The 576,716-nt window shown below is 37.8% G+C and overlaps 4 protein-coding genes across 9 annotated transcripts; all 4 read left to right on the forward strand.

The window, feature by feature from the left end:
* The first annotated feature begins 117,546 nt into the window (after positions 1 to 117,546).
* Positions 117,547 to 119,518, forward strand: LOC147911909 (spindlin-2). 2 transcript variants are annotated; one of them, XM_087427403.1, is made up of 2 exons: positions 117,547 to 117,970; positions 118,568 to 119,518. In XM_087427403.1, the coding sequence occupies exon 2, from the start codon at positions 118,570 to 118,572 to the stop codon at positions 119,344 to 119,346; it is 777 nt and encodes a 258-aa protein (XP_087283529.1). In that variant the 5' UTR covers positions 117,547 to 117,970; positions 118,568 to 118,569; the 3' UTR covers positions 119,347 to 119,518. The 2 variants fall into 2 exon arrangements, with proteins under 2 accessions (XP_087283529.1, XP_087283530.1); XM_087427404.1 differs by lacking the exon at positions 117,547 to 117,970 and adding an exon at positions 118,019 to 118,116.
* A 9,547-nt stretch (positions 119,519 to 129,065) lies between these two features.
* Positions 129,066 to 130,948, forward strand: LOC101403635 (spindlin-2). Of its 2 annotated transcripts, none has more exons than XM_014797222.2 (2): positions 129,066 to 129,398; positions 129,998 to 130,948. In XM_014797222.2, exon 2 carries the CDS (start codon positions 130,000 to 130,002, stop codon positions 130,774 to 130,776), a length of 777 nt encoding a protein of 258 aa, XP_014652708.1. In that variant the 5' UTR covers positions 129,066 to 129,398; positions 129,998 to 129,999; the 3' UTR covers positions 130,777 to 130,948. The 2 variants fall into 2 exon arrangements, with proteins under 2 accessions (XP_014652708.1, XP_087283639.1); XM_087427513.1 differs by lacking the exon at positions 129,066 to 129,398 and adding an exon at positions 129,447 to 129,544.
* A 176,909-nt stretch (positions 130,949 to 307,857) lies between these two features.
* LOC101403202 (spindlin-2) lies at positions 307,858 to 309,774 on the forward strand. Of its 4 annotated transcripts, none has more exons than XM_004442978.3 (2): positions 307,858 to 308,131; positions 308,804 to 309,774. In XM_004442978.3, exon 2 carries the CDS (start codon positions 308,826 to 308,828, stop codon positions 309,600 to 309,602), a length of 777 nt encoding a protein of 258 aa, XP_004443035.2. In that variant the 5' UTR covers positions 307,858 to 308,131; positions 308,804 to 308,825; the 3' UTR covers positions 309,603 to 309,774. The 4 variants fall into 4 exon arrangements, with proteins under 4 accessions (XP_004443035.2, XP_087283471.1, XP_087283470.1 ...); XM_087427345.1 differs by having other exon boundaries at positions 307,858 to 308,084; positions 308,824 to 309,774; XM_087427344.1 differs by having other exon boundaries at positions 307,859 to 308,131; positions 308,824 to 309,774.
* A 109,449-nt stretch (positions 309,775 to 419,223) lies between these two features.
* LOC101404075 (spindlin-3) lies at positions 419,224 to 428,502 on the forward strand. Its single transcript, XM_087427401.1, has one exon. It carries the CDS (start codon positions 419,817 to 419,819, stop codon positions 420,654 to 420,656), a length of 840 nt encoding a protein of 279 aa, XP_087283527.1. The 5' UTR covers positions 419,224 to 419,816; the 3' UTR covers positions 420,657 to 428,502.
* The last annotated feature ends 148,214 nt before the right edge of the window (positions 428,503 to 576,716 follow it).

A 576,716-nucleotide genomic window follows, 5' to 3' on the forward strand; every position in this document is an offset into this window, starting at 1 on the left:
TAGGTATTGTATTCTTTTGATTTAATTGTAAATGGGATTGTTTTCTTCATTTCTCTTTCTGATAGTTTGTTTAATAACAAACTTTTCACTAATGTGAAAAGAAACATAATTGAATTTTGAGCATTCATTTTGTATCCTGCAACTTTACTGAATCCATTTATTAGTTCTAACAGTTTTTTGATGCAGTTTTTAGGTTTTTCTATATATAATATCATATCATCTGCAAAGAGTGACAGTTTTACTTCTTTTCTAATCTGAATACCTTTTATTTGTGTTTCTTTCCTAATTGCTCTGGCTAGGACTTCTGATACTATGTTACATAGAAGTGACAAGAATCAACATGCTGGTCTTGTTCCTGACCTTAGAGGAAAAGGTTTTAGCTTTTCATCATTGAATATGATGTTAGTTGTGGCCTTGTCATAGATGGCTTATATTATGTTTTTTTCCATTCCCACTATACCTATTTTGTTGAGAGTTTTTATATTAACCTGATGTTGAATTTCATCAAATGCTTTTTCCACATCTATTGAGATAATCATATAATTATTATCCTTTATTTTGTTCAGGTGGTATACCACATTGACTGATTTGTGAATGTTGAACCATCCTTGTATTCCTGAAATAAATCCCATTTGACCATAGTGTATGATTCTTTTAATGTATTATTGATTTCAGTTTGTTAATATTTTGTTGAGGATTTTGATATATAGGTTCACCAAAGATATTGACATATAATTTCTTTTTTTGTCCATGGCATCCTTGTCTGATTTTGGTATCAGTGTAATGATGGCCTTGTAAAATGTGTTTGGAACAATTCTCCCTTCTTTTGTTTTTTGGAAGAGGTTGAAAAGTATAGGTTGAATATTTGCTAGAATTCACCATGAAGCCATCTGGTTTTCACATTTTTTGTTTTTGTTGGGAGGTTTTTGATTACTGATTCCATTTCCTTGCTGGTAATCAGTCTGCTCAGATTTTCTATTTCACCATGATTAGGTCTTGGTAGGCTGTATGTTTCTAGGAATTTATCTATTTCTTCTCGGTTGTCCAATTTGTTGGTGTATAATTGTTCATAGTATTTTCCTATGATCCTTTGTATTTGTTTTATTCTGTCTTTTATTGCACAACATTGGTTTATAACATTGTATAAATTTCAGGTATACATCATTATACTTCTATTACTGCATAGATTACATCATGCTCACCACTCAAATACTAATTAAAATTCATCATCACACACATGTGCCTAATCATCCCTTTCACTCTCCTCCCTCCCTCTTCCTTTCTGTTAACCACCAATCCAATCTTTGTCTCTATGTTTTTTTGTTGATGTTTTTATCTTCTACTTATGAGTGAGATCATACGGTATTTGACCTTCTCTCTCTGACTTATTTCACTTAGCATAATACCCTCAATGTCCATCCATGTTGTTACAAATGGCTGGATTTCATCATTTCTTAAGGCCGAGTAGTATTCCATTGTGTATATATACCACATCTTCTTTATCCATTCATCCCTTGATGGGCACTTAGGTTGCTTCCAAGTCTTGGCTATTGTGAATAACGCTGCAATGAACACAGGGGTGCATGTATCTTTACGCATTGGTGTTTTCAAGTTCTTTGGATAAATACCCAGCAGTGGAATAGCTGGATCCTATGGTAGTTCTATCCTTAACTTTTTGAGGAATCTCTATACTGTTTTTCATAGTGGAAGCACCAGTTTGCACTCCTACCAGGACTGTATGAGAGTTCCCTTCTCTCCACATTCTTTCCAGCACTTGCTGTTTCCTGTGTTGTTAATAATAGTGATTCTGACGGGCGTGAGGTGAAATCTCATTGTAGTTTTGATTTGCATTTCTCTGATAGTTAATGATTTTGAACATCTTTTAATGTGCCTGTTGGCCATCTGTATATCTTCTTTTCAGAAATGTCTGCTCAGATATTTTGCCCATTTTTTAATTGGGTTGTTAGATTTTTTTGTTGCTGAGATGTATGAGTTCTTTATATATTTTGAAGATTAATCCCTTATCAGATATATGGTTTGCAAATATCTTCTCCTCATTGGTAGGTTGTCTTTTCACTTTGTTGATGGTTTCCTTTGCTGTGTAGAAGCTTTTTAGTTTGATGTAGTCCCATGTGTTTATTTTTTCTATTGTTTCTCTTGCCTAGTCAGACACGGTGCTTGAAAATATGTTGCTAAGATCGATGTCAAAGAGCATACTTGCCATGTTTTCTCCTAGAAGTTTCATGGTTTCAGGTCTTACATTCATGTCTTTAATCAACTTTGAGTTAATTTTTGTGTATGGTGCAAGATGATGATCTACTTTCATTTTTTTGCATGTGGCTATCCAGTTTTCCCAACACCATTTGTTGAAGAGACTTTCTTTTCTCCATTGTAGGTTCTTGACTCCTTTGTCAAAGATTAGCTGTCCATAGATGTGTGGGTTTATTTCTGGGCTACCAATTCTCTTCAAATGATCTGTGTGTCTGTTTTGGTGCCAGTACAATGCTCTTTTGGTTACTATAGCTTAGTAGTATATTTTGAAATCAGTGAGTGTGATACCTCCAGCATTGTTCTTTTTCCTCAGGCTACCTTTTGCTATTCAGGGTCTTTTGTTGTTCCATATAAATTTTAGTATTTTTTGTTCTATTTCTGTGAAAAATGTTGTTGGAGCTTTGATAGGGATTGCAGTGAGTCTATAGATGGCTTCAGGAAGCATGGACATCTTAACTATGCTGATTCTTCTAATCCAAGAGCATGGAACATCTTTCCATTTCTTTGTGTCTTCTTCAATTTCTTTCAGCAATCTTTTATATTTTTCAATGTACAGATCTTTTACCTCTGTGGTTAAGTTTATTCCTAGGTATTTTATTCTTTTTGTTGCAAATGGAAATGGGATTGTATTCTTAATGCCTCTTTCTGCTGCTTCATTGTCAGTGTATAGAGATGCAACTGATTTTTGTATGTTGATTTTGTACCCTGCAGATTAACCATGTTAATTTATTACTTCCAAAAGCTTTTTGGTGGATTCTTTAGGGTTTTCTATATTTAAAATCATGTCATCTGCATATAGTGACAGTTTTATTTCTTCCTTTCCAATTTGGATCCCTTTTATTTATTTTTCTTGCCTGATTGCTCTGGCTAGGACTTCCAATACTATGTTAAATAGGAGCGGTGAGAGTGGGCATCCTTGTCTGGTTCTTGTTCTTACAGGGATAGCTTTCAGTTTTTCACCATTTAGGATGATATTATCTGTGGGTTTGTCATATATGGTCTTTGTTATCTTGAGGTACTTTCCTTCTATACGTATTTTATTGAGAGTTTTTATCATAAATGGATGCTGCATCTTGTCAAATGTTTTCTCAGCATCTATTGAGATGATCATGTTATTCTTTTTACTTCTTTTTATTAATGTGGTGTATCATGTTGTTTGATTTGCAGATTTTGAACCATCCCTGCATCCCTGGAATAAATCCCACCTGATCATGGTGTATAATCTTTTTAATGTATTGTTCTATGTCATTTGATAGTATTTTGTTAAGGATTTTTGCATTGATGTTCATGAGTGATATTGGCCTGTACTTTTCTTTTCTTGTGTTGTCCTTGTCTGGTTTTGGTATCAGGTTAATGTTGGCTTCATAGAATGAGCTAGGGAGCTTCCCATCCTCATGAGTTGTTTGGAATAGTTTGAGAAGGATAAGTATTAACTCCTCTTTGAATGTTTGGTTGAATTCACCAGGGAAGCTATCTGGTCCTGGACTTTTAATTTTGAGGACGTTTATGATTATTGTTTCTATCTCCTTACTGGTGATTGGTCTATTCAAATTCTCTATTTCTTCTTGAGTCAGTTTTAGAAGGTTGTATGATTCTAAGAATTTACCCATTTCTTATAGATTATCCAATTTGTTGGCATATGGGTTTTCATAGTATTCTCTTATAATCTTTTGCATTTCTGAGGTGTCCATTGTAATTTCTCCTCTTTTATTAATGATTTTACTTATTTGAGCCTTCTCTCTTTTTTTCTTGGTGAGTTTAGCTAAAGGTTTGTCAATTTTGTTTATCTTTTTGAAGAACCAGCTCTTGGTTTTATTAATTTTTTCTATTGTTTTCTTGGTATCCATTTCATTTATTTCTGCTCTGATTTTTATTATTTCCCTTCTTTTACTGATTGTGGGCTTTATTTGTTCTTCTTTTTCCAGTTCCTTTAGGTGCATTGTTAGATTGTTTATTTGAGATTTTTCTTGTTTGTTGAGATAGGCCTGCATTTCTATAAACTTACCTCTTAGGACCACTTTTGCTGTATCCCATAAATTCTGACATGTTTTATTTTCATTTTCATTTGTCTACAGGTATTTTTTGACTTCTCCTTTGACTTCTTCATTGACCCAGTCCTTGTTCAGTAGCATTTTGTTTAATTTCCACACATTTGTGGCTTTTCTGATTTTCTTCCTATAGTTTATTTCTAGTTTCATACAGTTGTGGTCAGAAAAGATGCTTAGTACTATTTCAATCTTCTTAAATTTATGGAGACTAGTTTTATGGCTTAATATGTGATCAATCCTGGAGAATGTTCCATGTGCATTTGAAAAGAATGTGTATTTTTCTTTTTTTTTTTTTGGTCTGGAAGATTGGCCCTGAGCTACCCTCTGTTGTTAATCCTCCTGTTTTTGTTGAGGAAGATTGGCCCTGAGCTATCCCCAATGCCCATCTTCCTCCACTTTATATATGGGATGCCTGACACAGCATGGCTTGATAAGAGGTGCATACCCATCATCCTCCACTTTATATGTAGGATGCCTGACACAGCATGGCTTGATAAGTCATGAATTATTAAGAAAGCTAAATCTGAACAGACTTTTAACTAGTAAGGGTATTAAATTGTTAATTAAAAACCTCCCAACAGAAAAATCTCTAGATTCCTGGTAGGATTCACTGGTGAATTCTACCAAACATCTCAAGAAGTATCAACAGCAATTTTTCACAATCTCTTCCAAAAAAATTGAAGAGGAGGTAACAGTATCAAACTCATTTTATGAGGACAGCATTACATTAAAATACCATCTTACACCAGTTATGATGGCCCTTATCAAAACAACAAAAAGATACTAAGTGTTGGTGAAAATATTAAAAAATTGGAATCCTTGTACACTGTTAGAGGGAATGTAAAATTGTGCAACCTCTTGAGAAAACAGTCTACACGTTCCTCAAAAAAATTAAAATTTAATTACTATATGATCAAGCAATCCCACTTCTGGATATTTATCCAAAAGAATTAAAATCAGGATCTCAAAAAGATGTACATACCCCCAAGTTAATTGCAACTTTATTCACAATACCCTAGATGTGGAAGCAACCTAAATGCCTGCCCATCAATGGATGTATGGATAACAAATCATGGTATATACAGACAATGAATTATTATTCAGCTATAAATAAAGAAATCTTGCCATATGCTACAACATGGATAAACCATAAGAACTTATATTAACTGGAATAAGCCAGTCAGAGAAAGAAAAATATGGCATGATTCCACATATATGAGTTACCTAAATTTGTCAGATTAATAGAAGCAGAAAATAGAATGATGGTTGCCAGGGATTGGTGGAAGAGGATATGGGGAGTTGCTGTTTAACAAGTATACAGATTCAGGTAGACAAGATGAATATTTTGTAGCAATCTGCTGAAGAACATTGTGCTTATAATTAACAATACTGTAGTATACACTCAAAAATTTGTTAAGAAAGTAAAACTCATGTTATCTGTTCTTACATAAATAAATAAACAAGTAAATAAATAGATAAATAGAAACAAAATAAAACTATAGGCCAATATCCCTGACAAATATAGATACAAAAACCCTTAACAAAAAACTAGCAACACAGATTCAACAACATAGAAAAAGAATTATACAGTGAAAAGGTGGGACTTATCCCTGGGATTCAAGTTTGGCTCAACATATGAAAATCAATTAATGTGGGTGACATCAGCATTATAGCAGTGCAAAATGTCCCTCCACTTGTTCACCTTTTCCAACAATGAATTAAACATACATCTTCAAACAAATCACATTCGTGGGAGTTGTGTGATCCAGCACCACATTCCAAGGGGCCTGGAAGAAACTTTGTCCAATTGTGGATCTGATCATGGGCAGAAAGACCTCATTACAGACTGGGGAACAAGCATCCAGCAAACCAGCCCAGACTCTTCTAGCCACAGTTAGGAAAAAAACCTGGAGAGTGCTGACCTGGGCAGATATCCATTCACGAGAGAGAATTAACAGAAGTCCAGCCTTCCCAAGGAGAGTTTGCAGCACACCATTGAAGGAAAAAATGTTTGGATGCAGCAGAGACAGTAAGAATAGTTTTCTCAATGCTGCCCTTCCCCCAGGCAACACTACAGGAGGTTGAAATATTAGCTGCCCCCACAGGGGAAAAGGAGAATTGTGAGTGACTTCCAGACTACCTCAGTTATGTAGGATGCAGCTGGAGAAATCTGTTTCTTTTCAGCACCACCCAGAGTACTGAGGAAGGGATTCCATGACTGGGAGGAGGGAGAAGATCAAGAAAGAGGCAGATGAGAATATTAAAGGGCATTAAAGTGATGCAGTTCTTGCTGACTTCACTCCGTAATTTAGCAGGAAGTCTGGTACAAGACTCCAGGAGTACCTTACCTGAGGATCTGCCTACCACATCACCAGGCACCCCCAATGTCCTGAGTACTAAACCTAGACCTCTCCCCAACTCTGTGGCTGGCTCCTTGTGACTGTTCCTGCAAATGGTGGCAAGAGCTAGTCCAGAAATGGAGTGCTAATTAGAAAAACATACCAGAATCTGTGGGCAAGAGAGAAACCACAAATTTGAGCTCTAGCTCCACCTTCTGGAAAAAAAGAGGTTTCCAGCTGCCAAGATGATGAGTAGTAAGAACCAATGATGTCATAAAAGCTTACGAATTCTGCAACAATTGGGAACAAGAAGAGGAAAACAGGTGTACCCATACAGAGGCAAAGAAAACCCCAGATAATAACAGCTCCAAGGTACAGAATACCCCATCAGATTGCAACTAGTAAAGATTTAAGGAGGCGTCTGAAACTTCAAAGTGAAAGCAGCAAGATAAAACTACAAGGAACATGAAAAAAGAAGGAGACACGACATCACCAAAAGATAATAATTCTCCAATATTTTTCAATATTATTCACTATTATATCAAATCTCCAATATCCATTTGAGCTCAAAAGCATATAATTTTTCAATCTAGCTAATAAACAATTCAAAATAGCTGTTTTGAAGAAACTCAATGAACTACAAGAAATACCAGAAAGACAATTCAATGAAAACACACACAAAAATATGGTCAAAATGAGATATTTACCAATAACATAGAAATCATCGAAAAGATCCAAACAGAACTTCTGGAGCTGAAGAAATCAATAAGTGAAATGAAAAATGCAATAGAGACATTTACAGTTGAGTAGAACAAATGGAATACAAAATAAAAGAGTTACAGGATAGGAATTTTGAATAATCCAGTTAGAGGTCAACCAAAAAAATGAATAAGAATAAGGAAAGCCTACATGATCTAAAGGCTCTCATAAAAAAAAAAATATCAGAATAATTGGGACTCCAAAAAGAGAAGAGGGAGAAGGAGGCAGACATTATATTTAAAGAAATAATAGCAGATAACTTTCCAAACCCAGAGAAAGAATTGGACATCTAAGTTCACAAAGCTATTATCACCCTGTTATCTCAATGCAGAATGACCTTCTCTAAGACACTTTATATTGAAAATGTCAAAAAATCAAAGATGAAGAGACAATCCTAGAAGTCACAACAGAAAAAAGATTGTAACTTATAAAGGAACCTCTACTAGGTAATCAGTGGATTTCTCAGCAGACACCCTAAAGGCCAGGAGGGAGTAGAATTACATATTAAATGTGTTACCTTAAAATATTAACAGCCAACAATACTTTAATTGACAAAGTTGTCCTTCAGACATCAAAGAGAAATAAAGAGTTTTTCAGGCAAACAAAAGCTGAGGGAGTCCAACACTACTAGACTTGCTTTACAAGAAATGTTGAAAAGAGTTCTTCAAGAATGAAAAAAGGCTAATAATTGAATTGCAAACATACAAAAATATACAACACACTATTAAAGGTAAATATATCTAGGTACTTAGAAAACTCTGTGTAATAAGGTGGTGTGTTAATCACTTAATGGCAGAAACATAAAGAGTATTAAAAATAATTATAGCTACTATTATTTGGAATGAATATACAATGCAAAAAGAGGTAAATAATTGCATCAGAAATATAAAACAGGTGAATAAAAAGTAAAAGTTTGTATGCAATGGACGTTAAGTGGCTATCATCTCAAAATGGACTGTTTTGTTTTGGGGTTTTTCTTAAAATATATTATTGAGGTCATACTGGTTTAATTATGAGATGTTTTATGCAAGCCTCATGGTAACCACAAAGCAAAAACATAGAGTAAATTCACAAAAGATAAGGAAAAGTTAAACAGAACATACCCCAACAGAAAATTATCAATTTACACTGTAGGCAGAAACAGAGGGGGAAAAAGAGTGGAAATACAAAACAATCAGAAAACAATAAGATGGCATAAGTAAGTCCTCACATATAAATAATAACTCTAAATGTAAATAAATTCTATCCAACAATCAAAAAGCACGAAATGTCTAGATGGGTAAGAAAACAAGACCCAGCTATATGCTGCCTACAAGAGACCAACATAAGCTTTAAAGACACACATAAGCTGAAAGTAAAGAGATGGAAAAAGGTATTCCATGCAAGTGGAAACCATAAGTAAGAGGGAGTAGCTATACTTATTTATAAGTATAGACTTTAAGCCAAAAAGTAGACTTCAGGCCAAAAAATGGTAAAAAGAAAACAAGAAGGTCAGTATATCATGGTGAAGGGGTCAATTTATCAAGAAAATATAGTAATTCTACATATATACACACCCAATGTTGCAGAAGCTAAATATATTAAGAAAATACATATTTAAAGGAAAAATGGACAGCAATACACTAATATAGTGGGTTTCAATACCTCACTTTCAGCAATAGATAGATGATCCAGAGAGAAAATCAACAAGGAAATGTTGGACTTGAATCATAATTAGACCACATGGACCTCATAGACATTTATAAAATATGCCATTCAACAGAAGCAGAAAACACATTCTTCTCAAATGCACATGGAACATTCTCCAGGATAGATCATATGATAGGATGCAAAACAAGTCTTAGCAAATTTGAAAAGATTCAAATTATACCAAGTATCGTTTCTGGTCACAGCGATATAAAGCTAGAAATCAAACCAAGAAGAAAGCTGGAAATTCTACAACTATACAGATATTAAATAACACACTACTGATGAACAAATGGGGCAAAGAAGAATCGAAAGTGAAATAAAGAATAATCTCAAAACAAATGAAAATGGAAACACAGTATACCAAAACATATGGGATGCTTTGAAAGCATATCTGAGAGGGAAATTTATAGCGATGAATGCATATATTAAGAAAATAAAAAGATCCCAAATAAACAACCTCACTTAACACCTCAGGGACCTAGTAAAAGAAGAACAAACTTAGCCCAAATTTAGCAGAAAGACGGAAATAACAAAGATCAGAACATAAATAAATGAAATAAAGTTCAGAAAAACAATAGAAAGGGCCAATGAAACTAAGAGCTGGTTTTTCAAAAAGTTAAACAAAATTGAAAATCCTTTACCGAGACTAAGAAAAAAAGAAAGAAGATTCAAATAAAATCAGAAAAAAAGAGGAAACATTATAGCTGATGCTACAGAAATACATAGGATCATAAGAAACTATTATAAACAATTATATGCCAACAAATTGGAACACTTAGAAGAAATCGTTACATTCCTAGAAACTTACCACTTACCTAGATTGTATCAGGAAGAAATACAAGATCTGAACAGATGAATAAAGAGTAATGAGATTGAATCAGTAATCAAAAACCCCCCAACACTGAAACCCCAGGACCAGATGGCTTCACTGGTGATTTTTACTAAACATTTAAGGAAAAATCAACACCAATCCTTCTCAAACTCTTCCAAAAAATTGAAAGATAGTAAACACTTCAAGACTTATTTTACAAGGCTAACATTACCCAAATACCAAAGCCAGATAACGACATGACAAGAAAACTATAGACCAATATCCTTGATGAATATAATGCAAAGATTCTCAAAAAGTAAACTCAATTCAACAACATATTAAAACAAATATACACCATGACAAAGTGAGATTTATCCCTGGGGTGCAAGGATGGTTCAACACACACAACTCCATAAATGGATTACCCTACATTAATATAATGAAAGATAAAAGTCATAAGATCATTTCAATAGATGCAGGAAAAGCATTTGACAAAACATAACATCCTTTCATGATAAAAACCCTCAACAAATTGGGTATAGCAGGATCATACTTCAACATAATAAAGGCTATGTATGATAAACCTGCAGGTAATATCATACTTAACAGTGAAAAACTGTTAGATTTTCATCTAAGATCAGGAGCAAGACAAGCTTGCTCACTTTCACCACTCTTATTCAACATAGCACTGAAAGTCCTAGCTAAAACAATTAGGCAACAGAAAGAAATAAAAGGCTTACAAATCTGAAAGTAAGAAGTAAAATCTCCACTCTTTGCAGATGATACAATCCTAAATTTTGTGTAGAACAACAAAAGAGCCCAAATAGCCAAAGCAATTGTGAAAAAGAAGAACAAAGCAGGAATTATCACACTTTCTGATTTCAAACTATACTACAAAGATATGGTAATTGAAACTTTATGGTTTCAGTATGGTACTGTCAGTGTGACACTGTCATGAAAATAGACACATGGGGGGCTGGCCTGGTGGCACAGCAGTTAAGTGTGCACGCTCCACTGTGGCAGCCTAAGGTCCGCAGATTCGGATCACGGGTGCCCCCTGACACATCGCTTTTCAAGCCATGCTGTCGCGGCATCCCATATAAAGTACAGGAAGATGTGCACTGATGTTATTCCAGGGCCAATCTTCCTCAGCAAAAAGAGGAGGATTGACATCATATGTTAGCTCAGGGCCAGTCTTCCTCACACACACAAAAAAGAAAACAGACACATAGACCAAGGGTACAGAACAGACAGCTCAGATATAAACCTTCTCATATACAGTTGACTTATATTTGACAACGGAACCCATAACATTCAATGGATAGTCTTATCAACAAATAGTGTTGAAAAAACTGGATAACGACATTCAAAACAAAACTGGACACCTATCTTACACCATTCACAGAAATTAACTTGAAATGGATTAAAGACATAAACATAAGATCTGATACCATAAAAATCCTAGAAGAAAACATAGGGAAGAAGCTCTTTGACATTGGTTTGGGTAATGAATTTTGGACATGACATCAAAAGCACAAGTAAAAAAACAAAAATCAACAAATGGTACCACATCAAACTCAAGCATTTCTGCACAACAAAAGAAACAATTGATAAAATTAAAGGCAACTTACAGAAAGAGAGAAAATATTTGTAAACCATATATTGTATAGGGGGTTAATATCCAGAATATATAAAGAACTCATATAACTCAGTAATAAAAAACCAAACAATACTATTAAAAATGGGCAGAGAAACTAAATAGACATTTTTCCAAAGAAGACATCCAAATGGCTGACAGGCAAATGAAAAAAATGTTTAAAATCACTAATCATCACAGAAATACAAATCAAAATCACAGTGAAATATCACCTCACGTTTGTTAGAATGGCTATCATCAATAAGATAAGAGAACACCTGTAGACTCTTGGTGGGAAGTCAAACTGATTTAGCTACTATGGAAAAGAGTGTGGAGGTTCCTCAAAAGATTCAAAATAGATTTGCAATGAGATCCAGTAATTCCACATCTGCATATATATCCAAAGAAATGAAAACAGGATATCAAAGAGATATATGTACTCCCATGTTTATTGCAGCATTATTCAAGATATGGAAACTACATAAGTGTCCATCAACAGATGAATCAATGAAGAAGATGTGGTGTGTATGTGTGTGTGTATATATATATATACACACACTATTCCTCAGCCACAAGAAAGAAGGAAACTGCCATTTGCAACAGCATGGATGGACCTTGAGGGCATCATGCTAAGTGAGATAAGTCAGACAGAGAAAGACAAATACTGTATAATATCATTTTTATGTGGAATATTAAAAAGTCAAACTCATAAAAACTGAGATTAGAATGATGATTACCAGGAGCTGGTGTGTAGTGTAATTAGGGATATCTTGTTTATTGATAAAGGCTTGCAACCAGTAGATAAATAAGTCCTGGAGATTTAACTCACGAGATGATGGTTGTAGACAGCAATACTGTATTATAAACCTTGACATTGCTATGTGACTAGATATTAATTGTTCCCACTACAAAAAATAGATGATAATTATGTGATGTTACAGAGATATTAGCTAACACTATGGTGGTAATCATATTTCTATACATAAATGTATCAAATCAACACACTGTACACCTTAAACTTACACAATGTTGCATGTCAGTTATATCTCAATGAGAAAAAAAAGAAAATCAATCAATGTGACACACTACATTTACAGAACAAAGGATAAAAATCAAGTGATCATATCCATAGATGTAGAAAAAGCATTCAACAAAATTCAATACCTTTTCATGATAAAAAAAAACCTCAACAAACTAGGAATCGAAGGAAAATACCTCAATATAATAAAGGTTCTATATGTCAGCCCACAGCTGACATCATAGCCAATGGTGAAAAATGAAAAGCTTTTCCTCTAACATCATGGACAAAGCAAGGATGCTCAGTCTTGTTACTTCTATTGAACCTAATACTGGAGGTCATATCCAGAGAAATTAGACAAGAAAAAAAAATGGTATCCAAATTATAAAGGAAGAAGTAAAATTAACTCTGTTCACAGATGACATAATCTCATATGAAGAAAACCCTAAAGATTCCAGCAAAAAGAATGTTAAAAGTAATAAACAAATTCAATGCAGTTGCAGGATACAAAATCAACATGCAAAAATCAGTCATCTTCCTATACCCTAACAATGAGCTATCTGAAAAGGAAATTAAGAAAACAACTCAATTTACAATAGCATCAAAAATAATAAAAACTTAGGAAGAAATTTAACCAAGGTGGTGGAAGACTTGTATACTGAAAACTACAAAACATTGCTGAAAGAAATTAAAGAAGACACAAATAAATGGAAAAAGATTCTGTGTTCATGGATTGAAAGACTCAATATCGTTAAAATTGCTATACTACACAAAGCAATCTGCAGATAATGTAATCTCTATCAAAATCACAATTACATTTTTTTATAAAATGGAAAAAGCAGTCTTAATTCAAATGGAGTGACAAAAGTCGCTGAATAGCCAAAACGATCTTAAAATAGAAGAACAGTGCTGAAGACTTCACACATCCTGATATCAAAACATGTTACAAAACTATAGAAATCAAAACAGTATGGTACTGGAATAAATATAGAAATATAAACCAATGTGACAGAATAGAGAGCCCAGAAATATATCCATGCATTTATTGTCAACTGAAACTCAACAAGGGTACAAATAATGCATGATGGGAAAAGGATATTCTCTTTAACAAATAGCATTGGAAAAACTAGACATCCACATACAAAAGAATTAAATTGGACCCTTATTTTACACCATAAACAAAAATAAACTCAAAGTGGATTAAAGACTTAAACATAAGAGTTGACTGTAAAACTCCTAGACATAAACACAGGGGAAAAGTTTCATGACATTTGTCTTGGCAATTATTTCTTGGGTATGACATCAAAAACACAGGCACCAGAGACAAAATAGACATATGTGACTACATAAAACTAAAAAGCTTCTTCACAACAAAAGAAAAAATTAAGAGAGTAAAGATATGACCTACAGAATGGGGCAAATATTTACAAAACATATATTTGATGAGTAATATCCGTAATATATAAGGAGCTACTACAACTCAGTAGCAATATAAAACAAAACAAAAAACCCTATTAAAAATGAGCCAAAGACTTGAATAAACATTTCTCCAAAGATGACATACAAATGGCAAACACACATATGAAAAGATGCTCAACATAACTAATCATTGGGGAAATGCAAATAAATACCACAATGAAATATCATTTCACACCTGATAGAGTGGTGATTATCCAAAAAAAAAAAGAAAAATCAGAAAATAAGAAGTGTTGGTGACGATGTGGAGAAATTGAAACCTTTATTTACTGTGGTGGGAATATAAAATATTGCAGCTACTATGGAAAACAGTATGGCAGTTCCTCAAAAATTTAAAGTAGAACTACCATTTGATCCAGCAATTCCACTTCTGGGTATATAGCCAAAGGAAATGAAATCACTATCTTGAAGAGATATCTGCACCTGCATGTCACTGAAGCTTTATTTATAATAGCCAAGACATGAAACAAATTGAGTGTCCTTTGGCAGATGAATGGATAAAGAAAATGTTGAAATGGAATGTTATTCAGCCACAAAAATGGAATCCTACCATTTGTGACAACATGGATGAATCTTGAGGGCATTTATCCTAAGTGAAATAAGCCAGAGCAAGACAAATAGTGTATGATCTCACGTAAATGCAGAATCTAAAAAAATCTAATTCCTAGAAACAGAGAGTAGATTGGTGATTGCCAGGGGCAGGGCTGGAGGAAATGGTTAAAAGTGGTCAAAGGGTACAAACTTCCAGTTGTAAAATGAATAAGTTCTGGGAATTTAATGTACAGCATAGTAACTATAGTTAACATTCTTGTATTGTATACTTGAAGGTTGCTAAGAAAGTAAATTTGAATAGTCCTCACCACAAAAACAAAGGAAACTATGTGAGGTGGTGGATGTATCAATTAACCTTATTGTGGTAATCATTTCACAATATATACATATATCAAATTATCACATTGTACACCTTAAACTTACACAATGCTATATTTCAATCTTAATTCAATGAAACTAGAAATTTTTTTTAAAAAATCATAAAAAAGTAGCACTACCATATGATTCAGCAATCTCACTTCTGTGTAATTATTGAAAAGAATTGAAACCAGGATCTCAAGGAGATATGTGCATGCCCATGATCATTGCAGCATTTTTCACAATAGTCAAGAGGTGGAAACAATCTAAATATCCACTGACACAAAAATGGATAAATAAAATGTGGCAAATACATAAAATGGAATATTATCCATGAGAAAGAAGGAAATCCTGTCATTTGCTACAACAAGAACATTACGTCAGGTGAAATTAGCCAGTCACAAAAGAACTATAGTGAACAAGACCATTCCTGCCCTCAAGAAGCTTATGTCATTATTTATGTAATTTAAAATTGACAATAATTTCAGGCACTAATAAATGCTAGGAATAAAATATGGAAAGTAATGGAAAGAAACACAGTCTTTTACCTAAGGTGACAGAAAAAGCCTCTCCGACATAAGACTTGAGTTAAGACCTGCATCTTGTGGTAGAAATCTTCAAAAGAGAAGTAGGTAAAAAATATTCCAAGGAAAAAGAAGAGTAAGTACCAAGGTCCCTGGCAGGTAAGCTTAGTGTGTGTGAGGGCCAGAAATAAGGCCAATGTGGATACTGCACGGCTAACAAGGGAGAGAATAGAGAGATAGGTAAGTACTAGAAGATCATGATAAGGAATTTGGATTTTACTAAATATAATAATAGTACATTTTATTAAACATACTATTAGAGGATTTAGTTAAGGAAATGACAATATTATGGGAATTTGGACCATGGCTATAGCAAGGTAGGAGATGATGAATAGTCAAATTCAGGATGTATATCTTCAGGATATAAATAGTCAAGGCAATTACAGATGCAATGTATGTGGGATATGAGATAAAGAAGAATTAAGAATGATTCCTAAGTATTTAGCTTAAGTCCCAAGTGGATGGTGGGACCATTTATTGAGATGGGTCTCATTGTACCTTTTTTTGGGTGGGGGGAATTGGGAGGCAGATTAAAGAGATAAATCAATACTTTAGAATCACTTCCTATTTTTCTACGAATATAAGCCTGAGAAAATATGACTAACCCAGGAGAAAGTTTTTAATATTTTCATACAAATTAATAGTACAATAAATATAATCCAACATTACTTCCTATTATTAAAAAATTCTAATTGACTAAATTTGAAACGGCATTCAAAGAAAGTATCCTTACCTTAAAAATAACACCAATCTTAAAACTTTCTAAGTACATGGTAGAAAATTCCCAATATTTATGCAATTATCTGCCAACTGATAGTGACAAGTGGTAGAATATAACATATATTTAAAACAATATTTTTATCTAGCATTTATTGATGACATTTGCTACACACCTGGCAGTACTAACCTCTTTTCCACACATTATCTCATTTATTCCTCACAATGACACTGTGAAGATAGGTTTTCTAATTATTCCCATTTCACAAATCACTAAACTGTGACTTAGAGAGGTTAAGTGATTTGCCCAAGAGAGATTCAAAACCAAATCCATTGACAAAAAGCACATACTCTAACCATTATACTATAATGCTTCTATAAGATAGGCATTAAACCTCAGATACAGAAAAAAAACTTTTCATATCCTCACACCTAAAAGGTTATAATTATAAAGAGTTGACAGTATACCAAGAGAGAAAGAACAAATAAATCCAAAATAATTTGAGTCAGAACACAGTGACTCATGCTCACATTGGGCAAATTCTATGACATCCATGCCTCAACCCACCTATCTATAAAAGAGCTAACCACACCAGAGCTAACCATTACTCTCCTCCCAGTGGGATGTGAGTGTTACTCAATATTTGTAATATATACACAGACAAGCAGATGAAAAGGAAAAGAAAAACTGTAGCATTATTATTACTTTGGTACTGGAGCAAAGTACCAGAAATTGAGGTAATAAATTATGTACACCAAGAATGTAGGGCTTGGGTACTTTGAAAAGGAACCATATATTATGTATTTTCTGCTTATTTATTTTCCTTTTTGTAATTTAGAAAAGCAATACATACCATACAACCCAGCAATTGCACTGTTGTGCATTTATCCCAGAGAAATGAAAAACTTATGTTCACACAAAACCTTGCACACAAATGTGCATAGCGGCTTTACTTGTGATAACCAAGAACAGGAAAAAACTCAGATGTTCTTCAATGGGCAAATAATTAAACAAACTGTGGTACATCCAAACCCTGAAATACCACTCAGCAATTAAAAATAAAGGAACTATTAACCCTGCAAGATAAACAAAAGTTAAGGGAGTTCGTGGCCACGAGACCCCCACTACAAGAAATACACAAGAAGGCCCTCAGGCCTGAAAAAAAGAAGAGAAAGGGAATACAAAGCTTGGAACAAGGAGAAAAATAGGTAGATAAACTCAGAAAAATAGTAGATCTTTACCGGAATAGGTTAGCAATCACTTAAATACTAAAATCAAAGATCAAAGGAAGGAATTCACCAAAAATAAATTTAACCTCATCACTGTAAACACACAGACACAACACAAGATAGAATAATGTAGAACAAGTACAACTTAGAAGGGGAAGAGAAAAGTGATTGAATTGACTTAGTATAAGGAAATAGGAGGCCATCAGATAATGGAATATCTCATACACAAGATTTTTTATAAAACATCAAGGTAACCACTAAACAAATAAAACAAAATCACATAAGATAAACAAAGAGAAAACTAGAAGAGTCATAAGACAGAACAACCAAACTGAATTGGCAGTCCGAAACAAATGGGACAAGAAACAAAGGAAACGCAAAAGAACCAGAAAATAAGTGACAAAACAGCAACCTTAAGCCCTCATATATCAATAATTACCCTAAATGTAAATGGATTGAACTCTTTAATCAAAAGATACAGAGTGGCAGGATGCATTCAAAAACAAGACCCAACAATATGCTGCCTCCAAGAAACACATTGGAGGTCTAAAGACAAGCATAGGCTCAGAGTGAAAGGATGGAAGACAATACTCCAAGCTAACGGCAAACAAAAGAAAGCAGGTGTTGCCATACTCCTATCAGACAAAGTAGACTTCAAGATAAAACAGGTTAAGAGAAACAAAGAAGGGAAATATACAATGATAAAAGGGACACTCCACCAAGAAGACCTATCACTTATAAATATATATGCACCCAACAAAGGAGCAACAAAGTATGTAAAGCAACTGTTAAGAAACTTAAAGGGAGACATTAACAACAACACAATAATAGTAGGGGATCTTAATACCCCACTTACATCAATGGATAGATCATTCAGACAAAAAGTCAATAAAGAAATAGTGGAGTTAAGTGAAAAACTGGACGAGATGGACCTAGTAGACATATACAGAGCGCTCCATCCAAAAACAGCTGACTACACATTCTTCTCAAGTGCGCATGGAAAATTCTCAAGGACAGACAATATGTTGGGAAACAAAGCAAATCTCAATAAGTTTAAGAAGATTGAAATCATAACAAGCATCTTTTCAGATCACAATGCTATGAAACTGAAAATGAACCATGAAAAAAAAACTGGGAAAGTGACAGACATGTGGAGATTAAACAACATGCTACTGAACAACCAATGGATCATTGACGAAATTAAAGGAGAAATCAAAAACTATCTGGAAACAAATGAAAATGAAAATATGCCATACCAAACCATATGGGATGCAGCAAAAGCAGTCCTGAGAGGGAAACTCATAGCAATACAAGCCCACCTTAACAAACACGAAAAAGCCAAAATAAGAAACCTTAAATTACACCTAATCGAACTAGAAAAAGAAGAACAAACAAAGCCCAAAGTCAGCAGAAGGAGACAAATAATAAAAATTAGAGCAGAAATAAATGAAATTGTGACCAAAAAAACAGTAGAAAAGATTAATGAAACAAAGAGTTGGTTCTTTGAGAAGATCAACAAAATCGACGGACCCTTAGCCAGGCTTACTAAGAAAAAAAGAGAAAAGGCTCAAGGAAATAAAATTAGAAATGAAAGAGGAGAAATTACAACGGATACCACGGAAATACAGAGGATTATAAGAGAATACTATGAGAAATTATATGCCAACGAATTGGACAATCTAGAAGAAATGGATAAATTCTTAGACTCATACCTCCCAAAACTGAACCAAGAAGAATTGGAGACTCTGAATAGACCAATAACAAGTAGAGAGATTGAAATAGTAATCAAAAACCCCCCAAAAAATAAAAGCCCAGGACCAGATGGCTTCTCCAGTGAATTTTACCAAGCATTCAAAGAAGATTTAATACCCATCCTTCTCAAACTATTCCAAAAAATAGAGGAGGATGGAAAACTTCCCAAATCATTCTACGAGGCCAACATCACCCTGATACCAAAGCCAGACAAAGTCAATACAAAGAAAGAAAATTACAGGCCAATATCGCTGATGAATATAGATGCAAAAATCCTCAACAAAATATTGGCAAACTGAATACAGCAATACATTAAAAAGATCATACCCCATGATCAAGTGGGATTTATACCAGGGACACAGGGATGGTTCAACATCCACAAATCAATCAACGTGATACATCACATCAACAAAACAAAGAATAAAATCCACATGGTCATCTCAATAGACGCAGAGAAGGCATTTGACAAGATACAACATCCATTTATGATAAAAACGCTCAACAAAATGGGAATAGAAGGAAAGTGCCTCAACATAATAAAGGCTGTTTATGACAAACCCACAGCCAACATCATACTCAACGGGGAAAGACTGAAAGCCATTCCTCTTAAAACAGGAATGAGGCAGGGCTGCCCACTCTCTCCACTCTTGTTCAACATAGTGCTGGAGGTTTTGGCCAGAGCAATTAGGCAAGAAAAAGGAATAAAAGGAATCCAAATAGGTAACGAAGAAGTGAAACTCTCACTATTTGCAGAAGACATGATTTTATATATAGAAAACCCTAAAGAATCCATTGGAAAACTATTAGAAATAATCAACAACTACAACAAAGTTGCAGGGTACAAAATCAATCTACAAAAATCAGTTGCATTTCTGCATGATAATAATGAACTAATAGAAAGAGAGCTCAAAAAGATAATACCATTTAAAATTGCTTTAATACCATTAAAATATTCTTTTAAAAGAATAAAATACCTAGGAATAAATCTTACCAAGGAGGTGAAGGACCTATACAATGAAAACTACAAGATATTATTGAAAGAAATTCATGATGACATAAAGAAATGGAAAGATATCCCATGCACGTGGATTGGCAGAATAAACATAGTTAAAATGTCTATATTACCTAAAGCAATCTACAGATTCAAGGCAATCACAATCAGAATCCCAATGACATTCTTCATGGAAATAGAAAAAAGGATACTCATATTTATATGGGGCAACAAAAGACCCTGAATAGCTAAAGCAATCCTAAGAAAAAAGAACAAAGCAGGAGGCATCACAATCGCTGACTTCAAAACATACTACAAAGCAATAGTAATCAAAACAGCATGGTAGTGGTACAAAAACAGACACACAGCTCAATGGAACAGAATTGAAAGCCCAGAAATAAAACCACACATATACAGACAGCTAATTTTCGACATAGGTGCTAAGAACATACAATGGAGAAAGGAAATTCTCTTCAGTAAATGGTGTTGGGAAAACTGGACAGCCACATGCAAAAGAATGATAGTGGATCATACGCTGTCTCCATTCACAAAAATTAACTCAAAATGGATCAAAGACCTTAAGGTGAGACCTGAAACTATAAAACTCATAGAAGAAAATATAGGCAACACACTATTTGACATTGGTCATAAAGGAATCTTTTTGGATGACATGCCTACCCAGACGAGGGAAACTAAAGAAAAAATAAACAAGTGGGACTTTATCAGATTAAAGAGATTCTCTAAGAAAAACAACACCAGAATCAAGATAAACAGACAACCCACCAGCTGGGAGATAATATTAGCAAAACTTGCATCTGACAAGAGGTTGATCTCCATAATATATAAATAACACACACAACTGAACAACAAAAAAACAAACAACCCGATCCAAAAATGGGCAGAGGAAATGAACAGACACTTATCCCAAGAAGATATACCAGTGGCCAATAGACACATGAAAAGATGTTCAACATCACTAATCATCAGGGAAATGCAAATCAAAACAACACTAAGATACCACCTCACGCCCGTTAGAATGGCTATAATCACCAAGACAAAAAACAACAAATGTTGGAGAGGATTTGGAGAAACAGGAACCCTCATACATAGCTGGTGGGAATGCAAACTGGTGCAGCCTCTATGGAAAACGGTATGGAGATTCCTCAAAGAATTAAAAATAGAGATGCCCTATGACCCAGGCATCCCACTACTGGGAATCTATCCAACGAACCTGAAATCAACAATCCAACGAGACTTATGCACCCGTATGTTCATTTCAGCATTATTCACCATAGCCAAGAAGTGGAAGCAACCTAAGTGTCCCTCAATTGACGAATGGATTAAGAAAACGTGGTATATATATATACAATGGAATACTACAGCCATAAAAAAAGACAAAATCGTCCCATTTGCAACAACATGGATGGGCCTGGAGGGTATTATGCTAAGTGAAGTAAGCCAAAAGGAGAAAGACAAACACTGTATGATCTCACTCATATGTGGAATATAAACCAACACATGGACAGTGGAAGCTGTATTGTGGTTACCAGGGGCAACGGGGGTGGGGGGTGGGCACAAGGGGTGAAGGGAGTCATATATATGGTGATGGACACACAAAAGTGTACAACCCCAAAATTTCACAATGTTAAAAACTATTGAAACATCAATAAAAAATTAAAAAATAAATAATAAAGGAATTATTGATACATGCAACTTGGATGAATCTGTAAGAAATTATGCTGAATGAGAAAGGCCAATACAAAAGGTTATATACTATGTGATTCTATTTATACAGCATTCTTGAAATATCAAAGGGAGACATATTAGTGGCTTCCAGGGATTATGGATAGGGCTAATATAGTGGGAGTTGGGCCACCTTCCCTTTACTGATGGGCATTCTCCCATGATTCTCTGGACAAAGATTTTATTTTTTTTTTTTGTGAGGAAGATCAGCCCTGAGCTAACATCCATGCTGAATCCTCCTCTTTTTTGCTGAGGAAGGGCAGCTCTGAGCTAACATCTATTGCCAATCCTCCTCCTTTTTGTTCCCCCAAAGCCCCAGTAGATAGTTGTATGTCATAGTTGCACATCCTTCTAGTTGCTGTATGTGGGACGCAGCCTCAGCATTGCCAGAGAAGAGGTGCGTCGGCGCACGCCCGGGATCCAAACCTGGGCCGCCAGTAGCGGAGTTCATGCACTTAACTGCTAAGCCACAAGGTCAGCCCTGGACAAAGCTTTATTGTAACTTTATCCACTGTACTGTCCAATCATTATAATTTGGGGGTGGCTATAAAAGAGCATCCAGGAAAGATACTTGTGGTGATGGAAAGGTTCTAGTATTGATTATGGTGATGGTAGCATAACTCTGAGAATATAGCAAAAGCATTGAATTGTACACCTTAAATGTGTAAATTCTATCATTTGTGAATTATATCTCAATGAAGTTGATGTTTAAAAAGAAAGAATTGTATAGGAATTAGAAAGGAGAAGAGAATTGAAGAATACAGTGTGTTAATACATCAAGGAAGATCAAGTTAAAATCAGGGACATGAGAAAGCAAAATGAGATAGTGCTCATTAGAGGTTAAGGAAAATCAAAATGGATTAAAAATATCTTTAGACGAGGGTGGTCATAGGACCACTATGAAACATAATGAGTGAGTATTTCGCCAGAATGTTAATAGTTCTTTTGCTTAGTTTTCTGTAAAGAGGCTAATAATAACAAGAGAATCAAGAACACTATATCAGAAGTCAGCAATTGAAGCTGATAGTTGAAAAAAATTACAAATATTAGAGTCAATAAATAGATTGAAAAGAAAAAGCATACATATCAAAAAAATGGACTCGTTATCTATGGCGGAAGGGGATTAAGGGTGGAAAATAGACATAACATAAAATAAATACAGAAATACATAAATAAAATGAGAGGGACCTTTCACGGATCAATGATGATATTGTACCATAAAGTGAAGAATGTGATTAACTCAATTCTCTATACCTCAGGTCTAAAGAAAAAATTTCATTGTGCATAGACCAGAATGAACACAAATACCAAGAGTCTCTTCCTGTATACCTGGAGCACATCTAATTACTAAACTCTTCTCATCCCTGGACAGAGCAGGAAGGAAGGGTGGTAACATTTGCTGTTGTATCTGAAATTCTCCAAAACAGTTCTCAAAATTTTAATAGTTTTACAATGGACACCACATAATTTAGGGTTTGGTCATAATAGTAACCCCCCAACATTTCCCAAACCAATGCCATCCACATAGTTTATGGTGAAAAGGCTATGTGCTTCATCTAGTGAGGCCTGATGTTATACTTGTAGGAGTTATGAAACCCTTGGCAGAGACAAGAACTAAAATGTTGGCCCTGGAGATCTAGAGAAATGCTCTGGAATCTGTTAAATATATGTGCTTTGGAAAAGTGGGAGGATTCTCTAGTAATATCTCTTATCATTTGCTGGTAGTCAGCTGTTATTGGTACCAAAGAAATAATAATTAAATTGAATCATTCAAGAAAAATGGGGAGTTTGGCTAAATAAGGACCATATTTACCCTCCTATCTGAAAAAAAATGTATGTAAAACAATTGTTTGCAATACATATTATACTGGACAATAAAGACCCGAGAGAAAGAAAATAAGGAGGGGCAAACAAAGGAGGAAGGAGAGAAAACAGCATGTAGAGGAAACTCTTGAGCATGAATGTGAGGAAACTATCCAAGACCAGGGAAAGAACCACCCCAAAAGACTAAAGAGAACATTCTTTCCACTTAAATGGGTCTAGTAATACTTCCTATTCCAAAAGCAGGATTAAAAAACCTCAATATTCATGAGGCATTGGGTATAGTACATAGAGGAGTCTTGTCACAGTGGTGGGGAATATATAACCTTAAATTGAGCACTATTCTGGTCCCATCTAATAAATTTTAAAAGCAAGACAAAAAAAAATCAAACTATTTCCAAGTAACTTAACTTAACTGAATGGCAGAATAAAGCTACAGAATGTGTATAGAATATAAAAATATTCAGCACCCATTAGATAAAATTCCCAATGTTTTACATTCAGTAAAAATGATGAGACATGCAAATAAGCAGGAAAATATGACCCATAATGAGAAGATAAACCAATCCACTAAAACCAATGCACAATTGGAGACAAAGATGTTAGAATTAGCCAACAAGGACATTAACAGTTATACCTGTATTCCATGTGTTCACAAAATTAAGAGGAGATAAGGAAGATATAAAAAAGTTACAAATTGAACTTATGGAGATAAAAAATACAATATGTAGGATGAAAAATGTAGTAATTGGGAATAAATGCAGATTAGAAAAGGAGCCATCAAACTATGATCTGTTGGCCAAATCAAGCCTGCAGCTTATATTTATATCGACTGTGAGTTAATAATAATTTTTACATAGTTAAATGGAACATAAAAATTATATAAATTCTTATTTCAGTTTTTATAAGTAAAGTTTTATTGAAACAGAGTCCTGTTCATTTTTTTACTTGTCTATAGCTGCTGTCACACTTAAGTGGCAAGTTTAGAAGATGAAACAGAGACCATATGTGCACTCTCATCACTTTGCAATACAACGTGGCACACTACAAATTACAGTGATATAGTTATAACATGACAATTTCAACTACCCCACATATCATTATACCAAGATACTTTATTTTTTATTACTTGAGAGTGATGGTTAATTTTATGTGTCAACTTGTCTAGGCCACAACCCCAGTTATTTGGTGAAACACTTGTCTAGATGTTACTATGAAGGCATTTTTAAGATTACACTAACATAGTAATTGGTAGACTTTAACAAAAGTAGATTACCATCTATAATGTGGGTGGGTCTCATTCAATCTGTTGAAGCCTTAAGAGAAAAAGTTTGAGGTCCCATGAAGAAGAGGAAATCCTGCCTTCGGACTGCCTTCAGACATGAGATACAGCATCAACTCTTCACTGCGTCTCCAACCTGCCAGCCTGCCAGCCTACCCTGAAAATTTTGGACTTACCAGCCTATACAGTCATGTGAGTTGATTTCTTAAAATAAAGTTCTCCATCTATATCTGTATATCTATATCTATATTTTCATATATATAAACATATGCCAATCTTATTGGTTCTGGAGAATCCTAACAGAATTTGGTACAGAAATTGGTTCTAGAGGAACAAAATCTTAAGGATGACTTTTCTGGAATTGGTCCCTAATACAATTAGGTTTAAAGATACTAATGACTCTATTAACAGTAGTAAAGAGAGCACTGATAGTTCATAGTGTGATGTGGCAATGTAGAGATATGCAAAATATCATGACAGGATATTCTTAATCAAATACTCATAAGAAGCAAGGTTCTGTGTCACCGTGTATATGATACCTTTGAAGATTTTTGTCAACCTAATAAGTATGATGAGATGGAATGGTTGCTCCTAATTCTACTGGAAAAAGTGGGGAAAGGAAAGGGTAAGCTCAGGGATTCAAATTCCTAGTCTAAGCATCACATAGATAACCTGAAAGTTTATTTGTCTTCCCTGAAAGAAAGTCTTATCTCTTGTAGCTGCAGACCTGAGATTGCTGAAAACCAAACCTAGAGGCTCTTCCTGCGAGTGCCTGACATACAATGCAAATTAAATTCCAAGCCTCACATAGCATCTGCTGTTAAAATCTGGGCATTGACTGGGAAGAAATGGAATCCCCCAAATTAGAATGAGGACATATGAGAACATCCTGATGAAACTAAGCCCTTAAATTTTGGTGGGATTTCTTTGCCAATAACTGAAGCTGCTGCATCCACATTTGAGGAGAATAAATCTTCTTTGCCTGAGGAAGCTATAATGACTTCCCTGAGGTAGTTACCTTGCAAGACACTGCTGATTATCCTCAAGACTAAGCCTCAATACCGCTCTTTGCTCCTAGACCTATAAGTAGACTCAAGTCTCAGAAGGCCCCAAAAAGTGAGGTGCAAACTGTGACCTATGTGGAAGTGCACTGGACTCCATAAAAAATACATGATTTTTCCAATTTATACACACAGAAATCCAAGGAATATGTGTGGGAATGCTTATTAAATGTGAGTAATAATGGTGGAAAGAAAAGAAACTTGTATTAGGATAAATTTGTTGATATGGGTCCATGAAGCAAAGATTCTGGATTTAATGTTGCAGCTCAGGGGGTTAGAAAGGGCTCTAACAGCTTGTTTATTTGTTTGGCTGAAACATGGACCAAAAAGTGACCTACAATATATAAAATTTTAACACTGGATCTGTGTTGGTATACCATAAAGAAAAGGATTCTAATGCTTAGAAAGAATTGAATTTTAGAGTGGATTTATCTTTTAAGACCTGTTCACCCACACAGGAAGGATCCAGATGGTGTACTTCTCATCATAACAGTGAGAAAGAAATTTATTACGATCCCTAACATCCTTAAAGAGCTCTGTGATCCTTTGTTTCTGTAGGCTAGGCCTTAGAGTGGGAACTGCTGCTACTGAACTGAGAAACCTAAATGCAACGGGGTAAATGGATCCTGGGATGATGGAGGCCAAGGAGTAGCACCTAATCTCCAAAGTCAAGGTGGTTGTGGTTACAGTCATGGAAAGGAGAATCGAAGTAACAATCCGACTATCTTGATTTACACAGATATAAGGCATTGGCTAGTTGAGCATGGTGTTCCTAGATGTGAAATACGTGGGAAGTCCATTAAATTATTACTCGATCTTATAAGCAGAAAAGTTCTAGGCCAAGTGAAGAAAAACCTAACTTCAATTATAAAGATATTTACAGTCCCTCAATAAATTCTCAGGTTTGACTCAGTTTACAGACCCAGAACCTCTTGAATAAAGGAAAGGCCAGGACCCCTGGAGAAGATCCACACTACTCTGCCAAAATTTATGCTGTTAATATCTCTCCAAGCCCTCCCCAAAGGGACCTACAGTCTTTTGCTAGTGATTGCACATTGTGGAAAAGAAAATAATCAGAACTTTTGGACATTATTGGACACAGGCTCTGAAATGGCACTAATTCCAGGAGATCCAAAATATCATTGTGGTTTACCAGTAAGAGTAGAAGCATTTGGAGGTCACATAATCAATGGAGTTTTAGCTCAAGTATGTCTCACAGTTGGCTCATTGGTTCACAGAACCCGTCCTGTGGTTATTTTCCCACTTGCAGAATGTACAATTGGAGTAGACATACTCAGCAACAGACAGATCCCCACATTGGTTCCCCGACCTGTAGAGTGGAGCTATTATGCTGAAAAAGATCAAGTGGAAGCCACTAGAATTGTCTCTAACTAGAATAATAGAAAGCCAAAATCAATACCACATTTTTGGAGGGATTGCTGGGATTGGTACAACCACCAAGGACTTCAAGGATGCAGATGTTGTGATTCCCGCCATATCCTCATTTAACTCACCTATTTGATAGGTGCAGAAACCAAATGGAGCTTAGAGAATGACAGTGGATTATCATAAGCTTAACAAGCTGGTGACTTCAATTGCAGTTTTTTTTACCAGATGTGGTAATTGGCTTGAACAAATTAACACATCTTCTGGGACCTGGTATGCAGCTATTGATCTGGCAAATGATTTTCTCCCCACACTTGTTAGTAAAGACTATCAGAGCAGTTTTCACTCACCTGGCAAGGCCAGTAATACATCTTCACTATCTGACTTCAGGAATATATCAACTCTTCAACCCTATTTCATGATATAGTTTGCAGGGATCTTAACTAGCTAGCCCTTCCCCAAGACATCACAATGGTCCATTACATCAATGACATTAGGCTGATGGGAACTAGTGAGCAAGAAGTAGCAACTACTCTAGACTTATTATAAAGACATTTGCATGTCAACGAGCGGGAAATAAATCTGAAAAACTTCAGGGTTCTTCTATTTCAGTGTAATTTCTAGCTGTCCAGTGTGGGTCATGTTGAGATATCCCTTCTAGAATGAAAGATAGTAGCTGCGTTTGGGTTCTCATACAACAAAAAAGGAGCTAAATGCCTAGTGGATCAAAGAGAAAACAAATTCTTCACATGAATGTACTAATCTGACCCATTTACAGAGTGACCTGGGAAGTTGAGAGTTTTTTATTTTCATTGCTTTTTTAATTTTTGTTTATTTTAGCAACATTGGTTTGTAACATTGTATAAATTTCAAGTGCATATCACTACACTTCCATTTCTGCATGGAACGTATCATGTTCTCATGTTCACCACCCAAATGCTAATTACTATCCATTACCACACGCATGTACCTGATCATCCCTTTTGCCCTCCTCCTGCCCTCCTTCCCCTCTGTTAACCACCAATCCAATCTCTGTCTCTAGGTGTTTGTTTGTTGTTGTTTTTACATTCTACTATGAGTGAGAGCATATGGTATTTAACCTTCTCCCTGTGACATTTCACTTAGCATGACACCCTCAATATCCATTCACGTTATCACAAATGGCTGCATTTCATCATTTCTTATGGCTGAGCAGTATTCCATTGTGTATATATACCACATCTTCTTTATCCATTCGTCCTTTGATGGGGACATAGGTTGCTTCCAAGTCTTGGCTATTGTGAATAATGCTACAATGAACACAGGGGTATGTGTATCTTTACACATTGGTGTTTTCATGTTCTTTAGATAAATACCCAGCAGTGGAATAGCTGGATCATATGGTAGTTCTATCCTTAAATTTTTGAGGAATTTCCATACTGTGTTCCATAGTGGCTGCACCAGTTTGCACTCCCACCAGCAGTGTGTGAGGATTCCCTTCTCTCAACATCCTCTCCAACACTTGTTTTTCCTGTGTTATTAATTATAGCCATTCTGACTGGTGTGAAGTGATATCTCATTGCAGTTTTGATTTGCATTTCCATGATATTAGCGATGTTGAACATATTTCATGTGCCTGTTGGCCATCTGTATATCTTCTTTGGAGAAATATCTGTTCAGGCCTTTTACCCGTTTTTTTAATTGGGTTGTTAGTTTTTTGTTGTTGTTGTTGAGATGTATGAGTCCTTTATATATTTTGGAGATTAACCCCTTATCAGATATATGGTTTGCAAATATCTTCTCCTCATTGGTAGGTTGTCTTTTCATTTTGTTGATAGTTTCCTTTGCTGTGCAGAAGCTTTTTAGTTTGATGTAGTCCCATTTGTTTACTTTTTCTATTTTTTCTCTTGCCTGATCAGACATAGTGTTTGAAAATATGTTGCTAAGACAGATGTCGAAAAGCATACTCCCTATGTTTTCTTCTAGAAGTTTCATGGTTTCAGGTATTACACTAAAATCTTTAATCCATTTGAGTTAATTTTTGTGTATTGTGTAAGATAATTATCTACTTTCATTTTTTTTTAAGTTACAGGATATCAAGAAGAAGAGTGAACATAACCCAAGGACTTTGCATCCTCTTCTGGGGAAAAAATTAGTATATTTTTGGTTGTAGGTAGAATAATTGTATCATGTTAGGTGGAAGTATGACCTTGTTATTGTCTTTGGAGATTAAGTATGGTTTCAGAAAATGTATATGGATGTCAAATTGACAAAAGAATGGACTTGTGATAGGTAATTTTATCTATCAATTTGATTTGCCCATGTTACCCAGTTATTTGGTCAAGCACCATTCTAGTTGCCTTTGTGAAGATATTTTTTTTAGGACAGATTAACATTTAAGTAAGTACACTTTGAATAAGCTGATTACACTCCATAACATAGGTAGGTCTCATCCAACCAGTTGAAATTCTTAAGAGAAAATGACTGAGGTCTCCTGATGAAGAGGGAACTACTTCCTGACTGCTTCAGACTGAGCCTGAGACATCCACTCTTCCCCAGGGCTCCAACCTGCTGGTTTGCCAGTCCCCACAAACACATGTGCCAATTAATTCAACTAAATCTCTAGATAGATAGATAGATAGATAGACAGATAGATAAACAGACACAACCAACTGGTTTTGTTTTTCTAAAGAACCTTGACTAATTCACTGTGTATATTCCTTATAACAAAGCAAGAGAGTAAGAGAAAAGTGAAATGAAATTTAAATGTCAACATTTTTGGATTGAGAAGGCAAGATGGCAGTGTAAGCAGACTCTGAAATCACCTCCTCCCGAGGACACAGCCAATTCACAACTACTCGTGGAAAAATTACCCCTGAGATAGAACTGAAAACTGGATAAGAGGAACTCCCGCAACAAAGGACAATCTTAATTGAGATGGAAGAGGCTGAAATCCCCTTCTGAAGAGAAAAAATGCAGCCTTCACAATTCGCCAGCTTCACGGCGGCTCGGGAGGAGCCCAATGTTAGGCAACCCTCCCTGGAGGCGTGGGGCCCTGAGCCAGGGAGTGCCCCACTGTAGGCATTTTGTGGACCCAGCACAATCAAGATGAGCAGCATAATATCTGACTTTGTCTGCTACTAAAACATTGGGGAGTACCCCCAGAAAAGCTAGTTCACACAGAAATTAACACAGGCTCTTAAAGGGCTCACATGCAAACTCACCCACTTCAGAAAGCATCCTAAAATCACCAGAAAGAAAGGTGTATAGTGCTTTGGTGAAAAGAGACTCACCTGATAGGCCCTGAGTGCATCTCGGTGAGAGGTGAGACCTCTCCAGGGACTGGGACATTGGCGGTGGCCATTGTTGTGGCCTGCTGTGGGCGGGGTGACACAGATGCCATTGGAGTTCTCCCTGGGGCCTTCTAGCCCAGGTCTGATGCACCCACTAGAGCACCGATTTAATCTATCTCAGTCAGGGCAGGCAGCCCACACTAGAGACTGGCCCCACCCAACAACAAGCCCTCAGGCAACTTGTGGGCCTGCATAGATGGGTGACTGGATTCTCTGCAGCCTGGCAAGTGAGCTGACTTTGGCGGGGCAGGGTGTGCACAAGGAGCGTGTGGAGAGTGTGGGACAGTGGTGGAGTGTGTGGGGCTCCCACTGTGGAGAGACTGGGTCTGCTTCAGGATGTCGGGGCATGCACACGGGGCAGGACTGTGTTGACTGTGTGTGTGGACCTGTGGGTGGCAGGGCTTGTCAGCTGCAGAAGACTTGTGCTTCTCAAAGACCCACATGGGGGTTTGCCCCACCTTCCAAAGTCTGAAACAATGGGGTGCACCCATGCCTGAGGAGAGCCACACCCAGCTGTAATCCTCAGAGAGCTGACAAGAAACCTAAAGGCTAGAGGCTTATAGCAATTGTAAGCCCCTGAGCCTAACAATGTGCCATGCTGGGGGTCTACTCACTTAAAAGAAATAATGAAACACAAATGTGGTATTAGAAATTGAAGCCAATGGTGCTGGGGCTTCCCACACCTGCTAAAGACTGAAGGGCCCACAACAACTACAAACAGCTGAGCATTACAACAGCTGACCAGGAGCATAGCTTGGCCTACCTGGGCACATAGAGGGAGAGCAAACAGGCCACAACAGAAGGACACACGAAGCCCACATGGGGTCACCCATGGAACATTGAGAACTGAGGGAAGCACACTGCAGTCCTCCTAAAGCATCACTTATATAAGGTCACCTATCCAAGAGCAGGAGACGTAGCTGACCTATTTAATATGTAGACACAAGCACAGGGAAAGAGGCAAAATGAGGAGGCAAAGGAATACATTCCAAGTTAGGGAACAGGCCAAAACTCCAGAAATGGAACAAAGTGAAACAGAAACGAGCAACGTACCCGACAGAGAGTTCAAACTAAGAGTGTTAAGGATGCTCACTGATCTGGGGAGAAGAATAGATGAACTCAGTGAGAATGTCAACAAAAAAATGGAATATATATAAAAGAACCAATCAGAAATGAAGATTGCGATACTGGAAATGAAAAATTCGTTAGAGGGACTCAAAAGCAGAGTAAAGGATACAGAAGAACGGATCTGCGAGCTGGACGAAAGACTAGAAGAAAATACCCAAGCTGAACAGGTAAAAGGGAAAAGAATTAAAAAGAGTGAGGACTGTCTAAGGGACCTCTAGGACAACATCAAGTGCACTAACATCCGTGTTATAGGTATCCCAGAAGGAGAAGAGCAAGACAAAGGGGCAGAGTGTCTATTTCAAGAAATAATAGATGAAAACTTCCCTAACCTAAGGAAGGAAACAGACATCCAGGTACAGAAAGCACAGAGAACCTCAAATAAGATAAACCCAAAGAGGCCCACACCAAGACACATCATAATCAAAATGTCCAGAATTAAAGAGAAAGAGAGAATCCTAAAAGCCGCCAGGGAAAGACAAGTTACACACAAAGGAAACCCCATAATGTTATCAGCTGATTTCTCAGCAGAAACCTTACAGGCTAGAAGAGAGAGGCACAATATATTTAAAGTGCTAAAAGGAAAAAAATTACAGCCACGAAAACTCTATCCAGCAGGTTATCATTCAAAATGGAAGGAGAGATCAAAAATTTCCCAGACAAGCAAAATTAAAGGAGTTTGTCACCAAGAAACCAGTGCTACAAGAAATGTTAAAGGGACTGATTTAAGGGGAAAAGAGAAGACCACAAATAGGAAAAATTATCTATTTCCATGATAAGAGGGTAACGGATACAAATGCACAAAAAAGAAGTTAGATATGATATCAAAAACATAAAATGAGGGAGGAGGGGAGTTAAAGAGTATAGCTTTCAGACAGAGGTAAAACTAAAGAGACCATCATTTCTGTATAGAAGGAGAAAGGAACAGAGAAGGACTACTAAAACACTGAGAAAAAAAGTTAAAATATGTGAGTACATTCTTATCAATAGCTACTTTAAACGTCAATGGAATAAATGCTCCAATTAAAAGGCATAATGTGGCTGATTGGATAAAACACTAAGACCCATATATATGCTGCATAAAAGAGACACACTTCAGACCTAAAACACTCACAAACTGAAAGTGAAGGGATGGAAAAAGATACTCCATGCAAACGGCAATGAAAAGAAAGCTGGGGTAGCAGTACTCATATCAGACAAAATAGACTTTAAAACAAAAACTCTAAAAAGAGACAAAGAATGGCATTACATAATGATCAAAGGAACAATCCAACAAGAGGTTGTAACACTTACAAATATCTATGCAAATAAACATGTAACAAGGCACGTGAAGAAACTGGAAAAAGAAGAAAAAACAAAGCCAAAATCAGTGGAAGAAGGGAAATAATAAAAATCAGAGCTGAAAGAAATGAAATAGAGACTAAAAAAATAATAGAAAATATTAATAAAACCAAGAGCTGGTTCTTTGAAAAGATCAACAAAATTGACAAACCTTTAGCTAGACTCACCAAGAAAAAAAGAGAGAAGTCACAAATAAGTAAAATCAGAAATGAAAGAGGAGAAATTACAACAGACACCTCAGAAATACAAAAGATTATAAGAGAATAGTATGAAAAGCAATATGCCAACCAATTTGAAAATTTAGAAGAAATGGATAAATTCTTAGAATCATGCAACATTCCAAAGCTGGATCAAGCAGAAGTAGAGAATTTGAATAGACCAATCACCAGTAAGGAGATCGAAACTGCAATCAAAAACGTCCCCCTAAAAAAAAGTCCAGAACCAGACGGCTTCCCTGGTGAATTCTACCAAATATTGAAAGAAAATTTAATACCTATGCTTCTCAAACTCTTCCAAAAAATTGAGGAGGGGGAAAATCCCTAACACATTCTAGGAAGCTGACATTACCCTGATACCAAAACCAGACAAGGACAACCCAAAAAATGAAAATTACAGGCCAATATCACAGATGAACATCGAGGCAAAAATCCTCAACAAAATACTAGCAAATTACATACAACAATACATTAAAAAGATTATACACCATGATCAAATGGGATTTATTCCAAGTAAGCAGGGATGGTTCAACATTAGCAAATCAATGAATGTAATACACCACATTAATAAAATGAAGAAGAAAAATCACATGATCATCTCAATAGATGCAGACAAAGCATTTGACAAGATACAGCATCCATTTATGATAAAAACTCTGAATAAAATGGGTATAGAAGGAAAGTACCTCAATATAATAAAGGCCGTATATGGCAAACCCACAGCTAATATCATCCTCAATGGTGAAAAACTGAAAGCTATCCCTCTAAGAACAGGAACAACACAAGGATGCCCTCTGTCACCGCTCCTATTTAACATAGTACTGGAAGTCCTAGCCAGAGCAATCAGGCAAGAAAAAGATATAAAAGGGATCCAAAATGGAAAGGAAGAAGTGAAAATGTCACTATTTGCAGATGACATGATTTTATATATATTAAATCCTAAAGAATTCACCAGAAAACTTTTGGAAGTAATAAACGAATATGGTAAAGTTGCAGGATACAAAATCAACATACAAAAATCAGTTGCATTTCTATACACTAACAACAAAGTAACAGAAAGAGAAATTCAGAAGACAATCCCATTTACAATTGCAACAAAAAGAAAATAATACATAGGAATAAACTTAACAAAAGAGATGAAAAATCTGTAGACTGAAAACTATAAAACATTGATGCTAGAAATTGAAGAAGACACAAAGAAATGGAAAGATATTCCATGCTCTTGGATTGTAAGAATTAACATAGTTAGGATGTCCATACTTCCTAAAGCAATCTATAGATTCAATGCAATACCTATCAAAGTTCCAATAACATTTTTCACAGAAATAGAACAAAGAATCCTAAAATTTATATGCAACAACAAAAGACCCCAAATAGCTAAAGGAATCCTGAGAAAAAATAACAAAGCTGAAGGTATCACACTGCTTGATTTCAAAATATACTACAAACCTATAGTAACCGAAACAGCATGGTACTGGCACAAAAACAGACACACAGATCAATGGAATAGAATTGAAAGCCCAAAAATAAACCCACACATCTATGGACAGTTAATCTTTGACAAAGAAGCCGAGAAAATACAATGGAGAAAAGAAAGTCTCTTCAACAAATGGCATTGGGAAAACTGGGTAGCCACATGCAACAAAATGAAAGTAAACCCTTACCTTACACCACACAAAAAATTTACTCCAAATGGATTAAAGACTTGAATGTAAGACCTGAAACTATGAAACTTCTAGAAGAAAACATAGGCATTATGCTCTTCGACATCAGTCTTAACAACATATTTTCAAGCTCCATGTCTGACGGGGCAAGAGAAACAATAGAAAAAATAAACAAATGGGACTACATCAAACTAAAAATCTTCTGCACAGCAAAGGAAACCATCAACAAAACGAAATGACAACCTAACAATTGGGAGAAGATATTTGCAAACCATACATCTGATAAGGGGTTAATCTCCAAAATATATAAGGAACACATGCATCTCAACAACAAAAAAACTAACAACCCAATTAAAAAATGGGCAAAAGACCTGAACAGACATTTCTCCAAAGAAGATATACAGATGGCCAGCAGACACATGAAAATATGTTCATCATCATTAACTATCAGGAAAATGCTAATCAAAACTACAATGAAATATCACCTCACGCCTGTCAGAATGGCTATAATTAACAAGACAGGAAACAACATTTGTTGGATAGGAAGTGAAGAGCAGGGAACTCTCATAGACTGCTGGTGGGATTGCAAACTGGTGCAGCCACTATGGACAATAGCAAATTACATACAACAATTTTTTGAGATTCCTCAAAAAATCAAGGATAGAACTGCCATATGATCCAGCTCTTCCACTGCTGGGTATTTATCCAAAGAACTTGAAGACACCAATGCATAAAGATACGTGCACCCCTGTGATCATTGCAGCTTTATTCACAATAGCAAAGTCTTGGAAGCAACCTAAGTGCCCATCAAGGCACGAATGGATAAAGAAGATGTGGTATATATACACAATGGAATACTACTCAGCCATAAGAAATGATGAAATCCAACCATTTGTGACAAGATGCATGGACATTGAGGATATTCTGCAAAGTAAAATAAGTCAGAGGGAGGAGGTCACATACTGTATGATTTCCTTCATTAAGTAGTAGATAATAACAACAATAAACAAACACAGAGAGACAGAAATTGGATTGGTGGTTACCAGAGGGAAAGTGGGGAGGGAGGAGGGCGAAAGGAATAATTCAGCACATGTGTGTGGTGTTGGGTTGTAATTAGTATTTGGGTGGTGAACATGATGTAATCTATGCAGAAATAGAAGTATAATGATGTACACCTGAAATTTATACAATGTTATAAACCAATGCTACTGCAATAAACAAAAAATTAAAAATAAATAAATAAATGTCATCATTTTAAGGCACACTGCAATGTGGATTATTTTATTATTGAATTACCTGGAAAAATATTGTTTTTATTATGCAATGATGCTACAAGTATTCTAAATGGATACAATATAATTTAACGTTACTGGACTAAACATTTATCAAAACATTCCCAACTCACAGCAAAAAGCAGTGATCAGAAAAAATTAAAAACTTATAATGGAATACTTCATGACAGCAGAATTTCTTCATAAAATGAAAATGAAACTGCAAGTTTCCAAGTGACTTATTTGTTAGCCCAGCAAAGAAATACAGTTATCAATAATAAGCTAAGTAAATTGTGTTAAATGTAGCGGCTAAAAGAATGTGTCCAGAGAAATGAACTCTTTAAAAATTATTACCCTATTGTGACATTACTGCTCAAAATTGGGGTTCTCTTGCCTGATGCACACACACAAAAAGGCAATTAATTTTTGTTTAGAACATCAACTTTTAGGCATCAGCTTTTGAGAAAAGAGATCAGCTTCATTATGTAAGATCAATCTGCAGGGAGACAGGGGACATGTGCCCTCAGATCTGTCTCACCAATTCAGAATTGGGGATGAAATTTAACAGGTTTGAGAGAACAGCCTGGTACATGGAAATACTGGTGGGACAGGTTTTTGATTTGTGCACTTCAAACACTTACAGTAATGTTCTAAACATTTATGATGAGGTTCTAAACATTTATGATGAAGCAGAGAAGGAATTTTAACACTGGATCTCCCTGAATGATTGAACTCTTGTTTCTGATAAGAGTTTGACATTTAAGTTCTGTCCTTTGGTTTTGTGGGAAGGAGAATCTTTGGTTCCTTGGTCATTTCAGGTCAAGATTTCTTCTGTGCGTGCTCTGGCTATGTGACTTTGCAATTTCTCTGATAGACAGTTTATTAATTACTCTGTTGATAAGATGGGGTCAGTTGAACTGGTCCTGGAGGGCCAGTTAAGATATATGAATGGTAATGATAATGTATATTATATTCCTTTAGTGGTTACAAATCCCTCCTTTTTGTTGTTCATTCCTCAGTCTTGAGGGATATAGGGTGTTGACTGCTCTAGTTTCTTCCTGCTAATAAGGGGCATAAGTTGTTCTATCTCATTTAACCAGTCTCTTAGTAAGACAGTGATGCAGGTGGGCTCCCAAAGTTAGGCCTATATTGTGTGAGCAACTAACTAGATATTTAATAAGAAGTATTTCCAGGGAAACAGAAATAAAAACAAGGTTAATGATTGGAACAAATTATAAACCAGTTTCTGCACCCAGGGGAAGTCAGTCAAAAAGATTTCTAGATGTTAAGGTTGAAGCATCTTTTGCAGATCAAAACATCTCTGATGATGTCATTGGGTGTTCAGGTATCTTTCTGAGTGGCTTACATAGCAAGAGTCATGAATATCTCTTAAGTTTATATCAAATTGTCCAGTTTGCAGGGCTTCAGGAAAAGCAGTGGTTTCATTTCCCAAAGATTCCAAATGAAAATGATGGAAAACATTGAAAACAATTGTTTGGATATTTTTAGTTAGATATTTCAGGAGACTAGAAGAATTCAGGCTCCAGTCCAGCTTACAGATAGAAAACAAAACCCTCAAAGACTTAACAGAACTAGAATCTAATATCCATGAATTTCCATTGTAGTTTTTATTCAAACACAAAGTTTCTCTTTAAAATCACCTTCATTTTTGCCAAAGATAGCCAAATTAACACTCATTGGTTTGAAAAAAGGTCTAGTTTCAATCAACTTCGCCCAACTATTTACATAAGTACAGCAAGAATAGCAATTTGTCTTTCAAATATGCTTTGCTGGAACTATTTATAAGGAATCTCAGATTGAACTTTAAAGGCCTCTTGAGATCAGGAAAGCCAAGCCAAGGACTTGTCATTAGACTCTGACTGCAACACTTACAGATTTGGGTGAATTATTTTCTTCTCTTGAGGAATATCCCCAAAACATCCTGAGGCTCTTTGCCAGGGAAAGTGACCTTCTTTAGTCATCTGGTGAGGTTGCTGGGAACCTATAAGCAAGGTACCTGGTCAATATTTCCTAGTGGCTTTATTCCATGAAGTCAATCTTTATTCCTTAAAAGCTGTCTGGTCACATCTGAGTCTATGCATGTCTGTCTCAAATATGACATTCCAGTCAAAGTCCTCCTAATATAACCAATGTTTCCAATTGTGTCCTGCTATAATGAGATCAGATTCTTATTGAACTTATGCAAATAACTATATTGCCATGAAAATAAGAATTCTCACTCATCAAGAGTTTCCAAATTCTGGAGGCATCAAGTATGGAGATACAGCTAAATATTTCACTTCTGTTTATAAAGATGTAATTTACCAAATTGCTATAAGTCATAGTTAGCTTAAGAGAAAAGAGAAAAAGTTTTCCTTAAAAGCAAAACATTAAAAATCAGCAATATTTCAAATGAAAAGTCATAAAATTATAATAATCCTCATCAGATCATTCAGTTTCATGTAACCAACTCTTGATCTTTTGTTAGCAGTTTCATAAAGTCATCAGTTTCTCCATTAGAGTTCTAGAATTTTTTACCCAGTTCAGTTTTATGATCTGAAAACGTATCAGAAAACTGTATTCTAGAGTAAGTGTCAGAGTCCTTTCCGTGAATCTTTCTGAACATGAAATACATCTGCAAAAACATCAGAGTAAAACAACAACTATCTGCAAATGACAAAAGACTCAAAAATGGCAATCGACAAAGAAATGTGGCTATTTCTGTGACATAAAACTCTTCAAGATAATAACTAGAATTATGGATGACAACTAGGACAGATTAGAATTTTAGGAATGTTATATAATTTTTAAAACACTTATATCAATAACATTTACCCACATAATATAACCTAAGAAGGTTTATCATTACTTAATTTACAAGGCTTCCCATGTAATTTAACATATCAAATAAGCCTAATTAGTTTAACATCTTCCTTTTTATTGGAAGAGACAACAAATTTATTTGAGTAGCCACCAGGGGCCCTCTGAAAATTCTCAGAGAAATTTTCAAGTCAAAATAGACTTCATTTAGGATTTGAATTTCAGGGATCTTGTCAAAAATATCAAAAGGTTTTAAAACACTTGGTCAAATAAGAAACAACATTCACTGTGAAACAATGTTTTGTTATCCATTTAACCAAAGTGACAACAGAAGATGTTAAGGCAAACAAAGAGAATTACACAAATTTTTAAAAACCTTCATTTTCTTAATAGAGAGACCTCAGATTTGGAACACAGGAAATTATTTTGACAAAACATGGAGTTTCTATCTTTTAGGTAAACTTGCTCAAAGATAAAGAAAAACCCTTTAGAATTTCTTTACAAAGAGCAGACTAAAAATTCAAAAAAAATTATCCTTTTAAGAGTGAGAAAATCAAATTCTAATTTTTGCACAGCTTACTTTTTATATGAAAACTCATTTACTTAATTAAATTCATTTTCATCTTAGCCAACTTGAGCATGCACAAAACTCTTTCCTTAGGGTTCCTCTTCAACAAACCTTCTATAACTTTCTTTTTACGTTCTGAATTTGTTCCATGCCTTCTTTCCTTCTTTAGGACAAATTTATCTTTCTTAACAAAACAAAAATATTTCATTCTTTATACCCTCTTTACTGAAATCATACATCTTACTTTCCTTGAATACAAAGATGTTTCCCTTATTAATTTCCAGTAGCTTTAATCACACATATTACTTAGAATTTTTAACCTTTATAGGCCTTAATTTTTAGTGAAAACTAAGAAGAAAGCAATTATGAACTGCCTTGACTGTCTTTTACATTAGCATTCTCTGGCTTAGCAAATTTATAAAAACTTTTCATAATTTCTAGAAACATGCTACTTCGGAGTACAATTTTTAATAAAATACAAGACGTGTTTACTAATAGACTCAAACATGTTTTTGTTTCTCTGTAATAAGAAGCCAAAAGCAGATAATCTTAGACATGTTTAGCAATAATATTTCAGTATTTTATCTTATTTGAAAATGACCCAGATATTCAATAATTTTTTTTTATCATTTAATTTCACCTAAAAACCTTCAAAGTTTCAAGTTACCAAAGATATTTTGGAAGTTATTTAAATACACATGCCATAACACATAATTATTTTTAAAAAGTTCACCCAACACTTTTATATTTTTCACATCTATTTAGTTTACTTGTTCCCAATAATTATTTAAATTGCCTACAAGACTTCTTGAGACACTAGGCAAAATTAGAGTTTCTGGGGCTTATTTGCCTTATCAGTTTCTAATGTTCCAATATCTGTGAGCATTTTGAGAGAAACAGGGGAGGCTTTGTGAAGGGCAAAAGGGCAAGTGAACTTTGAACCACTTTCTAGAGCCATACCTCCAACCCTGCAGATATTTGCAAGACAAAGATGGCTGTTTCCAGTTCCCCAAAGAACTGGACTATAGTCCGAGTGATAAAAGAAGTTGACCCAACCTTTCAGCTATAATTCCCCAACTGCTTTTTTATATAAGGGAGATTTTTAACTTAAGAGGTGAATTAAAAGATTTTCATGTTATAAAACTTCAGGACAGTGTATCTCACCTTTAAAAAGTCTGCACAAAGTGTTTAATAAAGGCCATCTTTCCAAGTGCACAATTCAACTCTAGAACATTTTACCATGGGGGGGGTCTTTCATTAGCATCTCCAAGACCATGAGAGGAAGATGAGACTCTAAATTTGATTAAGTTCTTAAGATTGGTCACCACACGAGCACTCTAAAAGTTTTTCCACTTTTGATTTTTTTCCAATTTAAAGATCCATTATCTGGCCATTTATGAGTAGGATCTCAATAGTGACTCAGACCCATAAGCCTTTTATGGCTTAACCATGGATGACAGAATTTTCCCCAAAAGAGAGTGCAAAAGACAGAGACCTCACAAGATCCAGAAATTTCACTCCCAAAAATAGTTTAAGAAAGCAAAGGCCTTTGTTGCATAGGCAGTACCACACTAGCAAGCAATGAAGATTGAGATGACAAAGGTCCCTGATGGACTAAGACCACTCCTGACAAATTCCCCTGAGAGTTGATATGGCTGGAGAAAGAGAGTATATCTCAGAACCTCTGTCTATTTGACTGGCCGCCAAGATGTATGCCAGTACATGCATCCTCCAGATGACAGAGACCAAAGAGATCACAAAGCCAAGCTCTCGAGACATGGAACAAGACAAAAGAAAAAACTCATATGCACATTAACAGTTTTAACCAAGCCTTGGGTCTCTGGGAGCCAAACTAATACCTAAGAGGGAGGTGCCATGGGGTTGGGGTTTGTGTGTGTTTTACAGAGTACCTTGTTGCATGGAAACTTTCTTGAGGTTGGCAGGGGACGTGTGTCATTTTATCCTGTTCCATGACCAACTTATCCTATCACAGGAGTCTTCTTAAGATAGCGAGCACCCTAATGGCTCTTAACTGCTCAACCTGTGCCCACCAATATTGCAGCCTTTTTAGCTTCCAAGATGCCCCCTAGCAACTGTTTTCACCTCATGTGCATATTAACCCACAACAAAGTTTACTGCAGGCTGGCGGAGACAACAGTCCCATGGAGATGCCTGCATCTTAACCCACGGTTTCTCCTTTTTATGACAAATAGCACAAAAAACAGAGACAAGGAAAAATAGTGAGCATCTCTGAGAGGAGAAGGATCAATAAATCAATAAGGACTCAAACTAAATTTCCTGGAGTCACCGAATGATCCATCATCTGGCCATTATCTCCAGAGTCTAAAGGATATTGTGGTCATGCAGTGTTATAAAACAATATCACCTTTTCCTGTTTCAAGGGCTTGTAGCTAAAAGTTGCCCAATTTGGGAGAATGCAGTCTAGGGGGCTACAGATGGAGACTGAATTAGTGTTTTCCATTGTTTCAGAATTTAGACATGGCCAGTCAAAATATATTTATGCTGTAGCTAGCACCAGACCTCAAAAATATTGGGTGTCTCCAAAACCAGGACCCTCACAATGAAGACCAAACAAAGTCTTCCTTCTAACGGCCAGTGTAATTCTCCTGATATTGATGGTAGTTTGGTAGGACCCCTAGCCACAAAAGGGTGTGCAACTTGCATTTCTGCCCAACCACCTCTGACAGAAAAATGAAGTGCAACTGCATTTTTGCCCAACCATATTTTTAGGACCTCCAATCTGATGATTATTAAGCCAAGCCCTCGGTACACTAAACAAACTTGGTAAGATTCTGAGGTTCTTTACAAACATTTACAGATTCTGAAACCTTTAGGGTTTGAGCAATTGTGCCAAAACATCCAGCACTTGACTCTTTAAAGATTTTTCCTTGTTTCTTGGTTTGGAGGTTCAAAAAGAGCTCAAAATGGCCACTGTAATTTTAAATTATCTCGAGTTATCTTGCCGGATGTTTATAGTTATTCTCATTTTAGGGGGCTTATCCCAAGGTACCTGCAACAAACAAGGTAATTTCTAAAGAAAGTTTGTTATGGTTACTGGGAAACTAAGTTCCCAAAACAGCCAATTCAATTTAGACAAACATTAACACACAGTACAATTCTACACCTAACACAGACCAGAATACTAGCTAATTTTCAAGCAATAGCTCAGAATCAATGGCAGGAGCTATTCAAAAGCAGATTGCCAAGGGCAGCTCAGAACCAGTGCCAGGAGTTGCCCAGATCCAGAAGCAACTTCATGAGTGAGCATTTTATCCTGCCTCTAATTACCTTGGGTGGTTCAGGCCCAAGGTTTGGGTCTCAGCCTGCCAGGATTCCCCAGAATACAAGCCAAACTTATATTTCCAGGAAATCAAACCAGAGAGACTAGGTAAGGGAAGTAACTTTCTTAAAGTTACTCACCCAGAGTGCAGAGACCTCTTGATCCAGAAGCTGTTTCTTCTCCCAAAAGAAAAAAAAAATTCCTTGGGGCCTGGAGTCTCACAGCAGGAAACAGGTATCTGATCAGTTGAGCCTCTAGACAAAACTGTCTAGGCAGCTGCTTAGGGTTGATGAGAAGACCCTGCACCCTGCTGGGGGTTTCAGAGCCTCGGCTGGGTGATCACAAGACCTTGTCCCTTCACAGCTGCCAAAATTCTTACCTCACAAAAATGGGGTTCTCCTACCTGATGTGCGTAAACAAGCAATTAATTACAGCATCAGCTTTTGCAAAATGAGATCAGCTTTATTCTGTGAGATTGATCCAGAGGGAGACAGAAGGCATGTGCCCTCAGATGTCTCACCAATTCAGGATTTGGGGTGAAATTTAAGACTTTAGGGAAAACAGCCTGGCATGCAGAAATGCTGATGAGACAGGTTTTGATTTGTGGGCTTCAAGCATTTGTGGAAAGTTCTAAACATTTATGATGAGGTGGAGAAGGAATTTTAACACCAGATCTTCCTGAATGACAGATCCCTCACTTCTGATAAGAGCCTGACTGCTAAGCTCCAGTCATGTCCCAGTCCTTTGGTCCTGTGGTGAGGAGAATTTTTGATTTTGAGGTCATTTCATGTCAGGATTTCTTCCTCTGTGCAAGCTCTGGCTACATGACTTTGCAAATTCTCTGAAAGACAATTTGTTAATTACTCTGTTGATAAGATAAGGTCAGTTGAACTGGTCCTGGAGGGCCCGCAGTTACAGTGAGAACAGTTCCTGGAAGTACTGAAGACATTGGGAGTAACAACACTAGTGAATTAAAACAAATGTGAATTCTTTTTAGTGTTTATTCTTGGCTCTTGTGTTGACAGATGCTATCAATACTTCTCAAATGTTATTTATTTGAGCAATCAATCCAGAATTTGAAGTGAGTAAATAATTAGCCTTTGTGAACAGTATACAGGTGAAAACATTTTCAAAGAGGTGAAAAAATGCTAATTTAATAGAGCAATGGAATCTGCTAAGATACATTGCAACTGATGATGGCAAAATTTTTCAGGAAGTAGAAAATATTTTAGAAAATTAAAATTCTTGTGAAAATTTACATTACTTAAAGACAATGATTATTCACTTTATTATTCATCAACAGGTACATAGTGGAAAATATTTAAATTTCTTTCATGTTATTGAACCAGCAGTATCAACAGTAAACTTCTTTTATACTTGCAACTCATCCAATAATCATTAGTTAGTCTAGTAAAGTTTTCTCAGATATAGTAGCCAAATATCTTGATTTGCCCTACCACACATCAGTATGACAAATGAGCAATAGTAAGGTTTTATTGTAATTTTTTGAGCACTTGGATGAGATTGAAATTTTTCTGAATGAAAAGAACTACCCTCAACCGCTGTTATCAAACACTGACTAGCTCTGGAAGTTAGTATTTGTTGCAGACTTGATAAAGTTTTTAAATAAGTTCAAACTAAAATTACATTACAAGACAGCATTCATATATGCAAAACTCACTCTGTTGCAAAGTCATTGAAATGAAAACTAACATTGTTTGAGTCACAAAGAACGTTAAATTGCTTTTTACAGTTCCTGTGATGACAAAAGTTAAAACAAAAAGTGAGATCTCCATTTTCATTTAAATTTGGGGTAGATAAACACTTTTAAGCTCAAATTACAATTTCAGCAGCACTTTTTCATCTCAATAAAACTTTTAAGAAAATTTCCACATTTCAATTCCCATGTAACTGTTCAATTGAGAAGTTTCCACCTAATCTTCAGTTCTTAGTGATTAATCTGAAATATAATAACATACTGACAGGGAAATATCAAGATAGAATTTTATAAATGCTTTTCAAGCAATTCATATGCTCAATTAACCTCATATGCTTGTGAATTGATATCAGTATTTAGCAGTACACATCTGCATGAAAAGAAATTTTTAAAGATAAAAACTTGAGTGATATAAGGAAGATAGAAGACTAGGAAGCTCTAGGCCCTACTTCTCCAAAAAAGACAACAACGACTTAACAACAATATATGGATCAGAAGACCTTTGTGAGAACACTAGAGACCAGCTGAGGAGCTATAGCACCTAAGCTAACAAAAAAACAAGAATGTATTCCAGTTCCACTTTGTGGCATAGTGCAACAAAACCAGAAGGAAACCTTCTATACCAGGGCTCCTTCCTCAGAAAGGAAACAAAAGAGTGAAAACTGCCTCCAACTTTCTTGTTTGTCTAATGGCTTCCCAAGGAACTAGTTTATGTTTACCTTACTTGGAGTATTGACAAAGCTAACAGCATGATTTCGAAGCTGCTGAATACAGAGGCAATTGCCGCAGCACCTTAAAGCTGTAGTTCTGCAGGCAGATGCAAGAAAAGGCAAGATATTGTCAACGCAAATAATCCATAATCAATCTATAAATCAAAATTAGGGTCAGTTTATTATGAGCCAAATTCGAGGACCATATAGCCCAGGTCCTTCCTTCCCCAAGGAAGGAAGGGCACGAAAGAAGTGGGGTATACAGAGCAGTGATATACCATCAAAGAGCATGTATCAGATATGATTGCAATGTCCATTTTACAATAGTCATGAGATTGCCCTGTCAGATTATCCCATCGGCACAGCGATTGATGGACACAGCAGGTATCAGATCTGCTGTCTCCATGGGCATGGCTGGTGACAGGTCTGTTGTCTCGAGTTGGGTGGTCACAGGATAAGCGCAGCAATCAAATCCTAGCCTAGGGAGAAATGCTTATCCTTAAGGAAATGCCAATGTGGGAGAAGTTGCATTCATATCTTAAGAGCATTTTTTCTTGTCTTTGGGACATGTTAATTGCTTAAAGCAGATATATAATGAATGTTCAGAGGCCACAGGCCCCTTTTGGAAAAACAAAGTCAGGTCAAATTAGTTTTACACCAGATGGCTTTCTTATATGTTCCAATATATCCTATTGCTTGCCATTTATTTACCATTTTCCCCCTTTTGACCTATAACCGTCTGATAGAAAGCATTGATGATCAAAATATTGTCCCTTGGCACCAGGGTGGTTGCTGCCTGCCCCGAGTCCATCATGTCCCTCAGTGCCAGGCTTTTACCTCATTTATTTGCCCAGTTGTCCACTGGGGAATTAATCAGATATAGTGGACAAGCAAAGAGTTATATATATTAATAGACGAAGCATTTCGACGGTTCTGGATTAATTTTAGGTTGGTGCACAAACATTGTATATGTGCTTTTTTAATGACTCATTATGTTTACTGTGTTCACAATTATAGAACAAGTACAGTAGCAATGATAATAATTCAATATATTTTGAAAAGATTAGTTTAAAATGAGTTCTTAGGCATAGTCCTTATCAGAAAAGGAAATTTGTCCAGAGTTATAAGATCAATCGACCATCTCAAGTTTCATTACTCCAGCTGACATGCCAGTCTTACAAGACTGAGTAAAGAAAACAGCAATTAGTTTAAATATTATGACTAATACAAGAATTCCAAGAAGTAATAGAAGTAGGAATTCTAATTTGGATCGAAAAAGGGAGCTGATAGTAGGAGGGAGCCAACCAAGCAAATCAAGACCAGGTATAGGATCATTTAAGCTATTCCCCTGCTTTTTCATGTGTTTTAGCAGAGATGACATATTGGAAGACTCATCAGGTATAAAAACACAGAATTCAGTTAGAATGATTTATATATGTACCACCTTGGGACGCAGTTAAAATATCTAAGGCCATTCTATTTTGAAGGATAGTCTTTTTCATTAAAGACATTTTAGTATTTAATAAGGCAATTCCTCCTTGACTGTCATTAAGGGCTTCTGTATGTGACATCTTTTAGCCCCAAAGAAGGAACAAATACAGCTAGCTGCTCAGTGGGCATACCAGTGGAACACTGAATGAACCCATCTTGCCTTAAAGAGAGGAAGGTTGGCAGCAGGTGTCACTGTTAATCCTTCCCTGCATTGAAGGAAAGCTCATGGTGCAGTGTTTTAGCCATCCAGCCAGTAACCCAGGCCAGAGATTTGCTCCATATAACCATTATGTTCCATTAGGAGCCACGCGATGAATGCCTGGCCTTTGAGACCAGTCTGTCCCAAATCAATCACTTTCCTTAAGTATGATAGTATTCGGAAAATCTTAAATGTAACAATTATAAAATAGGTATACAGTTGAAGCATAAAAAAGGTTTAAATGAGGAGATATAAGGTTGGGAATACAGGCTTGGTCCAGAGTCTTGGGACAGCTGTCTAAAACAGATGCCATTTTCTCATCCTGGTTTGGAGATATTTGTATTGGCCAGTTGAAGTCAGGTATCAGATACAGGAACTGAAACCTACTCAGGTGGAGAAGGCTCTTTTTAAAATGAGAAATGTGTACCCGTGTGTCTGTAACTTTTGATTTTGCAGTGCATGAATTGGTTAAGAGTACATGGTATGGTCCTTTCCAACAGGGCTGTAAAGAGATTTTTTGATGCCTTTTCCGATAAATAAATTTTCCAGGTTATAATACATAATGTCTGGGAGCTCTCTATAAAAAGAATTGGCTACCAACCTGTCATCATTTTTTTAAGAGTCTCAATGACACTTTGACAATAATTGAGATATTTCCTCTAAGCAAAGTTGCTTTATACATTTCTTTGTCTAATTGCATAGGCTGTCCAGTTACTATCTCAAAAGGAGACAGCCAATGTTTACCAAAGTGTGTAGATCTAAGATTGAGGAGCACTAGCAGAAGACCTTTTGGCCATGAGAGATTAAATGCTTCAGAAAGCTTTGTCAATTGAGTGTTGATTGTGCCGTTAGTTCTTTCCACCAATCCTGAGGATTGGGGATGGTAAGCGCAGTGGAAGTGCTGCATCATTGGCCAAATATTGCAAATAGATTTAATTATTTGTTTGGTGAAATGAGTTTCCCGGTCACTATGCAACTCAGCAGGAATCCCCCAAACAGGAATTATTCTCTCTAACAGTAATTTGTCTAAAGCCATCACTCTTCTGTAAGGAAAGGCCTCAACCGAATGTGAGAACACACAGATCATTACAAGATATATTTATCCTCGAGATGGTGGCATTTGGACAAAGTCCAATTGCCATACCTCAAAGGGTCCCTTAATAAAGGGAAAGTGGCCTTGTGATTCATGAAGTAGTTTCCCTAGATTATATTTTGGGAATATAACATAATGAATGTAGGCTTTATGAGTGGGAGAAATTTTCCAAAAGCATTGCTTTCCCCACAAAATTATCTTTTCAGGTGCCCAATGGGTTAATTGGTGTATATCCTGGAGCAGTGGCGTTTGTGCTCCAATAGATACTATGAGTTTCTTATTGGGCCCAGACCACATCTGTGAGGGGGTGTTAAAAACTCCCCCTTTTGACTGCTATTTCTGTTTCTCTTCTTCTGTGGTGATTTCTTGAGCCTGTAGAAGGAAGTCTTTTACTGGATTAGCAGAGTTAATAGGAATTATCAGGCATTCTCCAGGCTGGACAGCATATCTAGCTTGATAATGTCTTGCTTATCATTTAAGTAAGACCTATCTGTAAATCAAATTAAATAGAATGTGGTCGTAGTCTTTCATCTTATGATGTTGGAAGCAAGGTAACAGGGTTAAAATAGTGAGTAATATTTACCTAAGCATTATGAGTTAAGAAGGTTTATCATTTACTTGACAATGCTTCCCATGAAATTTAGCATAGCAAAAAAACCTAATTGGTTTAGTATCACCCTCTTTAGAGAAAATAAATTTCTTTGCTAATTCTCAGGGACTTTTGAAAATTCTCAAAGAAAAAAGTCTTAAGAAAGACCTTATTTAGGATACAAATTTTGGAGAGATTGTCAAAAATATGAAAAGGTTTTAAAACACTTGATCAGACAATGTCAAGGGGTTGCTGATCTTGTCAAAGTGAAACCATGTGTAGTTATTCATTCAAAAAGTGACAACAGAAATAGTCAAGGGGAAACAGGATTTAAGCAGTCAAAAAAAAAAGGCCTTAATAGAGAGATGTCAGTCTTTTGAACCCAGGAAATTATGTTAACAAAACATAAATCTCTGTCCTTTAGATAAAATTACTCAAAGGTAAAGAGAAACTTTTTACTTAATAATCTCCTTATCAAGAGCAGACTAAGAGTTTAAGAAAATTATCCTTTTAAAAGAAAGAGAAAACCAAAATTTAATTTTTGGTACCAGCTTACTTCTAATATTATAACTTAGTCCCTTAATCAAATTAATTTAAACTTAGTGAACTTGACCATGTATAAAACTCTTTGCTCAGGGTTCCTCTTCAGAACACCTTCTATAACTTACTTTTTACATTCAGAATTTGTCCCATGCCTTTCTTTTTCCTCCTAGTACTTTAGGACAAATTTATCTTTTTTAACCAAAGAAAAATATTTTCATTCTTCATACCCTTCTTATGAAAACATACATCTTACTCTCCTTGAATACAAACATATTTCCCTTATTAATTTTAGTAGTTTTAATCACATATACTAATTAGAAATTGTAACCCTTAGAAACCTTAATTTCTAAGTAAAAACTAAGTAAGCATTTATAAACTTTATTTTACATAGTATTTCGTGGCTTAACAAATGTATATAAACACTTTTCATAATTTCTGGAAACATGGATTTTTAATAAAATACAAGATATGTTTACCAATAGACCCAAAACACCTTTTTGTTTCTCTGTAATAAGCCAAAAGTAGATAAGGTTATACTTAGCAATCAATGTCTAATATCTTATCTTATTTGGAAATGATCTAGATACTCAATGAATTTTTATCACTTAATTTAACCTAGCAAAACTTTAAGGTTTCATGTTACCTAAGAGATTTTGGAAGCTATTTTTAAGTACATACACCATAACACATAATTATTGTTAAAAGTTTACTTAATACTCATCTTTTTCACATCTATTTAGTTATTTGTTCCCAATAATTATTTAGATTGCCTACAAGACTTCACGAGACATTAGATAATATTAGCCATCATTTAAGTTATTATTTTTGTTAACCAGTTCTGTAATAGAAATAACATAAGCTTATTTGACCAATAAATGTAGAATAAAGGCTGAATGTTTGCACCATCCAATGTTGAAAACCAATAAGCTTAAATAAGCTTTTATTTACCAAAGATTATTTCATATCATGTTAACTTGGAAAATATTTGAGTTAACTGCATTTAGAAATAACTTTTGTAAGTGCTTACTTCAAGTTAATTGACTAGAGCTCTTAATTTTGACCATACCCTCCAGAGATAAAATATCACACATATATTGTCACAAATGGCTGGATTTCATCATTTCTTGTGGCTGAGTAGTATTCCATTGTGTATAAATACCACATCTTCTTTATCCATTCTTCCCTTTATGGAAATTGAGGGTATTATGCAAAGTGAAATAAGTCAGAGGGAGAAGGTCGAATACTGTACCATCTCACTCATTAAGTAGTAGATAACAATAAACAAACACATAGAGACAGAGATTGGATTGGTGGTTATCAGAGGGGAAGAGGGAGGGAGGAGGGTGAAAGGGATAATTAGGCATAAGTGTGTGGTGATGGATTGTAATTAGTATTTGAGTGGTGAACATGAGAACATGATGTAATCCATGCAGAAACAGAAGTATAATGATGTACACCTGAAATTTAAACAATGTTATAAACCAATGTTACAACAATAAAGACCCCCCAAAAAATCACACACATATAACATACATATAGACACATACATGAAGAACAGACAGATGCAACGAATATTTTATAGCCGCTGTTTTAGAAAATTTAGCAGATTTTGTCTGCAAAAGCTTCTTTTCCCATTTATTTTTCTTTCAGTTTTAGTCCCCCTGTTGTTTTAAGAACTTATGCGAGTCTCAGGAGTTCAGAGCGGAGGCTGGCTGCCTTTCAGGAACTGGTCAAGCAAGCTCAATTTCCCACTTTTCTTTTAGTTTTGTTTTGCTATAATGTCTGAACAACATCTAAGGACAGTGTTGTGGCTCAGAAGTGTACTGCTTGTGAGTGTTACTCCCTAAAGAATGGTCGTAGTCATTCTCTTTTATGCCTTGGTTTTTCCTGCCAGCAGTCGAAGACTGCTGTGGTGGTTCTGAGCCTGTGTGACCAACCCTCCTACGTGCGTCCCCAGATGAACCTGTAATTAATTAACGTGAGTGATAGCAGAGTTCCCTATGGTACCCCTGCACATCATGAGGATCGCCTCTGACACTCTTGGTGAGGTTTTTCAGTCACTTGAAAAATGCATTTTGGCCAAGAGGAGCAATGTCCCTTTTCTTCGGAGCTGAGAAAATTCGGTCTCTCATTTCTCTATCAAGTAGCTTTGTTCAGACTATATAAACATAATTCTTTCCAATTTTAAAGCCAAATTAAAAAGATCACCCTGTCCCATTCACTTCAAAAGTTTCCCCTAGGCTCCCCTGGCCTAGGAAATTCCCCCTAGGTTTCTTTTTCTTAGGAAATCCCCCCTAGGTTCTTCTGACCTAAGGTATGTACCAGTACCCTCTTAAGACACCTAGTCTTAAGCCTTGAAACAGTTCATGTAAACTCTGGACCATCAACTTAAAATAAGGAGGTCTGGGTTTCAGGAGAACTCATGGGGGTCACCTGAAGAATGCAGTGATCCAGGGGACTCCGTGGGCCCCTATTGGTACAGAATGCCAGTTCAGTGTAGATTCCAGGTGGTCCCTGCTGGGTTTCTCTGAAATCCTGCCTCGACTACACCAAGAAATGTCATCACAAATAATCCATAATCAATCTATAAATCAAAATTGGGTTGAGTTTATCATGAGCCAAATTTGAGGACCATATAGCCCAGGACCTCCCTTCTCCAAGGAAGGAAGGGCACCAAAGAAGTGGGGTGTACAGAGCAGTTATATACTGTCAAAGAACATATATCACATATGATTACAATGTCCATTTTACAATAGTCACGAGATTTCCCTGTCAGATTACCCTGTTGGCACAGTGATTGATGGACAAGCAGGTGTCAGGTCTTCTGTCTCCATGGATGTGGCTGGTGGCAGGTCTGTTGTCTCGAGTTGGGTAGTCACAGGATGAGCACAGCAATCAAATCCTAGCCTAGGGAGAAATGCTTATGCTTAAGGAAATGCTAATGTGGGGGAAGTTGCATCAATATCTTAAAAGCATTTGTTCTTGTCTTTGGGACATGTTAATTGCTTAAAGCAGATATACAATGAATGTTCAGAGGCCACAGGTCCCTTTTGGAAAAACAAGGTCAGGCTGAATTAGTTTTACACCAAATGGCTTCCTCGTATGTTCCAATATATCCCATTGCTTGCCATTTATTTATCAAGCTCAAACAAAGCTTGATAGGTCCTAGAATCTCTAGCTAGGCTGATTAGTTAAGATGTTTCCCTTTATGAAGCCATTATGCAAAGATTTGGAGAGGTGGTTGTTTTTTCAATTGTCCAAATATCAGAAAAAGATTACAAGGCATAAAAGGAAACAGAGAAACATGGCCTAATCAAAGGAACAAAATAAAACTCCAGAGATAGATGTAAGATCTGACTGACAGAGAATTTATTTTTTTTTTAATTTTTTTGTTTATTGCAGTAACATTGGTTTATAACATTGTAAAAATTTCAGGTGTACATCATTGTACTTCTATTTCTGCATAGATTACATCATGTTCACCACCAAAATACTAATTACAACCCATCACCAACACATGTACCGAATTATCCCTTTCACCCTCCTCCCTCCCCCCTTCCCCTCTGGTAACCACCAATCCAATCTCTGACAGAGAATTTAAAATAACTATCATAAAGATACTCAATGAGCTAAAAAAGAACACAGACAGGCGTGTAAACAAAATCAGGAAAATTATGCATGAACATAATTAGAATTTCAACAGAGAGACACTATAAGACAGTGTAAAACATAAATTCTGGAGCTAAAAAATACAACAATTAAAAAATTCATTTGAGAGGTTCAACAACAGAGTTGATAAGGCAGAAGAATCAGTGACATTGAACAGGCCATTTAAAATCATACAGTCAGAGGAGCAAAACAAAAAGAGAGTAAAGAAAGAGCGATGTCAGCAAAATGGCTGAAAAAGAAGTCCTAGCCTCCATTGTCCCACAAGAAAAAAAACGAATTTAAAAGTCCAGACTCTAGATAAAATATTGCAGTAGCCCAGATGAGCACAAAACCAAGAACAGTTGTGTTGAAATGAGTAAGAACACTTTCACTTTACCCATGTAAACCCCTTCCCCAAACTGGAAGAGCTTAACACTGAGAGAGAATGCCTAAAAGTCTGCAACTTCTCCTTCAAGGGGGAAGAGAGAGTGGAGCATGCCTTCAAAGTCTTGGTCTTTTACTACACTACCTGAGAACCCTACTTCTGTCTTGCCTCACTCAGAATGCTGACAGAACCAGTATTTTTGGATGCCTTGTGGTGGCTAAGAACAAGGAAATTGGGCAGGTGGCTAGCTGCAGTCAGCAGGACTAAGCAAGATTGGGAGAAGCTGGAGGATATGAGGATTCTCCCACAGGATGGAGGGAGAGGAGCAAGAATGTCTCCAGTGTCCTGGCCTTTCAGTGTGCTGCCTGAGCAGCCAGTTTCTGTCTCATGTTACACAGAGTGCTAATGTAACTGGCATAGTGTGGAAGCATGGGGTCAGAAAATAACAAAGGAGAAGAGGCAGATGCCTTGCTGCAGCCAGCATGGCTCTGTGAGCTTAAAAAAAGGTACATAATCTGAGGCTTCTCACCAAGTAGGGTGGAAGAGAAGTGGAGTATACATCCAGCATTCTAGCCTTTAAGTGCACTGCCTATGGGGCCAAATTCTATCTCACCTTATGTGGACCACTGACATAACTGACATAGTTAGCTAAGAACAAAGGAAAAGGAACAGGTGGAATACTATGTCCAGCACAGCACTACAAGATTGGGAGAAGGCACAGAATTTGTGGTTCTTCCACAGAGAAGGAGGAAGAGGAGTAGAGTGTTTCTCCATAGTCCTAGCACACAGTACAGATGTCAGAAAATAGTGGGAGCAAGAGATTATGAGCTCCTGAAAAAAAAAAAAGAGATGAGAAGCTACCTCTCATAAGAAATTTACACACACAAGTCCAAAGAAGGCACACCCATTGGAAAGATTTTAGAGGATCCTGGAATCTCTAACTGGGCTAATTGGTAAAGATTTTTCCCAATCTAAGCTGGCCTGAAAAGAATGAGAGAAGTGGCCACTTCTTCAAAAGTGCAGACAGCAAAACAAAGCTACAAGGAACATGAAGAATCAGGAAAATGTGACATAATCAAAGGAAAAAATACAATCTCCACTAACAGACCATAAAGAAACTGAGATCTATGAACTGCCTGACAAAAAATCAAAAACAATCATCTTAAAGAAGTTCCATGCATTACAAGAAAACATAGATAAACAACTAAATGAAATCAGGCAAAAGAGTCATGAACAATATGAAAATATCAACAAAGAGATAGAAATGATAAGAAAAAACAAGCAGGAACCGGAGCTGAAGAATACAATGGTGACACTGAAAATTTCACTAGACAGCTCAACAGCAGACTTTATGCAGCAGAAGAAAAAATAATCAACAAAATCAAAGAAAAGTCATTTGAAATTGTCGTCAGAGAAGCAAAAAGAAAAAAAGAAGTAAATAATTTAAAAAAAAATCTAAGGGACTTATGCTACATCATCAAACTAAACAACATACATATTATGAAAATCCCAGAAGGTGAAGAGAGATAGATAAAGATGTTTTATGTATACCTCATTGTAATCACAAACAAAATACCTATGAAAATGACAAAAGAAAAAAAGAAAGAATCAAGGCATAGCACAACAAAAAACCCCAACAAATCAAAAGGAAGGCATTAATAAAGAAAAATCACGTCAAAAGAAGTACAACACAGACAAAAAAACAACAAAATGAAAAAAAGTCCTTACGTACCAATAATTACTTTAAATGTAAGTGAATTATATACCCCAATTATAAGACATAGATTGGTAGATCAGATTAAAAGAAAAGTCCATCTATACCTACAAACTCTCACTTTAGGTCTAAGGATACACATAGACTAATGGTGAAAAGACGGAAAAAGATATTTCCTGCAAATAGGAACACAAAGAGAACAGGAGTGGTCATACTTATTTCAGGCAAAATAGACTTTAAGACGAAACAATGTAAAGAGACAAAGACATTATTGAATAATAAAGGAACAAATCACTAGGAAGGCATAACAAACATAAATGTATATACACAGAACGTTAGAGCTCCTAAATACATGGAGCAAAATTGACAAAACTGAAGGGAGAAATAGACAACTCTACAATAATAGTAGGAAAATTCAATACTCCTCTTTCAATAATGGATAGAATATCCAGAAAAACATCAACAAGGAGAAAGAGAACTTAAACATTATAGACAAAGTGGACCTAAAAGGCATACACAGAACATTCCACCAAACATCTGCAGACTATGCATTCTTACAAAAGTACAAGGAACATTCTCCTTAAGTCACAAAATAAGTCTTAAAAATTTTAAAATATCGAAATCATACCAAGTATCTTTTGCATCCACAATGGAATGAAACAAAAAATCATTGAGAAGAAAAATTGGAAAATTCACAAATACATAGAATGTAAACAACAAACTCTTGAACAACTAATGGGCTAACGAGGACAACAAAAGAAAAGTTAGAAAATACCTTGAGACCAATGAAAATAAACATAACATACTAACACTTACGTAATACACCAAAAGCAGTATTAACAAGGAAGTTATAGTGATAAACACATACCTTTTAAAAAATATCCAAAACAGACCTCATTCGATACCTCAAGAAACTAGAAAAAAAACAAAAAACAAAGTAAGCTCAAATTTATCAGAAGGAAGGAAATAAGATAGATTAGAGCAGAAATAAAGAAAATACAGGAGAGATGATGTCACCAAGATGGCAAAATAGGTTATGCCCAACTTCATTCCCCACACAAGCAGAACAACTAACAACTATTCATGGACAAGACACCACTGTGACAATCCTAGAGCACAAGGGTGAGGGCAAAGCATCCAACCTACAGCACATATACTGAGACAAACTGCTTTAGAAGGATAAGAGGAATCGCTGAACTCTGACTATATCACCCTTCCCCCAGACCAGTGGAACACCACATCAAGAGGGTTCCCCTGACCCTATGATTTCTCCAGTGGGAAAAGAGACCACAGTGTGGACATCCAGCTCCCTAAGAATTGTGGTTGGCTTCTTGGGAGGCCCACTGTGGTCTCACCTCACAGGGATCACAGGAAAATCTTTGACACTTGACCACTGGGAATCAGCTTGTGATAGAAAAGGGGAGAAGGGATTGCAGCAACCAGTGCTTGGATCTTGCCAGTCCAACTTCCTACTTGAAGCACCCTAGTAGAAGTCCCAATCAGCAGCTTTGCTTATCTGCAGAGCTAAGACAGTGGCACAGTCTGACCAGAGAACTCAGTGGGGTGCACATCTGCCTGATTTGGGACCTCAAACAAAGAGTCTTATTAGCCCTGGAGCCTTGCCTGTCCCTCTACCAAAGCAGGGGAGCTAAGACATAACCATTTCCACAAGTGATTGTAGCTTCCAGCCCCCCTGACCAGGAATCCTGGCTGGAGCACCTGGAAGACGCTTAGTCCAGCAACACAAGAGCGGGGAGAATAGTAAGCGGTGCTGTCCCTATGTAGAACAAAGCCAGTGGCTCCATTTGACCAGGGAATTTGGGGCATAGTTCAGCTTGATTGAAGACCACAAAGAGCCTTGCTGGCCTTGGAGCCAGTCTTAGTACTCTGCCCCAATGGGGAAACTAATTCATAGCCCCGCCCAGAGCTGAGTGTAGCTCTCAGCCTTGCCTGAACAGGAAGCTTGATGAGAGCACCTGGGAAGCTGATTAGCCCAACAGCAGTTGAGCAGAAAGCATGGCCAGCATCTCAGCCTGTTGGCAGATCCAAACCAGTGACAATCTCACCAGAAATCTTTGTGCACAATTCTGCATGATTAGCTCTACAAATAAGTCTTGCCAGCCTTGGGGGCCTATTCTGCAGCTCTGCCCAAGCAAGAAATACAGTATGCAGCCCTGCTCACTGCTGAACACAGCCTCCAAACCTGCCAACCAGGAGCTTAACTAGAGCTCCCAGGAATCTCAGTAGCCCACCATGCATCCCCAGTTACAGTGGCACTTGAGTGAAAAGCCTAGCCAAGGGCTCTGCATCTCCAGAGAAAATATGGTGGCCTCATCTCTACAGGGAGCTTAGCACATATTTCTGGCTGATTTGATCCACAAACAAAGAGCCTTCCTGCAGTGGAGCCTGTTCAGCAGCCCCAAATTGTCAGGGAACATAATTTAAAGCCCCACCCAAAGTTTAATACAGCCTCCAGCCCAACCTGACCAGAAAACATAGCCAGAGAACCCAGGAATCTATGTAACCCATGTTGCAACTCCAATAACAATGGAACTTGTGAAGAGCACAGCTGGTGACCCTACCCATATGCAGAGGAAGAATAATGAGCTCTCAGACCATGGAACATAGTGCATAGTTCTGCCTAATTTGATCCTCAAACAAGAGCCTTGCTGGACTTGAAGCCTGTACATAAGCCCCACACCAGTGGGGAAACTAATTTGCAGTCCCAGTTACTGTCGGATACAGCTTTCTTCCTGCCCAACTAAAGAACCTAACCGGAGCAGAGGGAAGTTGTGTAGTTTATACTACATAACTGCTTACCATGGTTTTCCCTGTATGCAGAGCAAAACTGGTGGCCCCATTTGGTGTACAATCTTGACTGGTTTGGGTAACAATACAATGTGCTGTGCACACTTTGGAGACCATTATGCTTCTATGCCAGGGTAAAGAAGGTAATTCATAGACCTGCATACAACTGAGTACAGCACCCAGTCCCAACTGTCTGGGAAGCTGGGCCAGAAAACCTAGGCAACCTTGGAGTCCATTCTACAGCTTCACTGGGTCAAGGAAGCAAGCCAAGAGTTCTATCCATCTGTTCTCAGCCAGAAGCAATCCTCTCGACCTTAGAGTTTGAGTAGTGGCCTCCTCCCAAAAAAGACCATGTTAGTAAGTCCCACAAGCCCTAGGATGTTACCAACAAACACATTCAAGTCCTCACGCTGAGCTGATGGGTGAAGGACTGTTTCTGCCAAAGTAAACCTGTAAAATCTGGAAAAGTAGATAACTTACTCAAATGTGCAGATACCAATGTAAAGACTCAAGCATCACAAAAATTCAGGTAAATATGACATCAACAAGGAAACTAATAAAGCTTCAATAACAGACCCTAAAGAAATGGATATCTATGAACTCAGAATAATCCTATTAAATAAGTTTAGTAAACTATAAGAAGACACAGATAACTAAACAAATTAGGGACACAATGCATGAACAAAATAAGAAGTTCAACAAAGAAATAGAAACAATAAAAAAAGAAATCCTAGAGCTGATTTTTAAAAAAAATGTACTAAAAATAACCATAACTACAATAATCTGTTATTGGATACACATTATAAAAAATATGTGAATCATAACAGCAATAAGCTAAAATGTAAGATGAAGGAGAAGTATAAGTGTAACTTTTAGGAATGCAATTGAATTTAAGTTTTTATTAGTTTAAAATAGGGTTTCATAATTTTAAGATACTCATGTAAGCTTTATGGTAATCATAAGGGAAGAAACCTATAGCAATTACACAAAAGAACATGATAAAAAGGTCAAAGCATACTGACAACAAAAGACATTAAAAAGCCCAGCAGAATAAGAAGCAAGGCATAATGGATCTACAAAAAAAAGCCAGAAAACAATAAAAAAAATGGCAACAGTAAGTCCTTATCTATCAATAATTATTTTAATGTAACAGAGCTAAAAGAAGAAATAAAGAGCAATGCAATAATAGCTGGAGACCTTAACACCTCACTCTCAGGAATGGATAGATCACCCGTAGAAGAAATCAATAAAGAAACAGTGAATTTGAACAACACTGTAGACTAAATGAACCTAAAGACATTTACAGAAATTTCTATCTGACAACACCTGAATACACAATCATCTCAAATGCATATCAAACATTTCCTAAGAAATACCATGTGTTAGGCCACAAAACAAGCCTTAGCAAATTCAAGAAGACTGAAATCATACCAATTCTCTTCTCTGACAACAATGGTATGAAACAATACCAAGAGGAAACAATAACAAGAGGAAAATTGGAAAATTCATGAATACTTGGAAATGAAACAACACTGTCTCGAACAACCAAGGGATCAAACAAGAAATTAAAGGGGAAGTAAAAAAAGTATATTGAGACTATTGAAAATGGAAGTACAAAACACCAAAATGCATTGGATACAGCAAAAGCTGTTAAGAGCAGGAAGTTAATAGCAATAATGCCTATGTCGAAACAAGAAAGATCTCAAATAAAACCTGACTCTGTGGCTTAACTAGAACTAGAATAAAAAGAACAAACTAAGTTGAAAGTTAGCAAAAGGAATGATATAATAAGATTAGAGTAGAAATAAATGAAATACAGACCAGAAAAACAATAGAAATAGATTAACAAAACTAAGGTTGTTCTTTGAAAAGATAGACACAATTGACAAAACTTTAGCTAGACTAAATAAGGAAAAAAGATAAATAATTAAAATCAACAAAATTATAAATGAAAAAGGAGACAATACAACTGACAGAACAAAAATAAAAAATATCATAGAGGCTACTATGAGCAGCTATATGCCAAGAAACTGGACAACCTAGAAAAAAATTGAAAAATTCTTTTTTTTTGTTTGTGAGGAAGATCAACCCTTAGCTAACATCCATGTTAATCCTCCTCTTTTCGCTGCTCTGAGCTAACATCTATTGCCAATCCTCCTCTTTTTTTCCCCAAAGCCCCAGTAGATAGTTGCATAACATAGTTGCACATCCTTCTAGTAGCTGTATGTGGGACGTGGCCTCAGCATGGCTGGAGAAGCAGTGCATCAGTGTGCACCCGGGATCCGAACCTGGGCCACCAATAGTGGACTACACGCACTTAACCACTAAGCCACAGGGCCGGCCCTGGAAAAATTCTTAAAAAAATATACAATCTACCAACATTCAATCAGGGCGAAATAGAAAATCTGAATAAACCAATTAATAGTAATGACTCTGAATGAGTAATAAAACATCTCCTAATGAAGAAAAGCCCAGGAATAGATGGCTTTGCTGGTGAATATTACCAAACATTTAAAGAGATATTATCACCAATACTTCTCAAACGTTTACAAAATGTCTAAGAAAGGGAACACTCCCAAACTAATTTTATGAGGCCAGGATTACCCTGATAACAAAGGCAGAAAAGGAAACTGTAAGAATAGAAATCTATGGGTCAATATCCCTGGTGAATATAGATGCAAAAATTCTCAATAAAATACTAGCAAACCAATGGGGCTGGCCTGGTGGTGTAGTGGTTAAGTTCAGTGAACTCCACTTCAGTGGCCCAGGTTCATGGGTTCAGATACTGGGTGCAGACCTACACCTCTCATGAAGCCGTGCTCTGGCAGTGACCTACACACAAAATAGAGGAAGACTGGCACGGATGTCAGCTCAGGACCAATCTTCCTCAAGCAAAAAGTGGAAGATAGGCAGTGGATGTTACCTCAGGGCCAAACATCCTCACAAACACACAAAAAAATACTAGCAAACCAAATTCAGCAGCACATTAAAAAGATTGTTTATCAGGAGTTGGCCCCATGGCCTAGTGGTTAAGTTTGGTGTGCTCCACTTTGGTGGCCTGGGTTCACTGGTTCAGATCCCAGCCACAGACATACACCACTAGTCAACTATGCTGTGGCAGCTACTCACATACAAAATACAGGAAGATTGGCACAGATGTTAGCTCAGAGCAGATCTTCCTCAATCAAAAAGAGAAAGATTGGCAAGAGGTGTCAGCTCAGGGTGAACTTACCTCAGCCAAAAAAAAAAAAAAAAGACTATCATAAACAAGTGGAATTTATCCCTTGGATGCAAGGATGGTTCAACATATACAAATCAATAAATATCATATATCACATTAATAGATTATAAGAAAAAATATGTGATCATCTCAATGGATGTAGAAAAAACGTTTGATAAAATTCAACACCCATTCATGATAAAAATTCTTAATAAATTAGATACAGAAGGAACATACTACAGCATAATAAAGACCATATATGACAAGACCACAGCTAACATCATACTTAATAGTGAAAGTTTGAAACAATTTTCCCTAAGATCAGGAACAAAATAAATGTGCCCACTCTCACCACTTGTAATCATCATAGTACTGGAAGCCCCATCCAGAAAAATCAGGCAAGAAAAAGAAACAGAAGGTGTCAGAATTGGAATGGAAGAGTTAAAATTGTCTCTATTTGCAGATGATATAATTCTACATATATAAAATCCTAAAGACATCAAAAAACACTTATATCTAATCAAAAAATTCAGCAAAGTTGCAGAATAAATAATTAACATACAAAAATCAGTAGTGTTTTGATATACTAACAATGAATTACCTGAAAATAAATAAAGAAAATAATTTACAATAATATAAAAAAATTACTAAAGAGTAAATTTAACCAAAGAGATGAAAGATCCCTACGTTGAAAACTAGAAGACACTGATGAAGGAAGTCAAAGAAAACACAAATAAATCGAAACTTATCCTATGTTCATGGATTAGAGGAATTAGTATTGTTAAATGTCCACACTATCCAAAGCCATCTATAGGTTTAATGCAATCTCTATACAGGTCCGATGACATTTTTTATAGCAGTAGAAAAAAACAATCCTAAAATTTGTATGGAACCACAAAAGACCATGAATATCCCAAGTAATTCTTAGAAAGAAGAACAAAGTGGAAGTCATCACACTACCTGATTTCTAACTATTTATAAAGCTACAGTAATGAAAACAATACATTACTGGTATAAAAATATGCACATAGATTAATAGAACGGAATTGAAAGCCCAGAAATATACCCATTCATATAGGTCACCTAATTTGACAGGAGAGCCAAGAATACTCAAGATAGACATTCAAGAATTGGTCCTGGGAAAATTGGATATTCACATATAAAAGAATGAAACTTAGGGCTGGCCCCATGGCTTAGTGGTTAAGTGCACGCACTCCGCTACTGGCAGCCCGGGTTCCAATCCCAGGCACGCACCGACTCACCGCTTCTCCGGCCATGCTGAGGCTGCGTCCCACATACAGCAACCAGAAGGATCTGCAACTATGACATACAACTATCTACTGGGGCTTTGGAGAAAAAAAAGGAGGAGCATTGGCAATAGATGTTAGCTCAGAACCAGTCTTCCCCAGTGAAAAGAGGAGGAGGATTAGCACGGATGTTAGCTCAGGGCTGATCTTCCTCACAAAAAAAAAAAAAAAGAATGAAACTTAAAAAGAAGATATGCAAATGGCCAACAAGTATATAAAAAGGTGCTCAACATCACTAACACAAATCAAAACCACAATGATTTATTGCTCATTGTCATAAATCAATCCTATAGAGAAAGACAAATACTGTATGATCTTGCTTATATGTGGAATCTAAAAAGAATAAACTCATAAAAAGAGAGATCAGATTTGTGGTTGTCAGAGGCTGTGGGTGGGGGATGGAGGAATTGGATGAAGGTGGTCAAAAGGTAAAAACTTCCATATATAAAAAGAATGAGTGTTGTGGATATAATGTACAATATGTTGACTATAGGTAACATAGCTGTGTGGTATATTTGAGTGTTGCTGGGAATGTGGCTCCTTGGGTTTCTTTACACAAGAAAAGAACAGTTTGCTTTTTTGGAAAATCTATATGAGGTGATGGTTGTTACCTGGACTTGTTCTGGAAATCATTTCACAATATAAGTACAATCATGTTCCATATAATGATGTTTTGGTCAATGACAGACCACATATGTGACAGAGGTTCTGTAAGATTAGCACCATATGGCCTAGGTGTGTAATAGGCTATACCATCTTAGGTTTGTGTAAGTAGTGTAGAGGAGGAAGAAATTTTCCTCCAGCCTTCTAGATTCTTCTGGTTAGTCTAAGAATGAAGTTGACATGAGACAGATTAATAGGAGAAAAACAAACATGTATGCATGGGAAACTCAACAAAACCAAATAACTCACCAAAATAGCTGAAGCCCTCACATTAAATACCATCCTCAGCTAAAGACAAAAGATGTTGGGGGTGGGGAGAGTTAGAGATTTCAAAGGGAAGGAAGGTAATTCACAAATGGGTAAAAAGGAGTAAACATTTGGAAAACAAGTATTTCGCCACACAGCAGCAGAAAAACAAGAGAGGAGCCCAATAAACAGGCTTTTCTAGGTTCCTCTCTGTCTATTACCTAGTTCATGTTATGCTAAGGTGATAGCTGGCTTTCTGAGACAGATTTTTTTTTCATGAGGAAGATCTGACCTGAGTTAACATCTGATGCCAATCTTCCTCATTTTTTTTTTTTTTTTGCTAAGGAAGTTTGGCCCTGGGCTAACATCCGTGCCCGTTTTCCTCTACTATATATGGGATGCCGCCACAGCATGGTTTTACAAGTCGTGCATCTGTGCACGCCCGGGATCCGAACCTTCAAACACCAGGCCTCTGAAGTGGAGCATGCGCGCTTAAACACTGGCCACTGGGCCGGACCCTGAGACAGATATTTTTATCTGAATTCTTTTAGTCAGCTAAAGGGGAGGTAACAAGACAAACTTGCTGAGTCTTTTTTTCTTAAAAATAACCACCCTAAAATAATCGTCATGTTAAAGAGACACATTTTAGGGTTGCAAATATTGTTCCGCTTCATTGTACTTTGTGATGTTCAGACAACAATGAAATCACCAAACAATGTATTTCTCAGAATGTATCCTCATCGGTAAGCAATGCATGACTGTAATTCAAGTCATTATACTGTACATCTTAAATTTACACAGTCCTGTATTGAAATTATATCTCAATAAACCTGAAAGAAAAATAAATAAATAAAATAGAGAATATAAAATCAATAGAAGAAATCAACAAAACTAAGAGTTGATTTATGTAAAACATAAACAAACTGACACATTTAGCAAGACAAACTAAGAAAAAGACTGAGACAAAAATAAATACCAACAAAAATGAAAGAGGAGAATTTATAACTGCTGCCACATAAATAAAAAGGATTGTAAGAGACTACTATGAACAGTAATACACCAACATATTGTATAATCTAGAAGAAATGGATACTTTCCGAGATATACAAGCTACCAAGATTGAATCATGAAGAATGAGAAAATCATAACAGACAAATAACTATAAAGGAGATTGATTCAGTAATGATAAATCTTCCAACAAAGAAAAGCACAGAGCCAGATGGCTTCACGGAGAAATTCGTATGAAAATTTAAAGAAGGATTAATGACATTCCTTCTCAAACTCTTCCAAAAAAGTGAAGAGGAAGGAACACTTCCAAATTTATTCTATGAGACTAGCATTACCCTAATATCAATTATAGACGAAGACACTATAAGAAAACTACAGACCAATATCCCTGATGATTATAGATGCAAAATCCCTCAAAAAATACTAACGAACAGAATTTGACAGCACGTTAAGAGGATCATACATAATGGTGAAGTGGGGTTTTTCCATGGATGCAAAGATGATTCAACCTACACAAATCAATCAATATGATATACCACATGAACAAAATGAAGGGAAATAATCACATGATCATCTCAGTAGATTCAGATAAAACATTTGAGAAAATTCAATACCTTTATATGATAAAAATGCCCAACAACCTAGGTATAGAAGAAATGTACCTCAACATAATAAAGGCCATAAATGACAATCCCACAGCTAAAATCATGCTCAATGCAGAAAAACTAAAAGCTTTTCCTCCAAGATCAGAATCAAGAAAAGAATTTCTGCTCTTCCCACTTCTACTCTACATAGTACTGGAAGTCTTAGCCAAAGAAATTAGGCAAGAAAAAGAAATAAACATCATCCAAATCAGAAAAGAAGTAAAATTATCTCTTTGCAGAAGACATGATATTCTATGTATAAAACACTAAAGAATGAACAAAAAAAGGTTAGAACTAATAAACCATTTCAGTAAAGTATCAAAATAAAAAATTGAAATACAAAAATCTGTTGGATTTTTCTGTACACTATAAACGAACTTTCTGAAAAAGATGTTAAGAAAACAATCTCGTTTATAACAGCATCAAAAATAATAAAATACTTAGGAATAAATGTGGCTAAGGAGGTGAAAGATTTGTACACTGAAAACTTCAAAATATTGCTGAAAGAAGTTAAATAAGACACAAATAAATGGAAAGATATCCCACGTTCAAGGATTAGAAGACTTAATTATGTTAAAGGGGCCACCCTACAACAGGGAGTCTATAGATTCAATGCAATCCCAGTCAAAATCCCAATGGCAATTTTTACAGAAATAGAAAACACTATCTTAAAATCATATGGAACCACAAAAGACCTCGAATAGCCTAAGCATTCTTGAGAATGAAGAATAAACCAAAAGTAATCACACTTCTTGATTTCAAAATATTTTACAAAGCTACAATATAGTACTGGCATAAACATCGCATATAGAACAATAAAACTGAATAGAGAGGTTAGAACTAAACATATGCATATACATTCAATTGATTCACTCAAATAAATTGAGTGAATCAATTGAATACATGATGGCAAATGGATAATCTTTTCACAGATGGTATTGGGAAAATTGGATAGCCACATGCAAAAGAATGAAATTTGACCCTTATCTTACACCATACACAAAAATCAATTCAAAGTGGATTGATGAATTACGCAAAATATCTTTAACTGTAAAACTACTAGAAGTAAGCATGGGGAAAATTTTTATGACATCAGTCTAGGTAATGATTTCCTGGATACAACACCAGAAGCACAAGCAACAAAAGCAAAAATAAAGTGAGACTACATAAAAGCAAAAAGCTTCTGCACAGACAAGGAAACAGTGAACAGAGTGAAAATGCCATATATGGAGTGGAAGAAAAAATTTGCAAAATGTATACCTGATAAACGGTTAATATCAAGAAACATAAAGAATTACTACAATTCAATAGCTAAAAAACAAATATCCCAATTAAAAAATGGCAAAGGCTATTAACAAACATTTCTCCAAAGATAACACATAAATAGCAAGTATATGAAAACATGCTCTACATCAGTAATCATCAGGGAAGTGCAAATACAAAATGCAAAAAGATATCACCTTATACATGTGAGGATAGCTTTCATTAAAAAGTCAAAAGGTAAGTGTTAATAAGGATGTAGATAAATAGCAACCTTTGTAAAGTGTTGGTGGTAATGTCAAATGATGCATTCATAATGGAAAACAGTACTGAAATTCAAAAAATAAAAATAAAAATAGAACTACCATGTAATCTAGCAATTCACTTCTGGTTATGTATTCAAAAGAATTGAAATCTGGATCCTGAAAAGATATCTGAACTTTCATGTTTATTGCAGCATTATTCACAATTATCTATATATGAAACAACCTGTGTACATTTACAGATGATTGGATAAAGAAAATGTGGTATATATACAATGAAATAGTATTCAGCTTTATAAGGAAGGAAATCCTGCCATATGCAAAAACATGGATGAACCCGAAGGTCATTATATTAAGTGAAATAAGCCAGTCACAGAATGACAAATACTGAATGATTTTACTTATATGAGGTATTAAAATAGTCAAACTCATAGAAATTTGGAGTAGAATGTTGTTTTCCATGGGCTGAGGAGAAGCGAAAGTGTGGAGTTGCTCTTTACTGACTATAAAGTTTCAATAATACAAGATGAAAAAGTTCTAGAGATCTGCTGTACAACATTTTGCTTAGTTACAAATACATTTTTCTGCACTTAAAAATTTGTTAAAAGGGGAGTTCTCATGTTAAGTGATCTTGCTGCAATATGAAAAATGGAAAAAGACTAAAGAAAGGTGGAGACAGCTTAAGGGACTTATAATACGCTAACAAGCTGAGAAATATATGTATCATTGAAATACAAGAAAAAGATTAGAGAGATAAAGTGCCAGAGAGCTTATGTGAAGAAATAATGGCTGAAAATTTCCCAAGTCTGAGGCAAGAAATGGACAGATTCAAGAAGCTCAAATAATTCTAACTAGTATAAAACCAAGGAAAACCACACTGAAACACATTATAATCAAATTGTCTAAAGTCAAAGAAAAGAGAGAATCTTGAAAGCAGCAAGAGAAAAGTTACATTACATACAAGAGAGCTTACATAAGATTATCATCAGATTTCTCAGCAGAAATATTACAGACAAGCAGAGGCAGCCCAAGATAGTGCCATAAGATCTTGAACTCATCTCCTCCCACAGACATAACAAATCTACAGCTACATACAGAAAAGTTTCCTCTGAAAACTACCTGAACAAGCTCCTACACAACAAAGGATAAAAGGTCCACAATGAGACAGGTAGGAGAGGTAGCGATGTGGTCTCACAAAAAACCCCACTCCTAGTGTGGTGACCCACATTCTGGAAGGATCTCACAAAAAGAGAAATTCTCCCTGTGAAGTGAGGGGTTTGTGTCTCACATCGAGCACCTCAACTCTTGAGACCTGCACAGGAAAGAGGAGCCCCCCAAAACAACTGGTTGTGAAAACTAATGGGCCTTATGTTAAGGAAACCCTTAGGGATGTAAGGAACAGAGATTCTGTTCTTAAAGGGCTCACATGCAGACCAAGTTACCCCAGGACCCAGCACTGAACAAGCAGTTTGAAAAGTGCCTAGACTAAAAGTAAAAGAGGTTTATTTGCTAATCTTAAAGCATCTATTGGAGGACAGGAGTCTGTTGAGACTCTCTCTTGGGACAAAGATGTTGGTGGGTGCCATTTTTGGCATTCTGCCTCTACCTTGTTAGTTCCTTTGCTGGCAGATGCCATTTTTGCACTCTCCCTCTCACCTGATAGTGCCAGTGGGCATGACGCACCAAAGCCAGCCAGACGAACACCCCACTCCTGCACACCATTACATTGTGTCCCTGTCAAAACCAACCAGTGTATGAAACTCACAGAGGACATGCCCTTAGAACATTTGGCACTGGTGGCCAGTGAGGATTGTGTTTCTGGGCCCTATGGGTCTTAAACAGTTGGATAGACAGTTCTTGGCAGGCTACCAGCTCCAGGGCATCATATAGACAGCAGACTAAACCGCCCCCCATCTTCCTATGAAAAAAGCCTATTTACTTGACCAGGAGCTTCAACCTGAGAGGGAGGCTTCAGGATTACCACACATCTAGTGGCTACAGAAGTGTTCTCAGACAATGTGGGCCAGAGGATATCGCCTTCTGGTTCTCACTTGGCCTTGCTACATGTCGCCAGTAACTCCCAGAAAGAAGCTCACACACTTGTGTGGAGCCCTGAATTTTGAAACTGTCACTAAAGAGATACCTCCAAATCACTTGATCTGGAGGCCAGCAGGGTCTATGATTGTGGTCCCACAAGACTGTATATATTTGCATTACTTAAAAACTGCTGCCTGAGGATCTAGCTTCTAATCAACCTGAAACTACAAGCTGACTGAGATCCCTCCCTCTAGATCACAAATAGGCCTTGACACACTCTCAACAAGTTGGAACTAACAAGGAAAATTCAGACTCCTTAGACAATCATAAAGGTTTAAGAGACAACCAACAACTAGGAAAAGGTAAAACAATACATTTCATCTCCTATATAAGGCCACTCCTGCAAGGCTGGGAGAGATAGCTGTTTTGCCTAATACATAGAAACAAACACAGAGCATCAAACAAAATGAGGAGATAAAGGCATATGTTCCTAATGAGAAAACAAGATAAAAACCCCAGAAAAAAACTTAATGAAATGGAGATAAGTAATTTACCTGATAAAGTGTTCAAAGTAATGGTCATAAAGATGCTCATCTATCTTGATAAAGGATAGATAAATACAGCAAGAACTTCAACAAACAGAAAATATAAGAAAATACCAAACAGAAGTCATACAGCTGAAGAATACAATAACTGAACTGAAAATGCACTAGAGGAGTTCAACACCAGACTAGATGAAGTGGAAGAAAAAAAATCAGTGATCAGGAAGACAGGGCAGAGGAACTCATGCAAACAGAGCAGCAAATAGAAAAAAGATTTTAAAAATAAAGATTAAAAGCCTATGGCTACAAAGAATGTTGATCCATAAATGTCATCTGAAATTGTAAATGATGTTTCATAATCTCTTTTGTAAAATGATCTATGGGAAAACATCAAGAGAAATAACATTCAAATTATAGAGGTCCAAGAAAGAGAAGAGAGAGAGAGAAATGAACAGAAAATGTATTTTAAGAAATAATGACGGAAAACGTTCCTAACCTGGGAAAAGAAAGAACACCCAGATCCAGGAAGCCCAGAGAGTTTCAAACAAGATGAACTCAAAGAAACCCACACCAAGACGCATTATAATAAAAATGTCAGAAGTTAATGATAAAGAGATAATCTTAAAAGCAGAAAGGCAAAAACAACTTGTTATATATAAGGTAGCCCTCATAAGACTATCAGCAGATTTCTCAGAAGAAACTTTGCAGGCCAGAAGGGAGTGCCATGATATGTTCAAAGTGCTTAAAAGAAAAAACTTCTAACCAGGAATACTCTATCTGTCAAGGCTATTATTCAGAATTGAAGGAGAAATAAAGAGCTTTCCATACAAACAAAAGCTAAAGAAGCTCATCAACACTAAACTGGCCTTACAAGAAATGTTAAAGGGACTTTTGTAAGCTGAAAAGAAATGGCAAGAATTAGTACCAAGAAAACATATGAAAGTATAAATCTCACTGGCAAAGGTAATATATATTAAAAACAGTGGATTAATCACTTAAAAGCTAATATGAAAGTTAAAAGACAAAAGTAGTAAAATAACTATAACTGTCATTAGTTAAGGGATACACAAAATAAAAAGACACAAAATGTGACATCAAAAAAGGAAAACATGGAGGAGTAGAAGTCAAGATGGTGGTGTAGGCAGACTCTGAACTCACCTCCTCCCACGGACACAGCCAATTTACAACTACTCTTGGAAAAATTACCCCTGAGAAAGAACTGAAAACTGGATAAGAGGAACTCCTGCAACAAAATAATCTTAATTGAGGTGGAAGAGGCAGAAATTCCCTTGTGGAGAGAAAAAACACCACCTTCACAAGCTTCAGTGCTTCACAGTTGCCTGGGAGCAACACAGATATACAGCCTCCCCTGGAGGAGTAGGGGACCTGAGCTGGGGATAGTGCCTGCTATAGGCATTTTTTGGACCCAGCACAACTGAGACAAGTGGCATAATATCTGACTGTGCTTGCTACTAACAACATTGGGGTATACCCACAGAAAAGCTGGTTCACCAAGAAATTAAAGCCAGCTCTTAAAGGGCCCATGCACAAATTCACCCATTTCAGAAAGCAACCTAAACTCCCCACAAAGAAAGGTGCACAGTCCTTTGGTGAAAAAGACTCACCTGATAGGCTCTGAGTGCATCTCAATGAGACATGAGACCTCTCCCAGGACTGGAGCATTGGCAGTGACCATTGCTGTGACCTGATGTGGGTGTGCTGACACAGACACTGGCAGGTGCCATTGGAGTTCTTCCTCTTGCCTGCTAGCCCAGGGTCTGCCCCACCCACTAGAACACCGATTTAACCCAGCTCAGCCAAGGCAGGCAGCCTACTTTAAGGACTGGTCCCACCTAACAACAAGGTCTTGGGGAACCTGTGGGCCTGCTATATGAACTGCCTGGATTGTCTGCAGAACAGCGAGTGGGTCCAACTATGTGGGGCAGGGTGTGTGCAAGGAGCAGGTGGAGTGTGTGGGGCAGTGGTGGAGTGTGTGGGGCTCCTGCATTGGAGAGACTGGTTCCACTTCAGGAGCTCAGGGCACACGCAGGGTGCAGGACTGTGCTGATTGTGTGTGTGGTCCCATGGGCAGTGGGGCTTGTCAGCTGCAGAAGACTTGTTCTTCTCAAAGAGCCACATAGGGGATTGGACCTACATTCCAAACCCTGAAACAAATGGGTGTTCCCATACCTGAGGCCAGCCCCATCAAGCTGCAATCCTCAGAGAGCTGACAAGAGACTTAAAGGCTGGAGGCTTATAGCAATTGTAAGCTCCTGAGTATAACAACCTGCAAAGTTGCAGGACTACTCACTTAATAGAAATACAGCAACAGGAAAGTGCTATTAGATCTTGCAGCTAACTGTGCTGCGGTTCCCCACATACGATAAGGTGACTGAAGGGCCCACAACAACTACAAGCAGCTGAGCATTACAACAGCTGGCCAGGAGACAGCTCAGCCTCCCTGGGCACCTACAGGAAGAGCAACCCACCAATACAGAAAGACACACAAAGCCCACATAGAGGTCACTCCTGGAACATTCAGAACTGAGGGAAGCACACTGTTGGGCCTCATAAGGCATCACTTATATAAGGTCACCTCTCCGAGAGCAGGAGACACAGCTGACCTACCTAATACATAGACAGAAGCACAGGGAAACAGGAAAAAGGAGGATGCAAAGGAATAGATTCCAAGTAAGAGAAAAGGACAAAAGCCCAGTAAAGGAACTAAATGAAACAGAAATGAGCAACCTACCTGACAGAGAGTTCAAACAAAGAGTGTTAAGGATGCTCACCGATCTGGGGAGAAGAATGGATGGACTCAGTGAGAACATCAACAAATAAATGGAAGATATGAAAAAGAACCAATCAGAAATGAAGAATACAATACTGGAAATGAAAAATTCACTAGAGGGACTCAAAAGCAGAGTAGAGGATACAGAAGAAAAGATATGTGAGCTGGACCAAAGACTAAAAGAAATCACCCAAGCTGAACAGGTAAAAGAGAAAAGAATTAAAAAGAGTGAGGACAGTCTAAGGGACCTGTGGGACAACACCAAGCACACTAACATCCATGTTATAGGTGTCCCAGAAGGAGAAGAGCAAGACAAAGGAGCAGAGAATCTATTTGAAGAGATTATAGCTGAAAACTTCCCTCACCTAAGGAAGGAAACAGACATCCAGCTACAGGAAGCACAGAGAGCACCAAACAAGATAAACCCAAAGAGGACCACAGCAAGACACATCATAATTAAAATGTCCAGAAATAAGGGTAAAGAGAGAATCCTGAAAGCCACAAGAGAAAGAAAAGTTACATACAAAGGAAATCACATAAGGCTATCAGCTGACTTCTCAGCAGAAACCTTACAGGCTAGAAGAGAATGGCACAATATATTTAAAGTGTCAAAAGGAAAATAACTACAGCCAAGGAGACTCTACCCAGCAAGGTTGTCATTCACAGTGGAAGGAGAGATAAATAGTTTCCCAGACAAACAAAAATTAAAGGAGTTTTTCAACAAGAAACCAGTACTACAAGAAATGCTAAAGGGACTTATTTAAGGGTAAAAAAGAAGACCAGAAATAGGAAAACGTATCTATTTCCATAAGAGGGTAATGGATAAAAACACACAAAAAAAAGGTTAGATGTGGTATAAAAAACATAAAATTTGGGAGGAGGGGAATTAAAGAGAAGAGCTTTCTGATAGAGGTCAAACTAAAGAGACCATCAACATACTATAGATTGCTATATACATATGTCACTATATATGAACCCTGACGTAAGCACAAACCAGAAATCTATAATAAATACACAAAAAACTATGAGAAAGTAACCCAAACATAATACTAAAGAAAGCCATCAAATCACAAGGGAAGAGAACAAGAGAAGAAGAAAGGAACAGAGAAGAACTACTAAAACACCAAGAAAAAAACATTTAAAAATGGCAGTAAGTATATACTTATCAATAGCTACTTTATATGTCAATGGACTAAATGTCCAATTAAAAGGTACAGGGTGCCAGACTGGATAAATAAAAAGACCCATATATATGCTGCATACAGAAGACGGACTTCAGATCTAAAGACACTCACAAACTGAAAGTGAAGAGATGGAAAAAGATAATCCATGCAAATGGCAAGGAAAAGAAAGCTTGGGAGGCAACAGTCATATCAGACAAAATAGACTTAAAAACAGTAACAAGAGACAAAGAAGGGGACTACCAACTGATCAAGGGAAGAATCCAACAAGATGATACAACACTTCTAAATATCTATGCGTCCAACGTAGAAGTACCAAAATATATAAAGTAATTATTAACATGGGAAAGGAGAAACAGACAGTAACATAATGATAGCAGGGGACTTTAACACTCCACTTACTCCAACGGATAGATCATCAAAACAGAAGATCAATAAGGAAACATTGGCCTTAAAAGACACACTCAAACAGATGGACCTTGTAGATATATACGGAACATTTCATTCAAAAACCGAAGAATACACATTCTTTTCCAACACACATGGGACATTCTCCAGGATTGATCACATATTAGGCCACAAAACAAGTGTCCATAAATTTTAGAAGATTGAAATAATACCAAGCATCTTTTCTGACCACTATGGTATGAAACTAGAAATCAATTACAGGAAGAAAATCAGAAAAGCCACAAATATGTGGAGTTTAAACAAAATGATAATGAACATCTATTGGGTCAACAAAGAAATCAATGGATAAATAAAAAAATACCTGGAGGCAAAGGAAAATGAAAATATGACATGCAAGAATTTAGGGGATACAGCAAAAACGGTTCCGAGAGGGAAATTTACAGCAATACAGGCCTATATCAACAAACAAGAAAAAGCTCAAGTAAACAATCTAACAATACACCTAAAGGAACTGGAAAAAGAAGAAGAAACAAAACGCAAAATCAGTAGAACAAGGGAAATAATAAAAATCAGAACAGAAATAAAAGAAAGAGAGACTAAAAAAAAATAGAAAAATTAATAAAACCAAGAACTGGTTGTTGGAAAACATAAACTAAATTGACAAACTTCTAGCTAGACTCAACAAGAAAAAAGGAGAAAGCTCAAATAAGTAAAATCAGAAATGAAAGAGGAGAAATTACAATGGAGACCTCAGAAATACAAAAGATTATAAGAGAATACTATGAAAAGCTATATGCCAACAAATTGGACAATCTGGAACAAATGGATAAATTTTTAGAATCAGACAACCTTCCAAAACTGAATCAAGAAGAAATAAACAATTTAAATAGACAAATCACTGGTAAGGATATTGAAGAGTAATCAAAAATCTCCCCAAAAATAAAAGTCCAGGACCAGATGGCTTCCCATGTGAATTCTACCAAACGTTCAAAGAAGACTTAACATCTACCCTTCTCAAACTTTTCCAAAAAACTGAAGAGGAGGGGAAGCTTCCTAACTCATTCTCCAAAGCCAACACTACCCTGATACCAAAACAAGACAAGGATAACACACAAAAAAAGAAAATTACAGGCCAATATTACTGGTGAACGTTGATGCAAAAATCCTCAACAAACTACTAGCAAATCGTATACAACAATACACTAAAAAGATTATACACCATGATCAGGTGGGATTTATTCTAGGGATGCAGGAATGGGTCAACATCTGCAAATCAATCAACGTGATACGCCACATTAATAAAAAGAAGAAAAACAAGTCACATGATCATCTCAATAGATGTGGCGAAAGCATTTCACAAGATACAGCATCCATTTATGATAAAAACTCTGAATAAAATGGGTATAGAAGGAAAGCACCTCAATAAAATAAAGGCCATACATGACAAACCCACAGCTAATATCATCCTCAATGGTGAAAAACTGAAAGCTGTCCCTCTAAGAACGAGAAGCAGATGAGGGTGTCCATTCTCACCATTCCTATTTAAAATAGTATTGGAAGTCCTACCCAGGGCAATCAGGCAAGAAAAAGAAATAAAACAGATCCAAATTGGAAAAGAAGAAGTGAAACTGTCACTATTTGCAGATGACATGATTTTATACACAGAAAACCATTAAGAATACACCAAAAAACTTTTAGAAGTAACAAATGAATACAGTAAAGTTGTAGCATAAAAAATCAACATACATATACCACATCTTCTTTATCCATTCATCCCTTGATGGGCACTTAGGTTGCTTCCAAGTCCTGGCTATTGTGAATAACGCTGCAATGAACAAAATACTACTCAGCCATAAGAAACGATGAAATCCAGCCATTTGTGACAACATGGATGGACATTGAAGGTATTATGCAAAGTGAAATAAGTCAGAGGGAGAAGGTCAAATACCGTATGATTTCCTTCATTAAGTAGTAGATAACAACAACAATAAACAAACACATAGAGACAGAGATTGGGTTGGTGGTTACCAGAGGGGACGGGGGGAGGGAGGAGGGCAAAAGGGAAAATTCAGCACACGTGTGTCGTGATGGGTTGTAATTGGTATTTGAGTGGTGAACATGATGTAATCTATGCAGAAATAGAAGTATAACGATGTACACCTGAAATTTATACAATGTTATAAACCAATGTTATTACAATAAACAAACAAAAAATCAACGTACAAAAATCAGTTCCATTTCTATACACTAACAACAAAGTAGCAGAAAGAGAAATTGAGAATGCAATCCCATTTAAAATTGCAACAAAAAGAATAATATACCTAGGAAAAAACTTAACCAAAGAGGTGAAAGATCTGTAAGCTGGAAACTATAAAACTTTGCTGAAAGAAATTGAAGAAATTAAAGAAATTGAAGAAATGGAAAGATATTCCATGCTCTTGGATTGGAAAAATTAACATAGTTAAGATGTCCATACTTCCTAAAGCAATCTATAGACTCAATGCAATCCCTATCAAAATTCCAACAACATTTTTTCACAGAAATAGACCAAACAATCCTAAAATTTACGTGGAACAATCAATGACCTCAAATAGGCAAAGGAATCCTGAGAAAAAGGAACAAAGCTGGAAGTATCACACTCTTGGATTTCAAAATATACTACAAAGCTATAGTAACCAAAACAGCATGGTACTGGCACAAAAACAGACACAGAGATCAATGGAATAGAATTGAAAGCCCAAAAATAAACCCACACATCTATGGACAGCTAATCTTCAACAAAAGGAACCAAGAATATACAATGGAGAAAGGAAAGTCTCTTCAACAAATGGTGTTGGGAAAACTGGACAACCACATGCAAATAAATGAAAGTAGACCATTATCTTACATCACACAAAAATTAACTCAAATAGATTAAAGACTTGACTGTAAGACTTGAAACCATGAAACTTCTAGAAGAAAACATAGGCAGTACGTTCTTCAACATCGGTCTTAGCAACATATTTTCAAGCGCCATGTCTGAGCCGGCAAGAGAAACAATAGGGAACATAAACAAATGGGACTACATCAAACTAAAAAGCTTCTTCACAGCAAAGGAAACTATCAACAAAATGAAAGACAACCTACCAAGGAGGAGAAGATATTTGCAAACCATATATCTGATAAGGGGTTAATCTCCAAAATATATAAAGAACTCATACACCTCAAGAACAAAAAAAGTAACAACCCAATTGAAAAATGGGCAAAGGACTTGAACAGACATTTCTTCAAACAAGATATACAGATGCCCAACAAGATCATGAAAAGATGTTCAACATCATTAACTATAAGGGAAATGCAAATCAAAACTACAATGAGATATCACCTCATGCCCATCAGAATGGCTACAATTAACAAGACAGGAAACAACAAGTGTTGGAGAGGATGTGGAGAGAAGGGAACACTCATACACTGCTGGTGGGAGTGCAAACTGGTGCAGCCACTATGGAAAACAGTATGGAGATTCCTCAAAAAATTAAGGATAGAACTACCATATGATCCAGCTATTTCACTGCTGGGTATCTATCCAAAGAACCTGAAAACACCGATGCTTAAACATATATGCACCCTTGTGTTCTTTGCAGCATTATTCACAGTAGCCAAGACTTGGAAGTAACCTAAGTGCCCATCAAGGGATGAATGGATAAAGAAGATGTGGTATATATACACAATGGAATACTACTCAGCCATAGGAAACGGTGAAATCCAGCCATTTGTGACAACATGGATGGACATTGAGGGTATTATGCTAAGTTAAATAAGTCAGAGGGAGAAGGTCAATTACTGTATGATCTCACTCGCTAAGTAGTAGATAAAAACAACAACAAACAAACAGAGACAGAGATTGAATTGGCGTTTACCAGAGTGGAAGAGGGGAGGGAGGAGGGTGAAAGGGATAATTAGGCACTTGTGTGTGTTGATGGGCTGTAATTAGTATTTTGGTGGTGAACATGAGAACATGATGTAATCTATACAGAAATAGAATTATAATGATGTACACCTGAAATCTATACAATGTTATAAACCAATGTTACTGCAATTAAAAAAAGAAATTATATATCTTTATAAAACCAAAAAAATAAGTAAATAAAACATGGAAAGAGGTAAAAATGTAGAGTTTTAGAATGTATTCAGACGTAACTTACTATCAACTTAACATAGATTGTTATATATGTGTAGGCTGTTTTATGTGAACCTCATGGTAACCAAAAAGAAAAACCTTATAGTAGATAGACAAAAGATAATGAAAATTGAATCTGAGCACAACACTATAAAAAGTCATCAAACCACAAGGGAAGAAACCAAGAGAAAAAGAAAGGAACAGAGAGGAACTACAAAACCGATTTAAAAATTAGCAAAATGGCAGTAGGTAATTTTTTTTTTTATTTTTGTGAGAAAGATCAGCCCTGAGTTAATCTCCATGCCAATCCTCATCTTTTTGCTGAGAAAGACTGGCCCTGAGCTAACACTCATGCTGATCTTCCTCTACTTTATGTGGGACGCCGCCACAGCATGGCCTGACAAGCGGTGTGTTGGTGCATGCCTGGGATCCTAACCTGGGCTGCCAGCTGCAGAACGTGCTCACCTAACCTCTACACCACTATGGACATTTCTATCAATAATTTAAATGTAAATGAACTAAATTCTCCAATTAAAATACAGAGTGGCTGAATAAAGAAAGAAAATTACACCCATCTATATGTTTCCTCCAAAACACTCACTTCATATGAAAAAACACACACAGACAAAGTGAAAGGTAAGAAAAAGAGGGTTCATGCAATTAGACACCAGGAGAAAGCAGGGGTAGCTATCTTGATATTAGAAAAAATATACTTTAAAAAAAAGAATGTAATAAAAGACAAAGATGGGAATTACATAGTGATAAAGGGGTCAATCCAGCAAGAAAATATAACATTTCTAAATATTTGTGCACCCAACATAGGAGCACCTAAATATATAAAGCAAATACTAATGAACTTGGAGAAATTGGCAGCACTACAGTAATAGTAAGGTACTTTAATACCCCACTTAGATCAATGGATAGATCATCTAGACAGAAAATTAATAAGAAAACATGAACCTTAAATGATACACTAGACCAGATGGACTTTACAGATATCTACCAGGTACCATCCAAAAGCAGCAGAATACACATTCTCCTCAAGTGCGCATGAAACAGTCTCCAGATTAGAACATATATTAGGTCACAAAACAAGTCTCAATAAATTTAAGAAGACTGAGATCGTATCAAGCATGTTTTTTGACGACAATAGTATAAAACTAGAAATAAATTACAAGAAGAAACCTGGAAAAATCACAAAATGTAGAGATTACAATATGCTACTAAACAAACAATCGATCAATGAAGAAATAAAAAAATACCTTGAGACAAGTGATACTAGAAATACAACACACCAAAATGTAATGGATGCAGCAAAAGCATGTTCTAAGAGACAACTTTATAGTGATACAAGCCTACTTCAAAATAAAGAAAAATCTCAAATAAACAATCTAACTTGACACCTAAAGGAACTAGAGAAAGAAGAACCAATGAAGCACAAAGTTAGTAGAAAGAAGGAAATAATAAAAATCAGAGTGGAAATGAATAAAATAGAGTCTAAAATGACAATAGAAAAGATCAACAGAATGAATCACTGGTTCTTTGAAAAGACTACAAAATTGACAAAAATTCAGCTAGACTCATTGGAAAAAAAGAGAGAGGGCTCAAAAAAAATTAAATCAAAAATGAAAGAGAAGGTAAAACTAAAACCAAAAAAATACAAAGGATTATCAGAGACTACTATGAACAATTATACACCAACAAATTGGACAACCTAAAAGAAATGGATAAATTCTTAGAAACATACTTTCTCCAAGACTGAATCATGAAGAAATAGAAAATATGAATAGACTGATTACTAGTGAGGACACTGAATCAGTAATCAAAAAACTTCCAACAAACAGAAGTCCAGGACTAGACAGCTTCACTAGTAAATTCTACCAAACCTTCAAAGAAAATTTAATACCTATCCTTCTCAAACTCTTCCAAAAAATTGAAGAGAGGGAATGCTATCAAGCATATTTTACAAGGCCAGCATTGCCCTGATCCCAAAATAAGACGAGGACACTACATAAAAATAAAATCACAGGTCAATATCCTTGATGAATATGGATGCAAAAATCTTCAACAAAATATTAGTAAGCCAAATTTAACAATACATTAAACGGATCATACACCATGATGAAGTGGGATTTATTCCAGTGATGCAAGGATCATTCGACATTCCAAAATCAATTTAATATACCACATTAACAAAATAAAGCATAAAAGTGATATAATCTTATCAATAGATGCAGAAGAAGCATCTGACAAAATTCAACACCCATTTATGATAAAAATTCTCAACAAAGCGGGTATAGACAGAATGTACCTTAACACAATAAAGATCACATATGTCAAGCCCACAGCTAACATCATATGCAATGGCAAAAATATTAAAGCTTTTCCCTTAAGATAGGAACAAGACAGGATGCCCACTCTTGCTCAGGAACAAGACAAGGATGCCCATTCTTGCCACTTGTAAGCAATGTAGAATTGGAAGACCTAGTCAGAACAATTAGTCAGAAAAAAGAAATAAAAGTCATCTAAATTGGAAATAAAAGAGTAAAACTGTCACTATTTGTGGACTACATGGTTTCATAGAGAGAAACCCCTAAAGACTCCTCTGAAAAACTGTTAGAACTAATAAAACAATTCAGCAAAGTTCAAGGCACAAGATCAATATACAAAAATCTGTTATGTTTCTATAAACTGACAATGAACAAGCAGAAAAAGAAACTAATGAAGCAATACTGTCTACAATTAGATCAAAAAGACTAAAATACCTAGAAATAAATTTAAGCAAGGAAATGAAAGACCCGTACATGGAAAACTGTAAGATATTGATAAAATAAATGGAAGAAAACAAATAAGTGGAAAGATATTCTGTGCTCATGGCATGGAAGATTAATATTGTTAATATGTCCATTGTACCCAAAGCAACCTACAGGTTCAATGCAATCCGTATCAAAATCCCATGGCATTTTTCACAGAAATAGAACAAACAGTCCTAAAATTTGTATGGAACCACAAAAGACCCCAAATACCTAAAGCAATCTTGAGAAAGAAAAACAAAGCCAACAGCATCATGATCCCTGATTTTAAAGTATACTATAAAAGCATAGTAATCAAAATAGTGTAGTATTGGCATAAAAATGGACACGTAGATCAATTGAGCAAAATAGAAAGCCCAGAAATAAACCTACACATACATATTCAATTAATTTACAACAAAGCAAGAGAGTTGAGAATATAAAAATGGGAAAGGACTGTCTCTTCAAAAAATGGTGTTGGGAAAGCTAGACAGCCACATGTAAAAGAATGAAACTGGACCACTATCTTATGCCATACACAAAAATTAACTCAAAATGGATCAAAAACTTGAATATGAAACTAGAAACCATAAAATTCCTAGAGGAAAACATACATGGTAAGCTCTTTGATGTTGGTCTTAGTGATTTTATTTTTTTGGATCTGATTCCAGAAACAATGGCATCAAAAGCAAAAATAATCAAATGGGACTACACCAAACTTAGAAGTTTCTGCATAGTGGATGAAACTATCAACAAAGAAAAAAGGCAAACTACTGAATAGAAGATGATATTTGCAAATCATATACCTGATAAGGGGTTAAGATCCAAAATATATAAAGAATTTATACAATTCAATTACAACAACAAAATCCTGTTAAAAAAATGGGCAGGGGACCTGAATAGACATTTTTCCAAAGAAGACATACAGATAACCAACACGTACATGAAAAGATGTTCAAAGTCATTAATCATCAGGGAGATGCAAATCAAAACCACAATAAAATATCACCTCACACTGGTGAAAATGGCTATTATCAAAAAGACAAGAAATAACAAGTGTTGGAGAGGATGTGGAGAAAAGGAAGCCATCGTGCACTGTTTGTGGGAATGTAAATTGGTGCAGCCATTATTGAAAAGAGTATGTACGTTCCTCCAAAAATTAAAAATAGAACTACCATATGAACCAGCAATTCCATTTCTGGATATTTATTCAAAGAAAGTTAAAACATTAATTCAAAAAAGAATATGCACCCCTATGGCTATTGCAGCACTATTTACAATAGCCAAGATAGGGAAACAACCTAGGTGTCCATTGATGGAAGAATGGATAAAGAAGATGTAGTATACATACATAATGGAATACAGGCATACATTGGAGATATTTCAGGTTCATTTTCAGACAATTGCAATAAAGAAACTATCACAATAAAGCAACTAACATCAATATTTTGGTTTTCCAGTGCATATAAAAGTTATGTTCAGGGGCTTACTTGGGAAGATGGCAGCATAGAGGACTTTGAACTCATCCCTCCCATGGCACAACAAATCTACAACTACTTGTGGGACAATTACCTCTGAGGGAGAACTGCAAAAGAGATTGTAAGAAAAAACCACAACAAAGGACAATACTGGCAGAGGTGGAAGAGGTAGAAATGCCCCTCTGCTGAGGAAAAAACCACATTGTAGCTGTAGTGATTCACGTTTGGGAGCAATCTAAAGGCAGAAATCTTTTCCTGGAGGAGCAGGAGATCTGAGCAGAAGAGCTATGCCACAAGAAGTAGACTTTGAATTCAGCACAACCAAGACAAGTGTCATAATATCTGATTTGCTGGATATTAAAACAAATGGGGAATAACCCCAGAAAAGCTATTGAACGTGAGAGAAAGAAAAGCCCACTTCTAAAGGGCCCACACACAGATTCACCCATTCCGGAAACCAACACAAAATCACCAGAAAGAAAGGTGCATAGTCCTTTGGTAAAAGAGACACCCTTGATAAGCTCTGAGCACATCTCAGAGAGGCAGGAAATGGCTGGGCTCTCCTCCCCAGGGTATGAGACACTGGTAGCAGCAACTATTGTGACCTAACACAGATGTGCTAACACACACACTGGCAGAAACCATGGATTTCTTCTTCTGGCCTGTTAGCACAGGGGTTTGTCCCACCCACTAGAGCTCTGATTTAATCCAGCTCAGCCAGGGAAGGCAGCCTGTCCTAGAGACTGGCCCTGCCTACCAATAAGCACATAGGGAACTGGTGAGCCCAAGTAGGCAGAGTGTGTGGGATCTCTGTAGTGGGGCAAGTGGGTCCACCTGAGTAGGGTAGGGTATATGTGCAGGGCAGGACTCCATTGGCAAGGTGTGGGACCACGGGGAGTGGGGCATGTCAGGTGCAGCAGACTTGTGCTGCTGGTCATCTCAGCCATACAGGGGATCTGTCTGCCCTTCCAACTTCAGAAATGATTGTGTGCTGCCATACCTGGTGCTGGCTCCACCCAGCTGCACTCCTGAGAGAGCTGACAATAGCCTTGCAGGCCAGAGTCCTACAGCAATTGTGAGACCCTGAGCCTAACAACCAGCCATGTTTGGGGCCTGACTCAACAGAAAAAGAGCAAGAGTAGTGTGCTATTAGACTTTGCAAACAGCTGTGCTGGGGCTTCCCCCACTAAATAAAGTGACTAAAGTGTCCATAGCAGCCACACATAGCTGAGACTTACAATTGGTTGGGCCAGGGAGCAGCTTAACCTATCCAGGCACCTGCAGCAAGAGCAATGCCACCACAACAAAAAGGCACACATAGCCAACACAGTGGACACTTCTGGAACATTTGGAACTCATCACAAGAGGGAAGTACATTCATAGGCCCAATAAGACATCTCTCCAAGATCCAGAGATGTAGCTGAGCTACCTAATACATAGGTATAAGCACAGAGAAGTAGGCAAAATGAGGAGACAAAGGAATATGTTCTGAATAAGGGAATGGGACAAATCCACAGGAAAAACCTAAATGAAAAATAGATGAACAATCTACCTGATAAAGAGTACAAATTAATAGTCATAAAGATGCTCACTGACCTTGGGAGAAGCATAGATGAACACAGTGAGAACTTAAAGAATTGGAAAATACAAAAGAGAACCAATCGGAACTGAAGAATACAATAATGGAAATTAAAAAATCACTAGCCAGAATTAACAGCAGAGTAGATGACACAGAATAACAGATCATTGAGCTGCATGAAAGAGTGCAGGAAATCACCCAAGCTGAATAAAAAAAATAAATAAATAAAAATTATAAAGAACAAGGACAGTCTAAGGGAACTCTGAGTCAAATTCAAGTACACTAAAATCCATATTATAGGTGTCCCAGAAGGAGAAGAGAGAGAGAAAGGGGCAGAGGAGAACCTATTTGTAGAAATAATAGCTGAAAAATTCTCTGACCCGAGGAAGGAAACAGACATCCAGGTACAGGAAGCACAGAGAGTACCAAAGAAGATAAACCCAAAGAGGCCCACACCAAGAAGGATTATAAAGAAATTGTCAAGAATTAAGGATAAAGAGTGAATCCTAAAAGCTGCAAGAGAAAAGCAACAGGTTACATAAAAGGAAATCCCATAAGGCTATCCACTGTATTCTCAGCAGAAACCTTACAGGCTAGAAGGGAGTGGCACGATATATTCAAAGTGCTGAAAGGAAAAAACCTACAGCCAAGAATGCTCTACCCAGCAAAGTTATCATTCAGAATGGAAGGAGAGATAAAGAGTTTTGCAGATAAGCAAAACCTAAAAGAGTTAATCACCAATAAATTGGCCTTACAAGAAATGTTAAAGGGACTGATAGAAGTAGAAAAGAAAAGACCACAAATAGGAACAAGAAAATTATCAAAGAAAAAAATCATTGAAAAGGCACATATAGAATAAAGGTTGCAGATTAACCACTTATAATTAATATGAATGTCAAAGACAAAAGTAGTAAAAATATCGACCTCCATGAAAAGAATTTAAGGGATACACACAGATACAAAAAGGTTAAATATGACATCCAAAACATAAAATGTGGGAGAAGGGGAGTAAAAGTGTAGGGCTTTCAGTAAGAGGTCAAAATTAAGAAGCTATTTACATAGGTGATAACACATGACCCTCATGGTAATCACAAACCAGAAATCTATAATAAATATGCAAGAAATTAAGAGAAAGGAACCCAAATATAATACTAAAGAAAGCCATCAAACCACAAGGGAAGAGAGCAAGAGAAGAAGAAAGGAACAGAGAAATACTAAAACACCCAGAAAAAAATTAACAAAATGGCAATAAGTACATACTTATCAATAGCTACTTTAAATGTCAATGCACTAAATGTTCCAATGAAAAGACATAGGATGGCTGGTTGGATAAAAAACCAACACCCATATACATGCTGCATACAAGAGACACACTTCAGACCTAAAGACACTCACAAACTGAAAATGAAGGGATGGAAAAAGATACTCCATGTAAATGGAAATGAAAAGAAAGCTGGGGCAGCAATACTTACATCACACAAAATGGACTTTAAGACAAAAACCGTAATAAGAGACAAAGAAGAGCACTATGTAATGATAAAGGGAACAATCCAACAAAAGGACATAACACATGTAAATGACTATACATCCAACATAGGAACACCTAAATATATACAGCAATTACTAACAGACATAAAGGAGAAATAGTAGCACAATAATAGTAGTGGAATTTAACACTCCACTTACATCAATGGATAGGTCACAACAACAGAAGATCAGTAAAGAAACATTGTCCTTAAATGACACATTAGAGCAGATGGACTTAGTAGATATATACAGAACATCCCATCCAAAAAACTGCAGACTATATTATCTTTTCGAACGCACATGGAACATGCTCCAGGATAGATCACGTATTAGGCCACAAAACAAATTTCAATAAATGGAAGAAGATTGAAATAATACAAAGCATCTTTTCTGACCACAACAGTTTGAAACTAGAAATTAACTACAGAAGAAAGATGGAAAAGCCACAAATATATGGAGATTAAACAAAATGCTACAGAACAACTATTGGTTCAATGAAGAATTCACAGGAGAAATTAAAAAAAATTCCTGGAGACAAATAAAAATGAAAAGAAGACATGCCAACATCTATGAGATACAGCAAAAGCAGTACTAAGAGGGAAGTATATAGCAATACAGCCCTACCTCAAGAAACAAGAAAAATCTTAAATAAACAATCTAACAATGCACTTAAAGGAACTAGAAAAAGAAGAGCAAAGTCCATAATCAGTAGAAGGACAGATGGAAATAACAAAGCTCAGAGGGGAAATAAATAAAATACACTAAAAATATAGAAAAAAATCAAAAAAAAAAAGAGGAAAAGATAAAAAGACATTGACAAACCCTTCATTAGACTAGAAAAGAAAAAAAGAGAGAAAGGTCAAATAAATAAAATTAGTACTGAAAGAGGAGGAATTACAACAGATACCACAGACATACAAGAGATTATAAGAAAATACTATGTAAAACTATATGCCCACAAATTGGAACATAGAAGAAATGGATAAATTCTTAGAATCAGACAACCTCTCAAAATTGAAACAAGAGGAAATAGGGAATCTGAATAGACCAATCACAAGACACAAACAGTAACAAAAAACCTCCCCAAAAACAAAAATCCAGGAAGAAACAGCTTCTCTGGAGAACTGTACCAAACATTCAAAGAAGATTTAATATCTATCCTTCTCAAAGTCTTCTGAAAAATTGAAGAAGATGGAATGCTTCCTTACTCATTCTATGAAAACAACATTACTCTGATACCAAAACCAGGCAAAGACAACACAAAGAAGGAAAACTATAGGCCAATATCATGAGTGAACATAGATGCAAAAATTCTCAACAAAATGTTGGCAAATTGAATATAGCAATACATTAAAAGGATCATACACCACGATCAAGTGGGAAATACCAAGGATACGGGGAGGATTCAACATCTACTAATCAATCAATGTGATACATCACATTAAACACGAGGAATACAAATCACATGATCATCTCAATAGATGCAGAGAAAGCATTTGACAAGATCCAACATCCATCTATGATAAAACTCTCAATAAAATGGGTGTAGAAGGAAAGCACCTCAACATAATAAGGCCATATATGACAAACCCACAGCCAATATCATACTCAATAGTGAAAATCTACCAGCCATCCCCCTGAGAACAGAAACAAGACAAGGGTGCCCACTCTCACCATCCTATGCAACATAGCACTGGAGGTTTTGGCCAGAGAAATTAGGCAAGAAAACGAAATAAAATGTATTCAAATTAGAAAGGAAGAAGTGAGAATCTCATGGTTTGTGGATGACATGATACTACATCTAGAAAACTCTAAAGAATCCACCAGATGGGCCGGCCTCGTGGCTTAGCGGTTAAGTGCGCACGCTCCGCTACTGGCGGTCCGGGTTTGGATCCCAGGCGTGCACTGATGCACCGCTTCTCAGACCATGCTGAGGCCACGTCTCACATACAGCAACTAGAAGGATATGCAACTACGACGTACAACTATCTACTGGGGCTTTGGGGAAAAATTTTAAAAAAGGAGGAGGATTGGCAATAGATGTTAGCTCAGAGCCAGGCTTCCTCAGCAAAAAGAGGAGGATTAGCATGGATGTTAGCTCAGGGCTGATCTTCCTCACACACACACACAAAAAGTACCCACCAGAAATCTGTTAGAAATAATCAACAACTACACCAAAGTTGCAGGGTACAAAATCAACTTACAAAAATCAGTGGTATTTCTATACACTAATAACTACCTAACAGAAAGAGAACTCAAGAATGATATCCCATTTACAATTGCAACAAAAAGAACAAGATATCTAGAAATAAATTTAACCAAAGAGGTGAAAGACTTATCCACTGAAAACTATTAGACATTATTGAAAGAAATCAAACACGACTTAAAGAAATGGAAAGATATTCCATACTCAAGGATTGGAAGAAAATACATAGTTAAAATGTCCATATTACCTAAAGCAATCTGCAGACTCAATGCAATCCCAATCAGAATCCCAATGATATTCTTCACAGAAATAGAACAAAGAATCCTAAAATTTATATGAAATGAAAAAAGACCCTGAATAGCAAAATCAATCCTGAGATAAAAGAGCAAAGCTGGAGGCATCGCAATCCCTGACTTCAAAATATACTACAAAGCTATAGTAATCAAAACAGCATGGTGCTGGGACAAAAACAGAGACATATATCAATGGAACAGAATTGAAAGCGCAGAGGCAAAACCACACTTCTACAGACAGTTAATCTTTGACAAAGGAGCCAAGAAGATACAATGGAGTAAGGAAAGTCTCTTCAATAATTTGTGTCAGGAAAACTGGACAGCCACATGCAAGAGATTGAAAGTAGACCATTATCTTACACCATACACAAAAATTAACTTAAAATCGATTAAATACTTCAATATAGGAACTAAAACTGTAAAATTCCTAGACAAAACATAAGCAGTACACTCTTTGACATAGGTTTTAGGAGTATCTTTTTGAATACTCTGTCTACTCAGGCTAGCAAAACAAAATGAAAAATTAACAAATGGGACTACATCAGACTAAAACGCTTCTGCAAGACAACAGAAACCATGAACAAAATGAAATGACAACCCACCAACTGGGAGAAAATATTTGCAAATCATATGTCTGACAAGGGGTTAATTTCCAAAATATATGGAAAACTTACACAACTCAACAACAAGAAAACAAACAGCCCGACCAAAAAACGGGCAGAGGATATGAATAGACATTTTTCCAAAGAAGATATACAAATGGCTAACAGACTTTTATAAAAAGATGTTCAACATCACTAATTGTTAGGGAAATGCAAATCAAAACTACAATGAGTTACCACCTTACACCTGTCAGAATGGCTATAATTACCAAGACATAAAACAACAAATATTGGGGAGGATGTGGAGAAAAGGGAATCCTCATACACTGCTGATGGGTTGTATACTGGTGCAGCCACTATGGAAAACAGTATGGAGATATCTCAAAAAGCTAAAAATAGAAATACCACATGATCCAGTTATCCTAATACGGAGTATTTATCCAAAAAACTTGAATTCAACTATTCAAAGAGATTTATGCACCCCTTTGTTCATTGCAGCATTATTCACAATAGCCAATACATGGAAGCAACCCAAGTGCCCTTCAACTGATGAATGGATAAAGAAAATGTGGTATATACATACAATGGAATACTACTCAGTTATAAAAAAAGAAAAATTTCGCTATTTGCAACAGCACAGGTGGACTTTGAGTATATGATGTTAAATGAAATAAGCCAGAAAAAGAAAAATAAACACTGCGTGATTTCACTCATATGTGCAAGATAAACACACACATGGATAAAGAGAACATATTAGTGGTTACCAAAGGGGAAAGGGGTTGGGGGCTGGGTGAAAGCAGAAAAGGGGCACATATGTATGGTGATGAATAAAAATTAGACTATTGGTGATGAGCACAGTCTATACAGAAACTGATAAATGATAATGTACATCTGAAATTACACAATGTTATAAACCATTGTGACCTCAATAGAATAATTGGGAAAAAAAAAAGATCATGCACCATGATCAAGTGGGATTTATTCCCAGGATGCAGGAATGGTTCAGCATCCACAAATCAATCAATGTGATACACTACATTAACAAAATGAAGAATAAAAATCACAAGATCATCTCAATAGATGCAAAGAAAGCATTTGAAAAGATACAGCATCCATTTATTATAAAAACTCTGAATAAAATTGGTATAGAAGGTAAGTACCTCAACATAATAAAGGCCATATATGACAAACCCACAGCTAATATCATACCCAACAGTGAAAAATTGAAAACTATCCCTTTAAGAAGAAGAATCAGACAAGGAGGCTCATTTTTGCCACTCTTATTTAACATAGTATTGGAAGTCATATCCACAGTAATTAGGCAAGAAAAAAAATAAAAGTTATCCAAATTGGAAAGGAAAAAGTAAAATTGTCACTTTTTGAAGATGATATGATTTTACATATAGAAAACCCTTAATAATCCACAAAAAATCTATTAGAATTAATAAGTGAATACAGTAAAGTTGCAGGATACAAAATCAACATAAAAAAATCAGTTGCATTTCTATACACTAACAATGAAATAGCAGAGATAGAAATTAAGAATACAAACCCATTTACAACTGCAACAAAGAGAATAAAATACCTAGGAATAAATTTAATCAAAGAGGTGAAATACCTGTACACTGAAAAGTGTAAAACACTGTTGAAAGAAATTGAAGAAAAAACAAAGAAATGGAAAGATATTCCATGCTCATGGATTGGAAGAATTAACATAGTTAAGGTGTCCATACTTCCTAAAGCAATCTACAGATTCAATTCAATCCCTATCAAAGTCCCAAAGATGTTTTTCTCAGAAATAAAACAAAGAATCTTAAAATTTTTGTGGAACAACAAAAGACCCTGAATAGCCAAAAGTATCCTGAGAAAAAAGACCAAAGCTGGGGGTATCACACTCTCTGATTTCAAAATAAAGTACAAAGCTATAGTAATCAAACAGCATGTTACTGGCACAAAAGCAGACATACAGATCAATGGAACAGAATCAAGAGCCCTTAAATAAACCCATACATCTATGGATAGTTAATTTTTGACAAGGCAGTACACTCTTCAACATCGGTCTTAGCAGCATCTTTTTTAATATCATATCTCACCAGGCAAGGGAAACAAAAGAAAAAATAAACAAATGGAACTACATCAATCTTAAAAGCTTCTGCACAGTAAAGGAAACCATCAACAAAATGAAAAGACAGCCTGCAAATTGGGAGAAGATGGTTGCAAACCATATATCTGATAAGGGATTAATATCCAAAATATATAAATGACATACAACTCAACAACTAAGAAACAAACAACCCAATTAAAAAATGGGCAAAGGGGGCCAGCCCATGGTGTAGCAGTTAAGCTCGTACACTCTACTTCAGTGGTCTGGGGTTCACAGGCTAGGATCCCAGGCACAGACGGATGCATGGCTTGTCAAGCCATGCTGTGGCAGCATCCCATATAAAGTAGAAGAAGATGGGCACGGATGTTAGCTCGGGGCCAATCTTCCTCAGCAAAAAAAAAAAAGGGGGGGAGGACTGGCAATGGATGTTAGCTCAGGGCTAATCTTCTTCATAAAAAAAGTTTGGGGGCCGGCCCCGTGGCTTGGTGGTTAAGTGAGCGCGCTCCACTGCTGGCGACCCGGGTTCGGATCCCGGGCTCGCACCGACGTGCTGCTTCTCCGGCCATGCTGAGGCCGCGTCCCACATACAGCAACTAGAAGGATGTGCAGCTATGACACACAACTATCTACTGGGGCTTTGGGGGGAAAAAATAAATAAATAAATAAAATCTTTAAAAAAAAAAAATGGGCAAAGGATCTGAACAAACATTTTTCTAAAGAAGGTATATGGATGGCCAAGAGGCATATGAAAAGATGTTCAACATTACTAATTATTAGGGAAATGCAAATCAAAACTACAATGAGATATCACCTCACACTTGTCAGAATGACTATGATTAACAAGACAAGAAATAACAAGTGTTGGAGAGGATGTGGAGAAAAGGGAACTCTCATACATTGCTGGTGAGAATGTAAACTGGTGCCGTCCCTGTGGAAAACACTATGGAGATTCCTCAAAAAATTAGGAATAGAACTACCATATGATCCAGTTATTCCACTTCTGGGTATTTACGCAAAGAACGTGAGTGTATAAAGATACATACACCCCTGTGTTCATTGTAGCATTATTCACAATAGCCAAGACCTGAAAACAATCTAAGTGCTACCAATGGACGAACGGCTAAAGTTGATATGGTATATACATACAATGGAACACGACTCGGCTATTAAAAAAAAAAAAAGAAGAAATCTTGCCATTTGTGACAACATGGATGGCCCCTAGAGGGCACTATTCTAAGTGAAATAAGTCAGGCAGAGAAAGTCAAATACTTTATGATTTCACTCATACCTAGAAGATAAAAACAACAACAACAAGAACAAACAAACAAATAGATATAGAGATTAAATTGGTGGTTACCAAAAGGGAAGCAGGGATGGTGGAGGGCAAAAGGTTTGATAGGGCACATGTGTATGGTGATGGATAGTAATTAGTCTTTGGGTGGTGAAAATGATGTAGTCTACCTAGAAATTGAAATATAATGATGTACACCTGAAATTTATAATGTTATAAACCAATGTTACTTGAATACAAAAAAATAGAGCAAACTGGAAGAAAATATTAGCAAAAAACAAAAAAGTTATGTTCACACTATACTGTAGTCTATTAAGGGTACGATAGCATTATGTCTAAAAAAACAATGTACATACCTTACTTAAAAATACTGTATTACTAAAAAGTGCTAACCATCATCTGAGTGTTCAGTGAGTTGTAATCTTTTTTCTGGTGGAAAGTCTTGCCTCAATATTCATGACTGCTGACTGATCAGGATGGTGGTTGTTGAAGGCTGGGGTGACTGTGGCAATTTCTTAAAATAAGACAACAATGAAGTTTGCCCTATCAATTGACTCTTCCTTCCGTGAATGATTTCTCTGTTTGGTGCAATGCTGTTTGATAGCATTTTACCTGCAGAACTTCTTTCAAAATTAGAGTCAATCTTCTCAAAATCTGCAGCTGCTTTATCAACTAAGTTTATTTAGTATTCTAAACATTTTGTTGTCATTTCAACAATCTTCACATCATCTTCACCAGGAGTAGTTTCCATCTCAAAAAACCACCTTCTTTGTTTATCCAAAAGAAGTAAATCCTCATCCATTAAAGTTAATCATGAGATTGCAACAATTGACTCACATCTTCAGGCTTCACTTCTAATTCTACTTCTCTTGCTATTTCCACCACATCAGCATTTACTTCATTCACTGAAGTCTTGAACCCCTCAAAGTCACCCATGAAGGTTGTAATCAACTTCTTCCAAACTCCTGTTAATGGTGATATTTTAACCTCTTCCAATGAATCACAATTATTCTTAATAGTAAATCCTTTCCAGGGAGTTTTCAATTTACTTTGCCCAGATCCAACAGAGGAATCAGAATCTATGGCAGCTTCTTAAATAATAAGACTTGAAATTTGAAATTAATCCTTGATCCATGGGCTGCAGAATGGATGTTGTAACACATGTTCATGCAGGCATAAAAACAACATTAATCTCATTGTACATCTCCATCAGAGGTGCATTGTCAATGAGCAGTAATATTTTGAAAGGAATCTATTTTCTGGGCACTACATATCAACAGTAGGATTAAAATACTCAGTAAACCATGTTGTAAACAGATGTGCTGTCATCCAGGCTTTGTTGTTCCCTTTATAGAGGACAAGAAGAGTAGATTTAGCATAATTCTTAAGGGCCCTAGGATTTGGGTAATAGTAAATAAGCATTGCCTTCAACTTAAAGTCACCAGTTGCATTAGCTCCTAGCATAAAAGTTAGGCTGTGCTGTGAATTTTTGAAGCCAGGCATTGATTTCTTTTATCTAGTTATGAAAGTCCTAGATGGCACCTTCTTTCAATATAAGGCTGTTTTGTCTACATTGAAAATCTGCTCTTTAGTGTAGCCACCTTCATTAATTATCTTAGCTAGATCTGGGTAACTTGCAGCAGCTTCTACGTGAGAACTTCCTGCTTCACCTTGCACTTTTATGTTATCAAAATGGCTTCTTTTCCTAAACCTCATGAACCAAGCTTTGTTAGCATCTTCTTCACCTCTCTCAGCCTTCATAGAATTGAAGAGAGCTAGGGCCTTTCTCTGGATTAAGCTTTGGCTTAAGGGAATGTTGTGGCTAGTTTGATCTTCTATCCAAACAACTAAAACTTTCTCCATAATAGCAATAAGGCTGTTTTACCTTATCATTGATGTGTTCACTGGAGTAGAACTATTAATTTCCTTCAGGAAGTTTTCCTTTGCATTCACAACTTGGCTAACAGTTTTGCACAAGGCCTAGCTTTTGACTTATCTTGGCTTTTGACATGCTTTCCTTACTAAGGTTAATCATTTCTAGCTTTTGATTTAAAGTGAGAGATGTGTGACTATTCCTTTCACTTGAACATTTAGAATTCACTGTAGGGTTATTAATTGACCTAGTTTCAATATTGTTGTGTCTCAGGGATTAAGGAGGACTGCAGAGAGGGAGACAGATTTGGGAACAGCCGGTTGGTGGAGCAGTCACACACATTTATCGATTGCCTGCCATCTTATATAGGCACAGTTTGTGGTGCCCCAATAGAAGTACACTAGTAACATCTAAGATCACTGATCACAGATAAGCATAACAAAAATAATAATAATAAAAATATTTGAAATATTATGAGAATTGCCAAAATGCAACTCAGAGACACAAAGAGAGCAAATGCTATTGGTAAAATGGCGCTGATAGACTTGCTTGATGCAGGGTTGCCACAAACCTTTAATTTGTAAAAAAAAAATGCAGTATCTGAGAAGCACAGTAAAATAAGCTATGCCTGTACTACTCAGCCATAAAAAAGAATTAAATCTTATCATTTGAGACAACAGAGATGGATCCAGAGAGTATTATGTTAAGTGAAATAAGTCAGACAGAGAAAGACAAATACCATATGATTTCACTTTAATCTGGAATAGAAAAAACAAAACAAATGAAAAAACAAGACAAAACTAACAAATACAGAGAAAAGATTGGTGGTTTCCAGAAGGGAGGAGAGTTGGAGGTGAGCAAAGTAGGGGAAGGGGATCAAGAGGTACAAATTTCAAGTTATAAAATAAATAAGCCATGGGAATGCAATGTACAGCACAAGGAGCATAGTCAATAATATTGTATTCAAATGTGAAAGTTGTTAATGAAGTAAATCTTAAATGTTCTCATCACAAGAAAAAAATTTTGTAACTTTGTATGGTGACAGATGGTAAATAGAGTTAATGTGGTTATCATTTTGCAATGTACGCAAATGTCAAATCATGATGTTGTATGCCTGATACTAATATAATATTTTACTACAATTAAACTTCAATAAAAAATATTGCAGAAAGGACATGACTGAGATGACATATTCAAGGTGCTGAAAGAAAAAGCTGTCTACCAAGAATGTTGTATTTGGCAAAACTCTCCTTCAAAAATATAGAAGAAATTCAAACTTTCCCATATAAACAAAAGCTGAGGCAGCTCATTACCACTAGACTAGTTCCACAAAAATGCTAAAGGGAGTCCTTCAAATTGAAATTAAAGGACAGTAGAAAACATCACAAAGACATATGAAAGTATAAGGAGCTCTGGTAAGGGTAAATACATGGACAAATGTAATAACCTGTATTAGTGTAATTTTGGTGAATAGAAATATAAATGATGAAAACACAAAATTACAATGAATCTATGTTAATAGGTATACAATATACAAAGATGTAATTTGTGATATAAAGAATGTTAGATGGGGAGAGTGGAGCTGTAAATGAATAGAGTTTTTGTATGCAATTAAAGTTAAACTGTTATCTGTTTAAAATAGAATGTAACTTTAAGACGTTTCATGTTACTACAATGATAAACAGAGAGAAAATATCTGCAGAATAAACACAAAAGAAAATGAGAAAGGAATCAAAGAAATTCACTACAAACACATAGAAAAAGGATGGCAGTAAAAGAGGAAAAGAGGAACAAAAGAACTACAACACATATAGAAAGCAATTAACAAAATGACAATAGTAATTCTTTCCCTATCCATAGTTACTTTAAATGTAAATGGATTGAACTCCCCAATCAAAAAGCATAGATTGAGGACACATCATCATCATGGCCAGTGTAAGAGGATTGCTTTTTCTCTCCACTTAAATCTACAGTGAGTAAAACATCCATGTTCCAACAGAGTCTACATTGCCAAAGACACCAGGATGCTGGAGAGATCCACACATCAGTACATATAAAGGTAGGTGGATTGGAGCATATAGAGGAGGCAAAACAAGGGAAAAAGAGAGGCAGTTGAATGCAACAGATAAGCCAGCCAATCCCAGCCGCAGAGAACTGAGTGGACAGCAGCAGAGGCGTGCATGCAACTCCAGCCAGCCAGTTGCAGAGGCGCTTGAGACCAGAGGAGCTTGAGAAGAACAGCAGCTGAGGCAGATCCTCATGATTCTGGGCCCCCAGCTGCAGATCAGAGTCTGGCAGAAGCAACGGAGCCATGCACATGACTCTGACATCCCAACTGCAGTTGCACCTGTGGCCACAAGGTAATGGGCAAGAGCAGAGGCAGTGCCCCATGAACTTGGTTCCCTCCTCATCTTCCCCTTCCCCATGTCATGATGGCAATAATTCTGAGCCAGGTAATCCTGGATGCAGTGGAGGCTTCAGCCATCCCTGTACACCTGCAGTGGAACCAACTACCACAGCAACACTGGCAACAACAAGTCATCAGTGACTCACAGAGATGTGGGGGTGATGATGAGAATACCAATGACCCTCAGAAGAGAGAGGGTGTAGGGTGGAATATTAGATCCTTTAACATATACAGAGGCAGTTCAGGTAAGAGAAACCAAAAACTAGCATCGTAGTGCCACCTACAGAAAAACAAAAGAAAGTCCCCTAATCTCCAACCAATTGAAAGTTTCAATAAAAACAAAGCTACACCTAAATTTAAAAAAGCTGTTCACTATGACAAATGCACCATCAGAGGGATAACAGCAAACACCACAAAAAGCCATGATAACATGGCATCAGAAAAAGAAAATAACAATTCTCCACAAACCAAATATAAAGTCATGAAAAATTGAGATGTAACTGATAAAGAATTCAAAATAGCTCTCATAAAGAAACTCAACAAGCTACAAGAAAACTCAGAAAAGCAGTTCAATGACCTCAGGAATAAAATCAATGAACAGGAGAAATATTTTACCAAAGAGATTGAAACTCTATAAAAACAAAAAACAAGAAGAAATTCTGGAGCTGAGAAAATCAATAAATGAGATGAATAATGCATTAGAAAGCCTTGCAAATAGAGCAGATCATATGAAAGACAGAATTAGCAAGTTTAAAGATAGAAACCTAGAAATGATGCTGATAGAAGAGGAAAGAAAACTAAGGTTTTTAAAAAAATGTACAAATTCTATGAGAATTATTTGAATCTATTAGAAGGGGCAACATAAGGATAATGGGTATTCTAGGAGGAGAAGAGAGAGAGAAGGGAATGGAGAGCTTATTTAAAGAAATAATAGAACTTCCCAAACCTGGGGAATAAACTAGATATAAAAATCCACAAAACTAATAGAACATCTAATTATCACAATGCAAAAGACGTTTTCCAAGACAAATGATAATAAAACTGTCAAAAGTCAATGACAAAAAATGAATATTAAAGGCAGCCAGGGGAAAAAAAAACAATATTGTAAAAGAGAATGCCCAATAGGCTATCAGTGGATTTCTCGGCATAGAATCTACAGCCCAGTAGAGTAGAATGATATATTCAAAATATAGAAAGGTAAAAACTGTCAGGAAAGAATGCTCTATCCAGTAAATTTATTCTTCAAATATGAAAAAATAAAAGTTTTCCCAGACAAATGAAAGGTGAGGGAGTTCATTGCCACTAGACCCACCTTACAAGAAATATGAAAGGAGCTCTCTTACCTTAAAAAAAAAGGCAAAGGTATACACAGCTTTCAGCAAGGTGAAAAATAGACAGAATCAGAAAATTACAACTCTATATCAGAATAAGTTAGTAAACACAATTATAACACAAGGGGAAAGACAGCATTAAAAATAACAATAACCTCTTCAATTTGGTAATTAGCTCACAATACAAAAAGATATTTTATGACAACAAAAACATAGAAGGGGAAGAGATAGAATCCACCTAGGAAAAGGAAGGTAAGGTGCAATCAGCAGAAAAAGTACTATATTATCAAAGACACCTTTTATACAAACCTCATAGTAACCAGAAAACAAAAATTCAGAGTTCAGAGATAAAATATTTTTAAAAAACGGTAACTTAGAAACACATCATAGAAAAACACCAAACTAAAATGGCAAACAGAAACACAAGAAAAAAAATGAACATATAGAGCAACCAGAAAACAAAAGGAAAAATGACAGTTTTAATTACTCATATATCGATAATCATTCTAAATGTAAATAAATTGAATTAATCAACCAAAAGATACAGAGTGGCTGTATGGATTAACAAACAATACCCAACTGTATGCTGCCTCCAGGAGACCTACTTCAGCTATAAAGACAAACATAGGGGAAGAGAAGTCAAGATGGCGGCATAAGCAGACTCTGAACTGACCTCCTCTCACAGACACAGCCAATTTACAACTACTCATGGAAAAATTACCCATGAGAGAACTGAAAACTGGATAAGAGGAACTCCTGCAACAAAGGACAATCCTATTTGAGGTTGAAGAGGCAGAAACTCCCTTCTGGAGAGGAAAAACATCACCTTCACAAACCGCCAGCTTCACGGCCGCCCAGGAGCAGCCCAAAGGTACACAGCCCTCCCTGGAGGAGTGGCGGCCTGAGCCGAGGAGTGCTCCCACTGTGGGCATATTGTGGACCCAGCACAAATGAGACAAGTGGCATAATATCTGACTTTGCTTGCTACTAAAACATTGGGGATTACCCCCAGAAAAGCTGGTTCATAAAGAAATTAAAACCGACACTTAAAGGGCCCATGTGCAAATTCACCCATTTCAGAAAGCAACATAAATTTAACAGAAAGAAAGGTGCACAGTGCTTTGGTGAAAAGAGACTCACCTGATAGGCTCTGAGTGCATTGCAGTGAGAGGTGAGACCTCTCTAAGACTGTGATATTGGCAGTGGCCATTGTTGTGGCCTGGTGTGGGCATGCTGACACAGACGGCATTGGAATTCTCCCGGGAGCCTGCTAGCCCAGGATCTGCCCCAGCCACTAGAACACCCATTCAATCCAGCTCAGCCAGGGCAGGCAGCCGACCCTAGGGACTGGCCCCACCCAACAACAAGCCCTCAGGCAATGGGTGGTCCTGTATAGATTGGTGACTGGATTCTCTGCAGCGTGGTGACTGAGCCCACTTCAGTTGGGTAGGGAGTGCTCAAAGAGCAGGTGGGGAGTGTGGGGCAGTGGTGGACTGTGTGGGGCCCTCACTGTGGAGAGACTGGGTGCACTTCAGGAGGTTGGGGCACGCACATGGGGCAGGACTGTGTTGACTGTGTGTGTGGACCTGTGGGTGGCAGAGCTTGTCAGCTGCAGAAGAATCGTGCTTCTCAAAGACCCATATAGGGGGTTTGCCCCACGTTCCAAAGCCTGAAACAATTGGCTGCTCCCATGCCTGAGGCCAGCCCCACACAGCTGCAATCCTCAGAGAGCTGACAAGAGATCTAAAGGCAGGAGGCTTATAGCATTTGTAATCTCCTGAGCCTAACAACCTGTCATACTGGGAGCCTATTCACTTAAAAGAAATACTGCAATGCAAATGTGGTATTAGAAGTTGCAGCCAACTGTGCTGGGGCTCTTCACACCTGATAAAGAGACTGAAGAGCCCACAACAACTACAAGCAGCTGAGCATTATAACAGATGGCCAGGAGAATAACTCAGCCTCCCTGGGCACCTACAGGGAGAGCAAACACGCCACAACAGAAGGACACATGTAGCCCACATAGGGGTCAATCTTGGAACATTGAGAACTGAGGGAAGCACACTGCAGACCTCCTAAGGCATCACTTATATAAGGTCACCTATCCAAGAGCAGGAGATACGTCTCCTACCTACCTAATACATAGACACAAGCACAGGGAAAGTGGCAAAATGATGAGGCAAAGGAATACATTCCAAGTAAGGGAAAAGGACAAAACACAAGAAAAAGAACTAAGTGAAACAGAAATCAGCAACCTACCTGACAGAGAGTTCAAATAGAGTGTTAAGGATGCTCACTGATCTGGGGAGAAGAATAGATGAACTCAGTGACAATGTCAACAAAGAAATGGAAGATATAAAAAAGAACAAATCAGAAATGAAGAATACAATACTGGAAATGAAAAATTCACTAGAGGGACTCAAAAGCAGAGTAGAGGATACAGAAGAAAGGATCTGTGAGCTGGACCAAAGACTAGAGGAAATCACACAAGCAGAACAGATAAAAGAGAAAAGAATTAAAAAGAGTGAGGACACTCTAAGGGACCTCTGGGACAACATCAAGTGCACTAATATCCATGTTATAGGTGTCCCAGAAGGAGAAGAGCAAGACAAAGGGGCAGAGAATCTATTTCAAGAAAAAAACAGATGAAAACTTCCCTAACCTAAGAAAGTAAACAGACATCCAGGTACAGGAAGCTCAGAGAGCACCAAACAAGATAAACCCAAAGAAACCCACACAAAGACACATCATAATGAAAATGTCCAGAATTAAAAATAAAGAGAGAATCCTAAAAGCCGCAAGAGAAGACAAGTTAAATACAAAGGAAACTCCATAAGGCCATCAGCTGAGTTATCAGCAGAAACCGTACAGGCTAGAAGAGAGTGGCACAATATATTTAAAGTGCTAAAAGGAAGAAATTTGCAGCCAAGAATACTCTACACGGCAAGGTTATCATTCAAAATGGAAGGAGAGATCAAAATTTTCCCAGATAAGCAAAAATTAAAGGAGTTAGTCACCAAGAAACCAGTGCTAGAAGAAATGTTAAAGGGACTTATTTAAGGGGGAAAGAGAAGACCACAAATAGGAAAAATTATCTATTTCCATGATAAGAGGGTAATGGATACAAAGGCACAAAAAAAGGTTAGATATGATGTCAAAAACTTAAAAGGAGGGAGTAGGGGAGTTAAAGAGTAGAGCTTTCAGACAGAGGTCAAACTAAAGAGACCATCAATTCTGTATAGAAGGAGAAAGGAACAGAGAAGGACTACTAGAAGACTGAGAAAAAAAGTTAAAAAATGGCAGTGAGAACATACTTATCAATAGCTACTTTAAACATCAATGGACTAAATGCTCCAATTAAAAGGCATAGGGTGGCTGATTGGATAGAAAAAACAAGACCCATATATATGCTGCATACAAGAGAAACATTTCAAACCTAAAGACACTCACAAACTGAAAATGAAGGGATGGAAAAAGATACCCCACTCAAATGGAAATGAAAATAAAGCTGGGGTAGCAATACTCATATCAGACAAAATAGACTTTAAAACAAAAACTGTAAAAAGAGACAAAGAAGGGCATTACATAATGATCATGGGAACAATCCAACAAGAGAATATAACACTTGTAAATATCTGCGTACCCAACATAGGAACACCTAAATACATAAGCAATTATTAACAAACATAAAAAGATGAATAGAGTGTAACACAATAATAGTAGAGGACTTTAACACTCCACTTACACCAAAGGATAGATCATCCAAACAGAAGATCAATAAGGAAATATTGACATTAAATGACACATTAGAACAGATGGACCTAGTAGATATATACAGAGCGTTCCATCCAAAACTTAAAGAATACACGTTCTTTTCAAATGCACATGGAACACTCTCCAGGATTGATCACATATTAGGCCAGGAAACAAGTCTCCATAAATTTAAGAAGATTGAAATAATACCAAGCATCATTTTTGACCACAGGGGTATGAAACAAGAAATCAACTATAGGAAGTAGATCAGAAAAGCCACAAATACGTGGAGATTAAACAAAATGCTACTGAACGATTGGGTAATGAAGAAATCAAAGGAGAAATCAAAAAATACTTGGAGACAAATGAAAATGAAAATACGACATGCCAGAATTTATGGGATACAGCAAAAGCGGTTCTAAGAGGGAAGTTTATAGCAATACAGACCTATCTCAACGAATAAGAAAACTCAGGGCCGGCCCTGTGGCTTAGCGGTTAAGTGCGTGCTCTCTGATGCTGGCGGCCCGGGTTCGGATCCCGGGCGCACACCGACGCACCGCTTCTCCGGCCACGCTGAGGCTGCGTCCCACATACGGCAACTAGAAGGCTGTGCAACTATGACATACAACTATCTACTGGGGCTTTGGGGGGAAAATAAATAAATAAATCTTTAAAAAAAAAAAAAAAGAAAACTCAAACAATCTAACAAGGCACCTAAAGGAACTGGAAATAGAAGAACAAACAAAGCCAGAATCAGTAGAAGAAGGGAAATAATAAAAATCAGAGCTGAAAGAAATGAAATACAGACTAAAAAAAATAGAAAAAATTAATAAAACCAAGACCTGGTTCTTTGAAAATATAAACAAAATTGACAAACGTTTAGCTAGAATCACCAAGAAAAAAAGTGAGAAGGCTCAAATAAAGAAAAACAGAAATGAAAGAGGAGAAAATACAACAGACACCTCAGAAATACAAAAGATTATAAGAGAATTATAAGAGAATACTATGAAAATCTATATGCCAACAAATTCAATAAATTCTTAGAATCACACAACCTTCCAAAAATGGATCAAAAAGAAATAGAGAATTTGAATAGACCAATCACCAGTAAGGAGATTGAAACAGTAATTGAAAACCTCCCCAAAAATAAAAGTCCAGGACAAGATGGCTTCCCTGGTGAACTGTACTAAACATTCAAAGAAGACTTTATATCTATCCTTCTCAAACTCTTCCAAAAAATTGAGGAGTATGGGAAGCTCACTAACTCGTTTTACGAAGCCGACATTACCCTGAAACGAAAACCAGACAAGGACAACACAAAAAGAGAGAATTACAGGCCAATATCATTGATGAACATCAATGCAAAAATCCTCAACAAAATACTAGCAAATCGCATACAAGACATTGAAATGGTTATACACCATGATCAAGTGGGATTTATTCCAGGAGTGCAGGGATGGTTCAACATTCACAAAGCAATCAACATAATACACAACATTAATAAAAATGAAGAATAAAATCACATGATCATCTCAATAGATGCAGAGAAAGCATTTGACAAGATACAGCATCCATGTATGATAAAAACTCTGAATAAAATGGGTATAGAAGGAAAGCACCTCAACATAATAAAGGCCATATATGGCAAACTCACAGCTAATGCCATCCTTAATGGTGAAAAACTGAAAGCTCTCCCTCTAAGAGCAGGAATCAGACAAGGATGCCCACTCTCACCACTCCTGTTTAACATTGTACTGGAAGTCCTAGCCAGAGTAATCAGGCAGGAAAGAGAAATAAAAGGGTATCCCAACTGGAAAGGAAGAAGTGACACTCTCACTATTTGCAGATGACATGATTTTATATACAGAAAACCCTCAAGAATGCACCAAAAAATTTTAGAAGTAATAAATGACTACAGGAAAGTTGCAGGATACAAAATGAACATACAAAACTCAATTGCATATCTATACACTAACAACAAAGTAGCAGAAAGAGAAATTAAGAATTCAATCCCATTTACAATTGCAAGAAAAAGAATAAAATACCTAGGAATAAACTTAACCAAAGGCGTGAAAGATCTGTACACTGAAAACTATAAAACATTTCTGAACAAAATTGAAGAAGACACAAAGAAATGGAAAGATATTCCGTGCTCTTTGATTGGAATAATTAACATAGTTAAGATGTTCATACTGCCTAAAGCAATCTATATATTCTATGCAATCCCTATGAAAGTTCCAACAACATTTTTCACAGAAATAGAACAAAGAATCCTAAAACTTATATGGAACGACCAAAGACCTCGAATAGCTAAAGGAATCCTGAGAAAAAAGAACAAAGCTGGAGATATCACTCACTGATTTCAAAATATACTACAAAGCTATAGTAACCAAAACAGCATTGCACTGGCACAAAAACAAACAGAGTTCAATGGAATAGAATCAAAAGCCCAGAAATAAACCCACAAATCTATGGACAGCTAATCTTCAACAAAAGGAGCCAAGAACATACAATTGATAAAAGAAAGTCTCTTCAACAAATGGTGTAGGGAAAACTGGACAGCCACTCGCAAAAAAATGAAAGTAGACCATTACCATACACAATACACAAAAAGTAACTCAAAATGGATTAAAGACTTGAATTTAAGACATGAAATTATGAAACTTCTAGAAAAAAACATAGGCAGTACGCTCTTCGACATCGGTCTTAGCAATATATTTTCAAGCACCATGTCTTACCGGGCAAGAGAAATCATAGAAAAAATAAACAAATGGGTCTACATTAAACTAAAAATCTTCTGCACAGCAAAGGAAGCCATCAACAAAACGAAAAGAGAACCTAACAACTGGGAGAAGATATTTGCAAACCATATATCTGATAATGGGTTAATCTCCAAAATACATAAAGAACACATGCATCTCAACAACAAAAAAACTAACAACCCAATTAAAAAATGGGCAAAAGACATGAACAGACATTTCTCCAAAGAAGATATACAGATGGACAACAGGCACATGAAAAGATTTTCAACATCATTAACTATCAGAGTAATGAAAAGCAAAACTACAATGAGATATCACCTCACGTCCCTCAGAATGGCTATAATTAACAAGACAGGAACAACAAGTGTTGGAGAGGATGTGGAGAGAAGGGAACACTCATACACTGCTTCTGGGAGTGCAAACTGGTGCAGCCACTATGGAAAACAGTATGGAGATTCCTCAAAAAAGCAAGGATAGGACTACCATGTGATCCAGCTATTCGACTGCTGGGTATTTATCCAAAGAACTTGAAAACACCAATGCGTAAAGATACATGCACCACTGTGTTCATTGCAACGTTATTCACAATAGCCAAGAGTTGGAAGCAACCTAAGTGCCCATCAAGGGACGAATGGGTAAAGAAGATGTGGTATATATACACAATGGAATACTACTCAGCCATAAGAAACGATGATATCCAGCCATTTGTGACAGCATGGATGGACATTGAGGGTATAATGTAAAGTGAAATAAGTCAGAGGGAGAAGGTGAAATACCGTATGATTTCCTTCATTAAGTAGTAGATAATAACAACAATAAACAAACACATAGAGACAGAGATTGGATTGGTGGTTACCAGAGGGGAAGGGGTGAGGGAGGAGGGCGAAAGGGATAATTCGGCACATGTGTGTGGTGATGGGTTGTAATTAGTATTTGGGTGGTGAACATGATGTAATGTATGTAGAAATAGAAGTATAATGATGTACACCTGAAATTTATACGTTATAAACCAATATGTTACTGCAATAAACAAAAAATTAAAACAAAAAAAGAAATCAAAGAAGACACAAAGAAATGAAAAGATACTGCATGCTAAACAACAAAATGAAGAGGCAATATACTAAATGGGACAACTGTTTTGCAAATTATGTATCTAATAAGGGATTAATAGCCAAAACATATGAAGTACTCATACAGCACAATAGCAAACAAACCAAACAATCTCATTTTAAAAAAAGGCTATAAAATTTAAATGAGCATTTGTCCAAGGGAGACATACATCTTCCAAAGGAGATGGCCAACAGGCACATGAAAAGATGCTGAACATCACTAATCATCACGGACATGCACATCAAAACAACAATGAGATATCACCTCACACCTATGAAAGCGGCTATTGTCAAAATGACAAGAAATAACAAGTCTTGGCAAGGGTATGGAGAAAAGAAAACTTTCATGCACTGTTTGGGGGAAATGTACATTGGGGCAATCACTATAGAAAACAATACGGAGGTTCCCAAAAAAATTTAAAATGAAATTACCATACGATCTAGCGATTCTACTTCTGGGTAGTTATATGAAGTAAAAAACTCACTAATTTAAAAAATATATGCAGCCTGATGTTCATTGAAGCATTATGTATCATAACCAAGATATGAAAGTAACATAAGTCTCCATCAGTGGATGACTGGATAAAGAAGATGTGGTATATATATACAATGGAATACTACTCAGCCATAAAAAGAATGAAATCTTGCCATGTGCAACAGCATAGACGGATCTCGAGGGCATTATGCCAAGTCAAACAAGTCAGTCAGAGAAAGACAACATATGATCTCAGTTCTATGTAGAATCTAGAAAATAACAAAAACAACAACAACAAAAAGCTCATAGAGACAGAGAACTAATTGGTTGTTGCAAGAGTCGGGGGGTGGGTGATGGGCAAAATAGATAGAAGGCCAAAATGGACAAACCTCTAGATTTAAAATAAATAAGTCGTGGGGGTGTAATCTGTAGCATAGTGACTATAGTTAATAATATTGTATCACATATTTGAAAGGCGCTAAGAGAGTAAATATTAAAAGTTCTCATCACAAATAAATTTTTCGTAGCTATGTTAGGTAACGGATGTTAACTAGACTTATTGTTGTGATGATTTCACAATGTATACAAATATTGAATCATATGATATACACCTGAAAATAAAAACCCTCAGCAAACTAGAAATAGAAGGAAATTACCTCAATATAATAAAGGCCATATATGAAAAGCCCATAGCTAATACAATAATCAATGGTGAAAGACTGAAAGCTTTTCCTCTAAGATTAGGATCAAGGCAAAGATGCCCACTCTCACCACTTCTATTTAACACAGCACTGGATGTCTTAGACAGAACAATTAGAGAAGAAAAATAAATAAAAGACACTCAAATTGGAAAGAAGTAAAATCATCTCCGTTCACAGATGACATAACCTTATACGTAGAAAAGACTAATCATTCCAAAAAACATGTTAGAACTGATATCCTTATTTAGTAAAGTTGGGGGTACAAAACCAACACACAAAAATCAGTTGTGTGTCTATACACTAATAAAGAACAATCCCAAAAATAAATTAAGGAAAATATTATCTTTATAACAGCATCAAAAAGGATAAAGAACTTAGGAATAAACCCATCCTAGGTGAAATATGATTTGTACACTGAAAACTGCAAAAAATTGTTGAAAGAAATTAAATAGACACAAATAAATGGAATTATATCCCATGTTCATGGATTAAACAATTTAATATTTTTAAGATTTCAATACTACTCAAAGTAATCTGCATATTCAACAAAATCCTTATCAAAACCTCAATGGTTCTTTTCGCAGAAATACAAAAATTTATCCTAAAATTTACATGGAATCTCAAGGCACCCCAAATAGCCAAAATAATCTTGAAAAACAAGAACAAATGTAGAGTTCTCACACTTTCCGATTTTAAAACATATTTCAAAGCTACAGTAATCAAAATTGTGTGATACTGACATAAAGCCAGACATATAGACAAAAGGAACCTAATACAGAGCCCAGAAATCCCTCAAGTGTATGGTCAAGTGATCTTCACAATGGATGCCAAGACCACTAAATGGGGAAAGGACAGTCTCTTCAACAAATGATATTGCGAAAAGTGAATATCCACAAGTGAAAAATGAAATTGGATCCTTATATTCCACCATAAAAAAAATTAGCACAACACGGATTAAAAACCTAAATGTAGGACTCAAAAGTATAAAACATCTAAAAGAAAACATAGGGGAAAAGCTTCATGACATTGAAGTTGGCAATGAATTCTTGGCTATAACACCAAATGCACTGGCAACAAAATCAAAACTAGACAAGTGGAAATACTTCAAACTTAAAAATTTATGTGCATCACAGTACACAATTGACTGAGTGAAAAAGCAATCTATGCAATGGGAGAAAATACTTGAAAATTGTGTATCTTATAAGTGACTAATATCCAGAATATACAAAGAACTCCTTCAACTCAACAAAGTAAAAGTAAATAAACTGATTTTTAAAGGTATGTGAAGACATTTTTAATCTTGAATAGACATTTCTCCAAAGATGACATACAAATATCCAACATATATATGAAAAGATGCTCAACATCAAGTATCACAAGAAAGATGCAAATCAAAACCACAATAAGATATCACTTCACACACACTAGGATGGCTACTATCCAAAAAACAGAAAATAACAAATGTCCGTGAGGATGTGGAGATATTGGACCCTTGTGCACAGTTGGTAGGATTGTAAAATGGTGCAACTACTATGGAAAGCAATATGGAGGTTCCTCAAAAACTTAAAAATAGAACTACCATATGATCTAGCAATCTAGGTATATATCTAAAAGAATTGAAAGTAGGTTCTTGAAGAAATATTTGCACAGCCATGTTCATAGCAGCACTATTCATAATAACCAAGAGGATGAAGCAACCCAAACGTCCATCTACAGATGAATGAATTTAAAAAATGTGATCTATTTTTATGATGGAATATTTTTCAGCTTTAAAAAGGAAGTGCTGTCACATGCTATATCATGGATGAATTTTGAGGACATTGTGCTAAGTGAAATAAGCCAGTCACAAAAAAGACAAATACTATATGATTCCACTTACATAATGTGTCTAAAGTAGTCAAATTCGTACAAAAAGTAAAATAGTAGTCACCAGGGCCTGGGCGAAGGTGGAAGGAGGAGTTATTGTTTAATTGGTATGGAGTTTCAGTTTTGCAAGATGAAAAAGTTCTGGAGATGCTTCACAACAATTTGAATATACTTAATACCACTGAAATGTATACTTAAAAATGTTTAAGATGGTAAATTTTATGCTAGGTTTTTTTTACCACAATAAAAAAATGGAATGAGCCACACAAAAATATGGACAAATCTTGAATGCATATTGCTAAGTGGAAGAATCCAATTGGAAAAGGCTACCATAGTACACGAATCCATTTATGACATTCTGGAAAAGGCAAACTCTTGAGTGGGTGTATTCCCTCAGGATTCTTGAGGGAAAAGGAAGCAATAGGATATATATGTGTCCACACAAATTATTAAGGGTAATATACATTTCTCAAAGTCTACTGGTTTAAATGTTAATGACATTTTAAAAATGCTTTCACAGCAGTATCTGGACTGGTGTTTGACATAATAACTGAGTACCATATCCTAGGAAGTTGACATAAAATTAAATCCTCTCAGTGGGTAAATGGAACAGTGGTTGCCAGAGGTTTGAAAAGAAAGCATTGCTGTATACGTGAAGGATAGGTCAATTTTTAGGGTGATAAAACTATTCTGTATGATACTATAATGATAGTGTTATGGGCTGAATTGTGTCCCCCTCAAAATTCATATGTTTAAGTCCTAATCAACAATGTGACTATATTTGGACATATTAAGATTAAATGAGGTCATAAGGGTGGGGACCCAATCCAATAGGACTGATGGTCTAATAAGAAGAGAAAGAGACACCAGAGACTTTGCTCCACACACCCCCCCACCAGGAGTGCACAGAGGAAAGGCCATGTGAGGATATAACAAGCAGGAAGAGAGGTCTCACCAGAAACCAACTCTAACAGGATTTTGATCTCAGATGTCTAGCCTCCAGAACTGTTAAAAAATAAATTTCTGTTTTTTCAGCCCCTCAGTCTATGATATTTTGTTATGGCAGCCTGAGTAGACAAATACAGATGGATAAATGACACTTATGTTTTGTCATAACCATTGGGCTTTATATAGTACAAAGAGCAAACTTTAATATATGAAAATCTAAAAAAATAATTTAGGAGGTGGAGATACCAGGATGTAATGCATACAGTAACACAAGAATCCAATTCTATTACAAATGTATGAAATAATACACTGAAGGGGGGGGGAGGAAAAGCTGCTGACGTAATTAACTTTGGAGATGAGTGGAGCCTGTTAGACTAAAGGCAAATGGAACTATGCATAAGCACTGTCCTCTGGTTGGTAAAGTAGTTTCCTTCAAAAGTTCAAGCTTAAATCTAAAATCAATATATAAGTATATTGGAATTCAACAATTCAGAAATGATTGAGTGGATGTTGGGAGACAAGTTTCTCACTGTTGGAGTGAGAAGTTACAGGCAAGTAAGGGTAGAATAATCCATATGGTAATTGTTTTGAAGATATTAGTATGAATTCATGTTTAGTATTATATAGGTACAGACGGTTACATATAGAAATTCAGCTATGTATATATATACACAAGTTAGTATACATACATATATCTGCTCTCTCTGTCAGCTGGGAGAGTCTAGAAAAAGTGACACTCAAGTAGCAATGAGCAATGAGCACCTTGTTTCTCATGTCATTTTTCAATAAAAGGAACCAGGGCTCCTTTGAGAAATTGGTGATTCCAAGATTGAGGCATATAATATACAAGATAAACCTGCAGCATCTTGTAGTGTCAGAAAGTAATGAATTGCTGAAAAACAAAACCTAAAATGATGGGAGTATGTTAACAGGACACAGGAGCTAACTGAAGAACTCTCGATGGTCAAAGCTACAACTATTAGAGCAACAAAATAAAGTAGTATTGGATTATAACCCAAAGTATAAAATATATATCCATGAATCTATACTGATATAAATAAATGATCAAATAAATAAATGGGGAAGAATAGACAAATCTCCCATGCAGAAGAATTCCAAATAATGTATGTAGATTAATAATCCAAATAATGAATGTAGATCAAGGAGATGGAGCATAATTCCCACTCCTTAAGTGAAGGCTATAGATAGTGACTTTCTTCTAATAAGAGGAGGAAAAGTCTAACTTCACAGCAGAGAAACTGGACAAACACTACCTCAGTCAGGTAATCAAGGTTAACATCAACAGTGATGAGTCTTGTTGATAGTATGTACCCTTGATATGATATAATGAGAATAGGAATTTGCCTTTACGTTTTTGCTACCCAAAACTGATAACCCCAGGTCTAATAATGAGAAAAACATCAGACAAACTACAACTGTGGGACATTCTACAAAATATCTGACAAGTACTCCTCAAAAATTTCAAGGTCATCAAAAGAAAGAAAGTCTAAGAAACTGTCACAGCCATGAGGAGACTAAGGTAACTAAATGTAATGTGGCATCCTGGATGGGATCCTGAAACAGAGAAAGGGCACTAGGTAAAAACAGAAAAGTTGAATAAGTATGGATTTGGTCAGTAATAATGTATCACTATTAGTTCACTAATTGTGACAAACGTACCATACTGGTGCAAAATGTTAATTATAGGGGAAATTGGGTGTGGGGTTTATGGGAACTCTCTGTATAATCTTTGCAATTTTCTGTAAATCTAATGTTATTCTAAAATAGAAGAGCTTATTTTAAAAATACTTCATTAGCATTGAGAAAGCAATTGCCTCTAATAAATGGTAAGAAATACTTTTGCAAGTCAGATGGCTTACAATTAATTGCTTTCAACCAAATCAAAGGAAGCCCTTAAGTTGTCCCACTGATAGATTGTTTAAAAGGTAATTTTTATGAAAGATTACTAAGTGTTTTTTGCCATATAGCTTGGAATTTAGAGAAGTGAGTGATATTGTTATATCAAAACTCCTTCCAGTCCCATCTACTTACTTATGTGAAGAAGTATTCTCTGCACCTACATCTATACAAATGAGAAATAGAGCTGGTATTGATTATGAATTCTGTCTCATTCTAGCAATAAATAATATTCATTAATGGACATATATACTAATTGTGTGGTGAAAAAGAAAAGAAGCACACACTGCATCAAGATGTATTTCCACTAAATTTTGACCCTTTTATGTTTAATAATATATATTTATAATACATTTATGGCATTGTAAGCATTTGTATACTAATGATAATTGTAATAATTCAATCCAGAAGAAAAATTTTAACTCTCAGTGCTTTATGATCACTAGGCAATTTTGAAAACATTTTTTTTTTTTTTTGGTGAGGAAGATTAGCCCTGAGCTAACATCTGTAGCCAATCCTCCTCTTTTTTTTCTGAGGAAGACTGGCCCTGGACTAAAATCCATGCCCATCTTCCTCCACTTTATATGGGATGCCGCCACAGCATGGCTTGACTAGCAGTGCGTCGGTGCGTGCCCGGGATCCAAACCCCAGGCCGCTGCAGCGGAGTGGGTGCACTTAACCGCTACACCACTGGGCTGACCCCTGAAAACTTTTAATTTCAATATGCATTTATGTTTTTGTTGCAAAAAAGTATGAGAGACTGAAAAAATGTTCATGCATAAAAATATATTACATTAGGATAAAATTTTGTGATGAATATAGGATAGAAATTCAAGTTTAAAAAAAAAGGAATTATTTAAAATTTCCAATAGTTAAAGAAGGTTTTGTGCATTTATTTTTTTAAATGAATGACGGCAGATATCAAATAGGTATGGTATTTTTATTTCATTGGATACATTTAAAAGAGCTTTGTAACCATCTCATTTAAAAATTTCAGTATTAGCAGTACAAAGAAAATCACATCCTTTGCAATTACATAAACTTGTAATGAAAACATTTTGATGTCACTCTAAAATGTGTGAGTGGGTGCATTAGTATTTCAGATTACTTCTAGTGGGTACATGAGGCAAAATTTTTGAAGCCCGCTGCTTTAAGATGTTGAATTAGGTAAGACCAATATATTTCAGCTTAAAAAACTTCATTTGTAAATACCCACCACTCCTATGTCTGATGTCCTCAAAGAATATGTGGAAGTTTATAAAATAAAGCATATCAAAACATAACATCCCAGATGTTGGTACAATAGGTAGAGAAAGCCATGTAATAAGCTCTTCTAGAACTAGGTCTTCTTCTCAGATTGAGAAGAGAAAAGCCTCATGGACTGAAGCTCTTTAAGAGACGTTCTACTACAGTTTTGTTTAGGCAAGAAGCTACTTAATGGAAACTCCTTGCTACTCAAAGTGTGGTCTATGCACCAACAGCATGGGCATCACGTGGGGTTTTGTTAGAAATGCAGAATCTCAGGCCCTGCTCCAGACCTACTTAATCAGAATCTGCATTTTAATAAGACCTCCAGGTGATTCATAGGCACATTAAAGTTTGAGTTCTAGGAGGACTTGGGCTATACAGTCTAGAGTCTAGGCCTAGGGCGTTAACTAATTTTTATCACTTGAAGAGACTGTAGTTCAGCTGCAAAGGGAGCCAATCACTTTTAAATATTTTGAATGCGCTTCAACAAGTAATTTAAACTACTTTAAGCAACTATTTCTTATTTTATGATTAATTTGTCAGTTATTTCAATCAGGATCCCAATGTAGGAATTTATTGTATAAGGGCATGTTTTAATCAGAAATATCAATACAAGCAGTTACTGTTGCATTAGCTCAATGAAATATTTTCTAATAATCATTTAAACTCATTACTCTTGTGTATCTGTCAATTCACAATTTAACTTATTTTAAACAATTTGCTACAATAAACAGGCCACATAAAATAATCTCCTAGAATATAATCACCAGAGGAAATTACCAAGATCTTATCTAGGGGCAAAGTGACCCTTAAAGAGATTTTTCAGTGGCTTCAGAATACCAAGGAAGAATAAGCAACTTTTCTAGTTCTTTGAAATTCTGTCTGTTTAGACCTGGATCCCCTTCACCTACTTGCTGCTGACTGACAATACTTGTAGGAAGGTTAGACTCAGTGGCACCCCTAACAGTTGATTGGATATACTCCCATCATTTTCCTGTAGATTCTCTGAGACCACAGCCAAAGTCTGTTGAAATGGATCCATGGGTCCAAGGCCTGTGGGGATCCTCCTCTGGTTGCGATTGTTGTACTACGTATTGATCTTGGACCCCTCCCCAGGAGCTCCTTCAGAGTCTATGGATATAAATACAGGAAGTCCACTCTGGTCTGTTGCCAAATACTTCTGAGTTTGTTTCTCTGAGAAGTTGGTTTCACTGGGCAGAGCTTGTCTCCCAAAGTAGGTGAATGTCCCTATCTCTATACAGTGCCTAGTAGAAATGTCTTTTCTTTTTCTGCTGGAGAATCCAGAAACCCTGAAGCCCTGAGTTCAACTCTGAAGTGTCCCAAGTATTGGGGTGTGGTTACACAAAGCTCACCATCCCAAAATCTTAGACATGGTAGAATGAATCATTTAATTTAGACTTCTAAGGATAAGCTGCAATGCTTAGATTCTCATTGGGCTAAAGCCCTTCTCTGCTGAGAAGACAGAAATCAAAGACAACTGGGTTATCTCCATAGAAATCAAGGGATAGACTACAATTGGGGATAAATAAGGTTTTAATACGCTGAGACTCCCACTCCCACTGCTTCCAACAGTAGGAGTTAGGTACAATTGTGAGTTTAGCAAGGAGTTACAACAGTTAGTGCATGACTTAAATAAATTGGCTGTTTGAAAGGAGGTAAGATCCAGGACAGATGTGTATGCCTGAGAAAGGGGTAGGTGCTGATCTGGGGGGAGAATTTCTCAAGGCTCATTGCAAAGGTTACAACCTATATTAGTCTGCTCAGATTGCCATAACAAAATACCATAGATTAGGTGACTTAAACAACAGAAATTTATTTCTTAAAATTATAGAGGCTGGAAGTCAAAGATCAAGGTGCCAGCCAATGTGGTTCCTGGAGAGAGCTCTCTTCCTGGCTTGCAGGTGGCCACCTTCTTGCTGTATCCTTACATGGTAGAGACAGGGCTCTATTCTGTCTATTCCTCTTCTTATAAGGGCACTAATCCTATCCTGATTACCCCACCCTTGTGACCTCATCTAACCCATATTAATTCCTACAGACCTCATCTCCAATTATCATCACATTTGAAGTTAGGGCCTCAACATATGAATTTTGGGGAGAGGACACAATTCAGTCCATAGCAAAACCCACTGGGATGGTTCAATGTGAGTTAGGATGGAAGAAAAGGTAATATATACACCTGGAATAATGGGACCAATCAGTCCTGGATTTTTCATGCATTACGGTTAAAGAAATATGGTCAGAAACACCCAATTTTGTCTTTCACAGCTTAAAGGTAGAGATATATGTAAAGCACAGCTCTAGAATACCCCCCGCCTCATGGCTCTGTGACTTCTAGACATTGAGTCATTCACTCCAAAAAAGCTAGGGTATTAGAGATCTATGTAATGTCTGTCACATGTATAAATAAAAAGGACTTGATACTGCCTTGGGTAGTACTCTCCTGTCACAGCTTCATGGTGAGAAGTAGCCTTGTAAAGAACTGAACACATGATGAGAAATTCCACAAAAACACAACTGGCTACACATTCTTCCAATGGGACTTCTGAACAGGTTACACAATTATCATATCCAGGCGAGTAATCTCAGCTCAAGTTAGTTTTTAGATGAATAACTCCACTGAGTGTCAGTCATGATGAGGAGTTGCCCTTATTCCCCAGTGCAGTAAACCAAATAAAGTGAGAGACTCAAAATGTTATCTCAAGGCAATGGGAGAGATAGTTGTGGGCATTGACAAACTTCCTTCTTTCTTAAAGATCACTGTAACTGTGTCCCCTAAAAACTTGTGCGCTAGAAGTAGAGCGCTAGTCCAGTGGCCAAAAAAATAGATGTGGAACAGTTATCGCTTTCTTCGACATTGAGTTTGTAGCACAGCTCCATGCAATGCCATTATGTGTACATGCTCAGCTCGAGGAACTGAACTGGAATTTCTTAATAGGTGTACAGTCTAGTTAACACATGGAAAATGAAGAAGGTGCTATGGAGTTCTGAGGATTTCTGGGTGAATCTGAGGTGTAATAACTGTTTTAAAGGAGGGAAGAAAGCCTGAAACTCGTGGGCAATGGGATCTCAAAGGCAAATGGCAAGATGTGGGGGTCACTTTGAGAAAAGGATAAATAAGGCCAAGACAAATGAGAAGATAGCATCTGGGAAATATATCTGACCTTGAAATCTTTGTAGTTTGAACAAGGCACAAGGTGGGATAAGTGAAAACAGTTGGAAAAAGTAGTCCCTCAGTGGTCAGTATTCAAGGGGCTATTCCTGCACACTGCATATTTTCTAGCTGTAGATAGTACTGGGAGGAATACTTTCTAAGACAACATCAAAGTCCTTCCTACAGGTATCCCATGGGCCTATTATCAAATTCTTCCTGCATCACCTTAATTCCCAAGAAGGTACATAGGTTAGGACTCACTGGTTATTCCAGATTCCCTTTGAAGACAGTGGCCCTCAACTAAAGGAGGTCAGCAAGCTGTGTTTCATGAGAGATCTGTGTTGGTTTCTAAGTACAATGTGAGCTTTGATGCCCTGGAACATTTAATGTACTAATCTAACCATATTGCTTACCCTCATGGGGTCAGACAATTCAGAATCATAAATTTGAAAGGATAACTGTAAAGGGTGCTGGTCCAATTCTCTGTGAAAGATTTTCATAAGTAAATCCCAAAGACAGGAGATGTCACAGGAAATGACATAAATATACCAACAAATTGAAAGAATTTAGAAATAAATATTTTGAAAGAGAGTAAATTGTTATGACCTAGTCAAAGAAATATGAACAAATATGCAATTAATTGGCAGGGGCATAGCTAGAAATAGTATCAGAGAAACACAAATTTTAGAAGAATAATAGAAACATTTAGATTGTCTTTCAAAATAATAAACTGGAATTACTGTGAACATTGTTGATTAACTCATCAATATCCATTTCAATCCTCTTTGATTGTGTAGTACATTTTGTTGGGATTGACCCCACCTCCAACTACAGGGGATGCACTTGATTAGCATAAGGCAATTATTCAAATTGATCCACTTTGTTTATGTGATTGTTTCTGAAATAAGTGTATAAAACAGAACTAAAAAAGGTGGGTATAGCATTATTTTTGGCATAATACAAAGGCAGGCAAAAGACCTATGATGGTCCAAATCAATGTAAAGCAAAGTTTTGATCAAAAGTTGCTGTAAAGAGGTTCTCTCTGTCGCTGTATATGAATAAGGAAGCACATACATCCCAAAGTTGCTGATAGCCATATTGTAACATAAGCTTCAGGATGAAACTGACTTGAGAGAGAAAAACAGAAGATAGAACAAAACTAGGCTTTTGGTGACATCACTGAGTGTGTTATTTATTAGGGCTGCAATAAAAAAGTACCACACACTCCGTGGCTTAAACAACACAAATTTATTTTCTCATGAATTGGAGGCTATATGTCCAACATCAGCTGTCAGCAGGGTTGATTTTTTCTGAAGCCTCTCTCCTTGGCATGTAGATGGCCACCTTCTCCCTCTGTCTTCACATGGTCTTTCTTCTATGTATGTCTGTGTTCTAATCTACTCTTAAAAGGACAGCGGTTATATTGGATTAAGGCCCACGTATGTGACCCCATTTTACCTTAATTACCTCTTTAAATGCCTTACATATAAACACTTTCACATGCTGAGGTACTGGGGGCTAGGACTCCAACATATGAATTTGGAGGGGACATGATGCAGCCCATAGCATTGAGGACCTAGATTCAGCCTAATCTGACACCTATTAGATTTTTCAAATAATTGGCTAATAAATTCCTTTTATTTTAAATCTGTTCGAGATTGCTTTCCTCTTGCATGTAACTGATAACATCCTACCTGATATAGCACCATAATAATATTGATATTTTACAGAATTATGGGATATTGTTGGAAAAAATCTAAATAACACAAAAGGATACAAATGATTCAAAATGGATGCCACTTTATGTAAAACTAGATAAGGTTTGTTACAGATTGCAATCACATTCAGGAAAAATTCTCTAAGATTAAAATAAGCCACTATTTCTCCAAAGGTAGGTCTCTAAATCTAAAAGATGGTTACACCTGTGTTGGACAAACTATATGTGTTTCTGTGTATGTGTATACCGAGAATTATGTCTGTGTGTTCTGTGATTGGGAAGAGGTGTGTATTTGAGATTATATATCTGTGGATACGAATATCCGAAAAAATATAGAGAAATGTACATATATATGGACATACATACATTTTTGTATGAATATAAAGGATTTCTGTATCCATACATGTTTTCAGTAAGGTACTTTTGTGTGAATTTGTGTGTAGAAAAAATTTTGAGAAACGTGTGAAAAATAAAAAGCAACTATTGCAGAGGAGATAAGGGGTGGAGCTAGAGAGCCTGAGAGGATGGAGGCAGGAAGGACAGGAAGAGGAAATGACCAGCTACAGGTCCCACAGAACCGAATTTTGGAAAGAATGGAAGCAGCACAGGAGTGGCTCCACGGCAAATTGGGCAGGCTGCGCAGTGTTAAGCAGGAAGGGGAAGCCTCTTCAGTAACAGGAAATTGAAAGCCTAGTTATCTACGGAAAGAGGGAGGAGACTGCGTTGGCGGCAGCGGCTGGTGGGAGACCGGTGTGGCAGAGGGGCCACTGCCGCCCACAGGGAGGCGGAGGGCCGGCGAGCCCAGCGCAGGAGACACCGCCGCCTTCCTCTTCGCCTGCCCCGCCCCCCTCCTAGACACGCTCCTCGCCTACGGATCCTCCCCTCCCAGCTCTTGCAGGCACCCGGCTCGTCTCCTGCTGATCCTCCTTGGCCACAGGCTCAAGGCAGAGGCAGCACAGCAGGGTGTTCGATTTGGGCACGTGAGGGCCGCGATCCGGGGCGCTGGACGCCAGGCAGGGCAAGGCCATTGGTGCGCGCCAGGATGGAGAAGGGGGATGGGGTGGACTCTTGCAGGAGATAAGGGGTGGAGGCGGGCGCCCGGTGAGGTTGGGGTGGAGGAGTGCGATGGGCAATAGTAAAAGGGAGTGGCGTTAGGAGCCAGGCAAGAAACTGAAGGTGAGCACGGGAAGCGAGGACGCTGGGTGCCAGGAAAGCGATTGGGAGTAGGCCGGGGCATGTGGGCAGCAGGCTGGGGCGTTCAGGGCGGGAAGACAGTGAGTGCGTGCGGGTCAAGGCAGTGGAGGGATAGGCGCTTTGCAGGGGATTGAGAGTGGGCGCCAGCGGCGGGTGGTGGAGGCGGTCGGCTCTGAGCGAGGAGGTAGCCCGCCGCCTCCTGCGGAGTTCCTAACCCGGGCCAGCACCGTTGCCGCTGCCGCCCATCCCTGCAGCCTAAAGGAACCTGGGAGGGAGAGCACTTGCAGGCATGCAGCCAGGATTTCCAGCATCGCTGTCAGGCTCATGGGGAAAATTTAGGCGCCGGCGCAGGGCACACAGAGACGTTGCTGTCGGGAGAACTTCACCTTATGGCATATTGAATGCTTCTCTCTTGTCTTCTCTCCTCCCGCAGGCATGAAGACTCCCAACGCACAGGAGGCCGAAGGGCAACAACCCAGGGCAGCTGCCGGACGGGCGACTGGGTCCGCAAACATGACGAAGAAAAAAGCCTCCCAAAAGAAGCCGAGAGGCAGACCTTCGTCCCAGCCCCGCAGGAACATCGTGGGCTGCAGAATTTCACACGGGTGGAAGGAAGGCGATGAGCCCATCACTCAGTGGAAAGGAACCGTTCTGGATCAGGTGCCTATAAATCCCTCTCTTTATCTGGTGAAATATGATGGAATTGACTGTGTCTATGGACTGGAACTTCACAGAGATGAAAGAGTTTTGTCTCTTAAAATTCTTTCCGACAGGGTGGCATCATCTCAGGTCAGTGATGCAAACCTTGCAAATACCATAATTGGTAAAGCTGTGGAACATATGTTTGAGGGTGAGCATGGTTCTAAGGATGAATGGAGGGGGATGGTTTTAGCCCAAGCACCTATCATGAAAGCCTGGTTTTATATTACCTATGAGAAAGATCCTGTCTTGTACATGTACCAGCTTCTAGATGATTATAAAGAAGGAGACCTCCGTATCATGCCAGAGTCCAGTGAGTCTCCTCCAGCAGAGAGGGAGCCAGGAGGAGTTGTAGATGGCCTGATAGGTAAACATGTGGAATATACCAAAGAAGATGGCTCCAAACGGATCGGCATGGTCATTCACCAAGTGGAAGCCAAACCCTCTGTGTATTTCATCAAGTTTGATGATGATTTCCATATCTATGTCTATGATTTGGTGAAAAAGTCCTAACTGTTTGGGTAAACCTTGCCACATTTGTGGAAACAAATGTATACTTTGTAGACATGCAAATTAATGTTGCTTTTCAGTGTATATTGAAAGCTTAAGGGTCCCTGTTAATTCAACATCTTTGCCAGCGTGACTGTTGTTTTGTTCTGAAAAATATAAGTGTATGTGGACATGACATGCTGTGTGTAAGGACTTTGTCATGTTGAAAAGACTGGGTGTGTTTGGTGGATGGGGCATGAAAGGAAGGAACAGCTGTATATTCCGGCTGTGAGTAAGTTCAGCTAGCATCATAATCAGTCATCTAAAAATGGAATAGGACTTAGCTGGTCTGGTCTAGGGAGGGGGGAGGAGAAGGAGCTAGAGATGGACTGTGGGGGAAGGGAGAAGGGAGATGACTGCTTAGGAAGAGGTGGGGAGGGGCCAGAAATGTAGAGGCTCCCTGGGGGGGAGGGGTGACTTAAGAGAGGGAGGCACCCGCCTGGGAGGGGGTGAAGAATAACAGAGGGAGAGTGAGATCTTGGGGCTTAGAGGAAAACAGACAGAATAAATTGAGTAGAGATGGGCACAAAAAAGCTTAGAAGAGGTCCAGAGCAAGGGGGAGAAAGACAGAGTTGGCAGGGATCTGGGGAGAGGCTAAAGGTTCCTCACAGGGAGGGTCTATGCATGAGTGAGGGGCCAGAAGGGGAGGGACACTCGGGAAGGAAGAATTCTGAGAAGACTGACTGACAAAGGGAGTGAGAATACAGAAAAAGAGGTGTGGGGAGTGGGGCCCATGAGAGATAGGAAGGCCCAGGAAAAAGTTGGACTTCTGGCAGTATCCACTATGCCCTCCCTGACTCTGTGCACAAAGGATGTGGCAACTTGCAAGAAGCCATATGGATTGGAGGTTCCCTAGAAGGGCATTTTGACAGGGATGACTCCAGAGTTAAGCCAAGTTTATACCTAAAAGGCTTTTCTTATTTCAGGGAGTTCATGCCACACCTGCCGAACCCCAACCCTCAGCTTAAACACGTTAACATGGCGCCCCATAAGCGCAGGGCTGTGGGTGGCCTTCTCACATTTCCCAGAAGACCCAGTGCAGTAAATCTTGGACCTGAAAGTGTTGGTTCATTTCCCCTACACTGGATAAACAATTCCTGTGGGGAAGGGGCCAGTGGGGCGCTCAGAACTTAAAGAGATGTGCCGCCTTGAGTTTGGAAAGTATTTTATCCAGAAAAATGGAACCTTGCTGACCCCAGGTACAGCAGTCCCCTCACGGTTCTTCCTCCTGCTAGACTGTACCTTGCTCTTCTCTACAGAGGAGGGGCATCAGAGGACTGGGAACAGAATGTTTCTCTCCAGGGCATGGGGAGTACTTGACAGTCCCTGCTTCTCTCAGCAGCTGCCTGAAACCACAGGTGGCTCCACCCAGTGCTACACCAAATGGAGGTATGCTGCCTCCAGAAGCCCCATTCTGGCTATACCCTGACAAAGCCGGGTGGCTACTGACCCTTCACAGGTACCTCCTGGCCAGTCTTGCCCACCCCAAGCACACAGGGAGCTGTGATGGAAGTTTGTGCACATCTGTTTCCAGGTGAGATAGATGGCATGGGGCATTCTGGCTGGGAGTTGTGACTTTGTATAACTAACTCCTTCGGCTGTATAGTGGCACATAGAGGGGTGGTGGTTGGTGGGGAGAGGGTGCGGTAACCCCAATAAAGTCCCTCAGAGATATGGTGTCCCAACACAGGTCTGTGTCCTTCTCTTCCTCTCCTCCTTGCCTTTCCCCAGTCCTGCTGTGGAAGTTCCCTTCAAAACCTTCTCTGGTTTCCCCACCCCACACTTCACTAAAATATACCCTTGCCCTCACAGAAAGAGTCCTAGTGACTTCCCACTGCCCAGGCTCCCCTAACTCCATGAATAGCAGGGGTAGGGGGAGGCAGGGAGCTTTCAGGAGTTGAAAGAAGGTGGTAATTCCAGCTCATTCTCTCCACCCGACATGACCTGAAGCTGTTTGCCTCAAGAATTACAGGGGGCAAGCCCACCTCATCATAGCAAGGATTAGTTTACCTGCATACATCACACAGTTTAGTCTAACAAATACCTGCCACCCATGGGCCAATTTCAGTCAGCCTCATGTTTTGTTTGATCTTTGTGTTTTTATTGTTTTCTGTTTTTAAATTAGCTACTTAGACATTTGGGAGATTTCACATTACAAAAGTCCATATTTCCGGCTCTCCTGAAAAATAACCAAAAAACAAAAACAATAAACTGAGGATTAAGGCCCACATTCCAACAAGGACACAAGCAGCTGGGTCTGAGGCAGGCTCAGCCCATTTTAGACTCAGAATGCTCTCTCAAGTTGGCCATGCCCCCAGCTGGCCTGCTTCACTCTAATAAAATGCCCAGTTGTCCCCTGGAGGCATTTGCTTTTGTAGCTTTGGGGCTAGACCCAGGGAAACTGCCTAGCCCCCCTTTTGGCTTACTTTGACTCCATTTGCTTTTTAATTTATTTGCTTTATCTTCATCCCACCAATACTTTCTTCAGATAGGCTCTCTGCCAGGCAGTCTTCTAGGCACAGGCACTTATGATATGGTAATGAACAAAAGAAGCAAATAAAATAATCTTACCCTCATGGAGCTTTCATTTTTGTGTGAGAGACAGACAATAGCCCAGATAAAATAAGTAAAATATAAAGTATTTTCAAAATGACAAGTGTTGAGAAGGAAAAAGTAAAGCAAGGAATGGGAAATTGAAATTCCCAGAGAGGAGGCTGATATTGGGTAGATAGGGAGGCCAGGGGGTCCTCACGGAGAACATGGCTTTGAGTAAACACCTGAAGGCAATGAGAGAACTAATCTTGTGTCTGTCTGGCAAAAGAGCATTCCAGATAGAGGGACAGCAAGTGCTGACGCCCCAAGGCAGGAGTAGGCCTGGCGTGTTCGAGAATCACTGAGGATACCAGCATGGTTGGAGCTGAGTGAGCAAGGTAGAGAATATCAGGAAGTAAGTTCAGAGAGGTGATGAGGATCCAGGAGAAGCAGAAAGCTCAGAGCCTTGGAGGTCCGAGAATGGAATTTGGCTTTTACACTGAGTGTCATGGGGAGCCATTCGAGTATCTTCAGCAGAGGTGTGACGTGATTTGTCTCATATTTTAACAGGATCACTCTGGCAACTCTGGAGAGTAGTGTGTGTGGACTTCAAGGGTGGAAAAAGAGACATCAATTCAGGACTGTTACAGTAATCCAGATGACAGATAATGGTGGCTAAACCAGTCTGGTGGCAGTGTATGTGATGAGAATTGGTCGAAATTTGGCTATATTTTGAAGCATAACCTCCAAGATTTGCCCTTAATTAACATATCCAGTAGAAAAGAAATATAGGAGGTGTCAATGACAGCACCACATTTCCTGATATCCTTGAACCACACAATCTCCCAAGGGAAACAACAGATGAAGTATTTGGGCTCTTACTCCCTCAAATTGGGTGTATAATGCTGATGAAATGACTCACTATGACATGAGAATCTGTCCAAAAATATCAGTATAAATTCTTACTGTCAGCTTCACACCCCTGGAATTTTCCCTTTCTGTTCTATTGGAACCAGATGAGAACTAAAAGATGCTATCATGGTGTTGGGCAGCAGGTACCCCAAACAGTTTGTCGTGTATTTAAAACAGTTATTACAGGAATTAACATTATTTGCTGTTCAAAAGGAGGCAGGATTCACACAGGCCTTGAACTTGTACCTTGTCTGGATTAAGTACAGATGCCTATACTAATGTACATTGCCAATGTCATATCCCCAACTGATACTTTCCATTTTCCATTCCCCAAGCCCACGTGATATTGTCCTTTCTGACTATAAGTGAGTTAAAATGGAGGTGGCTATGGTATTAGTGATTAGTTGTTAGTGATGGAATAACAATGTCAATCAGTCTTGGTTTGTGCATGCATTACTGTTAAAACAATATGGTCGGAATCTCCCAACCCTTTCCCCCAGTTCATTACTGGAGACAATTGCAAAGTGCCACTTTGGAATGCCATAAGTCTCCTTTCCTGACTTCGAGATGACAATACATCCCCTAATAACCCGTGTCCTGTATTTATCTTAGAGAAGTAATGCTAGATCCTGGCAGACCTGTAATGGTTATTCCTTCCCTTCCAGATTGAAATTGTGCCACAATTCAACATAATGTTTTGGTTGAAGTTTCAGGGGACTAAAAAATAAAACTTTTTTCTCTTTCCATGTTTGTATCAATTTGAGAGACAGGCACAATAATCACACAAATGGAGATCAAAATATTTCTGTTATTATTGATAAAAGCTGGATTGGAGAACATGCTTAGCTATGAGGCTCCAAGGGCTTCCTTATACTTCACCCAGTCATACGCAGAACTAGATAACTGCAGGCTTCCCTGATAGGGACGGGTGTACCCCTGCCCACAAAGCTTACTTTAAGTTTGAGAATAAATGATACTGTTTGTTCTGCCTAAAAGAGATAAATCCAAGAGACAACTCAAAAGGTTTTTCACATGCCCATCTACTCTCAAACTGACAAATTAAAGAAGTCATTGGGAGATATGAACCCAGGGAAATGAGGGTCCTATTTGACAACCACTATACATAGCACTTGGTAGGAGAAACAAAGTGAAATCTCTTTTTATTAGATAATTTTTATTGAGGTATATAATTAACATATAACATTATATTAGTTTCAGATGTACAACATAATGCTTTGATATTTATTTATACATATTTACACACAATGTATATTTATACATAGTTATAAAAATTTTTTTCTTGTGCTGAGAATTTTTAAGATCTACTCTGTTAGCAACTTTCAAATATGCAATACAGTATTATTAACTACAGTCACCATGCTGTACGTTACATCTCCGTAACTTATTTATTTTATAAGTGGAAGTTTGTTCATTTCGACCCCCTTCACCCATTTCACCCATCATTTCTTAACTTTGTGTATTTAATATGTTGCACAACATACTTGAGCATAATTTGCAAAGGATTATTGTTTAGGGGATTAATATTTTCAGTGTGGCTTTAATGTCCTTTTTAAAATCAATTCAAGAGGCTTCTGAGACAAACTGTGAACTACCTAGCTCACTCATTAAAGAAGCAGTGTTAGTTATTGAAGGAGGGTCCTCACAAAATGTGGGCATGACTCCTCTGACTCCCCTATAATCACATGACCTGATGCTTTGGCAGCATGGAAGGAGAAGGTTGTTGTCTCAGTAACTAAGGTTTAGGAAAAAAAATAAGCCCTTAAGCCTGATTAAATAGGGTGTTGAGAACTAAAGTCCCCTTGCCTTCTTTTCAATTCTCCACATAATAGCTGGAGTGATGTTTTTAAGATATAAATGAAGGGCTGGCCCTGTGGCTTAGTGGTTGCATGCCCGTGCTTGGCTACTGGCAGCCGGAGTCCGGATCCCAGGGGTCGCGCACTGATGCACCGCGTGTCAGGCCATGCTGAGGCAGCATCCCACATACAGCAACTACAAGGATGTGCAGCTATGACATACAACTATCTACTGAGGCTTTGGGGAAAAAAAGGAGGAGGATTGACAATGGATGTTAGCTCAGGGCTGGTCTTCCTTGGCAAAAAGGGGAGGATTGGCATGGATGTTAGCTCAGGGCTGATCTTCCTCACAAAATAAATAAATAAAAATAAAAATATAAGTGAGATTATGTCACTCTCCTGCTTAAAACTCTCCAAAGGCTTCGTATTACAGTTGATATACAATCCAGTCTTCTTGCTTTAGCCTAGATCATGCATTCTCAACGAGGATGATATTGCCCCCAAGGGGAAGAAAATTGATCATTGGTGTGGGAGATGAAAAAAATCTTAACTATTACAATGGTTTGTGGCCCTCCAAAGCTCAACTGTATCTGACAAAAATCTTATTCCTTAGAATTTAATTACTCTCGTTGGGTTTTCTTGGGTATCACACGAGCAACACTGATATTGAATTCATGGAACATATAGAAAATGTATGCAAAATCAGTGTTACAAACTATAGCGAATAAATGGCTGTGATTGGAAGACTTTCAATCCATTGTTCATTCCTAAAGTTGTATTGTGAGAAGTGGCTTATGCGTGTTTATTGGCTGCCATTGACCGCCTTTATATTTTGTCCTCTATGCCCTTGTGTGTGACTTGGGCTTTGACAATTAAATAAAAATAGTATATATTTAATTCTACAAAATTTATTCAACCCATCATTTATGTCGTGATGAAAAAATGTCAGTGATATGTGAATGGATATCTAGCAGTTAGTTAAAACTCATTTTCTCATATCAAGCAAAAGTTAAAAGTCAAGTTCACTAAAAGTAAGTCTTAAGAAATTAATTCTTTCAATTGTTTTGCTTTTTCTAAAAAAATAGTTTTTGAATTATTTTTAAAAATTTGATTATAATATGTGTATAAGTTGTTGATTTGCATGTGTAAATTTCATAAATTATAATTTATATAAGTAAATAAATTCCATTAAAAATCACTCAACAAATACAGTTAAGTTCGATGTTAATAGTTTCCTAATTTTTAATTTAACTTCTATCTTCAAATTTTACTTGTTCTTAACCCTACTTAAAGCTTGCTACTTTTATGTATGTATGTATTTTTATGTATAAAGCACAGATATGCATACATTTATTAAACAAACAGGTTGCCATTTAAGATACCTTCAATTGCAAGTAATAGAAAACCCAGACTTAAATTGCTTTTACTATAAAGATATTTCTTATCTTGTGACTTGGAGTCAGAAGTAGGACTCCAGGAATGGCATGATCAGCAGCTAAATGAAATGATCAAAGGGATTTGAGTATTCTCTTCTGCCATCTTCATTATGTTAGTTTTGTCCTCAGGCTGGTTACAGAAATCCCAAGGGTCATATACAGACATAGCAATATCCTAAAAAAGAAAAGGAAACATCATTTCCTGTTTCTCTTAAGAGTAAAGAATTTTTTTCAGAAATCCCTCAGCAGGCATATCATCATGTTTAATTGGCCAGGATTAGATCATATGCCAAATGTTAAACCAAACACTTTCAGAGGAGATGGCATTAACCATGATTAGCTTAGCGTAACCTTTTAGAGTGGGATGAATATTGGGAGATCAGTGGCCATGACCACTTACAGGTACAGTATGTGTTACTAGGACAACAGTCTCCTTCTTTTGCTTAGCTTGGCTCTGATCTCTTCTCTGTGCTGCTTTCATCCTCAGTCTGCAGATGGTGGTAGTGAATAGAGCAGCTTGATCCTCATATCCTCTTATGTTCACTCATGTTCAATGGAAAAGATCATCTACCTGGCAACCAGGAGTTTGTGCAAAATATTATTATGCCTCATTGGTTCTGACTAGGTTGGGTGCCTACTCCTAAAACAATCACTCTAACAGTATTTCAGTGCTCTGAAAGGTCAGACTTAGGTTGTTCTCAAGAGGAAAATAGGGGCATTATTACCAGAAAAAGTGTGATTGAATGCTAGGCTGCAACACAAGTGATGTTACAATTCATCACATTTTGCTGTTCAGCATCTGTGTGAACCCTTCTTGCCATATATACACGTTCAAAAATGTCTCCACAAAAGTGTTCTTTCATCAATTGCTGGTGGAATGTGAATTGTTACCATCTATTTGGAAAATATCCTTGCAAGAATAATTGCTATTTTAACTTTTAAGGCAATAGATTAGTTTGACTATTTTTGAAATTTAAATAAATTGGAAAGAAAAATGTGTGCCTTTTCATTGTCTTCTTTTTTTCAACATATTTGTGAGATTAATTCATATTGTTGCATGTAGTTGTGGTTTGCTCATTCTCACTCCTGTATAATATTCCATTGTATGAATATACCACAACATATCCAGTCTACTATTGATGGAAACTTGGGTGATTTCCAGTTTGGAGCTATTACAAATAACTGAACACATATATTTTATAATAAAGTATAGGGTTTTGGATTTTAATGATAAGAAACTAAGTAATTCAAAACACTTTTCTCATTAAAGCAACAATAAAAGCTGGATGAAATAGTAAAAATAAATCTGCTCAAAGGCATCTGAAAACTAAGATAGGAAATAATCACTCAGCCAAGATATGGGGGAGAATGGTTCGAAGAGACAATGAATTTGGTGGATGTTTTTCCCTTGAGGAAGTTTAAACATTCTAGAATGAACTACTGAAAGGCTTAGAAGCTCAGAAGAGGTTATGACTTCTTATTGAAGCTAAAGATACAGAAATTGGAGTCTAGAGCCCTGGAAAAGCCCCTTCACTTATGGGTGGGACTCCAAGGGTGATATCCCAGGAATAAGGGTTAATCAGAACTATATAAGCCCTCACATGAACTAAAGAACATCAGTAAATTGCTTTCCATAAAAAATTGTATGAACTTTCATTTCCATCAGCACTGGATATACAACTCTTTTCTCATGCTCAATGACATTAATATTTTAATGTTCTTTCATACTTTGTTGAATCAAAATTTTTATTGATCTTATTTTCCCTTTTACGAATTATTTTATTGTTTTAAGCTTAATTCTGGTAACATCCAACCTATTTCCTCATTCAGATACCATAGGTAACTATGAAACATTTATATTGTTTACTGGGTTTTTGGTTTGTTCATTTGATTTTTCGTCTATTTCACTTTGCTTCATTTTACATTTTAATAAGTCAAATATTGATATGAGAATAAATTTAGTGAAAATTTTCCCCCAAATATTTAAAAAATCATTCCAGCATTCTTTAAATACCCAATCTTTCTCAACTGAATTATAAAACCATCATTTTATCAAATTGTTTCTTATAAAGTTATTTTTTCCAAAGCTCTCCTTTCTGATAAATAGGTGACTTTACCAGTCATTGGGGAAACATTATCACAAATATTCAGTAATAGGAGAAAAGATAAATTGTGGTCACTGTAAAATTGAGTTTTATGGTCTAACAGCCAGATATGTAATAGGTGCTCAATAAATATTTATCAAATGAATAAAAGAAATAATGGTTTCAAAAATATGTGATGTTCTTAGAAAATGCTTATTTTAAATGGAAAAGAGTAGGGCATGAAACTGCATATGCAACTGACTCCAGTTTTGTCAGAGCCTAGAAAATGGCAAAAGAAATAATGAGTATTAATATTTCCCTGTGAGCCCGGTGGAATGGGAGCTGGAATTGAAGTTGATTATTTTCTTCATGTCAATTTTCTGAAATTTACACAGTGTTAACATTGTGCAATGAATGTATCTGCAATAGAGTAAAAGCAAGAAAAAAAAAGAAAACGGGGCGGGGGGGAATTCTTAAAAAGCAATGACCAATCAGAAAAACTATGTAGAGATTGGGTCCAGATGGCAGACTGAGCACTAGCACATTTCTATCTTTATACCCCAAATCATGGTAAATGAAAGGAAAGGCAGATTTATTTACAAAGAATAACTACATAAAGTCACTGGAAAAAGGAAAAGACTAATTCCTGGAAGATAGAAAGCAGATGGGGCAGGGGCACTGAAAGGGTGGAGGTGAGCAAAGGAGCCACAAGGCCCTGAAACACAGAGAGAGCAGGGGGCAATGAGTGGGGGGATTGTAGGCCCAGCTGCTCCTGATTTTGGAAAGGGGCGGAGCCGGGGAACAAGGAGCACCTCCCAGGCCCAAGGCAGTGGTGGGCTTAAGAGTTGAGGGGGGCACGCAGTATTTGGCAGGAAGGGGAGGCTTCTCTCCTGGCAGGAAGCTGCGCTACAGAAAGAGGGAGGAGACTGCGTTGGCGGCAGCGGCTGGTGGGAGACCGGTGTGGCAGAGGGGCCACTGCCGCCCACAGGGAGGCGGAGGGCCGGCGAGCCCAGCGCAGGAGACACCGCCGCCTTCCTCTTCGCCTGCCCCGCCCCCCTCCTAGACACGCTCCTCGCCTACGGATCCTCCCCTCCCAGCTCTTGCAGGCACCCGGCTCGTCTCCTGCTGATCCTCCTTGGCCACAGGCTCAAGGCAGAGGCAGCACAGCAGGGTGTTCGATTTGGGCACGTGAGGGCCGCGATCCGGGGCGCTGGACGCCAGGCAGGGCAAGGCCATTGGTGCGCGCCAGGATGGAGAAGGGGGATGGGGTGGACTCTTGCAGGAGATAAGGGGTGGAGGCGGGCGCCCGGTGAGGTTGGGGTGGAGGAGTGCGATGGGCAATAGTAAAAGGGAGTGGCGTTAGGAGCCAGGCAAGAAACTGAAGGTGAGCACGGGGAAGCGAGGACGCTGGGTGCCAGGAAAGCGATTGGGAGTAGGCCGGGGGCATGTGGGCAGCAGGCTGGGGCGTTCAGGGCGGGAAGACAGTGAGTGCGTGCGGGTCAAGGCAGTGGAGGGATAGGCGCTTTGCAGGGGATTGAGAGTGGGCGCCAGCGGCGGGTGGTGGAGGCGGTCGGCTCTGAGCGAGGAGGTAGCCCGCCGCCTCCTGCGGAGTTCCTAACCCGGGCCAGCACCGTTGCCGCTGCCGCCCATCCCTGCAGCCTAAAGGAACCTGGGAGGGAGAGCACTTGCAGGCATGCAGCCAGGATTTCCAGCATCGCTGTCAGGCTCATGGGGAAAATTTAGGCGCCGGCGCAGGGCACACAGAGACGTTGCTGTCGGGAGAACTTCACCTTATGGCATATTGAATGCTTCTCTCTTGTCTTCTCTCCTCCCGCAGGCATGAAGACTCCCAACGCACAGGAGGCCGAAGGGCAACAACCCAGGGCAGCTGCCGGACGGGCGACTGGGTCCGCAAACATGACGAAGAAAAAAGCCTCCCAAAAGAAGCCGAGAGGCAGACCTTCGTCCCAGCCCCGCAGGAACATCGTGGGCTGCAGAATTTCACACGGGTGGAAGGAAGGCGATGAGCCCATCACTCAGTGGAAAGGAACCGTTCTGGATCAGGTGCCTATAAATCCCTCTCTTTATCTGGTGAAATATGATGGAATTGACTGTGTCTATGGACTGGAACTTCACAGAGATGAAAGAGTTTTGTCTCTTAAAATTCTTTCCGACAGGGTGGCATCATCTCAGGTCAGTGATGCAAACCTTGCAAATACCATAATTGGTAAAGCTGTGGAACATATGTTTGAGGGTGAGCATGGTTCTAAGGATGAATGGAGGGGGATGGTTTTAGCCCAAGCACCTATCATGAAAGCCTGGTTTTATATTACCTATGAGAAAGATCCTGTCTTGTACATGTACCAGCTTCTAGATGATTATAAAGAAGGAGACCTCCGTATCATGCCAGAGTCCAGTGAGTCTCCTCCAGCAGAGAGGGAGCCAGGAGGAGTTGTAGATGGCCTGATAGGTAAACATGTGGAATATACCAAAGAAGATGGCTCCAAACGGATCGGCATGGTCATTCACCAAGTGGAAGCCAAACCCTCTGTGTATTTCATCAAGTTTGATGATGATTTCCATATCTATGTCTATGATTTGGTGAAAAAGTCCTAACTGTTTGGGTAAACCTTGCCACATTTGTGGAAACAAATGTATACTTTGTAGACATGCAAATTAATGTTGCTTTTCAGTGTATATTGAAAGCTTAAGGGTCCCTGTTAATTCAACATCTTTGCCAGCGTGACTGTTGTTTTGTTCTGAAAAATATAAGTGTATGTGGACATGACATGCTGTGTGTAAGGACTTTGTCATGTTGAAAAGACTGGGTGTGTTTGGTGGATGGGGCATGAAAGGAAGGAACAGCTGTATATTCCGGCTGTGAGTAAGTTCAGCTAGCATCATAATCAGTCATCTAAAAATGGAATAGGACTTAGCTGGTCTGGTCTAGGGAGGGGGGAGGAGAAGGAGCTAGAGATGGACTGTGGGGGAAGGGAGAAGGGGAGATGACTGCTTAGGAAGAGGTGGGGAGGGGCCAGAAATGGAGAGGCTCCCTGGGGGGGAGGGGTGACTTAAGAGAGGGAGGCACCCGCCTGGGAGGGGGTGAAGAATAACAGAGGGAGAGTGAGATCTTGGGGCTTAGAGGAAAACAGACAGAATAAATTGAGTAGAGATGGGCACAAAAAAGCTTAGAAGAGGTCCAGAGCAAGGGGGAGAAAGACAGAGTTGGCAGGGATCTGGGGAGAGGCTAAAGGTTCCTCACAGGGAGGGTCTATGCATGAGTGAGGGGCCAGAAGGGGAGGGACACTCGGGAAGGAAGAATTCTGAGAAGACTGACTGACAAAGGGAGTGAGAATACAGAAAAAGAGGTGTGGGGAGTGGGGCCCATGAGAGATAGGAAGGCCCAGGAAAAAGTTGGACTTCTGGCAGTATCCACTATGCCCTCCCTGACTCTGTGCACAAAGGATGTGGCAACTTGCAAGAAGCCATATGGATTGGAGGTTCCCTAGAAGGGCATTTTGACAGGGATGACTCCAGAGTTAAGCCAAGTTTATACCTAAAAGGCTTTTCTTATTTCAGGGAGTTCATGCCACACCTGCCGAACCCCAACCCTCAGCTTAAACACGTTAACATGGCGCCCCATAAGCGCAGGGCTGTGGGTGGCCTTCTCACATTTCCCAGAAGACCCAGTGCAGTAAATCTTGGACCTGAAAGTGTTGGTTCATTTCCCCTACACTGGATAAACAATTCCTGTGGGGAAGGGGCCAGTGGGGCGCTCAGAACTTAAAGAGATGTGCCGCCTTGAGTTTGGAAAGTATTTTATCCAGAAAAATGGAACCTTGCTGACCCCAGGTACAGCAGTCCCCTCACGGTTCTTCCTCCTGCTAGACTGTACCTTGCTCTTCTCTACAGAGGAGGGGCATCAGAGGACTGGGAACAGAATGTTTCTCTCCAGGGCATGGGGAGTACTTGACAGTCCCTGCTTCTCTCAGCAGCTGCCTGAAACCACAGGTGGCTCCACCCAGTGCTACACCAAATGGAGGTATGCTGCCTCCAGAAGCCCCATTCTGGCTATACCCTGACAAAGCCGGTGGCTACTGACCCTTCACAGGTACCTCCTGGCCAGTCTTGCCCACCCCAAGCACACAGGGAGCTGTGATGGAAGTTTGTGCACATCTGTTTCCAGGTGAGATAGATGGCATGGGGCATTCTGGCTGGGAGTTGTGACTTTGTATAACTAACTCCTTCGGCTGTATAGTGGCACATAGAGGGGTGGTGGTTGGTGGGGAGAGGGTGCGGTAACCCCAATAAAGTCCCTCAGAGATATGGTGTCCCAACACAGGTCTGTGTCCTTCTCTTCCTCTCCTCCTTGCCTTTCCCCAGTCCTGCTGTGGAAGTTCCCTTCAAAACCTTCTCTGGTTTCCCCACCCCACACTTCACTAAAATATACCCTTGCCCTCACAGAAAGAGTCCTAGTGACTTCCCACTGCCCAGGCTCCCTAACTCCATGAATAGCAGGGGTAGGGGGAGGCAGGGAGCTTTCAGGAGTTGAAAGAAGGTGGTAATTCCAGCTCATTCTCTCCACCCGACATGACCTGAAGCTGTTTGCCTCAAGAATTACAGGGGGCAAGCCCACCTCATCATAGCAAGGATTAGTTTACCTGCATACATCACACAGTTTAGTCTAACAAATACCTGCCACCCATGGGCCAATTTCAGTCAGCCTCATGTTTTGTTTGATCTTTGTGTTTTTATTGTTTTCTGTTTTTAAATTAGCTACTTAGACATTTGGGAGATTTCACATTACAAAAGTCCATATTTCGGCTCTCCTGAAAAATAACCAAAAACAAAAACAATAAACTGAGGATTAAGGCCCACATTCCAACAAGGACACAAGCAGCTGGGTCTGAGGCAGGCTCAGCCCATTTTAGACTCAGAATGCTCTCTCAAGTTGGCCATGCCCCAGCTGGCCTGCTTCACTCTAATAAAATGCCCAGTTGTCCCCTGGAGGCATTTGCTTTTGTAGCTTTGGGGCTAGACCCAGGGAAACTGCCTAGCCCCCCTTTTGGCTTACTTTGACTCCATTTGCTTTTTAATTTATTTGCTTTATCTTCATCCCACCAATACTTTCTTCAGATAGGCTCTCTGCCAGGCAGTCTTCTAGGCACAGGCACTTATGATATGGTAATGAACAAAAGAAGCAAATAAAATAATCTTACCCTCATGGAGCTTTCATTTTTGTGTGAGAGACAGACAATAGCCCAGATAAAATAAGTAAAATATAAAGTATTTTCAAAATGACAAGTGTTGAGAAGGAAAAAGTAAAGCAAGGAATGGGAAATTGAAATTCCCAGAGAGGAGGCTGATATTGGGTAGATAGGGAGGCCAGGGGGTCCTCACGGAGAACATGGCTTTGAGTAAACACCTGAAGGCAATGAGAGAACTAATCTTGTGTCTGTCTGGCAAAAGAGCATTCCAGATAGAGGGACAGCAAGTGCTGACGCCCCAAGGCAGGAGTAGGCCTGGCGTGTTCGAGAATCACTGAGGATACCAGCATGGTTGGAGCTGAGTGAGCAAGGTAGAGAATATCAGGAAGTAAGTTCAGAGAGGTGATGAGGATCCAGGAGAAGCAGAAAGCTCAGAGCCTTGGAGGTCCGAGAATGGAATTTGGCTTTTACACTGAGTGTCATGGGGAGCCATTCGAGTATCTTCAGCAGAGGTGTGACGTGATTTGTCTCATATTTTAACAGGATCACTCTGGCAACTCTGGAGAGTAGTGTGTGTGGGCTTCAAGCGTGGATATAGGGAGGTACAATATACCAGTGAAACAGAGGAGAGACCTAGAAACAGATTTGCATGTAGGAAACTGTAATCATAATAGAGGTGACATTTCGGATGTATGTTGAAAAAACATTTTATTCAATAAATGTTGCTGCATTAATCTATTTTCCTTATGCCAAAAATTAAACTTTAATCTCTTCATCACACCTTACACCAAAATACATTTCAAGTGTCAAAAGTTAATACTTAAATTTGGAAAGTAACATTTAGGTAATTTTTACAATCAAATGAAAGAAAATGTTTATATTTTTTTCCTTTGGAAATTTGATAAACTTCATTTAAAGCTACAAAATGCACAGGTATTGACAGAGAATTTTGAAATTTTATTATATTAAAAGATAAATCTCTCTAATTTCAAAAATCATCCTATTCAAAGTGGAGTACAATAAGATTAGGCTACAAACTTCAATAGTTAAAATGAATTAAATAAAAATGTATTCCATAAAATTAAAATAAGACAGAAAAACTGGCAAAAAATATGAACAGATATTTCACAAAATAATAGATCACCTGGTCAATAAACATGCATTATCTTAATCTGCTCTCATTATCTTACTCTATATATTCCATAACATGTCATCTTCTAACATGCTCTATAATTTGCTTAGTTAATAAGTTTATTGTTTTTTCCCTTGCCACAATATAACCTCCATAAGTGTTTGACTTTCCTTCCTTTTTTTTCGCTAATGTATCCCAGATACTTACAGTAGTATCTGGCACATAGTAGATGCTCAGTAAATATTTCTTGACTTTGTATGTCTCACCAGTAATCAGAAAAATGGAAATTAAAATGACATACAATTTCATATGCATCACATCGGCAACATGTATGAAGTTCAAAAACATGTGTTGTCAACCAAACAAGTGGGAGATCCTATACACCATTGACCGGGGTTCAGTTGGAAATAAATTATACATTATCTACTGAGTTTGAAGATAGCGTATTTCAAGCAATTTACTGTTTTGCATTGTTGGAAGACAATTCTGTATGGATCTCTCATGGTTCTGTACTTTTTGCAAGCTAGGCACTGAATATTTTTTGTTTGCCACTTTCCTTTGAAGGACGTTTAAATAACATCTTTGTAAGATGGGATAGTGGTTCCCTCTGTAGCAATGTGCAAGAATGCTTATAGCAGTATAATAAATACAATGTCTCCTTCCAGAGCCAAAGGAAGGCATGTTAACTGCCCATTATAAAGGATTAGGTTAATTAAACTAATTTCCTTTCCTCTAATGCAATCTACTGTATACATATGTGTCAGGTGCCAATTTCACATCACCTTGTGGTAAGTGGGGCACAGGGATTTAGGGTGAAGTTGCTGATACTCTGACTCTTGCTGTTGCTGTGAATAATAAACTGTTAATGGGGAGGAATTGAGGAAGTATTTGCAGGATGAGTACTAGGAAGTAGATCCAAAGACAGAGGCTGGAATCATGTTTTGTTTGTTGCTAATTCAGCTCCTGGTGAGGCAAATTGCTCCTCAATCTGTTCGTTAACCTCAGGTCCACTCCACTGTAACAAATAGTACTAAGATTGATCCTGGGTAAACAGAAGTTTTTGTCTCCTTTCAGATAACGGTAACAGAGACACACAGTGACACTGAGAGTTAAAGGAAGGAAATCACGAGCACCATGGGCATAAACTAGAGAATCCTTAAAACTTTCACTAGTTGGCTTATGAGATGAGAAGGCTGGGCAAATAATGCCCATCATTCACATGATCATACAAACCTTAGACACATTCAGAGATAACAGCAAATAACTCAAGTTACTTTTTGTTTGTTTGGTTTTTGTAGTGGTTACTGTCTGCTTAAGGGAGTTTTGACCTTCTTGAAGAGATTTTCTAAGACAAACTCCTGTGTACACCATAAATCAGTCATTGAGTAGCATTCGGGCTCTTACTGCCTAAGATTTTACTAATGAAGTTAACCACTAAAAATGAGAAATAGATCCAAAGAAACGTAGATAAATTCTTGTTGATCAATCCCCCCCACCACCCCGGAAAACTCCCTTAACCCTTATGTTGAAAACGTCAGAATTTAAGAGATATGATCTTCCTAATGAAGCAGCCGACACCCTAGGATATGGTGAATTTCTCAAATAAGTTTACTGCTGTGTGAGCCAAGCCAGCCAGAGGGTGTAAAACCCACTATTTTACTGAAAAATAATGTGACTATGGATGCTGAGTCAAGAAGTTATCTAAGACTAAAATAGATGATGTTAGCAATGAGGATTTTGCCACTTGATGGATTCAGCCAAAAACATGATTGCATGAGACACAAGCAGCCACTATGCCACACAGAATTAAAAGTAAATGCAAAGCCTTTCTAATACTAGAGAGCGACTGTTTCCCTCAATGCCCCCTGAACCCTCCCTCTCTAACTCAACCATAGGTGCTATCAGGAGAAAAATGATTAGAGATGAGGCTGGGGACTCTCTGTCCCCAGTGGAGATAAAATGCATATGCATCCATCTGAATAGGCTGGGAAATTTTGCTGAAGGGAGAGAATCAAGGTTTTATGGCTCTGTTAGATATGGATACTCAAGTCACTATTCTACAGGACCCATGGAATAACACAGCATCCAGAATCAGGTACTGGGTTTTAGCCAGGTTTAGAGTAGGGAAAACTTGAATATGACCTTGTGAGAGAAACCTTGTGGGCCAATTCTGTGCAATATTGGTGTTACCTCCACATCTGAATATATATTAGGAATGGATGTTTATATTTCCCTGTCCCATAAGAGCGAGATGAAATTCAGCTGCATATAGAGAAGTGTTAGTGGGAAATATAAATTGCCCTCCTGCCAGCCTCTCTGTCTCATCCTGGGTGGTTTAACACAAAGAGTATAGAATCTCAGAAGGAATAAAGGAAATCACAGCCCTGATTAAATACTTAAAGGAAGCAGGGGAAGTAAGAGATGCAAGATCTCTATAGAATAGCCATGTACGCCCAGTGTAAAAGTCTAAGGGGAGCTGAAGGCTTATAGTGGATTATTGTCAAATAAATTCACTTGTTTCTCCTATAGTCTCAGCTGTTGCAGACAATGTGAATCTAATTGAATTCATTACACACACTAATGGCACATAATACACTGTTTTGAACATTGATGGCACCTTCTTTCTCATACTACTGGCACCTGAGGATCAAGATCTGTTTGCACTTATCTGACAAGGCCTCTGATATGTTTTATATCCTTTGGGTATATATCCTTTAACTCCTTTAGGGTTACCTGAACTCCATTGCTATTTGTGAATACTGGATAGGTCAGAATTTAGTACAAGTGCTTATACACTCTGATTTCCAAAACTTTCACTATATACATGATGTCCTGATGGTCGGTAGTGAAAACTTCAGTCTGAAAAGTGTTGGTTGTGATATTATCACACATCTTCTAAGGAGAGTGGCTGAAATCCTCCAACAAAATTCAGGAGCCTGCTTGCTAAGTAATGTTTCTTGGGACTGTGTAGGCAGATTCACAATACCGAATCCTCAGGCAGTCAAAGAAAAGTTGTCATCTCTTCAGCCCCTAACCGCTGAAAAGGAGGCCTGACACCAAACTGGATCCTTTGGATATTGGAAACAGTTTGTGATTTCTAGGGCATTCTGCTTGGTCCTTTATATCAACTAACCCACAAATTAGCATCTTTTGAATGGGGCAAAAAGCATACTGCTATGGAAAGTGTCCAGCAAGCTGTGTCATGCTCTCTACCTTTAGGGCCCTGTATTCATAATGACCACTTTGAGCTTTAAGTGTCTGTAAACTGATGATTTTCCAGTTGGAGTCTCTGGCAAAAGGAAGCAGTCTCTGCCTGGAGATGTGCCTTGGGGTTTTGGACTTAGCTTCTCCTTGACATGAGTGTTAGATACATCTCTTTTGAAAAGCAGCTATTAGTTTGCTACTGGGCTCTTTTCAAAACTGAACACCTAAACCATGGAGGCCTTGCATCTCTCTAGCCTGATGTTCCCTTTTTGTGATGATCAGTTCCAACTTAACACCTATAATGGTGAGAAAAGATCAACAAGACTTGCTTGCCAAAGGTAAATAGCGCATTTAAAAACTTATCTGGCCTTACCCCGGTGGCATATAGGCTTTACATGAAAAAGTGGGTGTTATACCTTTCAGGAAAACTCTATAAACCACTCTGCCACCTGAAATAAAGTTTCTGGCTAAATGAGGCCTTGACTCATTGAGAGGGTCAACTAAATGCCTGGGCCTGGTTCACTGATGGTTTGAATAAGCTGAAACATGATGGTGTCCACTGCACTGCTACATTTGTTCAATCTAACTGCCAGCTAAGCAGAATTGAAAGCAGATGGTGATTGCTCTCCTCAGTGGCCATTTCCATATGTCTAGGTAATATTCCCCTAAATGAAGTTCGTTGTATTTTTAGTGACTCATGGCATATTTACAATAGCCTAGATGTTTGGTCTACCACATGAAAATCTACAGAATTGCAGACTAAAGACATCCCTCTATGAGGCTTCAAACTATGGAAACAGGACTGCCATCACCAAGATGGCAACATAGATTGTTCCCAACTTCACTCTCCCTCACACACACACACAAAAAAACAACTAACAACTACTCATGGACAAGACACCATAAAAGTGAGACTGAAGCACTGCCCTATACCATAGAGACCACGACAGTCCACATTAGAAAGTTAAGGGGAGTGGCTACATGCTGACTGCATTACCCCTCCCCCAGGCTGATGTGACACCACACTGAGAGGTCTCTCCTAAGCCTATAGTTCCTCCAATGGGAAAAGAGAGCCCAGGGTAGACATCCTGCTTCCCCAGAATTGTGGATTGCTTTCTGGGAGTCCCCACTCCGGTCTTTCATCACAGGGATCATGGAGGAATGTGCAGGGCTTGACCTCTAGAAATCTAGTTGTGAGAGAGAAGGTGGAGGGGCTTGCAACAACTAGCACACAGATCTTAGCAGACCAAGTTCCCACCTGTAGCACCCATGTAGTAGTCTTAATCAGCAGCTTTTCTCATCTGCAGAAAAAAAGGTGGTGGTGTAGTCTGATGAGCAAACTTAGCAGGGTCCAGGTCTGCCTGACTTGGGTCCTCAAACAAAGAGTCTTGCTGGAGCCTGGTGTGCCCACTCTCTACCCAGGCAAGGGAGATAGTCATAGTTCAGTTCATGGCTAAGTGTAGCTCCTGGCCATTCCCTGACCAGAAAGCATGACCAGGAACACCTGGGAGGCTTCTTGGAGCTGGCTTTCCTGCTCTGCCTGGCAGAGGAGCTAATTCATAGCCTTGCACACTGCTGAGTGTAGCTCCCAGCGCCACCTTACTAGAAAGGCTGGCCAGAACACCTGGAGAGCTGGGTATCCCAGCAATGCTAAAGCAGAGAGCCCAGTATGCAGAGCTGATTGTCCACAGAGCAAAGCCATTGGCCCAATTCAGCCAGGGGACTTGGGGCATGGTTCAGCTTGAGTCAAGTCCACAAAGAACCTTGATGGCTTTAGAGCTGATTCTCCCACTCTGCCCAGGCAGGGAAACTAATTCATAGCCCCACCCATTGCTGAATACAGCCTCCAGTCTGCCCAACAAGGAAGGCTAATCAGAGCAGATGGAAAGCTGCCTAGCCCATCCAACAGCCCTGTTTATAGTGGCACTTGAACAGAGAGCACAGCCTGTGGCTTTCTCTATTTGCATGGCAAAACTGGTGGCCATGTCGGCCAGGGAAATTAGTGCAGTCTTGCCTGATTTGGGTCCCCAAACAATGAGCCATGCAGGACTTGGGGCCCATTCAGCTTCCCCACTAGGGCAGGGAATCTAATATATAGCCCTGCCTACTACTGAGTCTAGTACCCAGTCTTGACCATCTAGGAAGCCAGACCAGAGAACCCAGGTAACTGCAGAGCACATCCTACAGCATTGCTTGGACAGTGAACCAAGCCATCAGTCCTATCCAACTCTTCATAACCAGCATCACCCCTCCTTCACCTCAGAGCTTGGGCAGTGGCCTTGCCCAAAAAATAGAGCCTGATAGCAAGCCCCACCTGCCCAAGGACATTACCAGAAAATATATACAGAAACTCAAACTGAACTGACTGGAGAAGAACTGTTTCTGCCAAAAAGAACCTGTAATGTCTAGAAGAGGAAACTGATTACTCAAATGCACAAATGCACAAATACTAACAAGAAAGAAAAGATCACAAACAATCAGAAAAACGTGAAACCACCAAAGGAAACTAATAAAAGTCTAATAACTGACCTAAAGAAATGGAGATTTACAAACTGTCAGACAAAAATTCAGAATAAAGCTCTTAAAGACGTTTACTGAACTACAAGGTTACACAGAAGACAACAAAATTAGGAAAACAATGCAAGAACAAAACAAGAAGTTCAACAAAGAAACAGACACCATTAAAAAAAATCCTGTGAGGGCCGACCTGGTGGCATAGTGGTTAAGTTCACATACTCTGCTTCAGCGGCCAGGGGTTCGCAGGTTTGGATCCTGGATGTGGACCAACACACTGCTTATCAAGCCATGCTATGGCAGCGTCCCATATGAAGTAGAGGAAGAGGGCACAGATGTTAGCCCAGGGCCAATCTTCCTCAGCAAAAAGAGAGGAGGATTGACAACAGATGTTAGCTCAGGGAAATCTTCCTCACACACAAAAATAAATAAATAAATAAAATAAATAAATCCTGTGAGTGACATCAGCATCATGGCACAGTGAGCTCTTCCCTTACTCTCCCCTCTAAGATACAATGGAAAGGACACTCCTAAACCAACAGAGGACATTCACACAACACAATGGACATCTGAGAGATCCACACAGCCATATGCCTGAAGGTAGAGGTGCTGCCCCCCCGGGAGGCAGTAGAAGGTGGTAAGGGGATCTCCTCTCCCTCCTCGAAGAGCAGTGACCTAGGGCATGGGACTGCACACAGCTCTGAGAGGAAAGGGGGTAGGGGACAGCCATCCACAGGAACATCTCTGCTCTTAGAGTTGCCTCCCAGCCCATGGGAAAGCTCCATACCGAGGAGCTTAAGCTACCACAAGGGAAAATTCACAAAGCCGAGCATCCCAGGAGGGCAGACAGTGAGTGCAGAGTGAGAGCATCCCTGGGATCATGCATGCAAAAGAAAGCACTCATTCCCCTGCCAGGTGCACCAGCTTGGCCAGTTGACCAGAGCAAGGGACCCTTGCCAGAGTGCCTACACATACATGTGTGAAGCAGCAGTGGCCAGTGGGCAAATGCAGATAGGCCCTGTTAGCATAGCTTCCAAAGTACAGGTACAGCTGCCAGGGATTGCAGAAGGCTCAGAATACGCAGCTCCTGCCCCCCTCAGTGGCAGCAGGTGGAATCTGTGAACAGATACTACCACTATGTGACAGCACAAGTCCACCCCATCAAATACTATGAAGAAGTATATTAACACTCCAGACCAGAAGGAAAATGACAAGTACCAAAAATCAATCCTGAAGGCACAGAAATTTACACTCTAAAAGACAGAGAATTCAAAATAGCTATCATTAAAAAAGTCAATGACTTACAAGAAAACTCAAAAACACAGTTCAATGAAATCAGAAATAAAATTAATGAACAAAGGGTATTCTTCACAAAAGTGATTGAAATTAAAAAAAATCAGAAGTGTTGGAGATGAAAAACACAATGAATGAGATAAAGAAAAATCTGGAGTACTTAAATAAAAGAGCTGATATTATGAAGGACAGAATTAGCAGTTTAGAGGACAGAAATATAGAAATGCTTCAGATGGAGGAGGAGGGAGAACTAAGACTAAAGAGAAATGAACACATTCTCTGAGAAATATCCAACTCAATTAGGAAATGCAACATAAGGGTTATAAGTATTCCAGAAGGAAAAGAGAGGGAGAAAGGAGCAGAGAGCTCATTCAAAGAAATAATACCTGAGAACTTCCCAAACCTGGGGAAGGAGCTGGAATTACAAGTAAGAGAAGCTAATAGAACTCCTAATTACATCAATGTAAAAATACCTTCTCCAAGGCATGTATTAGTACAACTGGCAAAATTCAATAACAAAGGAAAACTATTAAGGGCAGCAAGGCAGAAGAAAATAACCTACAAAGGAATCCCTATCAGGCTTGTAGCATATTTCTCAGCAAAAAATTTATAGGCTAGGAGAGAGTGGAATGATATATTCAAAATTCTGAAAGACAAAATCTTTCAGCCAAGAATACTCTATCCAGTGAAAATATCCTTCAGACATGATGGAGAAATAAAAACTTTCCCAGATAAACAAAAGCTGAGGGAGTTCATCACCACAAGATCCCCACCCCTCCTACAAGAAATGATCAAGAAGGCCCTTATACCTGAAAAAAAAGGGTTTACAAAGCCTTGAGCAAGTTGATAAATAGGCAGACAAAATCAGAAAATTGCAGCTATCAGAGCAGATTAGCAAATACTTAATTATAACATTAAAGATAAAGGGAAGGAAAACATCAAAAATAACATTAATCACTTCATTTTAACAACAAACTCACAACACAAAACTGAGTAAGTTGTGACAACAATAACTTAGATGGGGAAGAATAAAGTGATGGAAGCTGCTGAGACTAAGAAAATAGGCTATCAGAAAATGGACTATCGCACCTACAAGATCTTTTATACAAACCTCAAGGTAACCACTAAACAAAAAATCAGAACTTAGACACAAATGATAAATAGAGAACTGAGAAAACCATCATAGAGAACCACCAAACAGAATTGGCAGTCTGAAATACACAGGAAGAGAAACAAGGGAAATACAGAACAACCAGAAAACAAATGATAAAATGGCAGGATTAAGCCCTCATAAATCACTCTAAATGATAATAGATTGAATTCTCCAGTCAAAAGACACAGAGTTGCTTGATGCTGGCCTAGTGGCATAGAGGTTAAGTCCATGTGCTCTGCTTCAGAGGCCCAGGGTTCAAGAGTTCTGATCCTGGGTGCAGACCTACACACTGCTTATCAAGCCATACAGTGGCAGTGTCCTACATACAATATAGAGGAAGATTGGTACAGATATTAGCTCAGGGAAACTCTTCCTCAAGCAAAAAGAGGAAGATTGGCAACAGAAGTTATCTAAGGGCCAATCTTGCTCACCAAAAAAAAAAAAAATACAAATGGCTGGATGGATTAAAAAATAAGATCAAATAATATGTTGCGTCCAAAAACCACATCTCACCTCTAAAGGCAAACAGGGGCTCAGAGTGAAGGGATGTGAGATGATACTCCAAGCAAATGGCAAACAAAAGAAAGCAGGTGTTGCCATAATTATATCAGATGGAGACTTCAAGATAAAAAAGGCAATGAGAGACAAAGAGGGGAAGTATACAATGGTAAAAGGGAAACTCCATGAAGAGGACATAACACATAAATATATATGCACCTAACACAGGAGCACCAAAGTACATAAAGCAACTATTAACAGACCTAAAAGGAGATATTAACAGCAAAACAATAATAGTAGGGGATCTTAACACCCCACTTATATCAAGGGATAGATCATCCAGACAGAAAGTCAACAAAGAAATAGTGCAAATAAGTGAAAAACTAGAGCAAATGGACTTAATAGATATATGTAGAACAGTCCAGCCAAAAACAGCAGAATACACATTGTTCACAAGTGCATGTGACACATTCTGAAAGATAAATCATGTGTTGGGAAACAAGTCAAGCTTCAATAAATTTAAGAAGATTGAAATCATATCAGGCATCTTTTCAGACCATAATGCTATGAATCTGGAAATCAACTACAAGAAAAGAGCTGATAAAGGGACAAATATGTGGAAAATAAACAACATGCTACAGAACAACCAATGGATCATTGAAGAAATTAGAGGAGAAATCAAAAAATGAATTAGACCTAAATATAAGAGTTAAAACCATAAAAATCTTATAATAAAACATAAGTATACAACTTCATGACCTAGGATTTGGCAATAGATTCCTAGATATTATATAAAAAGCACAAGCAACAAATAAATAAATAGAACATTATCAAAATTGAAAACTCTTAAGCATCAAAGGACATTATCAAGAAAGTGAAAAGGCAACCTACAGAAAAGGAGAAAATGTTTGCAAATCAAATATCTAATAAATATTTCATATCCTGAATATATAAAGTACTCCTAAAATTCAACAACAAAAAGACAATCAATTAAAAAATGGTCAAAGAACTTGGATCGATATTTCCCTAAAGAACATATATAAATGGCCAATCAATACATGAAAAAATGCTCAACATTATTATTAAAGAAATGTAAATAAAAATCATTATGTGATACCACTTTACATTTACTAAGACAGCTATAATTTAAAAAATTAAAAATAACAACTGCTGGCAAGGATGTGGAGAAATTAGAACTCATACATTGCTGGTGGAAATGTAAAATAGTACAGCTGCTGTGGAAAACAGTCTGGCAATTTCTCAAAAGCTAAACAGAATTACCAGCAATTTTATTCCTAAGTACATACTTAAAATAATCTAAAACAGGAAATCAAAAGATACTTGCACACCAATGCTCATTGCATCATTATTTGTAGTAGCCCAAAGGTAGAAACAACTCAAGTGTCCATCAACAGATGAATGGATAAACAAATTTTAATATATACATACAATGGAATATTATTTAGCCATGTATGGAAATGAAGTTCTGATACTAACTACAAATGGAGAAACCTTGAAAACATAACAGTAAGTGAAATAAGCCAGACAAAAAAGGGGCAAATATTGTATGATTTTCCTTATATGAAATATCTAGAATAGGCAAATTCATAGAGACACAAAGTAAAGTAGAGGATGCCAGGGCCTGGGGCATAGACTATAACGGGAAATTACTGCTTAATGGACATGGAGTTTCTGTTTGGAGTGTTGAAAAAAATTCTGGAAATGGATAGTAGTTATGGGTGCACAACATGTGAATGTAATTAATGCCACTACCTTATACACTTAAAATAATTAAAGTGGTAAATATTACATGAATTTTTTACCACAATAAAAATATAATATACACAGGACGGTTTCTTTGTAGTGAGATTAATTCAAAATAAACATTTCAAAAATTGTTGATTAGTTAAAAACAAATGGTTTAAAAATCATTCCATCAATATAATGCTAGCTTCCCTGAACCAATGCAGTGATTGTCTCAGATATCCACATGCAAATAAACACAGAGTAGTTTATTTGTAGTAGTGAATACATAGCTTCACTTCTTCCAATCTGAAAGATGTAAATAATTTAGTTCTATAGTTCTTGCAAAAGATGCTCTCCCTTTCTTCCTGGATGTAAATAAGGAAGGTTTTAGTCCCTGTGCCTTTGTATACCCATCATATTCTTATGAGATTATGTTGTATGCAGTTGAAGCAGGATGAAGCTGAAATCATGAAAGAACTGAGAGATGAAAAGATATTAGGTCTCTAGTGATATAATTGAATACTAGATCATTTCCTGAAAACTACCTTACTTCTGAACTTTTCAATTACATGGGCCAATATATTCCCTTTGTGTTTTTTTTTTTGTTTTTTTATTTATTTATTTATTTATTTTAATTTTTTGTTTATTGCAGTAACATTGGTTTATAACATTGTAAAAATTTTAGGTGTACATCATTGTACTTCTATTTCTGCATAGATTACATCATGTTCACCACCAAAATACTAATTACAACCCATCACCACACACATGTACCGAATTATCCCTTTCACCCTCCTCCCTCCCCCCTTCCGCTCTGGTAACCACCAATCCAATCTCTGTCCCTATGTGTTTGTTTATTGTTGTTAATTAACAAGACAGGAAACAACATGTGTTGGAGAGGATGTGGAGAGAAGGGAACTCTCATACACTGCTGGTGGGAGTGCAAACTGGTGCAGCCACTATGGAAAACAGTATGGAGATTTCTCAAAAAATCAAGGATAGAACTACCATATGATCCAGCTATTCCACTGTTAGGTATTTATCCAAAGAACTTGAAAACACCATTTTGCAAAGGTACATGCACCCCTGTTTTCATTGCAGCATTATTCACAATAGCCAAGACTTGGAAGCAACCTAAGTGCCCATCAAGGGACGAATGGATAAAGAAGATGTGGTATATATACACAATGGAATACTACTCAGCCATAAGAAACGATGAAATCCAGCCATTTGTGACAACATGGATGGACATTGAGGGTATAATGCAAAGTGAAATAAGTCAGAGGGAGAAGGTCAAATACCGTATGATTTCCCTTTGTTGTTTATGCCAATTATATTAGGGCTTTGTCACTTTAAACCAGAAGCATCATAAGTGATTCACAATTTGATACTTGGTTCAGGGTGTTGTGGTTTACATGTATTAAAACATAAAATAGACCAGAAAAAACTAAACTAGAAAACCAGTATATTTTTTGTGAAATTATACCAATAAAGTGTATGCAAGTTTACTGAGACTGTGCAACACTCAAGTTGTTCCAAGGCTGCCAAATTCACACCCACATTGAGTGGGCTTCCAAAGTGATTTAACTCCTCAAAAAAAGAATTACCTATGATCCCCATGCCATAAAATATGGTCCACTGATCCTTCTTCTCAAGAAGCAGATCTCTAGACTAGCATTCCTTGGGAATTGCTGTTCTAGGCCATCAATGCCAAAATATACATTCTGGAGTAGAGAACTATAAATGCCGTGGAAGAGAGAAAAAATCTAAAATAATTCTTTTTTACATAATATTCTGAGGCGAATATTCCAGGTTAACAGACAGTTTATCGGGAAATATGGGTCTTTCCATTTTTCAGCTCCATCATTCCCAATGGCTTTGTTTTAATGTATAAGGTTAAGTGTGGGTCACCCACACATCAGGGTTCCAGCTGGCTCTAAGCAGGAAGAGAAGGCATATACACTTTCTTGTTTTGGTGGTCCGCTGTTCTTGTTTTGGTGGTCAGCTGATTATCTTCACCATTTTCGGATAAGATTTTCTGTTACTTACAACAAAAGCATCCAGATACACATTGTCAGGGTGCACTTATTACTTCTTTTTTTCCATTTAAAATGTTTTATTTAATATAATAATGAACTGGCAGCAGTAAATCCTGATTCAATTGATTGAAGAAAATACAATGTGGACTGTTTTCTGTATTTAAATGAATGAGCCTTGGTAGTTACTTAAATCAAACTTTTCATCAAACCACAGGGAGGAAGAAACTAACTTCTTGGCTTTGCTTGCCATCTCTTTTTTTGTTACTTTTTATTTTATTGTTAAATAAACAAATAAATAATACATATATGAACTGTATAAAGAATACTAATAAAGTAAATACATGGGCAACTACCACCCAGGGGAAAGAGTAAATCTTTACCACTACCTTAAAAGTTTTTGTGTACCCATTTCCTGATTGCCTCCTCTTCCCTACTCCCCTCAAGGAAATTAGTATCCTGAATATTTTGCAACTCATTTCCTTCTTTTTCCTTACAATTTTATTAATTGTGCATGTATTCCTAAATAATATACAATTTGATTTTACCTATTTTCTAAATTTATATGAATATATTTATGCTGAGTTTATTCTATGAATTTCATATTTCTTTCAACATTATGTTTATGAATTTTATTCACATTGATGTGTGAAGAAGTTGACTTATTTCATTGGTCTATAGCAGTACTCTTGAATAGAAATTTCTATATGTGTGCTGTGTAGTGCAGTAGCCAGATGTGACTATTAACCACTTGAAATATGGCTAGGGTGACTGAAAAACTAAAATTTTAATTGCATCTTATTTTAATTAATTTAATTTGTATTTCCACATGTAGCTAGTAGTAATTGTATTGAACAGTATAGCTCTACTGTATTCTATCTTATGAATACACACAGTAACTCTCCATTTTACTGTTGATTTTATGAATATACAAAATATCTATCCATTTTACTCTTGATGTATATATGGGTGACTTTTGTCATTTTCTGTGACAATCATGCTTTTATAACCATTCTTGGACGTATATTCAGATATACATGTGTTCAAGATTATCGTGAATATAATCTGGGTTATAACATAGGCTTAACTGTTTGTACCAATGTATATACCAAGCACAAGTGAATCAGAATTCCCATTGCTCTACCTCCTTAGAAACACATGGAATTATCTTGCCCTCAAGACAGATGGCTAGGAGGTCCCAAAGCTTGTCTCCTTCACAAAAACAATTATTAAACAATTAAATTACAACTAATTAAATTTTTCATTAAATAATTATTTGTATGCAATGAAATTCACATGATTTAATAAACTTTGATGAATTTATGTAATTGTTTACAGTCGTGTAAATTATAATAGAACCTTTTCCTTAGCATAAAGTTCTTACTTTCCTGTTGCACTGGATCATTGCACCCCATCCCTCTGGCCCCAAGCATCCTCTGATCTGCCTTCAGTCACTATATTTATGCCTTTTCAGAACTGCATGTATTTGGAATCATACAGTACAAAATCTTGTTTTACTTTTCATTTGGCATACTGTTATAAAATTCATCCATGTCGTTATATGTATTAATATTATATTTCTTTTTTTGCTGAGTATTATTTCATAGTATGGCTGTACTATAATTTATCCATTTACCACTTATGGGCATGTATGCTGCTTCCAGATTTTGATTATTATGTATCTGCGTCTTTGTGTGTGCACATGATTTTATTTCTCTTGGATAAATACTTTGGAGTAGAATTACTAGATTATATAGTAAACATATGTTCACCTTTCTGAGATATTGCCATGCTGCTTTCCAAAGTGGCTGTTGTTGTCACATGCCCTCAAGGCAGCTCTGACTCCTAGCAATCCTATGAATGAGTGATGTCCACAGTGGCTGTACCACTTTGCATTTGCTTCACTAATCTACAACGTTCCCAGTAGTTCACATGCTCACCCACAGTTGGTATGTTAGTCCTTAACTGTTCTAGTGGGTTTGTACTTGTATTTCATTATTGTTTTGATTTGCATTTCTCTCAAGTGTTGATGTTGAGCATATTTCCTGCACGTACTGGCCATTAATATATATTTTAATTTGGAAGTATACATTCAAATATGTATTTTAATTTGGAAGTATATGTTCAAATATTTTGGCCATTTTTATCGGGTTCTTTGTCTCCTTATTATTGAGTTGTAGGACTTCTGTATATATTCCAGATGTAGGCCCTTTGTCAGATACATGTTTTTGAAAATTTTCTCCAGTGCACTTGTCTTCTTTCTATTTTAAAAATATCTTCCAATATGTTAAACATTTTAATCTGTTGAATTCCCTTTTATCATTTTTTCTATTGTAGTTTGTGCTTATTTTGTTATCTTTGAAACATATTTAACTCAATATTACAAAGATTTTCTCCTGTATTCTTCAAAATAAGATCTCCTTTACTGCCTATTAGCCTAGACTGATGATCAAAACTAGGATTTATTGTCAGTGTGGGGACTTCATGCTACTTTTCTCTAAATCCAATTCTTTATAATAAAATGTGTTTATTGTGTGTCTACTTCATTTTCCCAGCCAAAAAAAACAAGAAAAAAACCTCTTGAAAAACTCTGGACTACAACAAAGAAGCAGCAGATAACCCGTGGAGTTAAAAAACTGAGGATGGCCTCATAAAAAAGCCTATGAATAATTTTACATTCATCTCTCCATCTCCCAGTCCAGAGCAGCTTGGCACCAGGAGGCATCCCTTTGTAAGGATTTTACCCCACAGGGAAAAGGAGAGCCCCAGCAAGCCTCACCGCTATGGCTGTTTGCAGACTTTGCTTCCAAGGACTTCCACAGTCTTCACCAATGCTGATGCCAGTTGACAGAGCTACCTGGAGTCCTCACTGCAACATCACCTCCCAGGGGCTGGAGCTGTCACTGAGGTGAGACAAGCACCCAGGGGCCCCATTCACTGCTGTGCCATGCTGTCTGCAATCAGGATGCCACAGCATATCACTATCTACAGGAAAAGAGCTGCTCTGCATTCAACCCCAGGTCCCATGGCATGACTTGACTCATTACTGGCACAGCCCTGCTACTACTCTGAACTGCACCTTTTGAGTCTTAACATGTGGCTTTAATGGGCCATCACCAGGGATGTGCTTCTGCTGTTCTGCAGCTGACCTTTGGGGCCAGAGTTGGGATTTTGACCCACCACTCCAGGCCATGCTGCTACTGCCACCTGCCCCTTAGGCCTAAGCCACTGCTGCACCTGTCATTGCAGGGCCCATGCTGTAGCTGCATTTTCCCCTCCCCAGGGCCTAAGTAACTTCTGCAAGACCCAGAGACCCAGAACTCAGTTCTATAGGAGATTTGCACGCATCCATACTTCAGACACTGGCAGCTCTGATGCAGTAGGTGCACCTGTGCCTCACAACCCAAATGCCGTTGTAGCTCCATGTACACTTGATCCCACGACCCTGGCTCCATTGCTACTGAGGGCAAGTGTGCCTAAACTATTGATAAGAGGGACACTCCCAGCTAGAACATCATCCCAAAGGGAAAAAAGGAAAATAGAAATACCACAGCAGCCTTTACTTTCAAAGACCCCAATAGCGTTAGCTATCAACTGCCAACCTCAGGACCTCCACAGTGTTGTCTACAAAAGATCTCTGAGTCTCTGCTGATGTTGACATCACCTAAAGGAATTACATGGAGAATATGCCACTGTGCCATCCCAGGAACCAAAGATGCTACACTCCACTCAGCTAGGCCCCTCACAGCCACATTCAGCTGAAAATCTTTCCACACCAAAGCCAGTCCAAAAAGGCTGGAAGAGGTAACTGTTCTCTCAAATGTGCAGACTTCTGTACAAAGCCATGCAAAACATGAAAAAGTGAGGAAACATGACATCACCAAAAGAACACAACAATTTTCCAGTAACTTACCCAAAAGAAATGAAAATCTGGGAGCTGGCCCGGTGGTGCAGTGGTTGAGTGCGTGCGCTCTGCTGCGGTGGCCCAGGGTTCACAGGTTCGGATCCCGGGCACGCACCGACGCACTGTTTGCTAAGCCATGCTATGGCGGAGTCCCATATAAAGTAGAGGAGGATGGGCACGGATGTTAGCCCAGGGCCAATCTTCCTCAAGAAAAAAGGGTAGGATTGACATTGGATGTTAGCTCAAGGCTAGTCCTCCTCACACACACAAAAAAAGAAATGAAAATCTGTGAGATACCAGAAAAGGAATTCAAAATAATTATTTTTAGGAAGCTCGGCTAGATTCAAGAGAACACAGATTAAACAATTCAATGAATTCAGGAAAAGAATGTATTAATAAAATGAGAAGTTCAACAACATAGAAATCATAAAGAATACCCAAACAGAAATTATGGAGTTGAAGAATACAATGAACAAAATGAAAAATGCAATAGAGATTTTCACCATCAGGATCTTTCTAGGAGAAGAAATAATCTGTGAACTAGAACACAGACCTCTTGATGTTATACAATCAGGAGAGAAAAAAGAAACAAGAATTAAAAAAAGAATGAAGAGAGCCCATGAGAATCATGTGGGAGAACCAGAGAGAGAAGAAAGAGAGAAGGGGAAATAAAAATAATTTAAAGTAGTAATGGCTGAAAACATCACAAATCTGGGGAGAGATATGGCCATTTACACACATGAAGCTAAAAGAACTCCAAACAAATTCAACCCAAAGGGATTTTCACCAAGACAGTATAATCAGGCTCTCAAAATTCAAAGACAACAGGAATTTTAAAATTACTAGAGAAACAAGACTCATCACATACAAGTGAACCTGAATAAGGCTATAAGCATATTTCTCAGCAGAAACTTAGTAGATCAGAGGAGAGTGTGATAATATATTCAAAGTACTTCAAAAAAACCTGCCAACCAAAAATACTTTATCAAGCAAAGTTGTCCTTCAGAGATGAATAGAAAATAAAGACTATCCCAGAGAAACAAAAGCTGAAGGAATTTAACACCACAAGACTTGCCTTAGAATGATTGGTAAAGAGAGTTCTTCAAGTTCAAACAAAAGGAAGCTAATTAGTAACATGAAAATTACTCTTTTTTATTGAAGTAACATTGCTTTATAACATTATATATATTTCAGGTGCACATCCTTATATTTTTATTTCTGTGTATACTACATCATATTCAACACCCGAAGATTAATTACTATCCATCACTGTATATCTGTGCCTTATTACCCCTTCACCCTCCATCCAATCCCCTTCACCTCTGGTAACCACCAATCTAATATCTGTATCTGTGTGTTTGTTTGTTGCTGTAGTTGTTGTTTTTATCTTCCACTTATGAGTGAAATCACATTATATTTGAATTTCTCCATCTGACTTATTTCGCTTAGCATAATACCCTCAAGGTCCATCCATGTTGTCGCAAATGGCAAGATTTCATTTTATTTTTATGGCTGAGTAGTATTCCATGGTGTATATATACCACATCTTCTTTATCCATTCATCCACTGAAGGGCACTTATGTTGTTTCCGAGTCTTGGCTATTGTGAACAATGCTGCAATGTACATAGGGGTGAAGATATCTTTTCAATTTAGTATTTTCATGCTCCTTGGATAAATACCCAGAAGTGGAATAGCTGGATCATATGGTAGTTCTACTCTTAATTTTTTGAGGAATCTCCATACTGTTTTTCAAGGAAGCTACATCAGTTTACATTCCCACCAGCCGTGTATGTGTTCCTTTTCTCTACATCCTTTCCAACACGTGTTATTTCTCGTCTTGTTAATTATACCCATTCTGACAGGCATGAGATGCTATATCATTCTAGTTTTGATTTGCATTTCCCTAATGATTAATGATATTGAACATCTTTTCATGTGTCTGTTGGCCATCTGTATATTTTCTTTGGAAAAATGTCAGTTCAGATCCTTTGCCCATTTTTTAATTTGGTTGTTTTTTGTTGTTATTGAGTTCTTTATGTATTTTGGCTATTAACCCCTCTTCAGACATATGATTTGCAAATATGTTCCCCAACTGGTAGGTTATCTTTTCGTTTTGTTGATGGTTTCCTTTGCTGTGCAGAAGCTTTTTACTTTGATGTAGTCCCATTGGCTTATTTTTTCTTTTGTTTCTCTTGCCTGAGGAGACATGATGTTCAAAAAGATACTGCTAAGGCTGATGCCAAAGAGTGTACTGCCTATGTTTTCTTCTAGGCATGTTATGGTTTCAGGTCTTACATTCAAGTCTTTAAACTATTTTAAGTTATTTTTTGTGCATGGTGTAAGATAATGGTCTGCTTTAATTCTTTTACATGTAGCTGTCAAGTTTTCCTAAAACCATTTATTGAAGAGACTTTCCTTTCTCCATTGTATGTTCTTGGCTCCACTGTTAAAACTTAGCTGTCCATAAATGTGTAGTTTATTTCTGGGCTCTCATTTCTGTTCCATTGATCTGTGTGTCTGTTTTTGTGCCAGTACCATCCTGTTTTGATTATTATAGCTTTGTAGTATACTTGGAATTCAGGGAGTGTGATACTTCCAGCTTTGTTCTTCTTTCTCGGAATTGCTTTGACTATTCAGGGTCTTTTGTTCTTCTATATAAATTATGGGACTTTTTGTTCTATTTCTGTGAAAAATGTCATTGAGACATTGATAGAGATTGCATTCAATCTGTAGGTTGCTTTAGGAAGCATAGATAGTTTACTTATGTTTATTCTTCCAATCCATGAGCACGGAATATCTTTCCATTTCTTTGTGTATTCTCCATTTTCTTTCAACAATGTTTTATAGTTTTCAGTGTACAAGTATTTCACTTCTTTGGTTTAATTTATTCCTAGATATTTTATTCTCTTTTCTGTGATTTTAAATAAGATTGTATTGTTAATTTCTCTTTCTGCTAGTTCATTGTTACTGTATAGAAATGAAAATAATTTTTGTACAATGATTTTGTACCCTGCAACTTTACAGAATTCATTTATTATTTCTATTAGTTTTTTATGCAGATTCTTTAGGGTTTTATATATATAGATTCATGTCATCTGCAAACATTGACAGTTTTATTTATTCTTTTGTATTTAGGATCCATTTTATTTCTTTATCCTTCCTGATTACTCTGACTAGGACTTCCAATACTATGTTAAGTAAGAGTGGTGAAAGTAGGACCCTTGTCTTGTTACAGTTCTTAAAGGGATAGCGTTCAGTCTTTTGCCATTGAATATGATGTTAGCTGTGGGTTTGTCATATATGGCCTTTATTATGTTGAGGTATTTAGCTTCTATACCATTTATTGAGAATTTTTATCATAAATGGATGCAGTATCTCACCAGATGCTTTCTCTGCATCTATTGAGTTGATCTTATGATTTTCATTCTCTGTTTTGTTAATGAGATGTATCACATTGATTGATTTGTGGATGTTGAACCATCCTTGCATCCCTGGAATAAATCCCACTTGATCATGGTGTATGATTTTTTTTAATGTATTGTATTAGATTTGATAATATTTTGTTGAGGATTTTTGCCTCTATTTTCATCAGTGATGTTGGCCTGTAATTTTCGTTTTTTGTTTTGTCCTTGTCTGGTTTAGATATCAAAGTAATTTTAACCTTGTAGAATGAGTTAGCAGCACCTCCTCTTCAATTTTTTTGGAACAGTTTGACAAACATAAGTATTAATTCTTCTTGGAATGTTTGGTAGAATTCACTAGGGAAACTATCTGGTCATGGACTTTTTTGAGGGGGAAGGTTTTTGATTACTGTTTTGCACCCCTTATTAGTGAGCATTCTATTCAGATTCTCTATTTCTTCTTGATTCAGTTTTGGGAGGGTTGAATTATTCTAACAGTTTATCCATTTCTTCTAGGTTATCCAAATTTTTGGTGTATAGCTTTTCGTAGTTTTCTCTTATAATCCTTTGTATTTCTGTGATGACCATTGTAATTTCTCCTCTTTCATTTTTCTATTTCTTTGAGCCTTCACTCTTTTATCCTTGGTGAGTCTAGATAAAGGTTCATCAACTTTGTTTTTCTTTTCAAAGAACTAGCTCATAGTCTCACTGATTTTTTGTATTTTTTTTAGTCTCTATTTCATTTATTTCTGGTCTGATTTTTATTATTTCCTTCCTGCTATTGATTTGGTGCTTTGTTTCTTCTTCTTTTTCTAGCTCCTTTAGTTGTCTTGTTAAACTGTTTATTTGAGATTTTCCTTCTTTTTCATGGTAGACCTTTATTGCTATAAACTTCCCTCTTAGAACTGCTTTTTCTGTACCCCATACATTTTTGTATGTTGTATTTTCATTTTCATTTGTGTCCAGGTTTTTTTTTTTTATTATATTGAGGTCATATTGTCTTCTAACATTGTGTAAATTTCAGGTGTATATTATGATATTACAGTTTCTCTATAAACTGCATCATGTTCACCATCTATAGTCTAGTTTTTATCCATCACCATACATATCTGCCCTTTTACCCTTTTTGATCTCCCCCACACCCTTCCCTTCTTGCAACCACCCATCTATTCTCCCTATCTATATGTTTGTTTATCTTCCATGTATGAGTGAAATAAAATGGTGTTGGTCTTTCTCTGTCTATCTTATTTCGCTTTGCATAATACCCTCAATGTCCATCCATGTTGTCCCAAATGGCACAATTTTGTATTTTTTAATGGCTCAGTAGTATTCCATTATATATATATACCACCGCTTCTTTATCCATTCATCCATTGATGGGCATTTGTGTTTCTTCCACAACTTGGCTATTGTAAATAATATTGTGATGAACATAGGGATGGATTGATCTCTTTGAATTGTTGAGTAAATGTTCTTTGGATAAATACCCATTAGTGGGAGAGCTGGATCATATGGTATTCCTATTTTTAATTTTTTGAGAAGTCTCCATACTGCACCAGTTTGCATTCCCACCAGCAGTATGTGAGGGTTCAATTTTCTCCATATCCTCTCCAACACTTGTTATGTCTTGTCTTGTTAATTATATCCATTCTGAAGTGTGTCGGGTGATATTGTAGTTTTGATTTGCATTTCCCTGATAATTAGTGATGTCGAACATCTTTTCATGTTCCTGTTGGCCATCTGTATAGCTTCTTTGGAAAAATGCCTGTTCATATCCTCTGCCCATTTTTTGATTGGGTTGTTCATTTTTTTATTGTTGAGTTGTATGAGTTATTTATATAGTTTGGAAATTAACCCCTTGTTGGATATATAACTTGAAAATATTTTCTCCGAGTTGGTGAATTGTCTTCTCACTTTGTTGATGGTTTCCTTGCTGTGCAGAAGCTTTGTAGTCTAATGTAGTCTCATTTTTTTTTTGTTTCCCTTGACTGAATAGACATGGTATTCAAAAATTACTGCTAAGACTGATGTCAAGGAATATACTGCTTATATTTTCTTGTAAGAGCTTATGGTTTCAGGTCTTACATTCAAGTCTTTGATCCACTTTGAGTCGATTTTTTTGTGTATGATGCAAGATAACAGTCTGCTTTAATTCTTTTTCATGTGGCTGTCCAGTTTGCCCAACACCATTTATTGAGGACACTTTCCTTTTTCCATTGAATGTTTTTGGCTCCTTTGTCAAAATTTAGCTGACCACATATGTGTGATTTTATTTCTGGGATCTCAATTCTGTTCCATTGACCTGTGTGTCCATTTTTCTGCCAGTACCATGCTGTTTTGATTACTACAAATATGTAGTATATTTTGAAATCAGGGAGTGTGATACCTCCAGCTTTTTTCTTTTTTTCAGGATTTTTTTGGCTATGGCATATAAATTTTAAGATTCTTTGCTCTATTTCTGTGGAGAATGTCATTGGGATTCTGATTGGGATTGCATTGAATCTGTAGATTGCTTTAGATAGTATGGACATTTTAACTATGTCTATTCTTCCAATCTTGAACATGGAATATCTTTCCGTTTCTTTATGTCTTCTTTGATTTCTATCAATTATGTCTTATAGTTTTCAGTGTACAGGTCTTTCACTTCCTTGGTTAAATTTATTCCTATGTATTTTATTCATTTTGTAGTGATTGTAAATGGAATTGTACTCATTATTTCTCTTTGTGCTAGTTCGTTATTAGTGTATAGAAATGCAATTTATTTTTGTATGTTGATATTGTACCCTACATCCCTACTGTATTCATTGATTATTTTAATAGATTTTTAGTGGATTCTTTAGGGTTTTCTATATATAGAATCGTGTCATTGACAAATAGTGAGACTTTTACTTTTTCCTTTCCCATTTGGACCCCTTTTATTTCTCTTTCTTACTTAATTGCTCTGGCTAAGTCTTTCTAGGTAGTTTTTTATTTCTCCTTTGATATCTTTGTTGACCTAGTAGTTGTTCAGTAGCATTTTGTTCAATCTCCACATACTTGTCACTTTTCCAGTTTTCTTCCTGTAGTTGACTTCTAGTTTTATACCTTTGTGATCAGAAAAGATGTTTGGTATTATTTCAATCTTGTTAAATTTATTGAGATTTTCCATGGCCTAATATGTGATCTATCCTGGAGAATGTTGCATGTGCATTCAAAAAAAAATGTGTATTCACTAGTTTTTAGAGGGACTGTTCTGCACATATCTACCAAGTTCATCTGCTCTAATATGTCTTTGAAGGCAAATGTTTCCTTGTTGGTCTTTTCAGGATGATCTATTCATTGATGTAAGTGGAAGGTTAAATTCCCCTACTATTGTTGTGTTGCTGTCAATTTGTCCTTTTATGTCTGTTAATAATTGTTTTATATATTTAAGTGCTCCTATGTTGGGTGCATAGATATTTAGAAGTTTTATGTCCTCTTTTGGATTGTTGCTTTTATCATTATGTAGTGCCATTCTTTGTCTCTTGCTATGGTTTTGGTTTTAAAGTCTATTTTTTCTGACATGATTATTGCTACCTCAGCTTTCTTTTCATTTCCATTTGCATAGAGTATCTTTTTCCTTCCCTTCCATTTCACTTTGTGTCTTTAGATCTGAAGTGTGTCTCTTGTTTGCAGCATATATATGAGTCTTTTATTTTTATCCATTCAACCACCCTATGTCTTTTGATTGGAGCACTTAGTCCATTGGCATTTAAAGTAGCTATTAATAAGTATGTACTTATTGCCATTTTGTTGCTTTTTTTCTGGGTGTTTTAGTAGTTCTTCTCTGTTACTTTCTTCTTCTCTTGTTCACCTCCCTTGTGATTTCATGGCTCCCTTTGGTATTATGTTTGGATTCATTTCTCTTTATTTTTTGTGTATTCATTATATGTTAGTGGTGTGTAATTACCATGAGGTTCATATAAAATAACCTATGTAAAAAACAATCTATATTAAGTTTATGGTCTCTTAAGTTTGACCTCTTACTAAAAGCCCTAAATTTTACTCCCCACACACACAATTTTGTTTTTTTTTTTTTTTTTTTTTTTTAAAGATTTTATTTGTTCAGTTTTTTCCCCCCAAAGCCCCAGTAGATAGTTGTATGTCATAGGTTCACATCCTTCTAGTTGCTGTACGTGGGACTCGGCCTCACGTTGGACAGAGAAGTGGTGCCTCGGGGCGCTCCCGGGATCCGAACCCGGGCCGCCAGCATCAGAGCGCGCGCACTTAACCGCTAAGCCACGGAGCCGGCCCCACAATTTTGTTTTTAATATCATATTTAACCTCTCTTTTGTGTGTGTGTATATACCTTAGCCTCTTATCATGGAGATAGATATTTTTAGTTCATTTGTCTTTTGCTTTCATACTAGATTTGTAGGTGGCTAATCCACTACCTTTACTATATATTTGCCTTTACCAGTGACATTTTTACTTTCATAATTTTCTTATTCCTCTTTGTGGTCTTTTCTTTTCCACTTAAATAAGTCCCTTAACATTTCTTATAAGGCCAGTTTATTGGTGATAATCTCCTTTAGTTTTTGCTTATCTGGAAAACTCTTTATCTCTCCTTCCATTCTGAATGATAATCTTTCTGGGTAGATTACTCTTGGCTGTAGGTTTTTTCCTTTCATCACTTTGAATGTATCATGCCACTCCCTTCTAGCCTGTAAGGTTTCTGCTGAGAAGTCAGCTGATAGGCCCATGGAGTTTCCTGTTTATATAAGTTGTTGCCTGTCTCTTGCAGCTTTTAGGATTCTCTCTTTATCTTTAATTCTTGATATTTTAATTATAATATATCTTGGTGTGGGCCTCTTTGGGTTTATCTTGTTTGGTGCTCTCTATGATTCCTATACTTGGCTGTCTGTTTTCTTCCTCAGGTTAAGGAAATTTTCAACTATTATTTCTTCAAATAGGTGCTCTGCCCCTTTGTCTCTCTCTTCTCCTTCTGGGACACCTAAAATACGAATATCAGGATGATTTATGTTGTCCCACAAGTCCCTTAGACATGTCCTTATTCTTTTAAACTATTTTTTCTTTTTTCTGTTCAGCTTTGGTGATATTCTCTACCCTTTCATCCAGATCACTGATCCATTATTCTGTGTCATCTACTCTGTTCTTGATTTCCTCTAGTGAAGTTTTTATTCCCATTATTGTATTCTACATTTATAATTTGTTCCATTTTATATTTTCCAATTCTTTGTTGAAGTTCTCACTTTGTCCATCTGTTCTTCTCCCAAGATCAGTGAGCATCTTTATAACTATTAGTTTGTACTCTTTATCAAGTAGGTTGTTTATCTCTGCAGCAATTAGTTTTTTCACTGAAGATTTGCCCTGTTACTTTATTTGGAACATATTCCTTTTATTCTCATTTTGCCAATTTCCCTGTGGTTATATCTATATCTTAGATAGGTCAGCTACATCTCCCAATCTTGGAGATTTGGCCTTATGTAAGATATGCATCATGGGGACCAGCAATGTGCTTCCCTATTTTCACCTATTCCACACGTTCCAGGAGTCTCCTCTGTGTAGACTACATGTGCCCTTCTGTTGTCATAACATTGCTCTTGCTGTGGGCACATGGGTAGGCTAGGCTGGTCCCCGGGCTGACTGGTTGTTAAGTCTCAGCCATGTGCGGCTGCTAGGGTCATTTTACTGGGCAAGGCAAGCTCCAGCACAGCTGCCTATGAGTTCTAATAGCACACAACTACTGCTGCTTTGCCATTAAGTGAGTCTGGCCCCCGGTATGGCTGGTTGCTTGGCTCAGGGGCTCACAATTGCTGCAGGCCTCCAGTGTGTCTCTCTGCAGCATGTAGCTGTTTTTGGCTCTCTCTCAGGATCACTGATGGATGAGGCCAGTCCTAGGCATGGCATGCACAACTGTTGCAGGAGTTGGAAGGCAGTGCATATCCCCTGCATGGCCAGTGGCACAAGTCTGCTACAACTGATGTGCCCCCCCCATGACAGGCCCATACACTCTGACAGTGCTGGTCCACCTGCATGCACACTCCACCATGGCAAGGCAGTCCCAACCCACTGCAGAGGTCCCATGCACCATGGCTACATGGGCCCACAAGTCCACCGTGGGTTTGCTGGTGTGTGGGGCCAGTCCCTACAGTGGGCTGTCTGCTCTGGCAGTGCTGAATTAAATTGGTGCTCTAGTGGGTGGTGCAACCCCTGTGATAACAGGCTATAGGAAAGAATGCAATGGCAGCTGCCAGTGTCTGTGTTAACATGACTGAACTAGGTCATAATAGTGGCTGCCACCAGTGTCTTAGTCCCTGGGGGGATGGACCCAGCCACCTCCCACCTCTCTGAGATGTGCTCTGAGCTTAGTAACTGAATCTCTTTTAGCAAGGGGCTATGCACTTTTATTTCTGGTGTTTTTGTGTTGGTATCTAGAATGTGTGAATCTGTGTGTGGTACATTTAAGAACAGGTTTTTCTTTCTCTGAAGTTTGATAGTTTTCCTGGACATATTCCCCATTGGTGTTCAAAGCCAGTAAAACCAGGTATTATGGGATCTCATCTCAGTTGTGCTGAACCTAAAGGCTGGGATGCCTATTGTGGCGTAGATTCCCTCCTCAGATACCCCTGTTCATCCAGTAAAACCTTTTTCACTTTGAAACTGCCCCTGGCTTTGAAGTGCTGTGTCTAGGATGTGTTTTGTTCCTCAGCAGAAGTGTATTTCTGCCTCTTCCACCTCTGTCATTGTTGCCCCTTGTTGTGAGGATTATTTTTATCCAATTTCAAGATCTCAGAGGAAATTGTCCCATGGGTAGTTGTAGACTTGTTGTGTCTGTGGGAGGAAGTGAGTTCATATTCTTCCTATGCTTCCATCTTCCCAGAATCCTCTCACTAACATGAAAACTTTTGTCAAAATAAAATTCACTAGTAAAGGTTAATTTATAGTCAAGTTAAAAATCCTGTAATCTTGCAATGATGTTGGGTAAATCACGTTGAATTTTAGCATACAGGTAAAAGACAAAAGTGTTAACTAAAGTTACAATATGTTGTTAATGAATATACAATATAAAAAGATGAAAGTTGAGACATCAGCAACATAAAATGTAGAGGAGGCAAGTAAATATGTAGAACTTTTTCATGCAATTGAATTTAAGTTGTTAACACCTTAAAAGGCTGTTATAACAATAAGCTGTATTATAAAAGACTCATTGTAATCAGAAAGCAAAAAATCATAACACATATACAAATAAAAAGAGAAAAGGATCAAGACACACCAAGACAAAAAGCATCAATTCACAAAGAAAGCAAGCAAGAGAGGAACAAAGAAACTAAAAAACAATCAGAAAATAATTAACAAAATGGCTATAGTATGACCTTACCCCTAAATAATTACTCTAAATATAAATGAATTAAATTCTGGAATTAAAAAAATAGAGTGACTGAATGGATAATAAAATAAGACCCTACTATATGCTGCCTACAAAAGACTGACTTCAGCTTTAAGGACATTCATACTCTTAAAGAGAAGGAATGATAAAAGCTATTCTATGTAAATGGAAAGCAGGAGAAAGTGGAGGTGTATATACTTGTATCAGACTAAATAGGCTTTAAACCAAAAGATATAACAGGAGACAAATAAAGGTCAATATATAATGACAAAGGGGTGAATTAAACAAGAGGATGTAACAATTTTAAATAAATATGAACCCAATATTGCAACACATAAATATATTAAAAATTATTAGCAAATCGAAAAGCAAAAATACAAAACAATTTAATAATAGTAGAGGATATCAATACCATGTTTTCAACAATGGATAGATCATACAGACAAAATCTATAAGAAAATAATAGAATGGAGCTACACTTTAGATCAAATGAAACTAAGAGACATACAGATCATTCCACCTAACAGCATCAGAATACACATGATTCTCAAACACACGTGAAACTTTCTCTAGGTTAGATCATATGTTAGGTCACAAAACAAACCTAAATAAATTTTAAAAGATTGAAATCATATCAAGTATCCTTTCCAACAATAATGTTATGAAAATAAAAATCAAAGAAAAGCTAGAAAATTCACAAATATGTGGAAATCAAACAACACACTTCTGAATAACCAATGAGCCAAAGAAGAAATCAAAGGGGAAATGAAAATATATATTGAGAAAAACAAAAATGAAACAGAACATACCAAAACTTATGGGATGCAGCAAAAACAATTCTAAGAGGGAAGTTTACACAGATAAATGCCTACATTTAGAGGAAATAAAGATCTCAAACAAACAACCTAATGTTATACTTCAAGGAATTAGAAAAAGAAGAACAAACTAAGCCCAAATAAAGGAAAGACATAATAAAGATTAAAGCAGAAATAAATAAAATAGAGACTAGAAAGATAGTAGAAAGGATCAACAAACATAAAAATTGGCTTTTCTGAAAGATAAACAAAATTAAAAGACCATTAGGTAGACTAACCAAGAAAAAATAGAGAAGACAAGTTAACATAATTTTAAATGAATGAGGAAACATTTACAATGGATGCCACAAAAATAAATAAGAGACAACATAGAAAAAAATATGTCAACAAATTAGATAACTTCTTAGAAGAAATGAAGAGATTCATAGAAACATACAACTTACCAAGACTGAATCATGAATAGAAAACCTGAACAGACCAATAAAGAGTAAGGAGAATGTCAGTAATCAAAAATCTCACAACAAATAAAAGCCTCAGGATAAATGACATCAAGAGTGAATTCCAGAGGTGTGACATTAGCATCATGGAAGAGTGAGTTACTCCTTTTGTCTCTCCCCTCTAAGTTACAACCAATGGGACATCCACTGACCAAGGACTCCCTACACACCACAACAGTATGCCTAAGAGATCTATGCATCTATACATCTGAAGATGGATGGATTGGACCTCCAGGAGACAGTGGAACTAGGGGAACAGATCCTACCACCTGCCCCAGCAGGGGTGATCCATAATGCAGATCCTGTGTGTGTGCCTGGGAAAAGAGTCTGTAGGGGCAAACACAGCATTGTGGCTTAACTCCTGCCCCCCCACAGCAAATCCAGAATATTAACCTATGAACAGAGGCTTCAAGGGCAGACATGGAAGTTGTAGCTTAGCTGCTTCCCCCTCCAACAGTGTCAGGCAGTGCACCTGTCCTGAGGATTCAGGACACAGAGTTGACCCAGTGACCCAGCCCCCTTCCTCTCCTCCAGCAGTAGCTTGGTCTTTCCAACACTAGGGACAGTATACAAAACACACATTTTCCTGGCTAGGGTGGGGTGACCTGACCTGAGTTTTCAAAACACAGTGGTTTGTACCAGTGACCAGAGGCTGCATCAGTGAGAAGCAATGACAATAACAACATTAGCCCCCTGTCCCTCCCACACTGGAGGGTGGAAACTGTAACTTAAGGCTTCAAGAATCACAGCAGAGCCAGTAACTAAGCCCCCACTGGCATCACCCCCAAAACCAGCTCTACCAGCAGTTGGGGTTGCATACAAGTCCCTGGGTCCCCAGGCCCCAAGCAATGAAAGCAACAATCATGAACTCAGCACCTCTGGAAGTAGTGTAGCCAGCACCCCCAGACTACCCAGGAGCAGGAGCACAGCTGGTGCACATGACAGTGGTAGCATCTGAGCCCATGGAAAGACCATGGAGAGCCAGTGGGGAACATGACACCCAGACAACCCCAGAAGCAACAGAAGTACTCACAGCCAGGTGACCCCAGTGATGATACCTGAGACTGAAGTGACATCATAAGCAACAGGGCATCAACAAACTTGGGGGCACAAGGAGGGCACTGACAACACCTCTAACAGAAGCAGTGGAGAGTGGAAAGTGCAAGCTCTCAAATAAAACCAGAAGCAGCTCAGACCAAAGCCTTACCCAAATAAAAAAGGTAGTTACTACCACAATTGTGCCAGTAGAGGATCATCTCACAAAGGACCATGAAGAACTACAGTAACATGGCAGAACAGAAAGAAAATGACAAGTCTCCAAAAACCAAACATGAAGTCACAGAAGATTACAATCTAACTGACAGAGAATTCAAAGTAGTTGCCATGAAGAAACTCAACAAGTTACAAGAAAATTCAATGAATTACAAGAAAATTCAATAAGCTCAGGAATAAAATTAATGAACAGAAGGAATATTTCAGCAAAGAGATTGAAACTCTAAAACCAAAAGAAACAGAAATTTTAGAGATTAAGAGCACAATTAAGGGGATAAAAATAAAATAGAAAGCATTAAATACAAAGCAGAGCATGTAAGAGAGAATTAGTAAGCTTGACGATAGAAACCTAGAAAAGATTCAGGTGGAAAGGAGAGAGAACTAAATTTTTTTAAAAATGGAGAAATTCTATGAGAAATATCTGACTCAATTAGGAAAAGTAACATAAGGATAATAGGTATTCCAGAAAGAGAGAGGAGAGAGCGTATTCAAAGAAAAAAGAGCTGAGAACTTACCAAACCTGGGGAAGAAACTGGACATACAAGTACATAAAGCTAATAGAACTCCTAATTATCTCAATGCAAAAAGTCCTTCTCCAAGGCATATAATATTAAAACTCTCAAAAATCAATGACAAAGAAAGAATATTAAGAGCAGCCAGAGAGAAGAAAATAACTTAAAAAGGAACCCCCATCAGACTATCAGTGAATTTCTCAGCAGAATCTCTACAGACGAGGGGACTGTGGACTGATATATTCAAAATATTGAAAGGCAAAAACTATCAGCCAAGAATACTCTATCCAGCAAAGTTTTCCTTCAGATATGAAGGACAAATAAAAGCTTTCTCAGACAAACAAAAGCTGAGAGAGTTCATTACCTCTATAACTGCTTTACAAGAAATGTTGAAAGGAGCCCTCCTACCTGAAACAAAAAGGCCAAGGTTTACAAGCTTTGAGCAAGGCAATAAACAGAAAGACAAAATCAGAAAATTGCAGCTCTATATCAGAATAGGTTAGTAAACATTTAATTATAACATAAAGGATAAAGTGAAAGAAAACATCGAAAATAACTATAACCACTTCAGCATGGTCACAAACTTACAACACACAAAAAAGAATAATTTGTGATAACAAAAACATAGAATGGGAAGAGGAAAAGGATGGAACCTGCTTAGGCTAATGGAGATAAGATGATATAGGCAGAAAAAAGACCATCTCCTCTATAAGATTTTTTGTACGAAACTCATGATAATCACAAAACAAAAAATCAGAGCAGAGTCACAAATAATAAATAAAGAAGAAACTGAGAAAAACATCACAGAAAACCACCAAAATGAAATGGCAGATAGAAATACAAGGAAAAAGAAACAATGGAAGTATAGAACAAACAGAAAACAAAAAATAAAATAGCAGTATTAAGCCTTCATATGTCAATAATCACTCTAAATGTAAATGGATTGAATTCACCAATCAAGACACAGAGTGAGGCTGGCCCCATGGCATAGTCGTTAAAGTTTGGCACGCTCCACTTTGGTGGCCCAGGTTCATGGGTTTGGATCCCGGGCACAGACCTGCACCACTCATCAGCAATGCTGTGGTGGCCACTCACATACAAAATAGAGGAGATTGGCACAGATGTTAGCTCTGTGCTAATCTTCCTCAAGCAAAAAAAGAGGAAGATTGGCAACAGATGTTAGCACAAGACGAGTCCTCCTCAGCCAAAAAAAATACACAGTGGCTGGATAGATTATAAAGAAGACACAACAATATGCTGCCTCCAGGAGACACATCTCAGCTCTAAAGACAAACATAGCCTCAGAGTGAAAAGATGGAATATGGTACTCCAAGCAAACGACAACCAAAATAAAGCAAGTGTGTCCATACTTACATCAGACAACACAGACTTGAAGACAAAAAAGAGAATAAAAAGACAAAGATGAACATTATGTAATGTTAAAGGAGACATTTCACCAAGAAGATAAAACACACTAATATATATACACCTAACATAGGACCACCAAAGTATATAAAGCAATTATTAGGAGAATTAAAGGGATAAATTGATAGCAACACAAAAATCATAGGGGACTTTAACACTCCACTTACATCAATGAATAGACCATCCAGACAGAAAGTCAACAAGGAAACACTGGCACTAAATGAAACACTAAACAAGCCAGACTTTGTAGATATATAAAACATTCCATCCAAAAGCCGCAGAATACACATTCTTCTCAAGTCCACATGGAACATTCTCAAAGATAGACCATATGATAGGAAACACAAACTTTAACAAATTTAAGAAGATTGAAATCATATTAAGCATCTGTTCCAACCACAATGGTATGAAACTAGAAAGAAGAAAGTTATAAGAACAAAGCTGGAAAAGTCACAAATATGTGGAGAGCAAACTACATGCCACTGAATAACTATTGGATCAATGAAGAAATCAAAGGAGAAATCAAAAAACTACCTGTAGACAAATTAAAATTAACACACAACATACGAAAACTTATGATATACAGAAAAACCAGTACTAAGAGGGAAGTTTATAGCAATACAGGCCTACCTCAACAAACAAGAAAAATATCAGATAAATAAGCTTATACCTAAATGAACTAGAAAAAGAACAAAGTACAAATAAATGAAATAGAGACTAAAGAAACAATAGAAAGGATACATGAAATTAAGACTTTGTTCTTTCAAAAGGTAAACAAAATTGACAATCTCTTAGCCAGACTCACTAAGAAAAAAGAGGGAAGACTCAAGAAAATAAAATCAGAAATTAAAGAGGAGAAATTACAATGGATGCCAGAGAAATACAAAGGATTATAAGAGAATATAGCTATACATCAACAAATTGGTGTAATCTAGAAGAAATAGATAAATTTTTAGAATCATACAAAACTTAATTAAAAGGAAATAGAAAATCTGAATAGACCAATCACAAGTAAAGAGATTGAAACAGTAATCAAAAACCTCCCAAAAAACAGAAGTCCAGGACCAGTCAGCTTCTCTGGTGAATTCTACCAACCAGTCAAAGAAGATTTAATACCTATCCTTCTCAAACTATTCAAAAATATTGAAGAGGACTTGACACTTCCTAACTCATTCTACGTGGCAAACATTACTCTGGTACCAAAAAGAGAAAAGGAGAACACAAACTAGGAAAATTACAGCCAATGTTGCTGATGAACATAGAAGCAAAAATCCTCAATAAAATACTGGTGAATCAAATACAACAATACATAGAAAAAATAATACATCATGATCAAGTGGGCTTTATTCCATGGGTGCAGGGATGGTTTAACATGCACAAATTAATCAATATGATAGAGCATGTTAACCAAAGGAAGGATAAAAATGACATGATCATCTCAATAGAGGTAGGGAAACATTTGACAAGATCCAACATCCATGTGTGATAAAAACGCTCAATAAAATGGGTATAGAAGGAAAGTACCTCAACATATTAAAGGCCATATATGACAAACACACAGCCAATATCATACTCCATGGTGAAAAATTGAAAGCTAGTCCTCTAAGAACAGGAACAAGACAAGGGTGCCCACTACTGCCACTCTTATTCAACATAGTATGGGATATTTTAGCCTGAGCAGTTAGGCAAGAAAAAGAAATAAAAGGAATCCAAATTGGAAAGGCAGAAGTAACAGTCTCACTATTTGTCAATGACATGATTATATATATAGAAAACCCTAAAGAATCCACCAAAAAACTATTAGAAATAATTAACAAATACAGTAAAGTTGCAGGATACAAAATCAACATGGAAAAATCAGTTACATTTCTATATACTAATAATGAACTAGCAAAAAGAGAACTGAAGAATACAATCCCCTTTACAATCACAACAAAAAGAGTAAAATACCTTGGAATAAATTTAACCAAGGAAATGAAAGACCTACACACTGAAAACTTTAAGACATTGTTGAAAGAAATCGAAGAAGGGTTAAAGAAATGGAGAAATATTCCATGATCATGGATTGGAAGAATAAACATAGGTAAAATGTTCATGTTACCTAAAGCAATTAACTAGTTCAACGCAATTCCAATCAGAATCCCAATGACGTTCTTCAGGAAATAGAACAAGGAATTCTAAAATTTATATGGAACAACAAAAAACTCTGAATAGGCAAAACAATCCTGAGAAAAAAGAACAAAGCTGGAGGTATCACGCTGCCTGAATTCAAATTATACTACAAAACTATAATAATCAAACCAGCATGGTGTTGGCACAAAAACAGACACACAGATCAATGGAACAGAATCAAGAGCCCAGAAATAAACCCACATATCTATGGAGACCTAATCTTCAACACAGGAGCCAGGAATATACAATGGAAAAGGAAAGAGACTTCAAAATGGTGTTGGGAAAACTGGACAGCCACATGCAAAAGAATGAAAGTAAACCATTTCTTACATTGTACACAAAAATGAACTCAAAATGGATTAAAGAATTGAATATAAGACCTGAATCCATAAAACTCCTAGAAGAAAACATGGGCAGTATGCTCTTTTTTTTTTTTTTTTTTTTTTTTTTAAAGATTTATTTATTTATTTTCGCCCCAAAGCCCCAGTAGATAGTTGTATGTCATAGTTGCACAGCTTTCTAGTGGGCAGTATGCTCTTTTGCATCGATCTTAGCAGTGTCTTTTTGAATAGCGTATCTTTTCAGGGAAGGAAAACAGAAGAAAAAATAAACAAATGAGACTACATTAAACTAAAAGCTTCTGCTGGCAAAGGAAACCATCAACAAAATGAAAAGACGACTCATCAACTGGGAGAAAATATTTCCAAATCTTATATCTGACAAGAGGTTAATTTCCAAAATATATAAAGAATTCATACAACTCAACAGAAAAAAAATGAAAAACTCGATCAAGGAATGGACAGAGGATATGAACAGAAATTTTTCCAAAGAAGACATACAGATGGCCAACAGGCACATGAAAAGATGTTCAACATCACTAATCATTAGGTAAATGAAAATTAAAACTACAATGATATATCACCTCACATTCGTCAGAATGGCTAGTATTTAGAAAACAAGAAATAACAAGTGTTTAGGAGGATTTGGAGCAAAGGGAACTCTCATACATTGCTGATGGGAATGTAAACTGTTGGAACCACTATGGAAAAGAGTATGGAGATTTCTAAAAAATTAAAAATAAAACTACCATGTGATCCAGCTATCTCACTAGTGTGTGTTTAACTAAAGAACATGAAAGCACTAATTCAAAAAATATATGCACTTCTATGTTCGTTGGAGCATTATTCATAATAGCCAATACTTCGATGTAACACTAGTGTCCATCGACAGATGAATGGACAAAGAAGATGTGATATATATATATATATGTATATATACACAATGGAATACTACTCGATCATAAAAAAGACAAAATTGTGCCATTTGTGACAACATGGATGGACCTGGAGGATATTATGCTAGACAAAATGTCAGAGAAAGACAAATAATGTAGGAGTTCACTCATATGTGGAAGATAAACAAACAAATGCATAGATAAGGAGAACAGATTGCTGGTCACCAGACGATTAGGGGGTGGAGTAAGGGTGAAAGGGGTACCTATGTAAGGAACATACATATGTATGTTACATACATGTTACATACGAAAGGAACACATATGTATGGTGATGGATGGAAAGTAGACTTTTAGTGGTGAATACAATGCAGTCTATACAGAAACTGATATGTAATGATGTACACCTGAAATTTGCACAATGTTATAAACCAATGCACCCTCAATAAAATGATTTTTAAAATAGAGTGAATTCTACCAAATATTTAAGAAGAATTAAGACCAATCCTTCTCAAATTCTTTCAAAAAATGGAAGATGAAGAAACACTTCCAAACTCATTTTACAATGCCAGCATTACCATCATTCTGGAGCCAGACAAGGATGCTACAAGGAAAGAAGAATACAGGCCAATAGCCCTGATGAACATAGATGCAAAAATCCTCAGCAACATACTAGCAAAACCAATTCAATAACACATTAAAAGAATCATACACCATGATCAACTAGGATTCATCCCTGAAATTTATGGATGGTACAACATATATAAATAAATAAATGTGGTACACCACATTAATAGAATGAAGGATAAAATCATAGTAAAATTTCAATAGGTAGAGAAAAAAATTAACATCCTTTCATGATAAAAACCCTTTAAAACTTAGCTATGGAAAGAATGTAATTAGTAAAGTCCATATATGATAAGGCCACAGCTAACATAATACACCACAGTAAAAAGTTAAAATTCTTTCCTTTAATATAAGGTACAAGACAAAGATACCCACTCTCACCATTTCTATTTGAAATACTACTAGAAATCCTAGCCATAGCATTTAGATAAGAAAAAAATAAATAAACATCATCCAAATCAGAAAGATGAAGTAAAATGATCTCTATTTGCAGATTACCTGATCTTATACATAGAAGACCCTAAAGACTCTGTCAAAAAACCTCTTATAAATAATGAATAATTTCAGAAAAGTTTCAGGATACAAAATTAACATAGAAAAATTAGTTATGTTTCCATACACTAACAACAAACTATCTGAAAGAAAAATTAAGAAAGCAATCCCATTTCCAATAACATCAAAAACAGTAAAATACTTTGGAATAAATTTAATCAAGCAGGTAAAATACTTGTACACTGTAAACTATGAGACATTAATGAAAGAATCTGAAGAAGTCACAAATAAATGGAAAAATACCCCATGTTCTTAGATTGGAAGAATTAACATTGTGAAAATGTCCATATTACCCAAAGCAATCTACAGATTCATTGAAATCTCTATCAAAATCCCAATGGCATTTTCCTCAAAAAAGGAAAAATATATCCTAAAATTTGTATGGAACTGCAAAAGACCCCAAATATACAAAGCAATCTTGAGAAAGAAGAACAAAGCTAGAGATATCACACTTCCTGATTTCAAACTATAGTACAAAGCTATTGTAAGCAGAACAGTATGATACTGGCATAAAAACAGATGCATATATCTATGAGACAGAATAGAGAGCCGAGAAATAAACCTATGCATGTACAGCCTACTAATTTTTGAACAGGCTTGCCAAGAACCCATTATGGGGAAAGGATAGCCTCTTCAATAAATGGTGTTTGGAAGACTGGATATCCACATACAAAAGCATAAAACTGGACCCTTATCTTACACCACTCACAAAAATTAACATAAAATGGATTAAAGACTTAAATTTAAGTACAGAAATGGTCAAACTCCTAGAAGGAAACACAGGGAAAAACTCTTTGAATTGGTCTTGGCAATAATTTCTTGAAAAAGACACTAAAAGCACAGGCAATGAAAGCTAAAATAAACAAGTAGAATTACATCAAGCCAAAGAGCTTCTGCACAGCAGGAAAACCAACCAATAAATTGAAAAGGTGAATAAAACACCTACGAATAAATTTAACCAAGGAGGTGAAATACTTGTACAATGAAAACTATAAGACTTTGATGAAAGAAATTGAAGAGCAGAAATAAATGGAAAGATATTCTGTGCTCAAGAATTGAAAGAATTAATATTGTAAACACATCCATACTACCCAAAGCAATCTACAGATTCAATGCAATCTCTATCAAAATTCCAATGGCATTTTTCATAGAAATAGAACAATCTTAAATTTGTATGGAACCACAAAAGGCACCAAATAGCCACGAAGAACAAAACTGGAGGCATCACATTCTCTGGTTTCAAACTGTGTTAGAAGCTATAGTAATCAAGAGAGTATGGTATTAACATAAAAGCAAACACTTAGATCAATGGAACAGAATAGAGAGTCCAGAAAAAAAACCCACACATATATAGTCAACTAATTTATGACAGAAGATCCAAGAATATAGAATATATATTGTCTCTTCAATAAATGGTTTTGGGAAAACTGGAAAGCTACATGCAAAAGAATGAAACTGGGCCACTATCTTACACTACACACAAAAATCAACTCAAAAAGGATTAAAGATTTGAACGTAAGGCTTGAAAACTTAAAACTCCTAGAAGAAAACATAGGCAGTAATCTCCTTGACATTGGTCTTGGTGATGATTTTTTTATCTGACTTGAAAAGGAAAGGCAACAAAAGCAAAAATAAACAAACGGAAGTACATCATACTAAAAGACTTCTGTACAGCAAAGGAAATGATCAACAAAGTAAAAAGGCAACCTACGGAGTGGGAAAAAATATTTGCAAATCATGTATCTGATAACAAGTTAATATCTAAAATATATAAAGAACTCATACAATTGTATTGAAAGAAAACAAACAATCCAATTTGAAAATGGGCAGAGTATTTGAATAGACATTTTCCAAAGAAGACATACAAATAACAAACAGGTACATGAAAAGGTGCTTAATATCACTAATCATCAGAGACATGAAAATCAAAACCACAATGAGATATCACCTCACACCTGTTAGAATGGCTATTATCAAAAAGACAGGAAATAACAAGTGTTGGTGAGGGTATGAAGAAAAGAGAACACTTGTGCACTGTTGGTTGGAATGAAAATTGGTACATCCACTATGGAAAACAATACAGAGGTTTCTCAAAAAATTAAAAATGGAACAACCATGTGATCCAGCAATTTCACTTCTGGGTATTTAACAAAAGGAAACAAATTCACTATGTCAAAAAAATATCTACACCTCCATGTTCATTGCAGTATTATTCACAATAGTGAAGACATAGAAACAACCTAATTGTCCATCAACAGATGAATAGATAAAGAAATATGGTATGAATAATAGAATATTATTCAGCCACATAAAAGAAGGAAGTCTTGCCATTTGTGACAACATGGATGGAATTTGAAGGCTCTATTCTAAATGAAATAAGTAAAACAGAGAAAGACAAATACTATATGATATCACGTACATGTGGAATCTAAAAAAAAAAAAAGCAAACAAGCTCATAGATACAGAGAACAGATTGCTGGTTGCCATGGGTGAGAGACAGAAGGTGGGCAAAATAGGTGAAGGTGGTCAAAAGGTACAAACTTCCAGTTATAAGATAAATTAGTTTCTGGGGATAAAATGTACAGCATGGTGACTAAAGTTAACAATACTGTATTATATCTTTGGAAGTTGCTAGGAGAAAAGATCTTAAAAGTTATCACAAAAAAATCTGTAATTATGTGAGGTGATGGGGTTAGTTAAAGTTATTTTGGTAATTATTTTGAAATATATACATATATCAAATCATCATATTTTACCCCTAAAACTAATACAATGTTATATTTCAATTACAGCTCAATAAAATTGGAAAAAATGGTAATTACTTGAGGTGATGTAGGTTCTAATTACCTCTATTGTGTTAATCCTTTTACAATAATGTGTATCCAATCATCACGTTGTATACCTTACAATTACACAATGTTGTATGTCAATTATATCACAATAAAGCTGGAAATAAATAAAGTCAATGTGTTCAGCCAGGATATTACATTAAAAAAAAGACTTTCTCAAGAAAGTGAAGATAGCCCATAAAATTGGAGAGAATCATATATCTAATAAAATTAAAATTCCAAATACATAAAGAACTCCTATAACTTAACAAAATGAAAAAATCCCAATTCAAAAATAGACAAAGAATTGGAATAGACACTTCTGAAAAAAAGATATAAAAATGGCCAATAAGCACATGAAAAGATGCTTAACATCATTAATCATTAGAGAAATGTAAGTCAAAAGAAAAATGAGATACCACTTCACACTTACTTTGATGGCTATGAGAAGAAAATGGAAAATAACAAGAGGTTGTGAAGATGTGGAGAATTTGGAAGACTTCTGCATTGCTGGTGAAAATGTAAAGTGGTTATGCTGTTGTGGAAATCACTTTAGCGTTGTCTCAAAAAGTTAAACATAAAATTAAAATATGACCCACCAATTCTACTCCTAAGTATATACCCCAAATAATTAAAAACACACTCAAACACATACTTTTACACCAATACTCAATGCAACATTATTCACCATAGCCCAAAGTGGCATCAATCCAAGTAACCATCAAGAGATGAACTGATAAACAAAATGTTACATATACAAAAAAATAAAATAATATTCAGTCATAAAAATGAATTAAGTACTAATACATGCTACACCATGGATAAACCTTGAAAACATTAAGAAGTGAAATCAGACAGATACAAATGAACAAATATTATGTGATTTCCTTTGTACAAATACATAGAATAGCCAAATATGGAGAGACATAAAGTAGATTAGAGGTTACCAGGGACTTGGAAGAGGGAAAATAGGGAGTTATTGCTTAATTGGTATAGAGTTTTGGCTTGGGGTAATGAAAAATTTTGGAAACAGATAGTGATAACTGTTGTCAATTGTAAAGTTCATTAATGCCACTAAATTGTACACTTAAAAATGATGAAAATGAACAGGTTCCAGATCAAGACGGCAACATAAGAAGATTCTGAACTCATCTCCTCCCAAGGACACACCAAATCTACATCTACATATGGAAAAATTTCCTCTTGAAAAAACCCAAAAAAACTACCTGAGTGACTCCTACACATTGAGTGAAGGAGAAAAAAAAAAAAACCATTGAAGCAGGTGGGAAAAGCTGAGACACAATCTTGCCATAAATCCTACACTTGGTGAGGCAATCCACAACCAGGAGGAAACCCAAAACATGGAACTTATCCCTGAGGAGCGAAGGATTTGAATCCCACATTGGGCACTCCAATTTTAAGACCTACATCTGAGAGATAAGCAATGCATCCAGCTTTGAAAGTCAAAAAGTTTACATCCATGGGACCCACAATGCTACAGCAAACTGAGAAACAGCTCTTAAAGAGCTTGCACATGCAGACTCACCCACCCTAATCCCAGAACAAAGGAAGCCAACCCAGACTTTCTGTGAAAGAGGCTTATTTGCTTATCTTAAAACATCAGCCTGAGGAGCAGGCATCTAATTTAATACACATCTGTGGGCCTACTAATGCATCTATGGGCTTATACTCTCCTGGGATGTAGGACTATGGGCGCTATCTTTGCATTCTCCCTCTGCCTCACTAAAGCTCACCATTGTCTCCTGGAAAACAGCTTGTACTTCACTTAGTATCCTGATTTTTGTGTCTGCTACTCAAGGGACACCTCTAGATTGCCTGGCTCTGGTGACCAGTGGAGCTTACACTCACAGGTTCCACAAGACTGTAACTAACAGGAAAAGAGTTCTTAACCAACTACCAACCCCAGGGCACAGCAGAGAGGCAACATACTGAGGCACCCAGTTTATCTCTGAGGCTTGCTGGCTCATCTTCATACCTGCTGCCTGCGTGTCAGCCTTCAATGAAACACACACCTAAGGGCTGATTGTAATCCTCCCCAGAGACCTCAGAGGATGAGTGCTAACGTCTTGTTTTCCATCTGCCATGTGTGCCAGTATCAGCCAGAGTGAAACTTGCACGCAAGCTGGTGTCAAAGTTTTTTTTTTGTGTGTGTGTGAGGAAGACTGGCCCTGAGCTAACATCTGTTGCAAATCTTCTTCGTTTTTGCTGAGAAAGATTGGCCCTGAGCTAACATCTGTGCCCATCTTCCTCTATTGTTTTGTATGTGGGATGCCACCATAGCATGGTTCAATGAGTTGTGCATCGGTCTGCACCCAGGATCCAAACCTGCAAACCCCAGGCTTCCAAAGCTGACTGTGCAAATTTAACCACTATGCCACTGGGCCAGCCCCTGGTGCCAAAGTTTTTATGTCTGGTGCCACAGTTTTTGAGGCTGCTGCCCATGGGAGGCCTCTCGATTGCCTGGCACTGGTGGCCAGTGAGACTACACTTGTGAATCCACAGGATTATATATAGTTGCATACTTTTAAAGCTGCTGCCTGAGGGTTTGGCTTCCAATCAGCCTTAATCTAAGTGCTGACTGAGGTCCTCCCCTTTGGGATACACACAGGTCTTGACATAACTTCAACTACCGTGATCCACTAAAAATAAAATAGCCTGCTTGGACAATCAAAAAGGTTTAAGAGACAACCAAGAGCTAGGGCAGGTTTGAACAATAAGTTTTATCTTCTACATGAGGCCATTCCTTCAAGACTGGAAGAAGTGACTGTTTCATCTAATGCTTAGACACCAACACAGAGTCAAAGAAAAATGAAAAAAGAGAGAAATATGTTCCAAAGGAAGAACAAGATAAAACCTCAAAAAAAGAAAATAATGAAATTAATATAAATGACTTACATCATGAAGAGTTCAAAATAATGGTCATAAAGATGCTCACTGAACTCAGACGAATGGATTAACAAAGTGAAAACATCAAAAAAGAGATAGAGGGGGGCAGCCCGGTGGTGTAACAGTTAAGTTCATGCACTCTGCTTCAGCGGCCCAGGGTTCGCAAGTTCAGGTCCCAGGCGCTGACCAATGCTCTGCTTGTCAAGCCATACTGTGACACCATCCCATATAAAGTAGAGGAAGGTGGGCATGGATGTTAGCCCAGGGCCAATCTTCCTCAGCAAAAAGAGGAGGACTGGCGATGGATAATAGCTTAGAGCTAATCTTCCTCATAAAAAAAAAAGAGATAGAGAATATAAGAAAGTACCAAACAGAATTCACAGAGATGAAGAAAACAATACATGAACTTAAAACTTCAACAGAAAGGTTGAGCAGCAGACAACATGAAGCAGAAGAAAGGCTCAGTGAATGCAAAAGCAGGTAGCGGAACTCACCTAATCAGAGGAGCAAAAGGAAAAAAGAATGAAAAAAGTGAAGATAACTTCAAGGACTTATGGCCTAACATCAAGTAGAACAACATTTGCATTACAAGGGTCCCAGGAGAAGAGACATAAAAAGAGGTAGAAAAAATATTTGAAGAAACAATGGCTGAAAACTTTCCTAACCTGGGCATAGATAAAGAAAACAGATTAGGAAGCCAAGAAATTTCTAAATAAGATGAACCCAAAAGACGCCTACACCAAGCCGCATTATAATGAAAGTGTCAAAAGTTAATGACAAGAAGAGAATCTTAAAAGCAGCAAGAGAAAAAAAACTTTGTTACACACAAGGGAACCTCCATACCACTATCATCAGATATTTTAGCAGAAAATTTGCAGGCCAGAATGGAGTGGTGATACCGGCTCAAGACAAGCTTGACATGAGGGAAGCCATTGTATAAAAGAAACCCTACTGTAACTTTGAGTGACCTCTGACAAACTAAACCAGCCAGATATGCACCTTCCAGGAGATCTAACTGCTGTGTAGATTTTATGACCCCTGCTTGTGCATGTACCTCCCAGCTGTGATAAGATAACTTTGTTCTTTTGAGTCCCTTAGGAATGTGATGACCCCCAGACAGAGAGTCTATGCTGATAGCCATCATCATTGAAAACTGAAAGATCTGGCATGGCACTCCCAGTCTGTAACACCAGAAGGTCAACATTCCTAACCCCCTCCCCTATAACCCACCAGCCTATATAACTGCTGTAAGATTTTGTGCCCCTTAAGATGGTTCTTTTGGACATGAGTTAGCCGTCTTCCCTCTTGCTAGCAAGCTGTAATAAAAAGTCCTTTTTCTCCTACCACCTTGCCTCTTGACTATTGGCATGTCTTGCAGTGGGCAGGTGAACCCACTTTTTGGGCAGTAGCAGTGGCATAATATTTTCAAAGTGCTGAAAGGAAAAAAAATTCCAACCAAGAATACTCTACATGGCAAATTTGTCTTTCAGAATAGAAGGAGAAATAAAGAGCTTTCCAGATAAGCAAAAGCTAAGAGAGTTTATCACCAATAGACCATTCTTGCAAGAAATGTTAAAGGTATTTCTTCAAGCAGAAATGAACTGGCACTAATTAGTAACAGGAAAACATATGCAAGTGTAAATCTTACTGGTAAAGGTAAATATATAGTAAAATTCAGAATAATCTACTGTTGTAAAGGTGGTGAGTTAATCACTTATAAAGCTAGCATGAAGGTTAAAATACAAAAGTAGTAAAAATACCTGTAAATACAATAATTTGTTAAAGGATATACAAGATAAAAAGATGTAAATTGTGACATCAAAAGCATAAAACATAGGGGGGTATAAAACTGCAGAGATTTAGAGTGTGTTCAAACTTAAATTGTTATTGACTTAAAATAGAGTGTTATAAATATAAGTTGTTTTATGTAAGCTTCATGGTAACAACAAGGGAAAACCTATAGCAAATACATGAAAAACAAAGAAGAGGAATTTAAGCATACCACTATAGAAAATCATCACAAAAGAAGAGAGCAAGAAAAGAAGAAAGGAACAGAGGAACTACAAAAGAGCCAGAAAACATTTAACAAAATGGCAATAAGTACCAACCTATCAATAATTTCTTTAAATGGAAATGGACTAAATTTTCCAAACAAAAGACTTAGAGTGGCTGAATGGATTTTAAAAAAGACCCATCTATACGCTGTCTACAAGAGACTCACTTCAGATGTAAGGATACACACAGATTGAAAGTGAGGGAGCGGAAAAGGTATTCCATGCAAATAGAAACCAAATAAAGCTGAGGTAGCTATACTTATATCAGACAAAATAGACTTTAATACAAAGACTGTAATAAGAGATAAAGAATGGCATTACATAATGATAAATAGGTCATTCCAACAAGAAGATATAACATTTGTAAATATTTATGTATCCAACATAAGAGGACTTAAATATATAAAGCAAATATTAACAGACCTAAAGGGAGAAGTACACAGCAATACAATAATGGTAAGGGACTTTAATACCTTACTTTCATCACTAGATAGATGATCCAGACAGAAAATCAGTAAGAAATCATTGGCCTGAAATGACACATTAGACCAGATGGGCTTAACAGACCTAAGCTGAACATTCCATCCAAAAGCAACAGAATAAACATTCTTCTCAAATGCAAATAGAAAATGCTCCAGAATAGATCATATGTTATGCCCCAAAATAAGTCTTAGTAAATTTAAGATCGAAACCACACCAAGCATCTTTTCTCACCACAATGGTATTGAACTAGAAATCAATTACAAGAAGAAAACTAGAAAATTCACAAATATGTGCTGATTAAAACACATGCTACTGAACAACCAATGTGTCAAAGAAGAAATCAAAAGACAAATCAAATGAAAATTTATTATACCTAAGTTTACAAGATGCAGAAAAAGTAGTTCTCAGAAGGAAGTTCATAGCAATAAACGTCTACCTTAAAAAACAAAAAAAATCTCAAAGAGACAATCTACCTTTCCACCTCAAGAAACTAGAAAAAGGAGAACAAACAGCCTAAGTTAGTAGAAGGAAAGAAATAAAGACTTCCGCAAAAATAAATGAAATAGAGCTAAAACACAATAGAAAATATCAATAAAACTGAGAACTAGATTTCTGAAAAGATAAACAAACCTTTAGGTAAACTAACCAAGAAAAAAAGAAAGGATTCCAATGAATAAAATCAGAAATGAAAGGGAAATGTTACAACTGATACTACAACAATATAAAGGAACATAAGAGACTACTATGAATGATAACACACCAACAAATTGGATAATTTACAAGACATGGATAAATTCCTATAAACATACAACCTTCCAAGACTGAATCATGAAGAAATAGAAAATCTGAACATACTGATTACTAGTAAAGAGATTGAATCAATAATTAAAACCTCCCAACAAACAATAGTCCAGGACCAGATGGCTTCATTGGTGAATTCTACCAAATATTCAAAGAAGAATTAGTACCAACCCTTCTCAAACTCTTCCAAAAAATAGAAAAGGAGAGAACATTTCCAAACTCATTTTATGAGGTCAGCATTACCCTGATACCAAAACAAGACAAGGACACCGCAAGAAAAAAATATTACACACCAATATCCCTGATGAACATAGATGTAAAAATCCTCAACAAAATATTAGCAAACCAAATTCAATAATACAATAAAAGGATCATACACCATGATCAAGTGGGATTTATTCTAGGGATGCAAGCATGGTCAACATCAACAAATCAATCAATATGATACACCACATTAACACAATGAAGGATAAAAATCACATGACCATCTCAGTAGATGCAGAAAGAACATTTGGTAAAAAGTCTCAACAAAGTGGGTATAAAGGGTATACCTCAACATAATAAAGTCCATATATGGCAAGCCCACAGCTAACATCATATTCAACTGTGAAAAGCTGGAAGCTTTTCCTCTAAGCTCAGAAACAAGACAAGGAAGCCCATCCTGGACATTTTTATTCAGGATAGTATTAGAAGCCCTAGCCAGAGCAATTAGACAATAAAAAGAAATAAAAATAATCTAAATCAAAAAAGAGGAAGTAAAACTGTCACTATTAGCAGAGAATTATATATAGAAAGCCCTAAAAACTCAACCAAAAAATTGTTAGAACTAATAAATGAATTCAGTAAAGTCACAAGATACAAAATCAATATACAGAAATCTGTTGCATTTCTATACACTAATAATGAGCTATCAGAAAATCAAGAAACCAATCCCATTTACAATTTCATCAAAAGAATAAAAAACCTAGGAATAAATTTCATCAAAGAGATGAAATACCTGTACACTGAAAGCCATAAAACATTGTTGAAAGAAATGGAGAAGACACAAAGAAATGGAAAGATATTCTATGCTCATGGATTGGAAGAATTAATATAGTTAAAATGTCCATATTCCCTAAACCAATTTACAGGTTCAATGCAATCCCTATCAAAATCCCAGCAACATTTTTCACAGAAATAGAAAAAAGAATCCTAAAATTTATGTAGAGCCACAAAAGACACTGAATGGTCAAAGCAATCCTGAGAAAAAAAGAGCAAAGCTGGAGGTTTCACACTCCCTGATTTCAAAGTATACTACAAAACTATAGTAATCAAAACAGCATGGTATTGGCAGAAAAACTGACACAGATCAATGAAACAGAACTGAGAGCCCAGAAATAAAACCACACATGTATGGACAGCTAATCTTCGACAAAGGAACCAAGAACATACAATGGAGAAAGGAAAGTCTCTTCAATGAATGGTGCTGGGAAAACTGGACAGCCACATGCAAAAGAATGAAACTGGACCACTAACATACACTATACAAAAAAATTAACTCAGAATGCATTAAATACTTGAATGTAAGACCTGAAACCATAAAACTCCCAGAAGAAAATATTGGCAGTAAGCTCCTTGACCTTGGCCTTGGCAATGATTTTTTGGATTTGACACCAACAGCAAAGGCTTCAAATGCAAAAATAAACAAGTGGGACATCAAAGTAAAAAGCTTCTGCACAGCAAAGGAATCATCAACAAAATGAAAAGGCAGCCGACTGAATGGTAGGAAATATTTGCAAATGATATATCTGATAAAATGTTAATATCCAAAATATATAAAGAACTCATACAACTCAATAGCAAAATAACAAACAATCCATTTTAAAAATGGGTAGAGGATCTAAATAGACATTTTTCCAAAGAAGACGTACAGGTACATAAATATGTTCAACTTCATTAATCATCAGAGAAATTCAAATCAAAATCACAATGAGATATCACCTCACACTTGTTACAATGGCTATTATCAAAAAGACAAGAAATAACAAGTTTTGGCAAGGAAGTGGAGTAAAGGGAACACTTGAGCACTGTTGGGAATACAATTTGGTGAAACCTCTATAACAGATGGAGATTCATCAAGAAGTTAAAAGTAGAACTACCATATGATCTGGCAATTCCACTTCTGTGTAGTTATTGGAAGAAAATGAAAATGCTAACTTTAAAAGATACATGCACTCCCACATTCATTGCAGTATTATTTTCAATAACCAAGATATGAAAACAACCTAAGTATTCATCAGTGAATGAATATATATATATGCATCAAACACCAGAGCACCTAAATATATAACACAAATATTAACAGATCTGAAAGGCAGAAATAGCAATACAGTATAGTAGGGGACATCAACAACTTACTTTCAACAATGAGTAGATCATCCAGGGAGAAAAATCAATAAAGAAACATTGGACCTGAACTACATATTACACCAAATGGACCTAGTAGATTGTAGTGTACAACCTGACAATTTTTTTCTAATTGCAATGCAAGTACCCGACTTAGGCTTTTGATTAATGAGGCATCCACTTCAAAGGCAGCTATATTGAATAAACACATTACCAGCCACACAATTAAATAGCCACCCCCCAAAAAGAGTTCCCTTTGTTTTAGACATCTCTAGTTGATTTAGATAACTGACCATTTGTCTGCTTATTTTTTCATTCCTGTGCTTTAATTTCCACTCTTATATTTTAAATTCACTAATAAAAAGTGAGCCTGTGTAATCCTAGACCCTCCATCCTCAACCCCAATCAAAGCAGAATCCCAGGCCTCTTCTCTCTCTCTCTCCCTCTCTTTCCCTCTCTCTTTCTCTCTCTGCAGCCTCACTGTGTGGCTCCAGGTGTGACATTTACCCTCTGGGGTAAGTAATAAACATTTATCTTCAAAGTTTCCTGATGGTTATTGCTGAGGGTGTCTCATAATCATAAGAGCCACAAGGGCAAATCCAGCCACAATATTGGTTGTGAAAGGGGAGATGACTGTGGGAGGCTCACTGCAGGTCCAGCTGATTGCCTTCACTTATTTCTAATCAATAGCATCAGTATCAATAGGCTGAGATCAGCACAAAACAAATGACATAGCAGGATTGCATGATGGCCCTTGCAGTTAACTGAGAAGAATGCCCTTTAGCTATGACTGGTTTGCTAACTGACTAATATGAGTGGGTAACACCATCTGGGAAGGAAACACTGCTTGCTGGAGGTCTATCTTGCTGCTATGTGCTTGTGCATATTGCCTCTGTCATGTGTTGCCTACAGTATACATCCCAAATATTAATGCTGCTATAATAATTCAACAATTTCCCCAGAGCAGTGTGATCAAAGCCTTGTGGTCTAAGGAGTCAATTAGACCACTAATTATACAGGCCTTAATTGACTATTACTATACATGAAGTTCCTCCATGCCTTGAGGCCAAGAAGAGCTGAGGAGGGTAGACTGGATGACAAGGCTATTGTCAACACCCAAGGAGAGGCTTTGTGCTAAAGGCATGAACAAAGAATATTTTCATAGGCAAAAAAAGGATGAGAGACCTTCACCTGTGACCAATGAGTCAGTGGGTCATGCCTGGACTATGTGTCCTAACCGAGATGAGTGAAATAGCCTTGCAACAGGAAACCAATGGCACTATGAAAGGGGAAATGCAGCAGAGACCTATGGTCTCTGTGTCACCACTTCATTCACTGCTGTCACTCTTTGTCTCCTGACCCAGTTGGATATTGTGGGTCAAATCCTTGGTGTGATTTGCTAAAAAAATAATGGACAAATATAAGTGTCCTGAACATCTGATGCCAGTGCCTCCTAAGAACTCCAAAGAGGTACACCATCTCCTTGATAAATATAAAACCCCCACAGAAGCTTCCTTGGCATTGCTCAGTTCCACAGCATACCAACATGTCAAGGCTATGGCATTACACTCCATAAGCCCGGGTGCTTCTCCCACAGATCTTGTGCATATCACACTAGTGAAAGCAGACTTCAATCCCGGGGAGGTCAATTGGGACACCTTGGAAAGGAAAGTGACTACCTATGAAGAGAGCTTACAGAGACATCATCCACAAGTTTTTCCAGTAACAAGATGTAAGGTTAAGGCAAGTGGAGAAAATCAGCAAGAAGAAACTGAGACAAGAAACTATATCTTAACTGAAATTCAAACCTTTCTTAAAGACTTTCTGCAGTAGAAAGGAGAGAAGGGACCTAATTAGCTATTGTGGGTTTTAGGAGTGTGTTCTGAATTGTTACTCATGGCTGCCAAAAGGCGTCAACTTGCCAGTATCTCTAAAGACCCTAAAATTCATAAACTTCTTAAAGATCTATCCAGGCTATATGCTCATTTCATCACAGACACCACAGATCCTGAGGCCCTTCAGCTTTCCTCTGACTGTAGCAGAAGCAAAAAATATGTCTGAGGAGGCATCCCTGTCACAAAGGGAAAAGCTGACAGGGTTATCAAAGACTCTAGTGAGGAGGAAGAGGGAGAATGAAAGGAAACGCCCCCTAGAGTCACTGATATTCATACCAGGGCCCTCCCTCTCTTCATTTGGATATTTATTGCCTGGTGCTGTGTGCATACTTCCATCATAGTGATCACTTCTAAGGTCACTGTGAGTGAAAACATTAGATGAGACTCACCTTCTGCAGTGCAAAATTGGCGTGGTCCAATAGGTTTATCACTTTTATGACCATGGTGACCCAAATGACTCTTTCTTTATTTCCAACCCTGAAGAGACCTCATTTGACTCTGAAACCAGAGAATTCTTTTTACAAGGCACTCCCCATAATTACAGTGTGGCATTACTACATTTTACTGGGACTGCTGAAACTATCCAGAAGGCACTGGAAGACATTGATATGATTGTTAGACATGGAGGAGATTACAATCCAGATGCCCAGATACTTCAGACTCATGCCCCTACACTCCCACTGCCTGTAAGCGTGTCTCTTGAACAAATTTCCCTCAGTGGATAATGTTCTCCACTGCATCCTCAATAAAACCCCAATTTAAGATTGTACCTTATGGGAATACTCAGACAAGACTCTACTGGGAGTTAGAAAAAATTGGGGTTCCTGGAATCTTAATCTCTGGACAAACAGTCTCTAAACTCCAGGCCCTGAAATTAGCATTCTCCCAGCTACAGCCCCCTTTTTGCCATTCATCCTCTTGCCACACAGCTGCCCTCTAACTCCTCTGGCCCTGATCCACTCCCTGCTATCCCTCTGTCCTCTTCCTTATCATCTGGGACTGACAGACTCCTAAGCCCCTACCCTAGGAAATTGGAGGCTTCCTGGCATTTGTCCCACCTCCCGGGGACAATCACTCCTATACCACTCTGGTGGTCCATTGGGAAAATAAAAATGCACAGTCCTTTTTGGCCCTATTAGACCATGAGACCAAAGTAACTGTCACTCCAGGTGATCCTTCTAAAGCCCCCAAAGGGAATTCCTTCTACTTACAGGGACTTGCTGATAAAACAACCAAAGATGTACAAACCCATTTTGATGTAACTATTGGGACTCTTCACCTCAAACTGCTTCCTATGGTGGTGGCCCACCTGTCTTTTTCTTTCCCTATTATAGGCATGGATGCACTGAAACGATGCCATACCACCTAGAATAGGCCCAAGCTCTTGGCCTCTATAATGGGACTCGCCAAATGGATCCTGGTGATTGTTCTTCCCCCAATCAAGATGGTAAACACTCCCCAATATCCACTTAAACAGGGCACTGAAAGCCTATGCTTTGTCGTTACAGGTATACTTGAGATAGGAGTTATCAAGCTCACAATATCCTATTTTAACAACCCTATTTGGTCAGTACTTAAGCCAGCCACTAATGAATGGTGCCTCACCATTGACTATCAAAACCTCATGGCTTAGGTTCCCCCAATTAAAGCTCCAATTCCTAATATTATAAAACCGTTTGAGGACATACATACAACAGGCCCAAGGAGAGTCCTTCATGGTAATTGATATAACTAATATGTTCTATTTTGTTCCCATTGTGGAGGAATTTACTTTTATTTTTGAAGGGGCTCCCGACATACATTTTTGGCTCTAACTGGGATATTTAAACAGTCCTGAAAATGTGCATCACCTCTGCTGCCAGAATTTAAATACCTTAGAATTGAAAAAGTGCTGTGTTTGGCATTATATTGATGACATTATGCTGAGGGATCCCTCTGAAGATGTACCAGCAGATTTGCACACTGTCACAGACTGCTTACACCAACATGGCTGGGCAATTGCCCCTCACAAGATCTAAGGCACAGCCTCATCTGTCAAGTTTCTGGGCATCATTTGGACCACTAAGGGCAGAGAAATTTCCCAACAGTCAAACATCAATTATTCACCATTAAATCACCCACCACACTCAGACAGGCACAACACATATTAGGTCTTTTCATGTTCTAGAGGTAACACATCCCTCATCTTTCACTAGCTTTTTGCCTTATATATGTAATCACATGCAAGTCCACCACCTCCCATTGAGGCAAAGACCAATAGTGCACTTTGGAAGCTTCCCATCAAGAAGTCCAGCAAGCCTTGCCTGACTCCACATTCTGAGTCCAGATTTTGACCACACCTGATTATGCCTCCTGGAATCTCTGGACCAAACATGAGTCTATCTAGCTTCCTATGGCATTTTGGACTTAGGACCTAATCCCAGTGACAGACCTATATCCTCTCCTTGATCACCAGCTTTTTGCATCCTTTTGGACTCTTTTACAAACCAAGACTTTAACAGGCCCTCACCCAGTACTGAAGTGGGGACGCTGAGTCAAAAGTCAAAAAAGAGTTGTCAGACACGAGCCACTCGTTCATTCATGCACTTTTATTTTGTGTTTAACATGGGGACAGGACCCATGAGCAGTAAAGAGCAGCATGGGGACAGGACCATGGGCAGTAGAGAGCTGCTGAAGGAGTCTGTACAGGGCTATCATACACAATTTTTAGCTATTATTTTACTATTCTATAGAAATGTCAAAAGAGAAAGTATTAGGTGGTCTTGTTAGCCTCAAAGATTAGGGCATGGGGGCAGATGAATGAGATATGTCCTTGCATTCCAAGGTAAAGTTTTTCTCAAGGGACGCGTAGACAGGAGAGTAAAGTCATTAATCACCTCCTGAGGTAAATTCCTTCGCTCTCAGCCAGAGGTGACTAAGTAAGTAGGGGCATGTGAAACTGAGTGGAGTCTCATGGAAATTGTAAAACAAGTCATAAACAAGGTTTTGACCATGTCAGTACTACTCTGTACATAAGTTCCTATAATGCCCTGGGTTAGAGATCCCTCCCAGCAGAAGCTCAGCACAACCACTCATGTCTCTTGGTAAAATGGAAATGGTACCTTCAGGAGAGGGCTAAATCTGATGTCAAAAGCCTTTCCAAAATATAGGAGAATGTGGCTTTCCCCATGCTCAGCCTCTTGCCTGAGAGTTTTGAGGAAGTTATAACAGCACTCCCACTTTCTCCTCCTCTGGCTACTTGAAGAGCCCCTTGAGACCAATTGTCTGAGATGGATAGGGTGTCAGTGTTCTTCACTGATGACAGCACCACCAGTGTATGCAATGTAGCTGCCTGGAGGGCTGGGGAATTTCACGGGCCTCAGGCACCTCTCCACTTAAAGAAGGCACTCCTGGCTTAGCCCAACTGATGAAACTTGTAGCTCTTCATCTAGCCCTTAAGGAAGCCATAAAACAGGACCTTTTGCAGCTCCATATTTTCACAGATTCCTGGGCTTTTACTAAAGGCCTGGCAGTTTGATCTGGCCAATCATTAATGGACAATTTTCTCATACAAGACAAACCCATCTAGGGTGCCCCAATATGAAAGGAATTAGCATTGTCCCCAATTCCTATAATTGTTACTCACATTTCCACACACAACTAACTGCTCTACACCAGATGCCATTTTCAACAATATGGCAGACTTTCTCACTAAGCCCTCCACACTCTGCCCAGTATAGACTCCTCAGGGAACTAACCCTTCCTATCAGCTCATGAAATGGGCCCATACAATGTTGGATCATCAGAAAATTCATGGCTTAACAACTTGGGATCAAGTAAAGGGACTTCCCCTCTCCTTGGTGGCAGCGAAGGTTGTGACAGAGGAGTGCATTCTGCGTGTTACCACACAAAGTTGGAGTTCTGTTGCCTGATGCACATAAGAATGCAATTATTACTGTATCAGCTTTTGAGAAAAGAAAAGGCTTTATTGTGAGATCAATCTGCAAGGAGAAAGGAGGCATAAGTTCTAAGATCTGTCTCTTTGATTCAGGATTTGGGGAAAATTTTAAGAGGTTAGAGAGAACAGGCTGGTACATGGAAATGCTGGTGGAGCAGGTTTTGATTGGAGGGATTTAAATATTTATGATAAGGCTTTAAACGTTTATGGTAAGGTGTGGAAGGGACTTTAACACTGGATCTTCCTAGATGATGGACCCCTCGCTTCTAAGAGTCCGATTTTCAAGTTCTAATCATGTCACAGTCCTTTGGTTCCATTGGGGAGAGGATCTTTGGTTCTGGGGTCACTTAAGGTCAAGATTTTCTCCTCTGTGCACACTCTGGCTATGTGACTTGCAAATTTCTGGCTTGACCCTGAAAAACCTTTTGTTCATAAGCTTGGGTCAGTTTGAACTGCTTGTAGAGGGCCCATGGTTACATCTGTTCCCAAACCAAACAATGGAGACTATCCAAATGGAAACATATTTCCTGGAGAGACTCACCATATTTCTGCTGACAGATTGATTTTGTCAATGAAAATAATCCATAACCAGTCTATAAATCAAAATTGGTGTGAGTTTATTATGAGCCAGATCTGAGGACCATACAGCCTGGGAGAGTCCTTTCACAAAGGAATGGAGCACTCCACACAAGTGGGGGTGTACAGAGTGGTTATATACCGTCAAAGAGAATGTATCAGGTATGGTTGGGATATCCCTTTTACAATAGTCACGAGATTGTTGTGCTGGCACAGCATTTCTGCAATTCTTTGAACACAGCAGGTCAGCAATCAATCCCTAGCCTGGGGAGCGATGCTCATCCTTAAGGAAATGCAGATATGGGGGAAGTTACATCCTTATCTTTAAGGGCAGTGTTCTTGTCTTTGGGACATAATAAGTACTTAAAGCAGATATACAATGATTCTCAATGGCCACATCAGGCCCTTTTGGAAAAACTAGTTCAGGCCAAATTAGTTTTGCACCAAATGGCTTCCTCATATACTCCAATATATCGTATTGCTTGTCATTTACTTATCAATTTCATCAGCCCACTGCCCCCTTCTTCTGGGGCTCCAGATATGCTGTCACAATCATCAATACTTACACAGGACTCCTTTTGGTGACCCCCAGCCCAAACGCCTCTTCAGAATAGGTAATCTCTTTCCTTACTAAATTTATCTTTCTTCACTTTGATTTACCAGACATTATTGACGCTGATCAGAGTACCCACTTTACCTCTCAGGAGACTGAACAGTGAGTTCTCCAACACAATATTCTTTAGAACTTCCATCTAGGTTTCCGCCCCCAGGTGGCTAGTCTCATTAAACATCACAATGGCCTTATTAAAAAGACACTACTTAAATTACTTTCAGGCAAGTGGTCCCAAAAATGGATGCACGCCTTACCCCAGGCCCTCATCTTGCTTAATTCTCACCCCTGGGTCTTCATATCCCACATACCAATTATTATAAACCCTCCAAAATTCCACTTTTGGTCATCTCTGGCAATACTCAAGCTTTTACCTACCAAGAAAATGTCATTTTTTTTTGTCCTCTTAATCCACTTCCCCCTTCCACTACAATTTTTTTATTATCTCACCATCTGCTTCATGCTGGCAACCTGATTTAGGGTGAATAGTCCAATATGATCCCTGCATTGTTGAATGCATTCCAGGTCAAAAGCCTACCAAGTTAGTGCAAGATAATTTCTTTGGAAACTCTGACATTAGTGAGGACTCTCCAAAAGGAATCACCTCCACACTGGCTACCTTTCCCAAATATGGTGGGTACAAGGGCTGACTAATGAAATTAAATTCTCCCTTTTAATTTACAGGAAGTAGAAATCATTACCCATGGACGAACCAGTAGCACAATTTGGGTGTCTGAAAGAGAGAAAGGAACTATCTTCTTAGTAGACATGAGTCATATTTGTAGATGTGGTACATTCAAAGATATGGTATGGTCATATTGGTAGACATGAGTCATATTCATAGTATGGCAAGAAAGCTACAAGTCACGGCCTTACTCCATGTTAGATGAGGTAACTCACAATTTTTTCTCCAAGAGCCATTAATCAGTATACAAATAGCTCAGCCAGAAGGATCCTGATCAAACTCATTGATAATGTAAATGGCTGTGGCTTTTCTTATTGCTTTGTATGGCCTCCGTGATAGGGTTCCTGGTAGGACCCTTGGACCTAACAATCCCACAGATACTGGAACAAATCTGCTCAGGCTGCAATTGCACCACAGGATGGAAAATCAGGGAATATTGGAAAGCCCTGTTGGAAGGTTGAATTCCTTTATAGGCAATGAGCCCTCTAGAAGTGATGTCTAAATGATATTTGCCCCTCAATTTCTGTACATCAAATATTGCTCCAAGATAAGTGGCTCTATGATTGCCCATACGTTAAACCCATCTGGTTATGGGTACCGTGCTCCTGTAGAGCAGAAAGAAATATTCCTCCTCCCTTTAGGTTCTTCTGGCTAGTCTAAGAATTAAATTGACGTGCAGCAGAATAACAGGACAAAAATCAAACAAATTTAATCACGTATATACATGGGAGAAACCCAGGAAAACTGAGTAACTTGCCAAAATGGCCAAAACCAGCACTTTAAATACCATTTTCAGCTAAATACAAAGGAGAATGTTGGTTTAGTGGTTTAGGACTTCAAAGGGGTGGAAGGAATTTCACATGGAGGTGGAAAACCAAATGTTTGGTAAACAAATATGTGCCATACCTTGCAAAGGAAATGGAACATGGGGAGGACTTTGATCAAATGGACCTTGCTAGGTTCCTCCCTGTCTACCACACCTAGTTTACTGTACTATAGTTATCTATGGTATTAGCTCCTTCCTGAAACAGAGCTTCTATCTTAAGTTATTTTAGGCAGTTAGGGGGAAGGTCAAAGTTCTTTTCTGAGTCTCTTGTTCTTAAAACTAATCAACCCAAAGAGACACATTTGATGGTGGCAAATTCTGACAGCTAAACTCTTATGATTTGTCCATAACTCTGATGGGTCAGTTCCAGGAATACCCAAATAGCATCTATAAGATCTTCTTTAGTCTGGGATATAGATGTGTCCAGAGTCTTTATGTGCTTTGGATGAGCTCCTTGGGGAATGAAAGGGAAGCCACCCATTCTGTTGCTAAATGTGCCCCTGAGGACCCCAGAGAGCTCTTAACAATTTTCTCCACTAGCAGCAGGCATCTGATATGATGCTCAGTCCTCAAGGAAGCCTCCAAGTTATATCAGGCTAGCCTATCGCAAGTTCATGACTAATATCCCAACTGAATAGCAACATGGGAGGATCACCCAACTCCTGGGTGGCCACTACTCTAGACGACATCACCCTAATGTGGGAAGGACTCATCACTGGAGAGGACACCATCTCAAACCACATTACCCTAGTCCAAGAGTTTCCTGCTGGAGATGCCTACACATCCAACACCAGATACGACACCACAGTGACATACCACCACATCAGAGACATTGCCACTCCAGATGGATCCACTCCCAGTTTACAGCGAACTTGGCAGATTGTCTCAATGAGGATAAGACTTTACGGGAACAATGGAATAAATGTACTGCCCTGATGAAATCATGGGATGACCTACTGAAATATTATTTGCAAAACTTGCCTGGTGCTTACCAGCAGCCCCTACACTATATCAAAGGCCTGTCAGACTGTGAATATGTCTCCTGCCAACTGCAGGGCTGCCCTGTATCATATTTCCCTATTGTGGCAGGTCAAAATGTGTATTCAGAACCGGACAGCTTCCAATCTGCACACACTTCCCGTTTAGGCTGTTTTCCCACCTGCTTCTTTTGCCTTCCAATTTTGTGTGCTTACATGGAAATTCCCAACCATGACTTCTATTTGCTATGGCAAGCCCTCACCATGATTTTCCCCAAACACTGTTATGATCTTTTACACAATTCCCCTCAACACTGCTATGACCTTTTCCATTGAACTTCCCCCTATATCTTCCACAACACTGGCAAGATGGCTCACAAGCACCACAAACATTTTTATCCAGTGGGCTGAGGAGGCTACCTAAATCTTGGGAATCAGAAATTTCTGGACATGACATTTGGTCTCCAATAACCTGAACCCTACCTTAAATGCTTAGTCTGTTGATGTATTCAATTTCAGTCCACTACAGCTCCAACTAACAAGAGCATCATTACTCTAGGCTTCCCTTCACTTAAATAACCTACTTGTTTTCCACATCACTTGCTCCTCAAGGAGTCATTTTAGAGTAGTCTTCAAGGCTACCTTGGTCATTCTGTGCCCAGACACAAAGAGTTCTTGGCCCATAGACCCCTTTTAATGTACCACCAGGACTCATATAGCAGAGATAGCCAATAAACGGGTACAAATTCCTTGTTTTCTGGCCAGAGGCTCTGATGAATATTTTACACTGGGAACTTCCACTTTGGGATTTTATTGTGGGCCCAGATTACAAGGCTCTCACCTAGTGCATTATTCTGATTAGCTTCCCCCAGGCCACATATTACAATACATCATTGTATCCCTTGACCTGCCACTGCAGGAGATTTATCCTGCAGGTTATAAACCTCTCGCACTTGTTACTTTGACTGACTACCACCAACCTGGAAGGGCCATTTTTATTCTTTTGGTCCTGGGCATTTCAGTTCTACTAGGACTTACTGGACTGGGCACTGGCGCAATGGGCCTAGCCATCCAGAATCAAATTATTGAGGCCAACTAATAATTATTGATCACCTTAACCCAATAAGTACAATGACTCCGTAAAACCCTGTTCCTTGTGCAAGAGTCCCATGAGTTTCTTGATCAAATGGTTTTAGACAACCACTTTGCACTAGATTATATACTGGTCAAAGAAGGAAGGGTTTATGCCCTCCCCAGGGCCAGTTGCTGCAGGTACATCAACTCAACATAGGTTCAAATCTACTTATAGCAGATGGCCCAAGATGTTGAAATATTCCACAAGAATGTCGAAAACTTGGAACAAATTCCCAGGACCCCCAAGATCACTGACTTATTTTCATGGCTGGAACCCTCAAGTTTGAGACAATGGCTATGGACTATATTTCTGACTATTGCCTTTATAATTATTATAGGATTTGTTAATATAACCCTATTTAGATGTGTATTTTTTGGTTACAGCTTGCCTTATCCCTGGCTTTTAACATATCTGCTACCCAGGCTGTTAAAGTCCTTTTCAATAACTCTGATGCCTCAACATCACAGAGGGGATTTTAGTGTAAATTCTTGATAGATACTTTTATTGTAATGCAAGTGTCTGACTTAAACTTTTGATTGTGGAGGCATACATTTCAAAGATAGTTATCTTGAACAAACACATTGCCAACCACACAACTTAATAAAGAGCCAGGCCACTCCCCTCTCCCCTTGAGGTTTGCTTTGTTTTAGAGATCTCTGGTTTACTTAGATAACTGATTAATTGGCTGCTCATTTTCCCATTTCTGAGCTTTGACTCTCACTCCTCTGATTTAAATTTGCCAATAAAGAGTGAACACACAAAACCTAGGCCCCCAACCCTCTACCCCAATAAAAGAATAACCTGAGGTCCATGCTCTTTCTCTACCTGCAAACTTGTGGTGTGGCCCCAGACATGTTGTGCATAGTCAAACTTTATTTTACAAAGTTTTCTGATGGTTGTTACTGAGAGTATCTTGCAATCATAATAAGAACCACAAGGGCCAGTCCAGCCACAACAATGGACCAAAAAGAGGAGACGATTGTGCAGGAACAGGTTAGTGCCCCCAGATGTCTCTAGCCAGTAGCACCACTATCAACAGTGTGAGACCAGCACAAAACATAGATATATACAGAACATTTAATTTCTTCTCAAGGGCATATGGAACATTCTCTAATATAGAACACGTTAGCACACAAAAAAGTGATGAATAAATGAAAAACAATAGAATATATTGGAGTATATGAGGAAGCCATTTGATTTAAAACTAATTCAGCCTGACCTTGTTTTCCAGAAAGATTTGACGTGGCCTGTTGACTATGCATTGTACAGCTGTTTTAAACAATTACAATGTCCCAAAGCCAAAAATTATACCCTTAAAGATAGGGATGTTGCCTCTCCCATATCAGCATTTCTTTAAAGATAAGCATTTAATCCTAAAAACTAAGGATTAATTACTGACCTGCTTTAACTCATCTCGTGACCACTGACATGTGCTCACCATGCGACCACTGATCTGCTGCGCTATCCAAAGCATCTCATGACTGTTGTAAAAAGGATATTCCTGTCATATGTGATGTATATTCTTTGTTCCAAGATGGTATATAACCACTATGAACACTCTATCTCTTCAGAGAGCTTCCTTCCTTGGTGGAAAAGTTCTCCCAGGCTATCGTCCTCAAACTGGCTCATATAATAGACTTACTCCAATTTTGATTTGTAGATTGATTATGGATTATATGCATTAACATTTCTTGGCATAGTCATAGCAGGATTTCAGAGAATTCCATCAGAGACCACCTGAAATCTACATTGAACCAGCATTCAGTACCAATAGGGATCCATTGAGGCTCCCCCCAGATCACTGCATTCTACAGGTGACCCCAATGCGTTCTCCTGAAACCTGGACATCTTTATATTACCTCAGTGGTCCAGAGTTTTATATGAGCTGTTTTAAGCCTTAAGACTAGTTGTCTTAAGGGGATACTGGTACATACCCGAGGTAAGAGGAATCTAGGGGGAATTTCCTATGCCAAGGGAGCATAGTGGGAACTTTGGAATGAATGGGGCAAGCTGACATTTTAATTTGACTTTAAATTGGAAATAATTGTGTTTATCAAGTCTGTGCAAACTTCTTGATAGAGAAATGACAGATTGAAACTCTCAGCTCCAAAGAGAAAGGACACCAGCTCCTTCCAGCTGAAAGGCATTCTCAGGTCACTGAGAACCTTGTGGAAATGTTGGAGAATCAATCCTTGTGACACGTAGTGGTCCCATAGAGAACTCCACTATTATTCACATTAATTAATTAAAGGCTTATCTGGGAATGTGCACAAGGAGTGGTCTTCCAGCACTCTGAGCCCTCACGGAAGTTTTAGATTGCCGGCAGGTGAAACCAAGGCATGTAAGAGAATGTTTACAACCTTTCTTTAGGAAGTAACACTCAGAAGCAGCACATTTCTGACCCACTACAGTGTCCCTAGAAATTGCTCAGACTTTATAGTAAAATTAAACTAAAAGAAAAATGGGAAATAGTGCTTCTAAAAGCAGACCAATTCTCGAATGGGCAATCCCCCCTTGGAATCCTGGCTGGCTTCATGCTGACACTTGCAAGTGCATAACTAAATGGGGATAATTGTAAATGGCTGGCAAGATAACCTGGGATAGTTTAGAGTAAGAGCGAAGGAACAGAGAAATCTTTAAAGAGTCAAGCACACCACCTTCCAGTACAATTACTCAAAATCTAAACATTCCAGAAGCTGTAAATATTTGCAAAGAACAGCAAAATCTTACTAAACTTATTTTGTGTCCTGAGGGCTTGGCTTGATAATAGTCAGATTGGATGTCCCAAAATATGGTTGGACAAAAATGCAGTTGAACTCCATTTTGTGGTCAGAGATGGTTGGACAGAAATGTGGGTTGTACTCCCTTTGTAGCTAAGGCTCCTACCAAACTGCTGCCAGCCTCAGGGGAATTACATTGGCTATTATAAAGAAAGTTCTGATTAGATAAGATCACTTAAAAAGTGCACTTAAAAGCAAATACTTCAAAATTGTGAGATAGCATTATTGTAAATTTTGTTGCAAAAAGCTACTAGAAAATTAAGTTATAAAAGGTACCTAAAAGAAAAGTATATTAGATCATGGCTTTACACACACTGCCATAATATGCCTTCAAAGGATGGCCCAATATGAGCTTCTTCCAGAGTTAACAAGGCTCAGAGATTTTCTGGAAACTGTACACTTAAGATTAACGGAGTTGTTCAATACTAGCAGCTATAATTACTGTTTGTCCTGGTTGAAAACTGACTAGATATTTGAAAGGGTTTAGCAACTTATGATGAGAAATTTGGCCAAACTGGAAGCTGATATTCAAAGCCTGATTATAATTATTTTTAGGTCTTCTTCCCTAAGTTAAAATAAAACTAATCATCCAGAGGGAAAGAAGCAAATTAGGATGACATAGTTGAACAGATATTATAGTTGAACATTATAGGTCAAACTATAATGACATTTAGGGTAGAATCCAATTTCTGAGGAATTGAGAGCAACTGTGCTCAACTTACAAATCTTTGTAAAACTGGAAATGTAGCTCTAAAGGCAGTTTAGATTTCACCCATTTCCTTTATCTCAAAAAGCTTGTAAGCTCTCCAGGAACTGTTATTGAGCCCATCATCAATTCCTAAGACTGAAGAAAAAACAGGGAAAAGGGAAATAAAAAATGGCTATAAGAATTTCCTTGCTCCAAATCTAGCTTCTTGAGTGTCTTCTCCAAAAATATTAGTAGAAAAAGCTTAAAACAAAATTTGGAATCAATTATTCTTTCATAACTAATGTGCTTTGTATTACTGTACCTGATTCATGGCAGTAATGTTAAAATAATAGCTATGGAGTCTGTGTGCCTATATATATATTTTTTATATGTGAGTTTTTTGTTTTTTTTTTTTACCTCTGGATGTTATAATTTCTAAAAGAGCTTTATTTAAGTGGCTTAAATCAAGCACTTATATAAGTACTGGAAACTAACCCAAATGTCTTTCAAGTTAACGTGATATAAAACATTCTTTGATAAGTGAAAGCTTATTTAAGTTTGTTGGTTTGATTAAAATAAACATGTTTTCAAAGTTATTAGCATTAGATATGATACAGACATTTTATCCCTGTTACAAAATTTGTCAGCAGAAAAATAACTCAAAATAATAGCTTATTTTGCCTAATGTCTCATGAAGTTTTGTAAGTAATCTAAATAACTGTTGGAAACAAGTAAACTAAATAGATGTGAAAAAGATAAAAGTTTCGGGTGAAATTGAATAATTGTCAAGTAAATGATGAAAAACCTTCTTAGATTATATTGCATAGGCAAATATTATTCACTATCTTAACTGTGCTACCTTGCTTCCAACATTACAGGAGGAAAATGACCACAATTGCATTTCATTATTTAAGTTGGTTTACAGGTGGGTCTTACTTAGAAGATGAGCAGGGATATTACCAGGCTAGATATCCTGTCCAGCCTAGCTAATGCCCACTACTTCCTAGTAACTCTGCTAACCTAATAAAAGATTTCCTTCTACAGGCTCAAGAAATCACCACAGAAGGGAAAAATGTGGCAAGTAAAAGTGGGTACTTTTGACACCATCACAAAGACGTGGTTCAGGCCCAAAAAAATCAGTAGTGCCTATTGGATCACAATCACCACTGCTCCAGTATATGCATCAATCAACCCATTGGGCACCTGAAATGATGACTTTATGGAGAAAACAATACTTTTGGAAACTTTCTCAACAGTGGCTCATAAAGCCTATGGTCCTGGTACTCAATGTCTCAATGATACATTGACAATAATGTAAGATATCTCCCTTACATTAGTAACGTAAGATATCTCCTTACATCTCAAGGATATAAATATATCTTGGTAATGATCTGTGTGTTCTCACATTGAGTTGAGCCTTTCCTTGCAGAAGAGCAATCACTTTAGCAGTAGGTAAATTACTATTGGAAAGGAGAATTCCTTCTGTGGAGTTCCTACTGAGTTACACAGTGATAGGAGAACTCATTTCACTGGACAAACAATTAAATCTACTTGTGACATTTGGCCAATAATGCAACATTTTAACTAATGGCACAATCAAAACTCAACTGGCAAGGCTTTCAAAAGCATTTAATCTCTCGTGGCCAAAAGCTCTTCCACTAGTGCCCCTCAAACTTAGGTCTACACACTCTGGTAAACATCAGCTGTCTCCTTTTCAAATAATAACTGGATTGCCTATACAATTAGATGAAGGAATGTATGAACCAACTTTGTTTAAAGGAGATATCTTACAATATTGTCAATGTCTCATTAAGACACTTAAAAGAAATGAGAGTTTGGTACCTGGTTCTTTTCCCAGTGAGCTCCTGGGAGATGAAGACCTTAAGGATCATGGACTACAACCTGGAGATTTTATTTTTTGGAAAAGATACCAGATAAAAAACTCTTTGCAACCCCAGTGGAAAAGACCATACTAGATACTCTTAACCAATTCATATACTGCAGAATCAAAAGGCATAGACTCACGGATTCACATTTCTCATTTAAAAAAGACTTCACCTGAGTGGGTTTCAGTTATGATATCCGACTTCAACTGACAAATACCAATATCTCCAAACCAGGATGAGAAGAAGATGGCATTTGTTGTAGACAGAAGTCCCAAGACTCCAGACTAGGCCTGTGTTCCCAAACTTATGTCTTTTCATTTAAACACTTGTAATGCTTAAACCATATACCCATTTTATAATTATTTCGTTTAAGGTTTTCAGAGTACTATCATGCCTAAAGAGGGTGATTGGTTTAGAACAGACATGTCTCAAAGGCCAGGCATTTATTGGGTGGCTCCTAGTGGAACTCAACTGTTATGTGGAACAAACCTCTCACCTTGGCTATTGCCCAAATGGCTAGGATGCTGCATCCTGCGTTTCCCTGGGATGCAGGGAAGGATTCACCCTGAGCTAACATCTGTTGCCTATCTTCCTCTCCTTAAATCCAGATGGCCTTGTTCAGTGTCCCACAGGTATAACCGCCCAGCATCTATATTTGTTCCTTCCTTGGGGCTAGAAGATATCATATCACATATAGAAGCTCTGACTAAATTTACTCAACAAGCACTTAATGATAGCCAAGAAGGAATAGCCTTATTAAATATTGAAATGTCTTTAACGAGAAAGGCTGTTCTTCAAAATAGAATGGCTTAGATGTTCTAACTACATCCCAAGTTGGTACACGTGCAATCACATGTACAATCAAACTGAATGCTGCGTTTTTATACCTGATGAATCTTCCAATGTGTCATCTCTGCTAAAGCACATGAAAAAGCAGGTGAATGCTTTAAGTGATCCTACACCCTGTCTTGATTTGTTTGGTTGGCTCACTTCAGGAAGTAGTTCCCTTTTGTGATCCAGATTGCAATTTCTATTGCTATTACTCCTCGGAATTCTTTTATTAGTCATAATATTCAAACAAATGACAATTTTCTTTACTCAGTGTTGTAAGACTGGCATGCAGGCTAGAGTAATGATTGCTCAGAGACTTGAGATGGTCGATTAATCTTACAACTCTGCACAATTTTCCTTTTCTCATAAAGAAATGCCTAAGAACTCATTTTAAAAGTAATCTTTTCAAATATTGAGTTGTCATCACTGTTACTCTACCAATTCTATAACTGTAAACAATGTAAGCATAAGGAGTCATATAAAAACACATGTATAATGTTTGTGCAACAAGCTAAAATTAACTGAAAAAACTATGAAATGCTCCTTGTGATAATATATATCTCTATGCTTGTCCACTATATCTATTTCCCCCCAATGTAGATAACTGGGCAAATCAATGAAATAAAAGCCTAGCACTGAGGGACATGATGGGCCCAGGGTAGGCAGCAACCACCCTGGCACTGAGAGACAATGTTTTGATCATCAATGCTTTCTATTGAAAGATTATCAATCAAAAGGGGGAAAATGATAAATAAATGAAAAACAAAAGGATATGTTGGAGTATATGAGGAAGCCATTTGGTTTCAAACTAGTTCAGCATGATCTTATTTATCCAGAAAGGCTTGATGTGGTCCATTGAGCATGCACTGTACATCTGCCTTAAACATTTACCATGTCTCAAAGCCAATAATGATGCCCTTAAAGATAGAGATGTTGCCTCTCCCATATCAGCATTTCTTTAAAGATAAGCATTTCATTACAAAAACTAAGGATTAATTACTGACCTGCTTTAACTCATCTCATGACCACTGACTTGCTGACCATTGACTTGCTGTATTCACCTTGTGAACACTGACCTGCTATGCTAGCAAAAGCATATTCCTGTCATATGTGATATATGCTCATTGTTCCAAGATGGTATATAACCACTCTATACACCCTGCTTCTTCAGAGAACTTCCTTCCTTGGTGGAAAAGTTCCCCCAAGCTATAGTACTCAAACTGGCTCATAGAATAAGCTCACCCTCATTTTGATTTATAGATTGATTATGAATTATTTGCATCAACAAAAATCTTAACAAAATTAGGAGATAAAAATCACACCAAGTATATTTTCCAAACACACTAGTATGAAACAAGACATCAATAACAAGTGGAAATCTGGACATTCATAAATATCTGGGGATTGAAGAACATGCACCTGAAGAATTGAAGCAACAAAGCAAATATCAAAAGAGAAATCAAAAAATACCTTGAGGCAAACAAAAATAAAAACACAAAATACAAAAAATTATGAGTAACAACAAAGATAGTTCTAGAAGGGAAGTCTATAGCAAGAAATACCTACATTAAGAAAAAACAAAGACTCAAATAATAAACCAAACTTTACACCTCAAATAACTAGAAAAAGTGGAACAATCTAAGCTCAAGTTAGTAGAAGGAAGAAAATAACAGTAATCACAGCAGAAATATAAAAATGCAGGTTTGAAAGACAATAGAAAGGATCAATGATACTAACAGATAATTTTTTAAAAGGCAAACCAAATTGACAAAATTTAAGCTAGAATAAGATAAAAGAGAAGACTCAAATAAACACAATAAAAATAGAGGAGACTACAGCTGATACCACAAAATTACAAAAAATCATAGAACTCTACCATGAACAATTGTACATCAATATATAGGATAACTTGGAAGCATTGGATACATTTCTAGAAACATGAAACCTACCAACACTGTTACAAAGAAATAGAAAATTTGAACAGAGAAATAAGAGCTAGGAGATTGAATCAGTAATTAAAAAACTCCCAACCAAGTAGATTTAGCCCAGGATCAGACGCTTCATGGTGAATTTGATTAAATATTTAAAAAAAATTAACATCACTGTTTCTCAAACTATTCCAAAAATTTGAAGAGAATGGGACAATTCCAAAATCATTTTACAAGGCCAGCATTACCCTGATGCCAAAGTCAGAAGAGGATACTACAATAAAAGAAAACTACAGACCAACATGCCCAGTACATATATTTGCAAAAATTCTTAACAAAGTACTAGCAAACTGAATTCAACAACATATTAGCAAGATAATACACTATGATCCAGTGGAATTTATCACTGTGATACAATGATGGTTCAACATACACATTGATAGAATGAAAGATAGAAATCACATGATTATTTCAATGGATGAAGTGAGAAGTCTCACCAAATTGTGCATCAGGTAATAAGTAGACTGACCTCATTATGGGCTGTAAAACCAACAGAAGCTGACAAACCAGCAACAGCTCCTCTCGGCTCAGTTAGGGAAACCAGGAGAGTGCTGACTTAAGCAGAATCCCATAGACAAGAGAACTATTGTGGAAATACAGTCTTCCCGAGAAAGGTTTGAGCACTCTGTTGGAGCCAAAAAAAATACTAGTTTTAACACAATGGAGAGAGTAAGAGGAACTTTGACAGCACCACCACCCCACCCAAGGCAGCACAGCACAAGGGGGAACTAGGCGGTGGCAACTTTTTCTGCAAAGAAAAGGGAGAGCAGTGAGTAAAGGGCCTGGCTATGTCAGTTCTATGGGACACTGCAGGAGAAACCTATTTCTTGTCTGCAGCACGCAGAGTGTTGAGGCAGGACCTCCATGACTGGAGGGAGGGAGGATATTGGGGAAAAGGCAGATAAAAATATCAAAGAGTGTTAAAGAGATACAGTTACTGTTGACTGCCTTCAAGACTCCAGCAGGAGGCCTGCCCAAGATCCTCTGGAATAACCTCACCTGAACATGTCCCCAACTGGCATACTCAATGGCCCAAATGCTAAACCCACAACTCCTCCCATTGTGTGGCCAGCTCTCTGTGCACTTTCAAGTGTGGTGGTGAGAGGGAGCTCCTATAAACTGGGAGTGCCCTCAGAAAATAGGACAGAGTCTGTGGGCCAGGGAGAAATTACAACCTTGAGCTATAGGATCACCTTCTGGAAAACAAAAGAGAGATTTCTAGCAGCCAGCCTGTTGAGTTGTAAAAACCAGAGAAGTCATATAATCTTAAGAATTCTGTGATGAGAGAGCAAGAAGGGTGGAGCAGGTGTATTCATGCATGGTTGGAGAAAGTCTAAGATAAGCAGGACCAAAGAAAAACAGCTCCCACTCAAACACAACTAGAAAAGATTTCAGCAGATGACTGCTACTTGAAATGTGAAATAACAAATGCAAAACCCCAAGAAATATGAAGAATCAAAGCCACGTCATTCACCAAAAGATAACAATAATCTTCCAATAAATGAAATCAAAGGCACAGAATTTTGTGATGTAGCAGGTAAATAATTAAAAATAGCTGTTTTCAGGAAACTCATGGAGTTAAAAGAAAACACAGAGAGACAATGCAACAATATCATAAAAAGAACACACGAAGAAAATAAGAAGTATAATAAAGAGAAATAAAACAAACAAAAAGAATCAAATAGAAATTCTGGAGTAGAAGAATTCAATAAATGAAATAAAAAATGCAATAGAGAGCATATACAGCATAGTAGACCAAGCAGAAAATAAAATTAATGATCTTAGAATAGAAAATTTTAAATAACCCTGTAGGAAGAGAACAAAGAAGAAAGTGATAAAAAGTGAAGACAGCCTAGCTGATCTATGGGAAACAATCAAATGTACAAATACTAGAATAAATCGAGTTCCAGAAGGAGAAGAGAGGGAGAAGCAGGCAGAAAGACTGCTTAAAGTAATAATGATGAGAATTTCCCAAACCTGAAGAGAAACATCTACTTTCAAGTTCACAAAGCTAATAGATATCTCAGTGCAAAACGACCTTCTCTAAGACACATTATAATAAAAATGTCAAAAATCAGAGACAGAAATGATCCTAAAAGCAGCAAGAGAAAAAAGATTATAACCTACTAAGGACCACCAAAATAGGGTATCAGTGGATTACTCAATGGAAATCCTACAGACTAGGAGAGAGTGGAGTGATATATTGAAAGTGTTGAAAGAAGACAATGTCCAGCCAAGAATACTCTACCTGGTGAAGATATCCTTCAGATGTGAAGGAGAAATAAAGACTTTCCCAAATGAATAAAAGTTAACGAAGTTCATTGCCACTAGATGTGCCCTGCAAGAAATGCTGAAAGAAGTTATTGAAGCAGAAGTAAAAAGATTATAATTAGTAACATGAAAACATATGGAAATATACAAAACATTGATAAAGGTAAATATACACTCAGATTTAGAAAACTCTAATTCTGTATTAGGATGGTGTGTTAACCATTTAACTATATGAAAGTTAAAGGAAAAGATTAATAAAAATAACTATAGCTGCTATAACTTGTTAATGAATACACAATATAAAAATATGTAAATTGTGACAAAAACATAAAAGGGGGTAGTAAAAGCATAGAGCTTTCGTATGAAATTGAAGTTGAGTTGCTTAAAATGGACTCTTCACTATAAGATGTTTTACATAAGCTTCATGGTAATCAAAAAGCAAAAACTTACAGTAGATTCACAAAAGATAAAAAAGGGAATCAAAGCATAGCACCATGGAAAATCACCAATTCACAATGGTAGGCAGAAACAGAGGAAAAAAGAAATAAGGGAACTAAAAAACAGCCAGAAAGCAACTAATAAGATGGCATTAGTAAGTCCTTACATACGAATAATTACTCTAAATGTAAATGGACTGAATTCTCCAATCAAAAGGCACAGAGTGGCTAGTTAAAAAAAGTAAGGCTCAAATATAAGCTGCCTACAAGAGACCCATTTGAGCTTTAAGAACATACATGGGATCAAAATGAAATGATGGAAAAATATATTCCAGGTAGTGGAACCAAAGAAAGGGGGGATAGCTATACTTACTTTGAACAGACTTTAACCCAAAAATAGTAACAGGGACAAAGGTTTCTACATAAGGATAAAGGAGTCAATTCATCAAAAACATATAACATTTGTAAATATATACACATCCAAGATCAGGGCACCTAAATATTTAAGCCAATACTAACAACTAGGAAAGGAGAAATAGACAGCAATACAATAATAGAAAGTAACTCAATACTTGACTTTCAGCAATGGATAGATCATCCAGACAGAAAATCAACAAGGAAGTGTTGGACTTGAACCATACATTAGAACAAATGTACCTAACAGAACTATATAGAACATTCCATTCAACAGCAGCAGAATACACATTCTTCTTAAGGGCACACAGAACATTACCCAGGAGAGATCACATGATAGGACACAAAACCGGTCTTAGCAAATTTAAAAAAATTGAAATTATAATTGTGTCTCTTCTTATCACAATGGTATAAAACTGTAATCATCAACAAGAGGAAAGTTGAAAAATTTACAAACATGTGGAAACTGAACAATACACTCCTGAACAATCAATGGGTCAAAAAAGAAATCAAAAGAGAAACCAAGAAATATCTCAAACGAATAAAAATGAAAATACACACACCAAAATCTATGGGATGCTGTAAGAGAAGCTCTTGGAGAGAGGTAAATAGGATAAATGCATATAAAAAATAGACAAATCTCAAATAAACAACCTATATTTAGACCTCAAGCAACTAGAAAAAGAGAAACAAAAAAAGCTCAAATTTAGTAGAAGGAAAGGAATAACAAATATGAGAGTGAGCAAAAAAATGAAATAGAAGAACAGAGAAAACAATAGAAAATATCAACAAAAACAAGAGGTATTTTTAAAAAAATAAACAAAATTGACAAAACTTTATCTAGACAAATTAAAAAAAATAAGTCAGAGGGAGAAGGTCAAATACTGTATGATTTCCTTCATTAAGTAGTAGATAATAACAACAATAAACAAACACATAGGGACAGAGATTGGATTGGTGGTTACCAGAGGGGAAGGGGGGAGGGAGGAGGATGAAAGGGATAATTTGGTACATGTGTGTGGTGAAGGGTTGTAATTAGTATTTGGGTGGTGAACATGATGCAATCTATGCAGAAATAGAAGTACAATGATGTACACCTGAAATTTTTACAATGTTATAAACCAATGTTACTGCAATAAACAAAAAATAAATGTTAAAAAAAAAGAGAGAAGATTCAAGAAAATAAAATCAGAAATGAAAGAGAAGACATTACAACTGATGCCATAGAGATAAATAGGATCATAAGAAACTGTTATGAACAATTATATGCCAACAAATTGGATATCCAAGAAGAAATGGAAAAATTCATAGAAAAACACAACCCATCAAGACTGAATCACAAAGAAATAAATTTTTTGAACAAACTAATAATGAGTAAGAAGGCTGAATCTGTAATCAACAAAGTTCCCAGCACAGAAAAACCCAGGACCAGATGGATTCACTAGTGAATTCTAACAAATATTAAAAAAAATTTAATGCAAATACTTCTCAAACTTGTCCAAAAAATTAAAGAGAAGGGAATACTCCTAATCTTATTATATGAGGCCAGAATTATCCTGATACCAAAGCCAGATAAGGACACTACAGTAAAAGGAAACTATAGACCAATATCCCTGACAAATATAAACACAAAATAACTTCAATAAAATATTAGCACATCAAATTTAAGTACACATTAAAAAGATCATACTCCATGTACAAGTGGGATTTATCCCTGGTTTGGAAGGATGGTTTGACAAACACAAATCAATATATATGTTATGCAAAATTAATAGAATGAAAGATAAAAATTATATCATTATCTCAATAGATGCAGAAAAAACATTTGATAAAATATAACATCCTTTCATGATAAAAACCTTCAATAAATTGGGTATAGACGGTACATAACTCAACTAAATAAAAACCACAGACAACAAGACCACAGGTAACAACATACTCAATGGTGAAAGAGTGAAAGCTTTTCCTTTAAGATCTGGAAAAAGGCAAGGATGCCCACTCTCACAACTTTTACTCAACATAATACTGGAAGTCCTACCTAGAGCAACCAGACAAGATAAACTAATAAAAGACATCCAAATCAGAAAGGAAGAAGTAAAATTCTTGTTATTTGCAGATGATGTGATTTTATATATAGAAAATATTAAAGACTTAACCAAAAAATTGTTGGAAATAATCAATGAATTCACTAAAGTAGCAAGATATAAAATCAGCATAAAAATGATGCTTCTATAACTAACAACAAAATATCTGAAAAAGAAAAAACAAATCTATAAATTCATAATAAAATCTAAAATAATAAAATATTAAGGATTAAGTTAAACAAAGAAATGAAAGATCTATACGATAAAAACAACAGGATTTTGAAGAAAGGAATTTAAGAAGTCAAAAACAGAGTGAGATGTCCCCTTTGTCTCTCCTTTCTACATTACAACCAAACAGACATCCACTGACCAACAGAGGATTCCTTACACATCACAACAGGACACCTAAGAGATCTATGCAGCTATATATCTGAAGGTGGGTGTACTGGACCCCTGAGAAGCAGTGAAACTAGGGGAATAGCCCCCTCCCTCTCCCTCAGCGGCAGTGATCTAGGGTGCAGATCCTCACACAGTGTCCCATATGACTGAGTGGAGGCAAGTGTGGCCTGGTCCTGCACACATAAACACCCTTGGAGTGGTGGCAGCCATTGGCAGCACTGCTCACATGGGTGCCCATGAAGTGGTTGGAGCTGGTGGTGGCCCTGCCTGCATTATCACCTGCAGAGTGGTGGCTAAGGTGTGGTAGCAGCCCTACCCATATGACCGACAGTGAAGTGGTGGCAACAGCAGTGGCCCAAACCACACAACTGTGAGCAGATGGGACGGGAGCAGGAAAAAAACAGCCATTGCCCCCCTTGGCAGTGGCAGGTAGAATCTCTGATGAGAAGCATCAGGAACATCAACATAACTGGTGACCCAGCCCCCAGTGGTGGCAATCCCAACACCAGCTCCACCAGAAATGGGTGCTGCATACAAGTTCCCAGACCCCAAACCTCCAAGAGCAACAGTTACATCCATGAAGCCAAAACCCTGGAAGTGGTAAAATGCAGCACCCCCAGACAACTCAGGAAGAGGAGCACAGGTGGTTCATGGGAAAACAGCATCTGAGCCTTCAGGCAGCCAGTGGAGGATCATGAGACCCAGGTGACCCCATAAGCAGCAGAAGTGCTCATAGCCTGGTGACCTGGTGGCATCACTTGAGGTTGCACTCATGTCTAAGCAGCAAGAGACCAGTAACCTCAGATACACTAGCAGTTCAAAGAGGGCAATGACAGGGTATATAGCAGAAGTAGTGGAGAGTGGAAAGGGAAGGCTTCAAATACAATCAGAAGCAGCACAGAACCAAATTAAACAAAGATAAAGCCAAATAAGAAAAGATGATTACTATCACAAATACACCAGCAGAGAATCAATTCATTAAACACCATGAACAACCACAGTAACATGGCAGAACAGAAGGAAAATTACAACCCTCCAGAAACCAAACCTGAAGTAAAAGAAGAATACAATCTAACTGACAGAGAATTCAAAATAGCTGTTATAAAGAAACTCAATGATTTACAAGAAAACTCAGAAAGACACGAGCTCAGGAATAAAATTAATAAACAGAAGGAATACTACACCAAATACATCAAAGTACTAAAAAAACCCCAGAAATTCTGGATATGAAGAACACAATTAATGAGATAAAAAATAATCTAGAAAGCATTAAAAATAGAGTAGACATTATACAGGAGAGAATTAGTAAGTTCAAAGATAAAAATTATTCAGGTGGAAGAGAAGACAGAACTAATATTTTTAAGAAATTAAGACATTCTTTGAAAAATATTTGACTCAAGAAAATAACATAAGGATTATAGGCATTCCAGACAGAGAAAAGAGGGAGAAAGGAGAAGAGAGGTTGTTCAAACAAATAATAAATTAGAACTTCCCAAACCTAGGGAAGGAATCAGAAATGCAGGTACATGAAGCTAATAGAACACCTAATTACCTCAATGCAAAAAGATCTTCTCCAAGGCATATAATATTAAAACTGGCAAAAGTCAATGACAAAGAAAAAATATTAAGGGCAGCAAGACAGAAGAAAATAACTTACACAGAACTCCCGCCAGGCTTCAGCAGAAACCATACAGGCTAGGAGAGAGTGGAATGATATATTCAAATAACTGAAAGACAAAAACTATCAGCCACTAATATTTTATCCAGCAAAATTATACTTCAGGTATGATGGAGAAATAAAAGCTTTCCCAGACAAACAAAAACTGAGAGAGTTCATCACCACTAGAGCTGCATTACAAGAAATGCTGAAGGAAGCCCTCCTACTGGAAACAAAAAAGCAAAGGTTTAGAAAGCTCCAAGAAAGGGGATAAATAGACAGAATCAGAAAATTACAGCTTTATATCAGAATATGCTAGCAAACAATTATAAGGTTAAGGATAAAGGGAAAAAAGCATCAAACGTAAGTATATACACTTCAATTTGGTCCCAAACTCACAACACAAGAATAATTTGAAACAACAAAAGCATAGAAGGTGAAGAGGAAGGGGCGGAGCCTACATAGGCTAAGGGAGATAAGATGAAACAGGTAGAAAAAGGACTACTTCCTTTATGAGATCTTTTATACAAACCTCATGAAACCACAAAAAAATCAGAGAAGAGTCACAAATAATAAATAAAGAAAAAACTTAGAAAAAATCAAAAAATGACCAAACTGAAATGACACACAGAAATACAAAGAAAAAGAAACAATGGAAATATATAACAACCAATAAATGAAAAATAAAATGGCAATATTAAGCCTTCATATATCAATAATCACTCTGAATGTAAATGGATTGAATTCACCAATCAAAAGACACAGAGTGGGGAAGTCAAGAGGATGGCATAGGCAGACTCTGAGCTCACCTCCTCCCGCAGACACAGCCAATTTACAACTACTCATGGAAAAATTACTCCTGAGACAGAACTGAAAACTGGATAAGAGGAACTTCTGCAACAACGGACAATCCTAACTGAGGTAAAAGAGGCAGAAACTCCCATCTGGAGAGTAAAAACACTGCCTTCACAAGCCGCAGCACCTCACGGCCACCCAGGAGCAACCCACAGGTACGCAGCCTTCCCTGGAGGCATGGGGCCCTGAGCCAGGGAGCGCCCCAGCTGTGGACATTTTGTGGACCTAGCACAATCGAGACGAGTGGCATAATATCTGATTTTGCCTGCTACTAAAACATTGGGGAGTACCCCCAGAAAAGCTGGTTCACAAAATTATTAAAACCGGCTCTTAAAGGGCCCACACACAAACTCACCTGTTTCAGAAATCAACCTAAAATCACCAGAAAGAAATGTGCACAGAGCTTTGGTGAAAAGAGACTCACCTAATAGGCCGTGTGTGCATCTCGGTGAGAGGTGAGACCTCTCCAGTGACTGGGACATTGGCGGTGGCAATTGTTATGGCCTCGTGTGGGCGTGCTGACAGAGATGTCATTGGAGTTCTCTCTGGGGCCTGCTAGCCCAGTTCTGCCCCACCCGCTACAGCACTGATTTAATCCAGGTCAACCAGGGCGAGCAGCCCACCCTAGAGACTGGCCCCACCCAACAACAAGCCCTCAGGCAACTTGTGGGCCTGCATAGATTGGTGACTGGATTCTCTGCAGCCTGGCAACTGAGCCAACTTCAGTGGGGCAGGGCTTGCACAAGGAGTGTGTGGAGAGTGTGGGGCAGTGGTGGAACATGTGGGGCTCCTGCCGTGGAGAGACTGGGTCCGCTTTGGGAGGTTGGGGCATTCACACGGGGCAGGATTGTGTTGACTGTGTGTGGACCTGGGGCAGCAGGGCTTGTCAGCTGCAGAAGACTTCTGCTTCTCAAAAACCCACATAGGGGGTTTGCCCCACCTTCCAAAGCCTGAAACAATTGGGTGCTCCCATGCCTGAGGCCACCTCCACCCAGCTGCAATCCTCAGAGAGCTGACAAGATACTTAAAGGCTGGAGGCTTATAGCAATTGTAAGGCCCTGAGCCTAACAACCTGCGACGCTGGGGACCTACTTACTTAAAATAAAAACTGCAACACAAATGTGGTATTAGATCTTGCAGCCAACTGTGCTAGGGCTCCCCACACCTGATAAAGAGACTGAAGGGGCCACAACAGCTACAAGTAGCTGAGCATTACAACAGCTGGCCAGGAGCATAACTCGGCCTCCCTGAGTGCCTACAGGGAGAGCAAACAGGCCACAACAGAAGGACACACGTAGCCCACATAGGCATCACCCCTGGAACATTGAGAACAGAGGGAAGCACACTGCAGGCCTCCTAAACCATCACTTACATAAGGTCACCTATCCAAGAGCAGGAGACGTAGCTGACCTACCTAATACGTAGTCAGAAGCACAGGGTAAGAGGCAAAATGAGGAGGCAAAGGAATACATTCCAAGTAAGACAACAGGACAAAACCCCAGAAAAGGAACTAAGTGAAGCAGAAATGAGCAACCTACCTGACAGAGAGTTCAAATAAAGAGTGTTAAGGATGCTCACTGATCTGGGGAGAAGAATAGACGAACTCAGTAAGAATGTCAACAAAGAAATGGAAGATGTAAAAAAGAACCAATCAGAAATGAAGAATACAATACTGGAAATGAAAAGTTCATTAGAGGGACTCAAAAGCAGAGTAGAGGATACAGAAGAGCGGATCTGAGATATGGACAAAAAACTAGAAGAAATTACCCAAGGTGAACAGGTAAAAGAGAAAAGAATTAAAAAGAGTGAGGACAGTCTAAGGGAAATCTGGGACAACATCAAGCGCACTAACATCCATGTTATAGGTGTCCCGGAAGGAGAAGAGTGAGACAAAGGGACAGAGAATCTATTTCAAGGAATAATAGATGAAAACTTCCCTAACTTAAGGAAGGAAACAGACATCCAGGTACAGGAAGCACAGAGAGCCCCAAACAAGATAAACCCAAAGAGGCCCACACCAAGACACATCATAATCAAAATGTCCAGAATTAAAGAGAAAGAGAGAATCCTAAAAGCCATAGGAGAAAGTCAAGTTACATACAAAGGATCCCCATAAGGCTATCAGCTCACTTCTCAGCAGAAAACTTACAAGATAGAAGAGAATGTTATGATATATTTAAAGTGCTAAAAGGAAAAATTTTACATCCAAGAATTCTCTACTCAGCAAGGTTATCATTCAAAACGGAAGGAGAGATCAAACATTTCCCAGACGAGCAAAAATTAAAGGAGTTTGTCACCAAGAAACCAGTACTACAAGAAATGTTAAAGGGACTGATTTAAGGGGAAAATAGAAGACCATAAATAGGAAAAATTACCTATTTCCATGATAAGAGGGTAACGGATAGAAATGCACAAAAAAGAGGTTAGCTATGATATCAAAAACATAAAAGGAAGGAGGAGGGGAGTGAAAGAGTAGAGCTTTCAGACAGAGGTCAAACTAAAGAGACCATCAATTCTGTATAGAAGCAGAAAGGAACAGAGGATGACTACTAAAACAGTAAGAAAAAATAAGTTACAAAATGGCAGTAAGTACATACTTATCAATGGCTACTTTAAACGTCAATGGACTAAATGCTCCAATTAAAAGGCATAGGGTGGCTGATTGGATAAAAAAACAAGACCCATATATATGCTGCATACAAGAGACACACTAGAGACCTAAAGACACTCACAAACTGAAAGTGAAGGGATGGAAAAAGAAACTCCATGTAAATGGCAATGAAAAGAAAGCTAGGGTAGCAGTATTCATATCAGACAAAATAGACTTTAAAACAAAAACTGTAAAAAGAGACAAAGAAGGGCATTACATAATGATCAAGGGAACAATCCAACAAGAGGATATGACACTTGTAACTATGTACACACCCAATATAGGTGCACCTAAATATATAAAGCAATTATTAACAGACATAAAAACAGAAATAGACAGTAACACAATAATAGCAGGGGACTTTAACACTCCACTTACACCAACGGATAGATCATCCAAAGAGAAGATCAATAAGGAAACATGGGCCTTAAATGACATACTAGAACAGATGGACCTAGTAGATATGTACAGAGCATTCCATCCAAAAACCGAAGAATACACGTTCTTTTCAAATACACATGAAACATTCTCCAGGATTGATCACATATTAGGCAACAAAACAAGTCTCCATAAATATAAGAAGATTGAAATAATACCAAGCATCCTTTCTGACCACAACGGTATAAAACTAGAAATCAACTATAGGAAGAAAATCAGAAAATCCACAAATACGTGGAGATTAAACAAAATGCTACTGAAAAACGACTAGGTCAACGAAGAAATCAAAGAAGAAATCAAAAAATACCTGGAGACAAATGAAAATGAAAATACGACATGCCAGAATTTATGGGATACAGCAAAAGTGGTTCTAAGAGGGAAGTTTATAGCAATACAGGCCTATCTCGACAAACAAGAAAAATCTCAAATAAACAATCTAACAATGCACCTAAAGTAATGAAAAAGAACAACAAACCAACCCCAAAATCATTAGAAGAAGGGAAATAATAAAAATCAGAGCAGAAATAAATGAAATAGAGACCAAAAAGGCAATAGAAAAAATTAAGAAAACCAAGAGCTGGTTCTTTGAAAAGATCAACAAAATTGACAGACCTTTAGCTAGACTCACCAAGAAAAAAAGAGAAGGCACAAATATTTAAAATCAGAAATGAAAGAGGAGGGCCGGCCCCGTGGCTTGGTGGTTAAGTGAGCGCGCTCCACTGCTGGTGACCCCGCTTCGGATCCCGGGCTCGCACCGACGCGCTGCTTCTCCGGCCATGCTGACGCCGCGTCCCACATACAGCAACTAGAAGGATGTGCAGCTATGACACACAACTATCTACTGGGGCTTTGGGGGGAAAAAATAAATAAATAAAATCTTTAAAAAAAAAAAAAAAGAAATGAAAGAGGAGAAATTATAACAGACACCTCAGAAATACAAAAGATTATAAGAGAATACTATGAAAAGCTGTATGCCAACCAATTGGACAATCTGGAAGAAATGGATAAATTCGTAGAATCATGCAACCTTCCAAAACTGGATCAAGAAGAATTAGAGAATTTGACTAGACCAATCAGCAGTAAGGAGATTGAAACAGTAATCAAAAACCTCCCCAAAAATAAAAGTCCAGGACCAGACGGCTTACCTGGTCAATTCTACCAAACAATCAAGGAAGATTTAATACCTTTCCTTCTCAAACTCTTCCAAAAAATTGAGGAGGGGGGAAAACTCCCTAACTCATTCTATGAAGCCGACATTACCCTGATACCAAAACCAGACAAGGAGAACATAAAAAATGAAAACTACAGGCCAATATCACTGATAAACATCGATGCAAAAATCCTCAACAAAATACTAGCAAGTCGCATACAAGAATACGTTAAAAAGTTTATAAACCACGATCATGTGGAAATTATTCCAGGTATGCAGGGATGGTTTAACATTCGCAAATCAATCAACGTGATACACCACATTAATAAAATGAAGAATAAAGATCACATGATCATCTCAATAGATGCAGAGAAAACATTTGAGAAGATACAGCATCCATTTATGACAAAAGCTCTGAATAAAATGGGTACAGAAGGAAAGAACCTCAACATAATAAAGACCATATATGAGAATCCCACAGCTAATATCATCCTCAATGGTGAAAAACTGAAAGCTATCCCTCTAAGAACAGGAACCAGACAAGGATGCCCACTATCACCACTCCTATTTAACATAGTACTGGGAGTCCTAACCAGAGCCATCAGGCAAGAGAAAGAGATAAAAGGGATCCAAATTGGAATGGAAGAATTGAGACTGTCATTATTTGCAGATGACATGATTTTATATATAGAAAACCCTAAAGAATCCACCAGAAAACTTTTAGAAGTAATAAACGAATATGGTAAAGTTGCAGGATACAAAATCAACATACAAAAATCAGTTGCATTTCTATACACTAACAACGAAGTAGCAGAAAGAGAAACTAAGAATACCATCGCATTTACAATTGCAACAAAAAGAATAAAATACCTAGGAATAAACTTAAACAAAGAGGTGAAAGATCTGTACACCAAAAGCTATAAACATTACTGAAAGAAATTGAAGAAGACACCAAGAAATGGAAAGATATTCTGTGCACTTGGATTGGAAGAATTAACATAGTTAAGATGTCCATACTTCCTAAAGAATCCTATAGATTTAATGCAATCCCTATCAAAGTTCTAACAACATTATTCACAGGAATAGAACAAAGAAACCTAAAATGTGTGTGGAAATACAAAAGACCCCGAATAGCTACAGGAATCCTGAGAAAAAAGAACAAAGCGGGAGGAATCACACTCCCAATTTCAAATTATACTACAAAGCTCTAGTAACCAAAACAGCATAGTACTGGCACAAAAGCAGACACACAGATCAATGGAATAGAATCGAAAGCCCAGAAATAAACCCACACATCTATGGACAGCTAATCTTTGACAAAGGAGCCAAGAACGTACAATGGAGAAAAGATAGTCTATTCAACAAATGGTTTTGGGAAAACTGGATAGCCATATGTAAAAAAAATAAAAGTAGACCCTTACCTTATACCATACACAAAAATTAACTCCAAATGGATTAAAGACTTGAATGTAAGACCTGAAACTATGAAACTTCCAGAGGAAAACCTAAGTAGTACGCTCTTCTACATCGTTCTTAGGAACATATTTTCAAGTACCATGTCTGACCAGGCAAGAGAAACAAAAGAAAAAATAAACAAATGGGACTACATCAAACTAAATGGCTTCTGCACAGCAAAGGAAACCATCAACAAAACGAAAGGCAACCTAACAATTGGGAGAAGATATTTGCAAACCATACATCTGATAAGGTGTTAATCTCCAAAATATTTAAGGAACGCATGCATCTCAACAACAACAAAACTAACAACCCAATTAAAGAATGGGCAAAAGACCTGAACAGACACTTCTCCAAAGAAGATATACAGATGGCCAACAGGCACATGAAAAGATGTTCAACAGCATTATCTATCAGGGAAATGCAAATCAAAACTACAATGAGATATCACCTCACGCCCATCAGCATGGCTATAATTAACAAGACAGGAAACAACATATGTTGGAGACAATGTACAGAGAAGGGAAGTCTCATACACTGCTGGTGGGAGTGCCAACTGGTGCATCCACTATGGAAAACAGTATGGAGATTCCTCAAAAAATCAAGGGTAGAACTACCATATGATCCAGCTATTCCACTGCTTGGTATTTATCCAAAGAAATTGAAAACACCAATGCATAAAGATACACGCACCCCTGTGTTCATTGCAGCGTTATTCACAAAAGCCAAGACTTGGAAGCAACCTAAGTGCCCATCAAGGGACGAATGGATAAAGTAGATGTGGTATATATATACAATGGAATACTACTCAGCCATAAGAAATGATGAAATCCAGCTATTTGTGACAACATGGATGGACATTAAGGGTATTATGCAAAGTGAAACAAGTCAGAGGGAGAAGGTCAAATACCGTATGATTTCCTTCATTAAGTAGTAGATAACAACAACAATAAACAAACACATAGGGACAGAGATTGGATTGGTGGTTACCAGAGGGGAAGAGGGGAGGGAGGAGGGTGTAAGGGATAATTCGGCACATGTGTGTGGTGATTGGTTGTAATTAGTATTTGGGTGGTGAATATGATGCAATCTATGCAGAAATAGAAGTATAATGATGTACACCTGAAATTTATACAATGTTATAAACCAACGTTACTGCAATAAACAAAAAGTTTAAGAAAAAAAGCAGTGGAGCCTGAAGATGTGACTGAATTGCTACCATCTCATGACAAAATTTAGTGGATGAGGAGTTGTGCTTATGCATGAGCAGAGAAAGTGGAATCTTGAGATGAAATCTATTCCTGGTGAAGTTGCTGTGAAGATTGTTGAAATGACAACAGAGGATTTAGAATATTACAGAAACTTAGTTAATAAAGCAGTGGCAGGGTTGGAGAGGATTGCCTCTGATTTTGAAACAAGTACTAGTGTGGGTAAAATGCTATCAAACTGCATCACATGCTACAGAGATATCATTCATGAAAGGAAGAATCAACCAATGCAGTAAATTTCATTGTGATCTTATTTTAAGAAATTGCTACGGCCACACAACCTTCAGCCACCACCACCCTGATCATCAGTAGCCATCAACATCGAGGCAAGACCCTCCAAGTAAAAAGATTACAACTCATTGAAGGCTCAGATAATGGTTAGCATTTTTTAGTAATAAAATATTTTTTAATTAAAAAAATGACACAGAGTGGCTGATTGGGTTAAAAACCAAGACCCAGCAATATGCTGCCTCCAGGAAACACATCTGAACTCTAGTCACAAATATAGGCTCAGAGTGAAGAGGTGGAAGATGAAACTCCAAGCAAATAGCAAGCAAAAGAAAATAGGTGTTGTCGTACTTATACCACACAAAGCATATTTCAAGATAAAAAAGATAATTAAAGACAAAGATAGGATTTATTTAATGATAAAAGGGACATACCACCAAGAAGACATAACACTTAACATATATACACCTAACACAGGAGCACCAAAATTATATAAAGCAATTATTAACAGACTTAAGGGGAGAAATTGACAGCAACACAATAATAGTAGGGGAAGTGAACACCACACGCATGTCAATGGAAAGATCCTCCAGACAGAAAGCCAACAAGGAAACAGTGGCCTTAAATGAAACACTAGATCAGATGGACATAATAATTATATACTGAACATTCCATACAAAAACAGCAGAATACACATTCTTCTCAAGTACACATGGAACATTCTCAAAGATAGACCACGTGTTGGGAAACAAGACAAGCCTCAATAAACTTAAAAAGATTGAAATCATACAAGCATATTTTCTGGCAACAGTGCTATGAAACTAGAAATCAACTACAATAAAAAAGCTAGGAAAGACACAAATATGTGTATAGTAAACAATGTGCTATTGAACAACCATTAGATCAATGAATAAATCAAAGGAGAGACAGAAAAATACCTGGACAGAGAGGAAAACGAAAACACAATATACCAAAACCAAAGACATGCAGCAAAAATGATACTAAAGGGGGAAATTTATAGCAATACAGGCCTATTTCAAAAAACAAGAAATATCTCAAGTGAACAAGCTTACACTATACCTAAAAGAACTAGAAAAAGGAGAACAAACAAATCTCAGAGTAAGAAAAAAGGAAATCATAAAAATCAGAGGAGAAATAAATTAAAATAGACTAAGAAAACAATAGAGATGATCAACAAAATTAACACCTGGTTCTTTGAGAAGATAAACAAAATTGACAAACTCTTAGCCAGACTCACTAAGAAAAAAAGAGACCAGACTCAAATAAATGAAAATTGAAAGAGGGGAAGTTACAATGGACAACACAGAAATACAAAGGATAATAAGAGAATACTACAAAAAGCCAAATGCCAACTACCTTGATAACCTAGAAGAAATGGATAAATTCTTAGAATCATACAACCTCCCAAACTGAATCAAGAAGAAATAGAGAATCTGAATAGAACAATCACAAGCAAAAGGATTGAAAAAGCAGTCAAAACTCTACCAAAAAACAAAAATCAGCGACCAGGCAGTTTCTCTGGTGAATTCTTCCAAACATTCGAAGAAGATTTACTTCCTATCCTTCTCAAAAAATTGAAAAGGACAGGATGCTTCCTAACTCATTTTATGAGGTCAACATTACCTTGACACCAAAACCAGAGAACAACACAAAAGTGGAAAATTACAGGCCAATTTTATTGCTGATGAACATCGACACAAAAATCCTGACCAAATTAGCAGCAAATAGAATACAAAAATACATTAAAAGTATCATACACCATGATCAAGTAGGATTTATTCTAGGGATACAGAAAGAATTCAACATCTGTAAATCAATCAATGTAATAAACCACAGTAACAAATTGAAGAATAAAAATAACATGATCATCTCAGTAGATTAAGAGAAAACATTTAACAATATCCAATATCCAGTTATGATAAAAACTCTCAATAAAATTGGTATAGAAGGAAAGTACCTCAACATAATGAAAGCCTTATATGACAAACCCACAGCCAACATCATAGTCAAGTGTGAAAACCTGAAAGCCATTCGTCTAAGAATGAGAACAAGACAAGGGTAACCATTCTTGCCATTGTTATTCAACATAGTAATGGAAGTTTTACCCTGCGTAATTAGGAAAGAAAAAGAAAAAAAAAGGGATCCAAATAGGACAAGAAGAAGTAAAACTGTCACAATTTGTGGATGACATAATTCTATATACAAAAACCCTAAATAATCCACCAAAAAATACTTAGAAATAATCAACAAATACAGCAAAATTGCAGGGTAGAAAATCAACATAAAAAATCAGTTGTATTTCTATACACTAATAGCAAACTAGCAGAAAAAGAAGATAAGAATATAATCCTATTTACAATCATAACAAAAATAATAAAATACCTGGGAATAAATTTAACGAAGGAGATGAAAGACCTATACACTGAAAACTATAAGATGTTATTGAAAGAAATTGAAGAAGATATATCGAAATTGAAAGATATTCCATGCTCCTGGATGGAAAAATAAACAAAGTTAAAATGTTCATATTACCTAAAGAAAGCAACAAGTTCAATGTAATTCCAATCAGAATCCCAATGACATTCTTCAAGAAATGGAACAAAGAATCCTAAAATTTATATGGAACAACAAAAGACCCTGAATAGCTAAAACACTTCTGAGAAAAAAAGAGCAAAGTTGGAAGTACCGTACTCCCTGACTTCAAAATATACTACAAACCATAGTAATCAAAACAGGATGGCTCTTTTAGAAAAACAGACACACAGATCAATGGGACAGAATTGAGAGCCCAAACATAAACCCACACATCTATGGACAACTAATTTGCAACAAAGGAGCCAAGAATATACAATGGAGAAAGGAAAGTCTCTTCAATAAATGGTGTTGGGAAAACTAGAGAGCCACATTCAAAAGAATGAATGTAGACCATTATCTTAAACCATACACAAAAATTAACCCAAAATGGGTTAAAGACTTGATTCTAAGACCTGAAACCATAAAACATTTAGACAAAAATATAGGCAGTACACCCTTTGACATCAGTCTTAACAGTATCTTTTCAAATACCGTGTCTACTCATGCAAAGGAAAGAAAAAGAAAAAAGAAACAAATGGGACTACATCAGATTAAAAAGCTTCTGTATGGCAAAGGAAACCATTGACAAAATGAAAAGACCACTCCTAAGTTGGGAGAAAATATTTGCAAACCATGTATCTGACAAGGGGTTAATTTCCAAAATATATAAAGAACTCACACAACTCAACAACACAAAAATGAATAACTCGATCAAAAAATGGGCAGAGGATATGAATAGACATTTTTTCCAAGAAAGATACACAGTAGGCCAACAGGCACATGAAAAGATGTTCAATGTCACTAATTATTAGGGAAATGAAAATCAAAACTACAGTGACATACCACCTCACACTCGTCAGAGTGGATATAATTAACAAGACAAGAAATAACAAGTGTTGGAGAGGATGTGAAGAAAAGGAAACCATCATGCACTGCTGGTGTGAATGCAAACTATTGTAGACACTATGGAAAACAGTATGGAGATTTCCCAAAAATTCAAAAATAGAAATACCATATGATCCAGCTATCCCACTACTATTTATCCAAAGAAAATGAACTCAATAATTCAAAGAGATTTATGCATCCCTATGTTCATCACAACATTATTCACAATAGCCAATCTGTGGAAGCAAACCATGTGCCCATCAATGGATGAATGGATAAAGAAGATGCAGAATATATATACAATGGAATACTACTAAGTCATAACAAATAAAAAGTCATGCCATCTGAAACAACATGAATAGACCTTGAGGGTATTATGCTAACTGAAATAAGTCAGACAGAGGCAGACAAAGACAATATGATTTCACTCATATGTGGAAGATAAAGTAACAGATAGATGAGGAGTACAGATTAGTGGTTACCAGAGTGGAAGGAGGTGGGGGTAGAGCAAAAGGGGTAAAGGAGCACATATGTATGGTGACAGATAGAAAGGAGACTATTGGTGGTGAATATGATGTGGTCTTTAGAGAATCTTAAATATAATACTGTACGCCTGAAATGTACACAGTGTTATAAGCCAATATAACCTCAATAAAATAATAAAAAATGAAGTTCCACACAAATGGAAAGATATCCTCTGTTGCAAAGAATAATATTGTTAAAAAATCCATACATAGATTCAGTGCAATCACCAACAATATTCCAATAGCATTTTTCACAGAAATAGGACAAACAAAACTGAAATTTACTTAGAATCACAAAAGACCCCAGATAGCCAAAGCAATCAACAGAAAGAAGAAAAAGTCTTGAACATCACACTTACTAATTTCAAACTATACTACAAAACTATTTTAATTAAAACGGTATGGTCCTGGCACACAGTAGACACATAGAGCAATGAAATAGAACACAGAGCCAAGAATAAACCCTCACAGTCAACTAATATATGACAAATGAGACAAGGATAATCATGAATAAAAGTCTATTCAACAAATGGTGTTGGAAAAAGTAGATCATCACATGTGAAAAAATAAATTTGGACCTCCTACCCTATACCTCTCACAAAAACCAAGTTGAAATGTGTTAAAGACTTTAACATAAGACTTGATACCCTGAAATAATATCAAGCATATTTTCTGACCACAATGACACGAAATCAGTTACAATAAGAAAACTAGAAGAGGTACAAATACATGGAGATTTAACAACATATTACTGAACAACTACTGGGTTACTGAAGTAATCAAAGGAAAAATATTAAAATACCCATAGACAAGTGAAAACAGAAAAATGACATGCCAAAATGTATGCAAAGTAGTAAAAGTAATTCTAAGTGGGAAGTTCCTAGCAACACCAATCTATCTCAAGCAACAGGAGCAACCTCAAATAAGCAATTTAACTTTAAACCAAAAGAAACTTTAAAAAGGAAGAGCAAATGAACCCCAAAGCTAGTAGAAGAAGGAAAATAATAAAGATGAGTGGAAATAACGAAAATGAAGACTAAAAGACAATAGAAAAGATCAATGAAATTAAGAGCTAGTACTTTGAAAAGATAAACAGAATTGACAAACTCACCAGTTTAGCTAGATTCACTAAGAAAAAAAGAGAAGACTCAAATAAATAAAATCAAAAATGAAAGAAGAGAATTTAAAACTGATACTACAGAAGTATCAAAGGATCATAAGAGACTACTGGGAACAATTATATGCCAACAAATTTGGAAAACGTAGAAGAAGTAGATAAATTCCCCCAAATTTGCAATCTTCCAAACTGAATAATGAAGAAATAGAAAATCTAATAGACCAATTAGTAGTAAAGAGATTGAATCAGTAATCAAAAAGCTCCCAAAAAACAAAAGCCCAGGACAAGATGACTTTGCAGGTGAATTCTACTCAATATTCAAAGATTTAATACCTTTCTTTCTGAAACTCTTTCAGAAAATTGAAGAGGAGGGAATGATCCCTAACTCATTTTATGAGGCCAGCATTACTCTGATACCAAAATAAGCAAAAACACAACAAAAGAAGAAAGCTACAGGACAATATCCCTCATGAACAAAAATCTTCAGCAAAATATTAGCAAATCAAATTTAACAATACTTTAAAAGAATCATACACCATGATTAAGTGGTATTTATTGGGATGCCAGGATGTTTCATTATCTGCAAATCAATCAAAGTGATACACCACATTAACAAAATGAAGAATAAAACTCAAATGATCATTTCAATAGGTGCATAAAAAGCATTTGACAAAATTCAACTTCGATTTTTGATAAAAATTCTCAACAAAATTGGTATAACAGAAATATACCTCAACATAATAAAGGCCATATATGACAAACCCACAGGTAACATCATACACAATGGTGAAAATCTCAAAGGTTTTCTTCTGAGATCTGGAACAAGACAAGGATGCCAACTCTTGCCCTTTTTATTCAACATAGTATTGTAAGTCCAGCCACAGCAATTAGGCAAGAAAACATAACATATAAACAAAACACATCCACATCAAAAAGTAAGAAGTAAAACTCACTATTTGCAGATGACAGAACATTATATATAGAAAACCATAAAAACTCCACCAAAAACCTGCTAGAACTAATAAGTGAATTCAGTCAAGTTGCAGGATACAAAATCAATATATAGAAATCTGTGGCGTGTCTGTACAGTAACAATGAAATATCAGAAAGGGAAACTAAGAAAACAAGCCCATTTACAAGTGCATCAAAAGAATAAAATAACTAGGAATAAATTTAACCAAGAGGGTGAAAGACCTACACACTGAAAACTATAGGACATTGCGGAAATAAATTGAAGATACAAATAAATGGAAAAATATTTTGTGTTCATGGATTGCAAGAATTAAAATTGTTAAACTGTCCATACTATCCAAAGCAATCTACATGTTTGGTGCAATCCCTATCAAAACTCTAATGACATTTTTCACAGAACTAGAACAAATAATTCTAAAATTTGTATGGAACCACAAAAGGCCTTGAATAGTCAAAGTAATCATGAGAAAGAGGAACAAATTTGTAGGTATCATGCTCTCTGATTTCAAACTATACTACATAGTTTGATATTGGCATAAAAAGACACACATATCAATGAAGGAGAAGTGAAAGCCCAGAAATGAACCCTCACATATATGGGCAATTAATTTATGACAAAGGAGTCAAGAACATACAATGGAGAGATGATAGTCTCTTCAGTACATGGTATTGGGAAAACTGTTCAGCCACATGCAAAAGAACGAAACTATACCACATCTAACACCATACACAAAAATTAACTCAAGATGATATAAAGACCATAAAATTCCTAGAAGAAAACATAGGCAGTAAGTTTCTTGACATAGTGGTTAGTGGTGTTTTTGTGGATCTGGCTCCAAAGGCAAAGGAACAAAAAGCAAAAATAAACAAATAGGACTATATAAAACTAAAAAACCTTCTGCACAGAGAAGGAAACCATTATCAAAATGAAAAATCAACATACTGAATAGGAGAAGATGTTTGCAAATCATATATCTGACAAGGGGTTAATATTAAACATATATAAAGAACTCATAGCTCAACAACAAAATATCAAACAGCTCTATTAAAAAATGGGCAGAGGAACAAAATAGACACTGTTCCAAGGAATACATACAGATGGCCAACAGGCACAGGAAAAGATGTTCATCATCAATCATCAAGGATATGCAAATCAAAATCAAAATGAGATATTACCTAATATGTTTTAGAACAGCTATTGTCAAAAAAATAAGAAATAACAAGTGTTGGAGAGGATATGGAGAAAAAGTAACTCTTGTGCACTGTTTGTGGGAATGTAAATTGGTACAGCCACTATAGAAAACAGAATGGAGATTCTAGAAAAAAATTAAGAATACAACTACCCTATTTTTGAGCTATTCCATTTCTGGATATTTATCCAAATAATACAAAAACACTAACCCAAAAAGATATATGCACTCCTATGTTCATTGCAGCATTATCTACGAAAGCCAAGATATAAAAACAATCTAAGTGTTCACTGATAGAAGAATAAATAAAGAAGATGTGGTATGTATATATACAATGGAATACTACTTAATTATAAAATAGGACAAAATCCTGCCATTTGTGACAAGATGGGTAGACCTTAAGAGTATTATGCTAAGTGAAATGTCAGAAAAAGAAAGAGAAATATTTTGTAATTTCATTCATACATGGAATCTAAAAAAACAAACAAAGAAAACAAAAGCAAACTCATAGTTACAGAGCATGTGCTGGTGGTTACCAGAGGGGAAGGGGTTTAGGGGGTGGGCAAAATGGGTGAAGGGGGTCAATTGTGTGGTGATGGATGATAACTAAACTTTTGGTGATGATCACTTTAATGGGGTATACAGATGTCAAAATATAATGTTGTAACCTAAAACTTATGTTTTGTTATACATCAATTTTACTTCAAAAAACAAAAAGAAAAACTTGATACCATAAAACACTTGGAAGAAAACATAAGGAAGAAGCTCCTTGCCATTGGTCTTTGCAGTAATTATATGGACATGACAACAAAAGAGCCATAAATAAAAGCAAAAATCAAACATTAAGATTATATCAATATAAAAAGCTTCTGTACAGCAAAGGAAATAATCAACAAAATGAAAAGGCAACATATGGAATGAAGAGAAAATATTTACAAGCCATACATTGGATAAAAAGTTAATATCCCACAAACACATAGAGACAGAGATTGGATTGGTGGTTACCAGAGGGGAAGCGGGGAGGGAGGAGGGCAAAAGAGATAATTCAGCACATGTGTGTGGTGATGGGTTGTAATTAGTATTTGGGTGGTGAACATGATGTAATCTATGCAGAAATAGAAGTATAATGATGTACACCTGAAATTTATACAATGTTATACACCAATGTTACTGCAATAAGCAAAAAATTTAAAAAGAAAAGTTAATATCCCAGAGTGACATCAGTGTCATGGTGGAGTGAGCTTTCCTGTAAACTCTTCCCCCAATAAGATACAACAAAAGGAACAGTCACAGACCAACAAGAGACTCCTAGACAGCAAAAAGGAAGATCAGAAAGATCCACACTGCCGCACATCTGAGAGTGGACATGCTAGGGCCTCTGAGGAAGTGGGAAGGGGTAAGGAGAAATCCTCTCCCTCGCCATCAGATCAGCGATGAGGGTCCATGCGGATCCTGGGTGGGGAGAAGCCCTCTGTGGGGAAATAGTAGCTTTTTGGGCCCTCTTAGCCTGTGGGAAACTCCTACACAATGGACTCAGAACTGCTGCAGGGGTGCCATCAACATCTGAGCACCCCAGGAGAGCAGATAATGAGGTGCAAGCAAGAAGCCCCACATGCTAGGGACACAGCAGGCAAAAGAGAGAGCTCACCCCACCCCACATGCCCATCACTGCTGCTCAGCCGACCAGACCAGATCAAGCGGCTGGCCGATAGCAGCGAGCAGCTGGGGCAGAGCACAGGGAGCTCACATTACACAGCCCTTAACCCCCACATGGTGGTGGCAGGTGGAAATTTCAACCAGATATTTCCAGGATGAGGAAAAACAAAGCCAACACAGGAACCACAATGCAAAGGTACATGAAATCACCAGACCAGAAGGAAAATGACAAGCACCCAGAAACCAACCCCAAAGACACAGAAATCCATAACCTAAATGACACAGACTTCAAAATAGCTATCATAAAAAAACTCAATGAAATACAAGATAACACAGACAAACAGTTCAATGAGACAGGGAGTTTCTTCACAAAAGAGATTGAAATCATAAAGAAAAACCAATCAGTGCTGATGGAGATGAAAAACACAATGGAGGAGATAAAGGAGAATCTGGAATCTTTAAAGAAGAGAGCTGACAATATGGAGGAAAGAATTAGCATTATAGAGGATAAGAAAACAGATATGTTGCAGAGGGAAGAGGAGAGAGAACTAAGACTAAAAAGAAATGACGAAAGGCACCGAGAAATATCTGACTCTATTAGGAAATGTAACACAAGAATTATAGGTACTCCTGAGGGAGAAGAGAGGGAAAGAGGAACAGAGAGCCTATTCAAGTAAATAATAGCTGAGAACTTCCCAAATCTGGGGAAGGAAAAGGAAATACCAGTAAGTGAAGCCAATAGGTTGCCTAAATACGTCAACAGGCAAAAGCCCACTCCACGACATATAGTGGTAAGACTGGCCAAAGTTAATGACAAAGAAACCATACTAAGGGCAGCTAGACAACAACAAAAAATAAGGTACAAAGGAACTCCCATCAGGCTCTCAGCAGATTTCTCAACAGAAACTTTATAGGCTAGAAGAGACAGTAATGATATATTCAAAATACTGAAAGACAATAACTTTCAGCCAAGAATACTCTATTCAGAAAAAATATCCTTCAAATGTGATAGAGAAATAGTTACATTCTCAGATAAACAAAAGCTAAGGAAGTTCATGGCCAGGAGACACCCACTACAAGAAATAGTCAAGAAAGCCCTCAGACCAGAAACAGAGAAGAGAAAGGGAATACAAAGATTGGAGCAAGGAGAAAAATAGGTAGACAAAATCAGGAAAATAGATCTTTACCAGAATATGTTAGAAACCACTTAAATACCAAAATCAAATATCAAAGGAAGGAAATCACCAAAAATAAATATAACCTCATCACATTAAAGACACACCCACAACACAAGATATAATAAGGTATAACAAGAACGACTTAGAAGGTGAAGAGGAAAGAGATTGAATTGACTTAGTATAAGGAAATAAGAGGCCATCAGATAATGGACTATCTCATATGCAAGATTTTTTATACAAACCTCAAGGTAACCACTAAACAAATAATCAAAACAAAATAATATATGATAAACAAAGAGAAAACTAGAAGAGTCATAAGACAGAACAACCAAACTGAATTGGCAGTCCGAAACAAATGGGACAAGAAACAAAGGCAATGCAAATGAACCAGAAAATAAGTGACAAAACAGCAACATTAAGCCCTCATATATCAATAATTACCTTAAATGTAAATGGATTGAACTCTCCAATCAAAATATTCGGAGTGGCAGGATGGATTAAAACTCAAGACCCAACAATATGCTACCTCCAAGAAACACATCTCATCTCTAAAGACAAGCACAGGCTAAGAGTGAAAGGAAGGAAGACAATACTCCAAGCTAATGGCAAACAAAAGAAAGCAGGTGATGCCATACTCAGATAAGACAAAGTACACTTCATGATAAAACAGGTTAAGAAAGACAAAGAAGGGAAATTATAATGATAAAAAGGACACTCCACCAAGAAGACATATCAATTGTAAATATATATGCACCCAACATAGGAGCACCAAAGTACATAAAGCAACTATTAACAAACCTAAAAGGAGACATTAACAACAACACAATAATAGTAGGAGGTCTTAATACCCCATTTACACCAATTGATAGATGATCCAGACAAAAAGTCAATAAAGAAACAGTGGACTTAAAAATTGGACGAGATGGACCTAGTAGACATATACAGAGCACAACATCCAAAAACAACTGACTATTAAGAATACCATCCCATTTACAATTGCAACAAAAAGAATAAAATACCTAGGAATAAATTTAACCAAAGAGGTGAAAGATCTGTACACCGAAAACTATAAAACATTTCTGAAAGAAATTGAAGAAGACACAAAGAAATGGAAAGATATTCCGTGCTCTTGGATTGGAAGAATTAACATAGTTAAGATGTCCATACTTCCTAAAGCCATCTATAGATTCAATGCAATCCCTATCAAAGTTCCAACAACATTTTTCACAGAAATAGAACAAAGAATCCTAAAATTCATATGGAACAACAAAAGACCCCGAATAGCTAAAGGAATCCTGAGAAAAAAGAACAAAGCTGGAGGTATCACACTCCCTGATATCAAAATATACTACAAAGCTATAGTAACTAAAACAGCATGGTACTGGCACAAAAACAGACACACAGATCAATGGAATAGAATCGAAAGCCCTGAAATAAACCCACACATCTATGGACAGCTAATCTTTGACAAAGGAGCCAAGAACATACAATGGGGAAAAGAAAGTCTCTTCAACAAATGGTGTTGGGAAAACTGGATAGCCATATGCAAAAAAATGAAAGTAGATCCTTACCTTACACCATACACAAAAATTAACTCCAAATGGATTAAAGACTTGAATGTAAGACCTGAAACTGTGAAAGTTCTAGAAGAAAACATAGGCAGTATGCTCTTCGACATCGGTCTTAGCAACATCTTTTCAAACACCACATCTGACCGCGCAAGACAAAAAATAAGAAAAATAAACAAATGGGACTACATCAAACTAAAAAGCTTCTGCACAGCAAAGGAAACCATCAACAAAACGAAAAGACAACCTAACAATTGGGAGAAGATATTTGCAAACCATACATCTGATAAGGGCTTAATCTCCAAAATATATAAAGAACTCATGCATCTCAACAACAAAAAAACTACCAACCCAATTAAAAAATGGGCAAAAGACCTGAACAGACATTTCTCCAAAGAAGATATACAGATGGCCAACAGACACATGAAAAGATGTTCAAAATCACTAACTATCAGGGAAATGCAAATCAAAACTACAATGAGATATCACCTGAAGCCCGTCAGAATGGCTATAATTAACAAGACAGGAAACAACATGTGTTGGAGAGGATGTGGAGAGAAGGGAACTCTCATACACTGCTGGTGGGAGTGCAAACTGGTGCAGCCACTATGGAAAACAGTATGGAGATTCCTCAAAAACTCAAGGATAGAACTACCATATGATCCAGCTATTCCACTGTTGGGTATTTATCCAAAGAACTTGAAAACACCAATTTGCAAAGGTACATGCACCCCTGTGTTCATTGCAGCCTTATTCACAATAGCCAAGACTTGGAAGCAACCTAAGTGCCCATCAAGGGACGAATGGATAAAGAAGCTGTGGTATATATACACAATGGAATACTACTCAGCCATAAGAAACGACGAAATCCAGCCATTTGTGACAACATGGATAGACATTGAGGGTATAATGCAAAGTGAAATAAGTCAGAGGGAGAAGGCCAAATACCGTATGATTTCCTTCATTAAGTAGTAGATAATAACAACAATAAACAAACACATAGGGACAGAGATTGGATTGGTGGTTACCAGAGGGGAAGGGGGGAGGGTGGAGGGTGAAAGGGATAATTCGGTACATGTGTGTGGTGATGGGTTGTAATTAGTATTTTGGTGGTGAACATGATGTAGTCCATGCAGAAATAGAAGTACAATGATGTACACCTGAAATTTTTGCAATGTTATAAACCAATGTTACTGCAATAAAAAAAATAAAATAACAAAAACAACTGACTACACATTCTTCGCAAGCACGCATAGAACATTCTCAATGATAGATCATATGTTGGGAAACAAAGCAAGCCTCAATAAATGTAAGAAGATTGAAATCATAACAAGCACCTTTTCAGACCATAAGGCTATGAAACTGGAAATGAACAACGAAAGAAACCTGGGAAAGTGATAAAAATGTGGAGATTAAACAACATGCTACTGAACAACCAATGGATCATTGATGAAATTAAAGAAGAAATCAAAAACTATCTGGTAACAAACGAAAATGAATATATGCCGTACAAAATCATACAGGATGCAGCAAAAGCGGTCCTGAGAGGGAAACTCATAGCAATACAAGCCCATCTTAACAAACAATAAAAAACCCAAATAAGAAAACTTAAATTACACCTAACAGAACTAGAAAAAGAAGAACAAACAAAGCCCAAAGCCAGCAGAAGGAGAGAAGTAATAAAAATCAGAGCAGAAATAAATGAAATTGCAACCAAAAAAACAGTAGAAAGGATTAATGAAACAAAGAGTTGGTGCTTTGAGAAGATAAACAAAATTGACAAACCCTTAGCCAGACTTACCAAGAAAAAAAGAGAAAAGGCTCAAACAAATAAAATTAGAAATGAAAGAGGAGAAATTGCAATGGATACCATGGAAATACAAAGGATTATAAGAGAATACTATGAGAAATTATATGCCAACAAATTGGACAATCTAGAAGAAATGGATAAATTCTTAGACTCATACAACCTCCCAAAACTGAACCAAGATGAAATGGAGAATCTGAATAGACCAATCACAAGTAAAGAGATTGAAATAGTAATCAAAAATCTCCCAAAATATAAAAGTCCAGGACCAGATGGCTTCGCCCATGAATTTTGCCAAACATTCAAAGAAGATATTAATGCCCATCCATCTCAAACTATTCCTAAAAATAGAGGAAGATGGAACACTTCCTAAATCTTTCTACGAGGCCAACATCACCCTGATACCAAAGCCAGACAAAGACAATACAAAGAAGAAAAGTTACAGGCCAATATCACTGATGAACATAGATGCAAAAATCCTCAACAAAATATTGGTAAACCGAATACAGCAATACGTTAAAAAGAACATACACCATGATCAAGTGGGATTCATACCAGGGATGCAGGGATGGTTCAACATCCACAAATCAATCAACATGATACACCACATCAACAAAACAAAGAATAAAAACCACATCGTCATCTCAATAGATGCAGAGAAGGCATTTAACAAGATACAACATCCATTTATGATAAAAACTCTCAACAAAATGGGTATAGAAGGAAAGTACCTCAACATAATAAAGGTTATTTATGACAAAGCCACAGGCAATATCATACTCAACGGGCAAATGCTGAAAGCCATTCCTCTGAGAACAGGAACGAGACAAGGCTGCCCCCTCTCACCACTCTTATTCAACATAGTATTGGAGGTTTTGGCCAGAGCAATTAGGCAAGAAAAAGGAATAAAAAGAATCCAAATAGGCAACGAAGAAGTGAAACTCTCACTGTTTGCAGATGACATGATTTTATATACAGAAAATCCTAAAGAGTCCATTGGAAAACTATTAGAAATAATCAACAACTACAGCAAAGTCACAGGGTACAAAATCAAGCTACAAAAATCATTTGCATTTCTGTATGCTGATTCTGAACTAACAGAAAGAGAGCTCAAAAAGATAATACCATTTAAAATTGCATAAAAAAGAATAAAATATCTAAGAATAAATCATACCAAGGAGGTGAAAGACCTATACAATGAAATCTACAAGACATTATTGAAAGAAATCGATGATGATATAAAGAAATGGAAAGACATCTCATGCACATGGATTGGAAGAATAAACATAGTTAAAATGTCTATATTACCTAAAGCAATCTACAGATTCAGTGCAATCCCAATCAGAATCCCAATGACATTCTTCACGGAAATAAAAAAAAGAATACTAAAATTCATATGGGGCAACAAAAGACCCCGAATAGCTAAAGCAATCCTAAGAAAAAAGAACAAAGCAGGAGACATCACAATCCCTGACTTCAAAACATACTACTAAGCAATAGTAATCAAAACAGCATGGTACTGGTACAAAAACAGACACACAGATTAGTGGAACAGAATTGAAAGCCCAGAAATAAAACCACACATATACAGACAGCTAATTTTCGACAAAGGAGCTAAGAACATACAATGGAGGAAGGAAAGTCTCTTCAATAAATGGTGTTGGGAAAACTGGACAGCCAGATGCAAAAGAATGAAAGTGGACCATGTGCTATCGCCATTCACAAAAATTAACTCAAAATGGATAAAAGAACTGAAGGTGAGACCTGAAACTCTGAAACTCATAGAAGAAAATATAGACAACATACTATTTGACATCGGTCATAAAGGAATCTTTCCAGTTGACATGCCTACCAAGACTAGGGAAACTAAAGAAAAAATAAGCAAGTGGGACTTTATCAGATTAAAGAGCTTCTACAGGACAAAGGACACCAGAATCAAGATGAACAGACAACCCACCAGCTGGGGAAAAATATTTGCAAAACATATATCTGACAAGGGGTTAATCTCCATAATATATAAAGAACTCACACAACTGAGCAACAAAAAACAAACAACCAGATCAAAAAATGGGCAGAGGAAATGAACAGACACTTCTCCAAAGAAGATATACCAATGGCCAATAGGCACATGAAAAGATGTTCAACATCACTAATCATCAGGGAAATGCAAATCAAAACAACACTAAGATATCACCTCATGCCCGTTAGAATGGCTATAATCACCAAGACAAAAAACAACAAATGTTGGAGATGATGTGGAGAAACAGGAATCCTCATACACAGCTGGTGTGAATGCAAACTGGTGCAGCCTCAATGGAAAATGGTATGGAGATTCCTCAAAAAATTAAAAATAGAAGTACCCTATGACCCAGCTATCCCACTACTGGGAATCTATCCCACAAACCTGAAATCAACAATCCAAAGAGGCTTATGCATCCTTATGTTCATTGCAGCATTATTCACCATAGCCAAGAAGTGGAAGCAACCCAAGTGTCCCCCGACTGATGATTGAATCAAGAACACGTGTTATATGTATACAATGGAATACTACTCAGCCATAAAAAAAGACAAAATCGTCCCATTTCCAACAACACGGATGGGCCTGGAGGGTATTATGTTAAGTGAAATAAGCCAGAAAGAGAAAGAGAAACAGTGTATGATCTCACTCATGTGTGGAATATAAACCAACACAGGGACAGAGAAAACTGTATTGTTGTTACTAGGGGCAATGGGGGTAGGGGGTGGGCACAAGGGGTGAAGGGAAACATGCATATGGTGATGGACAAACAAAAATGTACAACCAAAAATTTCACAATGTTATAAACTGTTAAAACATCAATAAAAAATCAATAAATTTAGAAAAGTTAATGTCCCAAAAATATAAAGATATATAAAACTCGATAACAATAAGACAAACTATCAGTTTAAAAATGGGCCAAGAAAAAGTACCAATGGACAACAGGTACATGAAAAGATGCTCAATGTCACTAATCATCAGGTTAAATCAAAATCACAATGAGATAGCACCTGACATCTCTTTGAATGGTTATCATTAAAAATGCAAGAGATAACAAATATTCGTCAGGATGTGGAGAAAAGGGAACCCTTGTGCATTGTAGGTGGGTGTGTAAATTGGTTTAGCCACTATGGAAAACAGTACGGATGTTTTCAAAATATTAACAGTAGTACTATCATATGATCTGGTAATTCCCCATCTGAATATATATCCAAAGGAAATAAAAATAGGATGTAATAACACATCTCCACTCTCATATTCATTACAGCTTTATTCACAATAGCGAAGATACTGAAACAACCTAAGTGTCTGTTAATGGATGAATGGATAAAAAAGATGTGGTGTATATATACAGTAGAATATTATGCAGCCATGAGAAAGAAAGAAGTCCTGCCATTTGCAACAACATGGGTGGACCTTCAAGGCATTATGGTAAGTGAGATAAGTCAGACAAAGAAACACAGTTACTGTATGATATCATTTATAAGTGGAATCCAAAAAAGTCTAACTCATCGATACAGAATGTAGGATGGTGGTTACTAGGGGCTGGATATTAGGGGTATTTTGGAGATGTTGTTTAAATGTACTAACTTGCAACCAGAAGATGAATAAATTCTGGACATCTAATGCACAGCATAGTGATTATAGTCAACAATATTGTATTATAAATTTCAAAGTTACTAAGAGACTAAATCTTAATTGTTCTCATCATGAGAAAGAAATGATAATTATTTGATGTAATAGGGTTATTACCTAATGCCATGACGGTAATGATATTGCAATATATAAATGTAACAAATCAACACATTATACTCCTTAAACTTACACAATGTTTTATGTCAATTGTATCTCAATAAAAATAAAATTAAATATAATAAAATAAATAATAAAAATTAGAAATTATAAATACTATATATGATATATACATAAACATGCAAACCTAAATTCTAACACACACTCCTTTTATTTAACCAAAGTTTTATCTGATAACTACTAGCGTGAAAAGAACTGACAAAAGAAGGACACAGTAAATGCATATATGTCTTCTGGAATGCAAATCTGATTTGTAAACGTGGGAAATTCAAGGAGGATATATGCATCTTAAACTACCAAGCCAAATGTAAACAAGCAAAAATTGTGCACAAATAGTAAGAAATTAAAATTTTCTTGGAAAGAATATCAAGTTCTTTTCCTGATACAATTTAAAGATAAGAAATTCAAACAATAAAGGTAGAGTCATTTAGAAAGAAAGAAGAAAAAATCTCATTTGAATAACATCCAAAACAATAAAATACATAGTAATAAATTTAACCAAAGAGGTGCTCTCACCTATACATCTCATCTATACATTGAAACAATAATACATTGATGAAATAATCTGAAGACACAAAGAAATGAAGAGATATCCTGTGTTTACAAAAGGGAAGAGTTAATATTGTTAACACGTCCACACTACCTAAAGGTATCTATAGATTCAGTGCAACCTCTATCAAAATTCCAATTGTGTTTTTCACAGAAGTAGGAAAGACAATCTTAAAATTAATATGGAACCACAAAATACCCCAAAGAGCCAAAGCAATTTTAAGAAAAACAAAGCTGGAGGCATCACACTTCGTCACTTCAAATTACATTACAAAGCTATAGTAATCAAAATAATATGACACTGGCATAAAAAACAGACACATAGAACAATGGAACAGTACCAAGGGCCCGGAAGTAAATCATAGATATATGGTCACCTAATATTGAACAAGAGAGTCAAGAATATGCAATGGGGAAAGGATGACTTCTTCCATAAATGGTGTAGGAAAACTGGATATCCACATGCAAAAGAATGAAATTGGATTTTTATTTTACACCACTCTCAAAATTAACTCAAAATGGATTAAGGACTTAAACATAAACCATAAACTACTAGAAGAAAACATAGTGGAAAAGCAGCTTGACATTTGTCATGGCAATGATTTTATTGGTATGACACTGAAAGCACAAGCAATAAAAGCCTAAGTGAATGAGTGAGACTACATCAAGCTAAAAAGCTTCTGCACAATAACATTAACAATTAACAAAATAAAAAGGCAACCTACAGAATAGGAGAAAATATTTGCAAGCTATATATCTTATATGGAGTTTATATCCCAAATATATAAATAACTCACACATCTCAATAGCAAAAAAAAATCCCAACAATTTCACTAAAAAATGAGCAAATGACTTACAAAGACAATTATCCCAAGAAGACATCCAAATGGCCAAGAGGTATATGAAAACGTATTCCAGAGCGCTAATCATTTAAGAGAATTACCGTGATCTGAGGGTGGAATTTTCAGCTCCTTGACATCAAAAGATCAACTATTGCTCATCCACTCAGGCCTAGTTGATGAGTTGGTGGTCTCAACCAGCCTGAACTGGAGAAGGAGTTGACTCTCAGTCCCTGAAAAACTTAAGCATCCCATCTGTTACCATGGTGACCAAAGTGTCAGTGATCTTATCTATAGGGTGGGCTTTAGTAATGCATTACCTACATACTTTTGCAAACAGACAACTAACTGATTTAAAACAAGTTGGCCTCTGGTATTACATACTGCCAGTTATAAGATGAGTAAGTTCTAGTGATAAAATGTAAAACATAGTTACTATAGTTAACAATTCTGTAATGTATAATTGAAAGTTACTGAGAGTAAATTTTAAATAGTCTTTCCACAACACCAAAAATAATGTTAATTGTGTGAGGTTAAATATGTATTAATTAACATTTTTGTGGAAATCATTTCACTATATATACGTTTATCGAATTACCATGTTGTACACTTTAAACGTTCACAATGTTATATGTAAATTGTATCTCAATAGAGCTGTGGGAAACAAGGAAAAGAAAACAATGATTTTATCAAACAAAAACTGAAAGACTTTTTGCCAATAGACATGTTAGAAGGAAACATTAAAAGTTTTCCAGAAAGAAAAGTTATATAGACAGAAACTCAGATATACATAAAGAAAAGAAGCACATTCGAGAAGAAATAAAGGTAAAATAAAACCTTTTATTTCTCTTATTCTTAAATAATGTAATAGATAAGAGTTTGTTAAGTATAATAGTAGGAGAAATATATTGGATTATGATAACTCATGAATAATGGAAAAACTATCAGCACTGTTATAAGGAAAGGGTTGAATAATTTGGGAATACTTTGCTGTAAGTTAACTACACTGCACATGAAGCAATATTCTGTTATTTGAAAATTACATTAGTTGTAATTGTATATTGCTAAGCCACAGACAAAAACTGAATTAAGTTAAAAAATATAAATAGAATTGATATGCTAAAGGAGGAGAGAATATGGAATCAAATAAAATACTCAATTAAAACAATAGGAGGCAGAAAATGAGAAGACAAGAAAATAAACAAAAAACATGGACAATCTACTTTAAATATAATGATATACATAGATTAAAAGTAAATTGAGAGGCTGGCCCAGTGGTGTAGTGGTTAAGTTCACGCAATCTGCTTCTGCAGGCCAGGGTTATGGGTTCAGATCCTGGGTGCAGACCTACACACCACTCATCATGTCATGCTGTGGCAGCATCCCACATACAAAATAGAGGAAGATTGGCACAGATGTTAGCTCAGGGACAATCTTCTTCACCAAAAGAAAAAAAATAAATTGATAGAGAAAATATATCATGATAAACAAATCAAAAGTTTATATATGCATTTGAAGGTAAGTTCTTATCAGCATTAAATATACTATTATAACTATAAGATGATTTATGTAAGACTCCTGGTAACAACAATGAAAAAAATCTCCCCTAGTTACACAAAAGATAAAGAGAAAGGAATCAAAGCGCACCATTGCAAAATATCAACAAACGTAATAGGAAGACATCAAGATAGGAAGAAAGGCACAAAGGAAGTAGGAAACAGTCAGAAAATAACAAAATAGCAAGAGTGAGTTCTCATCTATCAATACTTATTTAAATGTAAATGGTTTTATTTCTCCATCAAAAGACACAGAGAGATGGAGGGGTGATGTCAGCAAGAAGGAGAGCTAAGAGGTCTCAATGTTCTTTAAATATACAAGAAAAAAAAACAAGAACAATAAACAACTACAAACTAAAGAAAACAGCTTAGGGAGAGCTGTAGACAACAGAGAAGAAGAAGCAAATACCTAGCGGAGACCCAAAACTGAGCATGGCAGCATAGAAAACTACAGAAAGCATGTTGCTTGCATCACCTCATTCCCAAGTTGGGAGCTGCTTGGCACCAGGAGGAATCCCCTTGGAGGAAGTTTACCACAAGGGGAGGAGGAGAGCAGGAGAATCCCAGGAAGCCTCACCGTTGTGACGTTTGCAGCTTTTGCTACAGAGGTCTAACACAGTTTTCGCTGATGCTGATTCCAACTGATGGAGTAACCCGGAGTGACCTCTCTGCATTTACTCCCAGAGGTTGGAGCTGTTATGTAAATGAGATTTGCCCTGAAGGTCCCAGTTTTCTGCTATCCCCACTCTTAGGGATTGGGCTCCACAGCACCTCACCGTATATGAGATAAGAGCTGCCACTGTGCTTTGCTCACCCCTGGCCCCAGGTCAGGGCTTTGTCCCACAATTACTAGAATAATCTCCACTGCCTTGATCCCTACCCCCTGAGTCACGTCATGTTTAGACCACCATTATTAGGGCCTTGCTGCTGCTACCCTTGGCCCCACCTACTGAGTTCCAGGTCACAGCTCTGGATCTTCATTGCAAAGGGTGCTGCTGCTGCCCTGGATCCTACCCCCATCCGAGATCAAGTCTATGAATCATCATTGCTGAGATGGCTTTTGCTGACCTAAACTATGTCCCCTGGGTTCCAGGTTGTGGGTCTGAACTATCATTGCCGGTGGTGCTAATAGGAATCTGAGTCCCACTCCCCATGGCAAGACAAGGCTCTGACATATCATTGTTATGACTGGGCTGCCTCTACCACAGGCTCCACCCTCAGTTCCAGGTTGAGGCTCTGAACCAATATTGCTGGAGGTGCTAACACTGACTTGAGCTCTGCCCCTTGGGTTTCAGGTTGGGGCACTAACCCATCATAGCTGGGACCACGCTACCACTCCCCTGAGCCACATCCTCTGGGTCTCAGGTTGTGGCATTGAACTGTCATTGCAAGGTCCATGCTGCCACTGCTCTATGCCCAGCTCCCTGGGTCCTGACTCAAAGCTTTAACAGACCACCACCAAAGTGATGTACCTGCTATCCTGTAACTGCCCACTGGGGTCAGAATTAAGACTGACCCACAAATCCCAAGCTGTGCTACTACTGCACCCAGCCTCCTGGGCCCAAGCTACGGCTACACCTTGTCATCCAAGGTCCCATGCCATTGCTGCATGCTCCTTCACCAAATGGAGTTACAGTGGTGAGCCCCTGAGACTCAGGTACCAGTTTCATGGGATATCTGCATGCGGCCACTCCCTACACACCAGTGCCACGGCCAGAGCAAGTGCATCTGTGCCCCAGGACCCAGGTGCTGTGGTATTTCTATACATGCGTGATTCTAGGACCCTGATTCCAATACTACTTTGAGGGCTCTGAGTGTCAGCATTCCAGACAAGCACCAAAAATGATCCATTCAGCTAGAACTTCCTCCAACAGGCAAAAGAAGGCAGGAGGACAACAAGACCCAAGCAGCCTTAGCCTCTGATAATCCCAGTATCCCTACCAACCACTGCCACCTGTAGGTTCTCTGCAGCCTTGGCCACAGAAGAACCCCACAGTCTGGCATACATCATTATCCAATGGAGTGACATTAAGACTACACTACCATATCTTTCCAGGAACCAAGGATGTTGCATCCCACTCAGCTGACACACTTATAGCCATCTCCAGATGAAAGTCTCTCCCTACTGAAGCAAGTCCAAAAGAGAAGAGGTAACAGTGTTCTCAAATGTGCAGACATCAATACAAACTTATCAGAAACACACAAAAAAGTAAAAATGACACCACCAAAGGAATACAGCAATTTTCCAGTAATGACCCCAGAGAGATCTGTGAGCTATCTGAAAAAGAATTCAAAATAATCATTCTAAGCAAGCTCAGCAAGATTCAAGAGAACACAGATAGACAAAAAATGAACTCAGGAAAACAATACATGAACAAAACAAAAAATTCAACAAAGAAACAGAAATCATAAAAACGAACCAAACAGAAATTCTGGAGATCAAGAATAAAATGAATGAAATAAAAAATGCAATATATAGCATTAATAGTATGCTCAATCAGGCAGAAGAAAGAATTTGTGAGCTTGAAGATAATTCCCTTGATATTATCCAGTCAGAGGAGAATAAAGAAACTTGAGAGAAGAAAATATACATGAATTGTGGAACATCATCAAAAGAAACACATCTGCATTATAGAAGCGCCAGAAGGAGAAGTAAAACAGAAATAGACGGAAAACTTATTTAAAGAAATAAGGGCATAAACTTCCCAAATATGGGGAGATTTGTGACCATCCAGGTACAGGAAGCACAAAGATCTCCACACAGATTCAACCCAAAGAAATCCTCATTGAGACACATTACAATCAAGGTCTCAAAAATCAAAGACAAAGGGAGAATCTTGAAAGTAGCAAGAGAAAAAAGAATCACTACATACAAGGGAATCTTGGTAAGCCTATCAGCAGACTTCTCAGCAGGAACCTTGCAGGCCAGGAGAGAGTGGGATACTATATTCAACATTCTTAAGGAAAAAAACTGTCAACCAAGAAAACTTTATCCAGCAAAACTGTCATTTAAAAGTGAAGGAGACATAAAGACTTTCCCAGAAAAAAAAAACAAGTCAAGGGAATTTATAATCACTAGACCTACTCTATGAGAAATGCTAGAACAAGTTCTTCAAGTTGAAATAAAAAGATACTAATTAGTAAAATGAAAACATTTTAGAGTATAAAATCCACTGGTAAAAGTGAATATACAGTCAAATTAAAAATACTCTTATACTGCAATGGTGGTGTGTAAATAACTTTGAAATTTAGCATACAGGTTAAGAAACAAAAGTTGTGAAAATAGCAATAACAACAATATTGTATTCACGGACACAAAATATAAAAAGATGAAAATTGGAACATAAAAGTAAATAGGGAGGAGGGCATGTAAATGGGTAAAACTTTCCAATGCAATTGAAGTTAAGATGTTATCAGCTTAAAATAGATGATCATAACTAACAGATGAATTATGAAAGCCTCATGGCAACCACAGAGCAAAAACCTACAATAGGTACCCAAACAATGAAAAGAAAAGAATCAAAGCAAACCACTAAAAAATATCAATTCACAAAGAATGACAGCAAGACAGGAAGAAAGAACCTGAGGAAATGCAAAACAATCAGAAAGCAATTAACAAAATGGTGATAGTTCATATCTATCAATAATTACTTTAAACGTAAATGGTTTAAATTCTTCAATTAAAAGGCACAGAGTAGGAGCTGGCCCGGTGGTGCAAGCGGTTAAGTGCACACGCTCCACTGCAGTGGCCTGGGGTTCGCCAGTTCGGATCTCGGGCGCACACCAACCCACCGCTTGGCAAGCCATGCTGTGGTGGCATCTCATATAAAGTGGAGGAAGATAGGCATGGATGTTAGCCCAGGGCCAGTCTTCCTCAGCATAAAAAGAGGAGGATTGGTAGATGTTATCACAGGGCTGATCTCCCTCACACACACACAAAAAAGGCACAAAGTAGTTGAATAGATAAAAAAATAAGATCAATCTATATGCTGCCTACAAGAGACTCACTTAAACATTAAGGACACTCACAAGCAGAAAGTAAAGGGATGGAAAAAGATATTTTGAGCAAAGAGAAAACAAAAGAGAGCAGAGGTAGCTACACTTCTATAGACAAAATGTACTTTAAATCAAAAACTATACCAAGAAACAAAGAAGGTAATTAATGATAAAGGGGTTAATTTATTAGGAGGATATAACAATTGTAAACACATACACACTAATATTGGAGCACCTAAATGTATTAAACAATTACTAACAGATCTAAAGAGAAAAGCAGACAACAATGCAATAATAGTAGGGGAATTCAATACCACACTTTCAACAATAGATACATGATCCAGAGAGAAAATCAATAAGAAAATAATGGATTTGAATAAAATTTTAGACCAAGTGGACCTAACAGACATATATAGAACATTCAATTCAACAGCAACAAAAATCACATTCTTCTCAAGCACAACTGGAACATTCCCCAGGATACATCACATGATAGGTCACAAAACATGTCATAGCAAATGTAAGAAATCATACCAAGTATCTTTTATAACCATAATAGCATGTAACAGCAAATCAATAACAGGAGGAAAGCTGGAAAATTCAAATATATGGAGATTAGAAAACACGCCCCTGAACAACCAAAGGATCAAAGAAGATTTCAAAAGGAAAATCAAGAAATGTCTTGAAACAAACAAAAATGGAAGCACAACATGTCAAAACCTTTGAAATGCTGCAAAAGCAGTTCTAAGAGGGAAGTTTACAGTGACAAATGCCTACGTTAGGAAACAAGAAAGATCTCAAATAAAAGATCTCATTTTACATCTCAAGGGACTAGAGAAAGAAGAACACACTAAACCTCAAGTTAGCAGAAGGGATGAAATAACAAAGACCAGAGCAAAATTAAATGAAGACCAGAAAAATAATAGAAAATATCAACAAAACTAAGAGCTGCTTCTTTGAAGAGATAAATGAAATTGACAAACCTTTAGTGAAATTACTGAGAAAAGGAGAAGACTCAACTAAATAAAATCAAAAAGGAAAGAGGAGATAACACAACTAATACCACAGATACACAAAGAAATATGAGAAACTACTATGAAAAATTATACCTCCACAAACTGGATAACATAGAAGAAATAGTTAAATTCTTATAAAGACATGACCTACCAAGACTGAAAAATGAAGAAATAGAGAAACTAAACAAACCAATGACCAGTGAGGAGATTAAATTAGTAATCAAAAAACTACCAACACAGAACAACCCAGGATCAGAGGATTTCACTGGTGAATTTTACCAAACATTTAAAGAAGATTAATGCCAATCTTTCTCAAATTCTTCCAAAACATTGAAGAGGAGAGAACACACCTGAACTCATTTTATGAGGCTAGCATTACCCTAATATTGAAACCAGATAAAGATACTGCATGAAAAGAAAAGTACAGAATATCGTTAATAAACATAGATGAAAAATTCAAAAGAAAATATTAGCGAACTAAATTCAACAGCACATTAAAAGGATCATTCACCATGATCGTGATTTATCCCCGTGATACAAGGGTGGTTCAACATACACATATCAATAAATATAATATATCATATTAATAGAATAAAAGGTAAAAATTATATGATCATCTTTTTAGATGTAAAAAGTATTTTACAAACTACATTTTTTATGTTAAATATCAAAAAATTGGGTGTAGAAGAAATGTTCCTCAGAATAATAAAGGCCAGATGTGATCAGCCCACAACTAACATCATACTCAATAGTGAAAAGTTAAAATCCTTACCTCTATGATCGGGAAGAAGAAAGTGATGCCCACTCTCACCATTTCTATTCAACATAGTACTGGAAGCCCTTGTCAGAGCAATTAGGCAAGAAAAAGAAATAAAAGTCATACATATTGGAAAGGAAGATGTAAAATTGTCTCTATTTACAGGTGACATGATCTTATATATAGAAAAACCTAAACACTCCACTAAAAAACAGTTAGAACTAATACACAGATTCAGTAAAGATGCAGGATATGAAATCAACATATAGAAATCAGTTACATTTCTATATACTAACATGAATTATCTGAAGATAAATTAAGAAAGCAATCCCATTTACAGTAGCATTGAAAACAACAAAATACTTAGGAAAAAATTTAATGAAGGAGGTGAAAGATCCATGCACTGAAATCTATAAAATGTTGACAAAAGAGTTTGAAAAGGACATAAATATATCGAAAGATACCTTGTGTTCCTGGACTGGAAAAATTAATATGTAAAAATGTCTATACTACCAAAAACAATCTAGAAAATCGATACAATCATGATCAAAATTGCAATGACATTTTCCACAGAAATAGAAAAAAAAATTATACTGAAGTTTGTTTGGAATTACAAAATTTCCCAAATAGCCAAAATAATTGTGAAAAAGAAGGACAAAGTTGGAGGCATCACAATACCTAATTTTAAGCAATTTTACAAAGCTATAGTAATAAAAATACTATTGTCCTGGCATAAAAACATGCACATAGATCAGTGGAACCAAATAGAGAACCTAAACATAACCTCCCACATATGCAGTCAACTAATTTTTGACAAGGGTGCCAAGAATACAATGGAGAAAGGACAGTCTCTTCAATAAATAGTGTTCTAAAAACTGTATATCCACATGCAAAAGAATGAAACTGAAATCCTACCTTATATTTCACACAAAAATTAACTCAAAATGGATCAAAGATTTAAACGTGGTTTTGATTTTCATTTCCCTATTGAACAGTCATGTTGAGCATCTTTCCATGTATTTGTTAGCCATTTGTATATCTTCTTTGGAAAAATATCTAGTCAGGTCCTATGCTCATATCTTAATTAGGTTATCTGGGTTTTTTTGCTATTGAGTTATACGAGTTTCCTGTATATTTTGGTTATTAACCCTTTATCAGGTATATAGTTTGCAAACATTTTTTCTCATTCCATAGATTTTCTTTTTCATTTTATTCATTGTTTGTTTGGTTGAACAAAAGATTTTTAGTTTGATATAGTTCCGTTTGTTTATTTTTTATGTTGTTTCTTGTGCTTCAGGTGTCATATAAAAAAAAATTGCCAAGAGCCATGACAATGAGCTTTTTTTTTTCCTTTTCTTCTAGGCGTTTTATGGTTTCAAGTCTTAAATTTAAGTCTCTAATCCATTTTCTGTTATTTTTGTGAGTGGTGTAATACAGGGGTCATTTTTTATTATCTAATTTTTCCTGAAACATTTATTTAAGAGACCATCTTTTTTCTATTGAGAATTCTTGGCTCTCTCATCAAATATTAGTTGATTGTATATGCTTAAATTTATTTCTGGGCTCTCAGTTCGGCTCCATTGGTCTGTGTTTCTATTTTTATGCCAGTACTATAGTGTTTTGATTACTATAGTTTTAGAATATAGCTTGAAATCAGGAAGTGTGATTCCTTCCATTTTGTTATTCTTTCTCAGGATTCCTTTAGCTATTCAGGGTCTTTTGTGGTTCCATGTAAATTTTAGGACTTCTCTTTACATTTGTAAAAAATGTCACCAAAATCTTGATATGGGTTGCATTAAACGGATAGATAGTCATTGGTAATATTGACTTTCACAGAATTAATTCTTCCAATCCATAAACACGGGATACTTTTCCATTTATTTGTGTATTCTTCAAAGTTCTCTAACATGAAAACTACAAGATATTAATGTTATGGTAAATAGGATCATTTTCTTTATTTCTTTTTCAAAATACTAATTGTTAATGTATAGAAACACTACTAATTGTTGTATGTTAATTGTGTATCCTGCAACTTTTTTGAATCTACTGACTAGATTGAGCAGATTTACCAAAAATTTTAAAATATTTCATGGAGTCTTTTGGACTTTCTCAAGCCAGCCCTGATGTCCTAGAGGTTAAAGTTCTGTGTGCTCTGCTTCAGCGGCCTGGGTTCAGTTCCTGGGCATAGAACCACAGCACTCATCTGTCAGTAGTCACGGGGTGGTGGTGGCTCACATGGAAGAACCAGAAGAACATACAACTATACACAACTAACTACTGAGGCTTTGGGAGGGGAAGATAAAAAAGCAGGAAGATTGGCAACAGATCTTATCTTAGGGTGAATTTTCCCCTGCAAACAAAAAAACAAAAAACAAATAACTTCCAACCAAGAATACTCTCCCTGGCAACATTATCATTCAGAATTGAAGGAGAAATTAAAAGCATTCCACACAAATAAAAGTTAAAGGATGCATCACCACTAAACCAGCCTTACAATAAATGTTAAAAGGACTTCTGTACACTGAAAAGAAAGGGCAATAATTAGAAACAAGAAAACATATGAAAGTAAAAATATGACAGGTAAAGGTAAATATACAATAAAGGTAGTGGATTAATTCATTATAAAGCTAGTATAAATATTAAAAGACAAAAGTAGTGAAAACAACTATAACTATAATAATTATTTAAGGGATACACAAAATAAAAAGATGTAAAATATGACATAAAAAAACAAAATGTGGAGAGGAAGTAAAAATGCAGTTTTAGAACATGTAAAAAAACTTGTTATCAACTTAAAGTAAACTTTTATATATATAGGCTCTTATCTGTGAGCCTCATAGTAACCACAAAGCAAAAATATATAGTAGATACACAAAATATAATGAGAAAGGAACCTAAGCATAAAACTATTAAAAGTCATCAAACCACAAGGGAAAAAAGCAGCAGAAGTAAAGAGGAATGGAACTACTAAACAACAAGAAAACAATTACCAATATAGCAATAAGTACATATATATCAATAATTTAAATGTAAATTGTCCAATCAAGACAGAGTAGCTGGGGGCCACCAGGTGGCGCAAGTGGTTAAGTGCACTAGCTCCGTTGCTGTGGCCCGGGGTTCACCAGTTTGGATCCTGGGCACGCACTGACGCACCACTTGGCAAGCCATGCTGTGATGGGGTCCCATATAAAGTGGAGGAAGATGGGCATGGATGTTAGCCCAGGGCCAGTCTTCCTCAGAAAAAGAGGAGGATTGGCAGATGTTAGCCCAGGGCCGATCTTCCTCCAAAAAAAAAAAAATACAGAGTAATTGAATGGATAAAAACAATTGGACCAATCTATATGCTTCCTACAAGAGACTCACATCAGATGTAAGGATACACAGAGACTGAAAGTGAAGGGATAGGAAAAGATATGTCGTACAAATGGAAACCAAAAGAAAGGTGGGATAGCTATACATATATCAGAAAAAAATAGACTTTAAAACAAAGACTGTAATAAAAGACAAATATGGGCATTACATAATGATAAAGGGAACAATTCAGCAAGAAGATATAATGTTTGTAAACATTTATGCACCCAACATTGGAGCACATAAATAAATAAATCAAATATTAACAGATCTAAAAGGAAAAATTGACTTTGATATATTAATAGTATGGAATCAATACCCCACTTGCATAAATGGCTGGATCATCCAGACAGAAAATCAATAAGAAAACATTGGCAAGATTGCTGGGAACGTAGTGGCATAGGAGGATTCTGAACTCACCTCCTCCCACAGACACAAGAAATCTACAACTATCTGTGGAAAAATTTCCTCTGAGAGAGAACTGGAAACTGGATAAAAAGAACACCCTCAACAAAGGACAACATTGACAGAGGTGGAAGAGGAAGAAATAACCCTCTGCTGAGGAAAAAAAAACATATTCTAGCTGTGATACTTCATGGCCGGGAACAATCTTAAAGTATGAAGGTTTTCTTGGAGGAGCAGGGTATCTGAGCAGGAGATCTATGCCACAATATGCAGCATTTGAATACAGCACAACCAAGATGATTGTCATAAAACCTGGTTTTGCTGGCTATTAAAACCAAGGAGGAATATCCCCAGAAAAGCTAGTGAACATAAAAGAAAGAAAATCCTGCCCTTAAAGGGCCCATTCACAGATTCACCCTTTCTGGAAAGCAACAAAAAACCAGAAAGAAAGGTACATAGACTTTTCATAAAAGAGATTCAGTTGAAAAGCTCTGAGCGCATCTCAGAGGGGCATGAGTTACCTTGGCCAACTCTGCCAGGGACTGAGACACTGCTTGCAACTATTGTTGTGACCTAATACAGCCTTGCTGACACAGATGCTGGCAGATGCCATTGGATTTCTTCCTTTGGCCTGTTAGCACAGGGGTTTGCCTCACCCACTAGAGGGCCAATTTAATCTAGCTCAGCCAGGGCAGGCAGGGTGCCAAGGGACTGGCCTAACCCACAAGCAAGCCCATGGGGAATTAGTAGGCCTATGTAAGTGGGCTGTATGGGACCTTCGCAGCAGGGTGAATGGGTCACCCTCAGTGGGGCAGGGCATGTGTGTGGGACAGGACTGCATTGGTGGGTTGTATGGGCCCACAGGCAGGGGGCTTGTCACTTGTAGCAGACTTGTGCTGCTGGCCTTCTCAAACAACTACACAGGGCCTCTGCCACACCTATCAAAGCCTGAAGTGATTCTGTGCTGCTACACTTGGGGCCAGCCCCACTCAGCTTTACTCCTGACAGAGCTAGCAATAGCCTCACAAACTAGAGGTTTATAGCAATTGTGAGCTCCTGAGGCTAGCAACCAGGAACACTGGGGGCCTGACTCACTTAACAGCAAAAGAGTGGCAGGTGTGTGCTATTACACTTTGCAGCTGTGCTAGGGCTTACCCTGCCCAAGAAAGTGACTAACATGATCATAGAAGCCACACATAGCTGAGCCTTACAATCAGCTGGCCCAGGTGTCAACCTAGCCTACTCATGTGCCAGCAGCAAGTGTGAACCAAGCGTGACAGAGGGCACACACAGCAGACACAGGGAATGTGCCTGGAATATTTGGAACTGGAGATGAGAGGGAAGCACATTGCTGGGCCACATAAGGTATCTCTTATATAAGGCCACATCTCCAAGATCAAGAGATGTAGCTGAGACACCTAATACATAGACATAAGCACAGAGAAGTAGGAAAAATGGGGAGACAAAGGAATACATTCTGAAGAAGGAAAGAGGACAAATTTTCAGAAAAAGAATTAAACAAAACAGACATAAAGGGTCTACCTGATAAAAAGTACAAACTAATAGTCATGAGGATGCTCACTGATATTTGGAAAACAATAGAAAAAAACAGTGAGAACTTCCAAAAAGAATTGGAAAATCTAAAACCAAACCAAGCAGAACTGAAGAATACAGCAATGGAAATGAAAAATTCCATAGAGGGAATCAAGAGCAGAGGAGATGACACAGAAGAATAGACAAAGAAAAAAGAGTTAAAAAGCATGAGGATAAATACCCAGCAGTGGAATAGATGGATCATATGGTAGTTCTATCCTTGATTTTTTCAGGAATCTCCATACTATTTTCCATAATGGCTGCACCAGTTTGCACTCCCACCAGCAGTGTATGAGAGTTCCCTTCTCTCCACATCCTCTCCAACACTTGTTGTTTCCTGTCTTGTTAATTATAGCCATTCTGACGGGCGTGAGGTGATATCTCATCAATTTGTAAAGGTACATGCACCCCTGTGTTCATTGCAACGTTATTCACAATAGCCAAGACTTGGAAGCAACCTAAGTGCCCATCAAGGGACGAATGGATAAAGAAGATGTGGTATATATACACAATGGAATACTACTCAGCCATAAGAAACGATGAAATCCAGCCATTTGTGACAACATGGATGGACATTGAGGGTATAATGCAAAGTGAAATAAGTCAGAGGGAGAAGGTCAAATACCATATGATTTCCTTCATTAAGTAGTAGATAATAACAACAATAAACAAACACATAGAGACAGAGATTGGATTGGTGGTTACCAGAGGGGAAGGGGGGAGGGAGGAAGGTGAAAGGGATAATTCGGTACATGTGTGTGGTGATGGGTTGTAATTAGTATTAGGGTGGTGAACATGATGTAATCTATGCAGAAATAGAAGTATAATGATGTACACCTGAAATTTTTACAATGTTACTGCAATAAACAAAAAATTAAAAATAAAAAAGAATGAGGAGAGTCTAAGGGACTTCTGGGACAACATGAAGCATACTGATGTCCACATTATAATGCTCCAGAAGGAGAAGAGAGAGAAAAAGGTGCAAAGAAACTATTTGAAGAAATAATAGCTGAAAACTTCCCTAACTTGGGGAAGGAAACAGACATCCAGGTACAGGAAGTACAGAGAGCACCAAACAAGATGAACTCAAAGAGGCCCACACCAAGACACATTATAATTAAAATGTCAAGAATTAAATAGATAAAGAGAGAATTCTAAAAGCTGCAAGAGAAAAGCAATAAGTTGCATACAAAGGAAACCACACAGGGCCATCAGTTGACTTCTCAGCAGAAATCTTACAGGTTAGCAGGGAGTGGTATCATATATTCAACGTGCTAAAAGGAAAAAACCTACAGCCAAGAATACTCTACCTGGTAAGGTTATCATTCAGAATGAAAGAAGAGATAAATTGTTTTCCAGACAAGCAAAAACTAAACTAATTCATCATCACTAAACTGGCCTTATAAGATGTGTTAAATAAACTTTGTTAAGTGGAAAAGAAAAGGTCACATATAGAAATGAGAAAAAATATCACTGGTGAGGTCAAATATATAGTAAAGTTAGGGGATCAATCACTTATAAAGTTTATATGAAGGTCAAAAGACAAAGGTACTAAAAATGTCTATCTCCATGATAAGAGGTTAAGGGATACACACACACGAAAAAGAAGTTAAGTACAATGTCAAAAACAAAATAAATGTGGAGGAAGGGGAGTAAAAATGTAGGGCTTTTAGTAGGAGGGCAACCTTAAGGGAACATCAACTTAATACAGATTGCTATTTATATAGGACTTTATATACGAACCTCATGGTAATCACAAACCAGAAATCTACAATAAATACACAAAAAAAATAAAGAGAAATTAACCCAAATATAGTACTACAGAAAGCCATCAAATGACAAGGGACGAGAGCAAGGGAAGAAGAGAGCTACAAGGAAGAACTACTAAAACACCCAGAAGAAAAGTAAAAAAAAGGCAATAAGTACATACTTTGCAATAACTACTTTGAATGTCAATGGACTAAATGCTCCAATCAAATGACATAGAGTGGCTGAATGTATGAAAAAACAAGACCCATATATATGCTGCATACAAGAGACATGCTTCTGACCTGAAGACACTCAAAAGCTAAAACTGAAGGGATAGAGAAAGATGCTCCATGCAAAGGCAATGAAAAGAAAACTGGAGTAGAAATACTTATAGCAGACAAAATAGACTAAAAACTGTAACAAGAGATGAAGAAGGGCACCTCATAATGATCAAGGGAACAATCCAACAAGAGGATATAACGCTTGTAAATATCTATGTATACAACATCAGAGCACGTAAATATATAAAGCACTTATTCATAGATATAAAAGGAAAATAGACAATAACACAATCATAGTAAGGGATTTTAACATTCCACTTAAATCAGTGGATAGATCATCTAAACAGAAGAAAGATCAATAAGGAAACATCGGCCTTAAATGAAACATTAGAGCAGATGGGCTTAGCAGATATACACAGAACATTCCATCCAAAACCACAGAATACACATTATTTTCAAAAAACATGCAACATTCTCCAGGATAGACCACATATTAGTCCACAAAACAAGTTTCAATAAATGTAAGAAGATTGAAAGAACATCAAGAAACTTTTCTGATCACAAATATATAAAACTAGAAATCAACTACAAGAAGAATGCTGGAATGGCCACAAATATGTGGAGATAAAACAAAATGCTACTGAATAACTATTGGGTCAATGAAGAAATCAAAGGAGAAATCCAAAAATACCTGGAGACAAAAGAAAATGAAAATATGGCATGCCAAAATTTATGGGATACTGCAAAAGCAATAATAAGATGGAAGTTTATAGCTATACATGTCTATCTTAAATAACAAGAAAAATCTTAAATAAAAAATCTAACAGTGCCCCTACAGAAACTAGAAAAAAAGGAACAAAGGATAAAATCAATAGATGGAAGGCAAAAATAAAAATCAGAGCAGAAATAAATGAATTACAGACCAAAAGAACAATGGAAAAAATAATGAAACTGGTTCTTTGAAAAGATAAAATTGATAGATGTTTAGCTAGACTGACAGAGAATACAAAACAAAAGCTCAAACAAATAAAATCAGAAATGAAAGAGGAGAAATTACAACAGAGGGTTCAGAAATACAAAGAATTATAAAAGAGTACCGCAAAAAGGTATATGCCAACAAATTAGATAATCTAGAAGAAATGGATAAATTCTTAGAATCACACAACCTTACAAAACTGAATCAAGAAGAAGAAATAGAGAATCTGAATAGATCAATCACAAGTAAGGAGATTAAAACAGTAATCAGAAATATCCAAAAAAACAAAAGTCCAGGACCAGATGGCTTCCCTGGTAAATTCTACCAAACATTCAAAGAGTACTTAATACCTATCCTTCTCAGACTCTTCCAAAAGAATTGAAGAGGAGGGGAAGCTTCCTAACTCATTCTATAAGGCCCATTATCCTGATACCATGACCAGATAAGGACAACACTAAAAAAGAAAATTACAAGCCAATATCATTGATGAACAAAGATGCAAAACCCTCAATAAAATACTGGCAAATTGAATACAACAATACATTAAAAAGATCAGAGAGTTCAGTCAAAATGGTGGCGTAGGTGGATTCTGAACTCACCTCCTCCCATTGACACAGAAAATTTACAACTACCCTTGGAACAATTAAACCTGAGAGAGAACAGAAAACTGGATAAAAAGAAGACCCACAACAAGGGGCAGTGCTGACAGTGGTGGAAGAGACAGAAATTCCTTTCTGGAGAGAAAAAAAAAAGCCACGTTCATGAGCTGCAGCAATTCATGGGCAGCCAGGAGCAATCCTAAGTTACACAGCATTTCCTGGAGGAGAGGGGGATCTGAGCATGGGATCATTACCACTATAAGCCAGTTTTGGATTCAGCAAAACCAAGACCAGTGTCATAATATCTGTCTTTGCTGCCTATTAACTACAACAGGGAATACCCCCCTAAAAGCTATTGGCCATAAGGGAAAAAAATGCCTGCTCTTAAAGGAACCACAGAGAAATTCACCCCTTTTGGAAAGCAACATAAAATCACCAGAAATAAAGATGCGCCAGTACTTTGGTGAAAAGAGACTCACCTGATAGGCTCTGGGGGCACCTCAGTGAGAGGTGAGACATCTCCAGGGATTGAGACATTGGCGATAGCCATTATTGTGACCTAGTGCAGCTATGCTTACACAGATGCTGGCAGACACTATTGCACTACTTAACTTGGTCTGTTAGCCCAGGGGTCTGCCCCACTCACTAGAGCATGGATTTAATCCAGCTCAGCCAGAGCAGCCAAACTGCACTAGGGACTGACCCCATCCAACAGCAAGCCTTCAGGCATCTTGTGGGCTCACATAGGTGGGGTGCCTGGAACCTCTGCAGTGGGGTTACTAAGTCCACTTCAGTGGGTCAGGCTGCATGCACGGGACAGGACTGTGTTGATAAGGTGTGTGGCTCTGAGGACAGTGGTGTTTGTCAGCTGCAGCAGACTTGTGCTTCTCAAACAGCCACATAGGGCATCAGCCCCACCTTCCAAAGCCTGAAACAATTGGGTGCTCCCATGCCTGGGGCCAGCCCCACTCAACTGCAATCCTGAGACAGCTGAAAACAGCCTTGTAGGTTGGAGGCCTACAGCAATTGTAAACCCCTGATCCTAGCAACCAGCATGGTGGGGGCCTACTCACTTAACAGAAAAACTGCAACATGTATGTGAGATTAGACCTTGCAGCCAATGCTGGGGCTCCCCATGCCTGATAAAGTGACTGAAGGGACCATAGCAGCCACATGCAGCTGGACATTGCAACCAGACAGACGGACAGCCTAGCCACCCCGGGCACCTGCAGCAACAGCAACCCTGTCACAACCTGCCACAGGTAGCCCACATAGGTGAGACTCCTGGAACATTTGGAACTGGTGACAAGAGGGAAGCACACTGCTGGGCCTCATAAGACATCTCTTGCATAAGGCCACCTGTCCAAGATCGGGAGTCATAGATGACCTACCTAATACATAGGTATAAGCACAGAGAAAGGAGCAAAGTGAGGAGACAAAGGAATATGTTCTAAGTAAGGGAACAGGACGAAACCCTAGAAAGACAACTAAATGAAACAGAAATAAACAAGCTACCTGACAAAGACTTCAAACAAAAAGTAACAACCATGCTCACTGATCTTGGGAGAAGAATGGATGAACTCATTGAGAACTTCAACAAAGATTTGGAAAATATTAAAAAAAATAGAAATGAAAAATACAGTACTGGAAATGAAAAAGTCACTAGACGGACTCGATAGCAGAGTAGATAATACAGAGGAACAGATTAGCAAGCTGGTCAAAACACTAGAGGAAATCACTCAAGCTGATTGGATATAAGAAAAAAGAATTAAAAAGAATGAAGAGAGCCTAAAGGACCTCTGTGACAACAGCAAGCACGCTAACATTCTTATTATAGATGTCACAGAAGGAGAAGAGAGAGACTAAAATTATCTATTTCCATGATAAGAAGGTAACAGATGCACACAAACAAAAAGGTTAGATATGATATCAAAATCATAAAATGTTACAGGAGGGGAGTAAAAGTGGAGAGCTTTTAGAAAGATGCCTAACTAAAGAGACCATTAATTTAATATAGATTTCTATATACTTACTATATATGAATGTCATGGTAATCACAAACAAGAAACCTATAATAAATAGACAAAAAATTAAGAGAAAGGAACCCAAACATAATACTAAAGAAAGCCATGAGGCCACAAGGGACGAGAGCAAGAGAAGAAGAAAGGAACAGAGAAGAGCTACTAAAACACCCAGAAAAAAAGGAACAAAGTGGCAAAAAGTACATTCTTATCAATAACTACTTTAAATATCAGTAGACTAAATGCTCCCATCAAAAGGCATGGGTTTGCCTATTGGATTAAAAAACAAGACCCTTATATGCTGCATACAAGAAACACACATCAGACATAACAACACTCACAAACTGAAAGTGCAGGGATGGAAAAACTCACTTCATGCAAATGGCAATTAAATGAAAGCTGAGGTAGCAATGCTTATAGAGACAAACTGGACTTTAAAACAAAAACTACAACAAGAGACAAAGAAGGGCACTACATAATGATCAAGGGAACAATCCAAGAAAAGGATAGAACATCTGTAAATATCTATGCACCTATCATTGGAGCACCTAAATATATAAAGCAATTATTAATAGACATAAAAGGAAAATAGACAGTAACACAATAATATTAGGAGACTTGAACACTGCAATTACACCAATGGATAGATCATCCAAACAGAGGATCAATAAGGAAACATTGGGCTTAAATGACACATTAGACCAGATCGACTTAGGAGATGTATACAGAACATACCATGCAAAAACCACGAAATACAAAATCTTTATGAATGCACATGGAACATTCCACAAGATAGAGCACATATTTGGCTACAAAACAAGTCTCAATAAATTTAAGAAGATTGAAATAATACCAAGAATCTTTTCTGACCACCATGGTATGAAATTAGAAATCAACTACAGGAATAAAATCAGAAAAGCCACAAATATGTGGAGATTAAACAAAATGATACTGAGTAACAATTGGGTCAATGAAGAAATAAAGGAGAAATCAAAAAATACCTCGACACAAATGAAAATGAAAATACAGCATGCCAAAATTTATGGATACAGCACAAGTGGCTCTAAGAGCAAAGTTTATAGCAATACAGGCCTACCTCAACAAACAAGGAAAATCTCAAATAAACAATCTAACAGTGCACCTGAAGGAATGGGAAAAAGAAGAACAAAGCCCAAAATCAGTAGAAGGAAGGAAATAATAAAAATCAGAGCAGAAATACATGAAATAAAGATTTTTTTAAAAAAGTAGGAAAAATCAATGAAACAAAGAGATGGTTCTTTGAGAAGATAAATAAAATTGACAAACCTTTAGCTAGACTCACCAAGAAAAAAAGAGAGAAGGCTCAAGTAAGCATAATCAGAAATAAAAGAGGAGAAATTACAAGGGACACCTCAGAAACACCAAAGATTATAAAACAGTACTACAAAATGCTATACGCCAACAAATTGGATAATATAGAAGTGGATAAATTCTTTGAATCATACTCCCTTCCAACACTGAATCAGTAAGAAATAGAGAATTTGAGTAGACCAATAACCAGCAAGGAGATCAAAACAGTAATCAGAAACCTCCCAAAAATAAAAGTCCAGGACCAGACGCCTTCGCTGGTGTATTCTATCAAACAATCAAAGAAGAATTAATACCAATCCTTCTCAAACATTTCCAAAAAATTGAAGAAAAGAGAAAGCTTCCTAACTCATTCTACAAAGCCAACATTACCCTGATACCAGAACCAGACAAGGACCATGCAAAAAAGAAAATTACAGGCCAATGTCACTGATGAACATTGATGCAAAAATCTTCAACAAATGAGTGACATAAGCATCATGACAGAGTGAGCTTCCCGCATTGAACTCTCCCTCTCTAAGACACAACAAAAATGACATTCATATTCCAACAGAAGCTATTCACACAACAGAGGGGACTTCTGAGGCACCCAGGCAGCCATACACCTGAGGACTGAGGTGCTGGAATTCCCAGAGTAAGTGGAAGGAAGTAAGAGGAGCTCCTTTCTTTCCTCAAGGACTGTGACCCAGATACTGAGAACATGCGGCTCTTGGGGGAGGAGGGGCAGCTTGTGGCATGAAAACTGCCACTCTCCAAGACCCCTCACAGCCCATGGGGATCCCCCTACGAAGGGAGCAGAACTGTTGTGAAGGGACTTTCAACAAGCTAGCCCTCAGGAGAGCAGAGAGTGATAGCGAGGCGAGAAACCTCTGAGATTTGGGAGGTGAAAGTAAGCCCCCCTCCCCGACTCAGCCCACCTGACTGGCGCTTCAGCACAGTGGCACTTCAGTTCAGCCCCATCCCCAAAGGCAGCAGTCCCCAGGCGTCCACGCCTCACCAGTAGGGGCAGTGTGACCATGACCCACCCCCACAGGCGGCAGCCTCCAGGTGCCCGGGCCCAACCAGCAGCAGGGCGAGCCTGTGTCCGCACACCAGAGGCAGGTGCTGCTCAGGCTACACCACACCACAGTCTCAGCTGCTCTGGCTGGACCAAGCCACAGGCCCAGGTGCCCCAGCTCCACAATGCCACGGCCCCAGTTCCTTTAGCTTGACTGTGCCCCAGCCCCAGCTCCTTCGGTTTGACCACACCCCCCCACCCTGGCACCAGCTGCTTTGGCTTGGCCTGTGCTCAGTCTCCAGCTGACTTGATGCCAGCAACTTTGGCACACCACACTCCAATTCCAGCTCCTTCAGCACAGCAACACTCCAGCTTGAGCTTCTTTGGCCCAGCAGCACTCCAACATCTTCTTCTCTGGACCAGTGGCACTCCAGCTCCTCCTTCTTTGGCCCAGCAGTGTTCCAGCTCCTCCTTCTTCAGCCCACTGCACTCCAGTTCCAGCTTCTTTGGTCCAACGGCACCACAGCTTCAGCTGCTTCAACCCATCCAAACCTAAGCCCCTGTTGCTTCAGCTTAGCTGTGCTCCAGTCCCAGCTGTTCCCATGCTTCACCCCCAGAAGCATTGACTCAGCCATGCCTCAGATAAGCCAGGGGCTGATGAGAGTGCCCGTGCATTGAGGCAGGCCAGAATACAGAGCCCTTGACCCCCACCCAGTGTCAGCAAGAGGAAACTGTGACCATATATTTTCATTTTGAGGAAAAGTAAGCCAACACTGACAGGCACTGTGCAAAAATATATTAAATCTCCAGAGCAAAAGGAAAATTATGAGCAACAGAAGTCAACTCGGAAAGCACAAAAATGTATAACCACAATGACAGAGAAGTCAAAATAGCCACCATAAAAATGCTTAATGAAATACAAGGAAACACAGACGGACAATTCAATGAAATCGGGAGTTTCTTCACAAAAGAGATTGAAATTATAAAAAAAATCAATCAGAAATCTTAGAGATGAAAAACACAATAAAGGAGATAAAGACAAATCTGGAAGCCTTAAGCATCAGCACTGACAATAGGGAGGAAGGAATTAGCCATACTGAGGACAGCAATGCAGACATGCTCCAGATGGAGGGTGAAAGAGAACTAAGACTAAAAAGAAATGAAGAAACTCTCTGAGAAATAGCCGACTCAATTAGGAAATCCAACATAAAGATTATAGGCATTGCAGAGGGAGAAGAGAGGGTAAAAGGAGCAGAGAACTTGTTCAAGGAAATAATAGCTGAGAACTTCCCAAACTTGGGGAAGGAGCTGGAAATACTGGTGAATTAAGTAAATAGATCTCCTAAATGTATCAACATGAAAAAGACCCTGTTCAAGGCATATAGTAGTAAAGCTAGCAAAAGTCAATGACAAAGAAAAAATATTGAGGGCAGCTAGACAAAAAGAAATAACATAGAAAGTATTTCCTATCAGGCTATCAGCCAATTTCTCGACAGAACATTTACAGGCTAGGAGAGAGTGGAACGATATATTCAAAATTCTGAAAGACAAAAACTTTCAGCCAAGAATACTCTATCCAGCAAAAATATCCTTCAGATATGATGGCAAAATAATAACTATCCCAGATAAACAAAAGCTGAGGAAGTTCGTTGCCAACAGACACCCACTACAAGAAGTGCTCAAGAAGGCTCTCATCCCTGAGGAAAAAAAGAGAAAAGGGATTCAAACTTTTGAACAAGGAGGGAAATAAGTCGACAAAACCAGAAAAATTGCAGTCGTCTATCAAAATAGATTAGCAAACACTTGATTATAAAACCAAAGATCAAGGGAAGGTAAGCACCAAGAGTAAATATAACCTCATCATGTTAAACCCAAACTCACAACACAAGAAGGAATAAGATGTGCCAACAATAACTTAGAAGGGGAAGAAGAAAGGGATCGAATTGACTTAATCTAAAGGGATAAGAGGCCATCAAAAAATGGACTATCATATCCACGAGATTTTTTATTCAAGCCTCATGGTAACCATTAAACAAGCAATCAGAACAGACTCACACACGATGAAGAAAGAAAAAACTAAGAGAACCCACATACAGAACTACCAAACTGAATTGGTAGTCCGAAACACATGGGACGAGAAGCAAAAGAAATGAAAAAGAACCGGAAAAAGAGTGAAAAAATAACAACAAGCCCCTATATATCAATAATTACCCTCAATGTAAATGGACTAAACTCTCCAATCCAAAGACACAGAGTGGTGGGATGGATTGAAAATAAGACCCAGGGCCAGCCCGGTGGCACAAGCGGTTGAGTGCACGTGCTCCGCTGTGGTGGCCCGGGGTTCACCGGTTTGGATCCCGAGCATGCACCAACGCACCGCTTGTTAAGCCATGCTGTGGCGGCATCCCTTATAAAGTAGAGGAAGATGAGCATGGATGTTAGCCCGGGGCCAGTCTTCCTCCGCAAAGAAGAGGAGGATTGGCATTGGATGTTAGCTCAGGGAGGGTCCTCCTCACACACACAAAAAAATTACCCAGCAATATGCTGCCTCCAAGAAACACATCTCAGCACTAAAGACAAACACAGGCTCAGAGTGAAAAGATGGAAGAAAATACTCCAAGCTAATGGCAAACAAAAGAAATCAGGTGTTGCCATACTTGTATTAGACAAAGCTGACTTCAAGGTAAAACAGGTAATGAGAGACAAAGAGGGTCAATATATAATTATAGAAGAGACACTCCACCAAGAAGACATATCACTTTTAAATATATATGCATCCAATATAGGAGCACCAAAGTACACAAAGCAACTATTAAGAAACCTAAAAGGAGATACTAACAACAACACAATAATAGTAGGGAATCTTAACACCCCACTCTCATCAATGGACAGATCATCCAGACAGAAAATCAATAAGGAAATAATGGACTTAAACAAAAAACTTGATGAGATGGACTTAATAGATATATGGAGAGCACTCCATCCAAACACAGCAGATTACACATTCTTCTCAAGCACCCATGGAACATTCTCAAGACTAGAACATATGTTGGGAAGCAAGGCATGTCTATATAAATTTAAGAAGATTGAAATCATAACAAGCATCTTTTCCTACCATAATTCCATGAAGCTAGAAATCAACTACAAGAAAAAAACCGGGAAAGTGACAAAGTTATGGAGACTCAACAACATGCTACTAAACAACCAATGGATCACTGATGAAATTAAAGGAGAAATAAAATCATATCTGGAGAGAAATGAAAATGAAAATACATTGTACCAACTCATATGGGATGCAACAAAAGCAGTCCTGAGAGTGAAACTCATAGCAATACAGGCCCACCTTAACAAACAAGAAAAAGCCCAAATAAGCAACCTCAAACTACACCTAACATATTTAGAAAAATAAGAATAAGCAAAGCCTAAAGTCAGCAGAAGGAGGGAAATAATAAAAATCAGAGCAGAAATAAATGAAATTTAAATTAAAAAAACAGTAGAAAGGATCAATGAAACAAAGAGTTGGTTGTTTGAGAGGATAAACAAAATTGAAAAACGCTTAGCCAGACTCACCAAGAAAAAAGGAGAGAAGGCAACAATAAATAGAATTAGAAATGAAAAAGAAGAAATTACTACAGATACCACAGAAATACAAAAGATTATGAGAGATTACTATGAAAAACGATATGCCAACAAATTGCACAATCTAGAAGAAATGGATAAATTCTTAGACTCATACAACCTCCAGAAACTGAATCAAGAAGAAATAGAGGACCTGAATAGAACAATCACAAGTAAAGAGACTGAAACAGTAATCAAAAATCTCGCAAAAAATAAGTCTGGGACCAGCTGGCTTCTCTGGAGAATTTTACCAAACATTCAAAGAAGACTTACTATCTATCTTTCTCAAACTATTCCAAAAAAATAGAGGAAGATGGAACACTTCCCAACACATTCTATGAGGCCAATATCACCCTGATACGAAAGCCAGAAAAAGAGAATACAAAGAAGGAAAATTATAGGCCAATATCACTGATAAACATAGATGCAAATATTCTCAATAAAATATCAGCAAACCTAATACAGCAATACATTAAAAAGATCACACACCATGAGCAAGAGGGATTTATACCATGGACCTGGGGATGGTTCAACATCCACAAATCAAACAATGTGATACACCACATTAACAAAACGAGTACTAAAAATCATATGAGCATCTCAGTAGATGCAGAGAAGGATTTTGACAAGATCCAATATCCATTTACGATAAAAACTCTCAACAAAATGGGTATAGAAGGAAAGTACCTTAACATAATAGGGCCATATATGACAAACCCACAGCCAACATCATACTCAATGGGGAAAAACCGAAAGCCATCCCTCTGAAATGAGGAACAAGACTAATGTGCCCACTCTCGCCACTCTTATTCAACACAGTACTGAAAGTTCTTGCCAGAGCAATTAGGCAAGAAAAAGGAATAAATGGAAATAGACAACAAAGAAGTGAAACTCTCGCTGTTTGCAGATGACATGATCTTATATGTAGAAAACCTAAAGAATCCATTGGAAAACTATTAGAAATGATCAACAACTACAGCCAAGTAGCAGGGTACAAAATCAACTTACAGAAATCAGTTGCATTTCTACATACCAACAATGAACTAACAGAAAGAGAACTCAAGAAGACAATCTCATTTACAATTACAACAAAAAGAATAAAATATCTAGGAATAAATTCAACCAAGGAAGTGAAAGACCTATACAATGAAAACTGTAAGACATTATTAAGTGAAATCAATGATGACATAAAGAAATGGAAAAATATTCCATGCACATGGATTGCAGGAATAAATATAGTTAAAATGTCCATACTACCTAAAGCAATCTACAGATTCAATGCAATCCTAATCAGAATCCCAATGACATTCTTCACAGAAATAGAAAAAAGAATACTAAAATTTATATGGGGCAACAAAAGACCCCGAATAGCTAAAGCAATCCTAAGAAAAAAGAACAAAGCAGGAGGCATCACAATCCCTGACTTCAAAACATACTACAAAGCAATAATAATCAAAACAGCATGGTACTGCTACAAAAACAGACACACAGATCAATGGAACAGAAATGAAAGCCCAGAAATAAAACCACACATATACAGAGAGCTAATTTTCGACAAAGGTGCTAAGAACATAGAATGCAGAAAGGAAAGTCTCTTCAATAAATGGTGTTGGGAAAACTGGACAGCCACATGCAAAAGAATGAAAGTGGACCATGTGCTATCGCCATTCACAAAAATTAACTCAAAATGGATCAAAGACCTGAAGGTGAGACCTGAAACTATAAAAGTCACAGAAGAAAATATAGGCAACACACTATTTGACATTGGTCATAAAGAAATCTTTTCAGATGACATGCCTACCCAGACTAGGGAAACTAAAGAAAAAATAAACAAGTGGGACTTTATCAGATTAAAGAGCTTCTATAACACAAAGGAAACCAGAATCAAGATGAACAGACGACCCACCAGCTGGGAGAGAATATTTGCAAAATATACACCTGACAAGGGGTTAATCTCCATAATATATAAAGAACTCACACAAGTGAACAGGAAAAAAACAAACAACCCAATCAAAAAATGGGCAGAGGAAATGAACAGACACTTCTCCAAAGAAGATATACAGATGGTCAATAGGCACATGAAAAGATGTTCAACATCATTAATAATCAGGGAAATGCAAATCAAAACAACACTAAGATATCACCTCAAGCCCGTTAGAATGGCTATAATCACCAAGACAAAAAACAACAAATGTTGGAGAGGATGTGGAGAAACAGGAACACTCAAACACAGCTGGTGGGAATGCAAACTGGTACAGCCTCTATGGAAAACGGTATGGAGATTCCTCAAAGTATTAAAAATAGAGATGCCCTATGATCCAGCCATCCCACTACTGGGAATCTATCCAACGAACCTGAAATCAACAATCCAAAGAGGCTTATGCATCCTTATGTTCATTGCAGCATTATTCACCATAGCCAAGAAGTGGAAGCAACCTAAGTGTCCCTCGACTGACGATTGGATCAAGAAAATGTGGTATATATATACAATGGAATACTACTCAGCTATTAAAAAAGACACAATTGTCCCATTTGCAACAACTTGGATGGGCCTGGAGGGTATTATGTTAAGTGAATTAAGCCAGAAGGCAAAAGACAAACACTGTATGATCACTCATATGTGGAATATAAACCAACACATGGACAGAGAAAACTGTATTGTGGTTACCAGGGGCTATGGGGGTGGGCGTTGGGGGTAGGCACAAGGGGTGAAGGGAGACATATATATGGTGATGGACAAACAAAAATATACAACCCAAAATTTCACAATGTTAAAAACTCTGAAAACATCAATAAAAAAATAAAAGAAATGGGTATAGAAGGAAGGCTCCTTCACATAATAAAGACTATATAAGACAAACCCACAGCCAATATCATAGTCAACAGGGAAAAAATTAAAGCTACCCCTCTAAGAACAGGAACAACACAAGGGTGCTCACTCTCGCTGTTCTTATTCAACACAGAATCAGAAGTGTTTGCCAGAGCAGTTAGGAAAGAAAAAGAAATAAAAGGGATCCAAATTGGAAAGGAAGAAATAAAACTGTCACTATTTGTGGATGTTGTAATTTTATATATAGAAAACTCTAAAATATCCATGAAAAAACTATTAGAATTAATAAGTGAATGCAGTAAGTTGCAGGATACAAAATCAACATACAAAAATCAGTTGCATTTCTATACATTAATAATAAAATAGCAGAAAGAGAAATTAAGAATACAATCCCATTTGCAATTGCATCAAAATGAATAAACTACCTAGGAATAAATTTAACCAAAGAGATGAAAGACCTGCACACTGAACACTATAAAATATTGTTGAAAGAGATTGAAGAACACACAGAGAAATGGAAAGATATTCCATGCTCATAGATTGAAAGAATTAACATAGTTAAAATGTACATACTTCCTCAAGCAATATACATATTCAATGCAATACTTATCAAAGTACCAACAATATTTTTCATAGGAATAGAACAAAGAATCCTAAAATTTATATGGAACAACAAAACGCCTCGAAAAGCCAAAGGAATCCTGAGAAAAAAGAATAAACCTGGAGGTATCACACTCCCTGATTTCAACCTATACTACAAGCTATAGTCATCAAAACAGCATGGTATTGGCACAAAAACAGAGACAGATCAATGGAACAGAATTGAGACCCCTGAAATACACCGACACATCTTTGGACAGCTAATTTTCAAGAAAGGAGCCAGGAACATAAAATGGAGAAAGGAAAGTCTCTTAAATAAATGGTGTTGTGAAAATTGGACAGCCACATGCAAAAGAATGGAAATACATCATTATCTTACACCACACACAATTCACTCAAAATGGATTATAGATTTGAGTGTAAGACCAGAAACAATAAAACATCTGAAAGAAAACATAGGCAGTACGCTATTTAAAATCGGTCTTAGCAGCATCTTTTTGAATACCATGTCTCACCAGGCAAGGGAAACAGAGCAAAAGTAAACAAATGAGACTATATCAAACTTAAATGCTTCTACACAGCAAAGGAAACCATCAATAAAATGAAAAAACCCCAACCTAATAATTGAGAGAAGATATTTACAGATCATACATCTGGTAAAGGTTAATATCCAAAGTATGTCAAGTATTCATACAACTCAACAACAAGAAAATAAACAACACAATTAAAAAATGGAAAGAGGATATAAACAGACATGTTTTCCAAAGAAGATATACAGATGGCCAACAAGCACATGAAAAGATGTTCAGCATCATTAATTATCAGGGAAATGCAAATCAAAACTACAATGAGATGTCACCTCATGCCCCTCAGAATGGCTATAATTAACAACACAGGAAACAACAAGTGTTGGAGAAGATGTGGAGAAAAGGGAACTCTCATACACTGCTGGTGGGAGTGCAATCTGGTGCAGCCACTATGGAAAACAGTATGGAGATTCCTCAAAAAATTAAGGATAGAACTACCATGCAATCCAGCTGTTCCACTGCTGGGTATTTATCCAAAAAACGTGAAAATGCCAATGTATAAAGATACATGCACCCCTGTGTTCATTGCAGTGTTATTCACAATAGCCAAGATGTGGAAGCAACCTAAGTGCCCATCAAGGGATGAATGGATAAAGAAGATGTGGTATTTATACACAATGGAATACTACTCAGCCATAAGAAACAATGAAATCCAGCCATTTGTGACAACATGGATGGACATTGAGGGTATTATGCAAAGTGAAATAAGTCAGAGGGAGAAGGTCAAATACCGTATGAGTGACGTTAAGTAATAGATAATAACAACAAACAAAGGCATAGAGACAGAGATTGGATTGGTGGTTACCAGAGGGGAAGGGGGGAGGGAGGAGGGTCAAAGGGATAATTAGGCACATGTGTGTGTGGTGATGGATTGTAATTAGTAGTTGGGTGGTGAACATGAGAACATGATGTTGTGGGAGATCAGGATTTGGCCATCCTGAAATCTATCTCTTTACCTCGGTTGTTTTCTCTAGGGACATTTGACCTCCCCCACTAACTGCCTAAAGAATTTGACATGGTGGCTCCTTCCTGGAACAGATCTATCATGATGGCTGTAAAGATAACGTAGGGTAAATGTTACAATAAGAAAGGCACCAACAAGCCCCTCTTATCAGAAGTTCTGTCTCTCTGGCCACATTCTCTGGATGACCCTGTGAAGAGTTGCCAGACAATCATTTACATTTATAAGGGAAATCTCCATTTGTAAAGGTATCTCCCTCTCTGTTTGGAGAAGAGAGGGGGATGAGCTCATTTCTAGTGACTTATCAATGTGGAAGGTGAGGCCTTGAGCTACATAATAAACCTTACTCTTGTTTACTGTGCTTTAGTGGTAATCTCCTGTAACTGACTCCCCCCACCCCCAAAATCCTCCTTTGTCATTGGCTGAAAATGATATTTAAGATGAGAATTTCTGCTATTGTGTTGAGAAACGCAGTGTCCCTGTTTTCTCCCATGTATACATGTTATTAACTTGGTATTATTTTCTCCTGCTAACCTGTCTTGTTGATTATTTGGCCAGCCAGAAGAACCTTAAGGGAAAGGGTAGAGGGAGAGTCTCCCTCTTCCCCTGACAATGTAGTCGATGCAGAAATAGAAGTATAATGATGTACACCTGAAATTTATACAATGTTATAAACCAATGTGACCACCATAAACCAGAAAACAAAAAGGTAAATTTATATATTACACACTACAAAAAGAATTTCTCAAGTCAATGATCCAATATTCCAACATAAGAAAATAGGAAAACAAATTTCAATTAAACCCAAATCAAATATGAGTAAAGGAATAATGTAAAAAGAAGACAAACCGATAAAAATAAAAACATAAATATAGCTAAAAGAAGGAAAACAAAATGGATTCAACTAAAGTACAAAGACAGATAAATGACTGGAAACACTTACCCCAAAAGAGAGAAAAAACACAATTTACCAATATCAGGTATAAAGCAGGGATATCACTACAGACCACAGAGACATTGAAATGATAATTATAAGATGTAAAACTTGATGGACATAAATTTGAAAACTTCAATGAAATGGACTAGTTTCATGAAAGATACAAACTACTAAAGTTCACTCAAGAAAACAACATATAACCTGAATAATCATAGACCAATTAACTCTATCTAATTCGTAGATAAAAACCTTCAAAGAAAATTGTCCAGGATCAAATGACTTCACTGGCATGTTCTAATAAATATTTTAAGGAAGAAGTAATACCAATTCTACACAAACTCCTCCAAAAAATAGAAGAGGGAACACCTTCCAAGTTATATTGTGAATCCAGCATTACTGATATCAAAACTTGACAAAAATGCTACAGGAAGGGAAGGCTACAAATCAATACTTCCCATGAACATAGACACAAAAATCCTAAACAAAATATCATCAAATCTAATCCAGAAATAATAATGATCAAGTAGAGTACAATTCAGGAAAGCAAAGATGTTTTAAAATTCAGAAATCAATCAATGTAGAAGTACTTCCAGAATGACAAATAAGGACCTTCAAAAATCCAATTATTCATAAAAGTAATAACACTGACAAACATTGTGAAAATAAATCGTTTTATAACTGGGAAAATTAAGAAAGGCATGAAACAACCCAAAGAGTGTTCATTGAAGAAAAAAATGGTTGAATTTCAGTAAGAACAGATTGCTTTGTGGAAATTAAACTTTCCCTGTTCCCAACCACCTTCCAGCTCTATGGTATCCTTGAAAACCAACAATGTCACAGCAAGATCAGAAGTATAAATCAGTAACCTAGAAGCCTCTGGAGGGGATAGAATGAGCTTGGAACTCTCCAAAAGCCTCATCTCCAGAGACTACAAATTATATAGCTCTCTGTCAGCTTCTGAAAAAGCGTAATTCTCAGGATATTAATTTATTTGACCTGACAGAGTTCTTTCTAGGAATAGGACTATCCACAGTGGTATAGCAACAAAAAAATCAACAAGAATTGTTTAACATTGCAGCTGTCTAAGGCAGAGATAGCAGTTGGGGGTAACAGGCTAACAAAAAAAGAACCTAAAAAGAAAAAGTGAGAAAAGAGATGTCATTAGGGTGCTTTGAAAAATTCTGACATGTTCCTGGGAATGTAAAATGCTACATACATGTGCAGAGCTATCTGTATGCCCAGGAAGGACCTAAGAAGGCCCTAGGCTCTCCACTTGGCCTGACCTTGAGGCTCTGCATAAGTAAAAAGTGAAGGCTAGGGAAGAGTTATAAACAGTCTGCTGGAACACTGAAGACATAGCCCAACACACACGGAGAACCTCTCTACAAAGACTGGAAGACTTACTAGAGGAAGGTTGTGGTGCTTAATTTTATGTGTCAACTTCAATAGGCCACAAGGAAACCAGATATTCAGAAAAACATTATTCTGGGTGTTTCTGTGGGAATGACCTTTAATGAGATGAAAATGTAAATCAGTAGACTAAGGGAAGTAGATTGCCCTCTCTAATAGGGATAGGCCTCATCCAATCAGTTTAAGGCCCCAGTAGAACAGAAAGGCTAACCTTCCTTTTTTTTTTTCTAGCTTCTATTTTTTTTATATGAAATGTTTTTCCTTCACAGAATATAAGATATCCACTCATTTATTTATCTCTTTTGCTTTTTTTATTCATGTAACTTTGGTTTATAACATTATCTGAATTTCAGGTGTATATCACTACATTTTGAGTTCTGTGTAGACTACATAATTTTCACTGCCCCAAGACTAACTACCATCTGTCACCATAAACAGGTGTCCTATAAGTCCTTTCACACTTCTCCCTCCCCTCTTACCCTCTAGTAACCACCAATGTAATCTCTGTATCTATGTATTTGTATGCTGTTGTAGTTGTTGTTGTATTATCTTCCACTTATGCGTGAAATCGTACAGTATTTGGCTTTGTCCGTCTGACTTATTTCGCTTAGCATAATACCCTCAAGGTCCACCCATGTTGTTTCATGTGGCCAGATTTAATCTTTTTTATGGCTGAGTAGAATTCCAGTATGTGTATATACTAAATCTTCTTTGTCCATTCATCCACTGATGGGCACTTAGGTGGCTTTCAAGTCTTGGCTATTGTAAATAAGGCTGCAATAAACACAGCGGTGCAAATATCTTTTCCCATTAGTGTTTTTGTGTTCTTTGGATAAATACCCAGAAATGGAATAGCTGGATCATACGGTAGTTCTATTTTTAATTTTTTGAGGAACCTCCATACTGTTTTCCATAGTGCCTGAACCAGTTTATATTCCCACCAGCAGTGTATGAGGGTTCCCTTTTCTTCACATCCTCTCCAACACTTGTTATTTTTTGTCTTGTTAGTTATAGCCATTCTGACGGGCTTGAGGTGATATCTCATTGTAGTTTTAATTTGCATTTCCCTGATAATTAGTGATGTTGAACATCTTTTCATGTGCCTGTTGGCCATCTGTATATCTTCTTTGGAAAACATGTCTGTTCAGGTCCTCTGCCCATCTTATAATTGGGTTGTTTTTTTCTTTGCTGTTAAGTTGTATGAGTTCTTGATATATTTTGGATATTAGTCTCTTATCAGATATATGATTTGCAAATATATCCTCTCAATTGTTAGGTTGTTTTTTTCATTTTATTGATGATTTTCTTTGCTGTGTAGAAGCATTCAAGTTTAATATACTCCCATTTGTTTATTTTTGCTTTTGTTTCCCATGCATGATGAGACATGGTATTCAAAAAGATACTGCTAAGACCCATGTCACAGAGTGTACTGCTTATATTTTCTACTATGTGTTTTATGGTTTCGTCTTACATTCAAATCTTCAATCCATTTTGAGCGGATTTTTGTGTAGAGTGTAAGATAATGGTCTATTTCTATTCTTTTGCATGTGGCTGTCCAGTTTTCCCAATACCATTTATTGAAGATACTTCCTTTTCTCCATTGTTTTCTTGGCTCCATTGTCTAAAATAAGCTGTCCATATATGTTTGGGTTTATTTCTGGGCTCTCAATTCTGTTCCACTGATCTATCTCTGTTTTTGTGCCAGTACCATGCTGTTTTGTTTACCAGCTTTGTAGTGTATTTTGAAATCAGGGAGTGTGATACCTCCAGCTTTATTCATTTTTCTCAGGATTCTTTTGGCTATTGAAGGTTTTTTGTTATTCCATATAAATTTTAGGATTCTTTGTTCTATTCCCATGAAAAATATTGTTGTGACTTTGATAGGTATTGCATTGAATATGTAGATTGCTTGAGGAAGTATGGAAATTTTAACTATGTTAATTCTTCCAGTCCACGAGAATGGAATATCTTTCCATTTTTTTATGTGTTCTTTGATTTCTTTCAACAAGGTTTTATAGTTTTCAGCTTACAGATCACTCATCTCTTTGGTTAAATTTATTCCTAGGTACTTTATTGGTTTTCTTGTGATTGTAAATGTGATTGTATTCTTAATTTCTCTTTCTGTTATTTCGTTGTTAGTGTGTAGAAATGCAACTGATTTTTTATATTGATTTTGTATCTTGAAACATTACTGTCTTCATTTATTAATTCTAACAGCTTTTTTGGTGGATAATAAACTCTAAATTTTTTATTTATGTTTTAGTATATATAAAAAAATGTCATCTGCAAAGAGTGACAATTTTACTTCTTCCTTTCAAGTTTGGATCCCTTTTATTTCTACATTGCCTGATTACTCTGCCTAGGACTTCCAGAACTATGTTGAATAAGAGTGGTGAACCTGGCCCTTGTTCCTGTTCTTACAGGGGTATCTTTCATTTTTTTCACCATTGAGTATGATAATAGTTGCGGGTTTGTCATATATAGCCTTTATTACATTGAGGTACTCTCCTTCTATACCCATTTTATTCAGAGTTTTTTTTTTTTATCATAAATGGATGCTATATCTTGCCAAATGCTTTCTCTGCATCTATTGAGATGATCATGTGATTTTTATTCTTCATTTTCTTAATGAGGTGTATCACATTGATTTGCAGATGTTGAACCATCCCTGCATCCCTGGAATGAATCCCACTTGACCATGGTGTATGTTCTTTTAAATGTATTGTTGTATTCAATTTGCTAGTATTTTGTTGAGAATTTTTGGATCAATGTTCATCAGTGATACTGGCCTGTAATTTTCTTTTTCTGTGTTGTCCCTGTCTGGTTTTGGTATCAAGGTAATGTTAGCTTCATAGCATGAGTTAGGTAGCTTCCCGTCCTCTACAATTTTTTGGAAGAGTTTGAGAAGAATAGGTATTAAGACTTCTTTGTTTGGTAGAATTCACCAGGGAAGCCGTCTGGCCCTGGACTTGTATTTTTTGTGAGGTTCTTGATTATTGTTTCAATCTCCTTCCTGGTGGTTGGTCTATTCAAATTCTCCATTTTTTTCTTGATTCAGTTTTGGAAAGTTGTATGATTCTAAGAATATATCAATTTCTTATAGATTATACAATTTGTTTGTGTATACATTTTGTAGTATTCTGTTATAATCCTTTGGTTTTCTGTGCTGTCTATTGTAATCTTTTCTTTCTGATTTTATTTATTTGAACCTTCTCTCATTTTTCTTGGTGAGTCTACCTAAAGGTTTGCCAATTTTTCTTATATTTTTAAAGAACCAACTCTTAGTTTCATTAATTTTACTATTGTTTTTAATCTCTATTTCATTTATTTCTGCTTTGATTTTTATTATTTTTTCCTCCTACTGAATTTGGGCTTTGTTTTTTCTTCTATTTCTCGTTGATTTAGGTGCACTGGTAGATTGCTTATTTCAGATTTTTTTATTTCTTGATGTAGGCCTGTATTGCTATAAACTTCCTTCTTTGTACTGCTTTTGCTGTATCTCATAAATTTTGGCATGTGGTATTTTCATTTTCATTTGTCTCCAGGTATTTTTTGATTTCCTCTTTGATTTCTTCATTGACCCAAACGTTGTTCAATAGCATTTTGTTTAATCTCCACATGTTTGTGGCTCTTTCAGTTTTATTCTTGTAGTTGATTTCTAGTTACATACTGTTCTGGTCAGAAAAGATGCTTAATATTATTCCAATCTTCTTAAATTTATCAAGACTTGTTTTGTGTCTTAATATGTGATCTCTCCTAGAGAATGTTCCATGTGCATTCAAAAAAGAATGTATATTTGGCAATTTTTGGATGGAATATTCTGCATATGTCTATTAAGTCCCTCTGGTCTCATTTGTAATTTAAGTCCAATGTTTTCTTATTGATCTTCTGTTTGTATGATCTATCCATTGATGTAAGTGGAGTGTTAAAGTTCCCTATTATTATTGTGATGCTGTCTATTTCTCCTTTTATGTTTGTTAATAATTGCTTTATATATTTAGGTGCTCCTATGTTGGGTGCATAGATATTTATAAGTGTTATGTCCTCTTGTTGGATTGTTCCCTTGATCACTATGTAGTGCCCTTCTTTGTCTCTTCTTACAGCTTTTGTTTTAAAGTCTATTTTGTCTGATATAAGTATTGCTACCACAGCCATCTTTTCATTTCCACATGCATTGAGTATACTTTTTCACCCCATCGCTTTCAGTTTGTGAGTGTCTTTAGGTCTGAAGTGTTTTTCTTGTATGTACTATATATATGTGTCTTGACATTCTTATCCATTCAGCCACCCCATGTCTTTCGATTAGAGTATTTAGTCCATTGATGTTTAAAGTAGCTATTGATAAGTATTTACTTATTGCCATTTTTTTTTCATTTTTTTCTGGGTGTTTTAGTAGTTCTTCTCTGTTGCTTTCTTCTTCCCTTGCGCTCTTCCTTTGTCATTTGATGGCTTTCTGTAGTATTATCTTTGGGTTAATTTCTCTTTATTTTTTGTGTATTTATTGTAGGTTTCTGGTTTGTGATTACCATGAGATTCATATATAATAACCTATGGAAATAGCAATCTATACTAAGTTGATGTTCCCTTAAGATTGATCTCTTACTAAAAGCCCTACACTTTTACTCCCCTACCTCCAAATTTGTTATGTTTTTGATATCGTACTTAACCTCTTTTTCACATGTGTGTATCCTTAACCTCTTGTCATGAAGATAGATATTTTTAGTACTATCATCTTTTGACCTTCATAATAGCTTTATAGGTGGTTCATCCACTACCTTGAATATATGTTTGGCTTTACCAGTGATATTTTTTCTTTGATAATTTTCTCATTTCTATTTGTGACATTTTCCACTTAATGAAAGTCCTTTAACATTTCTTGTAAGACCAGTTTAGTGGAGATAAATTGCTTTAGTTTTCGCTTGTCTGGAAAACACTTTATCTCTCCTCCCATTCTGAATGATAACCTTGCCAGGTAGAGTATTCTTGACTATAGATTTTTCCCTTTCAGGATTTTGAATATATCGTGCCACTCTCTTCTAGTCTGTAATGTTTATGCTTAGAAGTCAGCTGATAGCCCTGTGAGGTTTCCCTTTGCAACTTGCTGCTTTTCTCTTGCAGTTTTTAGGATTCCCTCTTTATCTTTAATTCTTGACATTTTAATTATAATGTGTCTTGGTGTGGGCCTCTTTGAGTTCATCTTGTTTGGTGCTCTCTATGCTTCCTGTATCTGGATGTCTGTTTCCTTCCTCAGGTTAGGGAATTTTTCAGCTATTATTTCTTCAAATAAGTTCTCTGCAACTTTGTCTCCCTCTTCTCCTTCTGAGAGACTATAATGTGGATGTTAGTATGCTTGATGTTGTCCCAGAGGTCGCTTAAACTCTCCTCATTCTTTTTAATTATTTTTTCTTTGTCTGTTCTTCTGTGTCATCTCCTCTGCTGTTGATTCCTTCTAGTGAATTTTTCATTTCCATTATTGTATTCTTAAGTTATGATTGGTTCATTTTTATATTTTCCAATTCTTTTTTTAAGTTCTCTCTGTTTTCATCTATTCTTTTTCCCAATATCAGAGAGCATACTTATGACTATTAGTTTGACTCTTCATCAGTTAGATTGTTTCACTCAGTTCTTTTTCTTAGGATTTGTCCTGATTCCTTATTTGGAAAATATTCCTTTTTCTCCTCATTTTGCATACTTCTCTGTGCTTATGTCTATGTATTAGGTAGCTTAGTTACATCTCTCGATCTTGGAGATGTGGCTTTATGTAAGAGATGTTTTATGGGACCCAGCATAGTGCTTCCTTCTTGTCATCAGTTCCAAATGCTCCAGGAGTGTCCCCTGTGTGTGCAGCATGTGCCCTTCTGTTGTCATGGAGTTGCTATTGCTGTGGGTGCATGGTTAGGCCAGGCTGGTCCCTGGCTGTCTGGTTGTAAGGCTTAGCCATGTGTAGCTGCTATAGTCACTTTATGGGTTGGGGCAATCCCCAGCAAGCCTGGCCGTGATGTCTTATAGCTGACAACTACTGCTGTTTTGCTGTTAAGTGAATCAGGCCCCCAGTGTGGCTGCTTGCTAGGCTAGGGGCTCACAACTGCTGCAGGCCTCTGTTGTGGCCCCCTGCCTTGTGTCACTGTTGTTGGCTCTCTCAAGAGTGCCTATGGGTGGGGCCAGCCCCTGGCATGGCAGCACACAATCTTTTCAGACATTTGAAGGCACGGTAGGTCCCCTGTGTAGCTGTTTGTGATGGTCAGTGGCACAAGTCTGCCAAAGCCAACACACCCCACTGCCTGTGGGCCCGTGCACACCACCAACACAGGCCTACCTTGCTCACATGCCCTGTCAATGTGGACCCGCATGCCCTGATGCAAAGGTCCCACACATCCTGTCTAATTTTCCAAGGGCTTGCTGGTGGGCACAGCCTGTCCCTGGGTTAGGCTGACTGCCCTGGCTGTGCTAGATTAAATTAGTGCTCTAGTGAGTAAGGCAAACCCTTGTGCTAACAGGCTAGAGTAAAGAATCCAATGGTGTGTGCCAGCATCTGTGTCAGTACAACTGAACTTGGTCACAATACTGGCTGCCATCAGGGTCTCAGTCTCTGGGCACATGGGCTCAGCTTCCTCCTGCCTCTCTGAAATGTGCTCAGAGCTTAGTGAGTTTCTTTTACCAATGGACTATGCAGATTTCTTTCTGGTGTTTTTGTGCTGTTTTCTGGAATTGGTAAATCTCCTTGTGGGCCTTTAAGAGCAAGTTTTTCTTCTCTGAAGTTCAATAGCTTTTCTGAGGGTATTCCCTGCTGGTTTTCAAAGACAGAGAAGCCAGGTATTATGGGATCTTGTCTCAATTGTGCTGAATTTAAAGGCTAGAGTGCTTATTATGACATAGATCACCCACTTAGATACTCCTGCTCCTCTGGGAAAAGCTTCATAGCTTTAAATTGCTCTTGGCCATGAAGCACCATGGCTAAGATGTGTCTTTGTCCTCAGCGGAGGTGTATTTCTGTCTCTTCCATCCCTGTCAGTGTTTTCCCTTGTTGTGGTAATGCTTTTTATACAGTTTCCAGTTCTCTCTCAAAAGAAATTGTTCCACAGGTAGTTGTAGATTTGTTGTACCCATGGGAGGAGGTGAGTTTAGAGTCCTAAATTGCCATCTTCCCAGAATCCTTAATCTTCCTTTGAATAAGAGAGAGTTCCTCCTACGTGACTGCCTTTGAAATAGAACATCAGGTATTTTTTCCTGCCTTCAGACTTGAATTTAAATATCAAGTCTTCATGAATCTTGAACTTGCTGGTCTTTGCACTAGAAATACACCATCAGCTCTTTTGGTTCTTAGGCATTTGAACGTGGACTAGAATGAAACTGTTGGGTTTCCTAGGTGTCCTGCTTGCTGACTCAACCTGCTGATTTTGAGACTTGCTGGCCTCCATAATCACATAAGCCCTGTGATTTGAATCCCCAGATCAAACACTGCATAAATGACCTGAGAGCTTCTATATGCGCCTGAAGGAGATCCTTATTTCCTGTAGCTGCAGAGCTAAAATTGCTGAAAATCAAACCCAGAATCTCATCTTGTGACTGGCCAAATGACCATACAAGTTGAACTCTCAGCTTCACAGAGTGTCTGCTCTTAAAGTGAGGTATTGATTGGGAATGAATGGGATCCCGAAAGCTGGAGTGGGGACATGTGGGAAGACTCTAATGAAATTGGGGACATTAAACTGCTAATTCTTATGATTATTCTTTGCCAGTGGAAGCAGCCTCCCCAACTACCAATGGAAGAAGCCTCTTCATTGCACTGAAACAGCATCCACACCCCCAGTCTAAGTGGCCTCTCCATGCCCAGACAAACTATACCCACCTGAGGGGATTATTCCTGCATTGACTGAGAAAACTGTAATGGCCTTCCATAAGGCAGTTGCCTTGCAAAACAATACTGATTCTCTTTAAGACCCACCAACACAACCCCTCTTTCCTTTTAGACCTGTAACTAGACTACAGAACCAGCAGGCCCTTAAGGGTGAGGTACAAAGTGTGACACATGAGCAAGTATGCTATACTTCAGAAGAACTACTTAAATTTTCTAATTTATACAGCCAGAAATCTGGGGAACATGTGTGGGAATGAATATTAAGGTTGTGGGATAATGGTGGAAGGAACAAATTTGGATCACACTAAATTTATGGATATGGCATCACTAAGCAGAGATTGTGTATGTTGCAGCTCAGAGAACTAGAAAGAACTTTAACAGTTTGGTTGATTGACCAAAACATGCGCCACCAGATGGCCCACAGTGAATGAGTTAAAAATGCTAGTCCTGCCTTTGTTTAATGTATAGGAAGGGATTCAAATCTTAGGGTGACTCAAATTTTAGAATGAATTTGTCACTTAAGACATGCTCACCAACCTGGAGAAGGTCCAGAAGACATACTTTTCAACATGACTGTGAGAAATAAATTTTTGAAAGCCCTGACATCCTTGAATAGGTCTATGATCGATCTTCTCTGTGGGCCAGAATTTACAGTGGGAACTACATCACTGAATTTGGAAACCTAAATGCAATGGGAGTAATTGATTACCAAGACGGCAGGAGCAAAGTGGCAGCAAGAACTGTCAAAAGCAAGGTGGATGTGGTTACCAAAATGAATAGCAGAGTCAAAGCAGCAATCAGAATAGTCTGACTCACAGAGATTTATGGCATTGGTTAGTTGATCATGGTGTTCCTAGAAGTGAAATAGGTAACAAACCTACTAAATATTCACTTGATCTGTATAAGCAGAAAACTTCTAGGTTAAGTAAACAAAAATTTAAACTGAATCATGGGCGTCACAAACCCTCAATTATTCCCAGACTTGAGCCAGTTTACAAAGCCAAACCCATTCAATGAAAGGGTAGCTGGAACTGCTCGTAGAAGAAATTTGGTCCAGAAATTTATACTGGTAATCTTTCTCTCAGCCTTTCCTAATGTGATCTATGACCATTCACCAGAGAAATTGTACATTGGAGGGAAAACATTGAATCTTTTGAAGACTACGAGACACTGGCTCTGAATTGACATTAATTCCAGGAGACCCAAAATGCCACTGTGGTCCACCAGTTTGAATAGGGACTTATGGACCTCAGGTGATCAATGGAGTTTTAGCTCAGACCCATCTCATAGTGGGGTCTCATACCTATCCTGTGGTTATTTCCCCAATTCTGAAATGCGTAATTGGCATAAACATATTCAGTAGCTGGCAGAATCCCCACATTGGTTTCCTGACCTGTGCAATGAGGGTTACTATGGTGTAAAAGTCCAAATGGAAGCCACTAGAATTGCCTCTACTTAGGAAAATAGTAAGACAAAAGTAATAACACATTCCTGGAGGGATTTCAGAGGTTAGTACCACCATGAAGGACTTGAAAGATGGAGGACTGGTGATCCCCACCACATCCCCATTTAACTTGCCTATTTGATGGGTGCATAAGACAGATGGATCCTGGAGAATAACAGGGAATTATCGTAAGCTTAACCAGGAGATGATTCCAATTACAGCTGCTATATCAGATGTGATTTCATTCCTTAAGCAAATTGACACATCCACTAGTACATAGTATGCAGTTAATGATCTGGAAAATGATTCTTTTTTCTCCATACCTGTCAATGAACTACACTAGATGCAGTTTTACTTCATGTGACAAGGCCAGCAACGCAACTTTACTGTCCTACCTGAGGGATATATCAACTCTCCAGCCCTATGTTATAATTTAGTTCACAGGAGCCTGGATCACCATTTTCTTCCACAAGATTTTATACTGGTCCATTACATTGATAGGAACTAGTAAGCAAGAAGTAGCAACTACTCTAGACTTATTGGTAAGACATTTGTTTGTCACAGTGTGGGAAATAAATCTCACACCAATTCAGGAACTTTCTAACTCAATGAAATTTCTAGGGTTCCAGTGGCATCAAAAAAGATGCAAAACACTTAGTGGGCCTTTTTGCACTTTGAAGGCCATTGTTCATTTGGATGTGCTACTCTGGCCCATTTACCAAGTGACACAAAAAGCTGTTAATTTTGAGTGGGGCCCAGAACAACGGAAAGCTAAGCAACAGGTCTATGCTGTTGTGATTAAAGAATCAGTGGCAGATAAGGATGCTGTTTGGAACCCGTGGCAGGCTACTATAGTTGAACCACAACACACGCCTTTAGGATATTGGAGCAAAGCCCTGCCATCTTCTGCAGATAACTACTCACAATAACTACTCTCCTTTTGAAATACAGCTTTTCACCTGCTACTTGGCCTGAGTAGAGATTGAACACTTAACCATGGGCCACCAAGTTACCATGTGGCCTGAGCTACCCATCACTAAAGAATCTTGAAAGAAGCAAGAGAAAAGTGACTGTTTACATATATGGATCCCAATAATATTAGGAACAGTCTTATCATCAAAACTATGAAGGCAAGAAGGCAGTAGAATGACATGTTCAAAGTGCTGAAAGAAAAAGACTACCAAGCAAGAATTCTGGCATAAGTATTGACATAAAGGTCAATGCAATAGAATTAAGAATATAAAAATAACCCTTAAAAATACAGTCACTTTGTTCTTGACAAAGTTGTCTAAAAACATTCAATAGGGAAAGAATAATCTTTTCAAAAAATAGGGTTGGGACAACTCAATATTCACATGCAAAATAATTAATTTGGACCCCTAACTTATGACACATAAAAATTAATTCCAAATATATCAAAGAGAAAAATTGAAGAAATATAAGAGCAAAAACTATAAAACTCATAAAAGAAATCATAGGAGTCAAACTTTGTGACTTTGGATTAGGCAGTGGTTTCTTAGATATGTCACCAAAAGCACAAATAACAAAAGAAAAACTAGATTAGATATCCATAAATTTTAAAATTTTGAATAAACTAAAAAGGTACCCCTATCAGGCTTTCAGCAGATTTCTCAGCAGAAACCTTACAGAAGAGGAGAGAATGGAATGATATATTCAAAATACTGAAAGACAAAAACTTTCAGCCAAGAATATTCTATATAGCTAAAATACACTTCAGATACAATGGAAAAATAAAAGCTTTCCCAGATAAACAGAAGTTGAGGGAGTTCATTGCCACTAGACCACCCCTACAAGAAATGATCAAGGATGCTCTCATACCTGAAACAAAAATGCAAAGGTCTATAAAGTTTTGAGCGAGGAGAATCAGAAAACTGCAGCTCTTGGGGCCGGCCTGGTGGCATGGTGGTTAAGTTCGCCCGTTCCACAATGGCAGCCCGGGGTTCACTGGTTTGTATCCTAGGCACAGACCTACATGCTGCCCATCAAGCCATGCTCAGGCAGTGTCCCACGTACAAGAGCTACAATTCTACAACTATGATACGCAACTATGTACTGAGGCTTTGGGCAAAAGAAAAAAGAAAAAAATGAAGATTGACAACAGATGTTAGCACAGGGCCAATCTTCATCAAAAAAAAGAAGGAAAAATGCAGCTCTCTTTCAGAACAGGGTAGCAAATACTTAATTATAACAAAACATAAAGGGAAAGAAAGCATCAAAAGAAACTATAAACTTCAACTTAGTTGCAAACTCACAAAACAAAACAGAATAATTTATGGCAACAATAAATCAGAAGAGGAAGAGGAAAGGGATGGAACCAGCTTAGGTTAATGGAGATAAGAAGCTATCAAAAACTAGACTATCTCATCTATGAGATTTTATTTATTGATGTCATAACAGTTTGTAACTGTGAACTTTTAGTTGTGCATTATTGTTTGTCAGTCATCATATAAATTCATCCTTTCACCCCTTGTGCCCACCACAAGACCCCCTCATCTATTAGATATTTTTTAAAAACCTCATAGTAACCACCAAATAAAAATAAGAGCCACAATTCATAAAAATAAGAGAAACCTGAGAAAACCACCAAAGAAAACCTCCAAAATGAAATGAAAGTCAAAAATATAAAGGAAGAGAAACAATTGAAACATAGAACAACAGGAAAACAAGCGATAAAATGGTAGTATTAAGCCCTCATATGTCAACAATCACTCTAAATGTAAACGGATTGAATTCTCCAATCAAAAGACACAGGGTAGCTTGACGGATTAAAAAACAAGACCCACCAATATGCTGCCTCCAGGAAACACATCTCAGCTCTAAAGACAAACATAGGCTCAGAGTGAAGGGATGGAAGATGATAGTCCAAGCAAGTAGTGAGCAAAAGAAAGCAGGTGTTGCCATAATTAAATTAGACAAAGCAGACTTCAAAATAAAAAAGACAATGAGAGACAAAGAAGGGCAGTATATAATGATAAAAGGGACTTTCCACCAAGAGGACATAACATTTATGAATATATATGTACCCAACACGGGAGCCCCAAAGTATAAAGCTGCTATTAACAGACCTAAAAGGAGAAATTAACAGTGACACAATACAGTAGGGAACATCAACACTCCACTTACATAAATGGATAGATCATCCAGACAGAAAGTCAATGAGGAAATAGTGCATTTAAATGAAACACTTGATGAGATGGACTTAATAGATACATAAAGAGAGCATGCCTCCAAAAAGAATGGAATACAAATTCTTCCCAAGTGCACATGGAATAAGGAACACCATATGATGGGAAACAAGGCAACCCTCAATAAATTTAAGAAGATTGAAATTATATCAGGAATCTTTTCAAACCACCATGTTATGGAACTAGAAATCAACTACAGGAAAAAAACCTAGGAAAGTCAGAAAAATGTGGAGAGGAAAAACACGCTACTGAACAACCATTGGAACAATGAAGAAATCAAAGGAGAAATTAAAAAATACATGGAGAGAAATGAAAATGAAAATACAACATATCAACTCTTATGGGATGCAGCAAAAGCAGTTATAAGAGGGAAATTTATGGTAATAAAGGCCCACCTAAACACAAAGGAAGAATCTCAAATAACTAATCTTAAACTACAGCTAACAGAACTAGAAAAACCAGAGGGAGGACGTCAAGATGGCGGCACAGGCAGACTCTGAACTCACCTCCTCCCACGGACACAGCCAATTTACAACTACTCATGGAAAAAGTACCCTTGAGACAGAACTGAAAACTGGATAAGAGGAACTCCTACAACAACAGACAATCCTAATTGAGGTGGAAGAGGCAGAAACTCCCTTCCAGAGAGGAAAAACACTGCCTTCACAAGCCGCAGTGCTTCACGGCTGCCCGGGAACAGTGCACAGGTACGCAGCCCTCCCTAGAGGCATGGGTCCTTGAGCCAGGGAGCGCCCCAGCTGGGGGCATTTTGTGGACCCAGCACAATCAAGACAAGTGGCATAATATCTGACTTTGCCTGCTACTAAAACATTGAGGAGTACCCCCAGAAAAGCTGATTCACAAAGAAATTAAAACTGGCTCTTAAAGGGCCCACATGCAAACGTAACCATTTCAGAAAGCAACCTAAAATCACCAGAAAGAAAGGTGCAGAGTGCTGTGGTGAAAAGAGACTCACCTAATAGGCCCTGAGTGCATCTTGGTGAGGGGTGAGACCACTCCAGGGACTGGGACATTGACGGTGGCCATGGTTGTGTCCTGGTGTGGGCGTGCTGACACAGATGCCATTGGAGTTCTCCCTGGGGCCTGCTAGCCAAGGGTCTGCCCCACTCACTAGAGCACTGATTTAATCCAGTTCAGCCAGGGCAGGCAGCCCACTCTAAACACTGGCCCAACCAAACAACAAGCCCTCAGGCAACTTGTGGGCCTGCATAAGATTGGTGACTGGATTCTCTGCAGCCTGACAACTGAGCTGACTTCAGCGGGGCAGGACATGCACAAGGAGCAGGTGGAGAGTATGAGGTAGTAGTGAAGTGTGTGGGGTTCCCGCCATGGAGAGACTGGGTCCGCTTCAGGAGGTCAGGGCACCCCACATGGGGCAGGACTGTGTTGACTGTGTGTGTGGACCTGTGGGCAGCAGGGCTTGTCAGCTGCAGAAGACTTGTGCTTCTCAAAGACCTACACAGGGGGTTTGCCCCACCTTCCAAAGACTGAAACAATTGGGTGCTCCTGTGCCTGAGGCCAGCCCCACACAGCTGCAATCCTCAGAGAGCTGACAAGAAACCTAAAGGCTGGAGGCTTACAGCAATTATAAGGCCCTGAGCCTAACAACCTGCCACACTGGGGGCCTACTCACTTAAAAGAAATACTGCAACACAAATGTGGTATTAGAACTTGCACCCAACTATGCTGGAGCTCCCCACACCTGATAAAGAGACTGAAGGGCCCACAACAACTACAAGCAGCTGAGCATTACAACAGCAAGCCAGGAGCATAACTCGGTCTCCCTGGGAACCTACAGGGAGAGCAAACAGGCCACAACAGAAGGACACACGTAGCCCACATAGGGGTCACCCCTGGAACATTGAGAACTGAGGGAAGCACACTGCAGGCCTCCTAAGCCATCACTTAATAAGGTCACCTATCCAAGAGCAGGAGACATACTTGACCTACCTAATACGTAGACATGAGCACAGGGAAAGAGGCAAAATGAGGAGACAAACGAATACATTCCAAGTAAGGGAACAGGACAAAAACCCAGAAAAGAAACTAAGTGAAAGAGAAATGAGCAATCTACCTGACAGAGAGTTCAAAAAAAGCAGGTTAAGAATGCTTACTGATGTGGGGAGAAGAATAGATGAACTCAGTGAGAATGTCAACAAAGAAATGGAAGATATAAAAAGGAACCAATCAGAAATGAAGAATACAATACGGGAAATGAAAAATTCACTAGAGGGACTCAAAAGCAGAGTAGAGGATACGGAAGAATGGGTCTGCGAGCTGGACGAAAGACTAGAAGAAATTACCCAAGGTGAACAGGAAAAAGAGAAAAGAATTAAAAAGAGTGAGGACAGTCTAAGGGACCTCTGGGACAACATCAAGTGGACTAACAGCCATGTTATAGGTGTCCCAGAAGGAGAAGAGCAAGACAAAGGAGCAGAGAATCTATTCCAAGAAATAATAGACGAAAACTTCCCTAACCTAAGGAAGGAAACAGACATCCAGGTACAGGAAGCACAGAGAGCCTCAAACAAGATAAACCCAAAGAGGCTCACACCAAGTCACATCATAAGAAAAAATGTCCAGAATTAAAGATAAGGAGAGAATCCTAAAAGCTGCAAGAGAAAGTCAAGTTACATACAAAGGAAACCCCATAATGCTATCAGCTGACTTCTCAGCAGAAAGCTTACAGGCTAGAAGAGAGTGGCACGATATATTTAAAGTGCTAAAAGAAAAAAACTTACAGCCAAGAATACTCTTCCCAGCAAGGTAATCATTCAAAATGGAAGGAGAGATCAAAAATTTCCAAGACAAGGAAAAATTAAAGGAGTTTGTCAACAAGAAACCAGTGCTACAAGAAATGTTAAAGGGACTGATTTAGGGGAAAAAGAGAAGACCACAAATAGGAAAAATTATCTATTTCCATGATAAGAACGTAATGGATACAAATGCACAAAAAAGAGGTTAGATATGATATCAAAAACATAAAAGGTGGGAGGAGGTGAGTTAAAAAGTAGAGCTTTCAGACAGAGGTTAAACTAAAGAGATCATCAATTCTGTATAGAAGAAGAAAGGAACAGAGAAGGGCTACTAAAATACTGAGGAAAAAAAGGTAAAAAATAGCAGTAAGTATATACTTATCAATAGCTACTTTAAATGTCAATGGACTAAATGCTCCAATTAAAAGGCATAGGGTGGCTGAATGGAAAAAAAGAAGACCCATATATATGCTGCATAGAAGAGAAACACTTCAGACCTAAAGACAGTCACAAATTGAAAGTGAAGGGATGGAAAAAGATACTCCACGCAAATGGCAATGAAAAGAAAGCTGGGGTAGCAGTACTCAAATCAGACAAAATAGACTTTAAAACAAAAACTGTAAAAAGAGACAAAAAAGGGCATTACATAATGATCAAGGGAACAATCCAACAAGAGGATATAACACTTATAAATATCTACGCACCCAATGTAGGTGCACCCAAATATATAAAGCAATTATTAACAGACATAAAAACAGAAATAGACAGTAACACAGTAATAGTACAGGAGTTTAACACTCAACTTACACCAACGGATAGATCATCCAAACAGAAGATTAATAAGGAAACATTGGCCTTAAATGACACAATAGAACAGATGGTCCTATTAGATATATACAGAGCATTCCATCCAAAATCCGAAGAATACACATTCTTTTCAAATGCACTTGTAACATTCTCCAGGATTGATCACATATTAGGCCACAAAACAAGTCTCCATAAATTTAAGAAGATTGAAATAATACCAAGTATCTTTTCTGACCACAACGGTATGAAACTAGAAATCAACTATAGGAAGAAAATCAGAAAATCCACAAATACGTGGAGATTAAACAAAATGCTACGGAACATTGACTGGGTCAACGAAGAAAAAAAGAAGAAATCAAAAAATACCTGGAGACAAATGAAAGTGAAAATACGACACTCCAGAATTTATGGGATACAGAAAACGCGGTTCTAAGAGGGAAGTTAATAGCAATACAGGCCTATCTCAACAAACAAGAAAAATCTCAAAGAAACAATCTAAAAATGCACCTAAATGAATTGGAAAAATAAGAACAAATAAAGCCAAAAAACAATAGAAGAAGGGAAAACCTAAAAATCAGAGCAGAAATAAATGAAATAGACACCAAAAAAAAATAGAAAAAATTAATAAAACCAAGAGATGATTCTTTGAAAAGATCAACAAAATTGACAAACCTTTAGGTAGACTAACTAAGAAAAAAGGAGAGAAGGCACATATAAGTAAAATCAAAAATGAAAGAGGAGAAATTACAACAGACACCGCAGAAATACAAAAGATTATAAGGGAATACTATGAAAAGCTATATGCCAACCAATTCGACAATCTGGAAGAAATGGATAAATTCTTAGAATCATACAACCTTCTGGGGCCGGCCCTGTGGCGCAGCGGTTAAGTGCGCACGCTCTGCTGCGGCGGCCCGGGGTTCGCTGGTTCGGATCCCGGGCGCGCACCGACACACTGCTTGGCAAGCCATGCTGTGGCGGTGTCCCATATAAAGTGGAGGAAGATGGGCACAGATGTTAGCCCAGGGCTATCTTCCTCAGCAAAAAAAGAGGAGGATTGGCGGATGTTAGCACAGGGCAGATCTCCTCACAAAAAAAAAAAAAAAAGAATCATACAACCTTCCAAACTGGATCAAGAAGAAGTAGATAATTTGAATAGACCAATCACCAGTAAGGAGTTCGAAACAGTAATCAAAAACCTCCCCCAAAATAAAAGGCCAGGACCAGACGGCTTCCCTGGTGAATTCTACCAAACATTCAAAGAAGACTTAATGCCTAACCTTCTCAAGCTCTTCCAAAAAATTGAGGAGGGAGGATGTTCCCTAACTCATTCTACGAAGCTAACATTACCCTGACACCAAAACCAGACAAGGACAACACAAAAAAAGAAAATTACAGGACAATATCACTGATGAACATCGATACAAAAATCCTCAACAAAATGCTAGCAAATTGCATATAACAATACGTTAAAAAGATTATACACCATGATCATGTGGGATTTGTTGCAGGTAAGCAGGGGTGGTTATCATTCGCAAATCAATCAACGTACTACACCACATTAATAAAATGAAGAATGAAAATCACATGATCATCTCAATAGATGCAGAGAAAGCATTTGACAAGATACAGCATCCATTTATGATAAAAACCCTGAATAAAATGGGGATAGAAGGAAAGTACCTCAACATAATAAAGACCATATATGACAAACCCACAGCTAATATTATCCTCAATGGTGAAAATCTGAAAGCTATCCCTCTAAGAACAGGAACCAGACAAGGATGCCCACTGTCACCACTCCTATTTAACATAGTATTGGAAGTCCTAGCCAGAGCAATCAGGCAAGAGAAAGAAATAAAAGGGATCCAAATTGGAAAGGAAGAAGTGAAACTGTCACTATTTGCAGTTTACATGATTTTATATATAGAAAACCCTAAAGAATCCATCAGAAAACTTTTAGAAGTAATAAACGAATATGGTAAAGTTGCAGGATACAAAATCAACATACAAAAATCAGTTGCATTTCTATACACTAACAACGAAGTAGCAGAAAGAGAAATTAAGAATACCATCCCATTTACAATTGCAACAAAAAGAATAAAATACCTAGGAATAAACTTAACCAAAGAGGTGAAAGATCTGTACACCGAAAACTATAAAACATTTCTGAAAGAAATTGAAGAAGACACAAAGAAATGGAAAGATATTCCATGCTCTTGGATTGGAAAAATTAACATAGTTGAGATGTCCATACTTCCTAAAGCCATCTATAGATTCAATGCAATCCCTATCAAAGTTCCAACAACATTTTTCACAGAAATAGAAGAAAGAATCCTAAAATTCATATGGAACAACAAAAGACCCCGAATAGCTAAAGGAATCCTGAGAAAAAAGAACAAAGCTGGAGGTATCACACTCCCTGATTTCAAAATATACTACAAAGCTATAGTAACCAAAACAGCATGGTACTGGCACAAAAACAGACACACAGATCAATGGAATAGAATCGAAAGCCCAGAAATAAACCCACACATCTATGGACAGCTAATCTTTGACAAAGGAGCCAAGAACATACAATGGGGAAAAGAAAGTCTCTTCAACAAATGGTGTTGGGAAAACTGGATAGCCATATGCAAAAAAATGAAAGTAGATCCTTACCTTACACCAATCACAAAAATTAACTCCAAATGGATTAAAGACTTGAATGTAAGACCTGAAACTGTGAAAGTTCTAGAAGAAAACATAGGCAATATGCTCTTTGACATCAGTCTTAGCAACATCTTTTCAAACACCACATCTGACCGGGCAAGAGAAACAATAGAAAAAATAAACAAATGGGACTACATCAAACTAAAAGCTTCTGCACAGCAAAAGAAACCATCAACAAAACGAAAAGACAACCTAACAATTGGGAGAAGATATTTGCAAACCATACATCTGATAAGGGCTTAATCTCCAAAATATATAAAGAACTCATGCATCTCAACAACAAAAAAACTACCAACCCAATTCAAATATGGGTAAAAGACCTGAACAGACATTTCTCCAAAGAAGATATACAGATGGCCAACACACACATGAAAAGATGTTCAAAATCACTAACTATCAGGGAAATGCAAATCAAAACTACAATGAGATTTCACCTCACGCCCGTCAGAATGGCTATAATTAACAAGACAGGAAACAACATGTGTTGGAGAGGATGTGGAGAGAAGGGAACTCTCATACACTGCTGGTGGGAGTGCAAACTGGTGCAGCCACTATGGAAAACTGTATGGTGATTCCTCAAAAAATCAAGGATAGAACTACCATATGATCCAGCTATTCCACTGTTGGGTATTTATCCAAAGAACTTGAAAACACAAGTGCATAAAGATACCAGCACCCCTGTGTTCATTGCAGTGTTATTCACAATATCCAAGACTTGGAAGCAACCTAAGTGCCCATCAAGGGACGAATGGATAAAGAAGATGTGGTCTATATACACAATGGAATACTACTCAGCCATAAGAAATCATGAAATCCAGCGATTTGTGACAACATGGATGGACATTGAGGGTATTATGGAAAGCGAAATAAGTCAGAGGGAGAAGGTCAAATACCGTATGATTTCCTTCATTATTAGTAGATAATAACAACAATAAACAAACACATAGAGACAGAGATTGGATTGGTGGTTACCATAGGGGAAGGTGGGGGAAGGGCGAAATGGATAATTCGGCACATGTGTGTGGTGATGGATTATAATTAGTAGTAGGGTGGTGAACATGATGTGATCTATGGAGAAATAGAAGTATAACGATGTACACCTGAATTTTATACAATGTTATCAACCAATGTTACTGCAATAAATAAAAAATTAAAAAAAAAGAGAACTAGAAAAACCAGAACAAATAAAGGCCAAAGTCAACATGATGAGAGAAATAATAAAAACTAGAACAGAAATAAATGAAATAGACACTGAAAAAACAGTGGAAATGATCAATGAAACCGAGACCTGGTCTTTTGAAAAGATAAAAGAAATTGACAAACCCTTAGCCAGAATCACTAAGAAAAGAAGGTAGAAGCCTCAAATAAATAAAATTAGAAATGAAAGAGGAGAAATTACAATGGATATTGCAAAAATACAAAGGATTATAAGAGAACACTATGAAAAACTGTAGGCCCACAAATTGGAAAAGCTAGAAAATACGGATAAATTACTAGACTCATACAACCTCTCAAAACTGAATCAAGAGGAAATGAGAGTCTATATAGACCAATGACAAGTCAAGAAATTGAAACAGTAACCAAAAACTTCCCAAAAAACAAAAGGCCAGGACCAGATGGCTTCTTTGGAGAATTCTACCAAACACTCAAAGAAGATTTAACATCTATCTTTCTCCAACTATTCCAAAAAATTGAGGAAGATGGCACGCTTCTTAACTCATTTTATGACACCACCATTATCCTGATACCAAACGCAGGCAAGGACAGCATAAAGAAGGGAAATTACAGACCAATATCGCTGATGAACGTAGATGCAAAAATCCTCAACAAAATATTGGCAAAGAGAATCCAGCAATTCATTGAAAGGATCATACACCATGATCAAGTCAGATTTTTACCAGGGACACAGGGATGGTTCAACATCTACAAATCAATCTTATATACCACATTAAGAAAATGAGGAATAAAAATCAGATGATTGTCTAAATACATGCAAAGAAAGCATTTGACAAGATCTAACATCCATTTATATTAAAAACACTCCATAAAATGGGTATAGAAGGAAAGTACCTCAACATAATAAAGGCCATATATGACAAACCCATAGCCAACATCCTACTTAATGTTGAAAAACTAACATCCATCCCTATGAGAACAGGAACAAGACAAGGGGGCCCACTCTCGCCTCTCCTATTCAACATAGTACTGGAGGTTTTGGCCAAAGAAATTAGGAAAGAAAAGAAATAAAAGGAATCCAAATTGGATAGGAAGAAACGAAACTCTCACTGTTTGCAGATGACATGATTCTGTATATAGAAAATCCTAAAGAATCCATCAGGAAACTACCAGAAATAATCAACAACCACAGCAAAGTTGCAGGGTAAAAAATCAACTTACAAAAATCACTTGCATTTCTATATACTAATAATGAACTAGCAGAAAGAGAAGTCAGGAATACAATCCCATTTCCTATCACAGCAAAAATAATAAAATATCTGGGAATAAATTTAAGCAAGGGGTTGAAAGACCTACACACTAAAAACTATAAGAAATTATTGAAAGAAATTGAAGAAGATATAAAGAAATAGAAGGATATTCTGTGCTCATGGGTTGGAAGAATAAACATAGTTAAAATGTCCATATTACCTAAAGCAAACTACAGATTCAGTGCATTCTCAACCAGAATCCTAATGACATTCTTCATGGAAATAGAACAAAGAATCTTCGAAGAGCCAAAACAATCCTGAGAAAAAAGAGCAAAGCTGGAGGCATCACAATCCCTGACTTTAAAATATACTACAAAGTTTTAGTAATCAAAACAGCATGGTACTGGTGGAAAAACAGACACACAGATCAATGAAACAGAATTGAAAGCCTAGAAATAAAACCATACATTTATGTACAGTTAATCTTTGCCAACGGAGCCAAGAACATACAATGGAGAAAGGAAAGTCTCTTCAATAAATGGTGTTGTAAAACCTGGACAGCCGGGTGCAAAAGAATGAAAGTAGAATGAAAGATAGGGGGCATTATCTTGCCCCATACACAAAAATTAACTCAAAATGGATTAAAGACTTGAATGTAAGACCTGAAACCATAAAACTCCTAGAGGAAAATTTAGGCAGTACACTCTTTGACCTCGGTCTTAGCAGTATCTTTTCGAATGCCACGTCTACTCCAGCAAGGTAAACAAAAGAAAAAATTAACAAATAGGACTACATCAGAGTAAGGTGAAGGAAACCAGGAACAAAATGAAAAGACAACCCACTAATTGGGAGAAAATATTTTCAAATCATATATTTGACAAGGCGTTAATTTCCAAGATGTATAAAGAACTCATACAACTCAACAAGAGAAAAACAAACAACCTGATCAAAAAATGGGCAGAAGGTCCGGCCCCGTTGCTTAGCAGTTAACTCCGCATGCTCCACTACTGGTGGCCCGGGTTCGGAACCTGGGCGCTCACTGACGCACCGCTTCTCCGGCCGTGCTGAGGATGCGTTCCACATACAGCAACTAGAAGGATGTGCAACTATGACATACAACTATCTACTGGGGCTTTGGGGGGAAAAAAAGGAGGAGGATTGGCAATAGATGTTAGCTAAGATCCAGTCTTCCTCAGCAAAAAGAGGAGGATTAGCATGGGTGTTAGCTCAGGGCTGATCTTCATCACAAAAAAAAAGGAAAGAAAAAAATGGGCAGAAGGTATGAACAGATGTTTCCTCAAAGAAGATATACAGATGGCCAACAGGCAAGTGAAAAGATGTTCAACCTCACTAATTATTAGGGAAATGCAAATCAAAACTATAATGAGAATGTAATTTATACATATTAATGGGTGACTCTGTTCTAACATGCTTGGGCCTTAATCACACTGTACTTCTAATGACAAGTTCTAAGTGAACCCTTTAATAGTATGACTGTGACTACAAATAGAAGCTGGCCTAGTAAATGAGACTCTTTTCATTATAGTTTTAAAGAATGAAAAGCATTCATGAAAGACAGAAAAAAAACTCTTTAGCTGAGAGATGGATTATTTGTGTGTTGCTGAAAGTGCATAATAAATACCATATGCTTGTGTGCTATTTCATAGCTCACAATGTTTTTATATATATAATTTAATTCTTAAATGGTTGTGGGGTACACATTATGCCCAATTTTTAAAATAAATTTGCAATTATTAAAAAAAACACAATGAGAAATCACTTTACACCTCTCAGAATGGCTATAATTACCAAGAAAAAAAATAACAAATATTGGAGAATGTGGAGAAAAGGGAACCCTCATACGCTACTGGGGGGAGTTCAAACTGGTGAAGCCACAATGGAAAACAGTGTGGAAATTTCTCAAAAAATTAAAAATAGAAATACCATATGATCCAGCTATCCCACTGCTGGGTATTTATCCAAAGAATTTGAAATCAACAATTCAAAGAGATTATTCACCACTTTGTTCATTGCAGCATTATTCACAATAGCCAAGACATGGAAGCAACCCATGTGCCCTTCTACAGATGAATGGATAAAGAAGATGTGGCATACATATACAATGGAATAGTACTCACCCATAAAAAAAAGACAAAATCGTCACATTTGCAACAACATGGACGGACCTTGAGGGCATGATGTTAAGCAAAATAAGCCAGACAAAGACAAATACTGCATGTTTTCACTCATATGTGGAAGATAAACAAACATATGGGTAAAGAGAAGAGATTAGTGGTTACCAGAGGGCAAGGGGGCTCAGGGGTGGGCAAAGGGGTAAAGGAGCACATATGTATGGTGACAGATAAAAATTAGAATATAAGTGGTGACCACAATGCACCTGTACATAAATTGATAAATAATAATGTACACCTGAAAGCACACAATGTTATATACCATTATGATCTCAATAAAATAATTGAAAAAATATTAATTTTGTGCCCCAAAAGATCCTATCAAGAAAGCAAAAGACAGCCTACAAAATGAGAGAACATATTTGCAAATCATTAATCTAATAAGGGACATATCTGGAGTATATAAAATACTTATAACCTACAATATATATACTTATAACTCAAAAATAAAAAGAAAACTATTATTAAAAATGGGCAAAGGCTCTGAATAGACGCTTCTCCAAAGAAGATATACAAATCGGTGTTAAGCACATGAAAAGATGCTCAACATCATTAGTCATTAGAGAAATGCAAATCAAAACCACAATGAGATACTAATTCACACCTACTAGGATGGTTATAATAAAAATAGATAGATAAAATAAGGGTTAGTGGAGAAATTGGAACCCTCATACATTTTTGATGGAAAGGTAAAATAGTTCAGCCTCTTTGGAAAACAATCTGGGGTTTTCTTAAAATGTTAAACATTAAGTTACTGTATTATTTTCCTAGGTTTATACCCAAGATAATTAAAAATATATGTCTACAGAAATACTTGCACATGAGTGTTCATAGCAACACTATTCACAATAGCCAAAAGGAGGAAACAACCCAATTGTCCATCAATCGATGAATTAATAAATAATATGGGATATCCATATAATGGGTCTTTATTTAGAAATAAAATAAAGTACTAACACACGCCACAAAATGAATAAAGCTTGAAAAATGTTATTCCAAGTGAAAAAAGTCAGACATGAAAGACCACATATTGTATGATTAATCTATATGAAATATCCAGAATAGGCAAAACTTTAGACACAGAAAGTAGATTGTCGTTGCCTAGGGCTGAGGGCTCTGCTGAGAAATGGGCAGTGACTACTAATGAGTACAGGGTTTCTTTTAGGGTAATAGAAATGTTCTTAAACTAAGTGTAGTGATGGTTGACCAATCCTGTGAAATACTAAAAGCCATTGAATTGTACAATTTAAAAAGGTGAATTTTATAGTATATGAATTATATCTCAATAAAGCTGTTATAAAAATCAATCAAATCAATTCTCTTTACATAGAAAAGAAAAAATATATTATCATAATATTGTCATCTCAATAAATGGATAAAAAGCATTTGACATAATTCAACATGTATTTGCAATAAGATCTTTCAGCAGACAACAAATAGAATGGAACCTCCTTAACCTGATAAGAGACATCCATAAATAATCTATAACTACCATCATAATCAATGGTGAAAGACTCAATATTTTGAAAATAGGAAAAATGCCCTTTCTCACATCTCCATTTCAGCATCATACTGGAAGTCCAAGCCAGGTCAATAACAGAGAAAAGAAAGAAAGATCCAAAGTGTAGAGAGAGAGAAGCAGGGATAAAAAATGAAGGCAATGATGATGGTGGAGATGAGGAAGATGGTGACGATGATGTGAGAAGAAGCAGAGAGAGAGCAGGAGCAAGAGGTGTTGCCTGACATTTCTTAGATTCTCCACCTTCTAGACTTGTTTCCTGCATCGGGTTCTGGATTGAAGGACAGCTGGATGCCCATAACTTTGTCTCATGGCAGCCCTGCTAAGTGACAGTGGTAGGAAATAGCTCAAGAAAGATCAAGTTCCCATGGTCAGACAGTGGCAGGCTGGGCCTCAATGGAGGCCTTATGCCTCCTGGGCCAGGTGATTTTGTTTTGAAGAAAGGAAGATTTCTAACTAACTTGTCCATGGTCATTAGCTCCACCTGTCAATGGACATGGCTAGAAACTGGCTGAGGAAGGAGGTGACACCCCAGGGAGGAACAAGGCTTGACAGCTTGACCTCTGAGGTCCTGTCCAATTCCAAGACAAACATATGCAAAACAATGAACTTCAACACATACCTCACACCTTAAACAAAAGTAAACTCAAATGGGTCATAGACCTAAATGTGAAATGTAAAACTCTAAAACTTGTAGAAGAAAACATTGGAGAAAATCCACATTGGTTTGGCAAAGAGTTTTGGATATGAACCAAAAGCACAATCTATTTTTAAACAAATTGATTGGACTTTATCACAATTAAAACTTTTGTTCTGTGAAGAACACTGATAAGAGACTACAAGGACAAGCCACAGACAGAAAGAAAAATATTTACAAATCACATAGATAAAAACTCTCAAAACTCAACAATAAGAAAACACAAACCCCGTTTTTAGAAAAGGCAAATGTTCAGACAAAATGCTTTACCAAAGAAAATATACAGATGACATATAAGAGCATGTAAAGATGTTCGGCATCATTAATCATTAGGGGAATACAAATGAAAGTGACAATGCAACTGGTCACTGCACACCTATGAGTGTGGCTAAAATGAGAAATTCTGACAATACCAAATGCTGATGAGGATACAGAGCAAACAAAACTTGTACATAGCTGGTAGAAATGCAAAATGATAAAGCTACTGTGGAAAACTTTATAAGCAGTTTCTTATAGTTAAGCATACACTCACCATACAACCCAACAATCCCACTCTTATCTATTTACCCAAGTAAATTAAAACTTATGTTCACAAAAAACCTGCACTCAAATGTTTATAACAGCTTTATTCCTCATTGTCAACAACTGACAAAAACTCAAATGTCCATCGAAATGAATAATCAAATTGTGATACACCCGTAAAACGGAATACTACTTAGAAGTAAAAGGAATGAACTATTCATTCACATACATCATGGATGATTCTTAAATATATTTTGCTAAGTGAAAGAACCCAGACCCCAAATACTACATATGTATGATCCCATTTACAATTACATCATGGACAAGGTAAAAATATAGAGATGGACAGAGATGAGTGGTTGCCAGTGATTGGGAGTGGGAGAAAGTGCTGATTACAAAGAGGCAATATGAAGGAACTTTTAAACATGATGGAACTGTTCTGTATGGTGCTATGGTAGTGGACATATAATTTCAAGCATTTGTCGAACCCATAGAATTGTACACCAAAAAGAGTGAATTTTACTATATCCAAACTAAAAAAAAATATGAACTAGAATATCAGTAGAACCAAATAAACACAGTGATGAATCCAAATCTATTACAATGCTATAAGCACACCGAAAGGGGTGGGGAAGAAAAGTAACTTTTAACTAAGTGACTTTGGAAAACAGTATCTTGTCTGACTACTGTGTGGCTAGAGACAAAAAGAACTGTGCACTAACACCAGTATCTATTCAAATTGGTAAACTGGGAAATTTGTTTCTTACATGGGTACAGGTTAGCAACTCTGACACTATTAACATGCCCATAGGTTGAACAGTTAGGTAAATATATTGCAGATAACAGGACCTAGGTTTCTCTTTTTTTTTTTTAATTTTTTTTATTGCAGTAACATTGGTTTATAACGTTGTATAAATTTCAGGTGTACATCATTATACTTCTATTTCTGCATAGATTACATCATGTTCACCACCCAAATACTAATTACAACCCATCACCACACACATGTGCCGAATTATCCCTTTCGTCCTCCCCCCTCCCCCCTTCCCCTCTGGTAACCACCAATCCAATCTCTGTCTCTATGTGTTTGTTTATTGTTGTTATTATCTACTACTTAATGAAGGAAATCATACGGTATTTGACCTTCTTCCTCTGACTTCTTTCACTTTGCATAATACCCTCAATGTCCATCCATGTTGTCACAAATGGCTGGATCTCATCGTTTCTTATGGCTGAGTAGTATTCCATTGTGTATATATACCACATCTTCTTTATCCATTCATCCCTTGATGGGCACTTAGGTTGCTTCCAAGTCTTGGCTATTGTGAATAACGTTGCAATGAACACAGGGGTGCATGTATCTTTATGCATTGGTGTTTTCAAGTTCTTTGGATAAATACCCAGCAGTGGAATAGCTGGATCATACGGCAGTTCTATCCTTGATTTTATGAGGAATCTCCATACTGTTTTCCATAGTGGTTGCACCAGTTTGCAATCCCAGCAGCAATGTATGAGAGTTCCCTTCTCTCCACATCCTCTCCAACATATGGTGTTTCCTGTCTTGTTAATTATAGCCATTCTGACAAGCGTGAGGTAATATCTCATTGTAGTATTGATTTGCATTTCCCTGTTAATGATTTTGAACATTTTTTCATGTGTGTGTTGGCCATCTGTATATCTTCTTTGGAGAAATGTCTGTTCAGGTATTTTGCCCATTTTTTAATTGGGTTGGTAGTTTTTTTGTTGTTGAGATGCATGAGTTCTTTATATATTTTGGAGATTAAGGCCTTATCAGATGTATGGTTTGCAAATATCTTCTCCCAATTGTTAGGTTGTCTTTTCATTTTGTTGATGGTTTCCTTTGCTGTGCAGAAGCTTTTTAGTTTGATGTACTCCCATTCGTTTATTTTGTCTATTGTTTCTCTTGCCCGGTCAGACATGGTGCTTGAAAAGATGTTGCTAAGACTGATGTCGAAGAGCATACTGCCTATGTTTTCTTCTAGAAGTTTCATAATTTCAGGTCTTACATTCAAGTCTTTAATCCATTTGGAGTTAATTTTAGTGTATGGTGTAAGGCAAGGGTCTACTTTCATTTTTTTGCATGTGGCTATCCAGTTTTCCAACACCATTTGTTGAAGAGAATTTCTTCTCTCCATTTTATGTTCTTGGTTCCTTTGTCAAAGATTAGCTGTTCATAGATGTGTGGGTTTATTTCTGGGCTTTCGATTCTATTCCATTGATCTGTGTGTCTGTTTTTGTGCCAGTACCATGCTGTTTTGGTTACTATAGCTTTGTAGTGCATTTTGAAATCAGGGAATGTGATACCTTCAGCTTTGTTCTTTTTTCTCAGGATTCCATTAGGTATTCGGGGTCTTTTGTTGTTCCATATAAATTTTAGGATTTTTTGTTCTATTTCTGTGAAAATTGTTGTTGGAACATTGATAGGGATTGCATTGAATCTATAGATTGCTTTAGGAAGTATGGACATCTCAACTATGTTAATTCTTCCAATCCAAGAGCACGGAATATCTTTCCATTTCTTTGTGTCTTCTTCAATTTCTTTCAGCAATGTTTTATAGTTTTCCGCGTATAGCTCTTTTACCTCTTTGGTTAAGTTTATTCCTAGGTATTTTATTCTCTCTCTTGCAATTGTAAATTGGATGGTATTCTTAATTTCTCTTTCTGCTACTTCGTTGTTAGTGTATACAAATGCAATTGATTTTTGATAATTTTATTTATTTATTTATTTTTCCCCCAAAGCCCCAGTAGATAGTTGTATGTCATAGCTGCACATCCTTCTAGTTGCTGTATGTGGGACACAGCCTCAGCATACCCGGAGAAGCGCTGCGTCGGTGCACGCCCGGGATCCGAACCAGGTCAGCCAGCAGTGGAGCACACGCACTTAACTGCTAAGCCATGGGGCCGGCCCGCAACTGATTTTTGTATCTTGATATTGTATCCTGCAACTTTACCGTTTTCGTTTATTACTTCTAAAAGTTTTCTGGTGGATTCTTTAGGGTATTCTATATATAAAACCATGTCATCTGCACATAGTGACAGTTTCAGTTCTTCCTTTCAACTTTGGATCCCTTTTATTTCTTTCTCTTGCCTGATTGCTCTGGCTAGGACTTCCAGTACTATGCTACATAGGAGTGGTGACAGTGGGCATCCTTGTCTGGTTCCTGTTTTTAGAGGGATAGCTTTCAGTTTTTCACCATTGAGGATGATATTAGCTGCGGGTTTGTCATATATGGCCTTTATTATGTTGAGTTGCTTTCCTTCTATACCCATTTTATTTAGAGTTTTTATCATAAATGGATGCTATATCTTGTCAAATGCTTTCTCTGCATCTATTGAGATGATCATGTGATTTTTACTCTTCATTTTCTTAATGTGGTGTATCACATTGATTTCCAGATGTTGAACCATCCCTGCATACCTGGAATGAATCCCACTTGATCATGATGTATGTTCTTTTAAATGTATTGTTGTATTCAATTTGCTAGTATTTTGTTGAGAATTTTTGCATCAATGTTCATCAGTGATACTGGCCAGTAATTTTCTTTTTCTGTGTTGTCCCTGTCTGGTTTTGGTATCAAGGTAATGTTGGCTTCATAGCATGATTTAGGTAGCTTCCCCTCCTCTTCAATTTTTTGGAAGAGTTTGAGAAGGATAGGTATTAAGACTTCTTTGTTTGGTAGAATTCACCAGGGAAGCTGTCTGGTTCTGGACTTTTATTTTTGGGGAGGTATTTGATTACTGTTTCGATCTCCTTACTGGTGATTGGTCTATTCAAATTCTCTAAATCTTCTCGATCCAGTTTTAGAAGGTTGTATGATTCTAAGAAATTATCCATTTCTTCCAGATTGTCAAATTGGTTGACATATAGCTTTTCATAATATTCTCTTATAATCTTTTGTATTTCTGAGGTGTCTGTTGTAATTTCTCCTCTTTCATTTCTGATTTTACTTATTTGTGCATTCTCTCTTTTTTTCTTGGTGAGTCTAGCTAAAGGTTTGTCAATTTTGTTGATCTTTTCAAAGAATCAGCTCTTGGTTTTCTTGATTGTTTCTATTGTTTTTTTGTTCTCTATTTCATTTATTTCTGCTCAGAGTTTTATTATTTCCCTTCTTCTACTTATTTGGGGCTTTGTTTATTCTTTTTTCCAGTTCTTTTAGGTGCATTGTTAGATTGTTTATTTGAGATTTATCTTGTTTGTTGAGATAGGCCTGTATTGCTATAAACTTCCCTCTTAGAACCGCTTTTGCTGTATCCCATAAATTCTGGCATGTTGTATTTTCATTTTCATTTGTCTCCAGGTATTTTTTAATTTCTTCTTTGATTTCTTTGTTGACCCAGTAGTTGTTCAGTAGCATTTTGTTTAATCTCCACGTATTTGTGGCTTTTCTGATTTTCTTCCTATAGTGGGCTTCTAGTTTCATACCGTTGTGGTCAGAAAAGATGTTTGGTATTATTTCAATCTTCTTAAATTTATGGAGACTTGTTTTGTGGCCTACTACGTGATCAATCCTGGAGAATGTTCCATGTGCATTTGAAAAGAATGTGTATTCTTCGGTTTTTGGATGGAATGCTCTGTACATATCTACTAGTTCCATCTATTCTAGTGTGTCATTTAAGGCCAATGTTTCCTTATTGATCTTCTGTTTGGAATATCTATCCGTTGGTGTAAGTGGAGCGTTAAAGTTCCCTACTATTATTGTGTTACTGTCTATTTCTCTTTTTATGTCTGCTAATAATTGCTTTATATATTTAGGTGCACCTACATTGGGTTCATAGATATTTACAAGTGTTATATCCTTTTGTTCGATTGTTCCCTTGATCATTATGTAATGCCTTTCTTTGTCTCTTTTTACAGTTTTTGTTTTAAAGTCTATTTTGTCTGATATGAGTACTGCTACCTCAGCTTTCTTTTCATTGCCATTTGCGTGGAGTATCTTTTTCCATCCCTTCACTTTCAGTTTGTTAGTGTTTTTAGGTCTGAACTGTGTCTCTTGTATGCAGCATATATATGGGTCTTGTTGTTTTATCCAATCAGCCTCCCTATGTCTTTTAATTGGAGCATTTAGTCCATTGACATTTAAAGTAGCTATTGATAAGTATGTACTTACTGCCATTTTTTACCTTTTTTTTCTCAATGTTTTAGTAGTCCTTCTCTGTTCCTTTCTTCTTCTATACAGAATTGATGGTCTCTTTAGTTTTACCTCTGTCTGAAAGCTCTACTGTTTAACTCACTTCCTCCCTCCTTTTATGTTTTTGATATCATATCTAACCTCTCTTTTGTGCATTTGTATCGATTACCCTCTTATCATGGAAATCGATAATTTTTCCTATTTGTGGTCTTCTCTTTTCCCCTTAAATCAGTCCCTTTAACATTTCTTGTAGCACTGGTTTCTTGGTGACAAACTCCTTTAATTTTTGCTTGTCTTGGAAATTTTTGATCTCTCCTTACATTTTGAATGATAACCTTGCTGGGTAGAGTATTCTTGGCTGTAAGTTTTTTCCTTTTAGCACTTTAAATATATCGTGCCATTCTCTTCCAGCCTGTAAGGTTTCTGCTGAGAAGTCAGCTCATACCCTTATGGGGTTTTCTTTGTATGTAACTTGACTTTCTCTTGCAGCTTTTAGGATTCTCTCCTTATCTTTAATTCTGGACATTTTGATTATGATGTGTCTGGGTAGGGCCTCTTTGGGTTTATCTTGTTTGGGGCTCTCTGTGCTTTCTGTACCTGGATGTCTATTTCCTTCCTTACGTTAAGGAAGTTTTCATCTATTATTCCTTGAAATAGATTCTCTGCCCCTTTGTCTCGCTCTTCTCCTTCCGGGACATATATAACACGGATGTTAGTCCACTTGGTGTAGTCCCAGAGCTCCCTTAGACTGTCCTCACTCTTTTTAATTCTTTTCTCTTTTACCTCTTTAGCTTGAGTAATTTCTTCTAGTCTTGTGTCCAGCTCACATATCCCTTCTTCTGTATCCTCTGCTCTGCTTTTTAGTCCCTGTAGTGAATTTTTCATTTCCAGTTTTGTATTCTTCATTTCTGATTGGTTCTTTTTTATATCTTCCATTTCTTTGTTTACATTCTCACTGAGTTCATCTATTATTCTCCCCAGATCAGTGAGCATCCTTAACACTCTTTGTTTGAACTCTCTGTCAGGTAGGTTGCTAATTTTTGTTTCACTTATTTCCTTTTCTGGGGTTTTGTCCTGTTTCCTTACTTTGAATGTATTCCTTTGTCTCCTCATTTTGCCTCTTTCCCTGTGCTTGTGTCTACGTATTAGGTAGGTCAGCTACGTCTCCTGCTCTTGGATAGGTGACCTTATGTAAGTGATGCCTTAGGAGGCCCGCAGTGTGCTTCCCTCAGTTCTCAATGTTCCAGGGGTGACCCCTATGTGGGCTACGTGTGTCCTTCTGTTGTGACCTGTTTGTTCTCCCTGTAGGTGCCCAGGGAGGCTGAGTTATGCTCCTGGCCTGCTGTTGTAATGCTCAGCTGCTTGTAGTTGTTGTGGGCCCTTCAGTCTCTTTATCAGGTGTGGGGAGCCCTAGCACAGTTGGCTGCAAGTTCTAATACCACATTTGTGTTGCTATATTTCTTTTAAGTGAATATGCCCCCAGCATGGCAGGTTGTTAGGCTCAGGGCCTTACAATTGCTGTAAGCCTCCAGCCTTTAGGTCTCTTGTCAGCTCTCTGAGGATTGCAGCTGTGTGGGGCTGGCCTCAGGCACAGGAGCACCCAATTGTTTCAGGCTTTGGAAGGTGGGGCAAACACCCTATGTGGGTCTTTGAGAAGCACAATTCTTCTGCAGCTGACAAGCCCTGCCGCTCATAGGTCCACACACACAGTCAACACAGTCCTGCCCTTTGTGCATGCCCCGACCACCTGATGCAGACCCAGTCTCTCCATGGCAGGAGCCTCATACTCACCACCACCGCCCCACATTCTCCACCTACTCCTTGTGCACGCCCTGCCCTACTGAAGTCGGCTCAGTTGCCAGGCTGCAGAGAATCCAGTCACCAATCTCTGCAGGCCCACAAGTTGCCTCAGGGCTTGTTGTCTGGTGGGGCCAGTCTCTATGGCTGAGCTGGATTAAATCCGTGCTCTAGTGGGTGGGGCAGACCCTGGGCTAGCAGGCCTCAGGGAGAACTCCAATGGCGTCTGTGTCAGCAAGCCAACACCAGGCCACAACAATGGCCGCCGCCAATGTCCCAGTCCCTGGAGAAGTCTCACCTCTCACCGAGATGCACTCAGGGCCTATCAGGTGAGTCTATTTTCACCAAAGCACTGTGCACCTTTCTTTCTGGTGATTTTAGTTTGCTTTCTGGAATGGGTGTGTTTGCGCATGGGCCCTTTAAGAACTGGTTTTAATTTCTTTGTGAACCAGCTTTTCTGGGGGTACTCCCCAATGTTTTTGTTGCAGGCAGTCAGATATCATGCCACTCACCTCGATTGTGCTAGGTCCACAAAATACCCACAGCAGGGGCCTCCCCAGCTCAGGGCCCCGGTCTTCCCACTGTGTATCTGTGGGCTGCTCCTGGGCAGCCCTGAGGTGCTGCAGCTTGTGAAGGCAGCGTTTTTCCTCTCCAGAAGGGAGTTTCTGCCTCTTCTACCTCAATTAGGATTGTCCGTTGTTGCAGGAGTTCCTCGTATCCAGTTTTCAATTCTGTCTCAGGGGTAATTTTTCCACAAGTAGTTGTAAATTGGATGTGTCTGAAGGAGGTGAGTTCAGAGTCTGCCTACGCCGCCATCTTGACTTCCTCTCGAACCTAGGTTTCTCACTGCTGGATAAAGAAGTTACAAATAAGCAAATGAGGAATAACGGAATAAATTCTATCATCAAAAGAACACAAGAACCAACCTCAACTTGTTCACAATTGTCACAGTGGGAGTAATTTGAGCAATAAAATAAATATGATATTTGATTATTACCCAGAGAATTTAATAAATATCTATGAGTCCATACTGATGTTAATAAATGTTTGAATAAGTAAATAAATGAGAGAGAAAGAACACCTCTGCCAAGAACCATGAAGGGTTCAATATTTTACCCTACTTAGTATTGTGGCAGAGATTGTTATGCTCACCAATGTTGTTTTTTCTCTTCTTTTCCTGAAGTAATCAGCTAATTTGAATTTTCTAGCTCTCCTCCAGTTAGATTGGGACTTTGTGTCTGAGTTCTGGCCAGATGGAATTTTGGTAGAAATGATAGGTACCATTTAAGGGCCTACGCCATAAAATGTCTAGAGCTATGCCTACTAATATGGTTGCCTCTAGCCACATATAGCTATTAAGCATTTGAAAGGTGGCTAGTCTGAATTGAGATGTGTTGTAAGTGTAGAATACTAGATTCTGAAAACTTTGTATGAAAAATTACCTTTAAATATCTCATTAATAATCTTTATATTGATTGTATGCTGAAGTTATAATATTTTGGGTATGTTGGGTTAAATACATTATTGAAATTAATTTTGTTTTTTTTTTTGCTTTTTAATGTGATTAAGTTACACATGTGACTCATCTTTTGTCCACTTTTGAGATATTCACACATAATATTGTATAAATTTAGAGTGTACAATGTAGTGATTTTATATATGTACATACTGCAAACTGATTACCACAATAAGGTTGGTTAACACATCCATCACCTCACATAGTTACATTTTTTTAATGTGTTTTGTGAGAACTTTTAAAATCTACTGACCTAGCAACTTTAAAATAAATAATACGGTATTGTTAACTATAGCCAGGCCTGGTGGTATAGTGGTTAAGAATTGCTTCTGTCACTGCCATGTCCCAGGCTTGTTTCTTAATCAGGGGACCACACCATGCATCTGTTGGTTGTCATACTATGGTTGTTTTATCTTGCTGTGATGCTGAAAGCTATGCCACCAGTATTATAAGTACCAGCAGAGTCACCCATGGTGGACAGGTTTCAGCAGAGCTTCCAGAATAAGACAGACTGGGAAGAAAGACCTGGCTGGCCACTCACTTTCAAAAAAATCAGCCATGAAAACCCTATGAATAGCAACATAGCATTGTCTGAAAGAGTGCCAGCAGGTGAGAGGATGGTGCAAAAAGACCAGGTAGGGTTCGGCTCTGCTGTACACATAATTGCTAAGAGTCAGAATCAACTTGATGGCACTAACAACAAATTGTTAACTATAGTCACCATGCTGTACATTACATCCTGAGAACTTATTCATATTATTACTGGAAGTTTTTGCCCTTTGACAACCTTCACCCATTTCCCTCACCCCTTACTCCACACCCCTGGCAACCACCAATCTGTTCTCTGTTTCTATGAGTTTGGGTTTCTTAGATTCCACATATAAGTTAAATCGTACAATACTTGTCTTTCTTTGTCTGACATATCACTTAGCATAATGCCCTCAAATTCCATCCATGTTGCAGCAAATGGTAGGATTTCCTTCTTTTTTATGGCTTAAATAAATATATCTCACATCTTCTTTATCCCTTCAGCCATCATTGGACTCTTAGGTTGTTTCCATGTCTTGGTAACTGTAAATAATGCTGCAATGAACATAGGGGTGCAGATATATTTTTGAGAGAGTGATTTTATTTCCTTTGGATATATGCCCAGAAGTGGGATTGCTCAACCAAATGGTTCTATTTTTAATTTTTTTTCAGAACCTCCATACTATTTTCAATAGTGGCTGTACTAATTTATACTCTCACCAATGATGTACAGTGGTTCCCCTTTCGCCATATCCTCACCAGCACTTATCTCTTGTCTTTTTGATAATAGCCATTCAAACAGGTGTGAGGTGATATCTCATTGTGGTTTTGATATGCATTTCCTTGATAATTGGTGATGTTGAGAAGCTTTGCATGTACCCATTGGACATTTGAATATCTTATTTGTGAAAATGTCTATTCAGTTTTTTTGCCCATTTTTTAATTGGATTTTTTGTTTTTTTACTATTGAGTTGTATGAGTTCCTTATATACTTTGGAGATTAACCCCTTACCAGATATGTTGTTTGCAAATATTTTCTCTCATTCTGTAGGTTGACTTTTATTTTGTTGATTGTTAATTTTGCTGTGCAGAAGCTTTTTAGTTTGATTTAGTCCCACTTGTTGATTTTTTGCTTTTGTTGTTTGTGTTTTAGGTGTCATAGCCATAAAATCATTGCAAAAACTGATGTCAAGGAGTTTTTTCACTGTGTTTTCTTCCAGGAATTTTATGTTTTCAGGTCTCACCTTTAAGTCTTTTACCCATTTCAAGTTAATTTTTATAAATGATGTAAGATAGGGGTCCAGTTTTATTCTTCTGCGTGTGAACATCCAGTTTTGCCAGCACCATTTATTGAAGAGACTGTCTTTTCTCCATTGAATATTCTTGGATCCCTTGCACCTATGACTCATCTTAATATTTCTATTAGATAGCATTGCTCTAGAAAACTCCTCCTATCTCTCTCTTTTTTCAATTATTTGCCAGTTGTATGGAGAGGATCTGGTCGAGGACCATGAAGTCACAAAAAATGGCTGAGGTTTGATGAGATCGAGGTGACTCCTTCCATGAATTACAATTCTAGGAAATCTGCCCACTGACCAGAAACACCTGCATTGAACTGTTTTGTGTATGAGAAATATCTTTTTTTGTTTTACACTACTAAGATTTGGATGGTATTTGTAAAAGAAGTAAGCATATACTGATTAATTACAAGTAATGTGGGTAAGAGTTGAGCAAGATAAAGCAGACTGGGAGCATTGAGGTAGTGATTTTAAATGAGGTCCCCAAGATAGCCCTCATCATGAATATGAGAAGCAGAAAACTGAAGGTAGTGAATAAGAACATTCAATAAGAAAGAATGCAAGTGCAAAGGCCTGGAAGTGGAAGAAGACGTTGCTTATTCAAGGAGCACCAACAATGCCAGTGTGGAAGGAGCACAATTAGATGATAGGTTGAGCCATCTGGAACGCTGATATTCTACTTATTATGACATATGAACACAGAAATCTTATATACTTCAATGTTATGAGTGAGAGTAGTAGATGATGATATCAGAAAGATAACAGAGTAGGGGCAAAAGGGCTAGATCATGTACAGTCTTGTAAGAAACTCTGAGTACATTGGCTTTTTCTTTGAGTGAAATGGGGAAACATTGTAGGTTTTGACTTATATATGAGATCAGACTATAAAGGAACAAGAGTGCAAGCAATCAGTCTAGTAAAGAGGCCTTTGCCATAAACTAGTTATGGAATGAGGATGGCTCAAATTAGGGTGGTAGTAGTGGAAGTGATGAATATGGTCAGATTTTGGGCCAAATTTTGAAAGCAGAGGCAACATAATGATGATAAATTAGATGTAGGCTGTGAAAAAGAATGACACTAAGTTTATAGCCTGAGCAAATGGAAAAATGGAGTTGCCATTTACTGTGATGGGGAGGTAGGTCTGTGGGTGAAGCAGGTTTTAGGGGAAATATAAGAATCTCAGTTCTAATATACTGACTTTGTTAGACAGGCCCATGGAGATGTAAAGTAGGTAACTGGAGTTACAAGTCTGAAGTATAGAGAGAAATCAGCCAAGAGACACAAATTTGAGACTTTTGAACTTATAGATGACATTTAAAGCCATGAGCCTGGATGAGATTACAAGGGAGAGTGTAGAGAAGACGTCTACCAACTAAGCCCCGGGACATAACAACATTAGGAGATGGGAGTGATAGAGAGGAATGAATAAAAAAGATTAAGAAGTAGCTGATGAATTACTAGAAAAACCGGGAAAGTGTGGGATCCTGAATGTAGACTAGAGAAGTCTTTTAAGGAAGATGAGATGATCCAAGGCTGCTGATAGATAAAGTTAGATGGAGATTAATAAATGAAAATTGGAGATCACTGATGACCTTAACAAGAGCAGTTTTCATGGAGTGGTGGGGGAGTGGGCAGGGGAGCCAGACTGGAGTAGGAGTAGGTTTTAGAGACAATGGAAGGAAAAACTTGAAGACAATGGACAGGCAATTCTTTCAAGGAGCTTTGCTGCAAAAGGGAGTAGAAAAACGAGGTGGTAGCTGAAAAAGTAAGTGGAAACAGAAGAGGGTATTTTCAAGATGGAAAAACTAACGACATGTTTTTATGCTGATATAACCCAAAAACATACTGCTCGATGCAAAAATAAGCAAGTTGTAGAAAATAGAAACATGACACAACTTATGCTTAAAAAGTTCACTAATAATACCATACTTCATCTAATATAAGACAAAATTTTTAAATATTTTTTAGAGAAAAAAGTAGCATTCTACTATACCCATTTGCTTTCCCTATATTTTTCTCTTTTTCCTTTTTCACATTTTAACATCTCTAAACACGGTGTATGTCTTAGTATTCATGGCTTATCATAGTTTAATTGGTGGTAATTTTTTAAATTAGTATACAAAATAAAAGTGTGTCTCAAAATTAATAGTATGTTACACACACTGGTATGCAAAATATATTTTCTATGGTTACATAAGTAGAGAAGGCAAAACAGCAAATTCATATCAAGGATAACAATCAGGGGAGTAAACAACTGTGATTGTGAATGCCCGTAAATATTTATTTGCAATATTCTAATCATTTAAAAAGGGAATGGATGCCAATATTTTGTGTGTAAATAAAAAAATTTATATAGAATATGTGAAACTGGCTAACGTTAGAGTCAACAATGTATAAATGAATGAAAAAAATATAAATAATTTAAAAAATATGTGAAGAGAAACTCACACAATAGGAATACTGAATAGCCAAAAAACACAGGAAAATAAGTTGAAACTCAGTAATAATCAGAAAAATGTAAACTAAAACAATGAGCTGCCATTCCTCACTCACTAGTTTGGCATACACTAAAAATATGAAACTATCAAGAGTTAACTAGGATGTGGAGAAGATGGAATACCTACAGTGCTGATTATACCATAATTTGGCACAGTGAAATAATGTAGCAATTTGGCACTACTGGGAACTTTGAAGTGCTTATACATACAATTCAATATTTCTTCTTCTAGTGTATACACTGCAGAAACTCTAGAATAAGTACAGGAAGATATTCACTGCAGCATTGTTTGTAATAATGAAATTTGAAATGAACTAAAATGATCATCAAGAGCAGAATGGATGTTTGAATATATTGTTCGATGGATGACAAAAATGTCATACATGTATACTCTGCAATAGAATTTGAAGATAAGAAGGAATGTTAGAGATATAATAGAGATCTAAAAATCAAAATATTCAGTAACAAAAGCAAGATGCAGAAAAATAGCATACATGTGATAAAACATTTAAAATAAAGCTCAGCCAAATTATATTATGAGACATGTCAGAGTTCTATTTCAAGTTTGCTGACAATATAAGAATGAAGAGAAAACAAAACATTATCTTGAATATCTGTGAGTGGATTTATATAGTTAAAAAAAGTGCTAAATAAGATTGTTTGATGAAGTACATAATTGGTTAGTTTCATAAAGTGTAGAGATGTCATATTCTTGTTGTCATAATGATCCAGGGCCATCTCCCAGAAATGTCAAGTGTGGGCCATTGAAAGAGAATTATTCTTTTTTCCTCCACAGTATGGAGTAATTATACTTCATAACGTACATTTAAAAATAAATATGAGATACAAAATGCATAGTATACGTATGTAAATATAAATATTATATGAATAAATATTTATATATAAAAAGATTGCTAGGATACACAAAAATTGAATGATTGTTATCATTAGAGAGGGGGAAGGAAATAGGATCAGAGCTAGAGGAAAAAATAATTACATTTTATTAACATTTTATTTCTACTTTTATTTTTTTGGCTAGGAAGATTGAACGACGAACACCAGGCTGACCCCAGCAGTCAAAGCAGAGTGCGAGAACTTAAACTACTACGCCACCTGGCTGGCCCCCTAATTTCTACTCTTAAATGCGTCAATAAAGTTAAGTAAAATTAATTTTGAACAGAGAGTATTTAGTACTTCTAATATTGCTATTTACACTGTATTTTCAAAATATAAAAATGATTTTACAAAAAATTTTCAACCACTGAATTTGCAAAATGATGTCCGATTTCTAAGAGATTAGAAAAAAGGCAAAGGAAATAATGAGTGTTAATACTTTGCCGCAAGCCCTGGGGAATAAGAAGTGGATTTACAATGGATTATTATTTTTTTTTAATTTTTTGTTTATTGCAGTAACATTGGTTTGTAACATTGTAAAAATTTCAGGTGTACATCATTATACTTCTATTTCTGCATAGATTACATCATGTTCACCACCAAACTACTAATTACAACCCATCACCACACACATACCGAATTATCCCTTTCACCCTCCTCCCTCCCCCCTTCCCCTCTGGTAACCACCAATCCAATCTCTGTCCCTATGTGTTTGTTTATTGTTGTTATTATCTACTACTTAATGAAGCAAATCATACGGTATTTGACCTTCTCCCTCTGACTTATTTCACTTTGCATTATACCCTCAATGTCCATTACAATGGATTATTTTCTTAAAGTGAATTTTCTAAATTTCACAGTGTCCACATTGTGCATGCAATTCTTTTGCAATCGGCGAAAAAGAAAAAAAGAGGAAAAAGAGAAAATTATCTTTAAGAGGTAAAGTTTGAGAATGACTAGACAGTAAAAATTACCTAGAGATTGGGTCAAGATGGCAGACTGAGCGCTAGCGCATTTCTCTCATCCTACCTCAAATCCCCTTAAATGACAGGAAAGGCAGGGTTCTCTATATAAAGAATAACTCCAGAGGGGCACGGGGGAAAGGAAAGGGCAAATTCTTGGAAGATGGAAAGCAGATGGGGCAGGGGCACTGAGGTGCAGGTCGGGGTAGGGAGCCCAGGGGCCCTGAACTGGGGAGGGGATGCTAGGTGGTTGGGGAGAAGGGTTGTGGGCCGGGCTGCTTCTGAGTTTGGAAAGAGGCGGGGCGGGGTCGGGAGCTAAGGAGCGCCTTCCAGGCCCAAGGCAGTGGTGGGCGTGCCAGTTGGGGAAAGGGTGGGCCGCACTCTGTTTGGCAGGAAGGGGAGGCCTCTCTCCTGGCAGGAAGCTGCGCTACGGAAAGAGGGAGGAGACTGCGGCGGCGGTAGCGGCTGGTGGGAGCCCGATGTGGCAGAGGGGCCGCCGCCCACGGGGAGGCGGAGGGCACGTGAGCCGAGTACTGGAGACACCGCCGCCATCCTCTTCGCCTGCCCCGCCGCCGTCCTAGACACGCTCCTCTCCTCCAGATCCTCCCTTCCCAGGTCTTACAAGCACCCAACTCGTCTGCTGCTGATCCTCTTTCGCCACAGGCTCACAGCGGAGGCAGCGGCGAGGTGTCTGATTTGGGCACGTGAGGCCCGCGATCCCTGGCCGTGGGGAGGTGGGCGCTGGACTAGAGAACCGGAGAGTGGGGGTCGGTGGGGGCCAGGCGGGGAAATTGGGGTCAGTGCCGGATGGGAGATAAGGAAGACTGAGGAGGGTGATTTGTGGACTGGAAAGGGAGGAGCCAAAGAGCACCTGGATGGTGTACAAAGAAAGGTGGCCAGAAAGGGAAATAGGTTTGTTGTGGGCGCCCAGCGGGAAAATGGGGATGACCAGGAAGAGATATTAAGGAGAGGTGAACACCAGGCAGAAGACATGTGGATGGGAGGCGAGAGGGATGAAGAGCAGATGGCAATGTTCAGTGGACAAAGGGATTACATTATCAGAAGTGGAGAGATGGGTGAGGAGTAAGAAATGGTATATATTTATGTTTGGTATCGGGATGCTAGGATGACACCAGAGGATCAGGCATTATGCAAAGGACCCTGCTCCCTCTTGCTGGGGTCTCAACCACCACGACCACCACAACCACCTCCTTTCTAACCCTACAGCACAGCCAAAGGAGCCTGGAGGGAGGGCACTTCGGGCAAGCATCCAGTAGTGTCTTGATATCCAGCATTCCTGTTGGACAAATCTGAATAACTTGGGTGGCAAAGTACCTGGTCCCTAGGGACTTTGCAATACAGAGAAAAAAATCTCACACTATAATACGCTAAATGTTTCTCGCTAGCCTGTTTCCTCCCACGGCAGGTATGAAGACCCCTCACAAAAAGACAGCTACGGGGCAGCCAACCAGGGAAGCTGTCAGTCGTCACCCCAGATCTGCAAATATGAGGAAGAAAAAGATCTCTCAAAAGAAGCAGAGGGGCAGACCTTCATCCCAGGCCGGCAGGAACATAGTGGGCTGCAGAATTTCACACGGGTGGAAGGAAGGCGATGAGCTCATCACCCAGTGGAAAGGAACCGTTCTGGATCAGGTGCCTATAAATCCCTCTCTTTATCTGGTGAAATATGATGGAATTGACTGTGTCTATGGACTGGAACTTCACAGAGATGAAAGGATTTTAAAGCTTAGAATCCTTCCTGATAAGGTGCCATTTTCTCGAGTTAGAGATATACACCTTGCAAATACCATAATTGGTAAAGCTGTGGAACATATGTTTGAGGGTGAGCATGGTTCTAAGGATGAATGGAGGGGGATGGTTTTAGCCCAAGCACCTATCATGAAAGCCTGGTTTTATATTACCTATGAGAAAGATCCTGTCTTGTACATGTACCAGCTTCTAGATGATTATAAAGAAGGAGACCTCCGTATCATGCCAGAGTCCAGTGAGTCTCCTCCAGCAGAGAGGGAGCCGGGAGGAGTTATAGATGGCCTAATAGGTAAACATGTGGAATATACCAAAGAAGATGGCTCAAAAAGGACAGGCAAAGTCATTCACCAAGTAGAAGCGAAACCCTCTGTGTATTTCATCAAGTTTGATGATGATTTCCATATCTATGTCTATGATTTGGTGAAAAAGTCCTAACTGTTTGGGTAAACCTTGCCACATTTGTGGAAACAAATGTATACTTTGTAGACATACAAATTAATGATGCTTTTCAGTGTATATTGAAAGCTTAAGGGTCCTTGTTAATTCAACATCTTTGCCAGTGTGACTGTTGTTTTGTTCTGAAAAATATAAGTGTATGTGCACATGACATGCTGTGTGTAAGGACTTTGTTATGTTGAAAAGACTGGGTGTGTTTGGTGGATGGGGCATGAAAGGAAGGAACAGCTGTATATTCAGGCTGTGAGTAAGTTCAGCTAGCATCATAATCAGTCATCTAAAAATGAAATAGGACTTAGCTGGTCTGGTCTAGGGAGGGGGGAGGAGAAGGAGCTAGAGATGGACTGTGGGGGAAGGAAGAAGGGGAGATGACTGCTTAGGAAGAGGTGGGGAGGGGCCAGAAATGGAGAGGCTCCCTGGGGGGAGGGATGACTTAAGAGAGGGAGGCACCCGCCTGGGAGGGGGTGAAGAATAACAGAGGGAGAGTGAGATCTTGGGGCTTAGAGGAAAGCAGACAGAATAAATTGAGTAGAGATGGGCACAAAAAAGCTTAGAAGAGGTCCAGAGCAAGGGGGAGAAAGACAGAGTTGGCAGGGATCTGGGGAGAGGCTAAAGGTTCCTCACAGGGAGGGTCTATGCATGAGTGAGGGGCCAGAAGGGGAGGGACACTCGGGAAGGAAGAATTCTGAGAAGACTGACTGACAAAGGGAGTGAGAATACAGAAAAAGAGGTGTGGGGAGTGGGGCCCATGAGAGATAGGAAGGCCCAGGAAAAAGTTGGACTTCTGGCAGTATCCACTATGCCCTCCCTGACTCTGTGCACAAAGGATGTGGCAACTTGCAAGAAGCCATATGGATTGGAGGTTCCCTAGAAGGGCATTTTGACAGGGATGACTCCAGTGTTAAGCCAAATTTATACCTAAAAGGCTTTTCTTATTTCAGGGAGTTCATGCCACACCTGCCGAACCCCAACCCTCAGCCTAAACACGTTAACATGGCGTCCCATAAGCGCAGGGCTGTGGGTGGCCTTCTCACATTTCCCAGAAGACCCAGTGCAGTAAATCTTGGACCTGAAAGTGTTGGTTCATTTCCCCTACACTGGATAAACAATTCCTGTGGGGAAGGGGCCAGTGGGGCGCTCAGAACTTAAAGAGATGTGCCGCCTTGAGTTTGGAAAGTATTTTATCCAGAAAAATGGAACCTTGCTGACCCCAGGTACAGCAGTCCCCTCACGGTTCTTCCTCCTGCTAGACTGTACCTTGCTCTTCTCTACAGAGGAGGGGCATCAGAGGACTGGGAACAGAATGTTTCTCTCCAGGGCATGGGGAGTACTTGACAGTCCCTGCTTCTCTCAGCAGCTGCCTGAAACCACAGGTGGCTCCACCCAGTGCTACACCAAATGGAGGTATGCTGCCTCCAGAAGCCCCATTCTGGCTATACCCTGACAAAGCCGGTGGCTACTGACCCTTCACAGGTACCTCCTGGCCAGTCTTGCCCACCCCAAGCACACAGGGAGCTGTGATGGAAGTTTGTGCACATCTGTTTCCAGGTGAGATAGATGGCATGGGGCATTCTGGCTGGGAGTTGTGACCTTGTATAACTAACTCCTTCGGCTGTATAGTGGCACATAGAGGGGTGGTGGTTGGTGGGGAGAGGGTGCGGTAACCCCAATAAAGTCCCTCAGAGATATGGTGTCCCAACACAGGTCTGTGTCCTTCTCTTCCTCTCCTCCTTGCCTTTCCCCAGTCCTGCTGTGGAAGTTCCCTTCAAAACCTTCTCTGGTTTCCCCACCCCACACTTCACTAAAATATACCCTTGCCCTCACAGAAAGAGTCCTAGTGACTTCCCACTGCCCAGGCACCCCTAACTCCATGAATAGCAGGGGTAGGGGGAGGCAGGGAGCTTTCAGCAGTTGAAAGAAGGTGGTAATTCCAGCTCATTCTCTCCACCCGACATGACCTGAAGCTGTTTGCCTCAAGAATTACACGGGGCAAGCCCACCTCATCATAGCAAGGATTAGTTTACCTGCATACATCACACAGTTTAGTCTAACAAATACCTGCCACCCATGGGCCAATTTCAGCCAGCCTCACGTTTTGTTTGATCTTTGTGTTTTTATTGTTTTCTGTTTTTAAATTAGCTACTTAGACATTTGGGAGATTTCACATTACAAAAGTCCATATTTCCGGCTCTCCTGAAAAATAACCAAAAAACAAAAACAATAAACTGAGGATTAAGGCCCACATTCCAACAAGGACACAAGCAGCTGGGTCTGAGGCAGGCTCAGCCCATTTTAGACTCAGAATGCTCTCTCAAGTTGGCCATGCCCCCAGCTGGCCTGCTTCACTCTAATAAAATGCCCAGTTGTCCCCTGGAGGCATTTGCTTTTGTAGCTTTGGGGCTAGACCCAGGGAAACTGCCTAGCCCCCCTTTTGGCTTACTTTGACCCCATTTGCTTTTTAATTTATTTGCTTTATCTTCATCCCACCAATACTTTCTTCAGATAGGCTCTCTGCCAGGCAGTCTTCTAGGCACAGGCACTTATGATATGGTAATGAACAAAAGAAGCAAATAAAATAATCTTACCCTCATGGAGCTCTCATTTTTGTGTGAGAGACAGAAAATAGCCCAGATAAAATAAGTAAAATATAAAGTATTTTCAAAATGACAAGTGTTGAGAAGGAAAAAGTAAAGCAAGGAATGGGAAATTGAAATTCCCAGAGAGGAGGCTGATATTGGGTAGATAGGGAGGCCAGGGGGTCCTCACGGAGAACATGGCTTTGAGTAAACACCTGAAGGCAATGAGAGAACTAATCTTGTGTCTGTCTGGCAAAAGAGCATTCCAGATAGAGGGACAGCAAGTGCTGAGGCCCCAAGGCAGGAGTAGGCCTGGCGTGTTCGAGAATCACTGAGGATACCAGCATGATTGGAGCTGAGTGAGCAAGGTAGAGAATATCAGGAAGTAAGTTCAGAGAGGTGATAAGGATCCAGGAGAAGCAGATAGCTCAGAGCCTTAGAGGTCTGAGAATGGAGTTTGGCTTTTACACTGAGTGTGATGGGGAGCCATTCGAGTATCTTCAGCAGAGGTGTGACGTGATTTGTCTCATATTTTAACAGGATCACTCTGGCAACTCTGGAGAGTAGTGTGTGTGGGCTTCAAGGGTGGATATAGGGAGGTACAATATACCAGTGAAACAGAGGAGAGACCTAGAAACAAATTTGCATGTAGGAAACTGGAATCATAATGGGGTGACATTTCAGATGACTGATGAAAAATCATTTTATTCAATAATAGATGTTGGAGTAATCTCTTTTTATATGACCTTACACACAAAGTAAATTCCAAGTGAAAAAAAGTTAGTACTTAAATTTGGAAAGTAACATTTATAAAACATTTAGAATAAAATGGAAGAGAATGTTTGTTTTTTTTATGGAAATGGGGAGGACTTTGTTTAAAGGAAAAAAAATGCACAGGTAATGAACGTAATGTTTGATAAACTTGATTATATTAAAATATGTAAGCCCCTAATTTCAAAAATCATCATTTACAGGTGGAATAAAATAAGATCAGGCTACAAACTTCGATAGTTAAAATGAATGAAATAAAAATATATTCGATGTGAAAAAAACAAACAGTCCATAGAAAACTTGGCAAAAAATATGAACAAGCAATTCACAAATAGATCACCTGGCCAATAAACATACATTACCTTAATCTCTTCCCCATTACTTTACTGTATCTTTTCTATAACATATACCATCTTCCCGTGTACTATATAATTTACTTAGTTAATATGTTTATTGTTGTTTCCCTGAAAGTGTATGATTTTTCTTCCTTTACACTCACTAATGTATCCCAAGTCCTTATAAGAGTACCTGGCATATAATAGGTATTTAATAAATATTTGTTAACTATATGTATCTCATCAGTAAGAAAATAGAAATTAATATAACATGATTTCACACACGTCAGATCAGCAACACATGTGAACTTTGAAAGTATGTAGTGACCGGTTAAACAAGTGGGAGATCCTATACACTGTAGGTGAGAGTTGAAGTCAGGAATTTGCCATTATCTACTGAGTTTGAAGATGGCATATTTCCAGCAATTTCACTCATATGTTGTTGGAAGGCAATTCTGCATGTGTCTCACACGTTTCTCTATAGCTTGCAAGCAAGACGCTGACTATTCTTTCTTTTGAACTATCTTTTGAAAGATGTTTGAATGGCAAACAGCTTTGGAAGATAGAGACGGTAGGTATCTGTCTCTGAAGTAAAGAGCAGGTTTGCTTAGAGTCTTTAGAAAATAGAAAGTGATTCCTTGTGGAGCAAAGGGCAGGAATGCATGTTCCAATATAATAAAGGTAATGTCTCCTTCAAGAGCAAAGGGATGGGATGCTTACTGCCCATTATAAAAGTTTTAGGCTCCCAAACTGAGATTTTCTCTCTTGTAATGCAAACCTACTTTACATGTAAATGTCATGTGATCATTTTGCATCACCCTGTGGGAAGTAGGACTCAGGCTTCTAGGGTAAAAATGCTGATATTTGGGCTATTGCTGTTACTGTGAATAATAAACTATCCTCTATCTCTGACCTAGAAGTCTCGTGTATTCTACTGGCACCCAAAAAACTGTGGCAGGCTACCCTGTTAGCTCAAAAATATGACAAATTTAATAATTTTCACAGTTCTTGATACTTGTAGCAATGAGGATAGGATGCTGACAGAGACATGGCTTTCTGTAAGAGGAAGAATGTGGACCTCACTGGCCAATTAATGGAATTTGTGGGTAATTTATGAGACTTGGTGGTGAATGTACAGACCAACTATGTAATAAATAGTCTTGCCTCTTTTAATAAGGAGGAAGTGGAGAAGTGGTTGCAGGATGAGAGCTGAGAACCCTTTGTCCCCAAGGGAGATCAAAGTTCATGTGGACCTGTCTGAATATGCTGGGGAATTTTGGCAAGGGGAGAGAATTAAACTTTTATGGCCTTATTAGATATGGATGCTGAAGTCACTATTGTACCCAGGCCTATGGACGAAAATGACATCAAGAATGAGCTAATGGAGTTTGGGCTGGATTTACAGTGGGGAAAGGAAGCTAATATGGCCTTGTGAGTGAAACCTTTTGTGCCAGTTCTGTGCACTCTGTGTGTGAATATATAAATCTGAATATATAGTAGGAACAGATGCTTGTATTTCCCTGCCCAAAAAGTGCCAGATGAGATTCAGCCACATGTAGAGAAGTACTAGTGGAACACATAAATTGCTCTCCCACCAGCCTCCGTGCCACCTTTGGAGTGTATAGAATCCCAGGAGGATAAAAGCAAATCACATCCCAGATTAAAGACTAAAAGGAAGCACAGGTAGTAAAAGGTTCAAGGACAGCCATGTGCAGAAGTGTAAGGGGAGCTGAAGACTTACAGTGGATTATTGTCAAATAAATTCAGTTGTTTCTCCTATAGTCTCAGTTGTTGCAGACAATGTGACTCTAACTGTCCATTAAACACACTAATGACACATGGTACACTATTTTAGACATTGACAACACCTTCTTTCCCATACTACTGGCACTTGGGAATCAAGATCTTTTTGCATTCATGCGAAAAGATCTCCAATATATGTTTCTCATACTTCTTCAGGGTTATCTAAACTCCACTGCCATTTGCCAAAATTGGATAGGTCTCTTTTCTAAAACTTTCACTATATTCATACATGATATCCTGATGGTTGGCAGTCAGAAGCCTCAGTCTCAACAGCCCAGTCTGTGGTGTCACGCATCCTCCAGGAAGAGTGGCCAAAAATCTCCAAAAAATTTCAGAAGCCTGCCTGCCAAGTAATGTTTTTCATTACTATATAGGCAGATTTACAATACTCAGTCTTTCAGGCAGTCAAAGAAAAATTGTCTCTTCATCCCCCACCACTAAAAAAGAGGCCCAGCACCTAACTGGATACTTTAGATACTAGAAATTGTGATTGCTTGGGAATTCTGCTTGGTCCTTTATATCAGATACCCATAAATCAGCATCTTTTGAGTGGGGCCCAAAACAATATTCTGCTATGGAAACTGTCCAGCAAGCTGTGTCATGCTCTCTACCTTTGGGGTCCCACAGCTGTAATGACTTCTTTAAGCTATAAGGCTATGGAACTCATGACTATCCAATTGGAATCTCTGGCAAAGGGAAGCCGTCTCTGCCTGGATGCAGATAGCTAACATTAATAAAATTTTTAAAACATTCAAGACAATGCTATCTTTTTTGTAGATACAACCATATACTAAAAGTGTAATAACATACATAGGAAAGAAAAATAATCAACCTAGAAAAAGAATGTCACCAGAACCCAACCATGCTGGCACCCATGTCTCAGACTACCAGTCTTCAGAACTTTTGAAAAATAAATTTATTTTGTTTATAAGACACATTTTATAATTTCTTATAGTAGCCTGAATTGATTAAAACATATAATATAAACATATAATGGAATATTACTCAGAAAAGGGAATGAAGTTCTGATCCATTCTGTAACGTTGATGAACCATGAAAAAATTGTGCCAAGTGAAATAAGCCAAACACAGAAGAACAAATATTGTATGATTTCACTTATAGGGAATATGGCAAATTCAGAGAGAGAGTAAGTTAACAATGATTAAAAGGCAAATTTTATGTTATATATTTAATCACAATAAAAAAAAAGTTTAATAGTGGAGGCATCCATGAAAATAGCAGAGTAAAGACCTCCAAATGTTTGCCACTACCTAAAAGGATTGTAGGCAAAAGTTGTCAGAATCAACATTTTGAGAACTCTGGAAATTAATCAAAGGCTTGCAGCAACCCAGGGACTATTAAGTCAAGAAAAATGAATGAATCTCAGTAAGAACAGTGAGCTTTGTGGTATTGTAACTAATCCTAGTACCATCTCCCACTCTCTAGCCCTCAGTTGCTTGAACAGTAAGAGTACACATTCTGAGTACTGGAGAGAGCAGAATGGGGCTGAAGTTCTTTCAAAGCCTTGTTCCCAAAGAAGAGACATAATATGACTTGTTTGGTAGCTCCCTGGAAGATGCCAATCAAAAGGCTTGTCTTTATTTGACCTCACTCAAACTTACCCAACACTAACAGCTTCTTGGGGGGAGGAGGGGCATTTGTTCAGTGTTTTAACATGACAGCTGCCTAAGGCAATGGATAACAGTTGGGGGCAAACAGTAGACTAAATAGCTTAAAACAAATGAACAATAAAGTGTCTGTAGGGGCTTTGAAAATATCTGACATATTCCTGGGAGTATGGAAGGCCACCTGCATGTGTAGGGCTGTATGCATGCTCAGGAAAGATATTAGAAGGCCCTAAATTCTCACTTATGGTGGATCTTTAAGCTCTCTGAAAGCAGTAAATAAAAGCTAAGGCAGAGTGGTAAACTGCCTGGTAGGGTGTTAGAGGTATGCCCCAACACACACAAAGAGACTGGGAGACTTATTGGTCCCATGTGATTAAGGAAATCACTGACAGATTATTTGTTGGCTGCTAAACTGATTGAATTTGGGACCTCGATCGCCACACATGAAAAAGCACAAATATTACAGGATTAGTTCAGAAAAGTATGAAACAAACAAACAAAAAACACAACTACTGTAACAAACAGCAACAAAACAAACCTTGGGGAGGGAGGAGAAACTTAACTCCAAAGTTGCCACATCATGTTATATGAAATGTCCAGTTTTCAAAAAAAATTGTGAAACATGCAAGAAACACGAAAGAATATACTATATGCTAGATAAAAGAGTAATCAATACGAACTGTCCCTGAGGAAGTGTAGAGGTTGGACTTAGTTAAAGACATAAATCAGCTATTTTTAAAATGTTCAAATAGCAAAAGGGTATTATGTCTCAAAAAGTAAAAGAGGTATGAGAACAATAACAAATTAGAGAATATAAATAAAGTGATATAAGTTATTAAGAAAGAAACAAATTGAAATTCTAGAGATGAAAAGTACAATAACTGAGGTGGAAAATTTACTAAAGGGGTTCAGTATTAGGTTGGAGCAGAAAAAAGGAAAAAAACAGCACACTTGGAAATAGGTGAATTAAGATTTTCAAGTCAAAAAAACAGAAAGAAAGGGACCAGCCCGGTGGTGTAGCGGTTAAGTGCATGTGCTCTGCTGTGGTGGCCCGGGTTTCGGATCCCGGGCACGCACTGACACACTGCTTGTCAAGCCATGCTGTGGCGGCATCCCATATAAAGTGGGGGAAGATGGGCACAGATGTTAGCCCAGTGCCAGTCTCCCTCAGCAACAAGAGGAGGATTCGCGACAGATGTTAGCTCAGGGCTGATCTTCCTCACAAAAAAAAAAAAAGAAACAGAAAAAAAAAGAATGAAGAATGAAAAGAACACCAGAAACCTATAAAAACAAACATACCAACATATGCATAAAGAGAGTCCCAGAGTGAGAGGGGAAAGACAAAAGGGCAAAAAGAGAGTGTGAAAAAATAATGGCCAAAAAATTCCCAAATTTTATGAAAAACTTTGGATATGTATATCCAAGAAGCTCAACAAACTTGAAGTAGGGTAAATTCAGAGATCCACATTTAGACAAGCAGAAATCAGACTGTTGAAAGACAAGACCAAAGAGAAAATGTTGAAAGCAACAAGAGTAAGGGCTTATCATATACAAGAGATCTTCAATAAGATTAATTACTGATTTCCCATCAGAAACCATAGAGGCCAGGAGGCAGTGGGATGACATAGTCAAAATGCTGAAAGAAAAGAAAGCTGTGAAGGAATAATTCTATTATGAGTAAAATTATCCTTCAGGGGCTGGCCTGGTGGCATAGTTATTAAGTTTGCTTGTTCCGCTTTGATGGCCCAGGGTTTGCCGGTTCAGATCCTGGGCGTGGGCTTACTCACCACTCATTGAGCCATGCTGAGGTGGCATCCCACATAGAAGATCTAGAAGGACCTACAACTAGTATATACAACTATATACTTGGGCTTTGGGGAGAAAAAAACAGAGAGAAAGAGGAAGATTGGCAACAGATGTTAGCTCAGGGCCAATCTTCCTCAAAAAAAAATTATCCTTCAAAAATGGAGAGGAGAGTGACATCAACAAAATGGCAGGCTATGAAGCATCCAGCTCTCATTCTCCCACAGAAACATCAAGAGAAAACAATAAAAAGCTGTATGAACCAAGGTTTACAGCAACCAAACAATAGCACAATCAAGAAAATGTCATCTTTAAAATGCTAAGAAGGTTTTGTGCTATTTTTATATGCCCTCACCCCACCCTGACCCAGTGGCAGTGAACAAGATCTTCAGCAGGGAGCAGCTTGGTTCCCAGTACTATTCTTGAATATGAGTGGCAGAAGTCATCCCTGAAAAAAAAAACAAGCAAATTGTTTTATCCTATTTGAAAATTATTGTGTCTGTCTGTTCTAACCAGTCTGAGGAATGTCGGAAGGTTTTATGCAAGGTGCTTTTTCAGAATAACTCAAAATGGAAGCAGAAAAAACAGTGGGCAATGTTTGTAAAAAAGCCACAAGGCAGAGTACAAACCTACAGGTGGCTGGAGTAAGAGATTATAGATAGAGATACACAAAGACCATCAAAGGCCTGGAGGAGAAGCTAGGGTAACACTCTGGAAAATTAGATAATTCAAAAGCAACTTTGATTGAGGAGGAATTTGAAAAGCCACACACATGCCCAGGAAAGACACATGTTCAGGAAAGACTTTAGAAAACCTTTAGCTTTTAACTCAGTCTGGTCCTTAAGGCATAGAGCAAGCCTTGCTAATCAGTGAAGGACTACCCCATAACAGCATTATTCTGCAAATACTGACGGATGCTCCATTTTTTTTTTTTTTGGTGTTTTCTGTTTGTTTGGAAGTTTGCTCCAGCTCCTGGCATATAAGGAAATATCTGCCAATATATTAACTGAACACAAGCTAAAGGCAAACTGCAGTGATCACACATGACAAGCAATAGTTTTTGCAAATACAGTTATAGAAAAGTCTGATTTCCACAGCTTTCACATTATAATAGTCAAATATCCAATTTTCAACAAAAGATGACAAAGCTTACAAAGAAATATGAAAACAGTGCCCATTCCAAGGAAGAAAATAAAGTGGCAGAAGTCATCCCTGAAGAAAAACTAGCCTCAGATTTAAGAGACAAAGACCTTATTTTTTATTTATTTTATTTATTTATTATTTTATAGAGGTCACATTGGTCTGGAACATGCACAATAGCCAAGACTTGGACTCAACCCAAGTGCCCATCAACAGATGAATGGATAAAGAAGGTGTGGTATATATATACAATGAAATACTACTCAGCCACAAAGAAAGACAAATCATGACACTTATGACAACATGGATGGACCTTGAAGGTGTTGTGCTAAGCAAAATAAGTCAGAAGAAGACTTTAAAATAAATCTTAAATATAGAGCAAAGGGAAAATATGAACAAAGAACTAAAGTAAATTAGGAAAATGATATAGAATGAAAACAAGAATATCAACAAATGATATATATTAAACAAATGAACCAAACAGAAATTCTAGAGATCAAATGTACAATATATTAAATGAAAAAATACTAGAAGAGATCAACATCAGATTTGGACTTGCAGAAGATAGAATTAGTGAACATGAAGATAGAATAATTGAAATTGTTGAGTCTAAGGAGCAGGAAGAATAAAGAATGGAGTGAATACAGCTTAAGGGACTGTGGGAAACCACCAAGAGGACAAGCCTACACATTACAGGGTCCCCTGAAGGAGAAGAGCCAAAGAAAGGCGCAGAAAAATTATTTGCAGAAATAATGGCTGACAACTAACAAATTTAATAAATTACTTGAATCTACAAATCCAAGAAGCTCAATAAATTTGAAATATGAAAAACCCAAAGAGATTGACATAAGACACATTATAATCAAACTGTTGAAAGACAAAGATAGAATTTTGAAAGCAGCAAGAGAAAAGTAACTTGTCATGTAAAAGGGAAACCTCTACAAGATTATCAGTGGATTTTTCAGCAGCAATCTTGCAGGCCAGAAGGTAGTGAGATGGGATATATAAAGTGCATAAAGAAAAAAAAACTGTCAACTGAGAATACTATATCCATCAAAATTGTCCTTCAAAAATGAGAGAGGAATTAAGACATTCCTAGATAAACAAAATCTGAGCTAGTTCATTACCATTAGACCTGTCCTACAAGAAATGATAAAGGGAGTCCTTAAAGTTGGAATGAAAAGATGCTGTATTACTGTGCTAGGGCTGCCATAACTAATACCATAGACTGGGTGGCTTAAACAGCAGAAATTTATTTTCTCACCATTCTGCAGATTGGAACTCTGAGATCAGGTAGCCAACATGGTCAGTTTCTGGTGAGAACTGTCCTCTTGCATTGCAGATAGCTGCCTTCTTGCTGTGTGCTCACATAACCTCTTCTTTGTGTGAGCATGTGAGCATGGGGAGAGAGAGAGACAGAGCAAGTCTCTGGTGTCGGTGATTATAAAGGCTCTAATCCCATCACAAGGGCTCCACCTTCATGACCTCATCTTACCTTAATTACCTCCTAAAGACCCCATGTCCAAATATCATCATATTAGAGGCTAGGGCTTTAATATATAAATTTGGCAGGGAGGGACACAAACATTCAGTTCATAACAGATGCTAGAGAGTAACTTGAAGCCATGCAAAAATATAAATCTCTGATAAAGGTAAGTATATGGAAAAATATAAAGCCTATATTATTGTAATTTTGGTTTATAAACTACTTTTTTTTTTCACAGGGTTAAAAAACAACTTCATAAAAAGTAATTATAAATCTACATTATCAAGCACACAATGTATAAAGATGTAATTTGTGACATCAATAACATGAAGGTGGAGTGGGAGATGGAGTTGTACTGAAATAGAGTATTTGTATGTAGTTAAAGTTAAGTTGGTATGATTCAAATTAGATTGTTATATATTTAGAATGTTATATTAAATCCACATGGTAACCGTGAAGAAAATATGAATAGAATATATACAAACGTAAATGAGAAGGGAATCAAAATGTGTCACTACAAAAAATCATCTAAACAGAAAAGAAGACAATAATGGAGGGACAAAAAAAGCTCTAAGACACACAGAACAAAAGAAAAATGGCAGAAGTAAGTCCTTGTTTTGTGCTGGTCTCAGCCTATTGCTAGTAGGGCTATCAGCTAGAAAATGCCTAGGAGTAGTCACGGGGGCCCAGGTGAGTGCCTCCAGGCATTTCTGGCTGAGAGCATTAATACTCATAGGATGAGACTGGTGAAAAACAATTGACATAGTCAGCAGAATTGCATGATTGTCTTTGCAATTAATTGAGGGAAATGCCATTTAGCTGCAACTAGCTTACTAACCATCTAACTCAGGTGGGTATCACCATCTGGGAAAGGAGCACCACTTGCTGGGTGTTTGGGGGGCTGCTATGTGCTTTCTCATATTGCTTCTGTTGTGTGTTGCCTATGGTATCCAACCCAAAATGACATCGCTGCTCTAATAGTCCAATGACCTCCCCAGAGTAGTGTGATCATGACCATCTGGTCTAACAAGACCATTAAACCACTAATTGTAAGGGCTTTAATTGACTATTAATGTGTGTAAGAGGTCCTCCATGCCTCAAGGCCAAGAAGAGTTAAGGAGGGTGAAGTGGATCGCAGGGCTATAGTCACTGCCCAAGGAGAGGCTCTAGGCTAAAGGCACTCAGAAAAGCTTCCCTTAGGTGAGGAGAACAGGAGACCTCCACCTGCAACCACTGAGTTGGTGGGTTGTGCCTGGACTATGTGTCCCAACCCAGAAGAGTGAAATTGCTTTGCAAACAGAAACCAACGGCACCATGAAAAGGGGAAATGCAACAGAGTTGTATGGTCTCTGTGTCACTGCTTCACTTGCTTCTATTGCTCTTTGACCCCTGACCCAATGGGATATCGTGGGTCCAACCTTGGTGTAATGTTGCTAAAAAATTAATTGACAACTATGTGTCTTGAACATCTAATGCCAGCATCTCCTAAGAACCCTGAGAAAGTATGCCAGCTTCTTGATAAATGTAAAACCCCTAAGAAAGCCACTGGGCATTGCTCAGTGCTCTGGCATACCAACATACCATGGCTCTGGCATTACACTCCAGAGGCATGGGGGCTTCTCCCACAGACCCTGTGCATATTGTGATAGTGGAGGAAGATGCCAATCCTGGAGAGGTTTATTGGGACATCCTGGAGAGGAAAGCAGCTGCCTACAAAGAGGTCTCACAGGGATATCATCCACAAATACTTCTGAGAACAACATGTAAGATTAAGGTACTGAGAGAAAATCAAGAAGTAGAAACTGATATCAGAAACTACCTTAACTGAAATTCAAACTTCTCTTAAAGATTTTGCGCAGCAGGAAGGAGAGAGGGGAGCAGATTGGCTATTGCGAGTTTTTGGAATGGGCACTGAATTGTTACTCATGGCTGCCAAAATGTGTCAACTGGCCAGTTATCTCTAAAAACCTTGATATTTATAACCTTCTTAAAGATCCATCTGGGCTATATGCTTATTGTCTCTGGGATACCACAGATCCTGAGTCCCTTCAGCTTTCCCCTGACTGGGGCAGAACCAAGAAACACACCTCACAAGATGTCCCAGCCACAAAGGGAAAAATGGACAGAGTTATTGAATCCTCTAGTGAGGAGGAAGAGGGAGAAGGTGTTACCAAACACAAACATAGGTTCATTTACCCTATGTAGAGCAAAAGCCAGTCACCAAAACATCATAATTGTAGCAAGGAAAGAGGTTAATTATCGAAAGGCAGTCAGATGAGGAGATGAAAGTTAAAACTCAAATCCACCTCCTCATAGGGAAAAAGGTAGGGGTTTTTATCCGGGGTTTTAAGTGCGGGGGGGAGCATGTGCTAGGGTTTTAGGTAGGGGAGGGGGATCATGTGGCCTTGCTGGTTGGTGCTTTCCCACCAGCCTGCATTTGGCCTTGTAAGATTGAATCGCTTTTTTCCTTGACTGTCTGGACTTTTCTGGTTAATTTTCATCTTCAGCCTGCATTTGGCCCTGTGAGGCTGAATCTCCTTTCTTCTTGACCGTCTGGATCTTGACTTTCTGGGGAAAACAAATCAGAGAGAAAGATCTGGTTAGTTTTAGCTGATTATGAACAGCTGCAGTTAGAAGAGCTTATCTCAATTTTTTCTCTCTTTTTTTTTTCCAGCCCAGGGAAGATTTCAACTCATGCATTCTTGGTTTCAAAGGGAAGACAAAGGCCTCTAGAGGCACTGACATTTATACCAGGGCCCTCTCCTCTCCTCACATGGATATTTATTGCTTGGTGCCATGCTCATCCTTCCATCACAGTAATTACTGCTAAGGCTTATAATGAATGGAAATCATTAGGAGAGACCCATCTCCTGCTGCTCCAACGTGTCTATCATTTCCATGACTGGTGTGAGCCAAATGACCCTCTCTTCATTCTAACCCTGAAGAGGCCCCATTTAACCCAGAGTCCAGAGAATTCTTTTTACAAGATGTTCCCCCAAATTACAGGACAGCACCACTACATTTTACTGGGACTGCCAAAACCATCCAAAAGGTACTGGAGGGCATTGACATGGTTGATAGACATGGAAGTGATTCCCACCTAGATGCCCAGATACTTCAGACTTGTGCCCCTCTGCTCCTGCTGCCCTAGAAGGGTCTATCTCAAACAAATTTCTCACAACATAAAGGGTCTCCACTCCTTCCCCAATAAACCCATGACCTAATTTTTCCCTTCAGGAGAGTACACAGGCAAACCTCTACTGGGAATTAGGACAACGTGGTGTTCCTAGCCACTTTGTCTCTGGAAAGCCAGTTTCTAAACTCCAGGCCCTAAAACTAACGTTCTCCCAGCTACATACCCCTTATACCAGCCATCCTTTTGCCACACAGCCACCCTCTAACCCCTCTGGCTACAACCCAGTCCTTGCTACTCCCTCTGACCCCTTCCCTAACCTCCAGGACTAGCAGCTACCTAAGCCCTACTCTAGGAAACTGGCAGTTACCCAGAGCTTGTCCCTCCTCCCAGAGACAATCGCCCCTATACTACCATGGCAGTCCATTGGGACAATATAAATGCACAGTCCTTCTTAGCCTTATTAGACACTGGGGCCTAAGTCACTATCATTCCAAGCAATCCTTTTAAATTACCAAAAGGGAAGTCCTTCTACCTACAAGGCATTGCTGGTAAAACAATCAAAGGTGTACAGACCCATTCAGGTGTAACTATTGGGACCATTCGCCTCAAACTGCTTCTTTCTTCCTGCCTGTCTTCCCTCCTTCCTTCCTTCCTTCCTTCCTTCCTTCCTTCCTTCCTTCTTTCCTTCCTTCCTCTATTAGGGGGTTGGATGCACTAACACGACCCCATGCCACATGGAATAAACCCAAGCTTTTGGCCTTCCTGGTGAAACTCAGCAAATGGATGCCGGTGACTCTTCCTCCACCAATCAAAACTGTAAACACTCCTCAATATCCACTTAAACAGGGCACTGAGGACCTACACTCTGTCTTTAAAGATATGCTGGAGAGTAAGACCTGATAAATGTTTGAGAGGATGTGGAGAAAAGGGACCCCTCATACACTGCTGGCGGGAATGCTAGCTGGTTCAGCCACTATGGAATGCAGTATGGAGATCTCTCAAAAAATTAAAAATAGAAGTACCATATGATCCAGCTATCCCACTTCTGGGTATTTATCCAAAGAACATGAAATCAATAATTCAAAAAGATTTATACATCCCTATGTTTGTCACAGCATTATTCACAATAGCCAATATGTGGAAGCAACCCAAGTGCTCACCAACTGATGCACGGATAAAAAAGATGTGGTATATATATACAATGGAATACTGCTCATGAGGTGTTCCACTATCCATAAAAAAGGACAAAATTGTCCCATTTGAAACAATATGGATGGACCTTGAGGGCATTATGTTAAGTGAAATAAGCCAAAGACAAACACCATATGATTTCACTCATATGTGGAAGACAAACAAACACATGGATAAGGAGAAAAAATTAGTGGTTACCAGAGGGGAAGAGAGGTGGAGGGTGAAAGGGGTAAATGGGCACATATGTATGGTAACAGATAAAAACTAGACTATTGGTGGTGAGCACAATGCAGTCTATATAGAAACTGTACACCTGAAATTATATAATGTTATAAACCAATATGACCTCAATAAAATAATAAAAAAAGAAATGCTGGAGAGGGGAATCATTAGGCCCACAATCTCCCCTTTCAGTAGCCCCTTCTGTCTGATAATTTTAAGTCAGCCGGTAATGTATTGCATCACACCATTGACTGTTGGAACCTCAATGCTCAGGTTCCCCTGATTAAGGCTCCAATTCCTAATATTATAGAACTGATAGAGGCCATACAACAGACCCAAGGAGAGTCCTTCTCAGTCATTGATCAAGCTAATATGTTATATTCTATTCCTATCACAGAGCAAACCAAAGCTCAATTTGCTGTCACTTTTGAAGGGGCTCAATATACATTTGTGCAGCTCCCAATGAGATATTTAAACAGCCCTGCAATTGCACGTAACCTCTGGCACCAAGATTTTAAAAGATTATAATTGGAAAGGTGCTGTTTGGGGCATTATATTGATGGTAGTATGCTAAAGTGTTCCTCTGAGGAAGCGGTATGGGCAGATTTGCACACCCTCACAGACCACCTACACCAAGGTGGCTGGGTGATCACCCCTCACAGGATCCAAGGCACTGCCTCATCTGTCAAGTTTCCAGGCATCATCTGGTCCTCTTGTCACTGACTAATTGCCCTGAGGAACTGAAGGGTGAGTTTGGAAGCATTTAACTCTTTTTCCAAATTGTTTTCTTTCTCTCTTGTTATCTTAAGGAGATAAAATCACCAGCCACCCTGAACCAGACCAAGCCTCACCACAAGAGTTGCGCCTATGAACTTTGCCTTATTTTTAACGATAAGATCTCTCCAGGAGGAGTTTAGGCCTTGTTACCATAACCTGCAGTGTATGTGGAAGCATGCTTTCCAACTGAGCCTGTGCAAGTGAATACTCAGCTCTGCCTTTTGAACATTCATTCTGCATCTGAAATAAAAGGTCCCTGCTTCCCTTTGTTCAGGGAGCCATGACTTTGGAAATGATTCCACATGGTCTCCTATTTGCTGCAAATATACTTTACTTTGTGTGACAACTACTTCTGGTTGAGAGTCTGATTTAACTCACCAGGAGGCAAACCCACTTTGGTTTTTGGTTACACTCTCAGGGCTGAGAAATTACCTCAACAGTCAAACATCAATTACTCATCATTATACCACCTACTACACTTAGGCACAATACATACTATATCTTTTCATGTTCTAGAGACAATTCATCCCTCATCTCTCACTAATTCCTCACCCAATATATGCAATCACACACAAGTCAGCCACCTTCCATTAGGGTGAAACACAACAGTGTGCTTTGGAAGCTTCCTAGCAGGCAGTCTAACAAGCCTTACCTTTGGTCCTGGCTCTACATTCCAAGTTGAGTCCTTGGCCACATCTGATGATGCCTCCTGGAGTCACTGGACCAAACATGAGTCTACCTGGTTTCCTATGGTGTTTTGGACTGAGGGCCTACCCCCAGCAGCAGGCTGACACACTCCCCTTGAGTGCCTCATTTGGCATCTTATTGGTTTCTTTTAGAAACCAAGGCCCTAACCAGCCCCCACCCAATACTACTCTGTACACAAGTTCCTATAATGCCCTGGGTTAGAGAGGCCTCCCAGCAGAAGCTTGGCACAGTCACTGATGTCTCTTTGATGAATTGGAAGTGGTAACTTCAGGAGAGGGCTAAACCTGACCAAAGGCCTTTCCAAATTACAGAAGGATGTGGCTTTCACCATATGCAGCCCCTTGCCCTAGAGCCCTGAGGAAGTGATAGCAGCACCCCCCCTCCTCCCCGTCTAGCTACTTGAGGAGCCCCTTGGGACCAACTGCCTGAGATAGACAAGGAATCAGTGTTCTTAACTGATGGCAGTGCCACTGCTGTACACAATGCATCTCACTGGAGGGCTGAGGCATTCCACCAGGCCTTAGTCACCTCCCCAGTCAAGGAGGGCACTCCTGGCTCAGCTCAGTTGGTGGAACTTGTAGCTGTTCACTTAGCTGTGAAGGAAGCCATAAAATGGGGACTTTTGCAGCTTCACATTATAACAGATTCCTGGGCTGCTGATAATGGTCTGGCAGTTTGGTTGGCCAATAGCTAAAGGACAATTTTCTTATACAAGGTAAGCCCATCTAGGGTGCCCAGATAGGGAAGAAGTTAGCAGAGTCCCCAATTCCTATCATGTTACTCATGTTTCCACACACACTAACCACTCTACACTAGAAGCTATTTCTAACAATATTGCAGACTTCTTCACTAAGCCCTCCTTATTATGTGTGGTACAGATGCCTCAGGTTACCAACTGTTACCACCAGCTCATGAAATGGGCCCATACAATCTTGGGTCATCAGAAAATTTATGCCTTAACAACTTGGGCTCAAGTGAAGGGACTTCGCCTCTCCTCAGCAGCAGCCAAAATTGTGATAGATGAGTGCATTCTCTGTTCCTAAACCAAACATTGGAAGCTATCCAGATGGGGACATATTCCCCAGGGAGACCAACCATACTTCCCCTGGCAGACTGATTTCATTGGCCCACTGCCCCCCTCTGCTGGGGCTTCCAGATACCACCACAATCATCATTACTTACACAGGACTCCTCTTGGTGACTCCTACTCAGAATTCCTCCTCAAAACAGGCAATCTCTTTCCTTACTAAATTTATTCTTCTTCCTTTTGGATCACCAGACATTATTGACTTTGACCAAGGCACCTGCTTTACTTCCCAAGAGACTCAACAATGGGCTTTCCATCATAATATTCTTTGGAACTTCCATCTAGGCTACTGCCTCCAGGTGGCTGGCCTCATTGAGCAGCATAATAGCCTTCTTAAAGAGACAATACTTAAATTAATTTCAGGCAAATGGTCCCTGAAATGGATTGAACTCTTGCCACAGTCCCTCATCTTACTTAATTTTCACCCCTGGGCTCTCATACCCCACATATCAATGATTATACACCTCTCAAACTTCCACTTTTGATCATTTCTGGCAATTCTCAAACTTTTACCCTCCAAGATGATGTCCTTTTTATTTTGTCCTCTAACTCCACCTCCCACTTCCACTATGAATTTTTGATCATCTCACCATCTGCTTCACACTGACCAGATTCTGGTTGGACAATCCAGTATGATCCTCTCATCATTGAGTGCCCACTGGCCAAAAGCCCACCAAGTTAAGGCGAGATCATTTCTTTGAGAACACTGACAATGTTGAGGACTCTCCAAAAGGAGCCACCTCCATGCTGGCTGCTCTCTCTAAATATAGTGCCTAACAGGGCTGGCTAATAAAATTAAATTTCACTCCTAATTTATAGGAGGTAGAAATCATCACTCTGAGACCAACCAGTGGCACAGTTTGGGTGTCTGAAAGTGGAAAAGAAGTTCTCTGCTTTGTAGATGTGAGCCATGTTCAGAGATGAGAGTATGGTGAAAAAGCTACAAATTGTGCATTTACCCCACACTAGATGAGGTAACACATGATTTCCTCACTGAGAACAACCACCTTCAGCCATTAATCAATATACAAATAGCTCAGCCAGAAAGAACTCAACCCAAGCTCATCCAATGTTGATGTTCTGTATGGCTATAGCTATTCTTATTGCTTTATGTGACCTGGGTGATAGAGTTACTAGTAGACACTTTGGGACTAACCATCAGACAGAAACAATGTTGGAACAATACTACTCCAGCCCACAATCACATCACAGGGTAGAAAAGCAGGGAATGTTGGAGAGCCCTGTGGGAGGGACACAGGCCAGCATGCCAATGAGTCTGAGTGACAAAGGGATTGAATCCTTTTACAGAAAATGGGCCCTCTAGAAGCAATGTTTACAGGACACTCACCCTCCGATTTCTGTACATCAAATATTGACACAAGCTAACTGGAAATCTGGTTACGAGGACTATGCTCCCATGATTTGTCCATTGTGCTCATGGGTTAGTCCCAAGAATGCCTAAATAGCATCCATAAGATCTCCCTTAGCCTCAGATATAAATGTGCCCAGAAGTCTTATGTGCTTTGGATGAACTCCTCAGGGAATGAAAATGCAGCCACCCATTCCATTGCTAAATGTGTCCCTAATGACACCTGAGAACTCTTAACAATGCATTCTGCTAACAGTAGTCATCAGATATGAAGCTCAATCCTCAATGAAGCCTCCAAATTATACCAAACTAGCCTACCTCCAGCCCATGAGCAATATCCCAACTAAATAGTGACATAGGAGGATCACCCACCCCCTGGGTGGCCACCATTCCAGAGGACTTCACCCCTGAGGGAGACAGAATAATTGCTGGAGAGGACACCATTTCAGATGACACTGCCCCAACCCAAGAACTTGCCACTGGAGATGACACCTCAGAGACATATCACCACATTGGAGACTGTGCCACTCACCCAGATCGCCCCACTTCCCAATTTACAGCAAACTCAGCAGAACACTACATTGGGGACTAAGACTTTCTAGGAACAATGGACTAGATGTATTGCCCTGATAGAATCAGGGAATGATCCATTGGAATATTATTTTCAGTATTTGCCTGGTGCTTGCCGGGTGACCCTACCCTATAGCAAGAAGACTATGAGATTATGAGTATGTCCCCTGCTGACTTCAGGGAAGCATTGTATCATATTTCTTCATTGTGGCAGGCCAAAATATGCATTCAGAACCAGATAGCTCCCCTGCCTACCATACTGCCCATTTAGACTGTTTGCCCTCACCGGCTCCCCTTGACCTTCCAATTCTATGTGCTTACATGGGAATTCCTGATCATGGCTTCTGCTGGCCAGAGCAAGCCCTAACCATGATTTACTCCAACACTATTATGATCTCTTCCATGATTACCGCAATGCCACTATGTCCTCTTTCACCACATTTCCCTCTATACCTTCCATGACACTGGCGAGATGCTTTACAAACACCTCAAACATTTTTATCTAATGGCCTGAGAAGGCTACATACACCTTGGAGTCAGAAATTGCTAGACTTGTCATTTGGTCTCCAATCACCGGTATCTCACCTTAAATGCTTACTTGGCTGATACATTCAATTTCAGCCAACTCCAACTAACAATATCATTGTCCCAGACTTCCCTTCAATGAGATGCTCCACGCAATTTCTGCTCCAGTTGCTCCTCAAGGAGTCATTTTGGAGTAGCCTTTGAGGCCATCTTGTTAATTCTGTGCCCAAGCACAAGCAGCTCTTGGCCCATAGACCCCTTTTACTGCACCACCAGGACTCATACAGCAGAGATAGTTAATGAATGGGTACAAGTTCTTGGGTTTCTTGCTCTAAAGAATACTTTACATTGGGAGCTTCCACTTTTGGATTTTATTGAGGGCTCACATTACAAGGCTCTCAGTGCATAATTCTCTTTCTCAGGCCTCTGATCAGCTTCCCCCAGGCCACATATGATAATGCACCATTGTCTCCCTTGGCTTGCTGCTGGAAGTTTATCCTGCAGGTTACAAAACCCTTGCATTTGTTACTCTGGCTGGCTACCACCTACCCAAAAGAGCTACTTTCATTCTCTTTGTCCTGGGTATTTTGGTTCTACTAGGACTAACTGGACTGGGCACAGGTGCAATGGCACTAGCCACACAGAATCAGGTAATTGAGGCCAACCAACAATTATTGGCCACTTTAACCCAACATGTAAAATGACTCCAGAAAACACTGTCCCTTGTACAAAACTGTCTTATAAATTTGCTTAAATGGTTTTAGATACTGTTTGGCCCTAGATTTTCTATTGGCCAAGGAAGGAGGAGTTTGTGCCCTCCCTGAGACCACTTACTACATGTTTATCAACAACTCAGGACAGGTTCAAACCTACTTACATCAGATAGCCCAAGAAGTTAAAATACTCCACAATATTAACCAAATCTTTGAACAGATTCCCAGGGCCCCCAAGATCACTGACCTATTTTCATGGTTGGACCTTTCAAGTTTTGGATAATGGCTATGGACTGGATTTCAGATTATTGATGATGTAATTATTATATAATTCGCTACTATAATTTTATTTAGATGTATACTTTCTGGGTTACAATGCATCATACCCCTGACTTTTAGCATATCTATTACCCAGGTTGTTAATGTTCTCACTATTGACTCTGAAGCCTCAGCATCACAGGGTGGATTGTAGTGTAAGCCCTGACAGTTGGCTTTTCTTTTTGTAATGCAAGTGCCTGATTTAACCTTTGGTTGCCAAGGCATCCATCTCAAAGAGGCATCCACTCCAACAAAGGCTATATCAAATAAACACATTGCCAGTCATATCACTAGATAAAGAGCCAGGATATGCACTCTTATCCCCACCATAAAGCAACTTTGTTTTAGAAATCCTTGTTGTTTTACACAACTGGCAATTTGGGATGCTTTTTTTTCTTTTTCTTTCTGAACATACTTTAAATTCCTGCTCTTGTATTTTAAATTGGCCAATAAAGAGTGAGCCTGTGAAACCTTAGACTCCTATCCCTAATCCCAATAAAAGCGGAACCTCAGGCCCACTCTCTCTCTCTCCCCCTCTCTACCTACAACTTTGCTGTGTGGCCCCAGGTGTGCCTTGTATGCTTCAGGGTCTGTAGGTAATATAAACTCTTTTTTACTTCAAAGTTTCCTAATGGTTATGCTGAAGGACATCTTGCAATCATAATGAGAAGCAAAAGGGTGGGTCCAGTAGTAACAATAGTTTGGAAAAGGGAGATGTTTGTGGGGAGCTCACCAGGGCCTAGATGAGTGCCGTCAGGCATTTCTAGCCAATAGCATTACTATCAATAGGCTGATACTGACACAAAACATTCCTCCACAGCAGTAATTACTTAAAATGTAAATGAATTGAACTCTTCAATCAAAAGGCTCAGATAGGAAGAATTAGTTTTCAATTACCCTAGTCCAATTATACATTGTATACAAGAGACTTACTTTAGATTTAAAGACACAGGTTAAAAGTGAAAGGATAGAATAAAATATTCTCTGCAAATAATAGAGCAAAATGATCTGAGATGACTAGACTAACATCAGAAAAAAAGGATTTTAAGTCAAAATGGTTAAAAGAGACAAAGAATGACATTATGTATTGATGAGTCAATTCATCAAGAAGATATAACAGTTATAAACATATATGCACCCAACAACATGATGAATATATGAAGCAAATATTAAAATAATTGAAGGGGAAATACACAGTTCTAGAAAAATAATTGGAGACTTCAATATCACACTTCAAATAATGAATACAACAGCCAGACAATCAATAAGGACATAATAGACTTAAAGAATACTCTAAACCAATTGGACCTAACAGCCATATACAGAACATTCCATCCAACAAAAGCAGAATACACATTTTTCTCAGTGTACATGGAACATTCTCCAGGATAGACCAAAATAATAGGTCCAAAAATAAGTATTAATAAATTTAAAAAATTGAAATCATACAAGTATATTCCAATCACAGTGAAATGAAACTAGAAATCAATAACAAAATAATTAGAAAATTCACAGATATGTGAAAAATAAATAACACTCTTAAACAATGAGTCAAAGAAGAAATCACAAGGAAAATTAGAAAATACCTTGGAACAAATGAAAATACAAAGCAAAACATACTAACATTTATAGAACGCAAAGAAAATCGTCTAAGAGGGAAATTTACAGCTGCAAATGTGTGCATTTAAAAAGCTGACAGATCACAAAAGAACCTAACTTTCAACCTTAATGAATTAGAAAAAGAAGAGCCAACAAAACTCAAAGGTAGCAGAAGGAAGGAAATAATAAAGAATAGAGTGGTGATAAATAAAACAGAGACTAAAAAATTGAGAAAATAAACAAAACCAAAAGTTGGTCATTGGAAAAATCAACAAAATTGAAAAGACTATAGCTAATATGACAAAGAAAAGAAGAGAGAAGATTCAAATCATAAAATCAAAAATTTAGGAGGTTCCAAATCAAGATGGCAGTGTAAGCAGACTCAGGACTCACCTCCTCCCACGGACACAGCCAATTTACAACTACTCGTGGAAAAATTAACCCTGAGACACAACTGAAAACTTGATAACAGGAACTCCTGCAACAAAGCAAAATCCTAATCGAGATGGAAGAGGCAGAAACTCCCTTCTGGAGAGAAAAAACACCAGCTTCACAAGCCACAAGCTTCACAGCAGCCTGGGAGCAGCCCAAAGGTATGCAGCCCTCTCTGGAGGAGCGGGGCCCTGAGCCGGGGAGGGCTCCCACTGTGGGCATTTTGTGGACCCAGCACAATCAAGACAAGTGGCATAATATCTGACTTTGCCTGCTGCTAAAACATTTAGTAGTACCCCCCAGAAAAGCTGGTTCACAAAGAAATTAAAACCAGCTCTTAAAGGGCCCATGCACAAACTCACCCGGTTCAGAAAGCAACCTAAAATCACCAGAAAGAAATGAGCACAGTGCTTTGGTGAAAAGAGACTCACCTGATAGGCTCTGAGTGCATCACAGTGAGAGGTGAGACCTCTCCAGGGACGGGGACATTGGCAGTGGCCATTGTTGTGGCCTGGTGTGGGTGTGTTGACACAGACGCCATTGGAGATCTCCCTGGGGCCTGCTAGCCCAGATCTGCCCCACCCACTAGAGCACCGATTTAATCCAGCTCAGCCAGGGCAGGCAGCCCACCCTAGAGACTGGCCCCACCCAACAACAAGCCCTCAGGCAACATGTGGGCCTGCATAAATTGGTGACTGGATTCTCTGCAGCCTGGCAACTGAGCTGACTTCAGTGGGGCAGGTTATGCACAAGGAGTGGGTGGAGAGTGTGGGGCAGTGGTGAAGTGTGTGGGGCTCCCGCCCTGGAGAGACTGGGTCCGCTTCAGGAGGTCGGGGTGTGCACATGGGGCAGGACTGTGTTGACTGTGTGTGTGGATCTGTGGGCGGCAGGGCTTGTCAGCTGCAGAAGACTTGTGCTTCTCAAAGACCTACATAGGGGATTTCCCCCACCTTCCAAAACCTGAAATAATTGGGTGCTCCCGTGCCTGAGGTCAGCCCCACCCAGCTGCAATCCTCAGAGAGCTGACAAGAGACCAAAAGGCTGGAGGCTTATAGCAATTGTAAGGCCCTGAGCCTAACAACCTGACACACTGGGGGTCTACTCACTTAAAAGAAATACTGCAACACAAACGTTGTATTAGAACTTGCAGTCAACTGTGTTAGGGCTCCCCACACCTGATAAAGAGACTGAAGGGCCCACAACAGCTACAAGCAACTGAGAATTACAACAGCTGCCCAGGAGCATAACTCAGCCTCCCTGAGCGCCTACAGGGAGAGCACACAGGCCACAACAGAAGGACACACATAGACCACATAGGGGTCATCCCTGGAACACTGAGACCTGAGGGAAGCACACTGCAGGCCTCCTAAGGCATCACTTATATAAGGTCACCTACCCAAGAGCAGGAGAAATAGTTGACCTACCTAATACGTAGACACAAGCACAGGGAAAGAGGCAAAACGAGGAGGCAAAGGAATACATTCCAAGTAAGGGAACAGGACAAAAGCCCAGAAAAGGAACTAAGTGAAACAGAAATGAGCAACGTACCCAACAGAGAGTTCAAACAGAGAGTTCAAACAAAGAGTGTTAAGGATGCTCACTGATGTGGGGAGAAGAATAGATGAACTCAGTGAGAATGTCAACAAAGAAATGGAAGATATAAAAAAGAACCAATCAGAAATGAAGCATACAATACTGGAAATGAAAAATTCACTAGAGAGACTCAAAAACAGAGTAGAGGATACAGAAGAACGGATCTGCGAGTTGGACGAAAGAATAGAAGAAATTGCCCAAGCTGAACAAGTAAAAGAGAAAAGAATTAAAAAGAGTGAGGACAATCTAAGGGACCTCTGGAACAACATCAAGCACACTAACATCCAATTCGACAATCTGGAAGAAATGGATAAATTCTTAGAATCATACAACCTTCCAAAACTGAATCAAGAAGAAATAAAGAATTTGTATAGACCAATCACCAGTAATGAGATTGAAACAGTAATCAAAAACCTCCCCAAAAATAACAGTCCAGGACCAGATGGCTTCCCTGGTGAATTCTACCAAACATTTAAAGAGGAATCAAAACCAATAGCATCAAACAGATTAAAATATGTAGAAATAAACTTAACCAGGGAGATAAAAGACCTGTACACTAAAAAATGCAAAGTGTTGCTGAAAGAAATTAAAGAATAAAAAATAAGTAAAAAGACATCCTGTGTATTAAGAACTAAAACTATAAAACTCTTAGAAGAAAACAAAGGTAAAACACTTTATGACATTGGATTTGGCAATGATTTGTTGAATATGACATCAAAAGTGAAGGCAACAAAAGTAAAAATAGATAAATTTGAGGACATCAGAATTAAAATTTCTGTGTATCAAATAACACAATCAAGAGCGTGGAAAACAACCTATAGAATGGGAGAGAATATTTTCAATTTATATGTCTGAGAAGTAGTTAATATCCACAATATATAAAGAATTCCTACAACTCAACAGCAAAAAACAACTCAATTAGAAATGGGCAAAGTTCTTGCATAGAGATTACTTCAAAGAAGGTATACAAATGGCAAACAGGTATATAGAAAGATACTCAACATCACTAATCATCAGGGAAATGTAAATTAAAACAACAATAAGGTATCACCTCATATTCATTAGTATGGCTACTATAAAAAAAACCCAGAAAAAAAAAGTGTTGATGAGAATGTGGAGAAACTGGAACCATTGTGCATAGTTGATAGGAATGTAAAATGGTGGAGTGACTATTAAAAAAGGCAAGGCAATTCCTCAAAAAAATTATAAATAGAATTTATATATAATCCAGTAATTCTATTTCTGGGTATATATCCAAAACAATAAAAGCAGGATGTTGAAGAGATATGTACACCCATGCTCATATCAGCATTATTCACAATAGCCAAAAGGTGGAAGTAATCCAAATGTCCATCAGTAGATGAATGGATAAACAAAATGTGGCATATATATACAATGTAATATTACTCAACCTTAAAAAGGAAGAAAATTCTGGTACATACAAAATGGATGGAACTTAAAGATATCATGCTGAGATAAACCAGACACAAAAGGACAAATATTGTATGATTCCACTTACATAAGTTACCTGTAATATTCAAATTAATAGAAACAAGAAGTAGAATGGTGGTTGACAGGGGCTGGGGGAAAGAGGAGAATAAGGATTACTTTTAATGGGTATGGAGTTTCAGATTGGGCAGATGAAAAGTTCTGATGATAGATGGTAGTGGTAGTTGCACAACATTATGATTGTATTTAATGCCACTACACTGTACATTTAAAATTGGGTAAAATGGTAAATTTTATGTTATGTTTATTTTACACAGCAAATAAGTAATTTTAAATATATATTATCTCTGCTGACATCACCAAGATAGCCAGATAGGAGTCTCCTGATTTTTCATCCTCCCATGGATACAATAAATATACAGCTATACATGGATCAATTTTCTCTGAGAAAAATCCAGAAACTAGTTGACTGAATCCTACACATTGTGCACCTGAGAAAATACCTACAATGAAATTGTTAAGAAAGGCTAAGCCATACTGTCACCATGAAGCACATTCCTGGCACAGTGTCTTACAATAAAGAGGAAGCCCTCAATTCCCAGCTTCTCCCTAAGCAGTGAAGGGTTTAGACGACACATCTAGCACCCCAACTTTTAAAGCTGCCACTGAAGGATGGGCCCCTGTATCACCTAGTTCTAATTGACAAGAAGGCTTGCATTCATGAGTCCCACAGGACTACAGCAAAAAAAGGAGTTTATAAACGTGTGTGAGCACTCCCAAAACTATACCCCCAGGCTCAGTGCAGAGGGAACAGGCAAAACTATCCATCTCTCAGTTACTTCCTAGAAGGGATTTAACTGTACTTTCCCAGCTGCTACCTGAGAACCTGGCTTCTAATCAGCCTAAATGTGGGAACAGACCGGATTCTCCTAGGAACCTAAAAGAGCTTATTGACACATACCCCATTGTCTCTTTCTAGCTTGCTTGAATGTAAAACCAAGTCTCCAGCTTCTACCTAGCAAAAACCTGTCCACACAACTATCACCCCAACTTTTATGGCTGCCACCTGAGGAATAGTGTCCCAAATCACCTAGATCTGAGAGCTGATGGAGCTTGGCACTCATGAGTCCCTTGAGACCACACAAAACAAAGAGATGGTTCTGTTTGGGTGCACAAGCACTCCCAGTGACTATTTCCTCTGGCTCAGCACAGAGTAGGTAAAATCATCCAGCTCCTGGTTTCTCCATGATAGGGGCTAGACTGCATATCTAATGTTCTGACTTTCCCAACTACCTCTTGAAGGTCAGCTTTCAATTAGCTTATATTGAGGAACTGAAGTACCAGGCAATTAGTAGTCTTCTGGGAGTCTAAACAGGTATTTGGGCATTTCCCATGAATTTGGGACAGTGATGGGCTGTGGCACACACTAATCTACTGGGAGCAACTAAGAAAAAAGATAGCAGCTTGGACAATCACAAAGGTTTAAGAGGAACCAGGAGCTCAAGCTGGGCTAATTGATGAAGTTCTTCTCGTACATGAGGCAAGTCTGTTTTATCTAATGTACAGACCAACACAGAGAGTCAAGAAAAACAACGAAACAAAGGTATGTGTTCTAAACAAAAGAACAACATAAATTTCCAGTAACCAACCCTAATGAAAGGGAGATAAGTGACTTACCAAACAAACAGTTCAAGACAATGGTCATAAAGATGCTCACTGAGGTCAGGAGATTAATGTATAAAAAAGTGAAAATTTCAAAAAAGAGATATAAAATATTTTTTAATTACCAAACAAAAACCACTGAGCTGAAAAATACAATAAATGAACTGAAAAATTCAATATAGGGGTTCAACAGCACACAAGATTAAGCAGAAGAAAAGATTAGCAAACTTGAACACAGGGCAGTGGAAATAATCTAATCAGAGAAGTAAAAAGAGAAAAAGGAATAAAAAAGATGGGAGATAGCTAAAGGGACTTATGGTAAACCATCAAATGGATCAATATATGCATTATAGGTATCACAGAAAGAGAAGAGAGAGAGAAAAGGGCAAAAGCTTTTTCAAAGTAATAAGAGCTGAAAACTTTCCAAACCCAGGGAAAGAACTGGACATTGAGATCCAGGAAATCCAAAGAATACCAAATAAAATGAAGCCAAAGAGACAAACATGAAGACACATTTTAGTTAAATTGTAAAAAGTTAAAGAAAAACAGAATTTTAAAAGAAGCAAGAGAAAAGAATCTTGTTACATACAAGGGAACTCTCATAAAGCAATCAGTGGATTTTTCAGCAGAAATCTTGCAACCCAGAAGGGAATGGGATGATAAATTCAAAGTACTAAAAGAAAAATACTTCCAACCAAGAATACTCTACCCAGAAAAATTGTTCTTTAGAACTGAAGAGAGATAAAAATTTCCCTGATAAACAAAAGGTGAAAGAGTACATCATCACTAGACTGGCCTTATGAAAAATGATAAAGGGAGTTCTTCAAGCAGAAACAAAAGGGTACTAGTTAGTGACATGAAAATGTATGACAGTATGAAACTTACTGGTAAAGGTAAATATATAGTTAAACTAAGAATATTCTGATATTGTAATGGTGGTGCATAAATAACAACTTTAGTATAAAGGTTAAAAGCCAAAAGTATTAAAATAACTTTTTCTACAATAATTTGTTAATGGATACACAAGATAAACTGATATAAATTGTGAATCAAAAACACAAGAAGAGAGTTGGAGAATAATAATGCAAAGCTTTTGTGTGTGTTTGAAGTTAAGTTGTTAGGAGCTTAAAATAGACATTTATAACTGTAAGATGTTTTCTGTAAGCCTCATAGTAACTACAGAAAAACAAAAACCTATAGTACACACAATTGAAAAGAGAAAGGAATCAAAGCATACTACTACAGAAAATCATCAAATCACAAAGGAAGAGAGGAAGAAAGAAACACAGGAACTACAAAACAGCCATAAAAAAATTAACAAAATGACAATAGTAAGTCTTTACCTATCAGTAATTACTTTAAATATAAATGGAATAAATTCTCAAACCAAAAAACATAGAGGCTGGGGCCGGCCTCGTGGCTTAGCAGTTAAGTGCACGTGCTCTGCTACTGGCGGATGGGGTTTGGATCCCGGGCGCGCACCGATGCACAGCTTCTCTGGCCATGCTGAGGCCGCGTCCCACATACAACAAGTAGAAGGATGTGCAACTATGACATACAACTATCTACTGGGTCTTTGGGGGAAAAAATGGAGGAAGATTAACAATAGATGTTAGCTCAGAGCCGGTCTTCCTCAGCAAAATGAGGAGGATTAGCATGGATGTTAGCTCAGGCCTGATCTTCATCACACAGACAAAAAAAAAAACGAGTGGATGAATGGATTAAAAAAAGACTCAACTATGTGCTGCCTATGAGACTCACATCAACTTTAAGGACACACAGACTGAAATTAAAAGGATGGAAAAGATATTCTATGCAAATGGAAACCAAAAGAGAGGATGAGTAGCGACACTTGTATCAAACAAAATAGACTTTAAGCCAAAAATTATAAGAAGAGAATATGAATGTCATTATATAATATTTCAGTTCATCAAAAAGATATAACAATTGTAAATATTTATGTACTCAACACTGGAACACCTAAATATATTTAGATAACACTAACAGCTTGGAAAGGAGAAATATGCAGCATTAAAATAATCGTAAGGGACTTAATTTATAATAATATATAGTATATACTATATACCCCACTTGTATCAATGGATAGGTCATCACTTAAATTAAACTACATGTTGGACCAGAGGAACCTGAGACATATACGGAACATTCATCCAACAGCAATGGAATACACATAATTCACAACTGCACATGGAACACTCTCCAGGATAGATCATATGTTAGTCCACAAAAGAAGTTTTAAGAAATTTAAGATGATTAAAATCATATCAAGCATCTTTTCCAACAATGGTATGAAACTAGAAATCAATGACAAGAGGAACACTAGAAAATTCATAAATATGTGGAGATGAAACAACATGCTGCTGAACAACCAATGGGTCAAAGAAGAAATCAAAAGCAAAATAAAAAAAAAAAACTGGAAACAAATGAAAATGGAAATACAACATATCAAACTTCAGGGATGCAGCAAAAGCAGTTCTAAGAAAAAAGTTTATAGCAATGAACATGTATACTAAGCAAAAAGAAAGATCTCAAAAAAACAAAAAAACTAACTTTAAACTATAAGGGACTAGAAAAAGAAGAACAAATGAAGCCTAAAGTTAGCATAAGGAAGGAAATAACAGATCATAGCAGAAAGAAATTAAATGGAAACAATAGAAAAGAGCAATAAAACTAAGAGCTATTTTTTTAAAAGATAAACAAAATTGACAAAACTTTAGGTAGACTAAGAAAATAGATGTCTCGTATATAAAATCATAAGTGAAACAGCAGACATTACAACTGACAACAAAGTAATACCAAGTATTATAGGAAGCTACTATGAACAATTACAGGCCAACAAATTAGATAACCTAGAAGAAATAGATAAAATCCTAGAAACTGCAGCCTACCAGGACAGAATCAAGAAGAAATAGACAATTTGAAGAGATCAATCACCAGTAAGGAGATCGAAAGAGTAATCAAAAATCTCCCAATATGGAAAAGTCCAGGACTAGAAGGCTTCACCAGGGAATTCTACCAAACATTTAAAGAATTAATACCAATGCTTCTCAAATTCTTCCAAATAATAGAATAGGAAGAAACACTTCCAAACTCATTTTATGAGGCCAGGATTACCCTGATTCCAAAGCCAGACAAGGACATTACAAGAAAATACAGGCCAATATTCCTGATGAACAGAGATGCAAAAATCCTCAATAAAATATTAGGAAACTGAATTCAACAGCACATTAAAATTGTCATACACCACGATCAAGTGGGATTTAACCCTGAGATGCAAGGATGGTTCAACATATACAAATCAATAAATGTGATATAACACATTAACAAAATGTAGGATAAAAATTATATCATCATCTCAATAGAGGCAGAAAAAGTATTTAACAAAATTTATCATCTTTTCATGATAAAGACTCTCGACAAATTAAGTTTAGATAAAATGTAGCTCAACATGATGAATGCTATATATGACAAGCCCACAGCTAACATCATACTCAATGGTGAAAAGATGAAAGGTTTTTCTCTAAGATCAGGAATGATATAAGGATACCAACACTTGCTACTTCTATTCAACATAGTAGTGGAAGTCCTAGCCAAAACAATTAGGTGGAAAAAGAAATAAGAACCATCCAAATTGGAAAGGAAGAAGTAAAATTATCTGTTTATAGATGACAAGATATTACATATAGAAAACCCTAAAGAATCTACTAAAAAACTGTTAGAACTAATAAATTCAGTAACGATGAGGATATAAAATCAACATACAAAATTCAGGTGCATTTCTATACACTAAGAATGAACTAATGGAAAGAGAAATTAAGAAAATTTCATTTACCATAACATCAAACAGAATAAGATAATTAGGAATAAGTTTAAACAAGGAGGTGAAAGATTTGTACACTGAAAACTATAAAACATTGATGAAAAACTGAAGAAGACACAAATAAGTGGACAGATATTCAGTTTACTTGGATTGGAAGAATTAATATTGTTAAAATGTCCCTACTACCCAAAGTTATCTACATATTCAATGCAATCTCTATCAAAATTCCAATGGCATTTTTCACAGATAAAAGAAAAACAACCCTAAAATTCATATGTAAGCACAAAAGATTCCAAATAGCCAAAGCATATTGAGAAAAACGAACAAAGCTGGAGGTATCATGCTTCTGAATGATTTCAAACTATAGTACAAAGCTATAATAATCAAAACAATATTGTATTGACATAAAAAGATAAATAGATCAATGGAACAGAATATGAAGCCCAGAAATAAACCCAGGCATTAATGGTCAATTAATTTTTGACAAGGCACCACAAATACACAATAGGGCAAGTACAGTTTGTTCAATAAATGGTGTTGGGAAAATTGGATGCCCACAGAAAAGGGACAATTATGTCCTTATATTACACCGTACACAAAAGTCAACTCTAAAGAGATTCAAGTCTTAAATATAAGACCTGAAACCATAAAAATCCTAGCAGAAAATATAGGGAAAAAGCTCTTTCACATTGGTCTTGTCAACAATTTTTTGAATATAATACCAAAAGCACAGGCAACAAAAGCAAAAATAAGCAAGTGGGACTATATCAAACTAAAAAGCTTCTGTATAGCAATGGAAACCATCAACAGAATGAATATATAACTGATGGAATGGAATAAAATATTTGCAAACCATACATCTGATAAGGAGTTAATATCCAAAGTATAAAGGATTCAGACAAGTCTATCAAAAAACACAAATATTCCAGTTTTAAAAATGGGCAGAGGAACTGAATAGACATTTTTCCAAAGAAGATATACAAATGGCTAACAAGTAAATGAAAAATGCTCAATATCACTAATAATCAGGGAAATGCAAATCATTTCCACAATGAGATGTTACCTCACACCCTTAAAAAAGGCTATCATCAAGAAGACAAGCAATAATAAGCTATGGCAAGGATGTGGATAAAAGGGAACACTTGTTCATTGTTGGTGGGAATGTAAATTGGTATAACCACTATGGAAAACAGTATGATAGTTCCTTAAGAAATTAAAAATAGAACTACCATATGATCCAGCAATCCTACTTCTAGGTATATACCCAAAGGAAATGAAAACAGGATCTTGAATAGACATCTGAACTCCAATGTTTATTGTAGCATTATTCACAACAGTCATGATATGGAAAAAACCTAAGTGTCCATCAACAGATGAATAGATAAAGAAGTGGTATATAGGTACACAATGGAATATTATTAAGTCATGAAAGAGAAAGAAATCCTACCATTTGAGACAACATGGATGAATGTAGAGGGCATTCCGCTAAGTGCTAAGTGAAATAAGTGCGACAAAGAAAGACAAATACTGCATGGTATCACTTGCACATGGAAAAAAAAAAAGATTGCACTCACAGAAAGAGAGTAGGATGGTGGTTGCCAGGGGCTGGGGGTGGGGAAATGGGGAGAGGTTGATAAAAGGGTATAAGCTTTCAGTTATAAGATGAATATGTTCTGAAGATCTAAAGCATAGCATGGTGACTTCAGTTGATAATACTTATCGTATAATTGAAACTTGCGGAGGAAGGAGTCAAGATGGCGGCGTAGGCAGACTCGGAACTCACCTCCTCCCGTGGACACAGCCAATATACAACTACTCGTGGAAAAATTACCCCTGAGACAGAACTGAAAACTGGATGAGAGGAACTCCTGCAACAACGGACAGTCCTAACTGAGGTGGAAGAGGCAGAGACTCCCTTCTGGAGAGAAAAACACCGCCTTCACAAGCCGCCAGCTTCACTGCCGCCGGGAGCAGCTCACAGGTACGCAGCCCTCCCTGGAGGCACGGGGCCCTGAGCCGGGAGCGCCCCTGCTGTGGGCATTTTGTGGACCCAGTACAATCGAGACCAGCGGCATAATATCTGACTGTGCCTGCTACTAAAACACTGGGGAGCACCCCCAGAAAACCCGGTTCACTAAGAAACTAAAACTGGCTCTTAAAGGGCCCGCACGCAAACTCACCCGTTTCAGGAAGCACCCTAAAATCACCAGAAAGAAAGGTGTACAGTGCTTTGGTGACAAGAGACTCACCTAATAGGCCCTGAGTGCATCTCGGTGAGGGGTGAGACCTCTCCAGGGACTGGGACATCGGCGGCGGCCATTGTTGTGGCCTGGTGTGGGCGTGCTGACACAGACGCCATTGGAGTTCTCCCTGAGGCCTGCTAGCCCAGGGTCTGCCCCACCCGCTAGAGCACCGATTTAATCCAGCTCAGCCAGGGCAGGCAGCCCACCCTAGAGACTGGCCCCACCCAACAACAAGCCCTCAGGCAACTTGTGGGCCTGCATAGATTGGTGACTGGATTCTCTGCAGCCTGGCAACTGAGCCGAATTGAGCAGGGCAGGGTGTGCACAAGGAGCGGGTGGAGAGTGTGGGGCGGTGGCAGAGTGTGTGGGGCTCCCGCCGTGGAGAGACTGGGTCCACTTGGGGAGGTCGGGGCACTCACACGGGGCAGGACTGTGTTGACTGTGTGTGTGGACCCATGGGCGGCAGGGCTTCTCAGCCGCAGAAGACTTGTACTTCTCAAAGACCCACATAGGAGGTTTGCTCCACCTTCCAAAACCTGAAACAATTGGGTGCTCCTGTGCCTGAGGCCAGCCCCACCCAGCTGCAATCCTCAGAGAGCTGACAAGAGACCTAATAGGCTAGAGGCTTACAGCAATTGTAAGGCCCTGAGCCTAACAACCTGCCACGGTGGGGGCCTACTCACTTAAAAGAAATACTGCAACACAAATGTGGTATTAGAACTTGCAGCCAGCTGTGCTGGGGCTCCCCACACCTGATAAAGAGACTGAAGGGCCCACAACAACTAAAAGCAGCTGAGCATTACAACAGCTGGCCAGGAGCATAACTCAGCCTCCCTGGGGGCCTACAGGGAGAGCAAACAGGCCACAGCAGAAGGATACATGTAGCCCACATAGGGGTCACCCCTGGAACATTGAGAACTGAGGGAAGCACACTGGAAACCTCCTAAGCCATCACTTACATAAGGTCACCTATCCAAGAGCAGGAGACGTAGCTGACCTACCTAATACGTAGACACAAGCACAGGGAAAGAGGCAAAATGAAGAGGCAAAAGAATACATTCCAAGTAAGGGAACAGGACAAAACCCCAGAAAAGGAACTAAGTGAAACAGAAATGAGCAACCTCCCCGACAGAGAGTTCAAACTAAGAGTGTTAAGGATGCTCACTGATCTGGGGAGAAGAATAGATGAACTCAGTGAGAATGTCAACAAAGAAATGGAAGATATAAAAAAGAACCAATCAGAAATGAAGAATACAATACTGGAAATGAAAAATTCATTAGAGGGACTCAAAAGCAGAGTAGAGGATACAGAAGAACGGATCTGTGAGCTGGACGAAAGACTAGAAGAAATTACCCGAGGTGAACAGGTAAAAGAGAAAAGAATTAAAAAGACTGAGGACAGTCTAAGGGACCTCTGGGACAACATCAAGCGCAGTAACTTCCGTGTTATAGGTGTCCCGGAAGGAGAAGAGCAAGACAAGGGGGCAGAGAATCTATTTCAAGAAATAATAGATGAAAACTTCCCTAACCTAAGGAAGGAAACAGACATCCAGGTACAGGAAGCACAGAGAGCCCCAAACAAGATAAACCCAAAGAGGCCCACACCAAGACACATCATAATCAAAATGTCCAGAATTAAAGATAAAGAGAGAATCCTAAAAGCAGCAAGTGAATGTCAAGTTACGTACAAAGGAAACCCATAAGGCTATCAGCAGACTTCTCTGCAGAATGCTTACAGGCTAGAAGAGAATGGCACGATATATTTAAAGTGCTAAAAGGAAAAAACTTACAGCCAAGAATACTCTACCCAGCAAGGTTATCATTCAAAATGGAAGGAGAGATCAAAAATTTCCAAGACAAGGAAAAATTAAAGGAGTTTGTCACCAAGAAACCAGTGCTACAAGAAATGTTAAAGGGACTGATTTAAGGGGAAAAGAGAAAACCACAAATAGGAAGAATTATCTATTTCCATGATTAGAACGTAATGGATACAAATGCACAACAAAGAGGTTAGATATGATATTAAAAACATGAGGGAAGAGGGGAGTTAAAGAGTACAGCTTTCAGACAGAGGTCAAACTAAAGTGACCATCAATTCTGTATAGAAGAAGAAAGGAACAGAGAAGGACTACTAAAACACTGGGAAAAAAAAAAGTTAAAAAATGGCAGTAAGTACATACTTATCAATAGCTACTTTAAACGTCAATGGACTAAATGCTCCAATTGAAAGGCATAGGGTGGCTGACTGGATAAAAAAACAAAACCCATATATATGCTGCATACAAGAGACACACTTCAGACCTAAAGACACTCACAAACTGAAAGTGAAGGGATGGAAAAAGATACTCCACGCAAATGGCAATGAAAAGAAAGCTGGGGTAGCAGTACTCATATCAGACAAAATAGACTTTAAAACAAAAACTGTAAAAAGAGACAAAGAAGGGCATTACATAATGATCAAGGGAACAATCCAACAAGAGGATATAACACTTGTAAATATCTACGCACCCAATGTAGGTGCACCTAAATATATACAGCAATTATTAACAGACATAAAAAGAGAAATAGACAGTAACACAATAATAGTAGGGGACTTTAACACTCCACTTACACCAACAGATAGATCATCCAAACAGAAGATCAATAAGGAAACATTGGCCTTAAATGACACACTGGAACAGATGGACCTAGTGGATATATACAGAGCATTCCATCCAAAAACCGAAGAATACACGTTCTTTTCAAAGGCACATGGAACATTCTCCAGGAATGATCACATATTAGGCCACAAAACAAGTCTCCATAAATTTAAGAAGATTGAAATAATACCAAGCATCTTTTCTGACCACAACGGTATGAAACTAGAAGTCCACTATAGGAAGAAAATCAGAAAAGCCACAAATACGTGGAGATTAAACAAAATGCTACTGAACAACGACTGGGTTAACGAAGAAATCAAAGAAGAAATCAAAAAATACCTGGAGACAAATGAAAATGAAAATACGACATGCCAGAATTTATGGGACACAGCAAAAGCGGTTCTAAGAGGGAAGTTTATAGCGATACAGGCCTATCTCAACAACAAGAAAAATCTCAAATAAACAATCTAACAATGCACCAGAAGGAACTGGAAAAAGAAGAACAAACAAAGCCCAAAATCAGTAGAAGAAGGGAAATAATAAAAATCAGAGCAGAAATAAATGAAATAGAGACCAAAAAAACAATAGAAAAAATTAATAAAACCAAGAGCTGGTTCTTTGAAAAGATCAACAAAATTGACAAACCTTTAGCTAGACTCACCAAGAAAAAAAGAGAGAAGGCACAAATAAGTAAAATCAGAAATGAAAGAGGAGAGGTTACAACAGACACCTCAGAAATACAAAAGATTATAAGAGAATACTATGAAAAGCTATATGCCAACCAATTCGACAATCTGGAAGAAATGGATAAATTCTTAGAATCATACAACCTTCCAAAACTGGATCAAGAAGAAGTAGAGAATTTGAATAGACCAATCACCAGTAAGGAGATCGAAAGAGTAATCACAAACCTCCCCAAAAATAAAAGTCCAGGACCAGACAGCTTCCCAGGTGAATTCTACCAAACATTCAAAGAAGACTTAATACCTATCCTTCTCAAACTCTTCCAAAAAATTGAGGAGGGGGGAAGCTCCCTAACTCATTCTACGAAGCTGACATTAACCTGATACCAAAACCAGACAAGGACAACACAAAAAAAGAAAATTACAGGCCAATATCACTGATGAACATTGATGCAAAAATCCTCAATAAAATACTAGCAAATCGCATACAACAATACGTTAAAAAGATTATACACCATGATCAAGTGGGATTTATTCCAGGGATGCAGGGATGGTTTAACATTTGCAAATCAATCAACGTAATACACCACATTAATAAAATGAAGAATAAAAATCACATGATCATCTCAATAGATGCAGAGAAAGCATTTGACAAGATACAGCATCCATTTATGATAAAAACTCTGAATAAAATGGGTATAGAAGGAAAGTACCTCAACATAATAAAGACCATATATGAGAAACCCACAGCTAAGATCATCCTCAATGGTGAAAAACTAAAAGCTATCCCTCTAAGAACAGGAACCAGACAAGGATGCCCACTGTCACCACTCCTATTTAACATAGTACTGGAAGTCCTAGCCAGAGCAATCAGGCAAGAGAAAGAAATAAAAGGGATGCAAATTGGAAAGGAAGAAGTGAAACTGTCACTATTTGCAGATCACATGATTTTATATATAGAAAACCCTAAAGAATCCATCAGAAAACTTTTAGAAGTCATAAACGAATATGGTAAAGTTGCAGGATACAAAATCAACATACAAAAATCAGTTGCATTTCTGTACACTAACAACGAAGTAGCAGAAAGAGAAATTAAGAATACCATCCCATTTACAATTGCAACAAAAAGAATAAAATACCTAGGAATAAACTTAACCAAAGAGGTGAAAGATCTGTACACCGAAAACTATAAAACATTTTTGAAAGAAATTAAAGAAGACACAAAGAAATGGAAAGATATTCCGTGCTCTTGGATTGGAAGAATTAACATAGTTAAGATGTCCATACTTCCTAAAGCCATCTATAGATTCAAGGCAATCCCTATCAAAGTTCCAACAACATTTTTCACAGAAATAGAACAAAGAATCCTAAAATTTATATGGAACAACAAAAGACCCCGAATAGCTAAAGGAATCCTGAGAAAAAAGAACAAAGCTGGAGGTATCACACTCCCTGATTTCAAAATATACTACAAAGCTGTAGTAACCAAAACAGCATGGTACTGGCACAAAAACAGACACACAGATCAATGGAATAGAATCGAAAGCCCTGAAATAAACCCACACATCTATGGACAGCTAATCTTTGACAAAGAAGCCAAGAACATACAATGGGGAAAAGAATGTATCTTCAACAAATGGTGTTGGGAAAACTGGATAGCCATATGCAAAAAAATGAAAGTAGACCCTTACCTTACACCATACACAAAAATTAACTCCAAATGGATTAAAGACTTGAATGTAAGACCTGAAACTGTGAAAGTTCTAGAAGAAAACATAGGCAGTATGCTCTTTGACATCAGTCTTAGCAACATCTTCTCAAACACCACGTCTGACCGGGCAAGAGAAACAATAGAAAAAATAAACAAATGGGACTACATCAAACTAAAAATCTTCTGCACAGCAAAGGAAACCATCAACAAAACGAAAAGACAACCTAACAATTGGGAGAAGATATTTGCAAACCATAATTCTGATAAGGGCTTAATCTCCAAAATATATAAAGAACTCATGCATCTTACCAACAAAAAAACTACCAACCCAATTAAAAAATGGGCAAAGGACCTGAACAGACATTTCTCCAAAGAAGATATACAGATGGCTAACAGACACATGAAAAGATGTTCAAAATCATTAACTATCAGGGAAATGCAAATCAAAACTACAATGAGATATCACCTGATGCCCGTCAGAATGGCTATAATTAACAAGACAGGAAACAACATGTGTTGGAGAGGATGTGGAGAGAAGGGACCTCTCATACACTGCTGGTGGGAGTGCAAACTGGTGCAGCCACTATGGAAAACAGTATGGAGATTCCTCAAAAAATCAAGGATAGAACTACCATATGATCCAGCCATCCCACTGCTGGGTATTTATCCAAAGAACTTGAAAACACCAATTTGTACAGGTACATGCACCCATGTGTTCATTGCAGCGTTATTCACAATAGCCAAGACTTGGAAGCTACCTAAGTGCCCATCAAGGGACGAATGGATAAAGAAGCTGTGGTATATATACACAATGGAATACTACTCAGCCATAAGAAATGATGAAATCCAGCCATTTGTGACAACATATATGGACATTGAGGGTATAATGCAAAGTGAAATAAGTCAGAGGGAGAAGGTCAAATACCACATGATTTCCTTCATTAAGTAGTAGATAATAACAACAATAAACAAACACATAGGGACAGAGATTGGATTGGTTGTTACCAGAGGGGAAGGGGGGAGGGAGGAGGGTGAAAGGGGTAATTCGGTACATGTGTGTGGTGATGGGTTGTAATTAGTATTTTGGTGGTGAACATGATGTAATCTATGCAGATATAGAAGTACAGTGATGTACACCTGAAATTTTTACAATGTTATAAACCAATGTTACTGCAATAAACCAATGTTACTGCAAAAAAAAAAAAAGAAAAAAAAAAAAAAGAACTTGAAAACACCAATTTGTAAAGGTACATGCACCCCTGTGTTCATTGCAGCGTTATTCACAATAGCCAAGACTTGGAAGCAACCTAAGTGCCCATCAAGGGACGAATGGATAAAGAAGATGTGGTATATATACACAATGGAATACTACTCAGCCATAAGAAACGATGAAATCCAGCCATTTGTGATAACATGGATGGACATTGAGGGTATAATGCAAAGTGAAATAAGTCAGAGGGAGAAGGTCAAATACCGTATGATTTCCTTCATTAAGTAGTAGATAATAACAACAATAAACAAACACATAGAGACAGAGATTGGATTGGTGGTTACCAGAGGGGAAGGGGGGAGGGAGGAGGGTGAACGGGATAATTCGGTACATGTGTGTGGTGATGGGTTGTAATTAGTATTTTGGTGGTGAACATGATGTAATCTATGCGGAAATAGAAGTACAATGATGTACACCTGAAATTTTTACAATGTCATAAACCAATGTTACGACGATAAACAAAAAATTAAAAAAAAAAAAAAGAAACTTGCTAAGAGAGTAGATCTTAAATGTTCTCAACAAAATAGAAGTAACTATGTGCAATGTTGGATCTGTTAATTAACTTGATTGTGGGAATCCTTTCACTGTGTATATATATATATATATCAAATCATCACATTGTACACTTTAAATATATTACAAGTTTGTTTGTCAATTATACCTCAATAAAGTTGCAAAAAATAAAAATGAAAGGTATTATCACCAGGGGAAGCTGGGTAAAACAAACAGAACTGTGTACAATTTTGCAAGTTACTGTGAGTCAAACTATTTATTATAAAATTATGTTTTATGTGATAGATTTATAGCCACTTATCTGGGTGGGGAGTGACAAAGATAACGTACTCCTAAGTAAAGTAAATTTCATAATAATAGATATAATATGAAAACAGCCCTATTGCGTGTGTATGTATGTGAACAGGGGAAAGACGTGGAAGTGTACAAATCAGACTGTGGTGTATATAATTTAATTTTAATATATGAAGAGTAATTTAATGAAAATTCAGTCTTATCTTGGAATGTTTATTCCTTTTTTTCCTTCTCTCTCTCTCTGTCTCTCTATCTCTCTCCAGTATCAGGATCATCTTCTGTCTTCAAAAATATATTTATGAAGTAAATTGAGATGGCTATTCAAGTAGAGATACAAAAGATGGGAAATCACTTTCTTCCTGGGAAGGAACAGCAGATAGATGTAGATCCAGTGCTATGATGAATATCATTCCTTTGAGGAGGTATTGTCTCTTATCTTTGTATTTTTCCTCTAGATTGATATGTTGTCTTTTACCACTTACCTGTTCTTCAAATATCTTCTTGGTGCTTGTCATCAATTAGACCCCTAGTTTTCTGAGCTTAGGAGATCATGTTCTATTTTCTAGGGTTGAAACAGCAGTGTGAAGCTTTTAGACATGTAAAAGTATCAACCATGGAAGCAGATTGATATTTTTTTTCATTCAAGGGAGGGAGTATTTTGCACATAGTTTGAGGGGATTTTGGTCTGGTGCAGGTAGATCAGAAGTCTTGGGAGCCACCTGACTCAAGACAGTATTCTGAGGGCCCTAGCTTTCCCTTCCCTCAGAAGGTCTCTCTTGTTTTTTGTGGAGTCCCTCTCGGCCCCTCCTTTTGCACTTCATAAGGAAGGCCTTAACCTGACTAAATCATACATTATAAAATATCTTCCATAATCCTAGCTCTCCCTCTGCTGTGTGTATGTGTGTGTGTGCACATATTTCCCAGGTATTGAGAAGACAATAATGTCTCAGGCTCTGTGCCAGGTATTGAGGAAACACAGGTTAGTAGGAAGTGGTCATTGCCTTCTAAGAGCTCATAATTTTTTGCGATAAGGGCCACCTATACAACCCAATATAGTACAGTGACAACTGCTGTTAAACTGGGGTATGACTATCAAATACCAGAGAGAGGAATAAAGAGAACTTACAATCTATTACAGTAAACAATAAAACTGTACAAGTAATAGAAGAAAACATGGGTAATTCTTTAACCATATAGTAGGAAAAAGATTTCTATGACTCAAATCCAGAGACAATAAAATAAAGATTGATAAATTTTATACTAAAAAGACTTTGCCAAAAATACCCCTACCATAAACAATGCCAAAAGACAACCAGCAAAACTGGAAAAAATATTTGCAATATATATCACAGACAAAGAGTTATTATCCATAATATATGAAGAACTCTTAAAATTGAGAAAGGAAGGACCAAAACTATGATAGAAAAATGAAGGAAAGATGGGAACAGACAAGTAACAAAAAAAGATGTATAAATGACCCTTAAACTCACCAATAATTAGAAAAATGCAATTTGAAACAACACTGAGATGTCATTTCTCACCTATCACATTGGCAAAAACTAAAAATTACACTAAAAGCACACTCTCTTGCTGAGGCTATAAAGAGAATACACTCTCATGCATGGCTGATGGAAATATAAACTGGAACAACAATTCTGGAGCAGAATTTAGTAATACCTAACAAAACTACATATACACTTGGCTAGGATGAACTTTGTGGTGTTAGATTGGAATTGGAGGTATCATGACCAAATATGGTCATGTTCACAGGGGCTGGGAGTTAGGACTTATATCTTTTGGGGGGACATAATCCTACCCATTCCACTGATAAAATAAATTATGATTGGTATTGTATTATAACTCAGAGAATGAACTAAATATCTACTAGTTCATACTGATGAAAATAAATAATTTAATGAATTATTAAACACCACAATAATCATTTTTACAGGCAAGATTCACCAAAAAATGCTATAATTGGTGGGCAAAAGTTGGAAGAGAAACAGGATATTTTAAAGATTTAAAGTATCTCCTCCAAGATATGTATTAATTACAAAGAGAAAAATGGTAAATTTACAGTGGAGAAAACCTTAACCAAGTGATCAAGTTTATAACCAATGATAAGTCATAGCAGTATCACGTACTCCCTAATATGATGCACAGAGGAGGCTAGAACATATGTTCTGTGGTATTCTTGCCAAAACTGCATGACCTCCACCTACTTGAGAGGAAACACCAGAAAACACAATTGAAGCCTATTTTACTTCAAAAGTATTGGGGTCATGAAATAAAAAGGAAAATTGAAGAACTGCTATAGATTGGAGAAGATTAAGAAGACATGCCAACTAAATGAAATGTGGTATCTTATACTCCGTAACATAAAATATTAATGGAAAATGGGTGACATTCTAATAAGGGCTACAATTAGTTAATAGTGTTGTACCAATGTTAATTGCCTAGTGTTTATAATTGAGCTATGGTTATGTAATATGTTAACCTTAGGGGAAACTAGATGAAAATACATGGGAATGTGCTATACTAGTTTCAAAATTTTTCTATAAGTCATAAAATATTTAAGAAAAAAAATTAAAGAGAAAAAATAGGAGTATGATCAAAATAGGGATATATGGGTTCATAGAGGAAGGAGCAATTAATTATTCATTGTGGATTCTTGAAAAGCTTCAGAAAGGGGACAATATTTTACCTGAAATTCCAAGAAAAAGTAGAACTTTGCCAGGTGAGAACAGGGCTGGAGGGATAGCATTCCAGGCATGGATTTTGTGGATGATTTACACTATATGCGTCTAATTTCACTGTTAAATAAAATTTTATTCTTCCTGGACTCCATTTCTGCCAGTGACACTTAGATTTAGAGGCTTGTTTTTTTCTTCTTTGGTTTCATTTTTGCTAACAAATAAAATTCAGAGACTGGTTTTAATAATGAAAGTCTTCATAATCCACAAAAATTCTCAAAAAGAAATAAAGGAGATCTCTTTCTCCTGCAGCGGTAAAGGGAAAGAGATTGTTCTGCAGCAACTCACGCAGTTCAAATAGACTTACTTGATGTTAAGTTGAGAAAATTTACGAGTACCAATGTTATTTTTTCCTACACAACATAGAAACTTCTGTTAATATTCATGGATTTACCAATTTATTCTGTTCTCTGTTACTAGCACTCTGGCCTTGGACGTATAATTTGAATAAAAGATTGTATAAGAATGTCTAAGTTTTAAGAAATTGTTGCCATGTTCAGCAAAAGTGTCCTTCATAAATGAACTTGTAATTCTCATTGATTGTCATACTTCACAATTTTTCTCTGGTAAAAATGTTTTAATTGATATCTCTGTGTTCTTAAAGAAAGTAAATATTTGTAAAATTGTTCTATCAAATCAGAAAATGGCCATTGATATATTCCTCTTCTCCTACATGCATGATAGAGGAAAAGTTGATGAATCTACTAAATTTCTTATTTTAACAAAGATATGGTATTATTTTATTTAAATATTGGCTCCAGGAAAGCCTTTTATGCTTAAAATTACATGCTCTGTTTTGAATATGGTGGCTAGTACAATATGGCTAAAGAATATGATCGGTTGAAAGGAGTCACAGGAGATGAAATTGGAAAAGTAGGTTGAAGCTTAATTGTGAAAGGCTTTGGATGCTGGAGTTTAGAAATAGCTTTATGCGTGTATCTCATTTTTAGTTACTCTCTTTGGATAGAATATTAGAAAATTTTCCCATTTCCAGCATTTTTTCACTTGGAAAAATGGAGAACTGAGAGCTCCTTAGAAATTCTTTTCTACTCGTTGTTAAATGACATAATAACAAGTCATTGAAATTTCCAGGCTGTCTGTCCTGGTTTCATATGCTCCCAAAGGAATCCCATCTCTTTCTCATAATAAAGGAATTCTACTAAACCAATCAATGAAATGTGAAGGAAAAGAATAAAAGACTCTATAACCCTGCAGTGGGTAGTGTGGTGTTCTCTGAAACATCTATTCTCCCGTCCCCCCTTGTGGATCAGCCACATTCCACATTCTTTGGTTAAGTTCTAATTAATATGTTTCTCATGTTAATCTAATTTTCTTTATCAATGTAAATTATTACATTAACCCAGGTCTAATTTCAAAGATACATCTAGAATCACCAAATAACAATACTCTAGTTCAGTGGTTGTGGAAAGAAATCTTCTTTCTTTCCATGATAAGACAGCATGTAACTTGGTTTGCCACTGCTATAAGAGAAATCAGACTGAGGATCAAGTCAATATATAGAGGAAGGAAGAGTTAAGAGAAGACTAGACAAAAAACATGAGTGCTTTGATAAAACCACGTCTGACCAAACTTGAGATATTTTATTACATGAAAAAATAAATTGATTCACTATGCAATCCATTTTGAGTTGGGTTTCTGTGGTTTGCCTCCGGAACTACTTTAACTGATACAGTCACTTTGCTGCATTGTAAGAAAACTTTGCTGAATCTTTATATCAAGCAAAGATTCAATAAATACCTCTCTTGTACTTCTCACATTTTTTTTACCATGACCATTGAGTACTTTTATGTTAAAAAGTGATAAACCCTATACCAAACATATATACACAAATATATTAAACACACACAAATACATATTCAATATTTCTACAACATTGGGATTACAGGTAAATATGTGTTATGTGCTACTCTTTCTATTTTCTGTTACAGGTTTTATGTGATACTGTTTAACATACTATATTTTAAGCATTTCAAGTCATTCAATAATCTTTGAAATGTTACATACATAGTGGGACATACTAATATATGGGTGTGCCATCATGTAATCATTGCATATCACTGGGGATTTATACTGTTTCCAATTAATTGCACACATCTTTTTAAAAAGTGAATGCCAGACTGGCCTGGTGGTGTAGCGGTTAGGTGCACGCACTCTGCTTCGGCAGCCCGGGGTTCACCGGTTTGGATCCCAGATGCGCACTGATGCACCGCTTCTCAAGCCACGCTATGGTGGCGTCCCATATAAAGTAGAGGAAGATGGGCACAGATGTTAGCCCAGGGCCAATCTTTCTCAGCAAAACAGAGGAGGATTGGCATCAGATGTTAGCTCAGGGCTGATCTTCCTCACCAAAAAAAATAAAATGCCCTCTACATTAAGTCACTTATTATACCTCTGATTATTTCTTATGAAAAATCTTAATGGTAGAATTATTTGCTCAGGTAATGGTCATTTTTATAGCTTATAAATTGTGCAAACTGCTTTCTGGAGACTTTTACCAATTTTACATTCTCTGAAGCTATATATTTGTGCCTTTTACCTCACACTTGTCAGCACAGAGTAAATTATTATGTCTTAAAAATACATTAGTGGAGGGGCCGGCCCTGTGGCTTGGCAGTTGGGTGCGTGTGCTCCACTGCTGGTGGCGGGTTCGGATCCTGGGCGTGCACTGATGCACCACTTCTCTGGCCATGCTGAGGCCGCGTCCCACGTGCAGCAGCTGGAGGGATGTGCAACTATGACGTACGGCTATCTGCTGGGGCTTTGGGGGGAAAAAATAAATAAAATTAAAAAAAATACATTAGTGGAATCTGCTGCCCTTGGATCTTCCTGGCCTGAGGACCCACCAGGGGATTCATCCTAATACCTGAAGTGAGTGTGTTCATGGTCCATAAGGACTTTTAGTTCTGGCCAAGATGGACTAGCCTCACTACTCCCAGGTCCTCCCCATTACAAGTAAAAATCCCTGGACATAACACTATAAACAAAGGCATTCTCTGAAAGGTGGAAAGAAGGTAAACTAGGGACCTTTGGTCTTGAGGAGTGACATAATGGTGAGTTCTCTGTGGTTTTTTTATTGCCTCCCATATATCCCAGACAGGGTATTGCAGAGACCTCCAACCCACTACTGCCAACAAGCACAGACAAAAAGGCTCCAAGAAAAGCCTGTTCCCTCTAGCCAGAACGCTGAGAAAAGTGTGGCCTAATAGAATAGAAAAACATTTTGGCAATACCTGCCCTACCCTAGCCAAGTACAAAGAGAAAAACACATCCAGCTTCAATTTCAGTGGGACAGAGTGGAGAGTTGATCTTTTTCCCCAGGTCCTATCTCTTGGAAGTAGGGAGCAGAGCACCAGTTGCTCCACCAGGGTAATATTGGTAGGGAAAAATGGGGAGATGATTTACCTCCAATTCAGCAGAAACAAGATATTATCCAATTACTTGCCAGGGTCATGTTGGCATGGTTGGACAGGCAGCTGAACTTCCCACCTCCACCCAGTGGAATCAGGTAATGCTCCAACTCCCCCCCGGGGTAGTTTCAGTGGACCTGAGCAGAGAGGTTGTTTTTCATCCCATGTCTGGAAAAAGTAGCTAGCACTCCAATTCCTAGCCAGAGTGGTGGCAGCAGGGGACAGCAGGGAAACTGAGCCTCCACTTTCACCTGGCATCAATGAGGCAGAATAAAGCAATGAGAGGTTGGTCTAGTCAGCTCTCCTCTTCTCACTCATCCCGGTGTCAGCAGGGCCCAGTGGGGAGATGAGTTTCCACCCCAATGATGTAGTAATATTCAGCCCTCCACTTTCCACTTCCTTGGTGATAGCAGGGCTTAGAAGAAATCTGAACATCCTCCAGAACCAGGAATTGCAGGCAACACCTAAACAGGGTGACTATCTGCAAAAAAGGAAGATTAAACAGGATTATAACTCTCACAATATAGTACACAAAATGCCCAGGATACAGATGAAAATTACATATTATACCAAGAACCAGGAAAATCACAACTTGAAGAAGAAAAGATAGTCAACAAACATCAACACTGAGAGGGCTCAGATGTTGGAATTAACTGCCAAGGATTATAAGAAAAATCATAAAATCCTTCAATGAGCAATTACTAGCACTCTTAAAACGAAAGAGTAGAAAACAATAGGTCAGATATAAAAATGAGAAAAAGGGCTAAAGGGAATTTTTATAACTGAAAAATATAATAACAGAAATAAAAATTTTACTGAATGAGTACAATAAATGATTGAAGAATACAGTGAACCACCCCAAAAGAGCAATAGAAATTATCTAATCTGAACAGCAGAGAGAAAATAAACTAAAAGGGGGCAGGAAGTACAGAGCCTCAGGAACCTGTGGAACAATAACAAAACATCCAATTTTTGTATCATCAGAGTCCCAGAAGAAGAAGAGAAAAAGTGTGGGTCTGAAAAAAAATATTTGAAAAAAGACTGGCTGAAAATTTCCCACATGTGGTGAAAGGCATAAACTTACAGATTCAAGAAGGTAGTGAACCTCAAACAAAGTAAATGAATTGCACAGCAAAACACATCATAATCAAACTTCTGAAACCTACAGCAAATGAAAAAATTATTAGAGAGCCTAGAGAGAGATGGTATATTGTCTAATAAGATATCATCAATATGAATGACAGCAGAATTCTCATCTAAAATCATGGATTGTAGAAAGAAGAGGCATCCTATTTTGCAAATGCTAAAAGAAAATAAATATCAATTAAGAATTTTATATCTGGTAAAAATATGCTTCAGAACGAAGGTGACACAAAACATTATTAGAAAAGGAAACCTAAGAGAATTTGTTGCTCCCACATCACCCTTAAAGAATTGCTAAAGAAAGTTCTCCATAATAACAGAAGAAGTCTTGGAACCTCAGAAAGGAAAGGATATTGAAATGGGTAAAAATATAGGTAAAGATAATACATTAAAATTCCCCTCATGAGTTGTTTAAATCATATTTCATGGTTAAAGTATAAATTATAACAGCTGATGTGGTGCTCACTGCATGCAGATAGAATATTTAAGACAATTATATTAAAAAAGTGGGGAGGGAAAAGGGACTTAAATGGAAGTAAGGTTTCCACACTTCAATCAAAATGGTAAAGGGTCAAAAACAGTAGACTGTGATAAGTTACACATGTATATTGTAATAAGAGCAACTATTAAGAAAATTACACAAAGTGATGTACTAAAAAACTCTATAAGTAAATCAAAAAGGATTTTAAAAAATGTTTAAAGTAACTCACAGAAATGAAAAAAAGGGAGAAATATAGGAAGAAGAAACGGATGAAGTGAATAGAAAAAAATTAAAAGTGGCAAATTGAAGCCCTAACATATCAATAACTACTTTTAATATAAATTATCTAAATACACTAATTACAAGATAGATTTGCCAAGTGGATTAAAAAAATGACCAATAAGGAGGTTAAAAGTAAATGAATGGAAAAAGATATCTATCATGTAAACCTTGATTTAAAAAGAGCAATCATGGTCATAATAGTATCAGGAAAAAAGAGATAACACAGCAAAGAACAATATAAGGATAAAAGAGGAACTTTACATAATGATAAAAGGACCAATCACCAAGAAACCATGCTGATCCTAAATGGGTATGTATCAAACTGCAGAGATTCCAATTACATGAAGCAAAAAATGACCCAGCTGAAGGAGATACAAATTCACAATTATAGCTGAGGACTTCGACATCTCACGATTAGCAATTGATAGAATGACAAGACAAGAAAATTTTAAAAAGATATAGAAGAATGAAACAACACCATCAACCACGAGGATGTCATTGACATATATAGAACACTCCACTCAACAGGAACATAATACACTTTTTTTTTCCAGTGACCATGAAGGCATTCTCCAAGAAAGACCATATCCTGGACCACAAAACAAACCTCAACATTCAAAAGAATTGAAATCATATAAAGTATGATCTCTGACCACAACGGAATCAAACTAGAAATCAATAAAATAAAGGCAAAAGGAAAATCTTTAAACACTTAGAAATTAAACAATACACTTTTAAATAATCCATGATGGAAAAGGAAGTATCAAAAGAAATTTTAAAATACATAAGAGTTCTGGTTCAAGATGGTGATGTAGGAGGATCTTACCTCCTCCCATAGACATACCGAATCTACAGCTACATACAGATGATGAATAAATGAAAAGCCATGGGATATGTTGGAGTATATGAGGAAGCCATTTGGCTTAAGTCTTATTGGGCCTGATTTTGTTTTCCAGAAAGGCCTGACGTGGCCTGTTGAGCATGCATTGTACACTGGCTTTAAACATTGACAATATCCCAAAGCCAAGAATGATGCCCTTAAAAATAGGGATGTTTCCTCTCCTATATCAGCATTTCTTTAAGGATTAACATTTCTTCCCCAAAACTAAGGATTAATTACCGACCTGTTTTAACTCATCTCGTGACCACTGACCTACTGACCACCAACTTGCTGTGCTCACCTTGTGACCACTGACCTGCAGTACTAGCTAAGCATCTCATGACAGTAGTAAAAGAGATATTTCTGTCACATGTGATGTATGCTCTTTGTTCCAAGATGGTACCTAAGCACTCTGTACACTCCACTTCTTCAGAGAGCTTCCTTCCTTGGTGGAAAAGTTCTCATGGGCTATAGTACTCAAGTGGGTTCATAAGAAACTCACCCAAATTTTGATTTACAGATTGATTATGGATTATTTGCTTCAACACAGGCCAATTTCCTCTGAAAGAAACCCCAAAACTAGCTGAGTGACTCCTACACATCAGGCGAATGAGAAAAATCCCACATCAAAGCAAGTAGAAAAGGCTCAAACACAACCTCATCATAAACCCCACCACTGATGCAGCAACCCACATTCAGGAGGGAATGAACAACTTTAAGCTTCTCCCTGAGGAGGGAAAGGTTTGAATCCCCCGTCTGGAAGCCAATTTTTAAAGAACTGCTCCTGGGAGATGAGCCCTCCAAAACATCTATCTTTGAAAGTCAATGGGACTTGCATCCATGAGGCACACAGGCTATAGTGAACTGAGAAACAGTTCTTAAAGGGCTCACATGGACTCACATGCCCCAGGGCTCAGCACAGAGGAAGCTGACTGTATTGAATGCAGTCTTTCTGTGAAAGAGATCTATTAGCTTAACTTCATAGCTGTGGCCTGAAGGACAGACTTATAATTGAACCCACATCTAGGGGCTGACTAAAATCCTCTCCAGAGACCAGGGATGCTGGTTGGTGCCATCTTCACCTTCTCCCTCTCGCCCACACTTGGTTGCCAGTGTCTCTGAGAAAGCAGCTGGTGCACAGGTCTGGCATACTAGCTTTTGTGGCTGCTTCCCAGGGGACACATCCCTTGACAGCCTGACTCTGGTGGTCAGCAGGGCTTGTATTCATGGGTTCAATGGGATGATAGCAAGCAAAGAAACACTTCATAGCTGACTATCACCAAAGGCCTCAGTGCAAAGGGAGCAGACTGAAATTCCCATTTCCAACTTTTCCCCTGAAAGAGGTAAAAGTTGCCTCTTGAGTTTCTAGCTTCCAATCAGCCTGAATCTAGATGCTGACTGAGATTCCTCCCTTTGAGACACCAGCAGGTCTTGGCACACCATCAACTACTGTGAGCCACTAAGAACAAAGTAGGCTAATGAGACAATCACAAAGGGTTGAGAGACAACCAAGAGGTAGGGCAAGGTTGAACAATAATGTTTATTCCTACATGAGGCCACTCCTTTAAGACTGGGAGCAGAGGCTGTTTTATCTAATGCATAGAAACCAACACAGAGAGCCATGAAAAATGAAGAAACATAGGAATATGTTACAAATGAAAGAGCAAGACCTCAGAAAAAGACCTGAATAAAACAGAGATAAGTGTTTTACTTGATAAAGAGTTCAAAATAATAATGATAAAGATGCTCACCAAGGTCAGGAGAAGAATGAATTAACAAAGTAAGAATTTCAACAGAGAGAAAATGTAAGAAAGTATCAAAAGAAATCACAGAGCTGAAGAATAAAATAACTAAACTGAAGAACACAATAGAGGGGTTCAGCAACAAACTAGATGAAGCAGAAGAAAGGATTGGCAAACTTGAAGACAGGGCAATGGAACTCACTGAATCAGAGCTGCAAAAAGAAAAAAAGAATAAAAAAGAGTGAGGATAGCTAAAGAGACTTACGGAACAACATCAAGCAGATCAATATTCACAGTATAGGGGTTCCAAGAAGGTGAAAGACCTGTACACTGAAAATTATAAGACAGAAAATAAGAAATCGAATAAGAGACAAATAAATTGAAAGATATTCCACAATCATGGATTGAGAGTTAATGAAGTGAAAATGTCCATACTACCCAAAGTAATGTACAGATTCAATGTACAATCCAAGTTCCAGTGCCATTTTTCATAAAAATACAACAAACAAGTCTAAAATTTGTATGGAACCACTAGACCCTGAATAGCCAAAGCAATCTTGAGAAAGAAGAACAAAGATGGAGGCATCACATTTCCTGATTTCCTACTATATTACAAAGGTCTAGTAATCAAAACAGTATGGTATTGGAATAAAAACAGACACAGATCAATGGAAAGGAATAGAGAGCCGAGAAAAAGACCCATGCATATATGGTCAGTTAATTTATGATAAAGGAGTCTAGAATATACAATAGGGCAAGGACAGTTTTTTCAATAAAGGGTGTAAGGAAAACTGGACAGTCACATTCAAAATAATGAAACTGGACTGCTCTCTTACACCATACATAAAAATCAACAAAAAATGGATTAAATGTTGAACATATGACCAGAAACCATAAAATTCCTAGAAGAAAACATAGTCAGTAAGCTCTTTGACATTGGTCTTGGCAAACTGAAAAGGCAATCTACCAAATCTACTAAGTGGGAGAAAATATTTGCAAATCATATATCTGATAAGGAGTTAATATCCAAAATATATAAAGAACTCACAACTCAATAGCAAAAATTAAATAACAATCTGATTAAAGAATGAGCAAAGAAACTAAATAGACATTTTGCCAAAGAATGCATCCAAATGGTAAACAGGTACATGAAAAGATGCTCAATGTCACTAATTATCAGGAAAATGCAAATCAAAATTGCAAAAATGAGATATCACTTCACACCTGCTCGAATGGCTATTATCAAAAAGACAAGTAATAGCAAGTGTTGGCAAGGATGTGGAGAAAAGGAAACCCTTGTGCTGTGCATTGTTGGTGGGAATGTAAATTGGTGCAGCCACTATGGAAAGCAGTATGGAGGTTCCTCAAAATATTGAAAATACAACTACCATACGATCTAGTAATTCCACTCCCAGAGTCTAACCAAAGGAAATGAGAACTCAAAAAGATATCAGCACTCTCATGTTCATGACAGCACTATTTACAATAGCCAAGACATGGAAACAAACGAAGTGTCCATCAGCAGATGAATGGATAAAATTATATACACACACACACAATGGAATATTATTCAGGACAAAAACATATATATATATATATGTATCACACCTTCATTATCAGTTCAGCCACCAATGGGCACTTAGGTTGTTTTCATGTCTTGGCTATTGTACCTAATGCTGCTATGAACATGGCAGTGCAGATATCTCTTTTTTATAGTGTTTTTGTTTCCTCTGAATATATTCCCTGAAATGGAATAGCTGGTTCATATGGTAGTTCTATTTTTAATTGTTTGAGGAACCTCCATACTGTTTTTCATAGTGGCTGTACTAATTTACAATCTCACCAACAGTGTACAAGTGTTCCTTTTTCTCCACATCTTCACAAGAATTTATCTCTTGTTTTTTATATGATAGATACTCTAACAGGCATATAGTAATATCTCATTGTGCTTTTGATTTGCCTTTCTCTCTCAATTAGTAATGTTGAGCACTTTTTCATGAACCTGTTAACCACTTGTATATCTTCTTTGGAAAAATGTCTATTCAAGTCTTTGCCCATTTTTTAAATGGATTTTTTCATTTTTGCTATTGAATTATATGATTGCTTTATATATTTTGGATATTAACCCCTTATCAGACATGGTATGTAAATATTTTTTTCCATTTCATCAATTGTCTTTTCATTTTCTTGATCATTTCTTTTGCTGTGTAGAAGCTTTTTAGACCAATGTGTCTCACTTGTTTATTTTGATTTTGTTTCTTGTGCTTTAGATATCATATCCAAAAATCATTGTCAAGACCCATGTCAAAAAGTTTTTGTCCTATGTTTACTTCCTTTTAATGTACTGTAGAATTCATCTTGCTAGTGTTTTATTGAGAATTTTTGCATCTCTATTTATCAGAAATATTGGCTTGTGTTTTTTTTTTATAGTATCCTTTTATGATTTTGGTATCAGGGTAATTCTGGCCTTGAAAACTGAGTTCAGAAGTGTTCCCTATTCTATGACTTTTTGGAAGAGTTTCAGAAGAATTGGTGCTATTGCTTCTTTAAATGTTTGGGAAAATTGACCATTGAAACTATCTGGTCCTGGGCTTTTTGTCATTGTGAAATTTTTGATAATTGATTTAATCTCCTTACTAGAAATTGTCCTGTTCCAATTTTCTATATCTTCCTCACTCAGTCTTGGTGGGTTGTATGTTTCTAAGAATTTTTCTTTTCTTCTAGGTTGTCCAGTTTGTTGGAATATAGTTGTTCATAGTAGCTTCTTATAATACTTTGTATTTCTGTGGTGTCTGTTGTAAGAGAGTAGATCTTAAAAGTTCACATCAAAAAAAATTATAACTATGTGTGGTGATGAATGTTAAGGAGACTTACAATATACATATTTAGAATCAGTATGTTGTATACCTAAAACTAATACAATGGCATATGTTAATTACATCTCAATTTAAAAAAACTGGAAAGAACCTAGATGTCCTTCAACAGGTGACTGGATAAAAAAATTGTAGTATGTTCCTAAAATAAAATACTATTCAAAAATAAAAAGGAGCAAACTACATTCATACAAATATGGATAAATTTTAGCATGTTTTTCTAAGTAAATAAGCCAGATGAATAATGTTTACATATTGTATGACTTTATTTATATGACATTCCAGAAAATGAAAAACTATATGAACAGAAAACAGATTAGTGGTTGCTAGGAATTGGGCTATGTGAAAAAGAGGGCACTCAGAGCTTTCTTAAGGTGAAGGAACAGTTCTGTATGGCACTGGAATGGTGGATACATGACCCCAGGCATTCATGAAACCCATAGAACTGTACAGCACAAATAGTGAATTTTAATGTGTACCAATTTTTTAAATATCAATATCAATCGGTATGTGAGGAGAACACTAGAAAGAATGTAAATTGTGATAGATGTATATAACTATTAAAGTGCATGACATAACCTCACAGAAGGTGTGAAAATTAACATTTCCTGAATTACTTTGAAAAATAGGGTTTTTATTTGATACTCTACATCTAAAGACAAAAAGAACTGTACATAAATACAGTGTGATAGTTGGCAAATTATTTCTTATAAGAGTACAGAAGAAAAATTTTGAAAAATCTGCCTATGTATACCAGGGTTGAAAAAAATCAGTAAATATATTGTCAATAATGACAGAGATTTTCCTCACTGTAGGAGAAAGCATTTACATATTAAAAAAATGAGAATGTCAGAATGAAAATGTGGTGCCAGATTGAAGTACCCATATGAATTCATGTTTATTTAAATAAATAGACAAATAAATTGATATATTAAAAAAAAGGGATCCAAATTGAAAAGAAAGAAGTAAAACTCTCACTGTTTTCAGATGACATAATTATACATATATAAAACCTTAAAGAACGTACCAACAAATATTAGAAATAATTAATAAATACAGTAAACTTTCAGGGTACAAAATCAACATAAAAAATCAGTTACACTTCTATACACTAACAACAAACTAGCAGAAAGAGATATCAAGAATACAATCCCATTTACAATCATGACAAATAGAATAAAATATCTAGGAATAAATTTAACCAAAGAGGAAAAAGACCTATACACTGAAAACTATAGGACATTATTGAAAGAAATTGAAGAAGATGTAAAGAAATGGAAAGATATTCTGTACTCAGGGGTTGGAATAATAAACAGAGTTAAAATGTCCATATACCTAAAGCAATCTACAAATTCAATGCAATCCCGATCAGAATCAGAACAAAATTATACATGGAAAGAGATCAAAGAATCCTAAAATTTATAACGAACAACAAAAGGTCCCTAATAGCAAAAGCAATCCTGAGAAAAAAGAATGAAGTGGAAGTATCACATCCTCTGAATTCCAAATATACTATAGTAAACAAAAAGCTATGGTAATCAAAACAACATGGGTACTGGCAGAAAAAGAGACACACAGATTGATGGAACAGATTTGAGAGCCCAGAAATAAACCCACACGTCTATGGACAGATAATTTTCAACAAAGGAACCAAGAACATTCATGGAGAAAGGAAAGTCTCTTCAATAAACGGTGCTGGGGGCCGGCCCCATGGCTTAGTGGTTAAGTGCGCGGGCTCCGCCACTGGCGGCCCGGGTTCCGATCTTGGGCGCACACCGACGCACTGCTTATCTGGCCATGCTGAGGCCACGTCCCACATACAGCAACTAGAAGGATGCGCAACTATGACATACAACTACCTACTGGGCCTTTGGGGGAAGAAAAAGGAGGAGGATTGGCAGTGGATGTTAGCTCAGGGCTGATCTTCCTCATAAAAAAAATAAAAATAAAAAAACGGTGCTGGGAAAAGTGGACAGCCACTTGCAAAAAAATGAAAGCAGACCATTATCTTAAAAAATACACAAAAATTCACTCAAAATGGATTAAAGACTTGAATGTAAGACCTGAAACCATAAAATTCCTAGAAGAAAATATAGGTAGTACATATTTGGTATCAGTCTTAACAGTATCTTTTTGAATATCGTGTATCCTCAGGCAAGAGAAACAAAATAAAAAATAAACAAATGAGATTACATCAAAGTAAAAAGCTTACACACAACAAAGGAAACCGTCAACAAAATGAAAAGCTAACGCACCAACTGAAAGAAAATATTTGCAAATCATATATCTGATAACTGACTAATATCCAAAATATATACAGAACTCATACCAATAACAAAAAAATGAACTCAATCCAAAAATGGTCAATCGAAAAGACATTTTTTCCAAAGAAGATATACAGATGGCCAACAGGTACATGAAAAGATGTTCAACATCACTAAGTGTTAGGGAAATGCAAATCAAAACTATAATGAGATATCACCTCACACCCATCAGAATGGCTATTATTAGAAAGTCAAGAATAACAAGTATTGGAGAGGATGTGGAGAAAAGAAACCCTCATGTACTTCTGGTGGGAATGTAAAGTAGTATAACCACTATGGAAAACAGTATGGAAGTTTCTCAAAAAATTAAAAATAGAACTACTATATGATGCAGCTATTCCATTTCTGGGTATTTATCCAAAGAACATAAAAGCACTAATTTGAAAAGATATATGCACCCCCGTGTTCTTTGCAGCATTGTTCATAATAGCCAGGACTTGGAAGTAACCCAAGTGCCCATCAATGAATGAACAGATAAAGAAGATGTGGTTTATATACACAATGGAATACTACTCAGCCATAAAATCATGAGATCTTGCCATTTGTGACAACATGGATTGGCCTTGAGGGTATTATGCTAAGTGAAATATCAGACGGAGAAAGAAAATTACCATATGACTTCACTCATATGTGAAAGATAGATAAATGACTACATAGACACAGAGAACAGATTGGTGGTTACCAGAGATGAAGAGGGAGGGGGAGGGTGAAAGAGATAAAAGGGCACATTTGTATGGTGACAGATGGCAATTAGCATCTGAGTCGTGAACACAATGTAGTCTATACAAAAATTGAAATATAATGATGTACACCCGAAATTTATATAATGTTATAAACCAATGATACCTAAATAAAAAGAAAAAAACAAAAAAGAAATAAATATAGATATATGCCTATGGATGGGTTAGCAAACCTATAACATTCCCTAGCTCTAGCTACTGAAAGGACTGAAAAGCAGTAACATTTCAGTAGCAATGAGCACACCTAACTCCCAGGTATTGGTTTTTAAATACCATTGTCCAAAAAAAGGAACCAGTGTTTTTAGAAAAATGGTCAACTCTAGCATTGGGACAGGAAAGAAACGAGATGCACCTACAGCCAAACTAGAAGAGCTCTTCATAGCAAAAGCTGAAACAATATGAGCAATGACATAAATAAAGTAATATTGGATTATTTCTCAAAGAATAAAATAAATATCCAAGATGCCCTATTAAAATATAAATGATTGGAATAATAAGCAAATGACAAGAAGGGACAACTGTTCCTTACAAAAGCATTCCAATTAATAAATCTAGAAGAAACAAGGGAAATAAAAAATCACCATGAGACTAGAACAATAATAATTGCTTTCGGCAACATTCATTGCTGAATGTCAAAATTAGTGGGAGAAACTTTAGGAAGAAAGAGAATATTTGTAATAGCCTCAAAGTATCTCCTCCAAAATATTTATTAATTACTATGATGATTATAACTTATGTTAAATCCTTTGACATTCCTCCCTCAAGAGATAGAGTTTAATGCCCCACCCCTTAAGTATGGCTTGACTTAGGGACTCTCTTATAATGAAAAGAGCAGAGATCAGCTAATTTTTACATATTTTACATATTTACGTATTGTCTATACCTGCTTTCCTGATACTTAGGCAGAGTTAAGTCATGTGACAGAGACCATGTGGCCCAGAAAGCAGAAAATATTTGCTATCATCTTTTTAAAGAAAAAATTTGCAGATCTCTGGAGGAGAGTATGGAAAAAGGAGAAAATTCAAGTTGATATCATGGTCCTTCTGATATGAGGATTCTTCTGTTGAAGTCTGTAGTTGACAATTCTTCCTTTAATTGACCTCTAGTGGTGAGAGCTTTCCCTCTGGTCTCCCGACACAACTCAGTTGTTAACCTTAAAAATAAAGCAGCCAGTTATTTTACCAGCAAGATGCGTTTATTTGGCTGTAGTAGAGGAATTTCAATTAGAGCAAGCAAGTTATTGCAAAATTTCAAACAAGCTATAGCCAAAGCCACAGGCAAGTCCAGCAAGCAAAGGAGAAGAACTTCACTTTATAGAGAAAAAGGAGGAAGTTGGGAGAATCCTGGCAGGCACCACCTTACAAGCGCCAACAGGAAAATATGTATGTTGCATCTCATACAAGAAATCCACTACACCAGCAACTCAGCCAATGAGAAAACCTCACATCACTTCTCTGCTATCTTTCCTCCAAATCCATAGCCCATAGTCTTCAAAAGTGTCAAGGTCATGAAAGACAAGGAAGTATGAAGAAACTATCACAGATTGGGGGAAACAAAAAAAAATGATGATTAAATGTAATGTGGGATCCTTGATTGGATTCTGGAACACAATGGAAAAACTTGTAAATGAGTAAAAACTATATTTAGTTGAAAAAATACATAAGGCATCCAAATTGGAAAGGAAAAAGTAAAATTATCTTTATTTGCAGATAATATGATTTTACTGGTAGAAAATCCTAAAGAATCAACTATGAAACTGTTAGAACTAATCAACAAATTCAGTAAAGTTGCAGGTTATAAAATCAACGTATAGAAAGAAATCAGTTGTTTCTTTTTTTTTTTTTTGTGAGGAAGATCAACCCTGAGCTAACATCCGTACTAATCCTCCTCTTTTTGCTGAGGAAGACCGGCTCTGAGCTAACATCTATTGCCAAGTTTCCTCCTTTTTTTCCCCAAAGCCCCAGTAGATAGTTGCATGTCCTAGTTGCACATCTTTCTGGTTGCTGTATGTGGGACACGGCCTCAGCATGGCCAGAGAAGCGGTGTGTCGGTGCACTCCCAGGATCCGAACCCGGACTGCCAGTAGCGGAACGCACACACTTAACCGCTAAGCCATGGGGCCGGCCCTAGTTACGTTTCTATACACTAACAACGAAACATCTGAAAAAGAAATAAAGAAAATACTTTCATTCAAAATAGCATCAAAAACAATAAGATATTTAGGAATAAATTTAACCAAGGAAGTAAAAAGCTTGTACATTGAAAACTGTAAAACATAGGTGAAAGAAATTGAAGAAGCAAATAAATGGAAAGATATTCCATGTGCATGGATGGGAAAATTTGATATTGTTTAAATGTCCATACTACCCAAAGTGATCTACAGACTCAATGCAATCTCCATCAAAATTCAAATGGTATTTTTCACAGAAATAGAAAAAACAATCCTAAAATTTGTTTGGAAGCACGAAAGACCATGGATAGCCAAAGTAATCCTGAGAAAGAAGAACAAAGCTGGAGGCATCAGAACTTCTGATTTCAAATTATACTACGAAGCTATAGCAATCAAATCAGTGTGGTACTGGCATAAAAATAGACACATGATCGAATGGAACAGAGTCAATAACCCAGAAATAAAACCCTGCATATATGACCAATCAATATTTGACAAGGCAGCCAAGAATACTCAATAGGAAAAGCATAGTTTCTTCAAGAAATGGGGTAGGCAAACTGGATACCCACATTCAAATGAGTGAAATGGGACCACTATCTTACATCACTCACAAAAAGTAACTCAAAATTGATTAAAGCCTAAAACATAAGACTGAAATTGTAAAAATGTAAAAGGAAAACAGGGAAAAAGCTCCTTGACATTGGTCTTAGCAACAATTTTTTAGATATAACACTAAAAGCACAAGAAACAAAGGCAAAAATAAATGTGTGACAACATTAAACTAAAAAGCTCCTGCACAGAAAAAAATCAACAAAATGAAAATGTAATCTACAGAATGAGAGAAAATATTTGCAAACCATATATCTGATAAGGCTTAATAACCAAAACATATAAAGAACACATACAAGTCTAATAAAAAAACACAAACAATACGATTTAAAAATGGGCAGAGAAACTAAATAGACATTTTCCTAAAGACATGCAAATAATTTAAAAGTATATGAAAAAATGCTCAACATCATTAATCATCAGGGAAATACAAATCAAAACCACAATGAGATATCACCTCACACCTGTGAGAATGGCTATCATCAAAATGACAAGAGATAAGTTACGGCAAGGATGAGTAGAAAAAAGAAATTCTGTGCATTATTGGTGGGATTGTAAATTGGTATAATCACTATGGAAAAGAGTATAGAGGTAGCTCAAGATTTTAAAAATATAACTACTATATGATCCAGCAATCCCACTTCTGGGTATACATCCATAAAAATGAAAACAGGATCTTGAGATATCTGAACTCCCATGTTCATTGCAGCACTATTTACAGTAGCCAAGAAGACATGGAAACAACGTAAGTGTCCACTGATAGAAGAATGGATAAAGAAAATGAAGTCTATAATGGAACATTATTCAGCCATTAAAAGGAAGGAAATCCTGCCATTCGTGACAACATAGATGACCCTTGAGGGCATTATGCTAAGTGAAATAAGCCACACATAGAAAGACAAATACTGTATGATCTCACATATATGTGGAAACTAAAAAAGCCAAACTTGTAGAAACAGAGACTGGAATGGTTGTTACCCGGGGCTGGGTTATGGGGGAAATTGGGAAATGTTGATCAAAGAGTACAAACTTCCAGTTATAAAATAAATAAGTTCTGAGGATTTAATGTACAGCATTGTGATTATAGTTAGTAATATTGTATTATATACTTGAAAGTTGCTAAGGGAGTAGCCCTTAAAGGTTCTTACCACAAAAAAAGAAATGGTAATCTTGTGACATGATGGAGGTGTTAGCTAATGCCACAATGTTAATCATATTGCAATATGTGTGTATAAAATCAACACATTGTATATCTTAAACTTATACAATGTGATATGTTAATTATATTCAATATAGCTGGAAAAGATAATTACATATTGGAATTGGGTACCCAAATGGAAAAACAATGAAACTTCACTCCTACCTAACACTATACACAAACAATTAATTCAAGAGAAATCATAGGGCCAGCCCCGTGGCTTAGTGGTTAAGTGTGCATGCTCCAATGCGGGCGGCCTGGGTTCGGATCCCAGGCGCGCACCGACGCACCACTTCTCCAGCCATGCTGTGGCCACGTCCCACATACAGCAACTAGAAGGATGTGCAGCTATGACATACAACTATCTACTGGGGCTTTGGGGGAAATAAATAAATAAATAAATAAATAAATAAATAAAATTAAAAAAAGAGAAATCATAGACATAGATGTAAAAGTGAAAACTATAAAGCTTCTGGAAGAAAATATAGAAGAATATCTTCACAACTTGGGTATGCAAAGATTTCTTAGACAGGAAACAAAAAGCAAGAACCACTTAAAAATTAATAAATTTGATTACACCAAAACTTAAAACTTTTGCCCACAAAAAGACAGTGTTAATGAAATACAGGAGTAATCTGCAGACTGAGACAAAATATTTGCAAAACATATATCTCAGAAAGAATTAGTATCTAGAAAATATAAAGAACTCCTATAACTCAAAAAATTTTTATAAACTCATTTTGGATTGACTTGAACAAGGCAATTCACATACAAAGATACTTAAATGGACCATAAGCAGATTATAAGATGCTCAGTATCATTAATCATCAGTAATATACAAATTAAACCACCATGAGATACTACTACCCACTTGAATAGCTAAAATTAAAAAAAAAAAAGACTGACAACACTAAATGTTGATAGAATGTAGAACAACATGAACTCTCATACACTGTTGATAGTATAATTACTTTGGGAAAATATCTGACAGTCTCTTATGAAACTAAACATATAACTACCCAATAACCTAGTAATTCCACTTTTAGGTATATAGCCAAGAGTTATGAAAGCATTTCCACAAAGATTCTTGCACAAAAGCATTCATAGCAGCTTTAATTGCTAAACAAAACTGATGTACACTAATGCAATGGAATACTAATCAGCAATATAAAGAAACAAATTCGGATATTATGAGTGTGGATGAATCTTTAAAATATTATGCTGAGTGAAAGAAGATATATAAAAAAGTACACACTGTGTGATTCCATTTATATGACGTTCTAAAACAGACAAAACTAATCTATGCTGACAAAAAAATTCAGAACAGTAGTTGCCTCTGAAGTTGTGGAGATGAAAGAAGGGACATGAGGGAACTGCTGGAATGATGGTAATATTCTGTATTCTGATAAGGATTTGTGTTACACAAATATATCGATTTATCCAAAAAATTTTGAAAAGTACACTTTTAAAAAATAAAAACTATATAAATACATAGAATTGAATACTATTAAAAGTACACCATATCACAATTTGTGGGATGAAGTTAAAGCTGTGATATGAGGAAAATTTATAGCACTTAATGCTTACATGAGAAAATGGGAAAGGCCTTGAAACAATAATCTATGTACCTAATTCAAGAAACTGGAACAAGAAGAGTAAATTATTCCCAAAGAAAGCATAAAAGAAAATAATAATAAAGATAAGAGCAAAAATTGATGGAATTGAAAACAAAACATTATAAAAAGTCAATGAAACAAAAAGTTTATTCTTCAAAATTATCAATAAAATTGATAAACATGTAGCAAGCTAAGATGGACAGAGATGCAAAGAGGGAAGACACAAATCACCAAGATTAGGAATGCAACAGGGGATATCACTACAGTTCCTACAGCTATTTAAATGGAAACAAGGAAATTCTATAAATGACTTTATACTCATTAATTTGACAATTTAGAAGGAATGTACCAAATCCTCACAAGTATCAAAGTATAAAAATAAACCAAGATAAAATAATCTAAAAAGTCCTATAACAATGAAAAAAGTTGAGGGGAGTGATGTCAGCGTCACAGTGGAGTGAGTTATTCCTTTTGTCAGTCCCGTCTGATTTACAACCAATCAGACATCCATTCACCAACAGAGGATCCCCTACAGAGCACAACAGGATGTCTAAGAGATTCATATATCTATACATGTGAAGGTGGGTGGACTAGAACCCGAGGAGGGAGTGGAACTAGGGGATCAGGTCCCTGCTCCTCCCCCAACAATAGCAATCCAGGGCATGGATCCTCACACCAACATGTGTGCCTGAGAGTGGACATTGCAGGAACAGATACAAAAGACATCCCAATCTGTCCCTTAGCATACCTGGCCTGCACATCTGTGAGTGGATGCTGCAGGGGCAGAAAAAACAATTGACACTTGCTCCCTACCTGTCCCCCAGTGGACCCAGTGTGTGCACCTATGAATAGAGACTATAGGAGCCAATACAGCAGGCACCGCTTGGTCCCTACTCCTCCCCCAGTGGATTCAGCTCATGTAACTCTTAGTGGATACCGCAGGAGCAAAAACAATAGGCAGACTGCGTGCTTGCAAGTAAGCACTGCAAGGTAAGGAAAAAACTACGTGGCTTGCTCCCTGCCCATCCCCAGACAGATCCAGCATGTGTGCCCCCCTCCCTCCCTGGCAGTGGTTGGGTCTCTCCAACAGTAGGGACAGTATACAAAACTCAAATTACCCTGGCTGGAGTGGGGTGCCCTGACCTGAGTTTTCAACACACACTATCTAGCACCAGAAACCAGAGGCTGCATGAGCAAGCAGCAACAATAACCTCTCCCTACTTAGCACCTGCTCTCCCCCAGCTGTGGGAAGTGGAACCTGTGACCAGAGGTGTCAGGAAGCACAGAAGAACCAGTGATCCAGTGTGCAGTGGTGGCACCCCTGACACTGGCTTCAACAGCAAGGGGGCTGCATAAAACTCCCTGGGTCCCTGGGCCTCTGGCAGAGACAGCAACACCCATGACAGCACTTACACAACCCAAGAGCAGCAGGACAGGTGATCCATGGACAGCGGCATATCAGCCCACAGACAACCTGCAGAGAGCCAGTGGAGGAACATGAGACCCAGGCAACCTCAGAAGCAGTAGCAGTGCTCACAGCCTAGTGACCCCAGTGGCAACACTTGAGATTGCAGAGACATTGTAAGATGCAAGGCACAGCAACCTCAGAAGCACAAGTGGCACAAGGAGGGCACTCACAATGCCTCTAGAAGAAGCAGAGGATATTGGAAAGTGCAGGCTCTCAAATAAAACTAGAAGCACCTCAGAACCAAATCAGCCAAATCTGTGCCTAAATAAGAAAGGTGGTTACTACCACAAATGTGCTGGCAGAGGATCAGTTCATCAAATATCATTAAAAAAACAGTAACACAGAATAACAGAAGGAGAATGACAACTCTCCAGAAACAAAATTTGAAGACACAGATTATAATCTAACAGACAGATAATTCAAAATAGATGTCACAAAGAAACTCAGTGAGTTGGAAGAAAACTCAGAAAAGACAGCTCAATGAACTTAGGAATAAAATTAATGAACAGAAGGAGAACTTCACCAGAGAGACTGAAACTCTAAAAAAAAAAAAAAAAAGAAGTTCTCTAGATGAAGACTACAATTAATCTGATGAAAAATAATGTAGAAAGAGTTAAAAACAGAGCAGACCATATGGAGGAGAGAATTAGTGAGCTCAAAGATAGAAATATAGAAAAGATGCAGGTGGAGGAGGAGAGAGAACTAATTTTATTTAAAAAATGAGGAAATTATTTGAGAAATAACTGACTTAATTAGGAAAAGAAACATAACAGTAATAGGTATCCCAGAACGAGAAGAGAGGGGGAAAAGGAAGAGAGAGACTGTTCAAAGAAATAATAGCTGAGAACTTCCCAAACCTGGGGAAGGAACTGGACATACAAGTACATGAAGCTAATAGAACTCCTACTTACATTAATGCAAAAAAGATCTTTTCTGTGGCATATAGTATTAAAACTGTCAAAAGTCAGTGACCAAAAAAAAAGTATTAAGGGCAGCAAGAGAGAAGAATATAACCTACAAAGGAATCCCCATCAGGCTTTCAGTGGATTTGTCATCAGAATATCTAAAGGCTAGGAGAAAGTGGAATGAAATATTCAAAACATTGAAAGACAAAATCTATAAGCCAAGAATCCTCTATCTAGTGAAAATATTCTTCAGATATGATGGAGAAATAAGTTTTCCCAGACAAACGAAAAGCTGAGAGAGTTCATCCCCAATAGAATTGCCTTACAAGAAATGTTTAAAGGATCTCTCCTACTTGAAACAAAAAGGCAAAGGTTTAGAAAGCTTTGAGCAAGGAGATAAATAGACAGAATCAGAAAATTGCAGTCCTATATCAGAATGGGTTAGTAAACGCTTAATTATAACATAAAGGATAAAGGGAAAGAAAACATCAAAAATAACTAGAACAAATTCAATTTGGTCACAAACTCAGAACACAGAAAAGAATAATTTGTGACAACAAAAACATAAAAGGGGCAGAGACAAAGGAGAGAATTGCGTAGGCTAATGGAGATAGGATACTTTCAAAAAAAGGACTATTTCATATATGAGATCTTTTATACAAACAGCATGGTAATCACAAAAGAAAAAATATCAGAGCAGAGTCACAAATCACAAATAAAGAAGAAATAGAGAAAAAAGTCACAGAAAACCACCAAACTGAAATGATAGACAGAACTACAAGGAAAAAGAAACAATGGAAATATAGAAAAACCAGAAAACAAAAGACAAAAAGGGCACTATTAAGAACTCATATATCAATAATAACTTTAAATGTAAATGGACTGAATTCATCAACCAGAAGACACAGAGTGCTGAGTGGATTAAAAAACAAGAATCAATGATACCCTGCCTCCAGAAAACACAACTCAGCTCTAAATAAAACAGTCTCAGTGGGAAGTGGTGGAAGATGACATTCCAAGCAAATGGCAAGCAAAATAGTGTGGGCACAGCTATAATTATATCATACAAAAAAGACATCAAGACAAAAGTGATAAAGATAAAGATGGGCATTATATAATGATAAAAAGGGCACTCCACCAAGAAGACATAATACTATTTAACATATATGCACCTAACACAGGACCACCAAAGTATATAAAGCAACTATTAACAGACCTAAAGAGAGAAATTGACAGCAACACAAAAATAGTAGGGGGCTTTTTTAACAACCAACTTACATCAATGGATAGATCTTCCTGACAGAAAGTCAACAAGGTAACAGTGGCCTTAAATGAAACATCAGACGAGATGGATTGTAAAGATATCTATAGCACACTGCATCCAAAAACAGCAGAATACACATACTGCTCAAATGTACACGGAATATTCTCAAAGAGAGACCACATCTTGGGAAAGAAAACAATATTCAAAAAATTTAAGAAGAGTGAAATCATATCAAGCACCTTTTCCAACCACAATGGTATGAAACTAGAAATCAACTCAAAGAAAAAAGCTGGAAACTCACAAATATGTGGAGACTAAACAATATGCTACTTAACAATTATGGAATCAATGAAGAAAACAAAGGAGAAATTTAAAGTAGCTATTGATAAGAATGTACTTGTTGTCATTTTGCTACTATTTTTCTGGGTGTTTTAGTAGTCCTTCCCTGTTCCTTTCTTCTTCCCTGGCCCTCTTGCCTTGTAGTCTGATGGCTTTCTTTAGTATTATTTTTAATGAATCATGCCTTTAGTGCTGTGTCTAAAAATTCATCATCAGACCCAAGGTCATCTTGGTTTACTCCTATATAATCTTCTAAGAGTTGTACAGTTTTGCATTTTACATTTAGTTCTGTGATCTGTTCTGAGTTAATATTTGTGAAGGGTGTAATGTCTGTGTCTAGAATCATTTTTTTTGTATACGGATGTCCATTTTCTCTGACACCATTTGTTGAAGAGACTGTCTTATTCCATTGTATTGTCTTTGCTCCTTTGTCAATTATCACTTGACTATATTTATGTGGGTCTATTTATTGCCTGTCTATTCTGTTCCACTGATTTATCTGTTCTTTTGCCAATAGCACATTGTTTTGATTACTGTGGCTATATAGGAAGTCTTGAAATTGGGTAGCATCAGTGTTCCAACATTGTTCTTCATCATTGTGTTGGCTATTCTGTGTCTTTTGCTTTTCCACTTATACTTTAGAATCAGTTTGTTTATATCTACAAAATAACTTGCTGGGATTTTGATTGGGATTTCATTTAATCTATAGACTAAGTTGGGAAGAACTGACATCTTGAAAATATTATGTTTTCCTATCCATAAGCATGGAATATCTCTCTATTTATTTAGATTTTGCTCCATTTATTTAGATTTATTTCTTTGATTTTGCTTATCAGAGTTCCGTAGTTTTCCTCATTTGATCTTGTACTTATTTTGTTACATTTATACCTAGGTATTTCATGTTTTGAGCTATGTATATGGTATTGTGTTTTTAATTTAAAATTCCACTTGTTCATAGCTGATATATAGGGCTAGGAGAGAATACAATGATATATTCAAAATACTGAAAGACAAAAACTTGCAGCCAAGAATACTCTATCCAGTGAAACTTTCCTTCAGACGCGATGGAGAAATAAAAGCTTTCCCAGATAAACAGAACCACAGGCAGTTCATCACCATGAGACCTTCCCTATGAGAAATAAAGGTTCCCTCACACTGCAAACAAAAAGGCAAAGGCCTACAAAGCTTTGAGCAGGGAGATGATATATAGGAAAGGAAGTAACTTTTTATTATTGATGTTTTAATGGTTTCTAACATTGTGAAATTTTGGGTTGTACATTTTTGTTTGTCCATCACCATATATATGACTCCCTTCACCCCTTGTGCCAACCCCCCACCTCCACTGCCCCTGGTAACCACAGTCCAGTTTTCTCTGTCCATGTGTTGGTTTATATTCCACATATGAGTGAGATCATACAGTGGTTGTCTTTCTCTTTCTGGCTTATTTCACCTAACATGATACGCTGCAGGCCCATCCATGTTGTTGCAAATTGGACGATTTTGTCTTTTTTTATGGCTGAGTAGTATTCCATTATATATATATACCACATTTTCTTAATCCAATCGTCAGTCGAGGGACACTTAGGTTGCTTCCACTTCAAGGCTATGGTGAATAATGCTGCAATGAACATAGGGGTGCATAAGCCTCTTTGGATTGTTGATTTCAGGTGCGTTGAGTAGATTCCCAGTAGTGGGATGGCTGGATCATAGGGCATCTCTATTTTTAATTCTTTGAGGAATCTCCATACTGTTTTCCATAGAGGCTGCACCAATTTGCATTCCCACCAGCTGTGTATGAGTGTTCCTGTTTCTCCACATCCTCTCCAACATTTGTTGTTTTTTGTCTTGGTGATTATAGCCAATCTAACGGGCGTAAGGTGGTATCTTAGTGTTGTTTTGATTTGCATGTCCCTGATGATTAGTGATGTTGAGCATCTTTTCATGTGCCTATTGGCCATCTGTATATCTTCCTTGGAGAAGTGTCTCTTCATTTCCTCTGCCCATTTTTTGATCGGGTTGTTTATTTGTTGTTCAGTTGTGTGAGTTCTTTATATATTATGGAGATCAACCCCTTGTCAGATGTATGCTTTGCAAATATTCTCTCCCAGCTGGGTGGTTGTCTGTTCATCTTGATTCTGGTTTCATTTGTCTTATAAAAGCTCTTTAATCTGATAAAGTCCCACTTGTTTATTTTTTCTTTAGTTTCCCTAGTCTGGGTAGGCATGTCATCCGAAAAGATTCCTTTAAAACCAATGTCAAATAGTGTGTTGCCTATATTCTCTTCTATGAGCTTTATAGTTTCAGGTCTCACCTTCAGGTCTTTGATCCATTTTGAGTTAATTTTTGTGAATGGCGATAGCACATGGTCCACTTTCATTCTTTTGCATGTGGCTGTCCAGTTTTCCCAACACCATTTATTGAAGAGACTTTCCTTTCTCCATTGCATGTTCTTAGCACCTTTGTCGAAAATTAGCTGTCCGTATATGTGTGGTTTTATTTCTGGGCTTTCAATTCTGTTCCATTGATCTGTGTGTCTGTTTTTGTACCAGTACCATGCTGTTTTGATTACTATTGCTTTGTAGTATGTTTTGAAGTCAGAGATTGTGATGCCTCCTGCTTTGTTCTTTTTTCTTAGGATTTCTTTAGCTATTTGGGGTCTTTTGTTGCCCCATATAAATTTTAGTATTCTTTTTTCTATTTCTGTGAAGAATGTCATTGGGATGCTGATTAGGATTGCATTGAATCTGTAGATTGCTTTAGGTAATATAGACATTTTAACTATGTTTATTCTTGCAATCCACGTGCATGGGATATCTTTCCATTTCTTTATGTCATCATGGATTTTTTTCAATAATGTCTTGTAGTTCTCATTGTATAGGTCCTTCAACTCCTTGGTAAGATTTATTCCTAGGTATTTTATTCTTTTTGATGCAATTGTAAATGATATTATCTTTTTGAGCTCTCTTTCTGTTAGTTCATTATTAGCATACAGAAACGCAACTGATTTTTGTAGATTGATTTTGTACCCTGCAACTTTGCTGTAGTTGTTGATTGTTTCTAATAGTTTTCCAACAGATTCTTTAGGTTTTTCTATATACACAATCATGTCATCTGCAAATAGTGAGAGTTTCACTTCTTCGTTACCTATTTGGATTCCTTTTATTCCTTTTTCTTGCCTAATTGCTCTGGCCAAAACCTCCAGTACTATGTTGAACAGGAGTGGTGAGAGTGGGCAGCCCTGCCTCTTTCCTGTTCTCAGAGGAATGGCTTTCAGTCTTTCACCGTTGAGTATGATGTTGGCTGTGGGTTTGTCATATATGGCCTTTATTATGTTGAGGTACTTTCCTTCTCTTCCAATTTTATTGAGAGTTTTTATCATAAATGGATGTTGTATCTTGTCAAATGCCGTCTCTGTGTCTACTGAGATGATCATGTGGTTTTTATTCTTTGTTTTGTTGATGTGATGTATCACGTTGATTGATTTGCGGATGTTGAAACATCCATGTCTCCCTGGTATAAATCCCACTTGATCATGGTGTATGATCTTTTGAATGTACTGTTGTATTCGGTTTGCCAATATTTTGTTGAGGATTTTTGCATCAATGTTCATCAGCGATATTGGCCTGTAATTTTCTTTCTTTGTATTGTCTTTGTCTGGTTTTGGTATCAGGGTGATGTTGGCCTCATAGAATGATTTCGGAAGAGTTCCATCTTCCTCTATTTTTTGGAATAGTTTGAGAAGGATGGGTATTAAATCTTCTTTGAATGTTTGGTAAAATTCACTGGAGAAGCCATCTGGTCCTGGACTTTTATTTGTTGGGAGGTTTTTGATTACTATTTCAATCTCTTTACTTGTTATTGGTCTATTCAGATTCTCCATTTCTTCTTGGTTCAATTTTGGGAGGTTGTATAAGTCTAAGAATTTATCCATTTCTTCTAGATTGTCCAATTTATTGGCATATAATTTCTCATAGTATTCTCTATAATCCTCTGTATTTCCATGGTATCCATTGTAATTTTTCCTCTTTCACTTCTAATTTTATTTACTTGAGCCTTTTCTCTTTTTTTCTTAGTAAGCCTGGCTAAGGGTTTGTCTATTTTTTTTAACTTCTCGAAGAACCAACTCTTTGTTTCATTAATCCTTTCTACTGTTTTTTTGGTCTCAATTTCATTTATTTCTGCTCTGATTTTTATTATTCTCTCATTCTGCTGGCTTTGGCCTTTGTTTCTTCTTCTTTTTCTAGTTGTGTAAGGTGTAATTTAAGGTTGCCTATTTGGGCTTTTTCTTGTTTGTTAAGGTGGGCTTGTATCACTATGAGTTTCCCTCTCAGGACCGTTTTTGCTGCATCCCATATGGTTTGATATGGCATATTATCATTTTCGTTTGTTTCCAGATAGTTTTTGATTTCTCCTTTAATTTCATCAATGATCCATTGGTTGTTCAGGAGCATGTTGTTTAATCTCCACATTTTTGTCACTTTCCCAGTTTTTTTTTCATGGTTCATTTCCAGTTTCATAGCCTTATGGTCTGAAAAGATGCTGGTTATGATTTCAATCTTCTTTTTTTGTGTATGTGTGTGTGTATTTCAGTCAACTTTATTGAGGTATAATTTTTTCTTCCATATGGATATCCAGTTTCTCCACCATAATTTATTAAAAACAGTAACTTTACCTTATTGAATTATTTGACCCCTTTATAAAAAATCGACCACATATGTGTCTCTTTCTGGACATTCTATTCTGTTCTGTTGACTATATATCTATCCATCCTTATGCCAAAATAAAATGGTCTTAATTACTATTGCTTTATGGTAATTCTGAAGTGAGGTAGTAAGAGTGCTCCAACCTGGTACATTTTCCAAATTGTTTTGGCTACAATAGGTCTTTTGTATTCCTTTGTACATTTAGAGTCAGCCTGTAAATTTCTACCAAAAAATATATTGTTAGGATTTCTATTGAAATTGAGTTGAATCTATAGATAAATTTGGAGAGACTTGGCATCTTAAAAATATTGAATGTTCTCATCCATGAACATGGTTTATCTCTCCAATTATTATTTTTTATTTTTTTTTATTGGTTTATAACATTGTAAAAATTTCAGGTGTACATCATTGTACTTCTATTTCTGCATAGATTACATCATGTTCACCACCAAAATACTAATTACAACCCATCACCAACACATGTACCGAATTATCCCTTTCACCCTCCTCCCTCCCCCCTTCCCCTCTGGTAACCACCAATCCAATCTCTGTCCCTATGTGTTTGTTTATTGTTGTTATTATCTATTACTTAATGAAGGAAATCATACGGTATTTGACCTTCTCCCTCTGACTTATTTCACTTTGCATTATACCCTCAATGTCCATCCATGTTGTCACAAATGGCTGGATTTCATCGTTTCTTATGGCTGAGTAGTATTCCATTGTGTATATATACCACATCTTCTTTATCCATTCATCCCTTGATGGGCACTTAGGTTGCTTCCAAGTCTTGGCTATTGTGAATAACGCTGCAATGAACACAGGGGTGCATGCACCATTGCAAATTGGTGTTTTCAAGTTCTTTGGATAAATACCCAACAGTGGAATAGCTATTCCACTGTTGGGTATTTATCAATCTTCTTAAATTTATTGAGGCTTGCTTTGTTTCCCAACATATGGTCTATCCTAGAGAATGTTCCATGCGTGCTTGAGAAGAATGTGTAGTCAGCTGTTTTTGGATGGAGTGCTCTGTATATGTCTACTAGGTCCATCTCGTCCAGTTTTTCATTTAAGTCTACTATTTCTTTACTGACTTTTTGTCTGGATGATCTATCCATTGTTGTAAGTGGGGTGTTAAGATCCCATACTATTATTGTGTTGTTGTTGATGTCTCCTTTTAGGTTTGTTAATAGTTGCTTTATGTACATTGGTGCTCCTATGTTGTGTGCATATATATTTATAAGTGATATGTCTTCTTGATGGAGTCTCCCTTTTATCATTATATATTTCCCTTCTTTGTCTTTCTTAACCTGTTTTATCTTGAAGTCTACTTTGTCTGATATGAGTATGGCAACACCTGCTTTCTTTTGTTTGCCATTAGCTTGGAGTATTTTCTTCTATCCTTTCACTCTGAGCCTGTGTTTGTCTTTAAAGGTGAGATATGTTTCCTGGAGGCAGCATATTGTTGGGTCTTGCTTTTTAATCCATCCTGCCACTCTGTATCTTTTGATTGGAGAGTTCAATCCACTTACATTTAGGGTAATTATTGATATATGAGGGCTTAATGTTGCTGTTTTGTCACTTATTTTCTGGTTCTTTTGCATTTCCTTTGTTTTTTGTCCCATTTGTTTTGGACTGCCGATACAGTTTGGTTGTTCTGTCTTATGATTCTTCTAGTTTTCTCTTTGTTTATCATATGTGGTTTTGTTTTGATTATTTGTTTAGTGGTTACCTTGAGGTTTGGGTAAAAAATCTTGTGTATGAGACAGTCCATTATCTGATGGTCTCCTATTTCCTCATACTAAGTCAATTCAATCACTTTCCTCTTCCCCTTCTAAGTTGTTCTTGTTATACCTTATTCTATCTTGTGTTGTAGCTGTGTGATTACAGTGATGAGGTTAAATTTATTTTTGGTGAGTTTCTTGCTTTGATCTTTGAATTTATTATTTAAGTGGTTGCTAACTTATTCCGGTAAAGATCTACTATTTTTCTGAGTTTGTCTACTTACTTTTCTCCTTGCTCCAAGCTTTGTGTTCCCTTTCTCTTCTTTTTTTTCAGGCCTGAGTGCCTTCATGAGTATTTCTTTTAGTGGGGGTCTCGTGGCCATGAACTCCCTTAGATTTTGTTTATCTGGGAGAGTTACTATTTCTCCATCGTATTTGAAGGATATTTTTGCTGGATAGAGTATTCTTCGCTGAAAGTTTTTGTCTTTCAGTATTTTGAATATATCATTCCAGTCTCTCCTAGCCTGTAAAGTTTCTGTTGAGAAATCTGCTGAGAGACTGATGGGAGTTCCTTTGTATGTTATTTTTTGTTTTTGTCTAGCTGCTCTTAATATTGTTTCTTTGTCATTGACCCTGGCTAGCCTTACCACTAGGTGTCGTGGTGAATGCCTTTGTCTGTTAATATATATAGGTGTCCTGTTGGCTTCGCTTACCGGTATTTCCTGCTCCTTCCCCAGATTTGGGAAATTCTCAGTTATTATTTCCTTGAATAGGCTCTCTGTTCCTCTTTCCCTCTCTTCTCCCTCAGGAATACCTATAATTCTTGTATTACATTTTCTAATAGAGTCAGATATTTCTCGGAGTCTTTCTTCATTTCTTTTTAGTCTTAGTTCTCTCTCTTCTTCCATCTGGAGTATATCTGTATTCCTATCCTCTAAAGTGCTAATCCTTTCCTCCATATTGTCAGCTCTGTTCTTTAAAGATTCCAGATTCTCCTTTATCTCCTCCATTGTGTTCTTCATCTCCATCAGCACTGATTGGTTTTTCTTTATGATTTCAATCTCTTTTGTGAAGAAACTCCTAATCTCATTGAATTGTTTGTCTGTGTTGTCTCGTATTTCATTGAGTGTTTTTATGATAGCTATTTTGAAATCTCTGTCATTTAGATTATGGATTTCTGTGTCTTTGGGGTTCATTTCTGGGTGCTTGTCATTTTGTTTCTAGTCTAGTGATTTCATATATTTTTGCATTGTGATTCCTGTGTTGGTTTTGTTTTTCCTCATCCTGGAAATCTCTGGTTGCAATTTCCACCTGCCGCCACTGTCTGATGGTAAAGGGCTGTGTACTCTAAGCCCCCTGCACTCTGCCCCAGTTTTTCTGCTGTGATCTGCAGTTTTGTTTTTTGTTTTTTTTCCTGCTGCGATCCACAGGTCCGGTCATTTGATCAGGTCTGCCGTGGATCGCTTGGTCTGGTCTGTCGCGGATCTCTTGGTCTGGTCTGCCGCGGATTGCTAGGTGTGGTCTGGTCGGTTGAGCTGCAGGGTCCGGTTTGTGGGGAGGGGGGAGCTCTCTCTTTTGCCCTCTGGGCCCCTGACGTGGGAGGCTTCTCGTTTGCCCCTCTTTATCCGCTCTCTGGGGTGCTCAGATGTTGATGGTAGCCCTGTGGCTCTTCTGAGTCCTCTGTGTGGGAGTTTCCCACTGGCTGAGAGAGTCCGAAGAGCTATGGTTTCCCCGCCGAAGGCCGCCCCTCCCCCCTCTCTGGGAGCCATGCAGACCGGGATCGCTGATCTGATGAGGAGGGAGAGGAGTTCTCTTTACCTCTCCCCACTGCCTCTGAGGCCCAGCATGTTCCGCTCTCAGATGTGTGGCAGTGTGAATCTTTCCGCTCTAGCTTTTCACTGTCTGGGATTCCGTTGTTGGTCTGTGACTGTTCCTTTTGTTGTATCTTGTTGGGGGAAGAGTTCACTGGAAAGCTCACTCCGCCATGATGCTGACGTCAATCCTGCAATTGACTTTTATATACATAACCTGCAACCTTGCTATAATTACTTATTAGTTACAGGTGGGGTTTTTTTGGTAAATTCTTTCAGATTTTCTGCATAGATTATCATGTCATCTCCAAAGACAGTTTTATGTATTCATTCCAAATCTATGTACTTTTTATTTCCTTTTTTTGTCTTATTGCATTAGCTAGTACTTCTAGTACCATGTTGGAAACAAGTGGTGAGAGAAGATATCCCTTGCCTTGTTCCTGATACTAGTGGGAAAGCTTTGAATTTCTCACCATTATGATGTTAGCTGTCCATTTTTTTTTGGTAAATATTCTTAGCAAGTTGAGTAAGTTCCCCTCTATTTCTAGTTTATTAAGAATGTTTATCATGAATGGGCATTAGATTTTTTCAAGTGACTTTTTTCTATACTATTGTCACAATCGTATAGTTTTTTCCTTTAGTATGTTGATGTAATAGATTACATTAATTGATTTTTGAATGTCGAACCACCTTGCATATCTGGGATAAATCTCACTTGAGCCTGGTGTACAATTCTTTTTATACATTGTAGGATTTTATTTGCTAACATTTTGTTCAAGATTTTTGGATCTATAGTTACAAGAGGTATTAAGGTCTAGTTTTTTTCTTTTTTTTTTCTTATGTCATTGTTTGCTTTAGGTATTAGGGTAATGCTGGCCTCATAGAGTGAGTTAGGATGTATTTGGTTTTGTTCTTTGAAAGAGGTTGTAGAGAAATGGTAAAATATCTTCCTTAATCATTTAGTAATATTTACCAGTGAACCCATCTGGGCCTGGCACTTTCTCTTTTAGAAAATTATTAATTATTCTTTCAATTTCTTTAACTAATATAGGCCTATTCAGATTGTCTATTTTTTTGTTTGTGAGTTTTGGGAAATAGTATCTTGCAAGGAATTGGTGTATGTCATTTAGTTTATCAAATTTGTGAGCTTAGAGTTGTTCATAGTTCCTTTATAATCCCTTTAATGTCTGTGGGATCTGTAGTGATTTATTCTTTTTCAGTTCTGATAGTAATTTGTGTCCTCTCTCTTCTAGCTAATTAAGCTTGGCTAGAGGCTTATCAATTTTATAGATGTCTTCAAAGAAACAGCTTTTTAAAATTTATTTTTTAGTTTTTTTCCCAGCATTATTGAAGTAGAAATGACAAATAAAAATTGTATATGTTTATGGTGTACAATGTAATTATTTAATAGATATGTATACATTGTGATATGATTACCACAATCAAATTAATTAACATCCATCGCCTTACATAGTTGCATTATTTTTTATTGTGATAAAATACTCATAACATAAAACTATCTTGACCATTAAAAAGTGTACAGCTCAATGTTATTACATAATTCATATTGTGCACCCATCATCATTATCCATCTCTAGAACACTTTTCATCCTGCAAAGCTGAAACTCTATACTCATTCAAAAATAACTCTTCATGATCCCCTCTGACTAGACTCAGACAACCACCATTCTACATTCTTTTTTTTTAATCTTTTCCTTTCCCTTACTACTCAGCTTCTGAAAAGCAATAGTCTACTCTCTCTTACTATCATCTTGGAGATATATATTCCTCTCCACAGATAAATGAGATCATGCAATATTTGTCCTTCTATCACTTGGCGTAATGTCCTCCAGATTCTTCCATGTTGTTGCAAATGGCAGATTTTGTTCTTTCTCATGGATGAATAATACTCTACTGTGTATGTATGTGTATATATTATATATGTAATATATAATATATTAGCAAATAAACAATATAATGTAATATAATATATTATATTATATACATATACACTACAATGTATACATATAATAAAATTTTAAAACATATAACATATCCATATTATATATATAATACATAATACATATATGTGTATATAATGTAATATAATATATATATATCACGTGTTCTTTATTCATTCATCCATCAATGGACATATAGGTTGTTTCCACATCTTGGCTAATGTGAATATTACTGCAATGAACGTGCTAGTGCAGATATTACTTCAAGATAGTGATTTTATTTCCTTTGTATATATACCCAGAAGTATGACTACTGGATCATAGGGTAGTTTTATTTTTAGTTTTGAGGAATCTGGATACCATTTTCCAAAACAGCTGAACCAGTATACGTTCCCATCAGCAGTGTACAAGGGTTCTGTCTTCTACACAATTTCACGAATATTTGTTATCTTTTGTCTTTTTTTTAACAGCCGTCCTATCAGGTGTGAGGTGATATCTCATTGTGCTTTTGATTTGTAGCCCCCATGATTAGTGATGTTGAACATCTTTTTATATTCATGCTGGTCATTTATATGTCGTCTTTCGAAAAATATCTGTTCAGGTACTTTGCCCATTTTTAATTGGATTATTTGTTTATTTGCTATTGAGTTTTAAGAGTTTCTTATAATTTTGGATGTTAATACTTCATTGGATATATGGTTTGCAAATTTTTTCTCCCATTTTGTGGGTTTTCTTTTCATTGTATTGTTTCCTTTGCTGGGCACAAACTTTTTAAATTGATATACTTCCACTTGGTTTCTGTTTTTGTTGCCTGTTCTTTTGATATCTTATCCAAAAAATCATTGCCAAGACTATGTCAAGGAGATTTTCCACTACGTTTTCTTCTAGGAATTTTATGATTTCAGGTCTTAAGTTTAAGTTTTTTTGTTTGTTTGTTTATCATTTTATTGAGGTCATAATAGTTTATAACATTGTGACATTTCAGGTGTACATTATTATTTCTCAGTAACCATTTATATGTGCCCCTTTAACCCTTATGCCCACCCCCAACCCCCTTACCTTCTGGTAACCACAAATCTGTTCTCTTTATCCCTGTGTTTATTTATCTTCTACATATGAGTGAAATCATGTGGTGTTTGTCTTTGTCTGGCTTATTTTGCTTAACATAATACACTCAAGGTCCATCCATGTTGTTGCAAATGGGACGATTTTGTCCTTTTTTATGGCTGAGTAGTATTTCATTGTATATATATACCACATTTTCTTTATCCATTCATCAGTTTATGGACACTTGGGTTGCTTCCATGTCTTGGCTATTGTGAATGCTGCAATGCACATAGGGGTGCATAAGTCTCTTTGAATTGTTGATTTCATGTTCTTTGGATAAATACCCAGTACTGGGAAAGCTGGGTCACATAGTATTTCTACTTTTAACTTTTTGATAAATCTCCATACTGTTTTCCATACTGGCTGCACTAATTTGCATTCCCATCAGCAGTGTATGAGGGTTCCCTTTTCTCCACAACCTCTCCAACATTTATTTTTTGTCTTGATAATTATAGCCAAGACAGTTGGTTAGGTAATTACAGCCTTAACAGGTTTAAGGTGATATCTCATTGTAGTTTTGATTTGCATTTCTCAAATGATTAGTGATGTTGAACATCCTTTCATGTGCCTATTGGCCATCAGTGTATCTTCTTTGGAAAAATGTCTGTTCACACCCTCTGCGCATTTTTTGATCAGGTGGTTTATTTTTTTGTTTAGTTGTATGAGTTCTTTATATATTTTGGAAATTAATCCCTTGTCAGACATATGAACTGCAAATATTTTCTCCCCGTTGGTGGGTTGTCTTTTCATTTTCTTCCTGGTTTCCTTTACCTTGCAGAAGCTCTCTAGGTTGATGTAATCCCATTCGTTTATTTTTTCTTTTGTTTCCATTGCCTGAGTAGAGATTATATTTGAAAAGATTCTTCTAAGATCGATGCCAAAGAGTATACTGCTTATATTTTCTTCTAAGTGTTTTATGATTTCACATGTTATACTCAAGTCTTTAATCCATTTTGAGATGATTTTTGTGTATGGTGTAAGATAATGGTCTACTTTCATCCTTTTTTTTTTCAGTGAGTAAGATTGGTCCTGAACTAACATCTGTTGCCAATCTTCCGCTTTTTGCTTGAGGAAGATTGTCCCTGAGCTAACATCCGTGTCAATCTTCTTCTATTTTGTATGTGGGACACTGCCACAGCGTGGGTTGATGATCGGTGTGAAGGTCCGTGCCCAGGCTCTGAACACCTGGGCCCCAGGCCGCTGAAGCAGAGTGTGTGAACTTAATCACTACACCACCAGGCTGGCCACCACTTTCATTCTTTTGCATGTAGCTGTCCAGTTTTCCCAACACCATTTATTGAAGATACTTGTCTTTCTCTTTTGTATGGTCTTGGCTCCTTTGTTGAAGATTAGCTGTCTGTGGATGTGTGGTTTTATTTCTGGGCTTTCAATTCTGTTCCATTGATCTGTGTGTCTATTTTTGTACCAGTACCATGCTGTTTTGATTACTATCCCTTTGTAGTATATTTTGAGGTCAGGGATTGTGATGCCTTCAGCTTTGTTCTTTTTTTTCAGGATTGCTTTATCTATTCGGGGTCTTTTTTGCACCACATGGATTTCAGGATTCTTTGTTCTATTGCTGTGAAGAATGTCATTTGGATTTTGATTGAGATTGCATTGAATCTGTAGATTGCTTTTGGTAGTATGGATATTTTAACAATGTTTATTCTTCCAATCCATGTGCATGGAACACCTTTCCACTTCTTTATGTCATCATCAATTTCTTTCAATAGTGCTATAAAGATTGCATTGTATAGGTCTTTCACCTCCTTGGTTAAATTTATTCCTAGATTAATTTTCTTTTTGTTGCGATTACAATGGGATTGTATTCTTCAGTTCTCTTTCTGTTAGTTCGTTGTTAGATATAGACATGCGACTAAATTTTTTATTGATGTCATAATAGTTTATACCATTGTGAGATTCCAGTTGTACATTATTATTTGTCAGTCACCATATAAATGCGCCCCTTCACCCCTTGTGCCCACCACCCAACTCCCTTCCCCCTGGTAACCACCAAACTGTTCTCTCTGTCCATGTGTTACTTTATATTCCACACATGAGTGAGGTCATACAGGAAATGAAACTAATTTTTGTCAGTTGATTTTGTACCCTGCAACTTTGCTGTAGTTGTTGATTACATCTAATAGTTTTCTGATGGATTTTTTAGGGTTCTCTATATAGAATCATGTCACCTGCAAACAGCGAGAGTTTCACATCCTCCTTGTCAATTTGGATATCTTTTGTTTCTTTTTCTGGCCTGATTGCTCTGGCCAAAATCTCCAGTATTATGATGAATAAGAGTGGTGAGAGTCGGCATCCTTGTCTTGTTCCTGTTCTCAGATGGAGGCTTTTAGTGTTTCTCCATTCAGTATGATGTTGGCTGTGGGTTTGTCATATACAGCGTTTATTATGTAGAGGTACTTTCCTTCTATACCCATTTTGTTGAAGTTTTTAGCATAAATGGATGTTGGATCTTTTTTTTTTTTTTAATTTTTTGTTTATTGCAGTAACATTGGTTTATAACATTGTAAAAATTTCAGGTGTACATCATTGTACTTCTATTTCTGCATAGATTACATCATGTTCACCACCAAGATACTAATTACAACCCATCACCACACACATGTACCCAATTATCCCTTTCACCCTCCTCCCTCCCCCCTTCCCCTCTGGTAACCACCAATCCAATCTCTGTCCCTATGTGTTTGTTTATTGTTGTTATTGTCTACTACTTAATGAAGGAAATCATACGGTATTTGACCTTCTCCCTCTGACTTATTTCACTTTGCATCATGCCCTCAATGTCCATCCATGTTGTCAAAAATGGCTGGATTTCATCATTTCTTATGGCTGAGTAGTATTCCATTGTGTACATATACCACAGCTTTTTTATCCATTCGTCCCTTGATGGGCACTTAGGTTGCTTCCAAGTCTTGGCTATCGTGAATAAGGCTGCAATGAACACAGGGGTGCATGTACCTTTGCAAATTGGTGTTTTCAAGTTCTTTGGATAAATACCCAACAGTGGAATAGCTGGATCATATGGTAGTTCTATCCTTGATTTTTTGAGGAATCTCCATACTGTTTTCCATAGTGGCTGCACCAGTTTGCACTCCCACCAGCAGTGTATGAGAGTTCCCTTCTCTCCACAACCTCTCCAACACATGTTGTTTCCTGTCTTGTTAATTATAGCCATTCTGACGGGCGTGAGGTGATATCTCATTGTAGTTTTGATTTGCATTTCCCTGATAGTTAGTGATTTTGAACATCTTTTCATGTGTCTGTTGGCCATCTGTACATCTTCTTTGGAGAAATGTCTGTTCAGGTCTTTTGCCCATTTTTTAATTGGATTGGTAGTATTTTTGTTGTTGAGATGCATGAGTTCTTTATATATTTTGGAGACTAACCCCTTATCAGATGTATGGTTTGCAAATATCTTCTCCCAATTGTTAGGTTGTCTTTTCGTTTTGTTGATGGTTTCCTTTGCTGTGCAGAAGCTTTTTAGTGTGATGTAGTCCCATTTGTTTATTTTTTCTATTGTTTCTCTTGCCCGGTCAGATGTGGTGTTTGAAAAGATGTTGCTAAGACTGATGTCGAAGAGCGTACTGCCTATGTTTTCTTCTAGAAGTTTCACAGTTTCAGGTCTTACATTCAAGTCTTTAATCCATTTGGAGTTAATATTTGTGTATGGTGTAAGGTAAGAGTCTACTTTCATTTTTTTGCATATGGCTATCCAGTTTTCCCAACACCATTTGTTGAAGAGACTTTCTTTTCCCCATTGTATGTTCTTGGCTCCTTTGTCAAAGATTAGCTGTCCATAGATGTGTGGGTTTATTTCTGGGCTTTCGATTCTATTCCATTGATCTGTGTGTCTGTTTTTGTGCCAGTACCATGCTGTTTTGGTTACTATAGCTTTGTAGTATATTTTGAAATCAGGGAGTGTGATACCTCCAGCTTTGTTCTTTTTTCTCAGGATTCCTTTAGCTATTCGGGGTCTTTTGTTGTTCCATATAAATTCTAGGATTCTTTGTTCTATTTCTGTGAAAAATGTTGTTGGAACTTTGATAGGGATTACATTGAATCTATAGATGGCTTTAGGAAGTATGGACATCTTAACTATGTTAATTCTTCCAATCCAAGAGCACGGAATATCTTTCCATTTCTTTGTGTCTTCTTCAATTTCTTTCAGAAATGTTTTATAGTTTTCGTGTACAGATCTTTCACCTCTTTGGTTAAGTTTATTCCTAGGTATTTTATTCTTTTGTTGCAATTGTAAATGGGATGGTATTCTTAATTTCTCTTTCTGCTACTTCGTTGTTAGTGTACAGAAATGCAACTGATTTTTGTATGTTGATTTTGTATCCTGCAACTTTACCATATTCGTTTATTACTTCTAAAAGTTTTCTGGTGGATTCTTTAGGGTTTTCTATATATAAAATCATGTGATCTGCAAATAGTGACAGTTTCACTTCTTCCTTTCCAATTTGGATCCCTTTTATTTCTTTCTCTTGCCTGATTGCTCTGGCTAGGACTTCCAGTACTATGTTAAATAGGAGTGGTGACAGTGGGCATCCTTGTCTGGTTCCTGTTCTTAGAGGGATAGCTTTTAGTTTTTCACCATTGAGGATGATCTTAGCTGTGGGTTTCTCATATATGGTCTTTATTGTGTTGAGGTACTTTCATTCTATACCCATTTTATTCAGAGTTTTTATCATAAATGGATGCTGGATCTTGTCAAATGCTTTCTCTGCATCTATTGAGATGATCATGTGATTTTTGTTCTTAATTTTATTAATGTGTTGTATTACGTTGATTGATTTGCGAATGTTAAACCATCCCTGCATCCCTGGAATAAATCCCACTTGATCATGGTGTATAATCTTTTTAACGTATTGTTGTATGCGATTTGCTAGTATTTTGTTGAGGATTTTCGCATCGATGTTCATCAGTGATATTGGCCTGTAATTTTCTTTTTTTGTGTTGTCCTTGTCTGGTTTTGGTATCAGGGTAATGTCAGCTTCGTAGAATGAGTTAGGAGCTTCCCCCTCCTCAATTTTTGGAAGAGTTTGAGAAGGATAGGTATTAAGTCTTCTTTGAATGTTTGGTAGAATTCACCAGGAAGCCGTCTGGTCCTGGACTTTTATTTTTGGGGAGGTGTTTGATTACTGTTTCGATCTCCTTACTGGTGATTGGTCTATTCAAATTCTCTACTTCTTCTTGATCCAGTTTTGGAAGGTTGTATGATTCTAAGAATTTATCCATTTCTTCCAGATTGTCGAATTGGTTGGCATATAGTTTTTCATAGTATTCTCTTATAATCTTTTGTATTTCTGAGGTGTCTGTTGTAACCTCTCCTCTTTCATTTCTGATTTTACTTATTTGTGCCTTCTTTTTTTTTTTCTTGGTGAGTCTAGCTAAAGGTTTGTCTATTTTGTTGATCTTTTCAAAGAACCAGCTCTTGGTTTTATTAATTTTTTCTATTGTTTTTTTGGTCTCTATTTCATTTATTTCTGCTCTGATTTTTATTATTTCCCTTCTTCTACTGATTTTGGGCTTTGTTTGTTCTTCTTTTTCCAGTTCCTTTAGGTGCATTGTTAGACTGTTTATTTGAGATTTTTCTTGTTTGTTGAGATAGGCCTGTATTGCTATAAACTTCCCTCTTAGAACCGCTTTTGCTGTATCCCATAAATTCTGGCATGTCGTATTTTCATTTTCATTTGTCTCCAGGTATTTTTGATTTCTTCTTTGATTTCTTCATTAACCCAGTCGTTGTTCAGTAGCATTTTGTTTAATCTCCATGTATTTGTGGCTTTTCTGATTTTCTTCCTATAGTTGATTTCTAGTTTCATACCTTTGTGGTCAGAAAAGATGCTTGGTATTATTTCAATCTTCTTAAATTTATGGAGACTTGTTTTGTGGCCTAATATGTGATCAATCCTGGAGAACGTTCCATGTGCATTTGAAAAGAACGTGTATTCTTCGGTTTTTGGATGGAATGCTCTGTATATATCTACTAGATCCATCTGTTCTAGTGTGTCGTTTAAGGCCAATGTTTCCTTATTGATCTTCTGTTTGGATGATCTATCCGTTGGTGTAAGTGGAGAGTTAAAGTCCCCTACTATTATTGTGTTACTGTCTATTTCTCTTTTTATGTCTGTTAATATTTGCTTTATATATTTAGGTGCACCTACATTGGGTGCGTAGATATTTACAAGTGTTATATCCTCTTGTTGGATTGTTCCCTTGATCATTATGTAATGCCCTTCTTTGTCTCGTTTTACAGTTTTTGTTTTAAAGTGTATTTTGTCTGATATGAGTACTGCTACCCCAGCTTTCTTTTCATTGCCATTTGCGTGGAGTATCTTTTTCCATCCCTTCACTTTCAGTTTGTGAGTGTCTTTAGGTCTGAAGTGTGTCTCTTGTATGCAGCATATATATGGGTCTTGTTTTTTTATCCAGTCAGCCACCCTATGCCTTTTAATTGGAGCATTTACTCCATTGACGTTTAAAGTAGCTATTGATAAGTATGTACTTACTGCCATTTTTTAACTTTTTTTTTTTCCCTCATTGTTTTAGTAGTCCTTCTCTGTTCCTTACTTCTTCTATACAGAATTGATGGTCACTTTAGTTTGACCTCTGTCTGAAAGCTGTACTCTTTAACTACCCTCCTCCCTCCTTTTATGTTTTTGATATCATATCACTCTTCTTTTTTGTGCATTTGTATCCATTACGTTCTAATCGGGAAATAGATAATTTTTCCTATTTGTGGTCTTCTCTTTTCCCCTTAAATCAGTCCCTTTAACATTTCTTGTAACACTGGTTTCTTGGTGACAAACTCCTTTAATTTTTGCTTATCTGGGAAAATTTTGATCTCTCCTTCCATTTTGAACGATAACCTTGCTGGGTAGAGTATTGTTGGCTGTAAGTTTTTTCCTTTTAGCACTTTAAATATATCGTGCCATTCTCTTCTAGCCTGTAAGGTTTCTGCTGAGAAGTCAGCTGATAGCCTTATGGGGTTTCCTTTGTATGTAACTTGACATTCTCTTGCGGCTTTTAGGATTCTCTATCTTTAATTCTGGACATTTTGATTATGATGTGTCTTGGTGTGGGCCTCTTTGGGTTTATCTTGTTTGGGGCTCTCTGTGCCTCCTGTACCTGGATGTCTGTTTCCTTCCTTAGGTTACGGAAGTTTTCATCTATTATTTCTTGAAATAGATTCTCTACCCCTTGTCTCGCTCTTCTCCTTCCGGGACACCTATAACACGGATGTTAGTGCACTTGATGTTGTCCCAGAGGTCCCTTAGACTGTCCTCAGTCTTTTTAATTCTTTTCTCTTTTACCTGTTCACCTTGGGTAATTTCTTCTAGTCTTTCTTCCAGCTCACAGATCCGTTCTTCTGTATCCTCTACTCTGCTTTTGAGTCCCTCTAATGAGTCTTTCATTTCCAGTATTGTATTCTTCATTTCTGATTGGTTCTTTTTTATATCTTCCATTTGTTTGTTGACATTCTCACTGAGTCCATCTATTCTTCTCCCCAGATCAGTGAGCATCCTTAACACTCTTAGTTTGAACTCTCTGTCAGGTAGGTTGCTCATTTCTGTTTCACTAAGTTCCTTTTCTGGGGTTTTGTCCTGTTCCCTTACTTGGAATGTATTCTTTTGCCTCTTCATTTTGCCTCTTTCCCTGTGCTTGTGTCTACGTATTAGGTAGGTCAGCTACGTCTCCTGCTCTTGCATAGGTGAGCTTATGTAAGTGATGGCTTAGGAGGCTTCCAGTGTGCTTCCCTCAGTTCTCAATGTTCCAGGGGTGACCCCTATGTGGGCTACGTGTATCCTTCTGCTGTGGCCTGTTTGCTTTCCCTGTAGGCGCCCAGGGAGGCTGAGTTATGCTCCTGGCCAGCTGTTGTAATGCTCAGCTGCTTGTAGTTGTTGTGGGCCCTTCAGTCTCTTTATCAGGTGTGGGGAGCCCCAGCACAGTTGGCTGCAAGTTCTAATACCACATTTGTGTTGCAGTATTTCTTTTAAGTGAGTAGGCCCCCACTGTGGCAGGTTGTTAGGCTCAGGGCCTTACAATTGCTGTAAGCCTCTAGCCTATTAGGTCTCTTGTCAGCTCTCTGAGGATTGCAGCTGGGTGGGGCTGGCCTCAGGCACAGGAGCACCCAATTGTTTCAGGTTTTGGAAGGTGGAGCAAACCTCCTATGTGGGTCTTTGAGAAGTACAAGTCTTCTGCGGCTGAGAAGCCCTGCCGCCCATGGGTCCACACACACAGTCAACACAGTCCTGCCCCGTGTGAGTGCCCCGACCTCCCCAAGTGGACCCAGTCTCTCCACGGCGGGAGCCCCACACACTCTGCCACCGCCCCACACTCTCCACCCACTCCTTGTGCACACCCTGCCCCGCTCAAGTCAGCTCAGTTGCCAGGCTGCAGAGAATCCAGTCACCAATCTATGCAGGCCCACACGTTGCCTGAGGGCTTGTTGTTGGGTGGGGCCAGTCTCTAGGGTGGGCTGCCTGCCCTGGCTGAGCTGGATTAAATCGGTGCTCTAGCGGGTGGAGCAGACCCTGGGCTAGCAGGTCTCAGGGAGAACTCCAATGGCGTCTGTGTCAGCACGCTCACACCAGGCCACAACAATGGCCGCCGCCAATGTCCCAGTCCCTGGAGAGGTCCCACCCCTCACCGAGATGCACCCAGGGCCTATCAGGTGAGTCTCTTGTCACCGAAGCACTGTGCACCTTTCTTTCTGGTGATTTTAGGATGCTTTCTGGAACGGGTGAGTTTGTGCGTGGGCCCTTTAAGAGCCAGTTTTAGTTTCTTTGTGAACCGGGTTTTCTGGGGGTACTCCCCAATGCTTTAGTAGCAGGCAAAGTCAGATATTATGCTGCTGGTCTCAATTGTGCTGGGTCCACAAAATGCCCACAGCGGGGGCGCTCCCCGGCTCAGGGCCCCGCGCCTCCAGGGAGGCTGCGTACCTGTGAGCTGCTCCCGGCGGCCGTGAAGCTGGCGGCTTATGAAGGTGGCGTTTTTCCTCTCCAGAAGGGAGTCTCTGCCTCTTCTACCTCAGTTAGGATTGTCCGTTGTTGCAGGAGTTCCTCTTATCCAGTTTTCAGTTCTGTCTCAGGGGTAATTTTTCCACGAGTAGTTGTAAATTGGCTGTGTCCATGGGAGGAGGTGAGTTCAGAGTCTGCCTACGCCGCCATCTTGACTCCGCCCCCTGGATGTTGGATCTTGTCAAATGATTTCTCTGCATCTATTGAGATGATCCTGTGATTTTTATTCCTCATTTTGTTGGTGTGGTGTATCACATTGATCTGCAGATTTGAACCATCCCTACTTCCCTGGTATAAATAACACTTGATCATAGTCTATGATCCTTTTAATGTATTGCTGTATTCAGTTTGCCAATATTTTGTTCAGGATTTTTGCATCTATGTTCATCAGCGATAGTTGCCTGAAATTTTCCTTCTTTGTGTTGTTCTTGTCTGGCTGTGGGATCAGGGTGATTTTGGACTCACAAAATGAGTTAGGATGTGTTCCATCTTCTTCAAATTTGGAATAGTTTGAGAAGGATAGAAATTAAATCTTTGAACGTTTGGTAGAATTCTCCAGAGAAGCCAACTGAACTGGCTTTTTGTTTCTTGGGAGGTTTTTGATTACTGTTTCAATCTCTTGACTTGTGATTGGTGTATTCACATTCTCCATTTCTTCTTGATTCAGTTTTAGGAGGTTGTCAGAGTCTAAGAATCTATCCATTTTTTCTAGATTGTAAAATTTGTTGGCATATACTTTTTCATAGTATTCTGTTATAATCCTTTGTATTTCTGTGGTCTCCATTGTAATTTCTCCAGTTTCATTTCTAATTTTACTTATTTGAGCCTTCCATCCTTTTTTTCTTGGAGAGTCTGGCTAAGGGTCTGTCAACTTTGTTTATCTTCTCAAAGAACCAGCTTTTAGTTTCATTGATCCTTTCTGCCTTTTTTTTTTTTTTTTTTGGTTTCTATTCCATTTATTTCTTCTCTAATTTTTATTATTTCCCTCCATCAGCTGACTTTGGTCTTTGTTTATACTTATTTTTCTAATTCTGTTAGGTATATTTTAAGATTACTTATTTAAGATTTTTCCTGTTTGTTAAGGTGGGCCTGTATTGCTATGAATTTACCTCTTAGGACTGTTTTGGCAGCATCCCATATGAGCTGCTATGATATATTTTCATTTTCACTCATCTCCAGATAGTTTTTTATTTCTCATTTAATTTTTTTGCTGATCCAATGGCTGTTCTCTTGCATGTTGTTTAGCATCCACATATTTGTCACTTTCCCTCCTTTTTTCTTGCAGTTGATTTCTAGTTTCATAGCATTCTCGTTGGAGAAGATGCTTGTTATTATTTCAATCTTCTAAAATTTATTGAGGATTGCTTTGTTTCCCCACATATTTTCTATTTTTGAGAATGTTCCATGTTTACTTGAGAGGAATCTGTATTCTGTTGTTTTGGATAGAGTGTTCTATATATGTATGTGTGTGTGTGTGTGTGAGTGTGTGTGTGTGTGTTAAGTCCATCTTGTCTAGTTTTTCATTTAGGCACCTTTGTGCACTTTTTCATTGTTGACTTTCTGTCTGGATAATCTAGCCATTGATGTAAGTGGGGTGGTGAGATCTACTATTTTTGCCTTGCTATTAATTTCTCCTTTTAGGTCTGTTCATAGTTGCTTTATATGCTTTGGTGCACCTGTGTTCTGTGCTTATATATTTATAAGTGTTTGTTCACTTGGTGGAGGTTGCCTTATTATCATTATATACTGCCCATATTTGTCTCTGATTGCCTTTTTTACTTTGAAGTCTATTTTTTCTGATATAAGTATGGCAACACCTGCTTTCTTTTCTTTGCCATTAGCTTGGAGTATCATCTTCCATCCCTTCACTCTGAGCTTGTGTTTGTCTTTAGGGCTGATATATGTTTCCTGAAGGCAGCATATTGTTGGGTCCTGCTTTTTAATGCATCCAACCACTCTGTGTCTTTTGATTGGAGAATTCAATCCATTTACATTTTGAGTGATTATTGATATATGAGGGCTTAATACTGCCATTTTATCAGTTGTTTTCCAGTTGTTCTGTATTTCCCTGTCTCGTCCCATGAATATCTGACTGCTGATTCAGTTTGAGGATTCTCTATGGTGCTTTTCTCAGTTTTCTATTTATTTATCATTTGTGTCTCTGTTCTGATTTTTTTTGTGGTAGATATTATATGGCTTGTATAAAAGATCCTGTAGATGAGATAGTCTATTTTATGAATAGCCTATTTTCTTAGTCTAAGCAGGTACCATCCCTTACCCTCTTCCCCTTCTAAGTTATTGTTGTCACAAATTATTCAGTTTTGTGTTGTGACTTTGTGATTAAAATGAAATGTTTATAGTTATTTTTGATGCTTTCCTTCCCTTTATCTTTTATTTTATAATTGTTTGTTAGCCTGTTCTGATAGAGAGCTTCAACTTTTTGATTTTTTCTATTTATCTGCTTGCTCAAGGCTTTGTAAACTCTTTCCTCTTTTTCAAGTATGAGGGCCTTCTTGATCATTTCTTGTAGGGGGTTCTTGTGACACTGAACTCCTTCAGCTTTTGTTAATCCAGGAAAGTTGTTATTTCTCCATCATATCTGAAGGATAGTTTCTTTGGATAGGATATTCTTCGCTGGAAGTTTTTGTCTTTCAGTGTTTTGAATGTATCATTCCACTCTCTCCTAGCCTGTAAGCTTTCTGCTGAGATATCCACTGAAAGCTTGGTAAGACTTCCTTTGTAGGTTATTTTCTTCTACCTTGCTGTCATTATTCTTTGTTTGCCATTTAATTTTGCCAATTATGCTAATATTTACCTTTGAGAAGGTCTTTTTACATTTATGTAATTGGCAGTCCTATTAGCTTCACTTACATGTAATTCCACCTCCTTCCCCAGGTTTGGGAAATTCTCAGCTATTATTTCTTTGAACAATCTCTCTGCTCCTTTCTCCCTTTCTTCTGTCTCTGGAGTCTATAATCCTTATGTTGCATTTCCTAATTTAGTCGGATATTACTCAGAGAATTTCTTCATTTCATTTTAGTCTTAGTTCTCTCTCCTCCTCGACTTGAAGCATTTCTATATTTCTGTTCCTTAAATTACTAATTGTTTCCTCCATAATGTCAGCTTTGTTTTACAAGGATTCCAGACTTTTAAATCTCATTCATTGTGTTTATCTCCAACATTTCTGACTTTTTTAAAATAATTTCAATATTTTGGGGGAGGAATTCTCTCTGCTCATTAATTTTATTCTTGAGTTTATTGAACTGTCTTTCTGAGTTTTCTTGTAACTCGTTGAGTTTCTTATAATAAGTATTTTGAATTCTCTCTCATTTTGATTGTAAATTTCTGTGTCTTCAAGATTACTTTCTGGGTACTTGTCATTTTCCTTCTGGTCTGGAGTGTTAATATATTTCTTCATAATGTTTGGTGGGGTGGACTTTTGCCTTCACATAGTGGTAGTATCTGGTTGCAGTTTGCACCTGCCACCACTAAAGGGGAAGAAGCTGTGCTTTCTGAGCCTGCCCCCACCCCTGGCAGTTGTTCCTGTCCATTGGAAGTTATGCCACTTTCGCTCTCTGCATCTGGCCACCGCTGCTTTTCACATGTAGTTGCAGGCACTCTGGTGGGGCTCCCATGCCCTGGATGACTGGCCGAGCTGGTCAGCCTGGTGGGATGGCAGGAAGAGGCACCTTCTTTCCCTCATGCATGTTCCCACTCTGCACTCACTTTCTTCCCACCTGGGCTGCTCAGCTTGGTGGTAATGGCCCTGCAGTTTCTTAGCTGCATGGTTGTTGAGCATTTCTGCGGGCTTGCAGGCAGCTCTGAGAGCAAAATCGTTACCACAGAGGGCTTCCTTTTCCCCCTTTTCCTCTCAGAGTCATGTTCAAGCCACTGCAGGATGTCCTGTGCCCTAGATTGCTGCCCGATGCCACTGGGGAGGAAGATGACATCCATTTACCTCCTTCAACTGCCTCCTGGGTGGCCTAGCATACCATCCTTCAGACTTATGGCTGCGTGGAGCTCTCAGATGTCTATTGTGTTTTTTGAATATGCTCTGTTGGTTTATGAATGTCCTTTTCATTGTATCTCAGTGGGGAAAGAATAAGGGAAGAGCTCACTCCTCCATGATGCTGACATCACCCGGATGCTTATGTTTAAGTTTGTAATCAATTGTGAGTTGATTTTTTAATTGATGTTTTAATAGCTTATAACATTGTGAAATTTGGGGTTGTACATTTTTGTTTGTCCATCACCATATATATGTCTCCCTTCACCCCTTGTGCCCACCCCCCACCCCCATTGCCCTTGGTAACCACAATACAGTTTTCTCTGTCCATGTGTTGGTTTATATTCCACATATGAGTGAGATCATACAGTGTTTGTCTTTCTTGTTCTGGCTTACTTAATTGTGAGTTGATTTTTGTGTATAGTGTAAGATAGGAGTCCAATTTCATTCTCTTGTATGTGGATATCCAGTGTTTTCAACACCATTTATTGAAGAGAGTATCCTTTCCCATTCTGTGTTCTTGGCGCCTTTGTCAAAAATTAATTGACTATATATGTGTGAGTTTATTTTTGGGCTTTCTATTCTTTTTCATCTGCCTATGTGTCTGTTTTTATGCCAATACCATACCATTTTGATTACTATAGCTTTGTAATACTGTTAAAAGTCAGGAAATATAATGCCTGTAGCTTTGCTCTTCTTTCTTAAGATTGTTTTAGATATTTGGGGTCTTTTATGGTTCCATATGAATTTTAAGATTCTTCTACTTCTGTGAAAAATGCCGTTGAAATTTTGATAGAGATTGCAATGAATCTGTAAGTCACTTTGAGTAGTGTGGACATTTTAACAATATTAATTCTTGCAATCTAAGAATATGGGATACTTTTCTATTTTTCTTCTTCAATTTCTTTCTTCACTGTTTTATAGTTTCCAGTGTACCAATCTTTTCCTTCCTTGGTAACATGTATTCTTAAATTTTTTTTTTTTGATGCTATTTTAGATGAGCTTGTGTTCTTAATTTTTTTTTTCTTTTCTTTTTAATTGAATTATTATTGATGTACAGCATTTTGTTAGTTTCAGGTGTACAACATAGTCATTCAATATTTATAAACATTATGAAATGATCATCATGATAAGTCTAGTTAAAATCTGTCCCCATATAAAGTTGTTACAATATTATTGACTATATTCCCTATCCTATATATTACATCCCTATGACTTACTTATTTTATAACTGGAAATTTGTACCTTTTAATCCCCTTTACATATTTCACGCAACCCCTATCCTCCTCCTCTCTAGCAACCCCAAGTTTGTTCTCTGTATCTATGACTCTGTTTCTGGTTTGTTATATTTTCATTTTTTTTCATTTTTCATTTGTTTATTGGTTTTCATTGTTAGTTTTCATTTTTAGATTTCACATATAAGTGAAATCATATGGTATTTGTCTTTCTCTGTCTGACTCATTTCGCTTAGCACTATACCTTCTAAGTCCATCCATCTCATTGCAAATGGCAAGATTTTGTTATTTTTTATGGCTGAGTAATATTCCATTGTATATATATACCACATCTTCTTTATCCATTCTATCAATGGACAGTTAGGTTGCTTCCATATCTTAGCTATTGATAACCATTCTTAATTTCTGTGTTGGATAAATTGTTGTTAGTGTATAGAAATACAAGTGAGTTTTATATAATATTAGTGTGTTGGTTTTGTATTCTGCAGTTTTACTGAATTTGTTTATTAGGTATAAAAGTTTCTTTAGTGGGGTCTTTAGGATATTCTACACATAAAGTCATGTCACCTGCAAATAGGGACAATTTTATTTCTTCCATTCCAATTTGGATGTGTTTTAATTTTTTCTTGCTTAATTCCTGTAGCTAGGACTTCCAGTACTATGTTGAATAAAAGTGGTGAGAGTGGCACCCTTGTCTTGTTTCTGATCTTAGAGGAAAATCTTTCAGCTTTTCACCATTGAGTATGATATTAACTATGGAGTTGTTATGTACGTCCTCGATTAGGTTGAGTTACATTCCTTCTATACCGAGTTTGTTGAGAGTTTTTATCATAAAAAGATGTTGAATTGTGTTAAATGCTTTTTCTGCATTAATTGAGATGATCATATGATTTGTATCTTTCACATTGTTATTGTGGCATATCACATTTATTGCTTGTGTATGTTGCACCATCTTTGCATACCGGAGACAAATGTCAACTGATCATGATGTATGATCCTTTTAATGAGCAGTTGAATTTGGCTTGCTAATATTTTGTTGAGGATTTTTGTATCTATGTTCATCAGGGATATTAGTCTGTAATTTTCTTTTCTGACAGTATCTTTGCATGGCTTTGGTATTAAGATAATGCTGGGGGCCGGCTCCGTGGCTTAGCGGTTAAGTGCGCGCGCTCTGATGCTGGCGGCCCGGGTTTGGATCCCAGGCGCACCCCGAGGCACCACTTCTCCGTCCAGCGCGAGGCCGAGTCCCACGTACAGCAACTAGAAGGATGTGAACCTATGACATACAACTATCTGCTGGGGCTTTGGGGGGAAAAAATGAATAAATAAAATCTTTAAAAAAAAAAAAAAAAAAAAAAAAAAAAAAAGATAATGCTGGCTTCATAAAATGAATTTGGAAGTGTTTCTTCTTCAACTTTTTGTAAAAGTTTAAGAAGGATAGGCAGTAATTCTTTAATTTTTTGATAGATTTCTCTGTGAAGCCATCAGATCTTGCATTTTTCTTTGTTGGGAGGTTTTTGATTATTGATTCAATCTCCTTATTTGTTATTGGTCTCTTCAGAGTCTCTATTTCATTGTGATTTAGCATTGGAAGGTTTTAAGTTTCTAGGAATTTATCCATTTCTTCTAGGTTATCAAACTTGTTGGTGTATAATTGTTCATAGTATTCTCTTATGACCCTGTATTTCTGCAGTATCAATTGTACTGTCTCCTCTTTCGCTTCTGATTTTATTTGAGTCTTAACTCTTTTTTCTTAGTCAGTCTAGCAAAACACTGTCATTTTTTTTTTATCATTTGAGAAATCCAAGTCTAGTTTTGTTGATCTCTCTATTGTTTTTCTAGGCTCTATTTCATTTATTTCTGCTCTAATATTTATAACTTCCTTCCTTCTGCTTATTTTGATTTAATTTGAGTTTATTATTATTATTTTTTGTTTTTTAGTTCTTTGAGGTGTAAGGTTAGGATGCTTCTTTGAGATCTTATTTTATTACATGATAAAAATTTTATTATATTTTTATTGCAGTAACATTGGTTTATAACAGTAAATAAATTTTAGGTGGGCATCTTTATATTTCAATTTCTGTATAGATTACCTTCTGTTCAGCACCCAAAGACTAATCATAATCCATCACCACACATAAGTGCCTAATCATCTGCTCGCACTCGTCCCTCCCTAATAAGCCTCTTGTAAACACCAATTGAATCTTTGTCTCTGTGAGTGTTTGTTGTTATTTTTATCTTCTACTTATGACTGAGATCATATGGTATTTGACGTTATCACTGTGACTTAATTTGCTTAGCATAATACCCTCAATGTCCATATATGATGTCACAAATCGTTGCATTTCATCATTTCTTATGGCTGAGTAGTATTCCATTGTGTACATATACCACATCTTCTTCTTCCATTCCTCCCTTGATGGGCACTTAGGGTGTTTCCAAGTCTTTGCTATTGTGAATAATGCTGCAATGAACACAGTGGTGTATGTATCTATACGCATTGGTGTTTTCATGTTCTTTTGGTAAATACCCAGCAGTGGAATAGCTGGATTGCATGATAGTTCTATCCTTAAATTTTGAGGAATCTTCCTACTGTTTTCCATAGTGGCTGCACCAGTTTGCACTCCCACCAACAGTGTATGAGAGTTCCCTTCTCTCCACACCCTCTCAACACTTGTTGTTTCCTGTCTTGTTAATTATAGCCATTCTGATGGGAATGAGGTGATATCACATTGTAGTTTTGAATTGCATTTCACTGATAGTTAGTGATGTTGAACATCTTTTCGTGCGCCTGTTGGCCATTGGTAGATCTTCTTTGGAGAAATGTATGTTCAGGTCTTTGCCCATTTTTTCATTGGGTTGGTAGTTTTCTTGTTGTTGAGATGTATGAGTTCTTTATATATTTTGGATATTAACCCTTTATCAAATATATGGTTTCAAATTTCTCCTCCCAATTGTTAGGTTGTCTTTTCATTTTGTTGATGATTTCCTTTGCTGTGCAGAAGCTTTTTAGTTTGATGTAGTCCCACTTGTTTATTTTTTCTATTGTTTCCCTTGCCTGGTAATACACGGTACTTAAAAATATGCTGCTTAGACTGCTGTTGAAGAGCGTACTGCCTATGTTTTCTTCTAGAAGTTTCATGGTTTCAGGTCTTATATTCAAGTATTTAATCCATTTCAAGTTAAGTTCTGTGTATGGCATAAGATAAGGTCTACTTTCATTTTTTTGCATGTGGCTGTCCAGTTTTCCCAACACCATGTATTGAAGAGACTTTCCTTTGTCCATTGTATGTACTTGGCTCCCTTGTCAAAAATTACCTGTCCAGGGATGTGTGGGTTTATTTCTGCACTCTTGATTCTGTTCCAGTGATCTGTGAGTCTGTTTCTATGCCAGTACCATGCTGTTTTGGTCACTATCGCTTTCTAGTATATTTTGAAATCAAGGAGTGTGAAACTTCCAGCTTTGTTTTTTTTCTCAGGCTATTCGGGGTCTTTTGTTCTTCCATATAAATTTTAGGATTTTTTGTTCTACTTCTGTGAAAAATGTTGCTGGAACTTTGACAGGAATAGCATTGAATCTGTAGATAGCATTAATAAGTATGGACATTTTAACTATGTTAATTCTTCTAATCCAAGAATAAGGAATATCTTTCCATTTCTTTGTGTCTTCTTCAATTTCTTTCAATAATGTTTTATAGTTTTCAGTGTACAGATATTTTACCTCTTTGACACATAAAATTAACCATCACAGAAATGCAAAGGGAAACAAAATGCAACACCAGAAAAAATCAATTGAACAATAGGCAGGTATTAATGGCGAAACTGAGGAATAAGAAAGGTATAATGTATGTAGAAAACAAATAGCAAAAGGCAGAAGTAGCTCCTTATCAGTAACTATTTTAAATATAAATAAATTACACTTTCCAGTTAAAAGACAGGGCAGATTGGCAAAATTGATTTAAAAGAAAAGTGATCTTACTATATGCCACCTGCAGAAGACTTACGTTAGATCCCAAGAAACAACTAGGTAGAGATTGAAAGGATGGGGGGAAAACAATTCCATGCAAATAGTAACCAAAAGTGGTGTGTGGTTGCTATACTAATATCAGACAAAATAGACTTTAAGTCAAAAATTGTTTTAAGAGACAAAGACATTATATATTCATAAAAGGATCAATCCATAAAGAAGATATAGCAATTAACAATATAACAAAGGTATACACGCCTATGTACAGATTCCCAAATATGTGAAGCCAAAATCGAAAGAATTGAAGGGGAAAATGTAGGGAGAAATAGTTCTACAATAATAGTTGGAGACTTTAATACCTCACTACCAACAGTGGATTAGAACAACTAGACAGACTATCGATAAAGAAAAGAGGACTTGAACAGCAAGATAAAGCAAATCAAGCTGATAGACGTATGTAGAACACCCCACCAAACAAGATCAGAATACACATTCTTCTCCAGGATAAACAATATGTTTGGCCACAAAACAATTCTCAATAAATTTAAAAAGACTAAAATCATACAAACTATCTTCTGTGACAAAAATGAATGAAAGTAGAAATCAATGTTAGAAGGAAAACTGGAAAATTCACCAATATGTAGAAATTAAATAACACAGAAATATCCAGGGAGTCAAAGAAAAAATTACAAAGGAAATTAGAAAACACTTATCAATGAGAACAAAAACACAACATACAAAAATGTATGGGATGCAGTGAAAGCAGTAGTTAGAAAGAAAATTTTAGCTGTAAACACTTCCATTAAAAAAGAAGAAACCATTTCTGAGGGGAAATGAGACAGAGAAGTGAAGTTCCCCATGTATAGTCAGTCCTATCTCGTGGTTCCATCTTCTTCTTGTATCTCTATCTCTTGAGATTCTGACCCTCAGTGGCCCCTCTTCTCCAGCCTTCTATAACTCTCACTATCTGCTCAGGTCACTCTTCTTGCTATTCCCAGTGGGTGCTTCCAGCAGGCCTGTTCTCCCAGGGATTCATGCCACCCAGGGTCCCACTGCCCTACCCAAGGCCCTCATGCTCACCCCCTGTGTCCCCTTATTCCTCCAGCTCCCACAATTCAGCTCCTCCCTCCTTTCTGGCCCCCCTGGAAGACAGTGCAGTGTTTTGGCTTCCAGCTCAGTCCTCCTATGAGGGAGGGGAGCAAAGAAGAGAGAACCTGGAAGGCTCCTTCTTCTGCTTCTGTCACTCCCTGGCAGACTAGGGCATGAGGGTCAATGGATTAGTGAACCTAATACATCTGATTTTCACCGAGCACTTACTGAGTGCCAGGTGCCTTCCATACATCATCTCATGTCATCCTCACCAGAAACTTGAAAGAGCCCAGGGAGAACAGTCCCCAGCAGAGAGCCATCCAGTCAGAAGCCTGCCATTGAGATCTGTCTGCTCACCAGGCTCACAATATAGACTCAGGTGACCCCAGATATGCATATCTGGGGAGGTCAATCAACCCTCACTACACACAGCCACTCCCCACTAAAGTCGGCCTCAACTTCTGGTTTGCTCTATGTTTTCGAGAAATCAAGAGAGGACATCCAGTCTCCCAGGCTTTCCCGTGGTGGACCTGAAGTCCCAGAGCTTGGGACAGTGGTGTGTGAATTCTTTGGGAGTCCTCGATTTATGAGACACAGTCAGAGCTCAGCTTCTCCTCTCTGATGAACTTTAGGGAGAACTCCCTGTCCTGTCTGGCTTTCTGACACACTCTCCCACCATTCTTCCCATGTCTCCACATGTAGATGCAAACTTGGCAGGGTGGGAAAGGGAGACCAGTGTGGGGGAAAGGGAGGCCACTTCCAGTGTCACACACTGTGCCATAGTCATTTTCCTCCTTGCATTAAACAATATTCTCTCTTTCATTCAGCTCATATTGTGGAGGCCTTGCACTGAGTTGGGGGTTTGGGCTGCCAAAATACACAGGCTGTTAGCTGGTGAAATTCCCAGTTTAGTCGGGTAAACAAAGTTTTAAGTTGTCATGCAATACGATGATTGCAGTACCAGAAGCATATCCAAAATATAGTGTTAGCCCAGACAAGGGGGTGATTAACTTTGGGGGCGGATGCCAAGTCAGGGGACTCTAGGAAGATAGTTTTAAGCAGGATGTGACCTCTGAGCACAGGCCAAAGTTGGCCTCCTCTCTGAAGCCTGATCTGGCCATTCCCACCATTCCTGGTCTCCCCTGCTCAGGATGCAAATAGCATGTCTTCCTGTATATCACAGTTGCTCTCTTAATTCTGTTTTGTTTGCAATAGGTTTTTGTCTATGGCCTCCTCCCTTAATTGGATTTTAAGTTCTTTGAAAAAAGGGACTCTTTCTGGTATTTTCTCTCCCCTAGAGGACCAAGACAGTGTTGAGCATACTGGAATCGTTAATAAACTCTTATTGAGTTAGTGACTGAAAGGTGATTGGAGGGCTCAGACCTCTGAATTTGACTGCCAGTTCCAGGCAAGGTATGGAAACTCAAATGAGTGCAAAATTAAGGAGGGGGAGAAGTATTGCTGCAATTGATACTTTTCATCAGAGAAACAGTAAGGCAAACCTATAACCTGGAGGAGGAAGAAGGGAGGAAAGGTGGACAGCTTTTAAATTTTCCACAAACTGGCTTTTCACAATATAATTTATGGCCTATGTGAAGTCAAATAAAATGTAAAATTAACTTCAAAGTCAAATATTGGGTTGAGAATTATGTGCCATTTAGGGTGATTAAAACTACTGCTCCAGTATCTTTTTGAATATGTCTCCTCAGGCAAGGAAAACAAAAGCAAAAATAAACAAATGGGACTACATCAAACTAAAAAGCTTCTGCACAGTGATGGAAAAGATCGACAAAATGAAAAGACGACCTACCAATTGGGAGAAGATATTTGCATATCATAATCCAATAAGGGGTTAATATCCAAAATATATAAAGAACTTATATAAGTCAAAAAAAAAACTTGATTAAAAAATGGGCAGAGGATCTGAACAGACATTTTTCCAAAGGAGATATGCAGATGGCCACCAGGCACATGAAAAGTTGTTCAACATCACTAATTATTAGGGAAATGCAAATCAAAACCACAATGAGATATCACTTCACACCTGTCAGAATAGTTATTATTAAAAAGACAAGAAATAACAAGTGTTGGAGAAGCTGTGGAGAAAAGGGAACCCTCATACACTGCTGGTGGAAGTGTAAATTGGTGCAGCCACTATGGAAAACAGTATGGAGCTTTCTCAGAAAACTGAAAATAGAACTAGCGTATGATCCAGCTATTCCACTTCTGGGTGTTTATTCGAAAATACAAAAACACTAATTTAAAAAGATATATGCACCCTTATGTTCATTGCAGAATTATTTACAACAGTGAAGACATGGAAACAACCTAAGCGCCCACTGATGGATGAATGGATAAAGAAGCTGTGGTATATATACACAATCGCATACTACTCAGTCGTAAAAAATGATGAAATTTTCCATTTGCGACAAAATGGGTGGAACTTGAGGGTATTTTGCTAAGTGAAATAAGTCATACAAAGGAAGATAAATACTGTATGACTTTACTCATATTTGGAAGATTAAAAACAACAACAACAATGAAACACATAGATGCAGAGAACAGATTGGTGGTTACCAGAGGGGACGGGGGATGAGGGGAGGGCACAATGGGTAAAGGGGGTCATTTTTTATGGTGATTGAAGGCAACTAGACTTTTGGTGGTGAACACAATGTAGTCTGTACAGCAGTCAAGTTATAATGCTGTATGCCTGAAAACTATCTAATGCTATAAACAGATATTACCCCAGTTAAAAACAAAACAAAACAAAACAAAAAAAACTACTGCCCTGTTCTATAATAATGGAAAAGAGGAAAGAATAAGACAACATATATTCTGTTCAAAGATGAAAAGAGACAAGAGGTAATATTTTCCCAGCCTAAGTTCTAGTTTGATGATGGTGGGGGGGAAGCAAGTAAATAAGCTTAAATGAAAATTACCTTTTAATATTAATTTTGATCAGGGTAATAAGTATACCTTTTTAAAATGACAAAAGGAACTACAGGCTTATAATAAAAAATAGAGAGAGATTCCCTTACCTCACCCTGTTGCTTCTCTTGAGCCCCACTTTTCAGAGGCAAGCACTTTCAATTATTTCAGACATTTTTCTGGTATTTTCCTCCATAGTTTTAAGTAATATATTTCTTGATTCTTTTCACTTTAGACATGTATTTACTTCCTACTATGGAAGAGGAGACTTTAGCTTTTACATTTTATACATACCTGTTCACATTAATAATCATTCTTTTTGGATAAGTTAACACTTAGAATTTACGTTTCTATGCCTTTGTAAATATTGTTAAATATTGCTCATACTTAAGCGTCAGAGTTTACTATATTACATTTTCTTTCATGTAAAAAAAAAGATCTTAAATAAATAACCTAACTTTCAACTTTAGGAACTAGAAAAAAGAGCACGTTAAACCAAAGCTAGAAGAAGAAAGGAAATAAAAATTAGAATGGACATACATGAAATATAAAATAGAAAACAATAGAGAGAATCAATGAAACCAAATTCAGTTCTTTGAAAATACCAACAAAATTGACAAACCTTTAGTTAGACTGATCAGAAAAATAAATAGAAGACTCAGACTACTAAAATCAAAAACGAAAGTTGGGACATTACTACCAAGCTTACAGAAATAAAAAAGGATTATAAAAGAATACTATGAACAATGTATTTGTATGCCACAAATTAGATAACCTCATAAAATGGAAAACAATCTAGTAACACACAAAATGCCAAAATTCATTAAAAAAGAAATAGAAAATCTAAACAGTTCTATAACAAATAAAGAGATTGAATCAGTAATCAGAAATCTTCCAACAATAAAAGCCTAGGAACAGATAGCTCCACTGGTGAATTCTACAAAACACTTAAAAGAGAATTAACACCAATCCTTCTCAAACTCTTGCAAAAAGTTGAAGAGGAGGGAATACTTTCTAACTCATTCTATGAGGCTACAATACTCTGATACCAAACCAGACAAAGACATCGCAAAAAAAGTGCAAACCCATATCCCTATGAATATGTATGCAAAAGTCCTCAACAGTGTCTTACTAAACCAAATCCCATAGCACATTAAGAGGATTATACAATGTAACCATGAGGGATTCATCTGAAGAATGCAAAGGTGTCGCAATATACAAAAAGCAATCTGCATAGGAGTGATGTCAACAAAATTGCAGACCAGGAAGCTCCAAGCCCTCATTCCCCCAAGGAAACATTTTTTAAAAAACCACTCAGAAACTGGCTAAAATAACCTTCTAAGAGCTCTGGAAAACAGTCAAAGGTCTACAGCAACCAAGCAAATACCCAATAAAGAAAAGACCATATTCAAAATGGTAAGAAATTTTGTGGCATATTTACACACACTTGCCTTAACCCTTCCCCAGCATAGTGAGGTCTTGGTCTGGAGGAGGTGGCAGCCCAGTTCCAAATTCCCTCCCTCGAACTGGAGGGAACATAGAAGATCTTATTTGTGATCTTATTTGCAATTTTCTATCCTGTCAGGGGTGGGGGGAGGCTGTCTGAATGAGTGATCTCTGTTTTGCCTAACTCAATTTCAGGTGGAGAGAAGCAGTGGGTGCCACTAATGAAAACTGCAAGAGTCTAGAGATCCACAGACATCTGGGGCAAAAGATTAGACATAGAGACATACAACAGCCAATTTAAGGCCCCAAAGAGAAGCTGAGGTGAGAAACGTTGATAAATGAAGATATTCAAAAGCAGCCATGCATATAGGAGAACTGAAAAGGCCACACACGGGTCCAGACAAAATATATGCTCAGAAAAGAGCTGAGAAAACACTAAGCTTTCAACTTGGGCTCATCCCTAGGCTCAGATCATGCCTATCTAGTGAAGGACTGCCCCCACACAGAGCCAGTCTGCAAAGACTAGAGAGGTGCCTGTTTTTTGAAATGGCCAATTTTCAACAAAAAATCACAAGGCATACAAAAAAACAGGAAAACATGGCCCATTCAAAGGGAAAAAAAAAAGAAACTGTCAGAAATCATCCCTGAGGAAGTACAAGCATCGAACTTACTAGGCAAAGACTTTAAAACAAATGCCTTAAATATGCTCAAAGAGCTAAACAATAACACAAAGAACTAAAGGAATCAAGAAAAAAATATATGAACAAAATGAGAATATCAACCAAAAATAGAAATTATAAAAAGAAACAAAACATATTCTGGAGATTAAAATCAATAATTGAATTGAAAAACTCACTAGTGGGGTTCAACAGCAGATTTGAACAGGTAGAACAAGAATCAGTGAACTTGAAGATAGGAATTAGAAATTATCAAGTCAAAGGAACAGAAAGAAAAAAGTGAAGAAAAGGTGAACAGAGCTTGAGGGACTTATGGATCACCATCAAACAGACTAATATATACATTATGGGAGTCCCAGAAGGAGGAGAGAGAAAGGGGCAGAGATTATTCGAATAAATAATGGCTGACAACTTCCCAAATTTGATGAGAAGCATGAATCTACAAATTCTAGAATCTCAACAAACTCCAAATAGGATACACACAAATAGATCCACATCAAGATGCAACATTATAATCAAAATGTCAAAAGACAAAGACAAAGACAGAATCTTAAAAGCAGCAATAGAGAAGTGACTTATCATGTGTAAGGGATCTTCAAAAAGATTTTCAGTTGATTTCATCAGCATAAACCTTAGAGTCCAGAAGCCAGTGAGATAATATATTTTAAAAAGTGCTGAAATCAAAAATGAACTTCAACTGAAAATTCTATATCGGCAAAAAATCCTTCCAAAATGAAGGTGAAATAAAGATATTTTCAGATAAACAAAAACCAAGAGAGTTCATTTCCACTAGACCTGCCCTACAAGAAATGCTAAAAGTAGTCCTTCAGGATGACAGTACTACTGAGAGCTATCTACAGATTCAATGCAATCTCTATCAGAATCCCAATGATGTTTTTGCAGTAATACAAAAACACATCCTGAAATTCATATGGAACCTCAGCGACCCTGATAGGCAAAAGAATCTTGAAAAAGAAGAACAAAGTTGGAAGACTCAAACTTACTACAAAGCTACAGTAATCAAAACAGTGTGGTACTGGCATGAAGACAGATCTATAGATCAATAGAACGGAATAGAAAGTCCAGAAATACATCCTTGCATACATGTGTCAAATGATTTTTGACAAGGGTGCCATAACCATTAAATGAGGGAAAGAAAGTCTTTTCAACAATCATTTTTGGGAAAATTAGATATCCACATGCAAAAGAATAAAGCTGGACTCATCTTACACCATACACAAAAATGGACTCAAAGTGAATCAAAGTTATAAATATAAGAGCTAAAACTATAAAACTCTTAGAAGAAAATGTAGAGGAAAACCTTCATGATATTAGATTTGGCAATTATTTCTGGGATATGAAACAAAAAGCACAGACAACAAAAGAAAAAATAGTTAAGCTGGACTATATCAAAATTAAAAACTTTTGTGCATCAAAGGACACTATAAACAGAGTGAAAAGGCAACCCAAAAAATGGGAGAATATATTTGCAAATCACATATCCAATAAGGGATTAATATCCAGAATATATAAGGAATTCCTACAACTCAAAAATAAAAAACAAACAATCCAATAAAAAATGGGCAAATGAACAGATATTTCTCCAAAGAATATATACAAATGGCCAATAAGAATATGAAAAGATTTTCAGCATCACTAATCATTAGGAAAATGCAAATGAAAAGCACAATGAGATACCATTTCATACCCAATAGAATGGCTATTACAAAAAAATAACAACTGTGGACGAGGATGTGGAGAAATTGGAACTTTGTGCATTGTCAATGGGAATGTAAAATGGTGCAGCCACTGTGGAAAAACATTTGGCAGTCACTCAAAAGGTTAAACACAAATTACCATATGATCCAGCAATTCCACTACTTAGTATATACCAAAAAAATTGAAAGCAGGAATTCGAACAGATACTTGTACACCAACTTTCATAGCGTAATTATTCACATCAGCCAAAATGTGAAAACAATCTTAATGTCCACCAACAGATGAATTGACAAACAAAATGTGGTATATACGTGCAATAGAATATTATACAGACTTAAAAAGGAATCAAATCCTGATACATGCTATAACATGGATGAACCTTGAAAACATTATGCTAAGTTAAAAGACAGAAAAGAACAAATATTTTATGATTCCACTCATATGAAGTGGAATCATAATCAAGAATAGGCGAATTCATAGAGACAGAAAGGACAAAAGAGTTTATCAGGGGCTGAGGGAGAGAGCAATAGGAAATTATTTTTTCATGGGTACATATTTTCTGTTTGGGATAATGAAAAAGTTCTGAAAATGGATTGTGGTGGTGGTGGTACAACAATGTGAATGCAATGTATACCACTGACTTGTACACTGAAAAATTGTGAAAATGGTAAATTTTATGTTATGTATATTTTACCCCAATTTAAAAAATCTAGAAAAAAATCAATGAATGTAATACATCTAACAGCATGAAGAAAAAAACCACATGCACCCCCCTCACACTCACACACACATACATGGGTAACTATGTAGATGTGACTGTTATTTAGCTTGATCATGGTGATCTTTTCACAATGTGTGTGTGTGCATATATATCAAAGACAAAGACAAAGAGTATATATATATATATATATATATTTATATTTATATTTAAACATACATATGTAAACACCAAGTTGTACACCTTAAATATATACAATGTCAAAGATATCTCAATAAAGTTGTTAAAAATCACATGATCATCTCAATTGACAAAGAAAAGGCATTTGACAAAATCCAACTTCTTTCATGATAAAAAGCAGTCAACAAACTAGGAATAGAAGGGAATTTCCTCAACAAGATAAAAGACACATATGAAAAATGCAGAGCTAACCTCATATTCAATAGTGAAATATTTAATCTTCCCCTAAGATTAAGAGGAGAACAATATTTCCTCTCACCATTTCTATTCAACATTGTACCATAGGTTCTAGCCAGGGAAACTAGGCAAGAAAAATAAATAAAAGGCATCCAGATTAGAAAGGAACATGCAAAACTATCTCTATTTGCAGATGACACAATCTTATATATAGATAATCCTAAAGGAACCATGGAAAACTATTAGAACTAGAAAAGAATTCAGCCAAGTTTCAGGATACAATATCGGTGCACAAAAATCAGTCGTATTTCTATACACTGCCAGTGAACAATCCAAAAAGGAAATTGAGAAAACAATTCCATTTACGATAGCATCAAAAAGAATAAAATAACTTAGAAATACACTTAACCAAAACTACAAAACATTGCTGAAAGGATTTAAAGAAGACCTACATAAATTGAAAGATACTGCATGTTCATGAAACACCCTATATTCATGGATTAGAAGACTTCATATTGTTGAAATGGCTATTCTTCCTAAATCAATCTACAGATTCAGCACAAAACTCTTATCAAAATGACAATGGGCCCCCCTTTTTTTTTTTTCAGAAAAGGAAAAGTCAATCCTAAAATTCGTACGGAATTGAAAGGGAACCAAGATCTGCCAAAACAACTTAAAAAGTAACATTTTTGGAGAACTCTCACTTCCCGATTTCAAAACGTACTACACAGCTAGAGTAATCAAAAAAGTGTGATATTGGCATAAGGATAGACATATGCAGATGAGTGGAATAGAATTGAGAGTCCAGAAATAAACCCATATATCTATGGTCGATTGATTTTCAACAAGGGTGCCAAGACAATTAAAAGGGCTAAGAATTGTCTCTTCAACAAATGGTTCTGGGACAACTGGATACCCATGGGCAACATAATGAATTTGGTCCCCTTCATCACACCAAACATAATAATTAACTCAAAATAGATCAAAGACATAAATATGAGAGCTTAAAACTAAATATTTATAAGAATACATAGGGATACATCTTCATGACCTTGGATTTGGCAATGTTTTCTTAGCAATGACATCAAAAATACAAGCAATAGGGGGCCGGTCCGGTGACGCAAGCGGTTAAGTGCACCTGCTCTGCTGCGGCGGCCCAGGGTTCGCAAGTTCGGATCTCAGGGGGTCACCGACTCACCGCTTGCTAAGCCATGCTGTGGCGGCGTCCCATATAAAGCAGAGGAAGATGGGCATGGATGTTAGCCCAGGACCAGTCTTCCTCAAGAAAAAAGGGGAGGATTGGCATCGGATGTTAGCTCAGGGCTGGTCCTCCTCACACACACACAGAAAATACAAGCAACAAACAAAAAATATATAATTGGATTTCATCAAAATGTAAAACTTTTGTGCATCAAAAACACTATCAAGAAAGTGAAAAGATAATCCTCAGAAAAGGAGAAAATATTTTCAAATCATATACTTGATAAGGATCTCATATCCAGAATTTATAAACACTTATAAACACAACAACAAAAAAGACAAACAATCCAATTTGAAAAAGAACAAAGAACTTGAATAGACATTTCTCCAAAGAAGATATACAAATGTCAAGCAAACATATGAAAAGATGTTCATCATCATTAGTCATTAGAGAAATGTAAATTACAACCACAATGAGATACTACTTCACACTCACTAGGATGGTTGTAATGGAAAAAATGGTTGAAACAATTCTAAAATAAGTCATTATAGATTTATGATCTCACAGTGTTGAAATACTAAATGCCTATTATAATTATGGGAATTGTTTTGATTATAGGTTTATGTCTAGATTATTCTGTTCAAGAGAACAGATTACTACTTGTGTGCAAGTATCATTTATAAGCATTTTTCTAAAAAAACTAAACATCTGAAGGTCAGAGGGAATGGTTAAATTATGAAAATATTCTTCTGCTGATTTTAATGAAGCTACTACAAAACCTGTTTCAGAAATATCTAATAACCTAAGCAAACGCTTACTCTATATGGAAAAGGGCACACCATGAAAATGCATATGCAAAACTTTCCCAGCTTTGTAAGAGGTTATTAAAAAGGCAATGGAAAGTGTTGATATTTTGCTATGAGCCCTGGGAAATGGGAGGTGGGCTTACAGTTGATTATTTTCTTCTTCGTGTCAATTTTCTGAATTTTACACCGTGCCCACATTGTCCATACAATTCATTTGCAATTGGTGACAAAGAAAACAGGAAAACGAACAAAAGTATGTCCTCAAGAAGTAAAATCCGGGACTGACAGTCAGTAAAAATTACCTAGAGATTGAGTCAAGATGGCAGACTGAGCGCTAGCGCATTTCTCTCATCCTACCTCAAATCCCCTTAAATGACAGGAAAGGCAGGGTTCTCTATATAAAGAATAACTCCAGAGGGGCACGGGGGAAAGGAAAGGGCAAATTCTTGGAAGATGAAAAGCAGATGGGGCAGTGGCACTGAGGTGTAGGTCGGGGTAGGGAGCCCGGGGGCCCTGAACTGGGGAGGGGATGCTAGATGGTTAGGGAGAAGGGTTGTGGGCCGGGCTGCTTCTGATTTTGGAAAGAGGCGGGGCGGGGTCGGGAGCTAAGGAGCGCCTTCCAGGCCCAAGGCAGTGGTGGGCGTGCCAGTTGGGGAAAGGGTGGGCCGCACTCTGTTTGGCAGGAAGGGGAGGCCTCTCACCTGGCAGGAAGCTGCGCTACGGAAAGAGGGAGGAGACTGCGGCGGCGGTAGCGGCTGGTGGGAGCCCGATGTGGCAGAGGGGCCGCCGCCCACGGGGAGGCGGAGGGCACGTGAGCCGAGTACTGGAGACACCGCCGCCATCCTCTTCGCCTGCCCCGCCGCCCTCCTAGACACGCTGCTCGCCTACGGATCCGTCCCTTACGAGGTCTTGCAAGCACCCAGCTCGTCGCCTGCTGATCCTCCTTGGCCACAGGCTCACAGTGGAGGCAGCGGCGAAGTGTCCGATTTGGGCATGTGAGGCCCGCGATTCTCGGCCTTGAGGAGTCTGTGCCCCTTGGCCTGGACAATGTTGGATGCTAGGCGGGAGGAATAGAGGACTGCCCTCTATTTCTTTGACCCTAACCGCAGCTCCTTCGCTCTAGCGAGGCGGAACGAGCTGGGGAAGAAGGTTACTGCAGGCACGCAGCCAGGATGCCTTGATTTCAAGCTTTCCTGTGTAGCTTTCGGGAAAAACAGGCGCGGGTGCACGGAGCGCACTAATTAGGAGAAAAAGCTCACCGTGTCATGCATTGAACTTTTTTCTTAGTTTCCTTTCTTGGCCCGCCTTGCTACTGTGCTTCTCACAGGCATGAAGACCCCGTTTGGAAAGGCGGATACAGGGCAGCGGTCCAAAACAGGCGCAGGACATGCAAGCGTGTCTGTTACCGTGATGAAGAGAAAGGTTGCACACAAGAAGCATAGGAGCAGACCCACCTCCCAGCCTCTGAGGAACGTCGTGGGCTGCAGAATTCAGCATGGATGGAAAGATGGAGATGAACCTCTAAAACAGTGGAAGGGAACCGTTTTGGATCAGGTACCTGTAAATGCCTCTCTGTATCTTATCAAATATGATGGATTTGACTGTGTTTATGGATTGGAACTTCACAGAGATGAAAGAGTGTCCTCACTTGAAGTCCTTCCTAACAGAGTAGCATCATCTAGAATTAGTGATACACACTTAACAGAGATTATGATTGGCAAAGCAGTGGAACATATTTTTGAGACAGAGGAATGTTCCAAAAATGAATGGAAGGGGATGGTCTTAGCTCAGGCACCTATCATGAACACATGGTTTTACATTACCTATGAGAAAGATCCTGTATTATATATGTACCAGCTCTTAGATGATTATAAAGACGGTGACCTATGCATTCTTCCAGATTTCAATGATTCTCCTCCCGCAGAGAGGGAGCCAGGAGAAGTCATAGACAGCCTTGTAGGCAAACAGGTAGAATATGCCAAAGATGATGGCTCCAAGAGAACTGGCATGGTGGTTATTCATCAGGTAGAAGCAAAACCGTCTGTGTACTTCATCAAATTTGATGATGATTTCCATATCTATGTCTATATCTATGATCTTACAGATCATCTTGAACTTTGCCAAATATGTGAGACTATTTGTAAAATCTGTGCACATAGAAAGTCTTGATTGCTTTCCAATTTTTAAGAACCATCTTCTCCCTTTTTGCATGCTTTTGCCTGGCAAAAATTTGGAACTTCCACCCTCTCAGACATTTTTGGAAGAAACCTTTTGCCCTTCTCTCCAACCTTTTTACTGGTTCTTCCCCACAGGAGAATGTTGGATTTATCTAATTAGTGAGAAGGGTAAAGTCTGACATCCATTGGCTCATATTTTTATCTTGGGTGGTGTTAAAGGTAGCTGAACACTTCTTGCCTCATTCTTTTGGGCACTTGGACTCTCTGCACTTATTGAAGTCTGAAGCTTCCTGAGATAGTCAATGTGACTAGCTAGGTAAGTGTCTTTGCAACCTCACCTCTCCCCCCATGTGGCTTCAAAAGTCTAATTTGGGGAGGAGTGGGAAGCCCATTTGGTCTCCTGTCCAAGTTGCATATTCAGTTCCAACTGTACTAAAAGTAAGGCTACCATTTTGCTCCCTTTCTGATTCTTGCGTCTGTTGCTCAACTTGGTTCAAAATCAAGAGGGTGATTACTTTGCATTTTAATACATAAGCATAGGCTAAGAAACCTTACAAAATTGATAAGAGGGCAAGCATTCGGGAACCAACCTCCAAGTGGAGAAATCAAGATTGGTCATCAATGACATTAGCGTCTCTGTTGTCTGCAATAGCTCTGCCTGGTACCTGCAGACATGGAGTGGTCTTTTACAGACACAGGCTGTGCAGACAGACTTGAGCACAAGTGGGCTTTGCCAGCCCAGTGGAGCATTAAGCCAGTCTCTAGCTAGAGTCCTCAGTCACAAGGTAAAGGCTGGGTTTAGCAAGGGTTGGCAGGTCTGTCCAGGAGCTCAAAATGAAAGAGCAAACATTTGGAACCAGACAGATACAAATTTCTTTCCTATACCAAGAGAACTCTTTGAGAAATTTTATATTAGGTTTTATATTTGATTCTTAGGGGACTTCCAAGTTCCAGCATATGAGGTGGGCAAGGCACTTGCTAGAACTAGGAAAGGCTGAAAATAGGCTTTGCTCCCTTGTAGAAACTGGTGGGCTCATCTATTATGGTGTCCTAGCAGGACTGTAGAACATGTGGATTAGAATCAGTGCTGGAAACTAGAAAGATGTGCAGCTATGATATACAACTATCTACTGGGGCTTTGGAGGGAAAAGAATAAATAAATATATACATTAAAAAAAAATAAGAATCAGTGCTGGATGATCAATAGCCTTAATGATGTTTTAAGTGCTGGCATTGGTAGATAGAAATCTAATAGATATTTGTTAGTGTTTTGTTTCAACTTTATCTTGTTTGTTGGCTGGCCCTAAGAAACTCACGTGCAGATAAGGGTGAGCCCTACTGCAGCAGAAAAATAAGAAATGGAATGGGCCTTGTACCTCCCATTATTGAAGGCTTTAGTGAAGGTTAACCAAAGCTTAGGAAAGGTTGAAAAGTAAGCAAGGTTTTGGAGAGAAACACCTGGCCAAAGCCAATGCTTTCTCATTGAGTTTCTGTTAGAAATTGATTAGCAGTAACAGAGAGGCCTGGGACTTCTGCAAATTTGGAGCTGTGACTCATGGCAGTTACAATCAACCACTTGGGAAATATCTTCCAAATTAGTTTCAACCACTTGGGAAATATCTTCCAGATTAGTTTAAGTTCACAGGTCGTGAAGTCCGGACTACCAGCCCAGACAGACGAGCATCCTGCTGAGGATGAAACGAAGAAGATATTCTCTTTTCTCCCATGTTTTCTCTGTCTACTTCTCTTCCCTTTGATGCCACTAAGTCTCTGCTCAGATATTTGACTGACAACAGCAATGTGCATCTGTATTACCCAATGTACTAAGTCCTGGGGACATAAATTTGCTTGGAATATCTGTTCTAGTGACTGGATATTAGTATGCTTTCTAAGTTTTTGGATGTGAGGCTGATACTGTGATAATCATATGTCTTATTGACCCTGTGGACTCTTAAAAATGTATGAAATGCAGTTGTAGGGTTACATTAATTCAGCTCCTGAAGATATCAATCAAGAGGATATCAATCAAGAGGAAGACAGCCCAGGCCGGAGCTGCCAAAGGAACCCCGTATCTGTCCAGACATCTTTGTGAGATGTGTATGGCTGAAATGAGAAAAGCAAGAAATTGGGAAAGGCAGACTTTTGGACTTTAAAATAGAAATTTAATTTGGGGCATTTATTTCTCCCTTGGAGTTTAAGAGTTGGTATGGATTTCATATACTTCAAATTAAGGCATTTTTATATTGTTGTTGACATTGTATTATTTGCAGTATTTTAATGCTGCCTTTGAGACTCATTATATAATCTTTGTAAGCTAATGTCAGATAATGTGGCTGGACATAATTGTAAATTGGGGATAAAATAGTGAATTTTCAGCCTGAGGTGTAATGTAACCTTGGAGTTAATTACTGTTCTTTTCTGACTTATTTCAGAGCTTTCTAGGGGCAAAAGCAGAACTGCTCACCAGTCTTACACAGATGTGAGCAGGACATGCTTAAGATACTGCTGGTCTTCCTCAAGGGGGCAGCCAAGCCCAGTTTGTTAACCATAGTCTTGGGTGTTGACCACTGTGGCTTAAGAGAATAAAAATGTCCAAGAGTATGATGGGATCTATCTTCTGCCTTTCTCCATGTTCCTAACTCAAGAAACCAAAAGGATTTGAACCTCTCAAAAATATTTGGAAGAAAATTTCTACCCATCTCTACTTGCTACTCATTCAGTCTTCCATATGGGAGGAGGAATAACTTGATGAAATTGGGGAAAGGGTTATTATAGATATGAAGCCTAGGCCCCTGTTGGCTTTTGAGCTAATTCCCCATGGCAAGGTATGGGAAAGACTGCAGTCCTTCACTACATGGCTGGGTAAATGTCCACTCTGTAGACCCCTCTCTCCCTCTGGGGTGAGGGATCTCATTGTCTTTAGACTTGGGGTAGAAGTTCATTTCAGGCTCAAGTCCAAACGGTGTTCTCCAGTCCAGATCTATCAGCAATAAAGCTGGTATCTGTTTTTATTCTTTTGTAAATTTTAATATATATATGTATTGTTTTTGAAAAAAATACATGCCTCTGGTAAAAATCAAACAATACAAAAGGGTATACAGTAAGAAGTAAGTATCCATTCTTCCTTCCTACTTCTGACCTCAGTCTCCCAGGCCCACTTTCCAAAGGAAACCACTGTTACCAGTTACTGTGTATGTATCCTTCCAGAGATAATCCATGTATTTACAAGCATATTATGTAGGTGTGTGTATCAGTTTAGTACAAATGGTGGCATACTATACATGCTATTCTGAATTTTGCTTTTTCACTTAACAATATGTTAACGCTGATATTTTAATCCCTCTTTGATTCCTGTGTGTATTTTTTAGTTGGTTCAGAATCTAGAAGGAAAAGAGATGTTATTAATTCAAACCTTCAAACCCCAACCTAGTTTAGTGAAAACTTACATGTCCCTGCAAACCCATCATTTCTGACAGTCAAATTTTTCTGACTAGTAGAATGTGAAATGTATGTGAATGTGATTGATTTTGTGGGAGGAACTCCTTTAGAGAGGCCAGTTTATTTTTATTGAGAGAAGTTAAAGCGAGAATCAACTACAAATTGAAGCTGTGAGAAAAGTTAAGGTAATAGAATCAGCAATCCAAAAAGGAACAATTATGTATTTATTCCAGCTTACACTCACATCTACTCCCATATGCAAATTTATGCCAATAGTTTTTGTTTTTGCTAAGGAAGAGTCGCCCTGAGCTAACATCTGTTGCCAATCTTCCTCTTTTTGTATGTGAGCCGCCACCATAGCATGGCCACTGACAGACAAGTGGTGTAGGTCCACGCCCAGGAAGTGAACCCAGGCCTCCAAAGCAGAGCAGGCCAAACTTAACCACTAGGCCACCGGGGCTGGCCCAAATGCTGATAGTTTTTATTTGCCTTATCTAACAGAATGCTTCTCCTGCTTGTGACAGGAAAACCATTTTAAACAGGTTTAAACAGTTACCAAGCATCATTAATTCATGTAACTAAAATAATCCAGAGGTTAGATGGGCTTCAGGCACAGTTTGGTTGGGGCTCAGGCTCAGTGTCTGTGATTCTTTAGAATTTTCCCTCTTTTGTATGTCAGTTTCATCCTCAGGCTGCCTTTCCTCATGGTAGAAAAATTTGACTGGCAGTTCCAGGCTACAGCAGTTCTAGTCTAGAGAAAAGTAACCTATGTCCTGTGATGCATTCTGAATTGGCTTAGGTCACATACCTGGACCAGTCACTGAAGTCTCAGGATAAAATGCACTGATTGGCTTAGCCAGGGCATGTGTTCCATCCCTGAACCCTAGGATGTATCTTCCTAAAACCAAGTGGATTCCTAGTAAAATCAGTGACATGAGGAGTGAATGCCCTGAACCAATCACACATGTTTAGTATAGCTTCTTCCTTTGGGTAGTGAGCATCCATGGACACCTTTCTTCCCACATATCCACTTTCAAAAATGCTCACACCTACATGTAGTGAATTTCTGTCCTCAGAGGAGAAAAAACCTAAAGTCTTATCCAGCTACGGCATTTAGCATTAAGTTTTAGGATCTCTAGTTGATATGAAGCCATCTTCAGATCTGTCATCCTAGCAATCTCAGCAACTGTAGTTAAATTACAAACTACCCTTCACCCCCACATAACCAATATGCAATTGTGGAGAAATAACCAAAGAAATATAATAAAAACTACCATTTGTAAAAGGGAGGAAATGGGAAACAATACACAGTAGTTTCTGGTTCAAAGCATATATCATAACCTGTTAGACCAAGACTCTCTGCCCTGGCAGTAGATGGAGTTCTCTGGTCAGCCAGCCTTTTTGTTCTCTGAGAAGTTCTCTCTTGGAGACATATCTTGAGTGGATTCACTATAGGGGAATGAACAGCTTTACCGGTCTACTTCATCTTACACCATTTCTTGTGCCTGGGAGTTGTCTGGGGTTAAACAGTCAGTTTTTGTTGTGGTTGGCCAGGATTGGAGTTTCTATAATATAGTAGTTCTCCAACTTTAGCACATATTAGAATCACCTGGAGAACTTGTTAAACTACAGATTACTGGGGCCCACCAACAGAGATTCTGATTCAGTAGGTCTAAGGTGGAGTCCAAGGATTTATATTTCTAACAAGTTCTCACAGGAGACTGATGCGGCTGGTCCTGGGACCCCACATTGAGAATCATTGACTTGTAGCTGGCAATTGAGTGAAGCCAGAGTTATTATTTCCTTAACTTACCTGATAATAAATTTACCTGGAGTGCTTGCTAAAATATAAATTCCAGAGCCCCACCTTAGAATTAATGTATCAAAATTTCTTGGCAGGATAGTGGGGTGACCTGGAACCCCAGACATCCCAGGTGATTCTTATCATCATCATCAATACTAATTGGGAAACACTGGTCTAGGAAATTAGGCTTTTCTTGCCCTTAATCTTATTTCCTGATAAGTCTCCCAACCCCTTGCCCTTGCCCTCATAAAGCTTAGTTTGGGGTAAAGAATGTGGCTTTTCCAATCCTAAAAGGTTCCAAATTACCCAGACCTCTTGCAACTAGGATGTTAGGAAACCAGTAACTAAGCTAGCAAAGCTCTATTTTTTGCCCTCACTATTTTCAGATAGACAAGTTTCAACTATGGAGATAGTATGCTTGATGTCGGCCTTCTTAGGATACTAAGCAGCATAGATAGGTCTGAGGGCCGCATGCTCCCCAAAAGAGCATAGAACAGGAGAGACAATGAGGTCAGTAGAATGGGCATTAATTCCAGTCTCCACTAGCTCTGTGATTTTGGGCAAGTGACCTAATCTTCCTAAGCCTATTATTGTGGGTAATAATCCTTATTTTACTCAGTTCTGTTGAAAACTAAACGAGAAACTATATCCTTGCATGTAACATAGTGCAGTGCAGGTACTTAATAAAGATGAATTCCGTTTAGTTCCCAAGAGGGTAGAGCCCAGGTCTGTTTGGTAAACCTTTATATTTAAGAATGCTTCAGTGACATGTAACTAGGGAATACAGTACAGAAATTCTTATTACTGAAATGTGACTTTAAATAATTCTTTGGATGTACATAGCTTCTTCCTTTCCTACTAAAAACTTCCCCAGAGAGCTCATTAATTTTCATAACATTCCTGGGTGGTTAGGAGGGCAGGGTGTATCCTATTTTGTAGATTCAGTCATTCATTTATTCAACTACTCTTTGATGGACTTGGGCCAATCGTGATGAAGGAGATAGATAAGGTCCATACGTTTAGGGAGCTTGGATTCTCATAGAGGGGAAAAAAACCAACAAAGATGTAGATAAATAACCTATATAATTTTGGAGAATGACAAGTTGTATGAAAAAAACAAAGCAAAGCAATGGGATAGAGAGTAACTGAAATAAGGGAGCTACTTCACCTAGGGCTTTTCAAAAAAATGCCTAACCGAGTGAATATTAGAGCAGGTAACTGAATGATGAGAAGCCAGCCCATGCTGGCTTTGAAGGAGGAGGAGGAGTGATCTAGAAAGAAAAACAAGTTAAAAGGCTGGGACAGCTGAAATTATTTATCCATGGTTATTAATTCAGTCATGTGTTTAATACTGACACCTGTAGCTCATGATTCTTCTCTACTGTTCTGTACTGCTGACTCACTATGTCACTGTTGTTTTCTGGGGTGTTTTGTTAGAGATCAAAGGACATTACAGACAACATGTTTGTGCATTTTTTCAATTGTTACTCTGATCCTGGAGATGGAATGAAGGGGCTAAGAAGTCACTGATTAAATAGAAATGGGGCAGATTTATTCCCCTACCCCAAACTCATGAAACAGGGACACAGCACAGAGTTAAAGCTGAAGCCCATAGGTAATGTAATGAATGTGTATACCTATTTTTTTTATTGATGTTTTAATGGTTTCTAACATTGTGAAATTTTGGGTTGTACATTTTTGTTTGTCCATCACCACATATATGACTCCCTTCACCCCTTGTGCCCAACCCCACCCCCACTGCCCTGGTAACCACAGTCCAGTTTTCTCTGTCCATGTGTTGGTTTATATTCCACATATGAGTGAGATCATACAGTGGTTGTCTGTCTCTTTCTGGCTTATTTCACCTAACATGATACGCTGCAGGCCCATCCATGTTGTTGCAAATGGGACGATTTTGTCTTTTTTATGGCTGAGTAGTATTCCATTGTATATATATATACCACATTTTCTTAATCCAGTCGTCAGTCGAGGGACACTTAGGTTGCTTCCACTTCTTGGCTATGGTGAATAATGCTGCAATGAACATAGGGGTGCATAAGCCTCTTTGGATTGTTGATTTCAGGTGCGTTGGATAGATTCCCAGTAGTGGGATGGCTGGATCATAGGGCATCTCTATTTTTAATTCTTGAGGAATCTCCATACCGTTTTCCATAGAGGCTGCACCAATTTGCATTCCCAACAGCTGTGTATGAGGGTTCCTGTTTCGCCACATCCTCTCCAACATTTGTTGTTTTTTGTCTTGTTGATTATAGCCATTCTAACAGGCATGAGGTGGTATCTTAGTGTTGTTTTGATTTGCATTTCCCTGATGATTAGTGATGTTGAGCATCTTTTCATGTGCCTATTGGCCATCTGTATATCTTCCTTGGAGAAGTGTCTGTTCGTTTCCTCTGCCCATTTTTTGATTGGGTTGTTTGTTTTTTTGTTGTTCAATTGTGTGAGTTCTTTATATATTATGGAGATCAACCCCTTGTCAGATGTATGTTTTGCAAATATTCTCTCCCAGCTGGTTGGTTGTTTGTTCATCTTGATTCTGGTTTCATTTGTCTTATAAAAGCTCTTTAATCTGATAAAGTCCCACTTGTTTATTTTTTCTTTAGTTTCCCTAGTCTGGGTAGGCATGTCATCCGAAAAGATTCCTTTAAAACCAATGTCAAATAGTGTGTTGCCTATATTCTCTTCTATGAGCTTTATAGTTTCAGGTCTCACCTTCAGGTCTTTGATCCATTTTGAGTTAATTTTTGTGAATGGCGATAGTACATGGTCCACTTTCATTCTTTTGCATGTGGCTGTCCAGTTTTCCCAACACCATTTATTGAAGAGACTTTCCTTTCTCCATTGCATGTTCTTAGCACCTTTGTCGAAAATTAGCTGTCCGCATATGTGTGGTTTTATTTCTGGGCTTTCAATTCTGTTCCATTGATCTGTGTGTCTGTTTTTGTACCAGTACCATGCTGTTTTGATTACTATTGCTTTGTAGTATGTTTTGAAGTCAGGGATTGTGATGCCTCCTGCTTTGTTCTTTTTTCTTAGGATTTCTTTAGCTATTCGGGGTCTTTTGTTGCCCCATATAAATTTTAGTATTCTTTTTCTATTTCTGTGAAGAATGTCATTGGGATTCTGATTGGGATTGCATTGAATCTGTAGATTGCTTTAGGTAATATAGACATTTTAACTATGTTTATTCTTCCAATCCACGTGCATGGGATATCTTTCCATTTCTTTATGTCATCGTGGATTTCCCTCAATAATGTCTTGTAGTTCTCATTGTATAGGTCCTTCACCTCCTTGGTAAGATTTATTCCTAGGTATTTTATTCTTTTTGATGCAATTGTAAATGGTATTATCTTTTTGAGCTCTCTTTCTGTTAGTTCATTATTAGCATATAGAAATGCAACTGATTTTTGTAGATTGATTTTGTACCCTGCAACTTTGCTGTAGTTGTTAATGGTTTCTAATAGTTTTCCAACAGATTCTTTAGGGTTTTCTATGTATACAATCATGTCTTCTGCAAATAGTGAGAGATTCACTTCTTCGTTACCTATTTGGATTCCTTTTATTCCTTTTTCTTGCCTAATTGCTCTGGCCAAAACCTCCAGTACTATGTTGAACAGGAGTGGTGAGAGTGGGCAGCCCTGCCTCGTTCCTGTTCTCAGAGGAATGGCTTTCAGTCTTTCCCCGTTGAGTATGATGTTAGCTGTGGGTTTGTCATATATGGCCTTTATTATGTTGAGGTACTTTCCTTCTATTCCCATTTTATTGAGAGTTTTTATCATAAATGGATGTTGTATCTTGTCAAATGCCTTCTCTGCGTCTATTGAGATGATCATGTGGTTTTTATTCTTTGTTTTGTTGATGTGATGTATCACGTTGATTGATTTGTGGATGTTGAACCATCAATGCGTCCCTGGTATAAATCCCACTTGATCATGGTGTATGATCTTTTTAATGTATTGTTGTATTCGGTTTGCCAATATTTTGTTGAGGATTTTTGCATCAATGTTCATCAGCGATATTGGCCTGTAATTTTCTTTCTTTGTATTGTCTTTGTCTGGTTTTTGTATCAGGGTGATGTTGGCCTCATAGAATGATTTAGGAAGTGTTCCATCTTCCTCTATTTTTTGGAATAGTTTGAGGAGGATGGGTATTAAATCTTCTTTGAATGTTTGGTAAAATTCACTGGAGAAGCCATCTGGTCCTGGACTTTTATTTTTTGGGAGGTTTTTGATTACTATTTCAATCTCTTTACTTGTTATTGGTCTATTCAGATTCTCCATTTCTTCTTGGTTCAATTTTGGGAGGTTGTATAAGTCTAAGAATTTATCCATTTCTTCTAGATTGTCCAATTTGTTGGCATATAATTTCTCATAGTATTCTCTTATAATCCTCTGTATTTCCATGGTATCCGTTGTAATTTCTCCTCTTTCATTTCTAATTTTATTTACTTGAGCCTTTTCTCTTTTTATCTTTGTAAGCCTGGCTAAGGGTTTGTCGATTTTGTTTATCTTCTCGAAGAACCAACTCTTTGTTTCATTAATCCTTTCTACTGTTTTTTTGGTCTCAATATCATTTATTTCTGCTCTGATTTTTATTATTTCTCTCCTTCTGCTGGCTTTGGGCTTTGTTTGTTCTTCTTTTTCTAGTTCTTTTAGGTGTAATTTAAGGTTGCCTATTAGGGCTTTTTCTTGTTTGTTAAGGTGGGCTTGTATCGCTATGAGTTTCCCTCTCAGGACCGCTTTTGCTGCATCCCATATGGTTTGATATGGTATGTTATCATTTTCGTTTGTTTCAGATAGTTTTTGATTTCTCCTTTAATTTCATCAATGATCCATTGGTTGTTCGGTAGCATGTTGTTTAATCTCCACATTTTTGTCACTTTCCCAGTTTTTTCCTGGTTCATTTCCAGTTTCATAGCCTTATGGTCTGAAAAGATGCTTGTTATGATTTCAATCTTCTTAAAGTTATTGAGGCTTGCTTTGTTTCCCAACATATGGTCTATCCTAGAGAATGTTCCATGCGCGCTTGAGAAGAATGGGTAGTCAGCTGTTTTTGGGTGGAGTGCTCTGTATATGTCTCCTAGGTCCATCTCGTCCAGTTTTTCATTTAAGTCTACTATTTCTTTATTAACTTTTTGTCTGGATGATCTATCCATTGCTGTAAGTGGGGTGTTAAGATCCCCTACTATTATTGTGTTGTTGTTGATTTCTCCTTTTAGGTTTGTTAATAGTTGCTTTATGTACATTGGTGCTCCTATGTTGGGTGCATATATATTTATAAGTGATATGTCTTCTTGATGTAGTGTCCCTTTTATCATTATATATTTCCCTTCTTTGTCTTTCTTAACCTGTTTCATCTTGAAGTCTACTTTGTCTGATATGAGTATGGCAACACCTGCTTTCTTTTGTTTGCCATTAGCTTGGAGTATTGTCTTCCATCCTTTCACTCTGAGCCTGTGCTTGTCTTTAGTGCTAAGATGTGTTTCCTGAAGGCAGCATATTGTTGGGTCTTGCTTTTTAATCCATCCTGCCACTCTGTATCTTTTGATTGGAGAGTTCAATCCATTTACATTTAGGGTAATTATTGAAATATGAGGGCTTAATGTTGCTGTTTTGTCACTTAGTTTCTGGTTCTTTTGCATTTCCTTTGTTTCTTGTCCCATTTGTTTTGGACTGCCAATTCAGTTTGGTTGTTCTGTCTTATGATTCTTCTAGTTTTCTCTTTGTTTATCATATGTGGTTTTGCTTTGATTATTTGTTTAGTGGTTACCTTGAGGTTTGGGCAAAAAATTTTGTGTATGAGATAGTCCATGATCTGATAGCCTCCTATTTCCTTATACTAAGTCAATTCAGTCACTTTCCTCTTCCCCTTCTAAGTTGCTCTTGTTATACCTTATTCTATCTTGTGTTGTGGCTGTGTGTTTACAGGGATGAGGTTGAATTTATTTTTGGTGAATTTCTTCCTTTGATCTTTGAGTTTAGTATTTAAGTGGTTGCTAACCTATTCCGGTAAAGATCTACTATTTCTCTGATTTTGTCTACCTACTTTTCTCCTTCCTCCAAGCTTTGTGTTCCCTTTCTCTTCTTTTTTTCAGGCCTGAGGGCCTTCTTGAGTATTTCTTGTAGTGGGGGTCTCGTGGCCATGAACTCCCTTAGCTTTTGTTTATCTGGGAGAGTTACTATTTCTCCATCATATTTGAAGGATATTTTTGCTGGATAGAGTATTCTTGGCTGAAAGTTTTTGTCTTTCAGTATTTTGAATATATCATTCCAGTCTCTTCTAGCCTGAAAAGTTTCTGTTGAGAAATCCGCTGAGAGCCTGATGGGAGTTCCTTTGTACGTTATTTTTTGTTTTTGTCTAGCTGCCCTTAATATTGTTTCTTTGTTGTTGACCCTGGCTAGCCTTACCACTAGGTGTCGTGGTGAAGGCCTTTGTCTGTTAATATATATAGGTGTCCTGTTGGCTTCGCTTACTGGTATTTCCTGCTCCTTCCCCAGATTTGGGAAATTCTCAGCTATTATTGCCTTGAATAGGCTCTCTGTTCCTCTTTCCCTCTCCTCTCCCTCAGGAATACCTATAATTCTTATGTTACATTTTCTAATAGAGTCAGATATTTCTCGGAGTCTTTCTTCATTTCTTTTTAGTCTTAGTTCTCTCTCTTCTTCCATCTGGAGTATATCTGTATTCCTATCCTCTAAAGTGCTAATTCTTTCCTCCATATTGTCAGCTCTGTTCTTTAGAGATTCCAGATTCTCCTTTATCTCCTCCATTGTGTTCTTCATCTCCATCAGCACTGATTGGTTTTTCTTTATGATTTCAATCTCTTTTGTGAAGAAACTCCTAATCTCATTGAATTGTTTGTCTGTGTTGTCTCGTATTTCGTTGAGTGTTTTTATGATAGCTATTTTGAAATCTCTGTCATTTAGTTTATGGATTTCTGTGTCTTCGGGGTTGATTTCTGGGTGCTTGTCATTTTGTTTCTGGTCTGGTGATTTCATATATTTTTGCATTGTGGTTCCTGTGTTGGTTTTGTTTTTCCTCATCCTGGAAGTCTCTGGTTGCAATTTCCACCTGCCGCCACTGTCTGGTGGTAAAGGGCTGTGTACTCTAAGCCCCCTGTGCTCTGCCCCGGTTTTTCTGCTGCGATCCGCAGTTTTGCTTTTTTTTTTTTCCCACTGGGATCCACGGATCCAGTCCAGTTTGATCAGGTCTGCCTCTGATCGCTAGGTCTGGTCTAGTCGAGCTGCAGACTCCGGGTTGCGGGGAGGGCGGAGCTCTCTCTTTTGCCCTCTGCGTCCCTGACGTGGGAGGCTTCTCATTTGCCCATCTTTATCTGCTCTCTGGGGTGCTCAGATGTTGATGGTAGCCCTGTGGCTCCTCTGAGTCCTCTTTGCGGGAGATTCCCACTGGCTGAGAGAGTCCGAAGAGCCACGGTTTCCCCGCCAAGGGCCGCCCCTCCCCACTCTCTGGGAGCTGAGCGGACCGGGATCGCTGATCTGATGGGGAGGGAGAGGAGTTCTCCTTACCTCTCCCCACTTCCTCCGGGGGCCCAGCACGTTCCGCTCTCAGATGTGCGGCAGTGTGGATCCCTCCGCTCTAGGTTTTCACTGTCTGGGATTCCGTTGTTGGTCTGTGGCTGTTGCTTTTGTTGTATCTTGTGGGGAAGAGTTCACGGGAAAGCTCACTCCGCCATGATGCTGATGTCACTCTTCTTCTGCACAGTTTTTTTTAAGGGCTTCAATCTCTTTTGTGAAGAATTCCCTCTGTTCATTAATTTTATTCCTGAGCTCATTGAACTGTCTTTCTGAGATTTTTTGTAACACATTTTCTTTATGACCACTATTTTAAATTCTCTGTCATTTAGATTATAAATTTCTGTGACTTCGGGATTGATTTCTGGGACTTTTCATTTTCCTTCTGCTGTGAAGTGTTACTGTAGTTTTTCATGGTGTTGGATGAACTTATCCTTTGCCGGTGCATTTGTGGTAATATCAGATCACAGATTGCCTCTGCCACCACTGGAGGGGAGCAGGAGCTGTGTTTCTACTCCTGCCCCATCTGCTGGAGGTTGTGCATGTACACCTGCCCTGTGTTTGCACAGGTTGGCCACAGCCACCCGGCAGGTCACTCTCGTAGGTGTGGGGCCTCTGTGATCAGTGGGTGAGTTGTGCAGGCTCACGCTGGCCCTGCGCTCATGGGTGATTTGGCTGAGCTGCTGTGCTTGGGGGGTGGGGCTCCTTCACAAGGTCTCAGCTGCTGCCACTCAGTGGGGAGCATTCCCATGGGCAGCGCTGCTGTGGGGTGGTGGGCACTCCCACAGGCTGGGCTCGACCTCCAAAAGCATTCGCTCACACACTGGGCACCCCCACCTCCTCTTACAGTTACTCTGGCTGCTGTTTTTGGTGGGTGGGTCTCCTTCACAGAGGCTGAGCTGCCACCACTTGGTGGGGAGCGTTCCCATGGGTGGGGCTGCCACAGGATGGTGGGCACTCCTGCAGGCTGGGCTACCCCCCCGAAGGCATTCACGTGCTCACTGGGCTGCACCCACCTCCTCTTACAGTTGCTCCCGGCCACTGTGTGAGGCTCTGTGACCTGGCTCACTGCTGCTGGAAAGGGAGAAGAGTATGCTCCCCTAGTTCCACTGCTTCCTGGAGATCCAGTCAACCCACCTTCAGATGTATAGCTGTGTGGATCTCTCAGGCATCCTGTTGTGCCATGTGGGAATCCTATGTTGGTTATTGAATGTCCGTCTAGTTGTAACTTTAGGGGCGGGGGGAGACAAATGGAACAGCTCCCTCTGCCAGATGCTGACGTCACTCTCTCATGGATATTCTTGTATAGTGATAAGAAAGCCTGCAAAATGTCTTAATATTCTATAACAGATTTGGCAAGCTTTAAAAAACAATCAAATAGTAAATATTTTAAGCTTTTCGGTCCATATGGTCTCAATCACAACTACTCAGCTTTGTATCCAAAGTAGCTATAGAAAATATGTAAATGAAGGTAAGTGGCTGTGTCCCAATAAAACTTTATGTACAAAAACAGCTGGTATGCTGGATTTGGTTCCCTGGTCATAGTTTCCTGCTCCCTGTCAATACAATGTTTTCTAAAGCACAAAGACTATATATGATGTGTGTTTGATTATTATAAGGCAGGAGAGGTGGCGAACGGAAAAATGATTAAGAGGAGCATAAAAGTGATATTGATGTAGCATCATTAAAAGAAATATATTTAATCAAAACACAGATTTGATATCCGCTCATGTTTTAAACAGTTACATTTTGAGGAAAAAACAATGCTTTCCTCAAATTCTAAAATAAAACTGAATGCATATACGGATGGATTTTCACATGCACTGGCATACCAAATACTGATTTTACATAAGTTCAGCATATCCAATGGGACAAATGTGAAAGAATGCATTCTAATTACTTCATTATATCCTAAACACAAGAGCAGACAGGACAACGGATCTAAGACAAAAAGAAATGCAAGTTATCACTGACTGGTCCTATAAAATTATTAGGAAAATAGAAGAAGGAGCAAAGCAGGCCCAGGTCAGTTTTAAAATACATATAAGCCAGGTGCTGTGATAACTGTTAAAGAATAAATATTCAATGACACTTGTTAAAGATGGTAAGGCAGACTTTATTCACAATGATCAAGATAGGTATGAACACTGTAATGGGATTTTACAGTTGGGGAGAGAAATTGGTCTCAACTCCAAACACAGGATGGAAAAGTGGGGATTTATAATCAAGGAGCAGTTAGTGGATGGAAAATTACTATGAGGAAACACCAGGGGTAAGGAGGTATTACACATCACTTGGGGCATGGTACAGGATGAGGAACAGGATCAGAAATTGAAAGTCATTGTATATTGAATGTGGGGGTTCTGGTTAAACTGACTTAGCAGGGTTCTTGCTAAAATTAGATTTTACAAAAAAGTGCACAGATGGGCCTAGGAGAAGTTTCATGAGACTAATTAAAGTTTTGTGAAGCAAAGAATATTTGTCAGTGCCCCCTCTTGTTCAAGGAAAGAAGAGACATTCTTATTTCCTCTGAAAAATATAAAAGTCCATTTTCCCATTCAGTTGCCTTTTGTTCATTAAGGACCAGCTGAACCTTCTGTTGGGACCTGGTAGTAAAAGATATTTGCTGGATGGTGCTAGCAGTCAAGCATTTAATGGGTGGAGCTTCTATGAAAATAAAAGATAACATTAACAGTTAGAAACCTCCCTGTTTTTTTTTTTAGTCCACAGGGCAGCCAGACAAGATTTTTAGACTTGAACTTGAAGCATATTTAGATAGTAGACTTGAGGATGGCAGTGGCCATCTGATGAATTTTACTGGTTTGTGGTTTGAATGTCTCTGGTGATGACATTGGGTGTTCTGGTGAACTTTCTGAGTGGTCCATAGTACAGTAGGCACAAAGGTTGTCTATAAACGATTTGTTGTTGCAATTATTTAAGTTTATATCAAGTCATCCAGTTTCAGCTTGCAGGACTTTGGGGAAAGGGCAGTTTCAGTTCTCAATGATTCCAAGTCAGGGTAGAAAAAAATGGAAACATTAATTTGGAGAGTTGTAGTAGGATATTGAAGGAAACTAGAAGAATTCAGAATTTGGTAAGGACTGACAAAATGTGTAAGATGGAGTTCACAAGGGTGCACTACAGTTTTCTATTGAAACAAAAAAAGTTTCTGTCTGCAGTCACCGCATTTCTATCAATGATAATAAAAGTAAGACTAATTTGCAAAATAAGTCTAGTTTCATTAAACTTGGCCTGATTATTTACATAAGTGTAGCAAGAATAGTGACTGACCACATAGGCCCTTTTTTTGACTTTGCTTTGCTGGAACTTGACATAAGGAATCTCAGATTGGGCTTTTAAAAGCCTCTTAAGGCTAGGAAGCCAAGCCAAGAACTCTCCACCAGATTTCACCTGCAATACCTATAGATTTGGGTGAATTTCCCTCTTCTCAAAGTCTCCAAAATATCCTGAGGTTCCTGGACCTGCCAGGAAATCACCTTTCTTACTCACCTGTAATGCAGGGAGCCCTACAGATCAGGTATAGATGGTTTTTCTAAGGGGAGCTTTATAAGCACTGGCTCCTTAAAGTCAACCTTAGTTCCTTAAAGGTGTCTGGTCATATCTGATTTGATGGACATTATTCTAAAATATAACATTAGAGTCAAAGCCTTGGTAATATAACCAATGTTTCCAATTGTATCCTGTCACAAGGAGAACAGATTCTTATTGAACTTATGCATACAACTATATTGCCATAAAAATAAGACTGTTCACTTAGAGTTTCCAAATTTTGGAGGGATCGGGTGAGGAGAAAAGATAAATGCTTCAATTCTGTTTACAAAGGTATAATTTACCAAATTGCTGTAAGTTATAGATAGCTTAAGAGAAAAGAAAAAGGTTTCTTTAAATCTGGAAAATAAAACATCAAAGAACCAACAATGTTTCAAACAAAAAGTTATTTTAAAAATTATAATCATCCTCATCAGTTCATTCAGTCCCATGTGATTAATTCTTGTTCTGCTTGATCTTGGGTTAGCATCTTTATGAATCCATAAGTTTCTTCATTAGTTCTGGAAATTCTTATTCAGTCCACTGGCATAGTCTCAAAGTTATTGAAGTGATGCCATCATAGAGCATTCTCATTTGTAGGTCATTATAAATGCTTCCAACAGAGAATTAGAGTAAAACAATAACTGTGAATGACAGAAGACTTAAAATGCCCATGGTTAAAGATCTGATAAGAGTACATTTGCTAAGGGAATTTAGTTCTTGCTGTGGCATACAAAATTTATTTTATTTTTTAAAGAACCATGTATTTATTTATTTTTTAATTTTATTTATTTATTTTTCCCCCAAAGTCCCAGTAGATAGTTGTATGTCATAGCTGCACATCCTTCTAGTTGCTGTATGTGGGATGTGGCCTCAGCATGGCCGGAGAAGCGGTGCATCGGTGCACGCCCAGGATCCGAACCTGGGCTGCCAGCAGCGGAGCGTGCGCACTTAACGGCTAAGCCACGGGGCCAGCCCGCAAATTTTAAGATAATAATTGGATGAGGGTATCAACAAATTTCTATGAACTTCATATAAATTCTGAAATACCTAGATTAATGACATATATCCATACACACATAACATAAGAAGGTTTATCATCACCTCTTATTTGATAATGCTTCCCACATAACTTAACATACCAAATAAACCTAATTAGTTTAACATCTCTCTTTCACAAGGTAAGAGCCAAATCCTTTGAGATTTTCCAGGGGCTCTCTGAGAAATCTCAAAGTTAGTTTGATGACAAAAAGATTCCATTTAGAATTTGATTTTGAGACGTTCCAAAAATGTCAAAAGGATGGAATACTTTACTAAACAGGATCACAGGTCACTGTGAAACACTAGTTATCCATTTAACAAAAGTGACAATAAATAATTGCAAAGATAAATATATAAGGTTACATGACTGTAAAAACAAAACAAAACAGAAAACAAACCTTAGCTCTCTTAATATTGAGAAGACTCAATTTCCTTAAGTAATCAGAGACCCAATAAAGACAACATGAAGCACAGGAAATCATTCTGCTAAGACATAAAGTCGTGATTTCTCAGGCAAAAATGCCTGATTTCTCAGGCAAATTACTAAAAGATGAAGAAAAATACTTTTTACAATTTCTAATTAGGACCAAATCAATAATCTAAGAAAACTTTATCATTTTCACAGAGAGAAGAACAAATTCTAGTTTTGTATCACTGCGCTATTAATACTAAGGCTAATTAAAAAAAAAAACTTAAAAATAAATCCATCCAATCTTAGCCAGCTTTGACCACACAAGAAAAGATTTCTGTTCCATAAAACTTTAAAAAAAAAATACTTTTTTATATCCATTCAGTTTTTGTCCTACTATTTTTATTCTTTCTCATTCTGGAATGACTAGTTATTCTATTTTAGAACAAAATTACTCTCTTTTTCCCTTAACAAAAACAAGTCCTTCATATCTTTCCTTATCAAAAGCACATCTTAATTTCTTTGCACACAGAGTGTTTTTTCCTTTACCTTCATTATTCCTAGTAATTTCATTTACATATTTATTTGAATTTTTAACCATTAGTATCCCTAATTTTCAGTGAAAACTAGGAAGCAGGGAATTATGAACTATCTGCCTCATGCTATCATTCTGTCACAAATTTATGAATATATTATTTCATAATTATCTAGAGGCATATGCCTTTTTCATAGTACAACTTCTCATGTTTATTAACAGACTCAAATATATTTAGATTTTCTATACCATATAAAAATAAGAATCCAAAAGTAGATAAACTTAAACTTACGTCCAGCAATTGATGTTGCAAAATTTTATCTTATTTGGAAATGTTCTAGATATTCAATGACTATCCATCATTTAATTTAACTTGTTATAATTTTGAGGTTTCAAGTTACCAAAAATATTTTTCCACTATTTTTAAGTACACGTTATAAAACATAATTATTGCTGAAAGGGTTATTTATAAACTTCTATCCCACTTACATCTATTTAATTCATTTTGTTCTTAACAATTATGCTTGAATTGATCATGAAAATTTCATGAGACATTAAACAAAGATAGCCATCGCCTTAAGTTTCTTTTCTTCTTGACAAATCAGGCGAATTTCAAAAAAATAATCACAGAATCAAAGAACCTAAAAAGTTAAAGGTATGCTTCTTCCATCTTTTTTCTTCCACACTTGATATTCATGAAGCAATTAATTTTCATTGTACATTTTGTTCTTAGGTTGGATTTATAGTTTTATAATTTTTAACATCTAGTATAGCTAACATAAGCTTGTTTGACTAGTTAGTAAGCCTAGGTAGAAATATTTGTACATTTATATTATATTTAATGCTGACAACTATGAATACATACCTGTTTTTATTTTATCAGCAATTTTAAAACTAACTTTATTTTCCAAAGATTATCTCAGACCATGTGAACATTAAAAACAAAACAAAACAAAACAAAAAACTCGAGTTACTTTCTATCTTTCTGACAGTTTAGGAAAACTTAATTTATATAGTGCTCATTTACCTCTAAACAAATTTAAATACAAATCCTTTAAGGGATTTTATAAATTAACTTGGTAATACCATCCAGATACAGAAAAATATCACAAATATATAACATACATATATACATATACATAAACATACAGACAGATGCAAACTGAGATCTTACAGCTTTCATTATAAAATTTTAGTCATGAGTCAATAAAACATAGTATTACAAACTCACTGGTTTATCTCTACTTTACATTTTTATTTAAATTGCGTTTCCAGCAAGTAAGATAAGTTAAGGCTACCTGTTTACTAATGTTTGTGGAGGAGACGTTAAGATTTTCTTTTCCCATGATATGTAATCTTATGGAAGCTGTGAACTAAATCTTAGGAAAGTGACGGGGACATATTTACCAGCTGTCTGGATGTCTCCAAAGCACATATGAGTGAACAAACCATCCAGTTCTGTTTCCAAGTAGCCTTTTTTCCTCTTTTCAGCCTCAGGTGGTTGCCTTCAGGGGTCCCTGAATCCCTTGAGAGCCCCCAGTGTGTGTGGGGGGGGGTATGGGACCTAAAATTCAAGTGATTCAAGGAGCTGAGCACCTGAAGTGGAAAGGGAAAAGTATGGTGGGGGATAGAGGGATAGAGGGACAGAGGAAGTAAGGATTTGAAGGGGGACATATCAAAGGTTTCAAGGGAATTGGAGGGAAAATTGAAGGTGATAAGAGGAGAAAGGAGGAGCAGAAACAATGGGAAAAGAGAGGTCTTGGAAGAGACAGTTTGGAGAGATTACAAGTTTCCCAAGAGAGGCCAAAAATCTTCCAAATTATTCTCAGCAAAATCATGCCAACAAGAAAGGAAGAAGAGTTCCTATTGCATGTAGTCAGTAGGGGTTCAAGAACAGAGTTTCAGCCAACTGAGAAATGCCCACGGGAAAAGCAGGATCCATTACAGAGAACTGAGAGTTCTCATAAAGAGCAAGGAAGAAAAGGCTTCTAGCCCAGGGAGACAGGGAATAATCACCACTGAGGATGGACAAGAAGCCAGGAAGAAGACGTTCCAGCCCCAGAGGTACTTTCAAAAGAAGCCTGGAACTCTAACCCAGCTTCAGAGAGTATATACAAAGTCTTAAGAATCAAAATCTGTCCTTACCAGCTTCAACAGATGTTTGTCCAGAGCAATGGTTCAGGAGTCAGGAGTCAGACTCACCAATGGATGCCCAACCAATCAGTCAAGAGTGAAGACAAAGGCTTCATAGGTGCACACTTAGGGTCCTGGGTGAGAGGTCTGGGGGTCCAGTGATGAATCTGATCCTATCTGAGTCGTGGCACCATAACTGTTATAGAACAAATTATTCATGACCCTTGTTAAAGATGGTAAGAGTGACTTCATTCAAGGGTGAACTATTGTGATAATTATAGGGCCACTGCAATGGGGTCTTGCAGCAGGGGAGAGAGATCAGGCTCAACTCTGAATACAAGAAAAAATGGGAATTTTTAGCTAAGGAGCAGGGTAGTGGTGGTGGGGGTCAGTGGATGGAAAATTACTCAGAGGAAACATCAGGGGTAAGGGGGGGGGATTCTGGCTAAACTGACCTAACAGGATTCTTGTTGAAGGCATCATCTAGGGGATGAGGAACTCAATTAAATAGTGAGGGTGGTCAGATATCAAGAATGGGGGATTCTGACTAAATGTATTAGCAGGATTCTTGCCAACATTGACAACGCAGAGACAAATATGGAAGCCAAAAAGTCAGGGCCTAGCAGAGAAGTGAGTTTAAAAGAGCCTGAGTAGAGTTTGGTCAAGTAGAGAATCTTTGTCAGAAGGTCGAGAGTGTCATGTTAAAGATGAAGCTACAGGTAGAATTTCCTTGTCAAAAGTATGAAAGAGGAAAAGTCTATTAACTAGAGATAAATGCCACTCTGTTGGCACCACATTTAACCCATGTGAAGTGTAGTATAATGGTTCCTAAACTGCAGTACCAATGGTAGAATGTTAGATGATCTAAGGCATAAGGTATCTCAAATATATCAGAGCACTTGCCCATATGCCACTAGATGGCGCATTATTCTGGGAAATAATTTAATCACTAAATGGATCTTCTCAAGAAATAAACTACAGCATAGGTAGTATAAGAGGGTGGAAAAATCACAAAAGTGGTACATGAATGAATTAGGGATGAGAAACAGTGTTGTATCAGAAAAAGCACTATTATATACATTTTGGGGATACATATATAATGAAATTATAAACATTAGTAGGAAGGACACACACCAACCTTAGTTCAGGGTCAAAGAGAAAAGATGGGGAAGGGACACAATAAGGGCTACAAATATATCTCAAACATTTTATTTCCTTTTTAAAAAATGAAGGTGAAAAGGAGAAGCAGTAGCAGCTTGGCCCAGGAATCAGGAAATACTGGTTTAAGGCCTGACTCTTACAGGACATGACTATGTTACTTCAAATTCTTTCCTCTCTCTGTACCTGTTTCATACTCGGTACAAATGAGGAGGTGGGCTATATAATCTCAAAGGGTCCTTGTTTGCATATGCTTATGCCTTAATTTCCATGTACCCAGTTAGTAATCTTCTATGTATCTAATTAACAAATTGACGTTTTATCTACTGGTTCAGGATGAGGCAGGGAATTAAAGAGAAAACAAAAAGGAAATATATTATTGAAATATAAACATTGAAACAACTTGGAATGCTGAGGGAGATAACCTGCAGCATGAGGAGCAGGAAACAGTGGTAGACAGTGCAAGAGTAGTAAATATTGAAGCTAGAAGGGGAAAAAGGACCCAGGTCACGAAGGGCCTTGGATGCCAGGCTGAGAAGGTGGTCTTCATTCAAGAGGGGGGCATTTTACGAGTGTCCTGCAGGTCAGCATCCTCCTGGGGCACACTCCCACCTAGAAACTTTGAATTCACACACTGCACTATCTCTTTTCTCTGTTTTGTGATGGCATCAATTATTAGAAGCCGTATCGATAGAGTGCAAGCTTTTGCGGAGGGCACTACCACAATGAATATACTGATGAATTTTCAGATGTACTGGCATACTAAAAACCGGTTTTATACAAGTTCAGCATATCCAGTTGGACAAATGTGAACGAATGTGTTCTAACTACTTCCTTATATCCTAATCACAAGAGCAGACAGGACAATGCATCTAAGACAAAAGGAAATGCAAATTATCACTGGCTTGCCCTATAAAATTATGAGGACAATAGAGGAAGGAAAGTTTTAAAGTACCATGTAAGCCAGGTGCATCGAAAACAATCACAGGCTTTGTCCCAGTAAGGCCCTCTAGGGAATTCTATCTTAAAAAACAAAAGGAAAAGCAAAACACTCTGAAATACACAGCAGGTTCTTGCCCGAATATATTCCTCACAGTTACTCAGAAAAATCCTGCCTTGGTATAGCTCAGCATGAAGGAAGCCGCTAGGTAACCCAAGATATATCCATGTGATGGAATGGCACGTGGACGTGGTAAATCCCAACCGCAGTGAGTTCTGAATACCTTGAGGGGAAAGCCAATGGCTATAATGTGGAAAAGGGACAGCCCTGGGGTATTCGTTGGATTCAAGAATGAGGTATCCTGATGCGCTATCCTTTTAAACATGCCTTTCCTCCACAAAGACTGTACAGAAGCCACTTGCCTCCCCCTGGTTGCTCTGCTCTTCCTCCACGGGTTTGGCGGGCCCTGCGGTCCTCTCTTCCTATAGGCCCTTCCCTCTGCCGGACACAATGGGTAAAACTGATGCAGCAGTGCTTGGATGGTGGCCTCCTGCACCCCTTTACTGGTGAATCTGAACCTGGGTGAAGTTTGGGCCTCCAAGCGGGGGAGGTCACAAAACATCCTTGCCAAAGGTGGAGCAGAATGGTGTGAATGGGCGCTTTTCAAGGGATAAGGTCCACGCTTTCCCTGGATGTTTTAAAGGAGCTCTTACTCCCAAACAGTTAGAAAAAATTAAAAGAATATATTTTCCCTAGAACAAACAGAGCAGAGGTTGGGATAGTGGAAGAGGGAAGAGGACTAATAAACTCGCTCTGATTCTGACCTTTCTCAGCTTTGTTCCACTTCGGAATCACTGGAAGGTATGGACATCGACATGGCCCCTAGACTCGCTCCCTTCCCAGGGCTGAGCTATTGACCTTGGGAAATAGGCCCTCAGCTGGTGGGCATGCACACGTGGGCTCTATTGTGTTGTAAATCCCCCAGGTTAGGGGAAAAGGCCAGATGGTGACCCTCAGAGAGACACAATCTGATTGGCCGAGCTGCAGCATGTGCAGATGTTTGGTCTGCTCCAGAGTTTGAGCCCTGGGGGGAGGGCGGGGGCAGACGAGCGTGTGTGTGAGTGTGTGTGTTTGTGTCTGTCTGTCTGTCTGTAGGTGGGGGTGGGAGTTTTGTTTTTTATGGCCAAAGATGGCCTCAGGAATGAAAGCCCTGGGAAGTGCTGGCCACAAGGGTGCACCAAGGTTGGGATGACTAGCCCTAGGCAGTTTTCTCTGGAAGATTCCCCCTGTGATGGGCACTGAAGGGTCAGAAGAGCCAGGTTATTGCGTATTCACATTTTCCCCGTTCTGTTGATGACCGTTCGTGTGTACGTGTTTGTATTGTGTGTGTGTTAATCTAATATCTGCGAGGAGTGAGGAAAGGGTTTGGCTTATGGTCGCTTGCCTTTCCTGTATAGGGAGAGTAAAAGGGAGGTGAGAGTAATTACACAGAGGTGTATACTACTCTGATAGAATGAATATTGTGTCCCACGCTAAGTGTTTAATGGCTTGACTCAAGAATGTGAGGTTATTTTAGGGGATAAAGCATCTTGGTGGATAGTATATATAAGGTGGGAATCATAGGATTGATGGAATTTTGATAAGAACACCATACAACATTTGGAAAGGAAATTCAGTGGAGAGCAGAGAACCAAATGATAAGTTGGGGAAGATTTTATCTGAATAGGCCTTAATAAACTGTAAAGGACTATGCAATGATGCCTATTTACCTTTGTTTACTCTGTAGGACTAGTTTAGCTTTGGGAAAATCATGCAAACTGATTTTCTAAAATGCCATTTGAGCCCTTGAACAAAACATTTCAGAAGGGCAAAGAGAAAAATATATTTGTAAGACATAGTGTCAGTCCCAGTGTAAAACAGGTCACTGATTATATGACTGTAGGTAGTCACTTCCTCTCTTTCTACTTGTACAAAAAAGGATTATTCCCTTTCCTCCCAGCCACCCAGAAATAGCGTGAAGATTAATGAGATCACATCAGGGATAACACTTGAGTTTTACAAAGGATGGATAAAGCTAAGGAAATAATAGCCATACTTCAGTGATAGTCTGGGTTCTATATACATTGAGCATCTAGTAAGGCATAGCAGGTTCCTAGTTGGGGCACAAAAATCAACCAAAATACACTGATACTACCCTCTAAAGGTGGGAAATAAGCCTTTATTGAGGTTCCTCTTTGCCCAAGGCTGTGTGTTGGTACTTTGGATACATTTTCTTTCTTATCCTACATCTGATGAAGATTATTATTCTGGGTGATAGGTACAAGGACATTTGTATTGTTAATCTTTATACTCTTCACATTGTTAGAAACCTATTTTTGCATGAATTAAAATGTTATTTAAAACACTCTAACTTTTATAAAAATGTACATATATAAGAAGAAGAAAAAAGATTTCATCCCATTGCAATTTCTCTCAGAAAATTAAAAAACTGATGTCAAAACACAAGGCTGAGACACAAAGAATTCTAAAAGTTAATGTCCTATTGATCAAAGAAGAGGGCAACCTGAGTTAGGTAGAGAAATAAAAAACAATTGTGAGTTGCTCTGGCAACTAAGATAAACTTTGATAATAGTAAAGAAACAAACGTCATGAGAGACATAAGCATTCTGTTGCTATAAGCGTTAAATTTTACCAGCCACTGAAATTCATGCTCTAAAGAGAAAGGAAGACTTTGCCATTTCTTTTGAGGAAGGCAGCTACTTAGATATTTAGTTCTGAGTATAGGCATGGCCCAGGGCCATTCCAGTAGAATGAATTTGAAATAGACTTTGAACTCAAATAAATGAACCAAAATAATTTTGTAAGTATAGATTTAGTTAAATATGGTTGGTCACCAATGATTATAGGAATAAAAAGTACCACATTGTACTTTGTAATTATTTTGTAATTATTTTGTTCATTTAAAACACTACTTTAAGTGAGCTGAGTGGAGCTGTTCTACATTCCCATATTTTTTCTCTTTGAAACAAACAAAAAAATCTAACCACTCCAGCCATCTACAATAAAATCGGAGAATCACACGTCTCCTTAACAGAGATTATAAAGGATCTATGAAATCCTTTGAAAGATTAAAAAGGATCTTTCATACTACAGTGAAACTGGGAGCACATCAAAGGAGGATGTTGAGCTCCAATGTATATCTCCCATAAACTCAAGCTGAGTCTACAACTCAAAAAGCTCTACCCACAATATTTTACTTGGAAAGATAACTATGGATTTGAATTAATAACCTCCCTATTGAAATTCTTGTGTAATTGCACAAAGATATGTGTACAAGAATGTTCTTTGTGGCATTGTTCATAATAACCAAATTTTGTAAACTATCTAAATGTGTATCAACAAGGATTTGTTAAAGAAATTATGCTTTATCCATACCATGGAATGCTAAATCAGGAGGTAACCCTACATAAAATAACCAATAAACATGTCTAAGTTGTATTGTGGGGGGGAAAGCAAGTTACAGAAGATATATACTATAGTTCCATTTTTGTAAATTTGTATATGTATACATACATACATAGATGCATTTGATGTACAGGTGTATATATGTGTTCTCTGTCTTTCTCTCTGTCTACACACACAAACACACACACACACACACACACACCAAACAAAGGAACCATGAGCGAGACTGAACCTCCAGAGTTTAGATCCTTAATGTCTATAAATGGACTTGGACTTGCCTTAGCCCCACCTTAATCAAACTGTTGATGGCCTACATGTGAGGTAGGAAATTTATTGACTATTGTGTGATTGTCCTTTTTACCACAAAGCTAGACCACACTACTGCAGGTGACGACGGCATAAAGTTGTCATTTGTCAGTCTTCCTGGGTAAAGGCTAAGAGGTTAATGTATAAATAGGAAATAATGACCCAAGCGGCAACCCTTGTACTTAAGTGAGGAAAAAATTCTCCTTCTTGTATCTTGGATTACTGAAAAACTTGGCTCTGACCTAGAGGTATGGAGATGCTGTGAACAACATCCAGTGGTTGGAGAGTGAGCTGTCTTAAACCAAGTGGAAACAGGAAGAAAGCAGGACAGAGAGTCAATCTGCTAAGAGACTCTAGGATGGGTCTGTGCCTGAACGGTTGTTGTACTTATTCAATATAGCATTTTCCTTCTAATACTCCCAAACCTTCAGTAAAATTTCATGAAAGCTTACATTGTGCCCACACTCAGGATTAAATAGAAAAGAGGCCATAGTGTTGGTTTCACAACAGTTACCCATGGAGGACAGCTGTTCCTAGCAGAGAGATGATGTTCCAAGAATCAGCACTACCAGAAGCAGGCACGTGCTACCACGACAAGAAGACTGGAGCTGAGAAGCCTGCCCTTGAGCCCATGGAGGGGAGTGAGTAATAATATTAAGGGTAAATAATCTGAAAGCTTAAAAGTGAAACCCTTTAAGTTATCATTATTTACCCAAGGACAAGAGTCAGAGAGGTCCATACGATTTTATGTGTAGTCTTGTAATAGATTTGTCTCCCAGCCTCCAAACACTCCAGCCCTGTCAATCCTTCATAATGCCTCTGGACCTTTTAAAACACGATCCTGATGTTTTCTGATCCTATTGCCACTCTGCTGAAAATCATCAATAATTTCCCTTCTTTCTGTAGAATAGATTGCAAACTCCTTAAGTGTTCATTGAAAGGCCATTGTAATCGAAGACAAACATATATTTCCAGCATCAACAACTTCCACCGTTCTTTTCCTTATCTTCAGGTATATGGGAGTCTTAACCATTCTATAAAACTTAGTGAACTTTTGCAAACAATTATAATTGCAGCTTTTTTCCAGTTTGGTCTTGCTGTTTGTTTTTTTAATTGAGATATAATTCACTTACAACATTGTGTAAGTTTAAGATATCAAACGTATAGATTTGATATGTTTATAATGCAATATGATTGCCATTGTAGTGATAATTAGCATCTTTATCTTATCACATAATTATCATTTCTTCTAGTGATGGGAACAATCAAGATCTTAGCAAGTTTAATGTTTACAATACAGTTTTGTTGTCTATAATCACTGTATGAAGCATTAGATCTCAAAGACCTATTTATATACTAGTTGCAATTATGTACCCTTAACATCTCTCTCATTCTCTCACCAGCCAGCCCCTAGTAATCACCATTCCACTCTGTTTTCTTCAAGTTTTTTTTTTTTTTTTTTTAGATTCCCATATAAAGGATATCATACAGTAATAGTTAGTTTTTGTCTGACTTCTCTCACTTGGCATAATGTCCTCAAGGTCCATACATTTTGTCACAAATGGCAGGATTTCCTTTCTTTCTCACGGCTGAATAGTATTCCATTGAAAAATATATATATATAACATCTTTGTTATACATTCATCCATTGATGGACACTTAGGTTGTTTCCATTATTTGGCTATTGTAGAATTGTAGAATAATACTACAATAAAGACAGGAGTGATACATCTCTTCGACAACTTGTTTCCTTTCTGTTGGATATATACCCAGAAGTGAGATGGCTAGAGTGTAAGACAGTTCTATTTTAATTTTTTTAAGGAACCTGCATACTGTTCTCCATAGTGGCTGAACCAGTTTACATTCACACCAACAATATACAAGGATTCTCTTTTTCCACATCCTTCCCAATACTTCTTCTCATTTGTCTTTTTTTTTAAGTTTATTTTTTTTATTGTGGTAACATTGGTTTATAGCATTATATACATTTCAAGTGTACATCATTATATTTCGCTTTCTGTGTAAACTATATCATGTTCACCACCAAAGACTAATTACTATCCATCACCATACACAAGTGCCCTTTTACTCCTTTCACCACTCCTCTTCCCCCCTTCCCCTCGGGTAACCGCTAATCTAGAGATCTAATCTCTATATCTATATGTTCATTTGTTGTTGTTGTTTTTATCTTCAACACATGAATGATAAAATACAATATTTGGCTTTCTCCATCCGACTTATTTCACTTAGCATAATACCCTCAAGGTTCATCCATGTAGCAAATGACAAGATTTCATCTTTTTTTACGGCTGAGTAGTACTCCATTGTGTATATATACCACATGTTCTTTATCCACTCATCCATTGATGGACACTTAGGTTGTTTCCAAGTCTTTGCTAATGTGAATAATGCTGCAGTGAACATAGGGGTGCAAATATCTTCTCAAATTAGTGTTTTTGTATTCTTTGGATAAATACCCAGAAGTGGAATAGCTGGATTATATGATACTTTTATTGTTAATTTTTTGAGGAATCTCTGTACTGTTTCCCATAGTGTCTGAACCAGTTTACATCCCGACAAGCAGTGTATGAGGGTCCCCTTTTCTCCACATCCTCTCCAATGCTTGTTATTTTTCGTCTTTTTAGTAATAGCCATTCTGATGGGTATGAGGTGATATCTCATTGTGATTTTTATTTCCTTAGCAATTAGTGACGTTGAACATCTTTTCATGTGCCTGTTGGCCATGTGTAAGTCTTCTTTGGAAAAATGCCTGTTCAGATACTTTGTCCATTTCTTTAACTAGGTTATTTGTATTTTTGTTGTTCAGCTGTATGGGTCCTTTATATATTTTGGATATTAACCACTTATCAGATTTATAATTTGCAAATATCTTCTCCCAATTGTTAGGTTGTCTTTTCATTTTGTTGATGGTTTTGCCATACAGAAGGTGTTTAGTCTGATGTAGTCCCATTTGTTTATTTTTTCTTTTCTTTCCCTTGCCTGGGGAGGCATGATATTCAAAAAGATAGTGCTAAGACTGATGTCGAAGAGTGTATGGCCTATGTTTTCTCTAGGAGTTTTATGGTTTCAGGTCTTACATTCAAGGCTTTAATCCACTTTGAGTTAATTTTTGTGTATGCGGCAAGATAGTGGTCTACTGTCATTCTTTTGCTCATGGCTGTCCAGTTTTCCCAATACTATATATTGAAGAGATTTTCCTTTCTCCATTGTATGTTCTTGGCTCCTTTGTCAAAAATGAGCTATCCATAGATGTGTGGGCTTATTTCTGGGCTCTCGATTCTTTTCCATTGATCTGTATGGCTGTTTTTGTGCCAGTACCCATGCTGTTTTGATTACAATAGCTTTGTAGTAAATTTTGAAATCAGGAGGTGTGATACTTCCAACTTTGTTCTTTTTTTCTCAGAATTCCCTTGGCGATTAGGGGTCTTTCGTTGTTCTATACAAACTTTATGATTTTTTATTCTATTTCTATAGAAAATGTCATTGGGACTTTGATAGAGATTGTGTTGAATCTGTAGATTGCTTTAGGAAGTATGGGCATTTTAACTATGTTAATTCTTCCAATCCATGAGCATGGAATATCTTTCCAGTTCTTTGTGTCTTCTTTGAGTTCTTTCAACAATGTTTTATAGTTTTCAGTGTACAGGTCTTTCACCTCTTTGGTTTAATTTATTCCTAGATATTTTATTCTCTTTGCTATGATTATAAATGAGATTGTACTATTAATTTCTCTCTCTGTTAGTTCATTGTTAGTGTACAGAAGTGCAAATGATTTTCATATGTTGATTTTTGTACCCTGCAACTTTACTGTATTTGTTAATTATTTCCAATAGTTTTTTGGTGGATTCTTTAGGGGTTTCTACATATAGAATCATGTCATCCACAAATAGTAACAGTTTTAGTTCATCCATTCCAATTTGGATTCCTTATATTTCTTTTTCTTGCCTAATTGCTCTGGCTAGGACTTCCAATAGCATGTTAAATATGAGTGGCGAGAGTGGGCATCCTTGTCTTTTCCTGTTCTTAGTGGAATAGCTTTCAGTTTTTCACCATTGAGTATGATGTAAGCTGTGGGTTTGTCATGTTTGGCTTTTATTATGTTGAAGTACTTTCCTTCTATACCCATTTTATTCAGAGTTTTTATCATAAATGGAAGCTGTATCTTGTCAAATGCTTTCTCTGCATCTGTTGAGATGATCGTGTGACTTTTATCCTTCATTTTGTTAATGTGGTGTATCACGATGATGATTTGCGGATGTTGAACCACCCTTGCATCCCTGGAATAAATCTCACTTTGTCGTGGTGTAGGATCCTTTCAATGTATTGTTATATTTGATTTACTAGTATTTTGTTGAGGATTTTTGTGTTTAAGTTCATCAGTGATATTGGCCTGAGAGTTTTTTGTGTTGTCCTTGTCTGGTTTTGGTATGAGGGTAACGCTGGACTCAACGAATGAGTTAGGAAGTGCCCCCTTCTCCTAAATTTTTTGGAAGAGTTTGAGATGGATAGATATTAAATCCTCATTAAATGTTTGGTAGAATTTACCAGGGAAGCCTTCTGGGCCTGGACATTCTATTGGGGGGGGGGATGTTTTTTATTACTGTTTTGACCTCCTTACTAGTGATTGGTCTATTCAGATTCTCTGTTTCTTCATGATTCCGTTTTGGAAGGTTGTATGATTCTAAGAATTTATCCACTTCTAGATTATCCAATTTGTGGGTGTACCGCTTTGATAGTATTCTCTTACAGTCTTTTGTATTTCTGTGGTATCTGTTGTAATTTCTCCTCTTTCATTTCTGATTTCATTTATTTGAGCCTTCTCTCTTTTATTCTTGGTGAATCTAGTTTGTCAATTTTGTTTATCTTTTTAAAGATCAAGTTCTTAGTTTCATTGATCTTTTCTATTTTCCTTTTTCTCTCTATTTCATTCATTTCCACTTGGATTTGTATTATTTCTTTCCTTCTACTGATTGTGGGCTTTGTTTGTTCTTCTTTTTCTAGTTCCTTTAGGTGTTTTGTTAGATTGTTTATTTGAGATTTTTCTTGTTTCCTCAGGTAGGCCTGTATTGCTATAAACTTCCTTCTTAGTAATGCTTTTGCTGTATGCCATAAATTTTAGTATGTCACATTTATTTTCATTTGTCTGTAGGTATATTTGATTTATCCTTTGATTTCTTCATTGTCCCAATAGTTATTCAGTAGCATTTTGTTTAATCTCCACATATTTGTGACTTCTCCAGTTTTCTTCTTGTAGTTGATTTCTAGTTTCATACCATTGTGATCAGAAAAGATGCTTGGTATTATTTCAATCTTAAATTTATTGAGACTTGTTTTGTGACCTAATATGTGATCTCTCCTGGAGAATGTTCCATGTCCATTCATAAAGAGTGTGTATTCTGAAGTTTTTGGATGGAATGTTCTGTGTACATCTACTAAGTCCAACTGGTATAATGTGTCATTTGAAGCCAATGTTTCCTTTGACCTTCTGTCTGAATGATCCATCTGTTGATGTAAGTGGAGTGTTAAAGTCCCTGACTATTATTGTATTACTGTCAATTTCTCCTTTTTATGCCTGTTAATAATTGCTTTATATATTTGGGTGCTCCTACGTTAGGATATATATATAGATATTTACAAGGGTTATGTCCTCCTGTTCAATGGCTCCCTTTATCATTATGCAATGCCCTTCTGTGTCTCTTGTTACAGTTGTGTTTTAAAGTCTATTTTGTCTGATATGAGTACTGCTACCCCAGCTTTCTGTTCATTTCCATTTGCATGGGGTATCTTTTTCTATCTCTTCACTTTCAGTTTGTGAGTGTCTTTAGGTCTGAAGCGTGTCTGTTGTATGCAGCATATATGTGGGTTTTGCTTTTTATCCATTCAGCCAACCTATGTCTTTTAATTGGAGCATTTAATCTATTTAAATTTAAAATAAATATTGATAAGTATGTACTTATTGCCATTTTGTTACTATTTTTCTGGGTGTTTAAGTAGTTCTTCACTGTTCCTTTCTTTTTCTCTTGCTCTCTTCCCTTGTGGTTTCATGGCTTTCTTTAATGTTATGTTTGGGTTCCTTTCTCTTTATTTTTTGTGTATTTATCATAGGTTTTTGGTTTGTGATTACCATGAGGTTCATACATAATAACCTATGTAAACAGCAATCTATATTATGTTGGTGGTCTATTAAGTTTGACCTCTTATTAAACGCCCTACACTTTTACTCCCACACTGATATATTATGTTTTTGATATCATATTTTACCCATTTTATTTTTGTATATTCCTTAACCTGTCATAGAATTAGATAATTTTAGTACTTTTGTCTTTTGATCTTCATACTAGCTTTATAGGTGGTTGATCTACTACCTTTACTGCATATTTGCCTTTACTGGTAACATTTTTTCTTTGACAATTTTTCTCATTTCTATTTGTGGCCTTTTCTTTTCCACTTTAATAAGTCCTTTTAACAGGTCTCATAAGGCCCATTTAGTGGTGATGAACTCCTTTAGTTTTTGCTTGGGTGAAAAACTCTTTATCTCTCCTTCCATTCTGTATGATAACCTTGCCAGGTAGAGTATTCTTAGCTGTAGGTTTTTTCCTTTTAGCACTTTAAATATATCGTGCCTCTCTCTTCTAGCCTGTAAAGTTTCTGCTGAGAAGTCAGCTGATAGCCTTATGGGGTTTCCTTTGTATGTAACTTGTCTTTCTCTTGCAGCTTTTAGGATTCTCTCTTTATCTTTAATTCTGGACATTTTAATTATGATGTGTCTTGGTGTGGGCCTCTTTGGGTTTATCTTGTTTGGTGCTCTCTGTGCTTCCTGTACCTGGATATCTGTTTCCTTCCTTAAGTTAGGGAAGTTTTCATCTATTATTTTATCAAAAAGATTCTCTGCACCTTTGTCTCTCTCTTCTCCTTCTAGGACACCTACAATATGGATGTTAGGACACTTGATATTGTCCCAGAAGTCCCTTAGACTATCCTCTTTCTTTTTAATTCTTTTTTCCTTCTTTCTGTTCAGCTGCGTGATTTCCTCTACTCTTTCCTCCAGCTCAGTGATCAGATCTTCTGTCATCTACTCTGCTGTTGATTCCCTCTAGTGAATTTTCCATTCCATTATTGTATTCTTCAGTTCTGATTAGTTCTTGTTTATAGTTTCCAATTCTTTGTTGAAGTTCTCACTGTGTTCATCTATTCTTCTCCCAAGATCAGTGAGCATACTTATGACTATTAGTTTATGCTCTTTATCAGGTAGATTGTTTATCTCTGTTTCGTTTAGTTCTTTTTCTGAAGATTTGTCCTGTTCTCTTATTTGGAACAGATATCTTTATCTCCTCATTCTGCCTACTTCTCTGTGCTTACCTCTATGTATTAGGGATATCAGCTATGTCTCCTAATGTTGGAGAAGTGGCCTTATGTAAGAGATACCTTATGGAGCCCAGCAATGTGCTTCCCTCTCATGATCAGTTCCAAATGTTCCAGGAGTGTCCCCTATGTCGGCTGCATGTGCCCTTCTGTTGTGGTGGGGTTGCTCTTGCTGTGGGCTCATGGGTAGGCTAGCCTGGCCCCTGGGCCAGCTGGTTGTGTGACTTGGCTCTGTGAAGCTGTACAGTCACTTCATTGGCAGGGCAAGGCTCTGGCATGGCTGGCTGTGAGTTCTCATAGCACACAATTATTATTCCTTGCTAGCAAGTGAGTCTGTCCCCTAGTGTGGCTGGTTGCTAAGCTGTGGTGCTCACAATTGCTGCAGGCCTCTGGTGCAGCTACCTGTGTTGTGCTGCTGTCATCAGCCTCTGGCACATTCTGGCTATGCTGCCCTGCACTGCTAGTTGTTTCAGGAGTGCAGATGGGTGGGGCAGCCTCAGGTGCACTGCACACAACTGTTTTATGCATTAGAAGGTGGGACAGATCCCCTGTGTGGCTCTTTGCGATGGCCAGTGGCACAAGTCTGCTGTGTGCCCACATGCTCCACTGCCACGGGCCCACACAGCCCACTGCTGTGGGCCCAAGGGTCAGCTGTGGGCTTGCTGGTGGGCGGGGCTGGTCCCTGGGGTGGGCTGTCTGCTGCGTTGCTGCATCTGACTGCCTTGGGTGCTCTAGTAGGCAGGGAGGACCCCTGCACTAACAGGCTAGAGGAAGGATTCCAATGGTGTCTGCCAACATCTGTGTCAGCACAAGTGAACTGGGTCACAATAATGGCTGCTGCTACTGTCTGAGTCCCTGGGGAGCATGGGCCTAGCCACCTCCTGTCTCTCCAGGATGTGCTCTAAGTTTAGTAAATAATTCTCTTTTACCAATGGACTATGTACTTTTCTATCTGGTGTTTCTATGTTGGTTTCCGGGTAGAGTGAGTCTTTGCATGGGCCCTTTAAGACCAGGTTTTTCTTTCTCTGAAGTTCTACAGTTTTCGTAGGTGTATTCCCCATTGGTTTTCAAAACCAGCAAAGCCAGGTATTAAGGGATCTTGTCTCTTTTGTGCTGGGTCTAAGTGCTGAGTGTCCAACGTGGAGCTCAGATCCCCTGATCCCATGGGAAAAGCTCTGTACTTTTGAGATTGCTCCCAGCCATGAAGCACCACACCTAGGGTGTGTTTTATTTCTCCCTCAGTGGGGCTGTATTTCTGCCTCTTCCACCCATCCATGTTGTCTCTTGTTGTAGATGTTCCTTATATCCAGCTTCCAGATCTCTCTCAGAGGAAATTGTTTCACAGGTAGTTGTAGATTTTTTGTGTCTGTGGGAGGAGATGGGTTCAGGATCCTCCTATGCCACCATCTTCCAAACTCTTCTATCTTCATTTCTTTTCTTTTTTTTTTTTTTTGCTGAGGAAGATTCACCCTGAGCTAACATCTGTCACAAATCCTCCTCTATTTGGTATGTGAGCTGCTGCCACAGCATAGCCATTGAATGGTATAAGTCCATGTCCAGGAACCTAACCTAGGCTTACCAAAGCAGAGTGCACCAAACCTAACCACTAGGCCATGGGGGCTAGCCCTCAAACTCCTGTATTTTTGCTGATTCTATAGGAAAGAGATACTGCTAGAAACAAATTTATAGGAAGAGTTGATGATTTATCCAGTATCTGCCTATAATTATTGTGGACTGAGATGTACAAGCCCTGACTTAATACTGCCCCTCATGATTCATGGCATGGCACTGCTGACAACTTTACAGATGTTTCCCCACTCTTATTCTGCCTGGATCCTCACCAAACTCTGTGAGGTACTTAGGGCAGATATTGGTTCCACCTGACACTTAAGGCTTAATTTCCATGTACCCAGTTATCAATATTCTATGTATCTAATTAACAAATTGGCATTTCACCTACTGGTACAGAATGTGGCAGGGAATTGAAGAAAAAAAACGGAATATAGTGAGTGACATCAGCATCATGGTATCTTAAGATGTTCCTCTTTTCTATCTGCCTTTTAAAACAATGAATTAGACATCGATCCAAGAATGAAAGTGCCTTTGTGGGTGTTGTGGGTTTTAGCGCCATATGTCAAGAGACCCAGGAGGAGTCTTTCTCATCTGTGCATCTGGTAACAGACCTCATTATGGGCTGCAGAACCAGTAGAGTCAGTGAACCTACCCAAACCCCTCTCACCACGATAGGGAATAAACATGGGGAGTGCTGACTTGGGCAGATACCCATGAGTGAGAGATAATTCGCAGAAGTCCAGCCTTCTTGAGGGGAGAGTACAGCACACCACTGAAGCAAAAATAAATAAATAAATAAAATACAACTTTGGTTGCAGCAGAGATGGTGGTAAAAGAAACTTTCCCACACCACCCCTCTCCTCCAAGGAAACACTGCATGGGGTTGATCAACTCAATGGTGGTGATTACTCCCTTGAGGAAAACAAGAGCCACGAGTGACTGCCCAATTATACCAGTTGTGCAGGACACAGCTGGAAAAACCCATTTCTCTCCAGCAGCACCCAGAGTATAGAGGTGAAACCTCCATGACTGGAGGGAGAGGGAGGTTGGGAAATAGGCAGATAAGAATTTCAAATGGCATTAAAGGGCTTGTGCTCATCAGCAAGTCCACCCTCAAGCCTCTGGGAGTACCACACTCAGGGAATACCCTACTGGGTCCATGGGCACCCCCAAAGCCCCAAGTTCTAGACCCACACCTCCCTTTGCCCTGAAACCTTCTCCTTGTGCACACCTTCACATACAGCAGTGAGAGACAGCTCTGGTAGACAGAGATTGTGCTCAGAAAACAGGCCACTGTCTGTGGGCAAGGAAAAAGCCTCAAACACATAGCATCACCTTCCGGAAAACAATAGAGAGGTTTCCAGTACACAGCTTGGTGAATTGTAAGAACCAAAGCATACATAAAAGCCTAAGAATTCTGACACAGCAGGGAGAAAGAAGAGTGGAAGAGATGTACCCATACAAAGACAGAGAAAATCCCATATAAGAACAATGCTACCAAAGAGACTACCCCATCTCAAGGCAACTAGCAAAGATTCAAAGAGGTGTGTGCTACTTCAAATGTGAAAGCAGCAATGCAAAACTACAAGGAACATGAAAAATCAAGTATACATGTCATCACAAAAAGAAAATAATAATTCTCCAATCATTGAGCTTAAAGGCACCGAATTTAGTAAACTAGCTGATAAAGAATTCAAAATGGCTGTTTTGAAGAAATTAAACGAGCTACAAGGAAACTCAGAAAGATAAATCAATGAAGTCTCAAAAAGATACATGATCAAAGTGAGATTTTTTCTAAAGAGATAGAAATCATTAAAAAAGAACCAAACAGAAATTCTGGAGCTGAGGAACTCAATGAATGAGATGAAAAATGCAGTAGAGAGCATCTGAAGTAGAGTAGGGGAAATGGAAGATAGAATAAGTAAGTTAGAGGATAAGAATGTTGAAATAACCCAGTTAGGATAGAACAAAGAAAAAAGAATGAAAAAGATTGAAGACAGCTTATGTGATCTATGGGATCTCATAAAAAGAACAAATATTAGAATGAATGGGCTTCCAGAAGGAGAAGAGAGGGAGAAGGGAGCAGAAAATCTATTTAAAGAAATAATGGCTGAGAACTTCCCAAACGTGGGAGAGACTTAGACATCCAAGTTCACATAGCTTAAGATCACCCTATTATCTCAATGAAAAAGACCTTCCTCAAGACACATTATAATGATACTTTCAAAAATCAAGGATAAAGAAAGATTTTTAAAAGCAGCTAGGCAAAAATGATTGTAACCTACAAAGGAACCCCCATTAGGCTATTACCAGATTTCTCAGCAGATACCCTGTAAGCCAGGACAGAGTAGAATGACATATTCAAAATTTTGAAAGAAAGACATTGCCAGCCAAGAAGACTCTATCCAGCAAAGTTATCCTTTAGATGTTCCATAGACAAACAAAAGTTTGGTGTGTTCATCACCACTAGGCCTGCCTTGCAAGTAATGCTGAAGGGAGTTCTTCAAGCTGAAATGAAAAGATGCTGATATATGCCATGAAAACATATGAAAGTATACAACTCAGTGGTAAAGGTAAAAATACAGTCAAGCTTAGAAAACTCTAAATCCATAATAGAATGGTGTGTTAACTAATTAACTATAGTATAAAGGTCAAAAGAAAAGTGTATTAAAATATCATAGTTACTGTAATAGGGGAAACTGTTAGAGCTTGGGTTATATGAGAAATCTCTGTCCTGTCTGCTCGGTTTTTCTGCAAATCTACAACTGTTCTAAAAAATACTGTTTATTAATTTAAAGAAAAAATAATTATGGTTATTATATGTTAATTAATACACAATATAAAAAGAAGTAAATAATAACATCAAAAATATAAAATAGGGGAAGTAATATTTTTATGTGATCGAAATGAAGTTCTCAGCTCAAAATGGATTATTCTATCTATGAGATGTCTTATGCAAGGCTTATGGTAATAACAGAGTGAAACTTAAAGCATATGCACAATAGATAAAGAAAGGGGAAACAGAGCATACTACCATGGAAAATCATCAATTTACAAAGGTAGGCAGAAACAGAGGGAAAGAGACACAATGGAAATAGAATACAGTAAGATGGCATTAGTAAGTTTCACATATCAGTAATAACTCTAAATGTAAATGGATTGAATTCACCAATCAAAAGGCACAGAGTGGCTGGATGGTTAAAAAAAACAAGAACCAACTACGTGCTGCCTACCAATAACTCACTCTAACTTTAAGGACACACACGGGCTCAAATGAAGGGATGGAAAAAGACATTCCATGCAAATGGAAACCAAAAGAATACAGGGATAGCTATACTTATATCAGACAAAATAGACTTTAGGCCAAAAATGGTAACAAGATACAAAGAATGTCATTATATAATGATAAAGGGGTCATTTATCAAGAAGCTATAACAATCATAAATATATAAGCACACAACTTGGGAGCACCTGAATATATTAAGCAATACTAACTGATATGAAGGGAGAAATACACAACAACACAATAATAGTAGGGGACTTTAATACTCAACTTTCAGCAATGCATAGATCACCTAGACAAAAAATCAACAAGGAAACCATGGACTTGAACCATACATTAGACCAAATACACTTAAACAACATTTATAGAACATTCTATCCAACATAAGAATACACGTTCTTCTCAAGTGCACATGGAACATTCTCCAGAATAAACCATATGATAGGACACAAAACAAGTCTTAGCAAATTTATGAAAACTGAAATCAGACCAGCTACCTTTTCTGATCATAATGGTACAAAATTAGAAATTAACTAAAAGAAGGCTGGAAAATCTACAAATACGTGGAAATTAAACAATACACTGCTGAACAACCAATGGGTTGAAGAAAAATTAAAAGTGAAATCAAACAACATCTTGAAGCAAAAGAAAACGGAAACACAACATACCAAATGTAAGGGATGCTGCAAAAGCGATTTTGAGAGAGAAATTTATAGTGAACTAGAAAAAGAAGAACAAACTAAGCCCAATATTGAAGGAAGGAAATAACGAAGATCAGAGAAGAAATAAATGAAATAGAGACCAGAAAAACAATAGAAAAGATCAAGGAAACTAAGAGCTGGTTCTTTTTTTTTTTTTTGAAAAAGTACAGGAAATTGACAAACCTTTAGTGAGAATGGAGCAAGAGGTTTAGGGTCTGGTGCCAGGAGCCTAGAGTTGGAGTTCCATTGCTGATTGGCTATGAAATCTGGGAGGCCTGCCTCTTCCCTTCTCAGTTTACTCTTGTTGAAAAAGGCAGGCAAACTTCGGTCCTCATAGAGGCACTGGCAGTATCATCTGAGAGAATGGCCATAAGATTGTTACTGTCATTTCAGTTCTCTCCTTCTGCAGTGTGTCTATGGATCATCGTGGAAAATCTCTTTCTTCCTATTTTTAGAAGAAAAGACCCAGAGCTAGTATTGCCTCTCTCAGCCAGCCAGTTAGCCCCAAAACACCTCCTGATGCTCCAGAAGGAACTTTTGCTGTGTTGGGAAATGTCTAGGATATGAAAAGGAAACAGACCACAGAGGTCTTGCCCCTGAAAAGCTCACAGAGATGTCATTCTGGGGGGACAAGAGGTTGTGGTAAATACTGTAAAAGAGGGATGGAGGCTATGTGAGTCTAAAAGACGGAGCAACTGACTATGCAGGTGCATTAAGAAATAAGATGTTTAAGTAAGTCCTGAATAATTGAGCATATTTTCACCCAGAAAACGCAGCGGGATAAAGAATATTCCAGGCAGGAGGAACAGCAAGTGCAAAAGCCAAGAGACTTGAACAACTTGGAATGTTGAGGGAAATGGCCTGGAGCATAAGGAGCAGGAAATAGTAGTGAATATTGCAAGAGTAGTAAATAGTGAAGCCTGAAAGGGAAAAAGGAACCAGGTCATGAAGGGCCTTGGAAGTCAGGCTAAAAAGGTGGTCTTCATTCCAGGTGCATTATGTAGCATCATTATGCAATTCAGTGGCCCCATTTGCCATGCAAATTACAAACTGCATTTCTTCCATCCTGTGAAACTATTTACTTTATGAGGCATTATCAATTTCAGATGGAATAGTGATCTATTAAAATTCATCCAAATGCCCTCCTTTCCTTATCCAGGGTGATAATTTTCAACATAGTCAACCTTGGGACAACTGTTCTTCTCCTGCCCTGCAGCTGGTGGTACTCATGTGTGCAGGACACTAACATTTTAGTAAATGAGGGGAAGAAGGATGGCAAGAGAAAAGAGACATGAGGATTAGAAAACTGGGAGGCTCTCTCCTCTTTCCCACAGCCACCCTGCTATTCCTCAATTCCTCCCTCTCCTTATACGTAAAACGGAATCTCATAAAGAACAGCCACAATCTCACTCAGGGGAAGTGATGCTATCCCAAGTATATGAGGTTTTAGAAAGGAGTGGGTCAAGAACGATATGAATTTTTATATGACTGGCTGAGTCTGACAGTGTGTGCACAATGATTTGTCTACTTAAGCATTTAAGCAAGGGAGATCCTATAGCCAAGGAATATATCCACAAGAATCAACAAATATCCAGTAAACAACAAACCAACATATATCCATGGGAACAAATCAAATATCCATGGGAATCAACAGCCTGAGTAGACCTGGGTGGGTGGGATGGGTGAAGGCTCTGTAAGGTCAGTACCACACCAGTGTGTGAGGTGACTACTGAGGACTACTGAGTACTCTGCTGAGGCCATCTGCACCAGAAATTTTCTATGTTCCATAACTAAATACTGGTAGGAAGAGCCAAATTGCTGAATTATAGCATCAGGGTAGGGCTTGGCTGTGTGTATAAAGCACAAAGGACTAATATAATAGAGTCTCAGATGAACAAATGCTCTCTCTCATTGGCGCTGACCTCCTTCTTTGTGCTTAGTCAACTGAATTTTGAGCTAGGCTTTGGTGGCCCACCTCCCCTCTCTCCCTTTGCCTAAGACACTGTTCTCTGACAGTTACCCCATCTACTCCATTTGCTTTATGCTGTGTTGTGGGGTAAAAAGAGATTTAAAAAATAAACCTCTTAACTTCTAGGTGTTTGCTGACAGTCTGCTGGTCTCATTCACAACATTAGTCTGGGTTGAGGGAAACCACATTGTCCCTCAAAATCTTTCCAGCTTTAGAGGTATCTGAGGAAGGAATTAGTTGAGGGTACTAAGACTGGTGGACACATTACTTTGATACAATGAAAACTATGTCACGTATGGGTTCTTGGTGGTGGGTAGTTTTATTCAAAGGAGGTGAAAAGCAAATAAAAGCATCTTGGGGATGAAATTTGAGATGGGATGTAAATAATTTGTCAAAAAGAGATTTAGGGGGGCAGGTGGGTGGCTAAGAAGGAAGGACTTCCAGGATACCACAACTTTTGTTTAACTCCTTCCTCACTGGTCATGACTTCTTGGTCTCTTTCACTTGTCTCCTTTTCTCCCTGATCTCTTTGTGACCCAGGGCTCTGTTCATGGTCATATGCTCTTCTCTATATACACTCATTCCCTAGGATGATCTCAGATAGTCCCATGGCCTTAAATACCATTTATGTACAGAAACCCCCAAATTTATGTATCCAGCTCAGTCAGACTTCTCCTCTGAACTGCAGTCTCATATATTCAATAACTGTTCAACATCTCCACTTAGATGTTTTAAAAACACCTCAAACTCAACTTGTCCAAAACTGAATTCGTGATTTCCCCTCGACACCCACCCAAACCATAGCCTTCTTCATCTCTGTTGATGGCAACACTACCATTCCAGTTGTTTAGTCCAAAAATCTTGGAGCCATCCATGACGACTCTATTTCTCTCACATTCCACTTCCAATTTGTGAGAAAATCCTGCTGGCTCTTCCTTCAAAATATATCCAAAACCTAAATTCTCACCCCCTCCATTGTTATCTCTCAGATATCATCTCACACCTGGGTTCCTACAACATCTTAACTAGTTTCCCTGGTTCCACACTTTTCCCTCTTTAGCCTGTGCTCAAAACTTCAGAGAGATCTTTTAAAAACATAAGTCAGGTCAATTATCTGCTCAAAACCTGCAATGGCTCTGTGGACATGGAGATGCAACACCCAGGTTCCCTTTCATTGACAGACTTATTAACCCAGCTTCATTCCATTAAGGATTGCCTCAGCTGCAGATAGCAGCCTTGTCCAAACTCACATCCTTTCCCAGGGCAGCCTACATCCAATGATTGATCAGTGTATGAGTTTGTGGCTGACACTGTCATTGAGTCTTTATTAGAGCTTGACTTCTCCCTTGGTGCTCCTGCTTCTTTCTCATTTCTCCCAGGTATTGACTCCAAAGGCATTGCTTAATAAATTTTCTGAAGGATTAACTTGGTTTCAGAGTTTGTTTCCTGGGGAACCCAACCTGTGACAGGCTCCTCATTTCATACAGAGTCCCTACAATGTCTTACAAGGCCTTATATGATTTGGTCCTTTATTACCTCTCTGACTTCTCCTATGTCTCTCTCCCTCACTTATGTAGCTCCAGACAAAAGTACCCTCCTTGCTGGTCTTTGAACATGCCAAGAACACATCTACCTTAGGGCCTTTCCTTTAGCAGTTCCTTTTGCCTGGAACACTCTTTCTCTAGATATATGCTTGACTAATTCCCTTCTTTCTTTCATTTCTTTGCTCAACATCACCTTTTCCATGAAGTCTACCCTAATCTTCCTATTTTATATTGTAACCCACCACTTCCCTTACCTCTTATCCTGCTCTAATTTTCTTTTTGCTCACAGCAGAAGAAAATGTTCGTAATGTCACTTTCTGACATCCCATATAATTTATTTACTTATCATGTTTATTGTTTATTTTCAGCCTGCTCTTGTTTGCATGTAAGCTCCAAGAAGACAGGGATCACTGACTGTTTTGTTCAGCAAAATATCCCAAGTGCCTAGTTACAGTGCCTGGAACAAAGTAGGTACTAAATAAATTTGTTGAATAAATAAATGAATAAAGTAGATTTAACAGTATGAACAAAGTGTGTATTGAGAGAGGGTGATAGAGATGGAAGAATAGGAAAACCATAGCTGTAAATCACTTTTACTTCTTGGTTGGCGCTCTTGCTTCTTGCCCATTTCTTTATGAAAATGTTAGCAAAAATAATAATTAGAATAGCACTGGGCATCGGGAGAACTAGGCTCATGTCCGGCGCTCTTACTAGCTTTGTGACCCTGGTTTTGTTTTTCTCTTTAAGCTTGATTTCCTTATCTGTAAAATGGAGGTAGTAACACTTAGCTCCCAGTATCCTGTGAAGATTAAGAAGATGTGCCTAGCACATACTAGGTGTTCAATAAATACTTATTGCCATCCCATCGCCCTCCAGAGATGAATGATATAAACTAAATGGTGCAAATGTCTTGTAGTGTGTGCCTGAAACTGTAAGCACAAAAATAGGTATACAGGAGAGTGACGTCAGCATCATGGCGGAGTGAGCTTTCCCGTGAATTCTTCCCCCACAAGATACAACAAAAGCAACAGTCACAGACGAACAACGGAATTCCAGACAGTGAAAACCTAGAGCGGAGGGATCCACACTGCCGCACATCTGAGAGCGAAACGTGCTGGGCCCCCGGAGGAAGTGGGGAGAGGCAAGGAGAACTACGCTCCCTCCCCATCAGATCACCAATCCCGGTCCCCGCAGCTCCCAGAGAGGGGGGAGGGCCGGCCCTTGGCGGGGAAACCGTGGCTCTTTGGACTCTCTCAGCCAGTGGGAAACTACCGCACAGAGGACTCAGAGGAGCCACAGGGCTACCATCAACATCTGAGCACCCCAGAGAGCAGATAAAGAGGGGCAATTGAGAAGCCTCCCACATCAGGGACCCAGAGGGCAAAAGAGAGAGCTCCCCCCTCCCCGCAACCCGGAGTCTGCAGCTCGACCAGACCAGACATAGCGATCCGAGGCAGACCTGATCAAACGGGACTGGACCCGTGGATCGCAGCGGGAAAAAGAAAAAAAAAAACAAAACTGCGGATCGCAGCAGAAAAACTGGGGCAGAGTGCAGGGAGCTTAGACTACACAGCCCTTTACCACCAGACAGTGGCGGCAGGTGGAAATTGGAACCAGAGACTTCCAGGATGAGGAAAAACAAAACCAACACAGGAACCACAATGCAAAAATATATGAAATCACCAGACCAGAAACAAAATGACAAGCACCCAGAAATCAACCCCGAAGACACAGAAATCCATAAACTAAATTACAGAGATTTCAAAATAGCTATCATAAAAACACTCAACGAAATACGAGACAACACAGACAAACAATTCAATGAGATTAGGAGTTTCTTCACAAAAGAGATTGAAATCATAAAGAAAAACCAATCAGTGCTGATGGAGATGAAGAACACAATGGAGGAGATAAAGGAGAATCTGGAATCTCTAAAGAACAGAGCTGACAATATGGAGGAAAGAATTAGCACTTTAGAGGATAGGAATACAGATATACTCCAGATGGAAGAAGAGAGAGAACTAAGACTAAAAAGAAATGAAGAAAGACTCCGAGAAATATCTGACTCTATTAGAAAATGTAACATAAGAATTATAGGTATTCCTGAGGGAGAGGAGAGGGAAAGAGGAACAGAGAGCCTATTCAAGGCAATAATAGCTGAGAATTTCCCAAATCTGGGGAAGGAGCAGGAAATACCAGTAAGCGAAGCCAACAGGACACCTATATATATTAACAGACAAAGGCCTTCACCACGACACCTAGTGGTAAGGCTAGCCAGGGTCAACAACAAAGAAACAATATTAAGGGCAGCTAGACAAAAACAAAAAATAACGTACAAAGGAACTCCCATCAGGCTCTCAGCGGATTTCTCAACAGAAACTTTTTCAGGCTAGAAGAGACTGGAATGATATATTCAAAATACTGAAAGACAAAAACTTTCAGCCAAGAATACTCTATCCAGCAAAAATATCCTTCAAATATGATGGAGAAATAGTAACTCTCCCAGATAAACAAAAGCTAAGGGAGTTCATGGCCACGAGACCCCACTACAAGAAATACTCAAGAAGGCCCTCAGGCCTGAAAAAAAGAAGAGAAAGGGAACACAAAGCTTGGAGGAAGGAGAAAAGTAGGTAGACAAAATCAGAGAAATAGTAGATCTTTACCGGAATAGGTTAGCAACCACTTAAATACTAAACTCAAAGATCAAAGGAAGAAATTCACCAAAAATAAATTCAACCTCATCCCTGTAAACACACAGCCACAACACAAGATAGAATAAGGTATAACAAGAGCAACTTAGAAGGGGAAGAGGAAAGTGACTGAATTGACTTAGTATAAGGAAATAGGAGGCTATCAGATCATGGACTATCTCATACACAAAATTTTTTGCCCAAACCTCAAGGTAACCACTAAACAAATAATCAAAGCAAAACCACATATGATAAACAAAGAGAAAACTAGAAGAATCATAAGACAGAACAACCAAACTGAATTGGCAGTCCAAAACAAATGGGACAAGAAACAAAGGAAATGCAAAAGAACCAGAAACTAAGTGACAAAACAGCAACATTAAGCCCTCATATTTCAATAATTACCCTAAATGTAAATGGATTGAACTCTCCAATCAAAAGCTACAGAGTGGCAGGATGGATTAAGAAGCAAGACCCAACAATATGCTGCCTTCAGGAAACACATCTTAGCACTAAAGACAAGCACAGGCTCAGAGTGAAAGGATGGAAGACAATACTCCAAGCTAATGGCAAACAAAAGAAAGCAGGTGTTGCCATACTCATATCAGACAAAGTAGACTTCAAGATGAAACAGGTTAAGAAAGACAAAGAAGGGAAATATATAATGATAAAAGGGACACTACATCAAGAAGACATATCACTTATAAATATATATGCACCCAACATAGGAGCACCAATGTACATAAAGCAACTATTAACAAACCTAAAAGGAGAAATCAACAACAACACAATAATAGTAGGGGATCTTAACACCCCACTTACAGCAATGGATAGATCATCCAGACAAAAAGTTAATAAAGAAATAGTAGACTTAAATGAAAAACTGGACGAGATGGACCTAGGAGACATATACAGAGCACTCCACCCAAAAACAGCTGACTACCCATTCTTCTCAAGCGCGCATGGAACATTCTCTAGGATAGACCATATGTTGGGAAACAAAGCAAGCCTCAATAACTTTAAGAAGATTGAAATCATAACAAGCATCTTTTCAGACCATAAGGCTATGAAACTGGAAATGAACCAGGAAAAAAAAACTGGGAAAGTGACAAAAATGTGGAGATTAAACAACATGCTACCGAACAACCAATGGATCATTGATGAAATTAAAGGAGAAATCAAAAACTATCTGGAAACAAACGAAAATGATAACATACCATATCAAACCATATGGGATGCAGCAAAAGCGGTCCTGAGAGGGAAACTCATAGCGATACAAGCCCACCTTAACAAACAAGAAAAAGCCCTAATAGGCAACCTTAAATTACACCTAAAAGAACTAGAAAAAGAAGAACAAACAAAGCCCAAAGCCAGCAGAAGGAGAGAAATAATAAAAATCAGAGCAGAAATAAATGATATTGAGACCAAAAAAACAGTAGAAAGGATTAATGAAACAAAGAGTTGGTTCTTCGAGAAGATAAACAAAATCGACAAACCCTTAGCCAGGCTTACTAAGATAAAAAGAGAAAAGGCTCAAGTAAATAAAATTAGAAATGAAAGAGGAGAAATTACAACGGATACCATGGAAATACAGAGGATTATAAGAGAATACTATGAGAAATTATATGCCAACAAATTGGACAATCTAGAAGAAATGGATAAATTCTTAGACTTATACAACCTCCCAAAATTGAACCAAGAAGAAATGGGGAATCTGAATAGACCAATAACAAGTAAAGAGATTGAAATAGTAATCAAAAACCTCCCAAAAAATAAAAGTCCAGGACCAGATGGCTTCTCCAGTGAATTTTACCAAACATTCAAAGAAGATTTAATACCCATCCTCCTCAAACTATTCCAAAAAATAGAGGAAGATGGAACACTTCCTAAATCATTCTATGAGGCCAACATCACCCTGATACCAAAACCAGACAAAGAAAATACAAAGAAAAAAAATTACAGGCCAATATCGCTGATGAACATTGATGCAAAAATCCTCAACAAAATATTGGCAAACCGAATACAACAATACATTAAAAAGATCATACACCATGATCAAGTGGGATTTATAGCAGGGACACAGGGATGGTTCAACATCCGCAAATCAATCAACGTGATACATCACATCAACAAAACAAAGAATAAAAACCACATGATCATCTCAATAGACGCAGAGAAAGCATTTGACAAGATACAACATCCATTTATGATAAAAACTCTCAATAAAATGGGAATAGAAGGAAAGTACCTCAACATAATAAAGGCCATATATGACAAACCCACAGCTAACATCATACTCAACGGGGAAAGAGTGAAAGCCATTCCTCTGAGAACAGGAACGAGGCAGGGCTGCCCACTCTCACCACTCCTGTTCAACATAGTACTGGAGGTTTTGGCCAGAGCAATTAGGCAAGAAAAAGGAATAAAAGGAATCCAAATAGGTAACGAAGAAGTGAAACTCTCACTATTTGCAGAAGACATGATTGTATATATAGAAAACCCTAAAGAATCTGTTGGAAAACTATTAGAAACAATTAACAACTACAGCAAAGTTGCAGGGTACAAAATCAATCTACAAAAATCAGTTGCATTTCTATATGCTAATAAGGAACTAACAGAAAGAGAGCTCAAAAAGATAATACCATTTACAATTGCATCAAAAAGAATAAAATACCTAGGAATAAATCTTACCAAGGAGGTGAAGGACCTATACAATGAGAACTACAAGACATTATTGAGGGAAATCCACGATGACATAAAGAAATGGAAAGATATCCCATGCACGTGGATTGGAAGAATAAACATAGTTAAAATGTCTATATTACCTAAAGCAATCTACAGATTCAATGCAATCCCAATCAGAATCCCAATGACATTCTTCACAGAAATAGAAAAAAGAATACTAAAATTTATATGGGGCAACAAAAGACCCCGAATATCTAAAGAAATACTTAGAAAAAAGAACAAAGCAGGAGGCATCACAATCCCTGACTTCAAAACATACTACAAAGCAATAGTAATCAAAACAGCATGGTACTGGTACAAAAACAGACACACAAATCAATGGAACAGAATTGAAAGCCCAGAAATAAAACCACACATATACGGACAGCTAATTTTCGACAAAGGTGCTAAGAACATGCAATGGAGAAAGGAAAGTCTCTTCAATAAATGGTGTTGGGAAAACTGGACAGCCACACACAAAAGAATGAAAGTGGACCATGTGCTATCGCCATTCACAAAAATTAACTCAAAATGCATCAAAGACCTGAAGGTGAGACCTGAAACTATAAAGCTCATAGAAGAGAATATAGGCAACACACTATTTGACATTGGTTTTAAAGGAATCTTTTCGGATGACATGCCTACCCAGACTAGGGAAACTAAAGAAAAAATAAACAAGTGGGACTTTATCAGATTAAAGAGCTTTTATAAGACAAATGAAACCAGAATCAAGATGAACAAACAACCAACCAGCTGGGAGAGAATATTTGCAAAACATACATCTGACAAGGGGTTGATCTCCATAATATATAAAGAACTCACACAATTGAACAACAAAAAAACAAACAACCCGATCAAAAAATGGGCAGAGGAAATGAACAGACACTTCTCCAAGGAAGATATACAGATGGCCAATAGGCACATGAAAAGATGCTCAACATCACTAATCATCAGGGAAATGCAAATCAAAACAACACTAAGATACCACCTCACACCCGTTAGAATGGCTATCATCACCAAGAAAAAAACAACAAATGTTGGAGAGGATGTGGAGAAACAGGAACACTCATACACAGCTGGTGGGAATGCAAATTGGTGCAGCCTCTATGGAAAACGGTATGGAGATTCCTCAAAGAATTAAAAATAGAGATGCCCTATGATCCAGCCATCCCACTACTGGGAATCTATCCAATGCACCTGAAATCAACAATCCAAAGAGGCTTATGCACCCCTATGTTCATTGCAGCATTATTCACCATAGCCAAGATGTGGAAGCAACCTAAGTGTCCCTCGACTGACAACTGGATTAAGAAAATGTGGTATATATATACAATGGAATACTACTCAGCCATTAAAAAAGACAAAATCGTCCCATTTGCAACAACATGGATGGGCCTGGAGCGTATTATGTTAAGTGAAATAAGCCAGAAAGAGAAAGACAAACACTGTATGATCTCACTCATATGTGGAATATAAACCAACACATGGACAGAGAAAACTGGACTGTGGTTACCAGGGCAGTGGGGGTGGGGTGTGGGCACAAGGGGTGAAGGGAGTCATATATGTGGTGATGGACTAACAAAAATGTACAACCCAAAATTTCACATCGTTAGAAACCATTAAAACATCAATAAAAAAAATCTTCTGCACAGCAAAAGAAACCATCAACAAAACGAAAGGACAACCTAACAATTGGGAGAAGATATTTGCAAACAATACATCTGAAAAGGGCTTAATCTCCAAAATATATAAAGAACTCATGCTTCTCGACAACAAAAAAACTACCATCCCAATTCAAAAATGGGGAAAAGACCTGAACAGACGTTTCTCCAAAGAAGATATACAGATGGCCCACAGACACATGAAAAGATGTTCAAAATCATTAACAATCGGGAAAATGCAGATCAAAACTACAATGATATGTCACCTCACGCCCGTCAGAATGGCTATAATTAACAAGACAGGAAACAACATATGTTGGAGAGGATGTGGAGAGAAGGGAACTCTCATACACTACTGGTGAGCGTGCAAACTGGTGCAACCACTATGGAAAACAGTATGGAGATTCCTCAAAAAAATCAAGGATAGAACTACCATATGATCCCTCTGTTCCACTGCTGGGTATTTATCCAAAGAACTTGAAAACACCAATGCATAAAGATACATGCACCCCGGTGTTCATTGCAGCATTATTCACAATAGCCAAGACTTGGAAGCAACCTATGTGCTCATCAAGGGACGAATGGATAAAGAAGATGTGGTATATATACACAATGGAATACTACTCAACCATAAGAAAGAATGAAATCCAGCCATTTGTGACAATATGCATGGACATTGAGGGTATTTTGCAATGTGAAATAATTCTGAGGGAGAAGCTCAAATACCGTATGATTTCCTTCGTTAAGTAGTAGATAATAACAACAATAAACAAACACATAGAGACAGAGATTGGATTGGTGGTTACCAGAGGGGAAGGGGGGAGGGAGGAGTGCGAAAGGGATAATTTGACACATGTGTGTGGTGATGGGTTGTAATTAGTATTTGGGTGGTGAACATGATGTAATCTATGCAGAAATAGAAGTATAATGATGCACACCTGAAATTTATACAATGTTATAAACCAATGTTACTGCAATAAACAAAAAATTATAAAAAAAATAAAATAAATACTACTTTCTAATTATGAGAAAAAAAAAAAAGAGGCAGCAGCAGATCTCCAAACCAGGGTGAGCACATTCCCTGCCCACGTGAGTGCCCATAGAACTGCTGCACCCCAAAAGTGGGAATGCACCTTGGGGATACTGAACATAGAGGTGGCAGAAGCCCTTAGCTCACTTTTTTCTGCTTTCCTGGTGGTAGGAGAGGCCCACATGGTGCTCCGGCCCCAAGGAGTGGCCCAGGCTTGGACCTCACAAGGAAACCCCACAAAGCTACCAAGCACATTCTACACATGCCCCCAAATGCTCTCCAGGCAGGTGTAAGTGCCCGTAGTACCCCCACAACTTCCAGTCGACAAAGTGGGATCAGAAACTCACCTCCTGTTAGCCCCTATTGGTAGCAGGTGGAATCTGTGACATAATACTACCACAAATGCACGAACAAAAGACTAGTTCTTCAAACACCATAAGAATCTACAGCAACAATTCAGACCAGAAGGAAAATGATAATTCTCCAGAAACCAACACTGAAGACACAGAAATTTACAATCTAAATGAGATAATTCAAACTAACTGTCATAAAGAAACTCAGCAAGTTATAAGAAAACTCAGAAAGACCATTCAATGACCTCAGGAGTAAAATTAATGAGAATAAGGAATACTTCACCCAAGAGATTGAAACTATAGAAAAAAAAAGCAGAAATGATAGATATGAAGAGAATAATTAATGAAATAAAAAATAATCTGGAATCCTTAAAAAATAGAGCTGATATTATGGAGGAAAGAATTAGTGATTTATAGGATAAAAATATAGAAGTGCTACAGGTAGAGGAGGAGAAAGAACTAAGAATTTTTTTAAATTAAGGAATTATTTGAAAAATATCCACCTCAATTAGGAAAAGCAACATAAGGATTATAGGCATTCCAGAGGGAGAAGAGAGGGAAAAACGAGCAGAGAGCTTGTTCAACGAAATAATAGCTGAGAACTTCCCAAACCTGTGGAAGGAACCGGATTTAGAAATACATGAAGCTAATAGAATGCCTAATTATATCAATGCTGAAAGACCTTCTCCAAGACATAAAATAGTAAAACTGGCAAAAGACAATGACAAGAAAAAATATTAAGGATGGCAATGCAGAAGAAAATAACCTACAAAGGAACCCCTATCAGGGGTCCAGCAGATTTCTCAGAAGAAACCATACAGGCTAGGAGAGAATGGAATGATATATTCAAAATACTGGAAGACAAAAACTTTCAGCCAAGAATACTCTATCCAGTGAAACTTTCCTTCAGATATGATGGAGAAATAAAAGCTTTCCCAGATAAACAAAAGCTGAGGGACTTCATCGGCACTAGAACTCCCATACAAGAAATGGTTAAAGACGCCCTCACACCAGAAACAAAAAGACAAAGGTGTACAAAGCATTGAACAAGGAGATAAATAGACAGACAAAATCAGAAAACTGCAGCTCTCCATCAGAACAGGGAAGCAAATACTCAATTATAACTTAAAAGACAAAGGGAAGGAAAGCATCAAAAGTAACTATAAACACTTCAACTTAGTCACAAACTCACAACACAAAACAGAATAATTTGTGAAAACAATAACTCAGAATGGGGAAGAGGTAAATGATGGAACGTGCTTAGGCTAATGGAGATAAGAGGCTATGAGAAAATGGACTTTCTCATCTATGAGATCTTATATACAAACCTCATGGTAACCACTAAACAAAAAATCTGAGCAGGGCCACAATATGTGAAAAGAGAGAAAGCTGAGAAAACCATCACTGAAAACCACCAAAATGAAAAGGCAGTGAGAAATACAAAGGAAGACAAAAAATGGAAAAATAGAACTGGAAAACAAGAGATAAAATGGTAGTATTAAGCCCTCATATGTCAATAATCACTCTAAATGCAAATGGATTGAATTTTCCAATCAAAAGACACAGAGTAGCTGGATGGAGTAAAAAAAAAAAAAATCCACCGATACGCTGCCTCCAGGAAACACATCTCAGCTCTAAAGACAAACATAGGCTTAGAGTGAGGGGATGGAAGATGATACTCCAAGAAAATGGCAAACCAAAGAAAGCAGGTGTTACCATACTTACAACAGACACAGCAGACTTCAAGATACAAAAAGACAATGAGAGACAAAGAGAGGCAGTATATAATAATAAAAGGGACACTCCACCAAGAGGACATAACACTTATGAGTGTACATGCACCTAACACAGGGGCACCAAAGTACATAACAACTATTATAGACCTAAAAGGAGAAATTAACAACAACACAATAATAGTAGGGGACCTCAACACCCCACTTACATCAATGGAGAGATCATCTAGACAGAAAGTCAACAAGAAATCTTAGATTTAAATGAAGCACTTGATCAGATGGACTTAATAGGTATCTATAGAGCATTCCATCCAAAACCTGCAGAATACACGTTCTTGTCAAGTGCACAAGGATCATTATCAAAGATAGACCATATGTTGGGGAACAAGGCAAGCCTAATAAATGGAAGAAGATGGAAATCATCTCAAGCATCATTTCCGACCACAATGCTCTGAAACTAGAAATCAGCTACAAGAAAAAAAGCTGAGAAAGTGACAAATATGTGGAGACTAAACAACATGCTACTGAACAACCACTGGATCAATGAAGAAATCAAAGTAGAAACTAAAAAATACCTGGAGCCAAGTGAAAATGAAAATGCAACATACAAACTCTTATGGGATGCAGCAAAAGTGGTTATAAGAGGGAAATTGACAGTAATACAGGCCCACCTAAACAAACAGGAAAAATCTCAAAAAACTAATCTTAAACAGCACCTAACAAAACTAGAAAAAGAAGAACAAAGCCCCAAGTCAGCAGAAGGAGGGAAATAATAAAAACTAGAGCAGAAATAAATGAAATAGAGACTAAAATGACAGTAGACAGGATCAATGAAACTAAGAGCTGGTTCCTTGAGAAGATAAACAAAATTGACAAAGCCTTAGTGGAACTCACCAAGAAAAAAAGAGAGAAGGCTCAAATAAATAAAATTAGAAATGAAAGAGGAGAAATTACAATGAATACTGCAGAAATACAAAGGATTATAAGGGAATACTATGGAAAACTATATGCCTGCAAATTGGATAACCAAGAAGATATGGATAAATTCTTAGACTCATACAACCTCCCAAAACTGAATCAAGAAGAAATAGAGAATCTGAATAGACCAATCACAAATCAAGAGATTGAAACAGTAATCAAAAACCTCCCCCAAAACAAAAAGCCAGTACCAGTTGGCTTCTCTGGAGAATTCTACCAAACGTTCAAAGAAGATTTAATACCTATCCTTCTCAAACTATTCCAAAAACTTGAGGAAGATGGCACACTTCCTAACTCCTTCTGTGAGGTCGAAATTACCCTGACACCAAAACCAGACAAGGACAACAAAAAGAAGGAAAATTACAGAGGCCAATATCGCTGATGAACATCGATGCAAAAATCCTCAACAAAATACGAGCAAACCAAATACAGCAATACGTTAAAAGGATCATACCCCATGATCAAGTGGGATTTATTCCAGGGATGCAGAGATGGTTCAACATCCACAAATAAATCAATGTGATACACCACATTAACAAAATGAAGAATAAAGAGCATTTGACAAGATCCAGCATCCGTTTATGATAAAAAATCTCAATATAATGAGTATAGAAGGAAAGTACCTCAACCTAATAAAGGCCATATATGACGAACCGACAGCCAACAACATACTCAAGCATGAAAAACTGAAAGCCACCCCTCTGAGAGCAGGAACAAGACCAGGGTGCCCACTCTCACCACTTCTATTCAACATAGTACTGGATGTTTGGGCCAGAGCAATTAGGCAAGAAAAAGGAATAAAATGAATCTAAATTGGAAAGGAAGAAATGAAATTCTTGCTGTTTGCAGATGATATGATTCTGTATACAGAAAACTCTAAAGAATCCATCAGAAAACTATTAGAAATAATCAACAACTACAGCAAAGTTTCAGGGTACAAAATCAACTCACAAAAATCAGTTGCATCTCTATAGACTAACAATGAACTAGCAGAAAGAGAAGTCAAGAAAAAAAAAACCCAATTACAATCACAATAAAAAGAATGAAATATCTTGGAATGAACTTAACCCAAGAGGTGAAAGACCTATACACTGAAAACTATAAGACATTATTGAAAGAAATTGAAGAAGACATAAACAAATGGAAAGCTATTCCATGCTCCTGAGCTGGAAGAATAAACATACTTAAAATGTAAATGCTACCAAAAGCAATCTACAGATTCAGTGCAATCCCAGTCAGAATCCCAATGACATTCTTCATGGAAATAGAACAAAGAATCCTAAAATTTATATGGAACAAGAAAAGACCCAGAATAGCCAATACAATCCTGAGAAAAACAAAGCTGGAGGCATCACAATCCCTGACTTCAAAACTACTACAAAGCTATAGCAGTCAAAACAGCATGGTATTGGCACAAAAAACAGACACTAGATCAATGGAACACAATTGAAAGCCCAGAAATAAAACCAACATCTACGGAAAGTTAATCTTTGACAAAGGAGCCAAGAACATACAATGGAGAAAGGAAATTCTCTTTGATAAATGGTGTTGGGAAACTGGACAGCCACATGCGAAGCAATGAAAGTAGACCATTATCTTATGCCACCTACAAAACTCATCTCAAAATGGATTAAAGCCTTGAAGTCTCTTAGAAGAAAATATAAGCAGCACACTCTTTGACATTGGTCTTAGCAGCATCTTTTTGAATACCATGTGTACTCAGGCAAGGGAAACAAAAGAAAAAATTAGCAAATTGGACTAGGTCAGACTAAAAAGCTTCTGCAAGGCAAAGGAAACCATGAACAAAATGAAATGACAACTCCCCCAACGGGGAGAAAATATTTGCAAATCGTATATTCGACAAGTAGTTTAATTCTAAAATATATGAAGAACTCATACAACTCGACAACAAAAATCAAACAACCCGATCAAAAAATGGGCAGAGGACATGAATAGACATTTTTTTCAAAGAAGATATGCAAATGGCCAACAGATACATGAAAAGATGTTCAACATCACTATTTATTGGGGAAATGCAAATCAAAACTACAATGAGATATCTCCTTACACTGATCAGAATGGCTATAATTAGCAAGACAAAAAAACCGAAATGTTGGAGAGGATGTGGAGAAAAGGGAACCCTCATGCACTGCTGATGGGAATTGGGAATGCAAACTGGTGCAGCCACTATGGAAAACAGTATGGAGATTTCTCAAAATATTAAAAATAGAAATACCATACAATCCAGCTATCTCACTACTGGGCATTTATCCAAACAACTTGAAATCAGTGATCCAAAGAGATTTATGCTGCCCTATGTTCACTGCAGCATTATTCACAATAGCCAAGATGTCGAAGCAACCCAGGTGCCCTTCTATGGATGAATGGATAAAGAAGATGTGGTATATACATACAATGGAATACCACTCAGCCATAAAAAAAAGACAAAATCACCCCATTTGCAACAACATGAATGGTCCTTGAGGGTATGATGTTAAGCGAAAGAAGCCAGACAGGGAAAGACAAATACTGCATGATGTCACTCATATGTGGAAGATAAACAAATACATGGATAAAGAGATTAGTGGTTACCAGAGGGGAAGGGGGCTAGGGGTGGGAAAAAGGGGTAAAGGGGCACATATGTATGGTGACAGACAAAAATTAGACTACTAGTGTTGAGCACAATGAAGTCTATTCAGAAACTGATAAATAAAATGTACACTTGAAATTTACGCAGTGTTATAAACCATTGTGATCTCAATAAAGTAGCTGAAGAAAAAGAAAAGAAGAGAACAGATTAGTGGTTATCAGAGGGGAAGGGGTGGAGATTGGGCAAAAGGGGTAAAGGGGCACTTAGGTATGGTGATGGGTAAAAATTAGACTATTGGTGGTGAGCACGATGCAATCTATACAGAAACTGATATAAAATAATGTACTCCTGAAATTACACAGTGCTATAAACCAATATGACCTCAATAAGATAAGTGAAAAAAGATGAGATGAAATACAGGGAAAAAATATCCTTTATAGATGATTTTTATGTTGCATAATTTTATTAAGCTTCTTACTTTCCCTTTGTAAATTTAGCGGAACATCACTAGGCAAGAAAAAAACTAGAAGAATTAAACTTTAAGAGCTATGATAATACATACCCAGGATTATTTTAAGAATTAAAGATAAATGAATGTGAAATGTCTAGAGCATAAAGGTTAAGATTATCATGAATCTAGAGATAAAATCAGTTCTTCCACAGGAGAGGAATTTGTATTGTAAATGAGAGAGTAAATCACCCTTGTGGGATCCCTAGGGGCCACTCCAACCTGGTTGCAGAAATTAAACTGAGAGGCATATGAAAATAAAGGATTTATTACACTCACAGGTCTTAGAAGAGGGAGGCATGGCACGTCACACAGGATGTGGGAGGAGTGGCAAGGGAGTGAACTCAACCAAGCAGGTGGGGAGCCAGGAGAGAGTAAAGACTGGTGAGCAAGTGCTTTTATTTGGGGGTCAGGGTGGAGTATACAAGCAGAAGTCACAAAGGGATTTCACTGGTGCATTTGAATGTCCCTAGGTCACAGTTAGGACAGGGCAAGAAGGGGAGTTTGTGGCAAAGACCAGCTTTGTCGTGGCTGGACGTCTAGAAGAGGTGCTCACAGCCTGATGTTGAGGAATCAGGATAATATGAAGTTTTAAAAATTTACAATATGGAGCTGCACATTGGATAAATAAATAATTTCACAGTAGGAAAGAAACTCAGAAACGCCCACCTACACCAGTTTTTCTTTGCAATGTGGCTGGGAGGTGAAAGAGGATGGGTAATATCAAAGAAAAAACTATTTATTCAAGACACTTGTTAAAGACAGGAAGGCCGACTATTCAGGACCATCAAGATACATATAGGGACCACTGCAATGGGGTCTTGCAGTGGGAGAGAGAGATCAGACTGAACCGTGAATACAACAAGGAAAAATGGGAATTTTTAGCCAAGGAGCAAGATGCTGGTGGGGGGGGGGACGAGTCAGTGGACAGAAAATTACTAAGAGGAAACATCAGGGGTAAGGGGGGTATTCTGGCTAAACTGACCTGACAGGATTCTTGTTGAAGGCAGGCCATGGTGATCAGACATCATCTAGGGGATAGTGCAGGATGAGGAACTCAATTAAATAGTGAGGGTGGTCAGATATCAAGGATGGGGGATTCTGGCTAAACTAACTTAGCAGGATTCTTGCTAACACTGACAATGCAGACACAAATATGGAAGCCCAAATGTCAGGGCCTAGTTGAGAAGAGAGTTCAAAAGAACCTGAGCAGACTTTGGTCAAGAAGAAAATCTTTGTCAGTCCCTCCTCTTGTTCAAGGAAAGAATAGACATTCTTCTTTCCCCTGAACAATATAAGTCCATTTCTTATACAGTTGCCTTTTGTTTATTAAGGACCAGCTGAATTATTAGTTGTGACTTCGTAGTAGAGGATATTTACTGGATGGTTCAAGCAGTCAGGCATTTAATGAGGGGAACTTCTGTGAAAATAAAAGAAAAACAGAGATTAATATTTGGAAACACAGTTGCTGAGTCCAGAGGGCAGCCAGCAGACAAGATTTCTGTACTTGAGCTGGAAGGATCTTTAGATGATGGAGTTAAGGATGGCAGTGGAAATCTGATAAATTTCTTGATTTGCAGTTTGAATATCCTCGGTGATGGCATAGACATCAGTGTCACAGTCATGGTTATTTCTAGGAGTAGAGTATGGAAATATCAAGCTTCAGCTCACATGGGCTTCTTTAGATAGTCCCAATAAGGATCTGGGCAGGCAGGTTTTAGTTATCAGGGGTACTAAATCAAAAGGGTGAGAGAAAAGCTGTAAATGTTCCTTTGGAAAGTTGTAGCCAGATATTGGAGGTAACTAGAAGAATTGAGAACCCACAAGGGTGTGCTATAGTTTTATAGTGAAACAAAATTTCTCTCTACAGTCATGCCACACACACTTTTGGTTTGGCCTGATTATTTGCATAAGTGTGGCGAGGGTAGTAATTGACCACTCAGGCCTTTTGGGTTTAAGTTACTGGAACCTTTATAAAGATTATCAGACTAGACTTTTTAAAAGCCTCTTGAGCCTAGGAAGCCAAGCCAAGAACTCTCCACCAGATTTTTCCTTCAATACCTATAGATTTGGGTGAATTCTCTCTTCTCAAGGTTCCCAAGTTGTCTTAAGGTTCCTATGCCTTCCGTGAAGTGATCTTCTTTCCTCACCCATAAGGCTGGGGACACTATAAGTCAGGTACCCAGCCAGTTTTCCAAGAGGCATTGGCTCCATAATGTCAACCTCAAGCTGTCTGGTCATATCTAATTCTATTCATGATTTTCAAATATGACATTCCAGTCAAAGCTTTGGTAATATAAACAATGTCTCCAATTATGTCCTGTTACAAGATGAACAGGTTCTTATTGAACTTATGCAGATAAACATATTACCATGAAAATAAGAATGCTCAATATGAGTTTCCAAATTCCGGAGTGACTCGGTAGGGAGAAAAGATAAATGTTTCATTTTTATTTGCAAGCACTTTCAGGAAAGCATCAGAGCAAAACAAAAACTATCTGCGGATGACACCAAAACATTATAAGAAATATCTGTGATCAAATATCTAATGAGAGTTACTTAGACAAGAAACTTTAGTTATTTTTGTAACACATCATTTTAGGATAAAAACTGGAATCATGAGAGTGACGTCAGCATTATGGCAGAGTGAGCTTTCCTGTGAACTCTTCCCCCGACAAGATACAACAAAAGGAACAGTCACAGAACAACAATGGAATCCCAGACAGTGAAAAGCTAGAGCGGAACATATGGGCCCCCGGAGGACGTGGAGAGAGGTAAGGAGATCTCCTCTCCCTCCCCATCAGATCAGTGATCCCGGTCCACGCGGATCCCAGAGAGGGGGAGGGGCGGCCCTCGGCGGGGAAACCGTACCACTTCGGATTCTCTCAGCCAGTGGGAAACTCCCACACAGAGGACTCAGAAGAGCCACGGGGCTACCATCAACATCTGGGCACCCCAGAGAGCGGATAAAGAGGGTCAAATGAGAAGCCTCCCACGTCAGGGACCCAGAGGGCAAAAGAGAGAGCTCCCCCCTCCCCGCAAACCAGACCCTGCAGCTCAAACAACAAGACAACACCTAGCGATCCGAGGCAAAACAGACAAAGAGATTCGTGACAGACCAGACCAAGTGATCTGCGGCAGACCTGATCAAACGACCGGACCCGTGGATTGCAGATGGAAAAACTGGGGCAGAGTGCAGGGGACTTAGAGTACACAGCCCTTTACCACCAGACAGTGGCGGCAGGTGGAAATTGCAACCAGAGATTTCCAGGATGAGGAAAAACAAAACCAACACAGGAACCACAATGCAAAAATATATGAAATCACCAGACCACAAACAAAATGACAAGCACCCAGAAATCAACCCCGAAGACACAGAAATCCATAAACTAAATGACAGAGATTTCAAAATAGCTATCATAAAAACACTCAACGAAATACGAGACAACACAGACAAACAATTCAATGAGATTAGGAGTTTCTTCACAAAAGAGATTGAAATCATAAAGAAAAACCAATCAGTGCTGATGGAGATGAAGAACACAATGGAGGAGATAAAGGAGAATCTGGAATCTCTAAAGAACAGAGCTGACAATATGGAGGAAAGAATTAGCACTTTAGAGGATAGGAATACAGATATACTCCAGATGGAAGAGGAGAGAGAACTAAGACTAAAAAGAAATGAAGAATGACTCCGAGAAATATCTGACTCTATTAGAAAATGTAACATAAGAATTATAGGTATTCCTGAGGGAGAAGAGAGGGAAAGAGGAACAGAGAGCCTATTCAAGGCAATAATAGCTGAGAATTTCCCAAATCTGGGGAAGGAGCAGGAAATACCAGTAAGCGAAGCCAACAGGACACCTATATATATTAACGGAAAAGGCATTACCATGACACCTAGCGGTAAGGCTAGCCAGGGTCAATGACAAAGAAACAATATTAAAAGCAGCTAGACAAAAACAAAAAATAACGTACAAAGGAACTCCCATCAGGCTCTCAGCGGATTTCTCAACAGAAACATTACAGGCTAGGAGAGACTGGAATGATATATTCAAAATATTGAAAGACAAAAACTTTCAGCCAAGAATACTCTATCCAGCAAAAATATCCTTCAAATACGATGGAGAAAAGTAACTCTCCCAGATAAACAAAAGCTAAGGGAGTTAATGGCCACGAGACCCCCAGTACAAGAAATACTCATGAAGGCCCTCAGGCCTGAAAAAAAAGAAGAGAAAGGGAACACAAAGCTTGGAGCAAGGAGAAAAGTAAGTAGACAAACTCAGAAAAATAGTACATCTTTACCGGAATAGGTTAGCAACCACTTAAATAATAAATTCAAAAATCAAAGCAAGAAACTCACCAAAAATAAATTTAACCTCATCACTGTAATCACACAGCCACAACACAAGATAGAATAAGGTATACCAAGAACAACTTAGAAGGGGAAGAGGAAAGTGATTGAATTGACTTAGTATAAGGAAATAGGAGACCATCAGATCATGGACTATATCATACACAAGATTTTTTACCCAAACCTCAAGGTAACCACTAAACAAATAATCAAAACAAAACCACATATGATAAACAAAGAGAAAACTAGAAGAATCATAAGACAGAACAACAAAACTGAATCGGCAGTCCAAAACAAATGGGACAAAAAACAAAGGAAATGCAAAAGAACCAGAAAATAAGTGACAAAACAGCAACATTAAGCCCTCATATATCAATAATTACCCTAAATGTAAATGGATTGAACTCTCCAATCAAAAGATACAGAGTGGTAGGATGGATTAAAAGGCAAGACCCAACAATATGCTGCCTCCAGGAAACATGTCTCAGCTGTAAAGACAAACACAGGCTCAGAGTGAAAGGATAGAAGAAAATACTCCAAGCTAATGGCAAACAAAAGAAAGCAGGTGTTGCCATACTCATATCAGACAAAGTAGACTTCAAGATAAAACAGGTTAAGAAAGACAAAGAAGGGAAATATATAATGATAAAAGGGAGACTCCATCAAGAAGACATATCACTTATAAATATATATGCACACAACATAGGAGCACCAATGTACATAAAGCAACTATTAACAAACCTAAAAGGAGACATCAACAACAACACAATAATAGTATGGGATCTTAACACCCCACTTACAACAATGGATAGATCATCCAGACAAAAAGTCAGTAAAGAAATAGTAGACTTAAATGAAAAACTGGACGAGATGGACCTAGTAGACATATACAGAGCACTCCACCCAAAAACAGCTGACTACACATTCTTCTCAAGCACGCATGGAACATTCTCTAGGATAGACCATATGTTGGGAAACAAAGCAAGCCTCAATAAATTTAAGATGATTGATAAATACCCAACAGTGGAATAGCTATTCCACTGTTGGGTATTTATCCAAAGAACTTGAAAACACCAATTTGCAATGGTACATGCACCACTGTGTTCATTGCAGCGTTATTCACAATAGCCAAGACTTGGAAGCAACCTAAGTGCCCATCAAGGGATGAATGGATAAAGAAGATGTGGTATATATACACAATGGAATACTACTCAGCCATAAGAAACGATGAAATCCAGCCATTTGTGACAACATGGATGGACATTGAGGGTATAATGCAAAGTGAAATAAGTCAGAGGGAGAAGGTCAAATACCGTATGATTTCCTTCATTAATTAATAGATAATAACAACAATACACAAACACATAGGGACAGAGATTGGATTGGTGGTTACCAGAGGGGAAGGGGGGAGGGAGGAGGGTGAAAGGGATAATTCGGTACATGTGTTGGTGATGGGTTGTAATTAGTATTTTGGTGGTGAACATGATGTAATCTATGCAGAAATAGAAGTACAATGATGTACACCTGAAATTTTTACAATGTTATAAACCAATAAAAAAAATAAAAAATAATAATTGGAGAGATAAACCATGTTCATGGATGAGAACATTCAATATTTTTAAGATGCCAAGTCTCTCCAAATTTATCTATAGATTCAACTCAATTTCAATAGAAATCCTAACAAGATATTTTTTGGTAGAAATTTACAAGCTGACTCTAAATGTACAAAGGAATACAAAAGACCTATTGTAGCCAAAACAATTTGGAAAATGTACCAAGTTGGAGCACTCATACTACCTCACTTCAGAATTACCATAAAGCAATAGTAATTAAGACCATTTTATTTTGGCATAAGGATGGATAGATATATAGTCAACAGAACAGAATAGAATGTCCAGAAAGAGACACACATGTGGTCGATTTTTTATAAAGGGGTCAAATAATTCAACAAGGTAAAGTTACTGTTTTTAATAAATGATGGTGGAGAAACTGGATATCCATATGGAAGAAAAAATTATACCTCAATAAAGTTGACTGAAAAACACACACACACACACACAAAAAAAAGAAGATTGAAATCATAACAAGCATCTTTTCAGACCATAAGGCTATGAAACTGGAAATGAACCATGAAAAAAAAACTGGGAAAGTGACAAAAATGTGGAGATTAAACAACATGCTACTGAACAACCAATGGATCATTGATGAAATTAAAGGAGAAATCAAAAACTATCTGGAAACAAACGAAAATGATAAAATGCCATATCAAACCATATGGGATGCAGCAAAAACGGTCCTGAGAGGGAAACTCATAGTGATACAAGCCCACCTTAACAAACAAGAAAAAGCCCAAATAGGCAACCTTAAATTACACCTAACAGAACTAGAAAAAGAAGAAGAAACAAAGCCCAAAGCCAGCAGAAGTAGAGAAATAATAAAAATCAGAGCAGAAATAAATGATATTGAGACCAAAAAAACAGTAGAAAGGATTAATGACACAAAGAGTTGGTTCTTCGAGAACATAAACAAAATAGACAAACCCTTAGCCAGGCTTACTAAGAAAAAAAGAGAAAAGGCTCAAGTAAATAAAATTAGAAATGAAAGAGGAAAAATTACAATGGATACCATGGAAATACAGAGGATTATAGAGAATACTATGAGAAATTATATGCCAACAAATTGGACAATCTAGAAGAAATGGATAAATTCTTAGACTTATACAACCTCCCAAAATTGAACCAAGAAGAAATGGAGAATCTGAATAGACCAATAACAAGTAAAGAGATTGAAATAGTAATCAAAAACCTCCTAAAAAATAAAAGTCCAGGACCAGATGGCTTCTCCAGTGAATTTTACCAAACATTCAAAGAAGATTTAATACCCATCCTTCTCAAACTATTCCAAAAAATAGAGGAAGATGGAACTCTTCCGAAATCATTCTATGAGGCCAACATCACCCTGATACCAAAACCAGACAAAGACAATACAAAGAAAGAAAATTACAGGCCAATATCGCTGATGAACATTGATGCAAAAATCCTCAACAAAATATTGGCAAACCAAATACAACAGTACATTAAAAAGATCATACACCATGATCAAGTGGGATTTATACCAGGGAGACATGGATGTTTCAACATCCGCAAATCAATCAATGTGATACATCACATCAACAAAACAAAGAATAAAAACCACATGATCATCTCAGTAGACGCAGAGATGGCATTTGACAAGATACAACATCCATTTATGATAAAAACTCTCAATAAAATGGGAAGAGAAGGAAAGTACCTCAACATAATAAAGGCCATATATGACAAACCCACAGCTAACATCATACTCAACGGGGAAAGACTGAAAACCATTCCTCTGAGAACAGGAACGAGGCAGGGCTGCCCACTCTCACCACTCCTGTTCAACATAGTACTGAAGGTTTTGACCAGAGCAATTAGGCAAGAAAAAGGAATAAAAGGAATCCAAATAGGTAACGAAGAAGTGAAACTCTCACTATTTGCAGATGACATGATTGTATATATAGAAAACCCTAAAGAATCTGTTGGAAAACTATTAGAAACAATCAACAACTACAGCAAAGTTGCAGGGTACAAAATCAATCTACAAAAATCAGTTGCGTTTCTGTATGCTAATAATGAACTAACAGAAAGAGAGCTCAAAAAGATAATACCATTTACAATTGCATCAAAAAGAATAAAATACCTAGGAATAAATCTTACCAAGGAGGTGAAGGACCTATACAATGAGAACTACAAGACATTATTGAAAGAAATCCATGATGAGATAAAGAAATGGAAAGATATCCCATGCACGTGGATTGGAAGAATAAACATAGTTAAAATGTCTATATTACCTAAAGCAATCTACAGATTCAATGCAATCCCAATCAGAATCCCAATGACATTCTTCACAGAAATAGAAAAAAAGAATACTAAAATTTATATGGGGCAACAGAAGACCCCAAATAGCTAAAGAAATCCTAAGAAAAAAGAACAAAGCAGGAGGCATCACAATCCCTGACTTCAAAACATACTACAAAGCAATAGTTAACAAAACAGCATGGTACTGGTACAAAAACAGACACACAGATCAATGGAACAGAATTGTAAGCCCAGAAATAAAACCACACATATACGGACAGCTAATTTTCGACAAATGTGCTAAGAACATGCAATGGAGAAAGGAAAGTCTCTTCAATAAATGGTGTTGGGAAAACTGGACAGCCACATGCAAAAGAATGAAAGTAGACCATGTGCTATCGCCATTCACAAAAATTAACTCAAAATGGATCAAAGACCTGAAGGTGAGACCTGAAACTATAAAGCTCATAGAAGAAAACATAGGCAACACACTATTTGACATTGGTTTTAAAGGAATCTTTTCGGATGACATGCCTACCCAGACTAGGGAAACTAAAGAAAAAATAAACAAGTGGGACTTTATCAGATTAAAGAGCTTTTATAAGACAAATGAAACCAGAATCAAGATGAACAGACAACCACCCATCTGGGAGAAATATTTGCAAAGCATACATCTGACAAGGGGTTGATCTCCATAATATATAAAGAACTCACACAACTGAACAACAAAAAAACAAACAACCCGATCAAAAAATGGGCAGAGGAAATGAAGAGACACTTCTCCAAGGAAGATATACAGATGGCCAATAGGCACATGAAAAGATGCTCAACATCACTAATCATCAGGGAAATGCAAATCAAAACAACACTAAGATACCACCTCACACCCGTTAGAATGGCTATCATCACCAAGACAAAAAACAACAAATGTTGGAGAGGATGTGGAGAAACAGGAACACTCATACACAGCTGGTGGGAATGCAAATTGGTGCAGCCTCTATGGAAAACGGTATGGAGATTCCTCAAAGAATTAAAAATAGAGATGCCCTATGATCCAGCCATCCCACTACTGGGAATCTATCCAACGCACCTCAAATCAACAATCCAAAGAGGCTTATGCACCCCTATGTTCATTGCAGCATTATTCACCATAGCCTAGAAGTGGAAGCAACCTAAGTGTCCCTCGACTGACGATTGGATTAAGAAAATGTGGTATATATATACAATGGAATACTACTCAGCCATAAAAAAAGACAAAAACGTCCCATTTGCAACAACGTGGATGGACCTGGAGCGTATTATGTTAAGTGAAATAAGCCAGAAAGAGACAGACAACCACTGTATGATCTCACTCATATGTGGAATATAAACCAACACATGGACAGAGAAAACTGGACTGTGGTTACCAGGGGCAGTGGGGGTGGGGGGTTGGCACAAGGGGTGAAGGGAGTCATATATGTGGTGATGGACAAACAAAAATGTACAACCCAAAATTTCACAATGTTAGAAACCATTAAAACATCAATTAAAAAAAAACTGGAATCATTACTGAAAACATTATATGAGAACATGCCATAGATAGGAAGGGTATTGACATATTTCTATGAACTTCATACAATTTCTGAAATATTTATATTAATAACATTTACTATATGATATAACCTAGGAAAGTTTAAGTATCTCTTCTTCTTTGACAATGCTTTTCATTCAATTTAGTATATCAAATAAACCCAATTATTTCTCAAAATTTCTCTTTACAAGGTAAAAGAACAAATCCTTTGAGATTTTCCAGGGTCCCTCTGGGAAATCAAAAAGTCAGTTTGAGAATAAGGAATTTTCATTTCACATTTGATTTTCTGAGGTTGTCAAAAAAGCCAAAAGGTTTGAACACCTGATTAATTTAGTTCACAGATCACCATGAAACAATACTTAGGTTCTATTTTTAAAAACTAGAAAATGGTAAAGATTAACATAAAGTTCAGAAAATTATTCTGATAAAACTCATTTTCTAGGCACATTACTTAGAAAGTAAAGAAAAATCTTCTACAATCTCTTATTAAGAAAAGGCCAGGGGCAGGCCCGGTGGCATAGCGGTTAAGTTTACACACTCTGCCTTGGTGGCCTGGGGTTCACCGGTTCGGATCCTGGGCACGGACCTACACACCACTCATCAAGCCATGTTGAGGCAGTGTCCCACATAGAGCAACTAGAAGGATGCACAACTATGATGTACAACTATCTACTGGGGCTTTGGGGAGAAAAAAAAAGGAAAAAAGGAGGAAGATTGGCAACAGAGGTTAGCTCAGGGCCAATCTTCCTCAAAAAAAATAATTAAAAAATAAAGGCAAATAATCCAAGAAAACTTTGTTCTTCTAGATTTTCATCACTACACTTTTTTTATTGATGTCATAATAGCTTATAATATTGTGAAATTTTAGTTGTACATTATTGTTTGTCAGTCGCCATATAAATGCATCCCTGCACCTCTTGTGCCCACCCCCAGACCCCTTCTCCCTGGTAAACACCAAACTCTTCCCTCTGTCTGTGTGTTAGTTTATCTTCCAAATATGAGTGAAGTCATGCCGTGTTTGTCTTTCTCTCTGTCTGGCTTATTTTGCTTAACATAATACCCTCCAGGTCCATCCGTGTTGCTGCAAATGGGACGCTTTTGTCTTTTTTTATGGCTGAGTAGTATTCCATTATATATATATATATATATATATATATATACACATTATATACATACACCACATCTTTATCCAATCATCAGTCGAGGGACACTTGGGTTCCTTCCACTTCTTGGCTATAGTGAATAATGCTGCAATGAACATAGGGGTGCATAAGCGCCTTTGGATTGTTGATTTCAGGTTCTTTGGATAAATACCCAGTAGTGCATCACTACACTTTTGATGTTAAGCTTCATTTTTTAAAAACTTAGAAATCAATCCATTCAAATCTTTTTTTAAAATTTTATTTTATTGAGGTCATGGTATTGTATAACGTTGTGAAACTTCAGGTGTACATTATTATTTCTCAATCACCATACATATCTGCCCCTTTACCCCTTATGCCCACCCACCAACCCCCTTCCTCTCTGGTAACCACTCATCTGTTCTCTTTGTCCATGTGTTTCTCTTCCACATATGGGTGAAATCATGTGGTATTTGTCTTTCTCTCTCTGACTTGTTTAGCTTAAAATAATACCCTTAAGGTCCATCCATGTTGTTGCAAATGGGACAATTTTGTCTTTTTTGATGGCTGAGTAGTATTCCATTGTACCTATGTAGCACATCTTCTTTATCCATTCATCAGTTGATAGGTATTTGGGTTGCTTCCATGTCTTGGGAATTATGAATAATGCTGCAATGAACATGGGGTGCATAAGTCTCTTTCAATTGTTGGCTTCAAATTGTTTGGATAAATACCCAGTAGTGGCATAGCTGGGTGGTATGGTATTTCTATTTTTAATTTTTTGAGAAATCTCGATACTGTTTTTCACATTGACTGGGCCAGTTTGCATTCCCATCAGCCATGTATGAGGATTCACTTTTCTCCACATCCTCTCCAACACTTGTTATTTTTGTCTTGGTAATTATAGCCATTATAACAGGTGTAAGGTGATATCTCATTGTAGTTTGCATTTGCATTTCCCTAATTATTAGTGATGTTGAACATCTTTTAATGTGCCTATTGGCCATCTGTATATCTTCTTTGGGAAAAATATCTGTTCATATCTTCTGCCCATTTTTTGATCGGGTTATTTCTTTTCTTGTTTTTTAGTTGTATGAGTTCCTTATATATTTTGGAGATTAACCCCTTGTCAGATATATGATTTGCAAATATTTACTCCCAGCTGGTGAGTTGTCTTTTCGTTTTGTTCCTGGTTTCCTTTGCCTTGCAGAAGTTTTTTAGTCTGATCTAGTCCCATTTGTTAATTTTTTCCTTTATTTCCCTTGCCTGAGTAGACATGGTATTCGAAAACATACTGCTAACACCAATGTCAAAGAGTGTGCTGCCTATATTTTCTTCTAGGAGTTTTATGGTCTCACATCTTAGCTTCAAGGCTTTAATCCATTTTGAGATGATTTTTGTAGGTGGCATAGGATGATGATCTACTTTCATTCTTTTGCATGTGGCTGTCCAGTTTTCCCAACACCATTTATTGAAGAGACTTTCCTTTCTCCCTTGTGTGTTCTTGGCTCCTTTGTCAAAGATTAGCTGTCCATAGATGTGTGGTTTTATTTCTGGGCTTTCAACTCCGTTCCATTGATCTGTGTGTCTGTTTTTGTGCCAGTACCATACTGTTTTGACTACTATAGCTTAGTAGTATATTTTGAAGTCAGAGATTGTGCTGCTTCCATCTTTCTTTTATTTCCTCAGAATTGATTTGGCTATTTGGAATCTTTTCTTGCTCCATATGTATTTTAGGATTCTTTGTTCTATTTCCATGAAGAATGTCATTGGAATTCTGATTGGGATTGCGTTGAATCTGTAGATTGCTTTTGATAGTATGGACATTTTAACTACACGTATTCTTCCAACCCATGAGCATGGAATATCTTTCCATTTCTTTATGTCTTCTTCAATTTCTTTCAATAATATCTTATAGTTTTCAATGCATAGGTCTTTCACCTCTTGGGTTAAGTTTATTCCAAGATATTTTATTCCTTTTTGCTGCGATTGTAAATGGGATTGTCTTCTTGACTTCTCTTTCTGCTGGTTCATTGTTAGTCTATAGAAATTCCACTGATTTCTGCAAGTTGATTTTGTACCCTGCAACTTTGCTGTCGTTGTTGATTATTTACAATAGTTTTTGATGGATTCTTTAGGGTTTTCTATATATAGAATCATATCATCTGCAAATAGTGACAGTTTCACTTCCTCCTTGTCCATTTGGATACCTTTTAATTCCTTTCCTTAACTATTTGCTCTGGCCAAGAACCTCCAGTACTATGTTAAATAAGAGTGGCGAAGTGGACATCCTTGTCTTTTTCCTGTTCTCAGAGGGATGGCTTTCAGTTTTTTTCACCACTAAGTATGATGTTGGCTGTGCGTTCGGCACATATGGCCTTCATTATGTTGAGATACTTTCCTTCTATACCCATTTTATTCAGAGTTTTTATCATAAATGGATGTTGGATCTTGTGAAATGCTTTCTCTGCATCCATTGAGATGATCACGTGATTTTTATTCCTCATTTTTTAATGTGGTGTGTCACATTGATTGATTTGCAGTTGTTGAACCATCCTTGCGCCCTTGGTATAAATCTCACTTGATCATGGTGTATGATCCTTTTAATGTACTGTTGTACTCGGGTTGCCAATGTTTTGTTGAGGATTTTTGCATTGATGTTCATCGGCGATAGTAGCCTGTAATTTTTCTTCTTCGTGTTGTCCTTGTCTGATTTGGGATCAGGATGATGTCAGCCTCATAGAATGAGATAGGAATTGTTCCATCTTCTTCAATTTTTTGGAATAGTTTGAGGATAGGTATTAAATCTTCTTTGAATGTTTGGCAGAACTCTCCCGAGAAGCTATCTGGTCCCGGACTTTTATTTTTTGCGAGGTTTTTGACGACTGTTTCGATCTCTTTATTTGTATTTTCTCTGTTCAGATTCTCTATTTCTTCTTGATTCAGTATTGGAGGGTTGCATGAGTCTAAGAATTTATCCGTTTCTTCTTGGTTATCCAATTTGTGGGCATATAGTTTTCATAGTGTTCTGTTATAATCCTTTGTATTTCTGTGGTATCCGTTGTAACTTCTCTTCCTTCATTTCTAATTTTATTTATTTGAGCCCTCTCTCTTTTTTTCTTAGTGAATCGGGCTAAGGGTTTCTCAATTTTGTTTGTCTTACAAAAGAACCAACTCTTAGTGTCATTTTGATCCTTTCTACTGCTTTTTGTTTGTTTGTTTCTATTTTATTTATTTCTGCTCTAATTTTTATTATTTTCCTCCTGTTGATTTGGGGCTTTGTTTGTTCATCTTTCTCTAGTTCTTTCAGGTATAGTTTAAGATTATTTATTTGAGATTTTCTTGTTTGTTTAGGTGGGCCTGTATTGCTATAAATTTCCCTCTTAGGACCGCTTTTGCTGTATCCCATATGAGTTGGTATGATGCACTTTCATTTCACTTGTCTCCAGAAATTTATTGATTTCTCCTTTAATGTCTTCATTTATCCAATGGTTGTTCAGTAGCTTGTTGTTTAGTCTCCACGTATGTGTGACATATCCAGCATTTTTCTTGTAGTTGATTTCTAGTTTCATACCACTGTGGTTGGAAAAGATGCTTGGTATGATTTCAATCTTCTTAAATTTTTTTGAAGGTTGTTTTGTTTCCCCACATATGCTCTATCTTTGAGAATGTTCCATGTGCACTTGAGAAGAATGTATGTTCTGCTGTTTTGGGATGGAGCGTTCTATATATATTTACTGAGTCCATCTGGTCTAGTTTTTCATTTACTTGCACTATTTCTGTGTTCACTTTCTGCCTGGATGACCTATCCATTTGATGTAAGTGCAGTGTTGAGGTCCCCTACTATTATTGTGCTGTTGTAAATTTCTCCTTTTAGGTCTGCTAATAGTTTCTTTATGTAGTTTGGTGCCCCTGTGTTAGCTGCATATACATTTATAAGTGTTATGCCCTCTTGGTGGAGTGTCCCTTTTCTCATTACGTACTGCCCCTCTTAGTCTCTCATTATCTTTTTTATCTTGAAGTCTACTTTGTCTGATATAAGTATGTTGACATCTGCTTTCTTTTGTTTGCCATTAGCTTGGAGTATCATCTTCCATCCGTTCACTGTGAGCCTGTGTTTGTCTTTAGAGCTGAGCTGTGTTTCCTGGAGGCAGCACATTGGTGGGTCTCTCTGTTTAATCCTCCAAGCGACTCTGTGTCTTTTGATTAGAGAATTCAATCCATTTACATTTAGAATGATTATTGATAGATGAGGGCTTAATATTGCCATATTTTCTCTTGTTTTCTGGTTGTTCTCTATTTCCCTTCTTTCTCGTTCCACATAATTCCAACTGCCAAATCAGTTTGGTGACTTTCTATGATGGTTTTCTTATTATTTATCATTTGTTTCTCTGTTCTGATTTTTTATTTAGTGGTTACTGTGAGGTTTGCATAAAAAAAACGTGTAGATGAGATAGTCCATTTTCTGATAGCCTTTTATCTCCTTAGCCTAAGCAAGTTCCATCCTTTTCCTCTTCCCCTTCTGAGTTACTGTTGTCACAGTTTATTCCATTTTGTGTTGTGAGGTTTGTGATTAAAACAAATTGATTATAGTTATTTTTGATGCTTCCTTCCCTATATCTTCAACGTTATAATTAAGTGTTTGTTGACCTGTTCTCATAGAGAGCTGAATTTTTCTGCTTTTGTCTGTCTATTTTTCTCCTTACTCAAGGCTTTGTAAACCCTTTTTTTTGTCAGGTGTGAGTGCCTTCTTGATCATTTCTTGTAGGAGGGGTCATGTGGTGATGAAATCCCTCAGCTTTTGTTTATCTGGGAAAGTTTTTATTTCTGCATCATATCTGAAGGGTACTTTTGCTGGATAGAGTATTCTTGGCTGAAAGTTTATGTCTTTCAGTATTTTGAATATAGCATTCCGTTCTCTCCTAGCCTGTAAGGTTTATTCTGAGAAATCTGCTGAAAGCCTGATAGGGTTTCCTTTGTATGTTATTTTCTTCTGCATTGCTGCCCCTAATATTTTTTTCTTTGTCATTGACTTTTGCCAGTTTACTCACATATGCCTTGGAGAAGGTCTTTTTACATTGAAGTAATTAGGAGTTCTATTAGCCTATTTACATGTAATTCCAGCTCCTTCCCCAGGTTTGGGAAGTTCTCAGCTATTATTTCTTTGAACAAGCTCTCTGCTCCTTTCTCCCTCCCTTCTCCCTCTGGAATACCTATAATCTTTATGTTGCATTTCCTAATTGAGTCGGATATTTCTCAGAAAATTTTTTCATTTCTTTTTAGTCTTAGTTCTCTCTCCTCCTCCACGTGAAGCATTTCTACATCTCTGTCCTCTAAATGACTAATTCTTTCCGCCATAATATCAGCTCTGTTTTTGAAGGATTCTAAATATTTTTATCCCATTCATTGTGTTCTTCATCTCCAGCATTTCAGTTTTTTTATAGTTTCAATCTCTTTTGTGAAGAATTCCCTCTGCTCATTAATTACTTTCCCAAGTTCATTGAACTGTCTTTCTGAGTTTTCTTGTAACTTGTGGAGTTTCTTTATAATAACTATTTTTGAATTCTCTGTCATTTAGGTTGTAAATTTCTGTGTCTTCAGGATTGGTTTCTGGATAGCTGTCATTTTCTTTTGTTCTGGAAGGTTACTGTATTTCTTCATGCTGTTTGATGGGGTGGACTTTTGCTGTTGCATAGTGGTAGTATTTGGTCACAGATTCCACCTGCCACCATTGGGGGGGCAGGACCTGTGTTTTCTGAACCCGTTGTGACCTCTGGCTGTTGTACTCATTCGTTGGAAGTTGTGCCAATAGGACTCCCTGTGTCTGGCCTCCACTGTTTCACATATGCAGGTGCAGGCACTCTGGCAGTGATCCCTTGCCCTCTCCAACTGGCCAATGTGATGTTCCAGGTGGGAAGGGGGAGGAGGTGCCTGTTTTCCCACCCATGCTCCCACTCTGCACTCACTGGCAGCCGACCTGGGCTGCTCTGCTTGGTGGGGGTGCCCCCATGGTGTCTTAGATGCCTCAGTGTGGAGCATTCCCATGGGCTGGGAAGCAACTCTGAGAGCAAATGCATTCCCATGGAGGGCTGCCTTTTCCCCTTTCTCCTCTCAGAGTCATGTGCTGGCCACCACGTGAGGTCCCATGCCCTAAATCACTGCCACTGGGGAGGAGGAGAAGATCTGCTTACCTCCTTCTACTGCCTCCTGGGGTGTCCAGCACTCCCACATTCAGACGTATGGCTGCATGGATCTCTCCGACGTCTATTGTGTTCTGTGCATCTCCTCTGTTGTTTAATGAATTTCCTTTTTGCTGCATCTTAGCAGGGAGAGCCTAGGGAAACAGCTCATCTCCATGATGCTCTTGTCACTCCATTCGAATCTTTGAATTACCTGACCACACATAATATTGTTTCTAAGATTCCTTTTCCACAAACCTTGTATGACATTTCTTATAGCCATTGAGTTTTTTCCCCTATATTTTCCTCTTTTTCATTCTGGAAGACCAGTCATTCTACTTAAAAATAAAATTACATTCTTTTCCACTTGACAAAAACAAATTCTTCATATTTTCTATACTTTCCCTTGTCAAAAACACATCCTACTTTTGTTGAATACTTTTCATGAAATATTGTTTCCTTTCACCCTTATTATTTCTAGCAGTTTAATTACATATATTGATTATAATTTTTAACCATTAGTAATTGTTTTTTTGCAGAGAAGTCTAGGAAGTAAATAACTGTGAATTGTCTGTCACATACTACAATTCTTTACTTGAAAACTAGCAAATGCTATGGTATACCACCTCAAAGTTTTAGAGAGATATGTCTCTTTATAGTACAATTTTCTCCAGATTTTTTGAGATATGATTGCCCTATAACATTGTGTAAGTTTAAGGTGTGCAACATGTTGATTTGATACACTTTTATATTGCAAAATGATTAGCACCATAGTGTTAACTAACACCTCCATCACATCACATAACTACCATTTCCTTTTTAAAGTGAGAGCATTTGAGATATGCAGTACTCTCTTAGAAACTTTCAAGTTTATTCTACAGTATTATAAACTATAATCACCATGCTGTGCCTTAGATCCCCATAACTTATTCATCTTCAAACTGGAAGTTTGCACTCTATGACCAACATCTCCCTATTTCTCCCACCCCTCAGCCCCTGGTTACCACCATTCTAGTCTCTGTTTATATGAGTTCTGCTTTTTCAGATCCACATATAGGTGAGATAATGCAGTATTTGTCTTTCTATTTCTGACTTCTTTCACTTAGCAAAACGCCCACAAGGTCTAGCCATGTCGTTGCAAATGGCAGAATGTCATTCTTTCTCATGGCTGAATAGTTATTCCATTGAATCTCTCTCTCTCTCTTTTAATTGAAATATATTTGACATATAACATTGTGTCAATTAAGGTGTACAACACGTTAATTTCATACATTTATGTATTATAATATGATTTCCATTGTAGCAATAATTATCACACCTATCACATCACATAATAATCATTTCCTTTTAGTGGTTGGAGTAATTAAGTTCTAGCCTTTTATTTAGCATTTTTGATGATTATAATGCAATATTTTTGTCTATATTCACTACACTTTGCATTAGGTTCTAGGATTTATTTAACTCATAGCAAATTTGTACCTTTAAACAAAATCTGCCCTATCCACCTACCCCATCCCCTGATAACCACTATTTTGTTCTCTGTTTTTATGAGTTTTGTTTTCTAGATTCCATATATGAGATATCATATATTATTTGTCTTTGTCTGTTATCTCACTTAGCATAATGTCCTTAAGGTCCATCCATGATATGATATGATATGATGTGATATGATACGGGTCCGGTTTCATTCTATTCTATGTCGCTGCCCAGTTTTTCTGACACCATTTGTTGAAGTAATTATCCTTTGCCCAGTGTATATTCTTTGCTCTGATGTCATAAATTAATTCACCATATATGTGTGGGTTTATTTTGGGGCTGTCTACTCTGTCTCATTGATCTATGTCCTTATTTTTATGCCAATACCACACTGTTTTCATTACTATATCTTTGGAATATAATTTGAAACCAGAAAGTGTAGTGTCTCCAGATTTGTTCTTTCTCAAGATTGCTTTGGCTATTCAGGGTCTCTTGTGGCTCCCTACAAATTTTAAGATTGTTTTTGTCTATTTCTGTGAAGAATGCCATTGGAATTTTGATAGGAATTGAATTGAATCTGTAGATCACTTTGGCTAGTATGGACATTTTAACAATGTCAAGTCTTCCCATCCATGAGCACAGAATATCTTTCCATTTATTTGTGTCTTCTTCAATTTCTTTCATCGATGTCTTGTAGTTTTTGGTGTACAGATACTTTATCTCCTGGGTTAAATTTATTCCTAGGTGTTTTCTTCTTTTTGATATTGTAAATGAGATTGTTTTTTACTTTCTCTTTCTGATATATCATTATCAGTGTATGGAAACATAGCTTTTTTTTTTATATTAACTTTGTATCCTGCAACATTACTGAATTCATTTATTAGTTCTAACATTTTTGGTGCAGTCTTTAGGGTTTTTCATATATAATATGTCATCTGCAAATAGAAACAATTTTATTTATTCCTTTTAGATTTGTATGCCTTTTATTTCTTTTTCTTGCCTAGTTGCTCTGGCTGGGACTTCTAGTACTATGTTGAATAAAAGTAGTGGCATGAGTGGGCATTTTTGTCTTGTTCCTGATCTTAGAGGAAAAACTTTCAGTATGAAGCATTATACTCATCACGTAAGTATCATGTTAGCTGTGGGTTTGTCATATATGGCACTTATAATGTTGAAGTATGTTCCCTCTAGACTCCAGTTTGTTAAGAGTTTTTTTTATCATGGAAGGAGTTGAAATTACCAAATGTTTTTTCTGCATCTATTGAGATGATCATATGATTTTTATCTTTCATTTTGTTAATGTGGTGTATTATACATTGATTTGCATATGTTACACCAATGTTGCATTCCAGGGATAAATACCACTTGATCGTACTGTATGATCCTTTTAATGTGCTGTTGAATTTGGTTTGCTAGTATTTTCTTGAGAGGTTTTGCATCTATATTCATTAGTGTTATTGGCCTGTATTTTTCTTGTAGTATCCTTATCTGGCTGTATTATCAGGGTAATGCTGGCCTCATAAAATGAGTTTAGCTGTTACAACTAATAAATCAATTCAGTAAAGTTGCAGAACACAAAATCAGTGTACAGAAATCTGTTGCATTCCTATACACTAACAAAAAACTATCAGAAAGAGAAACTAAGAAAACAATCCCATTTACAATTGCATCAAAAAGAATATAATACCTAGGAATAAATTTAACCCAGGAAGTGAATGACCTCTACACTGAAAACTATAAGACGTTGATGAAATAAAATGAAGACGACACAAATAAATGGAAAGATGTTCCATGCTCATGGATTGGAAGAATTAACATTGTTAAAATGTCCATACTACCCAAAGCAATCTACAGATTCAATGAAATCCCTATCAAAATTACAATGACATTTTTTTCACAGAAACCAGAACAAAGAATTTTAAATTTTGTACAGAAGGATAAAAGACCCTAAATAGCCAAAGCAATCTTGAGAAAGAAGAAGAAAGTTGGAGGCATCATGCTTCCTGATTTCAAACTATGTTACAAAGTTATAGTAATCAAAACAATGTGGTATTAGCATAAAAACAGACACACAGGTCAATGGAACAGAAAAGAGCCGAGAAATAAACCCCCGCATATATAGTCAATTAATTTACGACAAAGAAGGCAAGAATATACAATGGGGAAAGGACAGCCTCTTCAATAAATGGTGTTGAAAAATCTAGACCTTCATAATAGCTTTATACGTTGTTGATCCACTACCTTTACTGTATATTTTTCTTTTCCAATGATACTTTTGCTTTCATAATTATCTTATTTCTATTGTGGCATTTTCTTTCCCACTTACATCCCTTTAACTTTTCTTGTAAGGCTGATTTAGTGGTGATGAACTCCTTTAGTGTTTTCTTGTCTGAAAACTCTTCATTTCTCCTTCCATTATGAATGATAAACATTCCAGGTAGAGTATTCTTGGTTGTAGCCTTTTTCCTTTCATCACTGTGAATATATCATGCCACTCTCTTCTAGCTTGTAAAATTTCTGTTGAGAAGTCAGCTGATATCTTTATGGGGTTTCCCTTCTACATAACTTGTTTCTTTTCTCTTGCAGCTTTTAGGATTCTCTATCTTTAATTCTTTTTTTTTAATTGTTTTTGTGAGGAGGATCGGCCCTGAGCTAACTTGTGCCAATCCTCCTCTTTTGCTGAGGAAGACTGGCCCTGGGCTAACATCCATGCCCATCTTCCTCCACTTTATACGGGACGCCACCACAGCATGGCTCGACAAGCAGTGCATTTGTGCGCACCCGGGATCTGTACCGGCGAACCCTGGGCTGCCACGCAGAGTGCACACTTAACTGCTTGCGCCACCAGACTGGCCCCTATCTTTAATTCTTGACATTTTAATTATAATGTGTCTTGCTGTGGGCATCTTTGGGCTCATCTTGTTTGGTACTCTCTGTGCTTCCTGTACCCGGAGGTCTGTTTCCTTCCCCAGGGTAGGGAAGTTTTCGGTTATTATTTCTTCAATTAAGTTCTCTGACCCTTTGTCTCTCTTTTTTCCTCCTTCTGGGACACCTATAATACAAATGTTAGTACACTCGATGTTGTCCTAGAGGTCCCTTAATCTGTCCTTATTCTTTTAAAAATTTTTTTCTGTTCACCCTGGGTGATTTCTTCTACTTTGTGATCCAGATCGCTGATCTGTTCTTCTGTGTCATCTACTCTGCTCTTGTTTCCCCATAGTGAATTTTTCATTTCCATTATTGTATTATTCAGCTCTGTTTAGTTCTTTTTTATGTTTTATAATTCTTTTTTGGAGTTCTCACTGTGTTCATCTCTTCTCCTGAGTTCAGTAAGCATCATTATGACCATTACTTGTACTCTTTTTGGGTAGATTGATTATCTTTGCTTTGTTTAGTTCTTTTTCTGAGGATTTTTCGTGTTCTTTTATTTGGAACATATGCCTTTGCCTCCTCATTTTGCCTACTTTGTCCTTATTTCTATGTATTAGGTAGATCCACCACATCTCCCTATCTTGGAAATGTAGCCTTAGGTAAGAGATGTCTTATGGGGTCCAGCTGTTTTCTCCCCTCTTGTCATACATGCCAAATGATCCAAGGGTGTCCCCTATGTGGGCTCCATGAGCCCTTCTGTTGTGTTTGGGCTGATATTGCTGCTGGCATGCAGGTAGGCTCCACTGGCCCCCAGGCTAGCTCCTTGTGAGGCCAGCCATGTACATCTGCCAAGAGCATGTTATTGGGCAGGGCCAGCCCCCAGCACATCTGGATGTAAGGCCTCATAGCACACAACAACTGTGGGTTTGCTGGTGAGTGGGTTAGGCCCCTGGTGTGCCTGGTGGCATGCAGCTATTACTAGTTTGTTGGTGGGTGGGGCAGGCCTCCAGCATGTGCTGGCTATGTCCTAGCTGTGTCCTAGTAGTGCACAGCTCTGTTGGGCAAGCTTATGTGTATGGCAGGCCCCCATTTTGCCTGGGTATGTGGCCTGGCATCATAGCTCTTGCTAGCTTGTTCTTGGTTGGGGCAGGCCTCCTGTGTAGGCTATCTATGCATCCCAGTCTGCACAACTGCATTGGGTGTGCTCCTGGATGATCAGGGCCCTGGTGTGGACTGGCTGTGTTGCCTGGGCCATGCAGTTGCCTCAGGTGTGCTGGTGGGCAATGTCAGGCCCCAAGAAAAGCAGTGTGCAACTGTTTCTGAGGCTCTGTGGGTGAGGCAGATCCCCTGTGTGGCTGGTCATGAGGCCCATTGGTTCAAGTCTGCTGCAGGCTCGCTGGTGGGTGAGGCAGCTCCTGGGGCCAGCTGCCTGCACTGTCTGGCTGTGCTTCATTGCCTCGGGTGCTTAGTGAGTGAGGCAGGCTGCTGTGCTAACAGGCTAGAGGAAGGAGTCCAAGTGGTGCCTGCCAGTGTCTGTGTCAGCACAGCTGAACTAGATCACGATAATGGCTGCTGCCGGTGTCTCCACTCCTGGAAGGGTGCCTGAGCCACCTCCTACCTCTCTGGGGTGTGCTCTGAACTTAGTGAGTCTATTTTACCAAGGGACTATGCAATTTTCTGTCTGGTGTTTTGTGCTGATTTCTGGGTTGAGTGAATCTGCATGGACCCTTTAAGAGCAGGTTTATCTTGCCCTGAAGTTCCATAGTTTTCCTGGGGTTATTTCCCATTGGTTTTCAAAGCCAGATGTTTTGGGGTCTTGTCTCTCTTGTGCTGGATCCAAGGGCATAGGTGGCTAATGTGGAGCTCAAATCCTCTGCTCCTCCAGGAAAAGCTCTTTGAGATTTCTCCCAACTGTGAAGTGCTGCAACTAGGGGTTTTATTTTTTATTATTTTTTTTGAAGTCATAACAGTTTATAGCATTGTGAAATTTCAGTTGTACATTATTATTTGTCAGTCACCATACAGATGTGCCCCTTTACCCCTTAAGGTGTATTTTTTCCTCAGCAGGACTTTATCTCTATCTCTTCCACCCCTCTCTGTGTTGTCCCTTGTTGTGGAGGTTCTCTTCATCCAGTTTCCCCTTCTTTCAGAGCAAATGGTTCCACAGGTACATGTAGGTTTGTTGTGTCCCTGTGAGGAGGAAAGCTCAGGATCCTGTTACACTGCCATCTTCCAAACTCCTCGTCTAGGATTCTTTGTTTGAAAGATACCTACCTGGATGGAAGTCTTTCTTCTTGATTCATTGTCTTTATTGGGGATTATTCTCTGACGTTCTAGGCTGGAAGTTCCTCTGGCTCCTTGTTTTGATTGGGGTTTATTCTCTGACTCCTGAATTGGAAAATTTTTTTCTAGCTCCTTGTTTTTGAGTAGAGTCAACTCCCTAACTCCTGGGCTAGAAAAAATTTTTTTCCTGGCTTTTTTTGTGAAGCTTCTCTGTTCTCTCTATTTGATCCTGGATTTCCAATTGGAGCTTCTCAGTTTATTGAAATCCCCTCTTGAACCCTTGCTGACTATATGTTCTGCAACTATATCCACCTCCTTCTTGTTGGCATTATTTTGCCAAGGGTAATTTGAAACTTTTTGGCCTCCTGGGAACCTTGCAATCTCCCCAAGCTGGTTCTTCCAAGACTTCTCCATTCCCATTGCTTCCACTCCTCCCTCCTTTGTTTACTACCTTCAATCTTTTCTTCACCACTTTAATCTTTTGATATATCCCCCTTCAAATTACTACCCTCTCCATCCCTCTGTCTATTTCTTCCAGACTGTTTCCCTTCTAACATCAGCCCCTCAGGTCCCTACAGTCACTCGAACTTTAGACTCTTTGCCCCTGTTGGGGCCTGTCAAGGGACTCAGGGTCCACCAAAAGCAACTACCTGAGGCTGAAAAGGGAAAGGAAAGAATTAATTGCAAATAGAGTGAATAGTTAATCCACTCAGATAAATTTGGAGACATTCAGACAGCTGCTAGGTATCTCTTCAGCCTAAGAAATAGTCTACAGCCTCCATAAGATTATGTATCACCACCAAATAAAATCTTAGAAGTCTTCTCCACAAATATGAGTAAAAAGCATTAGTCCTATTAGTTACATATTAAACAGATAAACTTAACTCATCCTATTTCAGCCAGAAATATAATTCAGATAAAAACATATAGTGGAGTAAGATGAGAGTCAACTATCTTATACGAAACACTGGCTTTTGTGTTACTGTGTTGCCTGATTCATGGTTAAAATTTTATAATGAAAGCTAAAAGATCTCTGTTTGCATATGTCTGTCTGTATGTATTTATATTAAGTATATGTGATATTTTTCTACCTGCAGATGATTTTACCAAAGTAATTTATAAGATCCCTTAAAAGAGTCCTATTCAAATTGACTTAAAGATAAATAAGAGTTTCAATAAATTAAATATTCCTAAAACTACCAGGAATGTAGGAACAAACCCAAATACTTTTCAAGTGAACATGAGTTGGGAAAGTTTTTGGTAAATAAGACTATTTTAATACTGTTGGCTTAATAAATACAGCTGTGTCTTCTGAGTTATCAGCATTAAGTACAATGCCAGCATACATTTTTATTCTACCTGGGTTTCCTAGAAAAATAAGATTAAAAACAGATAATAGAAAAATAACTTGAGATGATGGCTAGCTTTGATGTCTGTTATAGTGTGTCTGTCTAAAAACAGTTTCCAAAATATTTTTGCTCACTTGCAACCCTAAAATTATGCTAAGTTAAGTAATTGATATTCATTAAATGTCTGGGACATTTAATGAAACACTAATTACTGAATCTAAAACTAAGTTTATATCCTTTTGTCATCTTGTTTTTATATGGCATAGAGAAGCTAAATATATTTGGGTCCATGAATAAACATGAAAAATTGTATTATGCACAGAACATCACCAAGATGGCAGTGTAGAAGACCCCAGCCTTCATCCCCTCACAAAGGTCAACAATTAGACAGCTATCCATGAACAAAACCAGCTATGAGACAGCTCTGGAGTCCACTTAAGAAAATTTAGCAACACAATGGCACACAACACATGAGAATAACCGCACAAAAAAGAAAGGAAGAACAGCTTCATTTTGCCTGCATCCTCCCATCACCCAAGCCAACATTGCTTATCACCATGAGAGACCTCCCCAGCTAGAAAGAGTTCCCCTGGTGGGAAAAGGGAGAGGGGAGTGAACAAACAGCTTCCCCAGCCTTTGAGAGCACTGCAAGAAGATGGCAATGCTGAGCCATATAAAGATGGCTAGGAACAAAGAAAAGCAGAATCTACCAGTATCAGCTTTGCAGTAGGAATGACCATAGTGCCCAGTACCCTGCCCTGCAGAAGACCCCTTCAGTGGCTTTTGCCACTGAAGAAACCAATGGCCAGGACAGCCACCACAGACACCCTGCAAATTTTACTAGTTTTTGCCCCACACGTATTCACATTTGCAGATGCCAGCCACCTGAGTCCTTCTTTGCTCCCTTCCCCCCATGCCAGAGCCTGGAACCCGCACCAGCAGCCATCCAAAACCTCTGCTACTGCACAAGTGCACAACACTAGCCTGGACTCCTTCAGCTGACCCCTACCACCATGCACATGCTTGTGGCTAGCCCCCCCAGATGTGCACCTGCATGCTAACAGCCTTACACACATCATTATCCTCCATTGCTGTGTGCATACCTGTGGGAAGATCTTGCAGCCATGAAAGTGAATGCCAACAGCCAAGGCCCCCACAACTACTTGTGGGCCCAGATTGGTTCCATCTCCTGTCACTGGCTTGCACCATTGTGCTCACCTGCAGCTAGCCCCATCAACTGTGCACCTGCATGCCCCTGGTCTGACTTCCTATATTGACCTCTGCTGCCATGTGCCTATGGCAAAGCCTAACAGCCACAGTACTGCATGGCAACAGCTAGGGCCCCAGAAACTGCCAGTGCACCTGCATTTGGCCCCAGACCTTGCTACTTGTCCTGCCCACCCACTACATGTGTGTCTGCACCAGCACCTGCTGTGACACAGGCAAATTTAGCTGGTCCCTGCAGCTGAATGTGTGCATACCACTGGCTCTGGCCACCAGTGATGTCTTACCTGGTCCTTAGCTGCTGGACTTGGAGTCATTGCTGAGGACCCCAACAGCCCTTGCAGCTTCTGTGAATGCTTCACTGTCCTTGACAAGGAAGAGGCAGTTGTTGATTCTATGGAACCCCACAAGCTAAACTGAAAAGACTTCATGCCACCCTGGACCTGCAGCTGGCACACCGTCTGCACTTGGCACCCTGAACCACTAGGCCAGAGGTCACAGTAAGCTGCAAGCTCCAGGGTGTCTCCACCTGCAGGTGAAGGTCTTTCTTTCCCAAATTCAGTCCATAAAATCTGAAAGAAATGACTATTTCTTCAAATGTGCATACACCTATGCAAGATTACATGGATCATGATGAATCAGGGAAACATGACACCACCAAAGAGACACAGTAAACTTCACAAGGAAATGGAGATACAGGGTTTTTCAAAAAAGAATTAAAAATAATTGTTCTAAAGATGCTTGGAAAGCTAAAAGAGAACACAGATGAACAATGTAACAAAATCAGGAAAAGAACAGAATAACAAAATGAGCACTTCAACAATGATATAGAAAACATGAAACAAAACAAAACAGAAATTATGGAGCTGAAAAATACAATGATTGCAATGAAAAATTTAATAGAGAGCTTCCACAGCAGACTGGAAAAGGAGAAGAAAGAATCAGTGAATTGGAACACAAATCATTTGAAATTATTCAGTCAGAGGAGCAAAATGAAAAGAAAAATGAAGGAAAAAGTCCCAAGGGACTTATGGAACACAATTAAGAGAAATAACCTACACATCAGTGGAGTCCCAGAAGGAGAAGAGTTGTCAAAAGGTGTAGAAAGCTTATTTAAATAAAATATGTCTTAGAACTTGCCCAAACAGGAAAGATTTGGGCATTCAAGTTCATGAAGATAATACGTCACCCTAAGATGTCAATCCAAAATGATCTCCATCAACACACATTATTTAAAAACTATCTAAAATCAAAGCCAAAGAGAGAATTTTAATAGTAGCAAAAGAAAAAAAAATCTCATATACAAGGGAATCTCCATAAGCCTATCATCAGATTTCTCAGACGAGAGCTTGGAGTAAAGGAGAGAGTAGGATAATACATTGAAAGTGCCAAAAATAACCTGCCAACCAAGAATACTGTATCCAGCAAAGTTGTCTTTGAGAAATGAAGGAGAAATAAAGAATTACCCATACAAACAAAAGCCGAAGTAGTTCATCACCACTAGATCTGCATTATAAGAAATACGGAAAGAAGTTCCTCAAACTGAAATGAAATGATGCTAATTTAGTAAATGAAAACATATGAAAATATACAACAAACTGGTAAAACAAACTGGTATATAATCAGATGCAGAATACTCTAATACGATAATATGGTGGAATATTAACCATTTAACTCCTATAAAGGTTAAAGGTCAACAGTATTTAAAATAGCTACACTACAAAAATTTGTTAAGAGATATACAATATAAAAAGATGAAAAGTGGGGCATCAAAAACAAGATGTGGAGGGGTGAAAATATAATAAGTTTTTGTATGCAATTGAAGTTGTAGTTATAAGCTTAAAATATACTGTTATATTCAAAAGATGTTTAAGTAAGCCCCAGCATAACCACAAGACAAAAACCAATAATACATATAGACAAAATAAAGAGAAGGGAATCAAAGTATAACACTATGGAAAATCATTAATTCTCAAAGAAAGACAAGAAGAAGGGAAGAAAGGCACAAAGGAACTAAAACACAGCTAAAAACAATCAACAAGGTAGCAATCGTAAGTCCTTACCTATCAATAATTACTTTATTATTTTGTTTGGGTGGCTCAAACAATAAAAATTTATTTTTCACAGTTCTGGAAGCTGAACCTCCAAAATCAGGGTGTTGGCAGGTTTGGCTTTTCCTGAGGCCTCTCTCTTTGGCTTGCAGATGGCCTTCCTCTTGCTGTGTCCACATATGGTCTTTCCCCTGTGCATGCAAACCTCTGGTGTCTCTTCTTCTTCTTATAAGGACACCAATCCTATTGGATTAGGGACCCAGCCTTGTTATCTCATTTAAATCTAATTACTATTTTTTTGGCGGCAACATTAGTTTATCACATTATATAAATTTCAGGTGTACATCATTATACTTCTATTTCTGCATAGATTACATCATGTTCACCACCCAAATACTAATTACAACCCATCACAACACACATGTGCCTAATCATCCCTTTCACCTTGCTCCCTCCCTCTTTCCCCTCTGGTAACCACCAATCCAATCTCTGTCTCTATGTGTTTGTTTGTTGTTGTTGTTATCTTCTAATTCTCATTGAGATCACATGGTATTTGACCTTCTCCCTCTGACTTATTTTGCTTAGCATAATACCCTCAATGTCCATCCACGTTGTCACAAATGGCTGGACTCCATCAATTCTTATGGCTGAGTAGTATTCCATTGTGTATATATACCACAGATTCTTTCTCCATTTGTCCCTTGTTGAGCACTTAGGTTGCTTCCAAGTCTTGGCTATTGTGAATAATGCAGCAATGAGCACAGGCGTGCATGTATCTTGATGCATTGGTGTTTTCATGTTCTTTGAATAAATACCCAGCAGTGGAATAGCTGAATCATATGGTAGTTCTATCCTTAAATTTTGAGGAATCTCCATACTGGTTTCCATAGTGAGTGCACCAGTTTGCACTCCCACCAGCAGTGTACAAGAGTTCCCTTCTCTCCACATCCTCTCCAACACTTGTTGTTTCCTGTCTTGTTAATTATAGCCATTCTGATGGGAGTGAGGTAATATCTCATTGTAGTTTTGATTTGCATTTCCCTGATAGTTAGTGATGTTGAACATCCTTTCATGTGCCTGTTGGCCATCTGTATATCTTCTTTGGAGAAATATCTGTTCAGATCCTTTACCCATTTTTTAATTGTGTTGTTAATTTTTTTATGTGTTGAGATGTATGAGTTCTTTATATATTTGGGATATTAAATCCTTATCAGATCATTTGCAAATATCTTCTCCCAATTGTTAGGTTGTATTTTTGTTTTTGTTTATGGTCTCCTTTGCTGTGCAGAAGGTTTTTAGTTTGATGTAGTCCCCTGTGTTTATTTTTTTCTATTGTTTGGCTTGCCCGATCATACGTGGTACTTAAAATACGCTGCTAAGACTGATGTTGAAGAGTGTACTGCCTATGTTTTCTTCTAGAAGTTTATAGTGTCAGGTATTACATTCAAGTCTTTAATCCATTTTGAGTTAATTTTTGTGTATGGTGTAAGATAATGGCCTACTTTCATTTTTTTGGATGTGGTTGTCCAATTTTCCCTGCACCATATATTGAAGAGATTTTTCTCTCTCCATTGTATCTTCTTGGCTCCCTCATTGAAAATTAGCTGTCCATATATATGTGAGTTTATTTCTGGACTCTCAACTCTGTTTCAGTGATCTTTGTGTCTGTTTTTGTGCCAGTACCATGCTGTTTTGGTTACAATCGCTTTGTAGTATACTTTGAAATCAGGGAGTGTGATACCTCCAGCTTTGTTTTTTTCTTAGGATTCCTTTGGCTATTGGGGCTCTTTTGTTGTTCCATATAAATTTTAGGATTCTTTGTTCTATTTCTGTGAAAAATGTTGTTGGGACTTTGATAGGGATTGCATTGAATCTATAGATCGCTTTAGGAAGTAGAGGCATTTACCCAAGAGCACAGAATATCTTTCCGTTTCTTTGTCTCTCCTTCAGTTTGTTTCAACAATGTTTTATAGTTTTTAGTGTACAGATTTTTCACCTCTTTGGTTAATTTTATTCCTAGGTATTTTATTATTTTTGTTGCAATTGTATATTGGGTTGTATTCTGCATTTCTCTTTCTGCTACTTACTTTAGTGTATAGAAACGCAACTGTTATTTGTATGTTGATTTTGTATCCTGAAACTTTACCCTATTCATTTATTATTTCTAAAAGTTTTTTGGTGATTCTTTACCATTTTCTATATATAAAGTCATGTCATCTACAAATAGTGACAGTTTCATGTCTTCCTTTCCAATTTGGATCCTTTTTATTTCTTTTTCTTGCCTGATTTGCTCTGCCTAGGACTTCTAATATTATGTTAAATAGGAGTGGTGTAAATGGGCATCCTTGTCTGGTTCCTGTTCTTAGAGGGATAGATTTCAGTTTTTCACCATTGAGGATGACATTAGCTGTGGGTTTGTCACATATGGCCTTTATTATGTTGAGGTACTTTCCTTCTATACCCATTTTGTTCAGAGTTTTTATCATAAATGGATGCTGTATCTTCTCAAATACTTTGTCTGTATCTATTGAGATGATCATGTAATTTTGATTCTTCATTTTGTTAATGTGGTGTATCATGTTGATTTATTTGCAGATGTTGAACCATCCCTGCATCCCTGGAATAAATCTCACTTTCTCATGGTGTATGATCTTTTTTTTTTTTTTTAAGATTTTTTTTTTTATTTATTCACTTTTTTCCCCCCAAAGCCCCAGCAGATAGTTGTATGTCATAGGTTCACATCCTTCTAGTTGCTGTACGTGGGACTCGGCCTCGCGCTGGACGGAGAAGCGGTGCCTTGGGGCGCGCCCGGGATCCGAACCCGGGCCGCCAGCATCAGAGCGCGCGCACTTAACCGCTAAGCCACAGAGCCGGCCCGTGTATGATCTTTTTAATGTATTCTTCTATTCAATTTGCTGGTATTTTGTTGAGTATTTTGGCATCGAGATTCATCAGTGATATTGGCCTGTCATTTTCTTTTTGAAAATCATCTCTTTGTCTGATTTTGGTATCAGGGCATTGTTGGCTTTGTAGAATGAGTGATGAAGGTTCCCCTCATCTTCCATGTTTCAGAAGACTTTGAGAAGGATAACTATTAAGTTTTCTTTGAATCTCTGGTAGAATTCACCAGGGAAGTGGTCTAGTCCTGGATTTTTATTCTTTGGGAGGATTTTGCTCATTGTTTTGATCTCCTTCCTGGTGATTTGTCTATTCAGATTCTCTACTTCTTGATTTAGTTTTGGAAGGTTGTATGATTCTAAGAATCTATCCGTTTCTTCTAGATGATGCAATTTGTTGGCTTATATCTTTTCATAGTATTCTCTTATAATCTTTTGTATTTCTGAGGTGTCTGTTGTAATTTCTCCTCTTTCATTTCTGATTTTATTTGAGACTTCTCTCCTTTTTTCTTGGTGAGTCTTGTTAAAGGTTTGCCAATTTTGTTTACCTTTTCAAGGAACCAGCTCTTGGTTTCATTAATTTTTTCTCTCCCTATATATTTTTGGTTTCTATTTCACTTGTTTCTGCTCTGATTGTTATTTCCTTCCTTCTACCAATTTTAGGCTGTTTTTTCTTCTTTTTCAAGTTCCTTTAGGTGCACTGTTGGATTGTTCATTTGAGATTTTTCTTGTTTATTGAGGTAGGCCTGTATTGCTATAATTTCCTTCTTAGAACTGCGTTTCCTCTTTCCCATAAAATTTGGCATGTCGTATTTTCATTTTCACTTGTCTCTAGGTCTTTTTTTTATTTCTCCTTTGATTTGTTCATTGACACAATCGTTGTTCAGTAACATTTTGTTTAGTCTCCACATATTAGTGGCTTTTCTGATTTTCTTCCTCTAGTTGATTTCTGGTTTCATACCGTTGTGTTCAAAAAAGATGCTTGGTATTATTTCCAAGTTTTTAAATTTATTGAGGCTTGTTTTGTGGCCTAATATGTGATCAATCCTGGAGAATGATCCATGTGCATTTGAAAATAACGTGTATTCTGTGGTTTTGGATGGAATGTTCTGTATATATCTACTAAATCCATCTGGTCTAATGTGTTGTTTAAGGCCAATGTTTCCTTATTGATCTTCTGTTTGGATGATCTATCCATTGGTGTATGTAGAGTGTTAAAGTCCCCTACTATTATTGTGTTACTGTCTATATTTTGTTTTATGTCTGTTAATAATAGCTTTGTATATTTAGGTGCTAATAATTTGGCTGCATAGATATTTTCAAATGTTATATCCGCTTGCTGGATAGTTCCCTTGATCATTAGGTAGTGCCCTTCTTTATCTCTTGTTATAATTTTTGTTTTAAAGTCTATTTTGTCTGATATGAGTATTGTTACCCCAGCTTTCTTTTCATTGCGATTTACACGGGGTATCTTTTTCCATCCCTTCCGTATCGGTTTGTGAGTGTCTTTAGTTCTGAAGTGTGTCTCTTGTATACAGCATATATTTGGGACTTCTTTTTTGTATCCAATCAGCCCCACTATGCCTTTTGATTGGAGCACTTAGTTCATTGACATTTAAAGTAACTATTGGTAAGTATGTATTTATTGCCATTTTGTTACACTCTTTTTTATAGTAGTTCTTCTCTGTTCCTTTTTTCTTCTCCTACTCTCTTCCCTTGTGGTTTAATGGCTTTCTTTTTTATTTATTTATTTATTTACTTTATTATTATTTATTTATTTTTTGTGAGGAAGATCAGCCCTGAGCTAACATCCATGTTAATCTTCCTCTTTTTGCTGAGGAAGACCGGCTCTGAGCTAACATCTATTGCCAATCCTCCTCTTTGTTTTCCCCAAAGCCCCAGTAGATAGTTGTATGTCATAGTTGCATATCCTTCTAGTTGCTGTATGTGGGATGCAGCCTCAGCATGGCCAGAAAAGCGGTGCGTCGGTGCACGCCTGGGATCCGAACCAGGGCCGCCAGTAGCAGAGCGTGCGCACTTAACCACTAAGCCACAGCGCCGGCCCAGCTTTCTTTTTTATTATGTTTGGGTTCCTTTCTCTTAGTTTTTTTTGTGTATTTATTATAGGTTTCTGGTTTGTGATTACCATGAGTATCATATATAATAACCTACCTATATAGCAGTTTATATTAAGTTGATAGTCTCTTTGGTTTGACCTCTTTCTAAAAGGTTTACTCTTTTACTGCCCTCCTCCCACATTTCTTGTTTTTGATATCATATCTAACCTCTTTGTGTGTGTGTGTGTGTGTATCCATTGCCCTCTTATCATGGAAATAGGTAATTTTAATATTTTTTTCTTTTGACCATCATATTGTCTTCATAGGTGTTTAATCTGCTGCCTTTACCGTATTTTTCCTTTTCCAGTGATTTTATTGCTTTTTTTTTTATAATGTTGTTATTCTTATTTGTGGTCTTTTCTTTCCCACTTAAATAAGTCCCTTTAGCATTTCTTGTAAGACTGGTTTCTTGGTGATAAACTCCTTTAATTTTTGCTTGTCTGGGAAACTTTATCTCTCCTTCCCTGCTGAATGATAACCTTGCTGGGTAGAGTATTCTTGCCTGTAGGTTTTTTGCTTTCAGCACTTTAAATATATCATGCCACTCCCTTCTCACCTGTAAAGTGTCTGCTGAGAAATGAGCTGACAACCTTATAGGGTTTCCTTTTTAGGTAACTTGTTGCCTTTCTCTTGTGAGTTTTAGGATTCTCTCTTTATCTTTAATTCTGGACATTTTAACTATATTGTGTCTTCATATGGGCCTCTTCAGGTTTATCTTGTTTGGTGCTCTCTGTGCTTCCTGTACCTGGATGTCTGTTTCCTTCCTTTGGTTAGGAAAGTTTTCAGCTGTTATTTCTTCAAATAGATTCTCTGCCCCTCTGTCTCTCTGTTCTCCTTCTGAGACACCTATGAAATGGATGTTAGTGTGCTTGCTGTTGTCCCAGAGGTCCCTTAGACAGTGCTTGTTCTTTTTAATTCTTTTTTCTTTTTTATGTTCAGCTTGGGTCATTTCCTCTAGTCTTTCATCCAGCTCGCTGATCCGTTCTTCTGTATTATCTACTCTGCTATTGAGTCCCTCTAGTGAATTTTTCGTTTCCTGTGTTGTATTCTTCATTCTGATTGGTTCTTTCTTATATTATCCAATTCTTTGTTGACATTCTCACTGAGTTCATCCATTCTGCTGTATCTACTAATGGGTAAGTTGCTAGGGCTTGTACCCCAACTTCTTGATTGACTAGGGGTGTCAATGCCTTATGAGCCAGGACATAGAAGACAGTGAGGATTGCCTCAGGCTCTTGCAGTTGAACTCAAATGCCCCTTCACACATCCTGACCCCACAACGGTCCCCTCATGAATCATCCACCCCTCAACGTCTCATTTTCCAAGCCATAGGGTTAATCTCTTTAAAACAGCCTAACTGTCAGTGCAAAGGGTTAACAGCCAGGGTTCATGAGTGATCACCAGGTAAAGGCTCTGAGTTCAGCCCACTGGCTGCTGTGGTTCATTCTTCCTGAGAGACTCCACATGGAGGAATGCTGTGTATAATGCTACGAATTGTTGCTCTATGGAGGTATATCTGGTTTCTGTCCCCTTTCAGAGCAGAGACCAAAATCCTAGGGCACTCTCCCCTTCTCTTGTCTCTGCCACAGTTCCTGGCCTATAACTTTCAGAGTCACAGACACATCTAACTCAAATGGTAGCGCTGCTTGGGAGATGCCCAGAACTTTAACCAGCTTCACTAGAATTTTGACCTTCTCAAAGTTAGTTTGCTGCTCTGCTACCCAGTCCCACTTTTGCCCTTTATTTACAGGTGATATATGGGATGGAGACACTATGCAAAGTGGGAAATAAAACTCCTCTAAAACTCCCAAATCCCAACAAAGGCTTTCATCTCCTTTACATTCTTAGGGGTTGGATAGGTTTGTATCTTATGAAACACAGCTTCTGGGACAACAGGCAAATTGTAAACTCCCAAATGACTCCCAAAACCTTACAACAGTGCCTGGGCCTTGAATTTTCTGTGGGTTCATTGCCTATCTTCTCCTTTACATATGTTCCAGCTGTCGGGGGAAGAGGGAGAATCTCCCACTGCCCTTTCCCTTAAGGTTCTTCTGGCTGGCCAAATAATCGACAGACAGGTTAGCAGGAGAAAATAATACCAAGTTTAATAACATGTATACATGGCAGAAAGCAGGGACACTGCGTTTCTCAACACAATAGCAGAAATTCTCGTCTTAAATATCATTTTCAGCCAATGACAAAGGAGGATTTTGGGGGTGGGGGGAGTCAGTTACAGGAGATTACCACTAAAGCACAGTAAACAAGAGTAAGGTTTATTATACAGCCCCAAGGCCTCATCTTCCACATTGATAAGTTACTAGAAATGAGCTCACCCCCCCCTTTTCCCAATACAGAGAGGGAGATACATTTACAAATGGAGACTTCCCTTGTAAATGATTGTCTGACAACTCCTCGCAGGGCCATCCAAAGAATGTGGCCAGAGAGACAGAACTCCCGATAAGATGGGCTTGTTGGTGCCTTTTCTATTGTAACCTCTATCCTAAATTATCTTTTATAGCAGTCATGATAATAACCCCTTCCTAAAACAGATTTTTTGGTTTTAAATTCTTTAGGCAGTTTGGGAGGGGAAACTCAAATATTTTTCTTGAGCTCTCTGAGTCCTTATTGTCTTCAGCTCGAAATAATCTGCATACCAGAGTGGTGCTTCCTGGGGCAGCTTGCCCTGAGCACCATCAGTTCCCTCCTCTGAAACTTCCCTAGAAGTTTCACATATTAAAAGCTGAGCTGGTGACTGTGGAGAGAGAAATCGTGTTAGTACCCGAGTGATAAGAAGTCTGCAAAGAGAGAAAAGAACATAGATTAGAATGAGGATAAACAAGCAGAAAAGAACAAATCGGAGCACATTTTCTCACACTCCATTAAACCAGTCCCCCAATCCTGGAAATAAGTCAGTCCAATAAAATGTGTGAGCTTCGTTTATCTGATGAAAAATGTCAATCTTCTCTTTTAATAGATTTAAGTTAGATATTACTTGACCTGTTTGATTTACATAAAAGCAACATTTTTCTCCAATGTTTGCACATGCTCCTCCTTGCTGGGCAGTGAGTACGTCTAGAGCACGTCGATTTTGGAGCACCACAGATGCTAGGCTGTTAATCTCTGACTGGAGTATGTTCAAGGTTTGCATGGTGGTGTTGAACTCTTGTTCCATTACCATAGAGAGATTTAATATTGCTTTCTCCAACTCATAATCTCTAAAGCCGGGGAATAGGACTCTCAAGGCTGAAAAGAACTTGGAGTTGTGATACACAAGTGGATTTTCCACGATTTCTCGACTGGCACGTTTATGTGGCACAATCTTATGAACAAACGAACCCAAGTTTGTAATTTGGCTAGCATTTAAGGTGGAGTGTTTGGTGACAGAAGGAGCCAGGTATCCAAGTCCGCATCGTCCTGACCAATTAGGTGGGAATCCTTTATACACTTTGTTGCCGCATAAAATGAAAAGACCAATGTAGTTTAAAGACAAGGCTAGAATTGAGTCTGTAGTTCCCAGGATCTGGACTATTTCATGATCTGTGCCACTTGCACTGTTACTACCTAAACATCTCCATTTCCCATGAACTCCTGTCAGTCTGCGAGAACAGAATAGATTGCGGAATAGCTGGTACAGGAGGCCTGCAGTCTGATTCTGACAGCTATAAAGCCTGGTCTTGTCACCTGACCAGGTGAGTCCAGATTTTTGATCCACCCATATATAGTCTGTGGCATTGGACAGCTTAACCATGCGGATAGCTGCTATACCCCAAGTTGCACACGGGTGGCTCGTAAGCCATCCAGAGCACTTGGTGATTTGGCAAATGTTTGTGCCAGAGGGAGTAGTGATAGAGTCACTTATAATTTCCTTGAGAGTTCTGAAGATGCCACCAGGAGAAGAAGCAGAGTGAAGTTTCCCTTGTTGCGGATACCATACTCTGTTACTCATCCATTTTCCGTATTTAGTCCACCAGGTGTTCACATCAGCAGGAACAAAGACGAGTTCAGGTTCTTTTGCACTATCTAGCTGTTGACATAACCAACAGTCAGATTAATTAGTTAACGTGGCTAGGGCTTGGTAAACTGGCACAAGGGGGTGTTTGGTCTGTGCCCGACCTGTTGAAAAGGAGAGGGTTAGTAAAAGCAAGACACAGATCGGAAAAGAGCCCATAGCGGAGACTTAGAGAGGGAAGAGGGACAGATAGAGACCAGCACTCTCCAGTCAGCTTTCTAATAAATGATTAATATATATATATATATATATATCCACTAATAGATTGTGTGTGTGAGTGTGTATATATATATATAGGGAATTTTAAAGCAAGGGGGAGGAAATGGGTCAAAGTAGGTTTTCTTGATCCGTGATCTTGGGAAAAGCTGTCTACTTTGTGATGTCGGCTGCTTCTGGGGCCTGGGTTTTGGCCCTCGAAATCCTTAATTTAAGGTCACCTGTGGGGATTATCTCCCAGTTGTCTTGAGAGCGATGTTCTGGGTCTATTTTGGCGTGGCTCGCATGGATCCAGGAAGATTTTTCCTTTATTTTGATGGCAGTGCAAGTCGTCAGTAAGACTTCATAAGGTCCTTCCCAGCGAGGTGACAGTGCGTGTTTTCTTCTAAAGACCTTGATGTACACCCGGTCTCCTGGTCGAAAGGGATGGCAAGGCTTGTCAGAAGGTGGTGGCCATGCCTCTTTTACCTGTTGACGATATGTTTCAAGTATACTAGTTAATTTTTGTATATAACAAGTCATAGCATCAAATTGTTCACTTAAGTTCCCATAATATTCATTTAATCCAGGAATTGAAGGTTTAGAGACACCAGTAGGCATCGGACGTCCAAAAACTATTTCAAAAGGAGTCAATCCATGCCTTCTATTTGGAGTATTTTGAATCTTCATAAGGGCCAAGGGCAGAGCTTCTGGCCATTTAAGTCCAGTTTCTTGACAGATTTTTCCTAGAGTTCTTTTTATATCTAGATTTTTACGTTCCACTTGCCCTGATGACTGAGGGTGATATGGGGTATGAAATTTTAATGAATACCCCAGAGTTTTTGCAAGCAAGTGGTTTATCTCTGCTGTAAAATGAGTTCCTTGGTCTGATTCAATCCATAAAGGAATGCCAAAACGAGGAATAACTTCAGTTATTAATTTTTTTACCACTGTTGTGGCATCTGCATGTCTGGTCGGATAGCATTCAGTCCATCCACTAAACATGCAGACAATAACCAAACAGTGAGAGTAACCTAAAGCTGAAGGCAAGTCTATAAAATCCATTTGGAGTGCCGCAAAAGGCAGCGTGGGCCTGGGAGGACTTCCTGGATCACACTGATTTTTCCCAGAGACTTGGTAAGATTTGCAAGTTGTGCACTGGGAGGTGATTTGGTCAGAAATTTTATGGATGCCAGGGCAAAACCAATTGTCTTTCAGTTCCTTAACTATCCCCCGTTTGCACATATGTCCCATTTGGTGGGAGATAAGTGTAAGCCAAAAAGTCAAAAGAAAAGGAGCTACTGGAAGTCTATTTGGTCCAATGTATAATCCATCTGATAATTGTTTGGCACCCTTTTGTATCTAATTGTCTTTTTTAGATTGTGGGGCATTTGCCTGATAGTTAATAACATCAGTCAGGGATAAAGGCAGGTTTAAAAATTGGGTGGAAAACGGATAAGGGGGTCCATAGTGAGCTGCATGTTCAGCAGCTCTGTCAGCCCTGTCATTTCTTAAAGATATGACATCAGTCTCCTTAGTATGGGCTGAACAATGAACAATGGCAATTTTTGAAGGAAGGTGAATAGCTTGTAATAAGGCTGCAATTAAGTGTCCATTAGCAATAGGAGTTCCTGTAGAAGTTAAGAATCCACGGGATTTCCAAATTGTGCCAACAGCATGGCAGACTCCAAAAGCATATTTGGAGTCTGTGTAAATAGTGGCAGTTTTTCTTTTTGCTAATGTGCAGGACCTAGTAAGAGCTATGAGTTTAGCAGCTTGGGCTGATTTTATGGTGGGCAAAGAATAAGCTTTAAGAGTTTCATGTGGGGAAACTATGGCATAACCAGTTACTATGCTTTTCCGGGAATTTCGTTTACAGGAGCCGTCACAAAACAGAAGTAAGTCTGGATTGTCTAAAGGGATATCTGAAAGATCCTCTCGTGGCTTTGATACCATTTCTATAGTTGCAAGGCAATCATGTGGAATGGAGTGGGGCTCTCCATCATCAGGAAGGGGCAGTAAAGTAGCTGGATTTAAAGTGTTGCAACTATGTAAGATGATGGAAGGGTTAGTTAAAAGAGCCTGTTCATAGGTGGTCTGTCGCCGTGTAGAGAGGTGTTGCGTCCTATGAACTTGCAAAATAGCTGATATAGAATGTGGGACATAGAGGTGAATGGGAGAGTCTAATGTAAGAGTACTGGCCTTATCAATCAGAGTGGCAGCTGCAGCCACCGCACGTAAGCAGGGGGCATGCCTGATGCCACAGGGTCTAGTTGGCATGAGAAATATGCTATAGGACGTATTTGAGAGACAAAAGATTGCCCTAGAATGCCTGCAGCAATTCCATTATTTTTATGACAGTATAGATGAAAAGGCTTGTCAAAATTAGGTAAGCCAAGAGCCAGAGGCATGGACAAAACTATTTTTAAGACCTCAAAGGAGTTTAATGACTCTGAGGGCCAGGAAATAGGCTCTGGGACAATATCTGGGAGAAGAGAATACAGAGGTTTAGCAAGGGCTGCAAAATTAGGAATCCATTGGCGGCAGTAACCAGCAGCTCCTAGAAATTTACGTAGCTGTTTCTTTGTTTTGGGGAGAGGGATGGATAAAATTGACTCAAGGCGTTTAGGGGTTAGCTTTTGAATGCCTTGAGATATCTCATGTCCTAAGTAGGTAACAGTCATTTGCACCCACTGAAGTTTAGACCTGGAGGCTTTATGGCCTCGTTCAGCTAGGGCTTTCAGGAGAATGAGAGAATCTGTAAGAGCCCCCTGCTTAGTTGGATTACAGAGTAAAAGGTCATCAACATATTGAACAAGAGTGGAGCCTTGAGTAAAGACTACAGAATCCAAGTCAGCTTTAAGGACCTGGGAAAATATTGAGGGGGACTCACAATATCCCTGAGGTATTCGAGTCCATGTTAATTGTCTCCCTTTAAATGTAAATGCGAAAAGAAATTGTGAGTCAAGTGTAATGGGATTGAAAAGAAAAGCTGAGCAGAGGTCAACTACTGTAAATTAGGCTGCATCAGCAGGTATTGAGGTCAGGATGACAGCTGGATTAGGGACCACAGGATGCCGAGGAATTACAAAAGAGTTTATGGCTCTGAGGTCTTCTACAAATCTATAGATTTGGTTTCCGTCTGAGTCAAATTTGCCTTCTTTTTTTACTGGTAAGATTGGCGTGTTACAGGGCGAGGAAGTAAAAACTAGTACACCCTGTTGCAAAAGGGAGTCTATTATGAGTTTAATTCTTCGCTCAGCATCTCTGGAGAGTGGGTATTGGGCTACTGATGGAAACGGTTTATTTTTTTTCCAAGTAAAGTGTATGGGCTCAGCACTAAGCAACAATCCTACCTCATTTGCATGTGTAGCCCAAAGACTGGTTGGGATATTCTTTAAAGACTCATCTTCTTCAGAAGGATTTAAATCAGGACAAGTTTCCATCATGGAAAGTAGGAGACTTGGGGCTTGGTCAGAAGGTAAGGAGATAAAAACTCTTTTTTTATTACAATTTATAGTGTCATTAAATTTATATAGCAAATCTCGGCCAAAGAGGTTTGCTGGTGAACAATCAGAAACTAAAAAGGCATGATGAGTGTTAAGGGGGCCTAAAGATATTGGAGTGGGCTTAGATATGGGCAGTGAAATAGGCTGTCCAGAGACTCCAACAGCTTGAATAGAATCAGAGGTAACAAGTAGAGATATATCCTTTGAACGGATAGTAGAGAATGTCGCACCAGTGTCAATTAAGAAATCCAGTTCCCGATCTTCTATTTTAAGCTTAACTGTAGGCTCAGGGGTGCGACTGAGGATCGGCTGACCCCATCACTTGAGGGAGAAATGCCCCTCAGGTGGAGAAAAATGAGCCTTTTGGTGGTGCTGGGGCCAAGCGGGAACATTTTTTAAGCTTTCCCTTCTCTTAAGAGTGGGACATGCCCTTTTCCAATGCCCTGGTTTCTTGCAATACCTACAATTGTCGTCTGAAGGCAAATAGGGAGACCTCTGAGTGGGCTTTAGTTTACTTTCAGGGTTGAATCTTTGCTTTTCAAAAGATTCAATTTGCAAAGCAAGAAGAGTTGTCTTTAACTCTTTTTTTTTTTTTTGCTTTCTTGCTGACAATTTTCAAAGAATTGTGTAGCAGCCTCCATTATTACACTTAATGGTTGCCCTGACCAACCAACCACACTGTTTTGAATTTGTTTTTTTATATCAGGAAGAAAATTTCCAACTAAAGCAGAAATTAAGAGATTTCTATGTTCTGGGGCTTCCGGATTCAATGCAGTGTGTCTTTGGAAAGTCTGAATAAACCGTTCAACAAAAGCTTTAGGATGTTCTCCCTCGTTCTGAGTGCATAATTCAATTTTTGACCAAATAACTTTAGGAGGAAACGCCTCTAGAATCGCTCCTATTAAACCTTGAATATCAGCCTCTAGCTGTGCCACTTCCTGGTCATCTGCAGGAGGGCCTGGGAGAGGGTCTGGCCATCTATTTCTTCTATGAGGGGGGTTTTCTCCAGGGGGCCGTCTGGCCTGTCTGATAACTACAGTGTAGTCATGGGATGGAAGAACGCCCCTTAGCAGCCAGTCAAGGTCTCGGTGGGTGGGGCTATGAATAGCCACTAATCTTTCTAATTCTTCTCTAAATTTAGTAAGGTCTTCTGACAATGGAGGCAGGAGAGTTTTATAATTTAATAGATCAGCTGCTGTCCAGGGGACATGAATTTTTTGCAGCGGAGGTCCAGGATACATCCGCAATGGACACTGCATAGGAATGTCTGAAGCTGGCAGAGCCTGATTATAGAGCCCTGGAAAGTAGGAGGAGTTGTAAGACACAGCAAAACGAACCTTCCTGCCTTTTCTGGGTGTTTCTACTAAATTTACTTCTTGGTTTTCAGCATTTATACAAGTAACCTGTATGCCCCTTGCTTGGAGGTCAGGCCTAAGCGCCCCCTGTAAGTCCTCAACAGCGAGAGAAGTTAAAACAGGCAGCGGAATGCCCTTCGGAGATGTTGGAGTCCTGGGACTTAAGGGAACTGGCTGAGGAGGTGGCTGAGGAGCTAAGTCTTGAGGGGGAGGATTTGGGCCAGGGGCCCAGAGATCCAAAAGATCTTCTGGAGAGTCAGGGACAGGGAGTTGGGGATATAAGGGAGTGTAGGAGGGAGGAGGAAGGGAATTTTCAGTAACTTTGACTTTCAATCTTTGTTCTAACTCTGACTTTTGTTTTTTTACTTTATTAAGAGATTCCCTAAGGCTAGCCGTTATACTTTTCTGGGTTTTCTTTTCAATTTGATCTTCCCATAAATACCAATAAGGCAGCTGCTTGGGATGAGAGCTCTCTAAAATATTTTTCAAATATAGAAGTTTTTCCAATTCAAAGGATCCATCGTCTGGCCATTGACGAGTAGGATCTTCATTTGTATATTTATTCCAATAGTGACTCAATCCAATAAGCCTTTTTAAGGAAAGACCCGGAGGTAACTTTCCACGCTTAGAATAAATCTTTACCATGGACGCAAGAGGCGTCCCTGGTGAGGGCGCAGATGATGTAGCCCCCATGATCTACAGAATTCACTCCCAAAGATATTCAGAGACAGTAAAGACATTCGTTGCACAGGCGGTAAGGATGGTGTAGCGAAAACGGTGTCTCCGGTCTCCCACAATAGTGTGGGACGCCTCCAGTCACAGACCCGCTAATCTGTGACACCGGGCAGGCAATACTGGAATGGGATTTTTCCAGCACTAACAAGCAACGAAGGTAAAGACGACAAAAGCCCTTATGGACTGGGCCTTTTATGACAAACTCCCCTGAGAACTTGGCACAGCCGGACAAAGAGACAGTTCGGAACCCCAGTCTACTCGACTGGCCACCAAGGTGCACCCCGGTAAATGCACCTTCTGTATGGTGGAGACCAAGGAGAATATTCTCACTGGTCACAAAGCCAAGTTTTCTCAGGACACAGAACAAGACAGAAGGAAAAACCTCATCCGGTTTTTTTTTTTTCTGTGCACAATGACAGCTTTAGCCAAGCCTTAGGTCTCTTGGAGCCAGAATAATACCTAGAGGGGGAGGTGCCGTGGGGTTGGGGACTGTGTGCTTTACAGAGTACCTCGTCCTTGCACGGACAGTTTCTTGCAGTTGGCGGGGGACCTGTGTCATCTACCCCGTTCTGTGACCCAACTTATCCTGACACGGGAGTCTTTTGAAAGTGGCGAGCGCCCTAATGGCTCTTAACTGCTCGACCCGCGCCCACCAAATTTGCGGCCTTTTTGGCTTCCAAGATGCCCTTGGCAATGACCTTCACTTCATGTGCATAATAACCCACAGCAAAGTTTGTAGATGCCGGTCTGGTGAGACCCGCAAACTCACCAGTCTGTGGGGCTGGCCCGGACAGCAGGCTTATAGGGCCTATGCCTGCATCCTACCTTATGGTATTTCCTTCTTATGACAAAAGACGCAGACAAAAGAGAAAAACAGAGACTACCTCTGGGAGGAAAAGGGATCAAGATCAAAACCAAGAGTACTCTACCAAATTTAAACCAAGAGTCACTAAAAGCCCAAGAAACTAGTTTCCCAAATATTTTCTCCTGCCAATCTAAATTTAGAAAGAGAAAAAAATTCTCACCACTTCCTTCCACCGGACTCTGCAGATAGAGATTCCGGGAGGCTGACGTGGTAAGATATCTTACCTTTTGCTGGCTTTCGTCAGGCGTTCCTGTATCTCATCATCCGCAGTAGTCTAGGGAGAAGGCAGGTCTTCCAGCCAGAGAAGGCAACTTGCCAGCCAGTGCTTCTCCTGGCTGGCTCGCCAAAACTGTCGGGGGAAGAGGGAGAATCTCCCACTGCCCTTTCCCTTAAGGTTCTTCTGGCTGGCCGAATAATCAACAGACAGGTTAGCAGGAGAAAATAATACCAAGTTTAATAACATGTATACATGGGAGAAAGCAGGGACACTGCGTTTCTCAACACAATAGCAGAAATTCTCGTCTTAAATATCATTTTCAGCCAATGACAAAGGAGGATTTTGGGGGTGGGGGGAGTCAGTTACAGGAGATTACCACTAAAGCACAGTAAACAAGAGTAAGGTTTATTATACAGCCCCAAGGCCTCATCTTCCACATTGATAAGTTACTAGAAATGAGCTCACCCCCCCCTTTTCCCAATACAGAGAGGGAGATACATTTACAAATGGAGACTTCCCTTGTAAATGATTGTCTGACAACTCCTCGCAGGGCCATCCAAAGAATGTGGCCAGAGAGACAGAACTCCCGATAAGATGGGCTTGTTGGTGCCTTTTCTATTGTAACCTCTATCCTAAATTATCTTTTATAGCAGTCATGATAATAACCCCTTCCTAAAACAGATTTTTTGGTTTTAAATTCTTTAGGCAGTTTGGGAGGGGAAACTCAAATATTTTTCCTGAGCTCTCTGAGTCCTTATTGTCTTCAGCTCAAAATAATCCGCATACCAGAGTGGTGCTTCCTGGGGCAGCTTGCCCTGAGCACCATCACAGCAAAGCCTGCAGAGTACCCTGAAGCAGAGGCAAGTCTTCACATGTTAACATTATATCATCAATGTAATGGGCCTGTTTTACAGATGTGGATAAGGAGAACAGGGACAGGTCTCAGTCAACCATCCCATGACACATTGTGGGGCTATGCAGGTAGTCTTGGGAAGGCACTTGAAATGTTCATTGTTGTCCCTCCCACATGAAGGCAAATTGATCTTAGTTATCAGAAACCTGTACTTGTTAAAGTCTTTTCCATGAATCTCCTTGAAAATGAAGCACATTTGCAGGTACAACTTTTGCCAAAGCATCAGAGTAAAACAATAACTGTCTGCAAATGACAAAAGACTTAAACACGGCCATAGATAAAGATCTGATGAGAGTTCCTTATAATGCAATTGACAAGGGAATTTGGTTATTTCTGTGACATACATTTTAGAATTATGACCAATAAGATTATACCAGGATGTATCATATATTTAGGAATTTCACACAAATGTACCCTAAAGAAAATTTGGCATCACTTCTTATATGACAATGATTCCCAAGAAATCTAACATACACAAAAAGTTACATAGTTGTAAAAAATTTAGCTCTTTTAATAGAGAAGGCTCAGTTTTCTTAAGTAATCAAAGACCTAATGAAGAGGAAACACAGAATCTTTGTTTTCTAGGTAGATTACATTAAAGGTAAAGAAAAACCTTTGTTCATAATTTACTATTAAGAGCAGACCAGTAATCAAAAAGAACCTTTGTTCTTTTAACAGAGAGAAAAGCAAATTCTAATTTTGTACCAGTATATTTTTGATGCTAAACTCTTTTTTTCTTTTTAACTTAAATAAATCCATTCCAATCTTAGCTTGATTACACACAAATTTTCTGTATTAATATTCCTTTTCACAAACCTTCTGTAACTTTTTATATCCATTCAGCTTTTGTCCTATTTTTTTATCTCGAAGCAACCATTTTACTTTAAGACAAAAAGTACATTTTTTCCCTTTACCCCCTCAAATATCCCAAACCCTTGATACCTTTCCTTATCCAAAAACAAAAAACAAAAAAAAATCACCTTCTATTTTCCTTACCTACTCTTTATATACAGTCATTTTCTTTCACTCTTATTATTTATAGTAATTTCATTAAAAAAAAAACCTTAGATCTTTTACAAATCAATTTTGGCAACACACTCTGGAGATAGAAAAACATCACATATACTCAACATACACCCATAGACACACATAAACATACAGACAGACACAAACAGAAACCCCATAACTTTCATTCCAAAACTTTAGCCATGAGTCAGGTACCCATTCACATGGATAAAGATTTTTACTGATATTTATGATCTTATGGAGGCCATTGACTATATTTTTGGGCAAGGGAACTTCTACTGCAATCTGTATTATAAAAGCCTCTTTTCCTCTTTTTTTTTCTTCAGTCTCTGAGGGCAATGTTTTGGTTATCTCCTGGAGTATTTACATTTCAAAGACATGATAAGATTTACAAGTTCAAGGGACAGAGAAAGAATGTAAATTTTCTCTTAGGCATTTTGAGGTAATGGCTGTTTAAAACTTTTGAATTGTGGTTGCATGGCATCGGGCATTTTATCTGTTTCCTCATCAATCACCACAACACCTCCTCTTTATTCTCATCACTTTCCCAGAAATTCCATCTCTTAGCATCCTAGTCAGGACCTTAATCCATGGCAGCCTGTGCCCTTCTAGCTTTACAAAACAACACACTAAGCTCTCCAACTTATTATCCTGCTCTTGAACTTTTTCTTCCAGCCACAAACCTAGCAGAGTAGTGGACAACTTCATGTCCTTCTCTACTCTCAGCTCTTCTTCCAACTTTCTAACTTGAGTTTCAGCATCTAGTTTGGCATCAGTATACAGCCAAACTGCCCACAGTAGAGGCCAGCTCACTGTAGCAACCATTCATTTCACTTCTTAGCCACAGTGCAATATGCACAGTTCTTTAAACAAGCACATCAAATCAGCTGGCATTTTCAAGTTGTCCCCATACTCATGCAGTAATCCACAATCATCTAACATATAGGCCACCCCTCTCCACCTACAGGTCAGTAGTCAATGCAGGATTTTTGCCATGGATGCCTCTTTTCCAAGGCTAGGGAACTTATGTAAGGGGATTCAAGAAAATGTGGTATATATATACAATGGAATACTACTCAGCCATAAAAAAAAGACAAAATCGTCCCATTTGCAACAACATGGATGGGCCTGCAGCGTATCATGTTAGGTGAAATAAGCCAGAAAGAGAAAGACAACCACTGTATGATCTCACTCATATGTGGAATATAAACCAACACATGGACAGAGAAAACTGGACTGTGGTTACCAGGGGCAGTGGAGGTGGGGGGTTGGCACAAGGGGTGAAGGGAGTCATATATATGGTGATGGACAAACAAAAATGTACAACCCAAAATTTCACAATGTTAGAAACCATTAAAACATCAATAAAAAAAAAGTCAATTCCTTTCCTATATATCATCTCCCTGCTCAAAGCTTTGTAGGCCTTTGCCTTTTTGTTTGCAGTGCGAGGGAACCTTTATTTCTCATAGGGAAGGTCTCATGGTGATGAACTGCCTGTGGTTCTGTTTATCTCGGAAAGCTTTTATTTCTCCATCGCGTCTGAAGGAAAGTTTCACTGGATAGAGTATTCTTGGCTGCAAGTTTTTGTCTTTCAGTATTTTGAATATATCATTGCATTCTGTCCTAGCCCTATATATCAGCTATGAACAAGTGGAATTTTAAATTAAAAACACAATACCATATACATAGCACAAAACATGAAATACCTAGGTATAAATGTAACAAAATAAGTACAAGATCAAATGAGGAAAACTACAGAACTCTGATAAGCAAAATCAAAGAAATAAATCTAAATAAATGGAGCAAAATCTAAATAAATAGAGAGATATTCCATGCTTATGGATAGGAAAACATAATATTTTCAAGATGTCAGTTCTTCCCAACTTAGTCTATAGATTAAATGAAATCCCAATCAAAATCCCAGCAAGTTATTTTGTAGATATAAACAAACTGATTCTAAAATATAAGTGGAAAAGCAAAAGACACAGAATAGCCAACACAATGATGAAGAACAATGTTGGAACACTGATGCTACCCAATTTCAAGACTTCCTATAAAGCCACAGTAATCAAAACAATGTGGTATTGGCAAAAGAACAGATAAATCAGTGGAACAGAATAGACAGGCAATAAATAGACCCACATAAATATAGTCAAGTGATATTTGACAAAGGAGCAAAGACAATACAATGGAATAAGAAAGTCTCTTCAACAAATGGTGTCAGAGAAAATGCACATCCGAATACAAAAAAATGATTCTAGACACAGACATTGCACCCTTCACAAATATTTACTCAGAACAGATCACAGAACTAAATGTAAAATGCAAAACTGTACAACTCTTAGAAGATTATATAGGAGTAAACCAAGATGACCTTGGGTCTGATGATGAATTTTTAGACACAGCACCAAAGGCGTGATTCATTAAAAAAATAATAATTGATAAGCTGGACTTCATTAAAATTAAAATCTTATCCTCTGTAAAGACAAGCGGCGCACTGGGGAGAAAATATTTATAAAATACACATCTGATAAAGGACTGTTATTCAAAATATACAAAGAATTCTTTAAACTCAACAATAAGAAAACAAACAACCTGATTAAAAAATGAGCCAAAGACATTAACAGACATGTCACCAAAGATGATTTACATATGGGAAAGAAGAGTATGAAAGACTGCTCCATATTATATATCATCAGGGAAATACAAATTCAAGCAACAATGTAGTACCACTACACCCCTATTAGAACGACCTTAATCCAAAACACTGACGGTAGCTAATGCTGGCTAGGATATGGAACAATAGGAACTCACATTCATTGCTAGTTGGAATGCAGAATGGTACAACCACTTTGGAAGACAATTGGTGATTTCTTACAAAACCAAACCAACTCTTACCCTATGGTCCACCAATTGTGCTCCTTGGTATTTACCCAAAAGATTTGAAAATTTGTGTCCTCACAAAAGTCTGTGCACAGATGTTTTAAGTAGCTTTATTTATAAATGTCAAAACTTGTAAGCAACCAAGATGTTCTTCAGTAGGTGAACAGATTTGTAAACTATGGTACATCCAGATAATGAAATATTATTCAGCACTGAAAATAAATGAGCTATCAAGCCATGAAAAGACATGGAGGAAACTGAAATGTATATTACTAAATGAAAGAATCCAATCTGAATAGGCTACATATTATATGATTCCGACTATGATATTTAGGGAAAGGCAAATCTATGAAGACATTAAAATGATCAGCGGTTGCAAGGAGTTTCGGGTGGCGAGAGGAGAAATGGATAGGCAGCACACAGAGAATTTTTAGTACAAGTGAAAATACTCTGTACAATACTATAATGACATATACATGTCATTATACATTTGTCCAAACCCATAGAATGTAAAATATCGAGTGAATCTTAATGTAATCTCTGGAGTTTGGGTGATTACGATGGGTCAATGTAGGTTCATCAATTGTAACAAATGTACCACGTTGATGGGTCATGTTGATGATGGGGGAGTCTATGCATGTGTGGAGGCAGGGGACATATGGAAACTCTGTACTTTACATTCAATTTTTCTGTGAACCTAAAGCTGATCTAAAAAATAGTCTTTAAATAAAAAGAATATTAAAATGAGGAACAAAATCTTCTTATGCTACAACATGGATGAATTTTGAGGATGTTATGCTAAGTGAAATAAGCTATACACAAAAAGACAAATATTGTCTGATTCCATTAATATGAGGTACTTAGAGTACTTCAATTCATAAAACAGAAAGTAGAATGGTGGTGTTCAGGGACTGGGGGGAGGGAGAAATGAGGAATTATTGCTTAATGAGTACAGAGTTTCAGTTTGAGAAGATGAAGAAGTTCTAGAGATGGATGGTGGTGGTGGTTGCACATTAAGAATATGTGAATGTACACTTAAAATCGGTTGAAGTGGTAAATTTTATATTATGTATATTTTAGTGCAATAAAAAAAACTTTGCTATAAAGTCTAAATTCTGTAATACAATTTACATATCTCCTCATGATCTCTTCTAGCTCTCTGTCCTGCCTGATTTCTCACCACTCCATCTACTTTCTATTTTACCTAAATTGTCTTTTAATTTGTCAAATAGGAAATATTTTCTCACCTTTGGGATTCCACATTGTTGTTCTCTCTGATTGACACAACTTTCCCTCTTCTTTCTGTTTCTCTAATTACTATTCATCATTTATAGTAGATATATGGTATTTTTTAATCTCCCCTGTGTCCCTTCCTTTGGGGAATTGTCTCTCCTTGATTCAGTATGACTCTGGTGAGACTATCAATCAAGAAAGCTCACCTTCCTCTCCATAGTTGTGGTCATATAATCTTAGAATGGCCAATCAGAGCACCCAGTCGGGTGGATAGTGATTACTCCATAAATTGGTATGTGATCCAAGCAGGGTCAAACTGAGGATTTTTGGAGCTATTGATATGAGCAGTTGGAAAAGAGACTACTTCTCCTTCTGAGTGTGTGAGCTTAATGTAATGTAATCCTGAAGGTGCTAGGGTGCCATATTTCTCAATATGAAGAGACAGCCTGGCTGAAAATGAAGAAAGCAAAGGGAAGCTGAAGTGAGAGATGAGGAGAGATCCCTGAAGGAAACTTGAGTACATGAATCCAGCCATGCCTTATAACTTATTTAATTATCTGCCCTCCCTGTTAGATTGTAAGCTATCTTACTGCTATCTTACTCACAATTATGTTCCCAGTACTTGGTATAACACTTATCATAAGTATTTCATCAATACGCTTTGAAAGATTGGATTATTATTGTCTATTGAATTATGCCCATTCCACAGTAACATAGAGTCATACCACCATACCCAGGGGTTCTTCAACCACGGATTCAACTAACTGCAGACCAAAAGGCCTATGATGGTTCTGTCTGTACTGAACATGTACAGACATTTTTCCTTGTCATTATTCTCTACAGTATAACAACTATTTACATGGTATTTACATCGTATTAGGTATTATAAGTAATCTACAGATTATTTAAAATACACAGGAGAGAGGAGAGAAGTCAAAATGGTGGTACAGGCGGACTCTGAACTCACCTCCTCCCACAGACACAGCCAATGTACAACTGCTCTTGGAAAAATTACCCCGCAGAGACAAATGAAAACTGGATAAGAGGAACTCCTGCAACAAATGACAATCCTAATTGAGATGGAAGAGGCAGAAATTCCCTTCTGGAGAGAAAAAACATCACCTTCACAAGCTGCAGGACTTCACGGCTGCCTCAGAGCAGCCCAAAGGTACACAGCCTTCCCTGGAGGAGTGGGGACCTGAGCTGGGGAGTGCCCCTGCTATAGGCATTTTTTGGACCCAGCACAATCGAGATGAGTGGCATAATATCTGACTTTGCTTAATACTAAAACATTGGGGAGTAGCCCTAGAAAAGCTGATCCACAAAGAAATTAAAGCCAGCTCTTAAAGGGCACATGCACAAATTCACCCGTTCTGAAAGCAGGCTAAAATCACCAGAAAGAAAGGTGCACAGTCCTTTGGTGAAAAGAGACTCATCTGATAGGCTCTCAGTGTATCTCGGTGAGAGGTGACACCTTTCCAGGGACTGGGGTATTGGCGGCAGCCATTGTTGTCACCAGGTGTGGGTGTGCTGACACAGATGCTGGCAGATGCCATTGAGGTTCACCCTGGGGCCTGCTAACCCAGGGTCTGCCCCACCCACTAAAGCACCGATTTAATCCAGCTGCCAAGGGCAGGCAGCTGAGCTAGGGTCTGGCCCCACCCAACAACAAAACTTTGGGCAAATTGTGGGCCTGCTAAGTGAGCTGTCTGGATTCACTGCAGCCTGGCAAGTGGGCCCACCTCTGTGTGGCAGGACATGAGCAAGGGGTGGCAGGAGAGTGTGGGGCAATGGCAGATTGTGTGAGGCTCCCGCCTTGGAGAGACTGGGTCCACTTCAGGGGGTTGGGGCACACATGTGGGGCAGGACTGTGTTGACTGTGTGTGAGATCCTGTGAGTTGTGGGGCTTGTCAACTGCAGAAGACTTGTGCTTCTCAACGAGTCACATAGGGGGTTGGCTCCAACTTCCAAAGCCTGAAACAATTGGGTGCTCCCAGGCTTGAGGCCAGCAAAAGACAGCTGCAATCCTCAGAGAGCTGACAAGAGACCTAAAGCCTGAAGGCTTATAGCAATTGTCAGCCCTTGAGCCTGACAATCTGCCATGCTGGTGGCCTACTCACTTAATAGAAATACTGCAATAGGAATGTGCTATTAGAACTTGCAGCCAACTGTGCTGGGGCTCCCCACACCTGATAAAGAGATTGAAGGGCCCACGACAACTACAAGGAGCTGAGAATTACAACAGCTGGCCAGGGGCATAGCTCAGCCTCCCTGAGCACCTACAGGAAGAGCAACCACGCCACAACAGAACACTCGTAGCCCACATAGGAGTCACTCCTGGAACATTGAGAACTGAGGGAAACACACTGCCAGACCTCATGAGGGATCACTTATGTAAGGTCACCTCTCTAAGACCAGGAGACATAGCTGAGCTACCTAATACATAGACACAAACACAGGGAAAGAGGGAAAATGTGGAGGCAAAGGAATACATTCCAAGTAAGGGAACAGGACAAAAACCCAGAAACGGAACTGAGTGAAACAGAAATGAGCAAGCTACCCAACAGAAAACTCAAACGAAGAGTGTTAAGGATGCTCACTGATCTGGTGAGAAGAATAGACGACCTCAGTGAGAATGTCAACAAAGAAATGGAAGATATAAAAAAGAACCAAGCAGAAATGAAGAATAAAATACTGGAAATGAAAAATTCACTAGAGAGACTCAAAAGCAGAGTAGAGGATACAGAAGAATGCATCTGTGAGCTGGACGAAAGACTAGAAGAAATTACCCAAGCTGAACAGGTAAAAGAGAAAAAATTAAAAAGAGTGAGGACAGTCTAAGGGACCTTTGGGACAATATCAAGTGCATTAACATCCGTGTTATAGGTGTTGCAGAAGGAGAAGAGCGAGACAAGGGGGCAGAGAATTTATTTCAAGAAATAATAGATGAAAACTTCCCTAACCTAAGGGAGGAAACACAGAGAGCCCCAAACAAGATAAACCCAAAGAGGCCCACACCAAGACACATCATAATCAAAATGTCCAGAATTAAAGATAAAGCAAGAATCCTAAAAGCTGCAAGAGAATGTCAAGTTACATACAAAGGAAACCCCATAAGGCTATCAGCTGACTTCTCAGCAGAAACCTTACAGGCTAGAAGAGACTGGCATGATATATTTAAAGTGCTAAAAGGAAAAAACTTATGGCCAAGAATACTCTACCCAGCAAGGTTATCATTCAAAATGGAAGGAGAGATCAAAAATTTCCAAGACAAGCAAAAATTAAGGGAGGTTGTCACCAAGAAACCAGTGCTACAAGAAATGTTAAAGGGACTGATTTAAGGGGAAAAGAGAAGACCACAAATAGGAAAAATTACCTATATCCATGATAAGAGGGTAAAAAGAGGTTAGATATGATATCAAAAACATAAAATGAGGGAGGAGGGGAGTTAAAGGGTAGACCTTTCAGACAGAGGTCAAACTAAAGACACCATCAATTCTCTATAGAAGAAGAAAGGAACAGAGATGGACTACTAAAACACTGAGAAAAAAAGTTAAAAATGGCAGTAAGTACATACTTATCAATAGCTACTTTAAACGTCAATGGACTAAATGCTCCAAGTAAAAGGCATAGGTGGCTGATTGGATAAAACAACAAGACCCATATATATGTTGCATACAAGAGACACACTTCAGACCTAAAAACACTCACAAACTGAAAGTGAAGGGATGGAAAAAGATACTCCACGCAAATGGCAATGAAAAGAAAGCTGGGGAGAGTACGTCAGCATCATGGCGGAGTGAGCTTTCCCGTGAACTCTTCCCCACAAGATACAACAAAAGCAACAGCCACAGACCAACAACGGAATCCCAGACAGTGAAAACCTAGAGCGGAGGGATCCACACTGCCGCACATCTGAGAGTGGAACGTTCTAGGCTCCCGGAGGAAGTGGGGAGAGGTAAGGAGAACTCCGCTCCCTCCCCATCAGATCAGCGATCCAGGTCCCCGCGGCTCCCAGAGAGGGGGGAGGGGCGGCCCTCGGCGGGGAAACCGTGGCTCTTCGGACTCTCTCAGCCAGTGGGAAACTCCCGCACAGAGGACTCAGAGGAGCCACAGGGCTACCATCAACATCTGAGCACCCCAGAGAGCGGATAAAGAGGGGCAAACGAGAAGCCTCCCACGTCAGGGACTCAGAGGGCAAAAGAGAGAGCTCCCCCCTCCCCACAACCAGGAGTCTGCAGCTCGACCAGACCAGACCTAGCGATCCGAGGCAGACCTGATCAAACTGGACTGGACCCGTGGAACGCAGCGGGCAAAAAAAAAAAAAAAAAAACAAACTGCGTATCACAGCAGAAAAACCGAGGCAGAGCGCAGGGGGCTTCGACTACACAGCCCTTTACCACCAGACAGTGGCGGCAGGTGGAAATTGCAACCAGAGACTTCCAGGATGAGGAAAAACAAAACCAACACAGGAACCACAATGCAAAAATATATGAAATCACCAGACCAGAAACAAAATGACAAGCACCCAGAAATCAACCCCGAAGACACAGAAATCCATAAACTAAATGACAGAGATTTCAAAATAGCTATCATAAAAACACTCAATGAAATACGAGACAACACAGACAAACAATTCAATGAGATTAGGAGTTTCTTCACAAAAGAGATTGAAATCATAAAGAAAAACCAATCAGTGCTGATGGAGATGAAGAACACAATGGAGGAGATAAAGGAGAATCTGGAATCTCTAAAGAACAGAGCTGACAATATGGAGGAAAGAATTAGCACTTTAGAGGATAGGAATACAGATATACTCCAGATGGAAGAAGAGAGAGAACTAAGACTAAAAAGAAATGAAGAAAGACTCCGAGAAATATCTGACTCTATTAGAAAATGTAACATAAGAATTATAGGTATTCCTGAGGGAGAGGAGAGGGAAAGAGGAACAGAGAGCCTATTCAAGGCAATAATAGCTGAGAATTTCCCAAATCTGGGGAAGGAGCAGGAAATACCAGTAAGCGAAGCCAACAGGACACCTATATATATTAACAGACAAAGGCCTTCACCATGACACCTAGTGGTAAGGCTAGCCAGGGTCAACGACAAAGAAACAATATTAAGGGCAGCTAGACAAAAACAAAAAATAACGTACAAAGGAACTCCCATCAGGCTCTCAGCGGATTTCTCAACAGAAATTTTTCAGGCTAGAAGAGACTGGAATGATATATTCAAAATACTGAAAGACAAAAACTTTCAGCCAAGAATACTCTATCCAGCAAAAATATCCTTCAAATATGATGGAGAAATAGTAACTCTCCCAGATAAACAAAAGCTAAGGGAGTTCATGGCCACGAGACCCCCACTACAAGAAATACTCAAGAAGGCCCTCAGGCCTGAAAAAAAGAAGAGAAAGGGAACACAAAGCTTGGAGGAAGGAGAAAAGTAGGTAGACAAAATCAGAGAAATAGTAGATCTTTACCGGAATAGGTTAGCAACCACTTAAATACTAAACTCAAAGATCAAAGGAAGAAATTCACCAAAAATAAATTCAACCTCATCACTGTAAACACACAGCCACAACACAAGATAGAATAAGGTATAACAAGAGCAACTTAGAAGGGGAAGAGGAAAGTGACTGAATTGACTTAGTATAAGGAAATAAGACGCTATCAGATAATGGACTATCTCATACACAAGATTTTTTGCCCAAACCTCAAGGTAACCACTAAACAAATAATCAAAGCAAAACCACATGTGATAAACAAAGACAAAACTAGAAGAATCATAAGACAGAACAACCAAACTGAATTGGCAGTCCAAAACAAATGGGACAAGAAACAAAGGAAATGCAAAAGAACCAGAAACTAAGTGACAATACAGCAACATTAAGCCCTCATATTTCAATAATTACCCTAAATGTAAATGGATTGAACTCTCCAATCAAAAGATACAGAGTGGCAGGATGGATTAAAAAGCAAGACCCAACAATATGCTGCCTTCAGGAAACACATCTTAGCACTAAAGACAAGCACAGGCTCAGAGTGAAAGGATGGAAGACAATACTCCAAGCAAATGGCAAACAAAAGAAAGCAGGTATTGCCATAATCATATCAGACAAAGTAGACTTCAAGATAAAACAGGTTAAGAAAGACAAAGAAGGGAAATATATAATGATAAAAGGGACACTACATCAAGAAGACATATCACTTATAAATATATATGCACCCAACATAGGAGCACCAATGTACATAAAGCAACTATTAAGAAACCTAAAAGGAGAAATCAACAACAACACAATAATAGTAGGGGATCTTAACACCCCACTTACAGCAATGGATAGATCAGACAAAAAGTTAATAAAGAAATATTAGACTTAAATGAAAAACTGGACGAGATGGACCTAGTAGACAAATACAGAGCACTCCACCCAAAAACAGCTGACTACACATTCTTCTCAAGCACGCATGGAACATTCTCTAGGATAGACCATATGTTGGGAAACAAAGCAAGCCTCAATAACTTTAAGAAGATTGAAATCATAACAAGCATCTTTTGAGACCATAAGGCTATGAAACTGGAAATGAACCAGGAAAAAAAAACTGGGAAAGTGACAAAAATGTGGAGATTAAACAACATGCTACTGAGCAACCAATGGATCATTGATGAAATTAAAGGAGAAATCAAAAACTATCTGGAAACAAACGAAAATGATCACATACCATATCAAACCATATGGGATGCAGCAAAAGCGGTCCTGAGAGGGAAACTCATAGCGATACAAGCCCACCTTAACAAACAAGAAAAAGCCCTAATAAGCAACCTTAAATTACACCTAACAGAACTAGAAAAAGAAGAACAAACAAAGCCCAAAGCCAGCAGAAGGAGAGAAATAATAAAAATCAGAGCAGAAATAAATGATATTGAGACCAAGAAAACAGTAGAAAGGATTAATGAAACAAAGACTTGGTTCTTCGAGAAGATAAACAAAATCGACAAACCCTTAGCCAGGCTTACAAAGATAAAAAGAGAAAAGGCTCAAGTAAATAAAATTAGAAATGAAAGAGGAGAAATTACAATGGATACCATGGAAATACAGAGGATTATAAGAGAATACTATGAGAAATTATATGCCAACAAATTGGACAATCTAGAAGAAATGGATAAATTCTTAGACTTATACAACCTCCCAAAATTGAACCAAGAAGAAATGGAGAATCTGAATAGACCAATAACAAGTAAAGAGATTGAAAGAGTAATCAAAAACCTCCCAAAAAATAAAAGTCCAGGACCAGATGGCTTCTCCAGTGAATTTTACCAAACATTCAAAGAAGATTTAATACCCATCCGCCTCAAACTATTCCAAAAAATAGAGGAAGATGGAACACTTCCTAAATCATTCTATGAGGCCAACATCACCCTGATACAAAAACCAGACAAAGACAATACAAAGAAAGAAAATTACAGGCCAATATCGCTGATGAACATTGATGCAAAAATCCTCAACAAAATATTGGCAAACCGAATACAACAATACATTAAAAAGATCATACACCATGATCAAGTGGGATTTATACCAGGGACGCAGGGATGGTTCAACATCCGCAAATCAATCAACGTGATACATCACATCAACAAAACAAAGAATAAAAACACATGATCATCTCAATAGACGCAGAGTAGGCATTTGACAAGATACAACATCCATTTATGATAAAAACTCTCAATAAAATGGGAATAGAAGGAAAGTACCTCAACATAATAAAGGCCATATATGACAAACCCACAGCTAACATCATACTCAACGGGGAAAGACTGAAAGCCATTCCTCTGAGAACAGGAACGAGGCAGGGCTGCCTACTCTCACCACTCCTGTTCAACATAGTACTGGAGGTTTTGGCCAGAGCAATTAGGCAAGAAAAATGAATAAAAGGAATCCAAATAGGTAACGAAGAAGTGAAACTCTCACTATTTGCAGAAGACATGATTGTATATATAGAAAACCCTAAAGAATCTGATGGAAAACTATTAGAAACAATTAACAACTACAGCAAAGTTGCAGGGTACAAAATCAATCTACAAAAATCAGTTGCATTTCTATATGCTAATAATGAACTAACAGAAAGAGAGCTCAAAAAGATAATATCATTTACAATTGCATCAAAAAGAATAAAATACCTAGGAATAAATCTTACCAAGGAGGTGAAGGACCTATACAATGAGAACTACAAGATATTGTTGAGGGAAATCCACGATGACATAAAGAAATGGAAAGATATCCCATGCACGTGGATTGGAAGAATAAACATAGTTAAAATGTCTATATTACCTAAAGCAATCTACAGATTCAATGCAATCCCAATCAGAATCCCAATGACATTCTTCACAGAAATAGAAAAAAGAATACTAAAATTTATATGGGGCAACAAAAGACCCCGAATAGTTAAAGAAATCCTAAGAAAAAAGAACAAAGCAGGAGGCATCACAATCCCTGACTTCAAAACATACTACAAAGCAATAGTAATCAAAACAGCATGGTACTGGTACAAAAACAGACACACAGATCAATGGAACAGAATTGAAAGCCCAGAAATAAAACCACGCATATACGGACAGCTAATTTTCGACAAAGGTGCTAAGAACATGCAATGGAGAAAGGAAAGTCTCTTCAATAAATGGTGTTGGGAAAACTGGACAGCCACACGCAAAAGAATGAAAGTGGACCATGTGCTATCGCCATTCACAAAAATGAACTCAAAATGGATCAAAGACCTGAAGGTGAGACCTGAAACTATAAAGCTCATAGAAGAAAATATAGGCAACACACTATTTGACATTGGTTTTAAAGGAATCTTTTCGGATGACATGCCTACCCAGACTAGGGAAAGTAAAGAAAAAATAAACAAGTGGGACTTTATCAGATTAAAGAGCTTTTATAAGACAAATGAAACCAGAATCAAGATGAAACACTTTTATTTTTTTTTTATTTTACCTTGTCAACAGTGAATCATATTGTTTTTTTTTTTTTTTGTTTATTGCAGTAACATTGGTTTATAACATTGTAAAAATTTCAGGTGTACATCATTGTACTTCTATTTCTGCATGGACTACATCATGTTCACCACCAAAATACTAATTACAACCCATCACCACACACATGTACCGAATTATCCCTTTCACCCTCTTCCCTCCCCCCTTCCCCTCTGGTAACCACCAAACCAATCTCTGTCCCTATGTGTTTGTTTATTGTTGTTATTATCTACTACTTAATGAAGGAAATCATACGGTATTTGACCTTCTCCCTCTGACTTATTTCACTTTGCATTATACCCTCAATGTCCATCCATGTCCATCCATGTTGTCGAAATCCAGCCATTTGTGACAGAATCAAGATGAACAGACAACCAACCAGCTGGGAGAGAATATTTGCAGAACATACATCTGACAAGGGGTTGATCTCCATAATATATAAAGAACTCACACAATTGAACAACAAAAAAACAAACAACCCGATCAAAAAATGGGCAGAGGAAATGAACAGACACTTCTCCAAGGAAGATATACAGATGGCCAATAGGCACATGAAAAGATGCTCAACATCACTAATCATCAGGGAAATGCAAATCAAAACAACACTAAGATACCACCTCACGCCCGTTAGAATGGCTATCATCACCAAGACAAAAAACAACAAATGTTGGAGAGGATGTGGAGAAACAGGAACACTCATACACAGCTGGTGGGAATGCAAATTGGTGCAGCCTCTATGGAAAACGGTATGGAGATTCCTCAAAGAATTAAAAATAGAGATGCCCTATGATCCAGCCATCCCACTACTGGGAATCTATCCAATGCACCTCAAATCAACAATCCAAAGAGGCTTATGCACCCCTATGTTCATTGCAGCATTATTCACCATAGCCAAGAAGTGGAATCAACCTAAGTGTCCCTCGACTGACGACTGGATTAAGAAAATGTGGTATATATATATACAATGGAATACTACTCAGCCATAAAAAAAGACAAAATCGTCCCATTTGCAACAACATGGATGGGCCTGGAGCGTATTATGTTAAGTGAAATAAGCCGGAAAGAGAAAGACAAACACTGTATGATCTCACCCATATGTGGAATAAAAACCAACACATGGACAGAGAAAACTGAACTGTGGTTTCCAGGGCAGTGGGGGTGGGGGGTGGGCACAAGGGGTGAAGGGAGTCATATATGTGGTGATGGACAAACAAAAATGTACAACCCAAAATTTCACAATGTTAGAAACCATTAAAACATCAATAAAAAAAAAAAAGAAAGCTGGGGTAGCAGTACTCATATCAGACAAAATAGACTTTAAAACAAAAACTGTAAAGAGAGACAAGGAAGGGCATTACATAATGATAAAGGAAACAATCCAACACAGGATATAACACTTGTAAATATCTATGCACCCCATGTAGGTGCACTTAAATATATAAAGCAATTATTAACAGACATAAAAACAGAAATAGACAGTAACACAATAATAGTAGCAGGCTTGAACACTCCACTTACACCAACGGATAGATCATCCAAACAGAAGATCAATAAGGAAACATTGGCCTTAAGTGATGCACTAGAACAGATGGACCTAGTAGTTATATACAGAGCATTCCATCCCAACACCGAAGAATACACGTTCTTTTGAAATTCACATGGAACATTCTCCAGGAATGATCACATATTAGGCCACAAAACTAGTCTCCATAAATTTAAGAAGGATGAAATAATACCAAGTATCGTTTCTGACCACAACGGTATGAAACTAGAAAACAACTATAGGAAGAAAATCAGAAAAGCCACAAATACGTGGAGATTAAACAAAATGCTACTGAACAATGACTGAGTCAATGAACAAATCAAAGAAGAAATCAATAAATACCTGGAGACAAATGAAATAGAAAATACGACATGCCAGAATTTATGGGATACAGCAAAAGCCGTTCTAAGAGGGAAGTTTATAGCAATACAGGCCTATCTCAACAAACAGGAAAGATCTCAAATAAACAGTCTATCAATGCACCTAAAGGAAATGGAAAAAGAAGAACAAGCAAAGCCCAAAATCAGTAGAAGAAGGGAAATAATAAATATCCGAGGGGAAGTGAATGAAATAGAGACTAAAAAAATTAGAAAAAATTAATAAAACCAAGAGCTGGTTCTTTGAAAAGATAAACAAAGTTGACAAACCTTTAGCTAGCCTCACCAAGAAAAAAAGAGAGAAATCACAAATAAGTAAAATCAGAAATGAAAGAGAAGAGGTTACAACAGACACCTTGGAAATACAAAAGAATATAAGAGAATACTATGAAAAGCTATATGCCAACAAATTCGACAATCTGGAAAAAATGGATAAATTCTTAGAATCATACAACCTTCCAAAACTGGATCAAGAAGTAGTAGAGAATTTGAATAGACCAATCACCAGTAAGGAGATCGAAACAGTAATCACAAACCTCCCCAAAAATAAAAGTCCAGGACCAGACGGCTTCCCTGGTGAATTCTACCAAACATTCAAAGAAGACTTAATACCTATTCTTCTCAAACTCTTCCAAAATATTGAGGAGAGGAGGAAGCTCCCTAACTCATTTTATGAAGCTGACATTACCCTGATACCAAAACCAGAGAAGGACAACACAAAAAAAGAAAATTACAGGCCAATATCACTGATGAACATCGATGCAAAATTCCTCAACAAACTACTAGCAAATCGCATACAACAATATGTTAAAAAGATTATACACCATGATCAAGTGGGATTTATTCCAGGGATGCAGGGATGGTTTAACATTCGCAAATCAATCAACGTAATACACCACATCAATAAAATGAAGAATAAAAATCATATGATCATCTCAATAGATGCAGAGAAAGCATTTGACAAGATACAGCATCCATTTATGATAAAAACTCTGAATAAAATGGGTCTAGAAGGAAAGTATCTCAACATAATAAAGACAATATATGAGAAACCCACAGCTAATATCATCCTCAATGGTGAAAAACTGAAATCCATCCCTCTAAGAACAGGAACCAGAAAAGGATGCCCACTGTCACCACTCCTATTTAACATAGTACTGGAAGTCCTAGCCAGAGCAATCAGGCAAGAGAAAGAAATAAAAGGGATCCAAATTGGATAGGAAGAAGTGAAACTGTCACTATTTGCAGATCACATGATTTTATATATAGAAAACCCTAAAGAATCCACCAGAAAACTTTTAGAAGTAATAAACGAATCCGGTAAAGTTGCAGGATACAAAATCAACCTACAAAAATCAGTTGCTTTTCTAAACACTAACAATGAAGTAGCAGAAGAGAAATTAAGAATACTATCCCATTTACAATTGCAACAAAAAGAATAAAATACCTAGGAATAAACTTATCCCAAGAGGTGAAAGAGCTACACAAGGAAAACTATAAAACATTGCTGAAAGAAATTGAAGAAGACACAAAGTAATGGAAAGATATTCCGTGCTCTTGGATTGGGAGAATTAACATAGTTAAGATGTCCATAGTTGCTAAAGCCATCTATAGATTCAATGTAATCCCTATCAAAGTTCCAACAACATTTTTCACAGAAATAAAACAAAGAATCCTAAAATGTATATGGAACAACAAAAGACCCTGAATAGCTAAAGGAATCCTGAGAAAAAAGAACAAAGCTGGAGGTATCACACTCCCTGCTTTCAAAATATACTACAAAGCTATAGTAACCAAAACAGCATGGTACTGGCACAAAAACAGACACACAGATCAATGGAATAGAATCGAAACGCTAGAGATAAACCCACACATCTATAGACAGCTAATCTTTGACAAAGAAGCCAAGAACATACAATGGAGAAAAGAAAGTCTCTTCAACAAATTGTGTTGGGAAAACTGGATAGCCACATGCAAAAGAATGATAGTAGACCCTTACCTTACACCATACACAAAAATTAACTCCAAATGGATTAAAGACTTGAACGTAAGACCTGAAACTATGAAACTTCTAGAAGAAAACATAGGCAGTACGCTGTTTGACATTGGTCTTAGCAACATATTTTCAAGCACCATGTCTGACCGGGCAAGAGAAACAAACAAACAAAAATAAACAAATGGGACTACATCAAACTAAAAAGCTTCTGCACAGCAAAGCAAACCATCAACAAAACGAAAAGATAACCTAACAATTGGGAGAATATATTTGCAAACCATACATCTGATAAGGGCTTAATCTCCAAAATATATGGGCTTAATCTCCAAAATATATAAAGAACTCATGCATCTCAACAACAAAAAAACTACCAACCCAGTTAAAAAATGGGCAAAAGACCTGAACAGACATTTCTCCAAAGAAGATATACAGATGGCCAACAGGCACATGAAAAGATGTTGAAAATCATTAACTATCAGGGAAATGCAAATCAAAACTACAATGAGATATCACCTCACGCCTGTCAGAATGGCTATAATTAACAAGACAGGAAACAACATGTGTTGGAGAGGATGTGGAGAGAATGGAACTCTCATACACTGCTGGTGGGAGTGCAAACTGGTGCAGCCACTATGTAAAACAGTATGGAGATTCCTCAAAAAATCAAGGGTATAACTACCATGCGATCCAGCTATTCCACTGTTGGGTATTTATCCAAAGAACTTGAAAACACAAGTGAATAAAGATACATGCACTCCTGTGTTCATCGCAGCGTTATTCACAATAGCCAAGACTTGGAAGCAACCTAAGTGCCCATCAAGGGACGAATGGATAAAGAAGCTGTGGTATATATACACAATGGAATACTACTCAGCCATAAGAAAAGATGAAATCCAGCCATTTGTGACTACATGTTTGGATGTTGAGGGTATTATGCAAAGTGAAATAAGTCAGAGGGAGAAAGTCAAATACCATATGATTTCCTTCATTAAGTAGTAGATAATAACAACAATAAACAAACACATAGAGACAGAGATTTGATTGGTGGTTACCAGAGGGGAGGGTTGGAGGGAGTAGGGTGAAAGGGATAATTTGACACCTGTGTGGTGATGGGTTGTAATTAGTATTTGGGTCGTGAACATGATGTAATCTATGCACAAATAGAAGTATAATGATGTACACCTGAAACAAAATAATAATTATTTAGAGCCATGGAAATAAAACAAAAAACCTGTGTCCATTTCTGGGTTTTATATCCTGTTACACTGACTTGTGGACATATTCCTATGCCAGTGATACATTTTGTAATTATTATAATTTTGTTATTTAATGCATGTAAAGATCTCCCAAAAATTAATTTTAATTTTTTCTCTAATTTCTGATCAGTTCATGAGCGATGTGAAATATTGAAATATTCAGACTGAAGTTTTCTCATTCTTTTTGCATTTTTTTTTTTGTTAGGAAGATCAGCCCTGAGCTAACATTCGTGCTAATCCTCCTCTTTTTGCTGAGGAAGGCCAGCTCTGAGCTAACAACTATTACCAATCCTCCTCCTTTTTTTTTCCCCAAAGCCCCAGTAGATATTTGTATGTCATAATTACACATCCTTCTAGTTGCTGTATGTGGGACGTGGCCTCAGCATGGCCGGAGAAGTGGTGCGACTGTGCATGCCCAGGATCGGAACCTGAGCTGCCAGTAGCGGAGCGCGCGCACTTAACTGCTAAGCCACGGGGCTGGCCCTGCATTTTTCATCATAATTTATATAAATTCTTTGAATTAAGATATCCTATTTATTTAAAACTCAGTATTTTAGAAGTAACCTGTAAAATTACAAATAACATGCACACCAACCATTTTGACCAGGAAAATAGTTGAGATGTAGAAGAAAAAGGGATACTATAAAAGAGATAGAAAGATACCATAGAAAAATTGACAATAAAGTGAACAGAATGTGCCAGGAACTTAATCTTTTCCAGATTTTACCCCTTACCTCCCAACACTTTCCTGATATTTTCACACTACAAAGAATGAGTGTATGGCCATTTGTCAGAGGAAGGTGCCTATTTTAGTAATATTTAATATTTGGAGTTATTATGAAACATGCTGAAAATTCACAGTTTACTAGATTGTAGTTATATAGAACTAATACATCAATGAGAGGCAAAGTTTATTGGGACATTAATGCATTTATAGGAATTCAAAGTTACACAGCAATGACAGGGTGTCACCAAAAGAGAGTACTGATTGTCTGCTGTAGGACTATCTCACAGGAGGTATTTGCTTTGGTGAGTTCACCACGTTTCAGGCCACAGCCTTCAATCTTAGAGGTCTACAACCTGATCTGAGTCATGTTCCAGAATTCATCCAAATTCAGGAGGGAAATTATGCTGATTATATCATAAGACTGAAAGATATAAAAAGAGAAGAACAATTTATTATTTTATGTTGAAAAATGCTATTATCATATAGATCAGATATGTCTGTTGAGAAGATAACACCCCTTTCCCTTCTAAGCAAGATTATAAGGGAAGAAAAATTATTAGAGTGCCTCTTCATAAACATTAAATCAAAGGCACAGGATGCTGATAACTGGCATCTAGCTTTATACTTGATGTATTTGCCCACTTAATGAAGATTTACATCATGTAGACCAGATGTTTCCATCCCCCTAAGCATTTTTCCCTGAGAAAAGTACTGGGATGTGTATCTCTGTGTTTTTTTTGTTTTTTCTAGGCTTCCATAATTAATCCACTCGCCCCATTTGGCCCTTAGTACCCCTCAACACATTTTTATATTCTTTAGAAAATCTATATTCATTTACTTTCACAAACAATATGTTAATATAATTAACTGTATATAATCTAATCAATACAGACAAAATTACTCTTCCATCAAATTTCTCCCTTTCTTCAGTACTCTTATCTCCATAAGATAACACAAGTATCAGTTGTTTTCTAGACATTTTTCTATGCATAGTAATGTACACACAGATAGTACTTACAGTAATATAGTTTTAGATAAGAGATTTTGAATATAAATTAGATTATACCATACATATTATTCTGTAATCTGTTTTAATCTACTTAATAAAATGTCTTAATTAGTTTCCATTTCGAGATAGATCTATGTCAATATTTCAACAGCCTCGTGATATTGCAATGTATGACAGAATAATTTATTTAGTTGTTCCTCTGTTAAAATGCATTTAGTATCCTTGCAACTTTTCTGCATTACAAACAACAAAGCATATTTGTTCACATATAGAAGTATTCCCATAAATTCCATAAATGAAATATGCATCAGAGCACACATTTTAAAGTTTTGATACTGCTAAAATACTATAAAAATTTACACTCTAATAGACAGTGTACATTTCACCACATCATTCCTAAAATTAAAGTTTATGCAGACATTTGATAGTTGCAAACATGATGGGCTAAAAATGGTATCTTATATTGAATTATAGTTCCATGAATAATAATGAACTCAACTTAATTTATAATTATAATACTATTTTTATTAAGGTAACATTATTTATAATATTATACAAATTTCAGTTATATATCATTATATTTTGACTTCTCTATAGACTGCATCACGTTCACCACCGAAAGTCTAGTTGCCATCCATGACCATAAACATGTGCTCTTTTACCCACTTTGCTCTACTTCTGTGCTGTTCCCCTCTGATATCCACCAATCTGTTCTCTCTCTGTGTTTGTTTCTCTTCTACATATGAGTGAAGTCATATGATAATTGTCTTTCTTTGCCTGGCTTATTTCACTTTTCATAACACCCTCAATATATCCTCAACCATCCATGTTTTCACAAATGGCAAGATTTTTTCTTTTTTTATGGCTGATGGTATTTCATTATATATGTATATATGTTTGTGTGTGTGTGTATCACATCTCCTTTATTCATTCGTCTTTTGATGGGCACTTATGTTGCTTCCAAGTCTTGGATATTGTGAATAATGCTACAATAAACATAGGAGTGCATATATCCTTTTGAATTAGTGTTTTTGTGTTCTTTGGATAAATACTCAGAAGTAGAATAGCAGAACTGTAAGGTATTTCTATTTTTAATTTTTAGAGAAACCTCCATACTGTTTTCCACAGTGGCTGTACCAGGTTACATTCCCACCAAGAGTTCAAAAGCGTTCTATTTTCTCCACATACTCTCCAACACTTAATTCCTTTATTTTAAGAACAGCCGTTTTAACTATGTGAGTTGATATCTCATTGCAGTTTTGATTTTAATTTCCCTAATAAATAGTGATATTGAACATCTTTTCATGTGCCTGTTGGCCATCTGTATATCTTCTTTAGAAAAATGTCTGTTCGTATCTTCTGCCCATTTTTTGATCAGGTTGCTTGTTTTTTGTTTTTGAGTTGCATGAGTTCTTTATATATTTTGGAAATTAACTCCTTGTTGGCTATATGATTTGCAAATATTTTCTCCCAGCTGGTGGGTTCTTTTTGTTTTGTTCATGGTTCCCTATGCCATGCAGAAGCTTTTTATTTTAAAGTAGTCCCTTTTCTTTATTTTTTCTTTTGTATCCATTACCTAAAGAGACATGATATTCAAAAGATACTGCTAAGTGTGACGCCAAGGAGCATACCGCTTATGTTTTCTTCTTGAAGATTTATGGTTTCAGGTCTTACCTTCAAGTCTTTAATCCATTTTGAGTGAATTTTTGTGTATGGTGAAAGATAGTGATGTATTTTCATTCTTTTGCATGTGGCTATCCACTTTCCCAAACGCCATTTATTGAGGACACTTTCCTTTCCCCATTGTATGTTCTTGGCTCCTTTTTTGAAAATTAGCTGTGCATAGATGTGTGGGTGTATTTCTGGGGTCTCAATTCTGTTCCATTGATCTGTGTCTGTTTTTCTGCCAGTACCATGCTGTTTTGATTACTATAGGTTTGTAGTGTATTTTGAAATCAGTGAGTGTGATACTTACAAATTTGTTTTTTTCTCAGGATTGCTTTGGCTATTTGGGGTCATATGGTTATTCCATAAAAATTTTAGGATTCTTTACTCTATTTCCATGAAGAATGTCACTGGGATTCTGATTGGGATTGCATTGAATCTGTAGATTGCTTTAGTTAATATGGACATTTTAACTATCTTAATTCTTCCAATCTATTAGCACAGTATATCTTTGTATTACTTTCTGTTTTCTTTGATTTGTTTCAATAATGTCTTATAGTTTTTGATGTATAGGTTTTTTTCACCTGCTTGGTTAAATTTACTCCTAGGTATTTTATTATTTTTGTTGCAATTGTAAATAGAATTTTATTCTTGATTTGTCTTTCAGCTAATTTGTTGTTAGTGTTTACACATGCAACAGATTTTTGGATGTTGATTTTGTATCCTGCAACTTTATTCATTAATAAATTCTAACAGTTTTTTGGTGGATTGTTTATGGTTTTATATATATAAAATAATGTCATCCACAAATAGTGACAGTTTTACTTCTTCCTTTTGGATTTGGATCCCTTTTCTTTCTTTCTTTTTTTTTTTTTTTTGCCTAATTACTCTGGAAAGGACTTCCAATTCTATGTTGAATGAGAATAGCAAGAGTGGACATCCTTGTCTTCTTCCTCTAATTAGAGGAATAGCTTTCAGTTTTTCCTCATTGAGTATGATCTTGGCTCTGGGTTTGTCATTTATTGCCTGTATTATGTTAAGATACTTGCCTTCTTTAACCATTTTTTGACAATTTTTATCATAAATGGATGTTGAATCTTGTCAAATGCTTACTGTGCACCTGTTGAGACGATCATGTGATTTTTATTCTTCATTTTGTTAACATGCTGTATCACATTGATTGATTCGTGCATGTTGAACTATCCCTACGTCCCTAGAATAAACTCCACTTGATCACTATGTTTGATCCCTTTAATGTATTGTTGTATTTGATTTACTAATAGGTTGTTGAGGATTTTCCATCTATGTTCATAAGAAATATTGGCTTGTAATTTTCCTATTTTGTGGTGTCCTTGTCTGGTTTTGCTGTCAGGGTAATGTTGGCCTAGCAAAATGAGTTAGGAAGTGTCCTCAACTCTTCAATTTTTTGGAAGTTTGAGAAGGGTAGTTATTAAATCTTTGAATGTTTGGTATAATTAACCAGAGAAGCTGTCTGGTCCTTGACATTTGTTGGGAGGTTTTTGATTACTGCTTTAATCTTTTTACTTGTCATTGGTCCATTCAGATTCTCTATTTGCTCTTGATTCGGTTTTGGGAGGTTGTACGATTTTAAGAATTTATCCATTTCTTCTAGGTATCCAATTTGTTGTTATCTAGTTTTCATAGTAATCCTTTATAATCCTTTGTCTTTCTGCAGTATTTCTCCTGTTTTCTCCTCTTTCATTTCTGATTTTATTTACTTGAGCCTTCTTTCATTTATTTATAGTAAGTCTAGATAAGATTTTGTCAATTTTGTTTAACTTTTCAAAGAACTAGCTCTTAGTTTCATTGATCCTGTCTATTGTCTCTTTACTCTTTGTTTCATTTATTTCCATTCTGATTTTTATTATTTCCTTCCTTCTACTGACTTTGGGCTTCATTTGTCATTCTTTTTCTCGTTCTTTTAGGTGTAGTATTAGATTATGTATTTGAGATTTTTCTTTTTTCCTCAGGTGGGCCCATATTACTCTATACTTTCCTCTTAGTACTACTTTCGCTGCATCCTGTAGATTTTGGTATGTTGTGCTTTAATTTTTATTTGTCTCCAAGTAGTTTTTGATTCCTCTTTTTATTTCTTCATTGATCCAATAGTTGTTCAGGACAAATGTGTTTAGTCTCCCCATATTTGTGACTTTTCCAGCTTTCTTCTTGTGGTTGATTTTTAGGTTCATATCATTCTGATCAGAAAAGATGCTTGATGTGATTTCAATCTTCTTAAATTCATTAAGACTTGTTTTGTTTCTGAACATATGGTCTACCTTTAAGATTTTTAAAATCTTTAGTGCTCCTATGATAGGTGCATATATACTAATAAATGTTATGTCTTATTAGTGGAATGTCCCTTTTATAGTTATCTAATGTGCATCTGTGTCCTCTGTTACCTTTTTTGGTTCAAAGTCTATTTTGTCTGAAATAAATATGGCTACACCCACTTTCTTTTGGTTGCCATTTGCTTTGAGTATCATCTTCCAGTCTTTCATTCTGAGCCTATCTTTGTCTTTAGAGCTGAGCAGGTTTCCTCCATATTATTGGGTCTTGTTTTTTAATCCATCCAGCCACTCTGTGTCTTTTGATTGGTGAATTCAATCCATTTACACTTAATGTGATTATTGATATGTGAGGGCTTAATACTGCCATTTTATCGTTTTTTTTCTTAATGTTGAATATTTCCATTATTTCTTTTTGCTTGTGTTTCTATCAGCTGTTTCAGTATGACGGTTGTCTGCAATGTGTTTCTCAGTTTCCTCTTTTATTATGTTTTGTGACTCTGCTCTGATCTTTTGTTTTGCGATTGCCATGAAGTTTGTATCAAAGATTTTATATAGGTGAGATAGTCCTTTTTCTGCACATCACATTTTATCTCAATTTGTCTATGCAGGTTCTGTCATTTTCCTCTTCCTCTTCTATATTTTTCTTGTCATAAATTATCCCTTTTTGTATTGTGAGTTTGCTACCAGATGGAAGTGTTTATAGTTATTTTTTATGCTTTCTTTCCTTTTATCTTTTATGTTATAATTAAGCATTTGCTAACATATTCTGATACATAACTGCATTTTTCTGATTTTGTCTGTCTATTTATCACATTGCTCAAAGATTTGTGTATGTTTTCCTTTTTGTTTTAGGTAGGAGGGCTCCTTTCAACACTTCTTGTAGTCTAGGTCTAGTGGTGATGAACTCCCTCAGATTTTCCTTGTCTGAGAAAGCCTTTATTTCTCCTTCATATCTGAAGGATAACATTGCTGGAAAGTATTCGTGGCTGATTGATAGTTTTTATCTTTCAGTATTTTGAACAAATCATTCCACTCTATCCTAGCTCATAGAGTGTCTGCTGAGACATCCACTGATAGCCTGATGTTGGTTCCTTTGTAAGTTATTTTCTCCTCTCTGGCAGAACTTAATATTTTTTCATTGTCATTACCTTTTGACAGTTTTAATATAATGTACCTTGGAGAAGGTCTTTTTACATTGAGATTATTAGGTGTTCTATTAGCTTCATGTACTTGTATATCCAGTTCCTTCCCTGTGTTTGAGAAATTCTCAGCTATTATTTCTTTAAATATACTCTCTGTTCCTTTCTCCCTCTCTTCTCCTTCTGGGATACTTAGTATCCTTATGTTGCTTTTCTTAATAAGTCAGATACTTCTTGTAGAATTTCTCCATTTTTTAAAAATCATAGTTCTCTCTCCTCTTCCATCTGAGTTATTTCTAGATTTCTATCTTCGAGCTTGCTAATTCTCTCTTCCATATGGTCTGTTCTATTTCCAATGCTTTCTACTTTATTTTTTATCTCATTAATTGTGTTCTTCATATCCAGAATTTCTGGGTTTTATTTTTAGAGTTTCAGTCTCTTTGGTGAAGTACTCCTTCTGTTCATTAATTTTATTCCTGAGATCATTGAACTATATTTCTGAATTTTATTGTAACTCATTGAGTTCCTTCATGGTAGCTATTTTGAATTCTTTATCAGTTAGATCACAATCTTCCATGATTTCAAGATTGGCTTCTGAAGAGTTGTCATTTTCTTTCTGTGCTACCATGTTACTGTAGTTCTTCATTTGGCTTGATGAGTTGTTCCTCTGCCAGCACTTTTGTGGTAGTAAATACTCTATGATTTGCTTAAGGCTTTGGTTAATTTGGTTCTGAGCGACTTCTGGTTGTATTTGAGAGCCTGCCCTTTCCCCCTCCACTGCCTCTGCCAGAAGCATGGTCAGGGCTTCCTTGTGCTGCTTGTGCCTATGAGATTGCTGTCCCCTTGCTGCTTACAATGTCACTGCCATTGCAGGGATTGCCACTGGGCTAACCACTCTGCAAGCACTTCTGCTGCTTCCCAGGTCTCCTGGGTTTCATGTTCCCCCACTCCATGGGCTGGGGTGCAGCTGATATGTGTACCACCTATGCCACTGCTCTTGGGTTATCTAGGTGTTGGGGGCACTGGGTTCACAGGTGTCACCACTGTTGCCAGGTGCCTAGCGTCTTATACATAACCCCTGCTGCTGTTAGGGCTGGTGCTGTGGATGCCACCACTGGTGGCTGGGTCATGAGTACTTTTGTGGCTCCTGAAACCTCAGGCCACAGGTAACACATGCCACTGCTGGGGGAGGACAAGGGGATAAGCGATGAGTGCTGCGGCATTTTCTGAAACCTCAGGTCATGGTTGCCATCTTTGACTGCTGAGAATGGGGTAGGGGCTGAGCTGTAGAGTGCTTCTGCTTCTCCTGCAGCTTCTAGTCTCTGGTGCTGGTGCACTCTTTTAAACTTCATGTCACAGGCACCACCACATCTAACAGGGTTATTCATATCTTATGTGCAGCCCCCCACTGCTGGAAGGTCCAGTGTTAGAGTCCCTACCACTGAGGGAGGAGGAGGGTGCTGGGTCATAGGTTTCTTGTAGTTCCAAGAGTCTCCAGTCATGGGCCCACAGTGATTCCTGGCATCACCAGGAGTGTGAGCTGCTTGGATTCCTGGGGCCTCCATTCATGGGTATTACCTCAGTTTCTGGGGCCTCTGTTCACAGGCATAAGCATAGATCCTAGAACTTCTAGTATCAAGAACTGCCACAGCTGGTCCCCTAGTTCCACCACCTCCAGGAGGTCCAGCTTATCAACCTTCAGATGTATAGATGTATCAATCTCTCAAGCATTCTGGTGTGCTGGGCAGAGAGTCCTTTTTTGGTCAATGGATGTCCTACTGGTTGTAACTTAGAAAGGAGAGACAAAGAGAACAACTCACTCTGCCATGATGCTGACATCACCAGTCCTTAAATTATCATCTTTATTGGACATTTATATTTTGTCTTCTAAGAACTCTTTGTTCTTTGACCACTTTTCTATCAGGTTGTGTTTTGTATTACTATATAAGAGTGCTTTATATATGCTGGACACTAATATTTTATCCATTATATGTCTTAAATGTTATCACACTGTATATCAATTTTCTTCCTAGTTTGTTTATATCTTTCATCATAAAGAAGATTGAATGTTTCATATAAATTATTTTATTTGCAAAGGTAATAGATAGACATTGAAACAAAGAAAACAATATAAAATGTATAAAGATTAATATTTCCTAACAAACTCCATGCCCAAACTCCTGAGGTTAACAGATGTTAATAGCCTGAGGTATTAGTGACATCACCAAGATGCTGGTCTAAGAGTTTCCAGTGCTCCTCCCCTTGAAAGAATATCAAATTTAACAGCTGCCCATACACAAAAATACCTTCCAAAGAGCTAAAAATTTCAGGTGAGGGATTAAAGCACCTAAGTGGAGCTCAGAAATAAGAAAAGATGCACTAAAGAGGTAATTATGAGTTTCACATTACCCTTGTTATCCTTCCCACAAGTCCTGGTACCCCAGCTCAGAGAGAGGCAGTCCTCCCATGGAGGATGGAGAGTTAAGGGAGTACCCAACTTCACCTCTGGAAGTCACACTAGATCCCAGGAGTAGTCCTATATAAGTGTCAGCCAACTCCTATGACCTCAGGCCCCAGGCCTCAGGCAAGATTGCAAAAACTAGCCCACCTCAGTGCCTAACAAGCCCCTGAGACCACAGGTATCAAACAAGCACCTACAGATGCAGACTTCTGGCCCAACCCAGCATCTGACCAGCACCCGTGGTTCCAGCATACAGATAAGCACCTGCAAGTGCAACCTCTAGAACTGCTCCTGCAGCACTTGGTGCCCAGCTTGCTCTAGTTCCAGATAAGCTCCAATAGACCTAGGCCCCTGACTCTCCCCAGTGTTAGGCCAGTCCCAAGAAACCCAGCCTCAAAACCAGCCCAAGAGCCAGGGTGGCCCCCACAAAACCAGCTCCCTGACTGAATCCTTTGGATCTTGACCCTCAACTCTCCCTAGCAATAGGCCAGCACCAGCAGACCCAACCTCCAGACCAGCTCTTACAGACTCTGGTTCCTAGCCAGCCCCAGCACCAGACCAGCCCCTTCAGACCAAGCTCTGCATCCATAGACACCTACCTGACTCCACAGCTCCAGGCTAACTTCAGGACCAGGCTGGCCCCAGCAGACCTAGGTTCCAGGCCAGCTTCCAGAGACCCAGGCTCATGACCCATGCCAGCATCAGGCCAAAGACCACAGACCCAGCGTCCCAGCTGACATCTGTGGACCAAGGGTCCTAGCTGACTCCCACAGACACAGTGACAAAGCCTATCACTGTGGATTCTGCCACCAGGACCATCCTTCATACCCCAGCACCAGTCCCACCTCCAGAGACACAAGCTCCAGGTCAACCACTGTGGACCCAAGCATGCAGCCTGCTACCTGTTAGCCTAGGAATCAGACTTGCCTGCTGGAGAACTCCAGGGGCAAAATGGCCCACAGACTCCACCAGAAAGTCCCACCAAAATCTCTAGAAAGGCTGTCTGGTGAAGGGATTTCCCTGCAAAAGGAAGTATGTAAATATTGGAGAAGGTGCTTACTTCAAATATGCAGACACCAATGCAAGGCCATGTGACTCACAAATCATTAAGTAAACGTGGAACCATTAAAGGAAACTAATAAAGCTCCTATAATTGACTCTAAAGAACTGGAGATCTATGAACTCCCTGACAAAGAATTCAGAAAAATCCTCTTAATGAAATTCACTGAACTACAACTAAACAAATTTAGGAAAATAGTACATGAAAAAAACGAGAACTTCAGAGTGACATCAGCATGGTGGCAGAGTGAGCTCTTACCTTAGACTTCCCCCCCATATACAATGAAAAGGACACTCATAAACCAATAGACAACATTCACACAACACAATAGACATCTGAGAAATATATACAACCATACGTCTGAAGGAGGGAGTGCTAGATACCCTGGGAGTGGAAGGAGGTAAGGGCATCTCTTCGCCCTCCCTGAAAGGCAGTGACCTAGGGCATGGGAACATGTGAGGCTCTGAGAGGAGAGAGTGGATGGGGCAGCCCTCCATGGGAATGCCCTCACACTCAGAGTTGCCTCTCAGCCCATGGGAAAGCTCCACACTGATGAGGTTAAGCAACCATGGGTGTGTAGCCACCAAACCAAGCAGCCCAGGAGGGCAGAGAGTGAGTGCAGAGCAGGAGTGCCCATGGGATTGGATCTTGCATATGAATGGAAGTGTCCCTCCCCCAGCCTGGCACACAAGCTCAGCTGATCAGCCAGAACAAGTGACCCCTACCAGAGTTTCTGTGCATACATGTGTAAAGCAGTGGTGGCCAGCGTGCAAATGAAGATGTGCCCTGTCAGAATAGCTTCCAAAGGACAGGCCCAGCTGCCAAGGATCATAGTGGGCTCAGAATACACAGCTCTTGCAACACACCCAGTGGCAGCAGGTGGAATCTGTACTCAGATACTACACTAGGCAAAGATAAAAATCTATCTCATCAAATAGTATGAAGAGGTATATTAACACTCCAGACCAGAAGGAAAATGACAAACACCCAGACATCAATCCTGAAGGCACAGAAATTTACAATCTAAATGACAGAGAATTCAAAATAGATATTGTAAGAAAACTCAATGAGTTACAAGAAAATTCAGAAAGGCAGTTCAATGAAATCAGGAATAAAATTAATGAACAGAGGGAATTCTTCACAAAAGAGATTCAAACTATGAAAAAAATTAGAAATGTTGGAGATGAAAAACATAATGATGTGATAAAGAAAAATCTGGAGACCTTAAAAACACAGAGCCCATATCATGGAGGACAGAAATAGAAATTTAGAGGACAGAAATGCTTCAGATGGAGGAAGAGAGAGAATTAACACTAAAAAGAAATGAAGAAATTCTCTGAAAAATATCTGACTCAATTAGGAAATGTAACATAAGGATTATAGGTATGCCAGATGTAGAAGAGAAGAAGAAAGGAAAAGAGAGCTTCTTCAAAGAAATAATAGGTGAGAACGTCCCAAAGCTGGGGATGGAATTGGAATTACAAGGAAAAGAAGTTAATAGAACTGCTAATTACATCAATGTAAAAAGGCCTTCTCTAAGGCATGTATTAGTAAAACTGGCAGAAGTCAAGGGTAAAGAAAAAATATTAAGGAGAGAAAGGCAGAAGGAAATAAACTACAAAGAACCTCCTATCCAGCTTTCAGTGGATTTCTCAGTGGAAACCTTACAGGGTAGCAGACAGTGGAATGGTATATTCAAAATACTGAAAGACAAAACTTTAAGGTAAGAATACTCTATCCAATGAAAATATCCTTCAGATATAATGGAGAAATAAAAACTTTCCCAGACTAACAAAAGCTGAGGGATTTCATTGCCACAAGACCCCTAGTAAAAGAAATGATCAAGAAGTTCCTCCTAACTGAAAAAAGGAGTTTACAAATCCTTGAACAATGAGATAAATAGGCAAACAAAATCTGAAAATTGCAGCTCTCTATTGGAACAGATTAGCAAATAATTATAACATTAAAGATAAAGGGAAGGAAAACATCAAAAATAACTATAATAAATTCCTTTTAACCAGAAACTCACAACACAAAACTGAATAGGTTGTGACAACAATAACTTGAATGGGGAAACGAAAAGGGATGGAACTGACTTAGACTAAGGTAATAAGAGGCTTTCAGAAAATGGACCATCTCATCTATGAGATCTTTTATACAAACCTCATGGTAGCCACTAAACAAAATGTCAGAACAGAGATGAAAAGATAAATGAAGGGAAAACTGGAAAAAAAAAATCATATAGGACTACCAAACTGAATTGGAAGTTTGAAATACATGGGAGAAGAAAAAAAAGGAAATGAACAACTGGAAAGTAAGTGATAAAATGGCAGCATCAAGCCATCATGTATCAATAATCACTTGAAATGTAAATGGATTGAATTCTCCAACTAAAAGACACAGAGTCGCTGGATAGATTAAAAAACAAGACCAAAAATATGCTGCCTCCATGAAACACATCTCACCTCTAAAGAAAAACACAGGATCAGAGTGAAGCAATGTAAGATGATACTCCAAGCTAATGACAAACAAAAGAAAGCAGATGTTGCCATACTTATAACAAAAAAAAAAATAGATATCAAGGAAAAAAAGGCCATGAGAGACAAAGAGATGCAGTATATAATGATGATAAGAGAGACTCCACCAAGAAGACATAACACTTATAAGTATAAATGCACCCAACACAGGAGCATGAAAGTATATAAAGCAACTCTTAACAGACCTAGAAGGAGATATAAACAGCAACACAATAATTGTAGAGGACCTTAACACCCCACTTACATCAATAGATAGATCAATGAAACAGAAAGTCAACAAGGAAATAGTGGAATTAAATGAAAAATTAGAACAGATGGGCTTAATAGATATACATAGAACATTCCATTCCAAAACAGCAGAGTAAACAATCTTCTAAAGTGTACATGGAACATTCTCAAAGATAGAACATATGTTTGGAAATGAAGCAAGCCTCCATAGATTTAAGAAGATAGAAATCAAATCAAGCATCATTTCACACCAGAATGCTATGAAAGTAGAACTCAACTACAAGAAAGACCCTAGGAAAGTCACAAATATATGGAAACTAAACAACATACTATGGCACATTCAATGAATCATTGAAGAAATTAAAGGAGAAATAAAATATATCTGGAGGAAAATGAAAATACACCATACCAACTCATATGAGATGCAGGAAAAGCAATCCTAAGAGGGAAATTCATAGCAATACAAGCCCACCAAAACAAGAAAATTGTCATATAAGCAATCTTAAACTACAGCTAACAGAACTAGAAAAAAAAGAACAAACAAAGCCCAAAGTTAGCATACGGAGGGATATAATAATGATGACAGCAGAAATAAATGAAATCAAAAGAAAAAATGTAGAAAGGATAAATGAAACTAAGAGCTGGTTATTTGAGAAGATAAACAATATTCACAAACCCATAGCCAGACTCACTAAGAAAAAAAGAGAGAAGGATCAAATAAATAAAATTAAGAAAATAAAAGGAGAAATTACAATGGATACCACAGAAATACAAAGGATAAGACAATACTATGAAAAACTATATGCTCACAAATTGTACAATTCAGAAGGAATGGATAAATACTTAGACTCTTACTGCATCCCAAAACTGAATCAAGAAGAAATAGAGAATCTGAATAGACCAACACAAGTTAATAGACTGAAAGAGTAATCAAGAACCTCCAAAAAAATAAAAGTACAGGAACAGATCGATTCTCTGGAGAACTCTAACAAACATTCAAAGAAGATTTAATACCTATCGTTCTCAAACGATTCAAAATACTAAAGAAGACGGGACACTTCCCAATGCATTTCATGAAGCCAACATCATCCTAATCTCAAATCAGACAAGGACAAGGCAAAGAAAGAAAATTACATGCTAATATTGCTGATGAACATAGATGCAAAAATCCTCCACAAAATATTGGCAAACCAAATACAGAAATACATTAAAAGGATGATACTCCATGATCAAGTGGAATTTATACCAGGGACCCAAGGATGGTACAACATTCACAGATCAATCAATGTGATACACCACATTAACAAAATGAGGAATAAAAACCACAATATCATCTCAATAGATGAAGAGGAAGCATTTGACAACATCCAACATCCATTTATAATAAAAACTCTCATAAAATGGCTGTAGAAGGAAACTACATCAACATAATAAAGGCCATATATGGCAAACCCACAGCCAACATCTTACTCAATGGAGAAAAACTGAAAGCCATCCCTCTGAGAACAGGAACAAGATGAGAGTGCCCACTCTCACCACTCATATTCTACATAGTACAGGAGGTTTTTTCCAAAGAAATTAGGCAAGAAAAGGAAATAAAAGGAATCCAAATTGAAAATGAAAAAGTGAAATTCATGCTTATGCAGACGACATGATCTTATATATAAAAAAAATCCCTAAAGAATCCATCAGAAAACTATTAGAAATAATCAACAACGACAGCAAAATTGCAGGGTACAAAATCAACTGACAAAAATCAGTTGCATTTCTATATCTAAAAACTAACTAACAGAAAGAGAACTCGAGAATACTATCCGATTTAAAATTGCAACACAACAATAAAATATCTAGGAATAAATTTAACCAAGGAATTGAAAGCCTGATATAATGAAAGCTATAACACATTATTTAAAGAAATCTATGATGACATAAAAAAATGGAAAGAAATTCCATGCAGATGGAAGGGAAGAATAAAGAAAATTAAAATGCTCATACTACCAAAAGCAATCTACAGATTCAATGCAATCCCAATCAGAATCCGAATGACATTCTTCACAGCAATAGAACAAAGAATCCTAAAATTTATATGGCTCAACAAAAGACCCCAAATAGCTAAAGCAATCCTGAGAAAAAAGAACAAAGCTGGAGACACCACAATCCCAGACTTCAAAATATACTACAAAGCTATTGTAATGAAAACAGCATGGTACGGGTAGAAAAACAGACACACAGATCCATGGAACAGAAATGAAATCTCAGAAATAAAACCACACATTTACAGACAGCTAATCTTTGACAAAAGAGCTAAGAACATACAATGGAAAGAGGAAATTCTCTTCAATAAATGATGTTGGGAAAACTGGGCAGCCATATGCAAAAGAAATAAAGTAGACCATATCTTTTGCCATACACAAAAATTAACTCAAAATGGATTAATGACTTGAAGTTAAGATGTGAAACTATAACACTTCTAGAATATTGGCAGTACATCTTTGACATCAGTCTTAGAAGGATATTTTCAAACACCATGTTTACTCAGGCAAGGGAAACAAAAGAAAAAATAAACAAATGGGACTTTATCAGACTAAAAAGCTTCTGCAAGTCAAAGGAAATCAGGAACAAAATGAAAGGACAACCCAACAGCTGGGAGAAAATATTTGCAATTCATATAACCAAGAAGGGTATAATCTCCAAAATATATAAAGAACTCATAAACTCAATAATAAAAAGTCAAACAACATAGTCAAAAATGGGTAGAGGATATGAACACTTTTCCAAAGAAGATATACAGATAGCCGATAGGCACATGAGAAGATATTCAAATTCCCTAACCATCAGGGAAATGCAAATCAAAACTACAATGAGATATCACCTTACACCTATTAGAATGGCTATAATTACCAAGACAAAAAACAGCAATTTTGGAGAGGATGTGGGAAAAAAGAAACCCTCATACGCTGTTGGTGGGAATGTGAACTGGTGCATCCACTATGGGGAACAGTATGTAGTTCATTGAAAATATTCCAAATAGAAGTGGTAATACCAACCAGCTTCCCCACTACTGGGTATATATCCAAAGACTCTTGAAATCAAGAATTCAAGGAGACTGATGCACCCCTGTGTTCATTGTAGCAGTATTTACAATAGCCAAGATGTGGAACTGAGTCAAGTGCTCATCAACTGATGAATGGATAAAGAAGAAGTGGTATATCTATACAATGGAATACTACTCAGCCATAAAAAAGAAAAATGGTCCCATTTGCAACAACAGGAATGCATCTTGAGGGTATTATGTTAAGCAAAATAAGCCAGACAGAGAAAGGTAAACAGTGCATGATTTCACTCATACATGGAAGATAAACACATGGACGAAGAGAACAGATTAGTGGTTACCAGAGGGGAGGGGCATTGGGGACTGAGCATAAGGGTTAAAGAGGGACATATATATGGCGACTGACAAATAATAATGTACAACTGAAATCTCACAATGTTATAAACTTATGACCTCAATAACATTTTTAAAAAATGAGAACTTCAAAAAATAAATAGAAACCATTAAAAAAAAAAGGAATCCTAGAGTTGAAGAATGAAATGACTGAAGTGAAGAATTCAATAGAGAGCTGCAAAAGTGGACTCAACAAATAAAAGAAGAAACCAATGAACTCGAAGATAGGATATTTGAAATTACCCAGTGAGAGGAGCAACAAAGAAAAAACGAAAAAAAATGAAGAAAATCTATGAATTATGAGATACTATTAAGAGAAATAATCTTATTATTTGAGTTCCAGGATAAGAAGAGAATGAGAAAAGGAAATAAAGCTTGTTTAAAGATGTAATGGCTGAAAACTTCCCAAATCTGGGGAGAGATTTGGACATCAAAGTTTATGAAGCTCATAGGGCTCCAAAAGATCTTCCTCAAAACACATTATAGTAAAACTCTAAAATCAAAGACGAAGAGAATTTTAAAAACAGCAACAGAAAAAATTCCTCACATGAAAGGGAACTACTATAACATTATCAGCAGATTTCTCAGCAGAAGCCTTGCAGGCCAGGAGAGAGTGAGATAATATATTCAAAATGCTGAAAGAAAAAACTGACAACCAAGAATACTTTACCCAGCAAAACTGTCTTTCAGAAATGAAGTAGAGATAAACACTTTCTCAGATAAAGAAAAGATATGAGAGTTCATTATCACTAAACCTGCCCTACAAAAGATGCTAAAGGGAGTTAAGTTGAAGAGAAAGTATACTAATAACGTGAAACATGTGAAAGTATGAAACCCACTGTAAACGTAAAAATCAAATTCACAGAGTATTGTGAAATAGTGGTATACAAATCACTTTTAACTCTGGTATAAAAGGTAAAAGAAGAAAGGATTAAAAATAATTACAGCTACAGTAATATGTTATTGAATATACCACATATAAAAGATGTAAATTGTGACATTAATAACACAAAATGTGGGGGGAGGAGAATTTAATGTAGAGTTTTTATATTGTTGAAGTTTAGTTGTTATCACCTTAAAATAGACTATTATATCTATAAGATGTTTTATGTAAACCCCATGGTAACCACAACTATAAAAAACTGTAGTAGAGGGCCGACCTAACATCTTAGAGGTTAAGTTCACATGCTCTGCTTTGGCAGCCCGGGGTTCACAGGTTCAGATCCCAGCTGCAGACCAATGCATCACTTATCAAGCCATGCTGTGACAGGTGTCCCACATATAAAGTAGAGGAAGATGGGCACAGATGTTAACCCAGGGCCAATCTTCCTCAGCACAAAGAGGAGGATTGGCAACAGATATTAGCTCAGGGCTAATCTTCCTCACCAGACAAGCAAACAAAAAAACTGTAGTAGATACAAAAAAGATAAAGAGAAGGGAAAGTATACCACTACAAAAAAAATAGTCAAACCACAAATGAAGAGAGCATGAGAGGAAGAAAGAAAAAAAGAACTATAAAATAGTGAGAAAACAATTTTCTAATGGCTATAGTAAATCCTTACCTATAAATAATTAGTCTAAATGTAAATGAATTAGATTTGGGGAGAGACATCAGCACCACTGTGGCAGAAGATGTCCCTCATTTTTCTCCTACCACTCCAAAAACCTTCTGCATCTATCCAGGGACAAAAGTTCTTTTGAGGGAGCTCTTGATTCCAGTACCTTACACCTAAGGACACAGGAGGAGTGTTGCCCACCTGTGCATCTGTTAACAAGCAGACAACTTAAGTCCTAGCTGTGGACCCTGCAGTAATCTTTGAACTGGCTCCACCTCTCTTGGCCATCACCCGAAGCCCTGGACAACACTGACTTAGACAATCACACACGGATGAGAGATCCTTTGTGGAAGTCCAAGTATCAAGAGAAGTTCTAGCACACCATTAGAAAAAAAACTACAAGTTTGGATCCCCTGGAGTGGACAAGAAAAACAGTTCTATTTACCCATGTCTCCCTTCCCCCAAGATAGCACAGCTTAGGGAAAAGAGAGATCTTCATCAGCCTGTGAAAGAGAGCTTGTGAATGAGCACCCAGCTTCCCTAGCTATGAAGGACACTGCTAAAGGGTATAATTTCTTTCTAAACTTGTCCAGAGTACAGAATCAATAGCTACATAAATGGGGTGGGACAGGAAGAGGCAAGGAGAGCAGCAGACAGGACTCTTGGAGACAGTAACATGATGTGGATCCTACTAACTGCATTGAAGAGTCCATGAAGAAGCCTGCCCATGAGCTGGTAGGAACTTCCACCTACAGATTCCCCCAACTGGCCCATGAGCACCCCAATGACCCATGTGTCTCACCGAAACATCCCTCTCCACCCCAGGGCTGGCTCCCTCTGTATGCTCCTGAAGGCATGGTGAGAACATGCTTTGGCAGATGACTAGTGAACACAGGCAGAAAGCTGGTTAAATCTGTGGGCCCAGGAGAGATGACAAACTTAATCCTTAAACACCAACTTTGGGAAAACAAAAGACAGGCTGTCAGCATTCAGCCTAGTGTGTTGCATAATCCAAAGAAAACAAATAAACTTAAGAAATATGTCACTATAGGGAACAAGAACCATGAAACAAATGTACCAAGAGAAGGTCTGAGATAGCCTTAGAATCTCTAGCAGGGCTGAGAGAAAGTGACTCTCTCTTGAAGGCAACAGTAAAGACTAGAGGAGGTGACTGTGACTTCAAATGCACAGACAGCAATACAAAACCGCAAAGAACATAAAAAGTCAAGGTAACATGACGGCACAAAAGAATCAAAATGATAATCTGGGAACTGAAACCAAAGACATAAAGATCTACGAATTACAAGAAAAATAATTCAGCATAGTGTTTTTTTGTTGTTGGGGTTATATTGGCTTATAACATTGTGTAAATTTCAGGTGTACATTATTAGAGTTTAGTTTCAGTATAGACTGTACGGTGTTTTTGCACCAATAGTCTAGTTTTTGTCCATCAACATACAAGCGTGTCCCTTTATCCCTTTCACACTCCCCCATCCCCTTTTACTCTAGTAATTACTCCACTAATCTGTTCTCCTTATCGATGAGTATGTTTATCTTCCATGTATGAGTGAAATCATATGGTATTTGACTCTCTGTCTGACTTACTTTGACATAATACTCTCAAGGTCCATGACCATTGTTCCAAATGACATGATTTTGTCTCTTTTTATGGCTGAGTGGTATTCCATTCTATATATATACCAAAACGTCTTTATCCATTCATCCATTGATGGGCACTTGCGTTCCTTCCACATCTTAGCTATTGTGAATAATGCTGTGATGAACACAGGGATGCACAAATCCCTTTAAATTGATGATTTCATCTTCTTTGGATAAGTACCCAGTAGTGGGGTACCTGGATAGTATGGTATTTTACTTTTTAATTATTTGAGAAATCTTCATACTGTTTTCTATAGTGGCTGCAGCAGTTTGCACTCCTACCAGCAGTGTATGAGGGTTCCCTATGCCCACATGCTCTCCAACAGTTGTTATTCCTTGCCTTGTTAATTATAGCCAATTGGAGGGGTGTGAGGTGATATCTCATTGTAGTTTTGATTTGCATTTCCTTAATAATTAGTAATGTTGAACACCTTTTCATGTGCCTATTGGCCATCTGTATATCTTCTTTGGAAAAATGACTGTTCATATTCTCTCCCTATTTTTTGATCGGGTTGTTCATTGTTTTTTTATTGAGTTGTATGCATTCTTTATATATTTTGGAAATTAACTTTTTGTAGGACATGTTATTGGCAAATATTTTGTCCCAGTTGATAGTTGGCTTTTTATTTTGTTCAACATTTCCTTTGCCTTGCAGAAGCTCTTTATTCTGATGTAGTCACATTTGTTTACTTTTTATTTTGTTTCGTTTGCCTGAAAAGACATGGTATTCAAAAATATTATGCTAAGGCTGATGTCAAAGAGTCTACTGCTTATATTTTCTTCTAAGAGTTTTAAAGATTTTGTTTCTTGATCATATCTGAAGGATATTTTTTCTGGGTAGAGTATTCTCAGCTGATAGTTTTTGTCTTTCAGTATTTTGAATATGTCATTCCATTCTCTCCTAGCCTGTAAGGTTTCTGGTGAGAAATCCACTGAAAGCCTGACAGGGGTTCCTTTATAGGTTATTTTTTTCTCTCTTGCTGTCCTTAATATTTTTTTCTTTGTCATTTATTTTTAACAGTTTTAATATTATTTGCCTTTGAGAAGCTCTTTTTGCATTATTGTAATCAAGAGTTCTAGTGGCTTTATGTACATGTATGTCCAGTTCCTTCCCCAGATTTGGAAAGTTCTCAGTTATTATTTGTTTGAACAAGTTATCTGCTCCTTTCTCCCTCTTTACTCCCTCTGGGATACTATTAATCCCTATGTTAATGCTACTAATTGAATCAGATATTTCTCTAAGAATTTCTTCATTTTCTAAAAATTTTACTTCTCTTCCATCCTCCACCTGAAGCATTTCTAGGCAGCTATCTTAAAGCTCACTACTTCTTTCCTCCATAAGGTCTGCTCTATTTTTTATGCTTTCTACATTATTTTTTATCTCACTAATTGTGTTCTTAATATCCAGAATTTCTGTTTGTTTTTTTTCCTTAGAGCTTCAATGTCTTTAGTGAAGTATTCCTTCTGTTCATTAATTTTATTCCTGAGATCATTAAACTGTCTTTTTGAGTTTTCTTGTAACTCTTTGAGTTTCTGTACGACAACTATATTGTAATCTTCCATGACTTCAGATTGTTGTTTCTGGCGCATTGTAATTTTCCTTCTTTTCTGCCATGTTACTGTAGTTCTTCATGATTTTTGATGAATTTTTCCTCTGCTGGTGCATTTGAGGTAGTAATCACCTTTTCTTATTTGGGTACAGCTTTGGTTACTTTGGTTCTGGTCACCTAGATCTCCTGTTCCTCCACTGGCTCTCCATGGTTTAGATGCTGCACTGCTATTCCCAGGTTGTCTTGAGGTGTGAGAGATGCTGGTTTCATGGGTGTCACTGTTGCTGGCATGGGATTGGGGACCCAGGGACTTGTATGCAGCCCCTGCTGCGGGTGCAGCTGGTGTCAGAGTTGCCACCACTGTTGTGCTGGGTCACTTGATCTGCTGTAGTTCCTGATGCTTCTGGTCACAGATTCCCACTGCCACCACTGTGAGGGGACAATGACTGGTTTCTCTCTTTCTGCCCCATCTACTCATAGTTGTGCTGTTCAGGCCACTCTGCATTCATGTAGGCTGGGCCACCACTGCCAGGTGGGTTATGTCCATGTGGGTGGGGCCTCCACCTCTTGTTATGTCACAATCTCATGCTTAGGAATATTTCCCAGCAAGGCTCCTTCACATGGGCAGTGCCACTGCTGCTCTGGAGGTCATGCCCATGCAGGCATGGCCACCACCTCTTGGCAAGTCATGCTCACATGGGTGAGGTTGCCACTTGGTGTGTGTCTTTGTATGGTCAAGGCTGCTACAACTTCCTAGAATCTCCTGTGGGCCAGGCTACAGCTGCTTCACAAGGATTTGCATGTGAGTTGGGCTCCCCTTTCCTCCCCTCACAGTCACACTGGCCACTACATGAAGATCTGTGTCCTGGATTGCTGCTGCAGGGAATGGGGTGCTGCTCCCCTAGTTCCACTGCTTTCCAAGAGGCCAGTCCACCCACGTTCAGCTGTATAGCTGCATATATCTCTCAGGTGTCCTGTTGTGCTGTGTAGGGAATCCTCTGTTGGTTAATAGATGTCTATTTATTTGTAACTTAGAGGGGAGTGAAAAAAGGAAGAACTCACTCTAACATGATGTTGACATCACTCAAAACCAGTTTTAAGGAAACTAAATGAGCTACAAGAAAATACAAAAAGACAATGACATCCTGAAAACAATACATGACCAAAAAGGGAAGTTGAACAAAAACATAAAAATCATAAAAAAAGAACCAGACAGAAATTCTGCAGCTGAGGAATACAATGAATGAGATAAAAAAAAAATGCAATGCAAAGCAGAACATCAACAACAGACTTGATTAAGCAGAATAAAGACTCTGTGATATTGAAGAAAGGATCTTTGAAATTACCAGTCCAAAGGGAACTAAGAAAAAAGAAGTAAAAATTTAATAAAGCACATGTGATCTATGAGATACAATTAAAAAGGCCACTTTCAAATTATTAGAGTTTCAGAAGGAGAAGTATGGAGGAGGGGCAGAAAGTATATGCAATTAAATAATGGCTATGAATTTCTCAAATCTCAGATGAGATTTGTATATCTGACTTCATAAAGCTAAAAGGTTACCAAACACAGCCAACTGGAAGAGATCCTCCCCAAACAACCTTTACTAATACTTTCAAAAATCAAAGACAAAGAGAGAATCTTAGGAGTAGCAAGGCAAAAGAAGCATGTAACTTACAAGGGAGCTCCCATAAGACTATCAATGAATTACTCGGCAGAAAATTTACAGGTCAGGAGAAAGTTGGATGATATATTTTAAAGTGCTGAAAGAAAACAAAACTATTATTGGCATGACTGTGGGAAGGGGCTGCAGCAGCCCTGGGCCGGTGCATAAATGCTTTACCAGCTGGTTGGAGAGCCCACAATGCTGCTACAGGCACAACAATTAGCATATGCTCAGATCCCATGAAGAAGCCCTGCCCACAAACCACAGCAGCCTACACAACCATAAGAAGAGGCAGTGACAGATATTCACATGCACATGAATGCTTACCCCGCCAGTGTGAGGGCCTATGGTAGCACTGCAGCCCCACAGTTGTAATGAACTTCAGCGTGACAGTGGGAAGAGGCAGTGGCAGCCCTGGGCCCATGCCCAGCTGTTTTCATGACTGGTACAAAAGCCCACCCTGCTGTGGTCCCAAAGGGTTTCCTAGGCTCAGACACCATGAAGAAGCCCGACCTCCCAAGTACAGTGGCTAGGGAGACCATAAGAAGAGGTGGTGGTAAATATTCAGTCACACATGAAAGCTTTCCTGACCAGCCTGAGTACACAAAGTATTACTGCAGCCCAACAAATGAGAACATGCCTTGGAGCAGCAGCAGCCCTGACCCCACATGTGAACACTTTCCTGGCCAGTAGGAGCAGCCATAATACCCAAAGAACTTCCAGCAGACAGGTTGCAATAAGAAACACAGCTCCTACTTCCCACCAGAGGTAGCAGGTGGAATCTCCGAACTGATACTACCACAAATGTGCCAGTGAAAGATTAGTTCATCACACCATGACACTCTACAGTGACAATTCAGAGCAAAAGGAAAATGACAAATCTCCATAAACGAACTTGGAACTCATAGAAATTTACAGTCTAAATGAGAGAATTCAAACTAGCTGTCATAAAGAAACTCAAAGAGTTACAAGAAAACTCAGAAAGACAGTTCAATGACATCAGAAATAAAACTGAGAAGAAGGAAAACTTCACTAAAGATATTGAAACTATAAAAACAAAATGAAGCAGAAATTCTGGATATGAACAACAAGATTAATGAGATAAAAAATAACCTAGAATCCTTAAAAAATAGATCTGATATTATGGAGGAAAGAATTAGTGATTTACAGGATAAAAATATAGAAATGCTTCAGGTGCAGGAGGAGAAAGAAACAAGATGGTAAAAATGAAGGAATTCGTCAAGGAATATCTGACTCAACTAGAAAAAGCAGCATGAGGATTATAGGTATTCCAGAGGGAGAAGAGAGAGAGAAAGGATCACAGAGCATGTTCAAAGAAATAATAGCTGAGAACTTCCCAAGCCTAGTAAAAGAACTGGACTAAACAATTACATGAAGCCAAGAGAACTCCTAGTTATATTGATGCAAAAAGACCTTCTCCAAGGCGCATAATATTAAAAACAACAAAAGTCAATGACAAAGAAAATAACATTAACAGTAGCAAGGCAGAAGAAAGTAACCAACAAGGACTCCCTATCAGGCTTTCAGCCGATTTCTCAGCAGAAACCTTACAGGCTAGAAGAGAATGGAAGGATATATTAAAAATACTGAAAGACAGAGCATCATAGCTGAGTGAGCTTTCCCGTAAATTCTTCCCTGAATAAGATACAACATAAGGAACAGTCACAGACCAACAACAGAATCCTAGACAGCGAAAAGCAAGATCAGAAAGATCCACACGGCCAGACATCTGAGAGAGGAAAGTGTTGGGCCCCCAGAGGAAGTGGGGAGAGGTAAGGAGAACTCCTCTCCCTCCCCATCAGATCAGCTACACCGATACACACAGATCCCGGACGGGGGGGCGGCCCAATGCAGGTAAACCGTAGATCTTCGGGCTCTCTCAGTCAGTGGGAAACTCCCACACAGAGGACTCAGAACAGCTACAGGGTACCATCAACATCTGAACACCCCAGGAAAGCAGATAACGAGGGGAGAACAAGAAGCCCCCATGTCAGGGACACAATGGGCAAAAGAGAGAGCCCCCCCCCACAAACTGGACGCTGCAGCTCAGCCGACCAGACCAGACCAGACCAAGCGACCTGTGGATCACAAGGAACAGCTGTGACAGAGTGCAGGGGGCTCAGATTACACAGTCCTTTACCCCCACACAGTGGCGGCAGGCAGAAATTGCAACCAGAGATTTCCAGGAGGAGGAAAAACAAAGCCAATACAGGAACCACAATGCAAAGGTATATGAAATCACCAGACCAGAAGGAAAATGACAAGCACTCAAAAACCAACCCTGAAGACACAGAAATCCATAACCTAAATGACAGATTTCAAAATAGCTATCATAGAAAGTGAAGGGATGGAAAAAGATACTCTACGCAAATGACAATGAAAAGAAAGCTGGGGTAGCAGTACTCATATCAGACAAAATAGACTTTAAAACAAAAACTGTAAAAAGAGACAAAGAAGGGCATTGCATAATGATCAAGGGAACAATCCAACAAGAGGATATAACACTTCTAAATATCTACACACCCAATGTAGGTGCACCTAAATATATAAATCAATTATTAACAGACATAAAAACAGAAATAGACAGTAACACAATAATAGTAGGGGACTTTAACACTCCACTTACACCAACGGATAGATCATCCAAACAGAAGATCAATAAGGAAACATTGGCCTTAAACGACACACTAGAACAGATGCACCTAGTAGATATATACAGAGCATTCCATCCAAAAACTGAAGAATACACGTTCTTTTCAAGTGTACATGGAACATTCTCCAGGATTGATCACATATTAGGCCACAAAACAAGTCTCCATAAATTTAAGAAGATTGAAATAATACCAAGCATCTTTACGGACAACAACAGTATGAAACTAGAAATCAACTATAGGAAGAAAATCAGAAAAGCCACAAATACGTGGAGATTAAACAAAATGCGACTGAAAAACGACTGGGTCAACCAAGAAATGAAATAAGAAATCAAAACATACCTGGAGACAAATACAAATGAAAATACGTTATGCCAGAGATTATGGGATACAGCAAAAGCAGTTCTAAGAGGGAAGTTTACAGCAATACAGGCCTATCTCAACAAACAAGACAAATCTCAAATAAACAATCTAACAATGTACCTAAAGGAACTGGAAAAAGAAGAACAAGCAAAGGCCAAAACCAGTAGAAGAAGGGAAATAATAAAAATCAGAGCAGAAATAAATGAAATAGAGACCAAAAAAAACAAGAGAAAAAATTAATAAGACCAAGAGCTGGTTCTTTGAAAAGATAAACAAAATTGGCAAACCTTTAGCTAGACTCACCAAGAAAAAAAAGAGAGAAGGCCCAAATAAGTAAAATCAGAAATGAAAGAGGAGAAATTAAAACAGACACCTCAGAAATACAAAAGATTATAAGAGAATAATATGAAAAGCTATATGTCAAAAAATTCAACAATCTGGAAGAAATCGATAAATTCTTAGAATCATACAACCTTCCAACACTGGATCAAGAAATAGAGAATTTGAATAGACCAGACACCAGTAAGGAGATCGAAGCAGTAATCAAAAATCTCCCCAAAAATAAAAGTGCAGGACCAGACGGCTTCCCTGGTGAATTCTACCAAACATTCAAAGAAGACTTAATACATGTCCTTCACAAACTCTTCCAAAAAATTGAGGAGGGGGGAAGCTCCCTAAATCATTCTATGAAGCCGACATTACCCTGATACCAAAACAAGGACAACACAAAAAAAGAAAATTACAGGCCAATATCACTGATGAACATCGATGCAAAAATCCTCAACAAAATACTAGCAAATAGCATACAAAACGTTAAAAAGACTATACACCATGATCAAGTGGGATTTATTCCAGGCATGCAGGGATGGTTTAACATTCACAAATCAATCAACGTGATACACCACATAAATAAAATGAAGAACAAAAATCACATGATCATCTCAATAGATGCAGATAAAGCATTTGAGAAGATACAGCATCCGTTTATGATAACAACTGTGAATAAAATGGGTATAGAAGGAAAGTACCTCAAAATAATAAAGACCATATATGAGAAACCCACAGCTAATATCATCCTCAATGGTGAAAAACTGAAAGCTATCCCGCTAAGAACAGGAACCAGACAAAGATGCCCACTCTCACCACTCCTATTTAATATAGTACTGGAAGTCCTAGCCAGAGCAATCAGGCAAGAGAAAGAAATAAAAGGGATCCAAATTGGAAAGGAAGAAGTGAAATTGTCACTATTTGCAGATGACATGATTTTATATATAGAAAACCCTAAAGAATCCACCAGAAAACTTTTAGAAGTAATAAACGAATATGGTAAAGTTGCAGGATACAAAATCAACATACAAAAATCAGTTGCATTTCTGTACACTAACAACGAATTAGCAGAAATAGAAATTCAGAATACCATCCCATTTACAATTGCAACAAAAAGAATAAAATACCTAGGAATAAACTTAACCAAAGAGGTGAAAGAGCTGTACACGGAAAACTGTAAAACATTGCTGAAAGATATTGAAGAAGACACAAAGAAATGGAAAGATATTCCGTGCTCTTGGATTGGAAGAATTAACATAGTTAAGATGTCCATACTTCCTAAAGCCATCTATAGATTCAATGCCATCCCTATCAAAGTTCCAACAACACTTTTCACAGAAATAGAACAAGGAATCCTAAAATTTATGTGGAACAGCAGAAGACCCCGAATAGGTAAAGGAATCCTGTGAAAAAATAACAAAACTGGAGGTATCAGACTCCCTGATTTCAAAATATACTACAAAGCTATAGTAACCAAAACAGCATGGTACTGGCACAAATACAGACATACAGATCAATGGAATAGAATCAAAATCCCAGAAATAAACCCACACATCTATGGACAGCTAAACTCTGACAAAGGAGCCAAGAACATACAATGGAGAAAAGAAAGTCTCTTCAACAAATGGTGTTGGGAAAACTGGATAGCCACATGCAAAAAACTGAAAGTAGACCCTTACCTTACACCATACACAAAAATTAACTCCAAATGGGTTAAAGACTTGAATGTAAGACCTGAAACTATGAAACTTCTAGAAGAAAACATAGGCAGTACACTCTTCCACATTGGTCTTAGCAACATATTTTCTTTATTTTTTTTAATTTTATTTTATTTATTTTTCCCCTTAAGCCCCAGTAGATAGTTGTATGTCTTAGCTGCACCTCTTTCTTGCTGCTGTATGTGAGACACGCCCTCAGCATGACCGGAGAAGCAGTGCATCGGTGCGCGCCCAGGATCCGAACCTGGGCTGACAGCTGCAGAGCGTGCGCACTTAATGGCTAAGCCACGGGGCCGGCCCATAGCAACATATTTTCAAGCACCATGTCTGACCGGGCAAGAGAAACCATAGAAAAAAATAAACAAATTGGACTACATCAAACTAGAAAGCTTCTGCACAGCAAAGGAAAGCATCAACAAAACGAAAAGGCAACCTAACAATTGGGAGAAGATATTTGCAAACCATACATCTGATAAGGGCTTAATCTCCAAAATATATAAAGAACTCATGCATCTCAACAACAACAAAACTAACAACTCAATTAAAAAACGGGCGATAGACTTGAACAGACATTTCTCCAAAGAAGATATACAGATGGCCAACAGACACATGAAAAGATGTTCAAAATCATTAACTATCAGGGAAATGCAAATAAAAACTACAATGAGATATCACCTCACGCCCGTCAGAATGGCTATAATTAACAAGACAGGAAACAACAAGTGTTGGAGAGGGTGTGGAGAGAAGGGAACTCCTATACACTGCTGGTGGGAGTGCAAACTGGTGCAGCCACCATGGAAAACAGCATGGAGATTCCTCAAAAAATCAAGGATAGAACTACCATACGATCCAGCTATTCCACTGCTGGGTATTTATCCAAAAACTTGAAAACGCAAGTGAATAAAGACAGAGGCACCCCTGTGTTCATTGCAGCGTTATTCACAATAGCCAAGACTTGGAAGCAACCTAAGTTCCCATCAAGGGACGAATGGATAAGGAAGATGTGGTATATATACACAATGGAATAGTACTCAGCCATAAGAAACGATGAAATCCAGCCATTTGTGACAACATGGATGGACATTGAGGCTATTATGCAAAGTGAAATAAGTCAGAGGGAGAAGGTCAAATACCGTATGATTTCCTTCATTAAGTAGTATATAATAACAACAATAAGCAAACACATAGAGACAGAGATTGGATTGGTGGTTACCGGAGGGGAAGTGGGGAGGGAGGAGGGCGAAAGGGATAATTCGGTACATGTGTGGTGATGGGTTGTAATTAGTATTTGGTTGGTGAACATGATGTAATCTATGCAGAAATATAAGTATAATGGTTTACACCTGAAACTTATACAATGTTATAAACCAATGTTACTGCAATAAACAAAAAATTTAAAAAAAACTGAATCAAGAAGAAATGGAGAATTAGAATACACCTATCAGCAGTCAGAAGGTCGAAACAGTAATCGAAAACCTCCCCAAAAATAAAAGTCCAGGACCAGATGGCTTGCCCGGTGAATTCTACCAAACATTCCAAGAAGACTTAACAGCTATAATTCTCAAACTCTTCCAAAAAATTGAAGAGGAAGGGAAGCTTCCTTACTCATTCTATGAAGCCAGCCTTACCCTGATACCAAAACCAGACAAGGACCACACAAAAAAGGAAAATCTAGACTAGGAAAGCACAAAGAATGAAAATTCCAGGACAACACTACTGATGAACATAAATGCAAAATTCCTCAACAAAATATTGGCAAATTGAGCACAGAAATACATTAAAAGGATAATACACCGTCATCAAGTGGAATTCATACCATGGATGCAGGGATGGTTCAACATCTGCAAATCAATCAATGTGATACACCACAGTAAGAAAATGAGGAATTAAAGTCACATGATCATCTCAATAGATGCAAAGAAAGCATTTGACGAAATCTAATATCCTTTATGATAAAAACTCTCAGTAAAAAGGAAATAGAAGGAAAGTAGCTCAACATAATAAAGGCCATATATGACAAACCCGCAGCCAACATCATCCTCAATTGTGAAAAAGTGAAATCCCTCTCTCTGAGATCAGGAACAGTACAAGTGTTCCCACTCTCACTACTCTTACTTCACATAATACTGGAGGTTTTGGCCAGAGCAATTAGGCAAGAAAAAGAAACAAAGGAATTCAAATTAGAAAGGAAGAAATGAAACTCTGTCTGTTTGCAGATGACATAATTCTATATTTAAAAAACCCTAAATAATGCACCAAAAAACTATTAGAAATAATCAACAAGTTGAGGAAAGTTGCAGGGTACAAAATAATTTACAGAAATCAATTGCATTTCCATACACTAATAACAAATGTGCAGTAAAGGAAATCAAGAATACAATCTAATTTAAAATTGCAACAAAAAAGAATAAAATATCTAGGAATAAAATTAACCAAGGAATTGAAAGACTTATACGCTGAAAAGTAAAAGACATTATTGAAATATATCGAAGAAAATACAAGGAAATGGAATTATTTTTCAAGCTCATGGATTGGAAGAATAACATAGTTAAAATTTGCAGAGCTCCTAAAGCAATCTACAGATTAAATGCAATCCCAATCAGAATCCCAAAGAGATTTTTCATAGAAATAGAACAAAGAATCTGAAAGGTTTGGGGATCAACAAAAGACCTTGAAAAGCCAAAGCAATCCTGAGAAAAAAGAACAAAGTTGGGTTTATAACAATCCCAGACTTCAAAACATACTACAAAGCAATAGTAATCAAACAGGATGATTCTGGCACAAAAACAGATATACAGATCAATGGAGCAGAACTGAAAGCCCAGAAAATCGACCACACATCTATAGTCAGCTAATCTTTGACAGAAGAGCCAGGAACATAAAAAGGAGATAGGAAAGTCTCTTCAATAAATGGATTGGGAAAACTGGACAGCCATATACAAGAGAATGAAAATACAGCATTACTTTGCACTACACACAGAAATTAACTCAAAATGGATTCAAACCTTGAATGTAAGACGTGAAACCATAAAAATTCTAAAAGAAAATATAAGCAATACACTCTTTGACATCATTCCTAGCAGCAGCTTTACAAATACTATGTCTACTCAGGCAAGAGAAACAAAATAACAATTAACAAATGGGACTACACCAGTCTAAAAAGCCTCTGCAAGGCAAAGGAAACCATGAACAAAATGAAAATACAACCCACCAAGTGGGAGAAAATATTTGCAAATCAATAAAATTTCCAAAATATATAAAGAACTCATACACTCAAAAACAAACAAACAAACAAAACAAGAAACCTGATTTAAAAAACTGGTCAGAGCAAATGAAACTAGAATCAAAATGAAGAGACAACCCACCAGCTGGGAGAAAATATTTCCAAAACCTATATCTGACAAGGGGTTAATCTTCATAATATATAAAGAACTCACACAACTGAACAACAAAAAAAACAAACAACCCAGTCAAAAAATGGGCAGAGGAAACGAACAGACACTTCTCCAAGGAAGATATACAGATGGCCAATAGGCACATGAAAAGATGTTCAACATCATTAATCATCAGGGAAATGCAAATCCAAACAACACTAAGATATCATCTCACATCCATTAGACTGGCTATAATCACCAAGACAAAAAACAACAAATGTTGAAGAGGATGTGGAGAAACAGGAACCCTCATACACAGCTGGTGGGAATGCAAACTGGTGCAGCCTCTATGGAACACAGTATGGAGATTCCTCAAAAAATTAAAAATAGAAAGACACTGTGATCCAGCTATCCCACTACTGGGAATCTATCCAACGAACCTGAGATCAACAATCCAAAGACGCTTATGCACCCCTATGTTCATTGCAGCATTATTCACTATAACCAAGAAGTGGAAGCAACCTAAGTGTCCCTTGACTGATGATTGGATCAAGAAGATATGGTATATATATATATACAATGAAATACTACTCATCCATTAAAAAATACAAAATTGTCCCATTTGCAACAACATGGATGGACCTGGAGGGTAATATGTTAAGTGAAATAAGCCAGAAAGAGAAAGAAAAACACCATATGATCTCACTCGTGTGGAATATAAACCAACACATGGGCAGAGAAAACTGTATTGTGGTTACCAGGGGCAATGGAGGTAGGTGGTGGGCACAAGGGGTGAAGGGAGACATGTATATGGTGATGGACAAACAAAAATATACAGCCAAAAATTTCACAATGTTATAAACTATTAAAATATCAATTAAAAAAAAACTGGTCATAGGATATGAACAGACATTTCTCCAAAGAAGGTATACAGATAACCAATAGACACATGACAAGATGTTCAACATCACTAATCATCAGGAAAATGCAAATCAAATCTACAATGAGATATTACCATATACATGTCAGATAGGATACAATTAAAAAGGCAAAAAACAAACGTTGGAGAGGATTTGGAGAAAAGGGAACCCTCATTCATTGCTGGTGGGAATGCAAACCGGTGCAGCCATAATGAAATTAGTATGGATATTTGTCAAAAAATTAAAAAATAGAAATATCATATGATCCGCTTATCCCACTACTGGGTATTTATCCAAAGAACTTGAAATCAAGAATATAATTCGATTTATGCTCCCCTTTGCTCCTGGTAGAATTATTCACAATAGCAGAGACGTGGAAGCACCCCAAGTGCCCTGCTATAGATGAATGGATAAAGAAGATGTGATATATATATATATATACAATGTAATACTACTCAGCCATAGAAAAGACAAAATCATCCCATTGGCAACAACATGGATGGGCCTTGATGTATGATGTTAAGCAAAATAAGCCAGAGAAAGACAAAACACACATGATTTCAGTCATATGTTCAAGATTAACAAACACATGGATAAAAAGAACAAATTAGTGGCTACCAGAGGGAAAGCGGTCTGGCAGGTGGGCAAAAGGTATAAAAGGGCACATATATATAGTGATGGACAAAAATTAGACTACTGGTGGTAAGCACGATGCAATCTATACAGAAAATGATAAATAATAATTTACCCCTGAAATTACAGTGTTATAAACGTTTATGATTTCAATAGAATAATTAAAAAAAAACACATAGACTGAAAGTGATGTAATAGAAAAAGATATTCCATGCAAACTAAAACCAAAAAGAAGCTGGAGAAGTTGTACTTATATCAGAAAAAAAATAGACTTTTTGAAAAAGACTAATAGGAGACAAAGAAGGACATTATATAATGATACAGGGGTCAATCTAACAAGATGATATAACATTTGAAAACACTTATGCACCCAACACAAGAGCATGTAAATATATAAAGCAAATATTGACAGACATAAAGTGAGAAACAGTAATATAATAATATGAGGAGAATTCAATAACCCACTTTCATGTGTTCAAAGACCAACCAGGAAGAAAAGTAATAAGGAAATATTGGACTTAAGCATCATATTAGAACATATTGATTTAACAGACATTTACAAGACATTTCACCAAAAATCAGGAGAATGCACATTTTTCTCAAGAGCATATGGAACATTCTCCAGGACAGATCGGTATCTTATGCCTCAAAACAATGATTAACAAATGCAAGAAAATTGAAATCATATCAATAATCTTTTCAGACAACAATGGTATGAAACTAGAAATCAACTAGAAGAAGAACTGGAAAATTCACGAATATGTGCAGCCTAACATGCTATTGAAAACCAAAGTGTCAAAAAAGAAATCAAAACAAAATTTTTTAAAAATTTAGAGATACCTCCACCTTTCTTCTTTTTTCTCAGTATTACTTTGGCTATTCGGGGTCTTTTGTTCCATATAAATTTTAGGATTCTTTGTTCTATATCCGTAAAGAATGTCATTGGGCATCTGATTGGGATTGCACTGAATCTGTAGACTGCTTGAAGTAGTATGGACATCTTAACTATGTTGATTCTTCTGACCCATGAGCATGGAATATGTTCCCATTTCTTTATGTTTTCTTCAATTTCTTTCAATAATGTCTTTTAATTTTCAGTGTATGGGTCTTTCACCTCTTTAGTTAAGTTTATTCGTAGATACTTTATTCCTTATGTTGCAATTGTAAATGGGACTGTACTCTTGATTTCTCTTTCTGCTAGTTCATTGTTAGTGTATAGGAATGTAACTGATTTTCGCAAGTTGATTTTTTACCCTGCAACTTTGCTATAGTTTTTGATTATTTCTAATAGCTTTCTGATGGATTCCTTAGGATTTTCTATATATAGAATCATGTCATCTGCAAACAGTGAGAGTTTTACTTATTCATTTCCACTCTGGATTCCTTTTATTTATTTTTCTTACCTAACTGGTCTGGCCAAAATCTCCACTACTATGTGGAATAGGAGTGGCAAGACAGGGCACCCTTGTCTCCTTCCTGT

This window comes from Ceratotherium simum, chromosome X (assembly GCF_057802395.1).
Source record: "Ceratotherium simum simum isolate JZ-2026a chromosome X, ASM5780239v1, whole genome shotgun sequence".
Taxonomy (NCBI): domain Eukaryota; kingdom Metazoa; phylum Chordata; class Mammalia; order Perissodactyla; family Rhinocerotidae; genus Ceratotherium; species Ceratotherium simum.

Bases quoted from the DNA above. Each gene is read 5' to 3' on its own strand.
- LOC101403635 (XM_014797222.2), top strand. From the start codon at position 130,000: ATGAAGACTCCCAACGCACAGGAGGCCGAAGGGCAACAACCCAGGGCA.
- LOC147911909 (XM_087427403.1), top strand. From the start codon at position 118,570: ATGAAGACTCCCAACGCACAGGAGGCCGAAGGGCAACAACCCAGGGCA.
- LOC101404075 (XM_087427401.1), top strand. From the start codon at position 419,817: ATGAAGACCCCGTTTGGAAAGGCGGATACAGGGCAGCGGTCCAAAACA.
- LOC101403202 (XM_004442978.3), top strand. From the start codon at position 308,826: ATGAAGACCCCTCACAAAAAGACAGCTACGGGGCAGCCAACCAGGGAA.